The sequence below is a fragment of the Oryza glaberrima genome, chromosome 1 (genome assembly GCF_000147395.1).
Source record: "Oryza glaberrima chromosome 1, OglaRS2, whole genome shotgun sequence".
NCBI classification, from domain to species: Eukaryota; Viridiplantae; Streptophyta; class Magnoliopsida; order Poales; family Poaceae; genus Oryza; species Oryza glaberrima.
The window spans coordinates 37,690,565-38,245,844 of record NC_068326.1 but is presented as its reverse complement, the minus strand read 5'-3'; the positions used below and the strand labels follow the sequence as shown (position 1 = coordinate 38,245,844).

Sequence of the window (555,280 nt, the reverse complement as noted above, 5' to 3'; positions counted from 1 at the left end):
CGAGAGCTATCTATCTATCAATCATCCTATCCTATCCTCCAACACTTGCATCGAGAGAGGCGAGGCATAGCAGCGGCATGCATGCATACCACCACAAGTGAACAAAAGAGAAGGAAGAAAATGCTCACCTCAAGGAGGAGCAGCTGCAGCGTCCCTAGTCCGTCCCAAGAGAAGAGAGAGGATTTCACAATCTTTCAGAGGAGACGATGCAGAATTGCAGATATAAAGAGGACGAGAGAGAGAGCAGGTGAAATGAACGAAATGGGGTTTGAGTGGTGTGGTGGTAGTAGCGGCCTGCGCTTTGGACTTTTGGGGGGTTGTGTGCGCGCGCTGGCGACAAGAAGCGGAGGAGGCTTTTTTTGTCCGCATCGCGCTTGTCTCCACTCGCGCACCGGCACCGGCCCGAGCATTCATTTCACTCTTCTTGTTTTTTTTTTTTCTGTCCGAGACTGCACGCTGCCCCTTCTATTCTCCCGTAATCTGCGTGGACCGACTCTACCTCTGCTCGAGTAGCGGAAAACCTCGCTAATTTCCGAATTTCTTATCGGTTTTTCTTATGTATTAACTTTAGCTTACGTGTAAACCCTCGTGCTTCTTTTTTTTTTTTCGATCGGTATCCCATCCTTTATGGCTTTATTTCTGAGCTCGGGAGTATCTTTTTTTTTTTGTCATATTACTGTGCTTTTGCAACTTAGACGTGTTTAATTTAGATTGTTGTTGTTGTCACGGATTAAGTATTTATTATGGGCGAGTAGCTAAAGCTCGTTATCGGTTTTTCATAGCTTGCGTGTAAATCATCTCTTTTTGAATGCTTTATCTATGAGTTTGGGTGTATCCATTTTTCTTAGATTATTGTGTTTTTTAAATTAGGCCATGTTTAATTTGGATTATTGAATAGACTATTGTTACGGGTTATGGAGTGATTATAAGAACAAATAAATATTAAAGAAATAAACTTAACAAGTAGATTAAAATAATTGTATAATCAATGCAGTAAACAAGCTATTTAAGAGAATATTTTCTAAGCGTTGAGCAAATAATATGTTTTAATAATCCGATGAATAATCTGAAAAAGAACAACACCTAGTGAGAAGGAAATAAAATAATTTTACCATGTTACCTGGATATAGGCTATCAAAATTTATGCTAAAATATAAGGTGCATTTTGCCCTCTTTCTTATATGCCATAGAAAATCTTGCAAGAAAGATACGACTTTAAGAGAGAAAAGAATGCATTCTTGTTCTTCTTAACTTATGGAGTATTAGGAATGCTAAATACTTTATTTTTAATTCATGTGTAATGGTCCAAGTGTATATAGTAGAAATAGAGTTTTCTCGTGACAGTGGCAGTACTCTCTCTAATTTTTAATATACGTCACTGTTAACTTTGAGACATATTAATAAAAAGAGCATATGCAATACTTATTATTTAAGTAATTTCAATGAAATAAACAGATCATAATAAAATAAATAATAATTATATTTTTTAAAAAAAATAATAAAACAAAAAGTCAAAAATACATTATCTATTAAAAGCCAGAGGCAGTATTCAATTTGTGCTACCCCGAAACAACACTAGCTTTGCTAATTGGGGAGCATGCAGGGTTGGATGTGCAAAAGGTGGCTCGCAGTACTACCATAAATAGCTTTTTCGGGACAATATATAATAAACAGTATAATTGTAAAATACAGTAAAGGTAAAGAAACCGGTAAGCCCCCACGACTCTTGTCGCGAGGTGGCGAGAGGAAGAATAAACACAAGAAGGAGCATGGCGTGTTGGGGCCTCGTTATTCCTCCATCCCCGCAACACGACGACGACGCCACAACAAAACAAAACTCGCCCCCACTTCTTCTTCCTCCTCCTCCTTTAATTTTGTTCTTTCTTGCCACCCTCTTCTCTCTCTCTCTCCCCCGCGGTCAGTCTGATGGTTTCTGAAAACAACTCTAGAAACCATTCAATTGCTGCAGGCTCACTAGAGCTAGCTGCTGAGAGGAAAACCCAATACACTGCACAAAGAAAATGTAGAATATAAAGATTTTAAGATCCACATTTTGCACCTTAATAATACCTTTTCTATTTCATATCATAAGCCGTTTTAATTTTTTTTCTTCTAGATAAACTTATTTAGGCCTGACTATGTTTATAGAAAAATTTATCTATATATACAACACCAAATTAGTTTAATTAAGTATAACATTAAATGTATTTTGATAAAATATTTGTTTTGCGTTTAAAATATTGCTATATTTTTTACAATCTTGATTAAACTTTACTTAAATAAGTTTGACTAGAAAAATAATAACGATGACTCCAAAACCAATCAAATGCTTGAAAAGCAAATCTAAGACATTTAAATTTTTTAAAATAATAATTAAAGTGAGTAAACTTTTTTATCTAACTTTAGTATTTGCTAATCCTAAAAACTATTATTATATTTTGAAAGGTGGAACAAGGTGGAAAAACATAGGCAACGACACTGGGCTCCATACTCGGATGTGTTTTATAAGGGAGAAGAATGAGGTTGCTTGTAGACGGACAGATAGTGATCCAGCGTCTTGTTTTGCCTCTCTTAAAGGGAAAAAATAATACGGAGTAAAAAAGAACTTAGGATGGCTCTGATGCGCAATGCATGTTTGACCGCAGAATTAACCCTCCTGCTGGCCTCACTCGACTTACATTTACTGTTTGTCCTCACTCTACCATCTCTAGGATATTTACCGACCCCGACAGTAGCGCGGGTACTGTACGATAACCATAACAAAACTGTGACAAATTAATGCTAAAAAAAAGAACTACTTGGTGGAAAATTTCCCACCATTTTTTAAACAAAAAAATTCAAACAAAATTTATCAAACCCTACCGATTGTTTACTTCTATCATGCCCCAGCAATAAGCTCGGTAACCGCAAGTAGGGATAACCCCGAGCAAAACTATACTCCATCCGTCCCAAAATAAATGCAGCCATAGTTTTCCGCGCCCAACTTTGACCATTCGTCTTATTTGAAAAAATTTGAAAAAAAAATTAAAAACATAAGTCACGAGTAAAGTATTATTCTTGTTTTATCATCTTATAACAACAAAAATGCTTATTATAAAAAAAATTCAAATAAGACGGACGATCAAAATTGGACGCGAAAACTCATGGTTGCACTTATTTTAGAACAGAGGTAGTAAATTGCTTAGCATGATTTATTCGTACCTTATGGCTTATAAATCCCTTCTAAATTTTAACTTTATAATTTTTCCGGTATCCTCTACTTTACTAATATCTAGGGTTGATTTTTAAATCACTAAAGACATAAGTTTAAAAGTTTTGACCAACATAGTTACTTTTTTATCAAATTCAGGCCAAAATATGAGCTACTTCCTCCGTTTCATATTATAAGACTTTTTAGCATTTTTCACATTCATATATATGTTAATGAATCTGGATATATATGTATGCCTAGATTCATTAACATCTATATGAATGTGGGAAATACTAAAAAGTCTTATAAGAGCAAGATTAATAGTATAGCCCACTACTAGCTCCAAATCATCTATAGCCAATGTAATAGCCAATTGATACAATAGTTGCTTACTATACTATTAATACCTGGTCTCACTTGTCATACACACATTACGTTTTGGAGTCCGTGCTGCAGTTGGCTATATATCTGTAGCCCGCTGTTCTTCTTTCTCTTCTTTTATATTTTTAAAATATGTTTATAGCTGGTTTATAGCTTGGTATTTTACCTGATCTGCTCTAACTTGAAACGGAGGTTAGTATTTCTTAAGAAAAATGTATAAAAAGTGATGACATAGGTAGGTAAAAGCAGGCTAAAGCCGCCGTATCTATGAGTACAAGGGAGGTGGCGAGTGCGTCCAAGGGAGCCGCGGGCGGGGGCGGCTGCATCCAAATTCCAAAGGCCAAAACAAAGGGCAAACGAGGGGAAGAACCGAAGAAGTGGGTGTTGGCGTCCGGTGGATCCGTCCACCCTATTAAAAGACGAGACGACAAGCAAGTTTTTCCGCGACTTGGACGCTTGCGCTGCGTGTTCACTCTCCCTACGCCCGCAGGTGGCCCATCCTTCTCCTTTCCCTTCGCCGTGACGACCCGTGCAGTGCAGGCAGGCAGCTACTCGTAGCTTAGCTGCAGTTGCGTTTGCGTGCCCGTTGATAAATGTTCACCGGCCACCTCGGCCATGGCAGGGGCAGGGCATGTGCATTGCGTTTGTGCCATTTGTGAGAGAGAGAGATGTTGTTGTTGTACATTGTGTGTTGTACCATGCGATTAGCCATTGCTTTGCTTTGTGTGGCGGTTTGTACAAAACCAGCTGGGTTTCATCAATGCGATGGGTAGTACGGAGTACTCCCTCCATCCAAAAAAAAAAAAGACAAATCATCGGTTTCCGTGTCTAACATTTGACCATCCGTCTTATTTGAAAAAAATATGAAAAAATTAAAAAGATAAGCCACGCATAAAGTATTAATCATGCTTTATCATCTAACAACAATAAAAATACTAATTATAAAAAATTTCATATAAGACGGACAGTCAAACGTTGGACACGAAAATCTAGGGTTTGTCTTTTTGTGTTTTTTAAGGACGGAGGGATTACTTAAAAAAAACCTAGGGAGCACTTCCTTCCTTCCAGTTGGCAAAGGGAGAGGGTACTTAAAAAAACAGTTAATACTAGTACTAGCTCTTTAAATCTGACCGACGAGTGAGTGAGTGAGCAATGATCATTCTTTCGAGAGGCAGATCCGTTGAAGTGGCTTTACTTTACTGTGAGATTTACTTTAGTTTTGCTCTGTTCCGGCTGAAATCCGTTAAAGAGGCAGAAAGAACGGTTTTTCTTTTAAAAAAGAACAGTTGGATCAGTTATAACTGAAGTGAAAAAAAATGCCCTTTTCTAACCATTATTCTAACCGTATCGACACCTACAAGCTACAGGTAGAGTCCGTGTTAGACGGTACGGTTGTAGCTTCATTTAATGGACTTGTGGTGGTGACTGGCCCGATGCTAATCCCTTTCTTAATGTGTGTGCGGGCGACATTGGTTAGGAGAGGCATCATAGCTCGTTAAGGCTCCGCTCATTCTCTTAACGAGTCAACTTGGCTTGGCTCATTAATCTTAAAGAGTTACTCCCTCCATTTTTATTTTAATTGATGTTTTAGACAATAACACGGTCTACAAGATATATATCTTTGACCTTATTTTTCTACTATAATATATATAATAAATAAATGCATGTTTATTTTTATTGTAGTGCTTTAAAAGACAAATCTATATATGTTGTTCTAGTTCCTTTAAACTAAATATTTTTAAAGTTATTGATAGTCAAAGTTATAAAAGTTTTACCTCAACCTTATCCAAAACGTCAATTAATATGTAACCGGAGAGAGTAAAAGCCTAGCTCGGTTCGTAAGCTGGCTCGTTAAACTCATTAACACATTTAAGTCATTTTCATAATTTTAAACTTACTATTTAATTATATTAAAAATATAATAATAAACACTAACTAATAAATAAATCACCGTATACCAATAGTTTGTATGTAAAAAAAACTAAGCAGCAGATTAACAAGTATTGAGTATATAAAAATATGAGCTAAAATCCTAGCTTGGTTCGACTCATTAAGATTATGAGTTTGATCCGATTTAAGCCACGAACTCTTTTGAGTTTTTCCACCCTAATATTGGTGAATGGGGTTAAATTTTTTTCCTGGTTATAACTTTATAGGATTTTAGTTTTGTAATTGAATAAAATACATGATGGGTCATTCAACTTATTTAGTGTGTCATGTAGGTCACTCTACATTTACCCATGTAACTACCTATATGAGCATATATGTAAAGTGACCTAGATGTGAATTTTAAAAGCACAATGATCTATATGACATACTACTTAAATAAATCGAGTGACCCTCCATGCATTTTATTCCTTGTAATTTTTTAATACTACATTCAATAAAACATCACGTGGTGTTTTTTTAATATTTTTTAATACAGACTTTTAGTGTTTAGTTTTATACTCCTTTTCTAAAGTTATATTCAATGAAGAAACACCATATTGCTTAGTGTTGTTCGTTTGAAAAAGAACAAATCGTTTTTATTATCTTAGAACAAATCAAGTTTTAGTTATGGAAAACACTATAGAATAGTATCCCGTTCGGACATGATGCTATCGCCTGACAGGTATCGGTTGATAACCTGTTTGAACGAGATGATACCTCTGATACCTAAATTTAAGACGATACCTCTGAAATATCATTCCGTCTAAACGGGATACTATCTTATAGCATTCCCGTTTAGTTATGTGAAGACTGTATAAACGTTCGCAAGGCGGGGACACCAAGCGTCCAATCCCAATACTGATGGGTACGCGTACGTCACCGGATGCGAGTCCACGGCGCGATGCCCGCGAGATCGAACCAACGCGCAAGCCCAACCATATCTCGCTGAGTTTAAGAGCAGGTTTAATAGTATCGTCAGCTACAGGCTATAAATGTGTACCATATCATCTTATAGCTAGAGAGTACAATAGTACGCTGTTGACACGTTAAATAAGTAACATCTTTATTAATTTTTTAATCACCTCAATCTCTTCTTCTTTACCCTTCCCTCTCTCATTCCGTTGCAACACTGACAAAAAACAATGCACAGGCGCCTGGGAGCTCGTGTGCGCTGGCGAATAATTTACCGTCCGCTCGCACCCTCTTTCCTCCCTTCTCTCGTCCATGTCATCATCTAATCTGACGTGTAGCTCATATCGCCAGCTCAATCTACCTTATTAAACATGCTCTAAGCGGTGGAAGTGGCCTCGCGCGCGTGGATGTCCCCTGCTGCGACAGCTGCGCCCCCTGCGATCTTCCGTGCGATTCTGTTCGTTCGTTCGAGAAATGTTTTCTGTTTGTTTGGATTCGGGTGGATATCGTCGTTGCCGTCGCCTTGCACACCAATGCGCGCGTACACAATTGCCAGCTGCCTCCCTCCCATGCATATGCCGGTGCATGGGCAGAGAGAGCTGTGTTTTCCGTTCCGATCCAATTCATGGTTTGACTACTGGCCAGCGCCGTATCGATCTCTATCTCACTGTACCCATCTGCTTTGCATCAATCAAGCCAGGCCGTGGAAGGTACATGCGAGATTACTGCGATAATATTATTGAAGGCTTTGCTGGTCGCCTGGTCCATGTGCATGCTTCTGTTCCGCGATCAATGATCTCAACAAAGAAATTGAACACTTCGGCCGAGAACTAGCCAAGGATTATTTTAAAGGCTATTTTTTAGCGTAAGGAAATAGCCCTAAATTATTTGGATTCAAGGGTTATTTTGAGAGCTATTTGACCTTTAATGTACCTTTCCCTGAAGAGAGATAGAGAGAAAACATTTTTTCAGTGGGCCCCACCTGAAATAGCTCCAATTAGTTTTTTTGGTAGGTTATTTTCAAATAGCTCTCAAATAACTCACCATTACCATTTTGGATCTTTTTGGCTATTTGGACTATTTGAAATAGGGCTAAAAAATTATCACTTGGATTCGTACTAATTTCATAAGCAGATCGTCATGCACATGTATATATAGAAACAAAAATGAGATGGAATATTATCTTCGGTGAATCGAAACAAAGAACGGCGATGAATTGACGAGGACGATCGAGCGGCGATAAACTAATATACGACTTGTCCGCAACAACGAAAAGAACAGGAAAACTAACTGCTCTCTCCATTGTATATTCCACATCTCCGGCAAGTGTGGCGTCTTTAGACCGACGAACTCTATTCCGTCTCTCGTGAGGCATTTTTTAAGCACAAAAATGTTTGCAGCATGGGTATCCATCTGATTAGAAAATTTATCAAGCGCTATGTCCGCTTCCCCGGAAACAAAATTTTTGGATCCGTGCCACACAGCGAATGCGACTTTCCGTGCTCAGAACAGGTTACATGTGTTTTATACGAAAGTCGCCACAAAGAGTCAGACGGAAATTGTCAAAACCAATTTAATCACGTGAAATAGTGGAAGTGTTCACAATGTTTTGAAGCTTATTTGGCCGTATACCACGGGAATGCTGAATTAACAATGCTGGTATACTCTCACCGGACAAAAATAAGAAGTGCTTTCAGACAAGGTTGTTTCAGTAGACTATTACTCCTAACAGTATTTCATTTCAGTTGTACTACAACCATAAAAATGGTAAAAATACGTGTTCTAGGACGTAGTACCTTTTCTTTCGACAATTATGGACTCACAACGGCAGCCTTAGCAATAAAAATAAATCCAAAATTTAAATTATAAAACTTTATTGCAAAGTTGATTTTAAGATCTTTCATCACCTTACTTTTAGACAGTTTTTAAACCATTAATAATACAAATATGAAAGTTTATCTATCGCAGGTTCATTTTGGTTGCTTTGTTCATTTTTTATACAACTTATCAGTTATAAGTATAACTCAACCGATCTGAACTGATCATATTCTTACGATATCACTTATTTACAATTATATGGAGTAATTGGTGTAAAGAGATATCTTTTATATAAACCTTTCCATTGACCCCTATTACTTTAATTTTTGGCATTTTATATCAGGATACCATAAGTTCCTGTGGTACTTACTTTTGCTGCAACCCCTAGTACGATTTTTCCTTGATGGAAAAGATAGAGCTTTCGTCGTTTGCTCGATCTAAGTGTGGTCCAGACAAAGCTCCAAAAGAAAAGGGATCCCGACAAAACATTACTAGTTGCACAAGACAGTTTCCGCAATAATTAGGGCGGTTTAGCTTTAGCACACACAAAACGTGGGGAAACAATATACGCGAGTAAAGGAGGTACCGAAATGTAATGTACGGCACCATCTTGGATTAGCACATACCAAAACAAATGGACGCGTAAAGAGCGTCTTCCTCGTTCTTGTACGTATGTACCATCTCACATGAACCCAAATTAACCAGATATATATGCTTTGTAGAGCTTTTCCGCAGTTGACAGTTTGTAGTTGACAAACACGCATTCATATTTATATTTCGTATGGCTTTCATCCTCTCTTTCCACATGGTTATCTGGGAATTATGTACTAGTAAAAATCACATGTGTATAGACTTAAAAGTTATCATAGGATTGAAAAAATAGATGTTAGAGATTTGTTACTGTATCATGAGTAAATTTTATAGTGGTATGGACAATTTTATACATCTATTTATATATTCTGTGATACTCCCTCCATACCAAAATATAAGCATTTTTAGCTATAAATTTGAACAACTGTGTGTCCAGATTTATACCAAAAGTTGTTATATTTTGGAACGGAGGTAGTAGTTTTTAGGTTTCTAATATATGTGGTTTTCAGTATATATATATTTTTCTGGTTATACTTCTTAGTGCCAAATGTCAAGCATGCAAACATCATACATGCTACAATTTCTTATGGCGTTAATATGCACATGGTACAGCTGCAAGCTAGGTAATCAACCGATCGACCAGCAAGATCCTAACGATTTGGTTCACCAAACAATAATCTTCCGAGAGCTCTTCAAACCGGTCGCATACTGCCGTGTCACGCGCCTAAGCCTCACTTCGTATAATCATATTCTTTTTGGCCCTCGATGTGGCACACGTGAAAACGGGGACACGTGTGTGGCCTGGATGTGCCTTTGGTCGAACGGCAAGTCATTCATTCACACGCTCATTTCATTCAGCATCGCAACAACACGTGACAGCTCTTAAATAAGTCAACCCAAAAGGATCCACTACTGTAGTAGTACAATACTACTGCTACACACCGAATTGAGCTACTAGCTAGGAACAAGAAAAGAAAATTTGGGCAGATGGAACAAGTGCGTTGTTGTATCGGTACACCGACTGATGAGATGTTACATGTGTCAAAGGTGGTGAATCTCCTAAAAACAAAACGACGTGGTAATAACATATAATTAGTTCAGTTTTAATTATTACAAACTTGAAAATGGATTAATTTGATATTTTAGAGTAACTTTCATATAGAAAGTTTTCGCACAAAACGCACCGTTTAGCAATTTTAAAAGCATGCCACGAGTATCCAAAATTTCATCCAAAGCTTATTGGAGAAACGAATGCAGCCAAAGTAGCTGATTTTTTTACATCTTAAACTGTTTTAAAACTTATTTTATAAATAGACATAAAAACTTATTGCTGGAATATATTTTTTTCGTGATTAGCACCGTGTTCTAACGTAACGGCGCCAATGACATTGACACCATCCCTCTAGTCTTTCCGTGGAAGCCAAGTCATTGATTTGAAGGAAGTCGGCGCCAACGGCATTGGTGTTGAGGTCCTATTTGTAAAAAGAAAAAAAATCGAACACAATCTCTTTGTAATAAAAAAACTATTCGTAATAAAAAATATTTACAACTAGATACTTAGCACTAATGACACTTATGTTCAGAGTCTGTTTGTGAATATTTTTTCAAATAGATCCTTTTAAAAAAAATACAAACAGGTCTTTGACGCCACAAACATTGGCGCTACCCCTTCATATCATCAACTTAGCTTCCACAGAGAGACTAGGGAGATGTCGCTAATGTTATTGGCGTCGTCATGTTGAATCACGACGCTAATGACGTTGATGATATGAAAAGAATACATTTATGAAATAAGTTTTTCCAAAAGTCTTTTTGTAAAATAAGTTTTCATAAAGGATGGAAAAAAAACATGTCAAAGTTGCTGCGTTGAGTAGAAGAACTAATCACATGGGTAGTAGATTGGTGGCTACTGGCTAGGGTTAAATTGGACGTGCATGAGAAAAGTTATAACAGCAAGGAGGTAAAAGGAGAATAGTGTTTTTATTTTCTGAAGAGAACTGAAACTTTGCCAAGTGCAATTGATGTGATCAGCTAATTATTTTGAGTAGGTATCTTCGGTTGGATTGGCCAATAAGTTGGCATAAGTACGTGAAAAGAGCTTGCTCATTTTACATTACACTTCGTCATGGGAAGGTAAATTTCCTAGCTTGAAAGAGAAGCCTGTTAGGTAATTTACGTAATACCTTTTTAGCACACAATGCAAAAAAGGTAATGTTGTATTAGGGGAAAGAGCCAGGGACCTAGTTAGTTTTTTTCCCCTGCCGTTTTCCATAGAGAAGACGCGAACATCTTCTCCTATAGGAATCTTCTCTAACTCGCTCTAGTGGAATTATCTTCTAATTTCTGCATGCGCCAAACCGTACATTGAATCTTTTCATTGTGCATCCATTGATTTGCACGAGGTTTCAAGTCGTGTTAAGTGAGGTGTCGGATTTTAATGAGATGGGATTAATGAGTCAAGACTTCAACTTTGAACCAAAACTTGTCCTTTGCGTTGGTGGCTCGAATTAAGGGTCCACTGATTGTTTCGTTGGAACCAAAGTTGTTGGATTTTTCTCAGGAGAGACAATCTACGAAGGAACCATTCCACAGGAAATATTTTTGCAATTACCCTAAGAAAACATATGTATCTTTGATCATGTGGTAGCGAATTTGGGAGGGGGCTACTAGTATCTATGATGTCAATATCATATTAATACGGCATTTATCAATGACACAGCGACTCGATCTAATTAAACACAAAATGACTGGAAACCAACAAATCTTATTTCCACACGTGAGGAATAAACAGTTGGTACGTAACTGGAAAAGGAATAGATAACGCCATTACGTGGCTATACCCAAACCAGTGGACCCTAAGTATTTCGTAGTATCTACTTCTCCCGTTTCATAATGTATCTATCCAGATTCATTAACATTAATATGAATGTGAAAAATGCTAGAATAACTTGCATTGTGAAACGGAAGAAGTATATTACTTCACATTTGTTTACTGTTCTAAGGCGTTACTCCTTATATGGTTAGCCCATTTGTTGCCAAAACTTATGGAGGTAGTAATAGTGATAGCATATTATTAATAATGTGATTTGATTGTAATACAGCAATTGATAGACTGGACTTGTACTAGAGGTAGCAGTGTGCAGATTATGATGAAGCAACAAACCCAGTAGAAACAAATTGAGAAAAGAAATGCACAACATTATATCGACCTAGCAGTAATGTAGACGGTGCTAATAACACAAGGGGAAAAAGTTTGGGCACATCCATGATTGATTTGTCCTTGTTTTGGCAGCTTGCAAGATCGTACGTAATGGGGGGACCCTTAGCTTGTAAGGAACAAGGCCGAGAATGTCCAAAGCTAATAAATTCGAAGTTATCGCCGGGTGTGGCTGTGGCTGTGGCTGCCCCCGGCGAGGAAAGGAACAAGACGAGCCGCGCGAGAGAGATCCAGGAGAAAGACAAGGTTGAGCCATGCAAAAGCTAAGGCAAAAGCAAGCAAAGCTAGCTAGCTAACGTCGTCGTAGATACACACACAGAGTCACAGATCCTACTACAAAAGACGATGAGGTGGGGGTGGGGTGCAGGGGCAGCAGCGCACTTGCTCGCACTCTCTGGGTTGTCGCGTTCCCGGTGTCACCGAGCCGATTCTTTGGACAAGCGAGTAGCCAGCCAAAGGCAAAGGCAGCCGCGTCACGAGGCGGCCACGGCCACCGGTGGCGCACGCACACGCTATCAATCACCTGTTTGGAGTGTTCCGGCGTGCGGGAGCGGGCAGCGCCACCTGGGTTTCCGAAGCCAACAAGCCAAAGGCGGGGGGTGGGGTGTGGGGGGCAGCTAGTGGTGGTGGTGGCGACACCTCGCTTTGTTTTTGTACCCATCCGGTTTGGATGCTAAACACCAGGATGGCTACAAGCGCAACAAGGCGCCCCCCAACCAAAGACGACGACTGCCGTGGTGGGAAAACAACAATTGCAGCTTGTCCTGTTGAGGAGAGGAGGAAAAATACGGGGGCTCGGCGTGGCGTGGGCTGGAGGAGCGGAGGGCGTTGCTGCTTCTGCTTGTTTGGACTTTGGACCCCGTCCATTCGACGCCTCCGGCGCCATGCCAACTGCCAAAGCCAAAAAACCCTTTGTTTTTGTTGCCTTCCCTTGGACCTATGGTGCCGCGTCGCATGGGTCATACGGGGGCGGTTTGTTTTTCCTTGGCACCATGCGCACAAGCGGCATGGCGTGCGATATTTTTTTATGCAATGTCCCGTGTCCCTTACCGTCCTGCCGCTTTTGCTCTCTTCTACTCCTATCCCTTTAGCACTCGCATGTCAGACAAACTGTATAGCGTGCGTGCGATAGCGCCATTTTGGATTTCTTGTTCGCTGCTAGTGACTAATATACTGAAAGTAACCTCTGGTTGATAGCCCAGTATCGTCGAGACGTATATAGAAAGATGACCAGATGGTACGTACGTATGTAAAACAGGTGCGTATGGTAGAGAGGGAAATACGTGCTGACGCACTGGTGACGATATAACAAGGGGGAGGGTGAGTATGAAACCCGATTATGACGCACGCGTTGCCGTCGCAGCAACAGGCCATGATGTAATGTCCCGTTCGCAGCCGAGACCCTTGTGCATTCTGGGAGGCCAACCGGCCAACCATTCGCTCTTCTGGTACGATTCCCTGGGAACTAAAAGGTGAAGGATACCTCTACGTAAGGTTCACAATTAATAATCAGAAAGTTAAAGTATGCAAACTGAACAATGTAAGAGCTAGAGATGTAACCAGAGATGAGCAAGCAACCTTCAGACGTCGCCCGGACATGACGCCGACCGTGGATTGATTCCAGCACATGGACGAACCGTAACTATGTTGGCAGCTGCGTATGGTCTGCGGCTGCAATCTCATACGAACTTGTCCATTTCCATGCAAACAAAGCCGAGATAACATGAGACAGCGCATAATCCAAGCAACCGAGTAAACAGATGTGAAACGCTAAACGGCCCCGTTCCATGATAATTCCATTTTGTACAACCTGGAGTCTACAAAAGATAATTAGTCTACCTAGATGGGGGTGAACCTACGCGGATAAGCTAACTTGCAAAGTCCCTATGTAGGCGGTTAGTTGTGTTCCATGGCACCTTGGCACACAAAAAAGGACCCCGTTTGCCTTCAGGACATGAAAGAGTTGCAGTGAGAACTGAGAATTGGGGAGCTTCACTGGTGGATCCATCAGAGTCACCAAGAAGATGACCAAAAAAATGGTTAAACCAGTTAATCGGAAAATAAACTGAAGAATTTATCCTTCAGCCCAGACAAGCTTGAATATGTTTCTGCTAGCCCCTGCATTTATCAGCGTGCTCCTGTTCTTCAACATCTTCTCTTGGGCATGGGTATCACCATCCTAAAAACATCACAAAAACAAGGTTTAATTCACGAAAAGAATAAAGCATATTGTGTGAGATAAATAGTACTAGAGCAGCAAGAGATATGGAATGCACTACGCTGTTCTGGTTTACAAGTATAAACAGGAGTTATAAATGGAAAGAACATTAAAATGGTGCGTCTAATGAACATTGTAAAAGTTAAAAGGAGAAGGGAACTGACAAGCATAGAGTACGCCTTAGCAAGTGAGAAAAGAGTTGGATAGAGCCCTATCACAGCAAGTGCAGCTTCTTCTGTCACTTGTGGCACCTGCATCACATTCATAATTAATTAGGAAAATTCTTGCCTCCAACTACAACATGAAATGAATAGATGTCTGACTTTGGTGAAGATTGTTTTTATTGCCCAATTACCTGCATAAGTTGAAGGGCGAATACATCACTCACAGTTATCTTCTTAAGGTCATCACACTTCTTCGTAAACTCATCATAGGTCGGGCAAACTTGAGAAGTATTAGCACCAGTAGAAAAGTGTGTGCTGTAGTATTCAGTTATTGAACGAGTAAGGTTGCCATATGTCCTTACAGTCTCAGCATACCCAGGGGTTCTCTGGACATCAAATCCTTCAAGAATTTCAGTGGTGAAGCAGCTGCATATATAAGGCCAGCGGTTACATGGTCATACGTCATGCAGCCAAAAATCCAATTCATTGACTGACAAATCTATACAATACAAACTACTTTTAAGGGAGGGTAAAAGAAGAGAAATCAACAAGAAAAAGCTGCTGCAGAGTACATACGCAGTTTTGATCCTTTCTGATGTATCAAGAGGGTTTGGATCACCTTCAACCAGATATATCAGCTTCCTTAGGCCACATTTCTACAAACAAGGTGCACCAAAGAATCACAACATATTGCTGCTAACAATAAACAAAATATGGTGCATATATATGGAAAAGATAAACAATATGCCTGAGAGGAGGTTCAAAATCTACAGGCTCAAGTCCTAGCATCAGGGAAAACTAGAACATTCCACATAAAATTCAGTAGTTCTCAACACAAATCAATATCAACTTTACAAATATAACTATGAAAGACCTAAAGGAAAAAAAAAAAGTTCAATGGTATTTGTACCATAACATCAAATTAAGTTACACTGGATCTATGATTAAGTGTCACATTTGCTTCCATGATTATGCAGCCAAACATGCTCACGAGTTTGCCATCAACCTAATTGCTACAAATGTCAGTGGCACATGAACAAATAAATGTTTTCAGTAGCCACACCTGCTGATAGGATTATAATAAGAAACAAACTGAATTTCGTACAAGTAACAAAACTGAAAATATAAAAAACAAGGGGAATTAACATTAAAATTCAATATTAAAGCGAAGGCGATGATAGCGCAGATGGTACCTTGAGCCTTAACTTCTGATCTTTGTATCGGTTGTCTGTGATTGAACTACACAAATCTGCAACATTCTTCCTTTCAACAATGAAATCAAGAACATACTCTGTGTGAAGCTTTCTATCACGAGCAATCCAAATACCATCCCCAATAGGCAAATGCTTTATCTGAAAGACATGGTTCAAATAGAAGGATAAAAAATCACTTTCACTGGCACACGCTAAGTGAACAGCTCAATTTATGAACAAAATCTGTGACACTTCATTTATTGCCTACAGCAACAGCTGCAGCTTTAGTCCCACAGAAGTTAGGGCAAGCTTATATATTCCGCGCAGGTGTTTCCCCTGCTCTTTTGATCAATATTTTACCAGCACACCAAAACTAGCATACAGATCATCTAAATTATATATTTGAACTTGTGCATCAGGTAAGCAAACAGAAGAAATTAGTGCCTGCTTTATATTGTTTAAAGAAGATTTCTTGTTATTGCCAGGATATTTAATTATAATCATGTTGATGAAATGGTATTGAATTTGTGAAGCAAGTTTGGGTGGTCTGAGGAGTGAGGAGATGTGCAAGGATAATGGGAAACAGAGGAAGTAAGGAGAGACTAGAAAGACTAAAAATTCAAACTTAACTAACCTCAACAGGTACACGAAATTGTGAATGTATGTTATCAACAGTTTTTCTTGAACGACCCCTGCCAAAAGAAAAGGTAACAGTTTTGAGAACGAACAGATACACAGTTGTTCGAAATAAAGCCAATGAATGAAGTTAATATAAAACATGTAATTGCAGGGGGGAAATGGGTAGTAGCAAAATATTTGAAACAAAAATGCAGCCCCATGTGTATCTGGTACTTAGAATTTCAGTAATGAAAAATTTCATAGAAAAATATCAAGCTGTCTTAGCAATATTGGAAAAGGAACATGACAAATAGTTCTCATAAACCTAATACTAGAACATAAAAGCACATGTTCCAATCGTTTCAGCTGTTTGAGTTGAGAGGTTACTAGTTAGACCTTAATATGAGACCCAAAAGTTTAAGGATAGACAGATAGATGCACCAAACATCAACATTAAAGGTAAAATTAACTGAAAACAATACGGGTTCAAAGTGTTTTAAGATTCAGGAAAATGAAGTTAGTTAAGCATTGCAACAGGCTCCAAAAGGGAAAAAGAATGGTATTTGAAAAATCATCACGTGTCTTACTTTAACGGAACAGTGTGCAAAGAGTAAAATAAATTTCTCTCATATTTGCAAATCAATGGAAAGGATAGAATGCAAATAATCAGTACATTAATCAAATCCTTGAAACTAGCATCCTCTTATCCAGATAACCTTGAAACATTGTGTAATGTAACTGTCCATAATGAATAGATTGATTTTTCAAACAAGCTATGTAAATTTTGAGTGCTTATATGTTGGCTAACAGATTAAGATAAGGTAGGAGTGAACAGTACCATCGTGGGCCTCAGACCCCTACCTAATACCCATGATACAACCATAGATACAAATTTTGTAAGATGTAAGAGAATGGTACGATCATACAAACCCAAAATTTTCACGATCATCCAATATCAACACAACTTCATAATCTTCAAGAAAATTTTTACTGGATCGCCGAGGTGGCATGGCTAGTATAGAATTGTCCATACATACAGTATCATTGTCCAGCATATTGAATTCAGCAGTACCCTGGTAGTTGAAAAGACGTAATAGCAGTACCGTCATTTCTTTGAGTAATCAGCATCTTCAACTTCAAAAGGGAATAAGTTACAGAATAGGGATTAGGGATTAGGGATTTAACCACAAAAATTGAGGTTACCATTGTACTAGAAGACTGCATCTCAAATATTCCTTCAGATGAACGAGGAGAAATAGAAGCTGAACAGTCTGAGAATCTATAATTTGTAGTAGTCTTGCCTGGAAAAAAAGGTTATTGGGATTAATTGAAAAGGCCAGTAAAAATAATACTTTTATTGGATGCAATATTATTCTAATAGAAAACATAAGATTGATAAACAACCAGAGTTGCTTGCATTCAACATTGGAGGGGCAACCCTCTCAGTAAATTCTTCAGAGCCTGCACTTAGGAAACCAAAATTTATTTTAGCGCAGAAGGAATATAACAAATTGTTTGTGAGCTCGAAATAACAATTTTACCTATTAGAGGATAGTTCTCTGTATATAATTCTTCAGAATCTGAGTCACTAAGAATGATTTCTTCAGCACAGTTATCCTAAAAAAGATAAGAGAATCTATGAGTTATACTACAGCATCTAAAATTCTAGTATGACAGAAAAGTATGGAACTATGGCAGAAAGCCTAGCCTGTAATTCAGAATTATGTACACTAATTACAACCCAAACCACGTAAAACCTAAAAAGGAAAAGTGCCTGATTGGACTTCACCAAATTGTAGCACTATTAGACAGCAACAACATCGCAAAGCTACAAAAAGGCTTTGCTTTATTGAGATACAAAAATAATGGCAGTTCTGCTTATGCTGAAACAGCTGAACCAGAAGCTAAGATTGAATATTGTGATCATTAAATTGAAGAACTTGATCAGAAGAAAAACTATATAATACAATAGAACCAGACCAATGGATCTTTTGTCACATTCTTAGCTTGGGAAATAGCTTCTAAAGCAATGTTAGTAAAGGTAGAACTTACAGCAGTTCTAACATCAGAGTTGTAATTGAGTGATTCTTGACTTGTCAAATATGTCACTTCTGGTGATGTCTTAGTGGCAGGGTTGGCAATAGATGTTTTGGGTCTACCAATTGCCCTAGAAGGTCCGGATGATGTCTCAACAAAAGAAGTCATGCAAATATTATTCAACTTATGACTTGCATTAGATGTGTCGGAAGCACTGTTTATCACCAAAGGTGCTGCATGATCATCTAACCCAGACCTTGAGAGACATTCAAGAGCAGTCGATTTCCCTTCTTCAGTTATCATATACCTACAGAAATTCATTTGTTAAGCCCCTAGTTATGCTTAGCACCTCAAAAAAGTACATATTGCTTAATAATATAGTCCCAACAAGATGCATGCATGTAAACTTAATAGACTCAGTTCTCCCATCACACAAATGAAAACAAATGGATTAAAGTAATACTAGAGATCAAGACGTGGGTTACAGTTTATGCGACAAACAAATGATAGGTCTCTGTATCATGATCCCAAGTGGAAGATCAGTAGGTACATGTTGCTTCACATTGTAGACTAACAGGTCAAAAGAAGCTCACAATTGGCCATGTCTCCCACTCTGCCTCTATTCATCGATAGAGAGTTGTTGTTATGCCACAGAATAACTGCATCCTTAAATCTAAAAGTGTATCCTTTCAAAATTAGCTCAAAATATCAGAAAACAATATATTCCATAAAGTGCATGGAGATAGCGGACATAAAAAAGACTGCCAATCATCTGCAGGGATCTTAAGGTGGCATCATGTAAAAATTCCTAGCTTTTGTGTCTCGTGATGCTAAACTTATCCCAAACCTCAAATAACCAATGATGCAAATCACTAGTACTATAAACAATAGCCCCATGAACATTTTGATAAAGGTAACCAAGTTTATGAATACAAGTGTTCATGACTCAGTTCATTTGATTTCCATATTATAACTTAATGAAGCTCTTTTAAAAGGATGCACAATTAATAGCTAGCCCTTAGCAGTGATGCCCTGTTGAATATATATATATATATATATATATATATATATATATATATATATATATATATATATATATATATATATATATATATATATATATATATATATCAGAAAAGCTAGTAGCAAAGCCAGAATTAGTACACATATGATCTAATACACGTACAAAAACCTTTGGTGCTGATTCACATAAAATTTTTATCTTAAGATTATGTGTGGAATTTTAGATAGGTAGGAGCTTTCTCACAAAAGAAATAACTGTGAGTGGGTGTATAGATTCCATACTCAAGAATGTGGCACTGCCATTGACAACAGTCAACCTTTTTGCAACTGTAGGAACCAAACATTTTTCATCTAAAGTAACAGAGCGGAAAAGTTAACATAGACATGGAAGATAAGTTTGATGAAATTACTTTGCAGGGTTACCGGACTTTGCAACCAGTCCTTTAGATGTCAATGTTTTCATGCAGCTCCATCCAGTGTACCAGTCCTTCTGAGAACTTGCAAAAGCCCCTGGTTTTGCTTTACTTTTGTCTGGACTGTTCATAATGCAAATTACCTACTTAGTAATGCACTGAAAATAGCAGCAGGAATGAGCAACATTGCGAGTATACTGTGAAAACTGTACCCAATTGCACTTTGTGACAGGCCACTTGCTTCAGTGGCGTCAATAAGCTCTTGCTTCTTCATATGACTCTTCCCATTGATTGTTTCCCTAGAAGGAAAATCAACTGTTACTGTCTGGTTACAAGTAGGAACCTGTTCTAATTCCTATGGTTATATATCATTGTTTGCCAAGAGATAGAAAACACTTTCATTTGATGAACAGCAAAAATAATGAAAAATATATCCCCAAGCAAAGCATACCTATGGAGCGTGATCAGTATCGCGTAAGCAGCAGAATTCTTCTGTGGCACATAACGCTTTGACCCTCCTGCTTTCTTCCCTATAGAAATAATAGTGATCTTCATTCTCACCACAGCAGATTAACTTAAAAAACCCTTCCCACAAGAAAGGATAAGGGTACCCTAAAAGAGATGTTCGGTAGGCATGCAATCAATCATAAAAACAGTTACCCTTTTCTCCTGCTGCATTACTTTCCGGGGGAGATAAATCTGGACTAGACTCTGGAAAGGATCCTTTCAGTTGCCTTATGACCCATTTCCCAACGCCCCTGACAACAGTGATAGAACAGGAAACACATTAATACTTTTGAGAATTAGTGGTACATTATATGCTGCTTGATTATACTAACCAAGAAAAATATGTATAGCACTGTGAGGTTCGAGATCTTTGTTCTCTAAATCCAACTTACAAAACAGAAACCGAAGTGTGAAGTCCTACATGAATCCACACTAAAGCCACAGTTACAGTTACAACATTTGCTTATTAATCTACTTCAAAGCAACTGAAATTGGTTTGACGACACGCATTGAATCAATTTTTTACCATATATAGGTAATCAACATATGCGAACATTATGATTTTACAGTTCACGATATAACCCTGACCCCGCCTTGAAATCTTAACGAATTTAGACACGCAACAGTTCACCATTCCGGCAAAACCGCCCAATCGAAAATCCCCAAACCAAAATCAATCAAACCCTAGCCGCACTGCAACCTTCAGCCCCCGCAACCGAGAGAAATTACAGAACAAGTGATAGGCACGGGAAACATGTTATTACTTGATCTGATACAGGTCCTTGAGGGATCGGATGGGCTCCTTGGCGGCGCAGACGTTGCGGTAGGATTTGTAGAGCGTGTGAGCCAGGTTCTCCTTGAGGCCGCCCGGCTTCTCCTCCATCGAGCGCCACTTCTCCAGGACGCATTGCGCGACCGCCTCGTTCTCCCGGAGGTGCACCTTGAGTTGCCTCGCCTCCGGCGCCATCGGCGAGGGGTTGGAGAGGCCGCTGTGGTGGAGGGGGGTCGCCGGATTGGGGGTTAGGGTTTGGGGTTTCAGGTGGGGAAGGAAGAGCCCGCCATTTGTGGGAGGTTTCGGAGGAGTTTTGAATTTTGAAATCCGGTGTGCTTTTGTTGTTGTTGTTCTGCGATCCCTTCTTATCCACCCCGAAATTACAAGAAACCCCTCGAATTTACCTGTTTAATTGCGAGGCCCTCGGAGTCATGGGCCTCTGGGGATGGAATCATGGGCCTTGGTTAAAGGATAGAGGAAAAGAGTCCATTTTGACTCCCTTAAACTATGCGGAATCTAATTCGTACCTTTAAAAAAAACCGGGCAGGACGAGTGACCTAACTATTAAAACTAGTATAATTTTACTCTATCAGCGGTTTTAGAGGATAATTTTGCTGATGTGACGCTTTAACTCGGTCTAGACATGGTGTGGAGCACCGAAGAAGTTGTGGAGCATGGTGAGGTTCGCAAGAATGTGGCCGATGTAATTATAGACAACGCTCGAGCATCCTCAGCCATCGGCGTCTTATGGATCCGAAAGAAGGGTAGCGGAAGCAACAGGACAACGTAGGGGTACAAACGGACCGACCGATGAGCTACTTATCAGTGTCTTATATATGGATCCTCGGCCATCGTTGCCGTGTCATTTGTCATGCATTTGTATCCGTTTGGAATGCTCCGTGAAGTGATACCGAAATAAATACGATGATTCAATATTCGTGTTCTTGTGCGTAGAGTTGTCAATAGCAATTCTTAAGCGAGTTGTTTCCTCATAAAATATTTATTACTCTGTTTTCCAATTTAATTTCCCCCTATTGTGTGCAAATACTCACCGTCACAGCGGACTGCAAGCTTGCACACTACCGTTGTTGTCAACCGTTAAGAAACCTTCAAAAGTTTTTATTCATGCGCATGCATGCATTATCAAAGCGTAAAGTGGCAGCACACAGAGAACATTAAAATACACCCAACACAACATTACTGAAGCATTACTCGATTGCCTGCAGATCCATGCTCGTATTAGCAGCTGCTAATTCGGAAAGGCAATCTGATAGACCGGCGACCTGTTAGGGTAGAAGAGGCCAAAATGCCTCTCGGTGGCAGCCCCGGTCTTCTGGTTCTCGTTGAACATGGCAAATATGTACGCCTCCATCTGTCCGGGCCTCTTGGGCGTGCCACGCCCGACATGGTCGATCAGCCCCTGGTTGTACGCCCTCGCGTTGTCCATGCTCGCCCCGAACCCTTCCGCCGACGGCCACCCGCTCTCCGACACCACCACCCTCACGTTCCCGGCGCCGGCCTTCTCCAGCGCGGCGTAGATGCAGTCCACCATGGCGTCGAACAGGTTGGTGTAGGTGAGCCCGTTGCCGTCGTCCCTCACCGTGGTGCCCGGCTGGAAGGTGGCGTAGTTGAGGCTGATCTCGCGCGGGTTGCCGGCGTAGGCGAAGTAGGGGTACACGTTGGCCAGCAGCGGCGCGCCGGTGCTCGCCAGGTACTGGGCTACGCCATTCATGTAGGGATACGCGAACACGCCGGCGGAGGGAGGGTAAGAGTTGGCGATCACGTCGGATTTCACCGCGGTGGAAACCTTGATGCCGCCGATGCCGGCCGCGGCAAGGGCGGAGTTGACGTTGCGCATGGCCGGGAGGATGCTCTCCGTGGTGCCGCCTACCACCTCGTTGCCGACGGCTATGTACTTGATGTTGACGGCCGGGTAGTAGGGGCTGATGTTGTCATGGACCCAGGACGCCGCGTTGGAGGCGCTGGCGGCGAGGTAGGACACCGTGTCGAAGCCGCCGGCGTCGAGAATGAGGTCGATTCCGGAGTTGCGCAGGGCGTCCAGCGCCTCCCTGTCGGGATTGTAGATGCGCATCCGATTGATGCCCATGGACACGTACATCTTCACCACCTCGCTACGTGACGGGAGGTCGTTGCCCAGCATGCCGTAGCACACGCCGATGGATTGCACGGCCGGACGAGGATAAGCTACAAAAAATTACCAACACGCGTGCACGCACCCGTTAGCTACATACCAACGTACGTGCGGATATATATACGACGATATATCATACGAAATGCGATAATGGCATACGTGTAATCGGGTAGGCCGGCGTCTTGTCAGGGTTGAAGAGGCCGAAATGCCTCCTGGTCTCATCGCCAGTCTGCTGGTTCTCGTTGAACATGGCGAACACGTACGTCTCCAGTGGCCCGGGCCGCTTCGGCGTCCCGTTCTTGACGTTGTCGATCACGCCCTGGTTGTGGTTCATCGCGTTCTCTGCCGTCGCGGCGAACCCTCCCGCCGACGGCCACCCGGTCTCCGACACGGCGACGCGGACGTTTGGCGTGCCGGCCTTCTCCAGCGCGGCGTACACGGCGTCCACCATGGCGTTGAACAGGTTGGTGTAGGTGAGGCCGCTGCCGTCGTCCCTCACCGTGGTGCCCGGCTGGAACGTGGCGTAGTTGAGGCTGATGTCGCGCGGGTTTTCCCTGTATGAGACGTAGGGGTACACGTTGACGAGCAGCGGCGACACGGTGTTGGCCAGGAACCGCGCGATGGGAACCATGAACTGCTGCACGTCAGAGCTGAACACGCCGTGCGACGGGGGGAACGTGTTGGCGACCACGTCCATCTTGATCGCCGTCGACACCTTGATGCTGCTCGAGAGGCCGGCGGACACGAGGGCCTTGTGCACGTTCTGCATGGCCGGGAGGATGAGGCCCATGTCGCCGGCGGGGAGCTCGTTGCCGACGGTGATGTAGCGGATGATGACGCTCGGCCAGTAGGCCTCGACGTTGTCACGGACCCAGTCGGCGGCGGCGGAGGGGTTGTTGGCGAGGTTGGCCACCGCGCCGCTGTCGCCGACGTCGACGATGACGGCGATGCCGCTGCCGCGGAGCGCGTCGAGGGCCTCCTTGTCCGGGTAGTAGATGCGCATCGCGCCGATGCCTTGGGACTTGAGCAGCTGCACGACCTCGCTCCGCGACGGGAGGTTGTCGCCAAGAACACCGTAGCAAACACCATTGACAGCTGCATCATCACCACGGCACCACGCAACCGTATTACGATCGATCGATCGATCAAATCAACGAAAATAGAGAATTAATTGCTTGAAAAAAGGAAGGAAAATAATGAATAATCTAAAATATATACCTCCCATTTTCTCAAATAGCTAGGTGACTCGATCTGTCTCAGCTAGTATGCTTGATCGAGTTTCTGGAGATGGATATACGTATGCTTCAATGCTCGCTCCTGATCGTCGATAGGAATATGAATGGGCAGCTTCATATATATAGCGACGGATGATCAATGATGTTAACTTCACGTATCAGAGAGCCAATCGTTCTTCTCTTGTCAAAGGGGCACGAGTTTTTAGCCAAGTGGTGCCACCAGTATAAACAAGTGGCACTAATTTCATCCGTTAAATTTGCCGATGGATCAAGGATGTGCAAGCCTGGTAGCACCGTGGGTCCGTGGCGGCTATCAGCTCTATTTTCATTTGCACGTTAATCTACGACGTGGTTTCGTACGCGCACATGGTTTACAGTATTCAATCGGCTAATAGCTTATTGATTGGTCTCTATGTAATAATTAGGCTTGACAAATTGCATTATCATGCATGGTTCCGATGATTACTTGGGAGGGAAGAGCATGGCATCTTCCTGCGATGCATGCATGTACGCAAGTTCCATCGCAATGTCAAGTTGCCCCGGCCGTTTGTTGAGATGACTATATGCGTTTTGTTATTTGCGATATTGAAATTGGGCGCACATGGTAGGCGTGTACTTGTACAGTATTTTTTTTAGATAATGGAAAAAAAATCACAATATATATACATGGTATACAATGAATGTTTTGGAAGTTGGGCCAAATCATGAGCACGTGGGCTACACCGTTGACTTTTGGGCCTTGTTGCTGTCCGTCTCATGGGCTGCCTCTTCTCCAGTTGGGCCGTACTGGCTGAGGCCTGGAGCCTGGAGGGCAATGCAAAGCGGTTTCCTGAACGGCCCGGAGCCGCTCTGAGATGCGATGGGTAGAATCGTGGATATATAATAAATCGAAGACCCACCGATTGGTGGACTCGATCCGGAGCGAGGAGGTGTCGTCGCTGCTGCTACTGCCTACCATGGAGGGCTCGAGTAAGCTTCCCACAGATTGTTCATCTCTGCTGCATTAGGCTAGTGTTCCGGCCGGTCGCCGGCACCTGTAACTTGTTCTTGATATCACTTTTCCATCCGTTGTCTCATGCCACAAGAACTCCCATAATTTTAGAGTTGATTTGGGGGTTTTCTATTTTCCAGTATATTTTTAAATTGCTAAAATAATGTATATATATTTTTTTAAAAAAATTGCTTATATTTTTTTTGGCAAAATTCCGCTTATAACAAGTATAAGCAATACCATGAGGCTCAAAAGTTATTTGACCGTAAGATCTTCTTCACTTTGGTGGATAGCAAAGTGTGCTCATTCTTTCTGTATGATTTGAGCAGGCTAGTGTAGTGCTCCAGCAATATTCCTTCTTGTTCCAATGTGGATTATATTTGATTATATCAGAACATTTAAGATTAAGAATTCAGTGATCAATCAACGGTACTAGCCAATCTGCTCATGAGTCGCCATGTTTAGAGAAACCAATAACCATACTCCGCAAGAAAAAGTTCCAGGTGTAAAATGAAAGGGAAAAATGTTAAGCTCGTGTGCTTTAGAGCAAGTATTAAGTAAAGCCAACTATGCGCTTATAGCTCATATTAGAGTTAACATGCATGGTAGATGAGCTTTAAGCTTATTTTTATTTTTCTTCTTCTCTCTCTATCTCTCATCTATGCATTTAATGTATTTATCTTGAATTACGTGAATAGTTAGCTCTTGCATGGGAGCTAGCTCTCTTTATTTTTTAAACTATTATACTTGCTCTTAGTTTCTTATTTTTCTTCTGTTATCATCTGCATTATTGATGACCATATATGACATGCTGCAGATGAAAAGGTGCACACTAAGCCAAGGAGATGATAATTTTCAGGTTGATAAAACATTAAGATATTCAGGGCCAGACCTCCCAGAGGTATGTGGCTTTATATATTTCTTATGGAAGACTTATATAACAAGTAAATTATCACTATCCCTACTCTAACTGGGCATGTGAAGTTGTGAACTATGCTTGCTAAATATAAATTGCGTGAACAGATAGTCAAGTACTTTATTGCTTTTTTTTTTACTGACATTCATAGTATGCTCTAGTTTCCTCATAACTAATACACGATCACTTATGTGGCAACCATAAACAGAACCTCTTTTGTTTTTATGGGGATTAAAATGTAAAGTTTCCAAAAAAAAAGAAAGAAAAATAACATGGACCAACCACTTCCTAGGAAGAGTTAACAAATCATTGTCTATCAGTTTGGTGCAGCTTATTTATCCAAGCAATGTTACTCAGAGCACCTAGGTAAGAATGTTATTATACTCCATATGTTCATATTGTTACTTAGTTGGTGTAATGGTTTGTCTTTAGAGTCCCTAACATTCAACAATTATTTCCGTGCTTGTGCAGGACATTTGGCACCATATCCATTCCCTAATGCCATTGCGAGATGCTGCCCGTGCTGCTTGTGTATCTCGTGCATTTTTATGTAACTGGAGATGCCATCCCAACCTCATCTTCACTGAGGAAACACTGAGCTTGGAACAAGATGCACGTCGAAAGGGTGGTAAAGCACGCGCTTTCGCTAGCAAAGTTGACCACATTCTGAAAAACCACTCGGGCATTGGTGTGAAGAGACTCAAGCTTGTAATATGTTATTCTGGCAAGATCAATGTAAGTTCTCTCAACAGTTGGCTTCAGATAGCTATTACACCGGGGATTGAAGAAATCACCCTTCTTCTGCCTACAAAATATGAGGGAAGGTACAGTTTTCCATCTCACTTCTATGTAATAGGAGTGGAAGCTCAATTCAGTATATTCACCTCATGTATTGTAACTTACGTCCTACGGTTGGCCTTGGTTGCTTCACAAATCTGACAAAGCTGTTTTTATGGTTTGTGTGTATTACGGATGACGAGTTAGTATCTCTTCTTTCCAAGTCTTTTGCTTTGGAGGAGTTGGATCTCAGATATTGCAGTGAGATAATTTGCCTGACAATACCATGCCTACTAGAGAGACTCGGTTTGCCTCACTGTATTTGAGTGCAGCAATCTGCAAATGATAAACAATAATGCTCCGAAAGTTTCCACTTTTACCTTTAGTGGTGACCCAATAGAACTCTCACTTGGAGAATCATCGCAAGTGAAGAAGCTAGATATGAGCTGTTCAGATGTGCCCAACTTCATATATTATTCTATTACCAAGCTTCCCTATATTGTGCCAAATCTTACAAGTCTCACCTTATCTTCAGTTAATGAGGTATACATATTAGATATCTTTGTGATGGCATAATCAGTAATCATGCACTCATCTCCTGGGATATGATTAATTTTTACAGGGTATTAATACACCAACAGAAGCTGCCAAATACCTTCATCTCAAGCACCTGGGTATTTGTCTTGATGCAGATAAGGCCTTGCCCCCAGAATATGACTATTTGTCTTTGGTTTCTTTTCTTGATGCCTCTCCTGTTTTAGAGACCTTCATCTTGTGTGTAAGTTATCATTCTTTCTGCTGACATCTATGGTAAACCAATTATTCAAGTGCCATTATTTTTTTATTTTATGCAGGTACAACAACATGACATGAAGCATGAGTGTGTTTCTGAAGATGCCTCACATATGAGGCAAATGCCTGAACACAAGCATTCCAACCTTAAGAATGTGATGATCCTTGGCTTCTGCACTGCAAAGAGCATGGTTGAACTAACATGCCATGTCCTGGAGAATGCAACATCACTGAAAAGCATTACATTGGATACTGTATGTGATCCCTTTGATGAAGATAATATTGGAAGGTGTTATACAACTTCTACCCGCAAAACTGGTGAATGTGCACCACTAACTAGGGAAATGATCTTGGAAGCAAAAAGAGGGATCCGTGGCCATTGAAAGATACATCTTGGGGAAAGTTCCATCTATTGTTGAGTTAACTGTTCGTGGGCCTTGTACCCATTGCCATGATATTAAACGTGCCAGAAGATCAATGTTGAACATATAGTGTCTACAGTTACCTGTGTAATACTCCTACATGACCACTCTAACATCAGCAATACGATGCATATTCTTATTTTTACCAGAAAATTTGGTTCTCAAGAATACATGGGTTCCTGTTCTTGATTGTAAATTTGGGATGATGATCTAAGTACACTCGTCTCATGAACATATTCATCTTGTTGTCTAATTGTTTTTAGATCCGATGTCCTCTTGTAAATATGCCCCCCGCCCCCCCCCCCCCCCCTAAATATTATAAATATGCTCTCTCGGTCATAAATATTTCACACGTTTGACTTTAACCATGAAATTTTATGGATTCATTTTATTTAAAAATTTATTGTATATGTGAAAACAAATATAAGTTTGCTTAAAGTATCTTTAATTAATAATAAAACAAATCACAAAAATATAGATGATATTTATATAAAATTTTGAATAAAAAGAATGGTCAAATTTTAAGGTTAATGTTAACTGCATTGCGTCTAATATTTATAACCAGAGGGATTACTTTTTACCATCGGTGTCATTCCTATATATCCTTAGTCTAATTTATTGCGAGGTTATTCGATGTGATTTATGTAATCATGGTGATTAGATACATTTTTTATAACGAATGATGCTAGTGATGATTCTAACGCGCGCACACTAAACTTGCAGCACAGAACGATAGGGTTGCGTACTCGCGTGCCGTCGTAGGCACCCAATGTGTTGCGTAAATGCTTGAGAATTGATGAGTGTTCACAATTGATAAATTGGCATCGAGCACCTTACCTCACGCTAAAATATGTTACCTTATCATCTACTATTATTGCTTACTCAATCCGTCCCATAAAAAATCAAACTAATACCAGATATAGTATTAAGATGTGTCATATATGATACTTCCTCCGTTCCAAAATATAAGGCACAACCACCCTTAATCCAAAGACCAAGAAACAATTATTATCATCTCCTAGTTTGAATCACCCTAATAAATATAATACATGCATCCAATAGAATTAGAGATCTTGAGGGTGGAGGTTTTTAAAAAGTAATAATTTAATGAAGAAGACGTACTAATTAATTGTATGCATGCATGCATGCCTTATATTATGGAACATCCAAAAAATGTAGTTGTGTCTTATATTATGGAACAGAGGGAGTATTATATTAGGGTCCGTTCACTTTGATGTCATTTTCAACCATATTATTTTTTTGCAAAGTTGCTAAAAAAGTCTACATTTAATTTGTTGCTAAATTTGGTCAATACATAAGAAATCTTGCTAAAATTTTGACAGTATTACCATCTTGCCAAAATTTTGGTATTGTCAAAACTTGGTAAGGTTTATTTTGGCTACAATCTAAACATGCCCTTAGTATTTATGGAACAGAGGCCTTGTGTGAGGGATTCACCATTATCCGCCGCATTTTCTTTTCCTATCAACCATCAAGACGGATTCCATTGGTCATATAGATGATTTTGCCAATCTTATCGTTGCCGATTTAATCATAGGAACGTTTAGCTGTCGTTGCCGGAGCTCAAATTAATGGAGTCGACGCCGACGCCGCCGCCGCCGCAGCAGCAGCAGCAGCAGCGTCTCTTGCCCCTTGTCGTCGTCTTCCTCTTCGTCGTCGGTGCACTACCAGCGGCGACACACGGGGCCACGTCCAGCCCCCACTTCCACCCGGTGGTGCTTGTGCCGGGCAACACGTGCGGGCAGCTTGACGCGCGGCTCACCGACGAGTACGAGCCTCCGACGCCGGCGTGCCGCGGCGGCGTACGGTACGGAAGCAGGGCCAGCGCGGGTGGTGGTTGGTTCCGGCTGTGGGAGAACTTCACGGCGCTGCAGGAGGACCCCGCGCTCTCGCCTTGCTACGCCGACCAGCTGCGCCTCGTGTACGACCCCGTCGCCGGCGACTACCGCAACGTGCCCGGCGTCGACACCCGCGTCGTCTCCTTCGGCTCCACCCGCGGCTTCCGCTCCGACGATCCTGCTCGAAAGTAAGCGATATCATGTCGAATTTATCGTACTCCATTCCACATGGAGATGAACATGCAATGCATATAGGGACGTGTGCATGGAGAGGCTCGTGGAGGCGCTGGAAGAGGAGAGATACGCGGAGGGAGAGAACCTGTTCGGCGCGCCGTACGACTTCAGGTACGCGCCGGCCGCTCCCGGCTTGCCGTCCGGGGTGTTCTCCGACTTCACGTCGAGGTTAAGGCGCCTCGTGGAGCGCGCGAGCGAGAGGAACGGAGGCAAGCCGGTCATCCTCGTGACGCACAGCCTCGGCGGCCTCTTCGCCATGGTGTTCCTCGACCGGACCCCGCTGCCGTGGCGCAGGAGGTACATCAAGCACTTCGTCATGCTCTGCCTCGGCGTCGGCGGCTCGCCGCTGAACATGTGGCCCCTCGCCGCCTCCTCCATCCCGTCGTCGTCGTCGTTGGTGGGCAGCGTGCTGACGTACGGGAACAGGAGCTTCGCGAGCATGTTCTCCCTCCTGCCGTCGCCGGCGGTGTACGGCGACACGCCACTGGTGATCACGCGAGCCAAGAACTACTCCGCCGACGACATGCCGGAGTTTCTCTCGGCGGCTGGTTTCTCCGACGACGAGGTGGCGCTCTACCGGGCGAGGGCGCTGCCGGTGACCCTGGATCTCCGGGCGCCGCTCGTGCCGCTGACGTCCATCGACGGCGTCGGTGTGCCGACGGTAGATAAGCTGGTGTTCTGGGACGGCAACTTCAGCGCGAAGCCTCAGGTGGTGAACGGCGACGGCGATGGGCAGATCAACTTGGACACCGTGTTGGCATTAGAAAGGTTGATCGGTGATGACCCGGATCAGGGTTACTTCAAGTCAATTTTGATCCCCAACACGACGCACAAGGGTGTCATCTCCGATGAATTAGCGCTCAAGCGTGTGGTCAGCGAAATTCTTGGAGCAAATTCAATTAACTAAGGGGAAACTGTTTTAATCCCTCGAGGGGATATTCTATCGTTCTTTGCATGTCACTTAAATGGTTATAAAAAAATTTAAAAAAATTTGGGAAGGTGTATTAACATGTGATGTAACACTCCACAAACATGCAAGTTCAAATTCAACTTCTACATCTCGTAACGAAAAAAACAAATTGAACCGCAGCTAGTTAACGTATATTCAGAGTCAAATTTGTTTTTTTCGTTGCGAGATGTAGAAGTTGAATTTTTACTTGTATGTTTGTAGAGTGATATATCACATATTAATACATCTTCTTAAATTTTTTTAAATTTTTTCATAACCATTTGAATGACATGCAAACAACGAGGGGATATCCCTCGAGGGATCAAAATTCTCTTCCTTAACTAAGCCACTTCTTGAATCTTTGATAGCAGAGATGTATTATCCAAATCCAAAACTGAGTGTTCCTTTTGCTTCTAGTTACAGCTTTCATTTTATTCTGAAATAATAAATAAGTAATCTTGCATGTCATGATGTCAATGAACTTCATCTTGAATTAATTTCTAGTCAAAACTCGAAACGAAATCTACATGATCTGAAACTCTCTGTTAGGAATTTTGCGTGTCTATCAGCCGTGTTTATCATCAATAAGAACAAAGTATAATAGCATGCTACAAGTCAGCTATCACCTGAACTCATAACTGCACTTAAAACATGATGGATGGAGTATTAGCGATATTGACTTTTTTGCTGCACATGATTGGCATATTACCGAATATATGCATATGGTACTATTGGCTGGTTTGGTGGAATTCCAATTCTGAGCCTTTTTTATCCACAGCTCATGTTCTCTGTTTTTATTAAGACGGTTGTTCTCTGTGATTAGAATATTTGGAGAATTATGATCAAACATGGACTATACTATATCCTGACTAGATGTGAATTGTATTTGTATAAATCAGGATTTGTTGTGTGAACTAGCACATTGCCAATGCCAGGTCAAACAGTAAGTTTTTTTTTCTTCACTAAATATGAGTGCATGGATCTGAAATATATTAATTCATCGGTCAACATGGAGCAAAAAAAACAAGCATAGCACAACTGATCTAAAAACAATGTCTGACGAATTCCAGTCCATTAATTGCAGAAACAAATGTGCAAATTCTTTAGTTGCTGTAACAAAGGGAATTCCAGTCCATTAGTGCCGCAAGCCAGAGCAGCTTGAGTGGCCAAAATCGAGCTGGTGAAGCAGTCTTCTCCGTTCATGATCTGTGTCGTCTGTTCTGGAACTGATAAGCCGAAAATGTTTGCGTCCATCAGTACGTTTATGTGCCATTTGTTTGGTACAAGATGGTACCAATATATAGTCACAGCAGGCTGCTGTCATTAACAGATAAAGAGATCTGAATATTTTTATTTTACAAACACGCAAAATGATTGCACGTCGGTATATTAGAAAAAAAGAGTATTTGTTTACCCAACGCAATCAGCCCAGTCCAACTTATACCAAGTGAAGGGAGAAAAGACAAAACAAGAAAAAAAACCAAGGAAAAAAGGGAAGAGGCCTGAAATTTTCTTTTTAAGAAAACAATTTGGAACTTTTATTCATGTAGCATTTTCAAAGCACAATGTGCCATATAGAGTACATTAACATTCAACCAACATTAATTATTTAAGCATGGATTATTCGTCTCTGGAAATCCTTATTCGCATTGACATGGTCAGCCGCTAGTTCGGAGGAAACGTAATCGGGTAGACCGGCGTCTTGTCAGGATTGAAGAGCCCAAAATGCCTCTCGGTCTCATCCCCGGGCTTCTGGTTCTCGTTGAACATGGCGAACACGTACGTCTCCAGCTGCCCAGGCCGCTTCGGCGTCCCGTTCTTGACGTTGTCGATCACGCCCTGGTTGTGATTCCTCGCGTTCTCCACGTTCGCCGCGAACCCTCCCGCCGACGGCCACCCGCTCTCCGACACGACGATGCGGACGCCGGGCGCGCCGGCCTTCTCCAGCGCGGCGTACACGGCGTCCACCATGGCGTTGAAGAGGTTGGTGTAGGTGAGGCCGCTGTCGTTGTCCCTCACCGTGGTGCCCGGCTGGAACGTGGCGTAGTTGAGCGGGATGTCGCGCGGGTTGTCCCTGTAGGCGAAGTAGGGGTACACGTTGACGAGCAGCGGCGACATGGTGTTGGCGAGGAACTGCGCGATGGGCACCATGAACCGCTGCAGGTCCGGGCGGAACACGCCGTGCGACGGAGGGAACGAGTTGGTGATCACGTCCATCTTCACCGCCGTCGACACCTTGATGCTGTTCGAGAGGCCGGCGGACACGAGCGCGTTGTACACGTTCTGCATGGCCGGGAGGATGGTCCCCATGTCGCCGGGGCCGAGCTCGTTGCCGACGGCGATGTACCGGATGAAGACGCTCGGCCAGTACGCCTGGACATTGTTCCGGACCCAGTCGGCGGCGGCGGAGGGGTTGTTGGCGAGGTTGGCCACCGCGCCCTTGTCGCCGACGTCGACGATGACGGCGATGCCGCTGCCGCGGAGCGCGGCGAGGGCTTCCTGGTCCGGGTAGTAGATGCGCATCGCGCTGATGCCTTTCGACTTGTACAGCTGCACGACCTCGCTCCGCGACGGGAGGTTGTTGCCGAGAACGCCATAGCAGACACCGTGGGCACCTGCATGATTAAAAATCTAAAATTAATCGATGAAGAAAAAATACAGAGAGATTGAATTGCTTGAGAGGAATTAATTGCTTGTTGATTAGCGAACACAATTACTAGTTGATTAGCACTAGATTAACGCAGCATGGAAGAGAAGAGGATCAAAAGAAAAATGAAAACTGAATTAATGTACCTCCCATTTGCTCAAATTACTCAGTTGTCGGAGATGCTCAAATCTGAATATGTATGCTTCGATGCTCGCTTGTGATCGTCGCTAGGGAAAGAATGGGCCTCCTTATATACTGTGAGATGGTGCGGCTTTTCGTATCAGATGATCTATAAACAACCAGGTGGCACTTCGAACGGTTAGTACTTAGTAGTTAGATAGGTTTAATTATATTTATCTCTCGAAAAGTTGTAATTGTATTTGCCGAGGATTTGCGCGCAAACCTCACAGTACTATTCAGATTAAGCTTGCTCATTACTATTTCTTGCACATTTGTTTGGATAATAACTAAACTATTTCTTACACATGTGGCTTGCAGTATTAGGTTAATTAATCTAACGGTTGATTCTCCGTTCATCATTAAGCTTGACGAATGATAGTGTTGTGGCCTCATCGTGGCCACGTAAGTTCAAACACAATGTCAAGCCGCCTCGTTTTGTTTTAAGATAAGATGAGCTGGCCGTCATGACTCGTACCTATACTGATGATCAGGTCAAATATACATGCATGTGCGTTCTTTGCTACTGACGACTGACGAGTAGTGACGAGAGGCATGCTCGGTTTTGCTTGCCCGCGACAAGTTCTTCGCGTGGCTATCTGAAGATCACCAACAGCGACACCGTGCATGCATTTCTCTGAGTATTCAATATTAGATATATTTCCAATATTAATATTAACCATCGACATCAACGAATAAGTAGAGGGAACTAATATTATTTTAGTGTAGCTAGCTTGCGGTGTGGTTGGTCTCTCCCTCTTGCTTTCCCACAGTCTTCGATGATAATCTGACATATAAATATGAATGCATATAAATTGCGTGTCAAGATGAGCATTAGAGAACACTGTCTAGGGGAATGTCGTCTTGTCAAATCTCTATGTTGAAACAATTCCGCATATGCAAGTTTTATGTCAAGCTGGCAAGCTAGATTGCTTGCTGTGTTTATATATCTGAGCTGGTTAACTTGATCTGCAGTATCCGTGACCCAACTTAATTGTCGAAGAAACGGGTGGTCAGACAAAATTAAGCTTACAAGGCTGGGCATTCATGGCATGGGGTGCAACGTGTTTAGTTTTGATTGGATCACGACGAGCTTGTGGTTATCTTCTTATTGGGACCTCATAGCCTGAGAAATATTTCACTGAACTTGCCTTATATTCCGCTGAATAGGAGCACATGGCTGAGTTTTGGTACCTCCTAACCTATGTACCAAGAGTTACTAAATTAAAAAATAGTACCTCCTCAAGAAATATAAAATTGCTCATATAACAAACACATTGGCAATTAAGCCTCTATGGAATATGGTAATATTCCCCCATGATATGCTATGCCATTGATCATCAACTCAATAGTCTAATTGATTGATTATACTCTTAAAAAAACCAGTTGATTGATCAAGCAAAACGAAGATGTCCATTCCAAGTGGGATCTGCATTCTTCTTCTTCTTCTTGACAATTGGCATTTTGTATAAGCCGTTTTACCTTTTTTTTTTAAGAACAATAGCCGGCTTACCTAGATGCCATTTTACAGATTTTTTTTATTTTTATTTATTTATTTATTAAAATATATAAAAATAATTTTTTATTTACAAAACTAGTCGCCCATCACTCTTTGATAGGGCGACTTTTAAAAATTGCCCCTCCAAAGGACAATTTATCCAACATGGCAGACAGCCGTTGGCCATCGCCTAATGGCCGACCACCGAGGACGCCGAAATTTTGCAGGCGGCCCCTTTGACGCTAGGGCTGTCAACGAGCCGAGCTCGAGCAAGCTTGCTTGCCTAGGTTCGAGCTCGAGCCGAGCCTATAAAATGTTCGAGCTTTCAAACAGGCTCGGTTCGAGCTCAATCAAGCTCGAGCTCGACTACTAAGCTCGATTTTTAATTAGAACAGTGTATATTTTAAAGGATAATTTTTTTAAAACTATTTAATTTATGGTTTATCATATTAGTAGAAGAGGAAAAGAATAAAATAAATATATGATTCCAATACAAGACATACAAATAACATATTTGATCTACTAATTTATTAAATAGCAACAAAAAAATCATAAATTACTAGGCTCGTTAGAAGCTCGAGCTTGGCTCGCAAAGCTCGTGAGCTTTGGGACAGGCTCGGGCTCGGCTCGTTTGGAGCTCGAGCCGAGCTCGAATCGAGCCTAGGACGAGTCGAGCTCGAGCAGCTCGCGAGCCTCGAGCTTTTTTGATAGCCCTATTTGCCGCCCTCACAGAGGGCGGTTTTTGGCTCTAGGGGTTGCCTGCAAAAGGGCTGGGAGGGTGGCCAGACTTTTTTGCAGATGGCCCCCTTGCCGCCCTCACAGAAGGCGATTTTACACTACGCAGGGGAGCGCCTGCTTAAAGGGCGGCAGGAGTTTGCCACTCCCCTTCTGCTCCCCCTCACCCTCCCTCATTTTCTTTTTTTTTTGGATTTTGAGTGAATATAATAAAAAATCAGAGAGGGAGAAGAAGTTTTATATCCCGCGGGGGCATAAAATCGCCCTCACAGAGGACTGAAGGGAGCCGTCTACAAAATGACAGGCCATCCTCGCTGCCCTTTTGCAGGCGGTAAGGGGACTGCCTGCAAAAATGCTAGGCTGCCTCGCCGCCCTTTTGCATGTGGCCCCCGCATAGTGAAAAAACGCCCTCCCAGAGGGCGGCAAAGGGGCCACCTACAAAATGCCCCTCCCTCGGTGGCCGGCCGTTAGGTGAGGGCCAATGGACGTCTGCCACGTCGGATAAATCGCTCTCTGGGAGGGTGATTTTTAAAAATCGATCTCCCTCCAGATAGCGATGGGGCGACTAGTTTTCTAAATTTTTCAAAAAAGTTTTAAATATTTAAATAAATAAAATTAAAAAAAATCCCATTTTACGTGGGCAGCATAGTACTGATGGCCTTGTTTTGGGCTAACCCATTCGGCCCATGGATTTGTTATGAATGACTTTGATCCGTTCCCATAAACAGGAAGAGTTCATGACGGATTAGTCCAAAGCAAGGCCCTCAGTGCTGCTATGCTGCTTATGTCCCTATGACTGATGAACAATGCCCGATATGGTGTAATTCGATCTTGATATACAGCTTCAGAATGCACAATAATCTCGTCATGATCCAATCAAAGCTTAAACACCTTGTACCCATGAATGATCTGCCTTCTAGCTTTTATCTGACCACCGGTCTCTTTGACGATTAAGCCATGGATTCTAGATCAAAGTTAACCAGCTACTTGGAGAAACATAGCAGTCAATCTTGGCATAAAACTTGCATACATGGAATTGTTCCAACATAGAGATTTGACAAGGCATTCCCCTAGATACTTACACAGTGTTCTAGTGCGCATATTGACACGCAATATATAACATAAATATGCATTTCCTTCTGAACTTCAGATTGTCATCGACGACTGCGGGAAAGCACGAGGGAGACCGGCCGGCCACCACAAGCTAGCTACAGACTAAATCAATTAATTTCATCTGCACTTACTCGTTGATGTCGATGGCTAATATTAATTCGAAATATCTAATATATGAAGTACTCCACTTGACAAGATCAGAGAAATGCATGCACGATGTCGCTGTTCTTGTCACTGTCAGATAGCCACGAAGAACTTGTCGCGGGCAAGCAAACAAGCATGGCTCTCGTCAGTCGTCACTACTCCCTCTATTTTGTATTATAAAGAGTCAGGTACCATAAATAAATTAAAAACTACATATTCAATATTTAACATGATGTACGGTAAAACTACATATTTAAAACTTAATTTATCGCAGAACGATAAATTTAAAGTATAATAATATCACAAAACTATGATTTAGTAACAGATTTATCACAAAATTATAGATTTAGTGTCAATTTAATCATAAAACTTGGATATTTATAATCAAACATAACATTGATGTCAAATATTTAAATCATAACATTAGTGTTAATTATTTAAACCATAAATATGTAGTATTATGATAATTTTATTGTTAAATATGTAGTTATACGATACATCACCTTAAATCTGTAATTTTACGATAATTAGTCAAAGTATATGTAGTTTTGTAAAATTTATTCTATTATAAATCGTTTGATTTTTTTTTCTCAATCAAAATTATTTAGATTTGTCCAAATTTACAGAAAAAAATTAGCAACATTTATAACACCAAATTAGTTTTATTGAATTTACCATCGAATATATTTTGATAATATATTTGTTTTGCATTGAAAACATTACTATTTATTTTTTTGTAAGCTTTAGTTTGACTAAGAAAAAAAATTCAAGCGAGATATAGTATAAAACGAAAGGAGTAGCCAGCACGGTATATACTTGATCTGGTACGAGTCATTATGGCCAGCTCATATATTATCTTAAAACAAAACGAGGCGGCTTGACATTGTGTTTGAACTTACGTGCCCAAGATGAGGCCACAGCACTATTTACTCGATCCAAACACAAGAAGTTCCATGCATGTTAATCGATCAGTCGTCATTCGTCAAGCTTAATGATGACAGGAAAATCAACTATATATTGGGTTATCCAAACAAAATGTGCAAGAAACCTTACTGGTTAACCGATTGAAGTGTCTCATTGACAAGAGGAAGAAGTCACGCCATCTTGCAGTATATAAGGGGGGACATTCTTTCCTGGCTACGATCACGAGCTAGCGAGCGCGAGCATTGAGGCGCCATTCATAATTCCATCTCCAGATACTGATCAAGCAGATCAGAGCTCGAGTTATCATAGCTATTTGATCAAATGGGAGGTATATTCAGAGCTTATATTTCCGTTTCCTTTTCTCTTTCATGCTGAGCTGATATATTGCTAATCAATTAACTAACCCTCTCATATGCAATTCGATCTCTCTCTCTTTCTCTCTCTCTCTTGCTATTTTATTTCCTTACACATCAATTAAATCGTCTGATTTGGTATCAACACGCACTCCTATGTTTTTGCAGGTGTCCACGGTGTTTGCTATGGCATGAACGGCGACAACCTCCCGTCGCAGAGCGAGGTCGTGCAGCTGTACAAGTCCAATGGCATCGGTGCTATGCGCATCTACAGCCCGGATCAGAAGGCCCTCGACGCGCTCCGCGGCAGCGGCATCGCCGTCATCATCGACGTCGGCGGCAGCGGCGCGGTGGCCAACCTCGCCAACAACCCCTCCGCCGCCGCCGACTGGGTGCGTGACAACGTCCAGGCCTACTGGCCGAACGTCATCATCCGGTACATCGCCGTCGGCAACGAGCTCGGCCCCGGCGACATGGGGACCATCCTCCCGGCCATGCAGAACGTGTACGACGCGCTCGTGTCCGCCGGCCTCTCGAACAGCATCAAGGTGTCGACGGCGGTGAGGATGGACGCGATCACCGAATCGTTCCCTCCGTCGCACGGCGTGTTCCGCCCGGACCTGCAGCAGTTCATGGTGCCCATCGCGCAGTTCCTCGCCAACACCATGTCGCCGCTGCTCGCCAACGTGTACCCCTACTTCGCCTACAGGGACAACCCGCGCGAAATCCCGCTCAACTACGCCACGTTCCAGCCGGGCACCACGGTGAGGGACAACGACAGCGGCCTCACCTACACCAACCTCTTCAGCGCCATGGTGGACGCCGTGTACGCCGCGCTGGAGAAGGCCGGCGAGCCCGGCGTCCGCGTCGTCGTGTCGGAGAGCGGGTGGCCGTCGGCGGGAGGGTTCGCGGCGAACGTGGAGAACGCGAGGAATCACAACCAGGGCGTGATCGACAACGTCAAGAACGGGACGCCGAAGCGGCCCGGGCAGCTGGAGACGTACGTGTTCGCCATGTTCAACGAGAACCAGAAGCCCGGGGATGAGACCGAGAGGCATTTTGGGCTCTTCTACCCTGACAAGACGCCGGTCTACCCGATTACGTTTCCTCCGAACTAGCGGCTGACCATGCCAGTGCAAATAAGGATTTCCAGAGACGAATAATCCATGATTAAATAATGTTGGTTGAACGTTAATGCATGTACTCTGTATGGCCCTTTTTTTTTTGTGACAATGCTACATGAATAAAAAATTCCAATTTTATTTTATTTTTAAAAAAAATTCAGGATCTTTTTATCGGTTGATGACAGCAGCCTGCTGTGACTATATATCGGTACCATCTTGTGCCAAACAGATGGCACCTATAAACAGATAGACACAAACATTTCCAGCTTTTCAGTTCCTGAACGCAGAATACTGCTCCACCAGCTCGGATTAATTATGGCCACTCAAGCTACTCCCGCTTGCTGCTACTAATTCCCTTCGTTACCGGGTGGATGATGGCCGAGTACGAGATCACCGATCCCCGGTGCTACCGCCGCACACCGACGACGGCGAGGAGGACGACTTCTGGGTCCTCTGCCCTCGGCCGCCAAAATCTTCCAGCCAAAGCAGCACGGCGGCGCAAGCCCGCCGCCGCGGATGGCCGGCCAGGCTGCGTGATCCGGACGACGGTGGAGGCGACCAGAGTTCGATTCCGACGCACGTGAGATCACGAGGTTTGCCTCGCTTTTGTATTCGACTCCGGTTATACTTTTGCTTTGGAATTGTGTTCCTTTGCTTTCTTCCTCCTCCAGCATCTGCTGATCATACGTTCCGTGTGATGAAACACTGCGAATCAAATGGGACATTGAGATGTTGTTGTACTGGTAGCCTGATGAATTCATTGTCTCTTTCTGACAACCCGCATATGTAGTCTCTTGGTGTTTCAAGTCGCGGTTTGGTTTCCTCTCACTTTCTCTGCTCCAATCTCCAGATTCCAGCGGCCTCGCAGAATCAGATATCAACTCGATTAATACAAAAATGATTCGGTAGTTATTTCTCACGCGGAAGGAATGGAATCTTTTAGAAGAAAAATTGCAGAACGGAGTAATTTCACTCAGATCATCGTCGTTTTCCTAATCGGTGTCGGTGCTCAACTACTAGGATGAAAACGGGAATACGCTAATGGATATTTATCGAATACGAATAGCAGCGAATACAGTAATGGATAACTTCTCAAATCAACGAAGATATATATAGCTCAAATACTTTTTTTTCTAAAATAATAAATCGATATTTCTATTTTTTTATCAATAATAATAATAAAACTATATTGTACACTTTACTTTATTCGAGAAAAAGAACCATATTTATCTATAAATATAATTATAAGTAGTATGATATGGCCTAATAAAAATTTTAAAAAGTCATTAGACAAAAAAATATAAATTACTTGACTAATTTTTTTATTTAATTAAGCACCTCAATACATGGTATAAATCTAAACATTAAAGAGTAGAGAAGAATAAAACTAATCAGTTGTATATGAAAAATACTCATTTTTCGATTCCGAGAAAAAAAATCTGAATTCATTTTCGGAAAGTTTCAGAATTCGTTTCCGTCGAATTCCGGTTTCTGATGGATAACTGCTTGCTTTATTATATTCGTTTCCTTTTCCGAGAAAAGAAATTCTAAATTCATTTATGTTTCTAAAAGTCCTCGAAAAAAATTCCGACCAACATTTTCCGTTTCTAAAAACAAGTCTGGAATCTGGAAACTTTCCAAACCACTTTCATCCCTATCTACTACTGCTCGAGCTCAAACATCATTTCCAGCTTGTCCTAAACATAACACAGATAGATAATAATGGGCCTCTAAATAGCGTGATGAGAAGGGTATAACTTGCGGCCCGGCTAAAAGAGATGGGGATTAAACCAATTGGGCCGAAAGATATGTCCATCTGTGTTTCTGGGCTTAAACCAATTTGGCCGACAGGCTGGAATGCTGTTTGAGCTTGAGCTGGAGCAGTAATAGAGCACCGACGGCGATTAGTTATCGCATTAAGCAGAAACAGGATGATCTGTAAGAAATTACTCCGTTCTGCATTTTTTTTAAAAAAAATCCATTCCTTCCGTGCTCGATAATTACTGAATCTTTGTTTTAATCACGTGATTTCGGATTCACCAACCGCGACTTGAAACACCAAAAAAAACTCCATGTGCGGCTTGGCAGAAAGAGGCCATTAATTCAATCACGCTATCAGTACAACAACAACATCTTAAATGTCCCATTTGATTCGCGGTGTTCATCACACGGAATGAATGGACAGATGCTGGAGGAGGAAGAAAGCAAAGGAACACAATTCCAAAGCAAAAGTATAACCGAAGTCGAATCCCAACGCGAGGCATGCCTCGTGATCTCCGCCGTCGGCCGGATCACGCAGCCCGGACATCCGCGGCGGCGGTGGGCTTGCGCCGCCGTGCTGGTTTGGCTGGAGAGATCTTGGCGGCCGAGGGCCTCGAGCTCTTCCTGACGTGGCAGAGCACCCAGAAGTCGTCCTCCTCGCCGTCGTCGGCGCGGCGGTAGCACCGCGGGTCGGTGATCTCGTACTCGGCCATCATCCAACCGGTGCTCCGCTGCTGCCCCATCTCGCCGCGCACGTAGAAGCAGTAGTTGATCCTGCACCACCGCACCACCACGCCGAGGTCGGTCACGGACTGCCCGTTCTTGGTGGAGCTGTGCATCCACGCGCCACCACCGCCGCCGCCGCCCGCCACGGTCCGCCGCACCGAGGGCTTCCTCCGCGCGCGCGCCGAGAAGAAGAACCCCTCCTCCCGCCGCCCGTGCCGCGCCAGGAGCTCCCACGGCGCCGCGCCGCAGGGGTCGGCCTCCACCACGGCGCCCGCCACGCGCGGCGCGAACCCGCGCAACTGCGGCCGGAGGAAGTGGAGCATCAGCTCGTCCTCCGTCGGCTCGAACCCGACGCCGCCGCCGCCGTACTCGTCTTCTCGGATCAGATTCATCTCCTTCCCCATTCCGAGTAGTAGCTAGTCTAGTCTCCGCTCGAAGTCAACAGCGAGAAGACAAGATGTGGAGATGGACAGAGACGGGTATGGGTGTGTGTTCCTCGTGAGTTCTTTCTCCGGACCACGAGTATTTATCTCGCCATCGAATGGAGCCCATCGTAAGTGCGATGAGTTCTTCAGTCCAGATCATTCTGTGGACTCAGCCCAGCAGATTTCCCATTTCTAATTGAGCCAGAAGTTTACGGATCATGGATTAGGCCCAAACTAGCAAAGTATCAGCACGTTCCCATAATAGGATAAGGGGAAATGAACCTTAACAACAAAATTTTCAGTACTTTCGAAATATATGGACACATAGGCCATAAAAGTAAATGGAGGTACAGTAATACGGTATCTAACTTTTCAGTTTTATTAGCAGTGAAAGTTCCAATAGTTACCAAAATTTAATAGAGTGGCGCTCGAGCTACCCTTTTGCGATGTTTGAGAGGCCATGGCGGAAGCGAGAACAGCGAGCTCTCTTTCACCACAGGATCTAGTCACAAGCTCGTAGGATATGTGGCAGGGGGAGTAGTAACAACCTCGGCGGAGGTCCTCCTTGGCGAGTGGTAGGGTTGTGGTGACCACCCTAAAGGGAGTCCTCCTTTGCAAGGGGAGTGGCAACAACCACAAGTCCACAACCAATTCCTTCTCACCTCGACAATGGATCTACTTATCTTTTTCCCCTAAGCACATCACAGATCTCTAGACTCGCCCAATACAAGGGACAGATCTGTGGCTTCGTGGCTCCCGAACCAAAGGCATGTCGAGGCAACCGTCACCTCTGCATGTCGTGCGTGAAGTATGACTCGCAAGCCCACATGCATTTGGCTCCAACGTGGAGCCTTAAGATCATTAGACACATTGATGCATTGGACATGGCTTTGGTTGAAGTATGTTCTACTCGTCGTTTTATCAAAATTTAGTAATACAAAAAAAACCAACATATATTATTAAAAAGACAAACTATACATATCCAAAATGCCAAACCAAGTAACTTGTCTATAAGAGCGATTTTACGGTTTGTGATGGATACCAAGAGATATCTACACCTAATTTACACTAGAAAAATATGATACATCTCCATACTATTTTAGAACATTAAAATTTTCATTTTTAAGGACAAATCAAGGAATTTAATGTTTTTTTATATAATCAGGTATACCGTTGAGGTACCTCGGAAAGAAAACAGTGAGCGATGTGCAGGATCAGTGTAAAGGACCTGCTATTCCGATTACAGATTCGCTCATTAGCCCATCCACGTTTGAATTTTGAGTTTTACGTTTGGATAGATGCGTATTGACAGGAATCAGAGACACATCGTGACACTGAGAATCAAACACATTTCTAACAATATGAGATTATGATAACCATTATTACTAATATTTCCATTTAATCAAAATGTGTATGAATTAGGTATAAAAGTATACAGCCATTTACACCCAAATCTAAAACTAATACCTTCATGACTCCTTAATTCATATCCTCCAATATATCCATCAGAGTAGATCATCAACCCAACCAAGGCAGTGTGCTACCAAACAATCCAAACTACGATCTACAAACACAACACAAATCAAGAACACATTTTGACCTGACCTGACACGATTCACCTCAAGAACACGCAGTTCTTGTGATCTTTCGTGTCATTTTCTTGCTGCTGCTTCTGCTCGTTGGCCTTCCAGCCGTTGGGCACCCACCAAACTCGGATGCTCTTGTCGAGCCCTCCACTGTACACCATGCAGCCATTGCTGACCCTGCACCAGCTCGCCTGGATGCATTTCACGGGGCCCTCATGGCCTCTGATCACGCCCACCCTGGCGAGGGCGGCGGCGGCGCCGCCGTCGCCGTCGCCGCTCGTCTGCCAGCGCCACAGCCCGATGGTCTTGTCGGCGGAGCCCGTGAAGACAAGGTCGCCGGCGACGCACAGGCAGAGCACGGCCATGTCGTGCGCCTTCACGTCGCAGGAGAGGCTCCAGCGGCTGCCCCTGCCGCCTACCCTGTCCCACCCGACGACGTGCCCGTCCGACCCGGCGGCGTACACGCGGCGAGCCCCGGCGTCGGCGCTCGCCACGAGGGCGTTCCACGACACGCCGTCCCGGGAGATGAGGATGCCCTGGAGGAAGTGCGCCGCCTTGCCTTTCCCCCACGCCTTGACGTGGCCGTCGGCGGAGGCGGAGTAGATGGTGCCGCTGTCGGCGGCGACGGCATTGATGGCGTCGTCGTGGGCGTGGATCGACTCGAGGCACTTGAGGTCGGAGATGCGCCAGACCTTGAGCGTCTTGTCCCAGGAGCCCGAGTAGACGACGCCGTCGTGCACGGCGAGGCAGGAGATGCTGTCGGCGTGCTCGATCCAGAGGCGGCGGTGGTTGCGGCGTGTCTGCACGTAGCTGGCGTGGCGGAAGATCTTGCCCAGGTAGTCCCTGGTGGTGGGCAGCGCGGCGACGAGCTTGAACGCGTTCTCCGACCGCCGCGACACCCGCCAGACGCGGACGCGGCCGTCCTGGTGCGCGGAGAACACCCTGCCCCCCGCGGCGGCGAGCGCCTTGACGGACCCCTCCCCATGCCCGAACCTCGCGAAGCGGCGGAGATCCGGCTGCTGCCACGCGACGATGTCTGCGCCGGTGGACGCGCTGAGCAAGAACTCCCCGCAGAGCGAGAGGGACGACACCGAGCCCTGGTGGTCCCTCAGCACGGCGAGCGCCTTGAACGAGTCCCTCGACATCGGCAACGCCTCGACGACATCCGACGGGACGGCCGGGTCGGAGAACGACGACGAGGTGGAGGAGAACGAGGCGACGGACGAAAAGGAGGAGAACGATGCGGAGGAGACGAAGGCGGAACGCGGGAGCAACGGCGCGGACATAGCAGCGCGGTCTGTTGGATCCCGCAATGGCATTGCCATGGCCGCGTGCGGGGATGCTTTCTTGAGGCGAGCGGACGCGGAGGTGGTGGCGAGAATAGCAGAGGCTGCGAGGTGTTCGTCCGGGACAGAGAGGCCGAGGCGGGTGGTTTGAGACGACGACGACGACTCGACCGAGCTAACGCGTGCTGTTTTTATCTTTTTTTCCCCCCTTTTCGAGAAAACGAAAAAGTTAATGGCAGGTGGGGCCCATGAGGCAGGGCGGTTCAACGGCTACTAGGCGCGGGCTGCTTTGTCACTACGGTTTTACGTTTTCTATTCGTCAAAACGGAAACAGATTTCGTTTGTTTATTACGGTTAGGTGAGTAGGTCTGATCGTTTCGAGCGTTTGCCTTCATTTCACACAAGTTTGCTGATTTCAGTGTTTTTCTTGCTGTAAACTACACGGTGATAATTTTGAATCTGCCATCTTTTCTCCAATTCAATATATTAAGCGGTGAATCCATGGAAAAATTTGCGGGACTTTACATTATCAAAACAAAATTAACGCCGACCAACTGATTGCACATGCTACCATGATGGAAAATACGCATCATATAATCAGAACCATACAAGCACAATAGGCAGTAAAGCAAGAAATTAGAGGTCACATGAGCGCACTAAGCATAACACTTTCTGTTTCTTCTCCCCTTATTCGGACACTTGTCCATGTTTAAACAGGCTTAATGATGTTGATGCAGTATCCAGCAATCCAGCATCATGAAGCACTCTGAACAGTAACAACCTGCTACAACAATGGGATTAATGAATCAGATGCGCATTATAAAAACCAAGACAGAATCAGACACGCGAATTATCGGTGAGACGTTGACAGTCTGAAACTCCGAAAGAAAGAAAAAAGGCTGGTGATTCGGGTTGTTCTAGAAGCATTTGACAGGGAGCCCAAAATGTTTCAGAGCTCATTACTGACGAACATTTTCAACTCGTGTGTCTGATTGCATTAGAGGTTGAACCATTTTTCTCTCGTTTTTTCTTGTATATGATGCACTTGAAGCACAAGGCAAATCCATGGTTTAGGTAGAGCAAGCTCTTGTGTACTGCCATCGTTTTAGTTCTCTATGGCTGGAGGTGCCTTCAAGGCTAGTTCTTGTGTACTGAACAACTACTGCTGAATATATATACAGTCTACTAATACTAACACTACTATTAATCCACCGACCAAAGTCAGCAGACAGCGTTCCATAGTGCTATATTCATATACTACAGAGTACTCCCTCCGTATTTTAATGTATGACGTCGTTGACTTTTTAATAAACGTTTGATCTTTCGTCTTATTTAAAAAATTTATGTAATTATCATTTATTTTATTGTGACTTGATTTATCATCAAATGTTCTTTAAGCATAGTATAAGTATTTTTGTATTTGCATAAAAAATTTAAATAAGACGAATGGTCAAACATTGGTTAAAAAGTCAACGACATCATACATTAAAATACGGAGGGAGTATATGCTAAGCTTCTGAAGCTTATGGCTTCTTCTAATACATGCAGTGGAATTAGTACTGGTTTATTCGTAGCTTGGCTTGAAGAGAAGATGCATCATGCATGTAATGTAAGATGTGTAAGCTGGCAAGTTTCTTGCAAATCTGTTCACGTCTTAGCTCAATAGTTCCTTTCGTTTGGACTTGGTCTTGAACAGAAGGAACACTCATGCCATGGTGTAAAATAGCCAATGGTGTTTCATAAAAAGACATGTGCAATTACAGAAGTTTCATAGAAAAGTAGCCAATGCTTGCTTAGTGCGTTGACAGTACGGCCGGGCAGTCAGAGAGCACCCAATGGGGGTCTGCTGCTATGAATTTCTGATACTCCGACGCACGGGATCAATGAAGAAAAGGAGAACGCACAACGCCGCTGCTATTGCGGTAGGTCTAATTCAAAAAGTTTTCAAACATTTTTATATGTTTCCAAGCAAAAGTTGCAGTACGGTAGTAGTATTTGTTCTTGAGGATATGTGGCTCACGCTCAAAGCAACTGCCGCCCTTTGGTCGGAGAGAGAGCATGCACCTTTTGATCAAAAAGGTTGGTCATATGTTCCATGACATGAGTATACACTAATCAATCTTCATAGGAGTAATTTATTTTTGCTTCCAATGAGAGACTAGTTGATCTTCCAATGGAGTAGCTACAAATCTTATTTTTCTTTTTTTTCTTATGTTCAGCTCGAGTAGTTGAGAAAAATAATTCTTATAGTGCTCACCTATAGAGCCTGTATCACAACGAGGTACAGAAAAGCTCTGAAAGTCTGAATTGCTATGCTTTAAGCAGGCATTGCGGCCATAATTCTTCCAAATTTCGATGGGCCTAACCAACTACCTCTATGTTCTCTCGTATAGTGTGTGATAATGCGTATGACTAGTGCTTGTTTATTTTATTTTTTTTCACACGACTGAAACTCTGAAACTAAACAGGCCAAGTCGCCAAGAGATGGAGCAGAACCGTAGGAGTACAGAGTACAGACACTACCATTAAAAAGTCAAAACGGGCCTTGGCAACGAGATAGATGGGCTCAAAGAAATTGGGCCCTCTTCTCTAGCGTAGGCCCACCAGAGAATTTTCAGCCGGGCCGGAAGCCTGGAATTCCCCTGAATTTGGGCCCAGAGTTGAAACAGACAATTCACAGGGGTCCTACTGCAAATACGTTACTACTTCGTACCATATCATTTGCAAGAGAGAGGAAAAGAAAAAAACTCTGAAAACAAGGGAAAGGAGAAATCCAAGCCAATTTGCGACGAACCCTAACCGCCCACCAAATCCTCTCCTCCTTCCCCAACGGCGAGCGTCCCCGGCGAATCCGCCTTGACGGAGGCACCCCGGCGAGCTCACCTTCCCGGAGGAATCCCAGCTCAGCCTCATCGTCTTCGGTGAGGTACGCATCCCTTTGTCCCATCACTTTTCACCCGTCAATTGCAGTCCCCGACCTGGTAGAGGAGGGGAGCACACAGCCGACGCCATAGCAGCAGCAAATCTGACGTGCCGTCCGCCTCCGCTCTGCTGCGGGCGTCGATTCTGGTGACCGTGCCATGTCGCGCTCGATGTGCTGGCCTTCCGGACGGCCGGCGCCGCCATCTCATCCCGTAGATTCCGAATCAGCGAGAAACGTGTGTTACTCGTGTAGGGAGGGGAACGTGAGGAGGACGAACCCCTACACCTACACCTTAGGAGTTTTGTGCCTCCTCCCGATGTGAGGGGAATAGGGGATCGTGTTTCCTGGGCGGAGAAAGCTCTTATTGTTTTCTGATTATACACAATTCTGAGTAGTAACACGTGTCTACTGTGTCTGTGTCCCTTCCGCATTTTCCATTTAGTGCTTACAGCCCAGTTGAACCCAAATCAGATTTTGTACTGAGCAAAATCCTTGAACCAAACATCCCCTGGAAAAACTTGCTCCTTATCTTAGTGAGAAATGAAACATTTATCATAATTACATTGGATTATTTTTTGCTTACATGTGCATTTTCTGTATGGCCACGTGCCATTGAACATGGGAAGTAGATCTATTTTTCTTTCACCATTTAGTTTACATTACATAGCAGGATTTTATTTATGCAGACATAGTATTTATGTTGCATCCTGGATAGTAAAGCAATACTAGTTCTACGAGTATGAATATGAATTTAATTTTCTTACCAAACCATATAAACCATCATACCCTAGTGTGCTTACTTGACTTCATGCGCAAGAAACTTTTAAGTGTGGATTCTCTTCATATATCTGTAGGGAAATATCTTGGTGATTCTTGGGAACCTTCAGAAAGACCACTTAATAGTTTTCCTTGGCCCAGAAAGGCTTGAGACTTGAGAGCTGAAAAGTTCTGCTGGAGCTAGTGCTATAATGGCCACAAAACTTGTGGTAAGTGGACAATCTTTCTCTTTTTAGGATTCTATAAACGAATGTGTCCTTTCATAGTTTAATCATTCATGAAGAATGATGACATGAGATTTATTTACTTAGGTTCTTGGAATCCCATGGGATGTGGACACTGAAGGATTAAGAGAGTACATGGGCAAGTTTGGACCCCTAGATGATTGCGTCGTCATGAAGGTTTGTAGCAATTTCATATTCAGAATAAGATATTAGATGCCATATTCTTTGTGTTTATTACATGCCATTAAGATTTGAGGAGAATATGTTTCTTGTCTTTTTAAAGTTATTTGGGAAACCACAGCCTCACATGTTGTACTGTTGGTAATCTATTCCTTTCAATAATGAGTTTGCCTTGGAACAGATATGGCTATGTGCTTGTATTTCGCTTTCAGTATCTGATTTCTATTTAGTTTTCCTTTTTCTGGGGTTGTCCGCCAAAATTGAGTCCTGAATTTCTGGATGCACATCTTAAATAACTTCTTCAGTACTGTATTCATCAATTTATTAGCCTGATTTGGTAATTTGTGTACTGACTGACCACTATCTTTCTTGTACGTTAAAATTATAGGAGCGTTCGTCTGGTCGATCTCGTGGGTTTGGTTATGTAACGTTCTCATCAGCTGATGATGCCAAGGTAGTAATCCTGTTCTCCCAGATTTGCTGACTTGATATTACATTGCATGACTAGTGTTGTATTTTAAATCTTTTGTTAGAGTTTATATATCAACTGTGAAATATCAACCTTCGAATTTTTTAAGAGGTGCTTAGTAAAGTGGTTTACTAATTAATGTGGTATAATAAAGTGGTTTAGTAATATCTTGTTTACTAATTAATGTGGTATAATAACATGGTTTAGTAATACCCTATCTTCTAACATATTTGGTACTGCTGCAATTTGTTCGTTCTGAATCATTCTGCAACATTTTTTTTCAGAATGTTCTTGAGTGTGAGCATGTTCTCGGAAACCGAACTCTAGAAGTGAAGATAGCCACTCCTAAGGTAAATAAAATACAAACATATATTATATATGCTAGCAGTATGTTGTACAGTTGATTCACATCAAGCTGTAGTTGACTATGGTGTATCTTGTCATTGAATAGGAAGAAATGAAATCACAGGGATCAAAAAAGGCTACTAGAATATTTGTTGCTCGAATTCCGCAGTCCGTGGATGAGTCCATGTTTCGTAGGTAAGCTATAGCTTCAGTCCTTTTGTTCAGCACTCAGTTCACTTATCAGTTGAATATCCGAGCTTGCATAAAGACTCTAATCAGAACATTTTATTGATAGACATTTTGAAGCCTATGGAGAAATCACTGATCTTTACATGCCAAAGGTGAGCAAATTTGGAATTATTTTTAAATTGCTAAAAATATTTATGTATTCTCTGTGATATCACAATTAAGTACCAATACAAGTAGATACACTCTTTCTATATAGTTACCTAGATTTGCTTATCACTAGTTTAACTAGATTTCCTTCCGATAAGGACAAATATCTAAACTAATCCTAATACTAGGATTGTCTGGACTCCTGTGGCCTTCGCTAATTAGGCATGCATCTTATAAGAGACTGGATATAGAAGGTGCTGATTGAATTTAAGTTAGCACAGGCGAAGCATTTAAAATAGCATTCTTCTTGTTTGTCACAATCAGCATTAAGCTCATAAGTGGTTTTTTTTTTTGGTACGAGTATTTGTTTTGGTGCTACAATTGATTATTGAAATTATATGGTAATGAATGGAGCTACAATGCTAAATATGATAAGATTTTACTGAAATGAGTCTTCCACCCTCCTGTTTTGTGTGTAGGAACATGGTTCAAAGGGTCATCGTGGAATTGGGTTCATCACTTTTCAGAGTGCAGGTACGTTTGCAGAAATCCTCCATCATTTATTCAGGCGTTCATTTTAATTTGTTGTTGGGGAAGAATAGTTTTAGCATAGATGAGTCTTCATTTATATAAAATGGCATCTTGACCTGAAACCTTTACTTCATGTCTGTGTTCTTTAGGGATGATTGCTTTTTTCCCCAGTTTGATCTTTAAGCTTGATATGCATTTTGTAATTACCTTATTCAATGCAACTGTAATGTTACAGAATCTGTGGACAGTATCATGCAAGATTCACATGAACTGGATGGCACAACAGTAGTTGTTGACCGCGCCACTCCTAAGGTACCTTTGCTCCAAAGCACTTGCCATTGGTGGCTGCATCCAATAGTATCTTATCTTTGAGTAGGCTCTGTAGTAGGACATTCTATTTACTGAAGTAGTTATGTACTTGTCACCACCTGAAATCCATCTGAACCAGGATGAAGAAGTCAGATATCCTCCAAGCAGGGGGGCATCTCAGGGTGGCTATGGTGCATATAATGCATACATTTCAGCAGCTACCAGATATGCAGCTTTGGGTGCACCTACTCTGTATGACCATCCAGGGTCAGCTTATGGAAGTAAGTCTTCTGCTACGAAGATCACAGGTTTGACACAAAGCAACTTTGTTAACTGGTTAAATGTTTTCTATTTGACTTACATTGACTAGGAGGAGGATACTATGGATCCTCCCAAGGAGTGGGCAACAAAAAGATATTTGTTGGCAGGCTTCCACAAGAGGCAAACACGGAGGACCTAAGGCATTACTTTGGCAAATTTGGCCGAATTGTGGATGCATATATCCCAAAGGTAAGGTTAAGACTTTCTCATTGTTTGTAACTGTACTATGTTAATCTCAACCTTTTCTAATTGTATTGAAGGACCCTAAAAGAAGTGGACATCGAGGTTTTGGTTTTGTCACCTTTGCTGATGAGGGTGTGGCAGATCGGGTAGCTCGCAGAAGTCATGAAATTCTAGGACATGAGGTAAGGCTGTTGATGTCTCCTTGTCTTTGCTTCCCATGCCTCCAAAGCCAAAGTGACAATGTCAACCTTAGCTTTTCTTTGGGGAAAAGAAAAACACTAATCATACCATTCCAATGTTTCAGGTTGCAATAGACACTGCTGCACCACTTGAGGGTGACTCTGGTGGTGGTTACATGGAACCCATGGATCTTTATGGGGCTTATGGTTCAATGCGAACTTATGGCAGGTTCTGCAGTGGTATCGACTATGATGTAAGTGCACAAATACATTATTATGCTTATGATGCACAGTAGGCTTATATATAAATTAATTGGTCCGAGTACATTTGTGATAACAGAGCTGTAGGCTTAATGTTGGTTTGTTGTGATTGTCACCAATTATCTGTTGAATCTCATGCAAATCATCTAACAAAAACTTGTTGATGTCCCAGTACGGTTATGGTCACAGCGGAAGTAGCAGTAGCAGATCAAGGGCTGATTGGCGATACCGACCTTACTGAGCCTGCTGTCTTGTTACTGTTAATGATGTTTTAGTTTACCTCCAAGGGAACTGTGTAAACGGAGAAAAGAACAACTCCATACAGAATGCCAGGTTGTACTATGTTAATCTTAAGCGGGACGGGACATACGTGGAATCTGTATTTCAGTTCATCCTGTAAATTTTTCTTTGCCATTAGAACGCATTCATGCGGTTTCTGTGCCAGGATGCCATGAGATCGAGGCAGCAGTGTAGTTATCATTATTGTGGAAGTACCATATGTAATAACAATCTTTCTTCTACACATGTAAACGGTGGTTCTGGTTTTTGAGCCTCTCGTGCCTGATCCTGCTTTTTTGTCTGAATCCATCTACTACTGTATTGGTTTACAATTGCTATTGTGAGTACAGTTCTCTATCTTTGTGTTTCCCACTTCTACCCTCTGATGGCCACCGTCGCCGTGTTCTTCCCGCTGCCGGTGGCGAAGGAAGCCTTCTACAACACGCCGGTCGGCCGGTGGCCGTACGTCGGCTTCTTGCGGTTGCGCGTAAGGATTTGTCCATGAGCCACGTGATATACTCTCTGTGTGTGTGTTTGCTTTCTTGGGCTGTATCGACTATCATTGTCTGACATTTCTATGGCCCGGTCACTGTTCCATGCAGAAAAACTTACCAGCAGACTGCGGTGAATTGCAAGACCAATGGGATGACTGCATTGAATTGCAAGACCAATGGGATGGCTTCGATAAATGTCGATAGCAATATAAATCATACAAGTCAAAAATGGCGAAGCGTTTGTGCTGCAGCCGTGCATGATTTCCACTCCCTCCCTTGACTAGTTGTACGCCAAACAGAGACTTTGCTTCTTCTAGGAAGCTTATATTCTGTACTGAGCAATGCCAGTACGCACCGATCATACAAGTAGTAAATCGCAGAGATACTATATACTCCGTACTACTGTAGCAACTAGCAAGTAGTAAGCAGAGATCGACAGCGATGTCTCGCTCCGTCGGAGTGGTAATGGACGCCGCCGGCGCCGATGCAGACCAAGCCCGGCTGCACCAGCTGGGCTACCGGCAGGAGCTCAAGCGTGGCCTCTCGTATGTGATTCTTCTTTCGTTTTTTATGTTTCTTTTCCCATGCATTTCATATTGCGATCATTTTAAATTTCACCGTAGCTTGTGAGTGTAAACTTACCATATTGAATCCTTTGTTAGCCTGGTTTCCAACTTCGCCTTCTCCTTCTCCATCATCTCCGTGCTGACCGGCGTCACGACGACGTACGGCACGGGGCTGCGCTACGGCGGGCCGGTGTCCATGACGTTGGGATGGCTGGTGGTGGCGGCGTTCAACGGCTGCGTCGCCCTGTCCATGGCCGAGATCTGCTCCGCCTACCCGACCTCCGGTGGCCTCTACTACTGGAGCGCCAAGCTTGCCGGAAAGGAATGGGCTCCCCTAGCTTCCTGGGTCACTGGCTGGTGTGCTCTTCGCTAACATTTTAATTTATCTCTCATGGTTTAATCGTTATCATGTTTTAAAATTTGGAATTTAATAATATTTCCTTATTATGTTTTACAGGTTCAATATTGTGGGACAGGTATGAATATGTTTCTCACGGGTTCACACCAAGTCTAAATCATATATCTCTACTATTTTAAAAGCGAAATTGTTCTACTTACATGCTCTCATCCGAATATGCATAACGTTTTACAGGTTCAATATTGTGGGACAAGTATGAATATGTTTCTCACTGGTCCACACTAAGTCTAAATCGTATATCTCTACTATTTTAAAAGCGAAATTATTCTACTTTCATGCGCTCATCCGAATATGCATAACGCGTCTGTTCACGAAAAGTAACCACCATCCCTCCCTAATTATATGGTGCTGGCCCATTAACGTATAGGCGGCTCATATCCCTAATTATATGGGTCTAATTCATTATAACATACATGCATATAACTAGTAAAAAGAAGAGTTAATTTTACACTCTCGAACTGTTTTCAGAAAGTGCAGAAATCTTTTGAGGGAAAAAAGTGCAGAAATCTGACACTCCAATTGCTCGTTAACTGATCCTCCAGTGGGCTTGCACGACGAGCGTGGATTTCTCGCTGGCGCAGCTTCTCCAGGTGATCATCTTGCTTGCCACGGGAGGCGCCAACGGCGGCGGCTACATGGCGTCCAAGTACGTCGTGTTGGCCATCTACTCTGCCATCCTCATCCTGCACGGCCTCATCAACAGCCTTCCCATACGATGGCTCTCCTGGTTTGGCCAACTTGGAGCTTTCTGGAACGTTGCAGGTGCTGTTCGACCCGGCCATTTTTCAGATATTCAGTGTTGAATCCCATATATACATCATCTCATTCTTCGGTTTGTCTGTTTGAACAAACAATTCCAGGTGCCTTTTCGCTGACGATCTTGATTCCAGCGGTTGCCAAGGAGAGGGTGAGCCCTGAGTTCATCTTTACCCATTTCAACGCAGAAAACGGCGCGGGCATCCACGACAAGGCATACATTCTCGCAGCGGGGTTGCTGATGAGCCAGTACTCCCTTATCGGCTACGATACATCTGCACACATCGTAATTCTGAACTTTCTGATAGCTGAACAATCCTTAGTTTCTCGTTGCATACATATAATTCATCCACTAATCTTCTCTTCGCATATAAATATTCAGATAGAAGAGACCAAGAACGCGGATTGGAGTGGGCCAATTGGGATCATCACGTCCGTTGCACTGTCAACCATGTTCGGATGGATCTACCTGATTGCCCTGACATCGATCATGACCGACATACCTTACCTCCTGAACCCCAGCAACGACGCCGGCGGGTACGCCATCGCGCAGGCCCTGTACACCAGCTTCCACCGGAGGTACGGCACCGGCGCCGGAGCGCTCGCCTGCCTGGGTGTCATCGCCGTCGCCATCTTCCTCTGCGGATCCGCGTGCATCACCAGCAACTCGAGGATGGGGTACGCGTTCTCGAGGGACGGCGCGAAGCCGCTGTCCCGCGTGTGGCACCGCGTGGACAGCCGCGAGGTGCCCCTCAACGTCGTCTGGCTCTCCGTCGCCGTGGCCTTCGTCATGGCTCTCACGGTGAGTTGCACACGCGTTGCTGCTGCTGCTGCTGCAAATTTCTCGTGCGCGCGTACGTACGTGCTGGTCTCATATAGTGTACGTTTTTTTGGCACAGTCGCTGGGGAGTCAGGTGGCGTTCCAGGCGATGGTGTCGATCGCGACGCTGGGTTTGTTGATCGCGTGCGCGCTGCCGGTGTTTTTCCGCGTGACGACGGCGCGGAGATCGTTCGTGCGCGGGCCGTTCCACCTCGGCAAGTACGGGGTCGTCGTCGGCTGGGTGGGTGTGGTCTGGGTGGCCACCGTCACGGTGCTCTTCTCGCTGCCGGTGGCGTACCCGGTGGCCAAGGAGACGTTCAACTACACGCCGGTGGCCGTCGGTGGTGTGCTGCTGCTCAGCCTCGTCGCGTGGGTGCTTCACGCCCGCTTCTGGTTCCAAGGGCCTGTCACCAACGTTGACACGTACAACGTACCCTGAATTTGTATCCCTGGATTAGCTAGCGAGCACAGGTGGATCAGTAAACTTAAATTTTGTGCAATTTTCTCTTGAGAGGGAAAAAAGATGTGCATCTTGTTGGTTGTAATGGGGACAAAGACCAAAATAAGCCCAACGAAGGGTGCTGCACATGTGGCTTCTCCATCGAACCCACCAAAAAGAGCAATTTTATATTCTTTGAGGAGATACATGAGGTATCACTTTTTTTAATTGTAAATTTGGTATATCTTAGTACCTAGGTACTACGAGATATTAAATTTTACACTAAAATTTTAGTACCTCATGATACCTAGTCAAGTACTGTAAAATTGCTCCACCAAAAAAAAGTTGGCCATCTATTTGGCCCATCACCAAATTGGGTCTCTACCAATAGTAGGCAGGATAGCAGATATGGTTTTTGAGAAGAGTAGCTTACTGTGTCATCGATTGTCATCTTTTATAGATGTGGTATTGATAGTTAGGAAAACTAGCGAGAACATCACGCATTGCAGCGAAACTTATCTATGATAAAACAGAAAACAATGGATAAAAATATGTATTTGATCGGTTGTATGTATGTATATATATATATATATATATATATATATATATATATATATATATATATATATATATATATATATATATATATATATATATATATATATATATATATATATATATATATATATATATATATGTATGTATGTATGTATGTGTGTGTGTGTGTGTGTGTGTGTGTACATAACTTCAACTTTAGGTGTTTGCTCCATTAGAGCCAAGTCGTTAGAAAGAAAGGTAGTTGCCATTCGTAAGCCATAACACCCATCTGCTATGGAAAATATATAAACTACAATATAGTCGTTAGTAAGAAAGATAGTTGACATTTATCACTCTTATGCTAATAAATTTATACCCACTATGAAAAATATAAAAATTAAATTATAGTTAGTACTCAACAATTAACTGAACAATCATAGATGAGTGAAGAATTATCATGATGAAAAAACCCGTTATGTACACACTTCCCGAACTGCTAAACAATGTATTTATGAAAATATAAAAAAAGTTACTTTCAAAATTCATATTAGTCAATTTTTCAAAATTTAAGTAGTTAATAATCAATTAATTATACGCTAATGGTTTAGCTTGTTTTGTGTATCTTTCCAATCCTCTCTTTTTCTCTCCTAGAATCAAACACACCCCAGATAACTTCTTGATCCCATAAGGCCATAACTACTATCTTCATACTAATTCAATCTAATGATAAAATATTGTTGATGATGTTGCTTTATGTATATGTTACTTTGTAGGAATTAATATTTTAATAGGTATAAACTATATAGGAAAAAGATAGATGCGTGCTTGATGAATTGAATAGACTTGTCGCCGACATAACTCGGTAGTTTTTTTTTTTTTTTTTGGGAAAATTCACTGCGGGGCAAGTTTTTTGAGTTACATATTAAGAGAGCGGAGGAAGAGAAGAGGGTCTTTCAGGCTGAAATTACAAAACGATCATCAAGTTTAATTTGCTCAGCCTAAAGGGACGCATCTTCTATACATTGCACATGACTCGGTAGTTATTGGAGAGATCAACGAACCAAGAGAACATGAGCATCACAGGTTGGCAAAAGCCAGTGCTTAATCAGACAATCAGTGGCAATTACTAAGGCATCATGTAGTACAGTAGTAGTATAGAAATTAAGTTGAACTTTTCTCAATGATCAACAATTTGCGCGTGCTCTAAGGTACGTAGGAATATGCATATCCATGTATATATTATATATTCCAAGATAGTATGGTAAACTGATTATTAAAGTATGCGCGTATCCACATGGATTATTCCTAACCGATCGTATGGTCAACTGATCATTATATAGTATGCACGTCCACCTGGACTATTTCCAACGGACCATGTATTCATATCAACTGATCATTACGGCCGTATGCATATCCACATGGGCCCTGTTTGGATCCAGAATCTTGCTATTTAGAAGTATTAAACGTAGATTAATGACAAAATCCATTCCATAATCCCTAGGCTATTTTGCGAGACGAATCTAACGAGGTATATTAATCCACGATTTGCTACAGTGATGCTACAGTAATCATCCACTAATCATAGATTAATATACCTCGTTAGATTCGTCTCGCAAAATAGACTAGGGATTATGGAATGGGTTCTGTCAGTAACATATGTTTAATTTTCCTAAATAGCAAGATTTCGGAGGGCTATTTAATAGCCCGGAGGATCCAAACAAAGCCATAGATTATTATTGTTCCCAGCTGATCGACATATATATCGGCTTCCATAATCTATAAGGTAGTAGTGTTTAAATTAGGTAGTGTCTGTTATGTATATTGTCTCTTAATTAACTTGAGGATGCCCCGCACATTGCTGCGGGACTTGATTAATATCAATTTGTTAGATAGGAGGTACAATCTCAAGAAGAAAGGAAGAAACAAATGACTTTCTTAGAGAAATTCTTTTTAGCAACCCTGTCCAAAATTTGTAGATAATTTAAGTAGCACATTCAAAGCATAAGCTACAAAGAAGCAAAATGGTCTGACGTAAGTTAACAAATTGTAATGTTAACTGAATGGGCATTCGCCATGAAGCTCTTTTATACGATTGATGAGTCGGATACATGTAGATGTGTGTGGAGATGGGCCAATGTGTTCATGTGGGCTACATTTGGCACTAAGGAGGCGAAGAGACTCACCCGGTGCTTGATGGGTTGGGCTCTACGTTGCGTTCCATCCAACGTCTAAGAAGTAATCTAATGCATTCATCCAATGGTTCACAATTGATGATGATGTGGAAGCATGAGGTTTGAGCTTTTGGCATTAACTTTATAAAAGAAGGGACGAGTAGCTTAATCTATAAGGATGACTCATATTCCTTGTGAGCGATATTCGCGATATGTCTTTAAATTTGGACGGTAGTGTTACTTAGATCCGTGATCCTGTAAATTACATATTTAGATTCATAATCATGGTTTAATATACCAGAGCAGATAAAAACGCGTTTCAAGTGCCCACTTGGTTGACCAAGGTAGTTGAAACATTACATTCAAGACCTCTAAAAACCATTGTGGAAAAACAATTAGATATAACCACTGCACCCTATAGTACACACCTAAAATGTCCATTCACCTCCCCTCCTCCCTACGCATAGTGGACGGTGGCGATTAGGGCAACACTGATGAGTGATGGTTGTCAATGAGCCGAGGCGCTTTGGGCGGAGCAGCACCATTGTTGACATGAAGGCGAGCGATGGACCTTAACTTTCAGGGCAGCGGCACACGATATGCAATCCTTTTGCCAAGGTGGCTTTCAGAGATGGGCGAATGCAAACTTTCAGCTAGCATGGACAACTACGTTGGCGCCAAGACCAGTCACACATGCTTAATTTGGGTGCACCGTGCACCTACTCTCTATGACCATCAAGGGTACTATTACTATCCGACATCTATATGACCCGATCGTTTGTTTCTTTAATGCAGTGCAGAGAAATGCAAGGCCAACAAGAAATTTCTTCATGTGGATGGCATCATCTTCCTTATTCTTAAGAGTAAATTGTACTTTGCACTATGAAAACTGCATCGTGTTTCACTTGTTTTTACATGGACTCAATTGCTATGTGGCACCGCTCCTACGGTAGGAGTCACTGACATGTAGGCCCTTGAGCAAGTGGCACCAACGACATGTCAAAAGTAATATTGCAGGGGGTTGCATATACTTTCACTTTACACCAAGTTATTTTAAAATAAATTTCACTTAACATCAGGATGCATCATCAAGCCTATAAAATTTCATAAAATCAAAGAAAAACATGTTGTGAAATATGGTCTAAATTTAAGAAGTTCAGTATGTTTTACTCATATTTTACAATCCTCGTGTTCAATAATAATGTAATATGATGCAAACCTAGTAAAATGAAACCAGCTATACTACTGCCGTCTCCCGGTTCAAAGGGCAAAGGGCAATTTACTCTGTTTTAATGCACGGAGAAATGCAAGACCAAAGAAAGGGATGGCTACGATAAACGTCGATAGCAATCAATCATGCAAGTAATAAAAAATGGCGAAGCATGCGAAAGCGAAGACGCCGGAGTGCTGCATCCGAGCATGATTTCCAGTCCCTCCCTTGACTCGCTGTACACCAAAGACTTTCTTCATCTAGGAAGCTTATATATATTGAATTACTGAGCAGCGCCACCGCGGAGATATCATAGAGAAAAGTAGTGAGCAGACACCGACGGCGATGTCTCGCTCCGGCGTGGTGGCCATGGACGCCGCCGACGCCGATGCAGACCAAGCCCGGCTGCACCAGCTGGGCTACAGGCAAGAGCTCAAGCGTGGCCTCTCGTATGTGCTTCTTCTTCCCTTCTTTTACCACACTTCATTGCGATCATTTTTCACCAAATTAAGCTTGTGAGTGTTAATTTGGCACATATTGCAATCCTTTGTTAGCCTTGTTTCCAACTTCGCCTTCTCCTTCTCCATCATCTCCGTGCTGACGGGCGTCACGACGACGTACGGCACGGGGCTGCGCTACGGCGGGCCAGTGTCCATGACGCTGGGTTGGCTGGTGGTGTCCGCCTTCAACGGCTGCGTCGCCCTGTCCATGGCCGAGATCTGCTCCGCCTACCCGACCTCCGGTGGCCTCTACTACTGGAGCGCCAAGCTGGCCGGCAAGGAATGGGCTCCCTTGGCTTCTTGGGTCACTGGCTGGTGTGTTCTTCGCGTCCTAGCTTAATTTATCTCTCATGCTTTAATTTAATCGTTAACATGTTTTAAATATGGAATCCGCTTAATCCTTTTGTCTTCTGTTTTACAGGTTCAATATTGTCGGACAGGTACGTGCATTCAAACTCCATGAGTTATGTAGAAGTTTATAAAAAAATATAGTAGTATTTTCAGTACAAAACAAACCTATTATAAAATATATTAAATGGTACATTTAGTGAGATTAATTTGATTTGTAGACGTTGCTAAAATTCTTATAAATTTAAAAGTTTGACTTAGAAAATAGACAAAGCGATTAATAATATGAAATGGAGGAAGTAATTAATGAGCCATGATTTTTGAAAGTGCTTTCAAATATGAATATAATTTTATTCCTTTTTTTTTCTCAAAATACCTTTGGACTAATTGTTGTTCAAACTTCACGATTTCTTAAAAATAAATAAAAAAAAGTCCATTTTGCACTCTCGAATTGTTTCCAGAAAGCGCAGAAATCTCTGACGCTCCAATCGCTCGTTAACTGCTCCTCCACTCATCCCAGTGGGCTTGCACGACGAGCGTGGATTTCTCGCTGGCGCAGCTTCTCCAGGTGATCATCTTGCTTGCCACAGGAGGCGCCAACGGCGGCGGCTACATGGCGTCCAAGTACGTCGTGTTGGCCATCTACTCTGTCATCCTCATCCTGCACGGTCTTATCAACAGCCTTCCCATACACTGGCTCTCCTGGTTTGGTCAACTTGGAGCTTTCTGGAATGTTGCAGGTACAGTCGACTCAACGTCCCGACCGTTTCTTCAGATATTCAGTCTGAACATTTACATCATCAGATCATCTGATCGTGATTTGATCTTTGTTCTGTTTGTCTGTATCAACACACGATCCAGGTGTGTTTGCGCTGACGATCTTGATCCCATCGGTTGCCAAGGAAAGGGCGAGCCCAGAGTTCATCTTTACCCATTTCAACACAGAAAACGGCATGGGCATCCACCAGAAGGCCTACATTCTAGCTGTGGGGTTGCTGATGAGCCAGTACTCTGTAATCGGCTACGATACATCTGCACACATGGTAATAAATCTGATTGTTGAATGTCCTGAACAATCCTACTTTCTCTTCGTATGCATTCAACTGATCGACGAATCACTGAATCTTTTTGTCTGCACATTCAGATAGAGGAGACGAAGAACGCGGATTGGAGTGGGCCGATGGGGATCATCACGTCCGTAGGCCTATCAACCATGTTCGGGTGGATCTACCTGGTTGCCCTGACATCAATCGTTGTGGATATACCTTACCTCCTGAACCCCGACAACGACGCCAGCGGGTACGCCATTGCCCAGGCCCTGTACACCAGCTTCCACCGGAGGTACGGCACCGGCGCCGGAGCGCTCGCCTGCCTGGGTGTCATCGCCGTCGCCGTCTTCCTGTGCGGCTCAGCGTGCATCACCAGCAACTCGAGGATGGGGTACGCGTTCTCGAGGGACGGCGCGATGCCGCTGTCGCGCGTGTGGCACCGCGTGGACAGCCGCGAGGTGCCCCTCAACGTCGTCTGGCTCTCCGTCGCCGTGGCCTTCGTCATGGCTCTCACGGTGAATTCTAAGTCCATTGCTGCTGCTGCTGCTGTAAATTTCTCGAGCTGCTCTGATTTGGTTGTTTTCTCATGGCAGTCGCTGGGGAGCCAGGTGGCGTTCCAGGCGATGGTGTCGGTCACCACGCTGGGGCTGTACATCGCGTACGCGCTGCCGGTGTTTTTCCGCGTGACGACGGCTCGGAAGTCGTTTGTTCCGGGGCCGTTTCACCTCGGGCGATATGGGCTCGTGGTCGGCTGGATGGCCGTGGTCTGGGTGGCCACCGTCACGGTGCTCTTCTCGCTGCCGGTGGCGTATCCGGTGGCCAAGGAGACGTTCAACTACACGCCGGTGGCCGTCGGTGGCGTGCTGCTGCTCAGCCTCGTCGCGTGGGTGTTCCATGCCCGCTTCTGGTTCCAAGGGCCTGTCACCAACGTTGACGCGTAAAACGTACCCTGAATTTGTAAATTTGAACGCGCGTACCCTGATTTGATAAATTTCAATTTGAAGCGTATTTGGGTTTGACCACGAATTGGGTCCGTACCGATCCGTTAAACGCGAAATTTGTGTTCCTTTTGGGCCGATATAAGCCCAACGAAAGGGGCTGTGTAGGTGGCTTTCCTACCAAGCCCAGGTAAAAAGTGGGCTTGCATTTGGCCCGTTACGGAATATGAGCGGTCAACATGGGCCGGATTGGTTTAACAGCTTGACTTTGGGCCACCGTGAAATGAGTCGCTAATCCTAGGATAAAGTACACTGAAGGTCCCTCAACTTGTCGTCGAGTTACAGAATCGTTCTCTAACCACAAAACCAGATATATCACATCCCTCAACTTAACAAAATCGTTCACGTTAGATGCTTCGGTGGTTTTGACCTCGGTTTTATGCGACATGGCGGTTGAGTCAGCATGAGACCGACGTGTCAGATACCACCTCATCACTTCTCTCTTATTTCGCCTCTTCTTTCTCTCACTGTGCTCATCTGGCCAGGCGGCAGGGTGGCCAACGGGTGGGGACTGGGGAGGAGGCCCCCGCGGGGGCGGGGAGGCAGAGGTCCGGCGGCCGGCGTCCTTCTTCTTCGCTTCTTTCCGCTAGGCGGAGTCGCCAGCGGCGGCTTTCTCCACCGCGCGCAGCCGGGAGGGAGGTGAGAGGAGGAGGTCCGGCGGCCGGCGTCGCGCCCTCCGCCCGCATCCTCGTTGCCGCCGCTGTGGCGGCCTTCTTCTTCTCCTCTTTCCGCTGAGCAGAGTCGCCGGCGACGGCTTCCTCCATCGCGCGCCGCTCGACGGGGGGATGCCGATGGCGGCGGGGCCGCGTCTCGCCATGTAGCAGCCGTCGATGATCCTCGCGCCGTCGAGGAGCATGGCGACCAGGAGCCGGCGGCGAACGGAGTCGACCAGGCTGCGGCGGCGAACGGAGGCAACCAGGCTGTGGTGGCAAACGGCCAGCCGCCGAGGTCGCCCGCTGCAGCGCTGGTGAAGTTAGGATGATGCCTTCCAGTTTTGCTCTGATATGAGGGAACAATGATGCCTGGAAAATACCAGCTACTGACAAGCACAAGGGAAAGAAGAATATGAAGCATGTAAAATGAACATATCTGCAGCCAAACCATTTCAAGTTTGAACCAGGCTATTTTGTTAATGCTTTGCACCATTGCTCTGCCCGTCAGGATATCCAATTATCCATTATTCACAGGCCCAGAGGAGTAGGGTCAGTTTCTAAACCTCGCCTAAATAGAGCAGAGAAAAACTACTTATTGTTACAAGGCATACCTTCAAAACAACAGCTCCACCAGTGGAGTGACCAAGAAGAAAACAGAGGACCCCTGGATTCTCAAGCACAATTTTACCAAGAAGTACATCTTGTTTGAAGATAATAATATATTTCATAAGTAACTGAATGAAGGAATAATTGCAAGACTGCTTGCTTATATTCAGACTTACTGTATCTTCTACAACATAATCTAGTGAAGGCACATCACCATGTAGACCATCGCTGCCACCATGGCCTGACATTGTATATGAGTTAGAGTTAGCCTGTTAATGTTCAAAATAAAAGCAGAACCAAACAGATGTTGTTGATAAAAAAACAATGCAAACTGCATGGATAAAATCAATGAAATTGCCTACTGTATTTTGTTAGTAAGTGTGCACTGCAGAGTCAATTTGTGCTATGAGTGAACAGAATGTGGTAACATTACAATCATGAGCTATTCTGAATAAAATTTCATGCTATTGTCCATAACAAACGGTAATACTTTGTTATTTTGATTGCAAGCCGGCCGCCGAGGTGGCCTGCTGCAGCGGCGTCTGCACGACCTCATCGCCACGGACGCCTTCCGCCGCGACCACCAGGCACCAGCGCCATTGCTCCCGCCACCCCATGCCGCTCTTCTTCTACCGTCTCGACCACTGGGCCTACCCCGACCGCGTCGCGTCCACATCCGCGGCGTCGACATCGCCGCCCGCGAGTCCCACCCGGTCATTCGCTTCGCCCACGCCGACGCCAACCTCCGCCGTCTGCCGCACGCCCGGTCATCTGCTGCACGCCCGCGCCCCGTCTGCTCCGCCGGCCGGCCGCTCCCCGCACCGTCGCCTGGTCCTCCGGCAGGCCCGTGCTGCGGGTGCATCTGCCGCAGCCGCTCCGCCCGCCGCCCGCCCACTCCGCCCGCCGCGCGCTGCTCCTCCCCCCGCCGCCCGCCCGCAGCTCCTCCCGTCGCCCGTCGCCGCCATCACTGCAGCAGCGTCGCCCGCGTCGCCATCAAATTGGAGAGAAGTGAGAGATGAGGAAGGGAGAGAAGAGGAGGAGAGAGATGACCTGGCATTAATGACATGTGGGACCCACGTGGGTCCCACGCTGACTCAACAGCCACGTCAGACAAAACCGGGGTCAAGACCACCTGAGGATCTATAGTGAACTGTTTTATTAGTTGAGGGACGCCCGGTATCTGGTTTTGTGGTTGGAGGATGATTTTGTAACTCGATGACAAGTTGAGGGACCTTCGGTGTACTTTTTCCTATCGGGGGCAGGTCCCTCAACTTGTAAAAGTACACCGAACCATCGAGTTACAAAATCATCGAGTTACAAAATCATCCCCAAACCACAAAACCAGATATCCAGTGTCTCTCAACTTACAAAACCGTTTAATTTAAGTTCTTCGGTGGTTTTAACCCGGTTTTATCCAACGTGGCGGCTGAGTCAGCGTGAGCCTCACGTGTCAGTCAGTATGCCATGTTATGACCTCCTCTATCTAACTTCTTCCTCTCTCTCTCTCTCACACACACTTTTCTCCTCTCTGCTGGCTGCCGACGGGTCGGAGGAGGTCGCTGGGCGAAGACGGGCGGCGGCAGGGGGAGACCGGAGGCACACGGCCGGCCGAGGGTCGCCTGCCGCTGTCATCGCCGCGGCCGTTGGACGCCGACGCCGACGTGGAAGCGGTCCCTGAGCTCACTGTCGTGGACCCCGACGGTGGTGAGGTGAGCAAGGATGTGCGGGGTGGTGGGGGCAGCCGCGTATGCAGAGGCGACAGAGACGGCGGGCGGCGGTCGACGTCGACCATCTGGAGGCGGAGGCGCGCCGGTGCCGCTCTTGGATCTCGGCCACTACGCGGGAGTAGATGAGGTTGGGAGCGGAGGCCCGCGGGCACCGAGCGGTGTGTCGTCGGCGCGTCGCCGCCCTCACCGACGACGTGGAGAGCGCCATTCCAGAGAGAGACAGATGTGGGTGATGGCCAACGACGCGGCGCTCCAAAAAGTTGCTCGTAAGGTCGAAGCAGCCGGGGCGGCTGCCCTGGATCGAGGCGCTGCAGATCCATCGTCGGCGGAACGAACGAGCAGCAGTAGAGGGAGCAGTCAATCAGTCATCACTTCCCTCCCTTGAGTATTAAGAGTGGTTCTCACTCGATTCACTTGCACACTCTTTCACTCCACTGCTCCAGTCCAGTGTGTTCACATGCTCTGCCCCAACGCAATTCAAGCAAGCAGATGAGATCGATGATGCATCTCATGATTTGCTGCCTCCTAGTCTCTGCGGGGGCCGGGGGAATTGCAGGCGAGGGCAACTTGGAAGTGGCGCTCCTCCTGCAGTGCGTGAAGCCAGCGCTGCGGAGGGAAGGCGGGAACACGCAGCTGGCCACCTGGACCGCCTCCACCCCGCTCTGCCTGTGGCGCGGCCTCCATTGGTCCACCGCCGCCACGCTATCTCCACCGAATCCTAGGAGGCCGCTGCACATCCCTTGTCGCCGTCCTTGCTGCCGCATCCTAGGCGCCTCGGCTTGAGGATGCCCTTCCCCTTCATCATGCTATCATGCTACAGAGCCGGTGGCCGGCAGAGGAGAAGAGCGACGGTGGCGCCTCGGTGGCGTAGACGGGTTGAGGCCGGGGGAGACCAGAGTCCGCCGCTGCCGCCGCCCTCCCCTTCTCCCACGTCACCGGCGACCTCCTCCCGACTCGCAGAGCAGAAAAGTGAACGAGGCGCGGGGGGGGCGGGGGGGGGGGGGGGGGGGGGGGGGGGATATTGAACTATATACCGGACCCATATGTTTTAGACACATATGGACCCATATGTCATTGTGATAGGCGTGACAAATAGTTAATTGTCAAATCTAAAAGTGGCAAATAGTTAAATGCCTGGGGGGAGGGGAGGAAGGGAAAGGAGAGGAAAGAGATGATGACGTGGCACCCTGATATGTGGGTCCTACGCTGACTCAGCCTCCACGTTGGATAAAACCGGGGTTAAAAACCATTGAAGGACCCAAAACGACGGTTTTGTAAGTTGAGAGACGTTGTATATCTGGTTTTGTGGTTGGGGGATGTTTTTTAACCCGATGACGAGTTGAGGGACCTTGGGTGTACTTTTTCCCCAAGATATTCTTGTGGTGTTTATTGGGCCTAATAGGCCGAGGACTCATCAATTTCATGGGCTTTTCCTCGGAGTTTTTCCTCCGCGCCCGCCACACAGGTGTGAACAAACAGATCGATCAGAGACAGCGAGGGATCCGGTATACATCAAAGAGCTGAAGACCAATTAATGCACAAGCTGAAACAATCCAAAAATATCAAAGCAATTTGCATTATTGTCCGGAAATGAAAGGCGACGGTTAAATTTTGCTACTATCCTACCCAATCAAATAATATCCCCATCCACATCTTGATTCTTCCATCGTAGAGAAGCTACTGCCTAAACCAGACACTAGTACCATGCACTGAGCCTGTAAAGTTTTTGCAAATCTACTGCAAAGGAAGCACGATACAGATGGCGCTCTCTCGCTCCGTCGAGGTGGCCGTGCCCGCCGATCCGGCCGGCGATGGCGATCGAGATAAAATTCGGCTGCGGCAGCTCGGCTACAAGCAAGAGCTGAAGCGCGGCCTCTCGTAAGGAGCAGCTTATCTTATGAATTTACCATGCGAAGCCTCGCAGACTACTACTGTTCATTGGCATCTTTGGTTAATTGTTTTTGGCCTTCGTGAGCTAGTGTTCTCTCCAACTTCGCCTTCTCCTTCTCCATCATCTCCGTGATGGCCGGTGTGACGACGACGTACAGCACGGGGCTCCGCTACGGCGGGCCGGTGTCCATGACGCTCGGGTGGCTCGTCGTGTCCGCCTTCAACGGCTGCATGGCCCTGTCCATGGCCGAGATCTGCTCCGCCTACCCGACCTCCGGTGGCCTCTACTACTGGAGTGCCAAGCTCGCCGGCAACGACTGGGCTCCCTTTGCTTCTTGGATTACTGGCTGGTGAGTACGTGTATGTATTGTGAATTGTCCGTCTCTCATGAACTTCTCGTTCCAAGAAATGAGGAAAGCCTTGCAAAAATTTCATACTCCAGCATCTTTTAGGCTTCGTTTAAAATTGGATATTTTTATAGGATTTTCACGGAAATTGATCGATCGTATATAAAAATCTTGTAAAACTCGCACATTCCAAAAGAGACCTTTATTTTCTCAAAAAGAAAAAAAGAGAGAAAGACCTTTATCTCTTGTTCTGTTTTTCATTCCTTGTGCTCTGCTTTGCAGGTTTAACATCACGGGACAGGTAGGTACATTCGGATTTCTGGGCCCGGGCTTCTCGCTAATTGATGGGCCTTTTTTTATTGGGCCATGAGTACAGAAAGGAATAAGTTCACTTTGGGTCCCTTTATTTGTTGCCCAGTCCGATTTTCGTCCCTTAATCACAAAACCGGGTACGACGGATCCCCTAACTTACGAAACCGTTTAAATAAGGTCCCTCGGCAGTATTTGACTCCGGTTTTGGCTGAGGTGGCGCCGACGTGGCTTCTTTTGACTAGATTTTTGTCCAACGTGTTATTGACGTGGCGCTGATGGGGCAATTAGATCCAAAAAAAATAATAAAACTTGTGGGGCCCACATGTCAGTTGCACACACAAATTAATAAAAAAGGTGGGCCCATGTGGACCCACACGTCATCCTCACAACCTCTTCTCTCTGTCCCCTCTCTCTCCCTCTTGTCTCTCTCCCGCTCATGGGCGGCGGAGCGACGAGGAGGCCGGCTGGAACGGCGCACGGCGGCCGAGCGACGAGGAGGCCGGCTGGAGCGAGCGACGGCGTGGCGGCGCTGGGGGGCGGGGGTGGACGGAGCGGGTGCCCCGGCGCATGGCGTAGAACACCTCCTGCTCGAACGCCGGGTCGCCGTCGGCGAGGAGGTGGTGGACGAGCACCAGCATCTTGAGCGTGACGCCTAGGCAGCGCGACAGCGACGCGACGCAGGCGCGGGAGTGGAGCGTGAGCAAAATCACCTCCCGGACGTGGTGCTCATCGGCGGGGAAGCCATGGACGGTGTGGGAGAGGTCACGCTTGACCTCTTGACACATGGATACTCTCGTTTAATTATCTCGTTATTACAAACATGGTTAATTACAACTTCCAAATAAAGATCAAAGCAGACATATTATGTTAAACTTGTGCCTGCAAAAGCTGTTTTATTCAGTTAGGATAGTACTTTCCTTTCATGCACGTTATGTGTTTTAGCCTTTTAGGCTAGCTAATATTATTACTTGTAGTACTAGAACACATGCAGGAAATCTTAGCCGATTGCATGCTACTGAGCTACTCGATCGCTCATGGATTGATTGAGACGCCAGAGCTACACCTTGGTGTCCGCCTTGCCGCTGGTCGTCGAGTCATCGGCGCTTCCGCCGTCGGCGACCTTGTTGTTCCTCCCCTCGGCCATCTCCACGTCGTCGTCACCGGCCTGCTTGCCGCGGCGGCGGTGAGGAGGAAGACGAAGATGCAGGCGGTGACGGCGGAGGAGGAAGACGAAGATGCTGGCGGCAGCAGCGGTGGCGAGGAGGAAGACGAAGATGCCGGCGGTGGCGGCGCGCTGGGGGTGGTGTCGGTGTGGGGGATGCGTCGCCTCGCCTCGCCTCCTTCCCCCTGCGCACATGAAGAAGAGAGGACGATGAATATGAGAGAGAAGGGAGGGGGAAGAAGGGAGGAGTAGCTGACATGTGGGGCCACCATTTTAAAATTATTATTTTTAGCTGACATGTGGGTCCCATGTTTTTTATTATTTTTTCGAGATATAATTGCCATGTAAGCGCCACGTCAATGCCACGTGGGACGAATATCTAGTCAAACAAGCCACGTAGTCGCCACATCAGCCAAAACCACCTTCAAAACCGCTGAGGGACCTCGTCTACACGGTTTTCGTAAGTTGGGGGACGGGTCATACCCGGTTTTGCGGTCAAGGATGAAAATCGGACTGAGCGACAAATAGAGGGACTCAAAGTGAACTTATTCCGTACAGAAAAGCCTAACAGTGGGCTGACGCTATATGGATCTCTTGATGACATAGTGGGCCGCTACCACGAGCGTGGACTTCGCGTTGGCGCAGTTGGTCCAGGTGATCGTCTTGCTCAGCACCGGTGGAGCCAACGGCGGAGGCTACATGGCCTCCAACTACGTCGTGCTCGCCATCTACGGCGCCATGCTCGTCATCCACGGCGCTATCAACAGCCTCCCGATCCAGTGCCTCTCTTGGTTCGGCCAGCTTGGAGCTTTTTGGAATGCGGCAGGTAATGAAATTATTTTTTTTTCCTCCTCTTGCAATCGATCTCCTTATTAAGTCACCATCGATTCCATCATCACTCTATTGTTCTTCGTTTGCTAGGTGTCTTTGTGCTGGTGGCCTTGATCCCGGCTGTCGCCACGGAAAGGGCGAGCGTTGAGTTCATTTTCACTCACTTCAACACAGAAAACGGCATGGGGATACGCGACAAGGCTTACATTTTACTCATCGGGTTGTTGATGAGCCAGTACGCGATGGCCGGTTACGACACATCTGCTCATATGGTACGTTGCGATTTCGCCCCTAGACACAGTAGTCCATATCTAAACTGCAAATACTACTGACACTCTGACAGTATATCATTCTATGCATCAGACAGAGGAAACGAAGAATGCAGATTGGAGTGGCCCGATCGGGATCGTAACCTCGGTTGCTCTCTCGACCGTGTTCGGGTGGATCTACATAGTGTCACTCACGTCGGCGGTGACGGACATTCCCTACCTGTTGAGCCCCGACAACGACGCCGGCGGCAACGCGGTTGCTCAAGCTTTCTACACCACTTTCCACCGGAGATACGGCAGCGGCCTGGGAGGGATCCTCTGCTTGGGAGTCGTCGTTGTCGCCGTCTTCCTCTGCGGCCTCGCCTGCATCACTAGCAACTCGAGGTCAGATCGATCGATCAGCTGACGTGTTCAGGAATTTAGCTTAGCTTAATTAGCTACGTACATGTTGATAATTTCCTAGGTTAATTAGCCACTGCATGCAGGATGGCGTATGCGTTCTCCAGGGACGGAGCAATGCCGTTCTCGAAAGTCTGGCACCGAGTGAACAAGCAAGAGGTGCCTATAAACGCCGTATAGCTCTCTGTGGTGGTGGCGTTCATCATGGCTCTGACAGTGAGTTAATTCGTACCACTGCTGATTAATTTTCATGCTTGATTCTCAGTTCAGAATAACCAGAATTATGCTTTATTTTTATGACAGTCGCTGGGAAGCCAGGTGGCATTCCAAGCAATGGTGTCCATCGCGACGATAGGGCTCTGCATCTCCTACGCGCTGCCGATCTTCTTCCGGGTGACGACGGCGAGGGGATCCTTCGTTCCGGGGCCGTTTCACCTTGGCAAGTACGGGATCGTCGTCGGCTGGGCCGCCGTGCTCTGGGTGGCCGCCGTCACCGTGCTCTTCTCGCTGCCGGTGGCGTACCCGGTGGCGGAGGAGACGTTCAACTACACGCCGGTGGCCGTCGGCGGCGTGCTGCTGCTCACCGTCGGCGCGTGGGCGCTCCGTGCCCGCTTCTGGTTCCAAGGGCCCATTACTAACACTAATGACGGCCCGCTGTGACGGCCCATAACTGTATGGGCCGATGCATGTGTGCTACGGCCCATGGAGTTCTACGGCTGACAAGGAAGCCCACGTACATGTAGCTTTGTTGGGCGGCCCAGTAAGAGGCCGTTCTTTATTTTGATTCGTATTCCCATGTCCTTGGATGGAAATTCAACGGTCTACGATTCGGCTGATTATGTTAGAAAAAGACAGGAATGAGGTACAGAACTATACTAAAAAAGCAGCATGCGTGCAATAATTCAAGCATAGTTCAAACATGAACCAAAAGTCCTAAGGTATACAGTTTTTTTTTGGAACGCATAAGGTATACAGCGATATATTGCATCTTATCCTTCAGTTAGTCAACGGTAGTTGGCAATACTACAGGAAAATCGTGACATAAGCGTATCAATCAATCATCAGTGGTATACAAAATTTCCAACCATTTCATTGATTATGAATTATATATAAGAGAGAGGTACGTACTTGGACATTTCTTTTTTGGGAAGTTGACTAGTACAGCGAGCATGTAAACTATACTCTGCAGGATTAGTGAGCTATGGAGGTGATAGCGTCAAAAATAGCTAGCCTCCCAGGAAACAGCCTACAGGAGATAGAGAACTGATCCACGGCCATGTCTCGCTCCGTCCAATTAGCGATGGCCGCCGGCGATCAGGCCGCCGACGACCCGGACAGCCTCCGGCTTCTCCAGCTCGGCTACAAGCAGGAGCTCAAGCGTGGCCTCTCGTATGCACACAACAAGTTTCAGTTTATTCAGACTTAGCATGCATTCACCGTGCTAATTAGTTCATTCTTTTCAAAACTAAGACCATCTTGATCGATTCATCTGGATATATATACACACAGGACCCTGTCGAATTTCGCCTTCTCGTTCGCCAACATCTCGGTGCTGACGGGCGTCACGGCGACCTACAACACGGGGCTGCGCTACGGCGGGCCGGTGTCGATGACGCTGGGGTGGCTGGTGGTGGCGCTGTTCAACGGCTGCGTCGCCCTGTCCATGGCCGAGATTTGCTCGGCGTACCCGACCTCCGGTGGCCTCTACTACTGGAGCGCCAAGCTGGCCGGCAAGGAATGGGCGTCCCTGGCTTCTTGGGTCACTGGCTGGTACGTGAGACATGTATGAGCTAGTCTGCATCAATTTCCCCTGTCTTTATGCACTGGAACTAATCCAAAATGGTTAGGTGCAATTGTTTTCTTGATATCCTTGAAAAAAATTTGTTGTCTTGAGATGGTGCCTTCTTGAAGATTATGTTTGATCATTACGATTTTGAATATTTGTTGCTGTGGATTATGCATGTATGCTGTTGTTCAACTTAATTTGCGAGCCTGAATTTGTTATTGTGTTGTGTGTTCGACAGGTTCAATATCGTTGGACAGGTATACTACCATTGTCAGGTGGATCTAGATACTGTTTTTAGCTCCAGCTTATAACTTCATTTTTCGAGAAAAAAATTTGCATTGTTGCCCTGTCCTTGTCTTCAACTGTTGTGGCAGTGGGCAGCTATTGCGAGCGTAGACTTCTCGCTGGCGCAGCTGCTACAGGTGATCATCTTGCTTAGCACGGGAGGAGCCAATGGCGGCGGCTACATGGCTTCAAAGTATGTCGTGTTGGTGATTTGCGCCATCATCCTAATCCTTCATGGCGTCATCAACAGCCTCCCTATCCAGTGGCTATCTCTGTTTGGCCAAATCGGGGCCATCTGGAATGCTGCAGGTGCATGGTACACATGGAGGCAATAATCACGAGTCCTTATGAATTGTGGTTCTTGGCATCTGAAGTCTGAATATTGAACCCTGAACGAAATTTATCTGTCTGAACAATCAACAATGATAGGTGTCTTTGTTCTGGTGATCCTGATCCCGGCAGTAGCAAAGGACAGGCCAAGTGTTGAGTTCGTGTTTACCCATCTCAACACGGACAACGGCATGGGGATCCATAGCAAGGCTTACATCCTAGCCGTGGGATTGCTGATGAGCCAGTACTCCGTGCTCGGCTACGATACATCCGCTCACATGGTAAACGAGTCCTCTACTCCTGTCAGGCTGCAGATATCTGAATGAGCATAACTGAATATGGATAGAACACAGTGTCACAGTGATGAGCCGATGATGCGTGTATGCAGGTTGAGGAGACAAAGAATGCAGATCGGAGCGGGCCAATTGGGATCATCACGTCGGTTGTTTGCGCGACGGTGTTCGGGTGGATCTACCTGTTGGCTCTGACGACTGCCGTGACGGACATCCCGTACCTGCTCAGCCCCGGCAACGACGCCGGCGGCTACGCCATCGCGCAAGCTCTGTATACCGCCTTCCGCCGGAGGTTCGGCAGCGGCGCTGGCGGGATCGCCTGCCTGGGAGCTGTCGCCGTCGCCATCTTCCTCTGCGGCATCGCGTGCGTCACCAGCAACTCAAGGTGACGGGCTCACATCGCGTCGATCGATCTGATGATTCCACAGCTAGCTGTTCATCGAATCATCGTGTCGAGTTGGTGATTTACATGTCGGGTTTCTGTAGGATGGCGTATGCTTTCTCCAGGGATGGCGCGATGCCGTTGTCGCGCGTGTGGTACAGGGTGAACAAGCACGAGGTGCCTCTCAACGTCGTCTGGCTCGCCGTCGCCGTGGCCTTCTTCATGGCTCTCACGGTGAATTATTATATTCCGAGTTGCACGCGTTGCTGCTTCTGTTCCTCCTGCGTGCGCTGCTCTGACACGGTGCGCTAATTTTGTTGTTTTTTTGGCAGTCGCTGGGGAGCCAGGTGGCGTTCCAGGCGTTGGGCTCGATCGCGACGCTGGGGATGTACATCGCGTACGCGCTGCCTGTGTTTTTCCGCGTGACGACGGCTCGGAGATCGTTCGTGCCAGGGCCGTTCAACCTCGGAAAGTACGGGGTTCTCGTCGGCTGGGTGGGTGTGGTGTGGGTGGCCACCGTCACGGTGCTCTTCTCGCTGCCGGTGGCGTACCCGGTCGCCAACAAGGAGACGTTCAACTACACTCCGGTGGCCGTCGGCGGCGTGTTGCTGCTCAGCGTCGGCGCGTGGGTGCTCCATGCTCGGTTCTGGTTCCAAGGGCCCATTACCAACACTAGTGACGGCCCGATTTGACGGCCTAGAAAAGTATGGGCCCGCAGATGTGTAGCCTTGCTTGGAGGCCCATAAGTGGGCCCAATAAGAGGTCGTTCTTTAGGGCTTAGTATTTGTTAGAGTCTCAACTCTTAAATTTACCATTCTAGGTCTAAAGTGGAGTTGTGGAGCCATTTAAACCCAGTTGTACATCTCTAATTCATTTTATGAGAATGTTCCACCAGTTTCACTTACATTTTAGATGAAATTAAAACGTTTTGGCTGACTCTAGCTCTTGCCAAACATAACCTTCATTGGATTCACATTTTTATTGGATGCAAATTTGAAAACTTCAACGGTCTAAGATCCGGCTGATTTTATTAGAAAAGGACAGGCGTGGGGACAAAAACTGTACTGAAAAAAAAGCATGCGTGCACCCATTCAAGCATAGTTTAACATGAACCGTGATTAGAAGTAGTACTAACGTGACGTATATATATCCTATATTTTCTGAGTCAACATTGGCGTGTAATACGAAAGGAAATCGTGACATGGGCAGATCAGTGAATCAGTGGTACAAAATTTCCAACCATTTTGTTGACTCGCGAATCATACATGACAGATACTTGGACTATTCTCTTTCGGAAACTTGACTAGTTACACTGAGCTGTCTGAGCATGTAAACTGCAGCATAGCGCGACTAGTGAGCAACAGAGGTGATAGCTTCTTCCCAAGGTAGAGGATCTAGAGATCCAGGCCATGTCTCGCTCCGTCCAATTGGCGGTGGCCGCCGGCGATCAAGTCGATCCGGACAGTCTCCGGCTTCACCAGCTCGGCTACAAGCAGGAGCTCAAGCGTGGCCTCTCGTATAGATGCATATGCTTGCTTGTGTTTAATTTGTTCAGACTAGTTCTTGATTAGCAATTATGCATGCATTTTGGATCTTCCAATCACAAGACTCTTTTCAAACTAATCTGCGTACAGGGCACTGTCCAACTTTGCCTTCTCCTTCGCCAACATCTCCGTGATGATGGGGGTGACGACGACGTACAACACCGGGCTGCGGTACGGCGGGCCGGTGTCCATGACGTTGGGATGGTTGGTGGTGGCGGTGTTCAACTGCTGCGTCGCCCTGTCCATGGCCGAGATCTGCTCGGCGTACCCGACTTCCGGCGGGCTATACTACTGGAGCGCCAAGCTGGCCGGCAAACAATGGGCTTCCTTGGCTTCCTGGGTCACTGGCTGGTACGTGCTAATGCAAAATTGTCAGATGCAATTCTTGCCTTGAGATGGTGCCTACTTGAATTCTGTCTTTTTTTTGTGTTCGACAGGTTCAACGTTGTGGGACAGGTACACTTGCCATTGTCAACTTGGATAATCTTGGGGATTGTTTTTTTTCAGTTGCAGACTATAATTGCATCGTCGTTGGCCTTGTACTTGTCTTCAATTGTTGTGGCAGTGGGCAGCTATTGCAAGCGTAGATTTCTCGTTGGCGCAGCTGCTACAAGTGATCATCTTGCTTAGCACAGGAGGAGGCAATGGCGGCGGTTACATGGCTTCCAAGTACACCGTGCTGGCGATTTATGCCTTCATCCTAATCTTGCATGGCATCATCAACAGCCTCCCTATCGAGTGGCTATCTCTGTTTGGCCATGTCGGAGCCATCTGGAATGCTGCAGGTACACAATGAAGTGAGTTCTATCGGTTCTAGGCATCTGAATTCTGAACCCTGAATTTATCTGTCTGAAACAATCAACAGGTATCTTTGTGCTGACGATCTTGATTCCAGCAGTAGCAAAGGACAGGCCAAATATTGAGTTCGTGTTTACCCATCTCAACACGGAAAACGGCATGGGGATCCATGACAAGGCTTACATCCTAGCCGTGGGCTTGCTGATGAGCCAGTACTCTGTTATCGGCTACGATACATCTGCTCACATGGTAAGTTAATCCTGCTGTCCCTCAGGTTGCAGATATCTGAATGAGCATTGACAGACGGTAGTGTGGCAGTGATTAACTGACGATGCATGCAGGTTGAGGAGACAAAGAATGCAGACCGGAGCGGCCCAATTGGGATCATCACCTCGGTTCTTTTCGCGACGGTGTTTGGTTGGATTTACCTGTTGGCTCTGACATCTGTCGTGACGGACATCCCGTACCTGCTCAGCCCCAGCAACGACGCCGGCGGCTACGCCATCGCGCAAGCTCTGTACACCGCCTTCCACCGGAGATACGGCAGCGGAGTTGGAGGGATCGTCTGCTTGGGAGCCGTCGCCGTCGCCGTCTTCCTCTGCGGCATCGCGTGCGTCACCAGCAATTCGAGGTGCGTGACAGAGCTAGCATCACGTCGCCCTGAATCCCTGATGATCGATTGAATTGCTCAGAGTGCTATATACATACTCGTTGTTTGTGCAGGATGGCGTACGCCTTCTCCAGAGACGGGGCGATGCCGTTGTCGCGCGTGTGGTACCGGGTGAACAAGCACGAGGTGCCCCTCAACGTCGTCTGGCTCGGCGTCGCCGTGGCGTTCGTCATGGCTCTTACGGTGAGTTGTATTTGCATTCGCATTGCTGCTCCGGTGATTCACGGTGAGTGCGCGTGATGACGACGCCTTCTCTGCCTTTTGCCGGTGCAGTCGCTGGGGAGCCAGGTGGCGTTCCAGGCGATGGGTTCGATCGCGACGCTGGGGATGTACATCGCGTACGCGCTGCCCGTGTTCTTCCGCGTGACGACGGCTCGGAGATCGTTCGTGCCAGGGCCGTTCCACCTCGGGCGATACGGGGTCGTCGTCGGCTGGGCGGGTGTGGTGTGGGTGGCCACCGTCACGGTGCTCTTCTCGCTGCCGGTGGCGTACCCGGTGGCCAACAAGGAGACATTCAACTACACTCCGGTGGCCGTCGGTGGCGTGTTATTGCTCAGTGTTGGTGCGTGGGTGCTACGTGCCCGCTTCTGGTTCCAAGGGCCCATCACGAATGTTGACACGCATTGTTGACAAGTATGGTATCGTGTTGTTAGTCAGCGAGTCAGTGGAAATATGGAACCACACTTTTATATTGTGTAATCTATACGTGCAATTGTAGTCGTTCAGCAGTTATCCACCATTCCGGTTTTCTTTTTTTATCCTTTTTATTTTGAAAAAAAATGATTTTTTTAAAAACTTTTTTGAACGGTTGAAGAGCGCAGCAACGTGCGATGCGAGGGGCCTGTCTAGGGAAATTTCAGTAGCTGTAGCTTCTGCTATAATCTTCAGCTGCCAAAAACTCCATCAAACAATTTAGATTTTCACATATATTTTGAAAAGTTGTAGTTGTAGAATCTAGAAAATAAACTCGAAATCAGAAACTGGGTTTGCCAGCTTCTCTAGGTTATCACTAGCTGCTTATAAGAAGCTTAGGACTCTATCGTTTCGCTTATTGACGGAATAAGCGAAATGACATATTTGCAAACAGAAAATAATTTATAAATAAAACTTTTATATAAGTGTTCTTAGCAATATAAAACAAAGGCTGAAAAATAAACTTTGATGAAAAACCCCAAAATCTATCTATCTATCTATCTATTATATTATTAAAACAGCCTTGAAAGGAGGCACCACGTTCGCTGTGGGAGCTAGAAATTCCCTCATTAATCAGAGAAAACGAAAAATATCTTGACCATTGGATCATAATAGATCTAGATTTTAACGGTTAAGATTTAAGAGGAGGTTCAGATATACACAGCAAACCGGACAACCAAGTCAGAACCGGTTTATAGAAGTATAAAAGGTATGTTACACAGATTTCTATAGCTTATATGGAATTGGAAGCTTTTGCAGGCAAGGTGTGTTACACAGATTCCTATAGCTTTTATGGAATCCAAGTTTTTACAGACTACAATCCCAGCTTTTACATACTACTCGGCACATGACAAAAAATACTATACTACGAAATACTGTAGCACACGGATTCCCATGCAATAGCCTATCTAGAGATTCCCTATACTACTACTACAGAACCTATACTACTACTACTACAGAACCGATTCCTACACTAATCGGATGCACAGCACAATAAGCACATCCGATTCCTACTCTGATCGGATGCACATCCCAATAAATACCAAGCAATCCCACAGCCAAGCCAACAACAAATCAAGTCCATAGCAATCAACACACAGCCACTAGCAATCAGAAAATAACAGATCCAAGTCATCGAATTTGCTGGCAATCAGAACAGCAAAATAGCAGCTCCAAGTCGCCGGATTCGCCTTCCACAGTTTTTCTTCCTTTGTCAACGTTTTTTGGTATGTTTTGCCCGTCTTTCCCTCCTATGATCCAGATTATTAGAAATTAATCAAATAGTAAATATCATTAAAGATTAAATGCATACATTAGTTATTACTATTTAATATTTTTTAATATTTGTACAATGCAACGTATTTGCACATTGATTAAACACACATATTCACCCAACAGTAACTATTAGAAATAGAAACATAATTTATTAATTATTTACACAAGGCAACATATATATACATGTCATTATTTTAATTTTTAGTTTCTTTTTCAGACTGAAGTCAAGAAAGTTATGGCATACAAGAAGTTAAGTGAACTAACAACTAGAGGACAGACATGGAACATCAAAGTAAAAGTCATGAGATTATGGGACTCGGTCAATTCAGCAACAGATGAATTACTTAGTCTTGATATGATCCTAATGGATGAACAGGTTTTTTTTCTTTTACTTACCTAAACAATCGATCAAGTTTATCTTCCATAAATAACTTACTTAGTCTTGATATGATCCTAATGGATGAACAGGTTTTTTTCTTTTACTTACCTAAACAATCGATCAAGTTTATCTTCCATAAATAATAATTGCTTTTTTATCTTCCATAAATAATAATTGCTTTTATATCCACAGGGAGATGTAATTCATGCATCGATATGGAAGAATTTGATAGACAACTACAAAACACAGATCAATGAAAGTTCAGTATATGTATTCAGTAACTTCAAAGTTCAAGAATCCCAAAAATATCGTCCAGTTTGCAATGACCTCAAAATCACTTTCATGTACAATACAAAGGTCAAGCAAGTCAAAGAATCAGCTGAAAGTTTCCCTGAGTACTACTTTGATTTTGCTAGCATTGACACATTACAAAACCGTGCAAACAAAGACCAACATTTATCAGGTAAATTTTATTGCTTTTTATCTTTATTTGAAAATATAATAATGTTATTAGTTGATTTTAAATCCTTCAAATGTTGCAGACATCATTGGACTACTAACCCGAATGAAACCAATTGAAACAAGGATGACAAGGAAAAACACCCCTAACCCACGACTTGCAGAAATTCGTGAGATTGAACTTCTACTATTAGGGTAAATATTACTATGGCCAATATTGCTTTAACCATTACAAATTATTTTCATGCTATTAAAAATTAATAATATTTATGTCAATTGAAATTTTCAGAGGGGATAAGATCAGATTAACATTGTGGGGGCAATTTGCTCGATTTTTTAGCGAAGATATAATTGGCAACCAAACAGTTGTCATTGTTACATCAACAACAGTGCAAGAATATATAGGTAATAACACAAACTATGGAAATCAGATTGTTTTTTAATTTATATAATAAACTGACTAATAACCATGATTATATAGGTTTATCTCTAAGGTCAAGCAGTGCCACGAGAATATATACAAATCTGCACATACGTGAGACATGGACACTTATTGACAGGTATATGTTATTTTAATACTGATTTTTTGGTAACATAATACAAATCCTTCTTTGATTCAAATATATGTGCCTTACAGACAATCCTCTGAAGAAACAGTACCAAAAATGATGGAAGTTGATAAGAGCACACAAGGAACAAGGGAGGAACAAATGTTCTACAACAGAAAAACACTAAAGGATATAACAGAAATGCGGCATGGTAACCCAGGAAGTCAGGTAATGACAACATCAAACTTTCCTACAACTTTCCTACATAAATTTTATCTTAATATACTCTGTTATTGGCAATTATATATATATCCTTAAAAAATTTCATAAATTGCAGGAATTTGTGTTTACATCAAAAGTTACGATTGATCGAGTACAAGAAAATATTCAATGGTGGTACATGTCGTGCAATCTTTGTAATAAAATAGTTATTCAGAAAAACGACAAATATCATTGCAGGAACTGCAATAAATATCCAGAAAATACAACGCCTAGGTAAGAATACTTCATCTTTTTTAAATAACAATATTTATATAATAATTTATTTTTTTTCATTAACCATAATTCCATATTAGGTACCGACTACGACTCCAAATAAGTGATCATACGACATCTACAAGCTGCACTATATTTGATGATGTGGCACAAAGCATGCTAGAGACACCTGTCTCATCATTACTCAATTTACTAGATGGCAGAAACGACGAAATTCCTAACATTATTCAACAACTCTGTGGAAAACAACTCATCTTCAAGTTCAAGCTCAGTGAACAAAATCTGACTGAAGGCACACCAAACTATGTTGTCAAAAGGACATTTGTGCCTGATTATATGCTTGAGAAGCAATACCTCATTAATAAGGCTGAAGAGGTAAAGCAGACTACTACTAATTTTTTACATTACAAAATCTTGAAAATTTTATTTCTGAAATGTTTCCGCATTATGATTTTACAGGAGTTAATGGACGACGATGTGGATAACATACTAAAACAAGATAGAGAGACAGATCAACAGACAGATCAACAGGTATTTGAACATATAATACAAATATTCATTTATTTATAATATATAGCACATATGACTAATACTTTATTGCCTTTGCAGGAACAAACCAGCAGCGGCCCTCCTATTAAAAACAGATCCATCTCACTGCTACCCGTGAAGCAAGAGCTAGAGGATAGTGACCAGGAAATCATGAGTGAAGACATAAACCAGATCGTCAACTCTTCGCGAGGCATAAACAACAATTGACGCAGCTGTGGATGTTTAAGGTATTATCCAACATCTTCAAAATATACAGAAAATAGTGTAGACTTCAAACATATCTGAACTAAAATAATTGTAGCCTGCTTTTAACTGACATTACTAAAAACATGCTTTATTTTGATCTAGGAATAGAAAATTTGTGCTGCTTCCTTTTGAACTAAGAGTAGTACAAAGTTCACAAAATACAATTGCACTGTACACAGCAAGAAAATAATTTGATATTTTGCATAAGAGACAGAAACGAATGAATGCATGCAAATTCCAATTTACCTGAAACCATGAGCCACTGCTCCAAGCATGGACAGCAAAGGACCTCCGACACCGACGAGCCTTCGTCGCACATCAGTATTTGCAGTGCCGCACACCACACCTCTGATGCATGAGCAAACAGATCTGACCCCAGGGAGCCCTTCAAGGTTTCCACCACACCGAGCTGGACAGGAAGTAGGGCGACTGAGGCGACTCAGGTGACCGGCAGCGGCGCAGGGAGGAGAGGGCTTTGGAAAAATTTCAGGAGGCAAGCAAGGAAAATACGAGAGAAGAGAGTGAGGAGGGAAATATCAGGAAGAGGAAAGTGGGGAAAAGAAGATGAAAGAAGGTGACTGGTACTGACTCACCAGTGGTGAAACCTTCAATGCTGCCATGTTCAACTCTATTAATAAATATAAATAGAGAAAAGAATATCAAAATAAAAAAAAAGCATACCACTTCGGACAGCTCACAACACAAGTGTACACAGGTGTGTACCTGACATGTGATACGATCATTCGTTCATCTATTTTAAATAAGTTGAAGTAATTAATAATTTCATTCTATACAAAGTATATGTATACATGGTGCAAAGATTTTTCTAAAACTTTTTATAACGACGTTTCCCTACCTTACACATGGGTTTTTTAAGAAAAAAAAAGTAAAAACACACAAATAGTACATGGGTAATTGATAATACTAAAAAAATAATCCACGTAGAAACTACAAATATAAAACCTGATGAGATAATAAACTCTAAAAACTATAATATGATTTTTTAAAGGTATGAATAGAAACCATGGCGGCAAATGAGTGAGGGGTGATAGTTGGTGTTATTTTTAAAAACTATAAATTTGAAAACACGATGATGATAAGGAGATGACTATTTAACATTTTTTTTAAAAAAAATAATGTGTAAAAAATAGAAAAATTGTATGGGTGCTAGCAGGCACCACGTTCGCTGTGGGGCTAGAAATTCCCACATTAATCGGAAAAAAAGAAAATAAGAGTGCAAATAGAAATACAATCTAAAAATAACTGAAATTCGGAGTTAAAAGTAAGCAATATTGAAAGAGGAGTCCATATAGGAACCCAATACGAGATTAATCAAAATTCTAAATAAAAATGAAATAAAATCCGAAATTATAAAAAAAAGAGAGAAGAGTTCGAGTAGGAATACAATTTTAAACGGAATTAAAAATAAGGAATATTGAAAGAAGAGTACATACATGAATCCAATACGAGATTAATTAAAATTCAAGATAAAAAATAAAAAAAAATAAAATTAGAAAAATGAAAAGAAAAGAAAAGTTCAAGTATGAATACAATTTAAAATTAATTAAAATTAGGAATTAAATATAAGCAATATTGAAATAAGAGTAAATATAAGAACCCAATAGTAGATTAATTAAATTCGGAATAAAAAATAAAATAAAATCTGAAATTAGAAAAAGAAAAGTAAAATTTCAACTAGGAATATAATTTATAAATAACTAATATTGTTGATAAAAATAAAGACTATTAAAAGAAAATTCCATCTAAAACACATGACGAGATTAATTAAGTAGCAGGTCTATAGAGGAGCAGAGTGGTGGCGGTTCATGGGACATCTAAAAACTATTAATAAAACGCCAAACAAAATCCTAATGATGATTAAAACGAAGGACGACGAGCAGGTCGTGAATCAATCGGTCAAGGCGGTTGGCGGGGCTTATAGAAAGTAAAAAATAAACCCCAATGATAATCATATTTGATTTTTAAAATCTCAATTACAATAAAAATAAAAGGCAGCTGGCTGGTCGTATATGAGTACAATGGCAGAGCCACCGATGGTTGTGGGTCTTCTATAAAGTAAAAAATGAATTCCAACGATAATTATGTTTGAGTTTTACAATCCCAATGGCAATAAAGAGTATGCGGCGGATGGGTTGTGGAGGAGTATATTGGTAGCGCTTGATAGGATTTCTATTATGAAAAAAATGAAACCCAACAGGACAATAAACTCTAAAAACTACAAGGTCCAATTTTTAAAGGTTCAAGCTTCTAAAAATAAAAAATAAACCCCAATAATAATCATGTTTGATTTTAAAATCTCAATGACAATAAAGAAGGGCGGCAGCGGGCGAGCCGTAGAGGAGTACAGTGACAAAGTCGCTGTAGTTTCGGCGGAACTTCTATAAAATAAAAAAATGATCCTAAACAATAATTATGATATAATTTTAAATAATAATGACAATAAAGAGAAGATGCAATGGACGGTCGTAGAGGAATATAATGGCAGCGTTTGACGGGACTTCTAGAAATTATAAAAAAGAAGTCCAACAGGACAATAAAGTCTAAAAAGTTTTTAGATCCAATTTTTAAAGGTTATAAGGAGAATGAAATAGAAACAGTGGTAGATCGAGTTATATAATAACGAATAATATGATAGAAATAAAGGGTGCTGATGTGATTTTTAAAAACTATAAAATTTGAAACACGAGGATAATAAGGTTTGGCTTTGAAACACGAGGATAATAAGGTTTGGCCTTTCAAAATCTTAAGACATCGAGATAACTATTTAATAAATTTTAAGTAAAATCATATTAAAAAATATATAATTTTATATGGGTGCTAGCCGCGCAATTGCGCGGGCCACCCAGCTAGTTATACTATTAAGACAGCTCGAAAAGAAGGCACCACGTTCGCTGTGGAGGCTAGAAATTCCCACATTAATCGAAGAAAAAGAAAAGAAGAGTCCAAGTAAAAAATACAATCTAAAAAATAACTGAAATTCGGAATTAAAAATAAGCAATATTAAAAGAGAAGTCCGTATAAGAACCCAATACGAGATTAATAAAACCATTGATTACAATTCTAAATTTTAACGGTCTAGATTTGTAGGAGAAAAGATAAGTCCATAGATCTGTATTGTGTACGTTACATACTAGGAGTCTTGTCTTTGTCCTTTCTGTTTCTTTAGCGGTGTACACAGTACACGTATAATCTAATTCAATTACAAACCTACACGGACAAGATTTGTGCTGCCAAATATACAAAGCTTGCACTGCTGCACATATATATTCTGTAGATTTCAAGTAGCAAAGATTGGGCTTGAGCGGCAGAACCCAATGGTAGCAGGAGCCGATCATAGTAAAAAGACATGATATTTACATAGACATTACAATAAACAGATCAATACTTGCAGCCGGCAATGCATCAAACACCAAAAGTTTCTTTGATGTTTATGAAAGTACAAATGATGTCGACATATTGTAATTAGTGTATATTTTTCACAGGAGATGGATTAATGACAGTCAGATTAAACGGTTAGATTATAGTGGATTCACAATTTAACGTTCATAATTTAACGATTGAGATATAACACGTATATAGGAATATAGGAATTAGAGTTGTAGTGCTAATACAGGAGTACAAAGCGGCCCTGCTCTGCTCGACGGAATAAATTGAGATCCAATTTCAAAACTGTTATAGGTTTGATTCCAGGTGAGGAAAAAAAGCAACAGGAACTAGGTAGGCAGAAAGCCATATATATACGTGTGCTCATGTAAGTATTATTTTTTCAGGTCTATAATCACTTCAAAACTACTTAGAACATACTTTGATATATTTGTTGCCAATAAAAAATGAAGCGACTGTCTCTTTATCTATTTGATCCTTTTTAATCACCAAATGTACACCCAACAATTCAGATGATTTATAAATAACTAAATTCGAAAGAAAATAATAAAGACTATGAAAAGAAAAAAGCATCTATAACACAACATGTGATTAATTAAAATTAAAAAAATAAAGTACGAAATTATAAAAATAAAAACAAAAGTTTAAGAAAGAATACAATTTATGAATAACAAAAGTTCAAAATAAAAATAAAGAAATATTAAAAGAACAACCGTAACACAACAATGGTAAATGACAATAAAGAGGAAGGGATAACGGGTGAGCCATAAATGAATAGGGCGTAGCGGTTGATGGGATATTTAAAAAACAATAAAACAAAATCAAATGACGATTAGGTTCGATTTTAAAAATCTCAACGACGATTAAAAGAAACAACAGCGGGCAAGCCGGCAAGGAGCGCAATCGTGACGTTTGACGGGACTTCTAAAAAGTAAAAAAAAACACCAACAATAATTATAACATCATATTTGACTTTTTAAATTCCAATGGCAATTAAGACGAGACATCGGGTGGATTGTAGAGCAGTACAATGGTGACATTTCATGTAGCTTCTAAAAATATAAATATGGCAACTGACAAGAAAATGAACTACAAAAACTATAAGATCTAAATATGAAAGTTCCAAATAGGATGAATAAAAGTTGTGACATGTTGGACAATCAAATAAATGAGTGGCAAAAAAGTAAGGGGTGGCGACTTATTGACTTTCGAAAACTAACCCGATGATAATAAGATTCAATCTTTTAAGATCGGCTAGATGGCTATTTAACAAAATTAAATAAAACCATGTTTAAAAATAGATAATTTTGGATGGGTGCTAGCCGTGCAACAAATAAAGGGGTGACAAAGGAGTAAGGATAGCAACGGATGTGAATTTTAAAAACTACGAAATTAGAAACCCATGGATGATAATGTTCGATCCTTGAAAGTTCTAAGACAGCGAGATGGATATTTAATAAATTTTAAGTAGAATTGTGTGTAAAAATAGATAATTTTATGGGTACTAGCCGCGCAATTGCGCGGGCCACCCAGCTAGTTAGCTCTAAATCTAAGTTCGAAAATTTAAAGTTTTACTTATATAAGCATAAATATAAGCCAAGATGAGACTGTTAAGCTCTGCAAAACAGGGCCGTGGACTGGGCGAGCACGGTGTTTTCCTGTTGGGCCGAGCCGTCATAGAGTAATGGGCCACCGTTGCGAGGCGACCCAATAGTGTAGCGCTGTTCGGCCCAGTTTTTATTGCCGCCCTCTTCTTTCCCCTCGTCCGGAGGGCGCGGCGGGCGGCGGCTATACGCGAGTACGCGACGGCGGGTTCTTCCCCTCCCGCTTGCAACGGCTTCGCGTGTGGCGGCGTGTTCGAATCCTCCACCACCGGCGGCGCCTGCTCCCGGCGCGGCGGCGCGCCCGCCCCCTTCGCTTGCGACTGCCCCGCCGCCCAGCCGTGTGCGCTTCCCTGCCCAGCCTCCATGCGAGCTCTCGTAGCCTCCTCCGCTCTCCTCCGGAGATCTGCCGCCCGTGCCAACCTCTCCGGCGCGGGCTTCTGTAATGGCGCGCCTCCCGTGTCCTCTCCTCTCCGCCGCTTTCCCCTCCAGGTACGCCCTCGAATACTTCCCCATCTCTAAGGCCCTCTTTCCAGCTTGAGATAGATTTAGAAGAGGGGGTATCCAAGTGTGGTGTTGATTGATTTTGCGTTTTAGACTGAATTTGTGGGAATTTGAAACTCAGGGGATTAAAAAGAGCGAGGGTATTAGCGTTTCACTTAGGCGGCTCCAGGTTTTGCCCGTAAGTACCGATGTGAGTCAGTGAGTGGGTTGTGAGTGTGTGAGGAGAAAATGAGCTCTGCGCAGTGTAGTATGGTTCTGCCTTTTGTGTTCTGTCAAGTGTTCCAACAAACGTTGGATTTCATTTTTTTTCTTCCATTCTGACAATAATACGGAACACAGATATGTTCAGCTCAAGTTGTTAATGAAAAAACACTTATAATGTATGTGATGTTTGGTTCACAGCTTGCCGCTCTTAAAACATTAAGATCTGGAACGCTTTATTTTTCTCGAATTTATGATATATGTGTCAAATATTTGAACTACGAAGTAATGCAGTCCATCTTTACTTCCCTGTGATTTGCTAGAATTGGATAAACGACAGATTTTGTTGGTTCTTATCAAAAAGTTGTTCGATGTCAACCTCAGGTATGCTCAATGTTTGTCCACTTATTATCAATACTCACAGTTTCTGCCGTACAAACATTTCATTTCTTTTTTCCTTCTAATGATATGATTCTTTTCAGTTGATGTGCAATTAGACTATGAGACTGATCCCCCACTCGATGGTGTAAAAGTTCTCGAGAAAGAGTCGACACTAAGTGTCGCTGTCTCTCAACTCGCAAGTGATTTTGATAGAGAATCTAATTTATGTTTGGAGCGGTTCTCCCGCACAAGGCGCACATCTGTGATCTCCACTGGTTCTCTTAAGCTTGATATTGCTCTTGGCATTGGTGGATTACCAAAGGTCATGATGTGCTTTCATATTGTCCAGATCTAGAATTCTAGATATTTAGTATTCCAATGATATCATTACTCTTTATCACTATATCATTCCATATGATATTACCTTGGTCCTAAATCATATATTTCTGATATAACACATAAGGATCAAAGTTCAAATAAGTCTTCTGCATGGTGTTATTGTTCAGTTAGGGTGTGTTTAGTTCCTGAAAAAAGTTGGAAGTTTGAAGAAAGTTGGGAGTTTGGAAAAAAAGTTGGAAGTTTATGTGTGTAGGAAAGTTTTTGATGTGGTATGATGTGATGGAAAGTTGGGAATGGGGGGGAAACTAAACACGGCCTTAGTTCACTATTTTGTTGCAATGGGAACTCTAAAAGTCAAATGTGTCATGTGGGGCTTTTCATCTTTTGATGTCTAATTTCCCTTTTGTGTTAATCCAATGAAATCTCCATGATGTGTTGAACTAGTTAAATTAGTGCCAAAAGCCCTCTTCTTTAGTTGTGAAAATACTATTTGTTGATGGCAGTATTTTCCTTCTTGCTGGACAACAGAAAATTGCATTTTGTCTATGGTATTTCTGATTAGGAAATATATTTATAGGTAGAACTGATGCCCATATCTTGCTTAGCTTTACTTCTGTCAAATGTGTCCATATCTTCCATCCTTTTTTTTTTCTGGATAGCATATATGTTTAGAGTTAAAACTGCAGGCTTACCTTGATTGATATGATCAGTGAGTGTAGGGGCATACTGTTTTGAACACTGCTTTTAGTTGTGCTGTTTGAAAATTATTGTAGATATTTAACAGGGTAGAATGGTTGAATTATTTGGAAAAGAGGCCTCTGGGAAGACAACACTCGCCCTTCATGTTGTCAAGGAAGCGCAAAAGAAAGGAGGTCTGTATTTGTTTATGGTCCTTGCTGTTCTTTTTGGAGTATACCCTTCTTCTATATTTTACATTATATGATTGGAGTTGTGACTGGGACTATTTGCAGGCTGCTGTGCTTATATTGATGCAGAAAATGCTTTTAACCCTTCTGTTGCTGAAGCCATTGGTGTAAACGTTGAAAAGCTCCTGATAGCCCAACCTGACTCTGCTGAAAATTCTTTGAGCATAGTGAACACTCTTGTTGGTGGATCAATTGATGTTGTTGTTGTCGATAGTGTATGTTTCTTCCGCAATGTCAGTTTGGATTAGTTTTTTCTCTTCTATTTGATTCCTTATTGGCTTATTAAAATTTTATGCATTCCCTACTATGACAGGCCTAATACTTGGATAAGTAGTTACTAAATTTGAAAATTGGACTGCTAATTCAATGTTATAATTACACTGCATATAGATGGATAAGTTGTTAATGTGCACCTATGATTTTCATCACTTCTGATGCTCTTTAGCACTGTCATACTGTCAGGACATCCATTTTTCTAATATGTATTTGATATCTTGTGCTTTGCTACATATTTGTTTACCTTGCTTTTACTGGACTTCTGACAGGTTGCAGCACTTATTCCCAGATGTGAACTTGAAGGTGAAATATATATGAATTCTGAAGATGTGCAGTCCCGCTTGATGACTCGGGCACTTCGAAAAATTCAGCACACACTAAGTCGCTCTGAAACGCTGATTATTTTTGTTAATCAGGTTTGGGATGATTGCTTTTTTTGCACTAACCAGGATGGCATACTTCAATATCGTTTAGTGTTGATGCTGCCTAACTTATTTAGAGCTTCTGATTGCTAATGTTTGCAGGTTAGAACAAAGTTGAGCTCAAATCAGACTCCTGGAATCTTCAAGGAGGTAGCTTGTGGCGGCAATGCATTAGGATTCTATGCTGCAGTCAGAATGAGGACTTCAAGAAGGGAATTACGCTACAGTGAGGCCCAGGTATTGTACATAGCTTTTCATGCTTCTCATTTCCCTTCTCCGGTTCCCTCCTTAGAATACTAGCACTAGACAAGAGCGCGCATTATTCTAGGTAAAGTGTACAGCATTTGTAAATATGCAATTAAGAAAATTCTGCCATTTCAGGCTACTGGCATCGGTATATCAGTGCAGATAATCAAGAACAAATTAGCTCCAGCAACTCTGAAGGAAGCTGGCATTGACATCAGATTTGGGAAGGGGATCTGCTACGAATCAGAGATCCTGGAGCTGGCTTCTTCCCTTGGGGTTATTATGAAGGATGATTCTGGGTATTGGATCAATGGTGAGTTCCTTCCAAACAAGGCAGAAGCTGAGAAATTCCTACGTGAAAATGCTGCTGTGGCGGATGAAATCTGCGGTACCATGAGGAGACAATTCTTTGAAAGGTGACAAACTGAAGGACTTATTCTGGTTATCTTGTATACTAGCAAGCAGGTGCGAAACTCAGAAGGAAATTACAGTGTACAGTTGGGGCATCATTGAAGAGTCTAAAAATATCATTTATTACTTGAAGTGCAGTTAAGGGATCGACAACCAATTAGAGAGGCTAATCTTTTGTTAGCCTTGTAATCTCATCCCACCATCAGGCAAATAGCTCACTACTGTTATGACATGAGGTATGGATGACTGCCCCTATGAGCTTTGTTTGTTCAGTAAGATCACAGCTGTTGTATCATATATTTATGGGATATTTTTCTGCAATGCAATTTGTTTTCCTCAGCCTGTTGTAATTTGACAAATTTTAAGCACATCGAGGGCCATTCCCTCAAACGACGATACTTCAGTACAACATCGAGGGTCATTCCCTCAACTTTAAACTTTCATGAGCCTCACTGTACTGAGTACTCTATGCCGTGATGTGCCGGGTAGTCTTGGAGTTCCAAATTAGCGTGTGTACGTGTGTGGTCAAGAAGGATTCAGAGGTTGGCATTGGTAGATTTTTTTTTTTGAACAAAGCATTGGGGGTGTGTTTGGATAATGGGAAATGAGAGGTGGGATTGGGATTGGGAAATGAATGAAGGGTTAGGATTAAATGAAAGGGGGAGAATGAATGGTTAGGATTTAAAGATGTCTTTTGGTGGGTGGGAAATCATTTCCCTATCCCATTTGCCAAACATGGCCTGGAAGATTTTAGCCAGAACCGTCCAACAAGTAGCGGCTTATTTTGACTTGAGCTCTTAAGTCTGCAGAGGTGTATCTACTCTGCACTCACCCGTGTGCGACGGGGTTGGCTAACCCAGGAGGAAAGGAAAAAAAAACACGGAGCTTGTTTATGTGGTGACGAATGAACAGTAAATGAACGTATGTCAATCCCATTTGTATTGATCTTGTCCAGTCTTCGCCTGGAAATTCCGAGCAGCGTGACTATAAAAGCAAGCTTGCAGCGTTGCATTTTCTTACATCCAGATCGAGTTCAAGTGCAACAGATCAAACTTGTAGCAGCAGAAGATGTCTATGCAAGGCGTTGTTCCTGTGCTTGCAGCGGCTTTGGCCATTGCAGCCTTCGCCTCCTTTCCTTCAGGTACACATATTGCTAAGCTTCGGTATATGTAGGTCGTAAGTACTAAGTTTTTTTTTAAGATAATGTAAATGTATTCCTGCTTGTGTTTTATAAAGTTATAACTTCCCTTAAAAAAGAACTTATAGCCACTTATTATATAACTGGCTTAAAAGAGAGCTCATAAAACCTAAGACATGAAGATGAAAAACTAATAATAGCAACACTAAAGAAGAAACTTTTATTCAAGTCTATTTGTAAATCTCCAACCGTAGTTAACAAAAATATTCATAGCCGTTGACTCTAGATTTTGGCGCGCAGTATGCATTAGCTCGTTTTTCTCGTCACACCTTTGTAAATTGTAAGTACTTGTCCTAAAATTAGTGGACATCAGTATGATAATGTCAAATTTACGATTTAATTTGGATCTGGATGAATTGAGTGCTTACCCGAAAAACTAGTCATCTGGCCACATATGTCAAGCCTACCGTGCGATACTGTGCTCGTTGCCACTGAACCCGTACGCTTGTGCGTGCGTATGCTGAGATTTGGTGCAGGCGTGCGATCCATCGGCGTGTGCTACGGCATGAACGGCGACGGCCTCCCGTCGCGGAGCGACGTCGTGCAGCTCTACAAGTCCAACGGCATCGGCGCCATGCGCATCTACTCCGCCGACCGCGAGGCCCTCGACGCCCTGCGCGGCTCGGGCATCGACCTCGCCCTCGACGTCGGCGACCGGAACGACGTCGGCCAGATCGCGGCCAGCGCGGACTCCTGGGTCCAGGACAACGTGAAGGCTTACTATCCGGACGTCAAGATCAAGTACATCGTCGTCGGCAACGAGCTCACCGGCACCGGCGACGCGGCGAGCATCCTCCCGGCCATGCAGAACGTCCAGGTCGCCCTCGCGTCCGTAGGCCTCGCGGACAGCATCAAGGTGACCACCGCCATCAAGATGGACACGCTCGCCGCCTCATCGCCGCCGTCCGCCGGCGTGTTCACCAACCCATCCGTCATGGAGCCCATCGTGAGGTTCCTCGCCGGCAACGGCGCGCCGCTCCTGGCCAACGTGTACCCCTACTTCGAGTACAGGGACAGCCAGGACATCGACCTCAGCTACGCGCTCTTCCAGCCGAGCTCGACCACGGTGAGCGACCCCAACGGCGGCGGGCTGAGCTACACGAACCTCTTCGACGCCATGGTCGACGCCGTCCGCGCCGCGGTGGAGAAGGTGAGCGGCGGCGGAAGCAGCGTCGTCGACGTCGTGGTGTCGGAGAGCGGGTGGCCGTCGGACGGCGGGAAGGGGGCCACCGTGGAGAACGCGCGGGCGTACAACCAGAATCTGATCGACCACGTCGCCCAAGGCACGCCGAAGAAGCCCGGGCAGATGGAGGTGTACGTGTTCGCCATGTTTAACGAGAACCGGAAGGAAGGCGACGCCACGGAGAAGAAGTTTGGGCTGTTCAATCCAGACAAGACACCGGTTTACCCAATCACTTTCTGAAAAATTACTCCGATACGGAATATGTACTACGTCGTACAGTATATATCATGTGCTTAATCTGGTGCTTACGAATCAAAATCTGTTAGAATTTGTATGTGCCAGATGTTGAACATGAACAGTCATTGAACACTCACCCACCACATGCGCACATATGTACTTTTATCCAAGCTCATGTTTCAATTGTAACATTTGGTTAACGAATATTTTGGTTGGATTTGGAAAGGTAGGAATGCACGGTAACTTTTGGAACAGACTAATTTGCACATGGTCGATCTATATAATATTTGTACGTTACATCTAGATAACACATAAACAATCACAATAGGTTGTCGTATTTAGCTGTCTCAAATAAATTCGTGTAATGAATAATTTGATTCTATATACTACATGTACTCCCTCCGTCCCTAAATATAAGGGATTTTGAATGAATGTGACACTTCCTAGTACTATTAATCTGGATAGGGAGCATGTCCAGATTCATAGGACTATGTGTCCCATCCGTCTAAAAATCACTTATATTTTAGGATGGAGGGAGTACGATGGTATAAACGGTATATATTAATGAACGGATGAGGTATTTCCTTTTCCTCCACATCATTAAACCATTGCTGTACTATAGTATTTTTGGATAAAATGATAAATGGAAGTAATATTATCTGACAAAGGCAAAAAGGGAATAAAAAAACTTAAAACAATTTGATTGTGTCACGCTGCCTTTGTGACAACCTGCTTCTTCTTCTTCTTTGAAGTTGGGGGGTTTCATTAAACAATTTGAACCATGACATGAGGTCCGATTGAAGGTACTCTCTCGTACAACACTTTTTATAAAAAAATATATTCTTTGTCGTACATTTAATATGAATTTAGACAAGTTTTTGTCTATGTTCATAGCTAAAAATAGCTCTATTTTGAGATGAAAAAAAGTATGTTGAATGACGATCGTGACTAGAAAGGTCTATACAAGATATTCGTCCCAAAGACTTAGCTCAAGAGGCAACATCTTTAACAGGGAGCCGATGAAGAAATTTCAACGTTGTCGGAATACTAGATTAGGGTTTTCACCCCCAAAGAACATCACCACAATCTGTTGTTCGAACGTCGATCCAATTTTCCGACCAAAATGAGGATGACCCACAAACTCTATTTCAAAGTGGCAACTTTCCTGGAGCCACATATAACAAGATTAGTTCGCCAGCCACCACATAAGCAAGGAGATAAAGGAAAAAATGAAAATAAAATAATTACACCAGTCAAATAAAGCAATAGAGGATTTGCTAATCAAATTCATCATGAACATTGGTTGGATTCCTTGAGAGGTCAGATTCATCATCCCGTATTTATGTCTTGACATTTGGAATTTTGATTTTCTGGCACTATGGTTTGCAGCTTATCGGGAACCTATTCAGTCTCATCTGCATGCTGAGTGTTTATAGTTTATCCGGAACAATTCACACATTCATCTGCTTGCTGAGTACCAGTATAAATCAAGCTGCTCTGCTTTGAACTCTGTAAATTACATCCAGAAACCAAGTGAACTATAGGTGGTCTAGGTACAGAATACGCCACATTTGTTACATCTCTCTAGATTTGAGACCACAAGAGATGGTGAATATACGAGGTTTCTCCCTGGTTTTTGCAGCTGCATTGCTGCTTCTTGGAGTTTTTATCTCAATCCCTGTAGGTACGTGATTCGCCTGTACTATTGAATATTGATATATGTATTGTTGATATTAATCTATCTGATTGAATTTTTTAAATTTTTTATAACTATTTAGATGACATGTAGACAATGAGGGGATGTCTCGTCAAAAGTTTAGAATAGTTTCCCATTGTTTGAAACATAAGAATTTTGAAAAAAAAAATTATAAGGACTGAACTATTTCCGACGAAATTTCTGCAAAAACTTTGTACTTGTCCAAAGAGATCTTAGGTCCATTTGGGTAGGTAGAAACAAATTAAAGATCAGAGCTTGTACTGATGCTTTCTGTCTGAATGAAATACATGTGGTGCAGGCGTGCAATCCGTTGGTGTGTGCTACGGCATGATCGGCAACGATCTCCCGTCGAAGAGCGACGTCGTGCAGCTCTACAAATCCAATGGCATCACAGACATGCGCATCTACTTGCCCGACGTCGAGGCCATGAACGCCCTGCGCGGCACAGGCATCGGCCTCATCGTCGGCGTCGCCAACGACATCCTCATCGACCTCGCCGCCAACCCGGCGTCCGCCGCGTCCTGGGTCGACGCCAACGTCAAGCCGTTCGTCCCGGCGGTGAACATCAAGTACATCGCCGTCGGCAACGAGATCTCCGGCGAGCCCACGCAGAACATCCTCCCGGTCATGCAGAACATCAACGCCGCCCTGGCCGCGGCGAGCATCACCGGCGTCAAGGCGTCCACGGCGGTGAAGCTAGACGTCGTCACCAACACGTTCCCGCCCTCGGCCGGCGTGTTCGCGGCGCCCTACATGACGGCCGTGGCCAAGCTCCTGGCGAGCACCGGCGCGCCGCTGCTCGCCAACATCTACCCCTACTTCGCCTACATCGGCAACAAGAAGGACATCAGCCTCAACTACGCCACGTTCCAGGCCGGCACGACGGTGCCCGACCCCAACACCGGCCTGGTCTACACCAACCTGTTCGACGCCATGGTCGACTCCGTGTACGCCGCGCTGGACAAGGCCGGCGCGGCGGGCGTCAGCATCGTCGTGTCGGAGAGCGGGTGGCCGTCGGCCGGCGGGGACTCGGCCACGATCGACATCGCGCGGACCTACGTGCAGAACCTGATTAAGCATGCGAAGAAGGGGACGCCGAAGCGGCCCGGGGTGATCGAGACGTACGTGTTCGCCATGTTCAACGAGAACCAGAAGCCCGGGGAAGCCACGGAGCAAAACTTTGGAGCCTTCTACCCTAACAAGACAGCAGTCTACCCTATCAATTTCCAGTGAAATCGTTCATCATCAGCGCCAGTTGTCAAATTCACGCGATTGCTTGCGCTGTAATAGCGTATTGTATTCGGATGGGAAACTGTATTTATATCTCGAGAGGATGCTCTCTCCTTTGTTTAAAAAATATATAAATAGTTATAAAGAAATTCTAAAAAAATGGGATATATTCATATAACATACATGTATCAGTACACAAAATTTTAGACCCAAACTCAATTTATACATTAAGATATAAAAAATACAACTTCAACATATAAATAGTAGTGTGGTGGTGTGTTATTATTCGGGATATTAACTATTTGTCATTCTCAGTTGTGGCAACTAACAATTTACCACCTGGACCTATATGTCATATACACATGAGGTCCCATATGTCATTGGCACATGTGTACCAAATAGTTAAACAATAAATCTAAGAGTGGCAAATAGTTAAATACTCCGTACTATTCATAGCTGAATTTATCTCTTTTTTTCTCATCGTGTAGGTCGAATTTGAACTTGCTTTTTGGTGCAGTGATAGATGTACTGTACCTACATTGTTAGTTTTTTTAAGATTTTTTTATGACTATTTATATTAAATTCGGAAGAAAAAGGTATACGAGATAATATTCTGTGGAGGGATTAGAACCCGTTTCTATATTAGGATACAAATGATTTAATGATTTCCTATATATAATAATATTTTTTTCTTTTCAGGTATTTCCCATATCTGATCTCAAAAACTTAATTAGTGCCAGGTCATACAGATTCCAAATAATTCCATAGGTTTAATTCGTGGTACGTCCATGCTGAAGAAATTCTATGAGATGCGTGTGTATACTAACTGATGTGGATCAGGTATTCAGGTGAGTTCTCAACCGATGGAAAGGTAGTGTTGTGCTGCTAACCTGACAAAAGAACAATGAACACACGTCAGGAAGTCACTCCGGTACAAGCCACCATTCCATTCAGTTAGCACCCCAAACCTGAAATTCCACGTACTGGTCAAGAATATACGTAAGAATTCAATGCAAAATCGGATATACGGTTGGAAAAACAAACTAGTGTGGTATTAGTAGTGATCTTCCGCGACTCTGTGTACTGCTGATGAGGGAAGAATTTCCATGAAGCGGAAGAATACATGCGGTGTCTAAGTACGCCAAGAAAACGGCGAGTTTCCACGTTTCGTGGAATTTTTTAGCTCCAACAAGCCGCTGTTTCTGTGGAAAAAATGGGAGGAAGATGGCTAGTTAGGCTGCAAATGCTACGTAGCAGCTAGCTGTAAGCACGCACTTGGGCCGTGGATGTGAGGAAATTAATGTGCCTAACTGGCTAGACACTGAAACTTGTATATAAAGGGGTGTGCATTGGCACATAGCATGCATAACATTCAGGTTCAGGAGCAGCAGTTGGGACTTGGGAGTAGCTAGCTGGGACAACAATGGCCAGGAGACAGGGAGTTGCTTCTATGCTTACAATTGCTCTGATCATTGGAGCATTTGCTTCTGCTCCAACAAGTACTGATCAGATTCTCTCTATGTTTCTAGCAAATAGCAATTCTCTGTTTTGCTTGCAATGCCCTGAGCACGTACTGTAAGTGTTTAGTGGCTAGTCAGAGATTTGAGGGGAACAAAATTCTGAAGAGCACCACAATGTTCTTTATAGAATAAACCACATTTTATCTATATGCATCTTGTTGTTGCCTTTTCATAACTATGGAATTTCCCCACGTAATTTTACACGGGCCAGTTGAATTGAATTTGATATAGAACTCTTAGTTCCTATTTCCATATATGCAATATTTTCTACACAATACATTACAATTGCAATAGTACTTTGTATACAAATATTGCTATATATTAATCTACACCGTTAATTTGGTCCTAGATGATGTAATTAGCTTAGATCTTATTATTTTATTAATATGATAATGTATAGGTATACATAGCTAATATGGTGACTTCGTTTCAAGTTATCATTATGTTACTACAATATATATATAATAGATCATATCTGGTCTAAATATAATAGACAGATATATGGAAGATAGATAAATAGATAGATGGAACTTAATAAAATGTCCGGACTAGATAGACACTAGAGCTTTGGGTTAATTCTTTTTGGGCAAACAAATTTTCACTTGAAATTCAACTAGGCATGCTCTGATAATTCGAAGGTGCACGTTCATTGTGTACGTACTCTGCTATGGTTTATTGGAAAACCTAACTTTATGTTGTCGGTGTCCATTATCCTGTCGTGCATACGCAGCTGTGCAATCCATCGGCGTGTGCTATGGCGTTCTCGGCAACAACCTCCCGTCGCGGAGCGAGGTGGTGCAGCTGTACAAGTCCAAGGGCATCAACGGGATGCGCATCTACTACCCCGACAAGGAGGCTCTCAACGCCCTGCGCAACTCCGGCATCGGCCTCATCCTCGACGTCGGCGACCAGTTGTCCTATCTTGCCGCTAGCTCCTCCAACGCAGCCGCGTGGGTCCGCGACAACGTCAAGCCCTACTACCCGGCCGTGAACATCAAGTACATCGCCGTCGGCAACGAGGTGGAAGGCGGCGCCACGAATAGCATCCTCCCGGCCATCCGCAACGTCAACTCCGCCCTGGCCTCGTCGGGCCTCGGCGCCATCAAGGCGTCCACCGCGGTGAAGTTCGACGTCATCTCCAACTCCTACCCACCCTCCGCCGGCGTCTTCAGGGACGCCTACATGAAGGACATCGCGCGCTACCTGGCGAGCACCGGCGCGCCGCTGCTCGCCAACGTGTACCCGTACTTCGCCTACAGGGGGAACCCGCGCGACATCAGCCTCAACTACGCCACGTTCCGGCCGGGCACCACGGTCAGGGACCCAAACAACGGGCTCACCTACACCAACCTGTTCGACGCCATGGTGGACGCCGTGTACGCCGCGCTGGAGAAGGCCAGCGCCGGGAACGTGAAGGTGGTGGTGTCGGAGAGCGGGTGGCCGTCGGCGGGAGGGTTCGGGGCGAGCGTGGACAATGCGAGGGCGTACAACCAGGGGCTGATCGACCATGTCGGGCGTGCCACGCCCAAGAGGCCGGGGGCACTGGAGGCGTACATATTCGCCATGTTCAATGAGAACCAGAAGAACGGGGATCCCACCGAGAGAAACTTTGGGCTCTTCTACCCTAACAAGTCGCCCGTGTATCCCATCCGGTTCTAAGTCAGATGCTGCATCGGATCGACATAGCAGCTACTGAAAGCTCTTGCACGTATGCATCCTTAAAATTAACTGTAAACTAAAAATAAGCTAGCTTCAAGCAGAGCAGTAGAAATAATCAATCAGTAATAAAGTGTGCAGCACGTATGGTGTGCCTGCGATTCTCAAATTCCAGAATTAATAGTGTATTATGCCATGAGTAAAGTGAAGAAAATGTTTTTTTCCCTAATCGACAATGAATCAGTGCATGAACAATTGAGCGCGACTTATATGTTCATGAGGAGACTATTTTGATCCTCGAGAGGATGTCACATCGTTATTTGCATTCTACTCAAATGATTATAAAAAAAAATAAGAAGATGTATTAACATGTGATATATCACTACACAAACATGCAAGTTCAAATTCAACTTCTATATCTCGCAACGAAAAAAAAAAGTCCTCTATTTTGCTTGAAGGTTCATTTACGGCGCGGTGTGATAACTGCAAGGACCATGGTATCTTTGAGGTTTATTTTTAAACATGGTACAAACGCATACGTTCACAAACAGTGAAGAGAAGGAATGCAATTAAATTCGAGGGTACAAAAATTTCAAGGTGTAATCATGAAGAACAAAATATGAGCCACCAATGCAATTTACAGTACCACTGGTATTCTAGCGAAGCAAGTTTATGCGATTGTAGATATGCAATTTTCTCAAGTTGGGTGTACTGTTAAATACTACTAATGGATAAGAATTTCCATGCAGCGGCAGAACACAAATGGATGTCCCGTTCTTTTCTCCAACAAGAGTTGGATGAAGATTAAGATTCTCGTGGCACGCTTTTTAAACTGCTAAAAGGTGTGTTTCGTGCGAAAACTTTCTATATGAAAGTTTCTCTAAAATATCATATTAATCTATGTTTCAAGTTTGTAATAATTAAAATTCAATCAATCATATGTTAATACCATATCGTTTTGCGTAAAAAAACTTAATCTTCATCTTCAAGAGAAAAGAACACCACACCAGGAAAACATAGGTGAGTTTCCATGTTTCGTGGAATATTTTAGCTCCAGCAAGGCGCTGTTTGTGTAGAAAAAATGGGAGGAAGACGACGAGTTAGGGCAACTACAAGTAGTAAGCTTGCGTTGGATTTTTATACCTAGGTGGTAGAAAGAGAAGTATGAGAGAGAAACGTCGTCGATTAATTTGTCGACGGTCATGCACGGGCACCAATGCTCCTATCGTTGGCTTGGCGCCTTCCTATCGACGATATCGTCGACTGATAAAGAAATTAGCATGAACGGGCTTCCCTGATTGGCTTGGATGAAAGAGAAAAGGGGAATAGGTGAGAGACAAAATAATTAAGCGATGATGATATAAATGCTGTAGGCCTGTAGTGGATAACTATTGTATTTAGAGTAAATTTCACAAAACTATAGATACTATGACCAAACTATCACAGAACTACAGATTTAAGGAGTTGTATCATAAAACTACACATTTAGCACCAAATTTATCACAAAACTACACATTTAAGATGAAGTGTCACAAAACTACACGTTTAGTAACTAAATTATAATAAAACTACAGGTTTAGAACCAATTTAATTACAAAGTAATAATGTTTATAGCTCCACCATAACAATAGTGCTAGGGATTTAAACTCTAAAAGTTGTAGTTTTGTGATAAGTTCAATATTAAATATGCATTTTTGTGATACTTAACCTAAAATTTGTAGTTTTGTGATAAATTTGGTGCTAAATGTGTAGTTTTGTGATACAACTCCTTAAATCTGTAGTTTTGTGATAATTTGGTCAAAATACCTGTAGTTTTGTGAAATTTACTCAATGGATTAATATAATTTTTAAAGCAATTTTCGTATAGAAAATTTTTACAAAGAACACACCGTTTAATAGTTCAGAAAGTGTGCGTGGGGAAATCGAAACAAACTCACTCACAATCTCTGCTGCCGAAGGCTAAGGTTGCGGGATATAGGAATTGGACTGAGGCAATTGAGTGAGTTCAATTAGACTTTTACCACGGCATAGCGATGGCTACTATCCAAATTCTAATGGGCCCAATTATGATGGCCCAATGTTAGTTTACGATTTGTGGGCCTAATCGGATCGTTGCGTTTGTCCGGGAATCGGTTTATCTGGACCGTAAACTTCAAATCCAACGGTTCACAGAAACCCGACGGGATAGGGTCGTTACAATGTCCGCAAGTTGGCGCGCAGCTCACCTCCTCTCGCTCCTTGCGCTTTTCGGGCCGCCGGCGGCGGCCGGAGCTAGCTACACCACGTGTGAAGGTTATTTTTACTCTGAGAAGGTAGAGAGATTCTACCTATTGCATTAATGATGGGTCAAAATGATACAAACATTCCTAAGTAGGCTGCCAAACGGTGAAAAGGTAGACAAATACTGAAAAATAGAAGTGTAACGAAAAGGTAAGAAAAGATAGAAAAAAAAGGAAAAGGAATAAGTGAATAACAGAGAAAACGGAGAGAAATCTTAGAGAAATCAATAAAAAACTGGTTCTCTTGTCTCAGTTTAGCTTGTTAATCCAGTGGCGGATTCGCACACGATGGCTTGCTTTGGACACGAAAACCCCCATCCTACCGAAAACCACCTCCAAACTATCAACTTAACTACGGCGACGAGAGGGAGACGGCCGGGCTTCCGCCATCAGACGGAGCTGGTATTATTTCCTTCTCGATCGATCTCGCATGTCGAGCTGACGAAAGAACCGGAAGCGACTACCGTCGGGTGCCTCGTGGAGAGGAGGTAAAATCGGGCGCTGACGTCAGCATACGTGCAAAAACAATTTAAACTATTTTTTCTCTTAAATTATTTATCATGATTTAATCAAAATCATGATCTGATTGCACAATTAAATTCGTTGCAATTAAATCTTCAAAACAAAACCACACATGGATATATTCCGACGGATTTTTTATCTTATTATTGAATTATTTTCAAATTGTCGACAGTGGGTACCCGTAGACCGGATATAGAGGGTATTGGGGTACGCTGGTACGAGGATCTACGTAGTACGACATCAAGCAAACAGAAAACAAGAATTATACTGGTTTAGACCCCTTAGCAGGTAATAGCCCTAATCCAATTGGTATGGGATTATATAATGGAAACCACAGATTACAGAAGGAATAGCGGAACTCGATGATACCGACGAGATCGTAGTCGAGTTGGTTCGACTAGATCACACGGCGACTTGGCTCCTGTAGGCTCCGGCTTCGTAGGCTGTGGTGGATGTGTTGGCGGTGTGATTCGATGCCTTACGTCCTGCCCAGGGGTCCCTTTTATATCGCGGGTCAGTTGATCTCCAAGTAGGACTCGGAGATATCAGACCCCTCACGATATGGCAAATACCCAATCTTGTCTGAGTAGGACTCCTTCCATCTGTGGATTCCGCTTCTATCTCGTGATAGATTTCTTTAACGCATACAAGGACTATCCGTATACGCGCGGGTATGCCATATCAATATACAACGCATATCTAAGGATAGAGGGTATACCTTATCCGTAACCCTGACAGTAGCCCCCAACTTCTGCTTAAATGAACTCATGTAACCAATCGTGACTTCTGATGTCGGAATCGTTGTCGTTCTCATCTGATCGATCTCGGTGTGAGAACCGTAGAGACGAAGAGTTATCGACAACGCCGTATGAAGTTCAATGGTCTTGAATGAATTTAAATTGAAGTCTAAAAACTACCACGCGTAACGGACCCAGAATTTTCCGGCGGCAATCTCTCTCCTTTCCTTGGAATACGCACCGTCGGTAGTGCGGTTATTTAAAGGGATTTTGGGGATCCATTTTGAAGTCCGTTTGCCAAAGAACTCTCAAGTCTTCAAGCGCCCTTCGTCATCTCCGCTCCTGCAGAGAAAACCCTAGCCTGCTTCTTTCGCTTTACTCTCCGGCGATCCTCCGGCAGCGATGGATCTCGACAAGTCCACCTCCACCACCGCGTCCCTGAAGAAGTTGCAAGATGACGGCGCCTTCCCTGGTCGCGGGACCATGCAGAGGGAGTTAGGAGGTATTGAACCCGAACCCATCTTGGGCCGTATGGTTGCGGTCGAAGATTACATTTCTTGCGGTTTTCTTCCTCCGCCTTCCAAATTTCTTCTTCTTGTCTTGAACTTTTATGGCCTTTCTTTGCTTCACCTGAACCCCAACTCCATCGCATTCCTTAGTATTTTCTCCTATCTTTGCGAGGCCTATATTGGGGTAGAGCCATTCCTTGATCTTTTCCGTTTTTACTATGAGTTGCACTGGATGGAATCCAATAGGGTATCCGGATGTGTTGGATTCCGACTTCAGGATCGCCTGAAGTCGCGTTACATCCCCTTCTAGTGCCCCTCTTCTCGCAGCAAATGGCGGGCGAGATGGTTCTATCTTCAGATAGAAAACTCGGATCCCGTCCTTGTTGTCCCGGAAGAACAACCAGACAAAATCCCAGAGTGGACCGCCAAACCCGCCCTGACTCCCTCCCTTCAGTCTTTCATCAACATCATCGATAACCTCCGAACTCGAGGGTTGTCGGGGTATGAAGTCGCTGCCGACTTCATAGGTAGACGGATCCAACCGCTCCAGGCCCGCGCCCATCCGGCCTTTGATTACTCGGGGCCAGAGGACACGACCCGGGTCTCTCCTCGGGGTATTTTTTTCTTGTATTTCGGATTTTATCCTGGATGTGTCTGTTTCTCCCGACTTATCGAGTTTCTGTTCTCGATCTACAGGTCTGGACAGCGACACCATGAACCGCCGCGTCGGCCAGGTGATGATCAGCGCTGCCTCGACGGCGAGCGACATCCCGATCCCCCTTTGCGAGAAGGGTCCGGCTGAACACGAGGCTGCGATCAACGTGAGTGTACTCGATGTATCCTTTACATCTTCCTCCCCAGGATCGCGTCGTGACTTCATGTTATGCAGGCTCTCCCTCTGACGGACGTCATCGGGCCACTTATGGACCACTAGGCGGCAGCGTCCTTGAAGGAGGGCGTCACCAAGGAGGCGTCCGACATTGCTGCTGCTACCATGAGTGGCAGCAATGTTCCGAAGAAGGGGAGGAAATTCTCCTCTGTACTCGGGACCTGTCGGAAGGCGCCAAGCCCAGTGGTAAGCCTCTCTTGTTCTTTAGCATGTAGTCGGAATGATTTAGCCTCACATCATCCTATCTCACTTAGGCCTCGGACGCGTCTCCTCCACCTCAGCGAAGGCAGAGGCTTGTGACGATCGGCAAGAAGTAAGTGGATGTTTTTTGAAGTTTTTTCATTCACGAAGTCCTGATTAACTAGCTTCATGAAAGAGAGGAAACTCTTCGCAGGGCGGCACGGGCGAAGCCGGCGCAAGGCGGGACTGGTTCGACTTCCAGCACGTCCCCTGCAGCGACTTCGACAGATGTCGTGGTCGCTACTAAGGACCGGGAGGTGACGCCGAGTAGCCTCGCCGTCGGCCTTGTGCCTGCTCGGGGCCCGCCTGCCGATGCCCTCACCTGGGGGGAGCTCCAAGCAGAGATGGAGTGCATCCTCTAGGCCGGTGCTCGCAGCGTAGGCTGCGAGATCGAGGAGGCCAAGGCAGCGGCGTCGTCGGCGAACCAACGCGCCGACAAGCTAGCGCGTGAACTGGCGGAGGCCCGCGAGGACCTCCTGAAGATGAGGGGGCTGGTGGCCGGCAACGAAAGGTAGCGACAAGGGCTCGAGCACCGGATGTCGGAGCTCGAGAACAACTTGTCAGAGATCCGCGGCTCGCTACGGGTATCTTACACCGGCCTACACCAGCTCGCCGGGTAGTGCGGCGTCACGACCACCATCCCGGCGAACCCTGACGAGTTCTCGCTGATGTCCTCGCTCGCGGAGCTGGCTACGGCGATGGAGGAGATCCCCTCCAAGCATGCGGCTAGGATCGGTGAGGAGACGTCCAACGGGATCTACACCAGGGCGTGCCACGTCCTCGCGTGCGTAAGGCCGGCGCATCCCGACTTGGACCTGAGGAGGGCTCTGGACCAGGAGGCCGCCGATGACGCGTGCAAGGGCGTGATGGAGGAAGTCGGAGATTTGGGGGAGTCTGTCCTCCCCCTTTTGAATAGTAGGATTTTATTTTCCTTGTACTCCTTAATTAACATGCTGTAAAAACTCTCAATGGGCTTGAACTGCTTCTATCCATACAGTCATCTTTCCTTGTCTTCTTAGCATGTAATTCCGAGTATTTTGTTGTCGTTATAGGGATGTTCATGTTGAGAATGTCCAGCAGCGCGGGCACCTTGACTAAACAAGCTTACCACATCATGCTTAAATTAAATGACAGATAGCCTATCCAAAACATGCAAGTGTTACGTATATATACGTAACAGTTTATTCGATCAAATCCAAACATGCAACTGGAACTTACGTACTCCCTCCGTCCCACAATATAAGGGATTTTAAGTTTTTCCTTACAACATTTGACCACTCGTCTTATTCAAATTTTTTTTGGCAAATATAAAAAACGAAAAATTCTGCTTAAAGTACTGTAGATAATAAAGTAAGTCACAAATAAAATAAATAATAATTTCAAAAAATTTTGAATAAGACGAGTGATCAAACGTTACAAACAAAAAATCAAAATCCCTTATATTATAGGACAGAGGGAGTACTATATAGTCGTTGCTTTCCTCATCGATCTCCTTAATTGTATGGAGCCTGTAAGTGCTGTTCTCTTTAGAAATTAATGGTGTAGGCCGGCGACTGATCCGGGTTGAAGAGGCCGAAGTGCTTCTCGGTGTCGGCGCCTTTCTTGTCGTAATCGTTGAACATTGGCGGGAAACTGTTTTAACAGCTCGATCGAGTGGACGTCCACCCGTTTATTACATGTCATCTAAATGGTTATGAAAAAATTGAAAAAATATGAACAAGATAGATAAATATGTAATATATCACTCCACAAACATGCAAGTTAAAACTCAACTTCTACAAATTCTAACAAATATAACAAACAAGACTCAAATTAATATATGTATATTTACAGTTAAATTTTTTATTTTTGTTACAACTTGTAGAAGTTGAATTTGAATTTGCATGTTTGTGAAGTGATATATTACATACTGATCTATCTTGTCAATTTTTTTGAAAATATTTAGTAACCATTTAGTTGACATGCAGTAAACGGGTGGACGTCCACTCAAGCTATTAGAATCCATCTCCGAAAATGTAGATCTCGATTTTCCCGGCCCTCTTGGGCGTCCCCTGCCCGACGTGTTTGATCAGGTTCTGGTTGTACGTCTGCGCGTTGCTGGCGCTCGCCGCCGTGCCGCCGGCCGACGGCCACCCGCTCTCCGACACCACGATCGGCACGCTCCCGGCGCCGGCGCTCTCCAGCGCGGAGTAGAACGTGTCGACGATGGCGTCGAACTGGTTCTGGTAAGCCTTGCTGCCGTCCGGCACCACCGTGCCCGGCGACGTGAAGAGCGCGTAGTTGATGTCGTCGATCTGGGCCCGCAGGTTGCCCACGTAGGCGAAGTAGGGGCAGACGTTGGCCATCAGCGGCGCGCCGGTGCTCGCCAGGTACTTCGCGATGGGCGTCATGTACGAGTGAGGCCGGCAGCGGAGAGCGCGTTGTTCATGTTCTGCATGGCCGGGAGGACGTTCTGCGTGTTGCCGCTGTCAACCTCGTTGCCGACGGCGATGTAGCAGAAGTTGACGCCCGGGTAGGCCTGGACGTTCTGCTTGACCCAATTGGCCACGGCGGAGGGGTCGGAGGCGAACGCGGAGAGGTTCTCGTTGGCGACGCCCATGGTGAGGGCGATGTTTGAGCCGGTTATATGTATGAAAGATTTTCCTGGACACTAGACCAGTTTGTTTTCAGACGGACCATAAGTGCAACCGCACAGAAAAATAAAGGACGAGCATCAGGGCGTCGCCCGCACAGAAAAATCTATTTTCGTGTGCGGGTCATTTAACAGGCCCGCATGCGAAAATAAGCCTATTTTTTCATGAGGGCCTGTTAAGTGACCCGCACACGAAAATAACCCACCCCACGCGCTGGCAACCTTATCCTCTCCCGTCACGGGCGAGCGCTGCCATTAATTTCCTCCCCACATCCTCCAATCCTCCCTCTCCCTCTCCCTCTCCTCCTCCCCATCCCCTTCTCGGCGACGCCGGCGCCCTCGGTTAGGGCGGGGGAGACGGCGGCATCGATGGCGGCGGCAGCATTGGCGGGCGTCGTGGCTGCATCGGCGGCGGCATCAGCGAGTGCGGCGACGACATCGGCGGGCGCCGCAGCGACATCAGCGGTGGCATCAGAGGGCGTTGCGGCGGCATCAGCGAGTGCGGCGGTGGCGGCCGTGGGGACGGCGGCGGCGGGCCTCGGGCAAGGCAGCGACGACGGCGGCGGCGGTGTTAACGGCGGCTAGGTTAGGGTTTGCGGGTTGATTTTGATTTTTTTTTTTTTGGTTTCGGTTTTTAATTTTCCCGTGCGTGCGGCGCCCGCACGCGAAAATCGATTTTCACGTGCGGGTGTGTCACCCGCACGAAAAAATCGGGATTTTCACAGGCGCACACTTCCAGACGGGTAGAAGCTCCGCACGTAAAAATCAATTCCACCTGCACGCAAAAATCATTCATGTAGTAGTATATATACTACCTCCGTTTTTTAATAGATGACGCCGTTGACTTTTTCTCACATGTTTGACCATTCGTCTTATTCAAAAAATTTACGTAATTATAATTTATTTTGTTATGAATTGTTTTATCACTCATAGTATTTTATGTGTGATTTATATCTTATACATTTGCATAAAATTTTTGAACAAGACGAATGGTCAAACATGTGAGAAAAGGTCAACGGCGTCATTTATTAAAAAACGGAGGTAGTATATACTTACCTTTAGGAGTGACCGCAAGTACTCCAAGGACCAATGCCAGTGTTAAAATGGAAGCAACACCATGCTTTGCCATCTTTGTTTGCAGGCACAGGTAGGCTTTGGATGCGCCGCCTCTCTCGATCTAGATACGACGCCTCTCTCCTCTCTAGGGTTAGCCTCTCTCCTCTTTAGAGTTAGCCAGTTAGTGATTTAGGGACTTGGGTTGGGCTGGGAACTTGGGGAGGAATTATGGACTATTTGGATGGGCCTTTTTAACTTCAGAAATTCCGACAAACTTTCCGGAATTTTTCCGACCGATTCTGAGTTCCGACGGAAACTGCTATTATCATATTCGATTCCGTTTCCGAAAAATTATTTCCGTTTCCGATTCCGTTTCTGAGAAGAAAAAATTCCGACCGGCTGATTCCGTTTCCGAAAATAGGTCCGGAATCCGGAAAAATTCCAAACCATTTTCACCCCTACAGGTAGCTATAGCTAGTTGTTAAGGAGCCTGCTGACCACTTTGCATGCCGATGCAATGTAACAAAAGCATTCACCCCTATTTATACAAGTTCCTAGCACGTCTATATTTAGCATGTATTTTTTTTTCAAAAAATATATATTTTAATAAATGACGTTGACTTTTGAAATAACGTTGGACTGTTCGTATTATTTAAATAATTAGTGTGAATATGCTAAAGTATAAGTCATGCTTAAATATTCTTTAATGATAAAATATGTCACAAACAAAATAAACAATATTTCTATAATTTATTTTGAACAGAACGAATGATTAAACATCAGATCAAAGTCAATAGTATTATCTATTAGAAAACAGATGAAGTATGTAGCATGCAGTTTGCGAGGTAATGGTATATAGGTGATTGCTCCGGTCCACATTACCAGGCTGTCACGAAACTTTCTTTTTATTTTGTATCTATTTCACACCAAGTTTGTTTATTGATAAACTTATAGTTCCATTCTGGTTTGGAACTGATAATTTTATACTCCATCTGTTTCATATTATAAGTCGTTTGACTTTTTCCTTATCAAATTTCTTTAAGTTTGATTAAGTTTGTCGAAAAATATACTAGCATTTTCAATACAAAACAAATATATTACCAAATATATTTATTGTTAAATTTAATGAAACTAATTTGGTGTTGTAGATGTTGCTATTTTTTTCTATAAAGTTGGTCAAACCTAAAGAAGTTTGACTAAAAAAAAAAGTCAAATGACTTATAATACGAAACAGGGAGAGTATTTCAAAGGAGTCTTAAAGGGCTCTTTGAAACGCAAGATTGAAAAAAAAAAGAGAAATAGAAATAACTTAGTATTTTGTTAAGTGTAAAATATAGATTGCAAAATAGATTAAAAAATAGGAATGATTGTTTGAGTAGACCACACAAAAACCCACGAGTCGGATGATAGATATTCAAATGAAATTTCTATGAGGTTGAAGTTTTTTTGCTAACTTTTCTTCAATATCTTTATAGTATTTTTATTTCATAGGAATTTCAAATAAAATGGTGGGAGTTAATGCTTTGTTCAAAGGCCTTTCTTGGAAATTTTCATGTAGGATCAAGATCCTCCAATATTTCAATGTTTGTCGTACAAATCAAAGAGGGGATAAATTTCTTATGTTTTTCCTCTTGAATTGCAAGGAAAAGTTCCTATGTTTCTCGTTTGCTCATTCATACGAGTCAAAGACATCAACACTCAACAGTGTTATTTCCTATAAGATTAAAATTCCTTTTTTTTCCCTTTGCTTTTCCTTCATTTTAAAGAGGCCCTATAGTATGTCTGGTAATTGGTGAAGTTATAAAGGAATAAGGGATAAAAATGGCTATGCTCCCTTTCAAACGCAGGAATAGTAAAATATAGGAATATAAAAAAATGGAATCTCCGTAGGGATGTATATGAAAACAGAACTACAAAACACAGAAACAAAGATATGTTTGGAACGCTGAAAAACAAAACACAAAAATACAAAAAAAAAAAGGAATGCGGATGTACGTACAACAAATGAGTAGAAAAGCACATGAAGAAGAATAGATAGTTGGGTGTTTGGAATACATGATTTTTCTCTCTCCCGCTCCTCTCACTTTTCAGCATAGGAAGAGAAAACATTGGTTTTCCCCGTTTTGGGTGCAAACTGCAAAGGTACAGATACAGGAAACTTCTCCTATATTCTGCCTTCCTCTGTTCCTTAGTTCCAAACGAGCGATTGACGTGAACCGTTATCACGTGATTATCACGTGCAGTACCTTTTTAGTTTTTAAAACTATAGTATACGTCGCGATAATCGTCAAATCTGGTTGTGTTCTTAGGTCCTCCGACACGAAAAACGGAGCAATAGATTAATACGTGATTAATTAATTATTAGCTTAAAATACTTTTAAAAATGGAATAATATGATTTTTAAAAGCAACTTTTCTATAGAAATTTTTTACAAAACACGCACCGTTTAACAGTTTGAAAAGCCTTGGGAACTTGGACTTAAGAACACAATATAAAATGGTTTGGTAAACCCTGTTAACCGCTGGATTTTTTTTCTTTTGTTTTTCGAGGATATTGGAACTTCAACAGGCTGTGTTCGTAATCAAGGAATGGGAACAAATCCCTCACGTACGGAAAACGGAACGGTCCATTAACGCGTGATTAATTAAGTATTAGTTATTTTTTTTAAAAATGGATTAATTTGATTTTTTTAAGCAACTTTCGTATACAATTTTTTTAAAAAAATCACACCGTTTAGTAGTTTGAAAAGCGTGCGCGCGAAAAAAGAGAGTGATTGGGAACATGGGATTGCAAACACAGCCTGGCGTGTATACGAAGTCTACGAAGTACATCTGCACGTGCTGTTTGTGCTAATTAGCTCAGACAATTACCTCGTGGCTAGTATCATATGGGTTTTCATAATGTTAACCTTGAGGTTTGCGTACGCCACTTGAACGAATTCACCGGTATCTGGGAAGGATATTATTATTCTTGTTAGTCGCGACACTCACCAGCTTCGATTCTCAGCACCTCTCCCTAGCTAGTCACGTTTGTCACGAACTCGCAATTCAGTATTATCCATGGACCATGGGCCGTTGGATGAAGCTTCTACTGTCCAGATCGTGTGAACGGGTGGCGGTGTGCTGGTGTTGGGCTGATTAAGGGCATATTTGGTAAAGCTCAAACTCTTAAATCTAGCTATAGGAGTTGGAGCAAGCAAAACCCAGCTTCACCTTCTTTTTTTTTCATTTCATGACTTGGATCTAAAATAAAGTTATGAAGCAGGCTAAACTCGGGCGTGGCTAATTGGCGCGCGCGGCTGGCAGCCCCTTTTTCGCTTTTTTTTTTTGCGATTTTTTCTCTTTTTTTCGCTTTCTTATTTTTTTCCAAATATTTTCAGTTTCCTTTGTGCCTTTTTTCTAATTTTTTTTTAATCTTTAGCAGACTTGTTTTCAAATGTTTGAGTTGAAAGTATTTAAATTTTAAGTTGAAAATTTTTAAATTGAAATTTTTCAATCTCGAGTCGAGAGTTTTCAAAACTCGAGTTGAAAGTTTTTTAAATCTTAAACTTAAAAATTTTCAAATCTCGAGTTGAAAGTTTTCAAATCTGAGTTGTAAGTTTTTAAAATTTGTCTTATAAATTTAAATCTCGAGTTGAAATTTTAAAAGTTTAAGTTGAAAGTTTCTAAAATTTGACTTCAAAGTTTAAATCTTAAGTCAAGAGTTTTTAAATCCAACTCGAAAGTTTTCAATCAGTTAGTAAAAAAATCTCCAGAAAAAATCTACTCTTAATTTCGTAATTATCCTTAACTAACTTACTTAGTACGTCTTAACTCCCCCGGAACGCACGCTGGCGGCGCGTGCGCGAGCTAGCTTTTCCGGGCTACACCTAGCTCCACCTTTTTTAAAATTTTGTGAGAGCGCTCCACTCAGTTCTGCTATCATTTTACGTAAAACTCTTAGGCTGCACTAAACAGGTCCTAACTTCATGGGTGATTGCTAATTCGTTTTCAAATCTTAACTTATAAATTTTCAAATCTGAATTCGAAAATTTCAAATCTCGAGTTAAAAGTTTTTAAATCCGAATAGAAAGTTTTCAAATCTTGGTTGAAAAATTTCAAACCTGAGTTGAAAGTTTTCAAATCTCGAGTTGAAAGTTTTCAAGTTTGAGATGAAAACTTGAAAGTTTTCAAATTTTGACTTAAAAAATTTAAATTTTGAGTTAAAAGTTTTCAAATCTGGGTTTAAAATTTTCAAAATTTGACTTTAGATATATATTTTCTTTTCAATTTGTTAGTAAAAAAATCTCGCGGAAAAAAGAAAAATCTTATCTACTACCGTCATTATCTCAAACTGTTGTTATCTTAAGACTAATACTAGTCTAACCACCTTATCCCAACAAAGCGCTGCGTATGCGCCAACTAGCGATCCCCAACTTCGTGAGCCTGGGCTTTAATTCGGTGTATGATGTGAGCCCTGTCTAATATAATTTGGGCATGTTCAGGCCGTTCGATCAAATTTCAGCGGTCCAGATTGCTTCGCGCGGAGGAAAACGTACATCCTGATGGAACGAGAGATTGGGAAAAAAAATTAACGAAGAGAGATGGAAAAATGAAAAGGACAAAAAGAAAATATACCGCCAAAACTCCGACCCCATTTTTTTGGCGGGGAAAACGGCGATCCTCATTCGGTGCTCGTCTGATCTCAATGCAGTATGTGTGTCATATGGCAATCACAAGCTTGGTGCTCAAGTTTATATAGATTTTGCATTGTTCTTCATAGAGATATATGTTTGTAGTTAGCTAAGCTACATTGTCAGATAAGATTACTTGAGCATCACGTACGGTTGTGACATGAACATCATGATTCATTCAGGTACAAAAAACTGTCTCAACGATGCATCAAGTATCAAACATGTAAAAGACTGAAGGAATCTGCCGTCGCAAGGAATCATGCAAAAGACTGAAGTTCAGTGAGTTGTCCACCTTTATCTTCATATGTTTTAGTTAGCTAAGCTACATTGTCAGATAAGATTACTTGAGCATCACGTACGGTTGTGACATGAACATCATGATTCAGGTACAAAAAAAACTCTCAACGATGCATCAAAGTATCAAACATGTAAAAGACCGAAGGAATCTGCCGTCGCAAGGAATCATGCAAAAGACTGAAGTTCAGTGAGTTGTCCACCTTATCTTCACACCTGCCCTCTCCTCATCCTCTTCACCACCTGCCCTCCCCCCCCTTCTCTAGATCCTCATCCTCCCGAGGTTTCTTTGGCACAACTGGTTTTGCTTTGACTGCAAAGAAATAATTTTCATTAATTTTACATAGCAAGTCACAAAAAAACTACGAGAAAAGCTGAAAAAAAGATAAACAAACTTACTGTTGCGAAAACTCAGAAGTGTCTTAGCACTTATTTCTTTGATTCCAGCATCTCTTAGCAGCTTAATCTCAGATGTCTTCACCAAAACAACTGTACAGAGATTTTTTTGGTGGATATATTCATCCAGTGCCATTGTCCCACCAAACATAACCACCAATCTTTTGGTCTCTTTCTCTTCAGTATTAGAAGAGTCACACTTCATAATTGTGACACTGCCTTCTTTACTCATCCAACACTTGTAAAACTTTTGAGAGAGATCCTTAATTAACTTTTGATAATGAGGAGATTTGTCTTCAAAGTTGTCAACCACAATAAGCAAGCGATGGGCTGAAAAAGTTTTCATAATTTCAAGAAAGGAAGCAATTTCAGCTTCTTCATCATCAGCCTTAACCCAACAGATTGAATCCTCGGATTCATCTGATTCCTTAATTTCATTTGTTGTGTTAGAAATTTGTTTTCCACCATCACGTTTGTCTGGAAAAAAAAGAAGCAAGAGTACAAATTAAATCTGAAACAAGCACAATCTGAAACAACAATGTTATAACAGAGGAAAAAAAGAAAACATGACAAATTAAATACATAAGGAGAGACAGAGTAAGCAGCAAATGTGACTATAACCCAAACAATGTAGGACGTAAAAAACTGAAGTACTGAACCACTGATCTGATAATTATCTTATGAATGTTCTAACTACCGAACATTGCTTTAGGAAAAAAGAGGCAATGCATTTATACAAATCGCGCTTTACTTGCCAGACTAAAAATCAATCTGGAACGTGTCAAAGGGCCAAGACACTTCTGGTGAATATGTGCATGTGAGCTGTAAGTGTTGACTACTACAATACTCATCTCATCTGAAACCGAGTATTCTTATGACTCCCCAGTTAAGATGCCTATATATGGAGCATTCATATCTGTAGGGGCTGGAGTGCTGGACGGACTAAGAGTCTACAGAGCGGCGTGTACAAAATAGAAAAATATAACTGCCAAAAGAGTAAAAAACACGAGTTTTTGGAACTGGCGCACCCACAAAAACAAGGCCTTTTTGCTAGTTGGTCGCCCGCATTAGTGTCGAGCAGAGCAATTTTTATTTTATCATCAGACAAGGCAAAAAGGAAACAGAGCATACCAAAAATTGAAAAATGCAAGAGTACAAATTATATCTGAAACACGCGTAATCTGAAACAACATGTTATAACAGGGCAAAAAAAAGGAAACAGAGCATACCAAAAATTTTTCGCAGATAGCTGCTCCATGATATCCTGAACTGCGGCTGACTAAGAATTGAAACTGTTTTTTCCAGTATACTGAGTACCAATCTATTCCTTGATATCAGGGGGTCATCAACCATACTAACCAGACGATCTGGGATCAGCAGTAGTTCTCTGGGTTTCCAGACCGGGGTCAAGGACTCAAAGCGACCTCTCAAACTCCTCAGAAACAGAAACAGCGACCTGTTGGGATCATCAACCTTTATCTCATATTCACCATTCAGCACATTATAACAGACCTTGTTGTCGGTCCAAACAGTCCCTCTTAACAAGTTAAGGTCAATAAGCTTGAAGAGGAGAGCTATGACTGCCAAAGCCTCTGCCTCCATAACACTCTTGCAAGGTACCTCATGGAAAACCTCAGCCCAGACAAGTTTACCCTCTTTAAAGATGACAAAGGCAAGTTTTGCCTTTCCAGTTTGCTCACAGAATGAAGCATCACACTCCCCCTTGAAAGAATCACTGCATGATTCAGCATCACTCGAGTGGAGGAAGGTCTGAACGGTCCCGTAGCACTTTGTCCAATCATCTACAACAATGACCCTATGTTTAAAGATGTGCTCAAGGAACAAAGTCCATTCATCTTCCAGCAGGATTTCCTTTTCTGTGGTCACATCTAGGGCACTGAGGTAGCGTGGAGACTTCTTCAACAGGTTATTTGTTCTTTGGTTGAAAGTTTTCATGGATTTATCAAGAGGCTGGTGAATGAGTAAACACTTTGAAACAAGTAGTGGACGAATGCTGTCCTCAAACACTTGCTTCAACGCAGGGATAGCAAAGGTCTTACTGGCATCACGAATGCCTGGAAGTACTTTCCGCAGTAAGTCCGCAGTGTCCCCAGGGCCAACACTCAACTGTTCCAAAGAAAGATTGGGCCTTGTGCTGAATCCACGCTCGCCTGGATCTCGAAAAACACCTGCATGCATACAAAAGAACACATAAAAACACCGTCACCAAACAGCCAAAACGAGCATGAAAATAACAGCACAAATCAGCAGCAGGGGATAATCTACGAGTTCTAACAATAGATCAGCAGCAGAGGATAATTCACGAGATCAAACAATAAAAGATCAGTAGCAGGGATAATCTACAAGATCAAACAACAGATCAGCAGCAGGGTAGATAATCCACAAGAACAAATCTACCAGGGGATAATCTACAAGTTCTAACAATAGATCAGCAGCAGAGGATAATTCACAAGATCAAACAATAATAGATCAGTAGCAGGGGATAATCTCTACAAGATCAAACAACAGCTCAGCAGCAGGGGAATAATCCACAAGAACAAATCTACCGGGGGGTAATCTCCAAGATCGAACAATAGAGTAAAAAAAAAGGACTGCTTTGACATTGCCCCCACCTCCCCCAGTCTCCACGCCAAGCAAATCTACCAGATCTCAAACAGACTAGAGAAACAAATCCCCAGTTTCCACGCCCAGTACAAATCAGAGGATTTTTTTAATATATATAAACGAGAGAAACAAATTCGCCAAATTAATGGACCATCACACAAATTAATAGGGTTTAATCTGCAAGATCAACTAGGAAACAAATCCGAGCCAACCCAACTTAATAGACCATCACATAGATCAATAAGGTTTTAATCTACAAGATCAGCTAGGGAAACAAAACTTAGACCATCCCTAGAGACGAGTGGATTGACCTGAGTTATCCTCGGCTTGCTTGCTGCCGCCGGCGGTCAGCGCACGGCACAGCGTCCATCTCCGGCGGCCGAACCGAAAAAGACTCGACATCTCCGCAGATCTCCCTCCCAATTCCTCGTCGCCCCTTCCTGGCCGCCTCGTCCACCAGAAGGGAGACGGGGAAAAGGGGTTTCCAGAGAGTAGAAGGGAAGGGGAAAGTGAAGCGAGTGTACGACGACCAATAGAGATTTTTTTTTCCCCTTGTTGAGAAAGTGCGAATAGAGACTACTGGGCCTTCATGTTCGACTTTGGGAGTTTGGGGATCCGCAAGGCAGGCAGGAAGTTGAAGGCTTGGTTTGACATAGCTGAAACTTTTGGCCCGGTTTGAGATAGCTGATTTTTTTTTTGGCTCGACATACTGTATAATCTATTTTTTTCACTGATTGCTAGTATTTGACTGTACAAATGAAGGAATTAACTAATTCTTATTATGGATAATCCAATTTTTATGATAAATCTAGAAACTCGGGTAAAGTGCATCAACAAATAATCGCACAGTCGTAAAAATGTTTGAACAAAACCGTAGGTATTATATCAAAGTTACCTATACTACTGTTTCATAAAACCACATAATTAACCAATTTAATCCAAATCTAACATGTAGGGGGGGAGGGGAGGGGGTGGTTTACGAGTTATTTCATCCACCATACTTCACTGAGCATGTAAAAGTTTCATCCCACATGTCAGATCATATAAAACTATCATCTCACGTCATATTTAAGTAGAATTTGTCACTTGTGCGATTTTATGAAACACTACCGTAATACTCGTAATACTCGTGGTTATGTGTCACATGCCAAAACCCATATGGTTTTGTATTACTTAGACCATAATACCTATGGTTACGTGCAATTTACTTTACAAAAGTGACAGTACGCAATCCGAACTCTAGATTGGGATCATGGATTTATATTACTAACATGTACTCCATCGATCATGGAGTAAGTATTTTGGTTCCATCGATCCAATTTAATGGAGCCATCAAAGAAAAGCAAACAAAACAAAATCGCCCTCGACATCACAGCCAGCAAGGAGGGGCAAAAATGACTTGTTAAGGAGTGGCACTACTACAAAAACGATTTTTCTGTACGGGACCCATGATTTTTGCAAACGGACCGTAAGTTGTCGCGTCTGGAAAAATCGAGCGGCATTTTCGCATACGGCTCCTTAAGGCGCCCATATGGAAAAATCGTTTTTTTTCCATGCGGGCTCTTAAGAGGTCTGTATGTAAAAATAAGCTCGTTTTTGCATGCGAATCACTTAAGAGCCCGCATGGAAAAATGAGTTAGCATTTTTACATGCGGACCACTTAAGATACCCGCAAACAAAAAAAATCACACCTTTTTTTTCATCTCCCTCCACTCTCTTTTCCCTCCCACCACTTCAAATTATTTCTATCTCCTCTCTCTCTCTCTATTTTAGTCTCCCCTCTCTCTCTCTCTCTTCCTATCCTCTTCTATCTCTCGTTTTCTTATGTCCTCCCCGCTCTCTCTCCAAGAGCGGGCAGCGACGACCGGGAGCAGGACGGGTGGCAATGGCGTCGGCGGGCGGCGGATTTGGCGGCGCCGCCCTCAGGAAGGTTGGATCCACCGCCCTAGGGAGCGGCTGCTGCGACGGCGGGCGCGCAGCGGGGGCGGCGGATCAGGCGAGTAGGCGGCGGCACCACCGCCATCCCCTCCTCACTGTCGCCGTTGGCGGCGGCCGGCTCCGTCCCCCCCCCCCCCCCTCCCCGCCGCCGACAAGGCGGTGGCGGCAACGGCGACAGCTCGGCCTCCTCCCGCCTAGATCTGTTGGCAGGAGTGGTTGGCGGCGACGCGTGGGCGACTTCCACGACGACGCTGGTGGTCGATGGGAGCAACGGCGGCGGGCCTCCTCCCGCCTGGATCCGACGGCGGGAACGGGCAGCGGTGGGAGCAAACGGTGGGAGCAGCGGGATCCCACGACGCCGACGCGTGGCCGGCATGATTTTTTTTGCGATTTTTAGATTTTTATTTTTGCATGCGGCCCATGTAAGCAACCGCATGCTGTTGCCCTAGCCGCATGCAAAGATCGCGATTTTCGCAGACCTTTCTGTGCATGCGGCTGGCCCAACCGCATGCAAAAATGCTTTTCGCCCTTTTGCAGAAAAACCCTTTCGTAGTAGTGTGGGTAAGGCATTTTAAGTAAGTTGGTGGTAAAAATCACCTTTTACAAGTAGTAGGTTCTTTTTTTAACAAAATATTATAACTTCAAGAGTTTTTATATTTTAATAAAACAAAGGGAGTAATAGTAAACTATAAAAAATATAAATCACTCATATATGGCCAGCTAGACGGCATGTAGACTGCATCTATAGGTGCACCTCATAGGGAGTGCTATTACTACTGCCTCCATCTCAAAATAAGTTTATTTTAGACTACAATACTCCTACTTTATAAAATCCCAATGCAACTATTACTCGCTTTATCTACTTTCAATACAATTATTCACTACTTTCGCATATTCCAATGCAATGATTACTTTAAAGATGAACTTATTTTCAGACAATTTGAAGGAGCATTGGGAACTTATTTTAGGACAAATTGAAGATGTTAGTATTATTTATTATGGTCCAAGTTACACAAAACCACATAAGTTTTAGCACTACTGTTTCATAACACCAAATAATTGACCAATTTAACCCAGATCTGACACGTGGGGGATTCATGAGTTCTTTCATCCACCATATGACCATACTTATGTGAGCATATCAGAGTTTCGTCCCACATGTCAGATCATATAAAACATGTCATATTTTAGTAGAAATTGTATATTGTGGCACTAGAGCTAGAGCTCAACAAAACAGTTTCAACTCCACCTAAAATTGGAGACCTAAAATTGGAGTGGAGCTGGGTGGAGCTCTCACAAAATGATCTAGAGAGGTGGAGCTGGGTTTAGGTAGCTCCACAACTCCACTCTAGACCCAACTCCTAAAGTTAAATTTAGGAGTTAGAGCTCTACTAAGCAGGCTCTATATATAGGTGCACCTCATCGGGAGTACTCCCTTCGTCCCAAAAAAACTCAACCTAGGTTGATTCTTTTTGGGACGGACGGAGTATTAATCTACCTAGAAACTGGACGTTTGCAGGCGTACGGGTTCCCCATGGGACGCAAGATGTAAAAATCATCAGCAGAAACAATCAAACAGTGGAGAAAAGAACACAGCAAAAACAGAGCAAATTTATTTAAGAGAAGTAGGGATATATTACTGCCTCTGTACCATGGTGTAGTGCTCATCAATACGAGTTGTAATACCAATCATAGGCTTCCTCCGTACACATTTGCAGGGGGAGATCAGTCGTCTTTTTTGCACACAATGAACTGAATCTCCTCCATCTCCTATCTGCAAAATTTTGGCATCATGGGTTTCCTTTCCTCCGCAAATAAGTGACGCCTTGCCCACCGGCCCCTGCGGCATGATAGAAGATTCAAAGTGGTGTCACGTAATGGGGGATCAATTAATTTTGATGCATGACAGTACAATTTAAACTTAGTTTAACTCTTCACGTGAATGGAAGTGGTCGTTGGTTACCCATCCACAGATATAACATCTCTATTTACATATTTATGCGGTGGAACTCAGATAGATAAAATTGTTCAGCATCGTAAAAACAACAAATCAAATTGATACCCGTCTATGAGCGAGCGCACCGTACCATAGTATGGAATTGTCTGCTGTAGGACAGCCCACGAAAAATACAAGGTTTGATTTGCAATTATCACAGCAAGGAATGTGATACTAAGCCCTTATCACTTTTACATGTTACTAGTTGTATAAAAAAGCACCCAACCCGTGTGGCATAGATGCATAGTAGTACGTGCACACAATGCATCGCAATGCTAATGCCCTTAAACAGCAAAAACAAGACGTTCCACCTAATGAATTTTAAAGCCTTAGATTGCGAGCTAAATGAAAGAAATAGTGATAAAAATACACTACAATTAGGGCCTTAGGCCTGAAACATTTTGGTCTCACACAAAACATTCAAATTCAATTTGGTGAAATATCAACACATCTGCAGTGAATCAAAAATATCTACACATCTGCAATGAATCGAAGACAAAATAATGAAACAACATTAAAATACTTGGTACAACATTTCAATCCAACAAAAGAAACATCAAAAATGCATTGACTGAAACACTGGAAATTTCACAAAATCAATGCTGGCTAGGTCTGGCTTCTTCCTCCTCTCCGTTAGTTGGATCAGGCTTCCTTCGACAACCTCAAGTGCTGCAACGCGATGACCCGGTGATACGTACTTCAACTTCCTTAGCCACGATGGGCTGCCCCACGCCTCCTCTTTGCCGCTGCTGCGGGCGTCCTCTCCATCGCCATCTTCGGTGGCGGTGCTACGCACTACTAGAAAAAACATTTTTACTGACGGCCTAAAAACATTTGCACAGGCGCGCCAGCAGGTAAAGGCCAGTGAAAATCCTTACTTTCCACAAGCGGTCAGAATACTGTTTGCGAAAATTGAAACCAATGCGCGGTGGGTAGTTAGGAGCGGTGGGCGGTGGGTGGTGGGGCAATGGGATTTATTTTTTTTTACGAGCGGTGCTCTACCGCCACACTTAAGAGGTCCGCCTAAAAAATAGTGTTATTTTTTATGACGTACCTCCTAAGTTTCCGCTAGCGAAAATCGGTTTTCGCTGGCGGCTCATGAGCGAGAATCCTCCCATATGTTTTTACTAGCGTTTGTTTCATTAATCCGCCGGCAAAAATAAAAGGGTGTCGTCATGAAAAATCGTTTTTTTAAGTAGTGACGGGGACGCTGCGCCCTCGTCCTCACATCAAAGCCTTGGTGAGAGAGAGAAAGAGTAAAGTAGAGGAGAGAAAACGAGCAGGAAGATAAGTTAGAGAGATGAGTGAGATACGGGAGAGAGAAATGAGTGAATGAATAGCTATGTGGGGCGCCTGTTTTTGTCCCCCAGATTGGACGCCCCATATGGAGCGTATTCACAATCCAATTACTGGGTCAATACAGTGCAATACAGTGCAACACATGTACTACAGGAGTAGTAGACATAGCACAAGAGAAGTAATTCGTTTAATTACCTTCATCTTGTTGAATCTCGCGTACAAACTAAGGTACGTCACATCAAACGGTAACATCATCACGCGGTCTGCAAAAAAAAAAATTACGGTTAATGTAAAGTAAAGCATGTAAAACATACTGCTAAAAGCGCACTGGCTGTGTATGTAAACCAGGGGAAATATAGGTTACAAGTAAAAATAGGATAATGATAATAATAATCCACAGACCACAGCTCAATCAATCCAGCCGACCAACCAATCAGACTGATTGTTGCCATGCTTGGAGTAGTACTTATAATAATGTTGAATATGAATCGGCAAATCCATCGGTCCAACTGAGCAACCAAATGAAAGCAAAAAAATAAAACCGCCGGGCGAGAAGAAATAGTAGTAGTATTAAACACTAACGATCTGATACTAGGGCCGTGTTTAGTTTCAAAATTTTTCTTTAAAATCTCAACTTTTTCGATCACATCGAAACTTTCCTACACACACAAACTTACAACTTTCCCGTCACATCGTTCCAATTTAAGTTTGACGTGAACTAAACACAGCCTAGCAGCTAGGGTTTGCAACTAGACTGCATCTGTAGGTGCACCACATCTGGATCTTGAAACGATGAGAAATCATCAACACACCCAATCAATCAAACACCAGAGAAGAAATGAAAGCAGAGCAAATAGGCTACTAGTAGTACTTCACTAATCATATGTTGGACTTCATCCGTACTCTGTTGCAGGAAGGGAGACCCCGTCCTTTTTTTCCTCAAACAGATATCCTCCTCTCTGCGAAATTTTGGCTTCGTAAGGATTCCATTCCTCATCTCTGCGAAATTTTGGCTCCATAAAGATTCCTTTCCTCCGCGCACACGCAGCCTGCAGCAGGAGAGAAAAGATTCATCAGAGATGACAACGAAGTGGGATGGAGTAGGGTTGAGAACGCGTTGGGGAAAGCAGAGCTGACTGCTAGGGTTGTAGTACAACGTGTGCAGTCTTCCACACCCACCCCGCCGGCCCCTTTCTCAAGATCTGATCTGATCTGAGGTCTGAGGATGTGAAATGTCAATCCTACCCATACCTCTATGCGAAATTCCTATTGTAGACATACCCCGGGCGGGTTATCCGCTAATTATGTTATTATTAAGGTAATTATAATAATTAAAACAATCGTTGTTGTTTAGGCCATTCCTAACCCAAAACACTAGACATGGTTTTTATAAACTCCACATCATTAAGAAACTAGTACTAGACACTACTCTTCCAATGCAAACACTACTATTCTATACTTAAATTTAATGCTCCTTATCACACATGATATTTTGGATGTTGTGTAGAAACTATGTCTCATGCAAGACATGGTTTCCTTCTCTTTCCTCATTTATTCACTTGCTACATCATTTTTCATCCTATGTGGCACCTTATTTAATGCTACGGACACCATCCTATTCATTGGGTTGGGAATGGCCCTAAAGCAAGTTCAATAGTATAGCCAACTACCGGCTCCAATTCATCTATAGCCAATCTAATAGCTCATTCATACAATAGTTACATACTGCACTATTAATACCTAGTCCCACATGTCATAGACACACTGCGTCTTGGAGTCCGTGCTACAGCTGGGTACAAATCTGTAGCCTGCTGCTCTTCTCTCTCCTGATTTATCTCTTTAAAATATGTTTGCAGCTAGCTTATAGCCTGCTATTGTACCTGCTCTTAGGGATTACCAAATTAAGGCTGTAATCCCTCTCGCACAGAAAACAGAGCAGTCCATTAGCGCGTGATTAATTAAGTATTAGCTAATTTTTTAAAAAAAATGGATTAATTTGATTTTTTAAAGCAACTTTCGTATATAAACTTTTTGCAAAAAACACATCGTTTAGTAGTTTGAAAGCGTGCACGCGGAAAACGAGGGAGATGTGTTGGGAACATGGGGATGCAAACACAGCCTAAGAGCAGGTACAATAAGCTAGTTTAGCCGGCGATAAAACTGCCATGTCAGATTTGTCCATGAGTTGGACAAGAGAGAGGATGAGTGGGCGACTAAATTGTCGCTGGCTACACACAAACCCAACGCAGTGCAGCAGCACCAGGCTAGCTTTGATTGGGACAAGCGATTGTGGGCCCACGTGAGCTGACGCGATGCAGGATGAAACAACAGCAACAAGATTAAAAAATTAGATGGGGAAGCTAGCTAAAGATTAAACAAATAGATAATAGTCGATGTGAAAATGCTTATTGTATACATTAGCTCTTAGCAATATCTGTAAGAGGCTGATGTGGTCATTTTTGCAGCCCTTAGCGGGCGGCACTATTGACCTTGCTCTAAGACGCATGCATTGTTTAGGTACTACAGCAGCGCAACTACTATACTCATTTGCATCCAATATAAGATCCTTGGTGTCGGTGAAGGGGGTCGAAAAAGCTTTAACAGATGTTAAGCAAAGAAGAAGGCACAGGCTTTGTTTGGAACGGCTGGTTCCCATCTCCCACATCTCGTTTTACACGCGCATATTTTTCAAACTACTAAACGGTGTATTTTTTTTGCAAATTTACCACTACTTCAAATCGTTATTAAAAAACTGCCACTAGAAAATTACAAAAATGCCATTAGAACTGTCATTCGAGTGACATCCTTGCAATATTGAAAAAAAGGGTAGAAAATTTGCAAATGCCCAAAAAGCTACTATACGAAAGTTATTTATAAAACATATTGATCTATTTTTTTGAAAAATAGCTAATATTTAATTAATCACGCGCTAATGGATTGTTTCGTTTTCCGCGGTACTGTGCATGCTGGGAACCGATTGTTGCGAAACACAGCCACAGAGATTAATTGATATCAAACCAGTGACGTGTACGTACCTCGATATCAAATGTAGAGTTAAACCAGTTGTGAGAACTGGGAATCTCGCTCGGCGACAGCCCACTAAAAAACCCCACCAACCATTGACGGATTGGGCAGCAGCAGCTGGCTGCTGCTTAAGAGTAGGTACATTACCAGACTATAAACCAGCTATAAACATATTTTAAAGAGATAAATAAAAAAAAGAAGAGCAGCGGGCTATAGATCTGTAGCCAGCTGCAGCACGGACTCCAAAACATGATGTGTGTATAACAGGTGGAACAAGATACTAATTATATAGTAAGCAATTATTGTATATGATTTGGAGCTAGCAGTGAGCTGTACTATTAAACTTGCTCTAAGAATGGCCGGTTTAGTTCCCAAAGATTTTTCCCAAAAATATCGGGGCTGCTTGGTTGGCGGCTTGGAATGCCACGCCGTGGCGTGGCTCGCCACAGGTCCTGTGACGGATGTTTTTGTTCGTCTCAGAAAACACTGTAGCGCGGCGAAAATATATCTATGGCATTCAATGGCTGGGATATATCCAAACACACCCATCATATCGAATCTTTGGACATATGTATGGAGTATTAAATATAGATGTAGAAAAAACTAATTGCACAGTTAGGGGAACAATCGCGAGACGAATCTTTTTAGCCTAATTAGTCCACGATTAGCCATGAGTGCTACAGTAACCCGCGTGTGCTAATGACAGATTAATTAGGCTCAAAAGATTCGTCTCGTAGTTTCCAGACGAGTTATGAAATTAGTTTTTTCATTCGTGTCTGAAAACACCTTTCGACATCCGGTCAAACATCCAATGTAATAGCCAAAAATTTTATTTTCGCGAACTACAGGCCCTATGTTGCTGTCTTCTTCGTCTCCATCCCACGCCTCGCCCATCAACTCGCACTACTCCATATGTTTCAGGTTGAGTTTGATCAAGTCTATAGAAAAAAATAGTAACATTTTCAATCTAAAACAAATTTATTATGAATAATATATATATTCAATTATTGATTTGATGAAACTAATTTAGTATTATAAATATTATTATATTTGTCTATAAACTCAGTTAAACTTAAAACAGTTTGAATTTGACTAAAGTCAAAACGTCTTGTAATCTGAAACGGAGAGAGTACCAAATAGTGGATGAAGATTTGTCTCACTATTTGTTGTATGTACAAATGTGTTCATTCAAGAGTACTACTCCATCTGTCCCATATTAAGCGCACTTATGGGTTTCACTGCCCAACATTTGACCGTCTGTCTTATTTAAATTTTTTATGATTTATATTTTTATTGTTATTAGATGATAATATATAAATAGTAATTTATGTGCGACTTAATTTTTAAAACTTTTTTATAAATTTTTTAAATAAGATGGATGGTTAAATGTTAGATACGAAAACTTATGGTTGCATTTAAAATGGGGCGAAGGGAGTACGCTTCTGCGTGAAAGAAGTAGGAGGCGTGAATCTTTATCTTCGGCCTGACTACAAGTATTTATATATGGATGCATGGATATTGATGATGCATATCCATTCCATCAATATTCACGCGAACCAATGGAAATAAATTTATCATAATATATAGTAAATTATTCCAAGATTGAGCCAGTAGTAAAAAAGAAAAACTAATACAATACACTACTTAGGTGGTGTTCTTTTCTTCTGAAGATAAAGATGGAGATGAAGATTAAGTTTTTTTTACGCAAAATGATGTGGTATTGATGTATGAGTGATTGAGTTTTAATTATGAGTAAATTGCACCCACGATATAACAACTTGGCAGGTGGGTGCAATTTGGTGCAATAACTTGAAAAACGAGCGTTCTAGTACAACAACTTGGCAGGAAGGTGCAATTTAGTATAAGAACAGGTAGGTACAATTTTAATACAATAAATTAACAAGTTATGTGAGAACTTAATTTTGAGCATTTTTTATATAAATTCAAATTTTTAAGTACTTATTTTGACAATATACTAGCGTAGATTTGTATAAACATATTTATATGTTTTCCTAATAACTAATAACTGAAAGTCAATTAAACTGGATGTAGAAATTATTATATTTCGGTTGATATTTGAGAAGGTGAAGAAAACGAAAAATTCTTAAAGATAATTGGATGTAAATTATATATGCAATATAATTCTTAAAGATTAAATTCAATATTATAAGGTAATATTTGTAGGATTATTGTGTTTTGGCATATTGATATAGTGAAAAAACTCACCTAGCATATGCTTAGCCAAATTGATTCACCAAAATACTAAATTGTTAAGTTCTTGTACTAGAACGCACCCACTTATCAAGTTGTTGCACTCAAACGTTCAATTCTAAAGTTCTTACGCTATATCGCACACACCTGCCAAGTTGTTGTACCGTGGGCGTAATTTACTCTTTAATTATTATAACAGAAAACCTACACCACGGACTTCCGTTGCAACGGGACAACTACTACCACTAAATATCTAGCATCCTTATCCTCTTCTTTGTCTCTTCCCCTTCCTTCTCCCTTCTCTCTGTGACTACCAGCACGAAGACGACGATGGTACCTAGCTGTGTGGGGTGGCACGTTGGGTGTGGAGGATGCTCGTCGGAGCCGATGCCTGCCGTTGTCCCTGTCGCCGTCGCCCCACCGCCGCGGGGGTCGGGGCGACGATGAGGAGCTCGGCGACGGGTGCGGTGAACAAGAGGGAGAGTGGAAGCGGGACGTGGAAGCCACCGCTGGCGCCGGGGAAGGTGTTGCCGGGCGGGAGCTTCTCCTGTCGGCTCAAGACCCCGGCCGCCGAGGAGGACGACGACGGCACGGCCCCGGCAAGGGCCGTCTTCAAGCTCGCCTCCCTTACCGCGCTGCTCTGGCTCCCCACCCTCGTTGGTCTTCTCATCGGCTGCCCTACCTCGACGACCATCGGATTCGCCACTGCCTCCTCCTCCACACTCCACCTCGCCGACCACCGGATTCGCCGCCGCCTCCTCCTCATGCTCCACTACGTGGCTGTCTTCTCCTCTCTCTCTCTCCTCCTCCTCCTCCAGGCTACCAGGTACGACCAAGTATCACGGGTACCAGATACCAGGTACCAGGTATCACGGTACTAGATACCAGGTACCAACCGGTACCAGATATCAAGTACCAAAGGTATCAGTCGTTACCAAAGGTACCAAGTACCAGGTACCAACTGATACCCAAGGTACCAGGTATCAAGATGAAGTGCACGTGGAAGTGGGGAGGAGTCACTTAAACTATCCCGTTACAACGATATCCCGTTTTGTAGCTGCTCTCTTATTATAAACATGAAAAATAGATTAATATGATATTTTAGAGCAACTTTCATATAGAAAGTTCTCGCATGAAACGTACCATTTAGCAGTTTGAAAAACATATGCCACGAAAATCTTAATCTTCATCTAACTCCTTGGCCGGCTCTTGGTTCTTGAGCAAACTCCTCCACTGGGGTGCTCATAGATGAAGAAAAGAGACTTTAGGCAAGTGGTTCTGGTAGCTCAGTTGGTTAGAGCAAAGGTTAATCTTTAGAATAAAATCCAGTTAGGAAAGGAAATCCAATAAGAGATAAGCTGCCCATGAGCATCATGGCGTAGGTCAAAGGGAAGGAGGAGGCAAGCCCGACGGGACCTTGGCCCGGTTTAGATGGCAAATTTTTTTGTTTTTGGGTGTCACATTGGATATATGGACACATATTTGAAGGATTAAACGTTGCCTAATAACAAAACAAATTACATATTTTGTCAGGAAACTGTGAGGCGAATTTATTAGGCCTAATTAATTTGTCATTAGCAAATGTTTACTGTAGCACCATATTGTCAAATCATGGTGCACTTAGGCTTAAAAGATTTGTCTCACAATTTACACGCAAACTGTGTAATTGATTTTTTTATCCATATTTAATACTACATGCATATTTAATACTTTATGTATGTGTCTAAACATTCGATAGGATGGGTGAAAAGCTTTTGTTTAGAAAACTAAGCCCAAAATTAGAAGTTTGAAGAAATTGGAATGATGTGATGGAAGAGTTGAAAGTTTATGTGTGCAGGAAAGTTCGATGTGACGAAAAGTTGAAAGTTTAAAGAAAAAAGTTGGAATCTAAAGAGGGTATGTTTGGATGCTATACTAAGTTTGTCACCATTCACCATACTTTTTATGCCACACTTGTCTAAGTTGTGGCTTAAAAAAATGAGCCACACCTTAACTAGCAAAATTGGATTGTGCCACACTTTAATGAGTTGATGACATGTGAGACCCTAATAGATGAGAAAGAATATTGTTACAAGCGTGGTTATAAACTAAATAATATGCTAACTTGGTCAAACTTGTCTAACATGAGACGTGGTAACTTTTGTCAAATTTTGGGAGCAAACCAAATAACCCTTTAGTGCATGCATGATGCATGGAAACGGTGCAAATTAACGCAGCCCCGCGCATCCGATCGGTTGGCCGCGCTCCATGCGGGATTGATTAATTTTTTTCTTGAAATTCCATTTGATTTTATGTTGATTGATCGGGAATGAAACGTGGATTATTTAAATAGGAGGACTACTAGTAGTGCGATCAAAATCTGAAACCCATCACAGCATCACATCACATCGATCGATGGAGGGGCTGAAACCCATGCACGCACGATAATTTATAATTTAATAGATTCCGGCCAGGTGACCCCCCCAGTATATATTCCCCACCACAAGGTTCGGTTGTTGGTATGGTAGCTTGTACTCCCACCGTTTTCTATATTACTCGAAACTTTTAACTTTTACTAATTTATAGTTAAACCTTTTTAAGCTTTATTAAGTTTATTAGAAAAATTAGCAACAACTATAACACTAAATTAATTTCATCGAATATAATATCAAATTTATTTATATAGTATGTTTTTTTATTTAAAAATATTGCTATATTTTTCTATAAATTTGGTGAAACTTATGTAATATAAAACGGATGGGTAGTATTGTGCTTTGTCATCGATCCATACATACATGCAAACGAGGGACTTGTCCAATTCATTTCTAAAAGAAAAATCTCAGCAAATTTTGGTAGTGTTAATTTTGTGGGGTATCATACTTAAGAGCAGGTACAATAGCAGGCTATAAGCTAGCTGCAAACATATTTTAACCAGATAAATGAGGAGAGAGAAGGTCAACAGGCTACAGATTTGTAGCCAGCTATAGCACGGACTCCAAGACACAATGTGTGTATGACATGTGGGATCAGATATTAATAGTGTAGTATGTAACTATTGTATAAATGAGCTATTAGATTGGCTATAATGAATTAGAGCTAGTAATTGGCAATACTATACTGGCTCAAAGAAAGATACTGTGTACTTTTTCCCCATAGAAATTTCTTCCGGCCCATTAGGGATAGGCTCGTGCAGTGATGTCGGCCGCCAAGCGATTGCCGGCTGCTGCGGGCATAGGTGTATGCTTTACAGATCGATGCCAATTGAGCTCACGTCCAAGGTTCTGCACCGTTCAACAAGCGTCGAACTGGTACTTGGCATGGCTAAGTTGCATGGTCAAATAACGTTAGTGTTCTCTTCCAATTTGCTTCCATCGTCTCGCATTTGAAACCTAAATAAATGGTAAACTATATATTTCTGCCACTTTGCCTCATGGCTAAATGTCAGTACAAAGTAAGCTCGTCAAATAAAAATAATTCTAAAACAATGGTTGGTCACCCCTCACGCAAAAGGACAATTATTGTAACTAGTAATATGCCCGTGCTAAACGCTACGGTGCAATTATATTAATCTTTAATAAAACTCTAAAATGAATTTGGATGTCGCGAATAGAAAAAATATATAGAGTACAAGAAAATATATTTTCCACATGTCACGAATTCGGATGTTCCCATAGGCCAATTCCATTCATTTTTCTAAATTGGCTTATGTACTTAAAAATATTGATTTTTCTATTCATCACACAAGGCACACGCTGGTCGCAGCCCATTAAGGATAGCATGAGGGCATGAATTTATAAACCCAAATACCAGTTTGATATGACACAAATGTCAAAGTAATAGTTTGACAATGTTTCACAATATAAGAATTGTTGGTTATCTCGTTAACGTCTTCTTTCAATATTTATATGAAACGACTACTAAAATTAGTCGATGACGGAAATGCATATTTAGAGAGACACAAGTGCATATTTAATCATCTTATTAATCACACAATATTCCACCTGAATGGTGATGGCGTGTTGTACAAAACAAGAGGACATTGGTGAGTAACATTCCAGTTAGCAATTTACTATTTTCTAAAATAAGTTTCTGAATTAATTTTGATCACTCGAACCTACATTTGCTCACCAATCATGAACGTTTTGATACATGATATTCTGTTCTTCCCTGTAGGTTCGACTTCTTTCTTTGGCTTTGCCAAAATTTTGTCAAGTTGCCTTGACAGACCCCTCGACAATGTGACAATGTGCCAAAATCAATACGTTATTTACAGAGTAATTTGACGGATGAACAATAAGTAATGTTAATGTAAAAACTTCATAATTTACAGTCCCACTCCAAAAAGCCGGTAGCCACTTCCCATCGTTTCTAAATGATCAAATACCTATCAAACGTTTCGTCTCGGTTGATGTGATTCCTTCAAAATAAGAAATTATGCTTGTTTCCAGCAAGAAGTAATTGAGCTCTATAGCTATTGGACATTCCCCTGTGTCATCTATAGTTGCTTCCATAAAGTCATTTTTATACAATGAATCATAAAATATTTTTATCTATCTCCTAAAGAATCATAACTTCCTAAAGACTGACAATCAAAGTGCATCATGTATATTTTTGTTTTCTCAACCATTTGTGTTTTACATAAAAAATTAAGCTCAGTAGTCTTTTAGTTAGAACTGTCACTCCAAGCACGGCTCGATGATGGGCGGCTCCAGAAACGGCTCAAAGCGCGACGTGAAGGGGTTCGCCGCCGATCTGGATACAAGAAACAAATTTTCTCAAATGAAATTGTAATAAACCTAAAAGAATTCGAAATCGGATGAGCACACTTAAGGCTAGGGGTAGGCGTTCGGTCATAACCGAGACTTCGGTCCGGTTAGTTCGGTCTTTAAAAATTTCGGTTATCTAGAATTGACACCCGAAGTTGCTCTCACAAGAATCAAGACCGACAGTTCGGTTAGCCGAAACTTCGGTCACGGTCTTCGGTTAGACCGTACAGACCGAACAGGCATACAGCATGTGGCAATTGGCAGCCAACACAACAATCAGAACATGATTGCAAAACAAATCAAGCGTTGAAGGATTCAGGCTCATACGTACAGTACATTACAAGATTGTATGGACTCCATTGTGCTGCTCTGTTCGTCACCTTCACTTCAATGGCCCCCTCCTCCTCCGGCTCGGCGATTGGCCCCCTCGCTATCTCAGCAGTCGGGTAGACAGCAGCACGGCTGCACGGCAGCAGGCGGTGCGCGCCGCGACGGGCGCACGGCGGGGCAGCACGCCGGCAGCAGCGCGCGGGCAGTGCCGCGGCGGCGCGGCAACGCCGACGAGCCGACGAGATTGGGGTAGTGGGTAGGCCGAGCGGCGGCGCTTGAGGCGAAGCGACGAGATTCTGGTTCGGGACTTAGGTTTGTTGACTTGTTTGTCTCGTGGAGAAATACACTAATCACTAATGGGCTTGCCAGCCACCCAACCCATGAGCCCAACACCAACACATGCCTATGTTTAACTCTGTTTTTATACAGATCGGTTACATCGAGTACCCGAGAAGAATGACCGAACTACCCAAAAAAACTTCGGTCTTCTCGAGTGCATGACCGAACTACCGACCGATGACCGAAACTTCGGGTAGTTCGGGTTCGGTTTTGGTTTGTTTGGGTTCGGTCTTCGGTCTCGGTTTTTTCTGCCCACCCCCTACTTAAGGTCCTGGTCTATCATTTTTGCAAAAAGTGTAGAACACGATGGGTCAAAATTATGCTCAGAATAGAAGGATTAAACACTACATTTCCAATCGTATGCATAATTATTGAAATTATCTCGAAAATAATCCTTGTACCAATATTGACTCAATTGTTCGCCATCTGTACGTAAATAGAGCAGGAAAGCACATGGTTACCAATTGCTTTCGAGCATGAGCAAATTAATTTCAGCAACTAATCTCTATGTACTATTCTTTAAGATCCTCAGAAAATAAGGGAATAAAATCGATCAGCTTTGGCTCACTGCTTGAGTCTGATACAGTTGATCTTTAAAAAAACTAAAGTACCTGGGCGGCATTGACTGGGATTCACGGCGAGTCAAGGACGTCGGTCACCGGCAGAGGGGACAATGGAGGCGACGTCCAACAGGTTAGCCTTACTTCCAAAGTATTTTTTTTGCAACGTGGATATAATTGGATTTATTTTAAAATTATACCGCTGAATGTGATTTTTTTTCTGTGAAGTTTATATTTATTTTTTGTTATTTTTAGACATTCCAAACATGCTCATAGTTGGTGAAAAAGGGAAGCAAACAGTTGAAGATTATTACCAGTTGAAGATGTAATCCAGAGGTCAAACCTGAGAATTAAAAAAATGAAAATTAATATAGCAGTACACCACTCTAAAGATTATTAGTCAGGTTATAGATTTTACACAAATTCCCGGTCAATTGATGTGTATAATGCATGAAATTCAAAATATAGCCAAAGGCGCTTTCCAGTTTCCAACAGTAATGACAAATTTTGATGAGTAAATGAAAATAAGGCAGCAGTGTACATATAAGCCCATAGAACTTTATTTTAATGGCTTGTGCATTACATATCGTAATTTGAATTTGAACTGTAATGGTTGAAGGAAAGTGATCGTGCAATGATTACCGTGTTCGCGGAGAGGTTGAGACTGGAGAGGGTTCCAGTGGTGGCGTCGTCGATCTGGAGGACATGGAGAAAAAATCATAAACCCTTGACATCAGTTGTTATGCATATGGATATATAATTGGCATCATGGTTTTTCGGTAATTAAGCTCAACTAAAGGGTAGTAATATATAAATCAACATGCAGAGCATGAATCAAACAGTCTTGATTTATGAACATTTCCATTGAATCGCACAAATAGATAGATAATGCAATTATCTGAACCTGAAATCGAAATCCCATTTACAACTACAAATTAGTTAAAAAATTGATGCAAATATAGAAATAATATCCCTTAACAACAATAATGGACTAAAATCATGTCTATCAAGAGTATCAGTTATAGCCCCACACCAGTACAAATTGAGTTATATTTTTCTTGAGCTTTATGGTGTGCACAAGGTACATCCCCCATGTTTGTCAAGTGCATTAGCTGTGTTCCAATTTCTCCAAACAACCCTTAAAAAGATTACTACTTCCCCATTCCTATTCACGTCTTACCCAATAGGCCAATACCAAAACATTCCATGACAGCAGAAACTTATTCGCATTCATTCACAAATCACAAATTGGCAACCTAAGCTTGAGCTACAAGCCTATGAGCAATGAGGCATGAGCTATCAACCACTGACCTTCAATTGCCAATCGGAGTCGCCGAGTAGGAGCCTCGGATGTAGGGATGTGGAGGCGTGTAGTGACAGAGCAAGAGTAATCAGGAATTTTAGTTGGGTAGTCCTACTTCAGAGGTTCAAATCACATATCAAAATTTTGGAACACTGCAAATCTCATACAAGTACAAGTTAGTTAAGATGTGATTAAAATATATCAATAATATCTTATAACATCAATAATGAAAAAAGCTTCGGTCTCCCTGCAGCAAGGGGGAACTTCTGAAAAGGAATTAATTGTACGGAGAAGAGATCACAACAGATATAATTTATATGAAAGTTGAAACCATCCTGGAGCAACAAATTGTACTGCTTGTTATTCCTTGACAGGTTTGTGCAGAACAATACACAGCAAGAGGCGATTCCAAACAGCCTCAAGAACAGAACGGGCTTGCAACTGTAACCATGGTTTGCGCATACACATGCTTAAAAAACATTTCATATTTTTAGAGAATGGATCATATTTAAATATGTTTATTAAAATCTGTAGAAATTTCACTGGGAGTAATATCTCACTGTTGTACACAAAATAAACTTCTTGTTTCTTAATTTCCTCCATAGTTTGGATCAGTTTGAACCTAGGACTCCAGCTTCTGCGGACAAGAACACGCATGCATATGGTTCTTGTGGTCTCCATGGATCAACGGTGAAGCCGGCTAGCTGGCAGTCTGGCACTCGACGGCGCGGCCGTGAGAGTGTGAGTGAGAGCTCCACCACCAGACATTGCAGGTTCTATCTCCAGTCTCTGCGCCCTCATCCATTTGAATTCAGCCAGCTAATATTTGTCAATGTGCTCCTAGCTGCAGTGATTCAGCTTGCCAAGATGTTTCTAAGCACAAATGCAAAATTCATCAATTGTAGAAGAAATATTACTGTGTGATTGCAGCAATTGTAACGCGCGTATACTATGATGTCTGGGCAAGCCAATCCTCTATTTTGAGATTTTATATGTTGTGATGTTGCATCCTTTAATGTAAGGCATTTGCGAGGGGAAAGCCCCCATGATTCCAATTTTAGCAACTTGTTAATTCGAATCACCGGAAGCAATTAATGCTTTTTCTTTTTGTGCCGGTCAGCTCTAAGTTCTTATCCTTTATAGTTTGTTTGAACATTGATGCTTCCATCAAAGATTAATGAAATCTTAGCTGCAGGGCAATTTCATTGAGCATGCAAATGAATTGAAGAAGAATAAAACACCTGGTAGAAATTTGAATCGAAATATTTGGAAAAAAAAAAAGGGAAAAATTGGGCAAAACTGCATGGTGGAGCACCTGACCACCACACCACTGCTCGCGTCGCGTCGCTGAGGACGCCGCCGCCGCCGCCTTCGCGCGTCGCCGCCCGCGCTCATGCCATTTACACCACCGGGAGGATGGGGAGGCTGCTGTTCCAAGATTAGCTTCCCCCGCAAGCTAGTGGAGCTAGCTAGCTACAACCAAGCAAGCCTCGGAGGACGAGGCGGAGGCGGAGGCGCGCGGCGGCCCCAGCCCCGGCGGCGACGGCGGCGAGGTGGGTGGGTGGGTGGGTGGGTGCGGCCACGACGAGGGTTTGGGAATTTGGATGGGTGGGGGAGGCATGGCATGATGTGCTAGCTGGACTCTCTCTCTCCCTCTCTCTCTCTCTCTCTCTCGCCAATAAGACAAAACAACCCATGAAAAAAAAAAAGAAAAGCAAGCAATGCAAAAAAGAAGAAGAAGAAGGCAGCCGTGGTGGCCGTGAGCCCATGCCTCTCCTCGGCTCCTCCCCGACGCCGCCGCCGCCTCTTCCCCACCGCGCGTGAGGAAGACGACCACCTCACCGTCCATCCACTCACACCAAAGCACTTGTACTCCCATTTCTCAACCGCTTCTTCTTCTTCTTCTTCTTCTTCTTCTTCTAAAACCCTCTTAAACCCTCTCCATAGCATATCGCTTTACATCAATGGCGCCCAAGAGGAGGAAAGAGGCATCCACCTCCACCACTATCTCTCCCCCTCTACCCGTACGTTCTTCTTCCTCTCAATAAATTTCTCAACCGATCGATCGCAATTTCTCGGATTTTTTTTTTACTTGTAAAGTAATCGATCGGTGTGTATCTCTTATCTCATCATCTTTTTCTTGCATTGAACAGCCCGGCCATTCATCAATCTTCTACCTGGAGTTAAGCAATCTCGCCACAAGCTATGGACAGCTGATGTCCGCGATTTCATCTGAGGCTGAGGTTATCATAACTCTGGAATCGCCCTCCAACAGCAAAGGGGTAAAGCAGTTTTGCAAGATATCCGACAAGCTGTACACTCCGAGCGGTGGAACATTCCTAGTGCAGATCACACCAGATAACTCAAGTCCTTTGGAAGATCGGCTCACTCTGCTATTCAGATGGAAAGACCTATATTTCGAAGCATTTCATAGCAAAGGCATACAAGAGTTACTTATACCATTAATTAGTTTGCTTCCATATGCATGCATTCAAGTTGATCTTACTAAGAGGCTTGAAATTTTTACTCTGTATGCTCAAGAATTAATCGATTGGTCATCATCAACTGTGTTGTAAAATTATCTCGCCCTCATACATATATGTACATGTTTTTTTTCGTGAACGTGCAAAACGTCATTCTATTTAGACGAAAGTAAGTCTGTAAACATGTTCTTGCTCACATTCGATTTTAGAGTGCTAATTATATCACATTCCCTTGATCTCTTTTTCTGAACAATCAGGGAAATGGTACAGGATGGGGGATGCTGAGGAGACTCTCCCTCCAAGATCCCAGCTGAATTATCCCATGAAGGAGCATCAGGGAATTGTGAAGATCCCGTTTGAAACCACATATGCGAGTGTTCTTGGGAAGAAGTCGTTTCAATGTGCCCCGATGGGTCCGGGTAGTTTCCACGCACCGCTGCTACAAGACTCTGATGACATCCGGAGAGGTTCATAAAGATTCATTGAAGCAACTTCTGGGAGATGGTTTCCCACTCGCTTTACCTGTGATGGGTATCTCTGAGCCCCTAAGGTTTCCCCTTTACCAGGAGTGGCTTCAGAATGTGTTGATCTTAGCTGGTGCCTCTGATGGAGATCAGCTTGATCGCGATCCATTGGACAACATGTTCGATAAGGTAGTTCCAGCCGAGCACTCCGACAAGTTCAACGCGTGGGGGACAATTTCTGATTGCATGTATGAGAAAAGGGGAGATGCTGCATAAATGTTTGGCAAACTTGTGTTAGAGCAACATAGCAGCATAAAATCCATGTGCTTCTACGCTGTTACCATCAAATTTACAACACTTAAGATCACTCATATTTACTTTGATTTTTCTTTACTAAAGCAATTCTTAGTTGTTAAAGACCATAAGCTTAGCAAATGGCAAAGAAATGAATTTTGTTTGCAGAGAGCCTTTTTTAATACCTTTTTCATGCAAGCATTACTGAAGCTGTGAGGGAGAGTATGCAGTACCTGATTATGCAGTCCCTCCTCTTTTCTGAATTTTGTGGGGGAGATTCCTTGCCAAGCAAGCCTATCAAGGAGCAAAAGAAGGAAAAAAAATTAGCAAGATTAAGAGTTGGAAATGACCAACATCTCCGTAACGATCAGCAGACTAATTAGATCAGCATAAAAGGCAAAACATTTGATATAGTCACTCCATATAGAAGTCCTCTAGGGTGAGAAGATATAATTTGCAGTGTATCCCCTGATTCGGTTTGATCATTCCGTAAAAAAGAAAAATACCTGTAGCCTTTAAATGCGATGAAACAATGTAATTTTCTGGTGTCATAGAATTAATAACTGATATACTTGACCAAATAAGTTCCAATTCCGTTATTTCATCTACATGGTTCAGAAACGAACTTAATAAAACTCTCTAAAAAATGTACTGATACCACCAAGCTAGTAGCTGAACTACTTAATAAAACTCTCTACAATCGCTAACATCCAGATGACAACCACCTACTGGCCAATATTTGCAAAAACTGAATTATGCTAGTCCAGATCAAATCATCCAGTCATATATGGAATATGGATATTATTTATTTAACTAAAAGTTGCTGTCACAGGGAACATAATTGAGAGCTGCACGTTGAGCCAAGAACACGATAAAAAAAACACACCATTTTTATGCAAACAGGCAGATAGATAGAGGTCAAAACATCAAATTATTAGTTAAGGAATTAAATTAAGCTAAGGCAAATCCTGCTCCAATTCGGCATGTCTACCTGATCGATAATCGATCGTTTTGTTCTCGAGCATTTCCCATCGAGAGCTCACAAATCCGTCTCCAGTTTACGGTGCGGCGATTGCGCCGACGATCGATGGATCCCAGGCTGCTCAGTGCCGCGCGCCGCGGTGACCGCGAGTGGCTGGAGGCCGTTCTTGGCGGCGCCGCACCGGCGCCGGACCAAGGCGCCGTTGACGTCGCGGGGCCGCCGGACCCGGGACAACAAGCGCCCGCTCAGCCGCCACCGCCATCACCCTCCGCGGCGGCGCTGGTCCTGGACGTGGCGACGACGCCGCGGGGGGACTCCGCACTGCACGTCGTGGCGGGCTCCGGCGACAGCGACGACTTCCTGCGCTGCGCGCGCATGATCTACCACGGCGCCGAGGGTCTCCTGGGTCACACCAACGCGACAGGCGGTCGCGCGGATGAGGAGGAGGCGCGGCGATTGCGGAAGAGAAGGAGGTGCGGGAGAGGATGCGTTGCGGCAGAGAGGTAGATGCGGGAGAGGATGCGGAGGGAGGTGGGGGACACGCGCGCTGATCTAGGACGTTGGATCCAAATTCTTCAGATGGGTTTCGACCGTTGGATGTGTGACATGATGAATGAGTAAAACCATTTGTTTAAGGAAAAAGTCTAAATACCCCCCTAAACTTTAGATAAAAGTCCGTCTAGCACCCTGAACTTTAAAACCAGATATCCAACCCCCTAAACTTTGTAAAACCGTTCATATTACCCACTATGGTGGTTTTGTATAGTGGTTTTTATCTAATTCGTATATAAATTGGATGAGTTTGATCACGTGACATACACATCAGACATATATATTAAAATCTCCACTTAAATCTTTCTTTTTACCACTTTTTAGCTCTCTTACAAACAAGTACCAACATAATAATAGCACGGTATCGCTGTATAAGTATAAATTGATGACTTACAACTGATGATATGTAAATATGTTATATATGTTATTTAAAGTTGTTCGTTTAAGCTTTTAAAATATGCAAAACCACCATCCAAAACCACCTTAGGGGGTAATATAAACGGTTTTGCAAAGTTTAGGGGGTTGAATGTCCGGTTTTAATGTTTAGGGTGCTAGATGGACTTCCATCCAAAGTTTAGGGGGGTATTTGGACTTTTTCCTTTGTTTAACTATAGGGTAGAAGATGAAAGGGCTATAATAACGTATCACATAGGTTCGTTTATAGTTTATGAGTTACGCTACACAATGCATACATTTGATTGCAGAAAGTATAGTGCATACAGAACTCATTTCCAAAGAATATAACTGTTTCAACGTTCACCAATGACCAGACGATCATAGCATGAGACTTCATGCATGACCATCAAGTTTGAGCACTGTCAAGGTATATATCCTTTAGTTTTGCCACGTTGGACACAGTCTCGCATCTCCTACAAGTTTCAACCACAGGATGTCAGTCATACACCGCCATTGATATATTGTTGAACTAGCAAGTACATAACTGTCGGGTCCCGAAACTAATGATTCGAAAACCGATATATTTAACTGTATCAAGCCCTGAATCAGTAGATTGATACAGGTTCAACAATCTGGATTTTCATTACATACATTTGAATGTCTCTAAAGGAGATTTTATTATAACATAATAGGGTATTTACAAGTTTGTGGCTAACTATTATTACAACAGAAGCTATAGAATGACTCAACTCTAATGTTTTGCTATAGACTTAAACCATCTAACTACGCTAGACTTGGAAGTTAAGTTGGAATGAAACTAACTTATATGATTAAACTCCCGGCTTCGGCAAAATCTCCAAAATGACTCTAAAAAGGTGGGGTTGAAGCAAGGGTGAGTACAATGTACTCAGCAAGCTATTATATTCAATATTGAATGCATGAAATGATAATATCTGAGTAGAGCTAGATTTACTTGCAGAAAGCTGAGAATAAAGAGGGACAAAGCCTATGATGTTTGAAATGCATCAATATTTAATAAAATCTTCAATTAGGTTTCTAACCAAATACCATATGAGTCCCGATACTCAAGTCCATGAGCACGGCTATTCGAATAGTTTTAAGAATATTCATACTGCAGTAGATGTACGCTTTACCCGCAGTTCATAACTTGCCAATAATCATTAGCTTAGTCATGGCCCAGTATTAGGTTACTAACAATAGTGGTACCTGTTCCGTGAACTCTAGTCCTCATGCGCTCTGAACGTAACGTTATCAGCAGCGAGAGTAGTTCTGGCGTTCTCGAGGTTTTTCGAGAGAACTAGTTGAGAGACCCCCCGTCATCTCAATCAGGTTTTCACAATTCACACATACAGCTCGCGAGATAATCAAGATATTTACCTGCGCCTCGGTAAATATTACAATCGCCCTGCTCGGCGTAAGTTTGCCTCCTGCGCGAGAACTTAAATAAGAACCACTATACAGAGATACCACATTGTTAATTGACATAATAACTAGGTATATCCCCATTCTAGAAGCTGCGGTCATACCTGTTCGTTTGACATAAGTATTTGGTGAACAATTATATCGACTGAGACAGCACTAGCCACCCGGAAATCAACCAATTCCTACGTACTGTCCCAATCTAAGTTTATTATATTTTTATGCAGTCTAACTAGGCAAGGCTAAGCAAAAGCTAGCATATTTGGTTTACTATGTTCAGGTTATGCATTTGAAATCATGTATGACTAATGCATAGAATAATAGAGGCATGGAATATGGGACAATTATGCTCAAAGGAGAGGGATAATAACTTGCCTTGCTCCAACGTAAATAAATCCAATATAGCAGCCTGATTATCGATTCTTGAAATACCATAGGTTGCCATCCAAAAGATAATAGACTCTACTTGAAGGAAGAGCCAAATTCAATAAAAGCCATAAAATAGAAAGAGAACGATAAATGGTTAAAAGGGCTAGGGTTTAGGGTATATTCTATTTCCTTTATAGGGTATAGGGATTATTGGGCTAGTATTTGCTGGCGGTAGGTTTAGGTAGTATAATAGCGAGGGTTTAGTTGTTTGCTAGTCGTTGCTAGAGTTGGGTAGCATAACGACTTGATTTGGTATCTTCTTTAGCCGGTGTCAACAGACAGCATGACGGTTAGAGGAATAGGAAGTTTAGCGGTGTGGAAGTGTTACTCCGACAACCGTGAGTGGCGGCGGAGTGGTTAGGATCACACAGAGCTCAAGAACTAACTGTGCGGCGTGCTGTAAAGGTCGAGGGAATAGTGAGCTCCAACCGTTGTACGCATCGAGGCGTGGAGTGTCGGGAGCAGCACTTCGACCTTGGGTTTGGGTTTTGCCGGGCTTTACAACCAACGGTTCAACGTCGGGGATAGTAAACCGCGAACGTCCCCATGGAAGGCATAAAGTTTCAACCGGCGGCTTTTTAGTGGCTTAAGGGGCAGTTTGGGATAAAAGAAAATATTTGAAAGACAAATATAAATTCAAACGGTATTTGAATAAATTCAAATAAAATAGCAAATTGGGTTTCAAAATGAAGCATTTGAATTTAGATGAATTTATGTCCAAGTTTTACTGGAATCGGATCTACTGTTTAGGAGATATGGGCTTCTAAAGAATATGATTTGAATTAAATCTAGAAAATGTGAAAATGCACTGTGTATAGGCCCACCTGTCAGCCTTTCTTTTTCCTTTTCTTCTTCTTCTTTTCGTTCTCTTCTTTCTGTCTCACAGTGAGCCGAGAGAAGAGAGAGGAGAGGCCGAGTGGGGCGGCGGTGCTCCAGTGGCTGGGAGGCTGCGACGTCGGCGGAGGTTTGTGTTCCCGAGCGACGCGCACCCGGGGAGGGTGGTGGATGGAAGAGAGGAAGAGGGATGTGGCCGGAACGGCGAGTAGAAGAGCTTATCTCCGGTGGTAAAGAGAGGGGTGGTGGTGGCTTGATTCAAGGGGAAAAGGAAGGGGAGATGGGCAAAATGGATTCGCCGGAGTGGAGCCAGCATAGTGGCGCAAGGGAAGAGGAAGGGGAACTACGAAGGAGGAGATCGGCCGACGGCGGCGACGGCCGGACATGGATGGAGGGAGAGAGAGAGAAAAGAGCTTCAAGCTCGATGTGAGGAAATGATGGGGTATTGCCGGCTATTTATAGGCGACGAAGGGCGGTGGTCAATGGCGGTTTGCAGAGGGGAAGAGGGAGTTGGCCTTGGTGGCGGCGACGTGAGAAGGAAGGCGACGGCGCCGGCTGTGGCCTGTGATTGGTCGGCGACGGCGGCGCATACACGCGGCGGTCGCGGGAGGGTTGGGTGGCGGCAGTGGAGTGCACGGCACAGCGACGGCTTGCCGTGGTTGGCAAGGCAGCGGCGGCGGCAAGCGTACGCGCGCCACGCGCGCCCATGGCGCCGGCGGCAGCGCCCACAGAAAGGAAAAAGTACACCGAAGGTCCCTCAACTTTGTCACCGAGTTACAAAATCATCGCCTTTTGTTTTCTCCCCTTCAGCGGCCTCGAGCCTCCTTTGCGCCCCCTTTCTCATAGAAGCCGCTGGGTTGACCCCGAGAGCCGCTGGGTTGACCCAGAGGGCCGAATTCATTGGTAGAGAAGGCTTTAATAAGAATTTAGCCATGAGTGACCTTTTTAAGTATTGCAAAAGAAGGGGCCTGCTGATAGAGCTGGGCGGGGAGGCGATACTAGTTATCATGTTAGAGAAAGGCCTGGCCCGTAAGCTGGCCCCCCTTTAAAAGCCATTCCTTATTAATAAGGATTTGTTACGCGCGATATGCCGACAACTTACTACTGGGAATCGTGGGTGCCGTATTTCTTCTCATAGAAATACAAAAACGTATCACCCACTTCCTACAATCCGGCCCGAACCTTTGGGTGAGCTCCGCAGAATCAACAACCATAGCTACACGGAGTACGGTAGAATTCCTCGGTACGGTCATTCGGGAAGTTCCCCCGAGGATGACTCCCATACAATTCCTGCGAGAGCTGGAGAAGCGTCTACGGGTAAAGCACCGTATCTAGAGGTGAGTGAGCCTACGACCACCAATTGCTTATCGGCAAATATTATGCGGCGCATGAGGGGCGAGCGAGGGGGCATGCCAAGTCAGCAAAAAGCTACAGTCCTACAGTGCCCGGGGTGGTTGTTTTGCGAGAAAGCCCTCCGGTTTGTTCGTAATTCCGAGTAGGTCCCTTCCGAACAGTGCCCCTGAGGCGATATTGTGCGTAAGGACCCTTCTAAAATCCGGATATTACATGCGCAGGAGGGGAGAAACGCGAAATAGGAGCTCTATGTAAAAATATAAAGTCTAGGGGCTTTTTCGCAAAAGTGCCGCGCACTGACCCCCTTGCCGCCTCTCCTCGACTCCTCCTCCCTCTCGTCCTGCGCCATCATGACGCCGCCGCGTCCGCCTCCCCTCGCGCCGCCGCCGCCGCCGCGTTGACCTCCGCCACGGTGGCCGCATCCAGCCCTAGCCGCCGCCGCCCTCACGCACTCTCCTCCCTCTCGTCTCTCCCTCTCCCTCTCCCTCTCCCCTTCACGCCGCCGCTGCCTCCGCCTCGCGCCGTCGCCATCGTCGTCCCCGCCGCCTCCGCCTTCCCCTCGCTTTCTCCCCCAACTCTATCCCCCTTCGCCTCACCCCCTTTGCTTTCTCCCTCGACAGGATGACAGCCGCCGGCTGCGGCGTCGCCTCGCTCGCCTGAGGTGGACCGCGCATCGTCTCCTCCGCCAGCAAACCACTGCTCTTTTCCCCCTCTCCTTTAGCTCTCACCGCTTCCATTTCTTCCTCCCCATCAGTGTTGTATCAGCCCTGTGGTCTCGCCCCAAACCCTAGCGCTGTCATGGCGGCGGGGTCGAGCCCCCTTGTGCCAGGTGCCGAGAAGGCGCTGGGGTAGCGGCCTGTCTCGTCCCAATCCGTAGTGCGGCCATGGCCGGCGGGGATGAGCTCCTGTGCACCGGTGGCGTACAAGGTGTTGGGGCGGCAGTGAGAGGAAGGTCCAGCTTGGAGGAGCTGAGGAGGGAGACGCGGTCACGGACCGGTGGCGGTGGCCTTGGATCCAAGCAACAGTGGCGCACATCGCAAGCAGAGGAGATGTTGGAGCCAGGGTCGAGAGGGACGGCAGGGGCATTGCGGAGGTCGGCGCGATGGATTTCGGCCACGGCACGGCGACAACGACGGTGAGCTAATGCCACATCGCATGTTCCTAACTTGGCTATTTGTTTCAATCTTTCATGGATGTGCAGTTCCCAGATGTATATGTTGCTGACAAAGGGATAGCAGCATGCGGGTTTTCCTCATTATTTATGGATTGCTTCAAGATCATGGAAAATGTATTGGAGAAACAAGAGTAAGTCCAGGATCTGTTCCTAATTATTTTACCTCACATTATTATTTCCTGTTACTTTGCTTTGGAAGATCAAACATGCAGTGGTTCACCCCCTATGTTTCAATGGCTTGACAGTGACCATTCTATTTCATCTGGAGTTGCATAAGCCTTACCATGGAAACGATATGGCCTTATGTTGAGGCCCAGTATTCAAGTAAGGTAGTTCTATATAAACACCTCTGCAACTCAAAGCCAAGTTAGTGAGGCCTAACAAAAGGGTCCTCAACTCTATTTTTTCTATTCCTGCATCTATTTTCATGTATCTGTGTTTGCCCCACATTTTGAGGAAGCGATCCTGGGTATACTGGTAAGAATTTGCCCTTTCATTAGAGGGGGGGGGGGGGGGGGGCATCTAATGCAATGTGTGGTTTTCTCCAAACCTATGAGACTGACATATCATTATTTAATACAAATCATGATGCCATTGGATTTTCCCATTCATGTGTTCAGATATGTTGCACAGACGTTCTCCATGATATGTTCAGTTCAGCAGCTGGAGGCAGAGTTGCCACTCGTGGAGAATAACTCTTGTGATCTTTGCATACAGACTACCTGTATGTTGCTTCTAACAGGGGTATGTGCAGCACCACATAACACAAACTCCTCTAAAAGAAACATCTTTCACGTCTACCTGTTTCTGCTAACAAAAGCATTTTGTATTTCTCTCATTCACATGGAGAGTTGATTGGTTTGTTTGCAGGAATTTGTTGGCATTTGAATTCGAGGTTAGACAGTGGGGTTGTGACAAAAGGTGACACACTCACACACTTTGTTTCATTATGGACTCCATCAAGCAGTGTCATGGGCCTCCAAAATTGTTCATACGTGACAAGTATGATAGCTTAACCTCTTCTATTCATGTGTGAGTTAAGCTTGCATCTACTGAAAACTAAAGAGAATGCTGGCCTTCATGGATGTGATCATGCATTTTTTCAGGTATGACATTAGGGGTGAGGAAGCTTGCTTGAAGAGATACACAGACTCGTCCTTCAATACTGGTTTTGCATGTTCTAGGATGCTAGAGCCAATAACTCAAAGAGTAAGAAGACCTCTTAGAGCTATCGTAACGAAACTGGAAATAATAGATTTCTTTAGCTGATTATTTTTGTGGTTGTGGATGATTCAATCCACTCAGACATAGAATCATACCTGACCTAACCTTAAAGATCGAGTGCTTGGCATTTCTTTTCCATTTCTTCTAGGAGATTAGGCCGCCCCTGTAGAATCCTCAGATTTTCAGACCACCTAATGCAGCCAACAATGTCTCCAAGTACCCCCCCCCCCTCTCTATATATAATCATCTCATACTATCCAGTATCCTTTCGCTTCTATTTTCTTCCCAGAAAAACAATATCTTTTTTGTAGGTTGGAGATAGATTTGTCTAGGCACCGATGACTGGAGTACCGACAACTAAGTGGATCTGTGTTTCAAAGCTTCAAACCACATACGTAGAATCTGTACATGAGAATCTTCACCAGATGAGAACCCCTGCTCCATGAACCATTCAGAAGTGTAGATATCTTTCATTGCCTCACCTGACACAAACACTGTAGAGGACATCATGTAGACACTTTCAGTACCATGTACAACGGCAAGTAAAACAAGTATGTGTCAATGATTTTTGCTCATCTCAGCTTAGTGTTATGAGTTTTACATGTGGAATTTTCAGCAGATGCTGTAGGGCAAGGTCTTCCTTTAGAAGATTTACTGCTCTTAGGTATTTTCTAGAGCTTTAACTTTTAGTCATTTGTATCAACATTACTTAGAAATTGTATTTGTATAGCAGCTAACCTGATATTTCAGTTCATCGTCAATTAGTAGATAAATTTCCTAATTTGTACAAGCTATCTTCTGTTCTAGGTTATAGTTGCGAGCTAGATTTTGGCATTGTACTGCTGATTTGCATGCTCTCTAATGCAATCAGGTATATACGGCGCTATCCTTCAGACATATACAATGACAATACATAATGATTGTATTGATATTTCAGTTCGTTGTCAATTAGTAGGGAAAAATGTGGTTATGATGTTGGAACTACTCACAGAAAGAAAAAAATTGTGACAGTAACAATTTCCCCTCAATGGCAGTGCCTCCGTGGTGAGATGGATATGAATTTTTAATATGCCCCTGACAAAATAATATTCTACATCATTTTCAACGTTTATTATACTAGAGTACAGTGGTGCCATCTTAGATATGCAATGCCATCACTCTGGATGTTAAACAAGAAATGACCGACGTTGCTCTTGGACTTTAAATTACTCTAATGCCAGAATCATATGCATATAACTGGAGAACTTCATCAATTTCTTGCAGCTACATAGTTTGCACCTCAGCATGGAAATCTTCCAAACAAAAAAAAAATGGAAGTTTTTAAACAAGGCCTAGATTTGTAGTTTATGCAGACACAGGAAATGGCATGACTAGGTCACTGTTGCATTCTTATTGTGAGACGTAGTCTATTCGAAATGCAGTATTTGCCATTATCATAGGTCTTCATCTATTTCAATGACACATGAAATTTGCTCCATGTTGATTTGCTCATTTCTAATGGACAATCTTATGGAAACATCAAACTTTTTGTTGCACAGGTCACAGGCAGTCCTTGGTTGTGTGCACCATTCTGCAGGCGAATAAGAAAATTTTTAGTTCCTACCATATGTATTGGGGTATGCCACAAAATTGGAATCCATTTAATCGAATCCTAATGATACTTTGTTAGCTATCACTATGTAGGAATAATGATAATAATAAATTTCAGGTTTGGTGGCTGATATGGATATTGAGTTTGAGTGAGAAGTGCATGCTTTGATTTTGTATTCAGCGTTTCGTTTCTTTAGTTGTTTACTCGATCACCTCTGTCATCAATGGACTACTTGTCTTCATGCACCTTTATGCCATACATGCAAATATGTAGGGTGTAGGCCTCAGGGATAAAAATGCATTTAACAATATGGTGTATATGCAAGCTTAGGCAAAATTTTCAGCTACGAACTTACTCCTTTAGCCTTCACCTAAAAATTGCTTACTATTATTTTCCTGGAGTTGTCCTCAATTTTCTCAACATCACTCATATTCTAGACGCGTTAGTTACAACAAATAATGTGATTACTGAGCAGGAAGTTCAAGAATATCGGCATATTTGTAGGAAAATGATGTCTTCAGTCCAAACTGAGAAAATATTATGGGAGTCTTCTCTTAATTGCTGCCCCAGGCAGCAAGGCATATGGATATGCCATTAACCAACTCAAGAATTGCACTGTAAAATGTCAAAAACTAAATGGAAAGTATTTGTGTTCTTATCAAGGTCTTTCTGTTGAGTTTTAAGGTTCAGAGTTATGATCCCTTGATGGTCCATTTGTGTTGGTTTGGATCAACAACATGCCATGGGCTGCTGATAGTATCATGGCGGCTCTTGGGGCCAAGGTAATTGAATTCTTCGCTGTAACAATTGTTTCTCCAGTAATGTTTTGTCCATATAGTATACTTTGTATTTCAAACCTATCTTCTGAAATGGGGAAAAAGATCCATATTTCCACCTAGGGAATATAGTAGGCATGTTCATTTCTGATGACAAACCTGTGATTAGGACTAGCCATTAGCCATAAGTATTTACTGACCAGAATGTGGACAGAAATCCTTTTTCTATAGTTCTTGAATTTATACAGATCAAGAATAAGGATATTTCTATTTCGTCTTGTAGCAAGGCAAACTTTATGATTTGTTCGTTGTAACCACTCTATGAGGTAAGCATGATTTCGTTGACCGATGAAGGGGGTAAACCCTGTTGTGATTTGAAGAAATAAATTGGTATATTGATAATGCTAAAAGAACACTTAGTTGTGCTTGTACTTTGTTATAGGGAACTAGATTGAACTAGGTTTATGTTTTGTTTTCTGGTTCGTTCATCACTTTTTACAACCAAAATAATAACTAAGGTTCTTGCTCAATTTTTTTTTTTGTTATTCTAATACCAGTCAATATAACATCTCCATTGTTCGATATTTCAGTTATATCTATTAAACTACTTCTCCGAAGCTAAATTCAAACTCAGCATGTCACCCTATCCTATTTAACTGGTTTTCTTTTTTACAGCGTGAAATATATGCTATTTTGCCCATGTAACGAAGAGTAGTTAATTTGGGGATCACTGATCAGTGATCACATAAGCATCTATTTTTTCTGCTGAAAAAACAAAACAAACATTTTTTGCGAAAGCATTTGCTGGATAATCTATCTAATTGGTTTATTTGAAAAACAAAACTTCCATTCATGGTAAATTTCTATTTAGGAAAATGAGCTTATGTTTCCTCCAAACAGGGACTTTACCCAAGTTTTTATTGAAGGGCTTTCCATCAAGTATACATTTTGAATGACACCATGGTTTGCTAGCCCAACTGCCTTTCTAGCTGATATTTGATCATGTATATCTTACAATTGCTTTACAAAAGGCATTATTATCCTCTGTATCCATGTTATAATTTGAATCAGTTTCTTCTAAAACGGATTGAGATGTTTCAGATTTCAAAAAAAGGGTCCTAAATCCTATCATCAAAATAATACTTTTGTTGGAGAGTGTTGAATATTTTCAGAGTTATTTAATACGTATTGCAATATTATGTTTTTCTGCTATTTCAATCAGAATTGAGTTGTTGGTGATAAATTTTACCCAAGGCTATCATTTCATTTTCTATTCTGATATTTCTACATAGATTTTCTTTAGAAATTTGTTCGATTAATGCTCTTTGCTACCCTCAAATTTAATTTTTAATCTTGTCATACCAAATACATGAACATGCACCTTTCAAGAATTCGGTGTATTCTAAGCCACACCTCTACCATGAAGCAGATGTCATACGAGGAGTTTTTTGACCTACATCTGGCACAATCACTTAAGAGGTGCAAATAAAAATATGCTCACTATATGATCTTTGTTTTCTCCTTTCTTTCAGCTTTTCAGCCTTCTCTTTTGATTCCTTCAAATGGATAGACAAATTCTTCACTCTTCCGCCTTCACCATTTGTTCAACAATTCTTTGAGTAAGATCCTTGTTCTTCTCTTTTAAATTCAAGCACTCTTGTCTGGGATCCTGGAGCAATAATGACATTTTATTATGTTCCTCCTTTTTTTTTTTTTATCTTAGAACCATGTTTTGTAGATAGCCTGCTCTTCAAGATTTGTCAGTAAAACTTTAAGCTGCAAAATGTCATCTTCAATTTTCTTGTTGCTATCAACTGATACTACTATATCTTCAAAATTGAGACTTGCTGGTACCAACTGGAGCCAATTTCTCTGTGTTTCTTTTTGTAAGCTCGTCAAGTCCTTTAGATAAGCTTCGAGTGTGTCATTTCTATCAGCTTATTTTGCTTTAGTTCACATGTGTACTCTAAGTAGCTTATCACGTCTTTCTCGTTAACCTGCAGGTTTTTAAGGTCATGTCTGAAGAAATCAAGTTACACATTGATCTCCTCAGTCCATCTCAAATAACTTAGCTTCAGTTTCAGTGATGAGTGTGTCCTTTAGAACAGTTGCTAGCTGGTCTCTAATATTGGAAAGGTGGGACTAGAGTCATATTTTTACAGTTGAGGTACATCTATATTTGTTCACAGTGTGAAAAACCATCTTGCATCAAACTGTTTGTCATCTATTTCCAAAACTGGGTCTCTTAGACAATTTAACTATGTTTTTGTGCTCATCAAAGGAAAGCCAAGGAAAGCAGGGGCCTGACTCTTCTGACCAAGTTGTTACATCGACCTTGCAAAGGGTAGAGTGAAGATCTCGTCATGATCTCATATCATCGTGCAAATATGTGATTTCATTTTCCATATGCATCAGTGCTTCATTCTTAGAGTATAACGGCTATGTAATAGTTTTGTTCTCTCCAGATTCTGTAACACCACTCGTACGAAATTACTCACCAATGGCTAACATATAAGCCGTTTGATTCATATATATTATATGTGCCTTCAACTTTATTCAGCTTTAATCTTACAAGACCAGTAGTTCAGCCTAAAAACAGCAAAATAATCTAATTAATCCATCTATGTGCAGGCGGCGCGTCCCAACCTCTAGTCTCCTATTACCAATTGCAGCAGACTTGGACTAATGGAATTGCTTGAAGTGAAGACCAGTGAACAAAAGGCTTTACACAAAAAGAATTGTTTGACCTCTTTCGGGATAAGGCCCGGAAGAAGCAGGGATTGAACCAGGGCTTGTTGACACAGCAGATATCAAAAGCCTATGTTATCTCATTTTCAGGGACCGAGCAAGGGATGAGCGCCCTCTGATCTAACGACCAAACAAACAACTGCCCTTGTTACTAGAAATATGAAGCGTGCTAGCGCGCACTTCCTATTAACCAATTCACCAATTTTAAGATTTGTAAACAAAGATAATAGGAGCCGAAGTCAATCCCTTAAAACACTCCTCCCCGAGGGGACGTTATCGGTCGCTTCGTTCCCTTGTTTACTGATCTCTTTTCAGGAGATAGGTTTACCGTTGCAAACTCATCTGCTTGTAAATTCATTGTGTAAAATAACTCGTAAATTCATTGTGCCAGAATTGATCACTGATCAGGTGTGATCAGTCTCATCCGTCTAAGAGACTGATCCGGTGCGATGAGTCTCATCCGTGTAATATTTTGGAATTCCTCTTCCAACTCGTCCCGGAATGGGCGTTATGGCAAAGAACAAGAAGAAAAAGAAAGAAGGAATTTGTCCAATAGTAACAAATGGTGCCTCCACAGGTTGACATCCGATCCAACCTAGTAGTAAGCAATCCGCCAAAAGCAACCAAAATATTCCTTGGTGAATCGGTCGAAAACTTGAACTACGCACATACATTTCTTTAAAAAAAGGTAAAGCCAAGAGATATAAAAACTGGTGCTATTGCGGCTACACCTGGAGCGAGCCCACAAGAGCTTTTACTGTACCAGTTCCGAATATAAGAAGGGGCTCGCGGATTTTAACAGGTTAGGCTTAATCTACCCAATTGGAAATCTCTTGCAGTAGCTTTTACTAGAAATCCATTTCTCCCACAAAGCTCCTGTGACCTAACCATCTAGATAGAAGCCTCGCAAAGAGTATATGCCGAAAATCCTATGTTTGGAGTGACCATGAACACTGCTTGAGACCCTTCTTTCGTGAGAGTTGTGATTCCGCTTTCATGTTTTGGATTGAGCTTTCAGTGGATTGGAGGCGGGCATTTTCATTTCAACGTAGCAGTAGGAAAAGTGATTTCGGGGGGTTAGTACACATGGGCAGTTGGGACAGTTACAGGTAGTTAAGTTCGGTCTTATTCTTATGGGCAAGTGGTCCTAGAATCTCTCTTTCCTTCTCTAAAGTATAGCTTTATGAAACTAGAATATGAGTAAATATAGAAATAGAATAATAAGAATATCATATAGCCGTGTATTGGTTTTGATCCAAGTTTTATCCTACATGGCGGCTGAGTCAGCGTGGGACCCATGTGGACCCACATGTCAGCATGCCACGTTATCTCTTCTTTCTTCCCTTTTCTTCTCTTTTCTCTTTTATTTTCTTCTCTTCTCTTGTGAGGGTAGGCGGAGGCGGAGGCGGCGGCGCACGCCGTTCAGAATGACCGCCTCCCCGTGCGCTCCGTGCTGCAGATGCTCTTTTCCGAGCACGGCAAGCTCAACCGCCTCACCGAGCTCAGCGGCGGTGCCTCCTTCGGCGCGCCCAGCCTGGTATTCGACCTCCCGGGCGCCCGCTGCCCTCCAAGCGCGAGGTGCTCGCCCAGCACCACGAGCTCCGCCGCCTCCGCGAGGACTTCGCCCGCCTCCAGGTACGGTTTCATCACGGCCATCTCCGCCGCCACCGTTCATCGATTCAAAGCTTTGAGGTGTTCGTCATTGTCTTCGTCGCGACGTGCAGGTCCAGTGCAGCGCGCTGCAGGCTCAGGTGGACAGGCTAAGCATGGAGAGGAGGTGGCACGGTGGCGGCGGCGGGTTCTTCAAGTGGAGCACGTTCTGGTTCGGCGGCATGAGCTCCGACGTCGCGAGGGTGGAGGACTCCGAGAGCGGCATTGAGCGGCGGACGCCGGCGAGCGGGAAGAAGGGCAGGGGAGGCGCACTTGACTAGTTGCAGAAAGAACTCTGCAAAGCTATGTATGCCTCACTTGAGTACTAACTGTTAGGTTTGTCTATTGGATTACCTAGGTTTAGATCTAGTCGGTAGAACACTTTGGATGGATAAACAACAATAGATGAACTAACAAAGAGGAAGTGAGAGGGTTCAGGGATGTGACCGGTCGATGTTGAGGAGGAGGAAGTGAGGCCGGCCATCGTCGTTGTCGTTGTGCGCTTGACGTGGGCGGCGGCGACGGTGCTGCGCGGCAGTGGCGGTCGTAGGCGATTCCGGCGAGGTCATGGCGCGACGGTGGAGTCTTCCCGTCACTGGTTGTGCCCCCTTGATCGGTTAGGGTTTGTGGGGTGGAGTGGCGGTGGCGACGAACCTCGTGTCTTGTGCCGTCCCGTCCTCCACCCCTCTTTATATGGCGCAGGGTGACGGAGGCCTACCAGCCATTGGGCTGGGCGCCCCCGATCAGGGCGCGGGTCAAGGCCCCCTTGAGCCGTTGGGCTCAAGGAGAGGGAGATCCATCTAACATTCTCCCCCTTGATCTCACTATTTCTTTTAGCTTTTTCTATTCCATCACAGGTTTACATATAGAGCATGTTTCATCGTCACGGTTAATTACCGCTGGATTCGACAGCTACTATACACATCTCTATTCAGAAACAGATACTTTAACTTTTGGGCCCTATAGTCCAGGATTCATAAGGCTTCCCTTAAACACATGCATGCTACATGTTCCTTGAACATGTTGGGAGGTAGGCCTTTCATGAGCGGATTCGCGAGCATCCTTTCTGTTATAATATGCTCGAGACTGATTGTTTGATCCCGGACTTTGTCTCTCACAACATAGTACTTTATGTCAATGTGTTTGGCAGTACCACTTGACTGATTGTTGTGAGAGTACATTACTGCGGGTTCGTTATTGCAGTATAACTTTATTGGTTTCTCAATACTGTCAACCACCTTTAAACTGGGTATGAACTTCTTTAGCCAGTTCACCTGCCCCGTTGCTTCATAGCATGCTATAAACTCGGCATACATAGTAGACCCTGCAGTGATAGTCTGTTTTGAGCTTTTCTATGAAATGGCTCCTACTGCCAGGGTGAACACATATCCCGATGTTGACTTTGTATTATCTTTTACAAAGTCAGAATCTGAATACCCCACTATCTGGAGCGATTCTGATTTTCTGTGAGACAGCATGAGGCCTTTTGTTCCTTGCAAATAGCGCAAGACTTTCTTTACAAATTCCAATGCTCTAGGCCTGGATTACTTTGAAATCTGCCAAGTAACCCGGTAACTAATGCCACGTTAGGTCGTGTGCACACTTGCGCATTCATATAAACAATTTTAGCCATTTATATCTGGTATTGATACTGCCATCTATATTCAGGACATGTCTCAACATATTGCCAATTATCTTGTTATACACAGAGCCTGAACTGAGATAATGAAGAGATCGCAAAAATGTGTATTCGTGGTCTATTAAATTCTGGCCAATATCAAAATCTTCAACTGATTTTCCTAAATATAATTTTTTAACCATCGCAGTTGTTTCAATATAATTCCCGGGATAATGGATCCTACTCCAGATATGATGGCTAAAAGACTTGTACCGCAATATAACATCGTTACTTTAAAGACACTACAATTATCTGTCTAAACTGAAGCCTGAAGACCATGAGGTTCGTCTCTTTGAATGAACTCCAGTATCCAAATAAATATAGGGGCAAAAATAGAGGAGCAACAAATCAATAAAAAATCAAACAGAGGCAAATGCATGGGAAGGAACATACTGGCACATTCTCATTCCTTGGTAAGAAATAAAGGAATTATAGAATATATAGCTTTGCATTGACCAAGTGGCTTAGGTATAAACCAACTGGCCTGTTATAAACTAACAATATTATCTGAATATCATCTAATAGAATATTCAACCATACTTCAGATTTTTAAGGTAGGAAAAATGTACTGACCTCCCTCCTTATTCAGGATGAACACCTTATTCCAAGTCCATGTATAGATCAAGAATATAGAGAAAATACACTGAGAACTACAATGTGAAGAAGGCAGGAAGAACTGCCCACCTAATGATCTATCATACATATATCAGGAAAGTGAGCTAGTAAAAATGGAGATATAAACAAATGGTACTTTTGGACTCGCCAAATTGGAACACTGGATGCAATAATATGTCAAGATTGTCAGGTTCACCGAGAATCTTTGATGTCATCAGAAAATTTAAGCTTTGCCGGGTCATATGTAATACTTCCAGATTCAAGTCCATGTTTAGTGTCTTCTATTTCTTTCTGACAGCGCTGCTCATTTCCCATTTGCACACCTGATAAGAAGCACAAAAGGGAACTTATTACCAAGGATGAAAGCTGAAGAACTTAGTTTAACATGGCTTGCATGTTCCATTTGGAAAATAAAATTGGCTTCACCTTTACACTCACTATAACAACAAAAATAACCGGCATGTATCATGGAACTATAATAATGTACACCCCAGAGAAGACTGTCTAGACCTCCAAACAGAAAATAACCTCATGAATACTTTGGATGGGAAAAATATTGTTCAGTAGGTGCCAACAAACTAAAACGGTGAAATGTAAAAGGCTTAGAAGTTGGTAATATAAATTACTTCCAATAACCAAATTGCACAGTAGATAACAGACCTACAACATATTTGTTTGGTTCAAAGCACATTGTAGTCAATATAGCAAATTTTGGTTGTATCAAATATTGAGAAAGCCTATGGAAACGGAATTCATGGTACTAATAAACCTGATATGCAAAATGTAAGAACTAACCAATTCAAATTACATATGGATATTTTGTATCCTTAGACAATGGGTAATTCTAAAGATAAAATACAGCATTGCAGTTATTATTATAGATTAATGACAGGCATATATGTCACTCTTGTGTTCCCAACCAAAAAGTACATAGAGAGCTAGACCATGGCAACAGTTCGTATTAATACTGCAACACTAATGTGCAAACAGGTAAAACTAATTTGTGTAGACAAATGATCTGTTAAAACTCATGCTCAAAGAATGAAGAAGGGCATCTAGGAGACAAACCGAATCATAATATCAATACACTCAATTCATATACAACATATGCATGACAGAAGGAGATGATTAATTTGATCTGTACCTGGGTGGTGATGTTTAAACATTAGTACTGAATAATCTAGCCTTCACTCCCTTTTTTCTTTCCTTCCTACCAATCATGTGAAACTCACAATGAGCAGCAAATCAAGAATAGAGAGCAGGCGCTAGAACAGATATGTATATATGCATATAATAGGGAGAATCAATGTTTTAGCAGTAGTCATGTTGAAAGAATGAAGAACATCTAGGAGAAAAACCGAAGCACAATGTCCCAATTTACTTGCAGCCGTCGTCACCATACCTTGCCATAGTTTGTGCCTTGCTGCCGTCGTCGCCGTACTTTGCCATAGCCCATGCCTTCCGCCGTCGTGGCTTTGGTGCCCAAGCTGCTGCTCTTGCTCTCCCCATCCTGGCACCGAGGGGAGGTGAGCGGCATGGAGAACGGGTGAGGAAGACAGTGGAGAGTAGCGTTGTACTGCCGAAGAGGGCCACGACCGGATCCACCTGGAAAGTCGAGGGAATCGGACTTGGGACCGCATCAGGCATAGAGGATAGGGTGAGGGAGAGAGAGGCTAACGTGGAGATGAGATGAAAGAGGAGAAGAGGAGTGCAGTGGCTCGCATCCCTCTCGTCCGGGCAACCGACAATCCACCAGCGAGGAGGCCGCTGTTGCCGGATCTGGAAGCCCCGCCTCCTCACTGGTGGACATGACGGACTCGCTTGCCGGCGCGGGAGCGCGGGCACAGTAACAATGGCTGGATGAGGGCACGAGGGAGGCGAAGGACGACGAAGCTACGACAGCGACGGCGCGCGCGAGGAATGAAGAGAAGAGGGCATGGCGGCGCGCGTGCGAGAGGAAGCGGCGACGGCGGTACGGCGAGATAGCTGGAGTAGGTTGAGGCCTTGAGGGAGTGGAAGAGGAGGGAGTTGCGGCAGTGACGACGCACGGGAGTGAAGGAGGAGGGCGAGGCTGCGGCGCGATTGGAGGAGGAGGGCGAGGCGGCTAGGGTTTGTTCAGGCTTGCGAAATCCACACCGTCCGTTAGAGATCCGACGATCCCACGGGTGCGGAAGGGCCAGCACAGTGAGGAACGTGGACGGCCAGATCGACCCTACCTCGAGATCGGACGGCGGATATTAGCGGGGACCGGTGCGTAATTAACCAAAAGTGTAGGGTTTTTTTTGCAAAAATTGCTGATGTGCTGGTAGTCTTCCACCGATCCCACGGCTTTTAAGTAAATCTATATTCCATCCTTCCATAACGTTCAATTTAAAACTCAATCTCTCAATCTACAAATTAAGAATGTATTCTTTCTTATACCTTATAGTTTGAATTTAAACATCCGTGTTTATATTTATTTTGTAGTTTGCATTTAAATTTACATGTTTATATTTTAATCCATAGTTGTATCGAGAAGTATGGACTTACTGGTTATTAGTAGAACTAGATGGTGATGGTGCTGCATGCAAAGCGCAAAGCTTTCGGTACGTAGCTGACGACTACACGAGAACGAATTATTTGGAGGCGTCGAACAGATAAATATTAGTACTATACTAGAAAATCTCGCGCCAAATGGCGCGCCCCATTTAGCATGTTCTTATGCATGAACGTAGAAATTTCAAAAGATTTTGGTAGGATTAGGCCAACTTCATTAAATTGTTCATTTAACATGTAGATTTATTCAATTAAAAATCATCATATTTTAATCTATTTATGGCATAGCTATTAAAAAGTGTTTTTTAGTAAGTCTACATTATTTAAAATGTACTTATTTTAAAAATATTAATTATCAAGCTTTATCTTCAGCTAAATAAGCCATGGTCTTTAAAAATAAGCTTTATAAAATGGACTGTTTTTTTTATGTAAGTCTACATTATTTAAAATGTACTTATTTTAAAAATATTAATTATCGAGCTTTATATTCAGCTAAATAAGCCATGGTCTTTAAAAATAAGCTTTACAAAATGGACATTTTTAAATAACGACCGTACTCGTTTTTTATATATATAAAAAAGGCCAAATCGAATTTATGATAAAAGAACATCTTTTCCTCGTTCAAAATATAAGCATTCAAAGTTTATATCAGAATATAGCAATTGAGTATCCAGTCCCTTGTCTCAACCAATCATAATATTTCTTATTTAATTTTTCCACTTACCCACCTAGTTTATATTTGGTTAATATTTCTTATTTAATTTTTCCACTTACTCACCTAGTTTATATTTGGTTTTCAACTAAGAACTATGTAATAATGGCTATAGCTTCTATTGAAGTAAACACTGGATTTTATCCATTATCTAAAAACTCACCTAGTTTATTAATACCTATACCCAATTTCAAATAATGTTTTAGACCTTACAATGACGGGGCATTTCTCACGAAAGTAGAACTAACAAAAAAAAAATTCTACTCCAACCCTGAAAACTTTATTTCTAGCAATTCTCATGCAAATTTGTAGTGGCAAGAAATATCCTTTGCGTCCTTATCAGTTTTTAAATTTTAATTAAATATGTATATATACCTTGATTTGATTGGCTAACAGATGTTCTTATAAGGGAGTACGTAACAAATCTTTTAGTATTTGATTGTTTTTTTTTTACTTGACACAGCCTATTAAATTTTAATCGCTCTTTATTTTGCAAAAGTTCTATAAATATTGTATAATACTAGCAAAATACCCGTGCGTTGCACCGGGTAATGATATGGTGACTGAAATTTGATTTGAACTATTTATATGAAGAAAATGAATTGTAATTTAATGAAATATAAAATTTTCTGCAATATTAATTACACTCTTTTAAATTATAGCAAAAGTGATATTGCGTTGCAACGAATAGAAAAAACAGATAAAGTTGAATTAAAACATATTAAATTCTAATTAAATGAAATATAAATTTTCTGAAATATTTAGGTATTTTTTAAGTAGGTAGGTATACAATTAAATTAATTTATAAGTAAAGTAAGTGTAAGAAATAAAATGTTGTGGTTGGATTTAACTTTTATTAAATTTTCTATATTAATTACACTCATTGAAATTTTCTTGGAATTTACCTAGCTTAATTGCTAATTTTGATAATACAAATATCATTTCAGCATTTATTGAAATAAAAATCTAAATAAAAATCCTTTTTTCTCTATGGGCCTTTTTCAGCCCATTTTCTTCTTCAGCCCGCAAGAGACCAAAGTCTACTTAATACCCCCATACTCCTTTCATTTAGTGGACCGCGGGCCCACGTGCGGCCCAAACCCTCGATCGATCTCAGCCGTTAGTTTTGATGGACGGCTCAGATCAGATTAAAATTGATGAAACCCTAACCCTAACCCTCCCCCCAGCCGAGCCGAGCCGGCTGCCTCTTCCTCCCCCGCCCCGACGCCGCCTCTCCCCCTCCCTCTCCCCACCGGCGTCTCTCCCCCTCCCCCCAGCCGGCCGACTCCCCCGCCACCGGCGCCGTCCCTCCCTTCTCGCCGGCACGGCGCGGCGATGGTGGGGTGCGGCGGTGTGTGGCGGCGCCGCCGCCTTCCCCCAAGGCGAGCGGCGGCAGCGGCCACTCTCTCCACTTCTTCCCCTTTCTCTCTGTGGCGGCGGGAGGGCCGGCGACGCCCTCCCCTCCGCTAGATCGGGGGGAGGGGATGTGCGGCGGAGCGGGAGAGGCGGCGGCCTGGACGACGTGGAGACAGGCGTCGGCGCCGGCCGCCTTTTTTTTTTTTTGCAATTTTATTCCATGGCTATTGCTAACCGAATCGGATTGTGTATGGACGAAAATTAGATGTGACGACCGGAAAAACACGAATATTTATATTAGTTATAGATTTTACATGTTAAATATAACTATATCTTTTGCATCCATCAAAACATCACAAAAAAGCTGATTCCGGCTATCGGTTGGCAAAAGTGAAGCACTTATTAACACTCTTTATTATTTTATTGGTCGATACTTATCAACTGCATTAGTGCAAAGAGATCGGTAAAGTAATGGGTTTTCTAGAGATTCTGATGTGCAAGGGACATCACAAGAGCTTATATCTGATTGACACGTGGCAAAAATTTTGGTGATGTTTAGCTAATTTTTCAGGCTGCCACGTGGCCCAATAACATGCTAGAATCATGACCCTGATATAGGTAGAAGAGATTGCTGATAAAGAAAAAATGGCATTTTGCAACACATTTAACTTGTTCAGTGTTCAAGCTAACGTTGAACCTGGTACAAGTACAACATGCTGGCACGCATGTCCACATCTCGCGGGTCGAGGGTTCAAGCCGAATACAACACACGGCATGTTGCATTTCATCATAATTTAAAGTACTTAGCATCACTTTGAACAAGGTTTTGGTGGTCACATGTATATTCGCAACCTTCTTAAGGTGTCCGCAAAAGACGTGCGCAGCATAATACTTTGCAGACCTATGGTTATCAACAGCAACATGCCACTAGGCACCTGCACGAAGAAAAACAAGAAAAGATTACTGTAAATTTAAACAAGTGAAATTCTATTGAGGTACCCTAACAACTTGACATTACGATATATTGCTCAATTAATAATATAGGCGTCACAGCAATGATTTCCACATGTTCAGTAACTGTAGACTGAAACAAAACTCACGACATACCTTTTTGCTCATGTCTTTAGCACCTTCGTGAGCATTCTGAATGCAGCAGTACTGTACCTTCTCGATTCATGAGTACCACTCAGTTGCTGAATTCTTCCCAAGAAACTAATATTATGGTTCAGACTCGAAGACTCGTTACTCACTACTGAATTACGGAACTGTGGACGATGAAGCATTGACTTCTCATCTGCTGCTCCATTGGATACAGACAGCTGGGCCCCTAATACTGATCTCCAGTAGGGGAAAAAATTTCTCTTTATGAATGTTGGATCCCATCCTTTAAGTGCCTTTTTTCTCGCAGCCTGTCCCATAATTAAATGAAGATTAAGCTTTGTGAAACCCAAAAAAAAATTGTTAAATTCCAGCTTGATCAACCAAAGAGCACTTGATTCACAATATTTTCATATCTCCTGGGAGAGGTGTTTTACTTGAGCAACAGAATAAATTGTTTTCTGGTTATATTCAAGTGATGTCAACAAACTGAATTGCTTAAGCAAAAGCAGCTGAACCAGTAAGCAGCTGCACGGCAGAAACATAACAACCAGAAGCATAACAGACATCTATCAGCTTGATTTATTACCATCCAACTACAATAGGACTAATCATACTGAGTTCGTTCATTCTAACATCTTACCTAGGTCATGATCAAATATCAAAACAAACCATTGCACACCAAAAATCTATCGCAAGACCACACACACACAGAAAGGGAGGCAGATCAAATCTAAACACAATACTTAAAGCAAAACATTCTATCTCATTGGAGAAAATCAATTATTTTCAGATTGTTGACAGTACTATAATCTAGAATGACGCACTGCTGTAAAAACTGCCGAGCAACCTTTTACCAGGATAGAGAAGAGACCAGACATAGAGTTTCTACTTTTCTAGAATCCCAACTACAAGATAATGATCTGGCAGGCACTCTGGCTTATATGCACCAGCCAGTAAGATGGCAACTAATAGCAAACCTAACTTGGAACCTAAGTAACTGATCATTAGCTGCTGCTGCTCCCTGCATGCTTTGGTACATCATACTCCCCACGCATTGTTGCACAATAATTAACAAGGTGAATATAAGAAATCATCATTGGTAACATCGGAATACAATTACCTTTTTTTCTGCAGCAGGCAGAGAAGTAGACATTTGTGCAACAACCTTGGTTACATCTATATGACCATAAAAAATTTAATAAAGGCTCTTTCTGAGAAATTCAGAAACAGTTACTTAAATAATAAACACACACCTTTGTGAACTATGTCGCTGTAAGAAATCTTGTTATATGGACAGCTTCAATAACAAGTTAAAGAAATAATTAATAAACAACAAACATTTGCATAGAAAAAAAATATTATATTGAATACAAAAAGAGCAGTACAGGATCATGGTGTCAATGTATTCTTCGTTAGGGCAAAACCCGAATTCCTTAAGAATATATGAAACACGCGCAAGGACCTCCACATTGGGCACCTGAATGACATTAGAACCATTATATCAGATAGTGAAAAATGTCAGAAAATGAAACATAAAAATAGCATATATTGATAATATGGTCATGTAGTACAATGATATCATTGGTGGCAAAGAAATGACAAAAAAGAATGGTTTAGATAAAATTTAATTATAACAGATGAACTGAAAGAAGGTAGAACAGTTTGCAATCACATCGAATACAAGCTTACTTGGTAAAATAAAGTGCATATATTGATAATATGATCATGTAGTACAATGATATCATTGGTGGCAAAGAAATGACAAAAAAGAATGGTTTAGAGAAAAATTAATTATAACAGATGAACTGAAAGAAGGTAGAACAGTTTGCAATCACATCGAATACAAGTTTACTTGGTAAAATAAAGTACATATACAAACATATTCAAAATTACGTAACTATTTCTCTTCGTTTGCCTTAACTATATTCAGGATTAGGAACCAAATAATACGACTAGATGGTTCAAAAGGTACAAGGCATGAACATTAGTCATTCAAATTTCAACTTGGTAACTGTAATTGACTATAAATTATAAAAAGGTAAAAGTCTGTTTTTTGGCATTTGAAATTTCCTTGTAGTCCATTTTTCACCCTGAACTTTGAACTGGGCATTATACATGGTGCATTAGGCAGATGAACTACCTTGGGTGGTGTTCTGTTGCTGTTTTAGTGTAATTTTTTTCAATATTTTTTAATGTAATGTGTTTGGGCCTAGGCTCATAGTGCTTTCTTGAAGCATATGCCCTGAACTAAGAAACTAGTTGTTTTTTACCCCAAATTTATAAACTGGACAAATAACACACTAAATCATATTTCATGGTGGACAACATGATAGTGGTTCTCGCTAACATGAACTTCATCAGGTCAGTTTCATTGTTGTGGACCTAATCATGCGACATATATACTACCAAAATATGCAAAATATGAGCCTGCACTAGGGAAAATCACCACTAATACCAATATTTTTTTTTTAACTTTTCCAACTTGTTTGTGTCAACAATATCAAAATATCCTCAGGGAAATGTAGTCAGCTTAAGACAATAACAAAACCTATTGGTTGCCACTTGCCGCCATGAACCAATAATTAATACGCAAAGTATTTCGTTTTTTGCCGTTATGTGCTGTGCATCAAGAAAATTCACAAGGAGATAATAGCACACAAGTATTCATGAAACATGCAAAAGTTGCAATGGCCAACATCACTAAAATATATCAAAAAGTGTACACAGTTACTCTGTATATGCCTGCGCTGTGGTTACAACTACGATTAAAGAGGCTTGTTGCATCTCTAATAAAATTGATATAAATTGACATTTTTATACAAAGATTTCGTATACATTTCTGTAAATAATGTTAAATCAGTTTTGGTTACTTGAAGCAAAAGCAAAAAATAACTCACATAATATCCAATACAAAGTTGAATTGAAATGCAATAATATTTCCACGCTATAAATCACTAACACAAAAGGTTGATACAAATGCATGAAAATTTTATTACTATTTGAGATTTGTTTCCTAAATCATCTCCACAACTCAGATATTAGAATGCATATCAGCATCTGACAGGAATACCCTAAAGTTGTTCTTTTGGAAGGGTGAGCCTTCAGAACCTGGCTCCCCTAAGAAGCTAGTAGTTGTTATGAACTAGTGAGTAATGCTATAACAGGACAAATTGTAGGGGATATGGTACTAGAGTTGGGCGAGGGAGGAAATTTCACAGGGATTACTTGACAAATGGCATGCCCCAAATAATAGTACCAATCACCAGCTAGAGTCTGCTACAGGCTCTATTCAGATACTATCTCTTACAATAGATAAGACGACAAAAGGTTCTGACATTAATGCACCAAAACAGTTTTTTTGTTATCTTTCTTTTCTTTTCTTTTATCTATCCTCATGCAACAAAGTTTCCTTTTATAAACGCTAAGAGTCGATGTTAAGCCGTTGTTAAGCTTAACAACGATGTTTCACCCTCCTTTCCCCTCTCATCCATGTCAGCAAACTTTACCTTGTTACCAATGCTAAGAGCCTGCTATTAGTTGCTGTTGTATACATGCCCTAATTCAAACCTATCTCAAATCAACCAGAGGATAGTAATCTAATTTAATATGTTTCAAGGATAGCCATGACTACTCAAAATAACCCAAGGTACAGAAGCTCCTGCAACATGCTAAGGTCACATCCCTAACAATAGAGGGCTCCAGCTTCTCAAAGCAGCGGAGGCTCTTACGTCATAACTCATAAGCTTCATTAGACAGCTTACTCTTGTGATGGTTTTAACACAATGTTGAAGATAGATAAAACTGGACTGACCGTTCACTTTATGCTGGATATGCTACCCTATAGTACAAGTAACGGAAAGTGGCCACGGAAATCAACAAATCACTAGCATTCTTGTTAGGATCAGGGTATGGAGCCATGGAATTACCTATTAAAATATTAATACCAATATGAAAAAATATACAGTGAGTAAGAGATCATATGGTGCTGTGATTTTACACCATTAAAAAAACAATAGTACCTCTGAATGTGCTTGAATGTAGTTATCCAAAACCTCACCAGCTTGCGAAATTATAGTGACAATCAGACATTTACATTTCAAAAGTGCTCTTCTTTCCTCCAGCAGCTTCTGCCCCTCTGCAGTATCACCTTTATCACACACTAGGGAATCATAGTCCTCATATATACGTTGCGCGATAATGTCGAACCCATCAGGTTTGCCCTCACGGATATGTTTTCGGGCTGCCAGGAGTAAAACTGCGGATTCTACAAGCTTGTCATTCTTCATGTAATTCCAGAGCTCATCAGCTAGATTATCTGTTTTTTCAGCAAGCAGTCTAACTGTATCCAAAAAAACCTTCTGCACAATAAAAAGAAGGCAAAGGAATGAAATCTAAATGACTTTGAGCATTTGTATGCAAGCAAGCAGTGAAAAATTACTTCCTATTACATCTCGTTTCCACTAATTGTAGCAAGGATGAACTAGGATCAAGCGGAATAAAACCTACTACTCCCTCCGTCCCATAATATAACAACCTAGGACCGGACGAGACATTTCATAGTACAACGAATCTGGACATGCACATCCGGTCCTAGATTGCTATATTATAGGACGGAGGGAGCATTTAGCTATTTCCTCTGTTACAAATTACTAGCTTTATCCAAAGTCAAATATTTATATCCTTGACCATCAATTTCTATAAATTCGTGTGTTTTAACAACATGCAAATTATATATTATGAAAGTATTTCTCATGGTGAATATAAAAACATAAATCTTAATGTGTTAAACTATATGACCAGAAATAGACGGTCAGATACAGATAGCTCACTTAGGACAAAACTACAATGACTAGAAAAGGAGGGAGTAATGGAATTTTGAACTGCTGACTTCTTGCCTCTAAATTTGAAATAAGAAAATGCCTCAGCACATGTGAAAATTTTTAAAAGATGACAAACAGGAACACATTTTGTTGTCATGCTGAAAAGATGATACTTTGGAAAGAGCGTTAAGTGAAACAAACCATCTCAGGTAGACACAGCAGATGAATGAGCTTGTAGATATAATCCTCATGATACTGCACAGGAGATAGATTGTCCTCCAGATATTTATGCAAGCAAGTATTTCCAACTGCAACATGGAGCGGGAGTAGTCCGGGAATGCCAGCATCATCGACTGTGTGTAAATTGGCTGAAGCACCATGGCAGAACAGCAACTTGATCATGTCAACAGAGAACCGTTCAGCAGCTTCATGGAGTGGAAAAATTCCATATGGGTTAATGCAGTTTGGATTGGCATGCATACAACTGAGCTGAGGTGCCTTGCCCTCCAATACAGTTTTCGCACATCGCAAGGCATTATGCCTGACAATGTAGGATAAGGTTTCTGAGGTGATGTTACACTTAAATGCCATGGCCGCAGTACATTCCGCGAACAAACGGAAGAAGCACCGGACACTGTCCTTTCTCAAGACGGAGTCCAAGCGGGGAGATATATCAAAGAAGGCATCCCGCACCACCTAAATTGGTCCGTTCACAATCAGAAGAGATGAAAAGAAATCAGCTTTCAATGTAATAAAGCAAAACATAAAGTCTCATTGACGTGCACCTTCATGACAAAACATTTCATTTCAGCAAAGGGCACCCTTTTTTTTTGAGAAAATGGAAGAGACAGCTTACGTAAACTAAAATGCTGCAGGATTAAAAAAGGACAAACGTAACAGGATGATCTAGCAACTGAATTCTGTACATGAAGACTAGAGAGCAACCTGAGGGGTAGGGTCTGGGATGATTATATCATTTGTTAAGGACTTGGCCATCCAAGCATATTTTATATTAACCCACTGGAAGAGAGAATGTCAGCAGCCAGGTACCAATGGAAGACAGAAACCTAGAGGAAGAGTGCAGATGGGCTACCATACCTCATCAGCCTTATCCAAATCAGACTTCTTGATAACTAGAAAAGGGCGGGACGGGTCCATGTTATCTACGGTTGCTCCATCTTCTTTACCTTTACCAACACTTTCTCCTATGAAAGCATCTGGCAGAAAATGATCGGGAATTTTCACCACTATATGTTTGTCTGTAACAAGGAGGATTAATCTCTAGTTACATTCAAAAGAATATCATAACTTTGTACTGCTAGTAATATAATATAATATGCAATTGGTAAACAATGATCCTTAAGACTGTGAAGACAAAATAAATGATATTTAGGACATGGACACGATCTACAAAGTGGCACTTAGGCTAGCAATATCTATGGAAACATGATATTTCAAGTAAAGATGATTAAATATTATGAGTATTTTCCGTGATGAATATACTGTCAATATGTGCAGTACTTTATATACTGATGGTCAAAGTTAAAATAGTTTGACTGGTAGGAACCATACCCTGCAACAACATATATTTTGAATCAAACGGCACATGCATCACTGAAATTGATGAATTCATTGAATTTCCACCCCCACAGCTGGATATAATAATATTGTGTGTAATAGTATAGAAACCTATACTTCATTCTTAAAGAAGGCAGTGGTGGTGGCAGTGAATCTGCCACCACACCAACTCTGTTGTATAGATTATTTCTTTTACCAACTACTCCTTCGTGTTTTAATATTACAAAATAGTCCTTCTACATAATCTACAAGCACGAAACTGTCCCCAAAACCTCGCAATTAATTTGTTCCAAGCAATATTAGCACGCGTTTAATTTATTTTAATCCATCGCAAATCACAGATATTTATCTAGTATATGTGAAATGAACGGTAAAAAGAAGTTTTTCACATACTAGTTGAACGAGTGATGTGTAAAACTTATGGAAATCGAACAAATCAAAAAATAAGATTGATGTTTCTGTTCAACAAAACAATACCTCCTGCTGTACTAGATACGCCGAAAAGAAATCAAATCGGTAATTAGGCTCTGAATGTTTCAGAAGAGATCAGAATTATAGATTTGACATTTCGACATGAGGAACAGCTCCAGATCTGAGGGCGATTCGCAAATAATTTTGGAGATGGAAGAGATATACACCGTAGAAGACTCAGAGTTGAAGAAGAAGAAGAAGAATGGGAAAGAAGTACTGAAATAACAAAAATTGGTTGATGTAACTATTACCGAGGGCCGATTCCGACATGACCTCCTTGCTATGATAAAGATTGGGGCTTTCCTGGATGAGTAGAACCAGATCTCCAGATGAGATGAAGGGCTGGCTTATAAAATAGTGGTGGGATGTAGGAAAGGGGGCGGTGGAGAGTTCGCCGGAGGCGATGGCGGTGGAATGAGCACCTAGGGTTTCTTTATGGGAAGATATTTGTGATGGGGAACTGGGGATGGTGGACAAGGAAGAAAAGGATATGATCAAGGGCTCGAGGCCCGGCCTGAGTGCCTGACATGTTGCGGGCTGTAATTAAGCGCCTGGCCAGGCCGAGAAGGCCCAAATGAACTTCTTTCTTTTCTTTTTCATTTTTTTAAAAAGTCCACTTTAGGCTATGAACTATGTAGTTTTATTTGAGTCCCTTAACCATAAAATCTGATATAAAACTCCCTTAATTATTAAAACTAGTTGGGTGGCCCGCACAATTACACGGCTATCATCAATTTAAAATTATCTATTTTTACACATAATTTTATTTAAAATTATTATTCATGCTATTCTAATAATTTTATAGTTTTTAAAAGCAACGCCAGTCGCTACCCTTTACTCCTTTGTCACATTTTTATTTGCTTACTTGATCTATCACTACTTCTATTCATCCTCTTGAGAACTTTAAAAGTTAGGCCTTATAGTTTTTAGAGTACCTTATCTTATTGGGTTTCGTTTACATAATTTTTAGAAGTATCGTCAAACATCGCCAATTTACTACTCTACGGCCATCTGTTGCCACCTCAATTTATTGTCATCGGGATTTTAAAAATCAAATATAATTATTATTTGTGTTCCTTTTTACTTTCTATAAGTCTCGCCAATCGTTAGTGGCTTCACCAATATACTCCTCTACAGCAAACCCGCTGCTTCCCCTTCTTATTGCCATTGACATTTTAAACATAAAATATGATTATCATTGTGGTTTTTTTAATTATCCATAAGTCCCGCCAACCGTCGTGACCATGCTGCTTAACGGCATGCCTATCGTCACTCCTCTTAATCATCATTGTGATTCTATTTGGGGTTTTGTTTATAGTTTTTGTTGATATCCCATCAACCACCAACACTCTACTCCTTTACATGCCTATTGCTTCTCCCCTTTTTAATGCTATTTGTCATCGTTGTTTTCTAGATGGACTTTTTTTAAAAAAAAATTGCATATTTTTCATTCCGATAATTTTTATTCATAAATTATATTCAAACTTCAATTCTTATAATTTTTTTCCTATTTTTGAAAATTATTTTATTTGTTATTTCGAACTTTAGTTAATCTCATCATGTGTTCTAGATTGACTCTTAATTCAATTGTCTTTATTTTTTTCTTACAAATTTAAGTTATTTATAAATTTTATTCAAGTTGAGCTCTTATTTTTTCTTTTTCTATCTTTTGAATTTATTTTATTTTTTATTTTGAATTTTAATTAATCTCGTATTGTGTTCTATATAGACTATTCTCTTAATATTTTTTTCTTTTTTATTTCTAATTTCAATGGTTTAGTTAAGATAAAATACACTGTGGGATTTCGCTTGGATATATATTTTTTTTAGAAAATCATGAGCTGCAGTTAGGAGTCCGATCGTCTCAAGTTAGCATGCGAGTTTTTTAAACAGATTTCTTGCATGATTCTTTCGGTATTACCAAAAGCGAACGATCTTAAAAACCGACTCAAATACGGATATGTATTTCCAAAAGCAAACGAACTTAAAAACCGACTCATACATGGATGACTTACCAAAATACCGACAAAAACATGGTCGTTAACAAATTTTTATAATAGTAGAGAAGAGATAGATAAGAGATATAGATTAATACAAAAAAAAAACCGACTCAAACACGGATGACGAACCGCGGAAACATCTTCAATTTTTTATAACCGACTCAAACACAGATGACCGACTGTGGAAACATCTTCAATTTTTATAATAGTAGATATTTGGATTGTTTCAATATTCTATTCCTACTTGAAATCTCTTTTTTATTTTTTTTCTAATTCTGGATTTTATTTGTTTTTTATTTTGAATTTTAATTAATATCGTACTGGTTTCTTGTATGGACTCTTCTTTCAATATTGCTTATTTTAAATTTCGAACTTTAGTTATTTTTAAATTGTATTTCTATACGAAATATTCTTTTATTTTAATTCTAATTTAGGATTTTATTTTATTTTTATTCTTAATTTTAATTAATCTCGTATTGGGTTCTTATATGGACTCTTCTTTCAATATTCCTTATTTTTAATTCTGAATTTCAGTTATTTTTAAATTGTATTTCTACTTGGACTCTTTTTTTTTCTAGTTTCTAATTTTATTTTATTTTTATTTAAAATTTTATTAATCTCGTATTGTGTTCTTATATGGACTCTTCTTTCAATATTGCTTATTTTTAATTTCGAATTTTAGCTATTTTTAAATTGTATTCTACTTGGACTCTTTTTTCTTTTTCTCCGATTAATGTGGGAATTTCTTGCCCCCACAGCGATACAATTGTATTCCTAATTGAAATCTTATTTTTCTTTTTCTAATTTTGGAATTTATTTTTTTTTCAAATTTTAATTAATATCGTATTGTGTTCTTTTAATATTTTTATTTTTTATTTTCAATTTCAGTTGTTTCAAATTTGTATTCCTACTTGAACTCTCTTTTATTTTTTCTATTTTTGGATATTATTTTATTTTTTATTCTGAATTTTAATTATTCTCGTATTGAGTTCTTATGTGGATTCTTCTTTCAATATTGCTTATTTTTAATTTCGAATTTTAGCTAATTTTAAATTGTATACCTACTTGAACTCTTTTTTTTTGCTAATTTCGGATTTTATTTTTATTTTTATTCTTAATTTTAATTTATCTCGTATTGAGTTCTTATATGGACTCTTCTTTTAATATTCCATATTTTTAATTCCTAATTTCATCTATTTTAAAATTTTATTCCTACTTGGAGTATCTTTTCTTTTCTAATTTTGGATTTTATTTTATTTTATTTTTTTCAAATTTTGATTAATCTCGTATTGGGTTCTTATATGTAAACTTCTTTCTATATTGCTTATTTTTAATTCCGAATTTCAGCTATTTTTAAATTGTATTTCTACTTGGACTCTGCTTTTTTTTCCTAATTTTGGATTTTATTTTATTTTTATTTTGAATTTTGATTAATCTCGTACTGGGTTCTTATATGAAAACTTATTTCAATATTACTTATTTTTAATTCCGAATTCCAGCTATTTTTAGATTGTATTTCTACTTGGACTCTCCTTTTATTTTTTTTTTCTTTTTCTCCGATTAATGTGGGAATTTCTAGCCCCCACAGCGAACGTGGTGCCTCCTTTCAAAACTATTTTAATAATATAATCGATAGATAGATATATAGATATACTAGTGCAAATCGAGTCTCCCAGCGGTTTAGTTAGGTGGTTTTGTCCCACGTGACAATGGTAAATCGTACCATGAAAATTGAAAGAATTTCGTTGAATCTACCTCCCATCCTTTCTCCTTTTCTTCTTCCTCATTCCTCTGTCTCCCCATCTCTCTCCACCGTGCACATGTGGGTCAGCGGGCAATGGAGACACCGATCTGGTCGGAGAGCACCCTCAGCCATCGCCGTCGCAAGTGGCAAGAAGAGACGGCGTCACCATTTTCCTCGCTTCTCGTTGTCATGTTGATTACGCTATCCTTCACTTAGATCCAGAAGACGCCGATGGCTGAGGACTCTGGAGCACTGTCTGTAATTACATTGGTGATGTTCTTTTCTTTTGAAAATAAAGATGAAGATGAAGAATACGTTTTTTACATAAAACAAGGTGGTATTAACGTATGATTGATTGAGTTTTAATTATTACAAACTTGAAAAATAGATTAATATGATATTTTAGAGCAACTTTCATATATAAATTTTTTTACATGAAACGTACCGTTAGCAATTTGAAAAGCGTGCCACGAAAATCTTAATCTTCATCCAACTTTTATTGGAGAAAAGAACGGGACCATTGCCCCCATTCTTGTGAACCTCATCATGCTCCAGAACTTCTTCTCCGGCGCGCTACCAACCGATAGTGACGGGTGATTGGCTGGTTTGGTGGTCGTCGGAGATGTCTCCCTTGATTGTTCGTTCTTGGATGGGTGGTAGTAGTCGGGTTAAGCAAAAAAAAAATTCAAAGATTGAATTAAGGTAGTTGTTATCACAACTTCTTTTTGCTTGGATGGATGCTATTGTCGGTGTCTCCATTTGTTGCTTGGATGGTGTTGATGGTCCTTAAGTACCAAATTCGATTATCAATTCATGCATAATAACAATTGAAAGAATATAAAATAGAATACCAAACTTAGAGGTAGTAGTCTTGGTGAATATTTATATATAGGTAAATATATGGACAAAAATCATCCGCCATGTGACCAAATACACCTTCGGACAATCGGACACGATTACACGGTTTGGAGGCCCCACGTGTCAATCAAAACCACCTAAAATTGAGTCCAGCCAAAGTACAACATGTTGGGGGCCCACCAGGCAGCCTCCCAACCGAATGAGTGGCCGGTAGGTGAGCCAGAAGTTCGGTCGAACTGCCTTTGCATCCCCTCGCCATCTGCCAACACGTGGAGCAAGATACTGGAGTCCTAATCGCGGTTATGTGTGGTTTCTGAGCTTAACCAACCCACAAACCATCATTACAACTAGGGGTGGCAACGGGGAGGGTCGGGGCTGGGTTGGACGGGAACGTGTCACACCCTGATCCGGCACCGCCGTACAACGGCACCTGACAGGAGCGTGTCGTAGGAAAAACGGCGCGAACCGCTTCCTACGAAACCGCGATCACAGTACCAGTCTCAGGACATAGCGCTGGTACCCACGGTGACAAATATGAATCATTGCAATCCTTAAAATAAATAGAGGATTTATTTACCTTGACTTAGGTTGCAGCTCGGGACAACCCGAGAATACAACCGACGACACGAACGAGGCAAACACCAACAACAGCAGCAGCAGTGGAACCAACGGTCTAACACCCAACACCACAGGCAATACTAGGGAACTAGGACGAAACCTTAATCTTCACTTCACTTCAACTTCACCTTCAGAGCTGGCAGAACTATATATATATAGAGCAAGGGTGAGTACTTATGTACTCAGCAAGCCAGGGGGACTTAGGTGGTTAATGCAAGCTTCAAGGAAAGGCTGTTATTTTAGCAATCAAATTTGTTTTCAAGTTTTCAACAATCCAAGTGTGTGCTTTCCACAAACAGAGCGAGACAAGTCTCAGCTTGGTTGGGGGCGAGACGTAACCAAATTTGATTTGCAAGATTTACACAACTCCCAGAGTTGGCCTCAAAGTTGGTTTCCCAAACCAAACCAATTTTCCAATCTTTCAGAGTTTTGGTTGTCTCCAAACAACCAGTCATTCTCAGGGACTCCCTGTCCCGCTGTCTCCCTGACATCTGCTTGCTTTATCCAAACATCAGGTTTCCCAAACCTCAACATCTTTTCACAAAGCTGGGTAAAACAAAAACTACGCTAAGGAATCACCTCACATCCGCCCATGACCGTGGGCATGGCTGTTCGAACAGTTTGTTAACCTCTGCAGAGGGGGTACACTTTACCTACATGACGTTACTAGCCTTGGTCACCTAGCCCGTGCGGATCAAACACGTCTGGTGACTTGGGGCTTTCACGACAAGGCATTTCCAAAGCCAACACAGGGTTGCCATATGCCAACGAGAGGGGTTCCGGACCAACAACAGGTTAGGTCCCAGACCATACTGTGCCATGAAGCCCAGGGGTTCTCCCCGACACCACCCCGGCGAATCCACTTGTCTCTTGGCATCAAGGCTTCCCTGGCCTAGCTAGTTACTCAGCCAGGGGTGTCCCATTCCACCCATGTGGTCGCACTTGTTATATGCTCGGATGTAATTCCAAAGGAATCGGTCCTTAAATGTGACCGCACAAGCATTCCGCCCAGGAATGGCCTTGTGTCGCGAGTTTTATTTTTAAAACTCATTTTCTTTCACAAGGCACCGACCCAGGCGTCGGGTTTTCCAATCCTTTCGTAAACCAAGTTTTACCCAAGATGTTTCTCAGATTTTAAGTTTTGAAGGCGACCGTCGATACTCGCACAGAGTGTATGAATACCGAGGCGCAACCAGGTGGTTACAAGGGAGCATGATATAGCAATTAACAATGGAAGGATCAAATGCAACAAGTTAGGTAGGCCCACCAATCTGCCTCGCAGGCGGGGCAAACATATTAAGTGCAATCCTATCACTGAATAATATTTTACAATCAATATAATTAAGTTCAAATATAGGCTCAAGATGTTCAAAGGTGGCTTGCCTTGCTCAGGGTCTTCACGAATCTTCGAGAAATCCGCTTGACGAAAAATATCCGGTAACCGCAACTAGGCGCATACAATCAAAAATCTAAACAAGGACCAAATAGAAAAGGATCCTATTTAGACTAAAATAATAGTGCCATTAGATAGATCACAATTTTACGGAATTACTGGAAGTGGAACGAGGTCAATCGGAGTCACGGATCGGGAGATATGAATTTTTGGAGGCTTTAAATGAATGTCTGGACAAGGAAATGATTTATTTGATTCTTTGGAGCGGGGAAAACAATTTGTGGAAATTTTGTGGACAAGGGAGGATATGTACTTATCCGATGGGAATAAGAGAAATTATTTACGAAGGTTGTTTGAATTTTCTGGGAGGAAGGAAAATATTTGTGGAACAACGGAAAAAGGATTTATTGAATTTTCTGGATTAAAGAAATGATTTATTGAATTTGTGGAAAAGAATATTCTTTTTAGTCACTCATTGACGTGTGGGGCCAACATATGGTGAGAGAGGAGTGAATAGGGAGGGAGCAATTATGGACTTTTGGCCACTGTGTTTGGGGAAGGGAGTAAAGATAGACTTTCCTTGTTTTTTAGGCCGAGGAGGAAGGTTGGCCAATGGGCCAAGCCCACGAGCAGGGAGAGAGAGGAGGGGGCGGCTGACTGGGCACCATGGACTGGGTCAAACGCCACATGGGCAGCCACGGTGGCAAGGCGAGAGGGGAGGAGGAGGCGCCTGGATCGGACGGCTCACAGCGGCGCAACGCCGCCGGCGAGCGGCGGCAAGCCGGAGGGGCCGACAGGCACCGGAAGCGAGAGGGGCTCAAGGCGGTTCCATCCACCGGCTCGGATGAGGGAGAGGCGGCGCGATGGCGGCCATGCGGCGGCGGGATGGGCGGCACGGCGCGGACGCGGCCGGCGAGGCGGCCAGCCGTGGCGGCGTCCCGGGGAGATTCTCTAGGGCTCAAGGGGGCGCGACGATACGAGGGGTTCGGTATGAGGAGACCGATGGCGGCGCATGGCCGAGCGCGGCGCAAGCGTGGCGAGCGGCCGCGGTGAGAAGAGGAGGAAAGAAGGGGAGCAAGCTGGAGGAGAAAGAGGCAGGGACGACCAACCGGCGGTGACGCGCGACTACGCGCGGCGGCGGGAGCAGAGCAGGAGGGAAAGGGTGACGCGGCGACCGGGGGGAGGAAGAAGAAGCCGATGGCGGTTCTTGGCGCCCGCGGTGGCAAAACAGAAGAGGTGCGAGGAACTCACCGACGAACGGAGGCATGGGCGCGAACGCACGCCGAGGAGGCGTGGCGCCGAGATGGCGCGGCCGGGGAAGGATTCAACGGCGGCAGCGAGTGCGGCATTGGGTAAGGGATGAGAGGAGCGCGGCCATGGCGAAAATGGAAGGGAGGAGCGAGGTGCTCACCGGCGGCATGGCATCGAGTAGGCACGACAAAGAGAGGATAAGAGAGGTGAACGCCCGGGGCATGCGGTGGCGTCCTTGGTCACGGCGGTGGCGTTCTTGGCCGCCGCGACTAAGGAGGCGGCGGTGCTCCGGGGTTGGCCGTGCGACGGCGACCGGAGTTGAGGGAGGAAGCGGCATGGCTTCACCGTTTGAGGCACGGAGCAAGGGGAGGGAAAAAGGGGGTCCCGGAGTGGAATTTATAGGCGGGGAGGGCGGGAGCTTGCGAGCGGCATAGTCGGTTTAGAGGGGGAGCATGCGAGCTGGCGCTTGGCTGCCAACCACGGGCGACATGAAAACGACGAACGACGGGGATGCGCTCGGTGGTGGAGGCGGTGGATCGAGCGGTGGAAGTCGAATCACTAGGGCAGGAGCAGCTGCACGGCGTGGTGAAAGTGGGGACGTGGCTGAGGGCTCTGCCTCCATCCTTTGGACGCATGCGCACGGAGTAGGGGCGGGAGGATGACGCCGGCGGTGATAGCGTGGATGGTGCGGCGTGGAGCGGCGACAAGGTGGCAGCACGCGATGCAGGTGTTGGTATTTTTTAACGATATTATTAGAAATATAATTTCTAACAATAGCGCAGAAATACTCAGGGTATATTATGGTTACAGAGTTTATCCGCAATAATGGCGTAGAAATACTCATGGTATATTATGGTTACAGAGTTTATCCGCAAGCTCACGCATATACCATTGTAATATTTCACCTAAGGGTATCGCATTTATTTTATCCCATAAGAATATCATGTAGAGAGAACTTGACTAATAATTTATATATTACTTGTGATAATCATATCCTGAGCAGGAGTTAAGATAATCCAAGGGTAGAGTGACACACAAGCAATAGCTACTCATTCTCATAATATATTATCTAAGCTAAGTGGAAAGAAATGAGAAAGAAAATATATTCCTATAAATATATTCCTATACTTCTAGTATACATACATTCTTGTTATCTGATATACTAGCTAATACTCTCTATCCGATGCCCTCCTGGTATTTCGAGAAGCCACCCCTAACTGTCGAGTTCCTTATGACAGCCCGTCATGACCATACAATCGGGGCTAAATACGGAGGAATATCCTCCCCAGGGAATTAACTTAGGATCATATACACGCGCGGAGGAATACCCGTACTGAGTTGTCACCATCAGCGGCCCACCTCTCATCCGCAGCATATAACCCCAAATAATGATATCACGTAATCTAGACACCACGTCTAAACTTCCAGATACTACTCTAATATCATCATCATGACATAGAGTAAATGCATAAGTAAACATTATACCCGCACCAAAGCATCTCCCAGATAAGCTAGCAGCATATTCAGTATAATATGAACATAATGTAAAATTGGCATTCATATACTCGGAAAGTATTCCAATACCATAAATGTATAAAGAAGAATATTTAATAATAGTACAAAGCTTACAAAAGAAGATAGGAAAGCTACTAGAGCCATACCCGAACTCTTTCGAAGACTTCCGGACTCCTAATTTCTACTCTATTCCTATTCCACTAGCTTGATACTACTAATAAACTAAACTTGAGAGAATATGAGAGAACTTTACTTGAGGTGTGTGAGTGAAGTGGGAATGACAACTCCTTTTATAGCCTTCCAATGACGTTGTGAATGTTGGAATGGTCGGAAATACCCTCTAACCGTCATTGGGGGCTAATCCACACCTTCCAGGCGAAGCCCTGGATCGGATGGCACTGAGGAGGGTTCAGCCGAACCTGGGGGCTGCCCAATCTAGCCCAATTTCGGCTGGCGGCCTCCTCCGTTGTTCTTCTCCACAGACTTGTGAATTTTGGCCCAGTTTGTCGTGTCAATTCCGAGTCTTGGCCCATTCATATATAAGTCTGGTTCTCGACATCATCCGATTGATTTATCGTCTGTGTTGATGTCGATTCTCCTCCACTTTATGATTATTCTCCGCACAAGGTTAGTGAACCTAATACTAGTGGAATATTATTATTCTAACATACTCTCTTCTTTTTTAATAGATGACGCCGTTGACTTTTTCTCACATGTTTGACCATTCATCTTATTCAAAAAATTTACGTAATTATAATTTATTTTGTTATGAGGTGTTTTATCACTCATAGTACTTTAAGTGTGATTTATATCTTATATATTTGCATAAATTTTTTGAATAAGACGAATAGTCAAACATGTGAGAAAAAGTCAACGGCATCATCTATTAAAATAATGGAGGTAGTATATATAAATTGCAAGCATCACTAGTTCTCCTCTATTTTGGTAATATTGACGGTCGAAACTGATCGATAACGACCGTCAACAACAGCAGGCAGCCCAGTGCTGATGGCAGCGGCGACCGGGCGGACAGTCGGTCATCGCGCGCGCGCGTGAAAATCGAACGACGCGGCCGGATTTTGGGTGGCGTCGGCGGGAAGCGGCGAGAGAGAGAGAGTGGTCACGCGCGACGCACGTGGGAGAGGAGATGCAGGCCAGGCCATGGCCGGATTCGGCCCAAGCGAATATGAGGGAGGTAAAGTAGACTTTTACCAGGAAATCGCTTTAAGGGATTTGGGGGCAATTGGTGCGGGATTTGAATTCAAATCGAATATTTGAACTCGGCAAAACATGGGGAAGCCAAAGAGGGGATTCGAAGCGAGAATTCGATATTCTTGGAACATATATATAATCATGGGGAGGCGACGCTGGCGAACTTGTTAATGGTATTTCTTAGATTTAGCCGCTTGTCAATGATATTTGTTGGATTATCTCTTATTTTATTGTTCGAAATGGAAGTGATCTTCCTATTTTGCTGATGTAGATGCCACTTATTGATGTCTACAACAATGAAAGTTAGTAGGGGACCACCATGAATCATACGCCAATGTCGGAGGAGACTAGCAGAGAAGTCCTCCGGGACGGTCGCGGCGCGAGAACGACGTAGAGGGAGAATTGCCGGAGCAGCACGCAGTTGCCGGAGAAGAGCGAAGTGTAGTCGAGGAAGATACGGCGACACTGGCGATGAATCATGCTGGACGAAGACGAAGGCGAAGTAGTGGGACCAACGGCCTGGATGGCGACGTCAGTAACCATGTAGAGGTAGCTGGACCACCGGTCTAGAGCAGCGACGGTGGCAGCTTGGAGATGCGGCGACGATGCTCGAAGTAGACGAAGAAGACCCTGAGCGGCTGACGATGACCAGTGCGGATGACGAGGGTGTCGAAGCGCGAACGGCGATGAAGACGACGAGGGGCAACATCGTGACCCATAGGGGCGACACAGGTGCAGCTTGATGTCGATGCAGCGGCGAGAACTTCACCAGTAGGGAGGCCATGCTGAGGAGGGCGCCTCTCAGCGTTCCAACAACAAGTGGAGGTGGACCACGGGCGGTGGCACTGCGGCCCAAGGGGGCGACGCAGCGGCAACCCGAAGCTTAATGGCGTAGACGTATGCTCGATGACGATCGGTTGCAGAAGTCGTTGTAGCCGGGCGCCTGAACGGGTGATCAAGTCGAAGATGCGTGGGGCTGAACGATGAAGTCGAAACAGAGTCGATGCCGATGTCGGAGATGTGTAGAAGTCGACGAGGCGGTGGGCGACGCAAACCCGATCTATGATCAGGAAAAAAAAACACACACACACATGTACAGCAGCAGCAACACGGTAACACCACATCTCTTCCTCAATGGTGTCGGTCCATAGACCAAGTCCAGCAACCTCTCTGCCTCAACGGTACCAGCACCAATGACGCATGCACATCTGTCCTCTCCAGACCTCCACAGCCAGAGCCAGCCATCCATGAAACTCCATGTCTACACTTCTCTCTCTCCTCCCTTGCAGTCAAGCAAGTTCACAGAAGAGAAAAAAAACAGGACAGGGTGTCACGTGTCAGGCCCGGCGGTGCTGACAGCCGACGTCAGGAGAGGGCGCAGGTGGTGGAGACGAAAGGCGGCGGAGTCGGAGGGCGTGGCGGTGCAGGGATGCGGCCGGGATGAGTCCGGCCGGCTGCAGGGCCCTGGCGCGCCGATGGCGTCCGTGTGTCGACGGTGAAGACGGCACGGCAGAGGGAGCCCGGCGACGCCGGCTGTGGACCTCGGCGCGGTGAAGAGACGGAGGATGAGCCGGCGAACCGGCTGAGTGGATCTGGAGGTGGTGGAGGCTGGCGACGGCTCGGGATCCGGCGGTCGGCATGGACCGAGCGGCTCGGGATCCGGCCGTCGGGGCCGCGCCGGCGGAACTCGGGCGACGGGGCTGGAGCAGAGACGGACGCCGTGGCTTCCAAGATCACCAGATCGACGTAGCTGCTGTTGACTCGACGAAAAACGAGCCCCGCCGAGGAGATCGATCTACTCGGCGGCGCGACTTGACGAAGACGACGTAATGACGAAGACATGCCGTCCAAGAAGATCAAGATCGATCATCTCATGACGACGACGCAGATGCGAATGACGAACGGAAAAAAAAACGGGTGGCCGCCCTCGGGAGATCGCTACTCCCGGGGGCGGCGGCGGCGGAAGCGTGAGAGCGGCGCTAGATCGCCTGCTCTGATACCATGTTGGATAGTATAGGGAGAGAGGATACTGCGAATATTGGACACATTGTATTGAGCCTCAGGGGGTCAATATATATAGGAGTACATGGGAAAGAGATAAGAAAGGATTACAGATATGGAAGGAATCCAAACAAACCAATCCTATTCTAATATAACTCTAACTTCCATATACTCTAACAAGTTGATTCAAGTTCATTCATGTTAAAGAAAAGACATATTTTGCTATGGGCTACTGAAAGACAATGTAAAAATGTGTCACGGCTAAAAAACAACTAAAAACTAAAATTTGCTATAAAAAAATTAAGTCCAATTAGAGCGAAATCTTCTTAAAAATGCAATAATTTTCAAAGGATACAAACTTCTAACTTTGGCGTAATTAAGAGGAAGGATTGAGATGAAAACAACCCACCAAGCGGAAAGTACACAGTTAGGAACTGTGTAATCAATTTAATGGTACATCAAGATGGTTAGTTCAAGCTATTATGGATGATTAATTGATAACCCAATAACAAAGAAAACGATTTCTCTCCAATACTCGAAAGGAAATCTATTGGGCACAACATATACTCTCGGAGTGTTAGAGATGTGTTTGACTCACTAATCTCATGTTACCTTTGGCTAATGGTCTTTGCTCTACTTTTGTCCTGTCTTCGCCACTGCCTACCTGTACCGAACAGAATGTGACCTTCGACTATCTCCTGCCTATTTTTTCTTGTCGAAGTCATCGTTGTCCATCCATCCATGAATTGGTTGAACATGGCAAAGTTAATTCAGACCAAGAATTCAATCCTATTGGCCAGTATGAGCCAAACACATTTTGGCGTTGTTCTCACCTTCCTATATAAGCCGGGAGTAGTAGCGCTTCTGCTCGTGGCCGTTAGGCTCTGCAAGAAGCAACAACAGGTCAGATGTCACAGGTTGAGTCGAGCTTGAGAATGGCGTCTTCAGCTGCTTCCATGCTCGACATGGCGTTGCTACTTGCAGTCTTTGCCTCCATCCTAGCAGGTACAGAACTCTCTCACTGATTTTGTTCCCCTGCTTTTCTTCTAGCATACTCTGCTTCAGTTTCGTTCTTGTGTTTTTTGTATTAGCTTGCAATGCGAAAAGTTTATATTGTCCTAGGTGAAGAGTTGTGCCTTGAAAAAGTTGAAATTGGTGTACAAGCCATTGCCGAACGTACGAGTGAGTTTGTTGATTTCAAGTAGTGGAGTTACTATCTTGCACATTAGTACTACATGACAAGCGTTACGCGAGATACTCATTTAATGAAACAGTAACACGGTAAGAAAACAAAACATGTAAGCAATCGAGGTAGATTTAAGGACGCATCTCTTTCTTCAGCATGAACGCTATGCATGGAAATATACAATGCAAACGTTTGGTTTGATGAAACACGGGAAAATTCTCACCGTTCCTGTGAAATTCGTGCACGATTACGCATAGTTCTACTGTATTAAGAAGTAGTATAGTACCACAAAGCTAGATTCTGTTAGAAAATTAATTGGTTTTAGGGGCGTCATTAAGATGCATGATGTGTGATAGTATACCAGCACTACTGCACTAGCTAGATTACGATTCCTTCAGGAGAGGTGAAAGCACGCACATACCAGCTTGTCAGTAACTCACTTGCCCAAAAACCATGGACTAGGATCCCTTTGATGGATGATAGCAGAAACTGAGTTCATGACAGATATTTGAGAGTAACTAATATTACTGTAGAAAGTTTAAAAGTTGATTTAAAAAATGTTGGCTGGTGAAGAAAATTTTCGGAGAAAAAGGCTTAGGAAGTGTACCACGACTGCCGGTGACAATCCATCAGTCCATAAGCCGAAAAGGATGTTTCTTTGCATTGTTTGGCTTTTCTGTTTCTGCACTTGATTAACAAACAAGCGCGACCGGCGAGGCCGGCCGTGATCACGGGCAGGCTGGTGCAGTCCTGTTAGCTATCGAAATGGACACGGTTGCATGCCTGCATGCATGCGAACGAATTGGACTGTCCAACAGTCGTGCTGCAGACGTTGGAGCAGACGTTTTCAATTCCATTTCCCGTACTACGTGGTCCTTCGCTTTCTACCTGACAGCTACTTTGTTTGCATGGGCAAATTTGCTAGGTTGTGATTTTGTGAACCAGATTGTTTGGTTATTGTTTTTTTTTCCCTTCCTAAAGAACAGAGGTAGTTAGCTCTTCAGTACATGTAAGATATGGACAAATAAGAATGCTACTAGTATGCATGAAACTTTAATTAGTCAAGAACTGCATGCTATGCTTTGGTAGCTAACAAATTTCGGCAAATTGCACGCTCCACCACCTGATTTGTATATTTAACTGGTGCTCGACGGACTAAGTATCTGAGTCTGAAACTCTGAATGTATGTAAAGCACTTTGGCAGAATTGCAGTCAACTAACTCGATTAGGTGCATGTTTTTAACGAACATAAGTTAGTTGCGAGTACCATCAGAGAGCACTTACGATTGGGAAAAAAAACGACGGAAATTAGGAATCTGTGCTAGTGCAGTTGTACTACTACATCTTCGTTTTCAGTTAAACGTCAGTTTCCATGAGTCTAAATTATTCTTCCGAGATGTCGCTGAAGTCAATTTGTCGAACGAGGTTTGGATTGACTCCTTGCCGGTCCTTCCGGTCTGATCTCACTGTCTGTGCTCCTCAACCATCTCATCTCATCTTCTGCGAAACATGAACTCAAATATTAAAATTTCAACCGTCAACAATTTCTCAAATACTTAGTTAAAAAAACAGTACAAATTGATTTGACTTGAAAAACATTATCAAATATATAGATTCGTTAGGTTTTAATAAACTTACTCTAATATAAATTGACTGCTATAATTTTTAAAAGTTTGATCATCCCTGACGACTGGAGGGAGTGCCATTTTAATTGTTGGCAACACAACGGCAATTCCAGCAATAAAGTTCAAGAGGGATCCTTCCACGCATGCTAATGTACGGTGTATATATGATTGCCTTCTCGATTTTGTTTGTCATTGCGTCTTTGCAAGCTACATACGTACCTACGTTATGTTAATTTCTTGCTTGCGTGCCTACAAATTAAAGTTCGGGTTACTATAAAATGCGGTAGCGATTAACCTACGTATACTGCAAAAAAAATCAAATCAGAAGCTTAAGCTTTAATTTGACAAAGGTTGAAATGGAATCTGAGACAGGAACGGCAGCGGTTGGAGTATGCTGGGGCATGAGCGGCGACAACCTGCCGCCGGCGAGCAAGGTCACCGAGATGCTCCGTGAGAACGGCTTCACCGTCGTGCGCCTCTACGCGCCGGACAGCACAGCGCTCGCGGCGCTCGGCGGCACGGGCATCCGCGTCGTCGTCGGCGCGCCCAACTACGACCTCCCCGCCCTGGCGCACGGCGGGACCGCCGCCGCGGCCGCCTGGATCCGCGAGAACATCCAGGCCTACCCGACGGTCCTGTTCCGGTTCGTCGTCGTGGGCAACGAGGTCGCCGGCGCCGACACGCAGCTCCTCGTCCCGGCCATGGAGAACGTCCACGCCGCGCTCGCGGCGGCCGGGCTGGGACACATCAAGGTGACGACGTCGATCTCCCAGGCCACCATCGGCGTCCACATCCCGCCGTCCGCCGGCGAGTTCACCGACGAGGCGAAGCCGTTCATGAGCTACGTGATCCCATTCCTGGAACGGACGCACGCGCCGCTGCTGGCCAACCTGTACCCATACTTCATCTACTCATACAACCCGGGCGGCATGGACATCAGCTTCGCGCTGTTCACGGCGAGCGGCGCGGTGGTGCAGGACGGGGAGTACGGGTACCAGAACCAGTTCGACGCGACGGTGGACGCGCTGTACACGGCGGTGGCGAAGCTCGGGGGAGAGAACGTGAGGGTGGTGGTGTCTGAGACCGGGTGGCCGACGGCGGGCGGCGTGGGCGCGTCGGTGGAGAACGCCATGACATTCAACCAGAACCTGGTGAGGCACGTCCGGAATGGCACGCCGCGGCATCCCGGGAAGAAGACGGAGACGTACGTGTTCGCCATGTTCAACGAGAACCTCAAGGAGGCCGGCGTGGAGCAGAATTGGGGCCTCTTCTACCCCAGCACCGATAGGGTCTACCCCATTAGCTTCCATGCCCGTATTTGACACGGACACGGATCCTCTGCAGTGCTGTTGGTACAGTAGCAATTACGAGCGGCAGCCAGTAGTTTGATCCTATATAATAGTGGCTCATCCTATATCAGCGGTAATGCAGAGAATTCCCGTCGGGTCTGAACATACCATCGGTTGGTCGAAACATATGTATGCGGCCGTGCTACGTGCTGACTACTTCTGTATGCGTATCTGTACAGTAATTGGTTGTGAACGCGAGGAGAGGTCAACATGTATAGCACGAGCCTGGAGATAGAGGGGTGTATACGTTTGTTATTGTGTCAGTATTGTGTATTTTTCATCGTGTGCCTGCGATTTGTACTATTCCTAATTTATACTTATGTTGTTTTTATTTCTTTTTATTCAGATCAATGGGCTTACTTCCAGACAGTGGCGGACGCAAGATTAAAAATAAGATGGGGTGAAAATGTTGTCTTTATAAAGACACCTAAATACAACAAATACCATATTTATACCGTAATCGCATAAAGATATATTTGAGACAAACAAAACCATTTATGACAAAGAAATAATATTTGCGTCATATATAATTAATCATACACCAAAAGATGCAGTAGGACAAGTAAATAATATGCAAGATTGCAAGTAACTGCGCATGCCTTCCATTTTTACAGTAAATAACATGCAGTAGAACAGTGTTAACTAGGAGTACCAACTATTTCCATTATCCTAAACAGATGATTAACTAATCTAGACAGCAACAGATCATTTGCAAGAAGAACAATCAAATTTGCTTGTTACTTGACTACAATAAAATGGTCCAAGGAAGAGGATGATTTGATTAAAATGGTCCAACTGCTACTACTGCCCCTACCGGCTTACCACTGAGGTTGCTGACTCGCTAGCGCCAGGCGGCTAGGCGCTAGCTTGCAGCCTGCTAGTTGCTGTTGTGCCCGTGCTGCGGAGTGCCGGCCAGGCCAAGGAGCGGGTCGGCCGGAGCAGACGTGAGGCGACGATGGTCGGGCTGACAGCGACGGCGTTGCGTTGGCGCCGAGCAGGAGGAGGCTCGAGAGGCGAGGAGGAGACGAGGAGGAGAGAGCTGCTGGCCGCCGGCTGCGAGCGGCATCGGGCCAGTCGTCGGCCGTCGCTCGGCGCCGGGCGGCAGCTAGGCGTCATCGTCGCGTGCGCCGGTGGCCGGTGTGGCAGTGCGGGACGGCGGTAGCGAGCAAGTGCGAGACGGTGTGCGGAGTCGCGGTCCTTGTGCGAAGACGAAGCGTTGGCGTAACGATGCGGTAGCGAGAAAGCAAAACTGTGGTATGGGCCGGGGTGGGGCGGCGCGGGCCATAGCTGGGCCGGCCGCCCCATGCCGCCTAATGGGCACGTCCGCCCCTGCTTCCAGATTATTACTATGGCTTTGACAAGCTAGTCCAAATTTTCAGCTTCTGATATACGGAACCAAAACATGGCAACTTTTAGCATCAACCTGTATCACGTATGGAACGGCTTTGAGACGTTGTACAAAATATATCAAATTCCACAAGATTAGATGACTTGCCTTCTTTGTGACCGTTACCAAAAAAATCCATCTGTTGCGTCTTTAAATTCCATCCACGTTGAGGCCGCGATTTTAACTGCGAAGCGAACGACCTCAAATTTCATCCTCGATTCTCGCGCCGCGATCTTATCTTAAATGTGAAGTGAAGGTACGCGGCGCGCGGTGAACTCGCGATAATGGCGGTGGCGGCGGCGGACGGCATCGCCGCACTCGTCGACTGGTCCGACCTTCTGCCGGTGATCCTCGAGGACATCTCCCAGCGCGTCCATGGCGACGACCGCGCCGTGTTTGCCGCCGTCTGCAAGTCGTGGCGGCGCGCGGCGAGCGCGGCGGGCCCTCGCCTCAGCCGCCACTCCCTCCACCTTGTGGCGCTCTGCTCCGGCGCCAACGCCGTCGACTTCTCCTCCCGCCACGGCGACGTCGTCAAGACGGCGTACCTCGGCAGCGGCGGCGCGCGCCCCCACCGCATCATCGGCTGCTCCCACGGCTGGCTCGTCGTCGTGGACGAGGCGTGCCGCGCCTCCCTCCTCGAGCCCTTCACAGACGGCGCGCAGGTACCCCTGCCGCCCGTCACGTCGTTCGACTGCGAGTACTTCGTCACGGCCGTCGGTGGCGACGGCGACGGCGTCCCGGAATACTTCGCGGTGGACAATCACGCCTATCACCACCATCTCCAAGGCCATCGCAAGATCGAGTGGAAGCCTCCCAAATTGGTGCCGGTCCAGTCGATGCGCGATGAGTTCTTCCAGAAGGCGGCCATCGCCCCGGGCAGCCACCGGAAGGAGAGCTACGCCGCCGTGATGGTAAGCCACAGCGGCGGCTCCGGGCTGGCATTCGCGAGGTCCGGCGACGACCGCTGGACGTCGCTGCCCACCCAGGCATTGACGCGGTACGCGGACGTCATCTGGCACAACGGCGCGTTCTACACGCTCACCCGAGGCGACGGCGCCGTGGCGGCGTGGGAGCCGGACGGCCGCGCCCTGAAGCCACGGTTCGTGACGGGGCCGGTCATGAGGTGGGAGTTCAAGCGGCTGGTGGAATTCCACAGCGACACGTTCCACCAGCCGGCGTTCTACGAGGGCGCGAGGTACCTGGCCAAGCAGGCGGACGGCGGCGGGGGGCTACTGGTGGTGAGCACCGTGGCCATCCTCGACGACAGCAACGCGCTGCGGGCGCGGCGGTTCAAGGTGTTCGACGTGGACGAGGACAAGGGCGAGTGGCGCGCCCGGGACGACGTCGGCGACGCCGCGGTGCTGGTGGGGATCAACCACAGCGAGTGCGTGTCGACGCGGGAGTACCCGTGCCTGAAGCCCAACTGCGCGTACTACGTGGTCAAGTCGTTCGCGGCGGATTTCGAGGAGGAGGAGAAGGGATGCTCGCGGTACGAGAGCGGCGTGTGCGATGTCAAGACGGGGGTGGCGTCCAGGATGTCGGTGTTTCGGCGCGCCGCCGGCGGCCATCCTGTTTGGTTTGTGCCCTCCGCTGTTTCTCGCAGGTGAAGTGATGACAAATTTGAAAACCGTGTACTTAAATTTCAGAAATTTCAAGGGATTTTAGTTACCCAGAGAAATTTTTCAAGGATTTTTATCGCGTTGTGGTTTTCACGTTCTTGGGTCGCTGGGCCAAATCGAGATTTCAAAAGTTAAATATTCAAAACTGGACAGAAACTAAATATTTGACTTCATATGCAAGTGCCCAACTGATGACGTTCTTAACTCTGACGGCGAGCGTTGTGGTTTTCACTTTCGTTCTTGTGTCGCTGGGCCAAATCGAGGTTTAAATGTTGGTTAATTTTATCATCCTTAAGAATGTAGCGTAAAATTTAGTACTTTCTCAAAGTACTGTAAAAATTCCTCTTATCGGTTTCGTTGGGGGCAAGTCAAGTTAAAGTCCATATTTGGTTGCTGGTGGCAGAGATTATCTCGTAGAATCACCTCCTTATTAAACAGTGGAATTAGCCGGTAAACCAAACTGTACACATTTGCAACGCCAACCAAATCTATCAACCATGGCGCCGCCCGTCTGCTTCTCCGACCTGCCACGTGAAGCCCTCGACGACATCGCCCGCCGCGCCGGCGCCCTCAACAACGTCGTGTGCTCCGCCGTCTGCAGGCCATGGCGGCGCGACCTGAAAACCACGCGCCTCGGGCTACTGAAGCAACCGAACCGGCCGTATAGCGTCAACCTAGAGCTGTGGTGCGGCAGCATCGAGCTTGATCCCATCCGCCGCTGCATCAACGGCGAACGAACCGTCCGCATCGCCAACCACGACGGCGCCGCGCCAGTAACCCGCATCGTCGGTTCTTCCCACGGCTGGCTCGTCACCGTCGACGAGGACGGCGGCCTGTCCCTGCTCGAGGCCGTCACCGGCAGGTTGTACCCGCTGCCTCCCATCACTTCGTCCGGTAGCAAGAAGGTGGCCAAGGACCTCGACCAGATGGGCGAGTCCATGTTCCAGAAGGCCGAGCTGGTTCCCGGCCACCGGCTGGGCACCTTCGCCGTGATGCTGATCCACGGCGGCGGGTTCGGCATGTCGTTCCTCCGTCCAGGCGCCAAATGCTGGACGGCGGTGCGCGTCCCGAAATGGATGAAGCAAAAGTTCGTCGACGTCGTGTTCCACCAGGGCGCGTTCTACACGGTCAGCCGCGACGCCGAGGTGAGCGCCTGGACGCCGGACGCGTCTCGGAGCCGAGGCAGGAGTGCGCGTGGGTCTCCCTCGTGGTGTCGATCGGCGGCGACCACCTGCTCATGGTGTCTCGGTTGCACGAGCGCGAGGGGGCGTGGCTCGCCGTGGAGGACCTCGGGGAGGCGGCCATCTTGGTGGGGAGCAGCTGCAGCTTGAGCGTGTCGACGCGAGGCTCCCGCGACGCGTTGCGCAACCACCTCTACTTCGCTCGGCCACCCTACCGCCTACTCGCTGCCGACGGCGTCGGCGGGATATGGCTTCCAACTGAATTCCGTTGCAATCAGGCCCCATTTTCCTTAGCTTAATGTTCCTCTACAGTAGTGTTAGCAGTTTCAGCTAAAGTGATGCATACATGACTTGTTTGACTTATTAGAGTCACATATGTTATTACGAAGTGAACGTATCTCAACTGGTTATAATTCTTGTGGTGGAACCTATTTATCCACGACTCAAATCTTAGAATCGACACGGTTAATATCACTGTCAATTCTCCTATCTAAACTCTTAATCAAATTTTCATGTTAATATCATCATTAATTCTCTCGTCTAAACTCCTAAATCTATTCCCTCAAATTGCCAAACAAGTTGTTTCTTCTCACTTACATGTGTAATTGCAGCAACAGCCTTCCAATATAGTTAAAGAGAGATAAAAGTTGAGAGGGACACTCTATATCCAAGAGCAGGGCCGCCCTGACTTTTTGGTGGCCCGGTGCAAAACAAAAAATGAAGATCCCCATTCATCATAAAAAAAACAAGATAATATTTTAAAACTCATGTCATTAACGAATTTCACACTAATAAATTTAAAATACAATCAAACAGTCACGATATACTCGATCGTCGATCGGTTTTCTGTCTTTTCTCTAAACCTATCAGGCCTGATACAGTGATATCATTGTATACATATTTTGGAGGCCCCTAATTTTTGGAGGCCCAATACGGTCACACCTTCCACGCTGCCCCAGGGCCCAGTACGGTCACACCTTCCGCGCTGCCCCAGGGCCGGCCCTGTCCAAGAGCAGAAATCTACAACTGTTTTGACTTGCAGAAAGAGAAATTTTACACTACTTTAGAAAATATTTTGAGGTATCTAAATTTTAGGCTAGAATTTTTTGTACCTTAAGGTACTTAATATGGTACCTCTGTGTACTTTCTCAAGAAAACGTTAGATCTTCGAAACTAGACAAATCAATATTTTGTTTTCTTGATTTCAAATACAAATCTGGTAGTTTCAACTTTGTGCAAATTTGCCGCTCAGAATGCATGGACACCTTCTATACAATCTGCAAAACGTTATTTGTTTCCCAGTACAGACTGAATGGATGGAAGTCACGAACACTGGAAGATTGGGCTAATGGAAGATGGATCTTAATTTAATCAGTTTCGTTGGGGGCAAGTCAAGTAAGTCTATATTTGGCTGTTTGTTATAGAGATAATCTCGTAGAATCAGCATCTTAAACAGAGGAACGAACCATAAACACCGAGGATCGCGCCTTCACTATCGCTGGATAAACACTGTATAGTTGTTACATTTCCATCGCCAACAATGGCGCATGTCAGCTTCTCCGATCTGCCACCTGAAGCTCTCGACATCGCCCGCCGCGCTGGCGCCCTCAACAACGTCGTCTGCTCCGCCGTCTGCCGGCCATGGCGCCGCGCCCTGAAAACCACGCGCCTCCGCCTACTCAAACGACCTAGCCGCCCGTACAGCGTGAGACTAGACAAGTGGAGGAACGGCACCATCAGTCTCTGCCCGGCCGTTCGCCTCGGCTGCAGCAGTGAATCAACCATCTATGTCCCCATCGCCATGGATGACGGCGGCGACAAGCTACCAACCCGCATCATCGGGTCCTCCCATGGCTGGCTCGTCACCGTCGACAAGGAGTGCGGCCTGTCCCTGCTCGAGGCCTTCACCGGCAGGGTGTTCCCTCTGCCTCCCATCACTTCGTCCGGCAGCAAGAAGGTGGCCAAGGAGCTCGACCAGATGGGCGAGTCCATGTTCTACAAGGCGGCGTTGGCTCCCGGCCGCCGGCTGGGCGCGTTCGCCGTGATGCTGATCCACGGCGGCGGGTTCGGCCTGTCGTTCCTCCGGCCCGATGCCAAATCGTGGACGGCGGTGCGCGTGCCGAAACGGATGCAGCACAAGTACACGGACGTCGTGTTCCACCGCGGCGCGTTCTACACTGCCAGCCGCGACGGCGAGGTGGCCGCCTGGGCGCCGGACGCGAGCTCCAGCGGCCTGCACGCGGGGCGCGTCTCGGAGCCGACGCAGGAGTGCACGTGGGCCGCCCTCGTGGAGTCGGTCGGTGGCGACGACCTGCTCATGGTGAGCAGCTTCGTCGTGGAAGAAGGCTTTGCCGCGCATGGCCAATGGTACCGGCTACCGCGCCGGCGGTACGCGGTGTCGCGCTACGACGGCGAGCGCGAGGGGACGTCGTCGTGGCTCCCCGTGGAGGATCTCGGCGAGGCTGCCATCTTGGTGGGAAGCAGCTGCAGCTTGTGCGTGTCGACGCGAGGCTTCCACGACGATTTGCGCAACCGCCTCTTTTTCGCATGGCCGTCCTACGAATCAGGCAAATACTACTGCTTCCACCCTGACGAGTATCGCCTGCCGACGGCGACGCCGGGTTGTACTTACCTGATTATGCCGCATTACGGCGGCTCTTGGTTTGCGCCTTATGTTGCACCTGAATTCCATTGGTATTAGACCCGGCTATGTTTAATGTGTATTTTTGAATCACCGACTAACGTGTCTACTTTACTCTCTCCGTCTCAAAATAAATAAATAGTCTAGATTCGTATAAAATAATTGGCTTGTTCTACCACCGCGGGATTACTTGTTATGGGTAAGTCTGCACATATATAGGTGGGTTCTAATTTTTACTGTATATTAAAAAAATGGTTATGTTTTTTTTTTAAAAACGTAGTATATCACTCCACATATGTGCAAGTTGAAATACAATTTCTATAAGTTAGTCGGGTGTCTCGTCGTTAATGGGTACGTCGCCTTTTACTGAAAAGAAAATAGCAAGGAGCTGATTTGGTTTGCAGAGGTGCTTCCAATATGTTAGCCCTTCAAAGCTGGATATAAACTAAAGTTTTTCTTTCAAAAAAGTTGCACTTCAAATACAAGTCAGGTTTGTTTCGAATTTGTGCAAATTCGCCTCTCAAAATTCATGGACACCTTATATAAATATACAGAAAGTGCCTGTAGTTTTCCGTTCCAAATTGCACGATACTTCCGTACATGCCACGAAGGCACGATCGAGCACGGCAATATTGGATCGATCCTTTATCAGCTTCGTTGGGGGAAAATCAAGTAATAACGTCTACGTATATTTGGCCGTTGGTTGTAGAGATTATCTCGTAGAATCACCATCTTAACACAGATACGTATATTTGGCCGTTGGTTGTAGAGATAATCTCGTAGAATCACCATCTTAACACAGATGAATGAACGATAAACACCGAACACCACGGCATCACAATCGCTGGCTAAACACTGAATTGTCGTTACACATCTGCACCTCCAAACACCATGGCGCCCGTCTGCTTCTCTGACCTGCCACCTGAAGCGCTCGACGACATCGCCCGCCGCGCCGGACCACTCGACAACGTCGTGTGCTCCGCCGTCTGCCGGCCGTGGCGCCGCGCCCTGAAATCCACGCGCCTCCGCACACTCGAACAACCGAGCCGCCCGTACAGCGTGAGACTAGACCAGTGGAGCAATGGCATCGAGCTCTGTCCTCTCCGCCTCACCCGCGAACGAATCGTCCGCATCCCCAGCGACGGCGGCGCCGCGCCAGTGACCCGCATCATCGGGTCCTCCCACGGCTGGCTCGTCACCGTCGACGAGGAGTGCGGCCTGTCCCTGCTCGAGGCCGTCACCGGCAGGGCGTTCCCGCTGCCTCCCATCACCTCGTCCGGCAGCAAGAAGGTGGCCAGGGACCTCGACCAGATGGGCGAGTCCATGTTCCAGAAGGCGGAGCTGGTTCCCGGCCGCCGTGTCGGCACCTTCGCCGTGATGCTGATCCACGGCGGCGGGAACGGCCTGTCGTTCCTCCGGCCCGGCGCCAAGTCGTGGACGGCGCTGCGGTTCCCGAAATGGATGCAGCACAAGTACGTCGACGTCGTCTACCACAAGGGCGCGTTCTACACGGCGAGCCGCGAGGCCGCGGTGACCGCCTGGGCGCCGGACGCGAGCTCGAGCGGCCTGCACGCGACGCGCGTCACGGAGCCGAGGCCGGAGAAGTGCACGTGGGCCGCACTCGTGGAGTCGCTCGGCGGCGGCGACCTGCTCATGGTGAGCAGCGTCGGCGCCATGGACGACGAAGACCATGCGCGACACGGCTACCTCCGCGGGTCCCGGCGGTACGAGGTGTCCCGCTACGAGGAGCGCGAGGAGGGGAGGTGGCTCCCCGTGGAGGATCTCGGCGAGGTGGCCATCCTGGTGGGGATCGGCGGCCGCAGCCTGTGCGTGTCGACGCGAGGCGGCCGCGACGCGCTGCGCAACCACCTCTACTTCGCTCGGCCGTTCGTGTCCTTCGAGTACTACGACGGGCATCCTCGGGAGTATCGCCTGCCGACGGCGACGCCGGGGTGCGGCTTCGTATATGTTCCCGGCTGCAGCAGCTCTTGGTTTCTGCCTTACGTTGCACCTGAATCTCATTGCAATTAGGACTCGGTTTGGTGTCCATTTTTTTCTGACCAAACCTCTTCATCAATGTGTTACAGTGTTGGTACATTGTTACACACGTATCCTTTGCATGTAGCAAGGCTGAGACTCTCTCGCTTTGAGCATTAGAGACAAATAGCCTGTGGGCTCCCATAGCCAGACTCGTAAGTTAACAGAAAGAGGGCTGCTATATACCGGTATCCCGTTGGGATACTGTTCCAACGGGATCGCTCCATGTCCACCTCCCTCAGACGCGAGAACGCAGGCCATGGCGCCAGGCGAGACGTGGGAGTAGCACAGATGCGGCTAACGCTGGCGGCGCGGACGCAAACGGCGCCGACGACCTCCGGCGTGGAGGATGCGGCCGCCGGCGAGCTCCGGCGTGGGGCATGGTCGCATGGACGGCGGAGGATCTGCATGGTGACAGAGACGGTGCCGGCAATGAGCTCCAGCGTGGGGCGTGGATGGCGGAGGATCCTGCGTGGTGATGGCGGCGGCGCCGGCGACGAGCTACGGCGTGGAGGACGCGGCCGCCGGCTGAGGCGTGGATGACGGACGCGTCTGCCGGTGACGAGCTCCCGACGGAGGACACGGTCGCTGGCGACGAGCTCCGATGTGGACCGTGGACGGGGGAGGATGCGGCTGCCGACGACGAGGTTCGGGTTCAGTGTGGAGCGTGGATGGGGGAGGACGCGGCCGCCGGCGACGATGCCTCGACACCTCGACACCCAGCTCCTGGTATCTAGTAGGTATCATATGAAAATGATACCTCACAAGTATCGCCCCGATACGTCGTAGAAATCACGCGATACCTGATAGGTATCACATGATACCTCATGAGTATCGCCTGATACGTGATAGGAATTGTTTGATACCTGATACGTGGTAGAATCGCATGATACCTGGTAGGTATCACCCGATACCAGCTAGTTATCAGGTGATACATGTAAGGTATCATACGATTCTTACCACGTAGAAGATGATAGTTGCGAGGTATCAAGTGATACTTGAGTGGGATCATGTTAAACCTGGGAGGTATCATGATCCTCCTTAGTATCATGTTCGGTTTCACCAGGTTTCATAGGTGATACTTTGGGAGGATCATGTGATACCTGGGAGGTATCATGATACTCATCTGTATCATGTTTGGTATCATCAGTTTGCACAAATGATATCCTAGGAGGATCACATGATACTCCTCAAAAGTATCATTATGTGTGATACCTATGCAGTACCGCATGACACTACATAGGTATCATATCTAGTAACAAGATCCTATGGGTTTCACAGATGATACTTTAGTAGAATCGTGTGATACTTGTGTTTCTACCACATATCAGATGATACTTGCGAGGTATCAGATGATACCTATGAGGTATCATGCGATTCTTATCACGTGGTGGGTGATGCTTGCGATGTATCAGGTCCTGATACCTAACTGGTATCGGGTGATACCTACCAGTTATCATGCGATTCTACCACGTATCAGGTGATACTTGAGAGGTATCAGATGATACCTATCAAGTATCATACGATTCTTACCACGTAGAAGATGATACCTATCATGTATCACGCAATTCTTACCACGTAGAAGATGATTCTACCACACTCCACAGCCAGCCATGACCAAATTAACAAGTTCTTTGCACCCCCGTCTTGTCTCTTTTCTCCCCCAAAGTAGCATATGGATAGGATGAAGGCCCGGACTCGCAGCGGGATCGACGGCCGGCGACGAAGGCGCCGACCGGAGAAGGCCCGCAACGGAGTTGGGGCGCCGGCGGAGGGCGCACTGGCCGACCACGCAGATGGAGCCAAGGGTGGGCGTTAACGGCGGCGTGGTGATGGCAGGCAATGGTGCTGGAGCTCCCGGCGGCAAATCCGGCGACCACGTCGCCGGTGATGGAGTTGGGGCGCCGGCGGAGAGCACATCGGCCGGCCACGCGGATGGAGCACCAGGCGGCAATCCGACGACCACGTAGCCGGCGGCCGCGTCTCCGGTGGCCACATCCTCCTCTCCTCGAGCGGGTCTTATTCCCAGCCTGCGTCGGAGTCGCCGATGGCCACCTCCTCCTCACGGCTTAGGCGCCGATGGCCACCTCTTCCTCATGGCTTAGGTGCTCAGCCTCGTTCCTATTTGGATGGGAAAGGTGGACGAAGGGTATCCCGTCCGACGGTATACCGGTATATAGCATTTCCGTAACAGAAAAAGTCCACTTTGATTTCCATTAAAATAGGCCGAATCTAATTCGTACCCCACAATATATTTTTGCGTGTGTGAATGACAGATGGATCTCACAGATATTTTTTTAATTCTAATATCACATAAGCGTCACGTGAGACGAACACCATGTCAACACTGCCACATTAGCGTCACGTCAGCAAAACCGCTGAGAAAGTCAAATTGCACTGGTTTTAATAGTTTGAGAAGTCGTCATATCCTGTTTTGTGGTTGAGGGGTATAAATTAGATTCGACCTATATTCCTAAGGTTTGACTTAAATATTGTACTAAACGACTTCTTTACGAGTATGGAGGGAGTATTAAACAAGTCGAGATGCATTTTCTAGCCACGACAACTTACTCATCTTTTATTAAAATCCATCTTCGGAGAGCATATTCTTGCTTGCTACCTGAGCTCCTCGCCGCATATACTCTCTCTCTCTCTCTCTCTCTGCTTCTGGATGAATGACATGATTCGGCGTAACGTGACTGTCCAATTATCTTGTGTCCACTTTATTTATATTTACGCTAACAATCAGCGTAACGCAACGAAATAAAGCGCCGCGTCTTTACTCTTTTGTGGACAGTGACCCATCAATCAATGCACAAGCAGCAGTGACGTACTGACGTTAATCGCAGCTCTACCCATCATTTGCAGCCACCAGCATCTGCTCCGGCACGCTTCTGCCACCGCCGTCGCCGGAGATCCGTCACGCGTCCGACTCCGATTGACTGAACCGTCGGAGCACGTACGCCGGGATGCGGTGCTGGCGTCGCCTGGCGGCGGCCGGCGCACTGCTCGCCGCCCTCTGCGCCGCGCTTGCTCTGGCGGTGGCGGAGCACCGGCGCCCTGACACCACGGCCAGCAGCAGCAGCCGCCGGCCGCTGCGGTTCGCGTCGGGAGGAGGGTTCAAGGTGGCGCTCTTCGCCGACCTGCATTACGGCGAGAACGCCTGGACGGACTGGGGCCCACGGCAGGACGCTGGCTCCGACCGCGTCATGGCCGCTGTCCTCGACGCCGAGAAACCCGGTGCGTGCGGCGTCCCCTCGCCTGAAATGTAAAATTGCGAGTTCTTTTCGCTGAAATCTCCCGGAATTCGCAGACTTCGTGGTGTACCTCGGCGACCTCGTGACCGCGAACAATCTAGGGATCCCCAACGCGAGCCTGTACTGGGACAGAGCGATTTCTCCGACCAGAGGCAGGGGGATCCCGTGGGCGACGGTGTTCGGGAACCACGACGACATGCCGTTCGAGTGGCCTCCTGAGTGGTTCTCTCCTGCAGGCGTTCCGCCGCTGCATTGCCCACCACCGAGCATGTCAGATTCAGGTAAACTTAAGATAGTTCATTTCTGAATTTGTTTCAGTTCAGTCACTGAACTTCAGCGCAGAAAAAAGAAAAGGAAAAGAAAGAAGGCAACCACTGTATGCTTTCAAACAAAAGTAATCATTCATTTGAACTTTTCAAGAAAACCATGTTTTTAACTTGATGTGCAGACTGCAGCTTCCGAGGAACACCGCGACTTGAACTGATGACAAGTGAGGTTATCCGTAATGGATTGTCATATTCATCAAATGGCCCCAAGGACCTCTGGCCTGCTGTTTCCAACTACGTCTTGCAGGTGCTATCACAGAAGCGAGATGATCCAGCTCTGCTCATGTATTTCCTTGACTCCGGTGGTGGATCCTATCCAGAAGTGATATCCAGTGCTCAGGTTCAGTGGTTTCATAGTCAATCTCAGTTCCTTAATCCAAATGGAAGGTCAGAAACTTGTATCAATTTTGCACATACTCAAAATTCAAGCTTCTGCAACTCAAAATTAATGTTGTGTAATTATTCTACAGGATTCCAGAGATAATCTTTTGGCATATTCCAAGTACGGCATATGCCAAGGTTGCGCCGAAAGCTAAGTCCGAAATAAGAAAACCCTGTGTTGGCTCTATCAACAGGGAAGAAGTAGCACCACAAGAAGCTGAATGGGGTATGATGGATGCCCTTGTCAAGAGGGCTTCAGTGAAGGTTTTTTCATCTGAACATTTCTTGACATGTATACAGAATTTCTTATCCCCTGAATCCCTTCAGATAACTTAGATACACAGGTCAAAATTCAGAAGACACTTACTTTTTATTTGTTAGAGAACATATATCATTGGTTGTCATTTTACAGGCAATTTTCGTTGGTCACAACCACGGCCTGGATTGGTGCTGCCCACACGAGAAACTCTGGCTATGTTTTGCCCGACACACAGGCTATGGTGGCTACGGTAACTGGCCAAGAGGAGCAAGGGTTATTGAGATATCTGAACAGCCCTTCTCAATTCAGTCATGGATACGGATGGAGGATGGGACAACGCACAGCGATATTAGCTTGAGCTCCTAGACTTGTAAATGAAATGTAGTTGCTGGAGTTTTATTTCAGACAAATAAAGAGTCCAAGTAGGAAAATGAAGGTGGACACTGTATATAATTAAGCTGAGCCCCCTTGTAAAATTGTAATATATGCGTACAGAGTAAGAAAAGGTTGGCAGAAAGAAAGAGAAAAGAGTAGGAAAAATGATGAACCTATGGGATCCACTGCCACGTGTCAAGCTACGTGGTGCCATGTCAGATGAAATCACCAGAAAAAAAAGTTACAGGGAGGAAAAACAAACCGATATCATATCAGCAGTTGAGGGAGTCTTCTTATTTTGGAATAAGTTCACTTTGGGTCCATCTATTTGTCGCCTAGTCCGATTTTCGTCCCCTGTTCGCAAAACCAGGTACGATGGGTCCCCAACTTAACGAAACCATTTAAATAAGGTCCTTCGGCAGTATTGTGTTCGGTTTTAGCTGATGTGGTGCCTACGTGGCTCCTTTTGACCAGGTCTTCGTCCAACGTGTCGTTGACGTGGCGCTTATGTGGCAATTAGATCAGAAAAAATAATAAAACATGTGGGACCCACATATCAGTTTCGCATGCAAATAATAAAAAATGGGTGGGCCCATGTGGGCCCACACGTCATCCTCACCACCATCTTCTCTCTATCCTTTCTATCCATCTCTCTCTCCAACCGACGGAGCGGAGTGGGCGGCGGCCGGAGTGGGCGGCGGCCGGAGTGGGCGACGGCAGGACGGAGCGGTGGCAGAGCAGAGGGGCAGAGGCAGAGAGGGGCGGAGACGAGGGGTGAAGCGGCGCGTCGTGGGCGGAGCGGCCGGCCGACGGGGGAGAAGTCGCAGCGCGGCGGTGGCCGGAGGGCCGCGGGGCGCCGACCGTTGGGAGCAGAGGAGCCGCCCGTGGCCTGTGGCCGTCTGCGGGTGCGTGTCGGCGTCCACCTTGATGTTGGTGTTGCCGTTGGCGACGAGGCCATCGACCAGGGTCTTGAGGTCGGCCTACGCGTCGCCGGCGACGTAAGCGGAGGGGACAGAGGCGTCGCGCTCGGCTTCGACCTCCATGAGCTTAGAGAAGACGCCAACCATGGCCGCCGTGTTGTACGTGCAGGCCTCCGTCTATAGGTACGCGCCCCGGTGGTCGGTGAACACATCGTTGCCGTTGGGCCCGCCGATGACGGTGCCGTCGAGGTCGTGCGACTTCTCCCCCCGCCGCGCTGTGGAATGAAAGCATACTGCTCGGCAACTACTGGACTACCTAGTGAAATAGCTCTTCTAATCTACAAACAAAATTACAGAAAATTACAGACATGTGAATCAATGACAAATTGTTCATTATACTTTTGCAAATTGCAATGTTTTCACTTGTCATTTGTCAAATACTCAACAAATGTTACATTTTTATGATGCCAAAGCCTTTCCTTTCCCCTTTCTATCCATTTGTATTGAATTGGGCTAGTTGCTTTGCTGCCTTGCCCTTGCTGACTTGTTGGTGTTGCTGCCTGCTCGGCTTAGAGCTGGGCTGCTGCACGCAGGCGCACAGCCGTGTAGGCCAGGTGGCACCGCGGCACTAGGAGCGGGCAAGCACCGCCGCGCTGGCCTGCAGTCTGCAGAGGCTCGCCACCTAGCCTGGACGCTGCACCCACACTGTTCATGGCTTCACTCAATTCGACGCGATTGGGGTTTTGGAGTGGGGAATTTTCGACCAACGGCCGGCGTTGTGGGCCGCGCCACCGGGGGCGGGGAGCAGCGGCGGTGGTAGGCACGAGTGCAGCTTCAAGATCCTGCTCATCAGGGACTCCGACGTCGGCAAGAGCCGGCGAAGTGCAGCTTCAAGATCTTGCTCATCAGGGACTCCGACGTCGGCAAGAGCCGCCCTCCCTGCTTCGCCGGCTGGAGAGAGAAAAGAGGGAGAGAGAGAGAGAGGGGGATAGAGAGAAGAGGTAGTGAGCATGACGTGTGGGTCCACAATTTTTTTTTGTTATTTGTGTGTGAAACTGACAGGTGGGTCCCACGTGTTTTATTATTTTTTCGAATCTAACTGTCACATAAACGCCACGTCAACGACACTTTGGACAAAGAGCTAGTCAAAAGGAGCCACGTAGGTGCCACCTCAGCCAAAACTGGACTAAATACCGCCGAGGGACCTCATTTAAACGGTTTCGTAAATAGAGGGACCCAAAGTGAACTTATTCCTCTTATTTTATCTGGTTTTACTCAGGCAATTAAGGGACTCTAATTAGACTTTTGCCACCTATACCGATGGCTTCTATCCAAATTCCAATGGGCCCAATTGGATCGGGTGAGTCTCTGCGATCGGTTTCTATACAAAACTGTTATGGGCCTGCAATCCAAATTCTGATGGCCCAGTGTTAGTTACGATTTGTGGGCTTATTTGGTTCTTTGCGCTTGTCCGGAATCAGTTTATATTGTGCAGGACTAAGTTCACGTGAGGTTCCTTAACTTTATCAACGAATCTGATTTTCATCCTTCAACCGGAAAACCAGATATAACAGGTCCCTCAACTGTCAAAGCCGGTGTAATGTATGTCTTATGGCGGTTTGGACGATGTTTTTAGCTGACGTGGCGCCTACGTGACTAGTTTGACTCGGTCTTTATCCCACGACAATAAAAATAATAATTAAAAATAGTGTGGCCGACGTGGGTCCCACATGTCATTCTCACTCCCTCCTCTTCTCTCTCCTCCCTCTCCCGGCCATTCTTCTTCCTCCTCTATCCTCTCTTCGTCTCTCTCCCCTATCCTCTCTTTTCTCCTCTATCTCCCTTCCAGGCACAACGGCAGACGGGGCGGCATGCAGTGGCCGTCGGGAGAAGGAGCGATGGTCCTCAAAGGCTCCCCGCTCCTTCTCCCAATCGCCGATTCTATTACGACGCTGCAACTGCCCAAGCACAACAAATATAAGAGGTGGACATCCTTGGACCTCGTGGGCTACCAGCGCACAACCAACCCGATAAGGCCAACCACAACGCACCCTCCTACCGCGCCGTCTACCGCCATCAGTGTCACACCCCAATCTGGTACCGCCGGACAACGGCACCTGACTGGAGCGTGTCGTAGGAAAAACGGCGCGAACCGCTTCCTACGAAACCGCGATCTCAGTACCAGTCCCAGGACATAGCGCTGGTCCCACGGTGACAAATTTTAATCATTGCAAATCCTTAACATAAATAGAGGACTTATTTATCTTAACTTAGGTTGCAGCTCAGAACAGCCCGAGAATGCAACCGACGACGCTGACGAGGAAACACCAACAACAGCAGCAGCAGCGGAACCAACCAACGAACACCCAACACCACAGGCGACGGCTGGGAACCAGGACGAAACCCTATTCTTCACTTCACTTTATCTTCTCTTCAGGGCGGAGGAACTATATATATATTTGTATAGAGCAAGGGTGAGTACTTTCGTACTCAGCAAGTCACGGGAACTTAGGTGTTTAATGCAAGCTTGGAAGAGAGGCAAGGTTGTTTTGCAAATCTTTTGTTTGAAATCATTTTGAAATCACTAAGTGATTTATTTCTTTTTAAGTTTGGGTCGAAAAGAGACTTGCGTCTCAAATCGACTTAAGAGATGCTTTTCAACAGCTCAATTGGTAATGTACCAACCTCCCGGGTCAGATCATTACTTCTCGGCTCCCAGAGCCATTTCATTTGATTAAGCGGCTCCCAAAGCCTTATTCGTTTTTGCGGACTCCCAGAGTCCAGTTGCCCAGTAGCAAAGCAATCCGCTTCCACTCGGGAAGCCTAGTCTATGATGCCCGCAGACATCCCGAATCACACAGATTCATTTCTAACCACTCAGGTCATCCATCTGCCACATAGGCTGATTCTGGTTACGATTCCTACACCACAACAACTTTTCACAAAGCACAGGCAAATAAATCTACGCAACGGGAACCACCTCACATCCGCCCATGACCGTGGGCACGGCTGTTCGAACAGTTAGTTAACCTCTGCAGAGGGGTACACTTTACCCACAAGACACGAACTTACTCCAGACACTGGCCGGTGTCAGAGGTTCGCGACAAAGCCTTTCCTAAGCCAACTCAGGGTTACCTCATGCCACATAGAAGGATCAAATCCTCACATAAATATAGGCCATTTTAGTTTTCACAAATCAAACTCCAACCACCTCGATCGGTAATTCAGCAAGCTTCTCTTCCTTGCTTACCAGGAACCCGGTTTGGCTCCAACCGACCCCGCCCCGGCGTTCCCAACTATTGGCATGCGAGGTTTCCCTGAACCGACTAGTTACTTAGCCAGGGTGTCTCATTCCACCTTGTGATTGCACTTTGATTATGCTCGATGAGTTTCCCATAGGAACGGTCCTAATATGCGAATACGGGACAGTTCCACATAGGCACAACCCCCGCATCGCGAGTTTTCACAATTCATTTTATTTTTAAACACACCGACACCACATGTCGGGTTTTCAAGGCTTTACAAACCCATTTCCCAAGTTTTCGACAAACAACGGTGTATGTGGGATATTTGGTATACGCGCTCAGAGAGCACGGATACCGAGGTACCACAAAGGTGGAGCGACAAGGAGTCAGGGTAGTACAGCCTACAGGAATTAGTGCGATTACTGGGTAGGTCCGTCGGCTTGGCGCGCAAACCGAGGCCAAGCAAGTTAAGTGTGTGATTCTAACAATGCAAGTTGCAAACAAAATAATAATGATTTTCCAATTATAGGAGCAATTGGTCAAAGGGTGACTTGCCTAGCTCAAGGTCTTCACGGAGCTTCACGAATCTTTGAGAAAACCCGCGATCGACGAAAATCCGGTAACCGCAACTATACGCAAACAATCAAAAACCTAAACAAAAGACCAAAATAAAGATCCTATTTAGAATAAATAATAGTGCCATTAAATAGATCTCAATTTTACGGAAATACTGGAAGTGGAACGAAGTCAATCGGACGAACGGATCGAGAGATATGAATTTTGGAATCTTAACTGGAATTTCTGGACAAGGAAATGATTTATTAGATTTTTCTAGAACACGAGAAATGGTTTATGGAATAATATTCTCAAGAATATTATTGATGGTCACTGACGTGCGGGACCAAAGGAAATGATTCATGGAATTTTTGGAATAAGGAATTGATTTATGAAAAAGGGAAAAGGATTTATTAATCCCTTTGGATAAGAAAAGGAAGGAGGGATAGGAATCAGACTTTCTCGAGCGGCTTGGCGTGGCCCGAGAGGATTTGCGCGGTTCGGCCGAGCTTATTAGGCCGGCGCGGGCTACGGGGAGGTGGCCCAAGAGAGGGGCGCGGGGAGAGAGAGGGGGAAGGGGAGCCGGGTGGACCGGGCTCACCTCGCGGGGGCCCGAGCGGGCCCTCTTGTCGGTGAGGCGGTGCATGGTGGAAACGGCGCACGCGGGGGCGGGCGCTAGGGTTTCGGGTGCGCGTGGCTTAGGAGCGGTGCACCGGGTGGACGGATGGCGGCGGGCCCACGTGCAGCTGCACGGCTTGCCGTGGACCGCGCGCACGGGAGGGAAGACGGAGGGAGGGGGCGGCTGACCGGCTTGGCCCGGTCAAAGCCGAGGTGGCGCCAACGTGGCAGCCACGCGGGCCGGTGGGAGGAGGAAGAAGGGGAGGCCGAGATGGACGGCGAACGGCGGCCAAGTTCACCGGAGCTCGTCGCGACGATTCGAGAGAGAGGGAGTACACCGGAACGATGGGACGGACGAGAGGAAGTGAGCCACCGGATCAGATTCGCCGGAGGGAGGCCGGCGACGACGAATCGCGGCGGCGCACGCCAGCGGCGAGAAAAGGGGGAAACTTCACCGAAGCAACGGGGGTTCGATTAAAAGGGGTGGGAGCATATCCGGGGTTCAAGGAATCCGTTTCCGGCGCCGGATGGGACGGAGGAGCACCGAGGAGAGCCGACGACAAGCGGCGGCCTCCGGGAGCGGACGGCAATGGCGGCGAGGCCATGCCGGGCGGCGGCGGGGCTCGGGGCAGCGTCCACGCGCGTTTGGGAAGGTCTAGGCTAGCAATCGCGCAAGCTAGGGGGGAGAGGAAGAGTGGGGAGGGAGAACGGGGGCTACCGCGTCGGGAGATCGCCGGGAAGAGTGTCCGACGGCACAGGCGGGATCACCTTGGTCTCGGGCCGGGGAAGGGGAGGGAGAGAGGGCGACTGGAGTCCTCTTCGGCTCCGCGCGCACGCCGGCTTCCCGGCACACGCGACGGCGGAGGAAGGCGAGGACAGCGGCAGCAAGGCGGCGATGTCACTGCAGCGGTGGAGACTGAAGTGGGAGGGATTTGAGAGGAGGGACTCAGCTTTATAGTGGAGGCGAGGTCGGTTCGCGTGGGAGGTCGGTTCAAACCGACCTTAGGGCGGTCAAGGCGGCAGCTGGAGGTCGTGCTCAGAGCTAGCGGCCAAGCGGCGGCAGAGGCGGTCACGGGCGTGACGCCGGCTAAGGAAAAAGGTGAAAAGAGGAGGGAAACGAGCTTTGCTCCCTTGCTATTTTGGGAGGAAGGAGGATGTGAGAACGAGAGAGAGGAGCACGAGCTCTGTCTCCTGGTTTTGGAAGGATGCGGCATGGGGGCATCGGAGCCAGGCGATGACAGTGGCGACGTCGGCAAAAGGCGAGCGAGGCCGGGCGGCTGCACGGCGCAGGCGCGGCAGGGCTGACAGCGGCAGCGACCGGCCAGTCGGCCATGCGCGCGCGTGCGGGAAAGAGCGAAGGCGGTGGTGGGTTTGAACGACAAAGCGGCGGCGCGGAGCGCGGGCGAGAGAGAGCGAGAGAAAACGAGAGAGAGAGAGATCGGGGGAGAGAGAGAGGCGCTTTCTCTCAGGCAGGGCACGTGCAAACCACGTGAGGAGGGGAGCGGGCTGAGAGGAGATGGGCCGGGGAAGAAGAGTCGGCCCACCGAGCCAGAGGGAGGTAAAATAGACTTTCACAGAGAAGGCTGATTTGGAGAGAATTGGAGTTTGTAGTTGGATTCAAATTCGACATTCGAACTCGAGGGTTCAGGGGAGGAATCAAGGAAGGCTCAAGATAGAGTTTGGTATTTTTCGAAATTGGGAGCGAGCGTTTAGCGAGGATTCAAAGGATGCGACTGAATTTCGGAACTTGATTTGGAGACTTGAATCGGAAGAGGAATTTGAGGTGGAGGATTTTGATTTCGATGAGAGGGAACAACGGGATTTGAAATGAGATCTTGGCACGACTTAGACTCGCACACAAAGAACGAAAATTTTCGCAATTAGGATTTTGCCGAATTAGTTTTTAACGCCTCACGAAAAGCGGAGCGTTACAATCAGCCTCGGATGCATGCTTCTGCATCACATTGCAACAACAAGTAGGCTGATGAACCGCGCGACTATTTCCGCGGAAGCATGGTGGAGAAGAACAACATCAGCAAGACAACCAGCACCGGAATCGACCTGATACTGAGGAGATTGTCCTCTTGATAGTTAAGGGACCCGTCGTATTTGGTTTTTTGGTTGAATGATGAAAATCGGATTTGTTCACAAGTAACCTCAGTAAACTTATTCCTATTGTGGACCGTAAACTTCAAATCCCACGGTTCACGGAAACCCGACGGGATAGCGTCGTTACAATGTCCTCAAGTTGGCGCGCAGCTCACCTCCTCTCGCTCCTTGCGCTTTTCGGGCCGCCGGCGGCGGCCGGAGCTACACCAGGTGTGAAGGTTATTTTTACTCTGAAAAGGTACAGAGATTCTACCTATTGCGTTAATGATGGGTCAAAATGATACAACATTCCTAAGTAGGCTGCCAAACGGCGAAAAGGCAGAGAAATACTAAAAAAAACGTAAGAACGAAGTGTAACAAAAAGGTAAGAAAAGCTAGAAAAAAAGGAAAAGGAATAAGGGAATAACAGAGAAAACGGAGAGAAATCTTAGAGAAATCGATAAAAAAATTCTGGTACTACTGTCTCAGCTTAGCTTGTTAATCCAGTGTGCGGATTCGCACGTGATGGCCCCAATAAACTATATCAACTTAGCTACGGCGACGAGAGGGAGACGGCGGGGCTTCCGCCATCTGACGGAGGCACGGAGCTGGTATTATTTCCATCTCGATCGATCTCAACTTGTTACACTTCGTTCTTATATTATATGATCGTATATATGAAGGCTGACGAAAGAACATATAAGAACGTATATGTACGATCATATATACGTTCATATAAGAACAAAGCTGACGATGAAGATCATACGAGCAGCACACTAGCTAGTAGAACACATGGACATTCATAATTTCATATAGCCACTGCTTTATTAAAACCTGAAGAACAACAGTAGCGGATAATTTGCTGGGTTACTGCTACCAGCTTATCACACATGATGCCGGATACTCATACTATACTTAACTGGCAACAGCTATGTGTATTTGAAATTAAAAAGCTCTTTTTCAAGATTTTCCTTCACGAGAACACCTTTCAACTAATTCAGAACTTGATAGGGTACGCCGGCGACTTGTCGGGGTTGAACAACCCATAGTGCCTCTCCGTCTCGTCCCCGTCCTTCTGGTTCTCGTTGAACATGGCGAATATGTACGCCTCCATGGCGCCTGCCCTCTTGGGCGTGCCCATGCCAACGTGGTCGATCAGTCCCTGGTTGTACCTCCGCGCGTTGTCCGCGCTCGCGCCGGAGCCGCCGGCCGACGGCCACCCGCTCTCGGACACGACGACGGCCACCCCCGGCGCCCCGGCCTTCTCCAACGCCGAGTACATGGCGTCCACCATCGCGGCGAACATGTTGCTGTATGTCCGTCCGTCGTCGGCCACCGTCGCCGTGGTCGGCTGGAAGAGGGCGAAGTTGAGGTCGACGTCGCCGCCCTTGTAGGCGAAGTAGGGGTAGACGTTGGCCAGCAGCGGCGAGCCGTTGCTCGCCAAGAACTTCGCGATGGGGGCCATGACGGCGGCGTCGCTGAACTCGCCGCCGGAGGGCGGCGACGAGGTGCCGAGCACGTCCATCTTGACGGCCGTGGACACCTTGATCTTGCCGAAGCCGGCCGCGGACAGCGCCTTGGTGAGGTTCTCCATGGCCGGGAGGATGCTCCGCGTGGCGTCGCCGGACACCTCGTTCCCGACGGCGATGTACCTGATGTTGACGCCCTGGTACGGCTTGATGTTGCTCTGAACCCAGTCTGATGCGGCGGATAGAGTGAGGAATTGGTCGATGGCCGGCTCGTCGACGATGACGGCGATGTCGGTGCCGGTGAGCGCACGCAGGGTGGCGGCGTGCGGGGAGTAGATACGCATCGCGGCGATGCCGTTGGACTGGTAGAGCTTCACCACGTCGGCCGGCGACGGCAGGTTGTTCCCCAATATGCCGTTGCACACGCCGATGGATCGCACTGCTGTTGAATGTTGATCGACGATCAATGCGCGCATGCAGCCACGCGAATCAAATGTGTTAGTATGTGTTCTGCATGGTTTAATTCCTGGCGTGTAAACTGGTGGATCAAAATATATCTGCATATATATTACCTGTAGGGATGGACACGAGGGACCCGATGAACAATGCGACGGCTAGCGCGCAGGCAACACCCTGCCCTGCCATCTCTTCACCGTGTAGCTGCTACAAGATGGTTGATTGATGTACAACGTGAGAAGGCACCCCTATTTATACAGATACATTTTGAGCAGGAGAATACAACAGGATGGATAAATATATGTTAAAGTTAATGATCTATCATATTATGTTTTTTGAACGAACAATCTATCATATTATAAAGAGAGATCGAAAAGGTTGTGGGTAATTCCATATTCGAACTGTCTGTATCAGTCAATGTTCAGTATGCTACTAGTCCCTTCACGTTTGTCTCCATTAAAAATGAAACCGGTTGTACTAGCTAGAAAATGTCAAATGTGCATACAAATATTTGATATATATGTACGGTGAAGTTGCTTTGTCTCGTACGTTTACTATCATTTTCAGTACACGAACTTATCCAAAATCGCAACGATTTTGTATTGAAGAGCATGCATGCATGTCATCGCTCTGCTCAACGCCTCAACTCAACTAGTAGCTGTTCAATGCACGCACGGTGACTAGGGAATGCATGGTAAACTTACAATATTGATATTGAGGAGCTGACTCAAGGATTAAATAACATCAATTCCAGATTTTATTTCGGCATTAACAAGCAAGTACTGAGCTGATTTTTGTCCAATTTGTGCAGTCTTATGTAGCTTTGATAGCATCACATTGAGGCGATCCAATTACTGAACGAAGATTTGGTAGCAAACAAAGGGCACATGTATCATCAGGAACTAATTATCGCTCAAAATCGGTGGGCATGGACTGGCATCATATATTCATATGGCATGGCAAACCCGTTGGTCCCCCCGGATGTACGATTTCCATTAGGTTAATTAGCTACTCATCTACTCCCTCCGTCCTTAAATATTTGACGCCGTTGACTTTTTTAAATATGTTTGGTCGTTCATCTTATTAAAAACTTTTGTGAAATATGTAAAACTATATGTATATATAAAAGTGTATTTAACAATGAATCAAATAATAGGAAAAGAATTAATAATTACTTAATTTTTAAAATTAAAATATGATGAACGGTCAAACTTATGCTAAAAAGTCAACGATGTCAAATATTTAGGGACGGAGGGAGTACAAATCTATAGAGGACCCCAAAATCGAATCGAAAGAAAAAGGTGACTATTTGATTTTGAGTTTCTTAAAAATTCACTACTTGAGGCTTGAGCACTGTGGAGTATGGGCTTTTCGGCTCAGCAAAAGGAAACGTTATGGACATTGCCTTACGCCGACGAGCGGTAGGCTCTCCAAGGCCACTGGCCCATCAGGAGTCGCGAATATCTCCTTCTTTCCTAATTCAAGATTAGAGAAAGTAGGCCCGCAGAGGGGAGGATTTCGCTTGACCGGGTTGGGTTACGTGGGCTCTAAGTGGATCGCCCATCTGCGGTCCAATTCAGATTGGCCCCATTGAGACGCTACCCTTTGTTGCAACGATTTTGCTATATCTCACTCGAAAGATTTTTTCTTATCTCTCACTCGATTTTCTCACTTAAATTTACAGTGCATTTTCTTGTAAGTTACAGTGTAATTTATGAAACTTACACTGTAACTTTTGTAAGTTACACTGTAATTTTTGAATCTTCGCATGTAAATTTTAAATTTTGTATTGGATTTGGTCTTTTTCTTGAGGATATGGTAATTTAGTGTCCATTATGGTGTTTCTTAATTGCTTTTTGCTTTTTATTATATCTATCAGATTTTAATTCAAAGATTAAAAATCTGTGTGATACGATCATAAAAATCTTTCGAAAGTGTATAGGTACTCCCTTGTTGCAATCCAAATTGTAGTGGGCCGAAAGGATCGCTACCACTGGTCCAGACACAAATAGGCCTAACTGGGCCTAAATGTTTCAGTAGAGTTGGTTCCGATCCAAAATCTGATGAGCCCAATCGGATTGCTGCGTTTGTCCTGGGAATAAGTTCACTTCAGGTCCCTCATGTTGATATTGAGTTTGAATTACATCCTCGAAACCGTAGCACAAGATACAGTGCGTCCCGCTACTTACAATACTGCCCTAAAAAATTTTACATCACTTCATTTCTTACATGCCACCTAAATAGTTATTAGAAATTTTTTTAAAAAATACAATATAGATTAATATGAAATATATCACTCCGCAAACATGCAAAGTCAAATTCGACTTTTACATGTTACAACAAAAAGAATAAATTAAACTGAAAATAGTTAACGTACATTTACAATTATATTTGTTATTTTCTTACAACTTGTAGAAGTTGAATTTAAACTTACATGTTTGTTGATTGATATATTTTATATTAATTTAGTTTGTCAATATTTTAATGAGTATTTAAGTGACACGTAAGAAACGAGACGATATTCTCTCGAAGGATAAAAACACTTTACCCAGTACACTAGATAGCTAGAACACTGGCATGGCCGCATGGCCGTGGAGATGAATTTATTAAAGCCTTAGGAATTCACCATATACAGCCCAGGATAATCTTGTTGACGATGAGCCCAAGTTCGCCGTGAAGAATCTGTGGAGAAGATGAACGAGAGGTGTTCGACGAAATGCACAGAGCTTTGGGACAAAGTGAACACCGAGGAATTTTGGTGCAGCCAATGAAACGCTGCTTTTCTGTTTACACTCCTACTTATAAAAGAAATTACATGCAAGACATGGCCTCAGTGGCCCTTTGACAAGTACACCACGATGCACACACACGTTGCCCACAACGCAACACCATGCACACTACGCCCGGCACTAGCTAATGCTGTAATGCATGAACTAAAAAAAAGGAATTATTCAACAAAACGAAACATGCATGCACCGGAATCATGCAACAAATCTGCCGGGCTACAATCTTACCACATCATGCTTAAATTAAATGACAGATAGCCTATCCAAAACATGCAAGTGTTACGTATATATACGTAACAGTTTATTATTCGATCAAATCCAAACATGCAACTGGAACTTACGTACTATATAGTCGTTGCTTTCCTCATCGATCTCCTTAATTGCATGGAGCCTGTAAGTGCTGTTCTTTAGAAATTAATGGTGTAGGCCGGCGACTGATCCGGGTTGAAGAGGCCGAAGTGCCTCTCCGTCTCGTCGCCTCTCTTGTCGTTCTCGTTGAACATGGCAAAAATGTAGGTCTCGATTCTCCCGGCCCTCTTGGGCGTCCCCTGCCCGACGTGTTTGATCAGGTTCTGGTTGTACGTCTGCGCGTTGCTGGCGCTCGCCGCCGTGCCGCCAGCCGACGGCCACCCGCTCTCCGACACCACGATCGGGACGCTCCCGGCGCCGGCGCTCTCCAGCGCGGAGTAGAACGTGTCGACGCTGGCGTCGAACAGGTTCTGGTACGCGTTGCCGCCGTCCTGCACCACCGTGCCCGGCGACGTGAAGAGCGCGTACTTGATGTCGATCTGGTCCTGCTTGTCCACGTAGGCAAAGTAGGGGTAGACGTTGGCCATCAGTGGCGCGCCGGTGCTCGCCAGGTACTTCGCGATGGGCGTCATGTACGAGGTCGCTTCGGGGGAGAACGTGCCATTGGACGGCGGGTACCGGTCGGCGAGCACGCCCTTCTGGGACACCGACACGGACACCTTGATGTTGCTGAGGCCGGCAGCGGAGAGCGCGCTATTCATGTTCTGCATGGCCGGGAGGACGTTCTGCGTGTTGCCGCTCTCAACCTCGTTGCCGACGGCGATGTAGCGGAAGTTGACGCCCGGGTAGGCCTGGACGTTCTGCTTGACCCAATTGGCCACGGCGGAGGGGTCGGAGGCGAACGCGGAGAGGTTCTCGTTGGCGACGCCCATGGTGAGGGCGATGTTTGAGCCGGTGAGTGCCTGGAGGATGTCGCTCCTCGGGAAGTAGATGCGCATGGAGTCGATCCCCTTCGACTGGTAGAGCTTCACGACGTCGCTCGGCGACGGCAGGTTGTTGCCGTTCACGCCGTAGCACACGCCAATGGATTGCACCACTGTTGATTAGTAGAACGAACAATATATACGTTACACGCACTCCTAACTCTTAAAAACAACTTCTATAAACGAATGGGCAGCTATTTATCCAAATTCATCCATGAAAGTTGCTTCTTATTGGGAATGGAGGGTGTAGGCCCTAATACACGTGATATATATACTTACCTTTAGGAGTGACCGCAAGTACTCCAAGGACCAATGCCAGTGTTAAAATGAAAGCAACACCATGCTTTGCCATATCTTTGTTTGCAGTCACAAGTAGCTATAGCTAGTTGTTAGAAGCCTGGTGGACTTTGCATGCAGATGCAATGTAACAAAAGCATTCACCCCTATTTATACAAGTTCCTAGCAGGTCTATAATTAGCATGCATTTTTTTTTGAAAAAAATATATTTTAATAAATGACGTTGTTGACTTTTGAAACAACGTTGGACTGTTTGTATTATTCCAAAAATTAGTGTGAATATGCTAAAGTATAAGTCATGCTTAAAGTTTCTTTAATGATAAATATGTCACAACAAAAATAAATAATATTACTATAAGTTAGTAATGGTGTTATCTATTAAAAAACAAAGGGAGGAATTATGTAGCATGCAATTTGCGAGGACGTGTAAAAACTTTCTTGCGGATAAACAGAGTAAAAATGCGGATCAGACTAATCCTTTGTTTCAGAGAGAGGACGTGTAAAAATATGTTCATGGTTTGGGGCACAAACTGAAGCTACACATCTTCAAAGATCTTGAAATTGATCTAGAGGTGATTCGGAGCGATGAAATGTACGTGTAAAACTAGCAAAAACACATCGGAGTCAGTGATAAAAATATTTTTTTTGAATAAACATGAAATTTTGAAGTTGTCCATTAAAAATGGAATCGGTTGAACTAAAAAAAATGTTAAGTGGGCATGCATAAGTAGGGTGCAGTTGCTTTCTCTCGTACGTTTACTTTCCTTTTCAGTGCACGAACTTATCCCAAACTGAAACGATTTTCAGTTGAAGAGCATGCAGGTATGTCATTGCTGTGCTCAACGCCTACTTAACTAGCTGTTCATTGCATGCACTGATGCACGTGGACCGGGGAATGCAATGGTAAACTTACAATATTGATATTAAGGAGTTGACTCAAGTATTAAATAACATCCCTTCCACATTTAATTTCGGCATTAACAAGCAAGTAATCGCAGATTTTTATCCAATTGGTGCAGTCTTATGCAACTTGATAGCACCACATTGAGTCGATCCAATTAGCGAACGAATTTGGTAGCAAACGAAGGGCACAACTGCACAGCATGTATCATCAGTAACTAATTCTCGCTCAAAATCGGTGGGCTTGACTGGCGTCATTGCATGGGAAACCCGTTGGTTCCCCCGGATTTACGATTTCAATTAGGTTAGCTACTCATCTTCAAATCTAGAGGAAAACCAAAATTGAACCGAAAGAAATAAGGTGCCTATTTGATTTTGAGTTCGCCTGGCTACTTGAGGCTTGACTCTTCAGCAAGTATGGCACTTTTGGCCCAGGAGGATTTCGCGTGAGGCTTGCGGGGTTGGATACTTGTGGGCTCTAAGTGGATGATCGCTCATCTTCGATCCAGTCCCAACCAGGATGAAGTGAGAAGGCTTTTTGTTTCGGCCATCTGGGTTACATGGCCATCGTTTCGGCCGTGAGGGCTTTGCGTAAGCAAAAAGTCCATTTTAAGTCCCCAATTTATAGTTCGAATCGAATTCATACCCTTAACCGTAAAACAGCTCATCCAAATATAAAACAGTGCAAAACAACTTCCTCGACAGTATTGAACGGTGGCTTTCATTGATGTGGCACCTACTCGGCACATTGACATGGTCGTCATCCTACGTAGTGCTTACATGGAATCACAATCAACAAAAATATAAATAAAAATAAACTGAATGGAACTCACATGTCACTAACCATTTCAAAAAAAAAATCAAAAGAATCTATGGGCCCACGTGTCAAATACAACGTGGATCCCACATGCTATCTTCTCTCTCCCTCCCTTCTTCCTCCTCCCACTCTCCTTCCTTTTCCCCTTCCTCCCCTGGCTAGCTAGTTGCCCTCTCCCTCCTCCTCTATGCATCGACGAGGAGGTATCGACTGATGGCCAGCTTGACCTCTCCGAGCCATCGGTGAGCTCAAGTGCTCCGAGCTCCCTAGCTCCTAGCGAAGAGACAGACTTACGCAACGGAGGAAGAGAGGCAACAGTCGATGAACCTCATCGAGCTCGACCTCACCATCTCCGTCGTTGACCTCTGCCTCTGAGCTCCTTGGTTCTTAGTGAAGAGACAGAGACAGATGCAGAGGAAGAGAGGCAGCGTCCGACGAACCCCATCGAGCTCAACCTTGCCACCTCCATCATTGACCTCTGCCTTTGCTTGCAACTCTGCGCCAGAGTGACTTCCACAAGGGAATGGCGCTTTCAACGATGTGGTCCCTGTCCTGGTGCTCCTTCGGCTTCCCACTGCTACTACCTTGGGCCATGGGCCGATGGGTGAGGAGCAGCATGACATGGTGATCGTCGGTGAGGGGAGAAGAAGCAGCATGATGTGTCGTGATGTGGAGAAGCTCAGTTTTGGCTGGCCTGTCGGGGATGTAGATCCAACAAGATCCCTCTCGGCAAGCTCAACTGCACCGCTTATCTGGCCAGCGTGATTGAGGTCACATGCAATGTAGTGGAGCTCCGTCACCGGTGTGCATGGTCCTCTTCTTCCCCTACCAAAGCCAAGTTCTCTCTCCCCACCGTCTCGATTCTACCGTCCTAGGCGCCTTCTTCCTGCCGCCTCCCCGCAATCGCTTTCTTCCAACAGTCGGCTCAAGCTCGGCCCGCCGCTCATCTTGAGAAGGAGCGCCAGTAGAGATAAAAAAAGAAGGGTAATAGGGGTACTGGTACCTCACTTACATATGGGTTCAATATATTTTTTCCTTTTTATTTTTGTTTTCAGTGCCACGTGTCGGAGACTCAATCACGCCAGCGAAAACCACCATCAATACTGCTGAGGGAGTTATTCTGCGCGGTTTTAAGTACTTGGAGGAGCTATTATAATGGTTTTATGGTTGAACGGTAAGAATCAGATTCGAACTATAGTTGGGGAAGTCTAATTGAACTTCTTTCTTTGCGTAATGTCGCCAAATGGCCCATGCACATAATCGGCGTGTTGCACATTTTTGCTCGGGTCTAGTCCGCCTTGGGCTACCAGACCAATCGTTTGTCGGGTCCTCGGCCGGTTGGCCCCTCCCAATCGTTCGCGCCGAAGGCTGAACACGTACACCTCAAGTTCATGTGACTGTGGAGATCGAATGCACATCCTAGTAGGTAGTAACGAGGAAAGACATTTCCTTCACTTTATTCATTATTATATATTATACTTCTTCCAGGCTGATAATACTTATCGTTTTAAATAAGGGTGAGATCAACCTTTAAAATCTTTGATTATGAATCTTTTTAAAATAGTTATCTTTCAAATATTGTAACTACATGGATAGATTAGTCTTGAAAAGTAATTTAATAAAACCATATAATTGTTAACACTTTTATACATATTATAACATAACATAATTGTCAAAGTTGATTTTTGAAAACTGTGCCCTTATCTAAACGACAAGTATTATCAACCGAAAAAGAGAGTATCAACATAGGACATTATTGGTAGCCTTTTTAAAGTAGTATACATTGAAAAGTGTGCATGCACACGTATATATAGTACTGTCGCGCAGTACTTCATTGGAGTAGACTGTTAGGAAATGATAGGCGAACAAACGATAAAGAACAGTAGATCAATCACAAAAGACACGAGATTTAACGTGGAAAACCCTCCTAAAATAGGAGAGAAAAAAACCACGGGCGCCAGCCAGCAAAATATCTTCACTATATCTGAGGTGAGGTTACATCACCGCACGGCGGCTTACAAGAGGTATATATATAGTGGAACCCTAAAAGGGATGATGATCCGTTAGTTATTAAGTACAAATGAATTTGGATCACAACTCAACATAGACGAGTAGTTACCACTGCTCTGTGTGTCTTATTCGGGAATTAAAAAGAACACTGCTATGTGTGCAGCTAGCTTTTTTAGCTTAATTAAACATACTAGAAGCGGATGGGATACACGGGCGACTTGTTAGGGTAGAAGAGCCCAAAGTTTTTCTCGGTGGGATCCCCGTTCTTCTGGTTCTCGTTGAACATGGCGAATATGTACGCCTCTAGTGCCCCCGGCCTCTTGGGTGTGCCACGCCCGACATGGTCGATCAGCCCCTGGTTGTACGCCCTCGCGTTGTCCACGCTCGCCCCGAACCCTCCCGCCGACGGCCACCCGCTCTCCGACACCACCACCTTCACGTTCCCGGCGCCGGCCTTCTCCAGCGCGGCGTACACGGCGTCCACCATGGCGTCGAACAGGTTGGTGTAGGTGAGCCCGTTGTTTGGGTCCCTCACCGTGGTGCCCGGCCGGAACGTGGCGTAGTTGAGGCTGATGTCGCGCGGGTTCCCCCTGTAGGCGAAGTACGGGTACACGTTGGCGAGCAGCGGCGCGCCGGTGCTCGCCAGGTAGCGCGCGATGTCCTTCATGTAGGCGTCCCTGAAGACGCCGGCGGAGGGTGGGTAGGAGTTGGAGATGACATCGAACTTCACCGCGGTGGACGCCTTGATGGCGCCGAGGCCCGACGAGGCCAGGGCGGAGTTGACGTTGCGGATGGCCGGGAGGATGCTATTCGTGGCGCCGCCTTCCACCTCGTTGCCGACGGCGATGTACTTGATGTTCACGGCCGGGTAGTAGGGCCTGACGTTGTCGCGGACCCACGCGGCCGCGTTGGAGGAGCTGGCGGCGAGATAGGACAACTGGTCGCCGACGTCGAGGATGAGGGCGATGCCGGAGTTGCGCAGGGCGTTGAGCGCCTCCTTGTCGGGGTAGTAGATGCGCATCCCGTTGATGCCCTTGGACTTGTACAGCTGCACCACCTCGTTCCGTGGCGGGAGGTTGTTCCCTTTTACGCCGTAGCACACGCCGATGGATTGCACTAGTATACGTATGTGTTGATCAATTATATTCATGCACTGTGCATACGTGCGAGAAATGCAAATCAAGAGACCGATCAAATTTCTTCATACTTTTCTAGTGTTTACTTAATGTAATTAAACTGATGATTGATCAAATTTTGCATATATATACCTGTAGGGATGGACACGAAGGCTCCGATGACCAATACGACCGCTAGCACGGAGGAAACACCCTGTGCTGCCATCTTAAATAATTTTCCCGAGTTCGATCAGGTAGCTAGCTACAAGATAACTATTGATGAAACATGCATGCTCTCCTATTTATACAAAGTCGAGTAATACATAAAACCAGCTGTTACCTACCGATGCAAAAAAACGATGAAAGGGCAGGATACCTGTTGCCACCTACCGGTTCGAAACAGCTAGCTGGTAAGCCGATAAATTAATATATACATGGATTAGTTAAATATTAAAGATATAAAATTACAAGTAGCTTATAAAAAGGTTATCTAATCAATACTAACATAGAAAGTTTCTGGAGAAATCGTATTTTTAGAAGTGTGTAATTCATACATACCTCCAATTAGCTACAAACAAAAGGTCTAAAAGGATAATAGTCTAATAAATTAAATCACCAAGCAATTCAAGATTAATCGTGCTTATGATTCCATGGGTAGCTCACTTTCTCACAGCAGTTCCATAACTAACTGTCACACCCTAACATATGTCACGCCCCGAACTAACCCCGAACGGAACTAGCCCGTGACGCTCCAAATTAACCTATTAATCGATACCAGTCCCAGGAAACAGTGCTGGTATCACAAGAAGACATAATATCACAGCAACAGAGGTCTCTTTATTACAGAGTAGGACTACAGTCATGTTGGGCTGCGGACAGATCCCGAGCTCACAACTGCATTACAAAAGGGAAAGCGGAAGCCAAGACTTGGACCAATCATCACAGGTGCGACTTGGGAACTGGACCGAAACCCTAAAACTCATCGTAGCCGACTTGCTCCTAGAAGAACTCCTCGTCAGCGGGATCCACTTCATCTTCTTCAGCAACTGGGGGGGAGATTATTTATATAGAGCAAGGGTGAGTACAAGAGTACTCAGCAAGCCATGGGAATTAAGTGTTTAATGCAGGCTTCAAAGGGAAGGCTGTTGTTTTTGCAATTGATTTTATTTAAACTCCTTTTTGAAACAACTAAGTGAGTGCTTCTCAAACGACACGGATGAGACAGTGCGTCTCGTCCGGTCGGAGTATGTGCAATGTATCAGTCTTTGAATTGATTCAAGGTTGGCACCCGGCCAACAGCTTTCAAACCGCCACCCGGGCCTGGCTGATCCCATCAGCCGCGGATTTTCCAAACATCGAACCCATTCCACAACAACAATTTCACAAAGCAGTAGTCAAACAAAACTACGCTAGGAATCACCTAACATCCGCCCATGACCGTGGGCACGGCTGTTCGAATAGTTTAACAACCTCTGCAGAGGGGGTACACTTTACCCACACGACATTACTAACCCGGATCACCCAGCCTGTGCAAGACGGCCACGTCTGGAGACCTTGAGGATTTCATGACAAGGCATTTCGAAAGCCGACATAGGTTTACCATATGCCAACGAGAGGGGTCCCAGACCGACATCAGGTTAGGTCCCAGACCATACTGTGTTAGGAAGCCCGGGGGTTCTCCCCGGCACCACCCCGTTGAATCCACATGTCTCTTGGCATCATGGCTCCCCCGATTAGCTAATTACTCAGCCAGGGACGTCCCATTTCACCCATGTGGTCGCACTTGTCTTATGTTCGGATGAAATTCCAAGGGAAACGGTCCTTAAATGCAAGAACGAGAAACCGTACTCCCGGTACGTCCCCCAATCTGCGGTTTTGGAAATTCATTTAGTTCGCAAGCACCGACCCAGGTGTCGGGTTTTCCAAGTCTTTTGTAAAACCCCAAGTTTTGCCCATCGTTGGATATTTTAAATTTGAGGGGAGGTGTTCTGATGCCCGTGCCCGAAGGCCCGTGCATCGAAGCACAACAGTTGACAAAGGAGGTTTAAGTGTTCAATAATTCAAGGAGGGTAATTGCAGCAATTAGGATTGGGGCCGGCAGACTATCTCACAAGCCGCGGTCGAATTACTTGTGTTAAACTATTCATGCAATATTTGCGGAAAAGAAATACTTAGATTTAAATTATAGGGGCAAGATGATCAAAGGTGACTTGCCTTGCTCGAGATCTTGAGCTCGATCATCGAAATCCTCGCACTGCGGGTCTTCGGGCTCCGAAACTACACGCGAAATGGGACAACTCAACAAATGAAGAAAACAAAGCCCTATTATTGACCTCTAAGCGTGCCATTAGATAGATCTCGAGATTTGAGGAATTTTGGAAGTTGAACGGAGTCAATCGGATGTACGATTGAGAAGATATTGAATTTCTAAGATTATTGGATTTTTGATCTAAAGGAAAAAGGATTTATTTAAACCCTTTTGAAAAGAAAAGAAAGAGGGAGGAGGAGTAGACTTCCCTCGAGCGGCTAGGGCGCGGCCCGAGAAAAGAAGCGCGGCTCGGCCGAGCTAATGGGCCGGCCGGCCCAAGAGGACTCGGCCCAGTAGGGCGCGCGGGAAGGGAGGAGAGAGGGAGCCGGTGGACCGGGCTCACCTCGTGTGGTCCCGAGTGGGACCCGCTTGTCAGTGACACGGTTCACCATGCGGAGCGAGCACGCGGCGCGCGCTAGGGTTTGGGGGAGGGACGCGGTGCACGCGCGCTGCTCGCTGTGGGTGCGGATGCGGCGGGCCTACGCGTAGCCTCACGGCTCGCGGTGGACCGCGCGCGCAAGCGGGGCATAGGGGAGCGGCGAACCGGGGTCAGCTTGACCCGGTCGCGGCCGAGGTGGCGCCGACGTGGCGCCTTCGTGGCAGCCACGTGGGCCGGCGTGAGGAAGACGACGACGTTGGCCGGAACGGACGGCAGACGGCGGCGGCGAGCGGCGGGGCGATCTACAGCGATGCAGGCAAGGGTGAGCGCACCGGGAGGTTGCACGGGACGAGGGGAGACGAGCCAACGGCTCGGATTCGCCGGGGGATGCTCGACGGCGGCGGATTGCGGCGGCGGCATCCGGCGGCGAGAAAAGGGGGAAACGGTGACGGCGCGACGGGAGTTCGATTCCTCCGGACCAGAGCATCTACGCGGCCACCGGAGTCCGTTTCTAGCGTCGGATTGGACGGAGCTACGCCGAGCGAGGCCGGCGATGAGAGGCGCTACCGAGCTCAGGCGGCGACGTCGGCGAGCACACAAAGAGCGGCGACAAGGCTTGGGCGGCGCCAACTAGCTACGGGGGGTCTACTCGTGCTACTACCCGAGTCTAAGGGGAGGAGATGGAGCGAGGAAGGAGAACGGAGAGGATGCACTACCACTGCAGGGGAGGGTGCTGTGACGATGGCCGACGGCGCGAAACGTGATCGTTTCGGCCTCGGGCCGAGGAAGAGGAAGGAGACGAGCGCTCGGAGTCCACGTCACGCGTCCACGAACGCGCCGGCTCCTCCGGCACGCTTAGCAACGAACGGCGACGGAAAAATAGGGCAAAGGAGCGGCAATGGCGAGGGTGAAAACGGGGGAGATTGGTTTGGGGAGGGGCTCGGGTTTATAAGGCGGCAATGTCGGTTCGGAAACCGACCTTGGGCAGCACTAGGGTGCGAGGGAGCTTCGAGGGGAAGGGATAGGCTTCACGGGCGCGGTCAAACGCGGGCAACGGCTTGGGCGGCTGCTCCTCCCTGTCCATGGTGCTGGAACCGAGCGGGAGAAAACAGAGGCCGGGCCGAGAGAGGAAAGGGGAAAACGGAGGGGGAGAAAGGGACGTCGAGCCATGCCGATTTGGGGGAGAGAGGGATGGGAGCGGGAGGCGCTGCCTCAGGGTTTTGGACGGATGCGAGCAGCGCGGCTCGGGCACGCGCGCTAGCTCGCGGGGCAAGGCGCAGCAGAGCAGCGGGCTAGGCAGCGCAGGCGCGGCACGGGCGGCGACCGCGCGGGCGCGCGTGCGAAGCATTGGCGCGAGGGATTCAAACTCGTGGGCGGGGCTCGCCGGGGAGAGAGAGACGGGGAGTGGGAGAGCGAGAGAACAAGAGAGAGGAGATGGCCCTCGGCTCGGCTTGGCGTCGACTCACGCGCGCGCTCACGCACGTGCGCGTGCGGCGCACGGGAGAGGAGGGCTGAGGGAGGGAGAGATGGGCCAAGAGGGAATTTGGCCCACCAAACCTGAGGGAGGCAAACTAGACTTTTACAGAGGGATTTGAATTTGGAGAGATTTGGATTCGGGATTCGAGATCAGAGATTGGCACGGAGACTGACAACAGACAATGAAACAGATTTCGCAATTAGGGTTTTTATGAATTAAATTTTCCCGCTAGGCACCACGACGGAACGGGCGCTACACATATCTAATTTATTAATTACTTCCTCCTTCTCTAAACACTGGATGACACTGAATTCAAATAGAGGGCTAAATCTATATTTTCAAAGTTTAAGGGCCGTAATAAGGTCACTATACAATTTTAAGAGCCAATGTATTTTACTCTAAAATGAATATTTGAAGTATGATATATTTTATGAAAATGGAAAAAGGGTTATTTACTCAGTTTGGGATGCATATCTTTCCTTTAATTCTGACTTTAAATTGGTGGACGCGTTGCCTTTGATGTATAAACTTGAATAATTGGAGATTTGTCTTTTTTGTACAAGTTTAATCTTTATATTTGGCAAAGTTTATGTGATTGAAAATAAGAAATTGTCAACAAGTTATGTTTTTCTCCCCCTCAGCATTCGTTCAAGCGTATTGATCTTCTGAAGAATCTTACCTCATGTGCTCTAATTTTCCATATGTTTTATGGTTTTTGCATAAAGTCAACTGGTGTAGCTTCACAGAAGTTTTGTAATGGTTAAGTTGATAACGATGCAATAGTATTGATTGTATCGGCAGCATACTTCTTTCGATTCTCTCTTGTCGGCTGGTAGCAGAACAATTGGACGTACGGTTTAAATTTCCAAATTATGTTTTGCGTAACAGCGTAAGTGGAAAAAAAAAAAACTAGTAGCACATAAAGCATTTGACTGCATGCATGTGTCCATTAAAATTGAAACCGGTTGCACTAAATATGTCAAATATGCCACATATCTACGGTGAAGTTGCTTTCTCTCCTACGTCTACTATCCTTTTCGGTCCACGATGATTAATTATTAGTGTGCTGATAATTGACTGCGTGCATGCATGTCTCCATTAAAAAAAACAATCGGTTGTACTGAATAATGCCAAATGTGCATACATATGTATGGTGAAGTTGCTTTCGATCTCTCGTACGACTACTATACTATCATTTTGAGTACACGAACTTATCTAGAATCGAAACGATATTGTATTTAAGAGAATCTGAGCATGCATATATGTCATCGCTCTGCTGCTCAACGCCTGAACCCAACTAGCGAGCTGTTCAACGCATGCACGGTGTCTAGGGAATGTAGTGGTAAACTTACAATATTGATATTGAGGAGCTGACCTTAGGATTAAATAGCATCACTTGATTCACTTCCACATTTGATTTCAGCGTTAGCTACCGAGTAGCAGAAGATTTCTAGCCAAATTGGTGCAGTCTTCTGTAACTTGATAGCATCACATCGGGTCGATTCAATTAGTGAATGAAGATATTCGGTAGCAAACAAAGGACATATATGTACTCCATACCGGTAACTACTTCTCGCTCAAAATCGGTGGGCATTTACTGGCATCATGCTGATCAAGAGAGCAAGTTTAATAGTATAGCCAACTGCTAACTCCAATTCATCTGTAGCTAATCTAATAGCTCATTTATACAATAGCTATATACTACACTATTAATACCTGGTCCCACCTGTCATACACACACTGTGTCTTGGAGTTCGTGCTACAGCTGGCTATAAATCTGTAGCTCACTGCTCTTCTCTTCTTATTTATCTACTTAAAATATGTTTGCAGCTGGTTTATAGCCTGCTATTTTACCTGCTCTGACATGGGAAACCCGTTGGTTCCCCCGGATTTAGGATTTCAATTAGGTTAGCTACTCATCTTCAAATCCAGAGGAAAATTAACCAAACTTGATTTTTTTGACTCTCTTTACCTGACTACAGAATACTCGAGACACTGTGGAATATGGCGCATTTCGGCCCGGCAAGAAGAAAATTTGCGGGAGGATTTCGCGTGGGAATAAGGTCACCGAAGGTCCCTCAACTTAACAGCGAGATTTTTTAACATCCCTTAACTACAAAATCAGAAATGTATACCCCTAAACTCTCTCAAACCGTTCACCGGAGGTCCCTCGGTAGTATTTTTACCTGGTTTTGCAGACGTGGCATCCTAGTCAGCAAAAAAAAATAAAAAATTACGTGGGGCCCACATGTCAGTTGCATCCCAGTCTCTTTTCCTTTTTCTCCTCTCTTTCGGCGTGTGCGCACCGCGGCGACCTCTTCGCCTCAGGCCGGGCGGCGGCTGGAGCAGGCGGAGGGGCGCCGTCAGTGGGCGAGCGCGGCTGCAGCAGCGGCAAGCGGCGGGCGAGCGCAACCGCAGAGGGCGAGTGGCAGCGGGCGGCGGCGCGCGGCCGGAGCAAGCGGAGGAGCGGCGTCGGCGGCTGCAGGCAGCGGTCTGGGCCCGGAGACGCGAGGAAGAAGGCGCCGTCGAGGGCGCGCGCGCCGGCGTAGAGCGTGGCGAGGACGCGCGCGGCGAGCCTTGCGGGCACGCGAAGGAGGACGAGATGAGGAGATCCACCATCGTGCATCTCGATCGCGTACGCACTTCAGCCGGCGGTGCCCCCCGGCGTCACGCAGGTGGACGTCCGCTTCGTGTTCTGCTCCGTGACCGATGTTTGACGATATTTTGTCATTTTACGCTAAGCAAACAAGATTACTATTTATCATAGAAGCTAGCTCGCTGGTTTTTATGAGATGCATGGGCCATGCAAAGTGCGCACGTATTAGTGTATATGCATCTATATATGTGGCTAACCATATGACTCATAAGCATTAGGCGGGGGTCTGCAGCTGGCGGCCGGTGAGAGCGACGGCGGTGGCAGCGGGGTCGGCTGCTCCGCCGCAGCCCGCCGCCCGCATCCGTGCTCGCCCATGGCCGCTTTGCCCGCCGCCGGCAAAGAGTGAAGAGAGAAAAGAGAAGAGAAGGAGAAGAAAAGAGAAGAAAAAAATCGATGCGTTCCCGACGGTGCGGCGGCTCGACTTCGAGCTTGCGCCGTTCGACGCGTCGGAGTCACCAAGGCATGGGTGCTCGGCTCGCTCGGGGAAGTCAGCGTCGTCGCCTCCACCTCCACCTCCACCTCCGCCGCCTCGGGTTCAAGTGCAACAGCGCCGTGTGGCGCGCCGGCCGCCGCTGCCTCTCTGCTCTGCCAGCCGCGCGCTCGCTCGCTGCCGCCGCCACCCCACTCCACTCCGCTGGTCGTCGCGTGCTCGCCCGCCTGCGGTCGCGTTTGCCCGCCGCTTGCCGCAGCCGCAGGCCGCAGCCGCGCTCGCCCACTGACGCTGAAAGAGAAGAAGAGAAAAAGGAAAAGAGACTGGGATGCAGCTGACATGTGAGTCCCACGTAATTTTTTAAATTATTTTTGCTGACTAGGATGCCACGTCAGTAAAACTGGATAAAAATACTGCCTAGGGACCTCCGGTGAACGGTTTGAGGAAGTTTAGGGGTATATATTTCTGATTTTGTAGTTAAAGGATCTCAAAAAAATCTCGTTGTTAAGTTGAGGACCTTCGGTGACCTTATTCCTTTCGCGTGTGGCCCCGCGGGGTTGGGTTACGTGGGCTTCAAGTGGATCACCTATCTCCGGTCCAGTTCATATTGGCCCAATTAAGTCACTACCCTTTGATGGGCCTAAAGGATTGCAACCAGTGTAGGGAATTGGAAAAAGTACATCCAAGGTCCCTCAACTTGTCATCGAGTTATAAAATCGTTCCCCAACCACAAAATCATATATATGGCGTCTCTTAACTAATCAAAACTAATTACAATAGGTTCTTCAGTGGTTTTGACTCTGATTTTGGTGTAAGTGGCGGCTGAGTCATCATGGGACCCACGTGGGCTTCACATGTCAGCATGCTACGTCATCTCTCTTTCCCCTCTTCTCTCCCTTCCTTTAGGTGGGGCCCATTTGTCAGTGTTTCTTCTACCTCCTTCACTGCGCCAACACAGAGAGGAGAGGGAGAGGTAGCTGGGGAGGAGGGCGGCGCCGCGACGCCGGCCGCCGGCGGTGGCGGTGGCGGCCGCAGTGGGGAGGCGGCGGCTGGAGGCAGCGCTCGGGCTAGGACGGCAGCCGGCGGTGGAGGAGCAAGGAAGGACTGCGACTGGCGACGATGGATTTGAAGGAGAGAGAGGAGCTCGCCGGCCATGGCGACCTCGGCTGAGCCACAGCGCGCGGCACCCCCAGCCGGGGTACTCGTCGCGGCAGAGCTCGGCGAGGTGCCTGAGTGCCTCCCCGTGGCGACGCACACCCTGCCGACGAGCAGCTGCACGAGGAGGCCCACGGCGGTCGCCCACATGAGCAGCCACAGTAGCGTTGTCGGAGGAGGAATTGCCTGAAAGAACATGTCCAGCGAGATTGACGATTTGCCTGAAAAAAACTTATCCAGCTTATTTTCCTTCAACAATTTCCTGTACCCATGCGAAAACTGACAGCGGCAAAGGGAACGCCAGACTGAATACCACATCTTCGAACAAGAACAGGTAGGCGAAAAAAACTGACCAATATCAAGCACAAAATGCAACTATCACATCCATGACCACATACTGAAGCTCGATTGAAGCTGCTTTGTCACTTCTGTGATTATGCTATTGTGGTCCAGGACTCTTCTGGACTTCATGATTCTGACAATTGCAGCCTCAATTTGAGGTTTTATGTCTTCCTCAACTCTCTGGCAAGTTTCCAACTTCTCTGGTTCTGTTTCTTTCTAAGCAACCACGGTGCCAATCTTTACCTTGAGCAACTTGCTTGTGGACTTGTCATTGTAGTAAGTGTCATCTTCAGATATATCTTGCTCATGGGTTCCTTCCGCAACACATTCTTACTCTTAACACAAGCAAGAGACTGGAGGCAGCGTTTCAGATCAGCATGTGGTATACCAGTGGCCTGCTCAATGTCACCGTAAGTCAAGCCGTTCGCCACGATGCAGAGCGTGCCCACGCCGCCGAAGCCGTCCGCTGGGCCGCCGCTCCCCACCGCGCTCACCTGCCGACGCCGCCGCTTCGCTTGCTCTGGCCGCCCTTCTGGTATGGCGGTGGCTCCTTCCCCAGCGGCGGCAGTCCGGCCTCGCCCCGCCGGCCTTGCCCCACCGGCCTCCTCCCTTCCCGTCGGCTAGCCTATGCCAAGAAGTGAGAGAGAGAGAAGGGAGAGAAGAGGGGAAAGAGAGATGACGTGGCATGCTGACATGTGAGGTCTACGTGGGTTCTACGATGACTCAGCCGTCATGTAGGCCAAAACTAGAGTCAAAACCACCGAATGACCTATTGTAACTGGTTTTGATTAGTTAAAGGACACCGGATATCTGGTTTTGCGGTTAGGGGACGATTTTGTAACTCGATGACAAGTTGAGGAACCTTGGATGTACTTTTTCCTAGGGAATTCCCCAGTGTAGTGTTCAGATACTAATGGGCCCAACTGGACGCTACACTTGCTAGCGATCTAAATATTTGCAAAGTGCCCTGTTTTATTTTCAAGGAAACAGAGTTATAAATTCCGTTATTGTTCAGTATTCACTGCCAAAGTGCCAAGGCAGAATTACACGTACGTTGCTGAATCTTGAGCAGCTGTGCTTATTACCACAAAACTATATGCTGGCCGTACGTTCCCATGCATGCATGCGGTTTTGCATTTGACATGAGCAGCTAGCTTATTCCAAATCCAAATGTAATATTAGTATATCACTCTTGTCTAGTGGAATCTAATTTTGTAGGACGGCGACTTGTTGGGGTTGAACAGCCCGAAGTGCCTCTCGGTCTCAGCCCCGGTCTTCTGGTTCTCGTTGAACATGGCGAACACGTACGTCTCCAACGCCACCCCTGGTCTCTTCGGAGTGCCTCCTTGGACATGGCTGATAAGCTTCTGGTTGTACGTCTGCGCGTTGCTCACGCTGGCCCCGAACCCACCGGCCGACGGCCACCCGGTCTCCGACACCACCACGCCGACGTCCGGCGCGCCGGCGTCCTCCAGCGCGGCGTAGACGGAATCCACCATCGCGTCGAAGAGGCTCGTGTAGATCAGCCCGCTGCCGTCGTCCGTCACCGTCGTGCCCGGCTGGAACGTGGCGTAGTTGAGGCTGATGTCTTTCGTGTCGCCGACGTAGGCGAAGTAGGGGTACACGTTAACCAGCAGCGGCGCTCCGGTGCTCGCCAGGTACTCCACGATGTCAAACATGTAGTCGTCGTTGAAGACGCCGTTGGAAGGCGGGTAGGAGTTGGCGATCACGCCCTGGGACACCGACGTCGACACCCCGACGCCGCCGAGGCCGGCCGCGGCGAGCGCGGCGTTGAGGTTCTTCATGGCCGGGAGGATGTTGCCCGTGTCGTCGACGGTGACCTCGTTGCCGACGGCGATGTAGCGGAAGGAGACGCCCGGGTAGGCCTGGACGTTCTGCTTGACCCAGGCGGCCGCGGCGGTGGCGTCGGCGGCGAACGCGGCGAGGTTCTCGTTGGCGACGTCCATGGTGAGGGCGATGTTCGAGCCGGTGAGTGCCTGGAGGATGTCGCTCCTCGGGAAGTAGATGCGCATGGAGTCGATCCCCTTGGACTTGTAGAGCTTCACGACGTCGCTCGCCGCCGGCAGGTTGTTGCCGATCACGCCGTAGCACACGCCAATGGACTGAACCGCTGTTAATTTGTCAACAGAGCAAGCGTACATGTAACATGAACCAAGAGTTAGTTAATTAGTACACTTAATTATTATGTGGAGCACACATGCTCTGTACTCGCACACTGCTGAATAACATGCATGTACTATATGCTGCAGTATACCTGCAGGAAATGCTGCAAGGAGCAATGCTACTGCAAGCACGGGAGCAAATCCTTGCGTAGTCATCTTCGCTTATTTTGCAGCTGCTGCAAGTATCTCTAGTCACGATCACTCTCTATTTATATGGAGAGATTTAGGCATGCAACAAGTCCGTAGCATTATCCAGTTCGGTACATCACACGTTCTTCTCACATCCATGACACTAGCTCCAGCAGCTTGCTGATCGATTTCCAATTTCCACACCACCAGTAGTACTCCACTACCGATGGAGCAAGTGTCCGCCACCGCACTACGCAGCCAACCCAACTAAATTAACGCTAAGAGCAAGTTTAGCCCACTATTGACTCTAAATCATTTATAGTCAATTTAATAGCCAATTCATATAATATTAATAGTTATCTATAAACATTTACTTCCTCCGTTTCAAGTTATAAGACGTTTTGACTTTAGTCAAAATCAAACTGCTTTAAATTTAATTAAGTTTGTAAAAAAAAAGTAGTACCATTTTTAACCCAAGACAAATTTATTATAAAAATATATTCAATTTGATTTGATGAAACTAATTTAGTATTATAAATATTATAAACTTAGTTAAACTTGAAATAATTTGACTTTCATCAAAGTCAAAACGTCTTATAAGCTGAAACGGAGGGAGTATTATATTATTAACGTCTGGTCCCACCTGTCATAGATTTATACACACATGCATCTTAAAGTCTTTGTTGTAGGTGGTTACAAATCTGTAGCCCGCTGCTCTTATTTTTTTCTTTTATCTTCTTAAAATATGTTTATAGCTGGTTTATAGTTTAATATTGTACCTGCTTTAAATAAGCCAACTGGATTAACGTGCGCGGGACGGTGTCACAGTCTGGTCAAGCCTAATTCGCAACCACGCATGCACAATTTGCACATACGACGACGACGACGACTCAATCGCTAGCTAGCGATGGCCACCACTGGCCAGTCGTCGACCAGTCGTGCTCGCTTGGAAAACCGGACGACGCGCGCACGCATCATGCACCGTTAGCCGCGCGCGAGCATGCGTTCGTGCACGACGGGATAAAATCGAGCAGTTGCTTGTCCGGCTCGTGGAATTCCGGTGTTTTTGACGTTGTTTGGTCGTGGCGGCCTCAAACAGCAACGGTTTTGTTGCTGTCTTGCTTGGTGCGACTTTTCACTTGTACGTATACGTGCTTGGTGCTGGACAGGCCGGTGTACGTGCACACTAGCTCCCATCCGCCGTTTTGCACGGTGAGACAAACGCGTCAGAGTGTGCGCCACACCGTAACATAGGCCCAAGTTCACGGCACTCTAGCTAGCAAGTGCAACACGTACGGTACTGTTTGTACTACTAAGATCATCATGTACGTTACGACTGAATCAAATTAACGCGCACCGTTGAGTGAGAGAAATATAACATACTACATGGTCTGCTCTGTATGAGACATTAATCATACTACGCGAAAATAGGTCTGGTAAACTTTATTCAAGTTCATATTATTTGCCTCTGCACCGTTACATGCATGCATTGAGCTTTGCAATATGCAGGCAGAAAGCTTATTCAAACCCAAACTATATATGGAACGCGTGTATGTATATATCTATATCGATCGACGTTTAATTCATCATCGATCGATCTCTTCTCAGAACAATCTTCTTAGAAATTGATGGAGTATGCCGGCGACTGGTCCGGGTTGAAGAGACCGAAGTGCCTCTCCGTCTCGTCGCCTCCCTTCTGGTTCTCGTTGAACATGGCGAAAATGTAGGTCTCGATGCTCCCGGGCCTCTTGGGCGTCCCCTGCCCGACGTGGTTGATCAGGTTCTGGTTGTACGTCTGCGCGTTGCCGGCGCTCGCCGCCGTGCCGCCGGCCGACGGCCACCCGCTCTCCGACACCACGATCGGGACGCTCCCGGCGCCGGCGCTCTCCAGCGCGGAGTAGAACGTGTCGACGATGGCGTCGAACAGGTTCTGGTACGCGTTGCCGCCGTCCTGCACCACCGTGCCCGGCGACGTGAAGAGCGCGTAGTTGATGTCGATCTGGGCCTGGTTGCCCACGTAGGCGAAGTAGGGGTAGACGTTGGCGAGCAGCGGCGCGCCGGTGCTCGCCAGGTACTGAGCTATGGGCCCCATGTGCGAGGCGGAGAACGTGCCGGCGGACGGCGGGAAGCCGGCGGTCACGCCCTGGGACACCGACGTCGACACCTTGATGTTGCCGAGGCCGGCGGCGGAGAGGGCGCTGTTCATGTTCTGCATGGCCGGGAGGATGTTCTGCGTGTCGCCGCCGGAAACCTCGTTGCCGACGGTGATGTAGCGGAAGTTGACGCCCGGGAACGCCTGGATGTTGTTCTGGACGAAGGCGGCGGCGGCGGAGGGGTCGGAGGCGAGGGAGCCGAGCTGATCGTTGCCGACGTCCATGGTGAGGGCGATGCTTGAGCCGCTGAGGGCCTGGAGGATGTCGCTTCTTGGGAAGTAGATGCGCATGGAGTCGATGCCGTTGGACTTGTAGAGCTGCACGACGTCGCTCGGCGACGGCAGGTTGTTCCCGATCACGCCGTAGCACACGCCGATAGATTGCACCACTGTGTTTGATTTGATATATTAGACTCCTTTTTGTTTGGGAGTGGATTATTAATCCCTTTAGAGGATATTCCATCTTATAACTTTTTTTTCCAAATTCAACACAAATAGTTAAGAAAAAATTTAATCAAATTAATAATATAGAGTAAAGTAACATGTACCACTACACCAAAAATCAAGTTCAAATTTCACCATCCACATTAAGAAAAAAAAGAAGATAAATTTCGTTCGTATTTATCTTTTTTTATACCATAATGTGTGATGAGTTGTGTTAGGATCTAAAATTTAGTGAATTAGTATATACATATTTTCTATGAATGTCGTCAATTTGTTTCAGAAATTTCCATAACTATTTGAATGGGTTTTAAACAAACGAGAGGACATCCCTTATTAAGAGTTTTAGACAAACCGAATTTTATTAAGACAATATACAATTATTACCTGTAGGAATGGCCGCAACTCCAAGGACCAATGCCAGTGTTAAAACGGAAGCAACGCCATGCTTTGCCATCTTGAAGCGCTTAATAATTTTCAGGCGCCACTAGCTAAGGTTGCTCGGTACGTTGTACGTGTCTGCTACGGAGGCTGCAGGACTTCGCATGCAGATCGATGCGATGTAACAAAAGCATTCACCCCCTATTTATACAAGTTCCTGGCAGGCATGCATGTACCATGCAATTGTTGGCGCCCGTTTCCACCCGCTACGTGCTAGTATACGATATCGAGCGTAGAGACAAGCGTGGTCGCGATCCGCACCGGCCTAATTCTACAAGATAGTAGTGGTATCTCGCTATAGAAAATGCGTACACGCGGGCGCAAGACTGCAGCGAAACGAGGTCGTCGTCCACCAATCGCGGCCGTAAAAACAAAAGCTCGTTAGCTGTCGACCGGGGGCCGCGTTCGTGGAATTCCAGGGCGGTCTGACCCGTCGTCTGGGCTGGTAGTGGCTGGGAAGAAGAAGGGGGAGATGATCACTGTACCTTGTGATTGGAGTTATGGCTGTAGAAGAAGAGGCCGGGGAGAGGAGAGGAGAACTGGAGAAGGTCGCATCGATCGCACAAGAGAACGAAGGTCCACTTGCTTGCTTGCTGGATTGCCCAACTCTCTTCTTAGCGGCGGGCGGGAGACGGGAGTGTGGCAGGATGCGGACACGTCGGTCTCAACCGAGAATTGCCGTAGACAGATCGGGCGGCTTTGCTCACGAGAGTTCTCACTCGTACATAGGAAATAAGTTCAATTTAGGTCCCACTCGCCCATTCTAATTTTCGTCCTTTATCCTAAAAACCAGGTCCAACACATCCCTCAAATTATAAAATCGTGCGAACGAGATCCCTCGATAGTATTGTTCCTGGTTTTAATTGACGTGGCGTCTACATGACTCCTTTAACTAGATCTCCGTCCCACGTGGTATTAACGTGACGCTTTCGTGGCAGTTTGACAAAAAAAAAATAAACGAAACAAAGTAAAAAACTAATAAAATAAAATAAAATATGCGGGACCCATACATCAGCCAAACAAAAACAATAAAAAATAGTGGGACCCACATATGAGTGGGTCCCACTTCCTCCACCTCACCATCTTCCTCTCTCTTCCAATCCTCTCGCGGCCTCCATCCTCCATCCTCGCCCCACTCCTATGGCGGCGGAGTCGAAGCAGGTGACCGTCGACCACCTGTGGTCTGCGGGCTCCAAGAAAGCCGGTGGCAGCAAGAGCAAGAGGCAGTAGAGCGACAACAGTTTTGACTTTGATGACGCAAAGGAGGAGGAAGAACACTCCCCCTCTCTGCAATGGGCGCGAGGCGAGGATGGCGAGCGCATCGGGCGTGGAACGACCACTTTCCTTTCCCAACAGATCTCCACATCCTCGGCTCCAACTCCGCCGCCGGCGACAAGACTGGTTGCTCCACCGCCGCCACCGACGCCCCACCTATGCTTTTGCGCGGCGGAGGACCGGCCGCCCCCGCCATCCCTCGCTCCCTCCTTGTCTCCTATCGCCTCCATCCTCGCCATGTGGAGGAAATGCAGAGGCGGCGCCAAGCTGGCAGGTAGTCACCCGCTTCGATGCCGTTGCCGCGCCTAATGGGCCATCGTCGACCCCGTTATCCCCCACTCCCACCCCGTCTGTCGAAGAAAATGCTGCAAAGGATTGGAAGGGAGGGGAACAGGGTAAGAATGAGATGGACGAAGTGAGACCCACTAACATATGGTCTTGCTATTTTTAATTTTTTGGTTTGACTGACGTATGGGACCCCATTTTTTGTTTTAATTTTTAGTTTTAATTTTTGTTTCTTTTATTTTTATTTTCGATCAAATTGCCACGCAAGCGCCACTTTAATGCCACGTGGGATAGACCACAGGAGCCACATAGGCGCCATGACAACTAAAACCGGAGGCAATACTTTCAAGGGGCCTTGTTTGCGTTGGTTTGTAAGTTGAGGATACGTTGTATCTGGTTTTTCTGATTAAGGATGAAAATCGTTGGGGGAGTCGAGATATCCGGTACTATGATTCAATACGAATCAGATTAGTCCAGTAGTTAAAGGAGTCAAAGTGAACTTATTCCAACGGAGGAAGCCAGTAGAGGAATACACGCGAAATAGCCCATTAAATTGCGCCGAGGCTCGAGGTAGAGGCCAATGTAGGCCCACTAAGGAAAGCCCACCACATGCAGCAGTCCGGCCTCCGCGATACGCTGTCCCCTCGCCTTCCTGCCGTCTGAACTCTGAATAACGATCCTTCACGGCTTTACGCCTGGAGGTTTGGGTGCAATAGGAATTGCGCCAGTGTATGTACGGGCGTACGGCTGCGACAAAAAGGGTGTAATTCTGGTCAAGCTTGCTAGCTCCTACGGAATCGCTCAGAATCGCAACTAGCAGATAAGCAGATCCATGATCTTGCATTGGGCTCTTGGCGTTGAATGAACGCGCTAGCTTGATGTGCATGTATGATCTCTCTGTAAATTAAAGTTGCTTCATGGGTCATGACAATTGACAACTGACAAGCAAGTTTCAAGTAGTATTTCGGTATTTGATACGATTCTGAAACAAAGCAGATTTGAACTCAGGACGATTCTTCTAGTAGCAGACTCCTCTCCAGCTGTAACCTGCACAGCTGAGCTGAGCCGTCTTAAGGCTGCACATTCCTCCATCTGATGTTCTAAACTACAGGCCACGTACACCAATCATTTCTCTAACCTCTGAATGCTTGGGCCTATGACTATTGACTAAATTAATTGGCTCTTGCATCCATTGCATAATTTGTCAATCCAACGGAAGCATTCGCAAGGCGATGATCACATATAAGGAACAAGAAAAACCGAGATGCTTTTTCTGCTCTTCTACTCTACTGTACCTCCCTCTTTGGCCTGTTTCTAGTGCGCGGAGCAGCAGCAACAAGAACTCCCTCCTTCTCCTTCTCCGCTGGCGCCGGCTGCTCGGCGTCCTCCTCCTCTTCTTCGCCTCCGCCGTCTTGCTCGAAGTCCTCGTTCTCTTCCATTATCGCTTTGTTGGACTCCATCTACACATGGGCAAATTTAAGACGATCTTGAATTGACAGTAACCTGCTAATTCGATGAGATGTCTCTTCAACACCGATCGAATGCGAGCAGCGCGGCGCACCTCGCGTAGGAAGCGCTCGTCGAGGTCGTCGGCGACGCGGGCGGCGGTGATGAGCGTGCCGACGAAGAGGGAGAGCGGCAGGACGAACGCCAGGATGAGCGCGTTCGTGCTCGGCGGCCCGCCGGCCCGCACGACCATGGACCGCCGCCGCCGCCGCCAGCCGCCCGCTGCCGGCGTAGCCGATACACGGACAGGCCTCCCAGAGCACGGCGTAGCGCTCGCGCCGACGCGCGCCGGGGAGGACAGAGCAGCGAGACTTCGCGCCGCCATGGATGGTAGCGAAGGCCACACACACAGCACAGCACAGGCAAGAAGAAGCAGAGCAGCAGAGTGAGCGACGCGGCGGAGCACGGTGGTTTGTCTTATCCATTTCTATCCTCCTCCGCGCCACGTCGCTCCGCTTACCACAGCCGTCCGATCTTTACGACATCCGGATGCCGAATGGGCCACCTATTGTGCTACGGGCTACGGCCCACACGTAATACCTGATGGGCTAATTTCATCCTAGAAGCCCATTTAGGCCTCACTTATGTAGATGGGCCTATTTCAGTTTCTTCATGGAAAAAGTACACAGAAGGTCCCTCAACTTGTAATCGAGTTACAAAATCATCCTCAAACACAAAACCAGATATCCGCTGTTCCTTAACTAATCAAAACCAGTCACAATAGTTCATTCAGTTGTTTTCACCCCGATTTTGTCGTACGTGGCGGCTGAGTCAGCGTGGGACCCACGTGGGCCCCCCATCCGGATACCGAATGGGCTACGGGCTACGGCCTACACGTAATTGCTGATGGGCTAATTTCATCCTAGATGCCCATTTAGGCCTCGCTCATGTACATGGGCCTAAATTGCCTTAGCCGATTTCAATTTCTTCATCGTGTTCGGCAATAAAAACAGTATAATGATCGTGCGTATATACGTCGTTTTCGGGTATATGTAAAAGAAAGAGCACAAAAAAAAGTCGCCTCAAGCATAAGGTAGTTCTAATTAACACACGGGGGGTATGTACTTGTGCTAATTAGGTCGTGTGTTTTTGACAGCGACAAGACCGGAACATGTCGCAAACGGATCGATCTCGATGGCGACGTTGCCGGCGTTCCTGGCCATGGATCATCACCGGCCAAAAGCTACGTCGCCTGTCGCGATTGCATGCCCAAATCCTAGCTACTAATAATAATAGCTTAATTCGATCATCAGCTACTTGATTATGCCTCTTTCGCTTTCGCTGTGTTCTTCTACCGCCGTCGTCACGCCGGACGTCCATTCCTGCCGTAATTGCTACCGTCACGCAGTCGTGCTCCCTGACGTATACATGTGTTAAGATCAAAATTTTACTCCAGAAAATTTTTAGTCGTTCAAGTGGACTGAGATAACCGAGAACGGGCACTTTACGAAGTACTTTGGTTAGTGCAGCCACTGGTACTTGATTAATTAGCTAATTTGGTTGATGCAGCTAGCTGAGCTGGTAGCCAGCCATCGCTACCTCCCCCTGTGATTGGGAGATTTCTTTCCTTACTGGCTACAGTACGTATATATCGGCTATACTACTCCCCCCCCAAAAAAAAAAAAGAAAAAAAAAGACAAATCCTAGGTTTCCGTGTTCAACGTTTGACCATAAGTCTTATTTGAAAAAAATTATGAAAAAAAAAGACAAGTCACGCATAAAGTATTAATCATGTTTTATCATCTAACAATAATGAAAATACTAATTATAAAATAATTTCATATAAGACGGACAGTCAAACGTTGGACACGGAAACTCAGGGTTCGTCTTTTTTTTTTTTGGACGGAGAGTACTTGTTAGCATGGCTGTGCAAACTAAATTATTTGCATGCTACCGCCATACTCCCTCCGTCAAAAAAAAGGCAAACATTGGTTTTCCGTGTCCAACTTTAACTGTCCGTCTTATATGAAATTTTTTTATAATTTATATTTTCATTATTGTTAGATGATAAAACATGATTAATATTTTATGTGTGACTTGTCTTTTTAATTTTTTTTCATAATTTTTTCAAATAAGACGGACGGTCAAATGTTGTACACGGAAACCAGTTTTTTTTTTTTTTGGACGAGGGAGTAGCTTGTAGGTCAACAACAGTTAAGGTGAGCTGCATGTGCTACCTAAACAACAGATTGTGTTAGTACATCATCTGCAGCTGAAAAGATTGATTTCATTTTTTTTAATACGTACACTGCTATTAGTTTCATCACTGCTAGCAATACTCCTGCTAGTACGAGTATTCGTTTGGGTATTAATGTTTGAATAATATTTTCTTCGTTTCAGGTTACAAGACTTTTTAGCACTGTCTATATTCATATATATGTTAATGATTATATATATGCAGATCATCTTATAACAGAAACGGAGGTAGTATAATGGTACGAGACGAACGCTTCACATCGCGGCTAAATTCAATTAGGAAATCAATTGTGTAACTAGTTCTTTTCTTGAGACAATCAGACAAATGTACTAATATGCAGATCATGATTTTGTTTTACATGAGTACGCAGTTTCAGTTGGTTAAACCCTCAAACGCACCGAGCCAAGTGGGCCGGGCTTGCGCAATCAATAATATTGTATAGGTGTATAAAACCTAGTAAAGCAAAGCCAATAATCCCCACTGCATCTATATAAAGGACGCAATACAAAGAAAGTAAAGAAAATCAATAATTAATTAGCTTGCAGCTGTCGCAACTTGCAAGGGAGCAGAGGCACCATCCATGTCAGAAAACCTTCAGAGAGATCAACGCGATCTGCAATTATAATCAGCATGGTATGGTATGAGCTGGATGCTTCGATGGATGTTTTCTCCTGCAAGACAAAATAAGTGCAATGAGCATCTAGTACATCACTTCGCCCTGACCCCATAATTCATTTCCGCTGCAAAATAAACTGCCAAAACTCTCTCTTGCACTGTCTCGCTGGATCATTAGACATGGACAGAGAATCGTTGTAATGTACCCCATGTAGCTTGAGAGGGACAGTGATATATATATAATCATGCATGCATAATTGTATGTACCTATCTCTATGTGTGTATGCATATCTATATACTTACTCCATTTTATATTATAAGACTTTCTAGCATTATCCATATTCAAATATATGTTAATGAATCTATACATATATGTGTGTCTAGATTCATTAACATCTATATATAAATATGAATCTGTATGTACACATATGTTTTATAACCTAAAACAGAGGTAGTACGTGTGTACGTATCTGTATGCGACAACGACGACATTGTAGTTAATTTGGAGCATATATATATATAAGCTAGTTTCTCTATACTCCATTATGCATGAGACTGTGTAAGTGTGTATATGTATGCGCGTACAGATAGATCGAGCCACATCGTCATCACGTGTACACATATGTTTTGTACGCATACGCGGCGTCCCTTTCGGCATGGGGGCAAGTAGTTGGTAAGCCTTTGTTCCTTCTACGAGCTAGCTCTTTATTCTATAGAATACTGCAGTAGTACGTAGTAGTACTACTAGTACTGTACTGTGTATAAGTTCGGTATAGAAGTAGCAGTACTGCATGGCTAGCTAGCTCTACCACCGTGCAAGAGGTTGGATAGCAGTAGTAGAAGCTCTCATACGTCAACTTTAATTGCAGGGAAAGTGGTTTAAACTTTCGTACTAGATGTTTTGTTCAAACATCATTTAAATAGTTGTTAAAATTCTTTTAAAAATCTAACAACATTCACACCATATTAATAAACTACCCCATAAAAAATTAAGTTAAAACTCAACTCACACATTGAGAAATAAAAAAAGATAAATGTAGCAAGTGAACAGTGTTGGTACTATTCATATATGAATATGATTTTTAGTGGATTAGAAATTTTCATAACTACTTACATTGAATTTGAAAAAAAAAAAAACCTACACAAGAGGCATTCTCTTGAGGATTAGAATGTTCACCCTTAATGGCCCACCGCCCATGCAAACAAAGGCAAAAAGGCTGGTAAAACGACGGCTACATACATGACATGAACGTTTTATCGTGTGGTGTGGTCGAAGATCTCGTTGTCGACCGGCCTAGCTATTTGTATGCGTGCATGGCTGCTTACTTTAGCTTGGGACATCTGTAAAGCCAGTGTATATTGGTAGACGATGCATGGGCAAGATAGAGTAATTTTAGATGCATGCTTTGATTCCCTTTTCATTCACTGGCCGGCCGTGGCCTGCGTGCATGATAAGATGTTCCAACTGCTGCTAGCTATACCTCCTGTAAGAGCAAGTTTAATAGTATAGTCCACTATTTGCTCCAATTCATCTATAGCTAATCTAATAGCTCATTCATACAATAGTTACATATTATACTATTAATATCTGGTCCCATCTGTCATACACACGCTGCGTCTTAGAGTCCGTGCTACAGCTGGCTACAAATCTGTAGCCCGCTGCCCTTCTGTCTCCTCATTTATCTGCTTAAAATATGTTTGCAGCTAGCTTATAGCCTGCTATTGTACCTGCTCTAAGGGCATCACCAATGTATATAGCAAAAGTGGTCTATATAGATGGGATCCACATAAATAAATTTTAACTATAACAATCCTCACAATATATATGGATACAAGGTGACATTAGGATGAATAGTGCATATGCATATGGATACCTTTTACTATTTTCTTTATATGGACTAGTTGCACAATGTTACTAGCTAGGTGGTTGAATGGAATAGTTTATTCTCTATGGACTACTTTTGTAGTATATTTTAGATGCCCTAATGCTGTAACTAGATTTTAATAGTAGTATTTAGCACGCATTTAGCTTAACTATTTTTTTTAGATAATACTTGCTAGTAGAAAGTATAGATTTATCGCAGGGATCGGAAGAGATAATATGCCATTTTTATTGTTCATCTTTCTTCAATTCACATCACATGCATGGATCTTTCGGTCGATCGGCTGGCCGGTCGGCACTGATCGATCCGGGATAGCATGGGGCTGACTCACGCGGTATGTTTTATATATATAGTAAATGCCCCCAATTAAACCAGCATATGTATAATAATTGCATAGTAGCTAACCAGCTACTGTAATAATTAGAGCAAGTTTAATAGTATAGACTACTACTGGCTCTAATTCATTTATAACTAATCTAATAGCCAATTCAATAATAATTGCTTACTATACTATTAATATATGGTTCCACCTGTCATACACATATTGCGTTTTGGAGTCCGTGCTGCAGCTAGCTACAGATCTGTAGTCCGTTGCTCTTCTCTCTTATCTTTTATCTCATTAAAATATATTTGCAGCTGACTAATAGTCTGCTATTATACCTGCTCTTATGGATACGAGACTTTATAGTATCATGTAATATTGTGGTGTTGAGACCAAAGCACGGGATATGCACTATAGTATATCGAACTTAAATTAACGATAGATATGCATACATGCATTAATCATAATTGCATATCCAATCAAGAGATATACTCCCTCCAATTTAAAATAAACCAACTTACAAAGTTTAAAATTAATCGTAAAATAAATCAACTTCTACGCTCTTACATACCACTAGTATGTAAAACGAGAAACTTTATTACTTCGATTAATACTTTTTATCTACCAATTAACCAATACTATAACTTTCACATTAATTAAGGTTATTGTGATTTTTTTTCTCTCCTTACAACCAATATGCTAGCTAGGATTTTTTTTTTAAAGATAGAGGGAGTATAGTATGTGTATATATATTCCGAGTGGGACGTACACGTATATTCCCATGGTCCTCAACTGCTGTGCAAACCGTACAATCGACGCGTGCCTGAGAGTTAATGCTGCCTGCCCTGCCGGTACGGTTAGCTATATAGTTAGCCAGGTCCATGCACCTTTGCAATTCACTACTACTACTCGTATAACTGCACGCGGTACGTACATAGCAGGAGGACACACCTCGATCGCCTAGCGTGGTACTCCTACACTACGCATGCATATATGCAGCTATGGGTGTGCTTAGTTCCTAAATAAAGTTAAAAGTTTAAAGAAAGTTAAAAATTTGAAAAAAAAATTAAAAATTTATATGTGTAGGAAAGTTTTGATGTGATATGATGTGATGAAAAGTTAAAAATAGGGAGAAAACTAAACACGGCCCATGTGTTCACGCGTGCATGCATGCATGACCGCGCGCAGTAGATCGATCATTCACAAACCTAGCTCGGTCACGTATAGCTGCATGTGTGTGTATGTTCATGCATGGATCACACACGTATGCATGGTCCAGCTGCTACGAAGAATGGCCTCGCACCGACCAACGCCGCGGCCGATGGCACGCGCGCATGCATGCAAGGCTAGCTGCCTGCAAGGCTACTCCTGCTTCCTTTAGGGTGTGTTTGGTTGCTGGTCAAGATTGGATGTGATACGACGGTCCATATTTTGCTGGATATGGTGGTCCATTTTTTTGTTTGGTTGTGTGAATATGGCAATCTAATTTTTTATTTGATTGTAGGGACAAAGGTGAATTTGGTGATCCAATTTTTTGTTTGGTTGGAGGAAGTATGGTGGATTTGTAGGTGTGGTCACCTCTCACTTGAGATGGTGAATATACCTCATCAAATTAATACATAATACACATTACATTATAAATACACACTCCATTATAAATACACATAGAAAAAAGAAAAAAGAAAAAGAAAAAAGAAAAAAAAAACAGCGCCAGATCTGGGCTCGCCGACGCCGCTGGCAGCCTCCTCCCGCTGGCTTCCTCCCGCCGCCGGCCGCCTCCTCCCACCGCCGCGGCTCGCCTCCTCCCGCCGCCGCTGAGCTCTTCGCCCCTCTCGCCGGCCGCCGCGCTCGTCGCCTCGTTCGTGTCGTGGTGGTGAGGGGTAACGTGAGTCACGCAACTCGCTTGCCCGGCTCGCCCGAGCCTCGGGCGGTTGCATCCGACCAAATCGGCCGGATCCCTCTATCCAGCATCTGGAGGGAATATTCCCCTCTGGGCCGCCCTATCCCACTCTCGCCCAGCATCCAAACACCCTCCAAAAAGCGGCGACCATGTCCTATCCGGGTATATCCCACCAACCAAACACACCCTTAGCTAGTGACGTTGGTTAATAGTAGTACAATTTTAAGTTAACCTATGTCATATATTTAAGAATATGAGAAAGGAAGGAGTAGCTTTATTTTCGAAAACAAACCCTCGTCTAGCTAAAACACCACAAAGTTGCGAAGTGAGTTAGCATTTTAGGTTTATTTTGGTAAAACTAGCCTACTTTGATTCAAGTTCTAGACTAGATAGGATGCTCGTATTTATGGCTAATTATATTTTCAATGGTAGATGATCTATTCTACCTGTCAACAACGAGGCGTCTGTGATGATTTTATTAATCTCAAAATATATCGGTTCAGTCTTCCGAATGTGTGTTTCTATTGATAGGGTGTACGCATGTGTCTTTATAGGATTAATGACGAGACGTTCGTGGTGAATCCATCAATCTCAAGATATGCCAACCAGTTTTTTGGAAGTGTTCATAGATGTAGGTGTGCGTATATGCGTTTATAGGAGTAAGTTTACGCCGTTGTAAGTGTCTGTACTGTGTGTGTTTTTGAAGAAAAGAACAACACGTAAAGTTTTTGTGCTGAGATAGCAGAAAATTAAAGCTACTAGTATATACTACTACAAATAATACCCACATACGGGATTGCTATATAGCATTCGAATGAAATTTAGGGATGAAATATTACAGATTTTGTACCATTGGATCAGTTAGCTAGTCAATAATTACGTACATGAGCAGTCATGACCAAATCCGAATAACAATAATTATATTATTAGAAATTAATCAACGGGCCGTGTAGAGTTAATACTATCTAGTATACTCCTACGTACGTACGTACGCGTACTCGACCGATCGGCTGATGCATTGCGTGCATGTCGTCGTTTGTCGATCGTATTACTATACCAACGAACGAACGTACTATCCTACGCGATATTCCGCTCGATCTCGATCGATATATGATCTATTCGGTTACACGTATTTGATGATCAACACATCAAATACGCTCTGCCTTCGGGCTGGCAACAACAACGTCTGTGGGTGCCTTTTTTTCCTCTTGGGCTGTTGCTACATTTCTTGTCTCTCCCAATTACTTTTTTCAGGTGAAAACCTAATCCTTCTCTTGGGTGTTGCTACATTTCTTGTCTCTCCCAATTACTTTCTTCAGGTGAAAACCTAATCCTAGCCCTCCGCGATAGGTGACAGCGGCACCTTTGGTGTCGTTCCCTTTTTGTAGGTGTCGTCTCGCAAACCTTCAGTTTCGCTCTTACAGTGGGTTTTGTTGTAGACGCGTAGTGTGGTTGTATTTTCTTTTTTCTAGTATGTGGTCTTTTAGGACTATAGATTGCATTTTTTTTCCTGCTTTATCAATATATATGAAACTCGCACTGTCATGTGCGGTTCGTTTCACAAAATGATCTAACACATGCATCGGATTCGATAGGATCGAGCTAACGGCCATGGAAACAACCACATTGCAAACGGTACAATTCGTACACATATAATATGGTTAGCAATAGCTGCTGCCTGCCTGCTTGCTAGCTGGAGGTGTAGCAAGAATTAATGGCCTAGATCTAGCCGGTTAATTAACGAGATGCATGAGCAGCTAGGGCTGTGTTTAGTTCCTCTAAAATTGAAAGTTGTATGTGTATATGATAGATTGATGTGTTAGAAAAAGTTGAAAGTTTAGATCTAAACACAGCCTAGCTCTCTCTGCACGTTTGTGTATTACAAGTCGTACGTACAGGGTCGTTGGCTCGTTGCAGAGTACGGGACGCGGGATTGCGTGTGAAAATTCCATACACAGTAGTAGTATATACAGTATATTGCTCCTACCTGCGCATGCGAGATCCGTCTTCCGTATCATGCACGACCAACGTGTGGTTGGGTTCGTGTGAGATCCAGGCTTTAATTTGTACTTCCTCCGCTATAAAAAAAAATTAACCCTAAATTAAGATGAAACATATTCTAATATAACGAATTTAGACATAGAAGAGTACGTCACGAACTCGCGCGTGCCGAGCGATCGATCGATCGAGGCCGGTGCTTGTCCGGTCTGTCTGGTGTACGTACGGCAGTTGGGTTGGGAGTTACTCAAGCAAACCAACAATCGTCAATATATTAGGGGGTAGGAGTATATTGCACTTTAAATAGGCTGTCCTTGCAAGAAGATTTTGTGCGCATAAATTAATTCGCCGACAAAATTAAAACAAGGTCAATGGGTCAGTTGGGACGAATTCAGGTGGGAGAAAATTGGAATTAAAATTAAAAAAACCCTAAATATCACCTTGAGTTTAAGGGGTTGTTTAGTTGCTAGCCAAAATTTGCCTCAATTTACCACAAGTATGGCAAGTAGGTTTGATCAAGTGAGTGTAGTGTTTGGTTCTAGCCACAAATTAGTTATGCCAAATTTTCCTTTAACTTGACCCCACATTTCATAGACACAATAATGTGTGGCAAGGAGGCTAAGATGTGGCTTCATTTTTCTTGGCCGCAACTTTGGCAACTTAGCCATAAATGTTTGGTTGGCTTAGGTAGCGTTAGACAACCAACCAAACAGCCCCTAAGATTTCTCCTATAAAGCCATTTATTACAAATGCCCTCCTCTCTAATTTACCTTGATTTTCCTCCCCAATTAGCAATTGTCATTGTAAGAAAGACACGGATATTAGGGAATGACTTAATATCAAATAATTCGAATCTAGGTCGTCTAGCCCACCACCTTGTGGAGCTAGCCGAAAATTCCCTAGCCGCATGTTCTTTTTCTTGCCTCTTTGCGCATATGTTACTATCTAGTGCATCTCTTGATTGATATACACATTTTCTTTCTTAACGACATGGTGACATATCGAGTTCATCTTCCTCGTCTTGAATCTGCTAAAAAAACAAGCCAATACCGAATCCCATTAGACAAGTGTAACAACTCATCTTCTAGCAACCCTGATGTCCAGTAGCAAAAGCTTAGTGATCACCGTTCAACGATGTTCTATAATCAAGGTAATAAATAGCGTTCGTAGCGGCCGGATCTCTACCCCTACCGCTACAAGGTAGCGGACTGCATATAGCGTATTGGAACTTAGCGGCCGCTATAGCGCTCCACGACCGCTATAACAGCACATTATTGACTTTGTTAGATCGCTATAATGCTTAAACGGTGTGCTTCACGTATGGATAGAATAATTTAGCATTTTTTGTCTTCTTTATCTTATATATTTATATGTTATTTCATAATTATTATGTTATGAAATGTAGAAGTAATTAAACATGCAGTCTAATTTTAAATTTTAAGTGAAACTTGATGTTAATATTGATATACAATCTAAATTTATGGTTATTTTTCTTAATTCCACTATTGGAACTTAGCGTCCGCAATAGCACCCGCTATCCACAGTATGCTATCCAGACACTAATCCGCTACAAACCCGCTATACGCTATTTATTACCTTGTGTACAATCATGTCATCGTGCCTAGCCGATACGAGTGACGACCACGTCTCCACGGTCGTATCATCATATGGGGTTTGCAGCCACGAGAATGAGCGAGTAACAACAATTGGGGAAGTCTCAAACTAAGATAAATTAGGAAGGAGAATATATATCGAACTCACGATGACATTTGGGGTGATTTTTGCAATTTAGGCAGTATTGGCAACAAATCATGTTATAGGGAAAATTTGAAACTCGGGATGATAATTTTACGGTGGTTTTTGTAATTTTCCTTTGAAATACAACACACAATATGCTTTTTCCCCCAATGAGCTTTTTTCTCTCTCTGACTTATCCTTTCCGTCCCACTCTCTCCTTCTCAACCTCCGTCAATGCGATTCTCCTTCATCTTCCCTAGCTCTGGTGCCTCCACACAGTTGTTCTTCTTACCCTATTCTTCCCCTATCCCAACCTCGAAACTCCAACTACTCACTAGCTTGTCGAAGGAGGTGGAGTATAAATATTGTAGTAAATCCGAACATCAGAAATTCGTGTGATTTCTTCCTAAAATCATAGGTGAGATCTACATAGGGAAGTTCAATATTATATCTCTTCCTCATATATTTCTCTTGGTTGGTCAGTCTTTTTTGTTACACTAATTTTTCTTAGCGCTTTCTTTCACGTGGGATTATAAGGAAAAAAAGGATAACGACTGTGATTACTTTTAAGACAGTAGAGATACGTACTTAAATTTAGAAGATGTTCCGATCTCCTGTGTAATTACTGCGGGTTCTTTTACTTGAAAGAATGCCTTGATTGAGTCAGGACTTCTGCGTGCATTGGTAAGTTTGAAGATTGTGTGGGCATGGGTGATGGATGTGCCTGTCCATGATACGGTTGTAAAGCCGACAAAGCCTCTCATTGGCCAGAGGACAAAGAGCTGGCCTGTACTTGCAGCCTGGCCTAAACCCCCCAGTGATAAAAAAAATTCACAACCATCAGTAAATTAAAAAAAGAAAAAACGCTCCTCACTGATCAGTCAGCCAGTCCATCCATTTTCACCTTGTCCAAAGTCCAACTGCAATCCAGCTCACCTGCAGTCTGGCCCTGTCCACTGTCCAGCCCCTCCTCGCTGCTTTTACTGATGGTTCACCACTGCTTTGTGCCATCGAAAAATACTCCCTCCAACTCCAACCTCCGTCCGGTTCTGTTCATCTGTTGCCGTTGTTACCGCGCGAATAGCTGGCACTTGGGTTCAGTTCAGTTGGATGTGCTTTGCTGCTGCCTGCATATGCATGCTTCCATAGTGCTGTCAAAACAAACAGCAACCAAAGATTAGTGTAAACATTTCAGTCTCTTTTTTGCTCTTTGTGCTATTGCCACATTTCGGTCTTCTGCTTGGTCCGATATATAATGAGGAGTTTGGCTTTGTTCTGACCTGCCAGCTCCTCCTCTGTTTCCAGCGAGGATTTGTCAGTCTCCAAAACACACACACCTGCTGCTTCGAGAGGTTCGAGGTTCACACCCAAGATTGCGACACAGCTGGATTGCTGAAACATTTGTGCGACTTTGGAAACACCTGCGCGCCCCCAAAAACTGGCATCGCATCTCCTCCGTGCATCTCACGAAATTTCCATCTTTTCTGCCTGTCCTATTGGAATTATTCATGGACGCACAAACACATGTCCTGCCCTGAATCATGCGAGCCCGTCCTTGTAAAAATTAGTGGCAAAAACATTTTTGTGTCAAAGCTGTGCTCAAAGCACTACAATGATGATACTATACGGCTATACCTGGCATAATTAAGTGGATGATCATCGACGTGTTTTGGCTGGCACGATGATTAAAGAGGGTACGAATTGAATCTAGTAACATCGGTACTTAGCAAACCCATGATTTTGTAATTTGTAGGGCAGATCGCTGTCATATACGGAGTATATTTTTTTACTCGCCTAGGGTAAAACGGTACATCTAGTTGGTAAGTAAGTACTCCCTCCGTATTATAAAGAGTTTATTTTTAAATTTATGTGTCCAATATTTAACCATCCCTCTTGTTTAAAAATTTATGAAAAAGTTTTAAAAAATTAGTCACGTATAAAATATTATTCATGTTTTATCATCTGCTCCATATGTCTCATTTTAAGTACAGCTATGGTTTTTCATGCTCAACTTTGATCGCCGTCTCATTTGAATTTTTTTTAAAAAAATTAAAAACATAAGTTATGAGTAAAATACTATTCATATTTTATCATCTTATAACAACAAAAATACTAATTATAAAAAAAATAAGACGGGCGATCAAAGTTGGACGCGGAAACTCAGGTTGCATTTAAAATGGGACAGAGCGATAAATAACAGTAAAAATAGTAAACATAGAAAATTTTTAAATAAAACGAAGAGTCAAATGTTTTGTTCAAAAATGGAGTCTCAACCTAGAAGTATATGTGACCACTGTATCCAGATTTATTGTACTAATATCGTCATATCTCTTCTAGATTTTTTTTTTGATGGAGCATACTTTGGAGGAAAAAGTAAAAAACAGAAGGATAATTTGGACGGGCTGGCCCTGGACTCGACCTAAATCTAACTTTCGGTGGGCGTACGAGGCCGTGGTAGCCAGAAAAGCCCCTCACTTTGCGAGGTCGCCGTCTCCTCAGTCCTCAGTCAACCACCTCATGCACGCACAGGCAACCGGCGCCGGCGACGGCCAACGATGCGGCCACCGCAAGTGAAGAACCGCGGGTCGCTGCCGCTAACGTTGCGCCGCCCAGCAATGCAACCACATCCCAACCGCGTGCCGCCACCGCGACGCCGACGCCACATTTGCCGCCCGTCCGCTCGCGGTGCGCGCCTAAAGAGACGAGGTGTCATACCATGGGACTATAAAAATTTTAAAGTCACTGTCACATCAGATATTTTGACACTAATTATAAATATTAAACATAGACTATTAATAAAACCCATCTATAATCTTGGACTAATTCGCGAGATGAATTTTTTAGCCTAATTGATCCATGATTAGTCTATGTGATGCTACAGTAAACATTATCTAATTATTGATTAATTAGGCTTAAAAAATTTATCTCGTGAATTAGCTTTTATTTATGTAATTAGTTTTGTAAGTAGTCTATATTTAGTACTCTAAATTAGTGTCTAAATACAGGGACTACAGTTAAGTCCTAGTTAAGTCCTGATCCAAACACCACATGAATCCCTTTTTTCCTCTCTCTCTTTTTGCTGTTTTGTGCACGGCGTGTTGCCTGCACTGCCACAGTCCACCACCACCACACCCGCGCGTTTCACGTGCGCCAGCTCACGCGGCGCCCATACATAACGACCGGGGCCGCACGCCGCGCCTCTCTTCCTCCGCCGTTGGATCGCGATCGCGCAGCTGTCACGAGGGGGGAGGGTACGGGCACCGAGGCAGTGGTCCCCACATGGCAGCGTGAGTGCGCTCGAGCCCCGGGCCCCCTGAGCTCGGGGAGCGTGGGCCGTGGGCTTCCGCCTCCCCGCAATCACGAGGGGGGTTCACACTTCACAGCCACAGCCACAGCCACAGCCACAACCCGCGCCTGACTCCGTCCACCCTGAACTGTCCCCCAGAAAAAATGCTTTCCTCTTCTTTTGCAATTTTGCGTACACGAGTATTTGCCCTCATTGCCTGCACCATCTCTGCCTGCCTGCTTGGTTGCTGCCTTAAACCAATCCCCTTTTTTCTGCTTCTGATGTTGACCACCAATAGCCTCTGTTTTCTTCTGTCTGCCCCTAAATCCTCCTTTTGATTTACTACTATCTCCGTCCCATTTTAATTACTGTTGCGGCTTTCCATGTTTAATGTTTGATCATGCGTCTTCTTTAAAAAAAATAAAAAATATCACACATACAATATTATTCATGTTCTTTTATCTAATAGTAATAAAAATAATAATCATTAAAAAAATCAAATAAGATGGATAGTCAAATATTGGACACGAAAACTCACATCTACAATTAAAATGAGACGGAGGAAGTAGATTATTGCACTAATTATTACATTGGATTATCGATTTTACTATACAAATAAATTACATATTTAGAAAAAAAATTAACAAATTTCTTAAACCAAATGATCTAGTAGAATTATTTTTAGAAAATATATTTTTGATGCGTGAAACAAACAATCTATATTTAATAATACCGTGAATAAGCTGGAGAGGACATGGCCTTAAACTAGATTTTGATTAATTTTTGTTGTTAATATGAGGGCACTTCATGACTATTCGGTATAGCTAGGTCCACCTGGTTATAAGAAAATCATTTTGCTGAGCGGCTTGGAGGACCACTGGAACATTACTCTTTATTTGTCTGACATGATGATGAGCAAGCTCTTTTCCATTATCAAATATTGGACCGGTAAAGATCAGGGGAGCTGATAGTTAGTTACTCCCACCGGTTCCATTTTAATTGACGTTTTAGATAATGATACGGTCTACAAGATACATCTTTGATCTTACTTTTCTATTATAATATATATAATAAATAAATGCATGTTTATTTTTATTATAGTACTTTAAAAGACTGATATATATATATGTTGTTCTATTTCCTTTAAACTAAATGTTTTTAAAATTATTGATGATCAAAGTTATAAAAGTTTGACCTCAACCTTGTCCAAAACGTCAATTAATATAGAACCGAAGGGAGTAGGTATGTAAAGTTAATGATTAACCCTAAACATATACATTGTAGTTGTAAATTCTAGCTATAAAGGTAATGTCATGCCCTACCCCTTGAAAAGTATAATCAAGTGGAGCATATATTTCTCTACCATAACTTAGTATATATAGTTCTCTACCAATAGAAGCTGAAAAGAAGAATATATACTGATCCGTATAGACTAGTGAGTGATGGTATTTGATACCACTACCACATGTCCAAATGCTTAATAACAATTGTTTGCAGAGAACATAATATATACAGAGTAGCATATCTCTATTTTATATATGTAAGTTATATCTCCGGGTATATTGTTCAACCTCCTCATTGGACAGAGCACGTATACTAAAAAGCTATAAGAAGGGACCAAAATATGGTTATGGGCGGGAAGCAAATGGTAATGGTCACCTAACCCATTTTCTCAAAAGAAAATGCTGCTGGCTGCTGCTCCTACTTTGGCCAAGTGAGTATCAGAATATGCAAAGGCGCGGAGAGGAGAATGATTTGTGGGTAGTTGATGGTGGAAGCGTGGCAAGTTGGGGGGCGTGGCGGGGAGGCTGACGTGGAGCCGTGGAAGAGAGGAAGCGGCATCTCGAGGAGCGCGTGGGGGGGGGGGGGGGGGTGAGATTTCGGGGGGGTGTTTTTGAGCGGAAGAAAAAAAAACGAGGGGGAAATCGATCGAATCAAAAGGCGCATGGCCGTGCAGCAGAAGTGTGAGCTGGGAATGAGCGGGAGACAGCTGGAGTTTTGGTACGGCCGTGCAGGCGAGACGCAGCTCCCGTCGCCGCTCGCCCCCCCCCCCCCCCCCCCCCCTTTCCGCTCCGGGACTCGCTACGCCCGGTCCATGCGCCCCGCCACTTGACAACTCCACCTCACCTCTCCAACCGTGCTATCATTCAGCAATTCGGCAGTGTTTGAATCTCCTTAAGATAAGGATGAAGATGAAAAATAAGTATTTCATACAAAATGAGGTGTTAATAATGTACGATTAATTGAGTTTTAATTATTACAAACTTAAAAAAATAAAGTAATATGATATTTTAAAACAACTTTCGTATATAAAGTTTTCGCACGAAATACACCGTTTAGTAGTTTGAAAAACGTGCCACGAATATCCAAAACTTTATCCACTGCTTGCAGTGGAAACGAACGCATAGTATGATGAAGATGCAATTTTCAATAAGATTTATTTGGATTATTGTTTTTAAGATAAATTAATTTAACTAGTACGTCCAAAGTTTTAGGACATTTCTGACTTCCGAGGAAAATGGTTGGTATGTCAACCTATATTAATCTGCCCAAGCACCTATTACATAATCTTTTTTTTAATAGCTCTATCTTTTCTTTTGCAAGTAGGTTGGGGTGACCTGCGAACAAGTCTCAACGACCATTTCAAGTTTAAAATAAAAAAATGGATGGTTTTCTTTATGTAAAGTAAAAGTATTAATATTCGGTTATAAGTTACAACAATTATCTTTTAAGAAAAATGAATATACAAAAATGTAAAACAAGTACTCGTTCCGTAAAAAAACTCAACCTCCTGGATATACTCTATATCCAGAGTCATCGTACTAAGCTTGTCACATCCTAATACTAAGTTATCTTCTTTTTAGAACTTATGATATCAATTATTAGAAGAAGTGGTCTCTCCTTCACAAAATGCATATAGCTTTTTAGACAAATTTGTAGCCTACTATATTTCTTCGACTACCGACAGCGGCGGAGCCAGCGTGGGGGCGGAAGGGGCTCGAGCCCCCCTACCCCGCTGGACTCCATGGAAATGTGAGGGAGCAGAGGAGGGAAAAGAGGGAGAGGAAGAAGAAAATGGGGGGAGAGAGGGGGCTGGATGAGGAAGAAGAAGGCTGAGCCACCTCTCTCCTCCAAACCTAGCTCCACCACTGAGTCTACCAATAAAAAAGTTTAATAAGGATATCAAGGTATTTACGAAAAATACTAATTGAAGTGAATTTGTACTACTAACTTTTGAGTTAGATTTTCGACCGATTCATATACTCCAGTACTAATATACCAGGGCATTTTTCCACGTGGGACTGAAGAATCAGTATCTTGCAAATGGTCTATGATGGACCGGGTTGATGCAGAGTTTGTGAGGACTACTACCTTGCCTTTTGTTTGTTGTCCAGAACTGTAGCCGCGCTGTCCCCCTCCCCTCTCCATGTGTCCCACACACTTTACTATGTGCGGGGCCCACTTGCTCATTCTATTTCTCAAAACCCCTCTATTCCCCTCTATACCCACCCTGGTTTAGCCGAACTCCCATTTTGCCACTGGACCAAACCCTATCAGCCTAAACAAATGGGACTAGTATTTGGGACTGGTCCCCCCAAATCTTTGAGCCTGGAATCGAAAATGGTATCTCTCCTGAGAAATACTACGTGCAACACAGTTTGCTACTATTTGGATCTTTCTTGACTGCGAAAGCTGTCTCTGGAAATTCGTTGAATCGTCAACATTTTAGTAATACAGCCACTATATATATATATATATATATATATATATATATATATATATATATATATATATATATATATATATATATATATATATATATATTGGCATATATATATGCATGTGTTCTGTGATTGGGTTTGCTCCCTTTCACTAATGGAGTATAGTTTAGTCTAGTACAGCATTAAAAGATATACAAGCTGACTGGTTGACAGGTTAATTAAATTCTACTTAGGTCAGTCTCAACCCATAGTGTCTATAAGCAGTGTCTATGGTGCCATGTCAATAAGACATCACAATAGAAACTACACTCTACAACCCATTGTTTCTTAAAGTGGGCCAATAATAAATACATCATCTCTCTTCTCTACCAATCATATTTAGTCTTCATCTATTATATTAAGACACTATTATCTCCCAATGCAAAACTTGATAGTGTCTAGTGCATAGGTTCTCGTGTTGAAGTTGTGTCTTGCATGAGACCTAGTTTCTTCCTCTCTTCACTCTCTCTCTTAATTAATATAGTGCCACATAAGCTAAAAGTTCTACATGGCAATATAGTTAATGCCATAGACACCATCCTAAGTGGAGGGTTGGGACTGCCCTTAATAATATAGCCCACTTCCTAATATTAGCCTATACTAAAGTCAACGTATATAATAGATTAGCTATAAGGTTAGCTATAATTTTCTTCTTCTATCTCTATCTCTCACTTATACATTTAATGTATTTGTCCTGGAGCTTGTGTTAAGCTAGCTCTTGCATGAGAGCCAACACTCTTCTCTTTTGTTTACCTCTCTCCTTCATATAAGCTTATAGTAGACTTATAGTTCACTATTATACTTGCTCATAGTTATTGGCACTTGACGTTTACTTGTGCAAATTCGACGAGCCACATGTTTATTCAACAAACTGTTCCGCCACTGTTTTCATATCCACCGTCAAAGCTGCATGCACCAGAGAATAATGAAGCGCACCCCTAATTGCCTCATTAGCAATAATCCTGTTAGAATTCCGTACATGTAATTTTTTTACTAGTGTAGGGATCTGTATAATTTTATAGAAAATGATAATACGTACAAAATAATCCTTAAATACTTACTAAAAACTGATGTAGCATGGTGTAAGCTTATATATATGTTGCTTTTCCATAACCACCGGTTCAAATATTTGTTCGTAATAGTTTCTTAAACTGTTTTCCCCCATAAACTAAATGCATCTGTGTTCAATGAGAATGTAATGGCTTTTTGTTTGATGCTAAAATGTGTCGTATCAAATTATTGTCACTTTCATATTTTGGCTATGGTTTGGTTTTGCTACAGAATATGTCAATAGTATACATAAGTTTTTTTTAAAAAAAATGTCACCATCAAAATTTGCTTAATACTCCATCCATCTACTTTTGTTAGTTATATTTCATCTTGGCATACATAACAATAATAAGTAATTATACTTATCATCCATTTAAACATACTACTAGTCATTTCTCGTAATCAAGCGATCCATTAATATTTACATTTCTTGATATCCATGTAGCCAATTTTGTGTGGAAGAATGAAGAGTCACGCATTAAATCTAAAAAGTCATTAAGATGATAGGTTGTTGGGTTAAAATATGCCTATCAAAAATAATTTTTTCAGATTTGAAAATATAATTATCAAAAATAGATGGAGGGAGTAGGTTTTAGCATTATCAATATTTTAACATGTATAATATTACTAGTACCTACTATTTGTAATCATACCATTGCAAGTTTGCAACATATCCAAATTTGATCATGCCAAACAAACCTGCAATATGATGGCGGAAAATACGGACGATGCACAATTGTAGCCACGTTATGCAACAAGAAAAGATAGGCGTGATCATCCTCTCTTTTCAATTAAAATTATGAAGGAATATGGCCACAAGTGTCCCCTTTGGATAGTGAGGCAAAGTTCGTTAATTCTCGCGGAACTTTAACGGCCGCCACAGATTCTCCCTCTCACTACTCATCCTTTTGACTGCAAACACACACACACACATGATTCTTAAGACTTGACTGGTCTTGGAGCTTCACCAACACAACTACGACCTCATAATAATTCCCTCCATTACGACACTGATCCACATCAGCACGCATGCATGCTTCCGTCCATGTGCCTCCAACAGAAGCGGCAAAACACATAAACAACGGAAATATATACCATATACTCTACCTCCATCACACATTCATTATTCATACGCGTGCAATTTCTTTAGCAAATATTTTTTGTTATCCTTTAATCACGCCCTGCTAATGTAATGAGCAATTAATTGCCCAATAAATTCGTGTTTATGTAACGCGTGTAGTTTCAAGACACAGAGGCGTGATTTAAGCAATTATGTCACTCATGTGACTCGCGGTACGGACGCTTAATTCTTGTGAGAACATGTTACTACTATACACTAGATAATGTACAATATAAAAGTGTAGAAATATCATATAGATCGTGGTTGTACTTGTGGTCTTTAAGTGACCACGACTGGTCGAGAAAAGTGACGTCAAGGAGAAAAATAACAAAAGAGAGAGAGATGCTTCCATCGTATCTTGGAGACTTGGACACAGCATAAACCAACTGTACTCCGTGAAAGTGAAAAATGAGAAAGATCTACATACACTCGATCGATCGTTTTCCGGATGGGAAAAAAATCATCTTGTCTACGATCTACAGTAGTCGATAACAACATGAGTGAATGAGATAATTAATTTTATTCTATTTATATTGGGAGTGGGGACAGAGCAGGAACATTATTTGTGGCAATTTGTAAACATTTCTATAGTACATAAATAGTGTATCCGTACGTAGAAGCGATCGATGCGTTTGTTCCAAAAAATTAAAGGCTGCAGCGAAATGCAGGTCGTGTTGGTGCATCCGGGGCTATAGCTATAGCCCATAGCCGCGGTGTGCGTGTGTGTGTGTCACCACTAATTACCGCGAGTGGGTTGCTGCTGCTGATCGATCGGGCCGGCGTCGCATGCAGGATCGATCACGCGTGAGCTCATGGCCGAATTAATAACGTAACCGTAGATAGGAGTATTAACCCTGACCACCAGCTGCCGGATACTGTTCCGGTGTTCCCTCGCCACGACACGACGTGCTGCCTGAATCATCGATCGGTACAGCAAATCACGTGTTACTTGTACAAAGCTAGTAGCTGGCCTGGCGACCCCGGAGTTACTACTTAACACTAGATACTGATATATAGATGTTGAATCACTGGCCTTGTGTGAGCAGTCGGTGGTGTAGTGGACTGGGACAGATGCGGCGACGGGTACAGGCAGTAGGCTGGCTGGGGGAGGGGAGGCTCGACGACGCGGTACAGGAGGCCATTTATAATTTATGCCGCAGGCGCGGGGGGTTGGGTTGGGTTGGCAGATCGGTGGTGCGCACGCGGCCGGCGCGGCGCTGCACGGCGTGCGGCGCAGACAGGGGATTCATTTCGGCCATCTACCCGCAGACGCCGCAGCTGCAGCAACCGGCGCCGCGGGGGCCTTTGGTCCCCCCACCCTCTCCCCTCCTCCGATCACCGTCCCCCCGCGGTCAAAGTCGCGCCGACGACCGACCCAAACCACGGTTTCAAGCCACCCGGGAATCGGGATTGGGTAATCCACTATAATCAGTGGCCAACGGCCGTAAATACACTCCGTTTCCAGGGGCAAGGCAGCGACGCGAGATGGCCTGGCCGTCGCCTTCTCGGTCTCCCGACACAAGTCAAAGCCTCTCCCCATGCACCCGCACCGCCCCCGTATCAGCAATTTCGCCGCGCGCGCGGGGGCTCTCGCGTCATTTCACCGCGGCCGCCATCCACGCCCCCACGGCCACTTCGCGCCTGGGCCTGCCGCCGCGGCGCTGCTGCTCATGTGACATGTGGATTTGTGGAGTGGAGGAGAGTAGTGGACTGGACAACGGTGGAAACCGGGCCGTGTGCCGTCACAAAACGGCGGATTTCTCGGTTTCGCGGGGGCGTTTCTGCGTAATCCGCCGCGATAGAGGAGGCACATGCTGGGTTTTTTTTTCCCCTTCTTTTGCGCCATTTTGTAATCTGATGATGGGGGGTAAGGTGAGGGAGCATGACCGTGCCACCGAGGACCGTCTTTTTCGATTTGAAATCTCTCCTCTCAGGTTTCTGCTAAAATTTCTAATCCCAACTGGGCAGGAGCTGCAGCCAATGGGGCGACCGTTTGGTGATTGACTAGGCTGATTTTGGTTATGTTTGACTGCTGTGATTGCTTGCTGACACTTGCATCACTACCTGTGTTGTACGCACATTGTCTCTGCTAAGCTGCTACTACTAGTATACTCCGTATCATTATCCCTGTGCATATATTGCTGTTATATCCTTTGTTATTTCGCTTCATATTTGGTGGCCAAGTGGGCCATATTTTTATGACTTACCATATCATTTTTATTTGGAATTTGTGATTCCAAAAATACAAAAAGGGTGGAACCTATATAATTTGATATAGTGGGACGTCCTAGACATGAACTAGAATGATACAGTATAAATGATTAAAGTTTTGTTTGCTAAAACATATTGACACAGAAGGAAATTTTTGCACAAATAGTTGCTCCAATATTTGTATGAGTATGTTTCGCTTGTACAACACCATCCGGTTTGAGAAGATCAATACCAAGGGCTTATGTGTGCGTGCATACACAAATCAACCGAAGCTGTAGTTTTTCTTTTATCATCCCGTTCAATGTTCCAATATGATGCGAATAAAACATATTGTTGTTACTTCTGAAGATTTTTTTTACTTTATGATGTCTTAATTGAAAAACAACTAACCAGACATAAAAAAAAAATCTCTGTGCATATCGAACTTGAGCATGGATATTAGCTTACAATGACTATGTCATGAGAAATTGACAACAGATGATATGGGCTGGCATACACGAAGCCAAACGTAGTAGTACCCTTTTGGATCTTATCGTCCACTATACTCTATTCCTTTCACAAAGTTAGACTTTCTAGTATTGCTATATATATATATATATATATATATATAAATATATATCTAAATAAATATGAGCAATGCTAGAAAGTCTTATATTGTGAAATGGAGGAAGTACTCGATAACTTAACAGGAAGACAACTAACCAAACACCAAAAATCTCTAACAAATCGTCATGCATACCAATCTTAAACGTACGTAGAGATCAGCTTTGTGGTGACAGTGTACTGAGAGTTTGATAACGGGTGGGCTGGCATACACTAACCAAACGAAGTTGTAGCATTTTTGGATCTTACCGTCCAGGTGTGTAGCATACACAAACCAAACGGGTCCAGGTGATACGAACTAAATGGGCTTTTGGTACTTTTAAACAAAATCGTATTTCGTGATGCCTTACAGCTAACGAAACGCCAAAAATCTCTAACAAATCTCGATGTATATCAGACTTGAGCGTAGAGACCAGCTTGCGGTGACCACATACTGAGAGTTTGATAACGGGTGACGTGGGTTGGCATACACAAACCAAATGAAGTTGTAGCCTTTTGGTTCTTACCATCCCGCTGTATATTCATGTGACGCGAACTAATCAGGTTGTTTTGGTACTTTTAAACACAATCATATTTTGTGATGCATTAATAGGAAGACAGCTAACCAAATGCCAAAATTTTCTAACAAATCTCCGTGCATATCCAACTTGAGTGTAGAGATTAGCTTGCGGTGACCACGCAACGAGGATGTGGCATTGAATGATGGGGGCTGGCATACCATAAATCAAACAAAGCCAAGGATCGATTTTTTTTGGAGTCTACTATTTGGCAATGTCCCTGTGTGATGCAAACCAAACAAAGGTTGTTTGTTACTCTGAACAAAATTGCATATTGCCCACACATTGATAGAAAAAAGAGCTAGCTAAATGCTAGTAGAACTCAGCGCATATCAAATTCAAAGAAAATCTCTAAACAACTCTTCATGCATAGTGTTACCAAACTTATTATCAAGAATTAAGGGTCCTTTTGAATCACATGATTTAAAAAACGTAGGAATAGAAAAAACACCAATTTTTGATATAAATGTAAATGTAAAGCAGATGATTGCAGAATATAGAAAAAACATAGGAATAACCGTTTAATTAGACTGCAGGAAAAACACAAGAATTAGAGCCCATTTGAATCAAATGATTTATCTAGGAATTTCATAGGATTCAAATCCTATAGGAAATTTTCCTACTTAGCCCTTTGATTCAAAGGATTGAAGTTTTCCAAATCCTATGAAATTCATATGGAATGGCACATTGTATGTGGATTTTAGAGGAAATATAGCAAGAGCTCCAACCTCTTGAAAAGTTCCTTTTGAGTCTATCTGTTTCATCCGATTCCTGCGTTTTTCCTGCGCTTCAATCAAACAACCATTCCTGTGTGTTTGTAATCCTCAGTTTTACACTTCAATTCCTATCAGAATCCTGTGTTTTTCCTATTCCTCCATTTTTTCAACCCTGTGATTCAAATGGGCCCTAGGGCCCCTTTGAATCGTAGGAATGAAAAAACAGAGGAATAGGAAAAACACAGGATTCTAACAGGAATACAATTATAAAACAGAGGGTTGCAAAATATAGGAAAAACACAGGAATGACCGTTTGATTGGACCACAGGAAAACGCAAGAATCAGATGAGAGAGATAGACTCAGAGAAAATGTTTCAAGAGGTTAGACCTCTTGCTAACTTTCCTCTAAAATGTGCATAGGATTACCCATTACATAGGAATTTTAAAGGATTCGATAGGATTCAATCCTTTGTTTCAAAGGCCTTCACAGGATTTTTTTCCATTGGATTGAAATCCTCCAAAATTTCTACATTTTTCCTACCAATCAAAAGGGCCCTAAGGAGAGATAAAGACTCTAAGAAAAGTTTCCATGAGGCAGAACATCATGTTAGATTTCCACCATAATTTACATAGCATTAGACATTCCATAGAAATTTCATAGGATTCATTCCTTTAATTTAAATAGCTATAGAAATAAAATCATTTCAAATTTCTATGAATTTTCTTTCAATCAAATGACAAAAGGTATAAGAGCACTGCCATCAAGCACAAAACCACCAGCAACCATGAGCAAGCCGCCCATCAACTTTATTTTAAATTTAAACCTCACAAGGACACCACAGGGAGGAAACAAGTCAAAGCTAGGGGGGTGAGATGGAAAAAGATGGAATTTGAAGAAAGCACGAAGAAAAAATGAAAGGATCAGGCAAGGCAGGCACAGGCAGGCAGCAGGTGGTGGTGGAAAGCAGAAATAGAGGGAACAAAGAGGGCGAAAGGAAAAGAAATCCCTGCATCAATAAAAGCTCAAGCACGCCCTGGCCTTCTCCCCCTATTTCTATTCTATTTCTCCACCTCTCCTCTTCCTTTCTTCTCCTTTCCCCTTCGCCATCCAGCCCCACCCCCCGGGGTTGTAGTTGTAGCAGCAGCAGCAGCAGCAGCAGTAGTAGTACTAGTCTAGTCCCCCACACCACCGCCGCCGCCGCCTTCTGTTCCATCCCATTCCGCCATTCCGCCGAGCACCTCGCGCGCGCGCCGCCGCGTCCGGGGTGGGATTCGTGGGTGGGTTTGGGAGGGAGCGGCTGCGGGGCGGGCGGGGGGGGATGGCGTGATCGCCCGCGCGCTCTGGAGGGGAGGGGGGAGGGAGAGGGGGAGGGGTGGAGGAGGAGATGGGGAGGGTGGGGCTCGGCGTGGCGGTGGGGTGCGCGGCGGTGACCTGCGCGATCGCCGCGGCGCTCGTGGCGCGCAGGGCGTCGGCGCGGGCGCGGTGGCGGCGGGCGGTGGCGCTGCTGCGGGAGTTCGAGGAGGGGTGCGCCACGCCGCCCGCGAGGCTGCGCCAGGTCGTGGACGCCATGGTCGTCGAGATGCACGCCGGCCTCGCGTCCGATGGCGGCAGCAAGCTCAAGATGCTGCTCACCTTCGTCGACGCGCTCCCCAGCGGGTACGGCCTCCCCCCCACCACCGCGGTTCCTTGCGGCTGGCTTGGTCTAGTTCGTCGCCTCGCGATTCCTCGATGACTTTTATCTATCGCCTGCATCTTTTCGTTTCTTTTGCCGAGTCTTAATTAATTTTACAGACGAAACGTATTACTATTTTTTTTGTTTTTTTCTTTAACCAACAATATTTGGTAGTTGGATCATACGCTTGCATCTCGCCGCCATCGCAAATGTGGTCTCTTCCTGATTTCTTGCCTTCCGGATGGCGTGGAGTCATGCGCACTTCACGCTTTTCTTTTGGGTGGCTGTTTGAATAGCTATACGAGCACAGATTTGCCTTTTGGTTTTGAGCTCTATATAAACGCGATGCTTTCTCTCTCGATCGTTTTGTTTTAAACTGGCGCACGACGATGTGCATTTCTTGCTGCTTTCCGCCCATCGGTGGCCTGCATTGGGCTTGTCATCCTTTGGACTAATCGTCTGAATGCTACTAATACTGAGTTGGGGCGTTTCACATATGGTGTTTATCTTATCTCTATTGTTGTTCTTGCTTCGTGGTGCTAATGTGGAACCATAAACAAATTTTGTTGGCTACTTTGCTGATGTGTTCATCCAATAGTAATCAAATTTCGTGCCGTCACTTTTCCTGATATCTTCATAAAGTCGCTATCTTTATTCGATTCCGTGTAATGCCGCGCACATTTCGGTCGATTTTCTTTCAGAAATTTTCGCAAACACTTGGGGTTCATAGATGCTGCCTCCTTTCATGGAGAGGCACAGAAAAACGACGCCCTTTTCATGCTTGGTCCCTCCGCGGGGGATTACAGTCTCTACCCTTCGTCTAATCGCCATTTTTGCAAGGATTTGCATAGTTGTGAACTTGTGATGTCTGATGCCGCCTGCAGTGCTATACCTTTGTGCCGGAGCAACTCTGGGGCGAAGACAATTAATCTGCCAAATGCCGAGAATTTGTCATGTGGCTCTTATGCCGCCTGAAGCAAAGCACTGTTTGGTTCGACGCTTGCTTTCATGGCTGGGTTGTTGTTCAGGCCGCCATAAAGGGGGCAGAGTGTGCCATCTTGGTAAATGAATCTGCCTACTCTTTTATGTACCCGGCATTGTGTTTACTGGCCAGGTTGTATTCCACAATGGCAGTGTGTGCTGGGACGATCTCTGTCAGATGGGAATCATTGCTTGAGGGGCACTTTTTTTTGTTAGGAGTTCATCTTGTTTTGCTTGGGTGGATTAGCGCGAAAAAAAAACTGTGTTGAAGTGGTTGAGGATCCACATATGTGCAGTTACACGAATGATTCTGCTGTTGTGAGCTGATATGATTTTTAAATAAATCAAAACATTTGTGATGAAAGACCTACATCATTTCAATCCCACCTTCCGTTCTTTGCTCGGTTTCGACAACCCATTTCTTGGATGGTTGTACTTGCAACAAGTTGGCGTCTTGTTAGAACCTAGAACTGCATGACAGACGGATGCACATTGGTTTTGGTTGGCGTTTTGTATTTTTGTTTCTGTCACATGTTTGTTTTCTTGTTCGTTTTTCTTGATTGCCATGTGCCTTCTTAGTAAGTATATCTGTAAGCATTGTGCCAGTTTTTACTGTTTTAGTAACATTGTAGCTGGTTTGCATTCATAGTGTGTTTCTTTTGGATAGCATCGCTTTGTGGCAGATGTGTCTTGCTGTAAAATGTGGAGCGATATCTTAAATTAGTGTCTCTAGTAATCCATGTTCGCCAGTAAAAAATAAAGACAACCTTTCCCAGGATACCGATTTAAAACTTGAGACCAGTGTTGCATATGAATAATTTTGGCCAGAAGTTTATGTACATAGTATACTATTTTCCAATGCTAGAGTTCTGTTGCAAGTACTCTTGCCGGCGTCTTGCATATATCCTTGCAATATTGTGGGAGTAGCAGATGATCCACACATTCTATAATGGCACATTTGTCCACACAGTGTTGTATACCTGAAGAAAGACCATCTTTATGTTGCTGTTGATTAGCTCTCACCTAATTTGTTTATGTATGCCCTACAGTATTAGATTAGCATATTTGGCAATGTTTGCCTCACAGATGCCTCACAACTTATGACAGTGATGAGCCATCTAAGGTGTCATGCGTAATGGTATATAGGATACAGAATAGGGCAATAGGCAAAACTTGAGCAGGCGCGCCAGTAGCTTAGTGCAGAACTGCAGATGATAATTTACATGGTTTTCAGTTTCTGCATAGTTACATCTTCTAGGTTCAAAATGTCTAATATAGCGCAATGTAATACAAAATTTGATTGAACACAAAAAGAGTGTTTATTAATGATTGCATTTTGAGGTGTTATATTTTCTCCTTCGAGTTGAAGAGCACAATTGTGCTGTTTGTTTCCTCAAGATGACAGTTGAAGCCCGTTGCTCCAAGTTAGCTTCTCTTTGCAAGCATTTTGTTTTATGAAGCCATGGTTGATGCATTCTTTATGCCCCCACGATCAGTTGTGATATTTACAGTTCTCGTGTGTGCGTGTCTATGGAACCATTGTACTAAATTTGTTCTGGCCATGCACTTCAACAGGAGTGAAGAAGGTGTATATTATTCTATTGATCTTGGAGGAACAAACTTCAGAGTCTTGAGGGTACAAGTTGGTGCGGGATCTGTGATCGTCAACCAAAAGGTTGAACAGCAACCCATCCCTGAGGAACTGACCAAAGGCACTACTGAGGTACTTGTTTAATCATATTTTCTCAGTTGTCTAATGTATATCCTGTATAGATGTTTAAGTTTTTTTTTTGGTCAATTGCAGGGTTTATTCAACTTTGTTGCCCTGGCACTAAAGAATTTTCTTGAAGGAGAAGATGACCAAGATGGAAAAATGGCACTTGGTTTTACATTTTCTTTCCCTGTTAGACAAATTTCAGTGTCTTCAGGGTCATTAATTAGGTGGACAAAAGGATTTTCCATCAGAGACACGGTATGGCAAAATTTTTTCCTTGCTAGTTATCATATGGTTCAGGTTAATTTCCACATTGATGTAGTTGTATATAACCTACACAGCTAGTGGTTTTGGTAAATATTGTAAATTTTCCTATGGTTCAAGGTGAATGCATAACTAGCTACCACTGTTTTGACTATCTTGTGTTACTACATGAAAGAATATATACTTGTTACCTACTAGAAATTTGTAATGATGAGTCCTATTTCTGTCTGTGTTATGGGTTAGGATTCATAGGGGGTAAACACCGCCGAGAGGATAGCCGGGCGGCGACGGCTGCTAGGGATGAGAGGGGGACTTAGGTTGGGAGAGACTAATCTTGATTCATTGCTTAATTAGAATGATGATACAAACCATCCTTATATAGATGGAGGGAGGACCCAGTCTAATCCTATCCAACCAACTCTATCCTTATCCCTAGGGCCTCGACCCCTTGGCCCACTACCTATGACAGTCTGTTGGATATTTGTTGTGGTTGCATAAACATGCATGTGTAGCCGTTTCCCTCAACTTCCTAACTAAATTATGTTTTTATTTGAAGGAAACACATATTGCTTTACTTTATTTTCTGATTTCTTCTCTGCTTCGATCTGACATACTGATTTTGAAACTGCTACTGTGAATAATGGAATCTTAGGTTGGCAGAGATGTTGCTCAGTGCTTAAATGAAGCGCTTGCCAATTGTGGGCTAAATGTGCGGGTCACTGCATTGGTAAGTCTTTTGCAACTTTTTTTTTGGTGGGTGTAACTCTGTTACATTTATACCATTGAATACATTTTCTTGGCTTGAAAGTACTGTTGTAGTGCTTGTTCACTACTAATGTGGAGCTTAGATACATACTTCCTCCGTTTCATATTATAAGACTTTCTAGCATTGCCCACATTCATATACTCCCTCCGTTTCACAATGTAAGTCATTCTAGCATTTCCCACATTCATATTGATGCTAATGAATCTAGACATATATACCTATCTAGATTCATTAGTATCAATATGAATGTGGGAAATGCTAGAATGACTTACATTGTGAAACGGAGGGAGTATATGTTAATGAATCTAGACATATATGTGTGTCTAGATTCATTAATATCTATATGAATGTGGGCAATGCTAGAAAGTCTTATAACCTTTTTTTTTGATCTCAAGTCTTATAACCTGAAACAGAGGTAGTAGTCAATAAGAAATGCATTCAAAAGATGACGCTTGCCATCGAGGAATTTGAAATGAAAAATCCGAAGGGTGACCCTCTAGTTCTTCTGTCGGGGTTGGTCTAGCTGTGACAGCCTTTCTTTCCCAGTGTTTAGTTCATAGTTATGAATTTGCTTGTAGAGTGCAAGCAGTGTTCTAGATAAGGGAACAGAGCTGGTCAATAAAGTAAAAACGGATGTACACAGATATATACTGATCATGTGTGTATCAGTAATACTTCCTCCGTCCCAAAATAAGTGCAGCCATGGTTTTCCGCGCCCAACTTTGACCGTTCGTCTTATTTGAATTTTTTTTAAAAAAATTAAAAACATAAGTCACGAGTAAAGTACTATTCATGTTTTATCATCTCATAACAACAAAAATGTTAATTATAAAAATTTTTTAAATAAGACGGACGATCGAAGTTGGGCGCGGAAACTCATGGCTGCACTTATTTTGGAACAGAGGTAGTAGCATTTTTTTTGGGGTAGTGACCAGCTTCAGAGATGCTTGTTATCAGCATGTTATGTTCAAAACACAGAATAATCCTTGCTGCTAGAAACCTTCACTGAAATCAAGAGGACAATGCCATGATTATAGGGGTAGTGCAGTAATAATATTGGTGTCATGGCCTGATACTATACCCTTGTTCTGTTTGGGATGGCTGCTGGTGTTTGGCCCAATGAAGTATAATGCCATTGTGTTATATTTTTATTATATTTTGTTGAGGAGTGCCTTTTAAATGATTATTCTTTTATGCTACTTTGTACTTAGGTGAATGATACAGTGGGGACATTAGCTCTAGGGCATTACTATGATGAAGACACAGTGGCTGCTGTGATAATTGGGTCTGGCACCAACGCTTGCTACATTGAACGCACTGATGCAATTATCAAGTGCCAGGGTCTTCTAACGAACTCTGGAGGCATGGTATCTTATTTTCTCCTTTATCTGTAGTCAGTTCAATTTCCTTGTCAAATGCTCATCAGCTTATGTGGAGTAAAGGAATTATGATGCCCATGTGCGTACCCTAAAACATTTCGTTAATCAGGTAGTAAACATGGAGTGGGGGAATTTCTGGTCATCACATTTGCCAAGGACGCCATATGACATCTTGCTGGATGATGAAACACACAATCGCAATGATCAGGTAGCAACCTGGGTAAAATTCAATTATTCTGGTATCTTGTGTTGTGGTTTAGACTGAACACTTTGTACTACCATGATTCAGGGCTTTGAGAAAATGATATCAGGAATGTATCTTGGGGAAATTGCAAGATTGGTATTTCATAGAATGGCCCAGGAATCAGATGTTTTTGGTGATGCTGCTGATAGTCTATCCAACCCTTTCATTTTGAGGTATGTCCGGATGTCAAATTCTACTGATGTTTGTTTCGTACCTAGTGTATTTCTGCATAAACACAATTAGTAAAAAGAAGTTGTTCTATGTGTTGTCTGATTTCAATTTTGCAAATCCAGCACACCGTTTCTGGCCGCAATTCGCGAGGACGATTCACCAGATCTGAGCGAAGTCAGAAGGATACTTCAAGAGCATCTGAAGGTTAGCTCAGAATTATTCCAGCCATTTCATCGGGCACCATTTCTTTTTTCCATTCCATCCATCTAGTTGTCTGATGATTCTCTCTTCCAGATTCCCGATGCTCCTCTGAAAACTCGACGGCTGGTCGTGAAAGTCTGCGACATTGTGACTCGCAGAGCCGCCCGTCTAGCCGCTGCAGGCATCGTGGGGATACTGAAGAAGCTGGGGAGGGATGGGAGCGGCGCGGCGTCGAGCGGGAGAGGTAGAGGGCAGCCGAGGAGGACGGTGGTGGCGATCGAGGGCGGGCTGTACCAGGGTTACCCGGTGTTCAGGGAGTACCTGGACGAGGCCCTGGTGGAGATCCTGGGGGAGGAGGTGGCGCGGAACGTGACGCTGAGGGTGACGGAGGATGGGTCGGGGGTCGGGGCTGCCCTCCTCGCCGCCGTACATTCGTCGAATAGACAGCAACAAGGAGGTCCCATATAGTGAGAGAGACAATGAAGATACAGCTAGCCCCTCTTGTTCAAATGTAAAAAAGGGACATTGTTTGATATCTATATTCATATATATAAAAATCTGGGTCTTGTGCAGAGAAATCCCGTTTTTTCTTGGCCTGCCATTCATGCTATGATAGTCTTACAGTATTTGCCATCTCTTGATTTCTGAATTCTCACAGGCGAGGTGAATAAGGCGAAGTGAATGGAATGAGAGTATGAGACGAGTTACGTTCAGTAGCTTGGTTTTCTACTACAAGTGGGGAGCATGTAGTATATGTTTTCGCATGCGCTTTTCCATTGGCAACGCACTGGATTCATGTAGCCTTGTTCTTTATTATGGCATATGGCATGCAACGTAGCTAGCTTGCATGACAGCATGAGTGCAAAACGACGTGCAATGGAGTGTAATACTAATAAAACTTATATAAAAAAAAAGTGCACTCCACCTTTCAGGGATTAAAAATAAAAAATAAAAATAAAACGGAGCCTTTTAGAAAGAAAAAAAAACAAAAGAAGCCCACTAAGCTCCGAGAGGGGTAAAGGAAGGAAGCAGAGGCCCACTCAACCACATGTTGCGTGGACCACAACGGCCCAAAGTCCGAGGCCCATATTAAACTCCCCCACCGCGTGGCGTGCGCCGTCTTCCTCGAATAGGCGCGAGGTGGAAGGGCCACCGCCTTATTCTCCGCGACGCCTTCCTCCAGAAGTATCCTCTCGCCATCTCGCCGCCTCCCCGCGCTGCCCCCTCTCTCCCTCTCCCTCCCTTCTCCGCTCACCTCTCCGTCCGAATCCAATCCAATCCAATTCAACGTAAGCTCCCTCCCCCGTTCGCGCCTCTCTCCAAATCGCGTAAGTTTGCCGCTTCGATTCGTGTGTCATGTTTTTTTTTCCTTTTTCTGCTTTGGTTTTTGAAATGGGGTTTCGAATTACACTCGTGTCCCCGTTGTTCGCGTTGTATGGAAGTGCGGGATTGTAGAACACGGATTAGATGAATCCTGGTACACACGTCACACGAACGGGTGATGTTGTTGCAAGTGTATAATCATCACAGCCATAGGTGGACTGGACTGCGATTGTGTCGTGGATAACTGTATCACCTGAACTCATTTGCTTGCGATCTTCATCAACTCAAGTGGTTTATCAAATTGTCTTCCTCCAATTATTGTGGCGCGTGTGAATTCTGATGGACATTGGAGGAGGTTTTGAGCAATCGCACGACTGCTGTTTGGTTTGCTCTCGCTTTCTGTTTCGCTGAATCTTCATTTCTGATGAAGGGGGTGATATTAAGTTAAACTGAATTAATTAGACTCTCTGGTGGGGGAAATGAGGTCAATCAACAGCAGATTCAGGCAACTGGCCCGCTATTAGTCTTCAGTCTGCTTATCGCTATTAGTCTTCAGTCTGCTTATCCTTTTGCGTGATTGACATATCACCAACTGTCAGAAGGGGACACATTACAGATAGCTGTAATAAATGATAGATAAGATGGAATCGAACAGTTGGAGTTTCACTGTGAGACTGCAGCTGGTTATCTCTTTTTTCAATGTGTAGTCTGGAAGAACGTTTCTTTCAACTCCTAATGTGCCCCTTCCAGTTATGTGAGCGTGCGATAAGAAATCAAGAATATAACTGTTACATTAGAACTGTCTCACATTTTTTTTTTCTTTTCATTTACACCGAATCATGGTGAACATGTTCTTCTGCAACAGTGCATTGGCATGCATTATACTAATCATAACCTAAGTATTTATCTGATCACAAGCTTTGTCTAATCAGATGAGTAAAAGATTTGAAATCCTTAGCTGATCCTCCTTGTAATCTCAAGTGTGATGTTTTCAGTTTCAGATGAACAGAGCAGTGATGTTTATGTTGCTAATAGTATGTGCAATACTCATTGACAGGTGATGCTGCTGCTAGTAGTATCAGAGCTCTACATTGAAAGATTGCATCTGATTAGGACGGTTCAGGCCAGGGTATGAGCCAAACCTGGTCTTCTCTGTACTCTGTAGTATTGATTAGATCAGTACATAGATTTGTCAAAGTTGCAAATGCTTTTACCTGTCACTATATTTACCTCTGTAGTTGTACTACTAGCAGGTAATCTGCTTATGTTCCACTTTGAATCCAGTTGAACTGTGCACTTTCATATGACACTGATCTTTTCCTTCCAAAAATGTAGCTGGACAAACTAACTAGGTTGTGCACCTTCCATGAGCTATCCATACAACATTATCTCTAGCCGAGTGTGAGTACCTGTCTGGATTTCAGTTCTGCTGATAATATTGTTTGAAGGGATTCTTATGGAAGTTCAATGTCACATTCAAACAGCAAAAGTATCACAGAAAGTGAAGGTCTGGATAATGTTGGGTGTGAGTGTGACTGTCAATAGTAGGATGTTTTCTTAGGATGTTATGAGGCTTAAAACATATAAGGGGCTACATTCCAGTAAAAAGTTCATTATTGAGCTGTTTTTTTTCCTTTGCTGACATGATAATTACGTTACTGTAGCAGATCATGCTCGATTGCTATAATATGCAGGAGCATGGCATTGTCTGCTTGCGGTTTGCAGTTTTCCTATCAATATGCCTGTTTGTTACCTCGTCAGAAGAATTTTGCACTGTACATTGGTTCTGACCCCACACTTAATGTTACTACTTTCTATCTGATGCGCCATCCCACCGAATGAAAACTGTGTCACATCTTATGAAATCTCACAGCTCCACTCTTACTTTATTATATTACCTCAAATGGAGAATATATACGGTGATTATCGTATCAAGGGAATTATAAAATGATTCAGTCCCATTTATTCTTTGAGACGAATGATTAATAAGAAACTTTGCTGTTTTTTTCTTTAACATTTGCAAACATAACATTCGATTCATAAAAACTAATGTAATCTGCTGCATTTATGCAGATAGTACTCACATGCAACAGGCTGTGTTATTTGCTAATCAAGGGTCTACCCTGATGCTACCTTCTGCAGTGTTGTTAGCTGAACACAAACAACTTAACATGAGTTACACTAGTCAGTGATTTAGTGATCATTGAGGTAGCACAGCTCTTCTCTATGCTGTAACAACAGCTGGACTTCAGTTGCTAGGACCACTGTAATCCTCCAATCATTTGCCTCCAAAGCTGCAACCAGAGTTAAGGCCACGCTGCTTTGCTTTGAAGTCTTTTGTGAGGTATCTTCCACTACTTCTAGAGTTCTAGTCTACTGGTTGCCCCGCTGTGTTCTTTAAGCTACCTTCCGTAGATTTCGTCTTTACAAAGGATATTTTCGCTACATTTTTGTACAACATATGCTCTACAAAAGCCTTTTCACAGCATATACTGTCACAAGGACATAGGTAGTGATGCCTTTGGAAATATTCTCTGCCCTGGAGCTAGGATTGCTAGGGGATCGTACGTGTGTTTCCTCCGTTCAAATGTCTCCCACCTTGCTCCGAAGTGGGCTTTCCACTGCTTCTGTGTAGTGTAGGGTGCTAGATACTGTTTCATCCCAACACCATTCTTTTCACAGAAGTCCACTATTTTGTTGTTCAGGTTCATTGCATGTTCGACACTACCATGACCTGAGGATGATGGTGCTGAAGATAGGAACCCAACCAGGTAGAAAATTTCTTCATCTGGTATGACCACTGATGTTCTGTTGTCCCACCTGCATCAACCATGTTAAACTTTTTTTAGTTACCAAAACTTGAAACTGGATAGTATAGTATAGGACTGCAATTTGGCTAGTTATATTTACTTGGTTCTGTTCACTGGGTAAAGCAGTATGGGACCATTGTTGCTATCTTTTAGGATCTTGCCGAAGACTTCCTTTGCAAATTTGTGGACTGTGCTCCTTGGGATCAGAAGATTCAGCCACGGGTGTGGGACTTCCCAGAGGCCTTGAGCCCTCAGCTTCAGCTCAGAAGTGTGCACCCTGTCCAAGAACCCCAGGTATGTGACATCGGTGTAGAATAGAGTGGACGATATGTATCTGAGTCGAGATAGCAGCGCACCAACTTCCTGTAAATACATATACAAACACCAACCATTAATTAAAAAACACCTGCACGGCCTGGGCTATCTAATATCCTATATATATATTTCCTGATACGTCAACATCTTGATGCAAAGAGAAAATAATTAACTCAGCTCACCTGTTCCATGATGTCAGCCTCATCGTGGTTGAAGTTCATCGTCAGCTCAAGGCAGTATAGCACTCTTCCATCCGACTGGAACTGGCTTGCCTGCACTGGGTCCTGTGGCTTGAACGACGTCCTCCAGTTGTTGAGGATGCCTGTCCTGTTTATGATCACAAACCCTTCGATGTAGTCGAAGGTCTTCTCAGACGCGATCAGCTTCTCCTGGTCCTCGGTGAAGGTCTCAAAGTCCGAGTAGAGAACACGTATCCACCGCACCTGTCATTGTATATCTAATTAGTACGTGAACATGCACCAATGAAACGAATCAAATAATGGCCAGTTTTTCCATCATTGAGTTGACACAAAATTGATTGCTTGATGTTACCATCTTTGGAGCAGGTTCAAGAGCAATCCGAGCCCTGGTGATGATCCCAAACTGGCCCAGGCCGCCAAGAGCAGCGTAGAAGAGATCAGAGTTCACCTCGTGCGAGCAGGTGACAACTTCTCCCCTCCCTGCATTTGGTAGTTCATAGCAAGAACAAATTTAGTCATCTAATTCCTATGCTGTTGTTGTAGTAGTAGTATTAGGGCGGCTGTATATGTTTTTATCGTGCGTGGCGGGTTTGTCAGAGACCTGTCACAATCTCCAGTTGGTTGACATTGCTGACCTGCGGTCCATGCCGGAACGCCTGCCCGCTGACCCCCGCATTCGACAAGGTGCCACCGACTGTGAGATGGAGGTAGTCGGTCCATGACCTGGGCGCCAGCCCGTGCTTGAGCGTCTCATGCAGCACGTTGATCCAGAGCTCGCCGCCCGGGGCGTCCACGTGGGGCGACGCGCCGCCGTGCACCCGCACCGCCCTGGCGGCGGCGGCGGCGGCGGCGGCGAGGGACTCCATCTTGACGACGATCCCGCCGGCGGCCTGGGACTGGCCGAGGAGCGAGTGGCCGTGTCCGCGCGCCGCGACGGTGAGCGGCGAGCTCCTGCCCAGCTGGAACACGCGCCTGACGGTGGCGGCGACGTCGGACACCGAGCCAGGGTGGAGCACGGCCGCCGGCAGGAGGCTGCACCGGTTGCCGAAGTCCCGGGCGGCGGCGTGGGCGTCGTCGAAGCTGAAATGGCCGTCGAGGCGCAGCGCCCCGAGCGACGCGACCACGTCGTCCTCGTCGGGGACGTGCATGGTGACCCCGCCGAGCGCCAGCAGCATGAGCAGCTTGAGGCAGTGCACGATCGACGGCTTCATGGCTCCCCGCATGCTTCCTGGTCTATATAAGCTCAAGATCCCAACCAGAAGTACTCTCTATCTATGGATCAATCGAGTTTGGCAGGTCGGTGAAACAAGCTTGGAATTAAGAGATGAGACCAAGCTGTATAATCTTGCTTGACACTGGCAGTGAGTGAGAGTTGCTGGGGGTGCAACAGGTGCAGGAAGAGAAGGAGAGCGAGAGCGAGAGGAGGCCACCAAGGTAGGTAAGGGGAGGGTGGAGAAGGAGGGAGGAGAGGGAGGGAGATTTAAAGGCCGGCCGGCCACGCAGGCTCAGCCTCAGGGGGGGCTCCATCGTCGTAAGTGGTATGGTCAACCAATCCTAGCACTGTTCGGGAGAATCCGTAAGAAGACTGGTTGCTTCCTTTGCTTGCACATTTGGATGCAGACATCTCCTAGTGCTTGCAAAGGTTCTTTTCTTTGGGAGTCCTGGTCTTCTCGTTTCAGGCTTCCAATCTTAAAAAGCATGGCCGGTCAGGTAGCGTACCACCATGTCGTGTGTTGTTAGCCCCAGTCTGCCAAATGTGAATGGACAGATTGAGCAGCAAATCGGAACAAACACACAAGACCTTCAGATTTCAGAACATGAGATATATTCTCCACGCGGTGCCATGGCAATTTCAGAGGAATATTGGTTTTGTTTCTAGTTGCAGAGGTGTATTATTCGACTCGATATTTTCTCATTAAATTGTGAGATGTTGACTTGGCTGCACTGTTGTCAGTCTCGGGCGAAGGAGTCGCCTGGAACCTGTCGCCTGGTCTGCAAATTGCGTTGGTAAGGTGATACATCAGTCTTCTCCGAAGCTGCCGTTGGATAATCAGGGTCGGGTTTGCGCTCGCAAATTTCACATGGCAAGCGAGCGTCTGTCTGCGTCCAAACGCACAGGGGGCATCTGCATACTAGCACCTTGTTCATATGCTGCTGGAGCTGATAAACATATCTACTTTTCTCCTTTTGCATGATCTTGCAATGGATCCGCTGGTGCTGAATAAAATTGGATTCGATCAACGTTTCGGTTAGCTCAATCGTATGGACATGGATCACCAGTGAGTTGTTTTTGCTTCTCAGAGCTATAAGAGACCGACTGGAGCAGCTGCTATCACATGATAAATATGGGGATCACTTGCCCCACTTGGCATCCTCAGACCGGGTGTTCCAATCAGCTCGTTCATTTGGGAATTGAAGATGCGTATGACTCTCACCAGCCAAGCCAGTTTCTCAGATCTAACAGCATCTCCCTGATGGCAACATATATGGTCAGACATATGCATTGCAACCACTTTTTTTCTGGCACGATTTGGACTGTCTTATTTGCTCCGGCTTGAAGTATGTGTGCATGGGAGCCTAGCTACGTACACATATACGCAAGATCAGCAGCATCCAAGCTTCTGTGGACATCTTTGAGTCCATTGCACGCACGCAGGAAAGCGATCAAACAGCTGGGTAGCTGACACGTGCGTGCATTGGAATTCGACAGCAAGGCAGCATGAACACAAAAAAGGCAGCAGCAGTATCTGCAGCTCCAAGCAGTATGCGATCTAGCTAAGCTTAGCTTTGCTGCTGGGTGTCAAAAAAGGGGAGATGAAAACTGAAACCGACACGATGGGCGTTCGCAGACGGCAGCGCATCAGACATTCAGAATGCAACCGGCAATTGAAGTGGTTTGGTCGAACTCGAACACAAAGCATGCGAAGCAGGGGAGACCCACCGGTCGTCTTCAGTGTAGAGACCACTTTGACCACTCATCACCCCGTCTCCGGCTGCCTGGTCAGGTAGGCAGACACCACGAGACAGATTCTTCTCCTCTCCGATCCCCTCACACATGGAAAAAAACGGCGCCTCCTCTCCTTTTTTTTTGTTGATATTTTTGTTTTTGTCACTAAGCCAAATAGAACCACACTTTTTTGTCATTGTGTTGCACATGATAAAAAACAAATGAAATACTATTATCAATCTTTAGTGGCAAGGCGAAAACAAAATCTCCAAACTTCTTTTGTTGCACTATGTATGCAAGCTATATATGTGGCTGCAAACTGCATTTCTCCAAATGCAATCCATTATGTAACAAACTATAAAGTTAACTGGTTACAGCGACAGGTTTGTACACATGAGTTTAATTGGTAAAGTTTATATGCCGTGTTCGCAAAATAGTAAAAGTATATATAGGTGAGGATTCGATCTAATTCCTCCTGAGAATGTCCCATCGTGTATCTTTTTCTTCTTCTTCTTCTTCTCAAATTTAATTTAAATGCTGTTCTCCTGTGAAACAGTAGCACGAGAGAGAGTGGACAATGCCATGCGGGGTCCTGTGAAGTCTCCTTCCAGATCGACACGGTCACCGTGGGCTCCTCCAAGTTGGAGGCAACCACTGCACTGAGAGAATGGTTGGATGGCACCATGCACCATGGACGATCGTGTTGGCAATGACCGCTTTTCGGCACCTGACCTCGACAGCCTCCCGTTTTGTTGCGATGCACCGTTGTGTCAATGCCGTCCACACAAATCCTCATCAACGGCCACCTGAACGCACATATATATAATGTGCAATACGCTCCAAGCCTCCAAGGTAATGTGCAACAACTTCCACGGTATTCTTTTTTGTGTTCGCGAAAAAAAAAGCGTCCAAGATAATAAACATGGTTCGGTTTCTCTAGTTGCTGTTTCTTGACAGGCAGTTTTATTTGCAGTTGCTGAAATCGTATTGCACAATGTATGTTACCTTCTTCGGTATAGGCATCCCACGAATTTTAGCATTTGCCATTTAGCTTCTAAAGCAATCATTGCATGGCATAATCCTCTGAAAAATCATGAATAGCATATACTCTTTTTGCGCAATCACCCATGTTGTCGACTTCTTGTGTTAGGTGTTATCGAACTGCCAAAATTTGGCTTTGACATAATTAGTCATCAACCAAACAAGCCTTAGCCATGCTCATTCATACGTTTTCTTGTACATGGTAAAAGTGCTTTAACGAGTTAAAGATGCCATATTGTACGTTAGTTCATGCCACCATTTTAGTACTAGCTAGCTCCGGTTGATTTTCTTTAATGAAGGGTATTTCGATTTCTAAATGTCAACTAAGTTTTGCAGCAAAAATGCATGCAGTCTAGTGGTTGCAGTGACCTAAGCAGTACCCTAAAGTCTTCGAGTTCAAATCTTCATAGGAACAAGTTTCAGATATGATTGTTTGAGGAGCTAAGTTCTCAATTTAAAAAGGATACACATATCCGGCTGGATGTAGAGGCCGGATAAAAAATACCCCTCTAAAAAAACTAAGCTTGGTAGTTTTTGACCAACATTTAGTGTATAAATTGTACCAATAGAGATTCATATTATTTCAAATTTCTTCCGCACAAAGTTTTGTAGCACATACACAGACCACAGGTACAAATTCACATACACATTTTTCCGCAGACTGATCAATCGATCGGCCTGTATATGCATGTGACAGGCTGATCTATTATACAAGTAATTACATGATCTATTTTTAATAATAAAATGCTTTATATTTTCAGCCTCTGCTAACAAGCATATATCCAATAGAGATTTGCTCCAGTCCAATAAAAAAATATCTCGAGCTACCGGTACCTCACATTACCAAATTATTTTTGATCGTTGGATCCAACAAAACCCATCTTGTCTAGCTAGATCCAACGATCGAAAATGATTTAGTACCATGAGGTATTTTTTGTTGGATCGGAGCAAATCTCTAACCAATAAGTTTTGCTGTCATAAAAACACGACATGGAGTGATCAGACGAATCCCCATCTCATCTGATAAGATAACTAACTCAATTAAAGTCTAAGAAAAATCATATAAACTCATCATATAAGTTTATATAAAATCATATAAGTTTATATTTGGCTCTGTTCGGCAGTGGAAGAAAGAAAGAAAGTTTGTTTCGTTTTCCGCGTGTACGTTTCCCGAACTACTAAACGGTGTGTTTTTGCTAAAAAATTTCTATAGGAAAGTTGCTTTAAAAAATCATATGAATCCATTTTTAAAATTTAAAATAGTTAATACTGAATTAATCATACGCTAATGGCCCATCTCTTTTTGCGTATCTTCTCAATCTTCCAATCTTCTCTCAAACAGAGCAAGTTTAATAGTATAGCCAACTACTACCTCCAAATCATCTATAGCCAATGTAATAGATAATTCATACAATAGTTACTTACTATACTATTAATACCTGGTCCCACATGTCATACACACATTACGTATTGGAGTCCATGTTACAGTTGGCTACAGATATGTAGCCTACTGCTCTTCTTTCTCTTCCTTTATCTCTTTAAAATATGTTTATAGCTGGCTTATGGCCTGCTATTGTACCTGCTCTAAGAGTGTAGAACCATTGTGCATTAGGATCTTTGCTCTTCCTATGATAAAATGAAGGATCAAGAGTGTATATAGTTGGTAGATATGAACATACATGGGGCTGTAGAGGAGTATAATGACAGCGCTTGACGAGACTTCTAGAAATTATAAAAATAAAACCCAACGAGATAATAAACTCAAAAAACTATAAGAGGTTTTAAGGAGAATGAATAGAAATAGTGGTAGACCGAGCAAACAAATAAAAAAAGATATGACAGAAGTAAGGGGTAGCAGCTGATGTGACTTTTAAAAACTATATAATTATAAATACGAGGATAGCTGTTTAATAAATCTTAAGTAAAATCATATTGAAAAATACTCCATCCGTTTCGAAATATTTGACGCTGTTGACTTTTTAGCACATGTTTGACCATTCGTCTTATTCAAAAAAATTAAGTAATTATTAATTCTTTTCCTATCATTTGATTCATTTTTAAATATATTTTTATATAGGCATATAATTTTATATATTTCACAAAAGTTTTTGAATAAGACGAACGGTCAAACATGTGCTAAAAAGTCAACGGTGTCAAACATTTCGAAACGGAGAAAGTATATGATTTTGTTTGGGTGCTAGCCGCGCAATCTTACGCGGGATTTATGGACAAAAGTTAGCCCGGATTACTAAAGATCTTTGTTGTGGGAAAAGGAGGGATTTGCTGAGTTCAAAAGCAAGAGTACTTCAGTGAAAAAGCACAAAATTCATTCCCAGTTCGATTGCGCGGGCCACCCAGCTAGTTACAATATAAGTAGTATGTAATTATAATATAACATGGGTGTAAATTGTGTATAACTATATATTGTGCGTTGTGGCGGCTCAGTGGAAGAAGCAAGCGTGCACGATCGTAAGTCATAGGATCGAGCCCCGCACGCACATGTGATTTTTCGTTTCCCCTCGTCACCGTTGCACGAACCTTCACGCGTATCTAGCGGTCAGCATGAATCTTGGCGCACATTTGATGGCCAAAAAGATCGACATATTTTTCCACGATATTCTATCGAGAGTAAAATAGAAAATCCCAATCGAGATTATATAAGGCCATTTTGGACCGATACTAAAATGTGCCCTACCAATATTTTAGTAGTTTGAATAGTAAATATGATAGTTTAGCTTGAAGCCAATTAGTTGGCAATATCCATATTCAATTTAACATAAATCTATAACTTTCATTATTATAATAAGATATAATTTTGCTTTTAATTTATAATAGCAATATTTTTTAAGATACTAAAACTGTGTTATTAAGTCCATTTTCCCAACTTTACCTTCCGGTATGTTTTTTTTTACAAAATTTTCTATAAAATAGTTACTTAAAAATTCATATTAGTCCATTTTAAAGTTTTTTAAGCTAATTCTTAATTAATTATGTGATAATATGCAGTTTCGTTTTACGTTCTTAGGGAAGTAGTTTTCAACCATTACACAAGAACACACCCTAAAGCCCTAAACCAAACAAACCCATTATCTTTTTTTTTATACCTGGCTAGTCAAGATATGCCAACCAAATTTATTTAAGATTAAGAAATATGTACAAATATACAAAGTAATGGAAGTTGTCACGGAGCAACCTCCCAAAAGAAAAAGATTACATTGAGATTGAGGGACTACATTCCTATATTTCTGAAAACCCCAGCTTCCTTCCAAATCACCACTTCCTCTTTAATTGAACCAAACAGGAAACCAAACCAGCCGAACGCCGCGGGTTCTGAAACACATGCATATTTCTTTCCTTCCAAACCATCCAACAAACAAGCAGCATAAGGTTATGCTATCAATGGCGACCCCATAGTTGCTCCCACAAGCCATAGTCTCGTAAAAGGAAAGTGCTGAATATCCTTGTGCATCAATTATATAAGCCTGTGCACATGTGTTTGTACTATACTATCCATATGGTTGTGGGCGTGTTTCTGAGCGGTGACTTTTTGGGAGTTGGAGAGGGCAGAGTGAATAGGAGATGGCAATGTATGTTACCAGCTGGCTCGTCGGCGGTGGTGGCCGGCCGGGAGCGATCGCCGGTGCGGCCCCGGCCTTAGGATCGCGCGGAGGTGGAAGCCCGGGCCCACGACCCACGTGGCTCCCTTTGACGTTTTCCCGTGGGCTTTCGGCCCGTGGGGCCGCGCCGACGTGGCAGCCGCAAAGGGCGGCATATGACCTGTGGGGGCCATGGGCCGCACCGGTCTTTCGCCGCGGCGTACTTGCTGCCGATCTCACCATCGCCTTCTTCTTTAGGTTGTGTTTAGTGCCAACAAAGTTTAAAATTTAATTAAAATTAAAGACGATACGACTGAAAAGTTGTGTGTATAAAAAATTTAATGTGATGAAAAGTTAGAAGTTTAGAAAAAAACTTTGAAACTAAACACACCCTTAAAATCTTTACAAGTAGCTTTGCTATGCAAATGGTACACTCAACTCATCATGAGCGCTGGCTGGTACCCCATGGCCTGCCTCTCAAACTACTGCTCGTCCACCATTTGGTCATTCATATCGATTATTTTCTCGTTCATAAATACCCAATCAGTTTTCTTTACCTCTTGCCCGTGAGCACAATGCAATTTTTCTTATCTAGAAAAGTTGGATACAAATTTGGATATTTATGGCACGCTTTTCAAACAACATTGTGTTTCGTGCGAAAACTTTCTACATGTAAGTTGCTCTAAAATATCAGATAAATATATTTTTCAAGTTTATAATAATTAAAACTCAATTAATCATATGTTAATACTACATGGTTTTACGTAAAACACTTAATCTTTATTTTCATGTATGATTTTCAAATATCACCCTAATCTGTATACTTCTTCCATAAAAAAACAAATATATATGATGTAACCTATACGATAGACTTTTGTCTAAATTAATTATACTAGAATATATTACATCTAATTTTAGATTTGTTTTCAAGGACGGAGGAAGTATGTATGCTATATTAGTAAATTGGCGTGTTATATATCGTTTGCTATTATTTTGTGCTATTTAATTGTTAAAGCATGTCCTAAAAGAGGGGGAAGTATTGCCAAAATTTTGTTTTGATTTGTCTAAGTTTTTTATATATATGCAAATATATCGTGGTAAATTTTGTTTTGTTTATATATATATATATACACTCCCTCCGTCTCATAATATAAGGGATTTTGAGTTTTTGTTTGCACTGTTTGACCACTCGTCTTATTTAAAAAAATTTAGAATTATTATTTATTTTTTTGACTTACTTTATTATCCAAAGTACTTTAAAGCACAACTTTTCGTTTTTTATATTTACATAAATTTTTTGAATAAGATGAGTGGTCAAACAATGTAAGAAAAACTCAAAATACTTTATATTATGGGCCGGACGGTGGGAGTAGATTGGTATATATATAAATTTGCCACGATAATTTCAGATGTGGATTGAAGATGTACTTGATTTTACCAGGCACAGGACACCACATGCTTTAATTTTAATTTGCTAGTACAACATGTATACGCCTATATGCACATCTCGGTCATCCAGTTGCGCATGCAGACATGAACAGGCATCGATATAGTATCACATGTCGTGTCAAGCAAACAATGGGTGGCCATAGCCATAGCCATGCATGTCCTTATTTCCAAACTCCTTTTGACCAATTATCAGAAGCAGTGGTGGTACGAAAGACGGCCATGTGTAGCAGAGAGCGACCGAGCATTAAATTCACTTGGATGAAAATAACCAGGGCCAGGCAGGGCATCAGTGAGTTGGTCTATGATCAAAACTATGACAGAGACACTGCCGCTCACAATGTTAGTGGATATCATCTCTACTGTCTTTTGTTGTCTCTTGTGTCTGGATCCATTCCTAGGACGATGATGCATGCACTCCCTGTTGTAAGAAATGCAAGATTAAATTTTAATCATGAATGGTATAGTACTATCAATTTGCAGTCTGAAAGTTAACCATTAATTCCATTGTCTAAAAAAAGTACTGTCAAATATGACAAAATATATATATCATGAAAAATATTTTGCCAGATGAATACATATAGTCAGTACATTGATGTTTCTACACATTGAGTATAACCAAACTTAAAAAAAAACACGAGTGTGTGGAGAAGATTAACGTTTGCTAACATCAGTATTTGGTGAAAACCAGCGAATAAGTAAAAACCAGTGAAAACCGAACTTGGAAGCTCTCTAAATTCATAAAAAAAAACACTGAAGAGAAGTGTAGGCATGAAATTCATTCTCACTAAATCTCAAGTTCAAATTTTAAACTTCATTTGGGAGGAAAAAAGAGATAAATTTTAGGTGAATAGAATATGACACTGTTCACCTGAAATTTATATCTTTTTTCTTCCTAGATGAAGTTGAGTTTGTAATTAAGATTTAGTGGTAATATATTTCATGCCTATATCATTTTTTAAATAATTTTTCTATCAATTTAGAGAACTTCTAAGTCCGTTTTTATGGGTTTTCACTTATTTGATTATTTTCACTGGATATTTTCACATCTGAATACAATTATAGTAGAGCATACGCATTAAAAAAAAGTAATAACGGAAGATAAGCGTATTGGATGTATCCTCTAATGTTGATATGCATAAAGTATTAACCCCGTCCACAAAGATAATTAAGATCCTGAATATGCAGGAACAAGTATAATATACACTTTTGTCAATAAGTGGATGACTTTTGGGATGTGCTGACACATAGTATTACATTCATCTCATTGTGTATGCATGCGTCCACGCATGTTCAGACAATGTGAGGGATAATTTAGGTGGGGGAGTACCGAGGATCACTATATTGAAATCCAAATATTTGGTGCATGGATTATATATAACTTTATATAAGCTGTTGTACATGTGCAGTAGTCAAAAGCTAGATGGCATCAGAACCAACCCTAAAAGCTGGGCCTAAGGCAACCCCTTAACTTGCTTTACTATGGTCAGCAGCCAAACCACCTGGTAATTGCCCAGTGTTTAGGTAGACAGTTCACTGTTTGATTAACTTAATTGGTCATCTATTGCCGGCATCTTTGAATAGGGTTAATTACTCCATGATATAACCATCATACATTTCACATCATTTGCAAACTAAAAATCACTACAGAGATAAGGGGGACCAGTTAATATATGGTAGCTATATATAGGATCAAACCAACACAAAAAATCCACTTCCTCTTATTATTCCACCAGACAAAGACGCATGCTGTAACTAGTCAGATAGTGATATACATTAATTGAACGGACAATGCATGTCCAATGACAAGTTTATATCAAAGCTACTTGCTCTACAAAACGCCTACACAATAACAACCAGCGGCCCATTGTATGTGAATTAATTAATTTAAATGGTAGGGCCGGTTCCAAGTTGGGACCTTAATTAACTAATTTGATGTATATGATCGTTTAATAAGCTAATTGCCTAATTTAAGCTTACTTCAGATAGCACTTCTTAATTAGCATGATGCTCCTTTATTAGTATGTAATCCTTTTTTACTTGATAGCAAAATGAAAAGCCGAATCATATGTCTTCGCATGATTTTTTTTTTGGCGAGGGAGTGATAATTAAGTTAGTGAAAAAAAAATGAAGTTGAGACATCCAAATTATTCAACCCAGAGAAAACCTTGAACATGGGTGATATAAATATATATGGGCCCACATCATAATAAGAAAACTTGCATTTAGAGCTTCATTGTGCCAGTGATACATCGGTACATAATTAACTTCACTGTTTTCTAAAAAAAACGAGATTTAGAGGGAAAGACGTCCCTTCAAACATATTTTAAGAAGAATTGTGAGTGTGTTGTTGATTGTCAGGGTTATGAATACCACATACCCAATAGTAATCGACTAAGCTCGGCAGGGTTCACCACATATCAAGTCTTATATGGTATCCTAACTTATATATAGAAGGAGTTCCGGATAAGAAAGGACAAATAGAGTTCTATATGGAAACGATAAGGACTACTCGGATTGTATCCATATCGGTCTCCCTGGTTTTACTTGGATAAGGGGACATCTATGGGTATAAATACAAGCCCCCTATGGGGAGAGAGGGGACACCCACCATAGATGCACAATACACAAGCCAATATACGCCAAGACAAGTCGTCGGATATCAACAACAAAGATAAGCCTAGACATATCCCATTCGGTACCTACAGAAGTCGGCAAGAGGGATCTAGCGCTATCTCTAATCTCGACAAGTTCATACTTCAGGAGGAAGACTACTCTGTTGTCGACTACGAGTTGGTTATCTAGCCGTCAAGTCGACGATAGCTAGATAGGTTATCCCAAATATTGTATTTGTGTGATCTAGATGAATAAAGAGCAACACCGACTTCGGCCAACAGGATGTAGGACTATTACCTATCAAATAAGGGGCCCGAACCTGTATAAAAATCCATGTCTCAATCTCTTTTACCTCAATCTCGCATATACCTTGGTACCAATGATCTCATACCATCCAAATACCCTAGTCGCGATCTCAAATGTCGACAGTGATTGAACACGAGATTTCAGGGTTAAAACCAAACACCCCTTACCTATCAAGTGCATCTCAACTTCACTGTTAGCATGTTAATTAAATATATTGGCTTAATTATAGAGATTAGAAAAGTATTGCTTGACCAGCTGATATATGCATGGTTCTACAAAATCCAAGCATGTGATCCAAATCTATGTGGGCCCTGCCAATCTATGTGGGGTCCACATGAATGTAGAAATCCACCCTTCCTTTTCACCCTAATTTTGTAACCAAAAGAGCCACATCCTACGTGTTTAGCAAGGGGCTAGGGCTACACTCCCTTAATTATTGTGATGGCAAGGGCAGGGCAAAACATCATTATTATTCATATATATATATATATATATATATATATATATATATATATATATATATATATATATATATATATATATATATATATATATAGACACACACACACAGATGTGTTTGCATATATTGGAGAAGTTGATGCTTATACACTACTGCTGAATCTAGTACTACCAAAAAGAAGACCACAGGCCGGTTTGATGCATGTATAAGCCTATAGCAGATAGGACTACTAGCTAAGCTATAGTATTAGTAGTTGTGTGCAAGTATAGTGTATTTTTGTTATGTATATATATCAAATATATAAAATAATTAAAAAGGTACTAATGCTCGGATGCATTTACTTGCACGATCACAGATTCAGCAAAGGCCAATAATATATGTATAGTGGTCCGCAACTCGCATTACATTAAACAAAAGTTTATTGAAAATTGAATAGTGTTATGGTGTACTTTAGACCTGAATTTGTAGTTACTTAATTAACTATATGTGTATGCCTTTCTCGCGCCATATGATGTATGAAAATAACTAGTATATTTTTATATATGTTTTCGTGTACGTACTTGGTTTGGCTTTTGTTGACATGACATGCAACAAACACAAAGGCAAGTTAACTGGTTTGACAATATATACTCTATGTTCTTAATTAGTTTGCTTTAGACGATCGATGCCTTTGGAGTTTGGACCGTGTATGGTCATGAGGCCGCTCGAGAACAAATAGTACCAGGCCAAAGGCACGAATGAAATTAACCTGATTGTTTTTCCGAAACTATTTTTTAAACTAAAAATTAAGCTTACTGTTGTATTTTACTAAGTAATATTCCTATTCATATGTTTTTCCTATTAATTAATTCCGACATGTTTCGTTTGTGATGCATAATGGATGCAATCTTATCTTCTCAGCACCGAACGATTATTGGAATATACGCTCAACTTGATCATCTAAACTAGCTCGGTTGACATCACGCGATTGTGCAACTTGCGCATGCATGTAAAGTGGTGTACTGTTCCTGAATCTTTGTTACGTAACCAGAGAATTGTCATGACTCATCATCGCTAGTGCATTTACACGGGACGACTTTTCCAGGATTAAGATGTATAATTGCTACCTCCGGATCTCAAGAAAATAATTGTTGCATGAGATACACACAATAACTAGCAAATTAAATCTTTAATCACTACAAGAATCCTTAATTTTCTTAACGGTCAAAACCATCAAGTATAGTATGAAAACCGTCAAGATTAATTATTCCGCTGGACGACCGTCAAGTCTAGAAAACTAGGGATATTCAGATTTCTCGGCTGCTAACCATAAGGGAATGTCTTCTTGGTGGTCGGACCGCCAAGCAAACTAAGAAGATTGCAAACTTTCAAAAGCACAGAAATGTAACAATTGACAAGAAAATTTTTTTTTAAAACCTTGTGGTTCTGCATAGCCGCCAAAAAAACATGTCTATGCTTGGCAGCTAGTTAGAACCGCTAAGAATATATTTAAACTTGGTGGCTGTTTGTTTACCTCCAAAGAAATCAGTTGGCCGAAAAAAAAATACGGATTCTTGTATTGTGCAGTTGGTTAGTGTGTGTACTTTTTTCTTGGGAGGAATATATATATATATATATATATATATATATATATATATATATATATATGTTGACTACATATATAAAATTTTTGAATAAGACGAATGGTCAAACATGTGAGAAAAAGTCAACGGCGTCATCTATTAAAAAACGGAGGGAGTATATGCTTATGCAACCGTCTTTTAAATTTAAGCAAAAAGAATTAGGTGGTTAAAAGTTTTGTCTTATTGACTTTGAAAAGTCTAAAATGTATTTTTTTTACTGGAGGGAGTATATATTTCTTTTACCAAACCGTGTGTTTTTACATTGTTTTGGAAGCTTCATCATAATTTATGGAAATGTTATGTTATTGATCTCTAACATATAAGAGGGGGAGTTAACTATTAAAGTCCTCTTTATACTCATAAATACTTAGTATATTGAACACTGATACAACCTTACAATGCAACTTTAGCCACTAATATCTTACTATTATAATCTAGCTCCATCGTTTGCTCTACAACTTTTCAGTCACAACTAAAATTTAAATTTTAAAACTTGATTTTGAGTTTGTTTTGATGTTTTATTTATCATAGTTTATTTTAAACATTGGTTTTTAAGTCGCTATTAACATGTACACATACCCATACTTTTTTCAAGTCGGTAATAAGGCCGTGTTTACTTCTTTGGGTGTAAAATTTTTGAAGTATACGTACACAAATTTGAAGTATTAAACGTAGACTAATAACAAAACAAATTACAGATTCTGCCTATAAACTGCGAGACAAATTTATTAAGCCTAATTAATCTATCATTAGCAGATGTCTACTGTAGCACCACATTGTTAAATCATAGCGCAATATAATTAGGCTCAAAAGATTCGTCTCGCAATTTACACGCGAACTGTGCGATTGGTTTTTTTTTTCACATTTGATGCTAATTTATACATGTGTCCAAACATTTGATGTGACTTTTGGCTAAAATTTTTTGGATATAAACAAGGCCTAAGCAGCATTACGGTTTATAATCAGTTGCAGCCGGCGAACGATAGGACTTGTTCATAGAACCTACTAAAATTGTATAATATATGAATATACTATTTGGTGGAGTAGTGACGACTTATCAAAATTTCCATTTCCATTAGATCGAGAATATCAGTGTAAGCGTTACGATTTGCCACTCCAATAGCTAGTATACTAGCTAGCTAGGACAGCTAATCTCTAGCTAGGGAGAGACGATTAGTAAACCTGGTTCGCTGACGATGTATGCACCGTCCATTCTGCCGACTTTGAGAAATTAAAGCTATAAACAACAGCCGCCAACCGTTGCTTTCACCCATGCATAAGGTCGCATTTCCCATGTAATGTTCTTCAGTTCAGTGGTGATCAAACGTACATTTAGCTCAACTTTTTAAGCTTCTAGAGACATTTAGCTTTGACAATTATGTATGTATGCATGGATGGTACTGATTAACAATAACGTACAAGTATCTTACTTCTTGTCTTTTACCTCATTGATCTCACTAAATGAAACACTGATTAGTTTATTGGTGGGAGTTATCTAAAGTGCTCTCTTAACCTAACTAATATGTAGCATGCCATAAGTTATGTCAAGTTGAAAGCCTAACTAGATCACACAGCTAGAGCTTCTATGAATATATATAGTCCTATATATAACTTTTGCTGATTTAAGCATGAAGCAACTAATCTCTGGCACCAAACACCGTATCTTAGTTATAATCATATAAAATTTGTAGTGCCTGTTTGAATTAATTACTAGCTGCTAATTGAAAAGCAGCTGGTTTGGCCGAATTAGCAACTGATATATTAAAACTACTCTCTTCATCTTAAAATACAACAATTCTGCATTTAAATTTGTTTTAGAATTAATATAACAACTTTTTCACCTATTTTGTCCCAACCAATCACAACAATCTCATTTTTTTTTTTACGTTCTCACCTTAACCAATTACATCAATCATATATTAAATTCTACCACTTTTTTAATCACCATTAATAAATAGAAATTATTATATTTTAGAACGAAGAGTACGGAGGGAGTAGCACTGAACCAACCACATCCAACGACAACATGAGAGGTGAAGAAACCAACACTAGAGGAAATCAATCGCTAGCCAACCATGTGCAAGCTTGCAACAGCATGCGTACAATCTAGCTAGCTATAGCTACTCGTCTGTACATATATTTTGGAGATCTTTTTTGAACAGGGCAACCTTTTTGTCCACAGTTAAATTAAAGTGCAAGCGTACATTCCCATTTGAAAAGTTAAAAATTTTGTGGGAGATTTGGTCTTTTGTTTGGTACATGCCGGGCGGCCCTGTTGCCGGAATCCGGATGCATTATAACCAAATTCAATTCTCTGACCGTGTTTAGCCCGGCATTATGTCACCTAAAGGCCGAACCGCGTGAGAGAGCACCTACTATGCATTGGATATCTTTGTTAATTCATCTTTGGTCAGAATTTCTCTGCGTTGGAATGACCAATCGATCGATATGGTCGCTTGCTTCAGAATCTATGCTCTTTAATTTGGATGGAATTAATAATCAATCCTACTCAGATGCAGGGGTTCTGTTTGTTCGCTGTGCATGGATATATGATTCTCCAACAGAGAATTAAGCTAATTTGTGGAGTGAATTTATAGAATGAAAATTTAATTTAACTAAGATCTAGCAAGCTATCTTTATTTGATAAAAAATATCTATTCAAAATTAAGCTAACTGAATCAAAGCTTGATAATTTGAACGTGCTGGGCTATGCAATGTTTTCTAGAGGTAAATATCAAACATTTTCACATCTCGAACTTAGTATAATAATTTGAAAGTTGTGGAAAACGTGGATGTTTGTTCCTGGTTTAAATCGATCTTAAGATCCACATCATTCTTCCCAGCACCTTCATTGGATCTTGTCTCTCATGAAGATTCTTTAGTCCCTTTCATGCATGTTTCAAATTTCGCTGGTTCAGCTGTCTATATATGCTTAGGTGTTGCATTGAAAGAGGGCAACCAATTAAGAGCTAGCATTTTAAACATGCTATGTATGAGGTGTACAATGTCTCAAATAAAAAAAGGTAGCCATGGACAGTGTTTAGCGTTCCGTTCAAACTTCTAAAAATTCCATCACATCACATGTTTGGGCACATGCATGGAGCATTAAATGTAAACAAAAAAACCAGTTGCACAGTTTGTATGTAAATATAATTGCGAGATAAATCTTTTGAGTCTAATTATACCATGATTTGACAATGCGATGCTACAATAAACATTTGCTAATGATGGATTAATTAGGCTTAATAAATTCGTCTCGCAGTTTACAGGCGAAATATGTAATTTGTTTTGTTATTAGTCTACGTTTAATACTTCAAATGTGTGTCCATATACTTAAAAAAAATTTGGCACACGAAATAAACACGACCATGGTGACATTTAAGGAGGTAAGATCGATAGGATAACTGTCTCTTACAAGACAGGGTTAATTCGTGGGAAAAATCCAATACTATCAGAAACCTGAGCTAGCATGCATCCCGTCAACGACGTTTTCCCCATCGACATTGGATTGTCCCTGACAGTTTTTGTTGGCTGTCGCGAAAGATACAATTTATGGTAGTGCAAGTGTGCAACCTCCCAACACACACTGGGGAGGAGGGAAAACAAGGGAAGAAGATAAAAGGACTAACCATTTTTACCATCTAAGATTATCTCGGCAATAGCCTATTTTAGAACCCTAATGACCAAATAAGGGGTTATCACCTTGTGAGGACCCTAAAAAAATTCCTCCAACTCCAGCAATAAACATTATTTCTCGTTCTCTTATATATTTCAACTTACACTCCATGTTTGCATCTAGTTTAACACGACAATAAATTCGAACATATATTTATAATGCATAGAATTCAACTATATTCAAATTCGCAATTTCAAAGACCACAATCCAAATTCAAATTCTCAAACATGGAAATGACAAATCTTGGTAGCAAATGTTCAAGAGACCACTTAGTTCATACATAATGCAATGAAACAAATTATGGAGCACTTCAACAATTGTCTTCTGTCAAAACTAGTAACCGAGAATATACAGTGAGAGTAACCCTTGGAATATTTTAATCGTAGAAACCAACAGACATAAAACGGTTGTGAGTGGATCATGCTTGGAGGAGGGGGGAGCGCGCGCTGGTGACTGAGATCAGGGGTGAGGCCGATATGCTAAGGGTAGGAAGGTGGCGGCTTTGAGTGGAGCATGCTTTGAGGAGGGGGGAGCGAGCGCTGGTGACCGAGATCAGGGGTGAGGTTGAGGACTCCGGCGTAGGATGGTGTTGAGTGGAGCATGCTTGGAGGAGGGGGGAGCGAGCGCTGGTGACCGAGATCGGGGGTGAGGCCAAGGACTCCGACGTAGGATGGTGTAACAACCCTCCCTCCAGAACCGCGTAGCCAGCCCATCTGACGGGCGGACCCACTTACACATGCTATTCCACTTACACTTTCGTCCTCGCTTCGTGTAAAAGGGTTAACCCGTGAGTGGTATGGTTGGAGGGAAGAGACCTTATAAATTAGCTCCACTTTTGCTAAACTAACAAGGTCGTAATAAACATACGCCCACAGCTCATATGGGCCACACATGCCTCATCATAATTGGGCCAGGATGTCACAGATGGGGAGGTGGCGCATATCACGTGGATGGAGAAGACCATGTATGATGCATGAGGCCAAAAAAATAATTCCTGCGTGAGAAAACCGTTGATGGGGTTTGGGGTCTAGAACCCCCTAGGAATAAGGTTGTGTGTGTGGGGGGGGGGGGGGGGGGCGGGGGGGGGGGGTGTTTGAGATTTGGGGTCTGACTATTTTGGTGGCTTTAGTACAATCCTTAGGCCTTCTTTTTCCTCGGCGGACCATAAAAACTATTATCTAAGAGTTGAAGCCCCGCTAAACAGACCCGGGTCACATAAAAATACTCTTCCATCGAGGATTGATGTTGTTTCTTTTTTAGATTACATGGAATATAGACATTTCTAGCTAGTACAATGTATAGCTTGCATTTGGGGAGTGCTCCAATAATTTAATTATTAAGGGCCTGTTTGGTTTCCAGGGACTTATTCTAAGTCCCTGTCACATCGGATGTTTGGACACTAATTTGGAGTATTAAACATACACTAATTACAAAACCCATTCCATATCCTTGGACTAATTCGCGAGACAAATCTTTTGAGTCTAATTACGCCATGATTTTGACAATGTGATGCTACAGTAAACTTTTGATAATTATGGATTAATTAGACTTAAAAAATTCGTCTCGCGGATTAGCTCTCATTTATGAAATTAGTTTTTTTATTAGTCTATATTTAATACTCCAAATTAGCGTCCAAACTTCCGATGTAACATGTGCTAAAAAGTTTTAGCCCCATCAAAACACCCCCTAAGACACTCCCTCTTGATCATACATGCATGCAGCATGCACACTGATCCAGTCGCATGCCTGGCATATGCCTCACAAGAAACTATAAAACAATATTCTCCACCGGTGGGGAGCAATCTTTGTTGGCTCCATTCCACTGAAACGGTAGATCAGGAGACAAAAATAAAATTAAGGTGTGTGTGTGTGTGTGTGTGTGTGTGTGTGTGTGTGTGTGTGTGTGTGTGTGATATTCTGCCGATCGAATATGTGAAACAAAAGAGAGATCGATTCCATCAACGACCCATCAAAAGGGGTTTCACGCGTCTCGTCATTTCTTCTATAATCCCTATGGGAAGGTGATCGAGGTCAACGTCGATCTGTTGATGATTTTGTATATATTAACATATTTCTTGGACACGTTGGATGATGCTGTCTCAAACCAAACATGCTGGATCATGCTCCATGACGTGTCGATTGTTCATGCGATAATAAATGCTAAAACAATTCCATCCATTCGAATCCACAACAAAGAAAAATTAAAAATGCACAAATGTACGTCTTTCAGGGCGCATGCACCTATCATCTTAGTTCTCTTCGGATGAAACGTGTTCATTTGGTGTCAATGTCAAATTATTCTTTTCTCCTTCCTTTTTTTTTTGCGATGAAGGTGTCGAATAATTCTACTTGATCATTTTTAGCACAGAAGTGACTACTCCCTATAAACATCTTTCACTGCTAGCTATATATATTGCTGCTGTTAGAAGCTAGGAGATCTGGCTATCTAGGAAATGAATTTTTATAGAATCTATAAAGTGAATTATTGGGGGGCATACAATGTATCAAGCAGCAAACACAGCGCGAAAGATCATATATACGATCTTGATCGGTAAATGCTATTGTTATTGCTGAAATGGTCCCGGCCGGGTGCCCCTCTCGTAAAACCAGTTAATTCCGTTGAGCAATTGATCGGTAAATGCTATATAGCAGTATGCATATATATGCAATATATTTTGACGGCCAACCACCAAGTAACAACATCCAAGTCTAGAGTGTCAGGGAAATCCTCCAAGTCTAGAGTATCAGGGAAATCCAGATTTCTTGGCTGGTAACCGTGAGGGAAAGTTTTAAAGAAATCAGCTAATCGACAAGAAAATTCTGGCTTGCAAGTAGTAAACAAACTCTCTAAATGTAAACATATTGAATTTGATATATAATTATTAGATTTGTCGCAAAGATTTGTATATCAAAGACAACTATTTCTACAGTACATATATGTATGCATGTGTACATTACAAAAATATAGATGTGCAAAATGGATAGGAAATTTCCTTAAAATGACAATCAAAAGGGCAAACTATGAACATAAGATCCATTTTGCACATCCCTCGATCGAAAGATGATCCATGCATCCCTTCTCTAATGGCCATTTTGAAATTTTGCATTATCATATATATGAACATAAGATTTCTTTGGATACATGCCCTTTTCACTTAAAAACATGTTTATATATATATAATATACTGTATATCTCCAACCTTAAAAGAGTTCATTGGTAACCCCTTACGACCTACCTCAAGTTATAGTATTAAATATGTTTTATCCCTTTAATACTACTTACCTTCGTATCTCTGGCAACATAACTTTTCTATTAATGAAAAGCAGAACTCTGATATTTTTCTCTTAGTACTAATATGTCGTAAATTAGTATATATATCGTGTCCTAATTAGAAGGAGTTAGCACATTTTTTTTGTCCTATATTTAGTTGATCTTGAAGTATGTTTGCCTTGTTTGCACAGACATATATGGAGTGATGTACTTTATAGAGATAATCCATGAAATGTCATTGACAAGCATCTAAGTCCCAGAAATGCCATCGACAAGTGTGAGTTCTAAGAAATGCCATCGTACAAGCGATTTTGTCCCAAAAATACCATCGCCGTTAAGGTTCCGTCCATTCCGCACAGTTAAATACACTGTTCATCCTATAGAACTTAACGGCGTGGAATGGACGGAACCTTAACGGCGATGGCATATTTGGGACAAAATCGTTTGTACGATGGTATTTCTTGGAACTCACACTTGTCGATGGTATTTCTAGGACTTGGACGCTTGTCAATGGCATTTTATGGATTATCTCTTATTTATAACATGCATTAATTATTATCTCATTCTATGCTGCTTAGTGTCATTTTCAAGATATTCTCTTTAATCATGCCTACAATCGCATGATGACATGATGTAACCACAATCCAATCTATGCATGTTAGATATGATAATGCCTCCCTCGTATATCTTTGTGGTCCAAATACAACATAAAAATGAACCTTGTTGAGCTCATTAGAAATAAGGTGTGCAATACTAAAAGCTAGGCTGCAAATCTTGGATGACGCCGCACGAATTAATTAAACAAAATACAGAGAACATTAAAACATGTATGCTTTCATTCTATAAACCCCACTACTTGCCAGAATATTTTTCAAGCAAACTGTTGTCGTCTAGTATAGTATGTATGTAGATTAATAACTCCGAAAAAAAACCAAAGATAAAATGGCAAGCAGATAACTGAAAAATGCCCAGGTTTTGGGTGGAAAAATCTGGGATTGTCACTAATTATACAAGGTTGGTGTATGTTAATGAATGATATATGTATTACAAATTACTTCTCCAGTTAGAGTTTAAGGGAGTAAAGTTTTATCCTTTTTTTTTACTAAATATAGTCTTTTATGGCTTTAAAATAATATAACCTTTTTATATTCAGTCATAAACTTGTCTAGGACGTCGTTAAAATAAATTGGAAAAGGAAATCTACATTTTGTCTCTTACTTCTATCATCCATCAGTTATGAAACCAGGCAAAACCCGTCCCTCATCTTTCAAACCTTGATAAATTATTTTAGTTCCATAAAAACTTACTCAGCTGGGCGGATTTATTTCATTAATTACTGAGAGATAACAAAATATCTAATAAGTGATTGGTGGCAGCATAATTTAGGCCTTTTTTAGTTCGCGAAAAGAAAATTTTTGGGTGTCACATCGGACGTTTGACCGGATGTCGGAAGGGGTTTCCGAACACAAATAAAAAAACTAATTTCATAACTTGTCTGGAAACTGTGAGACGAATTTATTAAACATAATTAATCTGGCATTAGCACATGTGGGTTACTGTAGTACTTATGGCTAATCATAGACTAATTAGGCTTAAAAGATTCATCTCGCGATTTTCATGTAAGCTGTGCAATTAGTTTTCCATTTTATCTATATTTAATGCTCCACGCATATGTCCAAAGATTCGATGTGATGTTTTTGAGAAAAAAATTAGGAACTAAACAAGGCCCTATTAGCAAGTTCTGCCCTTCAATTTTTACAGCATATATAGGTGGCCTAATCAAAATGGGTACCCCTAGAAAGCCCTAGGACAGCATCAATCTAGCCCTACTCCTGTCCAAAGTCCACAAGTTAGAAAAGTAGGGGCCAAGAAGAGAGCAAGTTGGGTAAAAGGGAGGCATGGCCTATTCTGATTTCTGAAGGTGGGGAGCATTTCTGAGGCACATATCATTGCCGGAGGGGGTGGAAAGGGTCATATTCATATGTAGGAGTATATGCATGCAACAGCAGATATATGCCTCAGCATGCATTTTGCTCTGTGTATGAGACAAATAATGTCCTCCATTTTAGTCCAAATAGTTGTACAACTCACTCCAAAAGGAGGATCCACTGTACTAGAAAAAGCTTCCAATCTCTTGTGCTGCATGTCTTAACTTTTACCTGAATCATACATCCTGTGCTACTACAGCAGCTAGACGTGTTATGGAATCAGACACAAATTATATGCACAGAAACGTAACAACTGCAGAATGCGTGGGTCATGGGCTCCATTATTTTGTTCTTCGGCTAGCTAGACAACCAATGTCAGCTAGCAAACCAACAATGAATTCTTGAAATGGTTATCCGTGTCACGGGCTCGATCGACTATTTGATGACTGTTGCATACATAAATGGTTATCTTAGACTTGCCATTGCGTTGTTAGAAAAAAAAAGTTATTTCCTCCGTTACAAGATATAGCGATTTTTGACTGGGTATCTAGAAGTTGCTATATCTTAAGGTGAAAGGAGCACATATGAGTTCTTGATTTTTTTTTTGTTCCATTCCCGTGTTATGTTTTCTTGCATTCCAAACATGCCTAAACTTTTCTTTTGTTAATATATACTACTCAGAATGCCATATGTGCATGTCTAATGGTCCTTGATAATTGGTCCCAGAGCCACAATCATGTGATGAATATCATAATTAAATCATACAGAGAAATCATGTGATGCACAACTAAACCCAATTAATAAGGAGAAACCATGTGATGCACAACTAAACCCCTAATAAGGAGTAAATATCCCTGATGAACATCACTATGTTAGCTGTACTCACTAGTTCTTGACAATTGGTCCAGTGCCACATCACCCCTCTTATCATTATGGGTTGCCATGAGACAAAGGCATGATGGCATTTGGGACTAAAAACCTCACCCTGTTAGTGGGTCTGTGCAGGGTGGGCAAGTGCAAGAGCTAGGTAGGGGCAGAGATGAGAGAAGCTAGCTAGGGAAGGTGGTGGAAATTATGCAAGAAATTTAAAGAATAATTGGCTATATATGCAGGGGGTGTAGGCTAGGCCCATCTCTACTCCTGTCTCTCCTTCTCACTACATTCCACCCTCAATCCTGCCCCCTTGTCTTGCTCCCAGCCCCTGTCAGGGAGGAACAGCAGGTGTTGCATGCCACCAATCTGCCTAAAGATCCCCTCCATCATTAACCATTTACATGCACATAATTAATAGTTTTTCCCCTTTTTTTTCTTTGATATGTTTTACTCCTTCCGTCCCAAAGTATAACAACATATAGCTTTTAAATTTTTTTTGTAAAATATAACAATTTTTTCACCTATATTCTTTTCTCAATCAATCACAATCTCTCACCTTTTAATTTCTCTCATCTACTCTCATTTTTGAACCAATCACAATCTTTTCTTATTTTATTTCACTTACTTTCTTAATACATATGTCTAGCCTCAGAACTTTGTATATGTTGGGACAGAGGTAGTACTTTGGATGAATTGATATGTTGATTAGCAATTAAAATAGTACACTGTAGGGTTTGCCTGTGGGCAGCCTCTCTTTTGGGAGGCGATTTGGTTCACATCATGTCTAGGATTGCTGGGAGCCTTCAGCACCAAGGGATTCTCCATGACCTAAGAAATCACGAAGTCGAAAACCATTTGCTGTTTAAGTGCAGAGATCTGATTTGCCTCTCTATGTAAAGCATCTCTGTTGATTTGTGGTATACTCCCTCCGTTTCTAAATATTTGACATCGTTGACTTTTTAGCACATGCTTAACCGTTCATCTTATTCAAAAACTTTTATGAAATATGTAAAACTATATGTATACATAAAAATATATTTAACAATGAATAAAATGATAAAAAAGAATTAATAATTATTTAAATTTTTTGAATAAGACGAACGGTCAAACATATTTAAAAAGGTCAATGGCATTAAATATTTAGAAACGGATGGAGTATATCAAACATAGCTCGTGAACACGACCTGTACCCTTTTAATCCAAACGATAATGCATCATATCTGTTAGATCACTGCTGGTGATTATATTTATTGAACATATCTTGGCATAATATTCCCTTTTATTTTACAAAGCTACACAGACTGTAGAACGAGTATGTAACCTTGAAGCTGTATGTATGTACATTGCACAGCCGAGAGACTACAAAATAATGCAGCTAATATCAATCCTCCGATCTCACTTTGCATTCATATATATAGCTAGGATGGGAAGTAGCACCATATTCGCCTTAGCTTGAGAGATCTAGAAGGCTATAGTAGGTTAATATCCATTTGTATGCATTATTAACTATTTAGGCAGATTCAACCCTGGGGTAATGGCATTATCTTCAATTAAGGTAGTTCACGTCATCAAAAGACGCCCCCTCAAAGTTTTTCATGTATAAATAATACATACTCTATTTGTTTCAAAATATAAGTATTTCTAGATTCTTTTATAAAGGAAATACTTATATTTTTAGGAGGTGTTTAGATCAGGGGTGTAAAGTTTTGGCGTATCACATCGGATATTATATAGGGTGTCGCATGGGATGTTCGATCGGGCACTAATAAAAGAACTAATTACAGAATCCGTCAGTAAACCGTGAGACGAATTTATTAAGCCTAATTAACCTATCATTAGCAAATATTTACTATAGCACTATATTATCAAATCATAGAGCAATTAGGCTTAAAAGATTCGTCTTGCAAATTAGTCGCAATATGTGCAATTAGTTATTTTTTAGCCTATGTTTAATACTTCATGTAAGTGTTCAGACGTTCGATGTGACAGAGTGTAAAATTTTTGTGTAGGGAACTAAACAGGGCCTTAAAAAGAGGGAGTATAAAATAAGTTGTATGGCATTTAATATCGATTCTCACTTCTTTTTCTCTCATATCATATCTTATACATGATATCATACAATATTTGAATAAGATATATATATCCCAAACGTCACGAAGATATATCAACTTTATTCTCATCCACATTAGTAAAATGAATATACTAAATATGATGAGATGCCTCGTTAATTGACATGGTTCGTACCTAGCTCCTTCTCAACTGGAGTTCATGAATCATGACATTAAATAACATACATACCATGTAAGGTAAAAATTAAGGCGACACTACAACTGATACAGAGAGAAGTAAGACTTAAGCCTCAGCGTGAGATTTAACTTCAGCACGAAGACTCCACCAAATAGCATAAACATTACACTAGGTGAACAATTTTTTAGTTGTGTACTTAAATGACATGAATAAGATAGACTCTGGTTCGTGGTGTATGCATTAAGGCTGCGTTCGGGAGGACTCCTTCACGGTACGAAAAACGAAATACGTATTATTGCATAATTAATTAAATATTAAACTAATTTCTTTTTGAAAAATGTATTAATATGATTTTTTTAAAACAACTTTCACATAGAATTTTTTTTGCCAAAAAATACATCGTTTAGCAGTTTGAAAAAAGCGTACGCACAGAAAACGAGAGATGTGAGTTGGGAAAACTAGGGGAAAGAACACAACCTAAGGCTACGTCCGTGAGCATGGGTTGGGAACCCTCCCTCCCATGCACACACAACGAAGCGACTGTTTAATGCATGATTAATTAATTATTAGCTAAAAAACTTGAAAAATTGATTAATATGGTTTTTTAAAACAACTTATGTATAGAAAATTTTTACAAAACGCATCGTTTAGCAGTTTAGAAAACGTGCACTCGAAAAACGAGGGTGAGTTGGAAAAGTTGGGGAAAGAACCCAACCTAAGACTGTCCCTGAGAGGTGTGCTTTTTTTAATGAAAACCAATAAGAAACCGTGAAATTTTAAGGTTCACCTTTTCGATGAAGGACAAGTAGATTTCGATGGTTCACCTTTTCGATTGAGTGCTAGATTCTGACCCCTAGCAGTACAACATTTTAGACCAAACTTCAACAGATTTTTTATTAAATTTCGGTCAGACTTTACCCTTTTAAATTTGAATTTTCCAAAACCATTCAAAATTTTGTTGTAATTTGGTGTTCTTTTATAATAAAGATAAAGTTAGGGCACATAAACCATGAAAACCATTAATTAACATATGATTAATTGAAATTGATTTATTTAATATTTTAAAATAGCTTATAAATAGAAAGTTTTGCATGAAACGTACCGATAAGTAGTTTGAAAAACGTGCTAACGAAAATAAAGATAAAATTTATGTCTTAATCAGAAAATAACATCACTGAACCTCAAATTTTCACGGTTTTCGATCGGCTCTCTTAGAAAACGTGAACCCCCACCGCGCCCCTACTGCGAACAACCGCATCGCTTGGGATTACTGCTGAAGCGTGAGGGCGAAGCACTGAGCCAATGACAGGCTGCATGCCACCACCACGGTGCCTGTGAGCCACCAGCTACACAACTAGTGCAGGTGCTCGACCACACAGCTAAGCTAAGCTTGTGCATCGCAGGCAGCTGCCCTGCCATCGAAGCAAGGACCCATCTATACAGTCTACCTGGCTCAACTAGCTAACTAGCTAGGCTTGTGCATTGCAAGCTTGCAATTGCAAGGCCACACCAGTCACACAGCCACAGTCACACCAAGCAGCAGGATGCGAGGAAGAGAAAATCGCCTGCATCACACTCACACGGATCGTTTCGCGCCCGGAGATCTTGACGCGATCTACCACCGTTGCGTCCGAAAGCGACGGTGGATGGACAGTCACTGAGGCATCTGCAGTTTCTGCACAGACACAATTCATTGCACTCGATCGGAACAGCTACTCGACCTGAGCTTGATGGGTGGGAAAAAACGATGATTTTTCCTGGAGTGATGTGTGATCCCTGATTCACAGATAGGGAAAGAAAATAAAGATGTTTCCTCTTCAACATTTTCTCCTGATTTGATCCTCTCTGACCTCACTAACGCCATCACGTTGGCACATAGACAGCTTGACTGATTACTACTGTTTCCATTCCAAAATACTATAAGCACTTGAAGTATTTTAAATTTGAGCATAAATATAAGCGCTTTTAGTAATATTTAGAGTACTATTTATCCTATCAATCATCTAGCATTTGAATTTCTTTTCACCATACCCTAATTCTCTGCTAAACAAAACTATGGAGGGAGTATTGTGGCTTCAGTATGTACTATGTAATTTAATTTAATATTTTGACAAGCACTTTTCTATCGACAAATTTTGAAACACATACTGTACGATGTTATCCAAGCATGCAACAGGACAAATATTACCATATGGCAATCCATTCACCATAACATGACAAATTCAAAGATTACCCAGTTGTAGCAACGAGTGCACACCTTCCAGTGGTTGTGAGAGAGCAGAGCACCATGGTAGCCTGATTTATTAGCTCGGTCCCGGAGGAGCGTTGAATCAAATCTGGACGTACCTGGCTAAAGATTTCCCCTTTACGAGCACTATGTACGCATCATCATCGATGTGGTCGCGCGCGGCGCGCCGAATTGCGTTTCAGGCCCAGGACAGCGAAGGGGGCGGATAGTATAGTACCTACCCTAATCACACGCATGAAAACTGTACGCCGGTCTCACGCTGACCTAGTAGTGCTTAGGGCAGGCTGCGCCAACAGCGCTAATGCAGACGCATACGGTCACATTCTGGAATCATGTGAACCAACAATGTTCCAGTGATCATGTATCTTGAATCATACATTGTGAATCTTCTCTCGTTACAGAAATCGCAAAAGGAATATCTCTTTACCTCTCAGTATTGTATAATTTCTATCGTTCACCCTAAAAAAGAATAGGTTCCAACTCAAGTTTTATGTGAAAGCTTTCACCACTCTGCTGTGCTTGGGGTCACATTTGCTTATCAGAATTTTCTATTGCAATCACGCACGTGCATTGATGCAACGTTTTGTCTATGTAGAGCGCATCACATAGGAAAAAACGACGCATAGGAGAAAGGTCACCCGAGTTTTGTATTGAGCTAGGATTCTAGGCATTTCATTCAGCTCAGCTGTCGTAAGACTTGCTTCCAAGTTCCAACCAGCGACTGAAACCGACCCGGTTGGCATTATCGTCATGGCTGCAGCCGAGAGCCGATGGAGCTAAGCGAAAACAGATAATTGACGTCGACTACACAGTCCCTTTGCACAAGGAAACAATTGCATGTTGCATGCTACGACAGCAGCAAATTGCAAGTATCGCAACAAAAGACAGCAGCAAATTGTAAATATACTAGCAATACATACAAGAACAGCTAAAGACAACACAAAAGTGCGGTTTCAGGGGGAGAAAAGAATTGGTTTCAAAAGGGAGCAGCAAATTGATTCTGACGTGGGAAGACATCGACATATTAGGCCTACTAGATCTTCGTCTGGGCTACGAGCCTACCAATCATATGATTTGCTTACCTGTAGAAGTCTAGACGAGTTGATCCACATTTCTAAGCTTAACAAATCGTTCACCAGGGTCAACAAATCTACAGAGTAAAAGACAGCGAAGGCAGTATCAAGATCCAATTATACTGTACTTGAATAGCCTGCAAAACCAAATCATTCATCTTATATCCAGCTGGAGATACTGTTCGACTCAGGCTATCAAAGGCACCTGACATTGTCCGGGCTGAGAAATAATGCTAGGGCATAGTAAGTAGAAAGATTGAAAGCCTCCCCTGTCTCTCCATTGCTTCATTTACATGTGGCTTGGTAGTCAGGCACTCTTCAGAAATTGAGAGTGGTGAGCAATGTGATCATCAATGAATGTAGCAATAAAAAAGTAGGAGTGGTCGTATCCAGGTTGCATGCGGAGAGTCAAAGGAGCTCCCACAGCCTTGCACGCCTCCTCAAAGTTGCGAGGTAGAAGCTGCTGCTCTGCCAGAAATTTGTCATCCTCTCCCTGCTCAAGCTCACAAACCAGTGTAGAAAATAAGATATCTTACAGATGATGACTTCCTTTTTGCTTCATTTCATTGGAGTAGTTTAAGAAAACCATGTTAACAACCTAACACAAATTAGAAAATTTTGCAAACAGATGCACACTGGGGGGTATGAATGATAGCGAAAGGTCCTGAAAACTTATCAAAAATCAAGCCAATGCCTACTTATATTACGGTCCTGTACTTTCACCTTGTTCAATCAACACCTACTGATGCGTTATTCAATCTATTCAAACTGTTTTGTTGACATGACGAGGCAACAACTCACAATCCATGAGATATAATCTTTGTACAGTTATTGTGCCAACCTGGTGGAAAAAGGATGCTACGCTGATGGAACAGAAAGTATGTCAGATACAGCGATACTGCGTGAACATATGATAGACTCCTAACAAATCTAACCGTATTAAACGGTAGATGTTTACCACTTGAGGAGCTAACAGTTACACACCACAGAACTAAAATAGTTGCAACACGCCATGATGCAGTGCAAAAGAATTGGTTTCAGACTCTCGTATACTAGCACACATAAAATTGATAAATGCCTCCCTCTTATGAGTTATGATTAACCATCACTTGCTCATCATCGAAGGGGGAGACCAATTGAAGGTCAGAGGTAATTGTTCAACTTCAAATTACTGTTTATGCCTCCTACAAGTACTTGCATGACAATTGGCGATTAGTCCTATATGCAATAACTATATGCCAAAAAAAAAAAGTGGGTTAGCCATGTTCCAAAAACAGAATAAAAGAATGCAGGACCAATAATAAATGCAGGAGGCAGACCTGATTCAATTCATTGCCACGTCATACCTGGTCAATCAGAATAGGAGTTGAAATTTTGTTGCACTTCTTGATCAGGCAGGTTGCATCATATTCCTGCAGTTAGGTACAACAATGTGTGAGGGAGAGCGAGGCCACGAGGGTGAGGTGGAGGACTGAGCAAGAGAGAGATTTTCTCTCTACAGAGGAATTACCTCCCAATCTGATTTAGCTGGGCCCAAATAGTTTGAGAATGCTTTCTGACCCCAAGGGCAGTTGATTGGATTGACAACCGGAGAGAATGCAGACACCGACTGAAGAGAGACGACACAATAAAGCCAAGTGAGACGCAATGTGAAATGCCATAGTTGTCAATAACTGGGGAGATTTCTAAATTGTAGATTAACTTGAAAACACTTCATAGGTAGGACTTACTAGATGTGGATGTCTTAACAATGGCATAAAAAATGTACCTTGAATTTATCAGTGTTCTTCAAGTAGATTGTTAGTGCACCGTGCCCTCCCATTGAGTGCCCAAAAATAGATGCCCGTGAAGTGTTCAGCTGTTCAAAGTTGTCACTTAAAACTTTTGGAAGCTCCTTCACAACATAGTCATACATGCGCCAATTTTTCCACTTTTCATTTGTTGCATTCAAATAGAATCCAGCACCTACTCATTGATGGTTAAAATAGAAACAGTAAGCACATCCAACTATATTCACAGAAAGGAAAGTCCATTATCATGCTAAATGATTTCATTCATTGAATTCAAACAAAATCCAACATATACTTGACAATAGTTAAAATAGAAACAATGAGCACATACAACCATATTCAGATAGGAAATTGTATTGTGAACATGCTAAATGGATTTTATTTGTGGTATTCAAATAAAATCCAGCACTTATAATATTTTAAAACAGAAACACATCCAACCATATTCACAGACAGGAAAGCCCATTATTAACATGCTAGATAGAACTTCAAATGGTGCTCATATATTCTTCCAAAACGAACAGAATGTTCTACGAGAGAAAACCAGAGCTTCAAATTGCATTAAAACTACTGTCATTTCCAACTAGAAAAAACACTTGGCATAACTTCTTTACATACTCAAAACAGAAATCATATCAAGACTAAACATCATATATTCAATTATGCATCATCAAGATCATACATATCCACGCAATATTTCTAATTGGATTCCCCTCGAAAAAAATATTTCTAATTGGATCTATTAAATCCATAACTGCTATACTTAGGAGCATCATATATCAGCCATGACATTGAGTCTCAGAGGATGATATAAACACATCTTTGCTATGACAGTCGCGCTATTTTCTGGTTAAGTTCAGCCCATATTCAGATGCATTAATATAAAATGGAAATGAACAATCCTAGCACAGTACAGGGTGATTAAACTATTGTTTCCTCAGTGACTCATGCCACTCAACATCATCGTGCAAACACACTGTCTTTGAGCATGAAAGTGGAGTTTACCACCAATATATCTTGCAATCAAACAGACCATCATTTCACTATGCAACACAAATATTATGTCATAACAAGCTCATATGAAAATAGGCATACTAATAGAATTCAGACATGCATGTAAAGCTAATACTGATTTGGGTAGTTTTTGGTCCAGGGAGGAGCTCTTGTCCAAGTATTTGGTTTGAGCTAGTGCTGGACGAGATGTTCCAAGTTACCAAATATTCAAGAAGGATCCAGGACAATGTGGTCCTATGTGTGTGTGTGCGCGTGTGTTTTTTTTTGACAGAATTGAGCGATGAAATTGGATCACTGGCCACTTCCAAGCAAAGTGACCATCATCCTTGTGCAAGGCATGAAGGGCTAGGACAGCAACTTGTTAGTGATATACCCTAGACGCAATCGCATCGATGACGTATGACATGCCATGTTCATGTTGGGGATAAGATATCCTTGTTATAATTGGATTACATTGCCAGGAGATGGCTTGGCCTCTTTTAAGGCATTTTAAGCGATCCTACATGCAACACAAGGGACAATACCCAAGCGAACGCTAGTGAGAGGATAATCACACTTCCGTATCAAAATCCCAAAATATTTTTTAAAAAATATTATATGCCCACTGCTATCTCTTGAGTAGGCCTGTATTAAATACTAATTCCATGCTAGTATTGTCAGTTGACTAGCTAAAGCATGGTATTGGGGCCACGCAACATCCCTTGCTTAAATAGCAAAGACTTCAAAAAAAATGCTTTTGGAATAACTACTAATTTTCTATAAGTTGGCTCTCATCAATTTAGGAATATGATGCAACTTTAAAGGAGAAACAAACTTTGATGATGTTTGGTTCAACAGAAGATAAAATTAATGTAATTTGCTAATGTTTACTAAAGAATTGTAGTCGAAAACATTACACTGCTTGGTTGAGAGAATTGATATGGCATACCAGTTATGATCTGAGGCAAAGTCTGAGAAACTTGGATTTAGACAGATCTATTACCCAAACAATTCAATTCAGACAAAACAGATCTATCAGGAAAGCTACAGGAAAACAAGAAAAGGGATAGATACCAACAGCCCACAAAAACAGCTATTGTTGCAGTGACAGTTCGATCAAGAAATTCTAGAAAGAGACAACCATAAAATACACCATCAAGAGTACATCGGGGGCAAGAAAGAAACCAATCCATGGCTGCAACACTGAGTTCGCCATCGATTTGTGTCTGTATTGACAGCTCAGCCTAAGCATTGCCTCCCAGATCCAGACCATTAAGTGCATTAACTTCTGCGCTGTCACGCATGGGGGAGCCAGGAAACACTTGGAGAGAGCGATGGAGATGGAGAGTAATCGATCACTTAGACATAAGGGTAGGGTTGCAAAGAATAGGACAATGGTGGGATCAAGAGGAAGGAATGATGAAATCTTGGGATCATGAAGCCACACCCAATTATCCTTGTCATTGCAGGGATGAAATGTTGACCGTTTTGAGAGTTGAGAGACCTGTAGTTGAGGGACCACAATCAGACCAAGGCAAATAGTTCAGGAGCCAAATGTGGAGATTTTCCCCTAATTTGTGGGAACATACATTTGAGTTCCAAATTTAACCTCAAGTTTTTAATTGAAAATATATTATAACCTTGATAATCAGGTTTTACTTGAAAATAAAATGCAAGTATTCTTAGAGTCCAACAGTGTTACATGTATAGGGATACTTTAAAAAATAGGATTTGGGGGATACTTCTAATATATATTAAATTTATTCATTTACAAAACTTAATTACAATGGTCATAATCTTATCAATCCCCATGCAGCAAAAGAACTACTAACCTGGCAATCAAAATCAGTAAGTTTCATGCACAGAACATTGTGTACAAAAATCTCACTGTCAGCCTATCTACTCATGCCGAAGAGAGTCCGCCATATCTACTCGTTCCTTATGTTAGCTGCATCTACATTGCATAAAGTCAACTTTATGTAGAGCACATTATGTCACACTAACCTCATGCCACCGTACCTACTTTTCCTTTATGTTAGCTGCATCCACATTGCATAAGGTCAACGTTATGTAGTAAATAATAAGTCACCATTAGAGTCACCAACTGACTACACTATATGAACAGGACAAATCGCGAAGTGAATCCACCATATAAATGTAGCACAAATTCAGTCAAACACTAGCCTCATGAGTCATGACACACTCATGCTATGTTGCTATTCGATAGATTAAATTTCAGATTATAGTTCAGAATACCAGGCTGATAGAAAGGCAAAATCTATATTTCATAAATAGCATATAACAAGGCTACATGCATTATTTCACGTGGGCAACGCGAGCAATAGCATGGGCATCTACAAAAAACACATCATTTCACAGGCTACATCGTTTCACTGCTTTACGGCGTGAGATGTTGAACAAAGAAAATTGCAGCTTCAACATCTCACGCCGCATTGTAATGGGTCATCCGGTATGGTACGTTCAGTTGCCCATTTTGGCATTGGAGCATCACTAATATTTCAGCGTGCTAGAAAGTCCGATCATTCAGACAATGGCAACCTTCCTGGCAAGAGGGGAAAGCACCTCGCTCTAGAGTACCCGCGAACCGGTGAACCTTTCATAGATACATGCGCTAGAGCTTGCATTGCCTAGTCCATGTAGCCTTATTATCTACTATCTAGAAATATGGATTTTTCTGTTGACCCGATATTGTGAACTCTAATGTGAAATTTAATCAATCACTTAGACGTTTGGCATGAGTTCAATCCGCCCATCCAGATTTCGACCACTCCAACATCAAGGCCTTCCATCAACTAAAGCTCCGGTAGAGACAAAACTCATTGAAAATTTTGGCCCCTAGTTCCCGAGGAATTTCTCGACCTTTGAGCATATGATGAGGAAAACACAGGTGATAAATGATGTGTTAGTAAACAGATATACATGTGGCAATTTTCATTCGCTACTTTGTTGTTTACTCGATGTGGAGCACCGCAAGCCATTCCCGCGGTGAAGCTCAGTTAGCAAACACACTTCACCAATGTAAATGCGGTAGTGGGGATTGAATTGAAATTGAAGCATAACCTTCAAGTGCAGTAGTTGGGATTTAAAGGTAGAAGATGAAAGGTTTGGCAAGCCGATAGCAAGAGAGTATGCAAAGCTCAACTCTAGTTGGATCCCAAGGCAGGTGCAAATCTTGACATTGCTCATGGTTGAAATGTTGTCCAAGATTGCATAAGAATACCTTGATTGTGTTGTATTGTCCAAACTACTTCCATTCAGAGAGCAAACCAAACTGCACTTGCTAAATAAAAATGTGTGTCCAAGTGAGGTAGTACTAAGCCTAAGAACTAGTCTGTGATTTCCTTCAATAGATGTTTTTATTTCCCAGCAATCTTCAAAGCATAAAACATGCAGCAAAATAGCAGCTGCATGACAAGCATTACATGAACAAATAGCTTGCATTATCGTAACAAGGTTCACGAAGAACTAAAAAAGGGAACACTGACATTTGAAAAAAGTAAAATATAGGTGTCAAGTACAAATTTTTGGATAAAAGGAAGCACTATTTTATACAGAAATACCAATTTAGAGTTCAGAAACCAGAATGAAATTCTCAAGCAAGAAACCAAGACAATGTTTTCCTCAAAAGAAAACAATAGTTTTGGGAAGGAATCAAAATACAAATTAAATTGTTATATGCATGAAATTGACTTTTCCATTTATCGAGCACCAAAATTCAGAAAAGCAATTATAGATACCAAACTGCTTCCAAATCAAAATAAAATTGATGAAAATGATACATATTTTTTTGTAATACAACAAACAAGATAAAAGCTTTAGAAAAATAGATTTGTGAAACACGATAAAACACTAGAACAGTCTGGACCTACCAAATAGAAGTGTTAAATATGAAATTAAGATGTTTTCAACAAAACAAAACACTATATTTCAAAAAAAATATATTAGAGGATAGCAAGTTAAAGTCAAGAATCCAATGAGAAATGTCGGGCAAGAAGCCATGAGAATCTTATTTTGGGTACTATGAATCAAAATAACAAATTAAATTGTTCAAAACAAAATTGGGTTTCTTTATTTCAATAAATGGGAATACCAAATTTCAGAAAACCAATTATAAGTACCAAATTGAAAAGCTTTAGACAATGTTTTTCTCCATAAACAAAAACATGATTCTGAAAAACCAAATAAAAACTCTTGGAAAACCCATTAGAATTAGAGGTACAAAGTGAAAGCTTTAGACTCCACGAATAGAAGCGTTAAAACATTAAAAACGAGAATACTAACGAAGGACACAAAACGAAACATCAAACTCCAAAAATCTAATAGTAAGTACAATGATAAAAGATTTAGAATCCGAGTAGAAGCACCATGCATGAAACAAAGAGAATGTTCCATTGATAAAAGGAAACAACATCAAATTCCAAAATTCAAGTTCAAGCTAAAGACTTCAGAATATAAATGGAAGCATGAAACCAAGGCAATATTTTTTTTTAGATAAAAGCATAGACCATCTTTTAGAAAATCAATAGTAAGTACCAAGTAAAAGAACTAAAAACTAAATACAAATGTCCTACGGGGAAACCAAAATAATGTATTTATAAAAACAAACACCAAATTTAGGAAAACCAATTATAAATACTACATTTAAAAGCTTCAGAGAACGTTTTTCTCCATAATAAGAAACACGATTTGAAAAACAACTAGAAACATTCTTTTTGGAAAACAAAACTTCTAGAAAACAAATTAAAATCAGAAGTAGCAAGTCATAGCTTTTAGAATCCACGAATAGAAGCGTCAAAGAACTAAAAATGAGAATACATCTTTGATATAAGCAAAAACCACATTTCACAAAACCAAAATTAGAACCAAATTGAAGATGTAGAAGGATAAGCATGGTATTTACAAAAAAAATAAACCAAAAGGATGTGAAAAAACAAACAAGAAACTTCTTTTTGCAAAATAATACAACTTTTAGAAAACCAACTAGAATTAGAAGTACCAAGTGAAAGCTTCAGAACCCACGAATAAAAGCGTCAAATTATTAAAAAGATAATAGTTTTTAATACAAACACCCACATTTCAAAAAACAAAGGATAAGCCAACAAAATTCATACAACGGAAACACAAAACTGCAAAAATCCAAAAGTAAGTACAGTGATAGAAGATTTAGAATCCTAGAAGATAACCAAGAGAATGTTTTTTTCATAAAAGGGACTTCCAAATTCCAAAAAAAAAAAACAAATTATAAGTTCAAGCTAAAAGCTTTTAGAATCCAAATAGATGCATGAACCCAAGGCAATGTTAAAAAAAGGATAAACCACCTTTAAGAAAACCAATAGTAAGTACCAAGTTAAAGATTTAGATTATAAATACAAATGCAAGTCGGCGACAAAAACAATGCTTTCTTTTTTTACAAAAGCAAACATCAAATTTAGGAAAACCATTTAGAACGTTTTCTCCATAAAAGGAAAACACGATTTTGAGAAATTAACTACAATCATTTTATTTGCAAAATAAAACAACTTTCAGAAAAACCAATTAGAATTAGAAGTACACATGAAAGCTTTAGAATCCAAGAATAGAAGCGGCAAAGCACTAAGTTTTTTATAGAACCAAGCACGACATTTAAAAACCAAAAAAGAACATAAGGATCTAGAACAATCATGATGGTACTGACAAGGAAGGAAACAAAAGAAGTTCATTAAACAAAACCCCAGACTCCGTAAACGCATAAGTATGATGTTAAAAGATTTAGAATCCTAGTAGAAGCACCAAGCACGAAACCAAGAGATTGTTTTTATCGATAAAGGGAACATCAAATTTCTAAACATAGATAATAAGTATAAGCTAAAAGCTATAGAATCAAAACAAGAGCAAGAAACCAAAGCAATGTTTCCTTACGATAATTTGATAGACCACCTTTAAGAAAACCAACAATTAGTAGCCTAAGAATCCAAATACAAATGCCAAGGAACCCAAAACAATGTATTTTTGTGAAAGCAAACAACATGTTCAGGAAAAGCAATAATTGGTACCAAATTGAAAAGATCTAGAGAACATTTTTCTCCATAAAAGAAACAATTTTATATAACTTTTGGAAACTTCTGCAAAACGAAACAACTTTTGGAAAACCAATTAGACTTCGAAGAACAAAGTGAAAGCTTCAGAATCCATGACTTGAAGTCTCAAAACAATAAAAACGACAGTACTTCTGCAATAGAGACAAACACCACATTTGACAAAACAAAAATAAGTACCAAATTGAAAATTTTGAAAATCATAATGGCAATGACAAGAATGAAAACAAAAAGATCATAGAATCAAACATCAAACCGCATAAATTCAACAATGAGTATCGTGTCAAAAGATTTAGAATTCCAGAAGTACCAAGCACGAAACCAAGAGAACGTTTTTTTTTTCAATAGAAGGTACACCAAATTCAAGAAAAAGCAAATTATGTGTTCAATCTAAAAGCTTTAGATCCCAAACAGAAGCAAGAAACCAAGGTAATGTTTTTTTTTTTTTGCATAAAACGATAGACCGTCTTTTGGAAAACCGATAGTAAGACCAAGTTCAAGATTAAGAATCCAAATACAAATGTCAAACAGGGAAACCAAAATATTTTTTTGTTGCAAAAGCAAACACAAACTTGGGAAAACAAATTATAAGTACCTAATTGAAAAGCTTTAGAGAATCTTTTTTCTCCATACAAGGGAACACGATTTTGAAAGAAGAACTAGAAACATTCTTTTTTTGCAAAACAGAAGAACTTCTGAAAATCCTATTAGAATGAGAAGTACCATGAGAAAGCTTTACAATCCACAAATTGAAGCGCCAAAGCATTGAAAACGAGAATACTTTTTTTTATAGAAAACCAAACTAAGAATCAAGATGGCATTGACGAAAGAAAACGAAACACCAAACTCCATAACTCCAACAGTAAGTACCGTGAAAAAAAAATTACCAAAATGTTTTTTGATAAAAGGAAACACCAAATTTCAAATAACAAGGAATTATTAAGTTCAAGCTCAGAAGCATTAGTATCCAAATAAAAGCATGAAACCAAGGCAATGCTTTTCTTATAAAATGATAGGCCATCTTTTAGAAAACAAAGAGTATGTACCATGTTAAAGATTTAGAAACAATTATGTTCTTCAAAGAAAATCAAACACCAAATTCAGGAAAAGTACAAAATTGAAAAGCTTTTACATATTTTTTCTCCTTTTAAGGAAACAAGACTTACAAAAACTAACTACAAACTTTTTTTACAAAACAAAATAACTTCTAAATCTACAAATCGGGAGCCAAAGCATTAAAAAACAGAGTATTTTTAATAGAAAGCAATAACCATATTTCACAAAACCAAAACAAGTACGCAATTGAAGATCTACAATGCGATGGCAATGAAAAAGGAAAAACGATTTTGAAGAACAAACTAGAAGCATTTTTCCGGAAAAAAAATTAAACTACTAGCGAGTAACCAATGAGAATTAGAAGTACCAAGTGAAAGCTTTTGAATCCACGAATAGAAACGCCAAAGGATTAAAAAGGAGAATACTTAAGTAAAGCTTTAGAATACAACTAGAAGCATCAAGTAGGAAAACAAGAAAATGGAACACCAACCACCATGTAACCAAGAAAAAAATCATTATAATTAGAAAATTACCAAGTAAAGCTTTAGAATACAACTAGAAGCGTTAAGTAGGAAAACAAGAGAATGGAACACCAACCACCATGTAACCAAGAAAAAAATCATTATAGAATCCAATTAGAAAACAAGATAAAAGCTTTCGAACAATAGATTTGTGAAGCAAGATAAAGGTTAAATATGAAACAAAAGATGTTTTCAATAAAACAAAACACTATTTAAAAAAACAATTAGAGAATACCAAGTTAAAGTTAAGAATCCATTAAGAAATGTCAAGCGAGAAGCCATGAGAATCTTTTTTGGGTAATACGAATCAAAATAACAAATTAAATTATTACAAACAAAATTGGGCTTCTTTGTTTCAATAAATGGGAACACTTTTAGAAAACCAATTATAAGTACCAAATTGAAAAGCTTTAGATAATGTTTTTCTCCATAAAGAGAAACATGATTCTGAAAAACGAAATAGAAACATATTTTTGCAAAATGAAACAACTGTTGAAGAACCAATTAGAGTTGAGGTACAAAGTGAAAGCTTTAGAATCCACGAATAGAAGTGTTAAAACAAAACGAAACATCAAACTCCAAAAATCTAATAGTAAGTTTGATGATGAAAGATATAGAATCCGAGTAGAAGCACCATGCATGAAACAAAGAGAATGTTTTATTGATGAAGGGAAACAACATCAAATTCCAAAATATGAATTATAAGTTGAAACTAAAACTTCAGAATATAAATGGAAGCATGAAACCAAGGCAATACTTTTTTTTTACATCAAAGCATAGAAAACCCAATAGTACGTACTACCTCCGTCCCAAAATAAGTGCAGCCTTGAGTTTCCGCGCTCAACTTTGATCGTCCGTCTTATTTGAAATTTTTTTATAATTAGCATTTTTGTTGTTATGAGATAATAAAACATGAATAGTACTTTACTCGTGACTTATGTTTTTAATTTTTTCAAAAAATTTTCAAATAAGACGAACGGTCAAAGTTGGGCGCGGAAAATCATGGCTGCACTTATTTTGGGACGGAGGTAGTACCAAGTAAAGGAATTAAAATCTAAATACAAATGTCATACAACGAAACCAAAATAATGCCTTTACAACAACAAACACCAAATTGAAAAGCTTTAGAGAACATTTTTCTCCATAGTAAGAAACATGATTTTAAAAACTAGAAACCTTTTTTTAAAAAAAAACAGAACTACTTCTAGAAAACAAATTAGATTCAGAAGTAGCAAGTAATAGCTTTTAGAATCCACGAATAGAAGCCTCAAAGAACTAAAAGTGAGAATACTTTTTTGATAGAAGCAAACACCACATTTCACAAAACCTAAGTTAGAACCAAATTGAAGATGTAGAAGGATCAAAATGCTATTTACAAGAAAGAAACCAAAAGGAGGTCAAAACACAGAACACCTACGGCATAAAACCAATAACGAGATTTACAATCCCAGAAGAAGCACCAAGCATAAAAACAAAGTGTTTTTTCGATAAAAGGTAACAAGTTCCAAAAAATGAATTATAAGTTCAAGCTAAAAGCTTTAGAAAAAAAATAGAAGAATGAAACCAAGGCAATATATATTTTCACGATAAAAAATAGACCACCTTTTAGAAAACTAATAGCAAGTACCAAGTTGATTTAGAGTTAATACAAATGCAAGCAGGGCAACCAAAATAATGTTTTTTTATAAAAGCAAATAAATTATTAGTACCAAATTGAAAAGCTTTGGAGAATGTGTTTCTGCATAAAAGAAAACACGATTTTGAAAACCAAACTAGAATTTATTTTTTTTGAAAAATAGTACAAGTTTTCGAAAACCAATTAGAATTAGAAGTACCAAGTATATAAGCTTTAGAATCCAAGAATAAAAGAGTCGAAGCATTAAAAAGAGAATAGTTTTTAATACAAACACCCACATTTCACAAAACAAAAGGGTAAGCCAAAAAAACTAATACAACTGAACACAAAACTCCATAAATCTAAAAGTAAGTACCGTGATAGAAGATTTCCATAAAAGGGACCTCAAAATCAAAAAAAAAAAAACAAATTATAAGTTCAATCTAAAAGCTTTTAGAATCCAAATAGATGCATGAACCCAAGGCAATGTAAAAAAATAAAGGATAAACCACCTTTAAGAAAACCAATAGTAAGTACCAAGTTAAAGATTTAGATTATAAATACAAATGCAAGTCGGCGACAAAAACAATGTTTTCTTTTTTTACAAAAGCAAACATCAAATTTAGGAAAACCATTTAGAATGTTTTCTCCATAAAAGGAAAAAACGATTTTTATAGAAAACCAAACTAAGAATCAAGATGGCATTGACGAAAGAAAACGAAACACCGAACTCCATAACTCCAATAGTAAGTACCGTGATTAAAAAATAAAATTATCAAAATGTTTTTTGATAAAAGGAAACACCAAATTTCAAATAACAAGGAATTTTAAGTTCAAGCTCAGAAGCATTAGAATCCAAATAAAAGCATGAAACCAAGGCAATGCTTTTCTTATAAAATGATAGGCCATCTTTTAGAAAACAAAGAGTATGTACCAAGTTAAAGATTTAGAACCAAATATGCTCCTCAAAGAAAAGCAAACACCAAATTCAGGAAAAGTACAAAATTGAAAAGCTTTTACATATTTTTTTTCTCCATATAAGGAAACAAGACTTTGAAAAACTAACTACAAACTTTTTTTACAAAGCAAAATAACTTCTGATCTACAAATTAAGAGCCAAAGCGTTAAAAAATAGAGTATTTTTAACAGAAAGCAATAACCATATTTCACAAAACCAAAACAAATACCCAATTCAAGATCCACAACAAGATGGCGATGAAAAGGAAAAACAATTTTGAAGAACAAACTAGAAACATTTTTTCGCAAAAAAAGTGTACTATAGAGTAACCAATGAGAATTAGAAGTACAAAGTGAAAGCTTTTGAATCCACGAACAGAAGCGCCAAAGCATTAAAAAGGAGAATACTTTTCGACATGAACAAACACCACATTTCATAAAACCAAAATAAAAATGCACCACCTTTCAAAAAACAAATAGTAAGTACCAACTTAAAGATTTGAAATAGAATTGTCAAGCACAACAAGAGAATGTTTTTTTCAACGCAAGGGAACACCAATTTACGGAAAACCAAAAGTAAGTGCCAAGGTAAAGATTTAGAATCCACACAAGTGTCAATCAAGAAACTAAGAGATCCACATAGAAGTGTCAATCAAGAAACAAGAGAATGTCTTCCAGGTAAAATAAAACACCAATAAAAATATATACAATCCAAGAAGCGCAAAGCACAAAACCAAGAGAATGTTTTTTCGATAAAAGGTAATTTTAAATTCCAAAAAAAAATTAAATATAAGTTCAAGCTAAAACCAAGATAATGTTTTTCTGCATGAAAGATAACACGTTTGAAAAAACGAACAAGAGAATTTTTTTTTTTTTGCGAAATAATACAACTTTAAGAAAACCAATTAGAATTAGAAGTACCAAGTGAAAGCTTTAGAATTCAAGAATAAAAGCGTCGAAGCATTAAAAAGAGGATAGTTTTTAATACACCCACATTTCACAAAAGAAAAGGTTAAGCCGAAAAATATCATACAATTGAACCCAAAACTCCAAATTCCAAAAGTAAGTACCGTGGTAGAAGATTTCCGTACAAGGGACCTCAAAATCCAAAAAAAAAAAAACAAATTATAAGTTCAAGCTAAAAGCTTTTGGAATCCAAATAGAAGCATGAACCCAAGGCAATGTTTTAAAAAAAAAGGGATAAACCACCTTTAAGAAAAATCAATAGCAAGTACCAAGTTTAAGATTTAGAATCCAAATACAAATGCAACTTGGCAACAAAATTTTTTTTTACAAAAGCAAACATCAAATTTAGGAAAACCATTTAGAATGTTTCCAACATAAAAGGAAAACACGATTTTGAGAAATGAACTACAATTATTTTATTTGCTAAATAAAACAGCTTTCAAAAAAAACAAATAGAATTAGAAGTACACATGAAAGCTTTAGAATCCAAGAATAGAATCGTCAAAGCACCGAAAACGAGAATACTTTTTGATAGAACCAAGTACCACATTTAAAAACCAAAAAGGAACAAATTAAAGATCTAGAAGAATCACGATGGTACTGACAAGGAAGGAACCAAAAAAGTTCATTAAACAATACACCAAACTCCATAAACCCAATAATAAGTATGATGTCAAAAGATATATATCCTGGAAGAAGCACCAAGCACGAAACCAAGATATTGTTCTTCATCAATAAAGAAACATCAAATTCTAAAAAAGAACAAATTATAAGTCTAAACTAAAAGCTATAGAATCAGAATAGAGCAAGAAACCAAAGCAATGTTTCCTTGCAATAAATTGATAGACTACCTTTAAGAAACCAACAGCAAGTAGCTTAAGAATCCAAATACAAATGCCAAGGAAACCAAAATAATGTATTTTTTAAAAGCAAACAACATATTCAGGAAAAGCGATAATAGGTGCCAAATTGAAAAGATTTACAGAACATTTTTCTCCATAGAAGGAAACACGATTTTAAGAAAACTAGAAAAAATTCTGATTTGCAAAACGAAACAACTTTTGGAAAACCTATTAGAGCTCGAACTTGAGAAACAACAAATAGAAGTGTCAAAGCATTAAAAACGAGAATACTTTTGTGATAGAAACAAACACAACATTTGATAAAACAAAAGTAAGTACCAAATTGAAAATTTAGAAAAACCAAAATGACAATGACAAGAATGAAAACAAAACGATCATAGAAAGGAACATCAAATCGCATAAATTCAACAATGAGTATCGTGTCAAAAGATTTAGAATTCCAGGAGTACCAAGCATGAAACCAAGAAAATGTTTCTTTTTTTTCGATAGAAGGTACACCAAATTCTAGAAAAAACGAATTGTATGTTCAAGCTAAAAGCTTTAGATCCCAAATAGAAGCAAGAAACCAAGGTAATGTTTTTACTTTTGGATAAAACAAGACACAATCTTTCGGAAAACCAATAGTAAGACTAAGTTCAAGATTAAGAACCCAAATACAAATGTCAAACAGGGAAACCAAAATAATTTCTTCTTGCAAAAGCAAACATAAACTAAGGAAAACTAATTATAAGTACCAAATTGAAAAGCTTTAGAGAATCTTTTTTCTCAATACAAGGTAACACGATTTTGAAAAAAGAACTAGAAACATTCTTCTTTGCAAAACAGAAGAACTTATGAAAATCCTATTAGAATTAGAAGTGCAACGAAAAAGCTTAACAATCCACAAAGCGCCAAAGCATTTAAAACGAGAATATTGTTTTACTAGAAAACAAACATCGTATTTTACAAAAACCAAACTAAGGAAATTTTGAAGATGTAGAAGAATCAAGATGGCATTGACAAGAAATTAAATTAAACACCAAACTCCATAACTCCAATAATAAGTATTGTGATAAAAATATCAAAATATTTTTTGATAAAAGGCAACACCCAATTCCAAATAACAAGGAATTATAAGGTCAAGCTCAAAAGCATTACAATCCAAAAAAAAGCATGAAACCAAGGCAATGCTTTTCTTATAAAATGATAGGCCACCTCTTAGAAAACAAAGAGTATGTACCAAGTTAAAGATTTGGAACTAATTATGTTCTTCAAAGAAAAGCAAACACCAAATTCAGGAAAAGTACAAGATTGAAAAGCTTTTACATTGTTTTTCTCCATAGAAGGAAACATGACTTTGAAGAACTACCTACAAACATTTTTTACAAAGCAAAATAACTTCTGAATCTACAAATAGAGAGCCAAAGCATTAAAAATAGAGTATTTTTAATAGAAAGCAAAAAACCATATTTTCGCAAGGCGATGAAAAGGAAAAACGATTTTGAAGAACGAACTAGAAACATTTTTTCACAAAAAAAAACTATTAGCAAGTAACCAATGAGAATTAGAAGTAAAGTGAAAACTTTAGAATCCATGAATAGATGCGCCAAAGCATTAAAAAGGAGTATACTTTCTAGATAGAAACAAACACCACATTTCATAAAACCAAAATAAAAATACACCACCTTTTAGAAAACAAATAGTAAGTACCAACTTCAAGATTTGAAATAGAATTGTCAAGCACAACAACAAAAGAATGTTTTTACGACGCAAGGGAACACCAACTAACAAAAAACCAAAAGTAAGTGCCAAGGTAAAGATTTAGAATCCACATAGAAGTGTCAATCAAGAATCTAAGAGAATTTCTCTTAGTTAAAATAGAACACCAAACTTAGAAACGAATCAGAAATACCATATAAGAATTTTTTTTTTTTGATAAAAGGAAACACCAAATTTTGGAATCCGTAAGTACCAAACATAATAGTTAAATTTATAGTAAATGTAAAGCACGAAGAACACAATAGAGATATTTATTCGGTAAACAGCCACCAAATTACCCAAAGCCAAATAAAATAAACCTGTGATAAAAGGAAACACCATCTTGTGGAAAATAGATTGGTACCAAGCAAGTTTTAGAATCCAAATAAAGGTGTCAAATGCTAAATCAATAAATGCTTTTGTGACAAAGGATGAAATCCAAAAGTAAGTGCCTAAGTAAAGATTTAGAATCCAAATGTAAGTGACAATCAAGAAACGAGAATGTTTTTTAGGTGAAAAACAAATTAGACAACCAAATCAAAGTGTCTCGAACAAAATTGGTTTTCTTTCTTTCAATTAAAGGAAACAACTACTTTCAGAAAACCAATTGTAAGTACCAACATAGAGCTCTACAAACAAAATGAAAGTATCAACATGAAAACTATATGTTCCGTTTATAAAACAAACCAAATTTATTTTTAAAAAAATAGAATAAGAAATCAAAACTTTTGAATATAATCAATTCAACAAATGGGAATACCAAATTTTAGGGAAAAAAATATAAGTACCAATATAAAGTTTTAGAATCCAAATAACATCATCGAGCATGAAAACAAGATATGTCGTTTAAAAAATAAGAATTACTAAAGTAAAGCTTTAGAATACAACTATAAGCGTTAAGCAGGAAAACAAGAAAATGGAACACCACCACCATGTAACCAAGAAAAAAAATCATTAAGCGGTGCCAAGAGATGTTTTTACAAGATGAATCCAATTTATTGCAAAACCGATCACAAATGCCAACTTGAAGCTCTAGATAGAAATGTCAATCAAGAAGCCAAGAAAATGTTCTTTAACACGAATCACTATTTTTTGATAAAAATCATAATAGCAAATTAAAGTGTCGCACATAAAATTGGGTTTCTTTGTTTTAATAAAAGGGAACATCCTGTTTCAAAAAAAATTATAAGTATACCAAACAAAAATAGAAATGTCAACCATGAAACAAGTAGATTCTTTTATGAAATGAACCCCAATTTTTGCAAAACAAATGATAAATACCAAATTAAAGCTTCAGGTTACAAATAGAAGCATCAAGCAAGAAGCATAAATAAAAAGGAATCACCAATTTTAGAAGAACAAATTAGAAGTAGCAAACTGAACGAGTAGAATCCAAATAAAAGTATCAAATACAATATCGTTTTTTTAAAGGAAGTTTAACACTATTTTTCAAACAACCAATTAGAGAGCATCAAATCAAAGTTTAGAATTCAAACAGAATTGTCAACCAAGAAACCAAGAAACGTTTTTTCAATAAAAAGGAACACCAGTTTTGGAGAGCAAATCAGAACACTTAATTAGTGTCACACACTAGACTGAATTGTTTTGTTTAGATAAAAAAAGGAGCATCAAATTTCATAATACCAATTATATGTATCAAACATATGTTTCAGATTCCAAATGAAAGGGTTATGCATGAAACCAAGAGATATTTTATAAAAAGAGCCCCTATGTTTGGACCAATCAGAAATACCAAAGTTTAGTATTCAAATACAAATAGAACCATCAAGCAAGAAACAAAATAATGTTTTATCAGTAAAAGGGAACATCACTTTCAGACAACCAATTTAGTAACCGAAATATGTGTGAAATACAAAATCAGGAAATGTTTTGCGATAAAGGAGAACATTAATTTTTGGAAAGCCAAGAGAACGTTTATTCCAGTCAAAGAAAACCATTTTTTCAGAAAACCAATCATAAATACCAAATTTGCTGGTCATTTTTACACGTTACATTTCCATTCGTAATAATGTAAAGGTTATCAGAAATGATAAAAAGAAATACAAGACATTTATTTTTTAGGGGAATATGTCCAACAATATTCCGTATCATATTAATTGTTTACTAGAATAATGCATTATTTATGTTTATAGATTTTCAGCAGAGCATACTGCTGTACATGACCATTATGTGTATAGATTTTCAGCAGAGCATACTACTGCACATAACCAGCAATGAATAACAAAAAAATGGACGGTTTGCTAGGCATATCTTACAGATTTAGGACAACAGATGAATGTTTTCTAGGACATGAATCATCTAAACAAAGCCAACAAAGAGAGAGTCCATTGTTTATGGCAAAGAAAGGCCATGCAACATGTTGTTATATGGTATAGAATGCGAAGAGCACAACAATTGAATATTGTAGATTAAATCCTTACCAACACCAAAATCCCAACTGTCTGCCTCTCCCTCTATATTAAGCCCACCTGCATGAAGAAAGGAACAGAGCAATAAGAGAAGGAACTGAACTGAATTAGCAAATATGAAAAGGATAATAGCTGCTCAAATCACATTAGAGCATACACAAATTATTTGTGAGTACAAAGGAGGTGTCAGAACTTTACAATCAAAGCAAAATGTTACCAAAGCTATTCCTAACTCCAAACCAGGTAGACTGAACCGACATTTATATATATAGAACCACATCCAAAGCAAGAAAGAAATAATTCATAGATAGATGTCCTTGCCAAGAGGGGGATCTTTTTTTCCCTTGCCATTAAAGTTGATAACATCAACTGACACATTAAATCCAACTAAATATCTACAATGGATGCGATGTATCCAAGCTCCATAAACCAGAAGCACTGAGTGCTGGACTGCTGGTACATGGCTACATAAAGGTCATTTAACCTCCTTTAGGAATAACATTGTCAAATATTTATTATGTACAGCAGAACTATTAAAGTACAACAATCATCGTAGAAGACAATATAAATGCTTCCATGTAGTAGAAAACATCTCCAGTACAAACATAAATCAGCACAATACAATAAGTCATGGATACACAGATAGGCACACGCTCACACATACAAACAAAATAGATCACAAAAATAAAAGACAATAAACTGCAGCAAAGTACTAAAGAATTGTAATGCTTAGCATATGGTCAAGGGCAACAGGGAAATCATATTGCGTGAGTGGCATAATATCATGATCATCACATGTCAAAACACTGCTGCAGTGACAGACCCAACCACGTGATTTACTACTGATTGTTTTAGCATCATGTATGATCACATGCTGTGAAGCCATCTACATAGGAATCAGTGTTCAGAAAACATGAGTCTAACCCTAAACAATAAATAAAGAACACAAGAATGGTTATGCAATGCTGCCATGGAGACCCCCTGCTCCCTACAGTAGCGATCCTGCTGTGTAAAATACAATGCACATGAGTGCATCAGTATACTCTGATCCTTTTCGCTGTACTAATTGACAGTGAGCAAACTAAATGAAATCTAGCAGCAGCCATCTGATAAAACTAACAGCAGTTAGCTTGTGACCCTAAAATCCTTATCAATGGTACTCAATGGTTTATGCGCCGCCTCCATGGAGGCTCCGAATCCCTACTGTGTAAAATACAATGCACAATGAATGCATCAATATACTCTGGTCCCTTTCGGCTTTCCTAATAGACAATGAGCGAATTCGAACAAACATAGCAGCAGCACTGATACAAACTAACAGCAATCTGATACAAAATCTCTCTCAAGGGGTACTCCAGTAGCTCAAAGCGTAATCCAGCAAATTCTCGCCAAACAATCAAAATTCCCCCCAAACAAGTCTCCTGAATTCCACTCCGGAACGCATAAACCCTAGAAATTGTACGCGACGGGAGGGGGATCAGGTCTCACATACGTGGGGAGGTGTCGGGGGCGACGAGGGCGATGCCGTGGGCGGCGGCGGCGCGCTGCGCGCCGGCCTTGGTGACGAAGTTCTCGTCGTTGCACGTGAGGCCGGAGAGCCAGTACAGCACCTGCGCACAACCACGCGGTAGCATGCGAAACCCCTCATCAGATCTCGAGGCGGAGGAGGAGACGAGGCGGAGGAGGAGACGAGGCGGAGGAGCACTTACGGGGAGGTCGGATGCCGGCGACGGCGGGAGGAAGACGGAGAAGGTCATGGGGCAGCCGAGCGTGGCGCTGTGGTGGCGGAAGCGGAGGTTGTGGCCGCCGAACATTTTGGTCCTGCTCATCTGCTCCAGCGCCGCGACAGGTGGGGGAGAGGGCGCCGCCGCCGCCATCACGCCGATCCGCGCGCTCGCCTTCGCCGGAGCGGGAGGAAGGGGAGGGGGAGAGCAGTGTGGAAGTGGAAGTGGAGGAGGGGACGAGTGGTGGCCTTGGTGGGGTTTGGGACCGAAGAGGTTTCGAGAAGAAGGGTGGGGTGGTTGCCTGCGCGGCTGCGCCTGGGCCTTGTTGGGTGGGTGGCGGTGTAGATGAGCTCTTATAGGAGACGGGAGGAAATATCCAACTCCGACTCGGACTCCGACTCTCCGTTTGTGCTTTTCTTGGGCCGCCCGGAAGCCCAGAACCAGAAGCCGTTGAGGCAGTCCAATTAATGAAACAAGTCCACTTTAAGTCCATTTTTAACTCCCTAACGTATAGCTCTAATTTAATTCGTATCCCTGAAATATGATACCAAATATCTTGACCCTAAATATTAAAATCGGTTTAATTTTGACTCCTTTAGTGGTTTTAGAGGACGGTTTCGCTAATGTGATGCTTTGACCTGATCTATCCCGCTAAGTCATCTCATAGGCCCCACGAGATGACTTAGCGAGATACAACAGGTCAAAGTGGAACGTCAACGACGCTACCCTCCAATACTACTAAGAGAGCCAAATTACAATGGCTTTAATAGTTGGGGGTCGAGATATTCGGTATTTGTGGTTTAGCGATATGAATTAGAAGAGCTATATTTAAGGGAGTTAAAGTGAACTTAGGGGGTGTTTAGATCCAAGAGTATAAAGTTTTGGCGTGTCACATCGGGTATTGTATAGGTGTCGCATAGGGTGTTCGAGTACTAATAAAAAAACTAATTGCAGTATCCGTCAGTAAACCGTGAGACGAATTTATTAAGCCTAATTAATCTGTCACTAGCATGTGTTTTCTGTAGCAAATACATTGTCAAATCATGGAGCAACTAGGTTTAAAAGATTCGTCTCGCAAAGTAGTCACAATCCATGTAATTAATTATTTTTTAGCCTATATTTAATACTTTATGCAGGTGTTTAAACGTTCGATATGACAGGGTGTAAAATTTTAGGGTGGGATCTAAACAGTCCCTTATTCCAATTCAAAATCATGGCATCTACACCAGAATTCAAGTAGGAGCATGTGCAACTGGAGAAGTTTGTTAGAATTTTTGATTGTGCGTGTGCAGCCCAAAGAGAAAGGGCCTCATCTTTTCGCTTATGTTTATACTTATCACTCAAAATTTAAACTTTTGACCTTAAATTTAGAGTTGATTTTGGGGTTTTTTTCATCAAAGTTTATTTTTCAGCCTTTGCTTCTAGATCGCTAAAAACACGTATATAAAAGTTTTATTCACAAATTATTTTTCGTTTGCAAATATGCCATTTCGCTTATTCCCCGATGGGTCCGTAAATATTTATACTCAATTTTGTCCCCCTTTGACATTGCAAATTTGCATAATCCAGCACCCCCTAAACTACATATTTTAATAAGTGTTTGAATGCGCAGGTTTACACTGTTACACAAACATTGCATTTCCGTTATAAGCGAAACAAAACAGTCGGGAGAAGATAAATTCAATTAAATGTTATAGGAATGCAGATCATACATGGATTTATCACCCAGCAATACTGGAGCACCAAAGCAAAACGAAGGTAGGAAATAATTCCTCAAGTTCTCTGATCCAGCGGGTACGAAATGTTTATTGACTGTGCACTCTGTACGCCATGAATCATGATGATCAAAGAAGCACGAACAATTCCAGGAAAATAAGCCCCCATGAAACTCACACATGGCGTGTGTAGGAAATTCTTTATTGACTCTGTGCACTCTCTCTTGTACTGTTGTACGGCATGATAATCAAAGTACTAACAATTCCAGAAAAATAAGCCCCATTGGGATTCACAGTTCACACATAGGCCAGCGACAATCACCTTCTTCAGGCTTAATAACGAATGATGCTAAGCATGTCAAACTAGAGGTCTAATCCAACCTTGTTTATGTTCTAATCATATACAGGACGAACAGGTCATGGTTTTCCTAGGAGAGATGGGCGGTAGAATGCATGGCTTTGCGCCATCTCAATCCTTTCACGAGGATCATTCATGGTTTCATCTCTCAGGGCTTGCAGAATATCTCTTGTCGAGAGCTCCCTGTAGATCAAAACAGTGAGTTAAAGATACATTGCTGGTTGAAACAGATGTGTTATACTAAGTTATAGAAAAAGTTGATGATTGACCTTGACATGTAAGAAAACAAGTTCGTTATGCGCAATACACACAAGCGCCTCAAAAGAAACTGCTTAGAATTTTAACCAGTATTTCAAGGAAAAATCTAAAGAGCACCTACTAATGAAATGAAATGTCAACAAGCACACGGTACTTCTGAGCTCTTTATGCCCATAGACTTCTGCATGCTGGAGCTATGTTGAGTTCATGAAGAAAGGTGATTGTTTTCTTACTGCAGTTTATGATACTCTCTACAATCTATTCACACTGGCAAGTGGAAACAGCTAGAAGCAGTGAAGGATGTGAAGTTGTGAACTGCATTCCTCGTGCATACCGTACATAGTTGAAGGAGCCCAGAGCACCATAGCCATATTGGTAAAACAGAGCACAAACCTTTTTATTAGTATTCTATAAAGCCTCTTCAAGATCGGGCACAGTTCAGCAGGTGCAACTTGCTTATTTTCCTCTGGGTGTTGCACACTTAAGCTGGGTTGACTGAGAAGCTCAAAAAATGCACCAACAGCAGAGATACCCTGTAGAGTGAAAAGTGAACAGGTTATATCCAGGATGATGTGATATCTTTTGCAAGTTTTGACTTCCAGCATTCTTCAAAAATACGCTCAAAATTCATATAACTTTCGGGGAAAATAATGAGTAGTTTTATGAGATAACCTGAATCATCCCCTTCCCCTTGATGCTGTCGCCCATGTCAGGGCTCAGTTCTCCCTTCGCTAGCATTTGCCCATACCACGCATTGCGACCTTTCAGGAGAGTAACATAAGTATCAGCCAGCAGAGGGCCAGCAAGTTTCTCAGGTTGTTCTGTGAGCAAATGAGTAATGAATATCATCTCTGACGTGCAATGAGCAAAATACACCGACTTGCTTGTTGCACTCTCATTAGTTAAAGCTGCAACCATTCCTGGAACAGAAAGTGGGTTATTATTAATCTCAAAACATGACATATACCTTGAACAGAGAGAGAAAAAACTATAACTTGTAAACAGTCTTCAAACAGAACTGTTGTGAACGTCGAGTTGGTATAATGCAAAAGAATATGAACTTGTAAATATGTGGTCAACCAAATTTGCATTAACTATCTTTCACATACCCATAGCAGTTTGTGGCAAATATGAAACAGTACATTTTTCATCCAGGCTAGCCAAAAGCAACGAACCGGAGTTTGAAAGAGTACAGTTCAAATCAATATAGACCACAGTTCAAACTAGAATGGAAGAAGCTAAGTTTTCAGATAGTCATGAGCTTCTCAGACTAGATGAATGGTTTGTTTCAGATTGGAAGAATAAGTAAATAAACTCAATTACCCAGACAAATGGAGGCAAGTGATCATGGTGTGAATTAAACAAATTAAGTAAAACCTGAACATATGGCAAACCCATGATTGAATGGAAGGATCAGTGGAGAAAGCAGCAACTCCATTCGTTTGTTAGTAGGATTAGTTAATTATTTTTACTGTTATAAAGATAGTTAATATTTTGGAAAACAAACAGAACGTATTTAAAATATTCTTACCAGCACCGATGGCATAGACATTCTTCAAACCACCCATCACCTCATGTGTAACAAGATCACTGTTATCCCAGACAATGAAATGTGGTTGTCTCAGAAACTTAGCGAGAGGTTTCCTCCACTTGTTGGACCCACAGATTCGAGCATTTGCATATTCTTTGTTATAAATCTCTGAGGCAATGTTTGGGCCTCCAAGATATAGTATATTCTCAGTTGGAACTCCAGCTGCAATTTATTTTAAAATGCTGAATTAGTTGTAATTTGAATAAAACAAGGGAAGGAATAGGTTGGGTCAACGAAAGTTAATATCACATAAATGCATGTCAAGATAAGACCATCTTTAGCATGAGTCAGAAAATAAGTAGCATGTCCCTGTCTATAATGAATTGACAAGAACAGTGTATTTGTGTTTTCATGTAAACAGTCTTCAAACAGAGCAGGCCATGTGATGTGATTAAGCAAAACCAAGGGTTAGTGCACACCCAAAATGTCAATGAATGCTACAGAATTATACTCCCTCCGTACTCGTAAAGGAAGTCGTTTAGGACAGCGACACGGTGTCCAAAACACAACTTTGACTTCTTATTTCTATAAAAATATTTATTAAAAAGTGATATATGTATACTTTTATGAAAGTATTTTTCAAGACAAATCTATTCATATAATTTTTACATTTTCAAACTCAATAACTTGAGAGTTATTCATGATTTATATTCCCAAGGTTTGACTTAAACATTGTCCTAAACGACTTCCTTTACGAGTACGGAGGGAGTACATGTCATGGCAACTATAAGTACTGAATACATTTTTGTTCTGTAAAGCTGGACATTGACAGTTACCTGATAAAAATACTGAACTGGTACTTCGGAATGTCATGTGCTCTAGTTAATAGCATCAGCAGCAGAAATTCAAATATTGAAGAGCACACTGTTTAAATCATTAATAAGCCCTTCACTCAATGTATGCCCTTTGGGAATCATTTAGTAACCTTTTTATCCATAGTACAGTACTATGTGTTTCTTTCATTAAATATATTTATTGCAACCTTCCACTAACCAACTCCATTTCTATTCCTTGATGACACTATGACATAAAGAGTATCTTAATAGGTGAGCATGTAGGCATAAGCAAAGAGATAAGAGAGAGCTGCTTACTTGCAGAACTAATCATCTGCGTGGGCGTAATGATACGAGGAATTGGGTCCAAGGATGCTTCTATCCCCTTTGCGAGCGAGATTATCACCGGAACGCTGATCCGCTCCTTCCAGTACTTGCTGATCTCCTCGAACACCTCCCTCGTCTCGGTGGATGGAAGGCCGTTCACCACAATGTCAGCATCCCAGACAGCTTCCTGCAGGTTGGTGACCACCTTGAGAGGGCAGAGTGGCGTGTCGATCATGTTCAGGCAGAAGCCGTCCCTCAGTATCTCATCGGCGTACAATGTCCTGTCGCCGAGGCGCGCCTCGACGTACTTGAGGTAGGCGCAGCGGCGGATGAGCCGCCTCAGCACGTCCTCCCTCGAGTTGATCACCTCGAACAGATGCTCCGCGGTGGTCCGGTCCACCGACCGCCCCGCCCGGCGCCATATCCGTATCTGAACCTTCTCCCGGAAACGGCCGTAGGCGTCCTGCAGCAGGGCGGCGAAGACGCTGCCCCACGCGCCGGCGCCAATGCCGACGATCTTCAGCAAGTCGCCGTCGGACTTGCCGAGCAGGCGGCGCAGCTCGTCGAGCCTCTCCTCGGTGCCATTGCCGCCGTTCACCGATCCATTCACGTGCACGCTCCCGACCATCTGTCTCCTCTCGCCAACAGCCGTAATTCAGCAGCGAAATCAGAGGCGTGCGCTCTCAGCGGCAATTGATCGAGCACCTTAAGCGCGAGGCTTTCACAGCTTCCCAGCTCTCGCATCACCCAACGACCACGCGCGAAACCGCTTCAAACACCGCTCACCAACCAAGAACCAAACACCCCCCACCACAATGCACGCACTCGCAGCAGCAGAATCCCAAGAACAGGTGATCCACCACCACCACCTACAACCATACAAAGACATCAAAAAGGGCAACAAAAAGGATAAGTAGAGAAGGAAATCATTCCTTACAACCGTTACCCACCTCCTCCAGCTCAAGGATACCGGGGGCGGAGGTTGGATGGGTGGGTGGGTGGTGGATGGAATGGAGAGGATGCAACGGCCCGTGCCGAGAAGCTGGCGCTCAGCTCATCTTGTTAAGTGGAGGAGTAGTAGAGTGTAGGGATGGGCGAGGTGGATGGAGGCATTAATGGAGATGGACGGCGCCAACGATGCAGTGGCCGCCATTAATGAGCGAGCGAGCGACGAAGTGGGCGAGAGACGACGAAGGTTCTCCTGCTCCCATCTCGCTGGATACTTGTTCCTCAACTTAAATCAATTAAAAAAAAAAAAGTACTTCCTCCCTTTCGCAATATAAGAGCAACCACAATGTGGTTGAAAAGCAGGTAATAAGACATAAATGCACCTCTATTACCGGGTAATAAACATTATGGCAAGAGGTAACAACTGCTACCCGGTTTTAGTACTACTACCGGTAGCAAGAAAATAAAGAAATAATAGATGTGCAGCAGCTTCATGGGGTAAGCAATTATGTTATATAGAAAATGTATAGTTTTTTCAGTGGCCCCACCTTACTACCCCTAGCAGACAAAATATACATTGTGAACTTCCTATGTCACTGCTACCTCTGTTACATGGGCCCACGCTAATGCGCACTTGAGCAAGATATATTATTATTATAGCACTTCCCACATTTATATTGATATATTCATATTAATGTTAATGAATCTAGATAATAGCTTATATTGTCGGAGGGAGTATGTTCATATGCACTATAGCTGTGTATAATGTTAATCAAATTCAGTTGGACTTGGATCGTAATTTTCTTATTCCAAATCTCTTTGGATTAGCGAGAATCCTGCTTCAAATTCCCTGCTCTCCTCATCCGAATGGATTAGGCAGATATCAACAAGACTACTCCGTACATCAGCATTCAGCACTATGGTCGTAAAACATCAGCAGGTTGTGACATGCGGAATTGCAGACGAATTCTCAGTCCTTCCGCGTACAGAGATCGCAATCTCGCATTCGCATTGGCTGTTGTAAGTTGTAACCTGTACTAAGCCTGTAACATTGGCAACGGAAAGGAGATCAACACGGAAACAAATCGCTGTCAGGGGAGACCCGTGTATCAGCTCGTCTGATCGTGGGCTCGGACGCATTCATTCCAGGATTTGTCGCGAGTGCCAACCACCAAACTATTTCCCGGACAACTTCAGAGAGAGAGTCCAGGTGATCTGTACGTGCTTGTCCCTGAAGGGATGAACCGTGAACGAACGAGATGTTCCAAGGTATACTGACAGTCTAGTTCGCCGGCGAGTATTACTATACAGTCAGCATGGCTGTATTGATTAAATGGACATGGTTGCGACTTGCGAAACAGTAAAAACAATGAAGTAGAAGATGAACATGGATATGCATGGTTTAAACATGATAGGCCTTAACACATCCAAACATAGTACTAACGACTCACTTTAGTTTAGAACCACGAGTAGCTGCTGCAGCAGCAACAACAAAACACACAGACTCGACTTCACATGCTCATGCTGACATAGAAGCCACTCCTTATTGACAACTTAGAATTTAACTACTAAAAGATACGAACACGAGTAGCTGCAGCAGCAGCAATGCATAACAGACTTAGAGCACATGTTTAGGCTGACTTAGAAGTCACTCCTTATTGACAACTTAGAATTTAACTACTAATAAATATGATGGTCTTCCGATGGAGGAAATCATAATGCATCATTTCTTCTCCCCATGAAACGGACAGAACTTCACTTCTGCAGTGGTATCATGCTTCATGACATGGCGACAATCACTATGTCTCAGGTCTTCTCTTCACCCCTATAAAGACAGGAAAGATAGAAGATTAGATCCAACGTCACAGGGTACATGGAAATATATGATGTTTACAGGTTGATTGCAATATGTCATGGACCTTAAGTGTTCCCCGATGATCTTGTGGACGTCTTGGCCTCCTCTTGTCCCGATGCGTTCGGGGCCAGCACAGGCTCCTCCCGGACCGGAATCACTGAAGTTTCAATTGATTGCTATTCGTAGTCTTCATCGTACTCCTCATCAGACAAGTCTTCGTAAGCATTAATCTCAACCTGATAGCGGAGAATCCCCCCTATCCCACCAAAGCCCCTGACAAACTGAGAACCTTCCTGCGACTTGTTCGTGACAAACTCTAGGCTGCAACCAAATTGCCGGTAATTTTCTGCAAACCACTCGAGCAACAAGGTCTTTTCTATTACCTCCAGTTCTGCAGAAGTCGCCTTATCTCGGAAGTTGCTCTGATCTGTCTCCTGTGCCTTGTTGAGGTGCTTTACCGTAGTTTCTCCAGTGACAGAATTTTTCAAAACATATCGGTTGATATCAAGATTTTCCCACACAATCAGTGTCTCAACTGCGCCCATTTCAAGTGCTGACATCGTATCATCCACACTAAAAACATACTTCCCAGTGTCTTGGCTAATCTCTTCAAAATACTTCCCAATCAACTTCTTTTCTTGAATGAACTTGACATTTGAAAGCTCTTCAGCAGATATCTCAATAGCCTGGTTAAAGCCATTCTCCCCACCATAAGAAACGTCAACCACCTTGAGTATCTTGGCTTGTAGACGCTGATCAAACATGTCAGATTGACTCAATTCAGTCTTAAAGTCAGCAGAACCAGCTATAATGAGCCCAGAAACATTTGGCTGGCTGGTGGCAGGGTTGATGAAGAATTGGGTAGCAAGCTCAGCTGTCTTGCGCACATAGTTGTGGCGTTTCTCCATGCGTAGGCGGGCAAAGCGAAGTGCTGACTGCCCTCCTCGTCCATGTTTCTTGGGGAGATCAACAGAAAACTTATGAAGAACTTCTCTTGAGTTGCCACTGAGTGTTCCGAACAGCGTCCCGTTGCCATCCATGATGATGAAGCCAAACTTGTCATCAGATTCCAACAGCTCATTCAACGCTTCGGTGTGAAACTTGTTGTCACAAAGGTACAAGGAAGCATTGATTGGCCTGAACGGCTCAAAGTCAACGGTGACTTTCTTTTCTTTGCCCTCATCTGTGACAATGGTTCCAGTGTAAAGCACTAATCCATTGGGGGGAACTCGGTTGTACAGCTTCAACCTTTGTTGAGCAGATGTGATAGCAGCCAAAACAGATTGCCTGTTGACTCTGCTCTTGATGTTTGAGGCAGTTCCGTATTCATCACCCAACATCTTGGTGACTCGAGAGACCTGATCACGAGGTGGCATGATCAGTGATATCATGCTCGTCCCATTTCCGCGTGCAGCATCAAGTCCTTTAATCAACTTCTTGACCTTCCAGATCTCAATGTTCTTGTCAGTTTCATGGCTGTCAGCCATCTTGGTTGTACTCCAACTTCTGTCTCCACCTACAATATAGAATATCCAAGTAGGTACAAAATGTTAAGAAAACTTTCTGAAAGGGAAAATATAGTATACAACCAAGATCAGAAGTTTAAAGGGTAAAAAGATAATACTCCATCCGGTCATTATTAATATTATGTTGGGAGTAAGTCGTGATATATTTAGTGCCTAGATGGAGTACGTCGTGATAGGTTTATCTAGCCATAGAATACCTATTCTAAAGGAAATAGATGTGAAAATTTAAACATGATAATTGATAGGGATAGGCAAATAAGGAATGACTAGTGTTTGAGTGTAGTATGTCTAATGCGAAGAAGCTAAGGTTAATCAGATAAAAGGTATTAAAAATAGTGCAACAAAACTGCCAGGAGTTGCATGATTTTTCTACATTATAGATACGGAAGGGTGCAAATAGAAAAAAAACATATATACTTGAAAAGGATCAGCTCCAACTTTACATGATTTACTTAGCAATTCTAACAACATATATGGCAATAAGTGATAAAATAGCATCATACAGGAAGATGGAAAATCCAAAGCTATTCAAAGGAAGATGATAAGGTCATAGAAAGCAGTATGTATTCAGATCAATGGCGGTGCATACAGATTACAGAGCCTATATACAACGACAGGATTGAATAAGATTAAAAATCTAAGAAACTCAGCAGTTGAAACACGATTGTCCTGATTGTTTTCTCAACAATTGAACAAAAAAAAAACAAGTTTAAAAATTATCAGTGTAGCAGAATTGACAGTCCTAACATCTTATCCCTCATAAGCAACTTGCACACAGTAAAGGTGAACTACACCATATAGGCACATTCAATACTACTATTCGCTTTGTGAAGCTGTGAAAGTGAATGTTTTTTTGGTAACAGCAATAGAATGTAGTGATGAGCGAATTAGGCTAGTATTCCAGTATTCCACATGACATCAACGAAATCCGCAACTATCTTCCTTCGCCGCCGACCCGGCGAAAAAAAAAATCCGCAACTATCTAGATTGGTGTGAGCATCCGTAGCCAGAACGGGGAATTCGGACTCACGATTAGTTACACGCAACAGAAAAGGGCGTGAAAAGAAGATCGCGGGCAGATTGGAAGAACCGGAGCGGCGAAGGATTTACCAGCAACGGATCGCCGCTCGGCGGCCCCCGGCGGAGGGGAGGAGGAGGACGACGACGACGACGATTACGAAGAGAAAAGCTCGTGTCGTGCTCGCAGAGGTGTGGTGTGGAGGCGGCCTGGATCGAGGAAGACGAACCCTATGCGATCCAGATATATAGGGCGCGCGGCCAAGCAGAATCAGGCCGGAACTCCGCGGTTTGGGGAACGGACCCAATGGGGATTCCCAACATGGATTGGGCCCGCCCCACGCACATTTGATCTGTTTTTTTGTTTGCGTCAGACGCGGCACAGCAGAGATCGCATCGGACCCGGCCTTACTTCCGTTCAAGGGGCTGTTCAGATTATAGTCAAATTAAATTTTATTAAATTTTAGTAATACTAAATTTTTGGTAAATTGATAATATTGTTAAAACTTTAGTAGGATTTTTTATGTATTTACTAAAATTTGGTAACAAACTAAATGTAAATATATTTTTGACAAATTATGTCAAAAAAATGTTTATGATGTATACACCAAGGCTGTGTTTAGTTCACATCAAAATTAGAAATTTGGTTGAAATTGAAACGATGTGACAGAAAAGTTGGAAGTTTGTGTGTGTAGGAAAGAAATTGGAACGATGTCACGGAAAAGTTAAAAGTTTGTGTATAAAAAAGTTTTGATATGATGGAAAAGTTGAAAGTTTAAATACTCCCTCCGGGCTGATAATACTTGTCGTTTTGGACAAGGGCACGGTCTAAAAAAAACAACTTTGACCACTATTTTTCATTATAATATGTATAAAATTGTTAGCAAATATATGATCTTATTAAAGTACTTTTTAAGACTAATCTATACATGTAGTCACCATATTTGAAAGATAAATATTTTAAAAATGATTAATAATCAAATATTCTAAGTTTAACTTCACTCTTATATAAAACGACAACCCGGAGGGAGTAATAACTTTAGTACTAAACACGGCGCAAGCAACTTCGTTTGCCGATTGATAGTGACGCGTTTAAGACCTGGCGTTTGCTTCACATCCAAGGATAGCACCATCGGTACCGTGCATACCAAGAAGGCAAGAACCGTGAATCCGTCGTACCGATACCAACACCAAACAAGAAACAGCTAGTAGAAATAGTTAAAACTAGCGTGATGACGCATTGACGCCACTAAAAACGTGAGAGCTGCTTTGTAGTTTAGTAAACTTGGAGTAATAACTATACAGAAATAGTATAAAACTTTCAATTACTTTTTTTAAAAAAACTTTTAACTATAATATTTATTTATTACGTATTTTATAAAAACAGTTAATGCTAAGCACTGTCTTTAACTCCGCATGGCTGTGCAACACGTGCCACATCTCACTAGGGACACGCGCGTGCCGTCATCATGCATGGATGCCTTTACATCTGGTGTTTTGTAGGAGTAGCAGTATGTTAATCACTCTGGTCATGGAACATTTGTCGGCATACCTCAAATTCAAGTTTTTAAAACTTTTGAACAGATCAAGATATATTGAAACCATCCATGTATAAACTTAAAATGTATTCCCATCGTATAATTTTATTTATTTTATAAAGATAACCATTATAAAATCTAGACTGACAAGCTCCTATGTTTTGATGGACTTTAGGCAGTGTTTGGCTAACGGGTTTGGGAAATGATTTCCCATCCACCAAAAGACATCTTTAAATCCTAACCATTCATTCTCCTTCTTTCATTTAATCCTAACCCTTTATTCATTTCCCCATCTCAATTCCACTCCCCATTTTCCATTATCCAAACACACCCTTACTTTATCAAAGGTTAATGAGAAATAGTAAAGGAGCGGCAGAATACACTTGCGGCTGCTTAATGGGCCCCACCGTGCTATCTCGCTGATTCGGCCCAAGCAATACGCTCGTAGGCTTTCTTTAACAGGCCTAATTAGCAAGAGGCCCAGATAATAGACTAGACCAAAAGAGGAACCAGCCCAGAGCACCGCGACCATTTCCCCGGCTCGCCCGATGTCGCTGGTCGCCTACGACGCCTCGTCCGACGAGGAAGACGCCGGCGGCGAGCCGCCGGCCGCCGCGGCGGCCTCTCCCGCTCCCGTCCCCTCATCCTTCGGACCTCGGCCGAGGCCTCCCTCTCCCTCGACGTCGGTCGGCGCCGCTCCTCAGCCTCCGCCCCACAGCCAGTAAGCCCATGGTGTCTCCCTAGGGTTTTGCTTGTAGGAATTGGGGGAGGATAAGGGATTGCTGCGGGAGACGTGGATTCGGGCGTTTCCTCGAGCATTTGTGTTTGTACTAACTAGGCTTATGGTTTGATTAGCTGACCACTTACCACTGTGTAACTTTGAGATACGTGGATGTATATGTAGCTTTGAGATGCAGACGAGTCTCACATGCATATTAGGATTTTCTTGAAAATTGATACATAGAAACACGCGAGGATTGCTTATTTTTCGAAATTTTAGGAGGGTGCAATAGATATCAAGTCAGTCTTAAGGTTTGGTATTTAGAATCTCATGTGCCTTCTTCTATTTGATTGGTAGCTCAAATTCTTAATGTGCATTCTTGTTTCAAAGCTGATCATATAATTTATGCCTGCATATGAAGGAACAGCATAGAATTGGGACAATTACTGATATAAATATGTAATACTTATGCATGTCGCCTTCACTATGTTTATAATTCTTGCTAATGACTGTGGGCAAGCTCATGGGACTGCAAATGTTGACCATTAATAGCTATATTGTGGGGGAATGTGCATCACATTTGAAACAGTTTATTTGTTACTGACTGTGAATACTTCACTGTGCAGTCTATCACTACTTACCACGTAACTCAAATTGATAATCCCTTTTGTTTCTTCTACTTTAGCATACCATTATTGCAATTTTGTTGCTTCACTTTTGACCTATAACACAAAAGAGTTTCTGTGAGGTATTCGGTTCCTGTTCTGATGGTTTTTCATACCTTTACTCATCCCACTAATCCAGTAATGGCCTAATGAGTTCTACGCAAGTACATTTCCGTGCATGCACAGTTTTCTGAATTTAGCCTTGCAGGTTTGATGTAGGCATGTTGTGTATCATGGCACTTATATGCACTTGGTATTTTTATTCACCAAAAAGTCTGTAAGCAACTTAGTGGCCATTCCATGTGGTGAAGCTGGAAAAGTTTTACGCTATTCATAGCATATGACTGTGGAGTTTCCAGTGTGTGAATCCATTCTGTTCGCACATATGTATCTTACAAAGGTTTCATCTCCTTATCATATCTCCGATGAAATTTCTTATATTCGCTGGTCTCTATTATCTTGATGTCTGATATAGGCTTCTCATTGGTTGAACTTGTCTGACTGGAAGTGTTATATGGATTCATAGCTAGCATATTTTTTTAAATTGCTGTGAAGGACTAGCCACCCTGTCACTTTCTAGGTTTTAATGCAATATCAAAGAGTTATTAACTTCTCGCATTTCTGCCTTTTCTCTCCAGGAATATTTCTTCCACTAGTTCAAGTAATATCTCCCTGCCCACACCGTCACTAGACCTTCCAGATGTTGCAGATCTGTTTTCTTCCCCTTCTCTGCCCTCTAGAGGATCTACTTCTATGATGGACAGCACATCAAGGAAACGAGAATCAAATGGATCTGCATTTCAAGACCCACGCAGTAAATTTCCAAGGGTTCAATCGGGACAATCTCGTGGTGCCAGGATCGCTGCTGGGAACACGTTAGTTCCACCACAGCTTAGTGGAAGGTTAGCCTTACTTTCACTTACTTAAGAAAGATGATTGGTACATGACCTATAGTACTAGTTAGTGCTTTCCTTAAAGTGAATCAAATGATTGAGCATACTATATTTGATAAATAGGCGTGCTCTCCCAATTATGCTGACAGAACTTCTTCAGCATCATATATCTGTTGTCTCCGAATAATATTTGTTATTTTTTGTGTTTTTCTTTTTCACAGGAGCAACGTTGTCACTGAAGATATGACCAAGTTGTTTGTGGCTAGACGCAAAGAGTAGTGCTGATGTTTTTGTTAGCCTCTAATTGTAAACCATCAACGAATCTACGGCGCCCCATGGACAGAAGGACCTGATTGGACGATTTGCTATTTGCGAATTGTGATCTATAATCCTAGACAGCTGGATTGGGAATGCTCTCTTTTTTCACATTATCTAGGGCCCATGCAATTGATGTTCACTTGTGTTTATGAGCAATCCGTGATATGTTAAAGCATGTGACAGTGTTAGGAGAACTAGAAACTTGTCTATTCTTAAGAACTAGATGTTGTTCATCATCTGGTTAGTAAGTAGTAATGGATTACTATCCGCTATGTGGCAAGTTCTACCTTTACTTAGAAATATGTGCATTATAGCGTATCATGCATTGCGATAATTTTTATTTTATTTTATACTGATGCATGTTAACTTACTGTGCAATGGCACATGAGTTTACTTCAAACATAGCTTTTCTTTTTTCTTTCATTTCTCGTGGGAAGAGCTCTTTTTTCTTTCATTTCTCGTGGGAAGAGCTGTTTGTTTCAAGATTTCTGCGCTATAAACTATCTTCACTTTTTTAACATAAAAAAATTAGGACAATTTTTATCAGCCGCCATCGTTTGCTTTATTAGTTTATCGCCAAAATCTAGAATTTGAAACGTCATTTTAGTGTTGATTTTATCTTTTATTTCTATTGTAGTTTACTACAATTATAATATGAAATGGAGGGAGTACCATTTATCAGCTTTGACTTCTAAATCGATAAGAATGCATATAATCGATAAGGACGCCTATAAAAGTTTTACTAGTGAATTTTCTTTTCTTTGCTTCGTTTAATGTTTGTTTATGACTTATCATTCCTAGAGCAAACAATTTGATTATCCATGATGAAATAGTGATTTTTTTTCCTTTGCTGCGTTTAATGTTTCTTTATGACTTATCATTCCTATAGCAAACAAATTGATTCTCCATGATGAAATAGTGACAAATATTACAGGAGCATTCCAACTTTAAGAAATAATCGATCCGAACAAATTTTCACATCAAATTTATTTTCTCCCAAAATGAGGCGCGCAACACAGCTCAGAAGAGAAAAAAAAAGGGCGGGGTGTTTTGGCTTCTCCAGCACACTTCCCTCCTGCGCGCGGGCTTGGAACTTGTGCTTCTCTCCCCCTTTTCTCACTGCACTCGCCGACTCATCTCATCTCTCTCTCTCATCCGTTCCCCAATCCATCCAGGAGTTCATGGCGGATCAATGGCGAAGCGAAGGAGCTAAACCCTAGAGCTCTCCAGCGCCTCGTTCACCTATCCAAAACTAAAGGTGGCATCCCCTTCTCAGGTAATTTTCCCATCCCTTAATCGGATCATCGTGTTTTAGTTACTTTTCACGCGATGCCTTTTGGTAACACCGAATCGCGCGTTTCTCGAGTCGATTTTTTCGGTTCTTAGTGTTGAACGCGCCGATCGATCGGTGGCAGGCCCGTTGGATTCGATCGTTCTCGAATTCGTCGCACCCGTTTGTGTCTAGTAGATGTATTCTCACCTTTCTTCGCAGTATATTTATTGTTCAATGGCACGGCAATGATCAATTTGTGATAAGATCCCCTTGACGGATCATTTGCTGCCACAGCATGCTAGTAGTAGATACTGATGGATCATTTGGAGAGATGGATTTGAATAGTGAAGTGGAGTTTAGTGTTCTTGTTCATTGAGAAGAACAGCCTGCGTTTATTGCTATATACTCCTATTCTAAAATAAAAATTGCTATATACTAGTATTCGTCAGTCGTCTGTTACATATTTGACTGGGTGATAACCAAATTTATCATAAAATCCATTTTTCCAATAGCAATAAGCATATGCATTACTTCTGCGAATACACTGTCTGATATGAATCAGAATCCAACAATTTTTTTTTGGCTCTTTCTAGTTGGTACGAACCCCACATCAACTGTAATACTAAAAACCGACCATAAATCTTGCTGCCTCTCTCGCTCTCGCCCGCGTTTAGCTTGCAACCACTGACCGCCGGTGCCGCATCTAATCAACTGCTGTCACTACCTGCATCTGGAGATCTTTCCATTCATGAGCTCGACGGCGGTTGCCCCCTCTGTTGGTGAGCTAGGCGGCAGCCCCCTCCCTTCACTAGCTGTCTAGCTCAATGCCTGGTCACACCACCACCCGCGCCAAGAAGATTTTGGATTTTGCAATTTTTTCTTAATTTTCCGTTTATTTTTGTAAGGCAGGGATTTTTGTTGGCTCTTTTTATTCCAAACAATTGGGTGGAATTTCCCAAGGGGATCCCGTGACACCCAAAAGGTCCCTCCTGTGGATGTTCTTCCCTGTTTTTTTTCACCCCTAGCTCTCAAACAAGCCCATAAACGTTGTTTATTTTACTTATGATCATACACTTCCGTCTTCCGTGTGCATAAATATTTTGGTATGTGTATCTTGATTTAGAAACTGTAGCATCTTAAAATATGTTCCTCTCATATACACAGTTCAGTCTGAGAAGATTCCAGCTCTTGGTTTCAAGTATTGTCTACTCAGCATTTAGGCCATGATCGATCAACTCCATGTTGTTAACACCATTCACAGTTAGCCTACAAGTTCATAACAGGTGTTTTCTGTCTATTTCAGTATTACAGCATGCACATGATGACTTCTGCAAGCGGATGTGCAAAGTTGGATTACCTTAGTTCGCAGGAGCCTGGTGATGAATCACAGATCAACGCTATTGACATTGTGGATAGGCTGCTAGTAGAAGATGATATAGAAACTTATCAGCAAATAAGCATCGACCAGACAACGAGGGCAAAGTCGGCTTCTACTTTAGGTTCAGATATAGCTCAATGCCTGGCCAAAAGGGCTAGGTGCAGTTCCCCACTAAAAAAGGCTGGAAATTTTGACTGGGTTGATACCCCCACTGTTGATGATTGCAGAACCAGTATTATTTCCATGGAAAATACAGTAGATCGTGCTAATAATCAAGTAGATCGTGCTAATAATCAAGTGAAACACGGTGGCTGTGGATCAAGTACCAGGGCTTGGCCCATACTAGAATGCATTGATGAGGACTTGGGTACTAATTGTCTGAAGAAACCGGAACCATTTTGTGGTACTGATGATTTATACCAAGAATATGATATTGGGCCAAATACTCAGATGGCAGCTGAAGCCATGGAAGCATTGTTCAATGCTTCAACTGTCAGTTATGATGTCAAGGAGAATGAACGTCCTGAAGATTCTGTTGTTAAAAATATGACAAAAGGAACCAAAGTTGATAAGACATGTGCAGTTCATTCACCAATTCAAAAGAGAAAGGTAAACTTCTTGCGTCACAGATCAGGAGTGGCAACAGAATACAAGCAAATCAAGGTAGATGATACAGTAAGGGAAAATGGTGAAAGTTCAGTCTCTCATACAAACACATCACAAACCAGGAAGTATACGAAACAGATGGCAGGGAAAGCAAAAAGAAACATCAGCAGTGGGATTACTCAAAGAGACATAGATCATGAGGTGTCAGAAGTAATCACAAGATCTGGTACAAATGACTCAAATATTCCTCTTTCACTAGATACAGATGCTTCAATCCATCCTAAAAGGAGGAGGACATATATATTTACCTCGGGAAGCTCAAAAATTGAGTTCATTGAAGCTATCAAGCCAACGGCACTTAGAGCCAAAACTACAGAAGTAAAACAGCTTTCAACAGCTAACACAGTAAGCGTATCTGATCAAGATACCACAAGTGGCTTGAGAATGAGTCAACATTCTTCTTTTGCTGATCATGAAGCATCAGCAGGTAGTTCATACTTCAATCCACTTGCAGAAACTTTTACTGTAGGGCTTGAAAAACAGTCAATACCTGAGAAGAAGGGTCATGACTCTAGTATGATGCCCAGTGTACCGCTGAGAGAGCTAAATGGTGCAGGGCCCCAAGCTAGGACACGTACATCAGAAACACTGAAGAGAGTCCTGAAATCACCAGGTTCCAGAGAACTTGCTAACCTCTTTAGAAATGAAGTATCTCCAGTATTGCAATCTAGCAGGCGTAGGAGAAAGCATATGTCCACAGTCCGTGTACTACTTAGCCAAAGTATGGGCAATGAAACCCTCAACGATCAAACAAAGGTACCTTCCATTTCTTAATTGCACAAACTACACAGAGTAATGAAAGGTCTCTCAATGGTTCTCACCTCTTAAAACTCTATTTGGCCATTGGCAGATTTTGATACATTTTGGATTATCAGTGGCAACAACTATTTCAGAGGCTACACACTTTGTTGCTGAAAAGTTTGCGCGCACAAGGAACATGCTAGAGGCAATAGCTATGGGCATACCTGTAGTCACACCGGCATGGCTTGAATGCTGCAGGGAAGCTAGGAGTTTCGTTGATGAGAAAAGATACATTCTGAGGGATATAAAGAAGGAAAAGGAGCTAGGCTTTAGCATGCCTGTCTCACTAAGCCGAGCTTGCAAAAAACCTTTGTTAGAGGTGATATTTTAGTTTATTAGCTTGAAAAATATAATCAAAATGAGAACAAATACTAGCAATTTTTGGCAATTATATTATCTTGATGCCAAGAGACACTTTAACTTCAGTATGCCAAAATATGAAATGTTTATGTTACCTAAAAATTTATTGAATTTCCAGGGTAGAAGAGTGCTAATCACACCAAATGCTAAACCTAGCAAGGAGCTTTTGAAAAGTTTAGTAGTGACTGCTCATGGCAAGGTATACGCTTGTTATATACCTCTGTTCAAATCAATCTGAATTTTCTTTTGGAGCACTCTCCTTGTCTTTGGTAATCTACCCTTTGTTGCATTCATTTATTCTGTGTTGTCATCTCAACTATCTCCAGATTTTAGATGGTACTTGTTTCTGCAACAGTATGAACTTTCCAGCTGCTTAGAAGTTAATGCACATAAAGGACTTCAATTCTTCACATTGTTATGTAAAGTGCACAAAAATCTGGAGGCATGGTGTTTGTGATGCAACAACAAATACGAGTAGGATCAACGTGGATTACCATCAATCTGGAACATTTTCTAGTGACCTGTGTTTTTTACAATGGAGATTTCTAGTGACATGTGTTTAATTCAATTTTGTTGTTGCCAATATTACTGATTTGGTTTCAAGATATAGCTAAAAGGTGTGATGAAAGTTATCAAATGATTTGTGGTTCGTTTTTAATTGCATTTTCTGTGTTAAGAACACTACTTCATTACATGCCAATATGTTAGGATCCCATACTTGGATACATAATTTCCATTTCTTAAATTGCTTGCACAACGATTACATTTGTTGGTTTGCCAGGTGTTGGAGAGAAACGCAATGTCCAAGATGAAGAATAGAAGTTTAATGGGAGCTTTTGTAATCTCTTGTGAACAAGACTACAAAATATGCGTGCCATTCATTAAGAACGGTGTGTGCTACGCTCCCTGTACCTAATAAAGTTCTGGGGCTTACTCCATTTGTCGTAAACCGCTGGTTGATGTTGTTGCACCGTTGCAGGTTTTGAGGTGTTTGAATCAGAGCTTGTGCTTAATGGTATTGTCACCCAGAAGCTAGAATTTGAAAGGTACGCTCTTTCTCGTCAGATTGTAGCGTTATCATTTCCAATGGAATGAACATCAAGCCATGCCTGATAACTCAACTCCCAACTGGTGGCCGTGGCTTCTATCTTGCAGGTATCGTCTTTTTTCAGGATAAAACCGTGTGAAGTGTCCGCGAGTCTTGATAAGTTAGGTACTATGCAACAAAGCGTATTATTGTACATAAATCCTTATTATATTCCTCTAGTTACTCGTATTCGTATGTTTCCTCGCAAATTTGCGAACGCTTGTTGCAAGTATTTATCCCTGCAGCCTCTTCTTGGCATGACTATTTCTGTGGGTAGACACCAAGCTCTTGTGTGAAGAAGAATGATGATGTCATTAACATGGTTACTCATTTACGTGTCATTGTGGATGAATAGTTCAAGTTCTGGGCTTCTTGCATGATAGTGAGAGCCTTGCCCAACTCGAAACATGTGAGTTACTGTGGCAGGTAATTGCCGAAGTGGATGGGTTCTCTGGTCACTTTTAACGCCCTCTTGATACACATAGCTCCGCCCCAGAAACCTGTGCATCAGCTAGTTGCAATCAGCTCTAAACATTTGTTCGAGCCAAGGAGCGTGTCATCGTGTCGACAGCCAAATGACTTTTTTGCCTCATCTTAATAGGATCCACACGGATTCTCTGGTGAATGATTGGACGGATTATAGACGGAAGAAAATTGCTTATTTGGATGAATAAAATATTATAAAGCTAATGAAAAACTTAGAGAAAATTAGTTAGACAACTATGAGAGAATATTTTTTATTGAAATTGTATTTTTAAGGGTTAGTGTGTGCTTTGTGTATGTATACGTCTGTATTGTGTTTCTTAAAAAAAAATAGTTTTTTGGATAACGCTCCTCATCAGTCGATCGATCCGAAAAAAATATCACTCTCTAAACTTTTCAACCAACTACCTACTCTTTTATCTTAGCTTTCTTTTCACTTCATTCATACATACATGTCTCAATCTTCAAAATAATTATTTTTTCTGAACTATTTATCCAATTCTGAGTTTTTTTTAAAAAAATCTTTTGCCACTTTGCCTACGTGAGTTACTATATGTGGTAGCCAGTGTGGACCAGTGATATGCAATGTCTGTTTTGCCCCTCGCCTTCGTTTCTTTCCTTGGAGATGAAACTCCCAATTTAACCAGCCGTCTCTCCTCTCCGAACCCGTTCGCTTGGCGGATCAACTCGTTGGATGCAAATCCAATTCCGATCAGGAGTAGGCATTCACTCTCGTTTCCTGCCGATATAACTGAGCGCTAGATTGGCCATCGACCACATCACCAACAACTCTCGCCGCCTCACACTCGCAGATCTGACAGTTGATTTGGGGAAAAAAAAATCAAAAAATAAGGAGAAAATCTTTTCGCCGCCGACGAGGAGGAGAGGGATGTCGCGGCCGAGGACGACGAGATGCGCAAAGCGGCCTGCGCCCCAGCTGGCCGTGGCTCCGTGCGCCGCCACCGCCAAGCGCCGCCGCCTCGCGCCCCCCGAGTCGCCGTGGGCGTCGTTGAACCCCCACCTCCTGCGGCTGGTCGCGGAGCGGGCGCTCGCCAGCGACCTCCTCGACTACGTCCGCCTCCGCGCCGTCTGCGCCGCCTGGCGCTCCGCCACCGCCTGCCCGCGCGGCCGCGGCATCACCGACCCGCGCTTCCACCCGCGCCGCTGGATGATGTTCCCCGAGGGCCACGGCCTCCACCCCGGCCACGCCAAGCTCTGCGGGTTCGTCCGCTTCTTCAACCTCTCCACCGGCGCCCTCGCCCGCGCCAAGCTCCCGCTCTTCCAGGACCACATGGTGCTCGACTCCGTCGACGGCCTCCTCCTGCTGCAGCGGGACCACGACACCGCCATCCGCCTCCTCCACCCCTTCACCGGCGACATCGCCGACCTCCCGCCCCTCGAGACCCTCCGGCCGCAGATGGGTAACACCACAAACTCCGTTCTGTGGAATTACAACGAAGAGAAGCACAGGATAGGTTTCCTCAGAGATGTCTGCGCTTCTGTCAGTGTTAACGACACTGGCAGCATCACTGTCATGCTGGCCTTCCACCTGTTCAACCGGGTAGCTTTCGCCGCCTCCGGCGACCTGCAATGGACTCTGTCCAAATGTGACTTTGGGCGCCCCTGCTGGAGGACATTGTCATACCAAGGGAAGCTGTTTATGGTGAAGGCTAAGCACGATATAACCGGCAATTCAGACATTCTCCAGATTGATCCACCCAATGATCAGGATGCTGAAGGCTCTCCTTTGCCAGAGAAGGAGCTGGCACCGAAGCTGGTTGCAACAATTCCTTGGCCCTTGTTTTCTGGCAGAATGCGACTCGGAGATACTGATAATTGGCCATGACAGTAGACCCACATCATTAGACTCACAGACCATGCTGCTGCCTTTTGCCTACAACGACATTGGAAATTACACTCACACTTCAGTGTATAGGATTTCTGACCTTACCTCAGGAAGATTTAGTCCGGTGGCGAGCATTGGTGACCATGCCTTGTTCATTGGTCCACGGACTATCTGTGTCTCCTCTAAGGCACTTCCTACCATTTTCTGTGGTGATACTGGTGGTTATATATTTCACACTCCTCCAACGGAATTGTTCTTTACGCAATACCACCTCAGCAGTCGTACCTGGTCACCTCTGATTGATGGAAGCATTGGAAATTCACCTCCACCTAGGCCGTATAGCCTCATTCACCATATCTTAACATGTTGCTATCGTAAATATTGGTAAGTGTCTTTACTTCATTGATGTTCCTTCGTTGCCTTTCATTCTACCTGGCATGCTAATTGTTTCTTTTCTCATGCTTATAGGAATAAGGGGCTGATTTTTTACAGGGAGACAACACCTTCGTGGCGTGTTAAGCGAAATTGCCGAGTTGGTGTAAGTCTTATTTCTGATATCATGCCTCTTTTCTTATGCAAACACTTGAATCCTACTTATTTTTGACTTTGCTGGTTCATTTTATCTTTTTTTTCTAGGGCTAAAAGACTTGCAATACGGAGTTTGGAACACAAATCCTTTGTGGCGTGTAAAGCGAAATTGCCGAGATGGAGTAAGTTTTACTCCGTATTTCGGATCTCTTGAGTATGCAAATACTATGTTTGGCACAGCTCCAACTCCAACTCCACCTCTACCGGAGTTGTAGCTCAGCCAAATAGTATCAGCTCCACCTAAAATAGGAGCGGAGCTGAGTAGAGCTCTCTTACACAATGTACTAAAGATGTGGAGCTGGGTTTAGGCAGCTCCACAACTCAACTCTAGACCCAACTCCTGAAGCAAAAATTAGGAGTTGGAGCTCAGCCCTAATACGCTTGCCCTACTTCTAATCTAATTAATGGTATTTCCATTTTTCTCTCTTTCTAGGCCTGAAGGACTATTGTGGAGTTAAAGTATACGATCCTATTTTGTCGCTGTCAAAAACTCCAAAACCCTCAACTATATATCTGAACTTTCTGAATCCATTTCGGGATTACGCTACGATGGAGAAATCTTTAAATTGGAGCTCAAATTCATGAATATGAGGAGAAGTCGGCTTGAACATCGTGAAGATGGAGAATTTGTAATCTCTTTGGTGAAGATGGAGAATGTGTAATTTCTTATTCTAAGAGATGATATAACACGTCAGCAAGAATTTGCTGCATAAAAGAACCTGGTTGCACAAAATAGAATAGTTGAGAGGCTCAAACCAACAAAGTAAGGGTGCATGCATGCCCTCAATTGAAAAAAAAAAAACGAAATGGCAAGTACATGCTCTTGTTATAGTTCAATTTTGTCTAACTGAATTCTATCCCTTGGATCAAAACAATGACAACTTATTATCACTACCAAATCTGAGGGGGAAAAGGAAGACGCAATGACAAAACCTACTCTTTGGAGTTAAAACTACGAAGTTTGTGTGAAAAACTGAATGCCTTCCGTTCGGGAGGAAAAAAAAAACTGAGTTAAACTACGAAGTTTGCATGCAAACTCATCTCCTTCTTTATGAAGAAAACGATGATCAAAATGCCTGCAAAAATCAAACCGCACTCGGGCCGGTGGGGATCGGCCGGTATCCGTCGTGACGATCAGAAGCGTCGCTGCCGGATTCGACCGGGATGCACTTCAAGATGGCGCCGATGACCAAGCCGACCGACCCGATCAGCACGCTCGTCAGCCACAGCTTCCCGCTGAGATGCACCGTGTTGGCGAAAGTCCCAAGGAGCTCCACCATGATCACCTGGAACCCCGCCGTGACGCCGACCACCGCCGAGAAGATCCAGCTGCTGAAGATGCCGCTGAAAACGTTTATCTTCTCCATCTCCCTGCTGTTCACCTCGTTGAAAACCTAGCACAAATCAACAGAAATTGTAGCATTAAAAAGGAACAAACACGAGACTGAATTGAACCGAACTGAGCAATCTGACACTACCCAGTTCTTTTCAGCGATCTTTTGCTGTGGATATTTGCTCCACACTTCTAAAAATATGATTTATAAAAAAAAATCTATGTATTGTTTAGATCACTTCTCTAAAGTATTTATAAATTTTATTTCTCAAAATATTAATTCATTGTGTTAATCAAGTAAACAATCCATCTCAATAATCCACGCAAAAAAACTGTTTGAAACAGTTCGTACCTGGCAGAAGACAAAGGTGTTGAAGACGAAGGTGTTGAGTAGGCTGTCAGCTTGAGGGCCATTGATCTGGAGGAGGCTCTTCCCTCTGAGGAGGAGGACGCCGAGCACGACCAGCTGGTAGATGCTCTGCCCGACGATGTTCCTCCACATCACCTTGGTGATGAAGTTGTCGCCGCGACCCACCGGCGGCCTCTTCATCATCGCGTCGTTCGGCGGCTCCGTCGCCAGCGCCAGCGCCCCCAGTGTGTCCATGATCAGGTTCACCCACAGCAGCTGCACAATCGTCAGCGGCGCACTCCCTGAAAAGAACAAACTCATCAGAAATCAGAACAAGAATTCTTATACCTGACTAGAAGAAATTTTGTCAACTTTTTGTAAGAAATTTCTCAAATTCTTATACGTACCTGTGAAGGAGGCAGAGATGAAGTTCACCATCAGGGCGACCACATTGACGGTGAGCTGGAACTGCACGAACTTCTGGATGTTGATGTAGACAGAGCGACCCCATTTGGCCACATTGATAATGGTCGAGAAGTTGTCGTCCATGATGATCACATCAGCGTTCTCCTTGGCAACCTGATGAACAAGCAAAAACCCAAAACATTCATCAAGTCAATCAAACTCCAACCTAAAATTTTGCAACAAAGGGGCAGTAAATAGTAGTAGTACGAACCTCTGTTCCAGCGATGCCCATGGCGAGGCCGATGTCCGCCTCGTGCAGCGCCGGCGCGTCGTTGGTGCCGTCGCCGGTCACCGCCACCACCTCGTTGAACATGCCCCTCAGGTTCGTCACCAGCGTGTGCTTGTCCAATGGCAGCGACCTCGCCATCACCTACAATATTCAGATCAGCTCTCCGTGCTGCAAAATTCTTCAGGTGAGAAGAGCTCTCTCGGATTTCAAGAATCAGCTACGTGCCTGGATTTTGGGTATGATCTCTCTCATCTGGTCGGGATCCTTGTTCCGGAACTCGGGCCCTTCGATGGCGATGCCGTCGTCGGTCAGGATGCCGCACTCCTTGGCGATCGCCTTCGCTGTGTTGATGTTGTCGCCGGTGACCATGCGCACGTTGATGCCGGCGGCGTGGCACGTCGCCACGGCCTCCCGGACGCCGGGGCGGAGCGGGTCCTTGATGCCGAACACGGCGATGAGCGTGTACCCTTCGCCGGGGATGTCGCCGCCGCCGCCGTCGACGTCCTGGTAGGCGAGGCAGAGCGTGCGCAGCGCCTCGCACGCGAACGCGTCGATGGCGCTCGCCACCCGCTTCGCCTTGGCGTCCGTGAGCTTCTCGACGTTCCCGGTGCCGTCGAGGACGAGGCTGCACCGGCTCAGGACGACCTCGGAGGCGCCCTTGAGGAACGCGCGGGGGCGGCCGCCGGCGCTCGGGGACGCGATCACCACGGCCATCGTCTTCTTCACCGAGTTGAACGGCTCCACCTTGAGCTTCCCGGCGCCGGTGTGCTCGATCCTGGCGCGCTTCTCCACCGCGAGCCCGAACTCGAGGATGGCCGTCTCGGTGGGCGTGCCCATGATGGTGTGCCTGCCGTCCTTGCCACGGACGACCTCGGAGCCGGAGCAATGGAAGACGCCCTCGAGGAGCACCTTGGCGAAGGTCTCGGACATCGACGAGGTGAGCTGGTCGAATCCCTTGGCGTTGCTCATCGTCTGCGCGGCGCCGGACGCCCAGATCTTCTCGACGGCCATGTGGTTGGTGGTGAGCGTGCCGGTCTTGTCCGTGCAGATGCAGCTCGCCGACCCCATCGTCTCGCACGCCGAGAGGTGGCGCACGAGCGCGCGCTCCTGCATCAGCTTCTTCATGGCGAACGCGAGGCTGAGCGTGACGGCGAGCGGGAGCCCCTCCGGCACGGCCACGACGATGATGGTGACGGCGACGGCGAAGAAGTTGAGCACCGCGAGCGCGTCCACCATCCGCCACCGCAGCAGCCCGCCCGGCGCGCCCGCCTTGCCGAGCAGGAACCTCGCCATGAGCACCGTGAACGTGAGCACCGCGAACGCCAGCCCGATCTTGCCGATGATGGTGGCCACGCCGTTGAGCTTCACCTGCAGCGGCGTCTCGTCCTCGCCGCCCTGGCTCAGCGTCTCCATCAGGTTCCCCCACTCCGTCCGCATCCCCACCGCCGTCACCAGCATCCTCGCCGACCCGTCCTGCACCTTGGTCCCTCCGAGCAAGAACCGGTTCGCCGTCGACACGTGCACCGGCTCGCTCTCGCCGGAGAGGCTCGACTCGTCGACGACGAACGAGTAGCCATCAATGAACAACCCGTCGGCCGGCACCTGGTCGCCGATGGACAGATGCACGATGTCGCCGACGACGATGTCGTAGATGGACACCTTCTGCCGGTAGCCGTCGCGGGTGACCTGCACGTCGATCTTCTTCTTCTCCTTGTCCAGGTCCCTGAACTGCAGCGACTGCTTGTAGTCGCTCGCCGCGGTGATCATGACGACGAGGAGGATGGTGAGCATGATGCCGACGCCGTCGTACATGCCGCTCGGCCACCCCTCGGTGGCGAGGCCGATGGCGACGGAGACGGCGGCGCAGAAGGCGAGCAGCAACAGCGTCATGTCCTGGCTGGCGTCCCACAGAAACATCCAGAACGTTCTTGGCGGCTTCTCGGTGTACTGGTTGGCGCCGTACACCTCGGCGCGGAGGCCGGCGTCGTCGGACTTGACGCCGTCGGCGAGGGAGACGGCCACCTTCCGGGCGATGCCGTCGACGCCATTGTGGAATCTCAAGCTCTTGGTGTCGTGGCCGCGCACGATGGAGGCGAGCTCCTCGGCGCTGACGGAGAAGCCGCATTGCCGGGCGAGCTCCGGCAACGGGTGCTCCGTCTTGCGGACGGCTGAGGAGGATCGGAGCATCGCCATTGTTACAAAATCAAATCGGAGTGATAAATTTCGAGCAAAATTGAAAGCAAACGTTTCTTTTTTTTTTGTTTTGTTTTTTTGAGGACGGTTATCTGTACGTACCATCGATGAACTGAAGTGCAGCTTTCTGAACGAAGAGTGCAACACGAAGCTTCTCCTGTGGAATATATCAAAGGGGAAGATCAGTATAGCAAATTAACATAGATTGTTTCAGGTTTTCGAAGTTAATTTGACTGTGTTTCAGAAGGAGTAGAGTTGTGTTGGGTTGAACAGGCAGAATTACAGGGTGTACCATCAAGTTAATGAACTTATTTCCAGAGGGAGATGCTAATTAAAACCATGTGGTACTATGTTCTTTGTTAATGCGAATGGACGAGTTTTTTCTTATGCCAAGGATGTAACGTTCATATTAATTATTTTAAATTCAGAGCTCCTGTTTTGTAACCAATGCATACATACGTCAGTTTTTTTTATTCAGTCATATGCTATAATGCCAATTAAGATCCTACATTCAGACTAGTAGAATGGAAAGAATATTTTCTTCATGACAATACCTTCTAAGTTTCCCTCTCCTTCTTTTGGGGCGAATTTTAATTTTGATTTTTAAGAGTAGTTCTAGGCAAACTAGTTTTTTTTACCTAGTCTTCATATAACCATGAAAAAAATTTGTCGAGTAACAAAGGCGCCAAAAATATCGCATAGAATTCAAAATCAGCATCAATTCGAGAATAATCTACAGCCTAGCCAAACAGGCACAAAACTTTATGAGGAGAATGATTTTACGCTCCTTGATATGGTAGTGGGAGGTACCATATTTTTCATGGCAAAATTTGTTATTTCTTGGTAACTCTGGCAACTAGGACTAAAATTTTTTTGTTATCTCTCAAAGACTATAAAATTTATTTTATGAGGAATAAATAGCAAGAGCAAAGGCTTCGACACTATATATACTAGAACAATTAATGCTATATTGGTGGGTGAATTCCTTTTGTGCCACTAAAAGTTTGCCCAAATCATCATGTGGCATTCCCTCTTTGAATGACATGTGGGTCCAAGGTCCAGATGTCGGTAAGGGCCTGTTTACTTTGATGCCATTTTCAACCTTATCAAATTTTGGTAAAGTTGCCAAAAAAGTGGCCACATTTAGTTTGCTGCCAAATTTTGGTAACTATATAAGAAATACTGCCAAAATTTTGGTAAGTTGCCAAAATTTTGGCAATGCCAAATTTTGGTATGGTTTTTTTTGACATCAACAGGCCCTAAGACATCAATGACAAATACTCCAAGGTCCAAGGTCCAGAAGTAGGAGACATTGTAAACTTTTCAATGGAAAATTTTAATACAATTAATAAGTATTCAAAACATGGAAACCTGACTTTTAATGTAGCTTAATTCTGTCATGTACGTTAACTGCCAAAGAAAAGAAAGACGACCAAATTAATATTGTATAATGTCAGCCATAAACTGAATTTTGTACACATCCATTTTAATTTGTGGATCAGATTGTAATGGAACACATATTTCTTTCCTGATGCAGGGGGTGGATCAAGGCCTGGGCTCACCGGCGTATCACACCACTACAATGCCTTGTATTTCTAGTGTTTAAAGGTGTCTATAATATATTTATTCGCACACGTGTGCCAAGGCTCTAGCAGCCTCATCATTTGGCATATTTTCTCATATTTGCAAACGAAAATCAATTTGTGAATATAACTTTTATATATGTGTTTTTAGCGATCTAAAAGCAAAAGCTGAAAAATAAACTTCGATGAAAAAAACCCAAAATCAGCTCCAAATTTAACGTTGAAAATTCAAATTTTTGTTGATAAGCATATGAATATGCCAAACAATGAGGCCATATAATTATTTTTTTCGCCACTATCCTAATGGGAGATACCTCAGAGTTTTATGTACATCCTACCTTACCGAGTCGATCCAAAACAATTTTTTTCGCCACTATCCTAATGGGAGATACCTCACGGTTTTATATACATCCTACTTGACCAAGTTGATCCAAAACAGTGAGACTCGGATTTATTGGATTTGAGTCATTTTAGTTTTGTTGTACAAAATATAAAACTATACTCTAACTAGGTGTATAACATTTATGAAATCTAACATGTAGGATCAACTACATAGACCAATGCCATGTTGGTCCACGCCATTCCCACTCTATCATGCTTCAAAGTTGCATGTAATTCCTGATGTGAGGCGTGAGGTGTGTCCGTGTGTGGAGCATGCACGCAGATGACGCGTGCATGCTCGATCGTGCATTGCAGATTGCAGAATTCAGATCTAATTAAGTGACGCATGCAGTGATCGATGCAAAAAAATATTTTCTTTATTTAATATTATATAAGTTGTTTTGATTTATTTTTTAAGTTATTTATTTTAAAGTTAGATCAAGTTTATGAAAAAAATATAGCAACAACATTTAGTACTAAATTAGTTTTATTAAAGCTTAAAAAATAAAAATATATCTTTTATAAATTTAGTTAAAGCTAAAGTAGTTTGATTTCAAAGAAAATTCAAAATTACATGTAATATGAAAAGGGATAGTAGAAGGCAAAAGGGATAGTAGAAGGCAAGATGGAGATGGAGGTAGGCGATCGCCGGCGACGACGATGGAATTGAAGAGCAGGTAATGTACCTGGATCTTGCGGCGCTGGGTCTCGGCCTGCGAGCGCTTGTCGAGGTCGGGGACCATCCGGAAGCGGCGGCGGCGGTTCTTGACGAGCGTGCCGACGGCATCCCGCCACCGGCGCTGCGCCTCCTCCGACGGGTTCTTCGCCGGCACCTCGAAGCTCTTCAAGAACTCCATCGACTTCTTCCGGATGAACGACATGATGATAGCTAGATCGATCGATATTTCAAAAACTCTCTTCTTCGATTAATTGATCTCCCTTTTACCTTTTCTCGATGTGTCCTCGATCGATCGCTTCTATGTATCTACGTGCTAATCACTAGCAATCTGGGATTAGGTTAGGCTATACTGTCTCTCCCCTCCATGACGACCATGATTTTTTCCTAGTGATGGCCCTCTTCTTCTGTGAATGAATGAACCGCCCTTCCTTTGCTTGTTTTGGTTTTTGGTAATCTCGTTGCGGCGCATGTCACGCGTGTAGACCCGATTAACCCGGCGATTAGTTGGACAGGATCAAAACTCTAAACTTGCTTTGTTAACTCAAAATTACTGCTGCTCTCTATAGCCCGATCCGTGACAATCTCTACGGCCCAAACATATCCCGGGTAAACATAGCAAAGCCAACGCGCTACCAAATTTAGATTGCTTTTGTTTCTTTTCTCTTTTTTTTTAGCACAACAATATTTTTTTTTTGAAAAAAAAGAAAAATTCAATGCAAGACCCATGGTAAAAAATTGACATAAAAGGCAGTGCACAAGATTTGAAGTCTTTGTACTATAAACAATAATTATACTCTGGTGGCAAAATTTGATAGACAAAAAAAATTTGACACTTGTTTGTGCCTTGATCCTAAATTAGTCTGTTTTTTTTTCTAGTGCAACAGACGGAGCTGGGGACAAATAGTTCTACGATAGTACAATTATGTATAGTTTGAATTCCTGGCAGAAAAATATATATATTAATGGTTGTAAAAGTCTAACGCTGACTTTGAGATCGATACTAGTAATATACTCCCTCCGTCCCAAAAAACCTCATGAATCCCCTTTGTCCAGGTTGAGTTCTTTTGGGACGGAGGGAGTATGTTTTTGGTCACCATGATAATGAGGTTGTCATTTGAGAAAGAACTTCAGACTTTTAGAATGAGGCTTCATGCATGCTTGAACATCTTCATGCTTAGCCAATGCAAATAGACAGCCACGATTATCACTGGGAGTGTCAACGGTATGAGCAGGCAGTAATACCTGTAAATATAAGCAGAAAACTAATTTAGGTGATTCCGGTGCAACCGTACATCAATGCCCTATGCAGTAAAAGAACATATCTATGAAAACAGTGAATGATGCTGAACATCTGTTCTGTCCTTGTTTTTACTTACCTATCGTTTTGGATTGCTGACAGAAACCGGTTTTCATATGGTGGAAGCATCTTGGTCAAAACCGCAGCATAGAAGAAACCCACAAATAATATGATGCCAAATGCGATGAATGCCGACCCAATCAGCTGGTCCCTATGCATCTTTAGATCAACCTGTTTGACCTTTGGTGTGCAATCTCCCGCTCCTAAATAGATGCAGGCAATGGTGAATCAAGAAACTAAAAATATCAAGTCAGGTACTAAATGAAGTTTGAGGAATCGTAAACAGGATTTACAAGTATGCCGATAGCCAAAAAAGAAAGAACATGACCATAGTGTAAAAGAAAAGGAAGGTGCTTTAATGAAATGTGTTGAATTTCACTGGGTGTCTAAAATGTTTACTCACTGAATGAATCACCGCAATATCAATTTTTTACAGTTCTTATACAGGAGATCCAAGTGCCACCATAAGGACTGTTTTGACTTCCTACGGAAAATTACATAACCTCTGATGATAAAAATATTTCTCTAGGTGACACTCAAATTCTACCTGAAGATAATTTGGTCAGAACAGGCTGGAAAGTGGATAAATGCCATTGTTGTGGTGTAGCACTACTCATGTCCCCTTGGCAAAGTTTACTAGGAACATATGTAAGCTGTTCATCTTGCTTGAACATGTATTAATTGTAGTAAACCAGTGATAGTTGGCATATCTGCAATCTGTTGGTCAAATATGGAAGGCACAAAATTGGCCGTTTTGAACACAAGCTTCATGCCCACCCAGTTCCGGTGGACTTCTTATATTCACCATCGGTTAATCTATTGGGCTAAAAAAAAATATGCAGTGGGGACGTGCAGGAGAAAAATGTGAGAAGTTTACATGATCAGTTTCAGCATCAGCTTCAGTTAGGAACTGCAAAATGTTACTAAGAGTTTTAGAAGAAAAAAAGGAAGAGTAAAATTAAATGTTGTGGATTTTGCACGATCAGTTTCAGCATTGCCTTTTCAGATCAGAGCATAATCTTTTCAGTTCAGAGCAGCACAAATGTGCCAGATGTTCAACAGAGGCAAGACTGCAGAAGTGCAGGCCGCGGCTACTTCTCTGAGGCATTGCGTCGAACACTTTGCGCTCGTAAGGTTGGAGCAACAAGCAGCAACTCAGCCACACCCATCACGCGTCGTCGCCCAACCGGGAACGAGAGAGAAGAGCCTAATTCCGCGGAGAAAACCTCGACAAGGGGAGGGAGAGAAAGAAGATAAGAGATCGAGCGGCCGGCGGGCGGCCATACGCGCCTACCTGGTATCCGTCAAACTGTTGGGCGGCGCGTGCAATCGTTGTGGCGTTCTCCCCGCCTTGCGAGCTTGTCGCGTGTGGTGGGCGCGCGGTGCACCGGCACGCCGCCGCCTTGCCTCGGTCTTATCGCGTGTGGCGCGCCGCCGCCTCCGCCGCCGGTGCCTAGGCGGCGCACCAGCCCAAGTGCCCAACTATGGCAAGAAGATGAATGGAAAGAAGATACAGGACGGGACGGCCCGTTTGTGAGTTCGATGACTTGCTGCGAATTGAGTTCTCTGTGCAGTACTGATGGTTTCTTCATATCGCTACAGCCCTAACCTCTCCCTCTCATAAAAAATTCAATTCCAACTATTTACCTTAACACACACTTGAAACCTCGCTGTCTCATAAATAATCCAATCCAATTCGGAATAATCCAATCCAATTCTAATTATTTTTACCACTTGAAACCTCACCGTCTCATAAATAATCCAATCCAATTCTAACTATTTATTTTTAGTTGAACACATGCGTGAAACCTCTCCATAAATAGTCCAATCCAATTCTAACTATTTTTACTTGAACACATCCGTGAAACCTCTCCTTCTTATAAAAAATCAAATAGCTATTTACTTGAACAAATGCTTGAACTTCCTATAAAAAAATCAAATAGCTATTTACTTGAACAAATGCTTGAACTTCCTATAAAAAATCAAATAGCTATTTACCTGAGCACATGATATGCTAGCATGTACACATATGTAGTTAGGATTAGTTTTTTTTTTTTGCATAGTAGTACATATACCTAATTTGAGCTGTTACAAAATTCTACGACGCGCGAGTGGGCAGATCACAAGTGTTGCACAGAATTAAGCCAAATGTCAGTCCCACAACACTCTTGGATGCAAAAAAACATACTCATTCACATTCAACAGTTTTTCGATAATAGAAGCCATGGAGCATGCAGGCATGTGTAGCGAGACCAGTGAATGAAAAAGGCATATTAAATAGCAAACAGTCGATCTTATCAAAGGATGATATAGGCCTTGAAGTTTCGTAACACTACCTACCGCTCTCAAGATAGCATAACCAAGGAGGAGGGTTCATCCTATCAATGCGCCCTCAACATTAAAATTTAACCCACAAGTTCCATCCCCACCACAACGTTTCGTGATTCCACTAGTTCGTCAGCTCCATGATGGCAGTGACAATGTCACCGTTAGCAGCCTTAAGCGCCTTCACCGCCCTCGATCTCGACACGGTGGCCTGTGTCATCACCAGTTCAATGTCCTTCGGCTCGACGCCAGACTCATCGACCTCCTCGTCATCCTGAGCTGCTGCAGAAGGCTCGGCCTTTGAGATGACGTTACTCAGGTCAGGTGCCTTGAACTGCTCTGCAGCTTGAGTCTGCAGCTGCGAGCTCAGATCCTCGATCTTCGCCTCACCGAAGATGACGTAGGTGTCTGAGTTTGGGCTCTTGAAGACATCTGGTTTAGAGATGACGAACAGAATCTGGTAGTGCAGGGAAAAGTTAAGCAAAATGCAATGGTATATAACAATTCTGTGAGCCTACAAGAAACAATGGCATAACAGTGATTAAGCAGCTCACGTTCTTGCTCTTTTTGATAGTGACACGGCTCACACCAGTGATGGTCTTCATGCCAAGTTTCTGCATGGCTTTCCTGCTCTTTTTCTCGCTCCTACTCTGCTTAGACCTTCCACTAGCATCACCTCCTGCTCCTGCAAAGCATAAAGGAAAGCCATCAGCATTTAGCAAACACTGGACAGTACGTAGCAAACACTGGACAGTAAGTCTACAATACCACATAGAAGTATAATTTTTCTGAAGCCTTTGACTGTTTTCGAGTAACCGTGAAACAGAAATTGGGTTCTAATGATAACAGTTCTTGGCTGGGGATTTATAATTGTAAATTTGAACTGTGAACTATATATCCTCTTAGATTGGCCTGACATCAAAGGCACAAATACTAAACTCCTAGTGAAACAAATATGGTATCACTTATGATATTATATACAATACATCTAGCAAGCTCCACCAAGATTATCAGTATATTCTTAACCAAGATCTGTTCAAGCATTCATCCTGTACCAATAAGGCCCTGTTTGGAAAGTGGGAGATGGCCATGGTAATTGAAATTCTTATGTATCAAAACAAGACCTAACGGTGCTATCACAGTATAGCATGTGAATAAATTTTCAATGCAGATGGCTCACACTGACAATTCAGGGAAGCATGAATAAGTTTAAAAGAACAAGAACATAACATGACAAAAGAAGAATTAAAACAACAAAAGTCATAGTTCTAGTATGGAAAGAATAGAATATTTGCAAAATGGAACTGAAGGTAGCAAATCAGTTAACTACAAAAAAACTATTTTGCGCTCCATAAATATCCATCGCTTCAATAAATGAATTATAGATTAAAGAAATAGAGAGATGTTTCATGCGACAACCAGAGAATGGGCAGCCACCTGATATATCTATCCTTTATATTACAATAACTAAAATGGATTCCAACACACCTTCCACATCATCATCTTTGTCATCCTCGTCATCATCATCATCCTCGTCATCATCGTCATCCTCAAGGATAGGCTCATCTCCCTGAAACCATGCAAAATGACATTTTCTTTAACTGACTGTCAAGTAACAAACATGCCCTGCAAAGCAGGGCCATAACCCACAACAGACCAAGCCACATGCAGAATAAAATAGTGAGTATTCACGCCAGTGTATGCTATTTCCAAATTGAAAATAAGCATGCTATGCATAAAAGGAAGGACTTTTCTCAAGAGTAAAAGAGAAGGGCTTGTACCTTTGTGCTGTAGGAAAACAAAGAATCCTAGAGTAACAATCTAATTAACAAATGAGCCCAAGTTACTAATGTAACAATCACTATAGTTAAACAGCAGTAATCTAGCTTCAGGGTGCTAAACAATTATAACGCTTTTAATCTAGCTTCAGCATGTTCATAATCAATTTAGAACTTGTAATCCTTAATACAGGAGTACCATGAAAGCAGAAGTACCGATCTCTCTTCATAGGTGAATCGCCAAACAACATGGAGCACATAACTACTACTAGCACGCAAGAGGCCTATAGACTTACAGCAACGAGAATCCCAAGAAAGGAAAATAACTCCTGATTGCAGAGGTCAACAGAGTCCATCAACGAGAATCCCCATAAAGTAAAAAAAGAACTCCTGATCGCAGAGGACAATAGGATCCCCAGAAATCCACACTCCAACAACCACTCAGTTCGCCACCCAAATCTCGCACCTAAAAGCCGCGCAACCTCAGCAGCAAACGAGATCCGGCAGTTTACCACTACGATCTAACCAAACCCACCGATCTAAAGTCGCACAAATCCTAAAAGATCGTATCCTTCTTGAACAGATTTCTATCACACAAGAAGAGGGCAACAGCGGCGGGGGGAGGGAAGCTGGGAGTGGACGGATCACCTCGATCTTTTGCTCCTCGAGGTGCTTGCGGAGCAGCTCCTCCTGCGTCTCGGCGGCCGTCATGGTGGCGGAGAGCGAGCGGAAAAACCCTAGAGCTCGAGGAGGAGGGGAAAGTAAACCCTAGGGATCAGAGAGCAACAGCGACGGCGGAGCGGAGTAGAGGAGAGGAGGCGCTGCATTTTATTGACTCGGTGGAGATCTTACTGTTGAAATGGGCTGGGCCGTCTATGTAAGGCCCATTTATTTGCTACTACTACGGAATGGAATTTACTGTGTTTTTTTTCCCGAAATAAGTTCACTTTGAGTCCCTCTATTTGTTGCCCAGTCAGCTCATCGCAAAACCGGGTATGAGAGGTCCCTAACTTACGAAACCGTTTAAATAAGGTTCCCCGGCAGTATTTGACCCCGGTTTTGGCTGAGGTGGCGCCTACGTGGCTAATTTGACTCGGTCTTCATCTGACGTGGCATCACTTACGTGGCAATTCGATTCAAAAAAATAATAAAAACTATAGGACCCACATGTCAGTTTTACACACATTAGAAAAAATGGTGGGGCCCACGTGGACCCCACCTGTCATCCTCACTACCCCTTCTCTCTGTCCCTCTCTCTATCCTCTCTCTCCCCTCGAGCGGCGGCGGGCGGCGCAGAGGGGCGGCGACGGAGCTGAGAGGCGGCAGGCGGCGGGTGGAGCGGCGGCGCAAGTTCTGTAAGAAAAAACTTTGCGCAGTCGCGCTTGTGGATCTGGGTGGCGCAGTCGCGCTTCTGCTGGAGGTCCTTGCGGGCCTTGCCGAAGATGCCGGCGTCGGGGACGCATGGCACCGGCAGCCACCACTTGTCCTCGTTCCGGTGCGTCGACCGCTGGAACGACGACGACGACATCGTCGACGAGGGAGGTTGATGTAGATGTCGGATCTTGGCCTGGTGGCCATGACCTGCAGGATGAACAACAATGGAGATGGAGCAAGCAATCAATCAATCAGCCATGGCGTTTGGTAAGTAGAAATCCATTGAATCGTCCATGGATGGATGGATACCTCGACTTTGGTGCCATCGGGGAGTCCGCGAGGAGGGGTAGAACTCAACGATGTAGTCGCAGACGGAGAGGAGGCAGTCCATCTCCCTCCTCCACATCGTCTTCTTCCCCGCCGGCAATGGCTCTAGCTTGTGGCAGCTCCCGAACACCATGGCTGCAACCGACGACGGCGACGGATTAGCTCGTCGGATTAATTAGTCATGGTGGTTAGTCACTCAGAGCAAGAAGAAGTTCGCCGGACACGAGCACGGCGCCACCACTGGCGCCAACAGCAATGCCGCCGCCATCGTCGTCCTAGCTCAGCTACGACCGAGGCTGCCGGCGTGACCTCTCGTCGTCGTCGTCCTCGGCGGTAGCGGGGACTGGGGGAAGGACGAAAACGGCGGCGGCGCGAGGAGAAGCGCCGACGGCGTGACCTCTCGCGGCGGCGCAAGGTCTCGTCGTCAAGGAGCGGATCAAGGACGGACACGACTTCTGGACGGGGTCAAGGAGCGGCTCCTCCTCCATCTCCGCGAGGTGGATGGGAGCGACGTCGTGGTCGACGCGGAAGTTGCGGCGGCGGTAGCCCCGGCCCCGGTGCCGCCGCTCCACCCACCGCCTGCCGCCTCTCAGCTCCATCGCCGCCCCTCTGCGCCGCCCGCCGCCGCTCGAGGGGAGAGAGAGGAGAGAGACCGAGAGAGAGAGAGGGGACAGAGAGAAGGGTAGTCAAGATGACAGGTGGGGTCTACGTGGGCCCCATCACTTTTTTATTATTATGTGTGTGAAACTGACATGTGGGTCCCATAGATTTTATTATTTTTCGGATCGAATTGCCACGTAAGCGCCACGTCAACGCCACGTCAGATGAAAACTGAGTCAAATTAGCCACGTAGGCACCACCTCAGCCAAAATCGGGGTCAAATACTGCCAAGGGACCTTATTTAAACGGTTTCGTAAGTTGAGAGACCTGTCATACCCGGTTTTGCGATCAAGGGACGAAAATCGGACTGGACGACAAATAGAGGGACCCAAAGTGAACCTATTCCTTTTTTCCCCTACTTTTTCTTGAAGTGTAGGTAGAAAAGATATTGTTTTCAGGGCGGATCTAACGTGGGTGCAGGCCCACAAGACTCATGAATACCCCTCGGAGCACTCCCTTCAATTTTTTCACCATGAATGATAAACTAAAGGTCTCTAGCGGAAATGCTGTTTGGCGATCGCTCGCCCTGGGGAGGGGGTAGCGATCAGATTCGCTCCCCACCTCCCCCTCCCTCCACCTATTTCCTTTTTTGGCACCGCATTACTTTCCTATTTTAGTAAATTTATGCACCTAAATTTTATATACCTCAAGTTTACACATCTAAAGTTTAGAGACCAAAAATTTATATATCCGATTCATATTTAAATTTGAATTCAAATATTTTTTTTATATATAATATTTCTATACATCTAAAGTTTATACACCTAAAGTTTATAGAACTAAAGTTTATAAGTCAAAAGTTTATATACCCGATTCAAATTTAAATTTGAATTCATATATCCGATTCAAATTTGAATTTGAATTCAAATATTTTTTATATATAGTATTTCTATACATCTAAAGTTTATACACCTAAAGTTTATATATCCAAAGTTTATAGAAATAAAGTTTATATACCCGATTCAAATTTGAATTTAAATTATATTCGATTCAAATTTAAATTTGAATTCAAATATTTTCTATATACATCTAAAGTTTATACACCTAAAGTTTATAGATCCAAAGTTTATAAGTCAAAAGTTTACATACCCGATTCAAATTTGAATTTAAATAAAAAATTTAAATTTAAATTTAAATTTTTTATATATAGTATTTCAATACATAAATTTTTCTAACTATTTGTTTTTTTAAAATTTTTTTGTGGTTTACTGTAGTAGGAAGAGAAGAAGGAGAGGAGGAAGGGAATAAGTGGGAGGACTGGGGTTGCGTATAGGGGGAGGCGGGGGGATGCAATCGCGATCGATCGTTCATTAGCCGCCCCCGGTCTCTAGATGGCTAGAGGTTGAAGAAACTGTGTAATTGAGCCCCCTTAATTTTTTGTTTCTGGATCCGCTCCTGATTGTTTTCGACTTTATGTAAGCTACCTCACATTCGCATTATTTTCTATAGAAATCTCAGGGGAAAAAAGAAGCCGTTCAGTAAGGACCAACAAAATGGAAATATGCTAAAATAAATTGCAGGATTCTTAGGTATGAGATGTGAAGGGGGCGTGGCTACGTTGAAACTGCCTCGTGCACATGACGATTGCCCATTTTGCAAATTATTAATTATTATAATTATTCATAATCAATAATTATAATAGTTTGTTAAGTATGTTACTGAAATGTATAAGTGACACTCGATATTTTTTTAAAGACCCCTTTGAAATACATTATAGGAAACACATAGGAATAATACACATACAGAAATTAATGTTGCATGTTTTTCTACTCTTGTAGGAATAGAAAATATAGGAAAGATGAAGAGGAGCCTCTGATAGCATCACAGGAAATTTTCTAGAAGTTAGACCTCTTGCTTATTTTTCATATGAAATTGAACAATATAAATGTAATCCTATGAGAAGATCCTACCATTTTCTATAAATCAAAGAGTTTTATAGGAAATTGAATCCTTCAAAATTCAAAATCCATTTGATATTTCTCAATTACAAAGGGGATTAGATTCCGAAAATTGTCAAATAGAAACGTGGCACGCGTGGATAAAATTGTTAGCCAAATGGCAGTATGTGTGCGGTAGCAACCGTTCCATTGAAGTCCTAGGGTCCCTTTTTGGGAGCTTTACGACAGCTGCATCTTGTCCCAAACAAAAGCTCATTCTAAACAGTATAGTTTTTTTTTTTCAAATTCTAAGAAGATGGGGCTATAGAATTCGGAAAATGAGTTTCATAGTTTTTCCAAATTCTCATAAGCTAGCTACGAAACAGATGCTTCTCGAAATTTTAAGCTTCCCAAACAATACCTAGGAGGCTCTACAAATATGTTCTGCCCTTTAGACCCCCTTCAAATTATTGAAACATTATTTGAGGGCACGTTCTCAGCTAGCTGGATAGTGCTAAAGAGAGACACTTCTTTCAAAAAAAAGCTACTAGTACACTCAATATCTATGTACATTTTTACTTTTTAGAGAAGTTTATCTTAAATTACTCATCCGATTTATAATCCGATTACGCCATTGTGTTCGTTGCAATTAAATCTTTACAACAAGATCTCACATGATTATATTTTGATTAAAAATCACAAATTACTTTTATGATATGTCTAAATTACTTTTAGATTTCACTAAGTTACTTCTTAAACCATAAAAGTAAATTCAGTAAGTCTAAAAGTAATTTATATATATATATATTATAGAAGTAACTTAGAACAAAATGAAGGTAACTTTGGCATGTCATTTAAAGTAAATCCGTTGTAAATATAAAAACATGACTATCTAGAAATTAAATTAATCAGCACAAATTATACAATTAACTAAAAAGTCATATTTTATCCCTACAATGAATTTACTTCTAATGTCGTGACAAAATTACTTCCGTTTTGTTTTAAGTTACTTTTAGAATATATGTAAATTACTTTTAGACTTTATTGAATTTACTTTTATATGTCTAAGAAGTAATTTAGTCAAATCTAAAAGTAACTTATATATATGATAAAAGTAATTTACAAATATAAATATTTTTTTCATCGTAACATAATCTTGTAAGATCTTGTTGTTAAGATTTAATTGTAACGAACACAATGATGTAATCGGATTGTAGATCGGATAAGTAATTTGAGAGAAAACTTTATTCGAATAGGAAAAAGACACCCACGTGAACTTTATTTGAAAGGAAAAAGACACCCACGTGGATAGACATCATGATGACGTGCACCGTTAAACGGCTCTGAGATACATCGCACTACAGAGCTAAATCGAGAGCGCTCTCCAAATAGATTTCGTGAAAAATAAATTTAAGATCGGATATGACACATCATAATACTACAAATTATGACAACTATATGTTAACTAGAATGTGTTACTAGGTTGTCTTTTTAGGTAACTGAGGTAGTGTGTACTACTATAGATTATCATGGACATGGCGTCCAAACTTACAATGGGAAATTTTTCCTCATCGTTGTTTTAAACAACCTTTTTAAAACAAGTATCTCAATTTTTTAATATTTAATTTATTCGTCCATGCTTCGAATAAATTGTCGTAAACACTGTTTCATCCGTCACCTAACCCTGATTAGCAGGAGTACTACGAGCTGAAAACGGCACAGGAATTTAACAAAAACAGCGAGTACAACCCGACAGCGCAATGAATGAAAAGAAAGTAGCTATGTCCCGTTCTTTTCTTCAAAAAAAAGTTAGATAAAGATTAAAATTTTCGTGGCACGCTTTTCAAACTGTTAAACGGTGTGTTTCGTGCGAAAATTTTCTATATGAAAGTTGCTCTAAAATATCATATTAATCTATTTTTAAGTTTGTAATAATTAAAACTCAATCAATCATACGCTAATACCACCTCGTTTTGTGTTAAAAATTTAATCTTTATCTTCATTTTCATCTTTAAGAGAAAAGAACGCCAACCATAACAATTACTACTACACTCTAAACTCATCAGCTATTCAGCTGCAGTACCTCACCGTACAGCAACTGTACATTCAGAACCTTAGGGTGTGGTTAGTTTACGTCCAAATTGAAAGTTTGGTTGGAATTGGAACGATGTGATAGAAAAATTAAAAGTTTGTGTGTGTAGAAAAGTTTTGATGTGATAGAAAAGTTAGAAATTTGAAGAAATAGTTTGTATCTAAACAAGGCCTTAAATCAGTCATCAAGCGTGACTACAAAATGTTATAAGTTAACACCGTACTTTCCCCCCCAAATTTAGCTCATCCTTTCAAAATCCGTGAAAAAAAGATGCCGACGTTTCATCACCCAGGAGTTGTTCGTTCCTCTGTCTGTCTATCTGATCAAGAACTTCTAGAGGGAGAGACAGAGAGATGCAAACGCGAGGAGAAGGACGACGCGTGAGGCAAGCGGCGGGTAGGTGCATGGTCCTTGTAGCCGGAGGACGGCGACGGAGATGGAGTCCAAGTGGCGTCTCCTCTCCTCCATCGCCGACAGCGAGTGGCTAACCCACCCTCACCGTCACCTGGCTCTCCTCGCCGCCGCCGCGGCCGCCGACGATGACCTCGACCAACCCCACCCAACGCCGCTTCCATGTGGGCCCCGTCCCCCACGCGGCGCCGCCGCCGCCGCCGCGCGTCGGTTTTGAACGCGGCCGCTGATAGCGTCGGCGACGGCGAGTTCGTGCTCTCTCGTTTACGTGGGCCCACGCGGTCAGTGACAGCGGGTTCTCGTAAGGTGAGTCCATGTGCACCGGGTCCATGAGCCAGCGACTAGCGAGAGAGGTTCAACACTTCGTAATTTACGGGGAAAAGCACGTGGACCGACTCGAGGACGCACGTACGGATCTCTCCGTGCACCTGGTCCGCATGGACCCAAGGCTGTTTTCTTTGCTATGAGTTGGGAACTAAAAATGATTCATAAAAAAAATAAACGGAGCGGCAAGATTATCATACGATTAATTAAGGAATTTTGACGCTGTCACGTCCTAGTTCTATATAACTCTGGACATAGATATGTCTAATTTATTGTACTATAATATATCACATCTAGTCCTAGATTTGTTTTTTTCGAAACGGAGGGAGTATGGAGTATTAAATATAGAAAAAACCCAATTATACAGTTCACCAGGAAATTGCGAGACAAATTTTTTAAACCTAATTGCGCCATAATTTGACAATGCGGTGCTGTAACTGCAAAAAATATTTGTTAATGACGGATTAATTAGGTTTAATAAATTTATCTCGCAGATTCTGTCAGTTTACTAGCGGAATTTATAATTTGTTTTTTTATTAGACTACGTTTAATACTTCTAATTATGTGTCTGTGTATTCGATGTGATATATAGGGATAAATTTTTTTTACTAACTAAAGAGGCCCTAAGTATTAGTAAAAAACATAAATAAATAAACTAATATGACTTTTTAAAGTGATTTTTCTATATAATATTTTTATAAGTATATTGTGAGTTGGGAAAAAGTACGCGTCGAAAATGAGAGAGAGTGGAGGTTGGCAAGCCGGAAGCACCATAAACGAACTCGTCTTGATCAGGTGCAGTGGACCGTGCGCAGGGGAGGCTCTCTCGCTCTTCCGCGAGAAAGCCAGAGGGGATCGGAATAGGGGTGTGGGGCCCGGGCCCACGTCACGGGTCTCGCCTCCTGGTCCGGAGGTCGCTCGCCGATCCATCCGCCGCTGGCTGCACCCAAAAACCGGGATCTCCTGTGGCTGTTCGCCTGTGGGGACTTGTTGTGGCGAGGAGGCATATCGCCTTCGCCGTCCCTCCGACATTCTCCCGTTTGTTCGCTGCTTGGTTGTTGATTGTTGGATAAGCACTCGCCCTCTCACAGCACTGGAGAGAACCGGAGAGAAGGCCGGGAATGATCGAGATGGGGAACAAAAGGATCACATTCTCTAATGTGATGTTTCACCTTACCTTTTCTTTTTCGCGTTCATTGATGATGCATTGATAGTTCGTAGCTAGATTTATATTGAAATGGTTAGCCGATTATATATTTATAGGCAAGAAATTAGTATCGTGTTGTTTCGTACGAAGAAACTATTTATATCTGAAGCGTATAAATTTTTATATATCCTGGAGCCAGAATTGAATGTTGTACAAGTAAAAATAAACTTGAGATCAGATCAATATGTTTTAACTATATGACTTAAATTAGAAGGGTGCTTCAAATATACTCTACAAAACTCCATCCTATGTTGTCTAAAATATATACTCTCTTCATTTTAGAAAATGTTTATTTTTTTTCCATTTCACATATATCAATACAAAACTCAAAAGACTATAATAGCTCCACTTTATCAAATCACAATGTAATTATTCCTCTCTTTAATTACTTGCAATACATTTATATCGTATTTTCACAAATTCCGATACAATAATTACTAAAAAAATTAATTTGAGACAAATGGGAGAGGTTAAAAATAAACTTATTATGCGACTGAGAAAGTATATATGTTTTATGCTTCTTCGTATGAAAATACAATGTTATGCTTGTTATACAGTGTATTTGTGTTGTTTTTTAATTGTATTTGTTCGTCCCTCTACTTCAAAATAACTCCAACTAAAGTTACTATTTATCTTCTGGTCAAAAAATAAATAAAAATTACCATTTCTCTAGATGTTAAAAAATAAACCATCAAATCATACACTCTTAGAATTTTAAGAATGTTAAAATCCCTGGACTTGAAAAGAAACAAAGAAGAGTGAGGTGCATGAGCGGTCGCTAAACTTGTGCGAGCGTGTCATCTAGATCCCTAAACTTTCAAAATGCATTTTCGGGTCCCAAACTTGCCTTGAGGTGTCATCTAGATCCAAACGAGCTCTAACCCGCTCCATGCGCTGATGTGGCATGCCACGATAGCACCTACGTGTTAGTCGGACCCACGTGTCAGTCACATAGAAAAAATAAAAAAACATAGTTTATCCTCTCTACCTTAGAATTTTTATCTTTTTATTACCTAAGAGGAGAAAATATGGTTTTTAATTTTATTTTTTATATATGCTTGACATACGGATTTCACTGACATATAGGTGCCTCCGTAGCAATGCCACGTCAGCATATGGAGCGGGTTTGAATCCATTAGGACCTACTCCCTCCGTTTCACAATGTAAGTCATTATAGCATTTTTCACATTCATACTGATGCTAATGAATCTCGACATATGTATCTATCTAGATTCATTAACATCAATATGAATGTGGGAAATGTTAGAATAACTTATATTGTGAAACGGAGGAAGTATATAACACACATGACAAGTTTAAGGACTTAAAAATACATCTTGAGAATTCGGGGACTTAGATAACACACATACACAAGTTTAGAGACTGCCTATCTACTTAAAAAAAACTACACCTTCTAGGTAGCTACCACTCAAACACTCACAAGGTTCACTGGCCATAGAAGATCCAACCCCTACTTTGCCCCCTTCCAAATTCAAAATCTTCAAACCAATCCTCACCAAAACCCCAGATAAAACAAACCAATCACAACACCATGAAAAAGGAAAAAGAGAAAGAAAAAGCTAAACCTACAAATTTATTCCACACCAACACAACCACAAAGAAATTAACGACCTTAATTTAATAAACCGAGCCAACAATAAGTGAGCTTTACCCACTTAACTCTAGTCTAGTCCACTACTACTACTACTACTCGGCGTGGTCAGGTCAGGTCAGGTCAGGTCACTCCAACCGCAGCGCTGCTCGTCGTCTTCCTCCCTTCCCTTCCAAAATTCCACTCCAATTCATTTCACGTTTCACCTTCGGCTCGGTGCGGTGCGGTTTACCTCTCACTTTCTCTCACCTTCCCTCGCCCACCTCAATCTCCTCCTCCTTAAGCAACGACGCCGCAGCAGCGGAGGACCACCACCCAGCCCTAGCTCCACCAACCGGATCGCCCCCCCCCCCCCCCAAGCAATGGCGTCCAAGGAGGCGGAGGCGGCGGCTGCCTGGCGCCGGGATGCGTCGTGGTGAGATCGCGCCGCATGGGGAAGGAGGCCGTCGGCGAGGGGCAGCACCAGCAGCAGCGCCCGCCGGATGGGGCAGGGGGCGGAGGAGGCGGAAGAGGAGGAAGAGGAGGAGGAGGAGGAAGGGGAGGTAGCGGGCGACTGGGGTGGTGGTGGTGGTGCTGCTGCTGCGGTGTCGGTGGGGTGGTGCGGCTGAAATGCGTGGCGGCGCTCGTGCTCGGCGTCGCCGTGCTGCTGTCGGCGGTGTTCTGGCTCCCGCCGTTCGCGCGGCGCGGGAGGGGATCAGAGGGCCCGGATCCGGGCGCCGGCTTCGATGGTGAGAGCCCCGCATTGCCGAGATCTCTCGCCTTGCTCGCTTTTGATTCCGTTTCGTTTCCGTTGCGTCTGGTTGCAATGCCCCCCCGACGAGCGGAATCTGCGGTTCGATTTCTGATTAGCTCGTGGCGGATTCATGAGTAGGCAGTGTTTCTGAGGTTTGGATCTGGATGTACGGAAATTTGAACTGACTGTGACGACCCTGGTCAATGCGATTTATGTTTCGTTCGATTTGGATGCGAGACGGATTAATTTAGCCTTAGCGTAGCCATTCTATCAGAGGATACCATGCAAATTTCCTCGCGTATAGCTGTTTTCTGCTAGATTTGATGTCGGTATTTGATCTGTATTGCGTTAGCCATGTGTCGGTGCTTGTTTTGCACAATGAGTAAGTTAGAATTTAATGCTAAAAGTGGCAACTCCGTCACTCTCAGCTTGTGGTTCCATACAATTACCGAATTTGGTGAGCTGTGACCCAACTATTTTGTGAGAATTGCACATCTGTGTAGGAGGTTCTGTCACTGATATTTGTGTTGGTGCCCATTTCCCTTTTTGCATTTTTCAAAGGTTTGCAATGGCTTTATTGAAATGCTGAAGTTGAACCGTAGTAAATTACTAGCCAATAATTCAGGTTGCAGTCCATTCCATATTTATTACTTCCTCCGTTTCATATTATAAGACTTTCTAGCATTGCCCATATTCATATATATGTTAATGAATCTAGACATATATGTGTGCCTAGATTCATTAACATCTATATGAATGTGGGCAATGCTAGAAAGTCTTATAACCTGTAACGGAGGTAGTAATTGTCTAATGTGGAAAAGCCTGTTTGGCATTTACTGTTTACTGAAATTGCACTTTTGGAATGGTTTGCAGAACTTTTTAATCTTTATTTCGGTCATTCTGCAGTACAAATATAATGTTCTTTATTCTGTTGTGTAGAAGTACTGGAAGTCTAGAATTGCACAATACATGTCAATCCTTCTAAGCACTTTATTTTAAGACGCGTGTCTTACGAACCGATATTTTTTTCTTCCAGCTGATATAGTGGCAAGCTTTAGGCTGCACAAGATGGTTCCTGAGCTGAATGGAAATGCATCAAAGCTTGAATTGGACATTTATGAGGAAATCGGCATTCCTAACTCCACTGTATGGCCTGCAGACATCTTTTATTTATACATTTCTTTCATCACGTCACAATCTGATGTTTGAATACCTATACAGGTGGTAGTAAATTCACTACAATTAGTTGGATCAAACTGGACAAATGTTATCTTCAGCATTGTGCCTTATCCAAAGAATTTGACTTTATCGTCAACAGGGCTGAGCATTCTTAGGTCTTATTTTATGTCCTTTGTCGTGCGGCAGTCGACACTCCAGTTAACCGAGTCCTTATTTGGAAATTCATCGTCCTTTGAAGTGCTTAAATTCCCAGGAGGAATTACAATCATTCCGCCACAAACTGCTTTCCTTCCTCAGAAACCTCATGCAACTTTTAACTTCACTCTTAATTTCCCAATCTACAAAGTGCAAGACAGAATCGATGAGTTAAAGGATCAAATGAAAACTGGGTTACTGCTCAATTCCTATGAGGTTAGTGGTACCTTCTGGCTTAACTCATTTTATATTACCTTCATTGTAGTTATTAAGTTATATGGTAATGTGATTATACTAATGAATTCTGTTCATTTTATGTCGCCTCCTTTGAAGTTTCCTTCATTTTTAAATATGTTAGTTTTAGATATTTGTTTAATTTAGGCACTTTCTCATGTGACATGATGTACACACACAATCCTGTAGACATAGCATGCTTTGCTGCATTTCTTCCTCATGATTTCTGGTGCTACTGAACAATCTTGGTTCAGGGGTGCGCGCACAAAGTTAGGTCCGTAAGCATGAGAGAGCACACAGTGCTTGAACAGGTGATTTTAAGGATATGCTCTTGATTTAAAATTTTTCATGAAGCCACATGGAAAAGGGGTGCAAGATTAGCATAGCCAACCCAAGGAAGTCTCTGTTTATCTGTCTACAGTCTCATCATACTTGAATTTATACCATTTTCTGCTTTATAAATACATGTGTCCATTTCATTTTCATTTTATTCTATGTACATACAAATAACGGATGATGCTTTTGATATAGTCTGCTAAGAACTATCTGTAAAGAAAGGGGCTGGTATTTTTAATCCATCATATGAATTTCTATTGGTGGATCTTACATTTTGTTGTGAAAAAGTTGATTAGTGTATATTGTATCATTGCCTTCTTTTTATTCTTGGCTTAAACTTATATTATTGTGTGCATTGTAGAATCTGTATATCAAGTTGGCGAATTTGAATGGTTCAACGGTTGACCCTCCAACTATTGTTGAGACCTCCATTTTTCTTGAAGTTGGGAATCACCAGCCATCTGTACCAAGGATGAAGCAGTTGGCACAAACAATTACTAATTCATCTTCAGGAAACCTGGGTCTGAACCATACCGTATTTGGCAGGGTGAAGCAGATAAGCCTTTCATCCTATCTTAGACATTCTTTACATAGTGGGGGTGGTTCTGAAGCACCTAGTCCAGCACCCATGCACCATCATGGTCACCATCACCATCATCACCATCACCATGGTCATGAAGACAGCAGGCATTCGGCTCCGGCTCAGGCTCCAGTACATTACCCTGTGCATGAACCCAGATATGGAGCTCCACCTCCATCTCGGTGTCCATATGGTACTGACAAGCCAAAGAATAAAGCTCATGTAATGCCAGCTCCTGAGCCTACAGCCAATGGCCATCATTTTGCTTCACCAGTTGCTTTGCCACCTCACTCACTGTCACCACGGAATCCCAATGTGCACAGTAGGTCCCCTATTCCATCCCCTCCAGTTCTTCCAGAACCACCTTTGCCCACTGTTTCTTTTGCTCATGCTCATCCTCCAAGTGAACATACATCAAGAAGAGATCCTGCTGGATTGTCGGCTCTGGCCCCTGCACCTCATTCATGTAAGTTTTTTGCCTTATCTTTTTAACATTCTCTCAACTGCTAATGAGTGTTATCTCTAAGAGGAATTCATTCGTTCACTTTAGAATGTCGGAAAAGAATACTATAGGATTCTTGTAGTACTAATTATATCCAGCTGGACAATTTGGACTTCTGTTTTTTACTTGCTGTTTCTGCTCCTGAGGCTAATACGGTAAATCCATTTTGTTTGATCTTTACGCTGATTGCTGAATCGAGGTTGCATTTCTGTGAAGTCCAGATCAGGCTTGAGTTTGCCTATCTGCTGATGGTACCTCAGCTAAATGGAGTTTTAGTTCAGCTCACAATTGATTGAGATAAACATTCATAGGTTTTCTTCTGGGCAAACAAGTACCTCCATCTTAGAAAGCATAGTTTTGTAATCCTTGGGATATAGTTGCCTTGGATGGCAAAATATTTGTGAGCCAAGAGAAAAGCTCAGTTACGCTAGATAGTGTACGCCAAGGTGAAAAGTCAAAATCAAACAAGTTATTTTGGATGGGATAAGAAATTTCCTCTGCTAAATTTTATATAGTCGTGTTTTAACATTAATCGTTACCATGTCTTTTATGGCTCATGCTCATTTTTCAGTTTATGTTTGATTTATATCTGTATCTGATTTATGCAATCATTTGAGAACAGTGCATTACTCAATTGCATCATGAATTTACAATACAGTAAAAACGCTATTGATGAATCTATGCTTATAGAGTTATAATCTGTTTACCTCATGTATCAGCTTTCATTTTTTTTACCATTCATTCTGCTGTTGCAGCAAACGCTACTCGGAGCCTGTGGCGTTCCATTCATTGGGCCAACATTGTGCCTCTTGTGTGTATTCTAATGAGCCTACTATGACGAAGAAACACGCGGCTAGACAGATGTAAATTAGGGAGGTTTCAAGATGATGAGGCACCACCTGTTCTTGTCTGGCTGTAGCCGGCCGATCAGCTCCCGGGCCGGCGGGCAAGCACAATACAGCGTCCCACACGGCCTCGGCGTGCTGTTATACTTCTTGTTAGTGCATGTAAATATGGATGGGTTGGGGGGGGGGGGGGGGGGGTATAAGGCAAATGGGCAGCAGCTGTGCCTAGGTCAAAGCCACGGTGGTGGCAGGCCCTTGTCTAGCACTTGTTGCCCGGGTTTTGCTATGTACTACTGCTGTTGAGAAGAGGATCTTCAAGTGTAAAAACCACTTCTTTTTTCTTTTTAATATGAGAGGGGCATAGAATCTACCTCCAATTTTCAGAGGTCTATTTTGGGACTATGCTCTGGAGCATCTGTCTTGTTGAACCTATAGTTTCTCATAATTTTTTGAGGGCTTTCCTCTTGAACCAGATTGGTGGATTGTTTCTGATCAGTTTGCTTCTGAACCGTACAAGGTTACTGGCCAAGCGTTTGCAATCTCATTTTGGGTTGAAACGCAATCCAGCGCGATGACGAATTTCATGGAATTTTGTTAAAATTCGTTTGAAATTCAACATAGATCCAGCAGTTTGGAAGAGCTCAGAACTCCAAGTGATAAAATTCAATAAATTTGTGAACCAAGCCTAGCCCACCACATTGAGGCTGGGGACTACAGTTGATGTATTAGGGCACTCACTCAGGGTTTACAAAACCGCGCGATTATCGCGGTTACCATGCACGGTAACCTTTTTGGTTTTTAAAACCACGACATGTCTCACGGTTACCACGCGGTAAGGGGAATCCTGCTCACAGTGCGTCCTGGAAAATGCCACGCCTGGGCTTCCAACTGAGCTAAAGAACCATATTAGCTTCATACTTCACAATGCATGTTGCTTGGAGTGGGTCCTACCTATCTCTCTCCACTCACTTTTATCTCTCCCTCTCTCTCCTCTCACACTTTCCCCACCATTCTCTCTCCCGGGCGAATGAAGCGAAGCGGCGGCACGCTGAGCTCCACGCCTCCACCTCTCCTCGTCGGGGCCAAAGGCGGCGATGTCATTGTTCGATAGCGTCGGCGGAGCGGCGGCGACACCGAGCTCTACGCCTCCATCTCTCCTCGTCGGGGCTGGAGGCGGTGACGCGACCTATGCTGCGGGCGGAGCTTCCCGTCCGGCCTCCTCCCTTGGCGGTAGGCATGGATCGGGGGGCTGCACGGCCAGCGAGCTTCGGCCGAAGCAGATCGGGGAGGACGACGGCATCGGTGCTTCTCCCCTCCCTCCCCCTTCTTCACCTTTTCTCTTGTGGACCCAAAAGCTGTAATTCTAACGATTCTTGGCGAGGCTCCGAACTATGTCTAAGTGGAGGGGAATCTTTAAGCTGCCTGCATGAGGGAGAATGATACCTAGGTGCACCGTGAATGGCCTTAGGGCACTTGTGCTCGAACACCTGTCGTTAGTGAGGACTGAGGAATCAGTCGTCGGTTTGTATCAGTATCAGAATTTACAATCCTTCGCGTGAAATTTCGTGATTTCAAGGTGATTCAAAATCAGATTTCGAGAAATTCAAATTCGCAACAGTAAATCCGGTCAAAACTATTCTCGGCTTACGACATCTCGCAGTCTCGCTTATGAATCCATGATATGAGATGTGATACATTAGCATTCTAGCATGGCGGTGGGCATTGAACGGCCGCTTCTGCCGAAGAGAGAGAGATTCCCACCTCCCTCAGTCCCTCCCGCTGCCCGTACCAGTACGATTACGACCAAAGTTAAACTGCTGTCGAGTTGTACTCGCACTAACTGATCCACAGCGCGCACCGGCTCCGCCTTCAATGCATCATCTTCGCCTCTCGACTCGATCTGCCACTCGCCCAACCATATTTACATCCCCACTCTTTAATCACCACCCTCCTCTCGCTCTCTCTCGCCATCGATCGATCGTCTCAACCTCAACCACATTATTGCAAATAATTAACCACATTGCCAATCTGCATTTGCGAAATGTCGCGTGCTCGCGTCACGAGCTGCTGAAATACCTCGCCTTCTCCTTCTCCAGCTCCGGTGATCATCGGCTGATCGCCATGCCGTCGTCTTACCTGATGAGCAGGAGGTTCTCCTACCGCAGGCTCAAGAAGCTTCCAGCGGCGGCGCCGCCTGATGTGCCGCAGCAGCTGCAGGAGCAGTACTACGCGGCTATCACCGCCGCCGCCGCGGGCGGCGGCGGCGGCATTGGCAGGAGGAGGAGGGTGAGGTGGAGGTCGTTCGGCGATGGCGGCGGCGGCGGGAGGAGGATGAGGCCGAGGCTGAGGATCTCGAGGCTGGCGAGGGTGCTGCGGAGGAGGGCGGCGGCGGTGGGCGGCGCGGTGAGGGCGTCGGTGGCGAAGGTGGTGCGGCGGCTCAGGGAAGGGAGCCCCTACGTCGGTGACCTCTTCGCCGGGAACTACATGTTCATGCAGGTCACCCCGTCGCCGACCATGGCCGCCGCTGGCTTTGCCAAGAACGGCGTCGTGCCGTACTACCACCACGGCATCATCGCCGGCGGCAAGAACAGCAAGCTCGGCACGACGTGTTCACCTAGCGTGATGTACAAAGTTAAGTTCAATTAGTTTGATTTGACACAGACCACTACTTAATTGGATATCATGTCGTCATTCTCTTTTTCCTTTTTTTTGAACGATTGTCAAAGTGTCAAAATAATTAGTTACTCGAGTAAAGTAAAGTTAATTACTTGTGTATACGAGGCCCCGTTTTGGATGACAGGATGATTCCGTAGGACATTGCTTTGTTCTGCTGCAGAAGCAGAATTATTCGATTTGCTGCGAGTTTGTGGGGGCTCATACGTATACGTCATTGGTTGTAAATTTTGTTCGATTTGAGCACAGACATCGCAATTAGTTTGTGTTGTGCGTGGACTGGAGGGTGGACCATTGCCAGATGGGCAGTCGTGCGCATCGGCAGAGGCGGCGAGACAGCGCGATGCGAGTTGCGAGGGAGAGGAGGACACGCGCCGCCCGGAGACGCCGCGGAGGCCATCGGTCGCCGTCGCCGGCGAACACCGGGATTCGATAGAGATCGAAAAGTAGGTGATTTTCGCAGGAGCGGAATATTGGTAACGGTCAGACTTGGCTCTGTTTGCAACCCTTGTTCCCAACACATTTCCCTTGTTTTTCGCACGCACGCTTTTCAAACTGCTAAATTGTATATCTTTTAAAAAGGTTTATATATGAAAGTTGCTTAAAAAAATCAAATTAATCCATTTTTGAAAAAAATAGCTAATACTTAATTAATCAGGTGCTAATGGATCGTTCCGTTTTCCGTGCGGAGAGAATATGTTCACATCGAGCTCATGCGAACACAGAGGACTTCTGCCGCCCGTTTGACACAGCTTTAATAAAAAATAATGAAGTCCGGAACTGAAGTCCACATTTTCTGGAGCTGAAGTTTAACCAAATAGTTTCAACTTCAATATAAAAATAAAAAATGAAGTGAGCTGACTAAAGTGTTATAATAAAATGAATTAGGGAGAGAATTGGGTTTAAGTAACTCCATAACTTTAGTTCAAACCCAACTTCTGAAATTAAATTTAGGAGTTTAGATCCTATCAAATAGGGAGGTCACACGCGATCAAACCATACAACTATGTCACTACCAGAGCAATCTGGGCCATCAGATCTCTTCCATTTCCCCTTCCAAACTTTGCCGGAGAGGAGATGACCTCCCCACCTTCACCGCCGCCTCTTGTCCAAACCTGTTGCTAGGTGGAGAGTGATTTGCAAAGAGGATCATTTGGGGCGGGATGGCCACACGGCGTCGATGGCGAAGAGCCCCCTAATCCCCTACTCCCTCCGTAAAAAAAAAATCACCTAATTATGGATTCAAATATAGGATTAGTTTTTTTTCTGGGATGGAGAGAGCGGCAACTACAACGTTTGTGCAGGCTACGCCGTACGTCGCAGACCATGGCCAGCCTGGACAAGGGGAGCTTCGTGCCGTGCTACCAAGGGATCGGTAAGCATTATTACAGGTTTGTGGTACTCACCAGTCACCAGACTGTTTTCTCGTACCAAGGTACTCCTTCCGTCGTCTCATGTTACAATAAGTCGTTTTAGATTTAAACTAAGCTGATTTTTTTAGTTTATTCAAGTTAATAAAAGTATATAGTAGTAACATCAAATTCATAATTGAATATTTTGATAGTATATTTGTGTTGAAAATGTTGCTCTTTTTTTTTTATAGATTTGGTTAAATTTAAGGAAGGTTGATTTAGGACAAACCCATAATGTAATACTATGGAACAGAAGGAGTGATGTTTAATTCAAGCAGATAGCTTGAGATTGAATTCCTGATGATGCACTGCGGAGTAATTCAAACTCTTTCACTGTTTCACATGCCCAAACTGAGTAGAGACTAATCAGTGAGTTTGGTGCAGAATGCAGATGTGCCTAATGAGCCGTGCATGATAACCGTACAGCTACTCAGCTAACGCGTCCTAGGCTGTGTTTAGATCCAAAGTTTAGATCCAAACTTCAGTCCTTTTCCATCACATCAACCTGTCATACACACACAACTTTTCAGTCACATCATCTCTAATTTTAACCAAAATCCAAACTTTGTACTAAACTAAACACAGCCCTACTCAGATAACCCGTTATGCACACGCAATTAAGTACACTGTCACAATCATAGCCAAAGCTGGCAAACTACACAGCACGATCCATTTTGATGTTGGTAGCGGCGAGCCAGAAAGGAGAAACTCTTTTTCAAAAGTTCAGATGAATTTACTGCGAAACCATTGGCCGTTTCGCGGCTGTGGCGCCCCCTACCGGTTAATTCAGGGTAAGCACAAGCAATTGCAGCGTAGTCCTGTCGCTGCTGGTTGCACATGAGAAAGGACAAAATTGTTGTTGGGACAAGCTAGAAAGAATACACTGTGTTGGGGCCCATGGCATGGCCATCTGGAGTTGTTGCACGATGGAGTGCAGGGGGTCCATTGCTTTTATCTTTGTTCTGAATTTCTGATCTGCATCTGCTGCTCAGAGCCTCAGACATCAAGCTCTCGCCCCACCAAATTTCATATTCTGAATCTTGTCAAATGATACTCCACGTTAGTACTGACAAATTATTACTACTCCACTTAATATGAATCACTGACAAGCATTTTCCAAAAGCATCAGATTTCCATGGGGGATTTAGACATGATAAGTCAATAATGGTTCAGATAATAGTTTTGGGTGAGTCCGGAATCGTGTCAATGAGAAACCGGAATCACTGTCAGGAGAAAATGTCCACAATTGAATGAATCTGACTTCTGATGTACAAGGGTCTGATGAAACAAATTCTACCACTAGGCTGCAGTAAATTACACGACGTAACAGTGTTCAAGAATGTGAATTGAACAAAGAAGATACACGAAGCTCCCAATGCTGCGGCCAGAGCAAACAATTCAACGATCAATTATCTGACAAATATGTACCAGGAACCTGATCGCGTGGTCATCATAGTTTTCGTCAAAAGGGTTTACTGTGCTTGGAGTTGTCTCTCTTGAGTTGTACTTTGAGTTTTTTACTGCCTAACTGGAAACCGTTCATCACACCAATGGCTGCCTGTGCGGAAGCAGGAGAATCGTAGCTTACAAAACCTGCACCCGTTAGAAAACAATTAGCAGACTATAAGCAAAATGTGTGTGTGTGTGTGTGTGTGTGTGTGAGAGAGAGAGAGAGAGAGAGAGAGAGAGAGATTACCAAAGCATTTGCTGGAACCCGTTGCTTTGTCTACAAAAACCTTAGCACTTAGTACTCTACCGAACCTCTGGAATGCATTGGAAAGGTCTTGGTCCCCATAATCTTGTGGGATATGATAGATAAATAGATTAGCTCCTGGAGGACCTGTAAGCATGAAGACTAGTCTTTAAAACATGATGGACTTCAAAATGACAGCTACACTGATAGTAAACATATATTCAGAAAGAGAGAGTATTAGTTAGCACAATCAGGTAGCTAACCATTCTTCAATATCTTTGTTAGATTTTTGTTCATCTCCTGAACTCTGATGTCCTTATATGCATTTGGATTCCTCACGTACAGAAGCACATTATAAACATTTCAGGATAACGTACATGGTATAGAATCAAAAGCCACATGATTTTTCTCGGAAAATGTATTGCTAAGGTTGCAGCTTTTTCCAGATAACATCTTGGAAGAAAACGGTGTTTTCTCCAGCACAAAGGCTAAAGGTGTAAGTAGAATGTGTCTAACCTTCTATTTGGCCGCCAGGATTGCTACTGGGACTAGAAGATGCAGGAGAATTTGCATTTACAATTGGAACTTTAATCGAACTGAACGAATTCCCGAAAGGACGATTATTCATGAGACCACCAGGGTAGGATCCAGCATACTGCACACCAGGTACAGGTGGATAAGGGCTGCTTAACTGCATTGCGTTGAATGATCTAGGAACTGAATTAGGGGACAGTTCAGGGTTGACTCCTCGTATAGAGTTTCCTTGATTAACAGGTTGAACCATGTTTGGGAATGTGGCTTGATTCTGCATAGGAGATAAGGGGTACTGCATAAGTCCGTATGTCCCTGGTGGCTGCAAAAGAAAACAAAATCAAACTTATTCCAAGCAAAATATGTGTGCATTAAAAAAAAAAATCTTAAGCACTCTCTTGAAGCTCAATACTAGGGTTTGAAGTACCGACAAAATTTTTCTTCTGTGAGAAAGTACCAACAATATAATGAAGAACGAAGATGAAGAATTTTAGCAGTTTGGACAAATGCCCCTTTTACACTGAATATGGCAAGAGCCACCATTTATGTGTGTAGCAGTACCAAATAGTGGCCATGAAACAACGTGAACCAAATTATTATTGGGGCATATCCTGATAATGTTTTCAGGTGACAAATAATATTTTTAAAGAAGAATATGACTAATATAGTTCTTGTGCTAAGTATACGACAATGTATGATGTAAAAAAAAAATATTAAGAGAAAAGCACAAGTCACCTGATAGCTAAATCCATTATATTGAGGCATATATCCCATCTGTAAAGCCCCAAATAATGAAGATTGTTGCATAGGACTCGCGCTAGGCATATTAGATGATTGCAATTGAGCCTTTTGTGCTTTTCGGGCCTGCCTTTCCTTTTCTGTATCGGCCCATTTGACAACCAATGGCACACTAGAGCCCTAACAAATAAATCAGAAGAGATTATAATATATTCATGAAAAATAACGTGGGGTTTGAGAAGGGATGTAACTGGATAATATAATGCAGACACAAGGTATCAAATAAATGCAATAGCAGAGAGTGTCTTTAGCTTTGACTGTTTATGTGTATCAGACTCATGACTAAGTAGAGCTATGGATCATGTTCATGTGTGAATTGCAGTACATTTCAATAACCACTAAGAATTTTTCTGCTATTCTAACTCATTTCTGGCAAACCTCTATTTTGTGCTTCCCATTTAGAGCCTCAATAGCTGCCACTGCTTGCTCCTTTGTTTCATATTTAAGGAATGCACAGCCAGCTGCAATAACACAGTTAATTTAACAAAAACATTAGGTATTGTAAAGTTCCAGAGTCAACCAGTGCTTCTAGCTCTAAATGGTTAGGAAAATAGGTTATTCACCAGATCTCACCTTTACTTGTTTGTTGTGAACCCCTTAAAATCTGTAAATCCTTGATATTTCCATATTTGGAAAATAAATCAGTCAATTCGGTGTCCGTTACATTTTTTGGAAGCATTCCAATAAAAAGCTTGTGTTCTGGAGATCATAGCAAGTACAAGCATGAGTGCAATAAAATCAATGGCAAAAAGAACAGTTCTATGTAAAGGGCAATCATACCTAGTCTCTCCAACTCTCCATCAGCATATTTTACTTGTAAAGGACTTGATGCCTGAATTGATGAAAGAAAACGAAGATTGTCATCAGATAAAAGAAAGAAGCAACTGGGAATGTTTGGCAGCTATTCATGAACAAGGTGTCACAACAGTAGCTATTAACACTATAGAAAAAAAATGTCACGTAAATGTGCCTTGCTGGCTCCCAAAGTCAGTGATTACCAACTACCACACTCATATGCACTCCAACTTTTTTCCAACATTAGGACAAAGTCCTAACTTCCAAGACTTTATAGTTTGTTTCTATCATCATCCATGTTTCACGTCTCAACATTACTCATCTGATTGGGAGTGGGATTAGATGTTCAGTCTTATTCTGTGATTAACTGGGTGAAGACACCTGAACTGTGAAAGTAACATCAACCTACATAATTTTTTAAAAGTTTCCAAAACTAGTGAAATCATGAAGCTTTTTCATTCCGAAGAAAGAATTTGGTCCACCAGAGTATGCACCAGAATTAGTTTGAGATTTTGTCCCTATCTCAAAAGTTCTATTCAAATCCTAATCATAACACTCAGTCCATATTGTTTGGTCAGTTGGGAGTTGGGACCTCAGTTAGGTATGCTACAAAACTGAAGCTACAATCAGTTCATTTCCATACAGGATGGGTACAAAAGTGTGATGGCCAGATTGGTGATCTAACTTTTGTTAGGCGTGCCACTATGAGAGTAAGATAGACCATCATGCAGCTGTTGACATGTTAAATTTCCTATAGATCCAACTTTATTGCTGTCAAAGACCAAGCACACCCACTACTTGTTCGTAGTGGTGTGGCTCGAAGTTTAGCCCTGCCTGAGGGTAAGTGTAATGTTTTTGTTTTCCAACCGAATATACATCCTTGAATCAGATTACTCGTTAAATATGCTAGCCATGAAACAAAACGTACAGAAACTAATACATGCATATCAGCAGCCTTGCAGCAGAACTGTGGAGAATAATGATGTTACTTATTGACTGAAAAATAAGGATAATCCATGTCCAGTGATTTTTAGACCACCCACCACAGATATTTAGCATGACCATTCCAAATTCTAGACCCCCTACCCAAGTCAAATTTCACCAGTGCCCCGCACTCCCACTACAGATTTCATTTTGGTCCCACCAAACAGCCAAATACATGCACAAGCTTCCAATGCTGTTCCTTGGCAACCAGATTATGGAATTTCAAAATCACATGTAATTTTCACCCCATAAACACGGGATCAGCTTGCAACAATTCAACTAAGGAAAACAGCATGAATTCAACTTTAGCATTGTAACATATTCCAACGATCACGTACCCCAGGAAGTGTGTGCTTATTGTGGTAAGCGTTCACTGCCTTGTCAGCCTCTTCCCTCGAGGGGCATATGAGGAAGCAGCACCCTGCATTAAGTTCATGACATCCAAAATTAGCATCAACCTGAGAGGCAGACAGATATAGCGAAGAAATAGAAAAAAAAAGAAGAAGAAAGGCTATCAGGTGGCATGGGGCTACAGAGACAAAGAGAAAAGCACAAGCGGAGCAAATCTGGCTTGTCAATGTCCCAAATAAGAAGGATGCAGCATATGCCTTCTAATTTTGCAGCGATGTCTGCTCCACCCAAGTTTCCATTTGTAGCACGATCTCTAGGGTCTATGAAGCATTGAAAAGTGACTACTCTACACAATGCTAACATAAAGAAGTGAAAATTCACCGAATCGGGTAAAAACCCAAACTATCATCATATTTCTAGTTCGCTCAAATTAGAATAAATCATTGAACAACGTAATAACTTAGTTATCTCGCATAATATAAAAAAATGCATGACCATCTTGCATTTCTGAAGTCCGAGCAAAGCTCAAAATAGCCAAACAGAAGTCCGAACAAAGCTCGTCTTATGATATTCTGAAGCCCGATCCAAACTAAGTTCCATGCTCCAAAGCTCGAGTAAGAAGTGCCAAAATTACTGGTGGTAAGAGAAAATAAGTGGCCTGATTTGTACTCGTAGAAAGCACATTTACGGCACAGCATTGCTCCCTAAACAAATTCAAGCTACGCACCCAAAGAAAAAAAAACGCCGATAAACGTTCCGATAAAACCGCATTTTGAAAAACAAAGCAGAAAGGTGAAATTCGAAACGGCGTTGGACAAATTCGACTGATGAAACGCAATTCAGACCAATACCACTCAAAATTCAAGCTAAGAGCCCCACCAACGCCCCCCACCAACCAGATTAATTCGGCGCGAGATCTCGCTCCAGCAATGGAGCATATCAAGGCTAAAATCAAGAAGCACACGAAAATCCAGCCAAAAACGCTCGAATTCATTCCTCCGACGACATTGCGCGGAACAATCGCCACAGAAGCACGCGCGGAAGAAGCAAAGCAAAGGGGGGGGGGGGGGGGGGGAACAAACAGCCGCGGAGCTCGAATTCCCCGCAGGCATTGCCCCCCAAATCGAGCCCCGGGGCACGAGCAAGCGCCCGCGAGCCCAGATCCGGGGCGTACGGATCCGCACCTCGCGAGGCCTTGGTGGCCTTGTCCTTGATGACGGTGACCTCGTCGACGATGGCCACCTCCTGGAACATGGCGAGCAGCTCCGCCTCCGTCATGTGCTTCGGCACCTGCCCCACGAACAGCTTCACGCTCTCCTCCTCCGCTCCACCACCCCCACCCCCACCACCACCACCAGCGGCGGCGGTAGCGGCGGCTCCTCCCCCCGCCTCCGCCGCCGCCGTGGCCTTGTCGCCCTCCTCCGCCATTGGGGCCCGCCCGCCCGCTAGGGTTTCCGCCGGGAAGCCGAGCTGTGTGCGTGGGCGTGGGCGTCGCCGCGTGCTCGGCTGCTGCGTCTGCGTCTGCCTCCGCTCTCCGCCTCGGCGCTTGCGGTTAAGCGGTTTTCTGGTTTAGTTTTTTGTGGGTTTAGGTGGTGGTGGAGATGATGAGTTGGAGTTGGGGAGCAATTAATAATTGCTAAATGGATATGCATGCAGTTGTTTGTACTGCTCCTCTCTCTCTCTCTCTCTCTATATCTCTAAACTTTCTCTCTCTACATGATGAGAGAGAAGAAGAAGAGGGAAGGACTTGAGAAGACAAGGGAGGGAGGTTGTTGTCCTTGTGATCTTCTTCTTCTTCTGTTGTTATAACGGTTTTCTTGCAGCTTCCTTTTCTGTTTCCTTGGATTTCTTCTCTTTTTTTATTTTTTTCTTAAAAATAAATCATTGTTTCTGTTCTGCAACTGCTCATATCAGAATATCTGATGAGTAGTAAGATCTTGGTGCAGAGGTAGGTATTGTCTGAATTTTTTTAAATTTTTTATCATGACTTGTAAATATATATAGTTTGTCATACTATGATTAATCAGAGAATTATGGTTTTGCATTTCTTTTTTTTTTTTTTGGTCTTGTCTCTATCATGAGGTCACAATTAATCAATTATATGGATATGACTAGTGCTGAATTTTATTTACCATGTGTGTTAGTCTGCTATTAAGACTTCAGTATGCAAAGTATGAGGTGGCTTAAAATTTTAGTTTTTCATGGGTGATAGAAGATAATGATGGTTTGTCGTGGAATGAAGGTTAGGTTAGACAGCTAATCAACCACGCATCGTGGGCATGAGTTTGACGAGCTCAAGATAATGGAGGTTATGTCAACTCATGGACCACTTCAAATTTCAAAATTTATACACCCATTTGTGTGCTGCAACTTGTATTAAGGACTCTGAATGCAGCTGAAATTTGGGACTACAACTATGTAATCATGTCAGCAATAGAGAAAATATATACTACTCCAACTATGTAATCATGTGATAGCGATTTGCAATTTCAAAAAACGGTGACTGAGTAGTGGATCATGCAAGATAAGAAAATAAAAACAAATACAATTGTGGGTTCTTTTAAAATTAAATTTGTATATTGAACACTACTAACACAAGTTTCGGTTTTGTTGCTAGATTGGGTTCCACCATGCATGCATGCATACATAGATTGGTTTCAAATGAAAGTAAATTAAATGGCAGCCATGGATCTGGGGAATGTTGGACAGGGACATAAAAGGCTACACAAGCCAATCGGAACAGCGGAACTCTCACTGTCAATCCTTCTAAAACAGAGCTGGCATGTTTGATTGGAGCTTGCTCTTCTCAACAAGTCTGTCTCAAAATGGAATAATTGGTTTTGCTCAGGTAAATCTGTCTAAATCGGTATCTCCTAATTGCGAATCAATGCATAAACATATACAAGGATGCTATATAATAGTATACGTAGTAGTAGGAACAATCTACTCCTACTTATCACAGTTGTCGACTTGTCATTGCCAGGTTCAAATTGAATCATACTTCATCCGTTTTATATTATAAGTCGTTTTTATTTTTTCCTAGTCTTTTAAGTTTGATCAGATTTATAAAAAAATATAATAATATTTAAACAAACAAACATGTTAACCATTATCAAAATACATTCAAGGTTACATTTAAAGAAACTGGTTTGATGTTGTAGATGTCGCTAATTTGTTTGACTAATAACAAAGTCAAAACGACATGTAATATGAAATGGAGGGAGTATTACATTGATATAACTATTCAATGATTCTGTGGTTACCTATTAATCTTCCCACATGAGCAAAAAAAAAAAAGTTACTAATGCAATGATACATGATCACTTGACTGTGAAAAAAAAACTCTTATAGAAAAAGATAAAGGACAGAGATTAGGAGGCTATGCTACTTAGCTCTCGATCCGCTTTTAATGATGGGGGTGCCCCATGAAACATGATCCAGATGTGTCTGAATGATTCGGGGCACTGCTGAAACCCAAAGCTCTCCTTGGATTATGCCTCCTGATCTTTAACAAAGCTGATCACTGTTTAGTAGTATTGTCGGATTTAGCAGGCACTTAAAAAATGAACCAGAATTGTAATCTTATCCATTTATTGTATATACTTCGTTGCAATTAACGACTTACCCAGATCCCTAGCTAATGAGCATTTATATGCGGCTCCTTCAGGTTAACTTCAGCAGAATGCAATATTACTATGATTAATTGCCCCAGGTCCGAACGAGTCAAATCAAATCATCCTCTGTTGTGTGCTTTGGTAGCAATAATAAGCCAAATTGCAACTTTCTGCTTTGCGAGGGAAGAAGCCTGCAGATACAGTGACACACATTCTGCTATGCCCAGACTCCAGAATCCAGCCATCCAGGCCATTACCTTTTCAGAAAGAAAGCAGATGTCTTTACTCTTTTAATAACTGTACTATTACTCCTAACTGCAGCGCCATATAGGGCAGGCTCACTCATCTGATCGGTAATCACACAGCTGGTAGATATTGTACTCTAGTCACACGAAAAAACGAATCTAAAATTAGATATAACACACTCTATTAATAAATCTGGAGAGAGCTATATCCAAATTCATAGTACTAGAATGTATCACATCCAATACTAGATTGGTTTTTTTTATGAGATGAAGAGAGTACTGGAAAGTGTCAATCTTAGATGAGAATCTCGACCATCCTAGCTAAGCATGTTTTCTCGGTTCACCTTTCTGATTGAGCGTCGAAACTCGACCCCCTGGTTTTCACCAAGTTTCAATCAGATTTTGATAAATTTTTAGTTAAATTTAATGTTCAACTTTTGAATACTCGAAAACCACTTGAAATTGCACTCGGAATCTACTTTGTCTCATGTTGAAACCTCAAAATTCCACAGTTATTTATCTGTTTTCGTCGAAAACATGAACCCTCCTTCCTCAAGAGAAGCTGAACAAATATTGGAGTGTGTACTGAAGAGCAGGAACCCAAAGTTACCCAGAGAAAGGACGGTCAGGTGTACAAACCGACAAGCATTTATACCACATTTATTACAGATGGAGGGAGAGATGGAGGCTTCCACATTTTAGTTAAAATTGAAGATGATGTGACTGAAAAGTTATGTGTGATGTGATAAAAAAGGACTGAATTTTGGATCCAAACTTTAGATCTAAACACAGGCAGAGATACCAGATTGCAATTGTTAAAAGAGGGCAAAGTGTGTGCGTGTGTGTGCATTTCTAGGCTGGATTCCAGTGCAGCCACATGCGTTGTGTCTGCTGCCGCCGCGACCCATTTAGGACAGGAACAGCCAAGCCACTAGCCCGTGCTGACCTGCTAGAATTAACCAGGTGAATCAACTTAATACTGCTCTAGGGCTGTGATCTTTCCTTCGAGTTCCTAACCTCACCTCCCTCTTTCTCCACGCACACGCTTCCTAAACTATCAAACGATGTGTTTTTTTTCAAAAAGTTCCTATATAAAAATTGCTTTAAAAAATTATATTAATTTATTTTTAATTTTTTTACTAATACTTAATTAATCATATACTAATCAGTCACTCCGTTTCCGTGAGAAGGGGAGAGGTCCCAACCCCTCCTAAAGAACGCAGCCGGCTCACCAGACACCACCAATATGTCTCTGTTTGATCCTCTTTGTCAAGCCCACAGCTAAGCTAACTCACTCCTTTAATTGCTTAATTAACTCCACCTGACACTGACAGGACAATTAGGCAGCTGCTGACCGTACTCATAAATTATACTTCCTTTATCCACAAACACAAATATATTTCACGTTTAAATTTATACTCCTTTACAAAAGTGGTGGACCCCACCTACCATGATAAATTTTGTAAATAACCCTTTGAACCTATTAATACTAGAAAACAATAAAATCTAAATGGTTAGTCACATGTAAAATCATATTTAGATGGATATGATTGGCAACTTACCAGTTCGTTAAAAAAAATATTTAGATGGATATGTCTATAGTAAAAAGATGGATAACACATTCTTAAAAAATGTATTTTTATTTATTTTAAATAATATTATAATGTATTTTTTCCTGTAACAAAGCACGGCGGAATTCAGCTTGCAAGCATTTATGGATGACTACCAATCATCTGTTATGATTCCTTGTATTTATCAGTGTTGCACTGAGTACGATGTTTTCTACTAATCAGATACTACTACCTCCATATTTTAATGTATGACGTCGTTGACTTTTTATCTAACGTTTGACCATTTGTCTTATTCAAAAAATTTATACAATTAACATTTATTTTATTGTGACTCGATTCATCATCAAATGTTCTTTAAGCATGATATAAATACTTTCATATTTGCACCAAAATTTTGAATAAAACGAATTGTCAAACGTCGATCGAAAAGTTAACGGCGTCATATATTAAAATACGGAGGGAGTACTATAGTAATTTTACTCCATATTAATCTCTGAAATGCTTATAGGGGCATTTACGAATACAAAATTGCACTCATAGAAGAAACGCAATCAATGCACACACCAAACAACTCATCATGTATCGAGCTTATGATGATCAGAATTCAGAGGTATTTACACTGAAAGAGCACACAGTACATGCTCAAGGCAGTGTGAGGGGGGAAAAAAGGAGAAAAAAAAAAGGCGATCACTTCTTGACGAACTGGAGGCCGTTGGCCTGGGAGTACCTCTCCATGAATCGCATGAACCTGTCCCACTCCCGCGGCGTGCGCATGACGTACTTGGCCTCGATGAGCGCCGGCTTGCCGTTGACGAACTTGGCGCTGACGTCCACCGACTGGAGCACGCCCTCGTCGTCGATCATGTAGAAGCCGGTGATGTCGCCGAGCTCCGCCGACGAGTCGAACACCGACGGCTGGTCGAAGGTGAAGATGGCCACGCCGTTGGTGCCGTCCCGGGACTTGGTCAGCCGCACGTCCGGGATCGTCTGCTCGTCGGTGCCCTGGATGAACTGGATCGCCGGCCTCGCCGCCATCATCACCACCTGCATCGACGGCCGACTCCGGTGGAGGGACGCCGGCTTCGTGCGCCGGCACTGCAGGGAGACGCCGCCGAACGATGAATGCAGGCTTTGGCTAGGGCCGCCTGACGAACCTGAAAAATGCCAAAATGCATAGCAGTAAATAGACTGATATTTAGTAGTATTACCTTGATAGTTTCACAGGTAAATTAACATGGTGCATGGGTTATTTTGCTGTTTAACAATCAAATGCTACACCAGATATGTTTGATCATGGCTTGAGGCTTGAGCTGTTGAGCTCCTTTGGATCTTCTTGCTTAATATGGGTGATTTCAATGGGACAATCTCTGAGAAAAAAAAATGTTTCTGACTGCATTTCTCAACATCCAGGTCAGATAATGCCATTTTTTTCTGAAACGTTTCTATTAAGATACACGATGTTTATATGAGCAAAGGTGTGTTGATTATGCTACAAGTAAAATATATTGTGTATGGACCAATTTATCTTCATTTCAGTCCTCAAAAATGTAAGAAAATTCCATGTCTCAATCCTGATTTCTGTGTATCAGGTTAATTCTTTTCCAGATATCTCTGAGCCGGTAATCACTAAAACTTTATACTACGCATATGTTTTTTTCTTTCCACATAGCTTTCATTCAGAGAAGAAAAGTTCGTCAGATAAGTCAACTACTATGAATGTGAGATATAAGCCAAGTAATCTGTGTAGCTCTACGACTACAGAGTTGAGAGTACAGTCCATTTTCTGAGCTTCCCAAGGCCTGAAACCTTGAACCACAGTTTAGTGATCAAATAATATGTGGCTAACTAGCTATGTGCTCAGTAGACAGAGGTATATTACATTAAGAAAAACAACTTAGCTTTATATCATGTTAATCCAAGGAAAATTACATTCTTAGCAAAGTATAACAAGCATGATGCAACAAAACAAACATAACTTCAAACAATCAATTCTGACCTATCAAAGCAAGAACAAAGCCCAGGAATATAATAACTACTTCGAAGAAATTAAAATGCAGCTTCACAGAGAGCCATACCTGCGGGGCATCGTCGGGGCTGTGCTCGTGCCGAGATCGGCGAGGCGACGGCGAGAGCTTTCATCACAGCGGCCATCCTGCTGCCGTTTGGTGGCTCTTGGAGGAGGTGGTGGTGGATGAGCGCCAAGGAGGAAGGAAGGAGAGGAGGGGTGAAATGCAGAGGGAGGTCGGGGTTTGAGTGGTGCAGAGGGGGAGGGGAATGCAGAGAGCGATTGGGTGGTGGCGTGTCTCAAACAGAGCCATCCATCCATCCATGCTTCTGCTCATCTGGTGCCTATTCCCCTCTTATAACTACTTTTTTATACCATCCCTATAGAATTTAGTATTTGCATGTATACCCTTCTCCACATTTTTCTTAATACATTTTTAGATTTGTGACTTGCAAGGAATAGAAGAAATTACACATGGTTAGCAGCAGTTAATATATATGCATGGCTAAAAAATGATCATGAAAAAAAAAAACTGTAGCGGAATCATATATTCAATACTTGTACCATGTTCTATCGAGCATGAAACAAGAAGTATCTGGGGTCTTGAGAAAAAAAAAACATTTCACACATTAATGGCGATTTCGACCTGTGCCTATAATACATATATATAGCTTCTGTGGTGATTGAACTTACAGTTTAACCGATGATGCTGCGGCCACGGGGCTTCATCAATCCTTTATCTTGCAAAATGTCCCTGACTTGCACTGCGCCACTCCACATGTCTTGATACGCGTACAGGTTAGACATGGTCACATAATATCCACTATTTTCAGGCTCCAGACAGAGCAAATGCTTGGCAACGGATTCACACATCTTCAGTTCAGATTTCTTGCTGCAAGCACTTAACAGCGCACCCCAGATTCCATGTGCTTGTTTCGATGGTAAACTCTCCACAAACTTATGTGCTTCCTGCAGCCGACCAGCACGCCCAAGCATGTCTACAACACAGACATGGTGTTCTGGGGTTGGGATAATCCCAAAATGTTCTATCATAAGATGGTAGTACTTCAATCCTTCATCAGTAAGTCCAGAGTGACTGCAAGCTGACAACAGAGCAATAAAAGTACTTCTTGTAGCTTTCACTCCAGAATTATTCATCTTCCAGAAAATTTCAATCGATTTCAACCCAAGCCCATGGAATCCAAAAGCTGATATCATGGAATTCCAGCAAGCAATCGATTTTTCAGCAGAAGATTCAAATACTCTGATCGAAATGTCCAGTCTTCCGCACTTACTATACATATCAACAAGTGATGCTGAAATAAAAACGTTAGTTTGCAGACCAAACCTGACCACATGCCCATGAATGTTCTTTCCTTGCCTAAGATCCCCAAGTTGAGTGCAAGCACAGATAATGCCGACAATAGATATTTCATTGGGTTCAAAATCCTCCATCTTCTTGTAGAACTGCAATGCCCTCAAGCCTTCGTTATTCTGTGCAAAACCAGAGATCATGCAATTCCAGGAGCACAGATTTCTACCAACGAGACTAGAGAAAATTAACTCAGCACTTTCAGTATCTCCAAATCGGAAGTACATGGTAAGCAGGGCATTCTTTACCCTTAAATTGAATTCAATCAAGCGCTTTAGCGCCATGCAGTGGATGGACTTCCCAAGGGACTGCAGTTTCAGGTTTCCACATACTGATAAAACACTGACTAATGTAATGCTATCAGGATTTAGTGTTAACGTTGAATGCATAAACTGAAAGGCTTCTAACGCATCTCCGTAGAGTCCATTTTGTACACAGCCCACAATTGCTGTATTCCATGAAATAATATCTGACATGGGAGTTATGCTTTCCAGCAGTGAAAAGGCGGCCAGAGAGTCACCACAGCATATATACATGTGTATCAGAGAGTTAGCAGCTGAAACTCCAGTCAGAAACCCATACTTCAGGATGAAAGAGTGAACAGACTTGCCAAAGTTAAGGTCTTGTGGACAAAAACATGAAGGTATAACAGCTACCACAGTGCTCAAGGTGCAGCTTAGGCCTTCAGATAGTAGTCCTTTGAACATAGCTTTAGCCTCTTCTCCAAGTGAATCGTTTCTTGAGTAACCAGAAATCATTGTGTTCCATGAGATCAGGTCTCTCATTGGCATTGTCCTGAACAAAATGCGTGCTGTAGATGGGTCATTGCATTTCATATACAAATCAAGTAAGCTATTTCCTACAGAACACTCCTTGTAAATATGTCCTTTTTTTATTATGTATCCATGGACTTCTTTCCCTTCAGGAAGTAGGCCACGATCACCACAAGCTGAAATTATAGTCACTAAAGTGGCAACATCTGGCTGGTTCTTTGATCTCATTTCTTGGAACATACACATGGCTTCATTAACTCTATCATTCTCTACCAGCCCCTTGATCATAGCATTCCATGTTACCAAATTTTTGTTGGAAGTGCTTAGAAATACCTCCTCTGCAGCCTCTGGAAACCCAAGCTCATAATAGAATGTTATCAGGGAATTTGCCACCGAACTGGTAGTGTCTTCGTAACCGAGTTTGATCACAAAGCTATGGACAGACTCCCCAAAGGAGAACAGGTCCTTGAGATGAGAGCAAGCTGAAAGGACACAAGACAGGCTCACCTCATCTGCCTGAAAACTGGAACGGACCATTTCCTTGAAGTAATATGCTGAAATCTCAGCAAGTCCATTAAATAAGCTTCCACTTACCATAGAATTCCATGATGTAGTGTCCCTATATGGCATCCTCTGAAACACAACCTCCGAAGAGTAAAAATCCCCACACTTTGCATACATGTCCATAAGAGTATTCCAAAGGCTCAGATCGGTGTCTAGGCATCTCTTCAGTGCCATTCCATGAAAGGCAATCCCATGCTCCAAGCTCCTTGCACGGGACGCCCCCGACAGCATAATGACCATCGACGTCGAATCAAACACCCCAAGCACGTCCACCATCCACCAGAAAAGGACCACAGCATCGCCATAACGGCAGTTCAACGTCAAAGCACTGATCGCGGCATTCCACAGGATCAAGTCCGGTGCAGCGGCCTCGTCGAACACCTGCAGAGCGGAGCACACGTCGCGCACCCGGGAGTAGGCCGTGATGACGGACGTGCGCACGGGCGGATCCAGCACGGCCCCCGACTTGAAAGCCGCGCAGTGGAGGGCCGCGACGCCGTCCGCTTCCTCGCGTGACGCGCCCCTGCATGCGCCGAGCGCGCGCACGATGGAGCTGGCTCTGCGCGGCGTTTCGTCGAGCAGGTGGTGGGCATCCGCCGGTGCATGGTGAAAGCGAGCTGTGAGGTGGTGGAGGAGGAAGGGGTCGAGAGGGGAGGCGATCTGGACGAGCGCGGTTGTGGAGCGAACCGCGGTGGCGGGGTTCACGGCGGCGAGCAGTCGGGGAGTCCGGCGTAGCATCCACCGCCAGTCCGCCGCCGGCGCTAGGCGTTAGCTGCGGCAATGCGAATATGCGACCGCATCGTTGGTTTCAGGCTTCAGAAGGTTCGATTGATTGCGCGGTTCAGAAACTTCAGAACTCAGAAGCATAGGCCTCGACGGCCCAAAAGTTCGAGCCCATTCAACAAGGGTTTGGGCCCATTTGGGTTACGGCAATTTCAGCCCAGCTGGGAGCTGTTTCAAAGCCCAGCAGAAGGATTAATTTCGGTCAGTTTCAGGTTAAGCCCCTTTTGATTCAAAGGAAATTCAGGGTGTGTTTAGTTCTTTGGGGGTAAAATTTTTAAATATATGGATACACATTTGAAGTATTAAACATAGACTAGTAACAAAACAAATTATAGATTCCGCCTATAAACTGCGAGACGAATTTATTAAGCCTAATTAATCAGTCATTAGCAAATGTTTATTGTAGCATCACATTGTCAAATCATGACGTAATTAGGCTCAAAAGATTCGTCTCGCAATTTACATGCAAACTGTGCAATTGTTTTTTTTTCACATTTAATGCCCCATGTATGTGTCTAAACATTTGATGTGATGTTTTTGGCCAAAATTTTTTGGGATCTAAACAAGGTCTCATATGAATTTTAGAGAATTTCATTCCTATAGGAATTTTTTCTATATAGCCCTTTGAATCAAATGAATAAATTCTATGGAAACCTATGAAATACCTAATGCCAAGTTTTGGAGGAAAACTAACATAAGGTTCTACCTCATGGAAACTTTCCATTGAGTTTTTATCTCTTCTCTAATTTTTGCGTTTTTCCTGCGGTTCAATCAAACAGTTATTCCTGTGTTTTGCAATACTCTGTTTTACACTTACATTCATATCAAAGTCATGCATTTTCCTATTTCTACGTTTTTTCAATCATGCAATTAAAAGGGCCCTAAACTTGTTCAGTTTTCAGTTGAAAGCCCTGCCCTAGAAATTCTTAAATAGAAGTGGTCCCTTTTTCAACTCTTAAATTTGTAAAATTAGTTGAAAGCAGAGCCAATTATGTAACCATGTCAACCCAAACAGACTAATTAACCCTAGGCCCGACTAATAAAGTTCTAAGCCCAACTACACATATACAGCGATCCCAGCCTCATCAATACTGCTCAATCAAGTGCTTAGTATCTTGCCTAATGCTAGACTAGGCCATGCACCACAGTAACTAAGGGGGTGTTTGGGGGAGAGAGGCTAAAACATACTACCTTCGTCCCATATTACTGTCTTTCTGAGTTTTTGTTTATCAATGTTTGATCATTCGTCCTATTCAAAAAATTTTGGAATTATTATTTATTTTGTTTGTCAATTGCTTTATTATCAAAAGTACTTTACATATGACTTATCTTTTTTTATATTTGCACTAATTTTTCAAATAAAACGAATGGTCAAATGTTGCAAATAAAAAGTCAAAAACACCATCTATTATGGGACGGAGGGAGTAAGTCTCTCCTCGACTTATGGTTTTGAGAGTTTAGCCCCTCTCTTCTAAACACCCCCTAAGCACACTAGCTTCATTCCCCAATGATGTTGTTAATCTACTCCCTTCTCTCTTCCCCTAAAGTTTGGCAGGACAGCATCCAATCCTGACGTCCAAGACGACACGGCGCAAACAATGGAGATTCTTCCAACCATCCCTCCCATCTCTGGATGAGGAGCAGCTAGGACATTCACGTGACAAGTCTCGCTTAATAATACTAACACTCCATCCATTGGCCTCTTCTCACTACTCGAATCTTCTCTCATAGACACACACTCGCGCTCACATGCTTCTTTCACATCACCATTTTCACCATTCCAGCATCTTCAGACACCGGTCGTGCTCTTTTGTTGTTCTTGGGAACCTCTGCTCAGCTTCCCTCATACCCAAAAGTCTTGTCAAATGTTCAGTCTTGTTTTTACCTCGACATCGAGCAGTAAACTTCACTGTGCATCTGCGTTGGATGCTGAGCCGGATAGTACGTGACACTGTAACTCTATTAACAATTACCGGAGGAGTGATTTAGTTCAGATGCTTATTGGCAGATTAATCATAAGGTAAACAGTAACAGAGGCGAATGGCAAATGGACACTACACGTGAAGAGACTGGGCAGGTCAGGGCTAAGAAGACATGGTCGACTGATCCCATCTTGATCATGCTCAAACTCACGGATGTCCTTTTCCTATCATTGGATGCCCTTTTTGTGTTTGCAGCTATGCACCAGCTTCCTTTCTCACTTCACATGTTCGTGCATTGCCGTTTTATACTACTAAATATCAGCTCTGTTGATTTAAATTCAGAACATTTTGTGAGAGTTGTTGTCTGAATGTTTCTGATTCAGAGACTCAAATGGACCTCTGGAAATGTGGTAATAATCACGCATTTGAACTTATTACTTTGGGTGACAACTTTTTTTGACCTGCCAGGTTGAGAGTGGAACAGTGATATGGGAATAGGTAGAACAGTAGGACATTTTTGTTCTTTGTCATTTGTCCATGATATGTCAGGACAACAATGCACAGCTGGTCTTTCTACTGATCCTTGATTTGGTACCACCAGCTTTGCATAGCATAGCATATCTCATCCTTATCTTCAAACTTTTCTTTGATTAGTTTAACCTTAGCTCATGCAGTTATCTTGTAAACTTCTCCGAGAGAGCAAAGGAAGCTAGTAATTATTAAGAACAAATACTATTTGTTAAAATACTGTAAATTGCAAAAGAAAAACCATTTCCTTGACAAGTATGCTGGTCCAACGGCATCCTCTGATAGTCTGATTAGGAGCTTCCAATTTTTTATTAGACGGTTTCCAGAAACAACAGTCGATGTTCTTTGGTAGTAGATGCATTGTTCAGAGACCACGTGAGCTTCTCTTACCATGAATTAAACTACAAGATCACATGCCTGCAGTTTGATCATGTCTTAAAAAGTTACTAATTTCTTGGCAGAGTGGCAACGCCAGAAGCTTTACGGTAATCATGAGGTGATCATCAACCTAAAGAAACAGGAAAGAGAGAATATAGAATTTCGATGAATGGCGTTCCAGTTGCATACTGCACTTTCTGGTGAATTATTATGTTCTCTTTTAGATATTTTTTCCTTGTTCTTTATTAATTCATAAAGCCACACTTTTTTCAGGTTATGCGCAGTTCTGGAAAGAGAAGGAATAAATAATTCCCTAGCCTGTACACCGAATGGTTTAATCAGCATCAAATACTCCTAACATGAACACCAAAACAATCATAAATACCATTATTACTGCTTGAAGCAGAGTCACCGCCACTGTGACTGGCTTGTGGGCCCATCAAACCAAGAACAATTGGCTCGTGTATCAACTATCAACTGTTGATGCAGAATTGCAGAACATGAACATGAAACAAGAACAGGGAATTGGAACTGAAGTTTCAGTGAGTGAGAAGTGATAGGAACAGACTATTATCCTCTCTGATTTTATTACAGCAATGAACCAAGTAATCCCCTCATAAAACAATCACAAAACAGAAAGAAAAAAAAAACTATAGCATGTAGCCGCCCCCATCCAGAAACAATTACGTAAACTTGACAGAAAAATTTACAGGAGATCGAAAGCTAAAAAAATTTAGTGAAATGAAGCAACAATTTCTTCACAATTTTTGCTGCCAAGAATGCAAAGCCAACCGACCAACCAACGGCCAACTTTTTTTCCTGCACGACTGAACCCGAAGGCTGCAGCTGCAGCTGCTGTCGCTTGCACCACTCGCCCACTACACCAACCACATGGCCACTAGCCCCACGGCCACGGGGAGCGCCCACGCCGCCGCCACCGCCGTCGTCGTCGACGGCGGCGGCGCGCGGGACTGGGCGGCGACGGCGGGCGCGGAGCCGAACGGGGCGAGCGCGGAGTCCGGCAAGAGCGCGTCGGGGTTGGGCGGGCTCGGGCTGGAGGGGATGGTGGGCATGACGTCGGACGGCGCCTCGGCGGAGCCGTCGGAGTCGGGCCCCGGGGACGGGAGCAGCGGCATTATGTCCGGCGAGAGCGCCGGCGCCGGCGGGAGGACCGCCGCAGGCGCGGGCGCCGCGTGCCTCCCGCCGCCGTGGCCCGGCCCGGTGGGGAGCCGCGGGTACTCCGGCGCCGCGGAGATGGCCGACGTCCGCAGCGCGGCCGCGGGCGCCGCGAGGACGACGAGCACGAGTGCGAGGAGGAAGAAGGCTCGCCCGCCGCGCGCGCGGGCGCTCGCCATTGGTGGCCGCGTGCGCTGTGGGTGGTGAGGCGAGCGTGCGTGCGTGCGTGCGTGAGCGTGGGTGCGGGCGGCGAGAGCGAGGCGGATTGCTCGACGATTTGTATGGCGCGCGGCGTACTGTAGTAGCTGTAGATGCGTGTGTTTGCGTGAGATGTGAGAGCTAGTTCAGCGAGTGGAGTTTGGAGAGGTGGTGGTGGTCTCGGGTTTTGGAGTTTGGTCGGGGTGGGCCCGAGGCATGGGCCCAAGGCACATGTTGTATGGCGGCACGCTCGTACTGGGCCAGGAGTAGTAACCGCCGTATTTCTCGGCTTGGCTTGGTGTATGTAAGGTCTTTTTAATGGGCTAAATGTTTGGGCCAATGCTACGGAAAATGACCGTAATTTAGCCCATCCAAGAAAGGCCCAAAATGATTCGATAGTATATTCGACAACCCATGAAGCAGCCAGCGTGCAAAGTGGCGATGCGACTGTGTTTCTTTGCTGTGAGAGTTAACTGTAGGCTGAATTAAACTTTTTTTTTTAGATAATGGAATGAAAACATCCCGGCTTTTGCTCAAAAGAGTTACAGCCAATTAGTACAGTCTAGCACTCTCGAGGAGTGAAGTCCAAAATAAAGCAATCACACCAAATAAAAGAAGGAATGCCAAACAGGACAAGGAGAACATTATTCCAGTCTATTAGTGAATCTCCATCCATAGTTGGCATTTGGCAAAGAGTTGCATAACCATCGTCTCAAGCGTACGGCATACAACCAACAGGAACTCTCCATCCTCATCACACTTTTATAGCTGAGCCCACAGCCGGAGCCAGTATGTTGCCCTGAAAATTACCTGCATACTCCCTCCGTTTCACAACGTAAGTCATTCTAGCATTTCTCATATTCATATTGATGATAGTCATTCTAGCATTTCCCACATTCATATTGATGATAATGAATCTAGACATATATATCTATCTAGATTCATTAGCACCACTATGAATGTGAGAAATGTTAGAATGACTTACATTGTGAAACGGAGGGAGTATAGGAAACGGATAGTGATTTATCAAAAACCATATCATTCATGTTCAACCACAGAGTCCAACATAAGGCATAAGCTCCAACCAGTATCCAAAAAAAGACAACCTAGGAGAGCATGTGACCCGAGATGTGACCCCTCCGTCCAGATTCGTTGTATTATGATGGGATACATGTTGCCTTTTTTTTTGGGACGGAGGGAGTATGCGTTTGTACTGTGTTTTTTGAAAAGAGAAACAGTAAGCTCCATCCGAGGTAATATCATAAGTAAAAAGCAATCGCAAAGCCTTACGGTTGAGTGTTTTATAAATAACTCGATGCTGCTCTGGTATGTGGTCTTATGATCGAAAGTTATACAGAGTAGCAACCTTCTGTAATTTTACGTGTCGAACACCTTCTTCGTTTCTACATCTTTATGATAAAACGGCATTTTAGTGCTGCAGTGAAACACTATGAAGGCTGCCGAGAGTTTATTCAACATTTGTACAAAACTGAAACAAACACCTCCATATTTCAAAATTTAAAAGAAAAACAAACAAACACCGCCATTTCAGGACGTCAGACGTTCAGAACCAGGCTCAAAAGGGCGACACACAGCCCGTCAAGCGAAAGGACAGCTCCCCGCTGAACCACAGCAACATCTTGTCGAGGTCGAACACCAGCAGGTTCGTGTCCAGCTGCTTCAGCCCGAGCACCATCGCCGGCTCGCCGTCCACCGGCATGCCGCCGCCGGCCTCCATCTCGAGGATCCCCACGCACATCCCGCGCGGCGTCTGCACCATGTAGTTCTCGGTGAACAACCTCCAGATGCCCGTGGCGCCGGCGAGCTCCAGGTCGATCGTCGGCACGTCCCACGTCGGCGGCCGCTTCCGGAACGGGAACGCGCCGTCGTAGCACAGCTTGAAGGGCTCCACCGCCGGCACGCGCACCACCTTGGCGTAATCCGTTCCTCGTATGGCGGCGTCGAACGCCTCGGCGAACGCGCGGAACACGTCGGGCCGCATGACGGCGTACGGCGTCGTCGTGCTCAGCACGACGCCGCCGCGCCCCGTGCGGGCGTCCATGTTGAGCGCGTCGGCTGGCAGGGACGCCGTGACGTCCCGCCCGTACCAGCTCACCGTGATGCCTTTGACGGGGAGGTAGTAGCCGGGGTTTCTTGGATTCGTCAGGAGCGGGGTGTACGGGAGGCTTTCCGTGTAGTTGACGATGCCTAGACTCTCCGTCCCGATGTACACCGGCGTGTCGCCGAACGCAGCGAATCCGGGGAGGCACAGGGCGAACTTGTTGCCGAAGTTGCGCTGCGCGGCGAGCTGCGACGGCAGCGAGAGCGGCCGCCGGGAGAACCCCGCGACGCCGGTGGCGCCGGCGGGGAGCGACGCCAGCAGCCGCTCTGGCGCGCACGCGCCGACGGTGGCGAACGCCTCCTGGTACAGCAGTTTGGTGCCGTTGCTGGTGGTGTTCGCCGACATGGCGAAGCTGGTGAGATCGCCGGTGGAACACTCGCCGGTGACCGGGTTGAACGGGTGGGCGGTGCAGGCGCAGCGCGACCCCGCCTCGCGGCCGGACCAGAACCAGCCGCCGTCGACGTACCGGCAGCGACGCGGCTGCTGCTGGTTGGCCGCGCCGCACGCGCCGGATAGGCACGACACCGTGGCGTGCGTCGACGGGCACGTCGACCAGACGAGCGCGCCGGCGAGGTCGACGACGAGGGGGCCGGCATCGCCTTTCTTGATGGCGATCGTGTAGAGGGAGGTGTTGGTGTCCCTGACGAGAGGGACGATTAGGGGTAGCTTGTACGCTGCTGGCTGCTGATCACCGGTCGCCACCAAGCATGATAGCAGCAGAACCAGTGACACAGTGGCAGGAGGGATCAAAGACATCAAACACCTGATACGAGTGTAATGCATGTTGTGTAATCAGAAAATCTGATGGATTGGGAAGGTGATTGGATGGAGACAGAAATGGGCATAGTTGAATGTATTTGTACTGCTACTTCAGGAGTAGTAGTTCAATTAGTTTTTGGTCAATATTTGTAGGGTCAAGATGCCACCGATTCATCATGCATATCAAGGAGTTGACGATGGCCTTTTAAATGAATATAAGAGCGAGTACTGTACCATACACTGTTGATTAGCACCCACAGTTTGGATTTTAAGTCAGGGAACCCTGGTAAGGATCTGGCTGTATGTCTATCTGCAGTAGTACACAATTACGCATCACACGAGATCAATGGTAAGGGAAAATTGCCCGTTTGGATCGATCCAAGACAATCCGGCTCGGTTCTGGAGTCTTAGGTTCTAAACATTGGGCTGGATTATGCCCTGATGAAACCATCTCATACCCATGGTCCGAGCAAGCACAAATCAAGGGCACGTACGGTTGTCTGACATTGAACGATTATAAGAGATAGATTATATAGAGTAGGACTTTATAAATATGGAGAAACATCCTATATGACGACTTTCTCCCGTTATATAGTGCAGCAAGGGTAAGTGGCTAAGAAACCCGATTTTTACAAATTCTCACCGACTAGTTTCTCGGAATCTTGAGTTTCCCAGCCTAAAATAAGCTTTTCTGGCCTAGCAGGATGTTTGCTTTGGGGCAACAAAAGTATAAAACATGAAGGCGACTACAAAGTGAGCGCAAAAATCGAGCGATGTTTCACTACAACTAGAAAAAAATGTTTCACTACTAAATAGAAAATTTTTCAGCCTACAAAAATCGTGAAACATAGTTGAAACACCATTGAAACATTTTGTTTTCATGGATGAAACGTCAAGCTTCAACCCGCTGAAACATCACAAATATGAAAGAAATCGAAAGTAGAAATATGAAACACCATCTAAGTATCCATCGCAACACTTCGATTCAACCCCCAAAGACACATCCAAATATATTGGCTGTAACATAAAAAATCATGAAAATGTACTGGTCTAGATCTGGTTTCTTCCTCCTCTCCGATGGTGGTTGGCTCCTCCGGTCTCTATTGCAAATCCACACCAAGATGCTGCAATGCCCTTCTACTCCACTGAGGCGGGTAGCTGCTGCTGCCCAAGCCTTCGTCACCCCATCGTCGCCAACGAACATGAGCCGCGCCACTTACAGATTCATGTAGGGAGCAGTGTCTTCCTACAGGTTCCGCCCATGCCGATGTCCGCAGAATCTGGCCGGGAGCTGCACGGGAAGGATGCCCCCCCCCCCCAAATCCAACAGGGGCGCTGCTCGCAGCAGCCATGACTCGACGACACGAAGGAGACGAGCAGCGTCTCTCCGACAACCGTTGAGAACTTGCGTGGGAGAGAAATGAGAGAAGGGGTCACAGGATATGTGGAACGAATGCCCAGTATTTTCTTATCCATCGGGTGCTCGATGGGTAGTGTTTTCGAGGAAACATACGGGGTAGACTGAGTTTAACATCCATTTCCTAGTAGTACATACAGGGAAAATATGTAGTGGAAACCACATACGTAATAAAAACTTGAAAACTACTATTCGATTAAGAATTGGACGTCTAAAATTTATCCACAATAGTAAAATTAGTAAAATTTTTACTCATGATTGAGTAAAACGGTAGTTTCCACTTTCCATGATATCTCTATGCCCAGCAAAACAATTTGTAGCACTTCGATAATGAAGCATTGTCAAGACTGCCGGAAGCTTATTCAACACTGGTTCTGAACTGAAGCATACAACTCAGTCTAAGGATGCGGGAAAGCGTGGATGTTGGATTTATTAATTAGCTCGGTTCATAAGACGACAAGGAAGAAAGGGTTCTCTTCAAGTCTGGTGAGTTTGATTTATCTATTTGGTGATGACATCGGTTATCTGGCCATGGATTAGATCAAGTCAAATTTAAGATGGTAGATGAAGTTGAACATGGTCTTCGGGGAGTCTATGATGTGACAGCTAGGAAGAATTCAATTCACTTGGCAAGATGACTGTGGTGATATGAGAGAAGGTGGAGCAATGTTGCAGGTGGAGTCAGAAGGAAGAAATTACAAGGATAGCGGGAGTCTCTTGTTTACGATGAGCCTGATGGAGGCTTGTCGGGGCAGCTCGGCGTGAGCGGCGAAAAAGGATCAACTCAAGTCTTGGTACACGAAGGTTCGAGCAAGTAACAGATTCGGATTGGCGTGACATATTCGCCAAGGTGGAGTTTGTTAGAGTTTGTGTCGAATATGTGTACGTAGTCGGTTACAGTTTAGGACATGGAGTTGTACTAGGTGTAGGACTAGAGTATAAGTCGACTCTATCCTAGATTCTCTCATAAATAGAGGGACGTGCCTGTTGTAACCGTATGGCGACTTAGCATAGCGAGAGGGAGCGGCTGCCGACGTCGACCGGCCGTGAGTCGTTGTAACTCTGATACGCTGTATATGCTGGATCGGGAAGGAGCGCCCGTAATCAGTGCCCCGGAGATGTAGGCCTTGGCTGAACTCCGTTATCAAATATCGTGCCTCGGTGTCGTCATCGTGTTTGGATCTTCTACGACGTTTCTTCCGCGTTTGGTTTCCGATGTGATTTCGGGCCGGTTTTATAACAGAAACATCCAAATATATTGGCTGGAACATCAAAAAAATCATGAAAATGTATTGGTCCAGATCTGGTTTCTTCCTCCTCTTTGGTGATCGTTGGCTCCTTTGGTCTCTGTTGCAAATCCACACCAAGATGCCATAGTGCCCTTCTACTCCACCGAGACGGGTAGCTGCTGCTGCCCAAGCCCTCGTCACCCCATCGTCGCCGACAAACAGGAGGCACGCTACTTCCATATTCTTGTAGGGACCATTGTGTTCTTGCTGCTTCTGCCCATGCCAATGTCCGTAGGATCTTGCCGGGAGCTGCACGGGAAGCTAGGACGCCCCCTCCCCCACCCCCCAATCCAACAGGGGCGTTGCTCGACGACACGAAGGAGATGAGTAGTGTCTCTTAGTCCGCCGTTGAGGTCTTGCGTGGGAGAGAGACGAGAGAGAGGGGGTCACGGGATATGTGGAACAAATGCTCAATATTTTCTTATCCATCATGCGCTCGATAGGTAGCGTTTTGGACGAAATATACAGGGTAGGCTAAGTTTAATATCCATTTCCTAGTATACAAGGAAAATATGTAGTAGAAACCACATATGTAATGAAAACTTAAAACTACCTTATTGATTTAAAATTGGACGTTTAAAATTTATCCACATCACCAAAAGTAAAATCAGTAAAATTTTCGGGAATGCTACATACCGGAATCCCGTCCGGACGGGACCCTTGCTAATTCAAAGAGGAGCGATACTTGACCATGCACATCCCGAGCAGCAGCAGCAGCCTGTACAGGACACGGTGCCGCTCCAGCACGCACGCATGGCTGACATGGGCGGCGGTGCTACGGCGCCCATGCCCGCACCGTCGACGCACTACCCCATGCGCGACCGCGAGCTCCTTGCTGGCAGCGCCGGCGCCGGCGCAGGGAAGGAGGAGCCCAGCGCGGACGCAAAGACAGATGAGGAAGTAGAGCGCGAAGGTGTTGCCCTCGCCGCGTCGTTGGCGTGGAGCACGATGAGCACGTACTTGGCTAGCTCGTCGAGGCGGCGGAGGAAGCGGCCGCCCGTGACAAGCTCCGACGTGGCGTGGACGGTGGAGGATGCGGCTGTCGGCGACGAGCTCCGGCGTGGGACGTGGATGACGAAGGACACGCCCGTCGGCGACGAGCTCCGTCGTGGGATGTGGATGACGAAGGATGCGGCCACCGGTGACGAGCTCCGACGTGGCATCAATGGTGGAGGATGCGGCTGTCGGCGACGAGCTCCGGCGTGGGGCGTGGATGATGGAGGACGCGGCCGCCGGCGACGAGCTCCGACGTGGCGCGGACGGTGGAGGATGTGGCCGCCGGCGACGAGCTCCGGCGTGGGACGTGGACGGTAGGACCATCGGCGACGACGCTTTAGTACCCGGCTCCTGATATCTGGTAGGTATCGTCTGATACCTCGTAAGTATCACCTTCTACGTGATAAGAATCGCATGATATCTAATAGGTATCACCTGATACGTGGTAGAATCGCATGATACCTGATAGGTATCACTCGATACCGGTTAGGTATCAGGACCTGATACCTCGCAAATATCACCCTCTACGTGGTAAAAATCGCATGATACATGATAGGTACCATCTGATACCTCACAAGTATCACCTGATACGTGGTAGAATCGCATGATACCTGATAGATATCACCCGATACCGGCTAGGTATCAGGACCTGATACATCGCAAGCATCACCCACCACGTGATAAGAATCGCATAATACCTGATAGGTATCACCCGATATCGGCTAGGTATCAGGACCTGATACATTGCAAGCATCACCCACCACGTGGTAAGAATCGCATGATACCTCATAGGTATCATCTGATACCTCGCAAGTATCACCTGATACGTCGTAGAATCGTATGATACCTGATAAGTATCAGAATCTGATACATCGCAAGCATCACCCACCACGTGGTAAGAATCGCATGATACCTGATAGGTATCATCTGATACATCACAAGTATCACCTGATACGTGGTAGAATCGCATGATACCTGATAGGTATCACCCGATACCGGCTAGGTATCAGGACCTGATACATCGCAAGCATCACCCACTACGTGGTAAGAATCGCATGATGCCTGATAGGTATCATCTGATACCTCGCAAATATCACCTGATACGTGGCAGAAACGCATGATACCGGTTAGATATCAGGACTTGATAACCACCAGGTATCGTTTATCAAGACCGATCCCACCATGTATCAAATATGATACTTGGCCATCCGGTTATCTGGTACTTGATACCAACCGATATCACACACGATGCCTGTTATGAGGCATGGCACCCACTCGGTATCAGACATGTGTGATGCCTGTTATGAGGCATGGCACCCACTCGGTATCAGACATGTGTGATGCCTGTATCAGACGTGATACCTGATAATAGACTTGATGCTCATCCGGTATCAGATGTGATACCTACCTAGTATCAGATTTGACACCTGGTAGCTAGGTAGGCTACTACTTGCTATACTGAACTAGTTTAGCTATCACATGAAGATTTTTTGCGTATGCATGTGGACAAAATGACAAACGATGGGGTGACATGACACACCTTTTGAGACACGATGACAGACATACTAATTGAACGGAAGGAATCGTCCGGCTAAATTGCTTATAGGTCTATACCGTCCGAACGGTATACCGGTATATAGCAGCCCCCAAAATTTTTACTCATGATTGAGTAAAACGGTAGTTTCCAAGATATCACTATGCTCAGCAAAACAATTCGTAGCACTTCGATAATGAAGCACTATCAAGTCTGTCGGATTCTTATTCAACACTGGTTTCTGAACTGAAGCATACAACTCGTCGTTCAGGCCGTGACGGAGTGACTGACCACTGATCAGGTCGATCTTATAACCCGATTTGAGAAGAATATGAACAACCCGCCAAGCGAAAGGCCAGATCCCCACTGAACCACATCAGCATTTTGTCCAGATCGAACACCAGCAGGTTCCAATCCAGCTGCTTCACGCCGACCACCATCGCCGGCTCGCCGTCCACCGGCATGCCGCCGGGACCCATCTCGAGCACCCCGACGCACAACGCCGCCCCCGGCGCAAACACCAGGTAGTTGTCGTTGAACCACGACCAGGTGCCCGTGGCGCCGTCCAGCTCCAGGTGGATCGTCGGAATGTCCATGCTCGCCGGCCGCTTCAGCATCGGGAAGGCGCCGTTGTAGCACAGCTTGAAGGGTCCCACGGGCGGGTGGCGCGTGACGTTGGAGTACGTGTACTTGCTCCTCCTGATTATGGCGGTGTCGAACGCCTCCGCGAACGCGCGGAACACGTCGGGCCGCATGACCGTGTACGGCGTCGTCGTGCTCAGCACCACGCCGCCGCGGCCAGTGCGGGCGTCCAGATCGAGCGCGCCGGCGGGCAGCGACGCCGGCGTCTCGGGAACGCTCCATGACACGGAGATGCCTTTGACGGGGAGGTAGTAGCCGGGGATTCTCGGGTTCGTCAGGAGCGGGGTGTACGGGAGGATCTCCCTGTAGTCGACGAAGCCTCGGCCCTCCATCCCCAGGTACACCGGCGCGTCGCCGAACGCCACGAACTGGGACATGCACAGGGCGAACTTGTTGCCGAAGTTGCGCTGCGCGGCGAGCTGCGACGGCAGCGAGAGCGGCCGCCGGGAGAACCCCGCGACGCCGGTGGCGCCCGCGGGGAGCGACGCCAGCAGCCGCTGCGGCGCGCACGAGCCGACGGCGGCGAACTCCTCCGGGTGCAGCGTTCTGGTGCCGTTGACGGTGGAGTTAGCCGACATGGCGAATGTCGTCAGATCGCCGGTGGAGCACTCGCCGGTGACTGGGTTGAACGGGTGGGCGGTGCAGGCGCAGCGCGACCCCGGCTCGCGGCCGGACCAGAACCAGCCGCCGTCGACGTACCGGCAGCGACGCGGCTGCTGCTGGTTGGCCGCGCTGCACGTGCCGGACAGACACGACACCGTGGTGTGCGTGGACGGGCACGTCGACCAGACGAGCGTGCCGGCGAGGTCGACGACGAGCGGCGCGCCGTTCTTGATGGGGATGGTGTAGAAGGAGGTGTCGCTGTCCCTGACGAGCGGGACGACGAGGGGTTTGTACGGTGCTTGCTGCTCACCGGTTGCCACCATGCATGAGATCAGCAGAACTAGTGACACGATTGCAGGAGGGAGCAAGCACTTGATAGGAGGGTTAGCCATGTTGTGTACCAGAATTTCAGATAATCTGATGGATTTTGAAGGTGATTGGATGTGGACAGAAATGGCATGTATATGTAGTACCTGTATGTAGTACCTGTGGAGTTATTCGATTCGTTTTTGATCAGTTATTTAGGGTCAAGATGTCACCGGTTTATCATGTCGAGGAGTTGACGATCGATATCCTTTTAAATGTGTATCAATACACTGTTGATTAGCATTGACAACCTAAATTTTAGAAGTCAAGGAACCTAGATAAGGATCACTTAGCTGTATTTCTAGGTGAAATATGAGATCAAATAATGGTAGGGGAAATGCCCGCAGGATTTCTCTGACAATCCGGCTTGGCTCTGGAGTCTAAACATCGGGCTGGATTATTCTCTGAAGTCTGAACCATCTCAAAACAATGTTCCGAAGGAAGTATTAATTAAGGGTTGTCTGACATGATTATAAGAGATGTTAAGTATATAGGATTTTAGAGGTGGGTGAAGCATCGTCTATGGGTCACTTTCTCCCGGTGTACGAATGCTTTCTGATGTTCTTTTGATTCCAGGTTTCTAAACAACAACCAGAAACTTTACATGTATGGAGATGGTTCAAAGTACGGAAAAGGTTTCAAGGTGCTTTGTTCCGGCATGTATCAAGTTTTAAGTTTCACGTATCATCAAGTAGTAACGAGCTTGAAATTTCTGAAAAAAAAAACAATCAAAGATTCAGAGAACGGGAGATGGATTTTTATCTCGAGGGAGGTGACATCCCCTTATTTTTTGCATGGCATTTAAAAAATCATCAAAAATTTTGAAAAAAAATTGTTAAGATAGATCAATATATGATATATCATTCCACAACCATGTAAGTTAAAATTTGACTTATACAATTCGAAAAAAAATAACAAACTTAACCGCAAATTACACGTTCTATTCAATGTCAAATTTATTGTTTTTGTTTCTAATTATATAAGTTGAATTTACACATACATATTTGTGGAGTGATATATCACATATTAATAGCTATTTTATCAAAGCTATCAGTTTCCTGTTATTTTAGAGAACCGCAACAACAGTTCTCAAAAATATAGTAACGATATTATCGGAAAGCTGCAACTTTTAAATGTCTTACAAATTTGAGCCCCATATGTCATAGAATTTGCTATACTCGTGTTGTTTAAAGTTGGGTCCACATGTAGTACGCACATAGGGGTAAAGTTGCAATTTATTATTATTATTGTTGTTGTTGCATTTTTCTCAAATAAAAAGCTAAAGTAGTAGCAAAGCGATAGTTTTGTTCAAATAATTGCAAGTTTCTGAAAATTACTTAAGAAAATCATTTATACCATAGACATCCACTGGTGATCGGTGACAAACATTTCTGCAATCTCACATGTCACAACCGCCCGGTTCAAGCAGGAACTACACAGCCAGCCAAGGGAAAGTTCATCAGCGCACTGATTCCAGTTCAAACACCAGCATATCTTCTCCCGGCTGCTTGCCGAGCCCCATCGCCGGTATTTGACCCAGTTCTTGTAGTACCAATGTCTATGGCTGGGCTGCTTGGTCACTCCAGGATTCCTTTGGGCTATACTAATCCCGTCATCCGGTGAGCTTGGACACACACACACACACACACAAACAGAGAATCCAGACATCGTGATTGAACAAGTTTAGATCGATTACTTTTGAATTTTGAGCTTCAGCAACAAAAGTTTCATCCCTGCAGGAATCATCAAGGCTGGTACGTGATCGACAGCTTATTCTGTTCCAATGTATACTACTCAAGTTTGAGTACAATGACTACAAGCACTGGAAATCGGAAAACGCCTGAGACACGATAAGTCATTTCCTCACAAAAAGCTTGCGCTGTAACAATTCGTCAGGTCCCATTCCAATAGCCTGCTGAAGCCGAGCGTGCGTTTGTCCAGATCGAACACCATCAGGATGTTCTCCAGCTGCATCCCGCCGAGCACCACCGCCGGCTCGCCGTCCACCGGCATGCCTTCCGGCCCCATCTCCACGATCCCAACGCACGTCCCGCGTACCAGGAAGTTGCCGTTCAGTATCGTCCAGTTGCCCGTGGCTCCGGCGCCCAGCTCCAGGGTGATCGCCGGCGCGTCGTAGCCCGCCCGCTTCATCAACGCGAACCCGCCGGTGCCGCCGTAGCAGAGCTCGAACGGCTTCTCGCCGGCCACCCTCGCCACGCTGCTATACCTGTCCCTGCCAAAGTAATCAACCAAAGAGCTTAGAACACTTGCCATTTGCCATTGCGTATGTGGAGATTCGCAGCGACAACACACTAGGGACGGTGGCGACTAGACAACTTCCACTTGTCGATTTTGGTCGATTTTGGCCGTTTCAGTAGAGGATGTCAGGATGCAAGGATGTGCCGAGGTTGTAGGTTTTTCTTTGTTGAGATATGAGTCTAAGTATTATTATGTCCTTTTGGCTGTGTATATTCTTTGTGGATATAGAAGCCGGATTAATGAAAATCCATTATCTAAAAAAAATTTGCCATTGCATGCGTAAGTAGTGTAACGTTGGGTGCTGTACCTGGCCACGACTGTGTCGAACGCCTTGGCGAACGCGCGGAACACGTCGGGGCGCATGATCGCATACGGCGTCGTGGTGCTCAGCACGACGCCGCCGCGGCCCGTGCGGACGTCGAGGTCGAGCGCGCCGGCGGGCAGGGACACCGGGACGTCGCCGGGCCCGCGCCACGACACGGAGATGCGTTTCACGGGGAGGTAGTAGCCGCCGTTCCTCCTCGGGTTCGTCAGGAACGGGGTTCGCCGGAGCATCTTGGTGTAGTCGAAGGGGCCGGACGGGTCGTAGTTGGGCAGGTACACCGGCGTGTCGCCGAACGTCGCGAACGCCGGCAGGCACAGGGCGAACGTGCTGCCGAAGCGGCGCTGCGCGGCGAGCTGCGACGGCAGCGAGAGCGGCGTCGTCCCGGAGAACCCCGCGACGCCGGCGGCCGCCTGCGGCAGCGACGGCGACGCCAGCAGCCGCTCTGGCGCGCACGCGCCGACGGCGGTGAACGACTCCGGGTACAGCAGGTCGGTGCCGTTGGTCGTGTTCGCCGACATGGCGAATGTCGTCAGATCGCCGGTGGAGCACTCGCCGGTGACCGGATTGAACGGGTGGGCGGTGCAGGCGCAGCGCGACCCCGGTTCGCGGCCGGCCCAGAACCAGCCGCCGTCGACGTACCGGCAGCGGCGAGGCTGCTGCCGGTTGACGGCGTCGCACGCGGCGGACTGGCATGGCACCGTGGCGTGCGTGGACGGGCACGTCGACCAGACGAGCGTGCCGGCGAGGTCGACGACGAGCGGCGGCGCGCCGTTCTTGACGGAGATGGTGTAGAGTGAGGTGTTGTAATCCTGGGCGAGCCTGGAGACTAGTGGCTTCTGATCACTCGCAGCTTGTGCCGTGCACTGGACGAACACTTGCACTGCGATGGCAGCAAGAAGCAGCACGTGCACAGGTTCAGGTGCACGAGGCATGATGCGATGCGTTGCTCTGAACATGCAAACGTAGCGAATTAATGATCGAGGTGATTAGGATGAAGAGAGACGCTGAGATCAGATGGTCTCTTTTCCGTGTATCTGTATAGCGATTAGCAGGGTTAACCGTTGACCTATACACACAGTAAATGTGTATCTCAAGGTGGACTACTGGACTGAACAAAACCATGGATCAAACCAAAACCCAGCTGCTATTGCCAACAGTAGATGATCACACAATAGGAACCTAGGATCTCCGATCTACAATAATCCGCTTTGATTCGAGTGTAAACTTCGGGCTGGCTGGTTCAGTTGATTCGGGGTTGCAAGGCGGTTGACCAGTTAATTAGTACTACTATCAGGCATCGGCGTAGCAAAACCACGGCTTCGATCGTCAGTTCGTCTCGCCTGTACTGTAAAGGGAAATTATTTTAAACTCTAAATTAAAAGGATTTTTTTTATTGTTTAATGTCATTCAAATAATTATTTTTTAAAATAATAATAATAATATAGATAAATATGTGATATATCAATTCACAAATATACAATTTAACTTCTACATGTTACAATGAAAACCAAATTTAACTGCGAGTTTATGTTATATATTTTTTGTATTAACTTGTAGAAGTTGTATACTTGCATTTTAATTTGTATGTTTGTAGAGTGATATATCACATGTTAATATATTTTTAAGTTTTTTTCTTTTTATAATCATTTAAGCGATATACAAATAACTAGTGGATAACCCTCGAGACTTTAAAATTCACTCTCTGTAACTGCCATGGAATATATTATTGTGTCGTACTGTTGATAGCTCGAGCGAGATTATTTTGGGCCGCTTGGGCTACAATCTTTTGGGCCTCAGAGCAGCATATATTTGCGGAGAAAGTATACTTCGACTCCCTCAACCATCGCCCAAATATGATTTATGTCCTCCAACTACAAAACCGGGTATGTCAACTCCAACTAACAAAATCGGTGCAAACTATGTATCTCGGTGATTTTGGAGGTGGTTTTGGCTGATGTGGTGCCTACGTGGCGGTCTTGGCCAGGTCTTTGTTCTACGTGGTGCTTATGTGGTATTATAATAAAAAAATATGTGGAGCCCATATATCATTCACACAAATATATATTGTGGGACCAACATGTCATCCTCCCTCTCATTTGCTTCTTTCTCCTCAGCTCCTCCCTCCTTCCTCTCTCCCGTTTCTTTTTCTCTTTCTCTCTCTCCCCTTTCTCTTCCCTTCGGCCGATCCTTCGGCCGATGGGGGTGACGGGTGGGGGCTGGAGTGGGGATTCGAAGACGAAACACAGGGGGTGGAAGCACAGGCGGACGCGGTGGCATAGGGCAAGCATAGGATGGGGGTAGTTCTACCAGCTGCTGCGATGTGATGTTTGATTCATGAGGAAGACGGTGATGCCGGAGCCGTAGGTGGTGGTGGTTGGGTGGCGCCGCCGATGCACGTGCTGTGGAGGAGCGGTGGCAGCGCCGACACGCACGGGAGTGGGGCGGTATCGGCAACCACCTTTGCCCTGTGCGTCTGCCTGGTGCGTGGTCTGGGTGGAGGAGAAGGCGTCGGTTGCGGAGGGAGGTAGGAAGCGGCGTGGGGAGGAGATGATGGGGACGAGGAGGCGGCGGCGGCGGGCGGCGTCCGAGGCTGTTGTCGGGGAAGGTGGCGCCGCTGAGCTTGTGGACGCGCCGGCGTGGGGCAGAGAGAGGTAAGAGGGAAGAGGAAGAAGGAAAGGAGAGTGAGGATGACATGTGGATCCCACATACATTTTTTTTTGAATGTTAGATGGGTACCACATATTTTTTTGTTTTATTATAATAATGCCACGTAAGTGCCACGTAGGACAAAGACCTAATCAAGACCACCACGTAGGCACCACATCAGCCACCACCTCCAAAACCACAAAGGGACATACTTTACACCGGTTTAAATAGTTGAATGGTCCTATCTTTTCTCTTATGCTTATACTTATCAGCTAAATTTAATATTTTCAATCTTAAGTTTGAAGGTGATTTTGATGTTTTTTCATCGAAGTTTATTTTTCAGCCTTTGCTTTTAGGTCGCTAAAAACACGTATATAAAAGTTTTATTCACAAGTTACTTCTCATTTGTAAATATGCCGAACAATGAGGCCTGAAGAAATCGATATATCCAGTTTTAGAGGACATGAATCATATACTCCAACGATAGCTGACGGAGTCGAAGTATACTTTTTCCTTCCTTTTAGGCCTCACGAGCAGCGGACATATATTTGGGCGGGCCGTAGCCAGTAAGGGGCCGTAAGCTAGAGATTGCAAACCGTATGTGAGCCCACGGTCCAGTTAGCAATTGGCACGCTAGCCCGAGAGGCCGAACCGAAACCCTGATGAACGCCTCACCTAGTCACTGCAACTGTTCAGATGGCGGCGGCGGCGGCGGAGACGCTCTCCTCGTCTCCCCTGAGTACGGCCACGAGGGCGGGGCGGGGCGGAACGATGTCGGCATGTCGCCAGTGAAGCGGAAGGAGGAGGCGATCGGGCGGGCGGCCGCTCGTTTTCCCGCCGCAGGATCCATCGGCGCAGGCGGAATTGCAATAGCGGCGCGGCGCCTGGTGTTGGTAATGTCTCTATCTGGTTCAGCACTTGGAAATGGAACAATTGCCCTCTTGCTTGCAATTATAAGTCAAATAATTGGAGTTAATCCTATATTGTAATTACGACATTGATTTATCTCCTAATTAATTTCGACTTTTGCTCTTTGATTGTTACTGCTGTGTTTTTACTCAAAGTTCCTAACTTCACCCCACTCGCCTTCCATGCCGTTAAATGATATGTTCTTTAAAAATGTATAGAAAAATTGTTTTAAAAATCATATTAATTCATTTTTTTAAAAATACTGATACTTCATTAATCATGTGCTAATAAGTTGTTCCATTTTACGTGCAGGAGACTCACTTTGCTGAACACAGCAAACCACATTGACAATTTTTTTTCATTTTTTTTAATATCTAGTCTCTACACTCGACAGGGACACCGCCAGCCCGTCTAAAGTCATACTCCCTCCGTACTCATAAAGAAAGTCGCTTAGGACAATATTTAAGTCAAACCTTAGGAATATAAATCATGAATAACTCTTAAGTTGTTGAGTTTGAAAATGTAAAAATTATATAAATAGATTTGCCTTGAAAAATACTTCTATAAAAGTATACATATATGACTTTTCAATAAATATTTTTATAGAAACAAGAAGCCAAGTTGTGTTTGGGAGACCGTGTCGCTGTCCAAAACGACTTCCTTTACAAGTACGGAGGGAGTATTTTTTATTAGGATTCAGATTTTATCTCGGTTTCCGTTAGTACTCTTTTCAAACTACTAAACGGTACGTTAAATATCAAATATATCTATTTCTCAACTTTATAATAATTAAAACTTAATTAATTATATGCTAATGGCTTTCTTGTTTACTTGCGCCAAGCTAATTTTCATCTCCATCCGTTTTAAATTAACATATAAGCACAAGAGGTCTATATTCAAAGTTTCAAACAGAGTCGTGCGGCAATATTTTGCGCTCACGTATTGCAAGACTATTTCTTTGTTGAGATAAAATCATGAAAACAAACCACGCAAGCTGGTGTGAGGGTTTTCTTGTTTATAACATTGACCTGTGGTTTCAAAGTTGATTTGTGTGTATCTATATATAGCTGCTCTCCCTCTATGTATTTTGTTGCTCTTTCACAAACAATATCCCTGTGGAGAGAGCTTTTACTGCATTACCACTCATGATTGGGATTGGAGGGATGCTTGCAAGTTCCGTGGTCAATCGGGTCGCAAGCAAACTCAGTGACCTTGCAGTGGAGGACGCCACCCTGCTGTGGAGGTTCAAAGATGATGTGGACGACATGAAGGAGAAGATGATAGATCTGGAGGCTGTGATGCAAGACGCAGATAATAAGGTGCGTCAGGGAGGAAAAGATGGAACAGCTACCCGTCGGTGGCTTGCCAAACTCAAGTCCGTAGCCTACGATATTTAGGATGTACTGGATGAGCTCGATGCTGCTCATCTCATCAAGAATCATCAATCCAAGGTACTTACTTATACATATTATTAACTCTCACATAAAACCTTTGTTTAAGTTGTACGGATCAATCACTATCTGCACTTGTCTGATTTTTCCTGATTGTCTTCGCATGATTATTTTCCAAAAAATTAAAGGATAATGGATAAGCCATTTTTTTATCACTAGCGAGACTACTGTTTGCAATTTTTCTTTTCTGAAAATATGCACCCAAAAGTACTAACAGTCCCATTTTGCCGCTGAATATTTGAGTTTTCTTTTTCTCGACATAACCTATTTTAGACTAACCTGCATGCATGAAAAAATTTTCAAAACATTAAATGATAGTATACCGAGCAAATGAATTTGACTTTGATTCTTTTTCTACAGCTGAAGTTATTCTTTTCCCAGAATAATCAATTCCTCTGGAAGATGACTGTAGCCCACAACATGAAGAACTTGAGAGAAAAAATAGACAAGATAGAAAAGGAGAGCCAGAAGCTCAATCTCGTACGTCATGAGCCATGGGTAAGCAGATACAACGAAACTTTTGCAGCCATCAATAGTGAAGGCATGGACATTGGAATGATAGGGAGGGATGCTGAGAAGGAAAAAATAATCAGCTTGCTATTGGACACAGAAGCTAAGGAACATATCTCTATCATTCCAATCGTTGGGCTTGGTGGACTAGGAAAGACAACCTTAGCTCAAGCAGTTTTTGCAGACAAAAGGATTGACATCTTTGATGTGCGAGTGTGGGTTTATGTGTCTAAAGACTTTGATTTGCTAAAGATTGGGCAATCTATCGTCAAAAGAGTAAACCATAATATCAACCTTGACAAGTCTGATTTACAATTTGTACAAGATAAGCTGAAAGAAGAACTTGCCAACAGAAGATACTTGATTATTCTGGATGATCTCTGGGAAGAATATGGAGAAACTTTGGAAAATTTAAAGAAGATGTTACAACATGGCAGCAAAGGTAGCAAGATTATAGTGACTACGCGTAACATAAGCGTAGTGCAAGTATTGTGCACTGGTTATATTGCAAATGAACGGAAAATCTGTCCTGTCCATGAGTCTGACTATATCAATTTGGGTGTTTTGTCACTTAATGACTGCTGGAGGGTTATGAAGCGAAGAATATTTGGGCCTGATGATGACCAAAGTGGCTTAGAGGAAATTGGAAGGGAAATTGCCGAGAGGTGTGGGGGACTACCACTGGTGGCAAATGCTCTTGGGCAAGTAATGTCTGAGCACAGGAACATTGAGGCATGGAAAGATATAAGAGAAAAGAAAATTATTTTGGATTTCAAAGCAGAACATCAGCAAGACACTTTAGAGCGTCTAATGTTGAGCTATTACTTCATGAAGCTAGAATTCAAGAGGTGCTTTACATATTTGGCAGCCTTCTCGAAGGGCTTTGTCATGGACAGTGATCGCTTGATCCAGCAATGGAGTGCCCTTGGATACATTCAATCAAGGCATAATGGTCAAAGGTGTATTAACTATCTTTTGGGGATGTCCTTTCTTCAGATTTCCAAGTCCTCGTTGGTAGGTTCTGATGATTTAATTTGAAATCAATAACTATATGCTTCAATATCTTATAGTTTTAAAATGATTTATTTTGTTACGGTTGTGCTTCTGTTGGATATGTTATAATACCTTATTTTGTTTGATTTGTTGCCTATTGTCTTTAAAATTTAGTAATCTACATATATTTTATATTTTTATTTGCAGAAATTAATACCACAAGAATCTAATTCAAAAGTACGTATCTCAAATGATGTGGCATTGCATATAGTATTTCACATGGGAATTTATATTATACCAATACTCCCTGTGTTTCATAAGAGAGGCAGCTTTGTGAGTGTAAATAAGAGAAGTAATCAACTTTTAGGGGTAAATAAACAATTTCTCCTACATTAATATAGGTGAAATTCTCTCCTACACAAGAGAAGTAATAAACTTTTAGGAGCAAATACTCCCTGGGTTTCATATGTTTCCATGTGAAATTTGTATGATGAAATGCTAAGCATTAGGAGCAAGGTCAATTTGCTTTAAGTTTTGGCTAGGTGGTGGCTTGGTTTTATGACTTATAGTGTGTACCTGAGAAGAATTATATAAATGCTATAAATAAAAAAGATAGTGTGATTTTACTAGAGATAACACTACCGTCCAATCTACAGTTAGATAAATTTTTACAGTATCATGTGACGGTTGGATAAAAAAAGCAATGGTTCAGGTTTCTCAGGGGCACTGTAACGACTGCTGTAGCAATCATCCAGGTCCTGCAGAGAATGCTGTAGCATACATCTACGTCATCGACTCGCTCGATCGAATGTTGATAAAATGTTCTAAGTTTCTAACCTCTTAAGTTGCAGCCTCTATAGGAAACCACACAGTTCTGTATTACCGTTTTATACCTTAGAACGACCAAGAAATGCTAGAAATAATTGAAATGGTGTGACTTCACTAAAGATAAGTTTACACCCAAACCTACACCTTTTGATCAACCATATACAGGCTAGAAATGTTTGAGACAATATGGCTCTCTGAGGGAAGAGATGATTAGCAATACACAACGCTTAGTTGAGATCAACTTTATAAGATACTCCCTCTGTTCATTTTTATGGGCTCATTTTCATCTCAAAAGGTCAAATTTTGGAGATTTTGACCAGCAACTAGTTAAACTACAAGTATATTTAGTATGTAAAGGTTATACTGATAGATTTGTACTTAATGTGTTTTCACACAATATTGGTTTTATAACTATTAGGAATATATTTTATGAGTAATTAATAGTAAAAGTTTACTTTTAAAGAATTTTTGAAATCAAAATATGCCTTACAAAAATGAACCGAGCGAGTATAGATACAAAATAATTAATGTTGTTGAAAAATGTATTGATAAAATATTTTTGTGTGGGATTTACATTTTGTTTTCGAAAGGAAACGTGGCAGTAATGCTGATTTGATTAAGAAGATTAGAAAACATACATAGCATTGTGGTCCAGTTTAGGTATGACCAATACAAAATAACATGGCAAAACACTATTTAGATTTTATTTTGCAACACTATTTTGATAGTGGATATCCCTGCAGGTTAGTCCAGTGCACACCAAAGCTCCAAGAAAGCTCACCATGCATGATTTGGTGCATGATCTCGCAACAATAATTGCTGCTGATGAATTCCTTGTCATGGATGCTACCGATCCAAGTACATGGAATAAAGCTAATAGTAAGCGCTATTGCCGACATGCACAGTTGATGAACTACAAGAAGCAATACAAAGTTTTCAAAGATCTACCAAGCAAGGCTAGAACCATCCATTCTAGGAAGTGCACTGGAATGCAGCTTCCCCCAAAGTCATTCTCTCAATCAAAGTACATACGAATCTTGGACTTGAGTGGATCATCCTTCGAACGGGGATCTACTCCAAGTAGTATAGTGCTGCCATCTTCCGTTCGTAAATTGATGCTACTATCTTATCTTGATGTCTCGGGCTTGCCAATTATTGCACTTCCGAAATATCTCCATACTCTTCAGAATATGCAAACTTTAATTCTGTCCAATTGCTCTCTTGAAGCCTTGCCTGCTAATATTGGTAACCTCCACAAGCTTTGTTATCTAGACTTATCAGGGAACAGTGACCTCACTGAACTTCCGGCATCATCTGAAAACCTTCTCAACCTTTCTCTCCTTAACCTGTCTGGGTGTACTAAACTTAAAGAGTTGCCTGAATCAATGCATAACTTTAAATGCTTACAACAACTAGACATGTCAGGTTGTTGTGCTCTTCAAAAGCTCCCTGATAAATTTGGTAGCCTTCCCAAACTCTCATTCGTAAACTTGTCAGGTTGTTCAATGCTAACTAAACTACCAGACAGCCTTAACCTTGAGTCTCTGGAGCATCTAAACCTTTCAGATTGCTATAAGCTAGAAAAATTACCAGAAGATTTTGGGTGTCTTGATAGACTTGAAGTTTTGGACATGTCGGACTGCTACAGGGTTCAAGTGTTACCAAAAACCTTTTCCCAACTTAAGCATTTGATAAACCTTAATCTTTCAGACTGCCATGGTTTGATACAACTCCCTCAATGCTTTGGTGATCTCTCTAAGCTCCAGTCTTTGAACCTCACAAGTTGTTCTAAGCTACAGTCATTGCCCTGGTCATTATGCAAAATGTTTAATTTGAAGCATCTCAATTTGTCATATTGCATAAGGCTTGAAAATCTTCCATCTTCGTTTGGTGACCTTCATCTTCAAGTCATGGATCTTACTGGTTGTTACAATCTGAGTGACTTGCCAGACAGTATCAGTAATATGACTAGTCTCACCCTGCTTAACCTTGCTGCAGGAGCAGAACATGTGTATGATAAGGCTCAAACCATTAAAAAGTGTTTAAATTTGCCTGGCATTGTAGAACATGATGTGCACGAAATTGAAAGTGGTGATTTTAGTAGTATAGTGGAGCTTGGGAGACTGCGTTGTCGTGAGCTGGAAGTTAGACATCTTGAAAATGTTGAGCGGCTAGAAGATGCTAGGAAAGCTAACTTGCGTGATATGTCAGAGCTTCGGTTGCTAATACTCTCCTGGGAACTTGATGGCACAAGAAATGTGGGTGGGGATAAATTGATGCTAGAGAATCTCATACCTCCTCGGACTCTTGAAATCTTTACATTGCAAGGGTACATGTGCAAGGATTTCCCTAAATGGATGTCTGGCATCTCCTCCTATCTCCCTTGTCTCCTCTGCCTTGGTCTTTCTAACTTAGAAACATGCGATTCTCTTCCTGCATTTGGGCAGTTGCCAAACCTAAGACTTTTCAGCATGGTGGACATGCCCAACATTAGGAAAATTGGCAAGGAATTCTATGGACAGGAAGGAAACTGTAAGAAATTAAGAGTTATTTGGTTGGAAAGAATGGCTAACTTGGAAGAATGGTGGACAACAGGGTCTGGTGAAGAAGATGAAGAGTTATTGATCCCTAATTTGCATTATTTGAATGTAGTTAACTGCCCCAAGTTGAGTTTCCAGCCATATCCCCCAAGTAGTATGGACTGGACCTTGGACGGTAGTGACAAGGTGTTGCCAGAACGAGGATTCGGGAGCCTTGCGTCTTCCACTTTTCCTTTTTGTATCACCATAAAAAACTGCAACTTTTCCCCTAACAGGTGGAGCATACTTCAACACCTTGCCACCCTTGAGGTCTTTCGAGTTGATGGCTGCAGCGGCTTGCAGACTTTGCCAGACATCATTCAGTGCTTTGTCTCACTCAGAGAGCTATGTTTGATGTCGTTGGAGGAATTGGAAATATTGCCAGAATGGCTGGGGCTGCTCGTTTCCCTGGAAGACATTACCATCGTTAACTGCACTAAGCTAACATCTCTGCCTAAAAGCATACAAGACCTTACCGCTTTAAGAGTACTGGGGTTGAAGGGGTGTGAAGGGCTGGAGATACTGCCAGAAGGGCTGGGGCATCTCATCTCTATGGAAAAACTTGTCATCATAGATTGCCCCAAGCTGACATCTCTGCCTAAAAGCTTACAGAACCTTACCGCTTTAAGAGAACTGCGGTTTGTGCGATGTGAAGGGCTGAAGACATCACCAGAATTGTTTGGACACTTCACTTCCCTAAAATGCATTTCAATCCGGGGTTGTCCCAATTTGACATATTTGCCTGAAAGCACAAAGAATCTTTCTGCCCTTGAAGAGCTACGGTTGGGAGGGCTCAAGAACCTACCGGAATGGATAGTGCAGTTCATTTGTCTGAAAGAAATTAACATCTTTGATTCCCCTGACTTGTCATCTTTGCCGGAGGGCATACAGAACCTTACCAGCTTGAAGAAACTAAACATTCGGAATTGTCCAAGACTGATTGAGAGATGCCAAGGGGAGGATGCCAACAAGATATCTCATATCGCAACCGTTATTTTAGATGATGAAAGATTCATGCCTGGGCAAGCAATCGAAGGATCGGTATGAAACCTCCTAAATCCAGTAATAATTAATCGTTTCATTTCATATATCTAGTAATGTCCGACTTCATTTGCATTTTCTTCTGCATTGCATTCGATGATCTAGGATTTCAAGAATGCAAATAATATTTCTCTTCTCTATGGTATTTATTGACATGTTCTATCTCTTGATTCCACAATTAGTTAGGATTTTTACATGCCACGTTAGTGTGTTGTGTGCCTGTGATGCCCTCCTTTAGTTATGCTTAATGAAAGAATTTTTTTTTAAGTCTTAACGGAGATTAATGGATCCCTCATTAACTGTACATGTTTTTGAATTCAGTTTTTTTAAAATTTGTTGATTTCAGCACAAGATGTTATTAATATGTTCGATATTTTTGCAGAGTGAATCACAGTAAGGGGCATTCTGCAGCACTGACGTAGAGAGTAAGAGAAGCAAGATGAAGAAAATTTTTACATCTGCCTTATCCAGCGATTTTGTCAATATGATTTCATCTTAAAGGTAACTATGTCGCAACCCTGCGTTGTGATTCTTTGGTTCTTCTCTTATTTACGAACAGAATGCTTATTGCCCCCCTTCTGTTTTAGTTCATGTTCTGTCCTGTCATTTTTCACTTGCTACATATATGTGCTAGCACATTTGGCATCTCTCCGGTGATGGCTAGTCGAGTAGCTTGCTATCAGCGACTGAAGCTTCAGTTGCGTTATACTCCCTCCGTTTCAAAATGGTTGACACCGTTGACTTTTTAGCACATGTTTGACCGTTCGTCTTATTAAAAATAATTTGTAAAATATGTAAAACTATATGTGTACATGAAAGTATATTTAACAATGAATCAAATGATATGAAAAGAATAAGTAATTACTTAAATTTTTTTTGAATAAGACGAATGGTCAAACACGTACTAAAAAGTTAACGGTGTCAAACATTTTGAAACAGAGGGAGTACTACCTTATATGATGTATGTCCAGTTCACCAAAAGTAACATAGAACATAACAGTTTCGCTTAATGATTCAACTTTGCTTCTTCTTCTTCTTTTGAAACGATCAACTTTGCTATCTACTATACTAGTATGTTCAGATAAGATGAAATAAAAATCGTAACAGTTTATTTCAGGGGACGCACCACGGCGCCAGATAGGCTTTGTGGCAGCGAATTCGAACAGGGCTTGCTATGGGCCAGTCCGAGAATGAACATATGCTCTGGATTGGGGCGATTGTCCACTGTGAGTTTGTGCAGTTGTATACTCGTAGTCCAAATTAGCAAATTAGCAAATTATAATGTTTATATGAACAAATCCATGTATACATAACTTAAGTCAATCAGAATGACTCAAATACCACAGGCTGCATAACCGGAAACTAGAAATACGAGTAGATGTACGAATAAATAGTGAACAGAGTTGGTCCAGAACTCCAAATCACTATCATAAACACCATAGTTGTGTCGATAAGCAAGCTTTGGTCTTTACATAAAAGCTCAAGAAGACCACTAGTTGTGCTAACACATTGCTTGTTAGTAGCTAGCTTTGCAGCCACAATACTCGGCTACGATAATACACCATCAAAGATGGTTATGAATTTCCAAGCTTATTTTTCTTGCCTTCTTCCTCTACTTTCTTGTGCAGGTACAATACAAGCGTCGTCTTCTCCTGCAATCCAAGCCTTGGTAGCTCCGATCACCAAGCCTTAGCGTCAGGGGCGCACAAGTACTGTAATCCACGGCAGCCAGCTCAATCCCTCCTGCAACCGGCCGTCTCCTCCTCCCGCCCCACTTCCGTGTTGTTAAAAAAAAAATCAAATATATCAAATGCACTATCACGTCTCAACATGTTTGGATCAGTTTTGAGCTTCAGTTCGAATGCTTCAACAAGTTTCAGCACATTTGAACACAAATGTATTTTTCATCCGATCTTTGGAGAATGCATCAAGGCTGCTACAAGCCAGCTTACTCTGTAGTCTGTTCTTGTACTGCTCTCATTCTTTCTGTCCTGTTCGAACCTGAGTTTTAATTATTAAAGACATGAAAAATAGATTTATTTGATTTTTTATAGCAATTTTTATATAGAAAAATTTCACACGAAATACACCGTTTAATAACAGTTTGAAAAACATGCTAACGGAAACCGAGGAAAAATCTTAATCTTAATGAGAAATACCTGAGTGTCTCATTGTACAGCACTGAATAGCAGAAAGAGTACATTTGGCCAACAAATACAGCATACGCTGGGTGGGATGCTCCTCCTTGGGCAATACGATTATTTTGGGCCTCATAGCTGCATATGTTTGGCTGGGCGTGAGCCCAAGGCCCAACTTGGCCCACCTAAGCCGACACCATGACGAACGGCTACCCTCCAATTTTCTCCGCCTCGAGGACAGCGGCGGCGCAGACTTTCCCTTCCCCCATCCCGTGGGTTCGGCCATGACGGCGAAGCGAGGCCACCGGCGGCGAGGCGGTGAAGGGGTTGGCGGAGGCGATCGAGTGGAGGCGGCCGCTCGTCGTCCCGCCGCCGGATCGACGGATCGATTCGAGCACCATGCGCCCCCTGTGTCCAGCGGCGCGGGTCGGGTCGGCTCGGCGCAGGCGGAAGTGCAGCGGCGGCACCTCTGCTGCCTCCTGGTGTTGGTAAGCTATCGCCTAGCTATCTATCTATCCGGCTCACCATTTGGGGCGAATGCCCTCTTGCTTGAAGTTTGAAGCAACTCAAACATTGGAACTAATCCATCTCGCCACCGTGATTCTGCCTTGTTGCTGACTGTCCCTCCGTCCCACTCCCACATCCCCACTGTAACAAGAAGTACTGTTCATTTGGAGATTGGAGTTTAGTAATAGCGTGTGATGCTCTAGCATGCTCACAAACGGGCCTGTTGGATCCCCCCTTCTCAAATTCAAATGGATGCATGTTACTCTTGTACACCTGCGTGCTATTTTCAATAAACACAATAATTATATATATTCAGACAGACGCGTGCAGTGCAGTAATATTTTATCGTTCCCGAAAAAAAGTTATATTTTATCGTTGCACACAATGCGAGACTTTTTTTTTTGACATAAAAGAGAATTACGTGAGCTGTGCCATGTGTTTTTTGGTTGTTAAGACTGACCACTTGATCTGTACCTTGCTTCGATTTCACAAAGCCATATTCCTGTTGATAGAGTTTACTGCGAATCTGCCATACCATCCATGAGCGGGGTTGGAGAGATTATTGCGAGGTCCGTGGTGAATTGGGTCGCCAGCAAGCTCAGCGACCGAGCAGTGGAGGAGGCTACCCTGCTGTGGAGGTTCAAAGATGACGTGGTCACATGGACGACATGAAGGAGAAGATGAGAGATCTCGAGGCTATGATGCAAGACGCTGATGACAAGGCGTGCCGGGGAGGAAAAGATGAAGCGGCGAAGAGGCGGTGGCTCACCAAACTAATCCATCTCGCCACCGTTACTCTGCCTTGTTGCTGACTGTCCCTCCGTCCCACATCCCCACTCCAAACGTACTGTTCATCTGGAGATTGGAGTTCAGTAATAGCGTGTGATGCTCTAGCATGCTGTTGGATCCCCCTTCTCAAATTCAAATGGATGCATGTTACTCTTGTACACATGCGTGCTCTTGAAATAAACAAAAGAGTTTTATATATAATATGTTCATAAAGACGCGTGCAGTAATATTTTGGAATCGTTACATGCTTGCACACAATGCGAGACTTTTTTTTGGAGATAAAAGAGAACTACGTGAACTGTGCCATGTGTTTTTGGTTGTTAAAGACTGACCACTTGACCAGTGGTATACTACTAGTATATGTGCGGCTGCTTCCCCTTCCGATCTACATCTTGCTTCTATTTCACAAAGCCATATTCCTGTTGATAGAGTTCACTGTGAATCTGCCATACCATCCATGAGCGGGATTGGAGGGATGATTGCGAGTTCCGTGGCGAATCGGGTCGCCAGCAGGCTCAGCGAGCTTGTGGTGGAGGAGGCCACTCTGCTGTGGAGATTCAAGGACGACGTGGACGACATGGAGGAGAAGATGAGAGATCTGGAGGCTGTGATACAAGATGTTGATGGCAAAGCACGCCAGGGAGGAAAAGATGGAGAGGCGGAACGGCGGTGGCTCAACAAACTCAAGTCCGTCGCCTACGACGTTGAGGACGTGCTGGATGAGCTCGATGCTGCTCAGCTCATCAAGAACCATCAACCCAAGGTACTCACTTCCACTTCCACATATTGGTGTTTCGAATAAAAGTTCTATGATTCATCTTTATGGATCAATTTACTTGCTGTACATTCCTGACTTTCATTGTGGAATATTTTAGCATTGTGCCAAACTAATTAATTTCTAAAATTAAAAAGCAAAGTTGTCTTTTCCACTATAAACACTTCTCTAGAAGTTTGCTATTAGACTGTCAATTCCCGTTCCATACCAGACTATCAGATGCTATCGTGGGTATACAAAAATTTGAGAAAATTAACATAGCGGATGATGTTGACTTCATTTTTATTTTTCAGCTCAAGTTATTCCTTTCCCGGAACAATCCGCTTCTCCGGAAGATGACCATAGCCCGCAACATGAAGAACTCGAGAGAGAAAATAGTCGCAATAAAAAAGGATAGCATTAAGCTTCATCATGTGCATCGTGAACTAGTGGCAGAAGGGAGTAGAGACAATGAAACTTTTGCAGATGATGGTGACGTGGACATTGGAATGCTAGGGAGGGATGCCGAAACAAAAAAAATAATCAACCTTCTGTTGAACACTGAAGCTAAGGAGGATATCTCAATCATCCCAATTGTTGGGCTTGGTGGACTAGGGAAGACTACCTTAGCCCAAGCAGTTTTTGCAGACAAAAGGGTCAATGTCTTTGATTTGCGAATCTGGGTCTATGTTTCCAAGGAGTTTGACCTGCTCAAAATTGGGAAGGCTATCATCAGAGGAGCAAACAGAAGTATCAACCTGGACAACTGCAACTTGCAGTTTGTAAACAATAATCTGAAAAAAGAACTTGCCAACAGAAGATACTTGATTGTTCTAGATGATCTCTGGGAAGAATATGGAGAAAATTTGGAAAAGTTGAAGCAGATGTTACAACATGGCGGAAAGGGTAGCAAGATTATAGCAACTACACGTAGTGGAAGCGTAGTGCAAGTACTATACACTGGTTATCTTGCAAATGAACGAAAAGTATGTCCGGTGCCTGAGCCTGATCATATCAATTTGGGTGTTTTATCACCTTATGACTGCTGGAGCGTCATGAAGCGGAGAGTATTTGGGCCTGATGATGGCCAAAATGGCTTAGAGGAAATTGGAAGGCAAATTGCCGAGAAGTGTGGAGGACTACCACTGGTGGCAAATGCTCTCGGGCAAGTAATGTCTGAACATAGGACGGTTGAGGCATGGACAGATATAAGGGATAGAAAGATTGTTTTGGATTTCAAAGCAGATCATCAGCAAGACACTATAGAGCGCCTAATGTTGAGCTATTACTATATGAAGCGAGAATTCAAAATGTGCTTTACATATTTGGCAGCCTTTTCGAAGGGTTTCGTCATGGACACTGATCGCTTGATCCAGCAATGGATAGCCCTTGGATACATTGAAGCACGAGATAATGGTCAAAGGTGTGTCAACTATCTTTTGCGGATGTCCTTTCTTCAGATTTCCAAGTCTTCCATGGTAAGTATCATAGAACACCTTTCTACGGTTCATGTTTGGATATTGATGCATCATATGCTCACTAGGATATGCTTTGCTAGTAAGATAAATTTATACATATGCTTCCTCTAGAGTATTAACCTTAATAAGTAACATAAATAATTTATGCTAGAGTATCCTAATCCAGTCCAATAATCTTTCTTTTCTTGTAGCTTTTAATTTAAAATCCACAAGTTAATGTTTCAACATCTGCATTTTCAGTTCCAAATTAAATACTTATTTTTAAATTTAATACGTTTAAAATGATATATTCAATACAATGCTTCAGTTTGATAGGTTACACACCTTATTTAGTTTAGGGTAGTCCATTGTTTTTGTAGATTTACACTACAAAAGATATATTTCATTATATAGACGAAATATCTGTTCATCTCATCAAAATAAATGCAACATTGTTTTTTTAATTATTCCTTTTGCGCATTTTGTTTCTGCTACTTTTTGTGGTGTGCGTTTTTTTGCCACTCTGTCTGGTTTTTCATTATTTGTCTAGTATTCAAAGTTGAGGGTAAAAATAAGCAGTTCCGTAGTTTAGGGCATTCAAACCTACAATTAGATCAACCATCTAAATGCTTGGGTTCATGGCTTTATACAATTTATACCTTAAAACAACTTACCAATTCTAGAAATAATTTAAACAGTGTGACTTCATTAAAGATAAGGCTGCATCTAACCTACACCTTCGATCAACCATATGCAGCCTAGAAATAATTAAGATGGTGTGGTTCTAGGGGAAGAGAGAATTAGCAATACACAACAATTAGTTGAGATCGACTTTATAAGATATATAGATTAATCAATGCTGCTGAAATTAATTATACCTACTAATTTTGTGGGATTTACAATTTATTTTTGAAAGGAAATGTGGCATCTGCTGATTTAATTAAGAAGGTTAGAAAAGGTACATAATGTTGTAGTTCAGTTTTGGTAGTAGGCAATGAAAAAGGGAAAAAACAACTTAAGCAGCTTGTACATGGCAAAACACTATTTACATTGTATTTTGCAGCACCGTTTTAAATTTTGATAGTAGCTTTCCCTGCAGGCTAGTCCAATGCACACCAAAGCTCCACGCAAGCTCACCATGCATGATTTAGTGCATGATCTCGCAACAATAATTGCTCCTGATGAATTCCTTGTCATGGACGCTACCATGCCAAATACATGGAGCAAAGCTAATAATAAGCGTTATTGCCGACATGCACAGTTGGTCAACTACCAGAAGCAACCCAAGTTTTTCAAAGATCTACCAAGCAAGGTTAGAACCATTCATTTTAGGGAGTGCATTGAATCGCAACTTCCCCGAAAGGCATTCTCTGGGTCAAAGTATATACGGATCTTGGACCTGAGCGGATGTTCGTCTGAAGGGCAATCTATCCCTGTTAGTATGGCGTTGCCATCCTCCATTCGTCAACTGATGCTGCTAGCTTATCTTGATGTCTCAGGCTTGCCAATTGCAGCACTTCCTAAATATTTGCATATGTTTCAGAATATGCAAACTCTAATTCTGTCCAATTGCTCTCTTGAAACCTTGCCTGCTAATATTGGTAACCTACACAAGCTTTGTTATCTAGACTTATCAGGGAATAGTGACCTCAGTAAACTTCCGACATCATTTGGAAACCTTCTCAAACTTTCTCTCCTCAGCCTATCTGGGTGTACTAAACTTGAAGAATTGCCTGAATCAATCCACAACCTTAAATGCTTAGAACAACTAGACATGTCAGGTTGTTGTGCTCTTCAAAAGCTCCCTGATGAATTTGGCAGCCTTTCTAAGCTCTCATTTGTAAACTTGACAAGTTGTTCAAAGCTAACCAAACTACCAGGCAATTTTAACCTTGAGTCTCTTGAGCATCTAATCCTTTCAGATTGCCATGAGCTAGAAAACCTACCAGAAGATTTTGGGATTCTTTATAGACTAGAGGTTTTGGACCTGTCTGATTGCTACAAGATTCCAGTGTTACCAGAATCCTTCTGCCAACTTAAACATTTGAAAGACCTCAATCTTTCAGACTGCCATGGCCTCAAACAACTCCCTGAATGCTTCGGGGACCTTTCTGAGCTCCAGTTTTTGAACCTCACAAGCTGTTCTAAGCTACAGTCATTACCCCAATCATTATGCAACATATTTAAGTTGAAGCATCTCAATTTGTCATATTGTATAAGGATTGAACATCTTCCGTCTTTGTTTGGTGACCTTCAACTTCAAGTCTTGAACCTTACTTGTTGTTATAGTCTGCGAGACATGCCAGATAGTATCAGCGACATGGCTAGCCTCATGCTGCTTGATGTTATTTCAGGAACAAAAGGTGTGCTTGATAAGGCTTGGTCCATTAAAGAGTGTCTAAATTTACCTGGCCGTGAAGAACATGATGTACATGAGATAGAAAATGGAGAGTGTTGCAGTATAGTGGAGCTTGGGAAACTAAGTTGTCGTGCACTGGGAATTCAACATCTTGAAAATGTTGAGCGGCTGGACAATGCAAGGGAAGCTAAGTTGCGTGATATGACTGACCTTCGGGAACTAACTTTGTCATGGGGACTTGGTGGCACGAGAAATGTGGACAAGGATGAAGAGGTGCTTGAGAACCTATTACCTCCTCGAACTCTTGAAAGTTTTATGTTGGATGGGTACATGTGCAAGGATTTCCCTAACTGGGTGTCTGGCATCTCCTCCTACCTCCCTTGTCTCATTTACTTATGTCTTTCTAATTTAGCAACATGTGATTATCTTCCTGCATTTGGACGGTTGCCAAACCTGAGATTTTTTTGTATGAAGAATATGCCCACCATTAGAAAAATTGGCAGAGAATTCTACGATGGGGAAGGGAATTGCAAGAAATTAAGAATTATTTGGTTAGAACGAATGGATAACTTAGAAGAATGGTGGACAACGCGGTCGGGTGAAGAAGATAGAGAGTTCTTAATCCCTAATTTGCATTTTTTGAAGGCAGTTAACTGCCCAAAGTTGAGTTTCCTCCCGTATCCCCCTAGAAGTATGCACTGGTCATTGGACAATAGCGATAAGGTGTTGCCAGAACGAGGGTTTGGGAGCCTTGCATCTTCCACTCTTCCTTTTCGTGTGGTCATCAACAACTGCAAATATCCCCCTGACATGTGGGTAAGATTTCAACATCTTGCCACCATTGAGATTTTTCAAGTTGAAGGTTGCAGTGGGCTGAGGACCTTTCCAGACATCCTTCAAAGCTTCGTCTCCCTCAGAGAGCTATATTTGTGCTCGTGGGAGAACTTGGAAATATTGCCCGAATGGCTGGGGCAGCTCATTTGCCTAGAAGTCATTGAATTCATCAATTGCCCTGTGTTGACTGCTCTGCCTACAAGCTTACAAAACCTTACCTCTCTGAGGGAACTGTTGTTGCTGGGATGCAAAGGGCTGGAGACACTTCCTGAAGGGATGGGCCGGCTTATTTCCTTGGAGAAGTTTATCATCATGGATTGCCCCAAGCTGACTTTTCTGCCTGAAAGCATGAAGAACCTAACCGCACTGATAGAGCTGCTTTTGGATGGATGCAAAGGGCTAGAGACACTACCAGAAGGGCTGGGGCTACTCATTTCTCTGAAAAAGTTTGTCATCAGCAATTGTCCTAAGCTGACTTATCTACCTGAAAGCATGAAGAAACTAACCGCTCTGATAGAGCTGCGGTTGGATGGCTGTAAACGGCTGGAGACACTACCAAAATGGTTAGGGCTGCTCATTTCTCTGAAAAAAATTGTCATCAACAATTACCCTATGCTAACTTTTCTGCCTGAAAGTATGAAGAACCTAACTGCTATGAAAGTGTTGTATTTGTATGGATGCAAAGAGCTAGAGATACTGCCAGAAGGGCTGGGGATGCTCATTTCTCTGGAAAAGTTTGTCCTCATCGATTGCCCCAAGCTGACTTTTCTACCTGAAAGCATGAAGAACCTAACCGCTCTTATAGAACTGTGGTTGGATGGATGCAAAGGGCTAGAGATACTGCCAGAAGGGTTGGGGCTGCTTATTTCCCTTGAGAAGTTTATCATCAACAATTGCCCCAAGTTGACTTTTCTGCCTGAAAGCATGAAGAACCTAACCGCTCTTATAGAGCTGTGGTTGGATGGATGCAAAGGACTAGAGATATTGCCAGAAGGGCTGGGGCTGCTCATTTGCCTAGAGAAGTTTATCATCATGGATTGCCCAAAATTGACTTTTCTGCCTGAAAGCATGAAGAACCTAACCGCTCTGATAAGGCTGCGGTTGGATGGATGCAAAGGGCTGGAGATATTGCCAGAATGGTTAGGGATGCTCGTTTCCCTAGAGGAGTTTATCATCATCGATTGCCCTAAGTTGACTTTTCTGCCTAGTAGTATGAAGAACCTAACCGCTATAACAGAGTTGCGTTTGGATGGATGCAAAGGGCTAGAGATACTGCCAGAAGGGTTGGGGCTGCACATTCCACTGAAAAGGTTTGTCATTAACGATTGCCCCATGCTGACTTTCCTGCCAGAATTGCTTGGACATCTCACTGCCCTAAAATGCCTTGATATCCAAAGTTCTCCCAATTTGACATATTTGCCTGAAAGCATGAAGAATCTTACTGCTCTTGAAGAACTATGGTTGGAAGGGTTCAATAGCCTTCCGGAATGGATAGGGCAGTTCATTTATCTGAAAGAAATTAGCATCTTCGATTCCCCCAACTTGACATCTTTGCCAGAGAGCATATGGAACATTACCACCTTAGAATTATTATATATTTATTTTTGTCCAAGACTGGCTGAATGGTGCCAAAGGGAGGATACTAACAAGATATCTCGCATCCCGAAGATTATGTTAGATGGTAAAATATTTATACCGGGACAAGCAATCGATGGATGAGAGGTATATGAGTAATAACTATTCTTTTCATTCATCTATTAACGTTTGCATTTGCTTCATTTCCATTTGCTTCAACATTATATTTTGATCTAGAAATTCAATGATGCAAATAATATTTGTCTTGTCTGGTATTTGTTCTCACGTCATCCCTCAACGTTTTGCAATTAGTTGAGCTCTCCAATTTCCAACTGAGTGTGCTCTGAACCTGTCACACTGTATTGATTGCTGCTTTATGAACGAATATTTTATATTACTGATGTTAATCGATTCCTCAGTCCTCACCTAGCTGTACACGTTTCTTAACTTGTCTGTTTTTGTTTTCATCTTGTGATATTTTCAGCACAAGCAAGGTTTGGCTAATATGCTATACTTTTGCAGAGCGAATCAGGGCAGATCGAGTGAACCATAGATCAAGCGGTTTTTTGCCCAGGACAGAATGTGTAGAGAGCAAAAAAGGAGGGACGAAGCAAAATTCTAAATCAGTCAATTCCAACAACTTCTGAATATTATTTCACCTTCAAGGTACTAAGTCGCAACTCATCTGTCTATTACATTTTTCACTTGCTGGTTGGTACTACGCTACCGCATTGCGAATCGACAGTAAGCTAATCGAGTAGCATCTATCAGAGACTGGAAGCTCCGTCCGGGGCGTCCTCTGGCCATGCGCGCCGGGCAGCCCCTCAGATCGTTCCCGTTCCCGATCGCGGCGACCGGTGACGCTGGCCTCGAAGCTGTCGCTCAAGCGGCAGTTCGCCGTCAGCCTGCTTAGCACAGGCGCCACGTCCGGCGTGGCGTTCTTCGGGAGTGGGCCGTACAATCTGATGCCGCTGTCCGCCGACGCCGTGTCAGTGAGTGAAGATATTTTACTGGCTGGTGTGAGTGATTTTTTCTCTCCTCTATTGTTTTTTATGTTTATTGGACTATCGTTTCCTATCAATCGGGTCCAACTCGCTAGCGCAGGTGGCGAGAGCGACACGGCGTGCTTGGCGTTCGTCGACTGTGGTTGGGCAGCGACGATGAGCGCGGTGACCGTGCGGGCGTTCCAGATGGAGAACGTACAACGTAACTTGTTGCTGTTCGATGAGGCCGCGTCCAGACTACTAAGCTGGTTCAGTCAGTGGCACCCTTTGGTTCATCAGGATATCTTGGGTTGGTTTGGTTTGTGGTCTAAATAGGCCTTACTAAATTTTGTCAATGCTAAATTTTGACAAGTTTTGACATGACTAATTTTGGTAAGGTAAAATTGTATTTGTATTGAAGTCAAAATAGCCTAAGTTCACTATTGAAATGACCTATTTTCTTAGGCATGCTAAAATTTGACTTCAAACCAAAATAGACACTAAACACTATTGAAATTGTTAAATATTGGTGAGCCTAATTTAGGCAACAAACCAAACCAGTCCCTTGTGGCAACTTCAACCTCGAGACAAATTAAACTATCTCGCTCTTTGTGATCAGGATGGATGAACCGATCATATATATGCCTAACAATTCTTTTTATTCGCGACGTCAATATACTACAGTTAATTTGTCTACAGTTCTCATTCTCGCTTGTCGCCGTGACCAGTTGGCGCTAGCTTGACGATCTTACAATGTTGGGACTGATTTGGCTGAATGAATGAATTAATTAATGAGATGTATCACAGTGGGCTAAATAAACAGAAGTACGGATTAAGTCGTCGAGGCATCGCCATTACCTGATCAACGCTAGGAACTTAGGAGTTTCGATCAACAATCCGCTTTTTGATAATTGATACTCCCTCCGTTTCACAATGTAAATCATTCTAGCATTTTCCACAATATGCCCACATTTATATTGTTGTTAATGAATCTAGATAGATATATATGTCTAGATTCATTAATAATAATATGAATGTGGAAAATGTTAGAACGACTTACATTGTGAAACGGAAGAAGTATGTGCAAACTTAGGGCTGGTCGCCTCAGTTGACAAATGACAACCGGCACGTTTGCAACATGCAAGGCGGGTTGATCTTATTTGATCGGTATTGCTATAATTATGTTGACATTTTGTGAGTAATCACAGTCGATTTCTTGTTCGATTGATCATTTGATCTCCCTTGACATTCATGCTACGATTGCAATACCATGCGCATTGAACGTCTTTACGTGTTTCGTGTTGCATCATGAAGCCAAACAATTCAAATTTCTCATCTCGTCAGCATGTGTTTTCATGAAAAAATTACATATGTAATTTCAGGACTTACATATGTAATTTTAGGACTTACATTGTAAATATACTAAAACTACATATGTAATTTAGAGACTTACATATGTAATTTTAGAATTTACATTATAAATATACTAAAATTACATATGTAATTTAGGGACTTGCAATATAAATACATGCTGACTATTTTTTTGGTGAAAAATATGGTGCCATAAATATAGTTACTCCCTATTTGATTTATAAAGTGTAGCAAAATTTTTCTTCAAAAAGATCAGTGTACCAAAACCACGGGTTCGCCTCGTTTTCGTCTGTTCGCGCCATGGGCCACTTGGCCTATGTGGGCCACTCGGCCTACGACCATTTTGGGCCTAAGAGGAGGTGTTTAGGTGGGCCGTCGGCTGAAGATCTCGTCTAGTTGGGGGTGAGCCCAAGAGGACAGGGGCGGCGGCGGCGCAGATGCTCTCCTCACCCCGTGTCGGCCATAAGGGCGGAGCGAAGCCACCGGCGGCGAGGCGGTGAAGGGGTTGGAGGAGGCGGTCGAGCGGGTTCTCCCTCTGCAGAACGATGGATCGAGCCGAGCACCTTGAGCCCTTCTATCCACAGGCGGAAGTGCACTGGCTGGCGGCGCCTCGATCTCCTGGTGTTGGAATCGGTAAGCTCTCTCTCTCTCTCTATAAATATGTATATCCGGTTCAACATTTGGGATTGAAACGAATTCCTCTAACACAACTCAAAAAATTGGAAATAATCTCATCTTGCGAGTTGCGACCCTGATTCTTGCCTTCTTGCTGGCTGTTCCTCAGTCAGTCCCATTCCATCCGGAGGAGTAATTCTGAATAGTGTGTGGTCCTCATCCTCACGCACGGGCCGGGTAAATCCTTCCAAAAATGGATGTCTTGTAAGGCTTGAAAAGGATTCAATCTAAGGCAAGTTGTTGGGTAAGTCTCGATAGTCATTTCTTCTTGTTTGGCTATTACAATTCCGTTTAATTTTATCTTCCAATTAATTTCTGCATCTCTTTAACCTTTTCTGTAAACTATTAAATATGTCTCCTCTCCAGGAAGGCTACCACGCACCACCTACCAAGCGCACTATGCCATGGACTAAACTATGAATTCCTTTCATCAAAATGCTGATACTTGCAAATATTAATGCTTTATCAGAATCAGTGCATTTTGCCTTTAGACGATATGGCAAGCACTGAAACTACCTACTCAGCACATCAGGTGTCAATGCAAAGTGTGCGCACTAAAAATTTTAAAATCTATTTGGTGGGCAAATAGAATAACTTTGCTCATGGAATAACTTTGCTCATGCAAGCGACATGTAGGTGGAGCATGCCGTCGCATGGAATAACTTTGCTCATGGTGGACTGTGGTAGGGTCTTCCGTAAAGCAAAGAGACGGAGTGCACTTGTGGAAGAGAGCTTTCGCAAACAAATCGGCAGCATATACTCTTGTGGGAGAGATAGGGAGTTTGTGCATGCTCTAGCTGGCTGGTAGCTTCGAGGCCATGAGCGGGGTTGGAGAGATGATTGCAAGTTCCGTGGCGAGACAGGTCGCCAGCAAGCTTGGCGACCTCGCAGTGGAGGAGGCCACTCTGTTGTGGAGGTTCAAGGATGATGTGAATGACATGAAGGAGAAGATGAGAGATCTGGTTGCTGTGATGCAAGATGCCGACGATAAGGTGCGCCAAGTAGGAAAAGATGGAGCAGTGGCACGGCGGTGGCTCGCCAAAGTTAAGTCCGTCGCCTACGACGTTGAGGACGTGCTGGATGAATTTGATGCTGCTCAGCTCATCAGGAACCATCAATCCAAGGTACTTCCACATATTGTCGTGTTTGAATAAATGTTGTATGCTTCAACTTTACGGATCAGTTGCTGCACATGTGTGATTTTCTTTGTGGAACTTTTTTGCATCATACCAGCCCGATTAATTTCTAAAATTAAAAAGGAAATTCATCTTTTCCACTACCATGCCATTTCCCGATCCATATCGGACTATCAGAGACTAGCCTGAGTAGATGAAAATTGATCTACAAAGGACAATAATATAGACGGTGACTTTTGACTCCAATTTTATTTTTCAGCTCAAGTTATACTTTTCCTGGAAAAATCCACTCCTCCAGAAAATGACCATAGCACGCAACATGAAGAACTTGAGGGATAAAATAGTTGCAATAGAAAAGGATGGCAAGATGCTCAATCTTGTGCGTCATGAACCACATGCAAAAGGGAGTAGAAGCAACGGAACTTTTACTGTCAGTGATGATATGGAGATTGGAATGCTAGGGAGGGATGCTGAAACAGAAAAAATAATCAGCCTTCTATTGAAAACTGAAGCCAAGGAGGATATCTCAATTATTCCAATTGTTGGGCTTGGTGGACTAGGGAAGACAACCTTAGCCCAAGCGGTTTTTGCAAACAAAAGGGTCAGTGTCTTTGATATGAAAATCTGGGTTTATGTTTCAGAGGATTTTGATCTGCTCAAAATTGGGAAAGCTATCATCAGAGGAGCAAACAGAAGTATCAGCCTAGACAACTGCAACTTGCAGTTTATACAAGATAATCTGATAAAAGAACTTGCCAATAGGAGATACTTGATTGTTCTAGATGATCTCTGGGAAGAATATGGAGAAAATTTGGAAAAGTTGAAGCAGATGTTACAACATGGCGGCAAGGGTAGCAAGATTATAGTAACTACACGCAATGGAAGTGTAGTGCAAGTACTACGCACTGGTAGTCTTGCAAATCAGCGGAAAATATGTCCTGTGCATGAGGCCGATCATATCAATATGGATGTTTTATCACCTGATGACTGCTGGAAGGTGATGAAGCAAAGAATATTTGGACCTGATGATGATCAAAGTGGCTTAGAGGAAATCGGAAGGCAAATTGCTGGGAGGTGCGGGGGACTACCACTGGTGGCTAATGCTCTTGGGCAAGTAATGTCTGAGCAAAGGACCATTGAGGCATGGAGAGATATAAGAGACAAGAAGATTGTTTTGGATTTCATAGTAGATAATCGGCGAGACACTTTGGAACGCCTCTTGTTGAGCTATTACTACATGAAGCCAGACTACAAAATGTGCTTTACATGTCTTGCATCATTCACGAAGGGCTTCGTTGTGGATAGTGACCGCCTGATCCTGCAATGGAGCGCCCTTGGATACATTCAAGCAAGGCATACTGGTCAAAGTTGTATTGATTATCTTCTGGGGATGTCCTTTCTTCAGATTTCCAAATCTTTATCAGTAAGTATTTAAGTTCTTGTTTGGCCATTCATGCACTGTATATTTATTATTGGGGGTATGGCAGTATGTGTCGCTAGTAAAATGAAACAGTGACTTTACATTTACATTTTTCTTGTAGGTAACTTACAAGTAACGGTTACATAGATAGTCCATCATTACTTGATAAAATATTTTATGCATGTTTGGTCAAACATTCGTAACCAAACATTTCAATATCTTCATTTTTTATTCAGAATTTTATTTTAACTACACTTATTCTTAATATATATATTATATTTTTACTTTGCTATACTTGTGCTTGAAATTGGGTTACAATACTCGTGATATAGCCCCTATTTATTTCCATTGAGACTGTAGTGAGTATTTATTATCACCTTGTAACCCTAATTATTACCTATAGTATTTAATAGTCTATTTACTGATACATGCCATATTTCATATTCCGATGCAAAATAAATGTGCATTCCTTGTATATATCTTCTTTTATTTTCCTATTGGTTACGTCGTGCTTTTTGACAGCCTGGAGAATAATAGATATAAATGTGTTTGTAGTCTGTTTTGTCTTGTTTCTTTGATTTTGCCATTTATCAATCTGTACATGTAAGAGATCGACATCCATGAAAGTTGTTCAAAAGACATGTATTTCATTGATACTCCTACCTAATAATTTCAATAACTGGTTTATATTTTTACAGGTTAGCCCAGTGCATGCCAAAGCTCCACGAAAGCTCACCATGCATGATTTAGTGCATGATCTTGCAAAAATAATTGCTGGTGATGAAGTCCTTGTTATGGACGCCAACAAACCAACAACATGGGACAAAGCTAATGAGCATTACTGTCGACATGCACAGTTGGTCAACTACCATAACCAAACCGAGATTTTTAAACATATACCTTGCAAGATTAGAACCCTCTATTTTAGAGAATGTCCTGAAATGCGACTTCCCCAAAAGGCATTCTCTCAATCCAAGTACATACGTGTGTTGGACCTAAGTGGACAGTCCGCTGAAGAGCAATCTACTCCAAGCAGTCCAGTCCTGCCTTCTTCTATTTGTCGATTGATGTTGCTGGGGTATCTTGATGTCTCAGGCTTTCCTATTATATCCCTCCCTAAATCTTTCCACACACTTCAAAATATGCAGACTCTACTTCTCTCCAATTGCTCTCTTGAAATATTGCCTACCAACATTGGTAGCCTCCAAAAACTTTGTTATCTGGACCTATCAAGGAATAGTAACCTTAATAAGCTACCGTCATCAGTCACGGACCTTGTTGAGCTATGTTTTCTAAACCTATCTGGATGTGCTAAGCTTGAAGAGTTGCCTGAATCAATGCACAACCTTAAATGCTTACAGCAACTAGATATGTCAGGTTGTTGTGCTCTTCAAAAGCTAACTGATAAATTTGGTAGCCTTCCTAAACTCTCATTAGTAAACTTGTCAGGTTGTTCAATGCTAACCAAATTACCAGACGGCCTTAACCTGGAGTTTCTAGAGCATCTAAACCTGTCAGATTGCCATGAGCTAGAAAAACTACCAGAAGATTTTGGAAATCTTGATAGACTTGAGGTTTTGGACATGTCTGACTGCTACAGGGTTGAAGTGCTACCAGAAACCTTTTGCCAACTTAAGCATTTGAAAGACCTTAATCTTTCAGACTGCCATGGCCTTAAACAACTCCCTGAACGCTTTGGTGATCTTTACGAGCTCCAGTATTTGAACCTCACAAGTTGTTCTAAGCTAAAGTAATTGCCTCAGTCATTATGCAACATGTTGAATTTGAAGCATCTCAATTTGTCATATTGCATAAGGCTTGAAAATCTTCCATCTTTGTTTGGTGACCTTCGTCTTCAAGTCATGGATCTTACTGGTTGTTACAATCTGTGTGACTTGCCATATAGTATCAGTAATATGACTAGTCTCACCTTGCTTAAGTTTGCTACAGGAGTACAACATGTGTTAGATAAGGCTCAAACTATCAGAAAGTGTTTAAATTTGCTTGACACTGTAGAACATGATGTGCATGAGATAAAAAATGGTGATTACAGCAGTATAGTGGAGCTTGGGAGACGGCGTTGTCGTGAGCTGTATGTTAGACATCTTGAAAATGTTGAGCGGCTGGAAGATGCAAGGAAAGCTAACTTGCGTGATATGTCTGAGCTTCGGTTGCTAATGCTCTACTGGGAACTTGATGGCACAAGAAACGTGCGCGAGGATAAATTGATGCTATAGAATCTCACACCTCCTCGAACTCTTGAATACTTTATGTTGGACGGGTACATGTGCTAGGATTTCCCTATATGGATGTCTGACATCTCCTCCTATCTCCCTTATCTCCTCTACCTAAGACTCTCTAACTTAGGCTGTGTTTAGATCCAAATTTTGGATCCAAACTTCAGTCCTTTTCCATCACATCAACTCGTCATACACACACAACTTTTCAGTCACATCATCTCCAATTTCAACTAAAACCCAAACTTTGCCATCAACTAAACACAGCCTTAGAAACATGCGATTCTCTTCCTGCATTTGGGCAGTTGCCAAACCTAAGACATTTTAGTATGAAGGACATGACCAACATTAGGAAAATTGGCAAGGAATTCTTTGGAGAGGAAGGAAACTGTAAGAAATTAAGAGTTATTTCGTTGGAAAGAATGGCTAACTTGGGAGAATTGTGGACAACACGGTCCGGAAAAGATGACGAAGAATTCTTAATCCCTAATTTGCATTATTTGAAGGTAGTTAAGTGTCCAAAGTTGAGTTTCCTACCATACACCCCAAGAAGCATTAACTGGACGGTAGTGACCAGGTGTTGCCAGAAGCCCAGAACGAGGATTCGGGAGCCTTGCATCTTCCACTCTTCCTTTTTGTGTGACCATAAAAAACTGTCACTTTTCCCATGACAGGTGGGGCAGACTTCAGCACCTTGCTACTCTTGAGATCTTTCAAGGTCGTGGCTGCAGCGGCTTGCGGACCTTGCCAGACGCCATTCAGTGCTTGCTCTCTCTCAGAGAGCTATATTTGGAGTCGTGGGAGGACTTGGAAATATTGCCAGAATGGCTGGGGCAGCTCGTTTTCATGAAAAAACTTGTCATCAGAGATTCCCCAAAGCTGACTCTTCTACCTGAAAGCATGGAGAACCTAACCGCTTTAAGAAAACTAGAGTTGGAGGGATGCGAAGGGCTGGAGATACTGCCAGAAGGGCTGGGGCAGCTTACCTCCATGACAAAACTTGTCATCAAAGATTGCCCTAAGATGACTCTTCTACCTGAAAGCATGGAGAACCTTACTGCTCTCATCGAGCTGCAATTGGTGAGATGCAAGGGGCTGGAGACACTACCAGAAGGGCTGGGGCTGCTCATTTCCCTGGAAAATCTTTACATCTACGATTGTCCCAAGCTGAAATCTCTTCCTAAAAGCATACAAAACCTTACCGCTTTAAGACAACTGTGGTTGGAGGGATGTGAAGGTTTGGAGATATCACCAGAATTGTTTGGCCACCAGCTCACTTCCCTAAAGGTCGTTAGAATCCGGGGTTGTCCCAATTTGACATACTTGCCTGAAAGCACAAAGAATCTTACGGCCCTTGAAGTGCTATGGTTGGGAGGGTTCAATAGCTTACCGGAATGGATAGGGCAGTTCATTTGTCTGAAAGATATTCGCATCCTTGATTCCCCCGACATGACATTTTTGCCGGAGAGCATACGGAACCTTACCAGCTTGAAGGAACTACACATTTGGAACTGTCCAAGACTGATTGAGAGGTGCCAAGGGGAGGATGCCAGCAATATTTCTAACATCCCTAGAATCGTATTACATGGTGAAATATTCATACCGGGACAAGCATTCCAAGGATCAAAGGTATGGAACCTCCAAAAACCCAGTAATACTTCTCTGTTCATTTCATATATCTAGTAATGTATGGCTTCATTTGCATTTTCTTCAACAGTACATTTGATGACCTAGGAATTCAGCAAATAATATTTATCTTCTCTATGATATATGTTATTCTTAGGTGCTATCTCTTAGTTGTGCAATTAGTTCAGTTCTCTTGCATGCCAAGTTAGTGTGTTGTGTGCCTGTGATGCCTCATTTGAGTACTGCCTAGTGTACGAATACTTTGTGTTAACGGGGATTAACGGATCCCTCGCTAGCTGTGCATGTTTTTGAATTGTCAGTTTTTTTCCAACTTGTGATATTTTCGGCAGCAGGTGTGATTCGTATTAATCATTTAATCGTATGTCATTATTTCTGCAGAACACGGCAGAGTGTGGGCATTCTTCTCAGGACAGAGAACATAAACAAGAGAGACAAGACGAAGAAAAGCTCTACATGCATGTCTATTCCAGTGATTTCTGAATATGCTGCCATCTTAAGGTAACTATATCGCAGCCCCCGTACTGTGTTTCTTTGGTTGTTCCTCTCATTTACGAATAGAGTGATTATTGTTCCCTTCTGCTTTAAACCATGTTCTATCCTATCAGTTTTCACTTGCTACTCATGTTGTAGCACATTTGGCATCTCTCCAGTAATGACTAACCGAGTAGCTTGCTCTCAGGGACTGAAGCTTTAATTTGTATTGAGTTCTACCTTTATACATTGCGTTTCCAGTTCACCATAAAGAACATAGAACAGAACAAATAATCACATGATGATTCAACTGTTAGAGCAAGTCTAATAGTATAGCCCATTGCTAGCTCCAATTCATCTGTAGCCAATCTAATAGCCAGTTCATACAATAGTTGTTTACTATACTATTAATATATGGTCCCACCTGTCATACACACAGTGAGTCCGTGCTGCAGCTGGCTACAGATTTGTAGCCCGCTGCTCTTCTCTTTCATCGTTTATCTCATTAAAATATGCTTATAGTTGGCTAATAGCCTGCTATTGTACCTGCTCTTAAGATGCAATGGGCTTTGTGTGGCAGCGAATTCGAACAGGCCTTTGCTCTGGGCCGTTTCGAGAATCAACAGATTCTTGTCCTAAATGGATTGGCCATTTTCCCCTTCGACTATGTGAGCTTGCCCTACCTAATTCATGTGTATCATATCAGTGAACTGTAGGATTTAATTTGTGCAGTTGTACGCACGTAATCCAAGTATATAACTTGAAATAATAACGAACAAATTATAGTTATCAAATGAACAAATCCATGTATATATAACTTCAGTCAATCAGAATGGTCAAATACCACTGGCTGCATAACCAGGAAGTAGAACTACTGTAGCTAGCTGTACAACAAAATAGATTCAGAACTTCAAATCACTATACTAATCAACCATACTTATATCAATAAGCAAGCGCTTTTTTTTATATAGGATAAGCAAGCTTTGACCCTTGATCTTACATAAAAACTCAACAAGATCCCAACTACTGCTCATTGCATGTCAGTACCTTTTACATGCAACCACACAACTCAGCTACAATACCATCAAGATGGCTATGAATTCCCAAGCATTTATTCTCGTCATCATCCTCTACATTTTTGTGCAGGTGCAAGCTTCTTCATCTCCTACAATCCAAGCCTTGGTAGCTCCAATCACCAAGCACACCAAGACTGGGCTCCACACGCTCTCCATCTCCAACAAGAAGTACCTGCTTGACCTCTCCGGACAGCTACTGTGGTCACCGTGCTCACCCTCCCACCCCACCGTCCCGTGCTCCTCCGGCGAGTGCGCCGCCGCGTCGGGGGCGCACAAGTACTGCAACAACGGAGGACGCACGTGCACCGCCCGCCCGACGAATCCGGTGACGGGCGAACGCGCCGTCGGCGACCTCACGCCTCGCTGACATCGTCGCCAACGCCACCGACGGCAAGACGCCGACCTCGGAGGTCACCGTCCGGGGCGTGGTCTCGTCATGCGCGCCGGGCAGCCTCCTCAGGTCGTTCCCTGGCGGCCGGCGACGCTGGCCTCGGCCGTGGCGGGGTGAGCCTGCCGACCCAGCTCTACTCGAAGCTGTCGCTTAAGCGGCAGTTCGCCGTCTGCCTGCCGAGCACGGCGGCCGCGCCCGGCGTCGCGTTCTTCGGCAGCGGGCCGTACAACCTGATGCCGCCGACGCTGTTCGACGCGAGCACCATCCTCTCCTACACCGACCTGGTCCGGAGCCCGACGAACCCCTCGGCGTACAGCATCAAGCTCCGGGGCATCGCCATGAACCAAGAAGCGGTCCACCTCCCTCCCGGCGCGCTCAGCCGCGGCGGCGGCGTGACGCTCGACACGGCCGCGCCGTACACCGTCCTGCGCCGCGACGTGTACCGCCCGTTCGTCGCCGCGTTCGCCAAGGCGACGGCGAGGATACCGCGTATGCCGAGCGTGGCCCCGTTCGAGCACTTCTTCAACAGCAGCGCGCTGGGGTTCACCAGGGTCGGCTACGCGGTGGCGCCGATCGACCTCGTGACGTCCGGCGGCCGGAACTGGACGGTGTTCGGGTCGAACTCGCTGGCGCAGGTGGCGGGCGACACGGCGTGCTTGGCGTTCGTCGACGGCGGGTGGGCGGCGCGGAGCGCGGTGACCGTGGGCGCGTTCCAGATGGAGAACAACTTTTTGCTGTTCGACGAGGCCGCGTCCAGGCTAGGCTTCAGTGGCACCCTCTTCTTCATCCGGACTACCTGTGGCAACTTCAACTTCGCAAGAAACTAAAATCAGCTCACTGTTTGCCACTATAATTCAAATTTCAAAATAAGGATATAATTCTAAATTCTCGCTTGTTGTCGACTTGTCGTGACCATTTGTAACTTTGAATAAGAGCTTGTATTGGTGAGACATTGGTCGCTTGAACTAAGATACAAGCATTACAGTTGTACAGTGTTGGGACCAAGTGGCTATCTTGAATGATCGTGAATGCGTTTTGCTTTAACAAGTAATAGTAGCTTTTTTTTTTCTCTTTTTGTAGTCAAACTAGACCATAATGCATCTGATTCGATTTGTCTTGGCAAAGTGAGATGATAAGGTTAATGGTCCCATGGCGTGTTTGAGGAGAAGACTCTCTGTGTCGGCGCGGCACTGTCTGTTCCTGCGCGAGAAGATGAGATGAATTTTCGTTAAGAGCTTTATGTTGTTTGTGCTGTGTATGCACCGTTGACTCTGCCGCATCTTGCTCGGTACTCTATCGCAAGATCCGACATGGTAGCAGCTCTGAAGTCTGAACCCCCAATAATCAATCCAGATTTTCCAGTTGTGGTGAGAGATCGAGATGCGTTCGAGATGCCTGCACTGCGTTATGGCGTTCGTTGAGATCAGAACAATCTGCTTCGTTGTACATTCTTGAGATCAGGAAAGACCGGCCTGTTTGGAAGGCATTTTTTCGGCTTACTGCACATTTGTAACCTGCAGCCCTTCAAGTTCAAAGCAGACGCTGAATAAACCCAATCTCACTAGTGTCAAATTCTGTGTCCTGCTTCTGCAATTCTGGCTGATCCCCTGTGTCCTGAGTGTCAAATTCAGGCTGCTACACCAACTTCCCTACCCTACAAAAACTGCAGTGAATAAACAGTCGTTGAATCAAACAAAAGGAAAACGTCCGTGACAAAGAAACGTCCCACTGTACCACATTACCATCAACAAAATTCCAGATTTGCGTCCAAACCAAGTGACCAAGCTGGACTCTCTCTTCTCGCCAGGAGACAACTCGACGTCGTCGCAGTTTGCCTTTCTGGAGTCCAGCCTGGTTGCAAAACGTGTGGTATTTGCAGCTTCACTTCATCACGTGTACTATAAATACGAAGAAGTGGACGCATCGCAGCAAGACACACAAGCTTAGCTACGTACACAGCCATCATCCATCTCGTCCAAGATGCCGCCACGACACGGCAACCTCGTCCTCGCCGCCGCGCTGCTCGTGCTGCTGGCGTCGCCGCGGCCGTCGTGCGCCGCCGCGGCGCCCCGTCGTCGGGACCCCGTGGTGGTCCCCGTCACCAGGGACCCGGCCACCTCGCTCTACACCATCCCCGTCAGGTACTACGACAACCTCGTCCTCGACCTCGCCGGCCCGCTCGTCTGGTCGACGTGCGCCGCCGACCACCTGCCGGCGTCGCTGTCCTGCCAGGACCCGACGTGCGTGCTCGCCAACGCGTACCGTGCCCCGACCTGCAATGTCACGGGCGGCGGCGGCGGCGGCGACTGCAGCAAGAACGTTTGCACGGCGTATCCGTACAATCCGGTGACCGGGCAGTGCGCCGCCGGGAACCTTGCCCACACGAGGTTCATCGCCAACACCACCGACGGCAAGAACCCGCTGAGCCAGGTCTCCGTCAAGGCCGTGGCGGCGTGCGCGCCCAGGAAGCTCCTGGCGCGGCTGCCGCGCGGCGCCACGGGCGTCGCCGGGCTCGCCGCCTCCGGCCTCGCGCTCCCGGCGCAGGTCGCGTCGTCGCAGGGCGTCGCCGGCAAGTTCCTCCTCTGCCTCCCGAGGCTCGGGTACGGCCAGGGCGTGGCCATCTTCGGCGGCGGCCCGATATACCTCGGCGAAGGGCTGCCGGACTTCACGACGACGCTGGAGTACACACCGCTCGTCGCCAAGAGAGACAACCCCGGCTACTACGTCACCGCCAACGCCATCGCCCTCGACGACGCGCGGCTACCCCTCCCGCGCGGCGCGCTCGCCGCCGCCGGCGTCGCGCTGCACACCACCGTGCCGTTCGGCCAGCTCCGGCAGGACGTGTTCCGCCCGTTCGTCCGGGAGTTCGAGAAGGGCCTGAACCGGAGCGACGCGAAGGTCGCCGCCGTGGCGCCGTTCCTGCTCTGCTACAATGCGTCGATGCTGTGGAACACGCGGATCGGCTACTTTGTGCCGGCGGTGAGGCTGATGCTCGCCGGCGGGAAGAACTACACGATGACGGGGACCAACTTGATGGTGGACGTGAAGGGGGGCAAGGCGTGCCTGGCCTTCGTGGAGATGAAGTCCGGCGACGCTGGTTCGCCGGCGGTGATCCTCGGAGGGTTCCAGATGGAGAACATGTTGCTGCAGTTCGACTCGGAGAAGAAGCGGCTCGGGTTCGCGAGGCTGCCGTTCTACACGTCGTGCAGTAACTTCAATTTCACCAGGACTCAGTAGATAATTTACTTACTTACCACTGTTTCGCGGCCATGTAACTGTAACTGTAATGTCGGTGTCCGGCATGCCATATGCCCGTATCTGTCACCCATTTAAGAACTTTGATTTTAATATATATATAGTCCATCTACCATCTACATGCAGTATGGAACGTTCATGGTATCTGAAAAATCTTCCACGTGATGCGAATATTTGAAAGTGATATCGGATTAAACACGCTGATGAAATGTTCTTGGATTAATTTAGCCGTAAGATGGTATTTCAACGTGAAATTAAGGCCGTTTTGGGCCCTGAAATCTGGGCCTCACAAAAGCCTGCCTCACTACCTGACGTGATGCACAAAAGGCCCAGTTTGTACAGTTGGGCCTTTGGCCTACAGAGTCCACGAGAGCCCAGTTTGGCAGATCGAGTTCAAAATCCTCGGGAGAACACGCGGCCGCGCGCACCGGAATTCGCAGTGCTCCGCCCAATCGAGAGCCTCAAATCTCTACAATTTCAACGCGAATCCTACACGAAACCTGGGGATTTTCTTGGATGGCATCTGGCGCTCGCGCCGGTGGATGGATCTCGAACGGGGTGGAATTTCTCGAACCCATGTACGCGTTTGACTTGATGGAAATGGTTGATGCCTCCAGCTAGCGCGCATTGACCAAGATGCGATTTGTATGCTAGTGGGATCAACTAAACAATGCAGATCTCGTTGTTTTCAATGCGTAGAACTCTGTCACGACCTGGCAAGTTTTTTGGTCACTCAAGCAACCTTCGCTTGCACTCTGCGCTCAGAGTCATGAGCACCACCACTTCGGAAGTACTACGTGCTCGAAAATGTGATCACCGACATTGGGATACTCAATTCCATGGCTGTAATCACCCATGTGATGGAACAGAGTGACAATTAATGCACATGTAATAGCTGATAGCTTAGCTCACCCGAGCACACTAAACTGGCCTAGATCAAGATTGCTAACTAGATGTCATGGCGTGCTGGAGATAAAAACTGTTGATAATTTAGAAAACACCAGGTCTGGATCCCCAGCGATAGCAGAGAAATGTCACACGCATTCTGCTGTGCTGCACAGGTGCTGCGACGTACTGAGTATATAAACCATCACACTTGGACACACCAATGCACAGTGCTAGCTAGCTAGTTTGCCCAGGCTAATAACCAGCAATGTCGCTCCACCTCCTCCTCGCCGTCTCGCTCTGCGTCGCCTTGGCCTCGTCGTTGCCATGGGCAGCAGCTAGTGCCAATGGCAATGGCAATGGCAAGCCGCTTGTCGCGGCCATCACCAAGGACGCGGCGACCTCGCTCTACACCGTCCCCATCAAGGACGGCCGCCCGCTCGTCCTCGACCTCGCCGGCGCGCTCGTCTGGACGTCGTGCGCCGCCGCGCACCCGACGCTGGAGTGCCACCACCACTTCTGCATGCACGCGCACAGCTACCACCCGCCGGGATGCCCCCACAATGGCTATGGCCGCGCCGACGTCGAGGACCCGTTCCGGTGCAAGTGCACCGCCCACCCGTACAACCCCTTCTCCGGCGAGTCGGCGACGGCCGACCTGACGCGGACGAGGCTGTCGGCGAACGCCACCGACGGCAAGAACCCGCTCTACCCGGTGTCGTTCGCCGCCGTCACCTCCTGCGCGCCGGATTCCCTCCTCGCGAAGCTCCCCGCCGGCGCCGTCGGCGTCGCCGGGCTCGCGCGCACCAGGCTCGCGCTGCAGGCGCAGGTGGCGCGGTCGCAGAAGGTCGCCAACAAGTTCGCGCTCTGCCTCCCCAGCGGCGGCGGCGGCGACGGCGTGGCGATCTTCGGCGGCGGCCCGCTCTTCCTCCTCCCGCCGGGGCGTCCCGACGTGGCGGCGACGCTCGCCGGCGAAACTCCCCTCCACCGCAACAAGGATCTCCCCGGATACTTCATCTCGGCGACCAAGATCGCCGTGAACCAGGAGCAGGTGCAGCTCTACACCCAAGAGCCGCTCGTCGTCGAGCTGTGCACGAGGATCCCGTACACGGCGCTCCGGCCGGACGTGTACCGAGCGGTGGTCGACGCGTTCGCCAGGGCCACCGCCGGCCGGAAGCGCGTCACGCCGCCGGCGGCGGCGGCGGCGCCGTTCGAGCTGTGCTACGACTCGCGCGAGCTGGGGTCGACGCGGCTGGGCTACGCCGTGCCGCAGATCGACCTGGTGCTGGAGGGCGGCAAGAACTGGACGGTGTTCGGCGGCAACTCGATGGCGCAGGTGAGCGACAACACGGCGTGCCTCGCGGTGGTGAAGGTGAAGGGGGAGAAGGGCAGCCCGCCGCCGCCGGCGGCGATCATCGGAGGGTTCCAGATGGAGAACAACCTGGTGGTGTTCGACGAGGAGAAGCAGCGGCTCGGATTCAGCGGCCTGCTCTGGGGGAGGCAGACCACCTGCAGCAACTTCAACTTCACTCTCGCCGCCTAGATCGAGTCGATTCCTCGAGCTCATAGCTTGCATTTGCATCGGAGATGTGCATGCATTTTTTTTTTTGGCATTATTATTATTATGAGTTGTGATTTGTAACAAGTACATTTCGATGAATAATGGAGAATACCACAGATTTGTTACTGAGAGCCTGAAATCGAAGAGGAATACAGGAAAAAAAAATGTCAAAGCTTAAAGCGAAGTTACTGAAAGCCTGAAATCGAAGAGGAAAACAGGAAAAAAAAATGTCGAAGAAAAATGTCGAAGCTAAAAGCAAAGGGGAAAGCAAGGAAAAAAAATTGGGGTCTAAGCTCAGAAGGTGCATCATCTGTCCCGAATAATATTAGGTAGCGCGCCGGACCCGCCGGTGCTGGTGCTTTTCGTCATTGCTTGACGATGCAATCGCTACGTGCGGAACTATTTAAAATGGTCGATCGTAATGTGATTAAGCAGTACGGTACTAAACTCAACTCCGACGTTGCGAGGCATTTATGGGCCATGTTGGGCTTGGTTTAGTCCTGCCGTTCTGAGGCAACGATGGGCCGGGCCTTCCTTTCCAGTCCAATTGACAGAACGCGGTGGAATTGCCCTGCACACCTGAAGGAGTATCTACCACTTGGGGGGAAAGGCAGAAATGATGGTACACTTCGCAGATGATTGAGATTTGTGATTCACATGCTTAGTTAATTTGAACTAGCACTGTACTGTTTTTTTTCCCTTAAAGAAGGGGAGAGATCACGTTCAAGATTACTCCCTCGGTTCTAAAATAAGTGTAACTGCTGATGAATTCTAACAACCTGTCAAACCATGGATTGTTGAACTAGTCCCACAAACATAGCAAGCAATTCAAGCTGAAATGCAGCAGTTTACAGCGGTGTTCGTCTGGTACACATGCTACATGAACCCCATCAGGTCCTGCATTTTTTGTGGAAACAAAGTCCTGAATGACATATTGACCTTTCAGTTAAAAAAACCTTCCAGTTTTTAGCACCCCATATATCTGGTGAAAACACCAAGAGGAAGCGAGAATTTAGCATTAGCATCATCTGCTGTATTTTGCATCAGACCTTCAAATTCCAGACTAGGTGAGGACATCGATCCGGCGGTGGGAATGAGAACTGCTTTTCGCCAAGACGATTCTGTTCAACACATATGGGGCTAAACAGGAAACCCAACAGATAAGAAAGACATGTCGTCAGGATTCAACTTGTTGGAGAGATCTGTTAGACATCATTTACTAATTTTCTAAACTTTATGTCCTTCAGCTTTCTCTTATGCACTGCATTCAACTAGAAACTCGATCTGACCATGAATTGGATAAGTAGCCCGTGCAGATAACACCACTGCTCGGTGGTCTAAGACATTCAGGGCAGAGGAAGAGAGGAAGGTTATAGTCGATCGACTATATAGTGTATACGTTAGTGATCCTTATTTTTTCCACACATATGCATCAGATGTGCATCCATTTTTTTTTCATTATTATTATGAGTTATGTTTTGTTACAAGTACAATTCAATGAATAATGGAGAAAGGCCACAGATTTGTTACTGACTCAGAAATTTCTGAGATGTGATCAATGCATCGCTGAAAGCCTGAACCCGAAAAGGAAAACAGGAAAAAAAAAAAAAGAAGGTAAAAGCTGAAAGCTTGAAACCGAAGGGGAAAACAAAAAATCGTCAAAGCTCGGAAGGCACACCATCTTGTCCTGAATGGTTCAATCAGGTAGACACACCGGACCCGCCGGTGTTGGTGCTTTTCGTCATTGCTTCGTTGCAATTGCTACGTGCGGGAGTATTTAAACAGGTCGGCCATAATGTGATTAAGCAATACGGTACTAAAAAAAGTCTAGTGCGCCAAATCGAAGCGACTGCCAGGGCTTCCGGTTGGGCCGGAAGGTGACATCCAACAGAGACAACTCAGACTTAGTTAGGCTGGGCTTAGCCCTGCCGTTTTGAAGCAACGATGGGCCGCGCCTCTTCAAAAAAAAAAAAAAGATTTTTCCATTTCCAGCCCAATTGTGAGAAGTGTTGGATGTGGTACGGGCTACGACACACTACAGCATACACGAATTATCAAATTTATTTATTGACCCGTAAATGTATACTACGAAGATTAACAGCCCCATCGCAAAACGATGTATTTACAAACGAAAAAAAATTTATAAATAAACTTTTATATATGTGTTCTTAGCGATATAAAATCAAAGGCTGAAAATAAACTTCGATAAAAAACCCTAAAATCAACTTCAAATTTAAGATTGAAAAATCAAAATTTGGCTGATAAGAATAATCATAAGCACAAGCGAAAAGATAAGGCCGTAAGATTAAGTGTAGGCATACAAAATGAGAAAATCGTCAACACATGATTAATTGAGTATTAATTATTATTATAAATTTAAAATTGATTTTTTTCAAAATATATTTGAAAGCAAAACAACTTTTACATAAAAAGCTTCCGCATAATACACGGTGTTTCAACCGTTTGAAAAACGTGCTAATGAAAATTAAGGTAAAATCTAATCTTAATAGTAAAAGAACGGGGCTGCAACAACTTCAACTTCTCTCTTGCGGCCTAGATCGCATCAGATGCTAAAGTTAAAAGTCATTATCAATACATACTGGACTTGAAAATTGAAGAGGAAATCACCAGATGCTGTCAAATCATCCTGGGATTGAAGAAAAAAATTCCTAGATTACGTCAGATGGATACTGAAGTCGTTGTCAAAAATGCATATTGAAATCGAAGGTAAAAAAATATGTCAAAGCTCAGTGGTGCACAATCTCTGTCCTAAATGATCAGGTGAATACGCCGGACCCGCCAGCGTTGGTGCATTTCGTCATTGCTCGGCAATGTACTTGCTCCATGCCGGACTATTTAAACCGGTCGGACATAATGTGATTAAGCGGTATGGTACTAAAAACGTAGCGAGTGTGCGTGCTAGGGGTCCCTCGTAGGGTATAACAACCAATGGCCCAAGTCTGATATAGGCTTTACTAGGATGAGCTTAGTCCGACCGTTGTGAGGTCACATTGGCTTGGCTTAGTTTGACCGTGTTGAGGCAATGATTTACAGGGCTTTTCTTCTCACAAAAAAAGAAAAGAGAGACCGCTTCATTTCCAGCTCAATTTACAGAAGTGTTTTTTTTTAACGGTCAATTTACAGAAGTGTTTGATATGGCACTCAAGTAAATAGGCCATATATAGGGTCTTTAACTGGAGGAAAGTACTCCAGAAGGCTGTATATCGTAGGTGCACTTTGCATTCTATGAGTTGTGTTCTGTTACAGTTTTCCCGACAGATGGTTTCAAAAAATATAAAAGAAACAATTTTTATTTTATGAATTGTGATTTGTTACCATTTTTTGACGAATGATTTCAAAAGATAAGAATGCGAAAGGGAATAAAAAAAACTTATGAAAGCTCAGTAGCGCACACGTCCTTAAGTATATGGAGAATGCACTGGACCCACCAGCGCTGGTGCTTTTCGTCATTGCTTGCGATAGGTTACATTGGAGGACTATATAAAGTGGTCGTGCATGATGTGATTAAGCGGTGCGGTACTAAAGAACGCGACGAGTAAAAGGTCGAAGCCATATGGCATGGGCTTGAAGTTGGGCCGGAATGTATGAGTGGAAGGGCCTTCTGTTGGCTCGGCCATCAGCTCAGCTGGGCTGTTTTCCATTGTATTATCCTGTGGGAGCTTCAACTATCTGAGTAATCAACCTGTTTTCTTGAGTTCTACTCCCTCGGGGACGAAAAGGAAGAAGTCAGAAAATGAGTTGGAGTCATTATTTTGTGTGTATACCCGACAAGATGGCTGAGGCAGTGAGGTGTAGTACGTGATTCACATGCTTGATTCATTTCATCTATATTTGAAACAAATAAAATAAATTCGCGTTTATAGTTCTATAGAACTAGGACACTCGAATCTCGATCGAGCCCATCCACGTGCCGACTGCCCACGAGTCAACTTCGTTTGCCGACTCCGATGTAAATCACCACCGTGCAACAACGGCATGGCTCGTTTTTCTTTCCTATGCATGGTGCATTATATTTCCTCTCTGCAATACTATTTGCCATCGGTCACGTTCACGTGTATATATGCCACCGTCACGCCTTCTCCAGGGCTAATTTATTCGCCGTGCATGCATACATGATGCTCACATTAAAGCACGTGTAACGGTGTAAGCATCTGGCGATTGCATATTAATTTGCATGGCGAAGCTTCCAATTGAATGATACAAAAATTGAAAACAAAAAATTAGTACTTACCACCTGACAGGCCACGACCACTAGCTCGATCTATATAAAGAGCAAACCATGCATTCATCAAATCACATCAGATTACCACACACTAATCACGATTAGCCTAACAAAACTCACGTACATATATACACGGTACACCATGTCGTCGCCGCAGGCCAAATCCAAAGGCAAACCGCTTCTCCTGGTGGTCATCTCCTTCCTCGCCGTGTTGCCGTGGCACACGCTAGCAAGCGGCGGCGGCGGCGGCGGCAAGCCCCTCGTCACGGCCGTCACCAAGGACGGCGCCACCAAGCTCTACACCATCGCCGTCAAGGACGGCCACCCCCTCGCCCTCGACCTCTCCGGCGAGCTCGTCTGGTCGACCTGCGACGCCTCCCACTCCACCGTCCTCCCCTACGAGCGCGAGTGCGTGGAGGCCAACCGCTACACGCCGCCGAGCTGCTGGATGCAGTACGGCGGCGCCGGCGGCGACTACCGCTACGGCAACAAGTGCACGGCGCACCCGTACCACGGTGTCACCGGGAAGTGCGCGCCGGGGGACCTGACGCGCACGGCGCTCGCCGCGGACGCCACCAACGGCAGCAACCCGCTCTACCCGGTCACCTTCCCGGCCGTCGCCTCCTGCGCGCCGGGCTCCCTCCTCGCCTCGCTCCCCGCCGGCGCCGTCGGCGTCGCCGGTCTCGGGCGATCCGACCTCGCGCTGCACGCGCAGGTCGCGGCGACGCAGAACGTCGCCAAGAAGTTCGCGCTCTGCCTCCCGAGCGTCGCCGTCTTCGGCGGCGGCCCGTTCGTCCTCATCTTCCCCTACTCGCGGCCGGACATCATGCAGAAGCTGTCCTACACCGCGCTCCGCCGCAGCCCGGAGCTCGCCGGCGGCAATGGCGGCGGGTACTACATCACGGCCAAGAGCATCGAGGTGAACCACCACCAGGTGCCACTACCCAACCACGGGGCGCCACTCGTCGTCCAGCTGAGCTCCATGGTTCCGTACACCGAGCTCCGCCCTGACGTGTACGGCCCGTTCGTCAAGGCGTGGGACGAGATCCTGCAATGGCCGAAGAAGGTGGCGCCGCCGGTGGCGCCGTTCGAGCTGTGCTACGAGAGCCGGACGATCGGCTCGAACCGGCTCGGCTACGCCGTGCCGGACATCAACATCAACCTCGAGGACGGCGCGGCGTGGTACATCTTCGGCGGCAACTCGCTGGTGCAGGTGGACGACGCCACGGCGTGCTTCGCGTTCGTCGAGATGAGGCTGGAGAAGGCCGGAGCCGGGTACGGCGGCGGCGGCGCGCCGGCGGTGGTGATCGGCGGGCACCAGATGGAGCACAACCTGGTGGTGTTCGACGAGGAGAAGCAGCAGCTCGGCTTCAGTGGCCTCCTCTTTGGGCTCCAGACCACCTGCAGTAACTTCAACTTCACTGTCGCTGCCTAATGGTTTACAGTTACACTTATAGATGGCCAAAAGGCCCGCCCGGCACGGCCCGGCCTAGGCACGGCCCACCAGCCATCGGGCCGGCACAGCCCGATCGGCACGTCGTGCCGGGCCATGCCGGCCCATGGGCTGCGCCTCCCGCCCAGGCACCGCCCAGGCTGGTGGGCCGTGCCGGGCGGCCCGAAGGCGCGGGTGGCCCATCGTGCCTTTTTTAAATAAGTCTATTTTTAGTCTCTGACTGTGACATATATATAGCGAAAATAAGTCTATTTTCCGTCCCTCCACTTTGGGCTGTGACATATATATAGTGAAAATAAGGCTATTTTCCATCCCTCCTCTTTGGGCTGACATATATATATATATATATATATATATATATATATATATATATATATATATATATATGTGTGTGTGTGTGTGTGTGTGTGTGTGTGTGTGTGTGAAATAAGTCTATTTTTCTTCCCTATCTTTCGACCGTGGCAAATAATATGTCTATTTTTACTCCATATTGTTTATGTGTCGGGCTTGGCCTGCGGCCCATCGTGCCGTGCCAGTGGAGAGGCCCAGGCATGGCCCGGTGGTCGGGCCGGGCCGTCGGGCCTCGGGCCTTTTGGCCATCTATGCTAGCATGTGCATTTCTGTAGTTTTTCTTACTAAAATTGAATAAGAGAACCATGTGTCCACTGTGATCAGCCATCTAGCAATGCCTTAAATTGAATAAGAGAAGAATAAAATTGGAGTGCTCGTAGATTGTTGTGAGCCATTTACTTGAGTGTGCTCGTAGTGCTCATAAAGGTCGTGCTGGTTTGCTTGGATAAGGATTCATTGCAATTTTCCTTTAAAAAAATTCATTGCGATTTCGTATTTGCTAATACTTCAGATCGATCGATCAATCTTCTATTACCTTCAGATCAACACAAGAGCATGTGTGCTGTCAGTGCACATATTATCACTTCTATGGAATACTCGAAAACTCAAATCATCCCTTAAGAAAATATTCCCTTATTTTTGCATGTCATTTAAAAAGGCATCAAAAAATTTAAAAAAAATTAGTAGAATAGATCAATATGCTACTTCACAAACATGCAAATTCAAATTCAATTTACACAAGTAGAAACAAAAATAACAAATTTGACTATGAATAGAACATGTAATTCACGGTTAAATTTTTTATTTTTGTTCTTGTATAAGTCAAATTTTAATGCAAAACGACATATCATATATTCATATATCTTGAAAAAAAATTTAATTATTTTTAATAACTTTTTGGATGTTATGTACAAAACGAGATGATGTCCTCTCGAGACAAAAAATCCATTTCTGAATTCTCGTTCAATCTCAAAATAAACTAACATAATGTGTTATATCATGAATGTATTAGATTTGTTTATCGTGGATTGGAGGAGTAGATCGAGGAGTGAAGCTTCACACGATCAGCGGCTTTGGAATACATGCTTGCTGCAGACACGTGCAACCTTGCGCAGAATCTAACGGGCTTTGCTGCCCGGGTTTTGCCTAAACCGGCAGCTAGCTCATCTTTGATTGCAAAATTTGACCTCTTCACCTTGTGATTATCCAAGTCAGCCAATCTTATCGCAAGTCACATTAGTCAACCGTGGGGAGAAGTGTTGTATATACCCTGCAGGCTGCAGCATGCATGCAACTTCAGTTCAGGCTGACTTACCACGTCTATGACTTTGCGAGCAATGCAATTACCATATATGGCTGCGTGCGCTTCAAAATAATCAGAGTCAACTACAGTACATTTACGGATTTACCGACTTACGTACGTGCAATCCATCGAAATCTTGCACACGGTAATTGACCAAACTCGCTCTATATATATAGTGATCGAACTCACTCTCGAAATCAAGGTGTAATCCGAGTTAAAAACCAAGCAAAAGTACAGTGTCATGTCGATGTTACGCTGCAACTTATCGCTCGTCCTCTCGCTAATCCTATTGGCGTTGCCACGGACGCTAGCTAGTGATGCGTACCAAGCACCAAGACCAAGGCCAATACTTGTCCGGATCACCAAGGACGCCTCCACCTCGCTCTACACCATGTCCATCAAGACGGGCGCGCGCCTCGTCCTCGACCTCGGCGGCCCGCTCCTCTGGTCTACGTGCCTCGCCGCGCACAGCACCGTCCCGTGCCGCTCCGACGTGTGCGCCGCCGCGGCCGTCCAGGACAACCGGTGGAACTGCAGCTCGAGCACCGACGGCCGCGGCGGCGCCGGCCTGTGCGCGTGCTCCGCCTACCCGTACAACCCGCTCAACGGCCAGTGCGCGCGTGGGGACGTGACGACGACGCCGATGCTGGCGAACGTCACCGACGGCGTGAACCCGCTGTACCCCGTGGCGTTCCCGGTGCACGCGGCGTGCGCGCCGGGCGCGCTCCTGGGGTCGCTCCCGTCGGGCGCCGTCGGCGTCGCGGGGCTGTCCGGTGCTCCCCTGTCGCTTCCGTCGCAGGTGGCGGCGTCGCTCAAGGTGGAGAGGAAGTTCGCGCTGTGCCTCCCCGGCGGCGGCGGCACCGGCGCGGCCATCTTCGGCGGCGGGCCGTTCCACCTCCTGGTGGTGCCGGAAGAGTTCGGCATGGTCTCGAACGGGCTCAGCTACATCAGCTACCTCAGGAACCCCAAGAACGGCGGCTTCTACCTCGACGTCGTCGGCATCGCCCTGAACCACCGCGGAGCGGACGTGCCCCCGGACTCCCTCGCCCTCGACGCCGGCACCGGCCACGGCGGCGTGATGCTGAGCACGGTGGCGCCGTACACCGCGCTCCGGCCGGACATCTACCGCGCCGTGATCGAGGCGATCGACGCGGAGCTACGCCTCATCGCGCGCACGCCGCCGTCGTGGCCGTTCGAGCGGTGCTACCAGAGGTCGGCGATGTGGTGGACGCGCGTGGGGCCTCCGCTCGCCACCGTCGACCTGATGCTCCGGAGCGGTGGTAACTGGACGTTCTTCGGCTCCAACATGATCGTGCAGGTGAACGAGGAGACGCTGTGCTTCGCGATCGTCGAGATGGGGCCGACGCCGGCGATGGACGAGTCGCCGGCGGTGATCATCGGAGGGTTTCAGCTTGAAGACAACCTGCTGGTGTTCGATCTGGAGAAGGGGAGGCTGGGATCGACTGGCCTGCTTTACTGGATCCGGACTACGTGCAGCAACTTCAACTTCAGCTGGGGGACTCCGTAGGCACGGTAGCGCGGGATTGAGATCCTATGCAGTCAAATATACGGTGTCTTTGTCATAGACATGTAGGTCTAGAGATCATCGGACTCATATATCAGTGACAAAGTCACGTGACTTCAACTGCAGAGGATTTTGATATGATAGCGCGAGGGATTAGCACTTTCGATATGGTTTAAAAAGTTTAGCGTTTCCACACCCACTTGAGTCTTGCAGTTAAATTTAGTGTGTCGTAGCGTAATTTGCCTAAATCCATTTCCTTTGTGTTAATGTGAAAACTGCAGGCATTTTGTTTCGCTGAAATCCATGGTCTTCCATAGTTAAATGCTCGGCTTCTCTGGTTTGAAGGTAGGCGGCAAGAAATCCAATTCAACGGTTTAAAATGGCCCCAAGTATCAAAGGCTTTTATCGGCCTATTGGGCCGGGCCGCGTCTGTAAAACGTGCTCACGTAGTCGAAGCTCTGGAAAAAAAAATCGATGTACTAGTACTCCATCAACAGCCTCGTGAGTCGTGACAAGCAGCAGTGAGTCGGCGACGTGAAGGTGTGATCCCCAAATAAAAATGGGCAAAACCGTGAACCACGTGTACTGGCGTTGCTACGCAAAGCTTCGAAACGAGGATCCATCCAAAAAAACCACATGGTCTGATCAATGCCACTACTACTCCATCGTCAGAAGAGCCAGAGCTGACCTGAGCACGCTAATCCAGCACGAGGTAATTGACCAAAAATAATTCTTGCTCCAACCCTTTTCTAACATTTAAAATATGTTTCAAAATGATCAATCACTTTCAATTCTACTCTATCCACCATCTCACATCTAACCGTACATTATTTATTAAGAACTATTATAGTTTTATTTCTTAAACTTTATACATGCTAAATAATCTAGAACAACAAGTATTTTAGGACATAGATAATTAAAACACACACTTCCTCTTCCATCCCGGTCGCAGTACGCACATCTATATTATGAGCAAAGGACATTGCCGACGTTGATCAAAGCCATTGAGGCCACCACCGATTCAGCGAGAATGACGTCGTTACGCTGCAGCAGCGCACGTGTGCTCCCATGGCTCGGACTCTCGCTTCTGCTCGCGTCACTGCCACCTCCGACCGCAATGGCGGCCACCGATCGCCGCCGCCCGACGCCGTCCAAGCCCATCGTGGCGCGCCTCGGCAAGGACGCCGCCACCTCGCTGTACACCGTCTCGGTCGGCGGGCCGCCGCTCGTCGTCGACCTCGCCGGCCCGCTGCTCTGGTCGACGTGCCCGCCCGCGCACCGCACGGTCCCATGCAGCTCCAGCGTGTGCAAGGTGGCGAACTGGTACCGGCCTCCGGCCAGCTGCCCGTACTCCGACGGCGGCCGGCCGGGCTCCGGCGACAGAGGGTGCGCCTGCGCCGCGTACCCGTACAACCCGGTGAGTGGGCAGTGCGGACGCGGGGACGTCGCCGCCGTGCCGCTCGCCGCGAACGCCACGGACGGCAAGAACCCGCTGTTCCCGGTGTCGTTCTCGGCGTTCGCGTCGTGCGCGCCCGGCGGGCTCCTGGCGTCGCTCCCGTCGGGTGTCGCCGGCGTCGCGGGGATGTCGAGGCTGCCGCTGTCGCTGCCGTCCCAGGTGGCGTCGTCGCTGAAGGTGGAGAGGCAGTTCGCGCTGTGCCTTCCGGCCAGCGGCGGCGGCGACGGCGCGGCCATCTTCGGCGGCGGGCCGTTCCAGCTCCTAGCGGCGCCGCCCATGGAGATCGCCGAAGGTCTCCGCCGCAACCCCGTGCCCCTCCTCAAGAACCCCAAGAATGGCGCCTACTACCTCCGCGTCACCGGCATCGCCGTCAACCTCGAGGCGGTGCCCATCCCGCCCCGCGCGCTCGACCTCGACGTCCGCCGTGGCACGGGCGGCGTCACGCTGAGCACCGTCGCGCCGTACACCACGCTCCGGCCCGACGTCTACCGCGTGCTGCTCGGGGCGTTCGACGCGGCCACGTCGGGTATCCCGCGCGCGGCGGCGGTTAGGCCGTTCGAGACGTGCTACCGGGCGTCCGCGCTCGGCACGACGCGGCTCGGCTTCGCCGTGGCGAACATCGACCTGGTGCTGGGCGGCGGCCGGAACTGGACGCTCCCCGGCGGCAGCTCGCTGGTGCAGGTGGACGAACAGACGGTGTGCTTCGCGTTCCTCGAGATGATGGGGATCTCGCCGGCGGCGGCCGACTCGCCGGCGATTGTCATCGGAGGTTTCCAGATGGAGAACAATCTGCTGCTGTTTGATCTGGAGAAGGGGACGCTGGGGATCAGTTCGCTGCTGTCCGGACTCCGTACCGGGTGCGGCGCCTTCAACTTCACCATGGGAAGTTCTTAAGATGAACTGATTTTGTACTTCCATTTTAGTAGTACTTCAGAAGTCCAGATGTGTGTAACTCACGTACTGTTGGTGGGTTAGCGATCGGAATAAACGACCAAACGGTAAGATCAACCAAATATTAATTACGGCTACAAACACAGTCTAATCCTTTGGGCCGAAGGAGGTTTTGAGAGCGTGGATTATAAGCTCTCGAGGGGACATCCCCTCATTGGCTTCTACAATCCATAACAATTTGTGAAGATAGATTAATATGTGATATATCACTACACAAATATGTAAATTAAAACATGACTTCTACAATCCATAACAAAAATAATAAATTAAACTGTGAATAGTATACACATACTCACAATCATATATTTGTTATTTTTGCTATGGATTATAGAAGTCATATTTTAACTTGCATGTTTTTGTAGTGATACATCACATATTAATCTATCTTCACAAATTTTTTCATATTTTTTATGACTATTTGGATAGCGTGCATTTTTACGACTGTTTGACTATTTTTTAAAACAGTTTCCGAGGTTTTGACGAACTTGTTTGGGACGCAAGAGTTTTTCTCAATTTGTACAGGATTTAAACCGTTCTATTTGACAATGCCTCTTCTCTGAAAAAAAACTGTTTATTTTGTTTTATTTTGTTTATTTTGCAAAATTCATATGACATCTTTGCCTAACATTTAAATGCAACCCTTACTACTGAATTTTGCAGTGTGATACCCGTCAAAAAAATTTCGCAGTGTGATGTGTGAGGAATGGAATGTACACCTTGAATGCTCGGGCTCCGGATTCAGCTTAGAAGGCACTTCATAAACAGATCCTTGCGACGGCAGATTCCTTCAGTCTTTTGCATGTTTGATACTTTGATGCATCGTTGAGACAGTTTTTGTACCCACTGAGCATTTTCTTGAGTAGTTTTGTCATATGAAAGTGTAGTAATATATTGTTCCTGATGTTCATGTCACAACCGTAGCAAGTTTTCTTCTGCGAGCATTGCTCGGATGATCTGATCTAATCTAATCTGACGATGTAGCTTAGCTAACTACAAACATCTCTCTGAAGAACAATTCAAAATCCATATATACTTGAGCATCAAGCTTGAAAAATTCCAAAAAAATTCACAAGATAGGTTAATATGTAATATATCACTTCACAAACATGCAAGTTCAAATTCGACTTCTACAAGTTGTAACAAAAATAATAAATCAAACTCTAACTAGTATACGTATATTCACAGTCAAATTTGTTATTTTTGTTATAACTTGTAGAAGTCGAATTTGAACTATAACAAATTTGACTATGAATATACCTATACTAGTTAGAGTTTGATTTGTTATTTTTGTTACAACTTGTAGAAGTCGAATTTGAACTTGCATGTTTGTAAAGTGATATATTACATATTAACCTATTATGTCAATTTTTTTGAAAAATTTTCACAACCATTTAGATGACGTGCAAGAAACGGGTGGATGTCCAACCGAGTGTTTAAAACAGTTTCCTGTGATTGCCATATGACACTCTCACACATATTGCATTGAGATCAGACGAGCGCGGAATGAGGATCGCCTAACCGTTCCAAAAAAAAAAGAGGATCGACGTTTTCCCAGCCGAAAAATGGGGTCGGAGTTTTAGTCTCCGAACCATTGGCGGTATATTTTCATTTTGTCCTTTTCATTTTTCCATCTCTCTTCGTTAATTTTTTTTTCCCAATCTCTCGTTCCATCAGCACATCATCAGGATGAACGTTTTCCTCCGCGGGAAGCAATCTGGACCGCTGAAATTTGATCGAACGGTCAGGACATGCCCAAATTATATTACACAGGACCCACGTTTTACACCGAATTAAAGCCCAGGCTCATGAAGTTAGGTCCGGTCTAGTACAGCTGGAGCTATAGCCCAACTCACCTTAAATGATAGTAGAACTGAATGGAGCTCTCACAAAATGAAAAAAAAAAAAGTAGAGCTGAGCTTAGCATGCTTCATAACTTTATTTCAGATTCAACTTCTGTATCTAGATTTAAAAGTTGGAGCTGAAACAAATAGACCCTTAATCAACCCAACACCAGCACACCGCCACCCGTTCACACGATCTGGACCGTAGAAGCTTGATCCAACGGTCCATGGTCCATGGATAATACTGAATTGCGAGTTCGTGACAAACGTGACTAGCTAGTGAGAGGTGCTGAGAATCGAAGCTGGTGAGTGTCACGACTAACAAGAATAATATCATATCCTTCCCAGATATCGGTGAATTCGTTCAAGTGGCGTACGCAAACCTCAAGGTTAGCATTATGAAAACCCATATGATACTAGCCACGAGGTAATTGTCTGAGCTAATTAGCACAAACAGCACGTGCAGATGTACTTCGTAGACTTCATATACACGCCTAGTTGAAGTTCCAATATCCTCGAAAAATAAAAGAAAATCCAGTGATTACAAGGGTTTACCAAATCGTTTTACATGAAGTTAACACCGCCTCACAGTTTGACTGTTATCGTGATGTATACTGTGGTTTCAAAAACTGAGAAGATTACTGCACGTGATAACCGGGTTTGATGGTTATCGTGATGTATACTGTGGTTTCAAAAACTGATAAAGTTACTGTACATGATAATCGGGTTTGACGGTTATCACGATATATACGGTGGTTTCAAAAACTAAGAAGGTTATTGCACATGATAACCGTGGTTATGTAAACCCTGCTGGTCTACTGTCCACGTAGACAAACCACTATAAATACGCATACAGACGCATGCTAAGTCACCCACAAATTAAACATACTCGGCCATGTCGTCCAGCTACAAGATCGCGCTCGTGCTCTCGCTGCTCGCGGCGCCGCTGCTGTGCGCGCTCGCCGCCGGCGATGGCCAGCACCGGCCACCTTCCAAGCCCATACTGACCCGCCTCGCCAAGGACCCCTCGACGTCGCTCTACACCGCCTCCGTCAAGAACGGCGGCGGGCAGCTCGTCCTCGACCTCGCCGGCCCGCTCGTCTGGTCCACGTGCCCGGGGAAGCACCGGACGATCCCGTGCGGCGCCGGCGTGTGCGCCGTCGCCAACCGGAACCACCGCCCCAACTGCCCGTACACCGCCGCCGGCAGCAACGGCGGCGACGGCGGGCGCTGCGCGTGTTCCGCCACCGCGTACAACCCGGCGAGTGGCCAGTGCGGGTACGGCGACCTTACCACGGTGCAGCTGTCGGCGAACGCCACCGACGGCAAGAACCCGCTGTTCCAGGTGTGGCTCTCCGCCGTCGCGTCGTGCGCGCCGCAGCCGCTGCTGGGCTCGCTCCCCGCCGGCGCCGCCGGCGTCGCTGGCCTCTCCCGGGCGCCATTGTCGCTGCCGCTGCAGGTCGCCGGGCAGCTGAAGGTGGAGAAGAAGTTCGCACTGTGCCTCCCCACCGCCGGTGATGTCGGCGCGGCCATCTTCGGCGGCGGCCCGTTCTGGCTCCAAGCCGCGCCGCCGCAGCAGGTCAGCGACCGTCTCAGGTACACCCCATTGCTCAAGAACCCCAAGAACACCGCCTACTACATCGGCGTCACCGGCGTCGCCGTGAACAGCGTCCAAGTCCCCCTCCCCCCGGGCGCCCTGTCGCTCAGCGCTCGCCAAGGCACGGGCGGCGTCGCGGTGAGCACGGCGACGCCGTACACCGCGCTGCGCTCCGACATCTACCGGCCGGTGCGCGACGCGTTCGCGGCGGCCACGGCCGGGCTCGCGCGCGCGCCGGCGGCGGGGCCGTTCGACCTGTGCTACCAGAAGTCGGCGCTGCCGCCGACGCGCATCGGCCCGTACACGGCGAGCGTCGACCTGATGCTGGCCGGCGGCCAGAACTGGACGATCGTCGGCGCCAGCGCCGTGGTGGAGGTGAGCCAGGAGGCGGCGTGCTTCGCGTTCGTCGACATGGGCGCCGCGGCCGCGCCGGCGGTGGACCACTCGCCGGCGGTGATCATCGGCGGGCATCAGATGGAGGACAACCTGGTGGTGTTCGACCTGGAGAAGTGGCAGTTCGGGTTCAGCGGCTTGCTGCTCGGCACCATGACCAGGTGCGGCAACTTCGACTTCAGCATCGGCAGCCAGTGAGTGAATCGTACGAGCAGAGCGTGAATGCACGCACAAAATAATCAGACACGACACGTTCAGGGTTACTCCCTCCGTTAAAAAAAAAAAAAGACAAACCCTGATTTCCGTGTCCAATGTTTGACTGTCCGTCTTATTTAAAAAATTATAAAAAAAATTAAAAAAATAAGTCACGCATAAAATATTAATCATGTTTTATCATATAATAACAATGAAAATACTAATTATAAAAAAATTTCATATAAGACAGACAGTCAAACGTTGGCACGGAAATTTAGGGTTTACCTTTTTTTTTACGGAGGGAGTATGTGTTGTTGCCATTTCGACACGTGTCAGTCAATTAGTTGAGATGATGATAAATCTCACTGTCTTTTTTTCTGTAGTATCGTTGGCCCTTCGTCTGTCCTATTTCAAATCGATGAATAAAAGTGTCCTCAATTTGTCAGCTTGGTTTGAATTCAGTTCATGTACTGTCCGCTAAAATGGCAATAATCTCGACATCTCTTCGCTGCTTCGTAGTAACAAGAAGTGTTCCATCTGAAGCTGAACTATCTGAATTTCTGAAGAAACAAAGATAAGCTCCTTTCTTTTCAAAAAGGAAAAAAAAGGAGCTCCCTGGGCAGAAATGAATTGGTGCAGTCTTCAGGTAACTATCCAGTTTCGGCCCATTTAGACGATGACCAACTCCCAACTTGGGCCGGCACTGCCATATTATGGCCTCGTGGGTCCACTCAAAGATCCCAGAATCTGAGCCTGAGCTATGCACGTCACCATGTCAGCGTCTGCCTCTCCTCTCGTGTCATCTCATCTCATGATCAGAATTCAGAGTTTTTTCAGACCTTTCCTTTCGATCCATGGATAGATCCAAGGAAAAGTTAAGAGTAGTAAAATAAACAGCCAAAATTGCTAAAGCGACCTCTTCCTTTTTTTTTTTCTCTACTTTCTCACCATCACACCAAAAAAAACAATTAGGGGAAGTATAAGTGACGTGGTGCTTAGAGTCATGAGTCCATGACTCCACCCACCAGGATTCAAATCATAATGTACATGTATATTACGCACATGCAGGTAGACTTTCAATAAGATTTTAATGAGACCAGTGATGAGTCGCTGAATTTCGTCTCGTAGAATATGTGTTAGGGACACATCCGAGAGGATATGAGTGTGGTATTATATGTACAGTGATGTGTGCGCGTATACGTCTACCGCGTAACCTAACACCCAATGCTGGGAAAAGAGAAGAGCAGAGAGCATGAGCAGTGGATGGTGATTAGCGAGAGCGTTACGGCCACTGTACCAACCTTCGGTTTTGTCAGCGAGTGTGATGGCCACCGGCGGTGAGAGCGTCCGGAAACCTCTCGTTTTCTAGGAGCGGTTTGGCTGGAAAAGGACTTGGAGCTACTGTGCTAGCTAGGAAATTGGAATGGCCGGTGGTCGGCTGGAGAGTGAGACCTCAACCACCGTAGACGAAAACCTGAGTACCTTTGAAGGAAATCAAGTCCCAGGGAGGACAGGGCGATTTACACAATTATGTAGATTTTGTTTTTCTTAGTGAGTGTTTGATTACTGCTCTCTCGTTTGAAGTTGAAGCAATTTTTTTAAAAGAAAAAACTACGGTAAAGTTGCTTTAAAAATCATATTAATATTTTTTAAGCTTTTAAAATAATATTCAATTAATCATACTCTAATGGCACATCTCATTTTACGTATTTTCTCATTTCTCTTTCTCTCAACACACTCTAATAATACATTTTTTTATAATGACATAGGAGTGCTAGTGAAACATTGGCGGGGTTGGTTGTTCGTTATATTGTACTACTAGTATTTAGCATTGATAATCGTTTTTATGTATACAACTGTAAATATTGCATCATGTACATTTCAATTTCTATATTATGATGATATTAATAATGTTGCAATTGTGCAAAACAGATTAAATCCCCACGCGAGAAAATAGGAGCACTGCCTTTCTTTAGGGAAAAATATAGCTAGCATTACTAGCGACCATCGACATAACCCCCGAATAGATATCCCCAAAGGAGAAGTAATTACTATAATGTAATAAAGTCAAAAGCATGTATGCTCTATCTTAGAAACCTACATAATAGTTATTAAATGTACTCCTTAATCACGATATAATTGGAAAGAAGATCATATAGCTAACTTTGAGGAAAAGTTTTGTTATATAAATCAGACAACTTTAAAATCATGATTCTCATGCCATTTGAATCATTGCATGAAAAGGATTTTCTTTATGAATACTCTTTTCTTCTTTTTTCATTGTGTATGTAATACTACTAACACATTAACAAAGTTCTGTGTCCTGACTCTATTTCGCTAAGACTCCTTTTTTCTCTTTTTTTTTCATTGTGAAACAGTACACTGCAAAAGTTGTCTATCCTAGCGTGCTTCCAATTTATTAAACATGGTACAAAGCCATTTTCTTATATTTAAGACTTCAACAACCATTTTTTTATCAGAACTTTAATAATTGCTCGACATGAAGAGTAGAGATATGCACATACTCCACTTAGGTAAAAGTAAAACAAAAACCAAATAAAAGGATTCTAGAGCATGTGCTTTGTTTGTTAGGAGTAGTTCATACAAACAAATGTAAAGTAAAACAACAAAATAAAATGAAGAATAGAATAAAAGGATTCTAGAGCTAGTGCTTAGTTAGTTAATCTGTATCTTGGAAGCAACAGATAACCTCACCAATTTAGTGATTGAGCACCATCAACTTCACTGTCAAGTCTCATCCGAAGGGAGTGAAAGAGGATTTACAAAATCGTGTGACTATCGCGGCTATCACGTGCGATAATCTTCTCAGTTTTTGAAACCATGGTATATCACGGTAACCCTACCCTAAACTGTTTGATAAACGCTGGTAGAGCATCAATCACAAGCATCAATGGAAGCTCTGTTGGGTGTGCAACTACACTGCTACAGTATTGATGGATGACCATGATGCCGCACCCTCTGCAAGACTGCAAATCCACGTGGAAATCCACAGTCAATGTCCCCCTGGATCTCTCTCGGTAGCAGTAAAAACCAACCAGGCCGGCCCACGTGGCGGTGGGCCATTGGACCATTTGACGATTCGGTTGATACTTGCGCGACCCTGCGCGGGGTACTGGTAGGAATGACTTTGAGCGGAATGAATCACGCCGTATATTTCCGGGCATGTGCCGTGTGTGGCACCAGACCTGCACCTGCCACGTCACTTGCCGACACGACAACGAATGCTATGGGACCCACCTGTCATAGGTATGACAGACCAACTGAATATTTGCACCCAGGGGCCCAAAGTCTCGCCTAATGTCAAATAAGGGTTGATCCCTCGGGTCACAAATATAAGTAGTCCAAATGTTTATTCTATGCACCAACTTTTTTTTTGAGAAACACAAAATAAATGTAGACACCCCACGCACACTCATTCCTTTTAAACGCACACATGCACACACACCATGCCTCTATAAGCACCTCCATTCCTCCAGAAGGCTGGACCGGTATATCTTGAGATTGACGAAATGACGTCTCGCCGTCAACGAGTACATCGCTTCTTACTGAAAGAATAATAAGCTGTAAACGCGGGCACCCGTGACAAATCTAGGATTTAAACTCGAATGAATTGGTTTCACCATAAAGAATCTAACCAGTCACTTCGCATACACCTTATGATTAGATAAGTATGTGTCACCAGGAATAATAGGCTTTGTTCGAGAGAGTTTCCGACAGATGCAACTAATTCGATAATCTTGAGTTCTTACAAACAACTATAGATTCACACTTTGGATTTTGAGATTAAGTAGGTGCAAAATCTATAAATGAATTCCTAAACATGAGACCTAGAAATGAACTATAACTGTAGTAGGCATAACAACCTAGAAACCTGCTTATTTGACAGATTCTCACTGAGTGTTTACCAATTACTTCCTTCATCCAATAAGTTAATGTATTACTAGTATGCATCATATCCAGTACTTTTTTACTTCCTCTCCGTTTAAAAAAAAAATCCAATCTTAGTAAGGATTTGGTGACCAAAATTGTTATCAAAGGTGATTCTCAGTAGGGTTGGTTTTTCTGGGACGAAGGGAGTAACTTACCGTGGGACGAAGGGAGTATCAGACTCTTTAACACAAAAGGTGTAGTATAAAATTAGATTTTGTAGGGGTGTAATGTGAAAAAACGGGTAGACATACGCCGGGTTGGCCCGCACCAATGAAAAGGCGGCCCCCATCAATCCTCCCGTCCCTGGAAAATCTCGCCTCCTTCTGCTCCGCGTCCCCGAGAGTCGCCTCCTCCTCAAAACGGCTTCGAGAGAGAGTGGTGGTGGTGGTGGCCTTCCCGTCGTCGTCTTCGACTTCACTCCAACTCCACCTCCACCACCCCTCTCTCGAAGCCATCGCCGCCTGTCTCTCCTCTCCAGCTCGCCCGGTCAGAGTCCGCGGGGGATTCGATTGATTGGTAGCTAGCTAGGCTTCCGCGCGCGGCGACCCAACGTCGGTGGAGGCGGTGCTGAAGGCCGGGCGGCGTCTCGTTCGTGGTGCGGCGGAGATGGGCCAGGACCTCGCCGAGATCCACCCTCGCGAGCTCCAGTTCACCTGTAAGTCCCCCCCGCTGCCACGCCACCGCCACGGCGCCACGCCTCACCACCCCCTAGATAGAGAGTGGAGTAGAGAGTAATTCCGATCCGTCTCGCGTTAACGGGCGAATCTACTTCAATCGAGTGGATTCCGTGTATGTGTGTCGTGGTGTGCGACTTCCCTGCCTGTTTCTTCGCTTCGCTGTAGTATTACTTTGTATCGTGCCGGGTATTTTCGCCCTCAGTGGAATTTAATTTGTAGCCTCTGTTGATTGGAATTGGTTCCAGTATTAGTGTTCCAAAACTATTTCCCCTCGTTTGGACTGATCAACAGGTTTAAGGGTCTTAGCGATTTTCATTTCAAATTAGTGGGAATTTTCGTTCCACTCTGGTTTCTATTTTTTTCATTTCTTAGTGGTTTTGATTTTCGTTTCACTGTCATTTTTTAATTTTTCTTGTCTGAATGGTTTTGATTCTGTTTAGAGGTGTAGGTACTTGCAGAATTTTTTTTGTTAGATTATTACAGTGTTAAGTGAAGAAGCAATGAGTGATTTTGTTTTTACTGTTAACTTTTCTCTAGGTTACTTAGATAACATTCTACAAACATGGCTCCGGAGTTTGGAATTTTCTGTAAACTTTTGTTTTGGAGTTTTTTAAAGGCTGCTTTTTTAGTGGGCTGCTCCTTTTTCTGTTCGTTTGGTTACTGACAGGTCGATTTTGTGGTGCGAGTGGTTGTAAAGTCTGATGTCTGTGTGTGGGAGAGGGATCTGATTGCTTGTCTAATTGGCTTACCTGGATTGGATGCGGTTGCAGTAACTACTGAGAATGGACTGATACAGCGATGCACATGCTAACAATCATAAAAGGAGGGAGTGGTGGTGTTAGTTTTTACCTTTTAGTCATGCATCACTCAAAAGATCATCACGTGCTGATAAAAGAGGAAGGGGAGTGAAACTGAAAATTATCGTATCCTAGTTCTGCAGGTGGTTTTCTTATGAACTGTGCAATTTAGAGTACTTGTCAAATTTGCACATGATTAAATTGGTCTTTGCAATTTTCATTGGATGAACAAGACGGTCTCGTACTGGTTCCTACCACACCTGTATTTGAAACTACAACATTCAGCCATATAATTGAAATGTGTTTAACTGCTGTACAGTATAGGATACAAAACACATTCCGTCTCAAAGTTTTGAATGATAATCTGACTTGGTATCTCATTTATTATTGGCAGTTGAGGTGAAGAAGCAAAGTTCATGTACTGTCCATCTTGTCAACAAATCCAATGAATATGTCGCATTCAAGGTTTGTCAGTGCTCTCAAAGACAAATTCAAATGCCGCTTGTTTTTATGTTAAGTATAGCTCCTGATGGTGTACTGTGTACATTGTGCTATCTAAACATTGTGTATCCTTTCCTAGGTAATTGTAACCATGAAGTTGTCCATCAGTACTATTATTTTGAATGCGGCTATGGCCTTAATTCTTGAATACCAAATGGGCATATCAAAGAATACATATTAATTTGTCTGCTACTACATACAACTACTTTTATTTTTCTAAATTTAAATGTCTTTTTATGGTATTGTACAAGAATTATGTAGTGATGCTAGATACATATTTATATGGTAACCTAACGAGAAGGCTGGAAAATTGTATTTTTAATGCAAGGTATTTCCTATTGTTTTTAAATGCCATTTCTGATGACACTAAACTTAGATATTTTGTTTTCTGAATATTATGTATTCTTTAATCGCTTTTATGCTCAATCAAAGGATGATAATTTTTGTCGTTTGAGCATCTAATAGGACTATGTCTGATATTGCCCTTCAAATTTGTTAGGTTAAAACAACATCACCTAAAAGGTATTGTGTTCGACCAAACACTGGAGTCATCCTTCCAAGGTCAACATGTGATTTCACAGGTATGTTCAGTAGCTCACTACTGCATTTACTCACTGGCAATATTGTTTTGTGTATGCAAGGATTATTGCACCGGAGATATATTTACTTACCTTGTTGATCTATATTAGCATATACTCCCTCCGTTTCAGGTTATAAGACATTTTGACTTTGGTCAAAGTCAAACTGCTTTAAGTTTGACTAAGTTTGTAGAAAAAATTAGTAACATTTTCAACCCAAGACAAATTTATTATGAAATTATATTCAATTATTGATTTGATGAAACTAATTTAGTATTATAAATATTACTATATTTGTCTATAAACTTAGTCAAACGCAAAACAGTTTGACTTTGACCAAAGTCAAAATGTCTTATAACCTGAAACGGAGGGAGTACAATAAAGTGCATTTTATATGCTCATTTTGGAAAGTCATGCAAGATAGCCATTTTCATTTTCTATGGAATCTATATAAAGCTTTCTAGGAATGAACTCATTCCTGGTTGAACTGTGCAGTAAAGAAGCACAGTGTGCTTTCTTTTGGGGGAGAGTAATTATTAGACAGATGTTTCTTATCGTTTATTGGTTCTGTTATAATTTTTACCAATCAGTTAAATTGCTCTTTTCTCTTATTGATTCTTTTCTTTACTCGTCTGAATGAAGTTACCATGCAAGCACAACGTACTGCTCCACCAGACATGCAATTAAAAGACAAGTTTTTGGTTCAGACAACAGTTGTCCCTTATGGAACATCAGATGAGGACCTTGTTCCTTCTTATGTAAGCACATAAGAATATGACCCCCTTTTTTTTGGAAAGAGCTGTACACATGGTGTTCTTCTAACTCATCATTTTTTTTTACAGTTTTCTAAAGAAAGTGGCAGATATATCGAGGAAAGTAAATTGAGGGTTGTTCTTGTTAGTGCATCTCATCCTTTTGGAGAGCAGTCAATTAATGGAATTCCAAACACTGAGGCAGCTGTTGAGGTTCCTTCATTAAAGGACACGTTGAACATTAAGAATGAAATTCCAGTTGCAGAGAAAGAGGTTCATTCCCCTCTGGAAGAAGACCCAGTTGTTATTCCTGCACCCCCTTACCCTGTCAAGGAGGCTCCAATTCTCAGAGAAGTTCCTGTGCATATTTCCCCTGTCAGGGAGACTTCATTCCTGAGAGAAGTTCCTGCACCTGTATCCCCAGTCAAGGAGACTCCAATCCTGAGAGAAGTTCCTACACCATTGAAGGAGACACCTGTTATATTGACAGAATCTCCACCCCCTCCAACAGATACCTCTTCCATTACTGTCGAATCTCTCCATCCTTTCGAACAAAACCTAGCAAGTTTGAAGGAATCTCCTCTAGAAGAAACTCTTCCAAAAGCAGCTGTCGTGTTAAGTGAGCAAGGGGCTGTCAATGTGCAGAGTCGTCAACTATGCCATGTAAGCATTTCCTCTACTATTTTCACATGCCCCTTAAGTGGAGTATAAGGCAAAAATGAGTTGAGTTTCTGGAGGCCTGCAGTGCTAGTCTTTGACTGAATTTTAGCTGGTCAGAGTTCTTGCTAACCATCTCAATTGGAAAGTCTATTAGTGGCTAGATTTTTACAAAATTCCACCTATTCCTGGTTAAAATGTCTCCACTTAGTTTTCAAACACCATGGCATAAGAATGCTAACTTGTTCTGACTATTGATTCGAATTTTGGTCACATTTGCCAATCGTCCATTGCATCCAACATCCTTTAATTGGTCATACACAACAAGTGTATTTCTTGAAATAAGTATTTTATATTTTGTGGTTCTTCTATCTTCCATTAAACTGGAAGTAGCTTTAATGAAATAAATATGCAACTAGATACAATGCACTAAAGCTAAGCTGCACTTATAGAGATCTTCAAATTACATATTTTTCTCACTACATTTCCGATCTGTCTCTTAAACAATCTTCCCACTAGTTTTATTGAAGTTGCTCTGTATTTTGGACAGGTAACGGAAGATGTTCAGAACCTGAAGTCAAAGCTCAATGGTCTCGAAGTAAAATTGGAAGAGGTAATATTTTGGACAGGACAAATCAATAGTTCACAATGAGATCCTCCTGAAACATGGAGCTTATAATGCTTGATAAACTAAGATTTTAATCTTATATTCCAGATAATACTTTCTGAAGTGAAACACAAACTTTCTGATTTGCAGGCTGAAAAAATGATAATAAAGCTGAGAGAAGAGAGCAGAACTACCACCCAGGAGCGGGATAAGTTACAGCAAGAAATGGTATGACTCAAATTCCATCCTGAAACCACTGGTCATATACTATGTTTCATGCATGACATGTCTACTAATTCTGATGCATGGCTTGGCTAGATGTTTCTACGAAAGAAGGGAACACCAAGGAATCAAGTTGGTTTCCCCTTGCTGTTTGTGGTTTATGTGGCACTTCTTGGTACTTCTCTGGGTTACCTCCTGCGCTTATGAGGTCAAGTTCTTCCAAAAACCCATCAGCTGGACACTTCAGTTTGTCACAAGAATTGGAGGGCAGCTACACATCAATCTTGAAAGGGGACCATTCCTTAGCATCGTATTTCACTAGCCATTATGGTTTTGCATATAACAAAGGTACCAATTGCCTGCGTGTATAGAACAGCTTTTACATCTGTACAGAACCGTCCAAGAGATGCTGCTGGCTCAGTAGACTAACCCGGGATTTCTTTTCTCTCCCCTCACTGGGGTTTTTATAGTGTGTTGGATTCGGTTCTTTCTTAGAATCGGTGCAGTTTTCTTCGTTGTTTTCCTTTTCACCTGGGCTGGTGTCAGTTTGCAAACTATCAGGTTGTATTTGATTTGACATTTGTAAGGCATCAACGAGGTACCAAAGCAGAACCATCATTATATCGTCGAGTTGCTAACAAATGCAAACAAGTAGGATTATGCATAACACCCCTAGAGATAAGTGACAAAGTAAAGAGCATATATAAGACTCTGCAAGCTGCTATCAGGTACTTGTTCTTCATCAGAGGATGTGTAACGATTTTGGTCCCATGTGTAATGGTAAACACATCGCATTATTTCACTAGGTGGGTAAGGTCAGGGTGGTATCAGAAGGGTGGCGATGGGCCACCCGGGCCTGGACGCCCCAGCAATGGCCCACAACAATCCTGGAGCAAGCAGCAGCAGCAGAGGACATAAAAGCTGCACAAGAGAGTTTCAGAGATTCAAACTTTTGATGAGTTGATATGTGAAATTTCGGTGGTGTGTGCTTCGATTGGTTGAACTTGCACATAACGTAGACCTTTTAACTCATATGTGATAATGTGAATTCCTAAGCAGATGAATTAAAAACTTTGTTTGCAATTGCAACGCGAGGTTAAAACTTCCAGAAAGTTTAGGGCAGTGTAATGTACACAGCTTACCAGGACCCCATGAAACCTCCAAATCCAGGCCCCCAGTAACCAGGGCCAGGGCCTGGGCCACCCAGAAAGCCAGGTCCAGCAGGAGGTAGTGGGGCCCATCCTCCAGGGCCACCTCCAGGAGGGCCCCATCCCCCAGGGCCACCTCCAGGAGGGCCCCAACCGCCAGGGCCTCCTCCCGGTCCTCCAGGCCCAGGTGGATCCATTTCACCGAGAGAAAATGCTAGCTACAGCTTCACAAAGAACTCAATCCAAGAACAGAATTTTCAGGAGCGAAGGCAACATATCCTTGCAAATTGCTGTCATATGGTTTGATTTGATGTTGTAGTTCCAAGTGGACGATTTATAGGCTTGCGGTGAGAACAGTAGTTGTGCATCGGTGCATGTAACTAACATTCAATGGCTTGCATCATGCCAGTATGCAACTCTCGATCTCACCCACTGGTCTCTCTTTCAACTTTTCAACTACTGTTCTCTCCTTAGCAACTTGCATTCCAGATATTCAGGGGCAAATTTCAGACAGCTCCCGATTTACTCCAGTTAGGCGAGTATACTATATCATTTCCAACAGCTTCATCTCATGGCATGATCAATCAAGATGTCAATAGGAGATGGACGCAAAGTGAGCTTTTAGGAATCAAACTGAATTGGTGGACAACTACTCAAGGAATTGTATACAACTCTATACAAGCATGCCAAAAGAAAAGGAAGGTCAGTACAGGAAGGACTAGCTAATGACCAATGAATAGAGAATATCAGACACAACGTCACAGTTCAGCTAGTCAAGGAGTACTTTGAGGTATTCTACCAAGTATGGAGCAACGACATCACCCTCACGGAAGGTGTCGACAATACCATAACTTCGAGATAGATGAGCAATAGAAAACACAGTGTGAGGTCAACCTATATAGCACAATTCAACGGAAGGATAAACTCAGTTACAGCAAAAATAATTTGGAAACAATGGGCACCCTCCAAATGCAAACACTTTGCCTAGCTATTGCTGCAAAATAGGATTTGGACAGCAGATCGGCTATAGATCAGATAATGGCCAAACAACTATTTCTATCAACTATATTATAGGAATTTAGAAACAGCTCAACATCTCTTCAAAGATTGTCCTTTGACAGATTTGGGAGAGGGTCCTAAGTAGGCTGAACTGCAATGAAATTGACATGACACATGATGAAAATGAGCCGCTGTTAGACTGGTGGATCAAGAGAACATCTCAAGGTGGGAAAGACAAAGCCAAAGAAAACAAATCAGTCCACATGCGGGTAGCATGGGAAATACGGTGTGAGTGGAATAGACGTGTGTTTCGAAATCAAGAAAAAACTCTGATGCAGCTGCTGGACAAGATACAAGATAAAATCAAGTTATTGAGAATATGTGGAGCAAAAAACATCACGAGATTATCCGCCTAAGACTCATTTTTTCTTCTTTTCCCTGTCTTTCTTTTCTCTGTTTTTCTCCATCACCATTGGTGATCATGTAAATATTTTTTTTCCTACTTAATATAACACCAGCTTTGCTGGCTTCAGTTTCAAAAAAAACCGGCAGCATCCATCTCAGGTAAAACAGCTCATCAAATTTAGTATTATAAAGTTAAACCTCCATCTGAAGCTGAAAAAACCACCTGGAATTACCTACAGCCTTGCTAAAGATTTTTTTTCTTCGAATATATAGAACAATGAGGCTGCAATTAGAGCACTAAACACATGTCACAAAACCTCCTGTTTGTTTATGGTTTCCCTAAATTTGCAAACGCCATATGAACATTCGTTCATGCATGCGTGCATGCAGCATATATTTTCCCATGCAATCCTCTCTTGTGTCTCCTACATTCTCTCCTCGCCGTCGTCTCCTCCTCCTCCTCCTCCTCCACATCGCCGGCCGGCCGCCGCCATGGGTTGCGGTGGCTCCAAAGAAGCTGTGGCCACCGGCAACACCGTCGGCTCCACCGGCGGCAGATCCAGCCGCCGCCTCTTCCGGCGGAAGTCCAGCGTCGTCGCCGCCGCCAACGCCGCCCCGTCTCACGCGCCGCCGCCGCCGTCCGACGAGAGCTCGGCCGCCGCCGTTGTCAAGGAAAGCAGTGTCAACGAAGAGGTCAAGGGGAAGGGCAAGGCGACGCCGAAAGAGAAGGCCATTGATGAGGAGAAGAAGGATGTCGAGGAGAGTACCACGGCGGCCGCCGCCGATGAGGTCGTCGTCAAGGACACCGGCGTAGTGATCGTCGAGAAGACGACGACGGCGGCGGCGGCCAAGGCGTCGCCGGCGGCCGTGAAGAAGATCGTCGAGGAGAAGAAAAAGGAGGAGGCCAAGAACAAACAAGAAGCTGTCACCGATGATAAGAAGAAGGAGAAGGTGATTCCGACCAAGGTCGCCATTGATGAGAAGAAAGAGGATGTAGTAGTGCCAATGAAGGAGGAGTTCGTCAAGGAGAAGGAGAAGATCACTGACGCCAAGAACGACGTCGCATCAACCGAGAATGTCGCCGCCGTCGATGAGAAAATTAAAGCAGAGGAGGACAAGAACAAGAACAAGAACGACGACGAGGTTGTTGCCACGGCAACAATGGAGGCAGCCGTCGAGGAGGAAGACGACGACGAGGCGGCATTAGCCGAGGACGACGACGACGACGACGAGCAGCCCAACGACGACGAAAGCATCACCTTCGCGGTTGCCCCCGTCGCCGAGGACGAAGAAGGCAGCGTCACCTTCCCCGGCGCCCGTGCCCGGCCGGTCGTCGCCAACGCCGACGAGGTTCATCAGGAGGATGACGTCACTAGTGTCACCTCGCCGACGACTGCCCCGGCCACCCTGGAGAATGACACCAGTAGTAGCGCCGCCGCCGCCTTCCCGGCCGCTGTCCCGGCGCCGGTGGCCGGCGAGGAGGTAGCACAACTAGAGCAACCTAGCTCTTCTAAGTCCAACAATGGCGAAATGGAGGCGGTGGCCGGAGTTGATCAGGCAGAAGATGCCAAGAAGGAGACAAGCAACATTGAGGCGATCAATGTCGAACAGGAGGAGATCAAGGTCGAGGAGGAGGAGGAGAAGATCATCGTCTCACAGGAGACAGAGGAGGAGGAGGAGAAATCCGCTGTCATTTCGAGAGATGAGATCACCAAGGTCGAAGTCGAACGCGAGGAGATCAAGGTCGAACACGAGGAGATCATCGTCTCCCAGGAGACAGAGGAGGATCAGAAATCCACTGCCATTTCGAGAGATGAGATGAAGGTCGAACACGAGGAGATCGTCGTCTCCCAGGAGACAGAGGAGGAGAAATCCATTGCCGTTTCGAAAGATGACGATGGTAAGGTTCAGAGGGAATGTCCCTAGATGTTTGCATGACGTATAAATAATATAATTTTTTTTTAAAAAATAACATAGATTAATATGAAATATATCACTCCACAAACATACAAGGCCAAATTCGATTTCTACAAATTGCAATAAAAATAACAAATTAAATTAAAAATAGTTATCGTTAGTTATTTTTGTTACAACATGTAGAAGTTGAATTTTAACATGCACTTTTGTGAAGTGTTATATTTCATATTAATTTATCTTGTAATTTTTTTTAAAAAATAATAACTATTTAGGTGGCATGCATGAAACAAGGAGATATCGCCTGAGGGATGAAAACACTTTTTCAATTTGGTTTCTTTGATTGCTAAACATTACACGCACAAGGACTATTTATCTAAAAATAATAATCTGAAATTTCCTGCCTCTCGTTAAATATGACATTCTTAACTATATTTTGGTTGAAATTTTAAAACTTTGATCATCCACACTTATTTAGTTTAAAAATTGAGATCATACAGGTAAACTTTTTATTTAGAATTACTTTTAAAACATTATGATTTTAATAGATCATATTATTATATTCTAATACTTAGAAAATAGTGGTCAAAGTTGTGCACCAAGGACTGCATAAAATCAACAGTGTCATATATATCTAATAATCTAAATACGAAGGTAGCAGCTCAAAAAAAAAAAAAAACGAAGGTAGCACATGCACATGCTATTATCTCATCTATTGTGTTTATCAAAATCAGGGGACCCAACGATCATTATTCTTCTTTTGCATCTTTTCCAATCATTTTGTCTCTAACAACATTATTCCTTACATCCAGTGATCTAGGCATGCTTGCATAAATTGCAATCTATAATTCTGCTGATCTGTTTTCCTTTAAAAATAAAAAAGAGATGAACTTTATCAGCTGCCGATTTCAACTGCTCACATAATATTCCTAGACGTTCCCATTCCATGTGCAGGGCAATCAGATGGGAAACAAACAATTGAATTGAAGGAGGCCATGACAGCAACAAAAACGGATGAAAAAGGAGAGGAGCAGGTCGCTAAGGATAAAAAGGATGACGAACAAGAACAACAAGCCACCGCCGCTCCAATTGAGTCGCCGAAACAAGAACAACAAGCCACCGCCGATCCAATTGAAGCACCGCTGAATTGAAATTTGAAAATGAGACGCATCGTACCAAACAAAATGCATTGCTGCATGCCTCCACGAAATGTCCAAATTTTCTCCCTTCAGTTTATTAGCAAGAAACTGTACATGATGCTTATCTGTTCTTGTTGGTTAAATACTTCATCTTCAACTGAGATGATGACTGCTATTTTGTGCAATTTCGAGTATTTAACATTGATTAGCATGTGCTGTATATGTATTATTTAATAAGCACGTAGATTAGGGGTTGCTTGGCTTGTAATACAGCCACGAGGGGATCAGTAAATTGATCTCTCATTATTGCTGAATCTGTCACCGTCAGAGAAAAAAATTGCAGTGCAGTCTAGGTCAGCCTGCAGCCCTTGTGTTAGTTCAGGTAAGAATGTTCTTTATTCAGATTAAGCAGCAGCAATTGGTAGCCATCTTTGCAAGTCTTTATCCACATTAGGAAGCCTAATTGCAGTCAGGATCATTATACAGTGACAGCAAGTGGCTATTAATGAAAGCTGATGACGTGCGTAGCATAACCCAAAGTGATGTGATTATCATGTGAAGCAGTGGACGCCCATAATTCCTACTATTCATATTTTATCATCTAATAACAATAAAAAATACTAATAAAAAATTTTAAATAAGACGAACGGTCAAACGTTGAACATGAACCGTACAAAACTGTATTTATTTTGGAACGGAGGGATTACTCACCAGAATATTCAACAGTGTCCTGTAAAAAAAAAAAAGAGAGGAACCATTGTTTTTCAGAACCGTGCTAGAGAAGAATAAAAGAACAGGTTCTCAAATTAATGTGACCTGGTCTTTCACCACTTGGCATTTCCGTATCATCAAAGGGTGGATCCAACTTGATTTTCAGCGCATCAGCGATGATCCTATATCCAAATTAATACTACGTCAATGACAGTGCCAGTTAACTGAATGTATAAGTTTGCATTGATCAGGTCTTGGCTAAAAGAGAGATGATCAGGTCCACCATACTGAAATCTGAAAGAAATTAAAAAAAAACTAGACATTTCAAGATTAATCAACACTAGTAAAATCCCGAAATGCACTTCAATCTCTGCATAGTTATAACTTACAAGAACTCTATCCTGATGTGCTGGTAGTGGTGGCCATGGTTGGTGCGGAATTGGTTGTTCGATTTGTCTGATATCCAACCTAAAGGACATAGCCATGGAAAAGAAGTTGCATCATGGAAGGGCTAGACAGTGATGCCTCAACAACCAGCCAGCCCACATGATGCTTGAAAGCACCCCAAGATTCATAGCCAAAGTGTCATAGAATACAGAGACGAGACGACCTCCATCCGGAGTCTTTCAGAGTCTTTCAGATTCTGAAAACCCACTACTGCCAAGAAGCCCTGCTTCTCTTCTACTTCCTCTCAAAGAAAGAGACCGAGAGAAGTTCATCTTGCAAGCCAAGAACTCTCGTCCTCTCCTTCTGAAGCGGGTGGCATGGGGAAGCTGTGTTGCAGCCAGACGGACGACGATCCGGAGTTCAACCTGCTGGGGCTGCTCGTCGCCGTCGTTCTCGCGTTGCTGCTGCTGATGCTGTGCACGCCGCCGCGGCGCAGGCGCTGCGTGGTGTACCCCTGCTACTAATGGCGGCGGCGGCGGCGGTGCTCCGATCCTCTCAGATGAGCAGAGGGGATCGAGGAGAAGCGACGAGGCATCGTCAAGCTTTAAAGCCAGGCATAGGTTCCGATCTTTTCTGACCGATTTGCATATGCTCAGTTTCCGAAATAATTTATGCTGAATTTCGAATTGTAATAGACTCGTTTCTGTTGCGAGTTGTTAGAATTTTTATGTGCATACTGTTGATTTGCGGCCTGATGGAATATATGAAATGATTTGGAGAACCGTGTGCTTCTGCAACTTTTGTGTAAAAACCCGGAAACTTCAGAAAAGGTGTTTGTATTGTAGTAGCAACCGTATCTGAACATCTTTCTGTTAAATCGGTCGAAACAAGCAGAATAGGATGCTGCTGGGATGGAATGAAAACAAATCGGAGGTAGGTTTATACTCCATTGTGAATACCGAGCAATATGTACCTGATGTAATGGTGCATGTAACATAGTACGATGTGAAGAGAATTAGAGGTGAGAGGAGAAGAATAACGAACCTAGGGTGTGCATGATTTCAGTAAAGCACAGGTTCAGCTGATGCATGGGTCGTTGTGAGTTGGGGACCTGATCGATCTGGGGCAGGGAATGCAGCACAGCAGTAGGTGACAGAAGTAGGAACTTGCAGTAGTAGTTGGATGATGATGATTTGAGATGGGGAAACTTTTGTAAGCACTACATACCAACTAAATAGTCATGAAATCTTTTTAAATTTTTTAATATGTAATATATTACGCCACAAACATGCAAGTCCAAATTCACCTTCTATAAGTTACAGCAAAAATAAAAAAAAATTACACTAGTTACAGTTTAATTTGTTACTATTTTTATTATAACTTGTAGAAGTCGAATCTAAACATTGAGTGATATATTATATATACCTTGTCAATTTTTTTATAATTATTTAATTGATATGAAAAAAAAGGGGTGTACTTCCATCTGGGAGATTATAAATTTAGAATCCTATCTTCGCATCGCCGCCGAAGCAGCAGCACTAACCGGCGGAGAAGAGAAGCCGGTGGTCACTGGTCAGGGTCACCGTTGGGTTGATCCAGTCCAGATGCGAGAGCATGCACATGCAGCCGTTTCGCACGGCACGGCACGGCATCGCACGACCGCGCTCGTGGTCGTGGGGCGGTGGGGTTGGGGGGACGCGCGAATTAATCAGCGAGTTTGGTGATAGTGAGCCCCCGCGCTGGGCCTGGGTGCGCCGCTGCAGCGCTGGCTTTCTTTCCATCGCATCGCTCCGTGGGCTCCGCGTCCGGCCTGGGAGGGGGAGATGGGTGGGCCGTTATATAAGTCAAGGCCCGGTTGGTTGATTTCTTCAGGAAAAAGTTCACTTTAGGTTCCTTCGCTCGCATATATTAGTCTCACTAGTTGCCCTAATAAACCGAAGCCATTGACAAAATTTGTATTTTCAAACATAATTTTTACGAATTTGTTTTAAGATATTTTCAACTTGGTTTTTTTTTCAGTGTTGGCTTTTAAGTCGCTAACACACATATAAAAGTTTTATCTAAAAATTATTTTTTATTCTCTAATATGTTGGTTTTGCTTATTAGAGAATTTTTATTCTCCAATATGTTACAGTAGTTCATCCGTTCTAAAATATCCTTTGTAATAATATTTTAAAACGAATATAGCATTTAGGCAGTACTGCACACCAAGATCAAATGGTTGCTGGTTAGCTGCCCTGATCAGGTGACCTGATGACCATACTGGAATATTGGACCTGATCAAGGAGAGCTCTGCTCCGTAGATAGACGCTGCAGCTCGATATCGTCGAGAATCGCAACATCATGATTTGATCACCGTGCACTGCAGTTACAGGTAGTAGTACCATCCTATTGCTAGATGATGCATCTTCAACAACCGAATCTCACCGCTACACATCCCAATATCTTGGGCTTGCAGAGCGTGGAATCTAATCCGTTAACATTATTATTGAGATAAATTTGGTAAATCCAGTGCTTCCACATTTCCATGCATCCTGATGATGCTAACCTGCCATCCTGCGTCGGCGATCGATCGATATGATGCGATTCGACGCATCGATCGATCGCCTCCTTTCGGTTTCCGGCACGCCAGAATTAAGCGAGAAATCAATATGAAGAATTTTTTCTCTCTCGCCTTTTCGTGTCAGGCTTCTTCAATTCGATTCCAGAGGTGAGCTGCTCCGATCGTTCAAGCAACGAGGCTATCACACGCTAAATTCGCTGCCATTTCACGCGACGTCGATGCTTAATTGCATGCTGACTCGATCGATCGCTCGTCTTTCAGGTAGCAGGTTTCAAACAAGGTTTAGATAATTAAACATTTCAGAAAGAAGCCAAATTAATCAAGCCTCTCTATTCATATATATGACTATTGCAGTACACTAGCTACTTGCACATCATAATATATCATACTTATATCGTTACATCGTTATTGCCACATGAAGAAGTTACGTCGAATTCATGCATAACCAACTCAACAAACTGATGGATACTCGTGCAGATTAAAGAGACCAAGCTATAGCTCTAGATGCGATGTCCCCGGCAATGACGACACCATCACTAGTTTGGTGCAACATACCCATACTTTTTTTTTTTTTTTGAACGACTCGCATGAGACGGTGCGAAGTTATATTGATAGAGCAGAAAAAAATTACAAGATTATAACCCTGGAGGGTCATGACCAGGAGAAAAAAAAATACCACCACCCACACACCGGCAGCGCCAACACACACGACCAAGAGAAGGTTAGCACCGGACCGGCCGCCGCTAGACCAACAAAGGAACACAGACGAGATCGCCCTACAGCAAGGGGGTGCCAAAACGACGTCTTCAAAAAGAGAAGCGACGGAAGACCGCTGCCGCCGTCCATCAGGGCTCAAAGGAGCCAAGACTAGGCTTTCGCCCGGCAATCACCCTTGAGGGGTGAGACAGCACGACAACGCCCTCAGGAGAGGGAATTAACCATCGTTGTCAGTTCGCCAAGGCCGGGCTAGGTTTTCACCCGCCGCTCACCATCTGCGAATCTACGGCTGATGCACCGATGCTCCACCACCACTCAAACTCTGCCGACATGTGGGGCCCCTGCACCGACGCTCCCGCCGGCCAGCCTTCGTGCGGCGAAGACCGTGCCACACCCACCGGCAGCTCCACCATGCACCGAGGTCGCCTCTTCCACCGCCGGCCGCGCCTCTCGCGCCAAGCCGGCCTCCTCCAGCGGACGCGCCTCTCGCGCCAATCCGGCCTCCCTCCATCGGCTGCGCCTCTTGCGCCAAGCCGACCTCCATCTCCACCGCCCACGCCTCTCGCGCCGAGCCGGCCTCCGTTGCCATCGGCTACGCCACTCTGCGTCCAGCGGTCTCCGACCCCTCCTCCAAACGATGCTGCGCCGGCCGATGCAGCCGTCTGCCACGCCCTCGGCAAGCCGTCCGAGGCCGCCATGCCTCCTCCCACCACCGTCACGGTCACCACCTCACCGTCGCCGCCGTCACCTCACACCCAACTCCTTCCCCGCCTCCACTGCCGCATCCTTCGACGTCGCCACCGTATCCTCAGTCACGGCCGCTGCAAGTCGGCCGCTGTCGCCGATGCCGCTGTCACCAGCCATCTATGCCAGCAGTCGTCGTTGCAAACCGCCGGCACTGCCAACGCAACCGCCCCAACGCCGTCGCCGAGCTCTCTGCTGCCGTCGCAACCGCCACCGGGGCAAAACCATCTCCAGCGCCTGGATCTGGTCGCCGATGCCAACCTCGCCGCCAGATCCGGCCTCCGTCGCCAACCTCGCCGCCACCTCCATCCCCGCCGCCATCTCCAACCCCACTGCCGACGCCCCAAGCAAGAGAACCAGCACGCACGCCATCCCTGTCGCCGTTGCCGTCTCCCCCGCCACCGTCGTTGCCTTCCCCGCCGCCAGCCGCCACCACCCCGCCACCTTCAATCCCCGCCGCCACCACCACCAACTGCCGCCGCCACCTCACACCGATCCGCCGCTGGCGGCCTCCCCGCTAGATCCGGCTGTGGCGGCCCGGATCTGGGCGGTCTTCGCGCGCGTCCCACGTGCGGCCCCCCACCGCGACGGGAGAGGGAGACGAAGACGAGGGTGAAGCCCCGCCACCGCCGTCCTTGCGGCCGCGCGGCTTTGCCGGCGGCCGCTCGGGCAGCGGCGAGGCGGCGGAGGGAGGAGGGGGGAGGAGCGGGCGACGCCGGCTTTCCGCCTCCCGTGTCGCCCGTGGGAGAGGCGACGCGGAAGCAAAATACACATACCCATACTTAAATTACAGTGAGAAAACTAAACTAGGTGCAAACAGTATTTTGTGGGTGCCGTACATTAATTGTTGACTGTACTGTGCGTTATCTAGCAGCACTACCTCGGTCGTATTCAAATGTAGCAGATTCTAGTATTAAAAAAATTATTTTAGAATATAGTAATTCACCTCTTATTCTCACATAAATCGTCTTTTTTTTCAATCAATCATAACCTTCACATATCTAATTCAACATATTTTCTTCATACTAGCAAAAACCCGTACTTTGCAACGGATTATTCTAAATAGCCAAAAATATTCTTGGTTGAAACAAGATTCTTCATCTTAAAGGACAAAGAAAAAAAAAATCCCATACTTGGTTTTTAGTTCAGATTGATGACTTCATCTGTGTTATCAAAATGCATTTTTCATATGATTGTAAAATATGTAATCATTAATAAATTGTGTTGTATATTTCATTTAAACTACAACAAAAACCTAAAAAGTTTGTAAGTTTTTATAATCAAGATTGCAATAAGCAAATTAATAGAAAATTAAAAAGACTACTCCTACGCAACTACTACACCCTAGTACGTGATGAAAAAGCTGCACTCATAAATCATAACTCATATTGAAATTATGACCTATATGTCGAATTTTAGAATTCGTTATATTATATTTTGAGATGGGGATACACCTTTAGGAGAGACAACTGACTATATTCAGTTATTCTTCATACGATAATATACTCCCTTCATTCTAAAATATAAACATTTTTAGCTATGTTACATTTTGGGACTGAGGTATTAATAAAAGTAAAAAATGAAAAAAAAAAGGAAAAAACTGTAGCAAAAAATCGCTGTTCAGTACGTGTGGAGCCCACTCTATGGCATGGCCGAACAAGAAAGAAATTCGGCTGCAAAGACCCAAGACGAAGAGAGAGATGCTCTGAACCTTATCGGATGGCGATCCGCTTCCTCTCTCCAATCTGACCCGAAACCGCCATCCTAATCAGCTAAATCCAGATAAGCATTAGGGGCAAATTGGTCATTTGATCCACAAGACCGGATCGGCTATATATATATCTTCGCTAATCCTCATTTCGTGTTCCCTCTTCTCGCTCCTTAATTTAATCTTTAATTAATTTATTTCTCGCCTCTCTTTAACTTATTTTGCTCCTCACTTTTCTTGACTAGCTCAAACACTTACACGAACTCGGATTGTTAATAATCTTTTACTACTCCTATATACGGCAATAAAATCTTCGATTTCACCGATTGGTCGCCACTCTCCGATTCCCCCCAACTCGTCGGTAGCAGGTAGCTCGATCGCGCGGCGGCAGAATTTCCGGGGTGGATTTGGCCGATTTGGGGCATCAGGTGAGTTGATTTGTGCAAATTTTGCCAAGATTTGCCATGGGCGCTTGGTTATTTCTCTCTCTTTTTTGGTAGGGCATGGAGCGCCGCGGGCTACTAAAGGCGGCGCTTTTGGTGTGCTTGATTGTGCTTTGCTCCGGGAGAGGTGGGTAATTTAGCTCCCTTTTTTACTTCAAAATGTTGTAGTGGATTCCTTCCTGCTTGCATTTAGAGCTGGTCTTTTTTGCTTGATTACGTTTTAGCTTGCTGCTAGATGGAAATATATTGGGAAATCTTCAAACAAATAATTTGCATAGAACTAACTTAACCGTTTTTTGTTGAAAAAAATGATTAACGGGAGAATTGTTCAAATTGGGCAAGGAAACTAGCAGTGAACCACAATATTTGCATGCCTCGATGTTTTCCCCCTTTGTAGTGCCTACTAGTATATTGAAACAGTATGATAGTTTCTTTTTCCATTTTTTTACTAGTATAAAATTACCTTCTTTCAATTTAATCTTTCTGGTTAAAATGGCTGGTTGTAGCTGTATCTAGTTGCCGTTGGTACTATGATATATAGTGCAAAATTTCAAATTCCTTTTGACATATCAAAAGGCTATTACAGAAGAACTATAAGGGTTCTTTCATGCAGCTTTTTATTCAAAGCTGTTGCATATCCTCTTCGACTTTGAATCCAAAAGTTTAGCTGTTACAATAATGTGTTTTTTTTCTTTTTTGTTTCATGTTACATAATCATTTTCTGTCACTAGTTATATCTTTTCTACATGTATCCAGCATGTTGAATGTTGCTTCGCTAGATGTTCATTGTTTTCCTTTTTAAAAGACTGATGATGGTTCTTTTACATTTGGTGATAAAAGAAATTCAGGTCATTCAACGCCATCCCTCTACCACCATATATAACCCAAAGCTTGCCAAGACACTTGTGGAATATGCTTCAGCTGTATGTTCATTCACCTTTTTCTTTATCTAAGTTATTCCTGAATGTTAGATCATCCTTCAATATGGATCAACCGTTTGCAACACGTTTTCTAATATTTTGGAGTTTAACATAGAGGATGTCCTGCAGATCTATACTGCTGACCTGACACAATTGTTTACATGGACATGTGCTAGATGTGGTGACCTGATTGAGGTAATCCTTTATCACTGGTATACTTTCTGTTTGCCATGACATGATTTTGTTTGACTTTTGGGCAACTTCCTGCAATTCTTGGCACGGATGATTGAAGTAAATTTGTTGGATGCCCAGGGGTTTGAAATGATGGATATCATCGTAGATGTGGAGAACTGCTTGCAGGTTCGTTTCTGCCTGTGTACATCATAACACTTATCTTCATGTCTCTAGTAGCATCTTGTATGTTGATAATATTTTAACAAATGTGCAGGCATATGTAGGTTTTGCAAGTGATATCAATGCTATAGTAGTTGTATTTAGAGGAACTCAAGAGAACAGGTAATTATCGTCTGTTTCATTTTGCTTGCTTACTGAAATTTCTTTTTGATTTTGATCGTTCTATTACTTATAAGGGTATTCTGTTGTGTATTTTGGTTTCATGTGTGCATACTTCACATTTATAAAGTACTTGACCTCTATTCTACGTACTCTCTTAATTTAATGAAGTACTTACTTTAATCTGTACTGATCCTTCAATTTCGCAGCATTCAGAACTGGATAGAGGACTTGCTATGGAAACAACTTGATCTTGACTACCCTGGTATGCCTGAAGCAATGGTGAGCAATGTTAGCTTCAGCATTATGAGTTGCAACATTGGCAGACCAAATTCATTTTGTGCTCCACCTCACCATAGGTACACCGAGGATTTTATTCTGCTTATCATAACACAACAATGCGAGATGGAGTTGTCAGCGGTATTCAGAAGACTCGAAAATTGTTTGGAGATGTTCCGATCATGGTAACAGGGCATTCAATGGGTGGAGCTATGGCTTCGTTTTGTGCACTTGATCTTGTTGTGAGTACTGCATCTTAACTGAATTCAAGAGTGTTCACTTTTAGCTCCTATATCACTTTCTGTTTAGAAAATTACACCACATTGTTTCTCTGCTTAGTTTTGTGCAATAAATTATAAACATTTTATTCTCCACATCTGACTTCACATAAAAGAGAGAAGTGCTTTATTTTGTTGGAATTTGGAAACACCTTCTTCCATGATAATACTTTATATTCTGGTCAAATGGACAAATAGTCTGCGAAGCTGTCGAGCCTTTTTATCTTCTTGGAGCCGATCTTTCATCTTTCCTTTGCCAGCCTAGTACTAATTTTCAGTTATGTAGTAGCAATCTACATCTATGGTCGGTTTGTAGGTTTCCATTCCTTACTTACAGTGGCGGAGCCAGGATTTCTTGAAGCCTAGGGCTCAAAACTAAAGACTAAGCTATGGTCATTTCCGATGTTAGAATGATATTTTTAGCGGTACGAGAAACAAGAAAGCTTATTAGTGTATGATTGATTAAGTATCGACTATTATAAACTTAAAATATATATTTATTTATATATTTAGAGAAACTTCTATATTGAAAACTTTTGTATGAGACACACTATTTAGTAATTCAAAAAACATGCACATGATAAATAAGACATTTTTTCAGCCCAAACTCACTTAAGAACTCAGCCTAAAGCTACCCAAAATTCCTATATAATATCTCTGTTTTCAAAATATAGCAATTTTTAGTTATGAATCTAACATAGAATTGTCTGGATTCAACACTTGTCCAGATTCGTAACTAAAAATTTGTTATATTATAAAATAGAGGGAGTACGTTAGGTGCGCTATTATATATTCTCGACCTCGTAGGATAGAGCACGAGGTGTTCCTACAGATAGGCATATTTAGCAAATGTATCACCTAATGCTATCATAGAATGAGGTTTTGTTTGTAGAATTGTTGGGATACATGCCTCCTTTGCCGGTCCAAAGAAGTATAGTAGTAGTATGGACTAGAGAGTTCGGCAATTAAAATAGGCCTCCAAGTAATGGTAGTGAGGGATAGAATCGATCTAAGTCCCAGGCTGGAGTATACGCGTAGGGCTGAGACATGGAAGGATCAAAATATCTGTTGAATTTTCAGGTATAAGACCGTTAAATTTTTTTCCCACGCCTGGGGCTCGAGCCCAAGTTGCCCCAGGCGTGGTTCCGCCCCTGCTTACTTACCTCCAGGTTTTGCCTCTACAGCTAAACAGGAATTCTGTTTTCTTTTAGGTGAACTATGGGCTAGATGGTGTGAAGCTAATGACATTTGGGCAGCCTCGGATTGGCAATGCTGCTTTTGCTTCCTTTTTCAAGAAATACTTGCCTCACGCAATCCGAGTTACCCATGGTCATGATATCGTGCCTCACCTGCCACCATACTTCTCATTCTTCCCACAGAAGACCTACCATCATTTCCCAAGAGAGGTACGATACACTCTACCTGTCTAATATGCTTGCCTGAAACTCAATACCTTGAACCATATATGCATTTTCTGACGAGATCAATTGCTTACAGACAGTACACATGCAATCTTACCCATCTTGCATTTCCATAATTTCCCAATGCATGATGCAGTGCTGAGTGCTCCTTTTCAATATGGTTCTATCACCTTGACGTAATCGACCGAGTTCAATAAAAATCCTCTTTTTTTTATCTAAAAAAGATGCTCTTTTTCTTCAGGTATGGGTTCATAACGTCGGACTAGGAAGCCTGGTGTACTCAGTAGAGCAGATCTGTGATGATTCTGGTGAAGACCCATCATGCTGCAGGTACTACCCCTCTTCTTCTTCTTCTCCATATGCACAAACACAAGCAGATGGGGGGTGAACCACACCTCATCATCTCTCCTTTTGGTGACCCTGAACCTGATGAGCTCTTCATGATCTCTCTCTTTCTTTGACGCCACTTTCACCTTTCAGGTCTGTGAGTGGGAGCAGCGTGCAAGACCACATATACTATCTCGGCGTCAGCATGCACGCCGAGGCATGGAGCTCCTGCAGGATCGTCATGGACTACAGCAAGCTGCGTTACCGGATGGACATCAATGGCAACATCGTCTTGTCAAAGCATCTGGGTTTGTCAGGTGACCTAGAACACAGTGACCAATGATTCAAAATGGAACAGATTTAGTATAATGGTAGCTTAGATGTGTTATATTATTGTACAGTACTACTACACGTGTGTTCCTCTCTGATGCTCATATGTGTCAAAATTGTTCATGCGTCAGAAGAGGATTGGGAGATGCTTGCTGTAAATGTGGTTTGGTAATGTGAAGCATTGTTCAGTTCACAAGTACTTGCGTTGTTGCATTACAGTACTAACTCCGTTTCATATTATCAGACGTTTTACTTGGTCAAACTTGAAGAAATTTGACCAAGAATAAAATCCAAACATCTTATAATATGGAAAGGAGAGAGTAGCAGCTAAGCATCAGATAGCTTCTGCAGATAGCAACAATGCGAAGAGCACTGCCACACCAATCAGATTTGGTTTGATACAGCTCATTTGGCTTTGCAAGATGAACACATGATTGACTACTACTGCAAAATATTACATGTACAACACATTGGCTCTGAAATAGCTTGATACAGATAAAAACCTCTTGCTGCATGTCGAACAACGTTCACGCTAAGATACATGAGAGGTACAGTAAGCTAATACAAATAAATAAGTGCTCAGGCAACTCAAAAGAAAAGAAAAGAAAAGAAAAAACTGTACGAAACACAGGTAATGTGTCCTATCTCCAAACCTGAATTCTCATCGGAAGTAACTTCACGTCCTCAGGTAGCCAAACCTGAAATGTTGTAACATTCGTAACACAGGTGGTGCTGAGCATGAGCATGGCGATCAGGTAACCAAGAAAAGGCATTCATCAGGTTCCTCTCTTCTGTTGCCTACCTTTCCAGCTGAATTTTATCGGCTCCCGAACGGAGCCGAACTCTAAAGACACATGACACAATCACATTCACAAGGAATGGACGCCGGGAGATCTAAGACATGTCAAATAGCAATGACATAGTGACCATGGAGTGACACTGATGGCCGGGAAAGAACAAGGGTCTTATTCACAGATAAAGAACCGTGTGGAACCAATGCAATGTTACTTGATTGGATCCGTTTCGTGTAGATGAGCAGATTCATCCTCCGTAGACTGATTTCTGAAACAAAAACCGTCCGATTTACTCATTTGTACTATCAAAGCTGCCATGACCATTCGGATGCTTCCGTTCTCGAGAATTCTCCCCCCACGTTTTGGCCTCTGCAATAGCACGCTGTCTATCAGCAGTCCTTGGAGTCTCTCTTTTTCTTCCTGTTTGAGCTGGACTACCCATCTGCGACCCTGTCATGTCTAAATCATCCAATCCTGATCTCCGGCCAGAATCACCGGTAGAACTAGTCCTGCTAACCTCTGCTTTTGATGACCTGGCAGCTTCCCTCCTCAGATCTGGAGAATGATGATTCGGCGAGCGCACACTGCGTCGATCTTCATTCCACCCAGCTAGATTTCTGGCCCTAGGAGTTGACGAATTGCTCCTGCTATGTTGAACAGGGGCATTTGGATCATATGTCTGAGAAGCTAGATATGAGAGTGCAGTGACAACATCTCCTATATGAGGGCGAGTGGTAGCTTGCTCTTGTAAACACATGGCAGCAACAGCTAAAGCCTGATACAGACCCCTCATAGGGAAGCGACCTTGGAGCATTGGATCAGCCATTTTAGGGAACTTCCTGCGGTCCTTGAATAGTGGACGAGCCTGCAAACAGATGAAATGTATTGATTATCCAAAATAAAAATGTCCACGAAGTTTTTTTTTTCAATTAAGATTGCATTAGAAACTGGTTTCATTTACAAATTTTGAGCGAGCAACAGAACATCATTTGTAAGAGAATGGAACAGCTGAACTATAATGCCCCCCAAACTCTCAAAATTGCTAAATGTTTGCAGCCATCAGCAAAATTACCAAGGTGGATGGCAAATATCGGTATCAAAACAACAACTTTTCCTGGCCACAAGGAAACAATTTGGACACTTGGAAGTAAAGGCCATCCATGATCAAATTGTTCGTGAGCTAGCATAAACACTACAATTATTTGTTGTGTGATTGTAAAGGAACAGGTGGGTGGCATCAGTTTGATTGGCGGGATTGTATTTCACTAACAGTACTAAAATAAAATGCTGAGATACATGTAATGCTTTTATTTTCAAAAGAAGAATGCATACAATGGGTGTCACTGGCATATATTTATTATGCATTTATGATGCAAGTATAGTATAAAAACATACCCATGCCACTAGGTTTTGCTCCCCCTGTGGCTTTGTGTTGTCAATTGCTTTGCGCCCTGTAATCAGTTCTAGGAAAACAACACCAAAGCTATAGACATCGGATTTCACTGTGAGCTGCCCAGTCATTGCATATTCTGGGGCACAGTAGCCATAAGTTCCCATCACACGTGTTGAAACATGGGTCTTGTCACCAACTGGACCAAGTTTTGCAAGACCAAAATCAGACAGCTTGGGGTGAAATCCTTCACCAAGAAGAATGTTTGATGATTTGAAGTCACGATAAATAACTGGCGGGCTCGCCTTGTCATGTAGGTATTCTAAGCCCTTGGCTGCACCTGCAGCTATCTTCATCCGTGTGTTCCAGTCAAGAGGTTCCTTATCAGGTGGCAAATCTACAAAACAGAAATTGGAAAATCTTTTATCTTCATTTGAAGCTGCCATTGAACTTTAAACATAACAGGATGCCATTAAACAGCTGTACTAACTACCAAGTATAGTACTTCACAATAATGCAGTACTACTACTTTATGTACATTGCTTCAAGCGCCCATGGACTCTTGCAAGACTAGAAAGGCAAGGAGAAGATAGACAAACCATGCAAATGGTCTTCCAGTGATCCCAATGGCATAAACTCATAGACAAGAAGGCGCTGGTCACCATCAGCACAATAGCCAATTAGATTGACCAGGTTAGTGTGATGTAGAAGACTGAGCATGAGGACCTCAACCAGGAATTCTCTATTTCCTTGAAGACCATTGCGATCAAGTTGCTTCACAGCAACAGCCTGGGAAGTGGTATATTTCATTAGTGCTCCAGGGATAAAGCAAAACAGCAATTCTGCCAACATTTTACTGAATATTAACTAAATCGCTGAAAACCTAAACTTCAAGTATTTAGTAAAATCTCAATAGATCTAGATAGGTTAAGAAAGACTGACCTGCCCAGTCTCCAGGCGTCCTTTATATACACGGCCAAAACCTCCCTCTCCCAATAGGCAATCTTGTCTGAAGTTCTTGGTGGCGGCAGCAAGCTCACGAAAAGTGAACGTCTGTGCAGCAATATTTTGGTTGTTCCCATCTCTTTGGATGACAACGTCCTTCTTAGAGTCTAATCCACCATGTGATCTCGATTTATCTAAGAAGAAAATGTTGTAGAGTTAGTAATCGGTTCTTTTTTCTTTTTGAGGGGCAGAGTAATGGTAGTGTGCTATCCTCTGAGCATTAACACTCTTATCAGCAGAAACATAAAACTAAATCAGTCATTTAAAATACTGTATTTAGTACACTTTACTACTCGATAGAAGCCAACGAAGCAGATTTCACCGATCCATTTGTGAAGCAATACTCAAAGCATAAACAGAATAACGTAAAGACAAAGCATGTACTTCCAATAATCCCTCCCCCAATCAGTTTCATGAAGAAAAGATCCACAATGAACTGTCCTAGGTCATTAAAATCAATCCTTATTATATCATGTCAAACCCAGGTCCTTACAGATAATTTGCAACATGCCAAAGATGAACCAGCTGCCAAACTGGACAGGTACGATGGCCAACATACCCGCAATTCGTATACTCAAAAAAACAAAATGAAATGACACCTACATATTTGTATATTCATAAACAGTATCGAGTTCAAGGACTAGTAAACAACACATCCATCACTTTCTACCCCCATTGTTCCCACACAAATATACTATCCAGCCTAAGACAACTTCAAAATGATCCTGAGCCTTTACCCACACATCTAAACAAGACAAACCATCAAAATCAACACTATCTATTCATGAATCTCCTAAAATTGCCAGGACGATACAGATTTTCTTAATAAAACCTAGCCATCCTAGCCACAAACTATGGCAAACAATGCATTCCCCTTCTTTTCCTCTCTAAATGAAGAAGAAAGCGTGCCTGAGCCTAAATACAGCCTCCAAGCTTACTAACACGACAGCAACCCTGCACATTTGTCTAACTTAAATCACCAAATCATCGTTCGCGCACAGCAAAGCAGTACAAACACAACATGAACAGGAAAACCACAGCGCCACAAGGCAGCAGAAGGAAAGAAAAAAAAAGAACATCTGAAAGCCGCAGCAAAACGCCGCGAAAACTAATTCCAAGATCCAGTTGTCCTCCACGCACCTGATCCGACCCTGGACACCCCGCGATCCGCGGAGCCGTCCTTGCGCGCGTCCTTGGAGTCAGCCCCGGGCTTCTTGGCCTCCCCCTCCTGGGCCGATCCGAAGCACAGGAAGCAGCTCATCCAAGCAGAACCTTCCCCCAAAAAAAAAAAAAAATCCAAACTTTCGCTTCACCACCCTCCCCGCCGCAGCAAGACGAAATGGGGGGTTGGACCCCCTCCCCGATCTGAGCGCACGAACCTCCCCAAAATCGGACTTTTAAGCGGGCGGCGGGGGTGGGAGGGAGTGGGGTGGGGGTGGAAGCTACAAGAAGGAGGAGAGGAGGAAGAAGAAGAACATGAGGCTAGGGTGCAAAGAGAAAGACAAGTAGTAGTAGTAGGAGTAAGAAGCAAAAGTCAGCTCTGGGGCAGAGTGAAAGAAGAGAGGAGAGGGGAGGGGATCTTTGGGGGCACATCCACTTTCCTCTCCTGCCTGCCACCTCCTCTTTTAAATGGCAAGAGAGAGAGATAGAGAGAGAGACTCTCCTCTTAATTCTGGCCCATGTTTGCATCACCCCCACTCACTGGCAGGCCCTGAACAGGTCAAGCTCTCTTTTTTTCTTTTTTTCTTTTCAGGCTTCACAAATGTCATATTGACCCTGACCTCTCCAGTAAAAAATTTCACATGGATACAACGTTTCAGAACTCAGAAGGCAAAGTCATACAAGAAACAGAGTTCCATGGGTTGTCCATATTCCCTGATAATTGTCCATATTCCATGATAAATCAAGACGGTTTATTAAAAAATAAAAATTAATCTTTGAGTAAAACTCTTATATATTTTTTAGCGATTTAAAAGTCAATGCTAAAAAGAAATTGCGTTAAAAATATTTTAAAATCAACTACAGAATTAAGTTTTAAATTTTAAATTTTGACTTTTGCTTTGGCTTATCAAGCCAACCGATAGGGCTTAGATTGGTAGGTAGTTTCAGTAAACGGCTAGTAGAATTTCGATCTTTTAAAAAATACAGTTAAGATGTGATAGATGAGCTGGTAAAGTAGTAGAAAAATAAATAGAAAAAAATAAAAATAATTTAGAAATAATTCATGAAGCATTTCGAAAAGCAAATTCATGGGAGAACAGGACTATGTAATTCACTAAATAGGCTTGGAGTTACGGTGGTAATAACTTATGCGTTGAGCTACAGCTAATAATAGCAGCAAAATAAAAAGGAAAAAAAAATTATAAGCAAAATTTTTATATTTGTATTATATTAAATGAAAAAAAATCACTTGCTCTGGTGTTAATGTACAATGTCGTTAACTTTTATGATTTTTTTCTTGTGATTATATGTTATTTAAGCCGGATTTATATTTTACATATTTATATATATTTTAGTAAAATATATAGTTAAACGCACGTTGAAAAGTTGATGGGGGCTATTCAGTAATGCTAACGGTTGTAGCTTGCGAACCAGCTGCCAGCCACGTTTCATATTGTTGCATAAGCCAGTGTTTCCGAACAGCCTCAGTAACACACATACACTAAAAAGGAAACTAGAGAAAGCAGATTTTAAATTTGGACTTTAATTCCGTTTGATAAGCTACTACTCCCTCCTATGTTAATAAATCTAGATAAATATAACATCAATATGAATATGAGAAATGCTAAAATGACTCATGTTGTGAAACGGAGAAAGTACCAATCAGACATCCAGATCCTACGATAAACAGCTCGTGGACGGTTGGCCACGTCGACGCCTAGTACTAGCGTAGCGTCTCTTTTGGGTTGGGTTGGGTTTTGGTGGCGTCGTTTTCGTGGGCCGCCGAGGAAGCAGGAGGGGTGCAAAGTGGCGCCACGCCACGGATTTTGCTGTTCCGTTCTGTCACGACGGAAACGGCGCGCTCCACGCACCAAAACGTTGCTGACGTGGCACGCCCCACCACCACCACCGCTCGATCGGGTCGGTGTCTCGACCGCTCGATCCATGGTGTGTGTTTAGTTTTAGTGGTTTAGTTTGACTGCGTGCCTGTCTGTATTAGTAGTACGTGTACGTAACACGAGATTTGATCGTGTCGTGGCAGGCGTTCACACCGCCCCGAGAATTTTCTAGAAATTGATCACGCCGGCAAACCGTCCAGGACGACAGGTCAGCAACTGCTGCTTCTGCTGCAGTTTGGTACAGTACGTGCTGAAATTTGAAAAAAATCAATCACAACGTTAAGTTCATGCTTCCTCCGTCTCAAAATAAGTACAACCGTAAATATCCGTACCTAACATTTGATCGTCTATTTTATTTAAAAAATTTGTAAAAAATTTAAAAATATTTAGTTACACTATTCATCTTTTATCATCTAATAGCAATAAAAATACTAATCATAATTTTTTTAAATAAGACGAACGGTCAAACGTTGAACGTGAATAATACAAAACTGCACTTATTTTGGGACGGGGGGAGTAATAATCATTGTATTGAAATTTATAAAAGTGAAAATAATTATACTATGAATAGATAAAATAATAAATGGTTACACTGGGATTGGATAAAGTATTAGTATTCTTATATTTTGTCTTTTCGTGTCTATATTAGTATATGATGGATAAAATTAAATTATTTTGAGACAAATGTAGTAGCTTATATTAGTATAGGATGGATAAAATTAAATTATTTTGGGGCGTAGTACGCGGTCTGTATCAGAGCGTCACAGTATTATGCCGATTGTGATTGGTCAGGCGGTTAATGATGCCTCACGTGGAGAGATAATACCGATAAGCTTGTGCGTGCCACTGCACTGGGCCTCTTTGGGTTGGACCGTGCGGTGCGGCGTCCGATCTCGGATGGCCCAGTCCATCGAAAATCTTGGCCCATCTACGTACGTGACAGGCCGAGATGTTCTGGGCCTGATAAAACGGGCAGGGCTCTCTCATTCTCACGTGGCCACCGACCGGCGTCTCGGTGTTGTCGTCCATCAGCAACCCGACGACACAACGCAAGAGCATCGATTAATCATGTGCTATACTCCCTCTTTCCAATTTCCCCATGGTTTTATGTGCGCATGCTTCTCTAATTCTTAAATGTTTTATTTTCTAAAAAATTTATAGGCAAGTTGCTTTAAAAGTTTATATTAGTTTTTTTTAAGTATTATTAGTGATACTTAATTATTCATGTGTTAATTCGACGCTCCATTTTACGTATCGGGAGAAAGGGTTCTCAATAATCCTTATCTTCAAACACATCCTGGTTGGCATCATCCATACTCTCTCCTTTTTTAAAAAAAAAAGAGTATATTTACAAAACTACAGTTATTTTAGCTAAATTATCATAAAACTAAAATTTTAAGGTGATGTTTTACGAAACTATAGATTTAACACTAAATTTATCACAAAACTATATATTTAAGACGAAGTATAGCAAAACTACATATTTAATAACAAAGTTATCACGAACCTATAGATTTTTGAGTTTAAATTATTAGCACTAGTGTTATTTTTGAGTTATAAACATCTAAGTTTTATGATTAAATTAACACTAAATTTGTAGTTTTGTGATTACTTTGTTACTAAATTTGAAGTTTTACGATACTCTATCTTAAATATGTAGTTATGTGCGAAATTTAATATTGAATATATAGTTTTCTGATAATTTGGTTAAAGTATATATAGTTTTATGAAATTTACTCAAAAATTAATTCATATATATGAATATAGGCATGCACTGTAGTACTTATTCATGTTTATATTTAGCTAAGATTCGAATTTTTTGAACCGAGGGTGTACGTACGTGCAGCACGCGGGTATATATATAAATACACACGTGCAACACGTTACGCCGAGTGCTAATTGGAATCGCTACGAACAAAGCTAGTAAATTACTATAGTACACTATATAGGATTCTATGTGTCTGCAACACCAAGGATCGAGTCACACATCAACTTGCATCTACTACTGTGTTGGATTCCAAGAATATATCTCTCTCGTATCTCGATCTCGCTATGTACTCCCTCCGTTTCACGATGTAAGTCATTCTAGCATTTCCCACATTTATATTGATGCTAATAAATCTAGATAGGTATATATGTCTAGATTCATTAGCATTAATATGAATGTGAAAAATGCTAAAATGACTTACATTACGAAATGGATGAAGTATATCTTTTCACCAAGTCGATGCGCCACGATTTGTGAATAAAGGATTACTCTCATGAATATGTTCTACCCCTCTAGCTGCATGTAAACGAAAAGTGAGACCGATATGTAATACAATACTTCCTCTGTTTCTAAATATTTGACACCGTTGACGTTTTAGCACATGTTTTACCGTTCGTCTTATTTAAAAAACTTTTGTGAAATATGTAAAACTATATGTATACAAATAAGTATATTTAACAATGAATCGAATGATAGGAAAAGAATTAATAATTACTTAAATTTTTTGAATAAGACAAACGGTCAAACATATTTTAAAAAGTCAACAGCGTTAAATATTTAGAAACGGATAGAGTATAAGACTATGACTTACAATATATATATAATATCTTAAATTTCTCAAAAAAATTACAAATTTAATGTAGAGTATCATAAAATTGCAGATTTAGTAACAAGTCATAGCCTTATATTATAGTGCACTATGACTTGCGCTATATATCATCAGGTATTCAGCACTTCAATATTTTTTTTAAAAAAAACGCACAAAAACCTTACACACGTTAATATATTAGACACCTCAATAATTCTCAAAGATACACTATAAAGTATGACAAAATAGAGAGCTAATTTGGCCCAACTTGACTCTGAGAATTACCTAGTAGTAACTTTTTTTTGCAGGTACTGTAACATGTCGTGAGAATTTGTTTCAAACGTCTCAGATCGACTCCGACAACAAATCTAACAAAATTTGACACTGTTGTTTTCAGGACTTTGCCTTCGTAAATGCAGGGCAAAGGATCACTGGATCAGTATATATGGTGCGCACTGCGTAATTTGTATCATGGCTTCATGGGACACACATTGAGCTACTAAACCCTTCATTAAATCTAGCGGCTACTTTTGAAAACTGAAAGGCATTAGCCGACATATTTGTACTTTTGTAGCTAGCACTGACATATAGGAGTAGTTTAAGTTAACCCTTTCTCTGGTCAGACTACTTTGAATTAATGGCACCTAATTAAAGCCTAAAGCAAAGGATCAAAGCTAATGCCTTCAGCTCTTCATGATAATTAAGTAGTACACTAGCTAATTAATTAACTAATCTGATCTTTCTGACCAGCTGAACACATACTCATCACTTGCAAAGCACTATCTTCCATACATATGTACGTAGGTAGAGGTACAACTGAAGATCATATGCATGTATGCTAATTAATCTGACAGATGATCTCCCCAAAATTAGTTAATTGCCTGCAGTACTGATGCATTGTGCATACGACCATCAGTGAAGATTGATGACATGCATATTGCATGTAGCAGAATTAACAATAGTAAGAGCTAGTTATCGCCATTAATTAATTGATCGATAGTTAATTAATTGATTAGCTGGTAGTATATAGGAGTACTTCGTATCTCAGAGCCAGAGGGCGCCGGCTTCGCGGAGGAGCGGGACGAGCTTGCCGGCGAGGTGGAGCGACATGACCTGGTCGGTGGGCCCGACGAGCTTGCCGCCGATGAAGACGGCCGGCACCGGCGGCGTCCGGCCGACCATTCCGGCGAGCGCCCTCTCGACGTCCTTGCCGTTGGGGTCCTTGTCCACCTCGTGCACCGCCCAGCTCACCCCGAGCTCCGAGAAGAGCGTCTTCACCACGTGGCACATGAAGCAGTTGCTCGCCCCGAAGATCACCACCGCCCTCTGCGACGACAGCCGCGCCACCCTCTCCGCCATTGCCAACCTCTAGCTCTCACTTCGCTTCACTCTAGCTCGATCGAGCTAGATCTATGGAGACTTTCGAAAATTCTTTGAGTAGTTTTGGTTGTGATGGTGATGATGAGAGAAGGCGCGATGCTTATTTATAGGTGACGGGAAACTGAACCAAGGAAGAAGAAGAGATAATAACTAATTAAGGGCTCGTTGGCACAGCTTTAACTCTAGCTCCACCTCTCCAGCTTAAAAGTTTTATCTCCATCTAAAATGAGAGTAGAGTTGGATGGAGCTCTCTCACAAACTGAACTAGAGAGTTGGAGTTGGGTTTAGGCCGCTCCATAACTCTACTATATATCTAACTACTGAAGCTAAATTTAGAAGTTGAAACTCTAATAAACAGCCTCTGGCACTGATTGGGAATGTTGTGCGCTTATTAGAGGTTTAGTACTTGGATTTTTTTCTCTAGCTTTGCTTTTGGCCGGAGGGGACAGCATTATAAAAGTTGAATTATTTATTTGATTGAAATGGGGGTATGCCATGCAAATTGAGGTTTTACTATGATCAAAATATATATTTATGTTTTTGTGATGAATAGAATGAAATGCTGAATAGATGGATGACTTTGTGATAATTATTCGATGGTACAGATAAATAAATTAGCTATTATAAAAAGTTAAAAGTGGATTTAAAACAACATTATAATATGTTTAAATATAATTTTGTTTTTTAAAAAATTGTACTGTTTATAAACTCGGGAAGTGCACATGCTAATGTTATTGCAAAATTCACAGCACACGAATATTAGGGAATGATTTAATATCAAATAATTATAAGGATAAGGCTTCGAACCCAGACCAGCTAGCCCATCTTCTTGTGGAGCTAGCCGGAAGACTTCTAAACGTTTCTGAATTTAAAAATGAGGATAATAAGGCAAATTGATCTATATATAGAGTAGCAAATATAAAAAAAAAATGCACAACTAGCTAAGAGCAGATGCGCGAACCAAATTAAACACTAATATTTGCTGGACAATCTATAAATTATTTTACAACACATTTGAGCTTAATTAATCGACTCTATCGGATAATTAGTTGCCTGCAATTTGAGCTGAACTTTATCATACCGTACAGTAATGTATACTAAATTAACCTAGAGATGCCGATAAGGTTTGGATCCGCCCTAATTGCTTGTTTTTACCATTTTAACAGGACGAATAATGCCCTCTGGGGGTAGACATATCATGAAGCACATTTTTCATTTTTGGATGACATTGGACCAAAATCCTTTTGTTTAATATCCCACTTTATATTTTCTACGTGTCCGCATAACAGAACCAGGAATTTCCACGTCAATGCCGGAATAAATCGGCAGGGTTAGTGTTAAGCAATGAATTTCAAACGCCAAGCATCCACTCAAAGAATAAACGAATCCTCTGGTACCCTTTACATGTCGGGAGAATATATAAGCCTACTAAAGGAGTAGTAATTAATTAATTAAGCAGGTTGTAACCGCCCTATCTGCCTTTCTAATTATCTTCCACTAATTAATCAGGTACTGTGTGATGATCGTGTTGAATTGACCCTTGTTAAATTTATGCAGGTAAACAAATGATTGATATTATTCGATCTCTACTTCTAAATGAAGAAATTAAAGAGAAGAATTTTGGTTATTCCATATTTCAGAAGGGACTACTATTGATCTTTCAACAGGTTTGAAGTTTCAAATCTTACAGAATTTTCAACAATGTATACAACCCTTTTTGAATGAAATAAAAAAAAGAATAAACATGTAAAAAATCGTAAACTTAATAAAAATCTAATTTTGGTGCACTGTAACAGTGTAACTAAGTATAAATATAAATCAAATATAAAGAACACAAATCTTGATGCAAAGATTCCACGGACGAAAAATCAAAAAATAGAAGTCCAAAAATCTGTTGCAAGTGAAATAGCAAAACCGTTTAGGATAGCTCATCTGTTTCTTGGGCCGGATTATCATGGGCCTTTGGTCCAGTTCCATGTATGGGCTAGTATTCGTGCTACCTATATGGGCCAGGCTTATGGCTACCAATGCGGCCCATGTACGATGACGTGTACCCTATTGTCTTCTACTAGCTCTCTCCCCCTCTACTACCTTCCTTACTCTGCCCGTGAAGAGAGAGAAAGTAGGAGAGAGAGAGAGAGAGAGAGAGAGAAGGGGGGAAGAATGGCGTCGCGCCTCCTCGCCCGATCCAAAGCCCTAGCGCTCGCCCTGTCCCGCGCCGACGCGGCGGCGCCGGGGCCCGCCGCCGGAGTGCAGTGGCTCCGCACGCTGTCCTCCCTCCCCCGCGATCCGGCCGCCGCCGCCTCCCCCGCCCCCGCGCCGCGCCAACCCGCCGTGGGGTCCCCTCTCGGCCTCTCCAAGGTTGACCTCTTCTTCCCTCGCTTCGTCTCTCTCTAGGCGTATGGATTTTGCGAGCTGAACTAGCTGTTTGGATCGGATCAGTGTGTGTGGCTTGTTTGGGGTGATGGGTTTATAAGCGAGATGCCCTAGTCCACGCGCGATCTGTAATGTTTTTTTTTTTCTTAATTGCATTTTTATTGTTTGGTTCTGTTGTGTTGTGCTTAGATTGATAGTCTACTAGTAGTTCTGGTCATGCTTATAGTTATAATCTAGGTTTGGGGGAGATAGGATGTCGTGGGAAAATGGCGAAGGGAATCAGTTGGGAACCTGGGACTGTAGCAGCAAGTAGGCCATTCTCCTGCTTCACCACCCGCTAAGTTCATAGCAACATATGGTAAAATGGTATTTACCTTTTGTTCTGATTCATCGCGTTACCAGGCTCGTAGAATTCTGGGATGAAAAATTGGGCAAACTGTTAGTACCATTATCGAGTGAGGGAAGGGTGGAGTCATGTATCTGCTCACCTCTTGTGTATTAACCTAAGTCTTTATTTTTAATCTTTGCATATCACTCCAGTTAGTTTTGGTAGTTTTTTCTTGGCCTTCATGATTGTTTTGTTTGGCTTCAATTGCTGTTGATGAGCCAATGACTTGGAATGTAGCTAATAAATCTGAAAATAGAATAGTTCCTTGACACAAAAATCCCTTGGTTAATCTCATCACTATCTGCACTAGTTGCTGTTGGAAAATGTTATGTCCTCTCACTGGTATCTGAAGATATTTGCAATTTGATACCATGCTTAAGTGGTTCATTGTGGTGGGTAGCACCTGCTGATAATTTAGTACTGATGATTATGCAAGATGATCTTTCCTTGTGGGAATAGCTAATTTTATTTGGCGCCATCCATTCAGTGCTTATTGTCTTCTGATATTTAATGACATCTTTAAGAGAATCACATTGTGAATTTGTAATGAAAAATTGCTGTTCGTATGTAACTTGAATACTTCTGTTCTCATTTTCCCCTAGTTCAATGCATGAGTTTATTGTGTTCCTAAGAACTTGTAAGGGACTTTTCTAATGTTATCATATGCAAACAGATTCCAGGATATGAACAGACATCTCGACTCAGTGGTACACAAGTATTGCCTCGTTGGTTTTCTACTGGAACATCAAATGGATCTTCTGCTCAGCAGGTGCGTATCTATCCCTAGTGCATATTATATAGGCTTCTGCATTTATTGGATTGTTTTCACTCCCCACCAGTCAATGCTAGATATTTCTTACTATCTCACTGACATCACATAAGACAATTACTGGGTGACACAATCTGATGCGCTGAATACACAGGAGGGAGCCACCAGAAAGGTAATGGCATTCAGCCCATTAGAAGCAAGCATCGCCAAACCCAGAAAAGGTCCATTGACATCTGAAAGCTGGAAAGTGAAGCAGACAGAGCTACTAACACGATCTACGTATTACATGATCCCAACTCTGCTTCTTGTGTCAAAGAACAGCATCAGTACGTCTCTTCTGGTCGCATCAGTATTCCATCAAGTCTACATGTTCTACAAGGAGATCCTTCTGGACTATGTCCATCACGATATCACCAGGAAGTGGGTTTTCATATACTTCAAGATTCTCCTGATAATCATGGCCAAGGAAACAGTTGTCTACTTCGATTTATTTTAAGTTCATGGTAGTTTCTTGAGAGACGTGTTAGGCACCCATCTGTACACTGAAAATAATCAAGATGGACAAATGCCTGCTGCTGGTTTCCTCTGTTCTGCAGTTCCAACTTGCTATCTTTTTCTGATTTTGGCTGAACTGATTTAAGGCCAACTAAGGCACCAAACAATGTATTTCTTCAAGCAATGATCAGTTTGTCCCTAAAACCTTAGATTGAAAAAGTCTCCTGATTTTGTAATAATGGTATATATCAACCTTGAGTTCTGTTAATTTCTCGTCTTCTGGAATCGCTCCCAGTTGTCGTGTTTTGCAGTAATATATGAGCTACTGTTAGTCTATTCCACCACTAGGGAGTTAATTGCTCTTGCCTTGTGAAATCATTCCAGTTGCAATTTTCTCTGCTCTTGTGTACCACTGACATGATTAAACACTGTCGAAGTTGGGTGTTGCACTATTGTTTTGGCTGTTGAAAGCATCAACTGTCTTCATCCTAAAAATGATACTATCTGTTATGAAATCCGTGCAACTAGACCACATTGATCCAGTATTGATATAGCACAGGCCAGTTCATGCTGCTGAGTTAGGCCAATGTACTGCCCATCATACAATCGTACTGTACTCGTACATTGTAGATCCAAGTACTGTCCTCTGCAACACAAAATCTCATGCTGATCTCCCAGGCCCCAGCTGAGACGCAATATGCACTCAAGTTTCGACGACCAGCAGCTGACTAGGTACAGGCGTATGCATATACAATGTTCAGACATGGATGTAGACAGCAGATACCAGTGTCCCAGCAAAGCTGTGGTCAGCAGTATACTCTATGATCATAGTGTCCCGTAATTTAAACCTCTCCGGCAACTTGGGATGAAGCAAGGCATGTGTTGTCTGTCTGGTGTACCAGATTGTATATCAATGGCTGTTGGAATACTATAAGTTCAGATGAGGCACTAACTGAAGAACAGGAATCAGACTGGAGATTTTGGTATACTTGTTACTATTACATTTCTGATTTTTGATTCTTTTTTCTTCTTCTTCTTGTTTGTTTTTCAGATCTTGTGAGCTGCAGGGATCAGAGCGTGCATATCTATGGACCATTGGCCTGCTGCAGTGCAAACCATGTGGTGAATGGGCTGGCGCCTGCAAAAGAAATGTACTCCACCCGTCCCATAATATAGTGACTTAATACTCGATTAGACACCACTTGCCACCTAGCACTACGAATTAAGGTCTATTCAGATTCATAGTACTAGCTGATATCTAATCGAGTAGTTGCTATATTTTGCACCGAGAGTAGGCAACACGGCTGTGGTTTTCTTGACTGCTCACCTTTGCTGGCATGCTGGGTGGTCTGTCCATCTGTCCTTTTCTCTCTTCTCCTGCTTGACAAGGGGAGCTGCTGCATTAATGTTGTTTGGTCCTGAATCCATGGCAACATTTGGTGTTCAGGAAATTTGTGCAATAAATGCATTACAGCCCTATAGGACTATAGATACTTTTCAGTTTTATTGCTCCAGTCCGTTTGAAAACCTGGCTAACTTCACTGGTGCTTTTCTAGGTTAGAAAACCAGCTTACCAGCACACTATTGCAGATGCAACTTTCAAGAATTACAGTTTTTATCTTGATGTTAATCTTTTTTCACTAGATCCAGCAGTACAGCAGGAGTAAGCCAGCCTACTGATCCTTTTACAGTCTCTGGGTTCACCATATTATACAGGAAGCTGACTTCAACATGAAAGAATCATTAGTAGAATCCGATGGTAACATACACTACAGTTTTAACACTTGAAATGAAGTACACCTGCCATTAAAGCTCCTTATGCAGGCTTTCAGTTATCTAGTTTTGGATTCCTATATACTTGTAGTTTAGGTATTATGATACTTGATATAGATGGCAATACTTTGCGGACTATATAGTTTATATGGATCTGGTAAGAAGTTATCTAGAATTCTGCACAAGACAGGCTGGAAGTTGGCCTGTTGCAATGAGTATTTCTTTTTTGTGGCAGTCATTGGATTCTCATCTGCAGAAGGACATGGTGCATGTGCTCCTCTTCTTTAATCTTTTGTTTTCTTTGGCTTTTGGCTGGTCACTTAGGCACACTGAAGATGTTTATATCGATATATGTTAGTATCTGGAAATCAATTGAACTTTGCATCTGAGATAATCTCCATGAACAGTCCAGGTTCATTGCAGCCGCAGTGTTCATGTAAGCATATAATTATGTGGAACCAGTATTATATGCTACTAAGACTGGTTAAGGTCTAGTTGGTGTTGGAAAACTCAAAATTGACTTTAATCCATGGATGAACCGGATCACTTGAATGTCTGCACTTGGCCACTTAGACTAGAATTAACAATACTTTTTTGGATAAAGTGAGTAGAATTAACAATACTGATGTCAGCTTGCTGTTTGATTTGCAGTTTTTACTTCAGTCGACAGTGGAAGAACCGAAATTAATGAGGTATGTGTAAATCAACTCTGAGAATTAGTCAGTCTGATGATCCAGGTAACTGCATTATTTTGTAATTGCATTCAGATAAACGTACGCCTGCAGAATGAAATCTTAATTTACTATAGATAGATTTGGAACTAAACAAATGTTCAGATGTCCTGCAATTTTCTATCTGTAATGTGTACGTACGAGCGAGCAAATCTGATAATATATTGGATTCAGATTTGGATCTCAGGGAGTATCTGACTGGACCCCCTATTACTTGTTACAACTCGCATTGGTTTAAAATATAAAACAACTTGCATTCTGCTAGCCTGCAAAGAGTTGTATTGCACATTGTCGCCTAAATCATTTAGATTTTTCCATCAACTAAACGTAGCAAGTGTCTGTTAGGTAAGTCTTGCTTTAATGTACTCTGAAAATAAAATGCTTTCTGAAAAAATCTGAACTCGAAACAGCACGAGAATTTGCTGCAGAAAAAAAGTGACCAAATTCTGACCTATCAAGATTAGCATGAACTGTTCAGAGTTCAATTCGATGGAAATACTTTTGGTCGAATATAGAACTCTGTAGTTTCAAACCTACCAAATCCCATCTGAAATGCCTGTAAAGGTCGTCCTCATTTTAGACATGATCTTCAATCTTTATTTCCCAGTGGTAGCCACCACATTATGCCTGCTCAATTCTTTAAGACCCTAAATGAACCCAATGTTTTTGATGTCGTATTGGTTACATCAGTTTTTCTCGAGACCTCTTTGATTGAGGTCAGCATGTGCCTTTGTATCAAACGTTTTCATGCATATAGTTTTCTAACCAGATCGATCAACTGAACATACTTGTTTCTTGTTATGACATGACCAAATTGCAGTAGTTTAAGCGAGGATAAATATTTGGGAATAACAACTTGCTACCACTTGCCAGCATAAAATGAAACTGAACTAACCTCGAGCATGCATAGGCCATATCCAAAACATGATATGTACAGACAGACAATTATTCTGAAAACTAGAAACTGAACCACAATCATTATTTACAGAAGTAAAAAAAAAAAAATCAGAGAAGCAGCAGCAGCTGCTGCAAATTTCAACCTTCAAAGCTCCCAAGTTCCAAGATTGTATTCTTCAGTCTTCAGTCTTTCATCCTCCAAGAAAATCTCTCTCTGTTGTTATTTATTTTTCTTCTCTAACAGGGAGACTGGAGACAGGTTTTCACTTTCTGGTGACAGGAAACTTTGAGGAGGCCGAAAAGAGAATGCTTCTCCTCCCTTTCTGATGCAGGTAGCCATGCCATGCATTGGTGAGGATGGCACGCACTCCTGTACACAAGATGACAAGTGCATCATACTGCCCGGCTTTCCAGCCTATCACAGTCAGTCAAAGGAAACCTAGTGGTCCCCTGCTTAACAGCTAGCCCAGGACACCCCCACTAGGTCCTACCTGTCCGATGCTCTCCTGCCATTTTGACACATTTCGGTAAGCTCTGAACTTTTTCATGCAAAATTTGCATGGAATTCAGTCCATCCTAAGCTACCTTGGAGAACTGGCACACTAACACTTGCATTTGGTTTAAGTAAATCTTCAGGCAAATGCAGAAACTTACTTACCAATTGATTTGATTTTACCGTTGTGGCCGTGGTGATTTGCAGAATCATGGACACATGGGGGGCATGGCGCAAGAAGGCGCCCAATTGCCATGTGGGGTTGGGGGGGCTTTGCATTCATTCATACACCCACCTGCGCTGCTGCTGCTGCTGCTGCTGCTCGTTCATGGTGGTTGACGGATTCTTTAAAGAGCACAGCCAGCCTCGCCGGCCAATTCTGCAGGCTCGCGACGACGAGCTCAGCTAGCTAGCTGCTACCTAGCTAAGAATCCTACGACATTGCTGCTGCTGCTGCTGGCTCTCGTCGTCATCATCAGTCGTCTTCTTCATTGGCAGAGGTAAGCAAAGTTCGCTTCTGCATTGATGAATGCCGAAGCTATAGCGGTTCTTGATCGTATCATCGAGGGTGGTCGATGCCCCGGTCGCCCGGATCATGGCATTGCCAACCGTGGTGGTAGCCGGCATTGCCGCCGCCGTCGCCACGCTGCTGGTGGCCGCCGCCGTGGCCGCGGCGTGGTGGTGGCGCGTGGCGCGTCGTAGCCGCCGGAACTCCGACACCGGCTCTTCGGAGACCCCTCCTACACTAGGTATACGTCCGTATATAGCAATAATCACAACTTGATCACATCGAGTTTGGTCTCCAAATTTAATTATTCGCAGCAGCATCGATCGATCTGTAGCTGATTATTAGCTTGGTGATGATTGGGCAGTGGAGTGGGGCAGGTGTGGGCGGACGTTGTCGGCGCCGGAGTACCAGGGGGCGAGGCAATTCTCGCTGGAGGAGCTTGCGCACGCCACCAAGAACTTCAGCGACGCCAACCTCGTCGGGGCCGGCAGCTTCGGCCCGGTCTACAAGGGCCTCCTGCTCGACGGCACCGTCGTCGCCGTCAAGCGCCGCGTCGCCTCGCCGCGCCAGGACTTCGTCGACGAGGTACACGCAAACTCTGCCTCATCAAAAATCATATACTTGTGCTGACGTCACGTCATCACTGCATTGCGTCATATGAGTCATAATCTCATTGACATTTTCAGTTGGTGATCAGTACACTTGTTCCTGAAAATTGCTCCTTAATTGTTGTCGCTTGTCAGTGTCACATTCCATTTTATTAGTTGCATTGAGTTGTTGATCACAGACAAGCCAGTGAATGCCTCTGTAACTTTTCTTTATTATTCTTAGAAATAGCCTCTCTGATTGTATGATAATTGTAAAAAATTGTAACTGAGTGAATTCACTCTCATTTTTTGACAAAGAAAAATGAATTCGCTCTGAATTTCAGGTCAAGCGGCTATCAGAAATCTGGCATAGAAACGTTGTCACTCTCATCGGCTACTGCCAAGAAGGAGGTCTACAAATGCTGGTGTTCGAGTACCTGCCCAATGGCAGTGTCTGTGGCCATCTGTACGGTAATATAACAAAGTTGATGATTCCTGTCAAATTCGAAGCCCAATTTGCTTGAAATTTGTTTCAAACAATAATGATCTTACACTGTTTAGCAGACACCGGCAAAGAGTCAATGACAAGACTAGAGTTCAAGCAGAGGCTCTCAATAGCAATTGGAGCGGCCAAAGGTGACAAAACATTTCAATTTTCATGTGCAGTGTTTCCTCATCAAACCAAAGTGTACAACACTGTGTCTGAAACTATGAAAATTTTCAGGTCTGAATCATCTGCACAGCCTCGTGCCTCCTTTGATCCACAAGGGCTTCAAGACGAGCAATGTTTTGGTCGATGAGAACTTCATCGCGAAGGTGGCTGACGCCGGAATCGACAGGCTGCTCAGAGGATTCGACGGCGCCGCGCCGTCGCATCATCCGTCGTCGTCTTGCAGCAGCATCTACCAAGACCCAGAGTAAGCCTGAACATTGTGCCGTTTTAACTGAACTTTTGCCTCTGAAATTATCAGAAGTATGAGCTGCAACTACATTGTGCAGAGCTGTAAAAATGTTAGCACTGCTTTCTGTAATTCACCAATATTTTTGTCTTACCATCATTTATATTTTGATGGGCTATTTTTTTCTCTCAGGGTGCATTCCTTGGCGCAGCTTTCTGAAAGCAGCGACGTGTACAGCTTTGGGGTTTTTCTTTTGGAGCTCATCACTGGCAAAGAAGCAGCGAGCCTGATTTCTTCAGAACCAAGAGAACCTCTGGTTCATTGGGTAATGCATATATTCAGCATTTCTTTTAGCAATTCATTTATTCAGTATGATTCATCCAAATATTAATTAATGTACAATCTTCCAAGTAAATTTCATCCAGAAACAGAGATTCATTTTTTTCTTGTGAAATTTTGTCAGATGGAGTCACATTTCAGTTCGAACAACGAGGTGACGGATCCAAGGCTGGGAGGCAGCTTCACGTCGGAGGGGATGAAGGAGCTGGTCGGGCTGACGTGGCAGTGCGTCAGCACGTCGGCGAGACGGCGGCCGAAGATGCGGCTGATCGCGGCGGAGCTCGACCGGATTCTGGAGAAGGAGATGAGCCTCACCACCGTCATGGGCGACGGCACCGCCATTGTCACGCTCGGTAGCCAGCTCTTCACGTCCTGAACTTCGTAATCGACAGGGAGGTTGGCAGAATTAAATTTGCATGCATGCCTGATATTTGTAGCCATGCATGGCAAATTGGCAAGAACGATGTGTGTAAGTAAAATTGTGTTTGGATGTGCAATTTAATCTGATCACAAGATGATTAAAGTTTGGTTCTTCATCAGTATGCAACATGCATACGGAGTGAGATCATCAAACTTACTTTTCTCTAACACGATGTGGGCTACTGACATGTAGGCCCTCTACCTAGTGAATTCATATGTTAGTGACTCAAAGTCAGAGAAAAATAAATAAGAGGATCCTCTTCCCATGCATCCACAAATTGCCAATCAAATGATCCATAACAACAAAATGGAGCAGGGAGGCAGAAATACAGTAGTGTTAGTGACACTTCATTTTTTTTTTCTCCATCATCTCATACTGATGACTAAAATTAACATTACACTGGTTCGGAGTATAAATATGCTTATGAGATCTATTTGACTATACTGTTAGATGCTTGCTGGTACATTTGACAGGCCAAAATTTTAAAATAATGCCCAGCACAGCTGGGAGTAAATGTAACAAAGGAAAAGAGTATTGTGCATGTTAACCATGCCAACGGCAAAATGTACATCATGATTCATGTACGCATTATTCCAATACTTCAAATTATCAGCCGATGCTTTGAAGAAAATGAAGAACTAGTCCTCAATTAACCACATCAAGGACCAGCTTGCGCGACTTGTAGACGGACCACTTCATGCGCCGGTAATATGCAGCTTGCAGAAGTGCGAGGGAGAGTAGAAAAATCCATTTCACTCCCATCTAGCACAATTCCAGTATGAAGAAATTAGACAATTAACAGTAGAAATAGAGGACAATTCTACAGGGAGGTTCCAAGAGGGTTACCAGTTTTCTCTCTTCCATCTCAGGCTCCGCCGCCCATGACAAGAACGAGACAACATCTTTTCCCATCTACAATTTACATATGAAAATAGTCTAATACTTCAGTGATAAACCACAGCTTAACTAAACGGTGCAGAGTGCAGACAACTCAAAAACAGGAGCTACCTGGGCTTCTGTAGCTGGAGTGCCATCTTCATACTCGACTGCTCCATCAATAAGCATCTTGGGCATGGCTATGGCACCACCAGGGAAGTAGGGATTGTAATGCAAGCCTTCACGAATCTAAATTTCAAATCAACGCCAGAAGGTTAGGACACTGCAAAAGCAAATTTAGGGAGTGCACTAGGAGGAGTAACAATAACAGAAGCACTTTAGCAGGCAATCTCAACCAAGAGCGAAAAATGTGTTTCACTGGAAATGTTTGCAAGCTGGTAAATCCTTAATTCAGTATTAGAATATTCAACAGTACTATTTGCAAGCTGCTAGATCCTTTCAAGTTCTATGAAATAATCCAGGTTTCCTGACCAGAAAGTGGCACAATACACTCCAAGATTCCATGTATTACTGACCAAAATTTCAAGCGGAGTAGAACAAAATTGGTGAAAACGTTGTTAAAAAAAAACAAACCAAGAACACAAGTTTTTGCACACACAGTACATAACCAATTAAGAAAGGGTATTTTGTATATTACATGCTGGTATAATGCCTATCTATGCGGTGTTCGTCATTCCAACTAACCTTATACTCCATCCATTCCAAAATATAAGGCATAACCACCCTTAACCCAAAGACCAAGAAACAATTATTATCACCTCATTGTTTGAATCATCCTAATAAATATAATGCATACACCCAATAGAATTAGAGATTTTAATAATTAAAGAGTTAAAATAATAATAATTTAGTGGAGAAGAGGTGCTAGTTAATTGCATGCATGCATGCACGCCTTATATTATGAAACATCTAAGAAAAGTAGTTGTGCCTTATATTTTGGAATAGAGGGAGTAAAAGAGAAAGAACTAAAAGGAAAAACAAAGCTCTGAAAGGATCTGGAAAGCCGGTAACTATGCCTAGAGGGAATTTTCAACAGCACCAACAAAGAAAAAAGTATAACATGTTGCATTAATTCAAGAAAGGACAGAAACCTTGAAAAATATGAACGCTAAACTAGAACAGGAAACACCGTATTCATCACCATGAAAAAAAGATAGTGCATGATGGATAGAGATGTAGCTTAAGCAATGAATACACATATTGCATTGTCAAGGACTCGTAGTCCAGTAAAAAATGTGTGGCATGGTCTGCCCAATGCATTCATTGATATAAACTGTTACAAAACCATAGAGCACACACCAAATTATCTCCACTCCCTACACATCTAACAAATCAGATACTCAGAGAATCATATGTGAAACCTACAAGTAGCGACCAACACTAAAATAACAAAACAATATGTATGAGAGAGGGTTACCGAAACACCAGCAGGTGGATCACGATAACCAGTGAGAAGAGCAAAAACATAGTTCTGGCCATTGTGCCTGGCCTGAAAATATGTAAAAAACAAAAGAGTTAGATACAATCTAGAGATGAGAAATTGCACCACATGTGACTGACAGCAATTTGTGAGTCTCACCTTTGTGATTAGACTGAGATCCGGGGGGTATGCCCCGCCATTTGAAAATCGAGCTGCTTGCTCATTTGCGTAGGGTTGTGGGAAACGGTCGCTCAGCTTACCTGGACGTGTGAACATTTCACCTTCATCATTAGGACCGTCAACCACTTCAATCTCAGCAGCCATTGCTTTTGTTTCCTCTTCTGTATAGGCCACACCAACCAAATCTCGGTATGAAATCAAGGACATTGAGTGACAAGAGGCACACACTTGTGTATAAACTTGATGGCCACGCCTTATTCTGCTCATATGTTTTTAAAATAAATAAATAAAGAGGTGAAAGAAAAGATAAAAATATGAAAAAAGAACAGCTCAAAAGACTACCTCAGCAGCATGGGCATATAACAGTAACATTGACACTGCAACATTTGCTTATCTCTAAAATAACAAACAGCATAGTACACTGATGTTTCTTTTATGTTGTACCACATGATGGGGGGAGTATGTTTTTCTAGTTAATCATTATATATTAGATGCATGATTGCTTCTTGAAATGAAGTCAAGTAGTCTCTAGTCAGAACAAGCTATTTAACAAAAATAAGTCTATTCGATAAACTTACGATGCATGATCATATGAGCTAAGGATGCCAGCATGTGGCCAGGGATAGTGTGGGGCTTCCAACCCATGCTCCGCTTCATCAGCAGATGCAATTGTAGCAAAACTTAAAAGGCCAGAAGCACCAACTCCCAGAATAGCCAATGCTCTCAATCCAGTGAAGCCAGAGGACTCTTCATGATTTATCCAGGATGAAGAGAGCGGAGATGAGCTCTGCAAAGTTTATGGTTTCAAATAACAATAGCGAATTAACTTAAATAAATAGTCAATTAAGTTAAACCATTATTGTTCAGTTGCCGCAGTATTAATGAGTCAGCCATTCATTCAACAATTGCATTTAGGTGTTGTGGATTCCTATTAGAGGAACCGACACAAAGCAAAGCAAATGGTATAAAAGAGTTGTAGGAGATAAATTAGGAGTTTCTTGTTAAGTTAGAGCCTGACAGTTGACCCCTTTTTGTTTTCTATCACTATTTCATTTCCTTGTTTTACTTCCAAGCACGGGGATAACTCCAGCTGTTGTGGGGTTTTTTCCCTTTCTTCTACCGATTGGAGAAGCATTGCCCTTTTGCCTGACTGTTTAAGGGTGTGTTCGGATGCCCCTTTTCCCAACCCCTCTCCCTCGTTTTCCGCCGCACGCTTTTCAAACTGCTAAACGGTGCGTTTTTTGCAAAAAATTTCTATATGAAAGTTGCTTAAAAAAATCAAATTAATCCATTTTTGAAAAAAAAAGCTAATACTTAATTAATCACACACTAATGGATCGCTCCGTTTTCCGTGCGGGAGGTATTAGTTCCCATCCCTGAAACCCGAACGCACCCTTAAAACTACACAGTATCCCTAACCCTGCTGGCCTGCTGCCCTTATCTGCAATCATGACACCAACTTTCTCATCCCCTGGCGAGCCCACATTATAGTCTATACAACACAACTAGGCTAAAACAGAAGGCAGCTGCTTTACTCCAAACAAAGTAACTACAAGGAAAAATCTAGAACTACCAAGATAACAGTAATCCAAATGTCTGGACGAGTAGGATGGAGATTCTTTGATTGATAATAACACAAATACAATACTTCCTCCGTTTCAGATTATAAGTCATTTTGATTATTGCTTTAAGTTTGACCAAGTTTGTAGGAAAAAAGTAGTAAGATATTCAACACAAGACAAATATATTATGAAAAATATTCAATTATAGACTTAATAAAACTAATTTGATATTGTAATATTAGTATATATGTCTACAAACTTGATCAAACTTGAAATACTTTGACTTTGACCAAAGTCAAAGCGGCTTATAATCTAAAACAGAGGCAGTAGTAGAAAGGACGTGGAATAAATTTATAATTTTTAGCAAAAGTACCAAGTACAAGAATAGGGGGGAACCGAAGTTCTCACAGTACTTACAGATGGACGAAATGCTTTCTTCAAAAGCTGACTGATGCCCCTCCCAGCAGCCATTTACAATGCTGTATCAAGCATCACAAACAGAGGGATCAAAATTTCAGGATTGCAGACTTGCATCACAATTATACTCCTATTTAACTTTGCATCAGTAGATGTAACGAATGGAGAGAGAGATACAGTGCGACAGTCTCACACAAAAACACTAGGAACGATATTTGATAATAGTTCCCTAAATCCCCATAAACGGATACTATCATCTTACACTGTCGCCTACCACTACCAGGGGCCAAACTAGTGTCGCGGAGATTGAACTGAACCCCGAATTCCTCTTGTTTTGAAATGAAACTGCCCCTTGTGGACTCAATTTCCATCCGACCACGCATCGAAGGAATCCGGAAGAAAATGGATAGTTCCAAATCCGAACGGATTACCAATCTAGTACAAAGTATCTATCTACTCAAAACTGGCCCGGAAGTGGTAGACGATGGAGTAAGGGAGAAGAACGAATACCTTCGGATCGATTCAAGCAGCGATGATGGAGGCAGGTGGAAGGAGGAGGTCGCCCGCGCGGCGCTGCACCCCGCTCGCCGGCGGCGGGCGCTCGAGAGCTCCGCGGATCAGGGAGAGTCAAACGGAGAGGGAGATGGAGGAGGAGGAAGGTGTGAGAGAGAATCGAGAGATGGAAGACGAAGGGGGCATTTTGGTAATTCTTCATTTCTACGTGGGCTTTGTGGCGCTTCGAGGGCCGCTTGAAGATGCACGAGCGAATGCGTCGACACGTCGGCATGTTTAAGCTTCATTAACCGCCACTTTCTCTTTAAATATTCTAATTATTTTTTAAAAAAACACGGTATAAACGCATATGCTCGTAACGCACGCACACTTGCCTCAATAAACTTACACATCCTACCTTTATAAGTATCTTCGAAATAAGGGCTCAATAAACTTACACACCCTACCTTTATTAGTATCTTCGAAATAAGGGCCGGCATATCTTGAGTTTAACGAAGTCATTATGGACGGACGCTTACAACGTGTGTACACTCACCCTATAAACACATACACACCTATGGGTACTTTTTTGAATGAAGGGCTCGATATATCTTCGGTTCGACGAAGTCACTACAGATACCCTGCTGTCGATGTTATGTCGCCTACCACTAAAAAAATAATTAGCTATCAATACGAGTATCTTGTTAAATCTAGCATTACAACTTTCCTATATTATTATAATTTTTTTATTATCAACTAATAATTAAATCAGACATTGGTCGGTTAGTTTTTAGCAGTGAGAGATTGGAGCTGGATTTTTCAACTTCCAGTGCTTTTAAAAAAAATAATTCTACAAATAGATCTTTAGAAAAGTTTATTTTCGGAATCAACCTTTTTCGTGCGCCATGGTCTAACATGACAACGCCAATAACATTGGCGCCATCTCCCTCGTCTGCCGATGAAAGCTAAGTCGCTAATATGAACATTAGCACCAAGGATCCATTTGTAAAAAAAAAGGAGACCTATCTGTAAAAAAATATTTACAAATAGATCCTCAGTCACTAAATATTTTTAAGCGAGAACCTATTTGTAAATATTTTTCTATAACATTGAATATATTTGATTTTATATTGAAAAAATTACTATATTCTTTTTTAAATTTTATTAGTCTTAACAATGTTATCCTTTCCTTTCTCCTGGGAGTGGGACCCAGCAGGCAGTGAGAGCCAGCGTCACAACGACCTGGGCGTGCGTGCGTGGACGCGGGTGCAGCGGAGGCAGGCAGGTGTCGTCCAGAAGCCGAGGCCACATGGCGGCCTCCGCCGCTTTCGCCCTCCTCTTCTCCAACCTTCCCCAACCGCTTCGTCGCCGCCGCCCTCCTCCTCCTATGCTCTCCACGCTTCGCCTCCTCCGCCGCCACCACCGCCGCCGCCGCCTCGCCGCCGCCTCCTCCGCCGCCATGTCGTCGTCGGGCGGCGCGTCCTCCTCCTCGTCGTCAGGGGAGCGGCACGGCGTGGGGCGGAGCCCGAACCGCCTCGCCGCCGAGCACAGCCCCTACCTGCTGCAGCACGCGTACAACCCGGTGAGTTGAGTGAGTCTCCGCGGGGGCGGATTACGTATTTACGTTTACGCCGTCTTCGCCTCCTCTCTGCGGGATTTTGTCGAGCACCTTGCGCTCTCTTTGAGTTGAGAATGAGGGGATTTGATCGGCTCTTCCGCCGCTTTGGGAGGCATCTCGTAATTTGTAATTCGTAGAGAATCACTGAGCACACCACTTGTGGGAGCTTTTCCTCGAATTAATTTGAGTATCACGTAGTCGACGATGACCCTATGGTTATGGAGATAAAGCGATTTTTTTTTAAAAAAAATTATCTAATTCTTAGACATGTAAGAAGCTAACCGAGAAAATTGTTTGATTGTTTTTTTTTAAAATTTTATAGAAGAAACTAGATTAGTGACATACTTGTTTACTTAATGCAGGTCGATTGGTATCCTTGGGGAGAAGAGGCTTTCGAGAAGGCTCGCAGAAAGGACGTTCCCATCTTTCTATCAAGTATGAAGTGTCTAAAACAACAATAGGAACAGTGCATTCTCTCAAATATAATAATACAATAGTGTGCCGTGGTAAAGTATGGTTACAATCATTGTAACTTGAACTGTTTTCAAGTGGAATCTAAGCTAAAAATTCATTCAAATTCACCCTTTCCATATTTATTTTCTCCCTTCTTGTATTCTAACCGCTTATTTTGCTTCATGGCAAATGTTGATGTGCCCGTGAAGTTGGCTATAGCACATGCCATTGGTGAGTTGCCTTTAGTATCTCCTTTTGCTTTTATTAATATCATGTATATTCGTATTATGTGTGATATGTGACTCTCTTCTGCATCTTACACTTCATGTTTAACATCAGTATTGGTTACTATTATTTTTGGTTGAATTTCAAAGGTGCCATGTGATGGAAGTGGAGTCTTTTGAGAATGATGAAATCGCAAAGATTCTAAATGATGGGTTTGTTAGCATCAAGGTACGGTTATTCTGATATTAATTGAAGTGTTCCAGTAGCATTTTTATAGTCATATCATTTTACATGCCTTCACTCCCGGCGAAAAAAAATAATACATGCCTTCACTGTGTGAAAATATATGTAAATGCAATGTAATGATGCTTCAAAAAGAATCAATGTAACTGTATTGCTTTCCTTCTGATTATTAGTTTTGACAGGTGGACCGTGAAGAGCGACCAGATGTTGACAAGGTAATCTTCCTAAGTGTCCCAAGCTGAGTTGTTTTTTTTCTTATTTTGTATCTTCAGACTAAAAGGGTCCCTTGTGTTTCTGTTTCCTTAAGTGTTATACTTTGTTCTTTATTAATCATGGTATATCATCTTTTAGGTGTACATGACATATGTATCAGCACTGTATGGCGGTGGTGGTTGGCCTTTGAGTGTCTTTTTGTCTCCTAATTTGAAACCGTTGATGGGTGGTACATACTTTCCTCCAGATGATAAGTACGGAAGACCAGGATTCAAGACTATTTTAAGGTATCAGCTGAAGTTTACTAATTCTGGACTTGGTTACTGGAAGTGCTTAGCTTCTGTGTAATTTGACACGCCTACACTTGCCTTCTTTAGGAAGGTTAAGGAGGCCTGGGAAACTAAACGCGATGCGCTTGAGAAGACAGGAAATGTGGTCATCAAACAACTGCGAGATGCATTATCTGCTAAAGCTAGCTCTCAAGATATGCCAAATGATCTGGCTGTTGTTTCCGTGGATAATTGTGTTGAAAAGGTTCGAGAAATACTCCATATATATCCACGCTATCATATTTATAAACTCTGGCATGGTCTACTTGAAACTGACTGACCAAATTGATTTCTTTAATGGTGTAACAGTATTGCAGTAGCTAGATTATTTATTTTTTTAGGATGATGAATCCTAGCCTAGTAAGATTTGTTTCACAGTTTAGTGATACAAACATCCTATACTTGTATGCTCCGGAAGCTTGGTTAGATCAAATCAGTATCTTAGGTTCATATGTGGTTAAGCAAGATGAACTTTTCAAAAGTGCTGTCACAAAATGGACTTTGCTCTGTTGTCTGAACTTCTACAAATGTGCCTGATGTAGACGAGGTTCAAAAATAGGGATAAAAATAATATAAGGTCTTCAATTGCAGGTGTTTATGTTTGAACATGCGATGGCTGATGGTACATATTTGTATGTCTTTATTCTTATGTTATTATTGAGTAGTCTATCAACATTGTTTTTCCCTGTACTGGTACACTCTTTTTTGACATATTGCATTGATACACTTCTGAATTAGAATTGAATATCAGCATACAAGGATTTTGTTCTGGTCAATTAGTATATGTAAGCAGCCAACTATGTTGTAGTTGTGACCTTTTTTTTTTGTGAAAAACACTGCTTATGGAATGAAGCTTATAGAGAGCCTGAAAACCTTGGGTTGCACAACTTACTTTTTCATTATTTTCTTACTAGCATCATTATTCATCAGATATATGTGCGCTTACAGATTCTCACCTCATATCTATGCAGTTAGCAGGCAGTTATGATCCAAAATTCGGTGGATATGGCTCTGCTCCAAAGTTTCCAAGACCTGTTGAGAATTGTGTAATGTTATATAAATTTCGGAAGCATTTGGAATCTGGACAGGTGAGTGAATCCCAAAATATAATGAAGATGATAACTCATACATTGCAATGTATGGCAAGGGGTGGAGTTCATGATCACGTTGGAGGTGGCTTTCATAGATATAGTGTGGATGAGTGCTGGCATGGTAAGTTCAAGGCTAAATTTTCCGTCATACCACTTTGTGGAATTCCCCTCACATATCTCCTCTCTGTATTTAGTCCCGCATTTTGAGAAGATGTTGTACGACCAAGGACAGATAGCTAATGTATATCTAGATACATTTCTGATCACGGGAGATGAGTATTATTCTTCAGTTGCACGTGATATACTTGATTACTTGAGGAGAGACATGATCGGAGAAGAAGGTGAAATTTACTCAGCAGAAGATGCTGATAGTGCAGAATATGATGGTGCTCCAAGAAAAAGGGAGGGAGCTTTCTATGTGTGGACTAATAAGGAGGTACGTCCATCATCCATGAACTATTCTTACTAGTGCATGTGAACATTTTGTTACATAAATACCTCTTCCCAGTCCATAGAAGGTGGGCTTAATGATTTAAACTTCTTAGACTAATTTGTGAGGCTTAACCCTATGTTCAGTTGATTTGAGTTTTACTGCTATCACATCCTGCTAATATAGATATTAAACTCTTCAGTCCCAGTTCCACTTGATTTATAGTACCATTATAGCCTGAAGATTCTTTTGTTCCATACCAAATGTAAGCATTGAAGGAAACGAATTTTGTAAATACTACTCAGTTTTATACAATACCTCCTAAAAAAATAAATAGTATCTGTTTGGTAGTAGTTACATTAATAATTCCATTGAATTTACACACTTACATTATAGTGCCTGAGATCTAGAGATATGCATCTTTTCATTAAATAGGTACATTATGTTCTTCACACAGATTGAAGACACACTTGGGGAGAATTCAGAGCTATTCAAGAATCATTACTATGTCAAATCATCTGGCAATTGCGACCTTTCGCGGATGAGTGATCCTCACGATGAGTTCAAGGGTAAAAATGTGCTAATAGAAAGAAAACAAGCTTCTTTGATGGCATCAAAGTGTGGCAAGTCTGTTGATGAATATGCTCAAATCCTGGGGGATTGTCAGCATAAGTTGTTTGATGTCCGGTCAAAAAGGCCAAGGCCACATTTGGATGATAAGGTTCTTGCTTAAATGTCTGGCACATCCATTTTTTTATTGTCACATAATGTACTAACTACAGTCTATTTTAGGTTATTGTCTCATGGAATGGACTAGCTATATCTGCTTTTGCAAGAGCTTCCCAAATTCTGAAATCAGAACCAACTGGAATCAGATTTTGTTTCCCAATTACTGGGTGCAACGTAAAGTTTTCTGCTCCACCCTCTAGATATTGCATCTCATTGTAATGCACATGATTGATTAATTTGTCATTCACTTTGTTCTCTTGTAATCTTTTCCATGATTTGCTGTGGCAGTTTTCCTTGGTCAAACAGGCTCTTGGATGTGCATGCCCATACATGATCTGTTTAATAATAAATGGAAATGTTGCCTATGATGTTGTTCCTTGGGTGACGATGAAAGTAGCATAATGTTGTATTTGAACATTCTTTTCTGCACATGTGGCTCTTTGTTGCTTCATATGGCTTCATATCCAGATCTTAGCTACCTCATTAAGTGCGATAAATCTTTTCCTTACCTGGTCTGCATCATCATATTTATCCATTGCCCATCGCTCTGAAATTATTTCTTGAGTTTTCACCACTTATGTATGTGGATATTTTGCAGCCAGAGGAATATCTTGGAGTTGCAGAAAAGGCAGCACGTTTTATAAAGGAAAAACTATATGATAGCAGCTCAAACAGGCTGAATCATAGTTACCGAAATGGGCCAGCAAAAGCACCAGGTTTTTTGGATGATTATGCTTTCCTAATAAACGGGTTGCTGGATCTCTATGAGTATGGTGGTAAGATAGAGTGGCTTATGTGGGCTGCTCACCTTCAAGTCATTCAGGCAAGGAATTTGTACTTGTTTGCCACTTCTATTTTATATCTTGCATAATTTGCTTTGTTCTTTGCCATAATTGTTGACATATGCAGGATGAATTGTTCTTGGACAAACAAGGTGGTGGCTATTTCAATACTCCTGGAGAAGACCCTTCTGTTCTTCTGCGTGTTAAAGAAGATTATGATGGTGCGGAGCCTTCTGGTAACTCAGTAGCTGCTATCAACTTGATCAGATTGTCCAGTATATTTGATGCAGCAAAATCCGATGGTTACAAATGCAATGTTGAGCATCTCCTGGTATGTGATTATTTCATGTTTCTCTATCCATCTGTAGTGTGCTTTGATATCATAACTGTTTACACTTTGTATTAATGTAAAACAAATTGTGGCTGTGTACATCCGATTTGGATGTAGAGGCTGGGTTTTAATCCATTTTCCAAAAAAAAAAAATGTGCCTTGTGATTTCTGAATCTTGAATTGATCTTTCATAGAAAGTAATGGTACTGTTTGGGAATTGTTCACCAGATGGTGCTGTTTCATGTAAACACATTTAAGCCTATTATCAAGACTGATTTAATTATATATAAAAAATAGTTCTAACATGAGGCTCAAGGTTAGCCTCTGATGTCAATTGGCAAACAAGAAGTAACGTTTCCAGCTAAGCATCTGGGAACAAGAGATTTGCTCATGCGTGTTATACATTTTTTGTTTCGTAGGCCGTCTTCCAGACGAGGCTGAGGGAACTTGGTATAGCATTGCCGTTGATGTGTTGTGCGGCAGACATGCTTTCTGTCCCGTCCAGGAAGCAGGTGGTTCTGGTGGGGAACAAAGAATCGACTGAATTCCGTGACATGGTTGCTGCCACATTTTCGACATATGATCCAAATAGAACTGTGAGCGATGAACTAGTCGATCATAAATTCTACATTCGACGTAGTGTCTCTACAGTTTTTACTGATCTGGCCACCCTGTTTGTTGATCTAGGTGATCCAAATAGACCCCAGGAACACCGAGGAAATGGGATTCTGGGAGAGCAACAACGCCATCATCGCGCAGATGGCACGGAGCAGCCCACCGGAGAAGCCAGCGGTGGCGCACGTCTGCCAGGACTTCAAGTGCAGCCCTCCGGTGACCTCTGCAGACGCTCTCCGCGTGCTGCTCAACAAGACAGTGGCAGCTGCTACTTCGTCTGCTGCTGCCTGAAGCGTCTTTCCCTCCTACGGCTATGGAGCTCCTCTGGAAAGCACATAAGTAACAAATCGGCAGAGTTTTTAGCCTGCAGAAGGTTTAGCTTTCGGGTTCCCAAAGCTCTTTGAGCCGCCTCGGCTGTGTGTAGATATTTTTCTCTTAATAAAAGCACTGTTTTCATCTTGCTTCCCCTTGAGTTGCAGGCCGTTTTTTTTTTATACTGAAGTTGCAGGCTGTTTGGAATGTATGAATCTCACATTTCACACGAGATAAAAAAAACCAGTTTGCGTTACAAAGATCCCGGCCCAAGGGATCTCAGGAAAAGTGGAGTTCCAAATGAAAAAGGAAATCATACTGATGTTATCTAGTATCTGGTTTATTTGCAGAGAAATTCCACGAGGCACTGTATATCTACAGATGTTCTGTTCCATAAGAAATTCATACATGAAAGAATATATGTGGTAATCGCTTCCTAACAAAAATTGGGATATATCAGCTACGAGAACGCATATTTCCATTACATAGCTGCAATAAAAACGGGGACGCATATTTCCATTACATAGCTCCCATAAAAATTACAGAGCATGCATGTAAATATACCAAAAGGGAAGAGCAAACTACGATCATTAGATCTGATGCTTTATTTGAGCTAAATGATCATATTAACATAGAGAAAGCCTCTTCATCTGTACCAACTGAAACTGAAAACGCATGGATAAAGCATAGGAATCAAAGCCTGGACTCCAAAAAGGCGGCCACAGGTAGCACTGGAGAGGGAGAATGAAGATGATTAGTCAATTATCAAATGATATAAAACCAAAAATAATAACTTCCATTGCTATAGATCCAATGTTGCCAAAGTTAATTGGTTCCTCTAAAGAACAGCATATACTTGAAAAGATCTTTCGCTCACCAAGTTCTCTCTGGAATATCTTCCAATTCCAGGGATATAGCTGCGGCGCATATCCAAATGATAATTACAAGAACGAAAAACTGGAACAATTGTAAGTTCATATGGTTTAATGGCTAGTACTCACCATGATTTGTTGCTACCGGGTATCCACGTGACGTCGTGACCTGCGATGAGCATCGCGCTACACTTGGTACGCCATTCCAACTTCTATCAGACTAATATGTGGAATGTGCAGTGTGACCGATGGACCTCTGCAGTTCTTCCGGAGGAAAGAGTAGCCAACATCAATTGCAAATCTCTTAAAAAAACTAGAGTTCTTCCTAGCTTTGATATAGACATGCCCCATGACGTAGGTTACCCCTGTATGTTTTGCCTCCACAAGTGCTAACAGCTCATCTTTAACCTGTTGATCCATGTCATCCTCCTCTGGCAGCTCAAAGCGAACACGTCGCCTCCGGCTCACATTAGGTGATTCCTGCTCATAAGAGGATTGCAAGCTTCGAAGACTCTCTGATTTAGTGCTCCTCGTCGTCATGGAGTCAGCTAGGTCATTGGAATCTCTCACAGCTAGTGGAGAGTCATAGTCATCAGATGTTGTTATGACGGCCATTCGTCCTTCATTGGCAGTATCATAACTTGCTGAAGAAGATGCATCCTCAGCTTCCATCATAATGAACTTCCCAATGTTCATAACTAACATGTTCTCAAAATTGTCATCATCTCTCTGAACATCTTTGTAACCATACCTAACAATGCAGCGGTACATCCGATATGCTCTAGGTCCAATCCTGCCCACAAGGTATCGTTCATCTGGTGACACATATGGTACTGGTACTGACTTGACACAAAGAAAGACTAGGACTTCATGAAAGGCAGGGAGATTAGTAGTGAAATGTGTGAAGATGTTGGGTACACCAGTCACCAGTTCTGTGTAAATCAGACCAATTCCTGGGACACGAACTACGTCAAGGCTTGGACCCAGGGACAGGATATATCTCATTGATACCTTATTCTGAAGATCATACTGGTACTTCTTCCTTGTCCCATAGTGCCAAATATACATGACAGACATGAATATTAAAGCAAGCACAAGCGGCACCCATCCTCCCTGAGTAACCTTCATGAGGGATGAGGAGAGATAAACAACTTCAACGGATCCGAATAATAAAAAGAAAGATAGAGCAAATATTATGTTCTTTTGCCAAACGAAGATCATGATCAATGCCATCAAGAATGTACTGACAAACATAACAGTCATGCACGCAACACCTGCAATGACAAACCATGGCAATGGCAGTGCTTAGACTCTTAGCACTTGAGTATACCGGAAATATACAAAAGGCTATATGCAAGGAGCTCTTGATCACGTGAAAAATCATGGTTACAGGCGCTTACCATAGGCATTACCAATAAGTGTAATATCACGGAATGCAACTGTGACAGCTACACAGAGCACCATAAGGATCCAATTTATTTCAGGAATGTATATCTGTCCATAGATCCACCTTGATGTGTGGACAACCTTCACTCGAGGGAAACATCCCAACGAATGGCACTGCTTCACAATAGAGAATGTTGCTGAAATGACAGCTTGGCTACCAACAACAGCAGCGAGAGTGGCCACCACAAACACAGGCCAAAATATAGGTCCTGGATGACAATTAAAATTAACATTACACTTACATATCTGTGTGCATGCATGCATGTGAGAGAGAGGGGTGACAGTGCAAACCTGGGATAGAATCATAAAAACCTGTGGGCATGTCAAGGATATTTTTTGACAGAAATGCCGCCTGACCCATATATTGTAATATAAGACATGGGTATATGATGGTGATAAAAGCTAGCTGTAACAAGGACAAAACATGGATATATTTCAGCAATAGAAAAAAAATAATGAGCAAAACTGGCAGAAGAAGCAAGCAAAGTTTAGTAAACATAAATTATAATTACTAGCAAAGAATACTATATGGAATCCAGGAGGAGGCTTCAAAATAAAAATGAACCAGATAGGTCACATGAGAGAACTTGTACGAGCAACATTAGTCCACAACAAAGAAAATGACTAGGTTCCTCCATTCCTTTTGAGCCTCTGGTTGGTTTCAAATATGTAGTCACAACTCACAAGCTAACTAAATTTATTTTCAGATAAGGCTGTTTAGTACATTAACTTTTTGCTTCCGTTATATTTTCCCTCAAATTGCTTTCTCTAAGTTTCCATGGTTGCTTTACTAGGCAACACAATATCACACCATAACATATATTAACAGACCTAGAAGTATATCTCCACAAAGTGAGCAACTAAAGACAGATAAGTTAACTCACCCTGACAGATGCACTCGTGAAGTGACCAAGGTCGGCAAACATAGCTTCACAGCCTGTAAAATTGAAACAGAAAATGAACCTTAAATCCCAACAAGTATTTTACTTACCAAAGTAAAGTACAACAAGAATACAGATTATACCCCAAGAGTAAGGAGTAAATAGTAACCAACCTGTCATAGAAAGAAGTATGCCTCCTAGAGCAATCCAACCATCTTTACCTGTCGTCCTAAAGAACTTAACAATATAATATGGAGAGAGAGCTTGGTATATCCTTGGGTTCCAATGTATTATGTTGTATAAACCAATTCCACCAATGCAAAAGAGCCAGATGACAACAATTGGTGCAAACATGAACGCTACCTTCTGAGTACCTCGGTGTTGCAATGCAAATAGACCAACCAACACAATGCATGAAAGGAGTACAACAGAACCTGTACAGAAAATAAGTTATTACACTTAATCCCAAAAGTAGAATAGCAATAATTCCTAAAGGAAATTATTTATCACGCAAATAGGATGGAAGTCTCACTATATAGAAATAGTCACCAGAAAAAAAATATAGTAGCCAGAAACTTATACTGGCCAACCTTTGACATGGTAAATACAAAATACTAAATTTTGCAAGATACTGTGCAGGTGCATGGTAGTAGCAGGCAGACACTACAAAATACATGGTAGTAGCAGGCAGACACTACAGAACTTAAATTTTGCAAGATACTGTGCAGGTGCATCTTGACATGACAAACTAATATTCTCAGGGAAGTAAATCAAGTGCATTCAGATGTTCACATAAGTAAAAAATCCACAATAATATGAAATTACAGTCAAAACAGAGGTGCCTACTTTTGAATGCATTCAGAGAAAGAATAATTCTATTGATTAATACTTACGAACGTAATTACATAGGGCTGTAAATTTGAAATTGACAATACTCACTCAACAGCCTAGATGTGTTCTAAAATTGTTGCACTAAGGAGTTATGAGTTAGAGGTATATTGTACTTACGATCATGTAAACCAGTAGCTCGAACTTTCAATCCAGACATAGATGACAGAACTGGAGGGGGAAAAACAAGCAGAACAAAGCACATCAACATACAAAGAGGTTGATATGTAACAACTTTGAATTACATGAACTAACAGAGAGAGATGGCACTATCCACCTGAGATTGCTGGAGTAAGGATACCATCACCAATCATCATGCTAGTACCGCACAGAACTATGAGGAGAAGCACGGTTCTGGCATTCTTGTGCTTCTCCATGAACCTTCTTAGCCAAGGTAAAGATCCATGACGTGAAGTAAAACCATTTCTGTAGTATGTCGATAGCTCTTCATCTGCTGATTGTTGATTTGGAAGAAAACTAAGTTTCGCATGCCTGCAAAGCAGCGAATAAAGAGCAAACGGCCCACCTACAAAAGTGACAGGAATTACTTATTTTTCTTCAGGTTGAACAAAGATACAGAGTAAATTTGTAAAAAGAAAAAGACAAGAAGAAGCCTGGTAGTGTGATACTCCAGCAAATAGATTGATAATATATTTACTGTAAGCTGATTCATCAAGATGATAGATAATGTAAGGTCAGGTGTGTTTATACCAAATTTCCAAGAAAGTGTGTACTGTGTACCTTCACCATTGTCATCAGCACTTAATACAATAGTGACATACTTCAGCAAAGGAATAAGTGTGAAGGTCCAAAATATCAAGGAAAGAACACCAAAGACTGTTTGCTCATCTTGATATCGACGTAGTCTTCCTGAGAATGTACTTTTATAAACGTAAAGAGGTGATGTGCTTAGGTCCCCATAAACAACACCAAAACTCTGGTATGCTAAAAGCAGTAAATTCCTGTAGTGTTGCCTCCACTGAAAATATGTGGAAAAAAAAAAAACTACCATCAGGAAATGTTTCCTTGGAAGTATGAATTTTCATGCTAGTTACTCTTAAGTACCATAATGATCAATCATCAAATAACCAAAAAAATGATCAAAGAGAACGTACCAATACCATGAATATGCAAGTACTAAGGTTTACATATAACAGGCTGATATTAATAAAACTTGCAAGCATCATATGACTAATCAAAATTATCAACACTTGTACATTCACAAACTCAAGCAGAGTTACCGTTTAGTATATAGCATTAAGGAAAGGGACAGGCATTAAGTGTATACTGATGTTTCTGAATTTACCGATAACAGATGGTAATATTGTAACTTATATCTGCGAATAAATCTAACCAAAGAAAACTACAATTTAATTCGATAACTTCATCCCGACAAGTTACAGTCCTTTCCATTTACAATGAATTGCAGGCTTTTGTATCATGTGACTATAGTAGTATGTGGACTACCGCAAAGTGGCCAATGGGGATCTTCCATTACGAATGATAAATCTATCTGCTTAGCAGGTGTGATCGTACGTCCCCTCTGAATCAATTTTTGAAATCATAATCGAATCCCTGGACCACCTACACGATCAAACCACTCTACACGACCAGAACAAAATGAAATCCTAAGGATTTCACCAAGCGAAACAAACAAACAAACCCAATGACGACCGGTTCCTCCAAGCGAAACACTCGCCATCGAACGCCGATTTTTTAAAAAAAAAAAATCGCGGGTGAAATTCCTCGCAATGAAACCCTTGATCCCATCCGAAACATAACTCAAATCCACAAAATCCCACCCCCAAAATCATCCCTCGTAATCCACTTAACCTACCAAACCTAGGATCCAGCCTCCGCCCCCCCCCCCCCCCCCCCAAGCCCCAAGCGCAATCCGCACCAGCACAGAAAGAGAGAGCGCGCGTGAAGGAGAGCAGAGAGACAGGGCAATGAGGGGGGGAGGGAGCAGAGCGGCCGGAGGCGGGGGGCGCGTACCGGCAGCTGGTCGGCGCCGCCCACGCCGGCCTCGGCGTCCATCGATCGATCGGCGGCGGCGGCGTCGCGAGAGCGCGGCGCGCGATTCCGTCGAGAGGTAGAGATCACGAGGAGACAGGAATGGAACGGAACGGGTTATGGATGGATCACAGATGGCGTCGTACTACTATCACTATCATTATTAATTACCATTATGCCATTTTACCCCTCCCAATTCGTAATTAGGCCATCTTTTTAGGGTGTTTTTGCATATCTCGAGCAAATCTGAGATCACGAAGGAATGCTGATGTAGGGTATGCTTTGAGAGCTTCTGGCAGCTAGAGATTAGCTAGTAGAAGCTCCCCAAACAGTATAGATTTTCAATCAGATACTCCCAGTTCCTTCGGATTCTTACCAGCTAGCTTATCAGAATCTTAAAACTCTCCGATTAGGATCATAGATGAGTTTGTGGGTCTTTTGAAATTTAAAATTTGAATCTATGAAGGGGTAGCTGCTAAAGAGAAGAATAATTATTGCAATTTTTTTTATAAAACCGAACAAAAATGGATGAATTATTGTATAGCTGGATGATGACGGACGAGCAGTGGCCACTCGCCGCGCGCAGAGACAAACTATGATTGCGAATTGAGGAAGAAGACAAAATAAAAAGGAATTGTTCGCAGCTGCCGAAACTTGGACCGTCGTAAGTTTGTAAGCAAAATGGCCCATATAAAAGCCCATTGAATTGAGTTCACCAGAAAAGCCCACAAGAAGATGAAACAGACTGACCTGAATGGGCCAAGCAACCTCGATTTTCTGGGGCTCCATGAAGCCCATGTAACACACTCTTCTTCTAAAGACAAAATCTTTTAGTATTTAAGATAATGGAATACACAAAATTGTGAATCAAATGAGTTATAGTTACTTTGTTCAATGTAAGTTATTGTTAAAAAAAGTTCAAAGGTGCACCACCATCATCTAGCCTGACTAGCCATGATTATCAGGCGATAACATAAACTAAATCTCAATCTCCAAAAAGGGGAGAGAGAGAAGAGTGAGAGATGTGAAATCGGTCAGAGTTTGACAAAGATCTGAAGATTCTGAACCAACTCGTCACTCGATGGAGAGATCGGAGATAATTGCGGTTGCGTCACAAAGCCACGATTCATGGCGCAGCAGCGTCGTCAAAAGCAGCAACCAGGCGAAAGCAAAAGGCTTTACAAAGACTAAAATTAAAAGCCTAGAGCGCACTAATGGTTTTGCATTAATCGGTCAGTGAATCCGGTCAGGGTGACAAGCAGAAAGCGCAAAACAAAATTTGATGATTCACATATCTCTGCATGATCATCGATGAATCTCACAGTCGCCGGCTGGGATTCTGACGAATTCCTGATCCTAGTAGGCTGCTGCAGCTGTTTCAGCGACAACAGTTTCCTCTGATTCCTGAATCTTCAGTGGATGTTTCTGGACCTCAATAATCTTGCCCCCTTGGGCCCACACGTCATCTGCCTGACGTGTCACCGACACATCCCGGACAGAATGCTGACCGGTGAGCTCACATGTGACACAACACTGCACTAAGAAACTGCTACAGTGTCAGTAGCTTTGCAGCTAGCTATGCACTATGCTCTCTGCCACTGCAAGTGATCTCCAATACAAGTGCAACCATGCATTTCTCGATCTCCCTTTCACCACCATGCCAGTGGACCAATCGATAAACGCAAGTTGATCACCTAAACAAGACAGAAAATGCTTCTTCTCGAATGCTTGAACCAACAAGAAAAATCGGACGGACAGTCTCTGACACATATGCACATATCCAAGCCTGTATCTCTATCTCCAACCATATAACATGCACCTTTAATGATATTCAAAACGAATTTTCTCTTAAATTACTTATCTAATCTATAATCCGATCACACCGCTGTATTCTTTATAATTAAATCTTTACAGCAAGATATCGTATGATTATATTTTGATGAAAGAAAAACATATGTTTCAATCCACTAACACTAGTTGTTTCATATGTGATAGCGATATGTTTCAACGTGTATCTTTATCATGTTTCATAAGCTTTTTAAATGTTTCAGTTGCTAATTTTTTATTTCACCCTATATAACTTGATGTTTCACTCATTAGTCAACTGGAACATTTGACGGACCAATTTTTTTTTGGTCATGCTGCATACGCAGGTGGTGTGATGACACGCAAACATCATGCGTCCGATATTTGATGGAATATCGGATGTCCGACGCAGAGTCATCTCCAAACAAGACAGAAATTATGCAACTAATTTTGAACTGTCGCTAATTGGTACAGTAGTTACCAATTCAGAATGGACGGCGGTGATGAACCTGGCAGACACTACATATAAACCACACTCAACCAAGATACTCTGATCAACTGGTGAGTTTGGAGTAGGGCATAGATTCTTGGAGAACTGGGCAAATTTTGGCATGGATTCTGGTGCTGCTGCCGTCTGCGCGGAGAAGGCGAGTGAGATCATCAAGATCGGTCAGGTTGATGACGTGCAGGAGCTGCAGCGACGACTGTGCTCCGCCACCACCGTGCCGGAGCGGTACATCAGGGACGGCGACGACCGGCCGGATCACGCCGTCGTCGACGACGAGCGCGCGCAGGAGCAGATTCCGGTGATCGACGTCGGCGAGCTGCAGCGCGGCGGCGAGGACGAGCTCGACAAGCTCAGGCTCGCCTGCGAGCAGTGGGGCTTCTTCCAGGTAATTAACACTACGAGTTTATTTTTTTAAACGAGACAGTGCGAAATTCTATTGATATAGCAGAAAAAAATTAAGATTATAACCCTGAAGATCGTAACCAGAAAAACGAAAAATTACACCTCCACCACTACAAGTTTATTGATTAATTAGCTAGCTAGATTGTGTTTGGGAATGATTTAATTGGTTGTAGGTTATGAACCATGGAGTGGAGGAGGAGACGATGGAGGAGATGGAGAAGGCGGCGAGGGAGTTCTTCATGCTGCCGCTGGAGGAGAAGGAGAAGTACCCCATGGAGCCCGGCGGCATCCAGGGCTACGGCCACGCCTTCGTCTTCTCCGACGACCAGAAGCTCGACTGGTGCAACATGCTCGCCCTCGGCGTCGAGCCCGCCTTCATCCGCCGCCCCAACCTCTGGCCGACAACTCCGGCCAACTTCAGGTAACAGCTTCTCCCTCCATCCATTTCTAAATATTTGATGCCGTTAACTTTTTAAACATATTTAACCGTTCATTTTATTTAAAAATTTTTTGGAATATATAACACTATATATATAATAAAAATATATTTAACCCTAAATTAAATAATAGAAAAAAATTAATAATTACTTAATTTTTTAATAAGACGAAGGGTTAAACCTGTTTTAATGGCGATCTCGAGTGCAGTGAGACGCTGGAGAAGTACTCGGTGGAGATCAGGGAGCTGTGCGTGCGGCTGCTGGAGCACATCGCGGCGGCGCTGGGGCTGGCGCCGGCGAGGCTGAACGGGATGTTCGGGGAGGCGGTGCAGGCGGTGAGGATGAACTTCTACCCGCCGTGCCCGCGGCCGGAGCTGGTGCTGGGGCTGAGCCCGCACTCCGACGGGAGCGCGGTCACCGTGCTCCAGCAGGACGCGGCGTTCGCCGGGCTGCAGGTGCTCCGGGGCGGCGGCGGCTGGGTGGCCGTCCAGCCCGTCCCCGGCGCCCTCGTCGTCAACGTCGGCGACACGCTCGAGGTGCTCACCAATGGCAGGTACAAGAGCGTGGAGCACCGGGCGGTGGCCAGCGGCGAGCACGACCGCATGTCCGTCGTCACCTTCTACGCGCCGGCGTACGACGTCGAGCTCGGCCCGCTGCCGGAGCTCGTCGCCGACGGGGAGCCGCGCAGGTACCGGACGTACAACCACGGCGAGTACAGCCGGCATTACGTCACCAGCCGGCTCCAGGGCAAGAAGACGCTTGAATTTGCAAAGATTTAAGTTGATCGATTGATCACCGAGTAATTCAGTATAATTAATCAACCTAAAAGATCAATTATGTTGACACAATACTTGCGTTTGAGTTATTGTTTATGATAATCTGAAGTATACTAATGTTACTATACTATGAAGTCTGAAGTAGTATTGTACTATGTCTGGTGTATGTACTAGTATTCCACAAAAATGGACAGGCATAATTTGAACGATTTTCATAATCATTTGGTATTCAATATTTCATCTACAGTGCTGGATAAGATGATCAGCACTACCTCGTGTTGAAGTTAGCTGTAGTAGCTTTTTCATTTGTGCGTCAAAAGTACAGGTAAAGGTGCTTTAAACTACGATCATTCTTTAAACCCATAGACAACGGAAAAGCAAAAGCATTTGACTAGCACGCTTCGAATGGTTTCGGCAAAAAGGAAGACGAGATGACCCTACATGGATTATGATTGATCTTAGTCGAGCTTATCACACTTTTAGATACCTTGAAGGTAAGGCACGAATCATACAGGGAACATTAACGGAGGCCAAGATATGTACAGATAGCACTTTCTTTCAGAAGTTTGGTGGTCATGAGGCCCCATTTTCTCTGATAAACATTTTAAAGTACGGCATTGAAATGCTGCGAGAATCATTCAATGTCAGTCCAATAAGTTTCAAGCATCATTCACCATGGTACTCCAAAATAGAAGAACAATCAGTTGTAATCAATTGGCCAGAATGAACCACAGGAACTCACAGCCTCACAGGCCTCGAGCTGTGACGTCTTCTAACGGTCATTCCATCAAGACAGGCAATCAAAGCAGAGTAGAATCAAGTCACAGAAAACTAGATGAGCAGACTTCAACAATGAACAGCATCAGAAGCAGGCAAAGGCAAGGCAACAGATTACGCGTACCCATTCATCAGATGTCATGCCACAAACTTTTGATGTGGACAGGCACATGCACTCACCCTAACACCTAATGGCAGTAACAGGAAACACAATGCTGTCTAGCATCCTGTACATCTCGAGCGCATCTGATTCTGCGGAACGCTATGCACCATGAGGCAAAGGAGCCGGAATCATTATGTTTAGGTGGACTAGGAATTAATCTCGTGTCCATGCAAAAAAGAAGTATGGATTCAGTATAGCGTGCACATAGAACTCTAACTGAATCTTGCCAATGAGATCAGTGATAGGTCAACAAGCTCTATACGTGGCAGCTTCGAGCTATCGCAAAAACCTAGCTGCACAAAAGGTTCTCGTTCATGTAGACCAGGTTCTAAAACCCTTCTATATGTAACCTGGCTTATAGGCAGATGTTAGCTAATGCTACCTTACTACTCCATGTGACTGAAAGAATTGTTGTCCAAGCCATTGTCAATTGTCAAGCGACTGCATCTGTCCAGAAGATCATCCTCTACAGTCTGCTATGAGTAAATGAATGGTTAGTTGCAATCTATTAAAAGGAAATGAGCTATCAAACGATACTGGGAATGCAGCTGAGTTTACCTTGTATGTTTGAAGCAAAACTTGACCACCAATATGTTTCTCTTTCGTATAGTTTTCATAAGCTTGCATCAATGGAGCACTAACAGCCTGTTACAGAACGGACAGAGTATAAGAAACAATAGTATCTCAGTTTTCTTTCTTTTCAATTTTTATCAAAGTCTAAAGTAACAAAATTTAATTAAAGATATTTTTTAAAAAAACAAGCATGGTAGCTGATGCAGTGCAGTGGTCCAAGTTTAAGCAATCATAACCTTATCAGGTGCAGGGGGCAAATTGAAAATTGAATGTGAAACATCAAAAACATGGGATAGATAAGGACTGCTTGGCTTCTACTGGACACAGTACACTCATGAAATGCAGAAAAGAACTTGAGCTCATATGCACCCAAGTTATAGTTCATCCATCTATGCACTAGCAACTGCACCAAATTTGTGAAAAAATATGGTCTCATATGCAATGTATATACAAATGACTTTTGTAACACCCATTTTCTTTTTGCAGGTCAACATGTCATTACATATTGTCAATGTATATATATTCTTTTTTAGAATCTTTTAAACTGTAGAAAGTATGATGGGTGCACATGAACTCGAGGTCATAAAACTGTACTCGTAATGATCCTAGCTTACCTTCAAACAGAGGCCTGAACCCTCTTCCTCAGAAATACACAGATAGTGAATCAGTCTCTTCGTTTCCTTCTGCACAGTTTCCTGGACCTACAAGATAACACATATAAACAGTGTTCAGAAACTACAAAGGAAGTAACACTGCCTCACTACGTAGTTCTATTGAAGTAGGTTACCTTAGCAAGGTAATCTTGCAAAGGGTATTGCACAATCCATTCATAACTTTTCCTGGAGTAGTACAAGTATGTATCTTGAATAACAGCACTTCTCAGCTTGGTTTTGACTTCAGAACGACATATGCCACGCATAATACCCATCAAAAGATTCATATCAACATTGCATCCATCACGCTCTTGGCGAATCTGGGATGAATTAATTGTTATGCACAGAAGGAATGCAGTTAAAAGGGTAATAAAATGTATACCATGTCAGATTACCAGAGTCAGTAGAACATCTGATATTTCATTATTGAAGTAGGAAAAGACCTGGCAGAAGGACATGATCAGTTGTGTGTACAGAAATAGATACGTAAGCAGATTATTATCACAAATGCACATGGAATATTAACTAAAAGAATTATTGCGTGACACTCACTGGAGAAAAGAAAGAAGTAGCAGCAGCGTCTTCAAGCGAAGGTAGTTTCTTATGTGTAACAAAGCAGCGGTCCAAATAGGCCAAAAAGCCAGTTGTGAATCTAATCATGGCGCAATAGTTTGACCACATTTTCACAAGCTCTCTCCAAAATAAGTCACCTTGCTTATGCATCAGATGGGGTAAAACCTAAATACATAAAATAAGTGAACCAAGGGATAGAACGGCCGAACTCTCTTCTCCAACTAAAGGAACTTGTAACACACAAGATGCAAACAGATACAATCATATGTTAATAAGATTTTATATGTGAGCATGCCTGTTTCACGTATTAAATTAATAATATGTGAAATGATAATAAGCATATCAAATAATAACACATATTAGTCAAATCAAACATGCCTGTTTCACAACAGCAGAAGGACCGCTAAGTTGCTATCTTTTTTCCATGGGTACCGATACAATCATATGTGCATGTGAGCTTCATTTTTATGGGAGGCATGGTGTACAACACCTAACTTCCCTAGGCCTAACAGCAGTACATCAAACAATATGTTAATAAGATTTTATATGTGAGCGTCAAGACAGTGAGCTGTAACAACAGATTTTACAACAGATGATCTATGGAGGTAAATGAAGTTGACATTTCATTAGATTCAAATTGAGGATTTCAATCATCATTATGCAACACAATAAACTTACTTGGCTATGTCTAGAAATATGACATTGTGGATTTAAAAACTAGCAACAGCTAGTACTGTAGTACCATTGCACAGACGCAACTTTCATGTGTTGCTTTGTAAGAATTGTACATCTCTTGACAATACTGGTCTTTCTGCACAGCCATCCGGTAAGCGCAACTGGAAAACATAGAGGAATGTATGATGAGCAGCAAGTTTTTAATACCATGTGGATAACCGAGAACATGCATAATGTGCAGTGGTAAGATAGAAGCATACTCATAGTAATTCATGTACTCATTCACAGTTGGCCTTCCACCAGGGCAATCCTCCAAAAGCTTTGAGCATTTCACAATCCCCTGTTCCAGGATCTTCCAGCCATCCTCAAAGCGGAGGTGCTCGTTCATTTTTACTGCTTTGCTCCTGCAATGAACTGAAGCGATGGAAATATCAATAAGAGGAATCGATTTTTATGTATCCAGCAATGTTTGTTATGCAAGGGGATTCAGAGAACGTAGAAGTTTTATATAAATAGGCAAAATAACACAAAGTAGTTTCTTATTAAAAATTCAATAATGTTGCATGATGACATGAAAATAATACTCCTGTTTTTCTTAATTCAATAGACAGTAGCACTCCTGAGTAGTATCCAACTACAAATTTCATCCATGTGCAGTATGCGACACATAACAATCAACCTGTCATGTACCACAAACCCTATTTCCATCCAAATCAAGGAGCTATAAAAATGATGTCATACAGATAGATACATATAAAGGACCTAACAACAATTCAGCATCCATGTCAATCGTTACAGTAGACAGAGGACAACCTAACGTAGGGGCATGGGGATTAAGCCGAATTCCAAAAAACTTCCGAAATGAACAAAACCACCACGCATCAAACGAATCCTCAACAAACTGGATGACTGGAGAGAAAAAATATTTCGATTAGATAGCCCACACCAAAACTCAAGACGAGAATCCACGCAAGACGAAAATATTTTGATTAGAGTTCACCACCAACAAACGTACTAACCTATCCAAATCCATCCCCTCAGCGATGGATCAGTGGTGCGCACGGGGAGGCCTACTCGAAAGCCTTTGCCGGTGAGGGATCGGTCAGACTAACGGGGAAGCCGATAGCCGCGATTCATCCCTACGTGTTGAGCACCGAAGAAGGCGAAGGGGCGAGGGCTACTTCCTAGAAAATCTCGCATAACCTAGGGGGCGGGCGGGCGGCATCCACCTCGCCGGAGAACGCCCATCGGATTGGGTCAGATTGCTCGGAACACAACCCGATTCAACCAGATTAGGGGGGAAAGCGAACCAACCAACCATCAATCCAATCAACCAGGAACTCGAGGGGGAGGAAGAGGAGGAGGAGGAGGAGCTTCTAACCAGGAGAAGTGCGCCGGTGAGGATCGGGTCCTGATCGCCGCCGCCGCGGGCTCTCGTCTCGCCTGTCGCTCGCCGGCAATTGGCGAGGGCAAGCGGGTGAGGAGGGTTTTGAGGGGTTTCTCTCTCTTCTCCTCTCCGGCTTGTTTGGTAAGTCGAGGAAAGGGGATTGGGAGTTTATACGATAAAATTAATGATAAGATTAAGATAGGAATTTGATTTTTAATCCCAATATCTTATTTGGTAGAGGTGATGGAAATTGAATGGGAGTTTAGTTGGAGATTATGTCATTAATAAAAAGGGATGGCTGAGATTTGCTTAGAAAAAGTAAAGGAGGAATTCCCTCCCAATTACCTGCCCTACTCAGATATTGAAAAGGAGGGAGTTCCTTTCTCAATTCTCCATCCCCATACTACCAAAATTCCTATGTCTCCCAACTTCCAATCCCTTTTAAAAACTCCCTCCAACCAAACAGTCGGTCCGCAGGTGGGAACGCAGATAAAAAGGTGGGCCCCGGGAGGCAGTGACCTTTACGTACTATATTATCATCTCCACAATCCGTATTTTTCGGGACAAAATTATTTTCTGAAAAGATCGCTTTATGTAGTGCTCTACCATTTCCCTCTCATTTGTTTACTAGGAGTACTAGCATAGATAAATTTTGTTAAAATAATTTTATTTCTCTTTGAGATGAAAAATATTTTCGCTTTAGATGGATTATTATCTACGATAAATCAGAAATGGATTAATCTCGTCGAGAAATATTAGAGATAAACTTTAGCAATTACTGTATTGTACTGACATGTTCTTAAGAAAAAAAATGGCTGAAAAATCTCTGAAGCCCATAGGTGAGAAAACCTTATGCGGACCAAATTCATCTTTAGGCCCATATATCTTTCTGAGGACTCAGAGGCCCATATCTCTTGGACACACTTGCAGCCCGAATTCATCTCATTTTCTCCATGGGCTCTGCTTATCCTCCGAATTCGTGGGCTTAAATCTGAACTGCCATAGCAATGTTCAGAGGAATTCCTTGTTCAGATAACGAGTTGCAGTAGAAAGTTCTGAAGAAGTCTGAAACTCTGAAAACCCATGTGTGTTCTACTACTGTTTATACTATGGCACATGTATTAAAGTTTTAAGCACTGCGCTAAGCATGTTTTCTTACATGCTCCCAGAATAAAACGTGGCCTCATCATGAGCTGCATGCATTGCAGGGCCGTACCTACCTACTGTACCTTACGTGTATTATTGCCTTGGAATTCTCACATTAATTTCGCCAAAGCTTTTTCTCTGAACCTGTTCTGAACAGTAACTGTAAACCATTACCCGACGTCTGCTGCTGCTGCTGCTGCTGCTGCTGCTGCTGCTGACGAGTGACGAAAACGTGCTCTGCTGCGGCTGCCTTTGTCCAGCATCTTCTTCAGCACTGCAACAGTTGACAGATTTAAGGCCATCGAATCATCAACCTTAATTCATTTGCAGTTGCAGGGATCTCTGTCACCCACATTAATTCTCGCATCAGTGCAGTCTTCACTCGAGAAATCAAAACCTGAATGTATAAAAACAACAAAACTCGATAAGTTTTTTTTATCTCTGAAACCCTCTCTTCTTTCTCTGCAACACGAGGGGGATATTCTCTTGAGGTGAAGAGAAATGCAGGGAGAGAGGAAAAACAAAAAACATCATTCTGAATGTTCAGTAATGCAGAATTAACTTCTCTTCTGGTGACGCATAACTGTCGATTAAATGGATCATTCAAAGGCGCAAAAGTGACGTCGTCATCGTATTCCATTGTTGCCAGAGGTGCCACGAATGATGGATCATTCACCTGGTCAATGTTTAAATTACTCCTACATTTACTCTGCCTCTGACGCCTCTGTCGTTCTTCGTCGTCGTCGCCTGCAGAGCGCTGGCCGCGCGGTCCCTCTCCTCCGGCATATGCAGAGCAGATTCAGCAAAAGTTTCAGAAACCAGCTGGTGGACGGCCGGAGAAACGCATGCCGCCGGCAGCTAGCGACCAGCTTCATCTGCGTCATCTGTCTCTCTCTCTCTCGGCGTCATGGAGTGCATTTAGAGGTGTAAAATTGTAAATGATTAGCCCGCAAAACTCTTTTATAAGCTAAAATAAACCATGAACCCGCTTATTTTGATTAAAATGTGTGGTTCGCGGCTGATCTATTTACACCACTAATTATATTGCATGCAGATGCAGTAATACAGTACGTACTCGCTACGTCCTAAATTATAAGCGCTTTTTAAAAAATTTTCACGTAAAATTAAATGGGAGATGGTTAATATAAGATGACAGGTGAAGCACTGATTTTAGGAGTAGTGGATGGGTGCCTGAGGCATGCATTTACATTGGACCTGGGGTAGGCATTTACGTCGATCCATTGTACGTACAGTACGTGCGTACCTACGACGGTAGGATGGTCGTACTCCGTACATCCTAATTAGCCCATCAGGGTACGGACAAAAGTGTTCTTCTTCAAACACGAGAACGATCAGGAAGTGAATTTCTGTTCCTCAATGGAGACATCCTCTCAGTTTGTTTTACGTATGGCGTTCAAAAAGTCATCATAAAATTTGAAAAGAAAATATCAACGCAGATCAATATTCAAGTATATCTTTTCACAAACATAAAAGTTAAAATTCTAATTATACAATTTAAAACAAAAATAACAAATTTGACCACAGATTACGCGTTCTATTCATAGCTAAATTTATTAATTTTGTTTGTACTTATATAAGTTGAATTTGAACATACATGTTTATGTAGTGACATACTCCTACCACATATTGATCTTACTAAATTTTTTTTTAAAAAAATAGTATTACTTTTAAGTGGCATATAAAAAAATGAGTTGAATAGAGTTTCCCACATGAGAATAGTAGTAGCTGCTAGCTAGATACAGTAGCAGACGTAATGAAGAGCTATCTCAGAAGTTAACCTGACAGTGCCATCTTAAGGGTCTAGACTACTGGTTGTGTGATCGTCTAAGGTCCAAACCGATACAGGGCCCATTTCACCAATTAACACTGTTGGCGTATCTAGAATTTTTATATGGGTGATCCAACTTATATAATATTTTTTAAATACTCTAAATATAACAAAGTTATAAGTATAAACTAATCTAATGTGAATCATAACATATTAACAAAGAAGTTCTTTTTTCTTTTTTTTTTTAAAGTTTCTTTTCACATATGTATATATATGCACTGGGTTCGGATTTTTTTCGAGTGGTCCCGATGGATCACTGAGACTACCCCTAGATTCGCCTATGCCAACCAACCCAGCCATCAGGATGTCCGACTCCCACAAGGTCACACCTTATTTCATCGTGGTTGGGGGCTTAAAGTGAAGTCTTATGATCTTCTCATCCTCTCATTTGCATCTATCTAGTATAACAATTGGACTGTGATTTTTTTCTCGTTGATTAATTTACATCATAATTTTAGGTGTTTATAATATTTATTCACATCATTTTTTTTCCGATATATGATTTTAAAAAATATATATTACATGTAAAATTACATTTAGTTTTTTACGATATGTTACGAAGTTTGTCTAGGTCCTCTAAAATATATAGCCGGCCCTGTAACCTGGTCATAGCCTAAACGAGTCTGATTAATTACCATGTGCATGTAGCATGTTCATGTAATTGCGCCAGCTTAGAGCTGAAATTAATCGATCAAGACAGGCAGGAGTACTCCCTATATCGATCATATGACTCACCAGCTAGCTGTTGTTGTTTGCTCTCTGAAGATACGGCCGATTTGTATGTCACATCGTGTCGTCGCATTAATCATTGATCAGCTATTGGTGTGTTTAGTTCATGCTAAAATTAAAAGTTTGGTTGAAATTTGAACGATGTGACGGAAAAGTTATAAGTTTGTTTGTGTAGAAAAGTTTTGATGTGATGGAAAAGTTGGAAATTTGAATAAAAAGTTTGGAAGTAATTAAACTCGGCCTGTATCTTGCACGCATATATGCAGAGACGGTCGTCGAACAGCACATGAACAAGCTGCATCGATGATCTAGCTAGCTCGTACGTACGTTTTCACAACGAAAACGTGCATGAAAATATGCAGTGTTACTTCAGTCCAAACAGGAGAAAGTACGTATGCATGCATGCACATGTGTGTTCAGTGTGATGCATCACCGCATGCATGCATGCATCACGCATTCACGCCACACGCCAGAGCAGCAAATATAATTAATCTCACATATACTCCCTCCGTATTTTAATGTATGACGCCGTTGACTTTTTAGCAAACGTTTGACCTTTCGTCTTATTCAAAAAATTTATGTAATTATCATTTATTTTATTGTGACTTAATTTATCATCAAATGTTCTTTAAGCATGACATAAGTATTTTTGTATTTGCATAAAAAATTTGAATAAGATGAATGGTCAAACGTTGGTTAAAAAGTCAACGGCGTCATACATTAAAATATGGAGGGAGTATATCAGTACGTGTTTTGCTGCGATTAACATCCATCAGTATATAATTCAGCACATATAGTATTTTCGGTTTATATATAGCATATATGCTGAACCTTACATATATAGGAACCCGAATTTTTATAACCTGCATCGGAGATAAACACAACTCCCATATCTTCGTGTGGAGGCAACAGCTTTTCGTGTCAACAGGCGGTAGCCGAGATGCTTGTGGCCCGACAGTGGGGGTGGCTGTGGTGGGGCGACAAGGTGGCGATGACGCTACCTTAGTCGCGGGAGAGAGACCATATGTCAGCGACAAGAGCTAGTAATTTGTTGGTGGAGGCACTAGGAGGCATTGGGAGACGGTGGCGGATCTACAGTGTGAGCTATCGGAGAAGGAGGAGAATCGTGGTGTTGAGGTAAGTAGTGAACCTAGCGATATCATTAAGCCCTAACAACTTAATAATATTTTTCAGTGTCGATGGCTATCGATGGTGATGACGATAATGCCAAAGTCCCGACGGTCACCCGATCTACCCGAGAGCTGGATCAGCCACTGGCCGATAGCTAGGTTGTGAATAGGAGAGGGCGACGTCCGCAAGGTGCATGAAAATCACACCTGACACCAACAAAACCCTCGACTTAATTCATATATCAGGCATTATTATTTGTCGCATTGGCCGGCTTGGTTTCGTCGTCGTCTACAACTTTTAAATTCCTTTAAATTCTCTCGCAGCTGGTCCATGGATCATTTGGAATCCAGCGCTCGGTTTGCAGAATCTTATACCTGCATGAACTTGCAACTGCATATGCTTCTCCGTTTCTTTAATCCAGATCTGCTTGCAGTGAGACATGTTAGAGATGACCTGAGATGGATATATATTTGACTTAATTTCATGCTGTTAGCTAGACATGCGCCACAGAAATCGCCTTAGTGCGTGGTCCTGCACGCGTGCTCTCTGTCCATCTCTGTTCTGAATTCTTCAGAGGTTCACATCTCGTTGCTGCTGTCGTTTTGGTAATCTTTTAATTTGCTGCAAGATTATTCCATACTTTTCTTGCCAACTATCCAATAATCAAACCGATGTCTGAAGAGATAGAACATGAATGCGTGAGGCGCTCGTTGGCATGTGCAATCGAGGTAGTTAGGCTAGTAGTTAATTCCATAGTGAGAATTTCTCAGGTTTCAGTGGTGGATCTGATAAGAAAATTAAACGAGCCTGCTTGCATTGGGTCTTAAACTCTTAATTAGTCATCGTGCCGGCACTAAGAGGCTCCATATATATTGCAGTTCAATTAATGGATTCATGCATCTCCTGCAGGTCGTCATGGAGATTCCTTTGAGTTCAAGGTTGTATATTGGTCGCTAGAATCCAAAGAGTTGAATTATACCTAGTTGCCAAAGCAACTCGTGGCCCCATTTGTTGAGATGTTTAGAGTTAATAGCATGGACGCATGGATGAAAACAGAGGAATAATCAAATCAACAAGGAATCTGTGCTTCCTTGCATGTTGTTTGTAAGTATATTTAACTGTTGATTCTTGGAGCATTCAGTTCTGACCAAAACCAATATATATATGTCAGGAATCTCCCCGTTGATTGGACCTTCTATCTCTGTTTTTTCACTTCACCAGCATGGAAATTACATATATATCCCGCTCTACATTTTGTTATTACATGGAAGACACTCCATACTTGTAGATATAGAGATGGAGGCGAACAGTACATCCTAACATCTCAAAATATCTATTGAATCAAAAACAGGACATATGAATTTGAGTTCTAAATGGATAAAGCCGTGCACCCACAACTTTACCACCACTAAGCCAATAGTCCCTTCTACCTTATTGTCAAACCATTTTATATTTATGTGTATTGTTTGAAAACAGTAATCAATTTGAAACAGTAATCTACAACTTAATTTTATGCAAAGAAAAACAAGCTGCTTAAACGAACTACATCTACATATATAGCTTCCTCGTCAACTTAAGCTTATGTTCTAGAATTTGAGTGGTACATATAACTCAATGTGAATTAGTGCATAGAGTTTTTTTAAGCTAGAATCTAGATCAGATAATGCAGATGATTGAAGCTGACATTTCCTTATGCTCTAGTCTAGCTTTGCTTGAAACAAAGAGGATTAATCTCTACAAGAAATTAAGGGGCGCTTTTCCACTGTCAAGCAAATCTGCTGTAGTACTCTTATGTGCATAGGAATCCACAACAAGAGTGGACCAACCTCAAAGATGTCTGAGAGGCATCATCCCAAACTTTATGTATAGTAGGTCCTTTTCCCTTTCCCCTTTGGCATGAAGCATATATATGCAAAGTGCTAACTCCATATGCCACTTGTTGCACTTCCTATGGTCCATGAATGGATAGAAAAGCAGCCACAGCAACGAAAGCTAGACTCCCCTGCTCCTCCTGTAAGTTACTGGAGCCAGTAAGATTAGTCACTGTCACTGGCTAGAAAAGAAGAAAGGCATATGCCTAGCTATCTGGAGTTCTGTACCTATAGTGCCATTATCAGTATCAATCACAAAAAAACACATTCCAAATTAACACATGATCATTATTAGCAGAATGCACGGGATGACTGCCAAACACACATGTCGGTGATATGGTCCCGGGGGTATCAGGTTTAGAGGGAGGAGGCTGCCCCCCGATGCCACGTGGCCCTCCCCCGAGGGGAGTCAGGCCCGAGGTGGGGTGGCGGCCACTCCTTCCCCAAAGACTAGTCGGAGGAGGTTGTCCCCTGATGCCACGTGGCCCTCCCCCGAGGGGAGTCAGGCCCGAGGTAGGACGGCGGCCACTTCTTCCCAGAGACTGGATGGAGGAGGCTGCCCTCCAATGCCACGTGGCCCTCCCCGAGGGGAGTCGGGCCCGAGGTAGGGCGGCGGCCACTCCCTGGCCGAGGCTAGAGGGAGAAGGCCGCCCCAGGCGCCATGTGGCTCCCCCCCGAGGGGGGATCGGGCCCGAGGTCAGGCGGCGGCCGCCCCCTCCCGTGATTAGGGGTCGGGCTCCCCCGACCCCCTCTCTAGGTCACCACGTACGGTGAGTTAGGTGTCCGCCTCCAGGTGCCCACCTACCCGTATTTATGGTGTCCCGAGCGGTCGTGCCACGCCGCATTTAATGCGGCGTGCAGTGTACTCAACCGGTCTGTGACCGGTCGAATGACCGATGGGACTGGCTAGTGCGCCTGTGCGCTGCTCGTGTGTCAGGCGGCGTGCAGCCTGACATGTCCCATCAAATAGTGATGGTGAGAGGTTCTCATCCTCTTATCCCAGCCGGAGTCGGTCCTCCCGCTCTGGTCAAAGCAAGGCTCCCGTTTCCCGGTGTAATAGGAGCCCAGAAGTCTTCACCCATTAAATGGTGACTGACAGGGGCACCCTCCGTGTCAGGCGACAAGATTTGACAGGCCCCATCATCAAGACGACGTGTGCTTGGCTTCCCAAGTCAAGAGACAAGACATGCATTTAATGCAAATATTATAATACTTCTCCACCGGAGCTAGGTTAGGTTGTTGGGCCCATGTGGTAACCCCTTAAGGTATAAAAGGAGGTCCAGGCCTAGTGGTGGAGGGGGGGGGGGACTTCCGAGCGAACTGGTGCTTGGGTCTCGCAACCCTAAACACTTGTGTTCTACATTCAATCAATCATGCATAGGAGTAGGGTATTACGATTCTCAGCGGCCCGAACCTGTATAAACCTCTTTTGTCTCATCGTCTTGGAGGGGCCTAACCCCCTCAAGATCATACAGCTCCACTCACCAAGCTCTCGAATCTCACCCGCTGCCCCCGGCAGAACTCACAAAGGGGGGCCTCACGGTTCCCTAGTGGAGGAGTTCAATGTCCGACAACACACAATCTAGGTTAAGCTATGTGTAAGAGAATTTGAGATTCTCAAAATAAGAATTTGGAAAAAAAACTAGTTTTTTCAGCTTGTGAATTTTAGTTCATTTATAATAGGTAGGTACGTACTTTTTCTCAGAATCTACGCGAGCATCTGAATTGTTAGAAAGAGCCAGAGATTACAAAGGAAGCTGCATTTGACCAAAAGCTTCCAAAACATATACTCCCTCCGTCCTAGAATATAGCAACGTAGGACTGGATTAGACGTATCCTAGGACTATGAATCTGAACATGCTTCCTGTCCAGATTCGTAGTACTAGGATGCGTCTAATTCAGTAGGTTGCTATATTCTGGGACGGAGGGAGTAGCCTTAATCCCATGGTGCTAAGGGCCTGTTTTGTTCGCGAAAAGAAAATTTTTGGGTGTCACATCGAATGTTTGACTGGATGTCGGAAGGGCTTTTTGGACACGAATGAAAAAACTAATTTCATAACTCGCCTGAAAACCGCGAGACGAATCTTTTGAGCCTAATTAATCCGTCATTAGCACATGTGGGTTACTGTAGCATTTATGGCTAATCATGGTCTAATTAGACTAAAAAAGATTTGTCTCGCAATTTCCTCTGTACAATTAGTTTTTTCATTTATTTATATTTAATGCTTCATGCATGTATCTAAAGATTCGATGTGATGTTTTTGGGAAAAAATTTTGGGAAATAAACGGGGCCTAACTAGAGGATGAAATTTTGTTAGGGACAATTATAATCTAACAAATAATCTCGATCTATTTGGGCAAATAGGAAGGCTGCAGCAGTGAGCGCGTGTCGCACACACTGTCAGCAGCACCAGGTAAGGCATGCAGGGCGCAGCTGGCTGCATGGAATTAAGGACCACATACGGACCGACACATGTGCCCTTGCCCTGTCCCCGGCCTTCCCGATTGGCCTGCTTCTGCATGCATTGGAGACCGCGCACTGCATGCCAGTCTGTACTAGTCCCTTCGTCCCATCTAATTTTAATCCTCTGTTTTATTTAAAAATTATTTTTAAAAAATAAAAAATATAAGTCACATATAATGTATGATCTATGTTTTATTATCTCATAAAAAAAATATTAATTATAAATAAATAAATAAGACGGACGATCAAAATTAGACACGGAAACGCATGGTTGCGCTTATAATGGGACGGGGGAGTACTATCACCCTTCTTAAAAATATCTCTATTTTTCACCCTTTCGTACAAATACAAAGTTAAAAAGATTCGACTTTCACATCAACGAGACTCTTCAGAGATGACTCATCTCGGACGAACCAAAAAATTATCGTGTTTAAGATGTAACTTTTTTTCACTTTATTTTGTTTTGATAAATTGTCTCATACTCCCTAATACAATGATCACTTAAAGATTGACTTATTTTAGGAGAAATAAGATGGGTAAAGATAATCTTATATCGGAACATAAAAAGTTCCACAAGGATAGCTACTCCTTCCATCCTAGAATATAGTACTAGCAATCTAGTATGGTATGGGATATATCATGTCCAAATTTACAGTATTAGGATACGTTACATCTATCATACGGAGTATATTGCTATATTCTGGGACCGATGGAGTATTAATTTTTTTAATTAGGTTATGTGTCCAATCCATCGATCCATTGCCACCTGGATCGAGGACTAATATACTGGCGTTGATTAATCAATGGTGCTAATATAATTATTACACATGAAGATTCCACTCCGATTATATTACTACTCCCTCTGTAAAAAAAACTTAACATAGGAAAAAATGTGACATCTTCTATAATAGTAACAAATCTATACAAAGGGTAGTCTAGATTTATTATGGCTGTGAGGGAGTAGTGTACTACAGTGTGCATACTACTCCGTACTAGCAGAGAGAGGAGTACTAGCTAATCCGGCGAATTCGGCGCGTTTTTTTTTCTCATAATTCTGCACAACTTGTATTCTTGCAGGCACACCCTCGATCTCCGATCCATTTCTGCTAAAAACAGTGTTGCAATAGTAGTTTTGTTTTTTTAGGGAAAACAATAGTAGTTTCTTTTGTTTGTTGTTAATTAGGGCATCGATATTATTGCCGCCAATGGGAGATGTATTTTTACTGCTCAGGTGCATGTTGTGAACATATTTGCGCGCGCCTCATTTCTTAAATATAAACTAAATAGTTATAAAAAAATCTGAAAAAAATGAGAACGTTGATATTTGCATGTACAATCTTGCAAAATTTCAAGTCCAAAATCAATCCATATGGAGAGAAAAAATAAACAAATTTTGTCATGATTGGTACTAACAATATTCATATATGTAATTGTTTCTTGAGTGTGGAATATATGTAGATTGTATTTAGTATTGCATATTTGTAAATGACGTGTGACGTTGTGATCTATGTTGCTTGATTTTTATTCAGATCTTTTATAATTATATATTTAGATGACAAGCAAAAGATGAGCCAGTGTATACTGCATATGTTAATTAATTAGGGGATTGAGATTTCAAGGTATGTTTAGCTACTTCTCGTATCCTAAAACGAGACATTCTATTTGAGAATTGGGGAGTTACGAAGAATTAAACTTGCTTGGTATTATTCATGACCCTATAGTTCACTAATTAGAAAAAAAAAGGCACAACGTGCATGTCAAATATTTGTACTACCGATATATGCATGCATGAATGGTGCATCTTATTTAGGAAAAAGTACATATGAATTAGAAAGCACTAAAAACACCATTCTCTCCCAACCATAGCAACCTTTTGTTAATTAGCACGCAATGGAGGGATATGCTGCAGGCTTGCAAATGTTGACAAAGCAGGAAATTAATTAGCTAGTTTAGTTAATTAATCTAATTACGTGTACACATCACGGTTGTGCATGCCACAAATTGCCAAGCATCTAGCTATAGGTATGATCTCTTGTCGAAAGTGCATACATGACGAGGACAAAAATTAATATGCTTGACAAATAACTTTGACATAACTATGGCTGTGTTTGATCCAGGGTGAAAAGTTTTGACGTGTCACATCGGATATACGAACACACATTTGAAGTATTAAATATATACTAATAACAAAATAAATTACAGATTCCGCCTGTAAACTGCGAGACGAATTTATTAAGCCTAATTAATCCGTCGTTAGCAAATATTTACTGTAGCACCATATTGTCAAAATCATAGAGCAATTAGGCTTAAAAGATTCGTCTCGCAATTTACACGCAATCTATATAATTAGTTATTTTTTCTTTTACATTTAATACTCCATGCATATATCCAAACATTCGATATAACATGGTAAAAAATTTTGATGGGATCTAAACAAACCCTACATATAGTTAAATTTTTGGCTCTAGCTAAGCTACTAATGGATGGATATATTACTATTCTTTACGTCCCTTCAATTCCTACTTTCCCCTGTTTGTTCTTAGAGGTACGGAGATATAAGAAGCAAAAAGTTAATTAATTAGCAGCTTCTAGCTAATCTTCCGTATCTTTTAAAGGAGGAAAATTATGTTTTTATATATATGGTAAGTACTAAAGTATACAGCAAAATGTCCATGCGTGCATGGCAGTGTTAGCTATAGCTGCACAGGCCAATTATAGTAAAATATCAAACCCACTAATTAATTTTCACTCCAATCACCAGATCAGCTAGCTAGGCTTCAACTGATCTTCATTTTCATGAATGCCCCTCCCTTGCTTTTATATATATGTAGCCACTGCTGACACAAGAAAAGAAGAAAAAAGCGTACACAATACGTATACACCATAGCCTCTATATATACAGATCTTTGATAGAGTTGGAGCTGCCTTTCCAATGTTGATAGAGACCCATTAATTAGCTAAATTAGCAAGAGTACATCATGTACAGTTGTACACTTCATGCTTAATTAGCACTAATTAATTAATTGCCAAGCTAGGTAGGCAAAATACTTATGTAATACGTGCGCGCCGAGCAGTCATTTCATGCACCTAGAGTCAAAGCACACACGCCATAGTTTGTCATTGAGTATAATCCAAATTAATACAGCCGAAGCGGCAATAAGGCAATTTGCCATTTTATATATGGCATTATGTGTCACAGTAATACATTGTTTAATCACACTTAGCTTGCGGTTCACTTCCTGGAAACACGGTTTATGTGTCAGTCTAGCTTAGCTTTCAGCCCCCAATGCACACTGGCCTCTCTCAGTCAATGCAATTAAGGCTCGGACATACGATTTGTCCACACTTAGTAGTTGATTAAATTAATTACTTGCTTTTTTTTTAAAAGGCACGCGTGCTAGCTAGTTTATTAATTAATATTTTCACTGGGAAGAAACGATCGAAGAATGCAATGGCTGCTAGCTGATGGCTACGTATGCTAGCTGCTGCCTCGTGTTGATATCGATGGAGACGAAGGAAACAGGGGAGAGACAATATTTTGGCTTGCTCGATCAGCTCCTTGGCCCTCGGAGCTCAAAAGAATATACCAACACAAGATACGCACACGCATACAATGATATACTCCCTCCGGTTATTTAAACATGGCGTTTTAGAGGTCGACATGGTGCCAAAAATATGACTTTGATCATCAATCACATATTGTTTGACTGAATTAACTATCATAAAACTACATACTTCAGCCACGAAACAACAAATCTAACATTATCACAAAACTACGAATTGAAACAATATCATAAAACTGTACATTTATTAACGTTGGCCTTTTATTGCAAAGGTATAACATTAATAATTCCTGCATGCATAGCTATAGTGTTAGGGAATTAAAATCTAAAATCTATAGCATCGTCGTAAATTCATTACTAAATCTATAGTTTTGATATGATACTTCACCATAAATTTTTAGTTTCATGGTAAATTTGATATCAAATCTATAGTTTTGTGATATGCAATTCCTTAATATATAGTTTTACGATAGTTTAGTCCAAGCATTTGTAGTTGCAAAATTTATTTCAAATTTTCAATACAACTAGGATATACCCGTGCCTTTCAAAGGAATTTCGAGAAAATGAGACAACGGTTGCCCGTAGTGTTTCGGTTTTAGAAACGGTTTTCTCTAGGGATGTGCGTGGATAGGATCATCGGAGGATGATAATTACTTCCTCCGTCCAAAAAAACCCAACTTTAGTGAGGATGGGACATCACCTAGGTCAGATACGGAGGGAGTACGTTTTTATAGTAGTAAAGTTAATTTATGAAACCGTACAATATAATATTAAGTATGATTGATTGATTATAATCAATCTTTCAGGTATTTTATGACACATGGATCCACTAATTGATTGATTGATAAGTGCACTATTACTGACATTCTTTTAGTTGTTTAATCACCTAGCTAGCTGGGGGTATATACTACTAGCATTCTAGCTATAACTAGCAATAATCAATAATGTACTAGCTAGCTACTAATAGTAATATGCAAATCGACCAATGTGTGAATGTGTGATGTGTTTGTGGTAGATCTGGCACGTAGTACTATTTGTAACAGGGAAAGTTGCTGTTGATGGAGAAATTAAGCATGTGGTTAGCTGTATCTTGGGGGATCCATCCATCCATCAGATCAGGGCCTTGAGCCGATCGATGCTGCCTCTCCCCGGCGAGCAACAGTGCCTTCGTCACGTGCGTCCCGCACGCGCCCCCACCACTCTCGCTGGCTAGCATCTGTACTATGGTGTATACTCTGTAGTTACAATCCAGCTAATCTTATGGTGATACCTCACACGTTGTTACGAGATTGAAATAATATTGTATTGTTAGCATACCCGTCCTGACAAATAATGACTTAATTTTTGATAAAGATTATACAGACGTCTCTTAATTTATGAAAACATATTGATTCGGTTAAGTACGTGTGTTGGGTGGTTTTTGCAATAAAATCGAGTAGGAGGTGGGTACATATTTGCAACAAAATAATTTATGAGATAGTGTTAAACTTCAAATAATTTCTAGTCTGGTACGTAGTGACGATGGATATGATATAACAGATCATATATATGCCAGAACTATTTAGTAACAGCCATTGGTTGTGCCTTTTGATGGCATGTCATCACATATATAAGGATATTTTCATATAGGAGTGAATGTTTATACAGAAAATGAGAAATAACTGAGGTATATATATACATACGTAGTGTGCAAGAGGATGATGCAATATATATAATCGATCGAACTCGGTCATAGCTAATCATGCATAATGCCGGTGTGTTTGGATAATGGAAAATGGGGAGTGAGATTAGGATTAGGAAATAAATGAAAGGTTAGAATTAAATGGAATAGGGAGAATGAATGGTTAGGATTTGAAGATGTCTTTTAATGGATGAAAAATCATTTCTCTATCTCATTAGCCAAACACTGTCTCAGCTCGATCAAATCCGAATGTACACACATGGGCCATCATTTATATATAGCTCGATCGATCGCCGGAACAGGCCGGTGAAGCTCTCATCGGCGACCGACCGAGTCGTACGTCGTCGTGATGACCGACCGAGTGGCCGGTGACATTTCAAAACCCGCCCCACGTCACAAACTCCCAGTACATGTCTGTCTCTCTCTGTGACTTGTCCTTGTCCTTGTCTGATCTCTCTCACACACACCCCAGCTGGATGGAGTTAGCTGGAGTAGGATGTATGAAGTACCGCCTCTGTAAAAACCAACCTAGGCCGTGGTTAGTTTCCCCTCTATTACCAACTTTCCATCACATCATATCACATAAAAAATTTTCCTACACATATAAACTTCTAACTTTTTTTTCAAACTCCCAACTTTCTTCAAACTTTCAACTTTTTTCAGCAACTAAACACACCCCTAATCAAATACTCCATCCATCTCATTATAAGTGTAACCATAAGTTTCCATATCCAATTTTGAATATCCGTCTTATTTAATTTTTTTTATAATTAGTATTTTTATTGTTAAAACATGACTAGTACTTTGCGCGTCACTTATGTTTTCAAATTTTTTCAAATAAGACGGACAATCAAAGTTGGGCACGGAAAATCATGGCCACTTAAAATGGGACGGATGGAGTATAATTTATTCATCTTGTACTAAAAATTTGGATATCTAGATAAAGACTATTTAGACTTGTAGTATTAGAGCAAATTTAATAATACACCTAATAGTCTACTCATACAATAGTTAATTGTAGATATACATCGTATCATTAATACCTAATACATTCGTCTCTCTCATATAGTTTATTGAAGTTTGTGCTGCAGCTGGCTGTAAATTTGTAGTCTGTTTTGTTCTTTCTATTTTTTTCTCTTCTCCATATAATCACAAATATGAGGTGACAACTTAATTATACAGCCCGTTTTCTTCACCTTATTATACTCGGCTCTTAGGATGTGATGCGTATAGCTTAGCGAAAGCAGATGAAGAAAAGTCCATTATTCCCAACAATAACAAGTGAATCGATCTGGTCGTCTCTCTCGCCAATCGGATTACCCAACCGCATATAAAAGACACAACCAACGGCGGCCGCGCGCGTGCTGCCCTCTAAATCGTCATATATACTGTAGCGCTTCCACTAGCCCAAGAACTCACCACCACCACCACCACTGAAGAGAGAGAGAGAGAGAGAGCTTAGCCATGGCCGACCACCATGGCGACCACCACGCCGACGGGCATCGCCGGCAGCAGCAGCTGCAGGGGGAGGCGGCGGATCAGGCGGCGGCGGAGATCATCAAGGAGCAGGACAGGTTGCTGCCAATCGCGAACGTGGGGCGAATCATGAAGCAGATCCTCCCCCCCAACGCCAAGATCTCCAAGGAGGCCAAGGAGACGATGCAGGAGTGCGTCTCGGAGTTCATCAGCTTCGTCACCGGCGAGGCCTCCGACAAGTGCCACAAGGAGAAGCGCAAGACGGTCAACGGCGACGACGTCTGCTGGGCCTTCGGCGCCCTCGGCTTCGACGACTACGTCGACCCCATGCGCAGGTACCTCAACAAGTACCGCGAGCTCGAGGGCGACCGCGCCGCCGCCGCCGCCACCTCCCGCTCCGGCGCCGGCGCCGCCGCGGGCCCCGACCACCCTTCCTCCTCCTCCTCCGTCGCCGCCGCCACCGCCGGTCATTTCATGTTCAACGCCATGGACAGGTCGACGGATAGCTCCAGGCAGTTCTAGCCACCGTTCTTTGCGTCGTCTTCTTCTCACCCAACACCCAACCTTTCCTCCTAATCTTGAGAGGTCAGTAATTTAATTAAGCTAAGCTACTCCATCGTCTCTAGCTACTCCATCTTACCTTACTCCTCCATATGAACAGCTATTGCAGTGGCTAAGCTAATTAATAATTAGTAAGAGTAGCCAGTGCTTAGCTACTAGTAGCTAGCTAGATTAGCTAATTAATCTGTGTTCATGGTGTGATATGATGGTGAGAAGCTAGGTGGGGATGGATGTGCTGAGATTGATTGAAGGACATGGAAGATGAGGTTAGGATGAAGAAGCTAGCAGCTAAGATGGCCCGGCGACATGATGGATATGGAGTAATTAATCGGAGTATGCAAAATGATCGATTTTATATGAATAATTCTTGTACGTCCAATTTAATTTTTGTAGTGATTAATTATTTTGATCTGCACGTTATGACGATTGACATAGTTGGAGTTGGGTATTTTTGATTCTGAGTAAATTTAATTCTAGATTTGATCAAAAGTTGATTTCTAGGTTCCTGCATGCCTTATGCCTATGTAGGGATAATATTGTGCTGATTGATATTCCTAGGCTAGCTATTTCATCATGCATATATGGGTTTAGTTTGATAAGTTTTGACTCTTGAGAAATTAGTTAGGCACTGTCTCTTATTCTTGAGCACCACATATATAACTTCTGCACCCTGTGTGTTGTGCATTCTTGCATTGTGTGTTGACCTTCTTCATTGCTTATATATATAAATAATAGTATTTCTTATCAGATTTAATTTAAACTACATAATATGCTTGTATGGTTGATTGATACACAAACCGAGGTATATATGTCGCTAGCAAAATGCACCGTATAGTTTTTATTTACTTTGTCCATCCCAAAATAAATCAACTTTTCTACACATTATGTCTAGATTCCTATATAAAATTTGATTTTTTTTTTCTTTGACATAGAGAGTGCCTTGTCGTAATTGTGTGAGAGTGTTTCTATGCCTACAAGAATTGAATTAATGTTTGAATTATGCTAGTCGTTCATTTATATCAATTCATTATAGATCATAGAGTTCAAATTCTGATGTCTACAAAAATTAACATATATAGTGTGTATATTCTTAGTTAGTGCCAGAAGTTATATTTTCTTTGCCAAAAAAATATATAAGGCAACCTTCTTGACTTCTTTTTTTTTTCAAAAATGGTGGATTATATTAATTATAAATCTTTCTTTTTTTCCATTTTTGTTTTCTAGAGATCTGTTGTCTTACATATACAGTGCGATGCAACAGATATAAGTATATGGTCATATTCGCTCGTAGTTTATGGAGGTGTTTAGATTCAAGGGTGTAAAGTTTTGGCATGTCACATCGGGTATTATATAGGATGTCGCATGGGGTGTTCGGACACTAATAAAAAACTAATTACAGAATCCGTCAGTAAACCGCAAGATAAATTTATTAAGCCTAATTAATCAATCATTAGCAAATGTTTACTGTAGCACTACATTGCAAATCATGGAGCAATTAGGCTTAAAAGATTTGTCTCGCAAATTAATTGTAATCTGTACAATTAGTTATTTTTTAAGCATATATTTAATACTTCATGGAGGTATTCAAACGTTCATTGTAACAGGGTGAAAAATTTTGGGACGAGATCTAAACGGGCTTACGTATACTGTCTTAAATGTTCATAGGACGCAGAAATTGATGGTTTATCTTTAATTGCTGACATAATAAATGGCATGTTCTATGAAGTGGTTGCAGAGAGTGAGTACGTGTCTCCTAATAATTTAGGTGGATGCTGGCATGCATCACGCACAATGCATGTCTGCACGACAAACAGTGTTCGATATGTAAATACATGTGTCCCCTATACACGCAACTTATACTCCTATACAGTATACACCCATTCATTAGTTACAGATACTTGTCATATTTATGCTTCATGTCCTAAAAGCCATGCATATGAATCATATATATATCTGCAGTGTTGGTAGGACTAGAGACGAACTGAAAGTTCAATGCAAGTTTTTGGTTTGGATTTGTTTTAATTATTTGGATTTGTTTTCTCTGCTGTTCTTTGCAGATGAACATTAACTGTTTTGTTTTTAGCCCTGGAGTTGCGCTAGATGGCTAGCTCTCTGATATGCGCAGGGCTTTTTTGGGTTTTTTTTTTCGCATTTCTTTTTGCTTCAGCGTAAATTAAACAGTTAATTTACCTCTGTTTGGTCAGTAGGATGATCTGTTATTTTAGTCATGCATGACTGTCATCATGTATATAGACTATATACCCATTCAAATTAATTCATATATACCCCCTCGATCCATCTGCAAAAGACTTAATTTCTAGCTATACACTTGGACAATATATGCTAATATAAATTAGTACTTCATCTAATAACGATTTCGAATGCAAAGGGACCTTCAAGCAGGAATTGACCACTCAAAGATCGATAGTACTTTTTGTTTAATGTACTATACATATACCCCACCAATTAATGTACTTATATATACAAGTCACAATGCATCCTATATATGGAGTATATATACATACATATACGGCAACATATCCTATGCACACAGTCCCTCACGTGTACACACGTGCACACCAACTAAAAAATGTCACCAAAAAATCTAGAAAAAATCATACACATACTTTAAATTGTATTACACCTAGGGTTAAAATCTTAACGTCAAATTCATTATATTTTAGCCGTAACAAAAAAAACAAAAAATCTGACAGTTTTAAGGTTGCAATTTTGTCAGAATTTTATCTTTTTTGTTATTCTCTATGTAGAATGAATTTGAAGATGCGACTTTGCACATAGATGTAATACTATTGAAAGTATATGTATGAATTTTCCTAGAATTTTTTGTGATAATTTTTAGTTGGTGTACACGGTGTGTACACGTGAGGGCCTGTGTGCATAGGATACGCTCCCTACATATACCCACCAATGTACTTATATATATGTCGTTTAAAAAAGTAGTACTATATATGTACCATATACGAGTATTCAAGAAAATGTACTAGAGATGTACTTTTCAATTAAGCTAGCTAGAGAAGTCAGCACCCAATCGGTTGGTGCAGCAGTTGATATATTGTCTTATTAGCTAGTGTACTCTTAAATAAATTTGAGTATTTTTGTGGTAGTATATATATATATATATATATATATATATATATATATATATATATATATATATATATATATATATATATATATATATATATATATATATATATATATATATATAATTAACCACACCCACGTGGTAAAATCCAAATTAACAAATACTCTTATTCAATTATACACTTACTAGTATAGTGTTCATCGCGTCCGTAGAATCTAAACTAAATTTATATACAGTGATTTTTTGTTTCAATTATATACTTCTTTGTATTTTTTATTTATAATATTCATAAGTTTTAATTTTATAAAACAAAACTGATTATTTTTGTTATTGCAATCAATCTAAATGTAAGTTTACAAATTTATTTCACTTGGATTATATTTCTTGTCAAGCTGCGTCTAGTCTGTACCATAGAAATTTACATGCATGCATCATCTCTAATTAATACTTCCTCCGTTTCACAATGTAAGACTTTCTAGCATTACCCACATTTATTTAGATGTTAATGAATCTAAACACATACATATGTCTAGATTCATTAACATCTATATGTATGCGTGCAATGCTAGAAAGTCTTATATTATGAAACGGAGGGAATATATGATTAGTACTACTATACTTATATATGTAGTACTCCCTCCGTTTCACAATGTAAGTCATTCTAATATTTTCTATATTCATATAAATGCTAATGAATCTATACGCATATATATGTTTAAATTCATTAGCATCTATATGAATGTGGAAAATGCTAAAATGACTTACATTGTGAAACGGAGGGAGTATCATTGAAAGATCTATATATGTATATATACACAATTTTAAACTCCCTGTTTATTGATTAATCAGTACAGTACTTGTATGCATTAATTGTGGTATGTAAATTTCTAGCTTCATCTCGACAGTTAATTTTCAGCCGCAATCTGAATTTGAATTTTGAAACTTAATTAGTAGAGTGTATTATTTTTCATTGTAGTTTATTTTATAGCCTTGCCTTTTAAACCTTGAACAATACATATAATGTGGACTTATAAGTCCATTATATATGTATAATAGTTATGAATTATTTTTAATTAATTGTTTCTAAACTAACTACTACTTCCTCCGTTCCATAATAAGTTCATATTTAGCTTCTTCCATTTGTTATAAAATAAATTTATTTTTTAAAAATTATTGCACTGGAGTTTGTGAAAGTAGAAAATAATTATGTTGAAAATAGATAAAGTGAAAAAATAATTGTATTGAGATTTGATACGGTAGGACTATTCTAGTTTTTTTTGTCTTTTTGGTTTTGTATTGGTACATGGGATGAGTAAATAATGAACTTACTTTTGAAAGGAGGAAATGAGGAAGTAATTGCGAGAGCAAGCCAAAACGCGTTATGAAACCACATTAGTTAGCAAGAAAAATGACGAGACGAGGTAGTCGATTGATACTCAGTACCTGCAGATCGCAAGATCACCAAAAACAAACCACCTACTCCAGCTTATTTCGTAGGCGCACACACACTACATACACCAGGCACACCATCGACTGGATTGATAAGGGATAGTTGGATATGGCACTACTGGATGCTAGCTAGGGAGATCAAAACTATGCAGAGTACTCCCTCTATCCCAGTTTATAGAGGGCCTGAATTTTTTTCTCTCTCCTGTCAGAACATATAAGGCACAGCTTCATTTTTTTTGTTGCTTCTATCCCGGAGTACCCTGCTCAT

The 555,280-nt window shown here is 43.2% G+C and overlaps 71 protein-coding genes, 5 long non-coding RNA genes and 5 pseudogenes across 130 annotated transcripts in view; 46 read left to right on the top strand and 35 right to left on the bottom strand.

Annotated features, from left to right (window-relative positions):
* The window catches only part of LOC127760801 (scarecrow-like protein 3), a 2,361-nt gene extending 2,002 nt beyond the window's left edge, over positions 1-359 (bottom strand). Inside the window, exon 1 of the mRNA XM_052285099.1 lies at positions 129-359. The gene's annotated coding sequence lies outside the window, so the exon portion shown is untranslated. The remainder of the gene's footprint in view (positions 1-128) is intronic.
* A 12,364-nt stretch (positions 360-12,723) lies between these two features.
* On the bottom strand, positions 12,724-21,305 carry LOC127760823 (crossover junction endonuclease MUS81). Of its 4 annotated transcripts, none has more exons than XM_052285121.1 (17): positions 20,976-21,305; positions 20,365-20,462; positions 20,156-20,234; positions 19,917-20,003; positions 19,702-19,827; positions 18,284-18,575; positions 17,773-17,848; positions 17,636-17,692; positions 17,435-17,532; positions 17,162-17,304; positions 16,248-16,305; positions 15,614-15,772; positions 14,997-15,076; positions 14,783-14,846; positions 14,612-14,671; positions 14,421-14,507; positions 12,724-14,217 (listed from the first exon to the last, which is right to left on the bottom strand). In XM_052285121.1, exons 1-17 carry the CDS (start codon positions 21,176-21,178, stop codon positions 14,113-14,115), a joined length of 1,872 nt encoding a protein of 623 aa, XP_052141081.1. In that variant the 5' UTR covers positions 21,179-21,305; the 3' UTR covers positions 12,724-14,112. The 4 variants fall into 4 exon arrangements, 2 of the variants coding, with proteins under 2 accessions (XP_052141081.1, XP_052141080.1); XR_008015147.1 differs by having other exon boundaries at positions 12,727-13,503; positions 13,617-14,217; positions 14,612-14,846; XR_008015148.1 differs by having other exon boundaries at positions 14,163-14,217; positions 14,612-14,700.
* Positions 21,306-22,081: 776 nt separating this feature from the next.
* Positions 22,082-24,449, bottom strand: LOC127773469 (uncharacterized). The gene is made up of 3 exons (XM_052299571.1): positions 24,354-24,449; positions 23,295-24,230; positions 22,082-23,188 (listed from the first exon to the last, which is right to left on the bottom strand). The coding sequence occupies exons 1-3, from the start codon at positions 24,358-24,360 to the stop codon at positions 22,233-22,235; spliced, it is 1,899 nt and encodes a 632-aa protein (XP_052155531.1). The 5' UTR covers positions 24,361-24,449; the 3' UTR covers positions 22,082-22,232.
* Positions 24,450-26,154: 1,705 nt separating this feature from the next.
* LOC127760015 (putative F-box/LRR-repeat protein At3g18150) lies at positions 26,155-28,229 on the top strand (annotated as a pseudogene).
* A 1,500-nt stretch (positions 28,230-29,729) lies between these two features.
* LOC127771286 (lecithin-cholesterol acyltransferase-like 1) lies at positions 29,730-31,485 on the top strand. Its single transcript, XM_052297167.1, has 2 exons — positions 29,730-30,315; positions 30,383-31,485. The coding sequence occupies exons 1-2, from the start codon at positions 29,861-29,863 to the stop codon at positions 31,266-31,268; spliced, it is 1,341 nt and encodes a 446-aa protein (XP_052153127.1). The 5' UTR covers positions 29,730-29,860; the 3' UTR covers positions 31,269-31,485.
* A 1,333-nt stretch (positions 31,486-32,818) lies between these two features.
* On the bottom strand, positions 32,819-34,250 carry LOC127760102 (glucan endo-1,3-beta-glucosidase GV-like). Its single transcript, XM_052284313.1, has 2 exons — positions 34,104-34,250; positions 32,819-33,925 (listed from the first exon to the last, which is right to left on the bottom strand). Exons 1-2 carry the CDS (start codon positions 34,108-34,110, stop codon positions 32,976-32,978), a joined length of 957 nt encoding a protein of 318 aa, XP_052140273.1. The 5' UTR covers positions 34,111-34,250; the 3' UTR covers positions 32,819-32,975.
* A 4,508-nt stretch (positions 34,251-38,758) lies between these two features.
* LOC127760103 (glucan endo-1,3-beta-glucosidase GV-like) lies at positions 38,759-40,174 on the top strand. The gene is made up of 2 exons (XM_052284314.1): positions 38,759-38,876; positions 39,070-40,174. Exons 1-2 carry the CDS (start codon positions 38,870-38,872, stop codon positions 40,017-40,019), a joined length of 957 nt encoding a protein of 318 aa, XP_052140274.1. The 5' UTR covers positions 38,759-38,869; the 3' UTR covers positions 40,020-40,174.
* A 1,926-nt stretch (positions 40,175-42,100) lies between these two features.
* On the bottom strand, positions 42,101-42,996 carry LOC127760104 (NAC domain-containing protein 58-like). Its single transcript, XM_052284315.1, has one exon. It carries the CDS (start codon positions 42,914-42,916, stop codon positions 42,317-42,319), a length of 600 nt encoding a protein of 199 aa, XP_052140275.1. The 5' UTR covers positions 42,917-42,996; the 3' UTR covers positions 42,101-42,316.
* A 1,296-nt stretch (positions 42,997-44,292) lies between these two features.
* Positions 44,293-45,998, bottom strand: LOC127760098 (protein JINGUBANG). Its single transcript, XM_052284309.1, has one exon. It carries the CDS (start codon positions 45,846-45,848, stop codon positions 44,553-44,555), a length of 1,296 nt encoding a protein of 431 aa, XP_052140269.1. The 5' UTR covers positions 45,849-45,998; the 3' UTR covers positions 44,293-44,552.
* Positions 45,999-48,542: 2,544 nt separating this feature from the next.
* Positions 48,543-53,397, top strand: LOC127760100 (uncharacterized). The gene is made up of 14 exons (XM_052284311.1): positions 48,543-48,735; positions 49,587-49,718; positions 49,821-49,910; positions 50,302-50,367; positions 50,667-50,732; positions 50,834-50,922; positions 51,023-51,068; positions 51,543-51,597; positions 51,830-51,906; positions 52,043-52,184; positions 52,274-52,413; positions 52,485-52,589; positions 52,712-52,840; positions 53,020-53,397. Exons 2-14 carry the CDS (start codon positions 49,701-49,703, stop codon positions 53,086-53,088), a joined length of 1,092 nt encoding a protein of 363 aa, XP_052140271.1. The 5' UTR covers positions 48,543-48,735; positions 49,587-49,700; the 3' UTR covers positions 53,089-53,397.
* Positions 53,398-53,512: 115 nt separating this feature from the next.
* Positions 53,513-56,755, top strand: LOC127760106 (amino-acid permease BAT1 homolog). The gene is made up of 7 exons (XM_052284316.1): positions 53,513-54,165; positions 54,283-54,543; positions 54,644-54,662; positions 55,147-55,366; positions 55,465-55,646; positions 55,743-56,162; positions 56,260-56,755. The coding sequence occupies exons 1-7, from the start codon at positions 54,062-54,064 to the stop codon at positions 56,617-56,619; spliced, it is 1,566 nt and encodes a 521-aa protein (XP_052140276.1). The 5' UTR covers positions 53,513-54,061; the 3' UTR covers positions 56,620-56,755.
* A 4,028-nt stretch (positions 56,756-60,783) lies between these two features.
* LOC127760097 (amino-acid permease BAT1 homolog) lies at positions 60,784-63,442 on the top strand. The gene is made up of 7 exons (XM_052284307.1): positions 60,784-60,986; positions 61,092-61,352; positions 61,459-61,477; positions 61,906-62,125; positions 62,247-62,428; positions 62,530-62,949; positions 63,028-63,442. Exons 1-7 carry the CDS (start codon positions 60,883-60,885, stop codon positions 63,373-63,375), a joined length of 1,554 nt encoding a protein of 517 aa, XP_052140267.1. The 5' UTR covers positions 60,784-60,882; the 3' UTR covers positions 63,376-63,442.
* Positions 63,443-67,817: 4,375 nt separating this feature from the next.
* On the top strand, positions 67,818-72,537 carry LOC127760094 (amino-acid permease BAT1 homolog). 2 transcript variants are annotated; one of them, XM_052284304.1, is made up of 8 exons: positions 67,818-68,296; positions 68,398-68,658; positions 68,938-68,956; positions 70,736-70,955; positions 71,051-71,232; positions 71,324-71,613; positions 71,702-71,844; positions 71,932-72,537. In XM_052284304.1, the coding sequence occupies exons 1-8, from the start codon at positions 68,178-68,180 to the stop codon at positions 72,264-72,266; spliced, it is 1,569 nt and encodes a 522-aa protein (XP_052140264.1). In that variant the 5' UTR covers positions 67,818-68,177; the 3' UTR covers positions 72,267-72,537. The 2 variants fall into 2 exon arrangements, with proteins under 2 accessions (XP_052140264.1, XP_052140265.1); XM_052284305.1 differs by having other exon boundaries at positions 67,825-68,296; positions 71,715-71,844; positions 71,932-72,052.
* Positions 72,538-72,799: 262 nt separating this feature from the next.
* Positions 72,800-75,688, top strand: LOC127760093 (amino-acid permease BAT1 homolog). The gene is made up of 8 exons (XM_052284303.1): positions 72,800-73,017; positions 73,138-73,398; positions 73,653-73,671; positions 73,789-74,008; positions 74,129-74,310; positions 74,418-74,707; positions 74,809-74,938; positions 75,037-75,688. Exons 1-8 carry the CDS (start codon positions 72,905-72,907, stop codon positions 75,394-75,396), a joined length of 1,575 nt encoding a protein of 524 aa, XP_052140263.1. The 5' UTR covers positions 72,800-72,904; the 3' UTR covers positions 75,397-75,688.
* Positions 75,689-76,044: 356 nt separating this feature from the next.
* LOC127760096 (amino-acid permease BAT1 homolog) lies at positions 76,045-79,075 on the top strand. The gene is made up of 8 exons (XM_052284306.1): positions 76,045-76,220; positions 76,339-76,599; positions 76,686-76,704; positions 76,814-77,033; positions 77,114-77,295; positions 77,388-77,677; positions 77,770-77,899; positions 77,990-79,075. Exons 1-8 carry the CDS (start codon positions 76,114-76,116, stop codon positions 78,344-78,346), a joined length of 1,566 nt encoding a protein of 521 aa, XP_052140266.1. The 5' UTR covers positions 76,045-76,113; the 3' UTR covers positions 78,347-79,075.
* An 8,463-nt stretch (positions 79,076-87,538) lies between these two features.
* On the top strand, positions 87,539-91,509 carry LOC127760099 (DNA repair protein recA homolog 2, mitochondrial). The gene is made up of 8 exons (XM_052284310.1): positions 87,539-87,858; positions 88,395-88,455; positions 88,554-88,774; positions 89,576-89,663; positions 89,763-89,932; positions 90,263-90,409; positions 90,518-90,652; positions 90,797-91,509. Exons 1-8 carry the CDS (start codon positions 87,733-87,735, stop codon positions 91,079-91,081), a joined length of 1,233 nt encoding a protein of 410 aa, XP_052140270.1. The 5' UTR covers positions 87,539-87,732; the 3' UTR covers positions 91,082-91,509.
* Positions 91,510-91,624: 115 nt separating this feature from the next.
* LOC127760101 (glucan endo-1,3-beta-glucosidase GV-like) lies at positions 91,625-93,941 on the top strand. The gene is made up of 2 exons (XM_052284312.1): positions 91,625-92,213; positions 92,747-93,941. Exons 1-2 carry the CDS (start codon positions 92,141-92,143, stop codon positions 93,691-93,693), a joined length of 1,020 nt encoding a protein of 339 aa, XP_052140272.1. The 5' UTR covers positions 91,625-92,140; the 3' UTR covers positions 93,694-93,941.
* A 1,763-nt stretch (positions 93,942-95,704) lies between these two features.
* LOC127760006 (glucan endo-1,3-beta-glucosidase GII-like) lies at positions 95,705-100,042 on the top strand. Its single transcript, XM_052284216.1, has 4 exons — positions 95,705-96,636; positions 97,478-97,508; positions 98,046-98,136; positions 98,888-100,042. Exons 1-4 carry the CDS (start codon positions 95,735-95,737, stop codon positions 99,814-99,816), a joined length of 1,953 nt encoding a protein of 650 aa, XP_052140176.1. The 5' UTR covers positions 95,705-95,734; the 3' UTR covers positions 99,817-100,042.
* A 6,473-nt stretch (positions 100,043-106,515) lies between these two features.
* LOC127759995 (glucan endo-1,3-beta-glucosidase, acidic isoform-like) lies at positions 106,516-108,750 on the bottom strand (annotated as a pseudogene).
* Positions 108,751-113,609: 4,859 nt separating this feature from the next.
* On the bottom strand, positions 113,610-118,277 carry LOC127765772 (uncharacterized). The gene is made up of 4 exons (XM_052290727.1): positions 116,976-118,277; positions 115,269-116,228; positions 114,043-114,516; positions 113,610-113,956 (listed from the first exon to the last, which is right to left on the bottom strand). The coding sequence occupies exons 1-4, from the start codon at positions 117,064-117,066 to the stop codon at positions 113,880-113,882; spliced, it is 1,602 nt and encodes a 533-aa protein (XP_052146687.1). The 5' UTR covers positions 117,067-118,277; the 3' UTR covers positions 113,610-113,879.
* A 12,668-nt stretch (positions 118,278-130,945) lies between these two features.
* Positions 130,946-136,005, bottom strand: LOC127758469 (uncharacterized). The gene is made up of 4 exons (XR_008013841.1): positions 135,725-136,005; positions 134,418-134,561; positions 133,749-133,802; positions 130,946-133,449 (listed from the first exon to the last, which is right to left on the bottom strand). It is a non-coding gene; the product is annotated as an uncharacterized LOC127758469 (long non-coding RNA).
* A 1,073-nt stretch (positions 136,006-137,078) lies between these two features.
* Positions 137,079-142,760, bottom strand: LOC127758438 (uncharacterized). 5 transcript variants are annotated; one of them, XR_008013830.1, is made up of 6 exons: positions 142,274-142,731; positions 140,979-141,028; positions 138,642-140,053; positions 137,884-137,944; positions 137,415-137,624; positions 137,079-137,341 (listed from the first exon to the last, which is right to left on the bottom strand). It is a non-coding gene; the product is annotated as an uncharacterized LOC127758438 (long non-coding RNA). The 5 variants fall into 5 exon arrangements; XR_008013818.1 differs by having other exon boundaries at positions 137,079-137,624; positions 140,808-141,482; positions 142,274-142,760; XR_008013812.1 differs by having other exon boundaries at positions 137,079-137,624; positions 140,808-141,028.
* A 1,179-nt stretch (positions 142,761-143,939) lies between these two features.
* Positions 143,940-151,662, top strand: LOC127764880 (uncharacterized). 29 transcript variants are annotated; one of them, XR_008016073.1, is made up of 12 exons: positions 143,940-144,771; positions 144,838-144,941; positions 145,056-145,139; positions 145,431-145,554; positions 145,681-145,812; positions 145,917-146,019; positions 146,654-146,698; positions 146,842-146,905; positions 147,573-150,020; positions 150,405-150,568; positions 150,683-150,745; positions 151,033-151,662. XR_008016073.1 is itself a non-coding variant. In XM_052289752.1 (10 exons), the coding sequence occupies exons 4-10, from the start codon at positions 145,760-145,762 to the stop codon at positions 151,085-151,087; spliced, it is 537 nt and encodes a 178-aa protein (XP_052145712.1). In that variant the 5' UTR covers positions 143,940-144,941; positions 145,056-145,139; positions 145,431-145,554; positions 145,681-145,759; the 3' UTR covers positions 151,088-151,662. The 29 variants fall into 29 exon arrangements, 1 of the variants encoding a protein (XP_052145712.1); XR_008016070.1 differs by lacking the exon at positions 146,842-146,905 and having other exon boundaries at positions 145,917-146,585; positions 147,573-147,650; positions 148,310-150,020; XR_008016064.1 differs by having other exon boundaries at positions 145,917-146,585.
* A 3,195-nt stretch (positions 151,663-154,857) lies between these two features.
* LOC127762270 (uncharacterized) lies at positions 154,858-157,163 on the bottom strand. Of its 2 annotated transcripts, XR_008015489.1 has the most exons (4): positions 156,771-157,163; positions 156,495-156,697; positions 156,237-156,302; positions 154,858-155,415 (listed from the first exon to the last, which is right to left on the bottom strand). It is a non-coding gene; the product is annotated as an uncharacterized LOC127762270 (long non-coding RNA). The 2 variants fall into 2 exon arrangements; XR_008015488.1 differs by having other exon boundaries at positions 156,495-157,162.
* Positions 157,164-160,330: 3,167 nt separating this feature from the next.
* On the bottom strand, positions 160,331-168,132 carry LOC127779010 (uncharacterized). 4 transcript variants are annotated; one of them, XM_052305669.1, is made up of 10 exons: positions 167,917-168,132; positions 166,715-166,875; positions 166,562-166,636; positions 165,818-166,312; positions 164,816-165,151; positions 162,182-162,273; positions 162,050-162,093; positions 161,917-161,972; positions 160,803-161,104; positions 160,331-160,630 (listed from the first exon to the last, which is right to left on the bottom strand). In XM_052305669.1, exons 1-9 carry the CDS (start codon positions 167,933-167,935, stop codon positions 160,811-160,813), a joined length of 1,572 nt encoding a protein of 523 aa, XP_052161629.1. In that variant the 5' UTR covers positions 167,936-168,132; the 3' UTR covers positions 160,331-160,630; positions 160,803-160,810. The 4 variants fall into 4 exon arrangements, with proteins under 4 accessions (XP_052161629.1, XP_052161622.1, XP_052161637.1 ...); XM_052305662.1 differs by having other exon boundaries at positions 164,816-165,154; positions 167,917-168,131; XM_052305677.1 differs by lacking the exon at positions 167,917-168,132 and adding an exon at positions 167,672-167,813 and having other exon boundaries at positions 164,816-165,154.
* A 12,972-nt stretch (positions 168,133-181,104) lies between these two features.
* LOC127768735 (lichenase-2-like) lies at positions 181,105-184,752 on the top strand. The gene is made up of 2 exons (XM_052294375.1): positions 181,105-181,262; positions 183,441-184,752. The coding sequence occupies exons 1-2, from the start codon at positions 181,166-181,168 to the stop codon at positions 184,388-184,390; spliced, it is 1,047 nt and encodes a 348-aa protein (XP_052150335.1). The 5' UTR covers positions 181,105-181,165; the 3' UTR covers positions 184,391-184,752.
* A 1,336-nt stretch (positions 184,753-186,088) lies between these two features.
* Positions 186,089-187,491, top strand: LOC127760251 (uncharacterized). Its single transcript, XM_052284477.1, has one exon. The coding sequence runs from the start codon at positions 186,089-186,091 to the stop codon at positions 187,409-187,411; it is 1,323 nt and encodes a 440-aa protein (XP_052140437.1). The 3' UTR covers positions 187,412-187,491.
* A 429-nt stretch (positions 187,492-187,920) lies between these two features.
* Positions 187,921-188,754, top strand: LOC127764508 (uncharacterized). Its single transcript, XM_052289395.1, has one exon. It carries the CDS (start codon positions 187,921-187,923, stop codon positions 188,752-188,754), a length of 834 nt encoding a protein of 277 aa, XP_052145355.1.
* A 1,382-nt stretch (positions 188,755-190,136) lies between these two features.
* LOC127760565 (uncharacterized) lies at positions 190,137-191,327 on the top strand. The gene has a single exon (XM_052284845.1). It carries the CDS (start codon positions 190,145-190,147, stop codon positions 191,303-191,305), a length of 1,161 nt encoding a protein of 386 aa, XP_052140805.1. The 5' UTR covers positions 190,137-190,144; the 3' UTR covers positions 191,306-191,327.
* An 809-nt stretch (positions 191,328-192,136) lies between these two features.
* Positions 192,137-193,276, top strand: LOC127761821 (uncharacterized). The gene has a single exon (XM_052286156.1). It carries the CDS (start codon positions 192,137-192,139, stop codon positions 193,274-193,276), a length of 1,140 nt encoding a protein of 379 aa, XP_052142116.1.
* A 2,786-nt stretch (positions 193,277-196,062) lies between these two features.
* Positions 196,063-198,008, top strand: LOC127769714 (probable inactive purple acid phosphatase 16). 2 transcript variants are annotated; one of them, XM_052295345.1, is made up of 5 exons: positions 196,063-196,522; positions 196,596-196,820; positions 196,988-197,252; positions 197,336-197,538; positions 197,659-198,008. In XM_052295345.1, exons 1-5 carry the CDS (start codon positions 196,252-196,254, stop codon positions 197,757-197,759), a joined length of 1,065 nt encoding a protein of 354 aa, XP_052151305.1. In that variant the 5' UTR covers positions 196,063-196,251; the 3' UTR covers positions 197,760-198,008. The 2 variants fall into 2 exon arrangements, with proteins under 2 accessions (XP_052151305.1, XP_052151297.1); XM_052295337.1 differs by having other exon boundaries at positions 196,068-196,522; positions 197,336-197,510.
* An 8,169-nt stretch (positions 198,009-206,177) lies between these two features.
* LOC127759984 (uncharacterized) lies at positions 206,178-216,638 on the bottom strand. The gene is made up of 6 exons (XM_052284196.1): positions 216,542-216,638; positions 215,465-216,389; positions 213,611-213,773; positions 211,529-211,592; positions 210,824-211,362; positions 206,178-206,693 (listed from the first exon to the last, which is right to left on the bottom strand). The coding sequence occupies exons 1-6, from the start codon at positions 216,612-216,614 to the stop codon at positions 206,304-206,306; spliced, it is 2,154 nt and encodes a 717-aa protein (XP_052140156.1). The 5' UTR covers positions 216,615-216,638; the 3' UTR covers positions 206,178-206,303.
* Positions 216,639-226,105: 9,467 nt separating this feature from the next.
* Positions 226,106-230,586, bottom strand: LOC127772221 (glucan endo-1,3-beta-glucosidase, acidic isoform-like). Its single transcript, XM_052298234.1, is given in 3 exon segments — positions 226,106-227,266; positions 229,059-229,988; positions 230,428-230,586. Coding segments are annotated over 3 exon segments (1,935 nt in total). The 5' UTR covers positions 230,498-230,586; the 3' UTR covers positions 226,106-226,331.
* A 2,172-nt stretch (positions 230,587-232,758) lies between these two features.
* On the bottom strand, positions 232,759-233,930 carry LOC127755227 (uncharacterized). Its single transcript, XM_052280887.1, has 2 exons — positions 233,603-233,930; positions 232,759-233,501 (listed from the first exon to the last, which is right to left on the bottom strand). Exons 1-2 carry the CDS (start codon positions 233,870-233,872, stop codon positions 233,328-233,330), a joined length of 444 nt encoding a protein of 147 aa, XP_052136847.1. The 5' UTR covers positions 233,873-233,930; the 3' UTR covers positions 232,759-233,327.
* Positions 233,931-258,871: 24,941 nt separating this feature from the next.
* Positions 258,872-265,753, top strand: LOC127755033 (hexokinase-3). The gene is made up of 9 exons (XM_052280669.1): positions 258,872-259,160; positions 261,733-261,880; positions 261,962-262,129; positions 262,788-262,862; positions 264,113-264,268; positions 264,390-264,488; positions 264,570-264,697; positions 264,818-264,899; positions 264,990-265,753. The coding sequence occupies exons 1-9, from the start codon at positions 258,889-258,891 to the stop codon at positions 265,362-265,364; spliced, it is 1,503 nt and encodes a 500-aa protein (XP_052136629.1). The 5' UTR covers positions 258,872-258,888; the 3' UTR covers positions 265,365-265,753.
* Positions 265,754-266,066: 313 nt separating this feature from the next.
* On the top strand, positions 266,067-268,003 carry LOC127755090 (uncharacterized). The gene is made up of 3 exons (XR_008012957.1): positions 266,067-266,224; positions 267,277-267,348; positions 267,555-268,003. It is a non-coding gene; the product is annotated as an uncharacterized LOC127755090 (long non-coding RNA).
* Positions 268,004-268,163: 160 nt separating this feature from the next.
* LOC127755026 (cytokinin dehydrogenase 4) lies at positions 268,164-271,265 on the bottom strand. Its single transcript, XM_052280662.1, has 5 exons — positions 270,146-271,265; positions 269,897-270,024; positions 269,527-269,787; positions 269,130-269,392; positions 268,164-269,039 (listed from the first exon to the last, which is right to left on the bottom strand). The coding sequence occupies exons 1-5, from the start codon at positions 270,765-270,767 to the stop codon at positions 268,715-268,717; spliced, it is 1,599 nt and encodes a 532-aa protein (XP_052136622.1). The 5' UTR covers positions 270,768-271,265; the 3' UTR covers positions 268,164-268,714.
* A 27,735-nt stretch (positions 271,266-299,000) lies between these two features.
* LOC127755072 (S-formylglutathione hydrolase) lies at positions 299,001-319,958 on the bottom strand. The gene is made up of 7 exons (XM_052280711.1): positions 319,626-319,958; positions 319,409-319,526; positions 317,929-317,976; positions 300,663-300,859; positions 300,405-300,503; positions 300,241-300,306; positions 299,001-299,387 (listed from the first exon to the last, which is right to left on the bottom strand). Exons 1-7 carry the CDS (start codon positions 319,791-319,793, stop codon positions 299,202-299,204), a joined length of 882 nt encoding a protein of 293 aa, XP_052136671.1. The 5' UTR covers positions 319,794-319,958; the 3' UTR covers positions 299,001-299,201.
* Positions 319,959-321,303: 1,345 nt separating this feature from the next.
* Positions 321,304-325,873, bottom strand: LOC127755053 (probable glycerol-3-phosphate dehydrogenase [NAD(+)] 1, cytosolic). The gene is made up of 6 exons (XM_052280690.1): positions 325,613-325,873; positions 324,654-325,531; positions 323,503-323,724; positions 322,644-322,891; positions 322,365-322,504; positions 321,304-321,896 (listed from the first exon to the last, which is right to left on the bottom strand). Exons 2-6 carry the CDS (start codon positions 325,288-325,290, stop codon positions 321,773-321,775), a joined length of 1,371 nt encoding a protein of 456 aa, XP_052136650.1. The 5' UTR covers positions 325,291-325,531; positions 325,613-325,873; the 3' UTR covers positions 321,304-321,772.
* Positions 325,874-326,992: 1,119 nt separating this feature from the next.
* LOC127755063 (eukaryotic peptide chain release factor subunit 1-3-like) lies at positions 326,993-330,255 on the bottom strand. Its single transcript, XM_052280700.1, has 3 exons — positions 330,102-330,255; positions 327,530-328,981; positions 326,993-327,435 (listed from the first exon to the last, which is right to left on the bottom strand). Exon 2 carries the CDS (start codon positions 328,950-328,952, stop codon positions 327,642-327,644), a length of 1,311 nt encoding a protein of 436 aa, XP_052136660.1. The 5' UTR covers positions 328,953-328,981; positions 330,102-330,255; the 3' UTR covers positions 326,993-327,435; positions 327,530-327,641.
* Positions 330,256-332,056: 1,801 nt separating this feature from the next.
* On the top strand, positions 332,057-334,509 carry LOC127755083 (early nodulin-20). Its single transcript, XM_052280722.1, has 3 exons — positions 332,057-332,267; positions 333,571-333,834; positions 334,047-334,509. The coding sequence occupies exons 1-3, from the start codon at positions 332,095-332,097 to the stop codon at positions 334,102-334,104; spliced, it is 495 nt and encodes a 164-aa protein (XP_052136682.1). The 5' UTR covers positions 332,057-332,094; the 3' UTR covers positions 334,105-334,509.
* Positions 334,510-335,218: 709 nt separating this feature from the next.
* On the top strand, positions 335,219-340,068 carry LOC127755009 (uncharacterized). Of its 3 annotated transcripts, none has more exons than XM_052280639.1 (7): positions 335,219-335,419; positions 336,720-338,216; positions 338,311-338,580; positions 338,740-338,820; positions 339,403-339,511; positions 339,601-339,667; positions 339,777-340,068. In XM_052280639.1, exons 2-7 carry the CDS (start codon positions 336,729-336,731, stop codon positions 339,796-339,798), a joined length of 2,037 nt encoding a protein of 678 aa, XP_052136599.1. In that variant the 5' UTR covers positions 335,219-335,419; positions 336,720-336,728; the 3' UTR covers positions 339,799-340,068. The 3 variants fall into 3 exon arrangements, with proteins under 3 accessions (XP_052136599.1, XP_052136610.1, XP_052136604.1); XM_052280644.1 differs by lacking the exon at positions 335,219-335,419 and adding an exon at positions 336,130-336,195; XM_052280650.1 differs by lacking the exons at positions 339,403-339,511; positions 339,601-339,667; positions 339,777-340,068 and adding an exon at positions 338,948-339,366.
* A 779-nt stretch (positions 340,069-340,847) lies between these two features.
* On the top strand, positions 340,848-343,432 carry LOC127755042 (uncharacterized; annotated as a pseudogene).
* Positions 343,433-350,977, bottom strand: LOC127755001 (calcium-transporting ATPase 1, plasma membrane-type). Its single transcript, XM_052280628.1, has 7 exons — positions 349,845-350,977; positions 347,297-347,351; positions 345,227-347,169; positions 344,984-345,142; positions 344,715-344,886; positions 344,311-344,609; positions 343,433-344,019 (listed from the first exon to the last, which is right to left on the bottom strand). Exons 1-7 carry the CDS (start codon positions 350,037-350,039, stop codon positions 343,711-343,713), a joined length of 3,132 nt encoding a protein of 1,043 aa, XP_052136588.1. The 5' UTR covers positions 350,040-350,977; the 3' UTR covers positions 343,433-343,710.
* Positions 350,248-351,401, top strand: LOC127759973 (uncharacterized; annotated as a pseudogene).
* A 2,053-nt stretch (positions 351,402-353,454) lies between these two features.
* LOC127785922 (nascent polypeptide-associated complex subunit alpha-like protein 1) lies at positions 353,455-356,115 on the bottom strand. Its single transcript, XM_052313263.1, has 4 exons — positions 355,946-356,115; positions 355,008-355,089; positions 354,074-354,204; positions 353,455-353,976 (listed from the first exon to the last, which is right to left on the bottom strand). The coding sequence occupies exons 1-4, from the start codon at positions 356,006-356,008 to the stop codon at positions 353,644-353,646; spliced, it is 609 nt and encodes a 202-aa protein (XP_052169223.1). The 5' UTR covers positions 356,009-356,115; the 3' UTR covers positions 353,455-353,643.
* A 292-nt stretch (positions 356,116-356,407) lies between these two features.
* LOC127785933 (rop guanine nucleotide exchange factor 3-like) lies at positions 356,408-357,599 on the bottom strand. 2 transcript variants are annotated; one of them, XM_052313270.1, is made up of 3 exons: positions 357,221-357,599; positions 356,981-357,133; positions 356,408-356,878 (listed from the first exon to the last, which is right to left on the bottom strand). In XM_052313270.1, exons 1-3 carry the CDS (start codon positions 357,264-357,266, stop codon positions 356,529-356,531), a joined length of 549 nt encoding a protein of 182 aa, XP_052169230.1. In that variant the 5' UTR covers positions 357,267-357,599; the 3' UTR covers positions 356,408-356,528. The 2 variants fall into 2 exon arrangements, with proteins under 2 accessions (XP_052169230.1, XP_052169234.1); XM_052313274.1 differs by having other exon boundaries at positions 356,981-357,598.
* A 7,719-nt stretch (positions 357,600-365,318) lies between these two features.
* LOC127754792 (uncharacterized) lies at positions 365,319-370,257 on the top strand. Its single transcript, XM_052280378.1, has 5 exons — positions 365,319-365,909; positions 366,951-367,060; positions 367,136-367,504; positions 368,220-368,904; positions 369,696-370,257. Exons 1-5 carry the CDS (start codon positions 365,612-365,614, stop codon positions 369,776-369,778), a joined length of 1,545 nt encoding a protein of 514 aa, XP_052136338.1. The 5' UTR covers positions 365,319-365,611; the 3' UTR covers positions 369,779-370,257.
* A 1,400-nt stretch (positions 370,258-371,657) lies between these two features.
* Positions 371,658-372,684, top strand: LOC127759933 (uncharacterized). The gene has a single exon (XM_052284146.1). It carries the CDS (start codon positions 371,658-371,660, stop codon positions 372,429-372,431), a length of 774 nt encoding a protein of 257 aa, XP_052140106.1. The 3' UTR covers positions 372,432-372,684.
* A 2,269-nt stretch (positions 372,685-374,953) lies between these two features.
* LOC127760724 (RNA-binding protein BRN1-like) lies at positions 374,954-380,758 on the bottom strand. The gene is made up of 9 exons (XM_052285021.1): positions 380,207-380,758; positions 379,010-379,092; positions 377,673-377,724; positions 377,466-377,591; positions 377,271-377,353; positions 376,830-377,012; positions 376,080-376,416; positions 375,567-375,710; positions 374,954-375,463 (listed from the first exon to the last, which is right to left on the bottom strand). Exons 1-9 carry the CDS (start codon positions 380,448-380,450, stop codon positions 375,333-375,335), a joined length of 1,383 nt encoding a protein of 460 aa, XP_052140981.1. The 5' UTR covers positions 380,451-380,758; the 3' UTR covers positions 374,954-375,332.
* Positions 380,759-384,915: 4,157 nt separating this feature from the next.
* Positions 384,916-386,740, bottom strand: LOC127760538 (photosystem II reaction center PSB28 protein, chloroplastic). Its single transcript, XM_052284820.1, has 2 exons — positions 386,528-386,740; positions 384,916-385,606 (listed from the first exon to the last, which is right to left on the bottom strand). The coding sequence occupies exons 1-2, from the start codon at positions 386,601-386,603 to the stop codon at positions 385,140-385,142; spliced, it is 543 nt and encodes a 180-aa protein (XP_052140780.1). The 5' UTR covers positions 386,604-386,740; the 3' UTR covers positions 384,916-385,139.
* A 49-nt stretch (positions 386,741-386,789) lies between these two features.
* LOC127760537 (pentatricopeptide repeat-containing protein At4g19220, mitochondrial-like) lies at positions 386,790-389,972 on the bottom strand. Its single transcript, XM_052284819.1, has 2 exons — positions 387,151-389,972; positions 386,790-386,905 (listed from the first exon to the last, which is right to left on the bottom strand). The coding sequence occupies exon 1, from the start codon at positions 389,902-389,904 to the stop codon at positions 387,154-387,156; it is 2,751 nt and encodes a 916-aa protein (XP_052140779.1). The 5' UTR covers positions 389,905-389,972; the 3' UTR covers positions 386,790-386,905; positions 387,151-387,153.
* A 3,348-nt stretch (positions 389,973-393,320) lies between these two features.
* On the bottom strand, positions 393,321-394,297 carry LOC127756731 (classical arabinogalactan protein 26-like). Its single transcript, XM_052282113.1, has one exon. The coding sequence runs from the start codon at positions 394,130-394,132 to the stop codon at positions 393,656-393,658; it is 477 nt and encodes a 158-aa protein (XP_052138073.1). The 5' UTR covers positions 394,133-394,297; the 3' UTR covers positions 393,321-393,655.
* Positions 394,298-395,598: 1,301 nt separating this feature from the next.
* LOC127760229 (chitinase CLP-like) lies at positions 395,599-397,073 on the bottom strand. The gene has a single exon (XM_052284452.1). It carries the CDS (start codon positions 397,054-397,056, stop codon positions 395,728-395,730), a length of 1,329 nt encoding a protein of 442 aa, XP_052140412.1. The 5' UTR covers positions 397,057-397,073; the 3' UTR covers positions 395,599-395,727.
* A 5,262-nt stretch (positions 397,074-402,335) lies between these two features.
* LOC127760241 (chitinase CLP-like) lies at positions 402,336-403,919 on the bottom strand. The gene has a single exon (XM_052284463.1). It carries the CDS (start codon positions 403,903-403,905, stop codon positions 402,577-402,579), a length of 1,329 nt encoding a protein of 442 aa, XP_052140423.1. The 5' UTR covers positions 403,906-403,919; the 3' UTR covers positions 402,336-402,576.
* A 1,739-nt stretch (positions 403,920-405,658) lies between these two features.
* LOC127760652 (chitinase CLP-like) lies at positions 405,659-407,395 on the bottom strand. The gene is made up of 2 exons (XM_052284938.1): positions 406,446-407,395; positions 405,659-406,112 (listed from the first exon to the last, which is right to left on the bottom strand). The coding sequence occupies exons 1-2, from the start codon at positions 407,393-407,395 to the stop codon at positions 405,743-405,745; spliced, it is 1,320 nt and encodes a 439-aa protein (XP_052140898.1). The 3' UTR covers positions 405,659-405,742.
* Positions 407,396-409,748: 2,353 nt separating this feature from the next.
* LOC127760007 (disease resistance protein RGA2-like) lies at positions 409,749-419,473 on the top strand. Its single transcript, XM_052284215.1, has 7 exons — positions 409,749-410,002; positions 410,331-411,469; positions 411,830-412,993; positions 414,544-417,420; positions 417,803-417,921; positions 418,528-418,646; positions 419,049-419,473. Exons 3-5 carry the CDS (start codon positions 411,872-411,874, stop codon positions 417,815-417,817), a joined length of 4,014 nt encoding a protein of 1,337 aa, XP_052140175.1. The 5' UTR covers positions 409,749-410,002; positions 410,331-411,469; positions 411,830-411,871; the 3' UTR covers positions 417,818-417,921; positions 418,528-418,646; positions 419,049-419,473.
* A 123-nt stretch (positions 419,474-419,596) lies between these two features.
* On the top strand, positions 419,597-429,472 carry LOC127760005 (putative disease resistance protein RGA4). 3 transcript variants are annotated; one of them, XM_052284214.1, is made up of 7 exons: positions 419,597-420,046; positions 421,284-421,617; positions 421,923-423,086; positions 424,165-427,980; positions 428,356-428,499; positions 428,605-428,825; positions 428,938-429,472. In XM_052284214.1, exons 2-4 carry the CDS (start codon positions 421,312-421,314, stop codon positions 427,975-427,977), a joined length of 5,283 nt encoding a protein of 1,760 aa, XP_052140174.1. In that variant the 5' UTR covers positions 419,597-420,046; positions 421,284-421,311; the 3' UTR covers positions 427,978-427,980; positions 428,356-428,499; positions 428,605-428,825; positions 428,938-429,472. The 3 variants fall into 3 exon arrangements, with proteins under 3 accessions (XP_052140174.1, XP_052140172.1, XP_052140173.1); XM_052284212.1 differs by having other exon boundaries at positions 428,605-428,852; positions 428,938-429,471; XM_052284213.1 differs by having other exon boundaries at positions 428,605-428,852; positions 428,933-429,471.
* A 1,130-nt stretch (positions 429,473-430,602) lies between these two features.
* LOC127760009 (putative disease resistance protein RGA3) lies at positions 430,603-435,176 on the top strand. The gene is made up of 5 exons (XM_052284217.1): positions 430,603-430,820; positions 430,972-431,106; positions 431,229-431,986; positions 432,258-433,421; positions 434,117-435,176. The coding sequence occupies exons 3-5, from the start codon at positions 431,681-431,683 to the stop codon at positions 435,170-435,172; spliced, it is 2,526 nt and encodes an 841-aa protein (XP_052140177.1). The 5' UTR covers positions 430,603-430,820; positions 430,972-431,106; positions 431,229-431,680; the 3' UTR covers positions 435,173-435,176.
* Positions 435,177-435,280: 104 nt separating this feature from the next.
* LOC127759962 (disease resistance protein RPP2B-like) lies at positions 435,281-439,050 on the top strand. The gene is given in 5 exon segments (XM_052284174.1): positions 435,281-435,293; positions 435,797-436,227; positions 436,229-437,284; positions 437,681-437,800; positions 438,920-439,050. Coding segments are annotated over 4 exon segments (1,602 nt in total). The 3' UTR covers positions 437,783-437,800; positions 438,920-439,050.
* On the top strand, positions 438,863-440,278 carry LOC127760008 (chitinase CLP-like; annotated as a pseudogene).
* A 906-nt stretch (positions 440,279-441,184) lies between these two features.
* On the top strand, positions 441,185-442,639 carry LOC127769754 (chitinase CLP-like). Its single transcript, XM_052295386.1, has one exon. It carries the CDS (start codon positions 441,221-441,223, stop codon positions 442,475-442,477), a length of 1,257 nt encoding a protein of 418 aa, XP_052151346.1. The 5' UTR covers positions 441,185-441,220; the 3' UTR covers positions 442,478-442,639.
* An 875-nt stretch (positions 442,640-443,514) lies between these two features.
* On the top strand, positions 443,515-445,072 carry LOC127759847 (chitinase CLP). Its single transcript, XM_052284067.1, has one exon. The coding sequence runs from the start codon at positions 443,649-443,651 to the stop codon at positions 444,921-444,923; it is 1,275 nt and encodes a 424-aa protein (XP_052140027.1). The 5' UTR covers positions 443,515-443,648; the 3' UTR covers positions 444,924-445,072.
* Positions 445,073-449,326: 4,254 nt separating this feature from the next.
* Positions 449,327-450,619, top strand: LOC127760772 (chitinase CLP-like). The gene has a single exon (XM_052285071.1). It carries the CDS (start codon positions 449,327-449,329, stop codon positions 450,617-450,619), a length of 1,293 nt encoding a protein of 430 aa, XP_052141031.1.
* Positions 450,620-452,511: 1,892 nt separating this feature from the next.
* On the top strand, positions 452,512-454,054 carry LOC127760302 (chitinase CLP-like). Its single transcript, XM_052284544.1, has one exon. It carries the CDS (start codon positions 452,533-452,535, stop codon positions 453,817-453,819), a length of 1,287 nt encoding a protein of 428 aa, XP_052140504.1. The 5' UTR covers positions 452,512-452,532; the 3' UTR covers positions 453,820-454,054.
* Positions 454,055-454,726: 672 nt separating this feature from the next.
* On the top strand, positions 454,727-456,461 carry LOC127760183 (chitinase CLP-like). Its single transcript, XM_052284403.1, has one exon. It carries the CDS (start codon positions 454,847-454,849, stop codon positions 456,164-456,166), a length of 1,320 nt encoding a protein of 439 aa, XP_052140363.1. The 5' UTR covers positions 454,727-454,846; the 3' UTR covers positions 456,167-456,461.
* A 2,498-nt stretch (positions 456,462-458,959) lies between these two features.
* LOC127759951 (chitinase CLP-like) lies at positions 458,960-460,252 on the top strand. Its single transcript, XM_052284166.1, has 2 exons — positions 458,960-459,409; positions 459,524-460,252. Exons 1-2 carry the CDS (start codon positions 458,960-458,962, stop codon positions 460,250-460,252), a joined length of 1,179 nt encoding a protein of 392 aa, XP_052140126.1.
* A 4,269-nt stretch (positions 460,253-464,521) lies between these two features.
* Positions 464,522-469,616, top strand: LOC127753443 (vesicle-associated protein 1-2-like). The gene is made up of 8 exons (XM_052278926.1): positions 464,522-464,855; positions 466,069-466,139; positions 466,675-466,756; positions 467,396-467,511; positions 467,596-468,168; positions 468,713-468,775; positions 468,920-468,997; positions 469,088-469,616. The coding sequence occupies exons 1-8, from the start codon at positions 464,807-464,809 to the stop codon at positions 469,196-469,198; spliced, it is 1,143 nt and encodes a 380-aa protein (XP_052134886.1). The 5' UTR covers positions 464,522-464,806; the 3' UTR covers positions 469,199-469,616.
* Positions 469,617-471,858: 2,242 nt separating this feature from the next.
* LOC127769730 (uncharacterized) lies at positions 471,859-475,018 on the top strand. 2 transcript variants are annotated; one of them, XM_052295367.1, is made up of 2 exons: positions 471,859-473,443; positions 474,412-475,018. In XM_052295367.1, the coding sequence occupies exons 1-2, from the start codon at positions 471,874-471,876 to the stop codon at positions 474,606-474,608; spliced, it is 1,767 nt and encodes a 588-aa protein (XP_052151327.1). In that variant the 5' UTR covers positions 471,859-471,873; the 3' UTR covers positions 474,609-475,018. The 2 variants fall into 2 exon arrangements, with proteins under 2 accessions (XP_052151327.1, XP_052151317.1); XM_052295357.1 differs by having other exon boundaries at positions 474,391-475,018.
* Positions 475,019-475,181: 163 nt separating this feature from the next.
* On the bottom strand, positions 475,182-476,877 carry LOC127769095 (uncharacterized). The gene is made up of 3 exons (XR_008016670.1): positions 476,739-476,877; positions 475,413-475,489; positions 475,182-475,326 (listed from the first exon to the last, which is right to left on the bottom strand). It is a non-coding gene; the product is annotated as an uncharacterized LOC127769095 (long non-coding RNA).
* A 4,694-nt stretch (positions 476,878-481,571) lies between these two features.
* On the top strand, positions 481,572-486,136 carry LOC127765131 (probable feruloyl esterase A). Its single transcript, XM_052289975.1, has 11 exons — positions 481,572-481,854; positions 481,927-481,996; positions 482,710-482,792; positions 482,919-482,984; positions 483,102-483,149; positions 483,238-483,305; positions 483,512-483,584; positions 483,662-483,823; positions 485,071-485,265; positions 485,522-485,610; positions 485,761-486,136. Exons 2-11 carry the CDS (start codon positions 481,930-481,932, stop codon positions 485,948-485,950), a joined length of 1,041 nt encoding a protein of 346 aa, XP_052145935.1. The 5' UTR covers positions 481,572-481,854; positions 481,927-481,929; the 3' UTR covers positions 485,951-486,136.
* Positions 486,137-486,343: 207 nt separating this feature from the next.
* LOC127765122 (receptor-like cytoplasmic kinase 185) lies at positions 486,344-490,728 on the bottom strand. The gene is made up of 5 exons (XM_052289962.1): positions 490,267-490,728; positions 489,064-489,260; positions 488,721-488,910; positions 488,127-488,518; positions 486,344-487,596 (listed from the first exon to the last, which is right to left on the bottom strand). The coding sequence occupies exons 1-5, from the start codon at positions 490,385-490,387 to the stop codon at positions 487,021-487,023; spliced, it is 1,476 nt and encodes a 491-aa protein (XP_052145922.1). The 5' UTR covers positions 490,388-490,728; the 3' UTR covers positions 486,344-487,020.
* Positions 490,729-495,607: 4,879 nt separating this feature from the next.
* Positions 495,608-496,187, bottom strand: LOC127760333 (putative glutaredoxin-C2). The gene has a single exon (XM_052284574.1). It carries the CDS (start codon positions 496,118-496,120, stop codon positions 495,806-495,808), a length of 315 nt encoding a protein of 104 aa, XP_052140534.1. The 5' UTR covers positions 496,121-496,187; the 3' UTR covers positions 495,608-495,805.
* A 2,058-nt stretch (positions 496,188-498,245) lies between these two features.
* On the top strand, positions 498,246-500,437 carry LOC127772286 (succinate dehydrogenase subunit 4, mitochondrial). The gene is made up of 3 exons (XM_052298342.1): positions 498,246-498,502; positions 499,579-499,674; positions 499,829-500,437. Exons 1-3 carry the CDS (start codon positions 498,305-498,307, stop codon positions 500,168-500,170), a joined length of 636 nt encoding a protein of 211 aa, XP_052154302.1. The 5' UTR covers positions 498,246-498,304; the 3' UTR covers positions 500,171-500,437.
* Positions 500,438-504,003: 3,566 nt separating this feature from the next.
* LOC127757717 (probable leucine-rich repeat receptor-like protein kinase At5g49770) lies at positions 504,004-507,093 on the top strand. Its single transcript, XM_052283287.1, has 8 exons — positions 504,004-504,097; positions 504,271-504,812; positions 504,936-505,156; positions 505,503-505,629; positions 505,723-505,794; positions 505,883-506,075; positions 506,250-506,382; positions 506,521-507,093. Exons 2-8 carry the CDS (start codon positions 504,659-504,661, stop codon positions 506,770-506,772), a joined length of 1,152 nt encoding a protein of 383 aa, XP_052139247.1. The 5' UTR covers positions 504,004-504,097; positions 504,271-504,658; the 3' UTR covers positions 506,773-507,093.
* A 50-nt stretch (positions 507,094-507,143) lies between these two features.
* LOC127757726 (cytochrome c1-2, heme protein, mitochondrial-like) lies at positions 507,144-511,990 on the bottom strand. The gene is made up of 8 exons (XM_052283296.1): positions 511,804-511,990; positions 511,294-511,355; positions 509,893-510,101; positions 509,294-509,573; positions 509,132-509,203; positions 507,826-507,942; positions 507,664-507,729; positions 507,144-507,579 (listed from the first exon to the last, which is right to left on the bottom strand). Exons 2-8 carry the CDS (start codon positions 511,345-511,347, stop codon positions 507,463-507,465), a joined length of 915 nt encoding a protein of 304 aa, XP_052139256.1. The 5' UTR covers positions 511,348-511,355; positions 511,804-511,990; the 3' UTR covers positions 507,144-507,462.
* Positions 511,991-513,062: 1,072 nt separating this feature from the next.
* On the top strand, positions 513,063-519,307 carry LOC127770951 (uncharacterized). 2 transcript variants are annotated; one of them, XM_052296715.1, is made up of 15 exons: positions 513,063-513,367; positions 513,766-513,838; positions 514,066-514,087; positions 514,231-514,309; positions 514,507-514,539; positions 514,676-514,824; positions 514,915-515,071; positions 515,838-516,078; positions 516,152-516,393; positions 516,845-517,108; positions 517,180-517,290; positions 517,715-517,939; positions 518,026-518,229; positions 518,649-518,825; positions 518,917-519,307. In XM_052296715.1, exons 1-15 carry the CDS (start codon positions 513,095-513,097, stop codon positions 519,133-519,135), a joined length of 2,469 nt encoding a protein of 822 aa, XP_052152675.1. In that variant the 5' UTR covers positions 513,063-513,094; the 3' UTR covers positions 519,136-519,307. The 2 variants fall into 2 exon arrangements, with proteins under 2 accessions (XP_052152675.1, XP_052152682.1); XM_052296722.1 differs by lacking the exons at positions 513,063-513,367; positions 513,766-513,838 and having other exon boundaries at positions 513,857-514,087; positions 514,498-514,539.
* Positions 519,308-519,476: 169 nt separating this feature from the next.
* LOC127770970 (probable potassium transporter 2) lies at positions 519,477-525,371 on the bottom strand. 3 transcript variants are annotated; one of them, XM_052296741.1, is made up of 11 exons: positions 525,239-525,371; positions 523,955-524,222; positions 523,521-523,769; positions 523,364-523,414; positions 522,529-522,789; positions 522,359-522,411; positions 521,766-521,880; positions 521,429-521,683; positions 520,158-521,302; positions 520,034-520,073; positions 519,477-519,887 (listed from the first exon to the last, which is right to left on the bottom strand). In XM_052296741.1, the coding sequence occupies exons 1-9, from the start codon at positions 525,278-525,280 to the stop codon at positions 520,215-520,217; spliced, it is 2,382 nt and encodes a 793-aa protein (XP_052152701.1). In that variant the 5' UTR covers positions 525,281-525,371; the 3' UTR covers positions 519,477-519,887; positions 520,034-520,073; positions 520,158-520,214. The 3 variants fall into 3 exon arrangements, with proteins under 3 accessions (XP_052152701.1, XP_052152692.1, XP_052152706.1); XM_052296732.1 differs by lacking the exon at positions 520,034-520,073; XM_052296746.1 differs by lacking the exon at positions 520,034-520,073 and having other exon boundaries at positions 523,985-524,222.
* A 2,122-nt stretch (positions 525,372-527,493) lies between these two features.
* LOC127760050 (protein SRG1) lies at positions 527,494-529,489 on the top strand. Its single transcript, XM_052284260.1, has 3 exons — positions 527,494-527,955; positions 528,146-528,393; positions 528,618-529,489. Exons 1-3 carry the CDS (start codon positions 527,674-527,676, stop codon positions 529,186-529,188), a joined length of 1,101 nt encoding a protein of 366 aa, XP_052140220.1. The 5' UTR covers positions 527,494-527,673; the 3' UTR covers positions 529,189-529,489.
* A 574-nt stretch (positions 529,490-530,063) lies between these two features.
* On the bottom strand, positions 530,064-534,106 carry LOC127760051 (cullin-1-like). 4 transcript variants are annotated; one of them, XM_052284264.1, is made up of 9 exons: positions 533,981-534,106; positions 532,860-533,013; positions 532,667-532,760; positions 531,904-532,089; positions 531,747-531,794; positions 531,486-531,671; positions 531,313-531,399; positions 530,684-530,770; positions 530,064-530,598 (listed from the first exon to the last, which is right to left on the bottom strand). In XM_052284264.1, the coding sequence occupies exons 2-9, from the start codon at positions 532,985-532,987 to the stop codon at positions 530,512-530,514; spliced, it is 903 nt and encodes a 300-aa protein (XP_052140224.1). In that variant the 5' UTR covers positions 532,988-533,013; positions 533,981-534,106; the 3' UTR covers positions 530,064-530,511. The 4 variants fall into 4 exon arrangements, with proteins under 4 accessions (XP_052140224.1, XP_052140223.1, XP_052140221.1 ...); XM_052284263.1 differs by lacking the exon at positions 533,981-534,106 and adding exons at positions 533,413-533,508; positions 533,619-533,900 and having other exon boundaries at positions 532,667-533,013; XM_052284261.1 differs by having other exon boundaries at positions 532,667-533,013.
* A 15,681-nt stretch (positions 534,107-549,787) lies between these two features.
* Positions 549,788-550,905, top strand: LOC127761901 (nuclear transcription factor Y subunit B-1-like). Of its 2 annotated transcripts, none has more exons than XM_052286241.1 (2): positions 549,788-550,481; positions 550,678-550,905. In XM_052286241.1, exon 1 carries the CDS (start codon positions 549,885-549,887, stop codon positions 550,416-550,418), a length of 534 nt encoding a protein of 177 aa, XP_052142201.1. In that variant the 5' UTR covers positions 549,788-549,884; the 3' UTR covers positions 550,419-550,481; positions 550,678-550,905. The 2 variants fall into 2 exon arrangements, with proteins under 2 accessions (XP_052142201.1, XP_052142193.1); XM_052286233.1 differs by having other exon boundaries at positions 550,674-550,905.
* The last annotated feature ends 4,375 nt before the right edge of the window (positions 550,906-555,280 follow it).

Bases quoted from the DNA above. Each gene is read 5' to 3' on its own strand.
- LOC127760823 (XM_052285120.1), bottom strand. From the start codon at position 21,178: ATGGCGCCGGAGGCGAGGCAACTCAAGGTGCACCTCCGGGAGAACGAG. The intron at 17,693-17,772 runs GTAAAATTGTTA...TCCTAAGTGCAG, and splicing joins AGAGAACTATCCTCTAATAG to GCTCTGAAGAATTTACTGAG. The intron at 15,773-16,247 runs GTTAGTTAAGTT...CATGTCTTTCAG, and splicing joins AATTTCGTGTACCTGTTGAG to ATAAAGCATTTGCCTATTGG.
- LOC127773469 (XM_052299571.1), bottom strand. The intron at 23,189-23,294 runs GTATGCCATTAT...AATTTTTTGTAG, and splicing joins GCCGGCCTACCCGATTACAC to CTTATCCTCGTCCGGCCGTG.
- LOC127771286 (XM_052297167.1), top strand. From the start codon at position 29,861: ATGGAGTCGACGCCGACGCCGCCGCCGCCGCAGCAGCAGCAGCAGCAG. The intron at 30,316-30,382 runs GTAAGCGATATC...CAATGCATATAG, and splicing joins TCCGACGATCCTGCTCGAAA to GGACGTGTGCATGGAGAGGC.
- LOC127760104 (XM_052284315.1), bottom strand. From the start codon at position 42,916: ATGGGGAAGGAGATGAATCTGATCCGAGAAGACGAGTACGGCGGCGGC.
- LOC127760098 (XM_052284309.1), bottom strand. From the start codon at position 45,848: ATGGCAATGCCATTGCGGGATCCAACAGACCGCGCTGCTATGTCCGCG.
- LOC127760100 (XM_052284311.1), top strand. The intron at 50,733-50,833 runs GTAAATAAAATA...GTCATTGAATAG, and splicing joins TGAAGATAGCCACTCCTAAG to GAAGAAATGAAATCACAGGG. The intron at 51,598-51,829 runs GTACGTTTGCAG...GTAATGTTACAG, and splicing joins CATCACTTTTCAGAGTGCAG to AATCTGTGGACAGTATCATG.
- LOC127760106 (XM_052284316.1), top strand. From the start codon at position 54,062: ATGTCTCGCTCCGTCGGAGTGGTAATGGACGCCGCCGGCGCCGATGCA. The intron at 54,166-54,282 runs GTATGTGATTCT...ATCCTTTGTTAG, and splicing joins GAGCTCAAGCGTGGCCTCTC to CCTGGTTTCCAACTTCGCCT. The intron at 56,163-56,259 runs GTGAGTTGCACA...TTTTTGGCACAG, and splicing joins CCTTCGTCATGGCTCTCACG to TCGCTGGGGAGTCAGGTGGC.
- LOC127760097 (XM_052284307.1), top strand. From the start codon at position 60,883: ATGTCTCGCTCCGGCGTGGTGGCCATGGACGCCGCCGACGCCGATGCA. The intron at 62,126-62,246 runs GTACAGTCGACT...CACACGATCCAG, and splicing joins AGCTTTCTGGAATGTTGCAG to GTGTGTTTGCGCTGACGATC. The intron at 62,950-63,027 runs GTGAATTCTAAG...TTCTCATGGCAG, and splicing joins CCTTCGTCATGGCTCTCACG to TCGCTGGGGAGCCAGGTGGC.
- LOC127760094 (XM_052284304.1), top strand. From the start codon at position 68,178: ATGGCGCTCTCTCGCTCCGTCGAGGTGGCCGTGCCCGCCGATCCGGCC. The intron at 71,614-71,701 runs GTCAGATCGATC...TAGGTTAATTAG, and splicing joins TGCATCACTAGCAACTCGAG to CCACTGCATGCAGGATGGCG. The intron at 71,845-71,931 runs GTGAGTTAATTC...TTTTTATGACAG, and splicing joins CGTTCATCATGGCTCTGACA to TCGCTGGGAAGCCAGGTGGC.
- LOC127760093 (XM_052284303.1), top strand. From the start codon at position 72,905: ATGTCTCGCTCCGTCCAATTAGCGATGGCCGCCGGCGATCAGGCCGCC. The intron at 73,018-73,137 runs GTATGCACACAA...ATATACACACAG, and splicing joins GAGCTCAAGCGTGGCCTCTC to GACCCTGTCGAATTTCGCCT. The intron at 74,311-74,417 runs GTAAACGAGTCC...GCGTGTATGCAG, and splicing joins ACGATACATCCGCTCACATG to GTTGAGGAGACAAAGAATGC.
- LOC127760096 (XM_052284306.1), top strand. From the start codon at position 76,114: ATGTCTCGCTCCGTCCAATTGGCGGTGGCCGCCGGCGATCAAGTCGAT. The intron at 76,221-76,338 runs GTATAGATGCAT...ATCTGCGTACAG, and splicing joins GAGCTCAAGCGTGGCCTCTC to GGCACTGTCCAACTTTGCCT. The intron at 77,900-77,989 runs GTGAGTTGTATT...TTGCCGGTGCAG, and splicing joins CGTTCGTCATGGCTCTTACG to TCGCTGGGGAGCCAGGTGGC.
- LOC127760099 (XM_052284310.1), top strand. From the start codon at position 87,733: ATGCGAGCTCTCGTAGCCTCCTCCGCTCTCCTCCGGAGATCTGCCGCC. The intron at 88,456-88,553 runs GTATGCTCAATG...GATTCTTTTCAG, and splicing joins TTGTTCGATGTCAACCTCAG to TTGATGTGCAATTAGACTAT. The intron at 90,653-90,796 runs GTATTGTACATA...CTGCCATTTCAG, and splicing joins TACGCTACAGTGAGGCCCAG to GCTACTGGCATCGGTATATC.
- LOC127760101 (XM_052284312.1), top strand. From the start codon at position 92,141: ATGTCTATGCAAGGCGTTGTTCCTGTGCTTGCAGCGGCTTTGGCCATT. The intron at 92,214-92,746 runs GTACACATATTG...GATTTGGTGCAG, and splicing joins CTTCGCCTCCTTTCCTTCAG to GCGTGCGATCCATCGGCGTG.
- LOC127760006 (XM_052284216.1), top strand. From the start codon at position 95,735: ATGATCGGCAACGATCTCCCGTCGAAGAGCGACGTCGTGCAGCTCTAC. The intron at 96,637-97,477 runs GTGAAATCGTTC...GATGTGGATCAG, and splicing joins GTCTACCCTATCAATTTCCA to GTATTCAGGTGAGTTCTCAA. The intron at 97,509-98,045 runs GTAGTGTTGTGC...ACTTGGGAGTAG, and splicing joins AGTTCTCAACCGATGGAAAG to CTAGCTGGGACAACAATGGC.
- LOC127765772 (XM_052290727.1), bottom strand. From the start codon at position 117,066: ATGTCGAGTCTTTTTCGGTTCGGCCGCCGGAGATGGACGCTGTGCCGT. The intron at 116,229-116,975 runs GTCAATCCACTC...GTATGCATGCAG, and splicing joins GCAAGCCGAGGATAACTCAG to GTGTTTTTCGAGATCCAGGC. The intron at 113,957-114,042 runs GTAAGTTTGTTT...ATTTCTTTGCAG, and splicing joins ACTTCTGAGTTTTCGCAACA to TCAAAGCAAAACCAGTTGTG.
- LOC127764880 (XM_052289752.1), top strand. From the start codon at position 145,760: ATGGACTCCATCAAGCAGTGTCATGGGCCTCCAAAATTGTTCATACGT. The intron at 147,651-148,309 runs GTATGCCACAAA...TTGAGTTTTAAG, and splicing joins TTCCTACCATATGTATTGGG to GTTCAGAGTTATGATCCCTT. The intron at 150,021-150,682 runs GTAAGATCCTTG...TGCTCATCAAAG, and splicing joins TTTGTTCAACAATTCTTTGA to GAAAGCCAAGGAAAGCAGGG.
- LOC127779010 (XM_052305662.1), bottom strand. The intron at 166,637-166,714 runs GTATGGTAGCCC...TCTCTCTTCCAG, and splicing joins ATTTGGATAAGGCTGATGAG to TGGGTTAATATAAAATATGC. The intron at 161,973-162,049 runs GTGTGTGTTTAT...ATGGTCATATAG, and splicing joins CAGCGACATAGTTCACAAAG to ATGTAACCAAGGTTGTTGCA.
- LOC127768735 (XM_052294375.1), top strand. From the start codon at position 181,166: ATGTCACAGGTTGAGTCGAGCTTGAGAATGGCGTCTTCAGCTGCTTCC. The intron at 181,263-183,440 runs GTACAGAACTCT...AATCTGAGACAG, and splicing joins CTTTGCCTCCATCCTAGCAG to GAACGGCAGCGGTTGGAGTA.
- LOC127760251 (XM_052284477.1), top strand. From the start codon at position 186,089: ATGGCGGTGGCGGCGGCGGACGGCATCGCCGCACTCGTCGACTGGTCC.
- LOC127764508 (XM_052289395.1), top strand. From the start codon at position 187,921: ATGGCGCCGCCCGTCTGCTTCTCCGACCTGCCACGTGAAGCCCTCGAC.
- LOC127760565 (XM_052284845.1), top strand. From the start codon at position 190,145: ATGGCGCATGTCAGCTTCTCCGATCTGCCACCTGAAGCTCTCGACATC.
- LOC127761821 (XM_052286156.1), top strand. From the start codon at position 192,137: ATGGCGCCCGTCTGCTTCTCTGACCTGCCACCTGAAGCGCTCGACGAC.
- LOC127769714 (XM_052295337.1), top strand. From the start codon at position 196,252: ATGCGGTGCTGGCGTCGCCTGGCGGCGGCCGGCGCACTGCTCGCCGCC. The intron at 196,523-196,595 runs GTGCGTGCGGCG...CGGAATTCGCAG, and splicing joins CCTCGACGCCGAGAAACCCG to ACTTCGTGGTGTACCTCGGC. The intron at 197,511-197,658 runs GTTTTTTCATCT...GTCATTTTACAG, and splicing joins TCAAGAGGGCTTCAGTGAAG to GCAATTTTCGTTGGTCACAA.
- LOC127759984 (XM_052284196.1), bottom strand. From the start codon at position 216,614: ATGGCAGCACAGGGTGTTTCCTCCGTGCTAGCGGTCGTATTGGTCATC. The intron at 211,363-211,528 runs GTAAGTATATAT...ACTAATCAACAG, and splicing joins ACTTGCGGTCACTCCTAAAG to TGGTGCAATCCATTGGCGTG. The intron at 206,694-210,823 runs GTGGACAAGCAG...TTCGCCTACAAG, and splicing joins TCTACCCCTACTTTGCCTAC to GGCGGCGACGTCGACCTCAA.
- LOC127755227 (XM_052280887.1), bottom strand. From the start codon at position 233,872: ATGGCGGCGCGAAGTCTCGCTGCTCTGTCCTCCCCGGCGCGCGTCGGC. The intron at 233,502-233,602 runs GTGCGCCGCGCT...GCCCATGTGTAG, and splicing joins ACGAGCGCTTCCTACGCGAG to ATGGAGTCCAACAAAGCGAT.
- LOC127755033 (XM_052280669.1), top strand. From the start codon at position 258,889: ATGGGGAGGGTGGGGCTCGGCGTGGCGGTGGGGTGCGCGGCGGTGACC. The intron at 264,489-264,569 runs GTAGCAACCTGG...ACCATGATTCAG, and splicing joins CACACAATCGCAATGATCAG to GGCTTTGAGAAAATGATATC. The intron at 264,900-264,989 runs GTTAGCTCAGAA...TCTCTCTTCCAG, and splicing joins TACTTCAAGAGCATCTGAAG to ATTCCCGATGCTCCTCTGAA.
- LOC127755026 (XM_052280662.1), bottom strand. From the start codon at position 270,767: ATGCGGGGAGCCATGAAGCCGTCGATCGTGCACTGCCTCAAGCTGCTC. The intron at 269,788-269,896 runs GTAACATCAAGC...ATACAATGACAG, and splicing joins TTGAACCTGCTCCAAAGATG to GTGCGGTGGATACGTGTTCT. The intron at 269,393-269,526 runs GTGAGCTGAGTT...ATGTATTTACAG, and splicing joins AGGCTGACATCATGGAACAG to GAAGTTGGTGCGCTGCTATC.
- LOC127755072 (XM_052280711.1), bottom strand. From the start codon at position 319,793: ATGGCGGCGGCGGCGCCCTCTCCCCCACCTGTCGCGGCGCTGGAGCAG. The intron at 317,977-319,408 runs GTATGTGAGACC...TTCTTCATGCAG, and splicing joins CGCCCCCGACACCTCCCCAC to GTGGGCTTAATATAGAGGGA. The intron at 300,307-300,404 runs GTAATTCCTCTG...ACCTAACTGCAG, and splicing joins CAGCTAAATCAGATTGGGAG to GAATATGATGCAACCTGCCT.
- LOC127755053 (XM_052280690.1), bottom strand. From the start codon at position 325,290: ATGGTCGGGAGCGTGCACGTGAATGGATCGGTGAACGGCGGCAATGGC. The intron at 323,725-324,653 runs GTAAGCAGCTCT...AATAAATTGCAG, and splicing joins GCAGATGATTAGTTCTGCAA to CTGGAGTTCCAACTGAGAAT. The intron at 321,897-322,364 runs GTTTGTGCTCTG...TTTGATCTACAG, and splicing joins TATAGAATACTAATAAAAAG to GGAGCTCTCGACAAGAGATA.
- LOC127755063 (XM_052280700.1), bottom strand. From the start codon at position 328,952: ATGGCTGACAGCCATGAAACTGACAAGAACATTGAGATCTGGAAGGTC.
- LOC127755083 (XM_052280722.1), top strand. From the start codon at position 332,095: ATGTCGCTGGTCGCCTACGACGCCTCGTCCGACGAGGAAGACGCCGGC. The intron at 332,268-333,570 runs GTAAGCCCATGG...TTTTCTCTCCAG, and splicing joins CAGCCTCCGCCCCACAGCCA to GAATATTTCTTCCACTAGTT. The intron at 333,835-334,046 runs GTTAGCCTTACT...TCTTTTTCACAG, and splicing joins CCACCACAGCTTAGTGGAAG to GAGCAACGTTGTCACTGAAG.
- LOC127755009 (XM_052280639.1), top strand. From the start codon at position 336,729: ATGCACATGATGACTTCTGCAAGCGGATGTGCAAAGTTGGATTACCTT. The intron at 338,581-338,739 runs GTGATATTTTAG...TTGAATTTCCAG, and splicing joins GCAAAAAACCTTTGTTAGAG to GGTAGAAGAGTGCTAATCAC. The intron at 339,668-339,776 runs GTACGCTCTTTC...TCTATCTTGCAG, and splicing joins CAGAAGCTAGAATTTGAAAG to GTATCGTCTTTTTTCAGGAT.
- LOC127755001 (XM_052280628.1), bottom strand. From the start codon at position 350,039: ATGTCGTTCATCCGGAAGAAGTCGATGGAGTTCTTGAAGAGCTTCGAG. The intron at 347,352-349,844 runs GTACATTACCTG...TATATTCCACAG, and splicing joins CCCAGCGCCGCAAGATCCAG to GAGAAGCTTCGTGTTGCACT. The intron at 345,143-345,226 runs GCACGTAGCTGA...TGAATATTGTAG, and splicing joins AGATCATACCCAAAATCCAG to GTGATGGCGAGGTCGCTGCC.
- LOC127785922 (XM_052313263.1), bottom strand. From the start codon at position 356,008: ATGACGGCCGCCGAGACGCAGGAGGAGCTGCTCCGCAAGCACCTCGAG. The intron at 355,090-355,945 runs GTGATCCGTCCA...GCATGGTTTCAG, and splicing joins TCGAGGAGCAAAAGATCGAG to GGAGATGAGCCTATCCTTGA. The intron at 354,205-355,007 runs GTGTGTTGGAAT...TATGCTTTGCAG, and splicing joins CAAAGATGATGATGTGGAAG to GAGCAGGAGGTGATGCTAGT.
- LOC127785933 (XM_052313270.1), bottom strand. From the start codon at position 357,266: ATGGCGGCGGCATTGCTGTTGGCGCCAGTGGTGGCGCCGTGCTCGT. The intron at 357,134-357,220 runs GTCCGGCGAACT...CGTCGGTTGCAG, and splicing joins AGTGGTGGCGCCGTGCTCGT to CCATGGTGTTCGGGAGCTGC. The intron at 356,879-356,980 runs GTATCCATCCAT...TTCATCCTGCAG, and splicing joins CCGATGGCACCAAAGTCGAG to GTCATGGCCACCAGGCCAAG.
- LOC127754792 (XM_052280378.1), top strand. From the start codon at position 365,612: ATGGGGAAGGAGGCCGTCGGCGAGGGGCAGCACCAGCAGCAGCGCCCG. The intron at 365,910-366,950 runs GTGAGAGCCCCG...TTTTTCTTCCAG, and splicing joins TCCGGGCGCCGGCTTCGATG to CTGATATAGTGGCAAGCTTT. The intron at 368,905-369,695 runs GTAAGTTTTTTG...CTGCTGTTGCAG, and splicing joins GGCCCCTGCACCTCATTCAT to CAAACGCTACTCGGAGCCTG.
- LOC127759933 (XM_052284146.1), top strand. From the start codon at position 371,658: ATGCATCATCTTCGCCTCTCGACTCGATCTGCCACTCGCCCAACCATA.
- LOC127760724 (XM_052285021.1), bottom strand. From the start codon at position 380,450: ATGGCGGAGGAGGGCGACAAGGCCACGGCGGCGGCGGAGGCGGGGGGA. The intron at 375,711-376,079 runs GTTAGACACATT...TCATGCTTACAG, and splicing joins TCCTGGCGGCCAAATAGAAG to GTCCTCCAGGAGCTAATCTA. The intron at 375,464-375,566 runs GTAATCTCTCTC...TAACGGGTGCAG, and splicing joins GGGTTCCAGCAAATGCTTTG to GTTTTGTAAGCTACGATTCT.
- LOC127760538 (XM_052284820.1), bottom strand. From the start codon at position 386,603: ATGGCCGCTGTGATGAAAGCTCTCGCCGTCGCCTCGCCGATCTCGGCA. The intron at 385,607-386,527 runs GTATGGCTCTCT...GGCATTTTTCAG, and splicing joins GCCCCGACGATGCCCCGCAG to GTTCGTCAGGCGGCCCTAGC.
- LOC127760537 (XM_052284819.1), bottom strand. From the start codon at position 389,904: ATGCTACGCCGGACTCCCCGACTGCTCGCCGCCGTGAACCCCGCCACC.
- LOC127756731 (XM_052282113.1), bottom strand. From the start codon at position 394,132: ATGGCGAGCGCCCGCGCGCGCGGCGGGCGAGCCTTCTTCCTCCTCGCA.
- LOC127760229 (XM_052284452.1), bottom strand. From the start codon at position 397,056: ATGCATTACACTCGTATCAGGTGTTTGATGTCTTTGATCCCTCCTGCC.
- LOC127760241 (XM_052284463.1), bottom strand. From the start codon at position 403,905: ATGGCTAACCCTCCTATCAAGTGCTTGCTCCCTCCTGCAATCGTGTCA.
- LOC127760652 (XM_052284938.1), bottom strand. From the start codon at position 407,395: ATGCCTCGTGCACCTGAACCTGTGCACGTGCTGCTTCTTGCTGCCATC. The intron at 406,113-406,445 runs GTACAGCACCCA...TTACTTTGGCAG, and splicing joins TTCGACACAGTCGTGGCCAG to GGACAGGTATAGCAGCGTGG.
- LOC127760007 (XM_052284215.1), top strand. From the start codon at position 411,872: ATGACTGTAGCCCACAACATGAAGAACTTGAGAGAAAAAATAGACAAG. The intron at 412,994-414,543 runs GTAGGTTCTGAT...ATATCCCTGCAG, and splicing joins AGATTTCCAAGTCCTCGTTG to GTTAGTCCAGTGCACACCAA.
- LOC127760005 (XM_052284214.1), top strand. From the start codon at position 421,312: ATGAGCGGGATTGGAGGGATGATTGCGAGTTCCGTGGCGAATCGGGTC. The intron at 421,618-421,922 runs GTACTCACTTCC...TTTATTTTTCAG, and splicing joins TCAAGAACCATCAACCCAAG to CTCAAGTTATTCCTTTCCCG. The intron at 423,087-424,164 runs GTAAGTATCATA...CTTTCCCTGCAG, and splicing joins AGATTTCCAAGTCTTCCATG to GCTAGTCCAATGCACACCAA.
- LOC127760009 (XM_052284217.1), top strand. From the start codon at position 431,681: ATGAGCGGGGTTGGAGAGATGATTGCAAGTTCCGTGGCGAGACAGGTC. The intron at 431,987-432,257 runs GTACTTCCACAT...TTTATTTTTCAG, and splicing joins TCAGGAACCATCAATCCAAG to CTCAAGTTATACTTTTCCTG. The intron at 433,422-434,116 runs GTAAGTATTTAA...ATATTTTTACAG, and splicing joins AGATTTCCAAATCTTTATCA to GTTAGCCCAGTGCATGCCAA.
- LOC127769754 (XM_052295386.1), top strand. From the start codon at position 441,221: ATGCCGCCACGACACGGCAACCTCGTCCTCGCCGCCGCGCTGCTCGTG.
- LOC127759847 (XM_052284067.1), top strand. From the start codon at position 443,649: ATGTCGCTCCACCTCCTCCTCGCCGTCTCGCTCTGCGTCGCCTTGGCC.
- LOC127760772 (XM_052285071.1), top strand. From the start codon at position 449,327: ATGTCGTCGCCGCAGGCCAAATCCAAAGGCAAACCGCTTCTCCTGGTG.
- LOC127760302 (XM_052284544.1), top strand. From the start codon at position 452,533: ATGTCGATGTTACGCTGCAACTTATCGCTCGTCCTCTCGCTAATCCTA.
- LOC127760183 (XM_052284403.1), top strand. From the start codon at position 454,847: ATGACGTCGTTACGCTGCAGCAGCGCACGTGTGCTCCCATGGCTCGGA.
- LOC127759951 (XM_052284166.1), top strand. From the start codon at position 458,960: ATGTCGTCCAGCTACAAGATCGCGCTCGTGCTCTCGCTGCTCGCGGCG. The intron at 459,410-459,523 runs GTGTGGCTCTCC...CTGCCGCTGCAG, and splicing joins GCAAGAACCCGCTGTTCCAG to GTCGCCGGGCAGCTGAAGGT.
- LOC127753443 (XM_052278926.1), top strand. From the start codon at position 464,807: ATGGGCCAGGACCTCGCCGAGATCCACCCTCGCGAGCTCCAGTTCACC. The intron at 467,512-467,595 runs GTAAGCACATAA...TTTTTTTTACAG, and splicing joins AGGACCTTGTTCCTTCTTAT to TTTTCTAAAGAAAGTGGCAG. The intron at 468,776-468,919 runs GTAATATTTTGG...TCTGATTTGCAG, and splicing joins TCGAAGTAAAATTGGAAGAG to GCTGAAAAAATGATAATAAA.
- LOC127769730 (XM_052295357.1), top strand. From the start codon at position 471,874: ATGGTTTCCCTAAATTTGCAAACGCCATATGAACATTCGTTCATGCAT. The intron at 473,444-474,390 runs GTAAGGTTCAGA...TAATATTCCTAG, and splicing joins CGTTTCGAAAGATGACGATG to ACGTTCCCATTCCATGTGCA.
- LOC127765131 (XM_052289975.1), top strand. From the start codon at position 481,930: ATGGAGCGCCGCGGGCTACTAAAGGCGGCGCTTTTGGTGTGCTTGATT. The intron at 483,306-483,511 runs GTAATTATCGTC...TCAATTTCGCAG, and splicing joins AGAGGAACTCAAGAGAACAG to CATTCAGAACTGGATAGAGG. The intron at 485,611-485,760 runs GTACTACCCCTC...TTCACCTTTCAG, and splicing joins GAAGACCCATCATGCTGCAG to GTCTGTGAGTGGGAGCAGCG.
- LOC127765122 (XM_052289962.1), bottom strand. From the start codon at position 490,387: ATGAGCTGCTTCCTGTGCTTCGGATCGGCCCAGGAGGGGGAGGCCAAG. The intron at 489,261-490,266 runs GTGCGTGGAGGA...TTTTCTTCTTAG, and splicing joins GGTGTCCAGGGTCGGATCAG to ATAAATCGAGATCACATGGT. The intron at 487,597-488,126 runs GTATGTTTTTAT...ATCTGTTTGCAG, and splicing joins AGCAAAACCTAGTGGCATGG to GCTCGTCCACTATTCAAGGA.
- LOC127760333 (XM_052284574.1), bottom strand. From the start codon at position 496,120: ATGGCGGAGAGGGTGGCGCGGCTGTCGTCGCAGAGGGCGGTGGTGATC.
- LOC127772286 (XM_052298342.1), top strand. From the start codon at position 498,305: ATGGCGTCGCGCCTCCTCGCCCGATCCAAAGCCCTAGCGCTCGCCCTG. The intron at 498,503-499,578 runs GTTGACCTCTTC...ATATGCAAACAG, and splicing joins CCCCTCTCGGCCTCTCCAAG to ATTCCAGGATATGAACAGAC. The intron at 499,675-499,828 runs GTGCGTATCTAT...CTGAATACACAG, and splicing joins ATGGATCTTCTGCTCAGCAG to GAGGGAGCCACCAGAAAGGT.
- LOC127757717 (XM_052283287.1), top strand. From the start codon at position 504,659: ATGGCATTGCCAACCGTGGTGGTAGCCGGCATTGCCGCCGCCGTCGCC. The intron at 505,157-505,502 runs GTACACGCAAAC...TCTGAATTTCAG, and splicing joins GCCAGGACTTCGTCGACGAG to GTCAAGCGGCTATCAGAAAT. The intron at 505,630-505,722 runs GTAATATAACAA...ACTGTTTAGCAG, and splicing joins TGTCTGTGGCCATCTGTACG to ACACCGGCAAAGAGTCAATG.
- LOC127757726 (XM_052283296.1), bottom strand. From the start codon at position 511,347: ATGGCTGCTGGGAGGGGCATCAGTCAGCTTTTGAAGAAAGCATTTCGT. The intron at 509,574-509,892 runs GTAAGTTTATCG...ACATATGAGCAG, and splicing joins AGCTCATATGATCATGCATC to AATAAGGCGTGGCCATCAAG. The intron at 507,943-509,131 runs GTAACCCTCTCT...TTTGAAATTTAG, and splicing joins ATCCACCTGCTGGTGTTTCG to ATTCGTGAAGGCTTGCATTA.
- LOC127770951 (XM_052296715.1), top strand. From the start codon at position 513,095: ATGGCGGCCTCCGCCGCTTTCGCCCTCCTCTTCTCCAACCTTCCCCAA. The intron at 517,109-517,179 runs GTTCTTGCTTAA...AGTCTATTTTAG, and splicing joins GGCCACATTTGGATGATAAG to GTTATTGTCTCATGGAATGG. The intron at 517,291-517,714 runs GTAAAGTTTTCT...GATATTTTGCAG, and splicing joins TCCCAATTACTGGGTGCAAC to CCAGAGGAATATCTTGGAGT.
- LOC127770970 (XM_052296741.1), bottom strand. From the start codon at position 525,280: ATGGACGCCGAGGCCGGCGTGGGCGGCGCCGACCAGCTGCCG. The intron at 521,881-522,358 runs GTGAGTTAACTT...TCCTTGTTACAG, and splicing joins TCACGAGTGCATCTGTCAGG to CTAGCTTTTATCACCATCAT. The intron at 521,303-521,428 runs GTAAGCGCCTGT...TTGTCATTGCAG, and splicing joins ACTTATTGGTAATGCCTATG to GTGTTGCGTGCATGACTGTT.
- LOC127760050 (XM_052284260.1), top strand. From the start codon at position 527,674: ATGGATTCTGGTGCTGCTGCCGTCTGCGCGGAGAAGGCGAGTGAGATC. The intron at 527,956-528,145 runs GTAATTAACACT...AATTGGTTGTAG, and splicing joins AGCAGTGGGGCTTCTTCCAG to GTTATGAACCATGGAGTGGA. The intron at 528,394-528,617 runs GTAACAGCTTCT...TCTCGAGTGCAG, and splicing joins ACAACTCCGGCCAACTTCAG to TGAGACGCTGGAGAAGTACT.
- LOC127760051 (XM_052284261.1), bottom strand. From the start codon at position 532,987: ATGAACGAGCACCTCCGCTTTGAGGATGGCTGGAAGATCCTGGAACAG. The intron at 531,795-531,903 runs GTGAGTGTCACG...TCCTTCTGCCAG, and splicing joins CTACTTCTTTCTTTTCTCCA to GTCTTTTCCTACTTCAATAA. The intron at 530,771-531,312 runs GTAAGCTAGGAT...GTTCTGTAACAG, and splicing joins GTTCAGGCCTCTGTTTGAAG to GCTGTTAGTGCTCCATTGAT.
- LOC127761901 (XM_052286241.1), top strand. From the start codon at position 549,885: ATGGCCGACCACCATGGCGACCACCACGCCGACGGGCATCGCCGGCAG.